At 45.4% G+C, this 548601-nt stretch overlaps 3 protein-coding genes and 1 long non-coding RNA gene across 12 annotated transcripts; 2 read left to right on the top strand and 2 right to left on the bottom strand.

Annotated features, from left to right (window-relative positions):
- Positions 1-62613: 62613 nt before the first annotated feature.
- Positions 62614-94775, top strand: MSH6 (mutS homolog 6). Of its 2 annotated transcripts, XM_077813915.1 has the most exons (10): positions 62614-62868; positions 65094-65296; positions 70525-70694; positions 78259-80794; positions 86438-86709; positions 87262-87379; positions 89657-89746; positions 93472-93626; positions 93833-94032; positions 94607-94775. In XM_077813915.1, the coding sequence occupies exons 1-10, from the start codon at positions 62654-62656 to the stop codon at positions 94683-94685; spliced, it is 4038 nt and encodes a 1345-aa protein (XP_077670041.1). In that variant the 5' UTR covers positions 62614-62653; the 3' UTR covers positions 94686-94775. The 2 variants fall into 2 exon arrangements, with proteins under 2 accessions (XP_077670041.1, XP_077670042.1); XM_077813916.1 differs by lacking the exon at positions 89657-89746.
- Positions 94742-304145, bottom strand: FBXO11 (F-box protein 11). 4 transcript variants are annotated; one of them, XM_077813918.1, is made up of 23 exons: positions 303748-304143; positions 222408-222535; positions 222217-222298; positions 196653-196797; positions 187923-188052; positions 185760-185843; positions 185531-185663; positions 181292-181398; positions 181095-181206; positions 180030-180136; positions 179807-179944; positions 104081-104298; positions 103677-103762; positions 103496-103590; positions 102312-102434; positions 102143-102228; positions 101620-101696; positions 101386-101529; positions 99899-100009; positions 98678-98785; positions 96570-96678; positions 96180-96278; positions 94742-96082 (listed from the first exon to the last, which is right to left on the bottom strand). In XM_077813918.1, the coding sequence occupies exons 1-23, from the start codon at positions 303851-303853 to the stop codon at positions 95953-95955; spliced, it is 2658 nt and encodes an 885-aa protein (XP_077670044.1). In that variant the 5' UTR covers positions 303854-304143; the 3' UTR covers positions 94742-95952. The 4 variants fall into 4 exon arrangements, with proteins under 4 accessions (XP_077670044.1, XP_077670045.1, XP_077670046.1 ...); XM_077813919.1 differs by having other exon boundaries at positions 196653-196794; XM_077813921.1 differs by having other exon boundaries at positions 95964-96100; positions 303748-304145.
- A 24281-nt stretch (positions 304146-328426) lies between these two features.
- Positions 328427-330418, top strand: LOC144262288 (uncharacterized). Its single transcript, XM_077812014.1, has 2 exons — positions 328427-329225; positions 329806-330418. The coding sequence occupies exons 1-2, from the start codon at positions 328553-328555 to the stop codon at positions 330090-330092; spliced, it is 960 nt and encodes a 319-aa protein (XP_077668140.1). The 5' UTR covers positions 328427-328552; the 3' UTR covers positions 330093-330418.
- Positions 330419-459841: 129423 nt separating this feature from the next.
- Positions 459842-505005, bottom strand: LOC144263174 (uncharacterized). 5 transcript variants are annotated; one of them, XR_013345754.1, is made up of 7 exons: positions 504740-505005; positions 500217-500356; positions 492758-492898; positions 483445-483570; positions 482197-482340; positions 475494-475568; positions 459842-462846 (listed from the first exon to the last, which is right to left on the bottom strand). It is a non-coding gene; the product is annotated as an uncharacterized LOC144263174 (long non-coding RNA). The 5 variants fall into 5 exon arrangements; XR_013345752.1 differs by lacking the exon at positions 483445-483570; XR_013345756.1 differs by lacking the exons at positions 475494-475568; positions 483445-483570.
- Positions 505006-548601: the final 43596 nt, after the last annotated feature.

The following is a 548601-nucleotide window of genomic DNA, read 5'->3' as shown; positions in this document are numbered from 1 at the left end:
ATCTGGAGTTCATGGCTCACGTTTAGCAATTGTCATGAATGGATCTCTCCCAAATGCGCAGCAAGGCGTCCGAGTTGCCTTGGGCAAAGTCATCCCTAGCAGGGACATGGAATGCTTTTCTACATGATATTTTCACCAACGGATCGCTGCCAAATGACCTGCAGGGCTTCCGAATGACATTCGGGGGACGATTCCTGGAGACAGTGGTGCCAAGCTTTGATCTGGAATGTTTCATCTTGAGCTATTTTCACGAACGGATCTCTGCCAAATGACCAGCAGAGCCTCCGAATGAATGACATTTGGAGGATGATTGCGGGAGAAATTTGCACCTAGCTGTGATCTGGAATGCATTTTTCATTTGTAGCAATTCTCTGAAAGGGCTCTCTGCCAGGTAGCCGGCAGTGCATCCCTCTGACTTCTTGAGGAAGATTCCCGAGAATTTCGTCCCTAGCAGTAACCTGGAAGGAATGTCAAATGAACAGCATTTTTCGTTAACGGTAATGCCAGGCTTTCATCCGAATGTGTTTTGAAAGATGATTTGAGGAGCAATGAGTAGCTAGCTGTGATCTGGAGTGAATGTCTCAAGCCTAGGACTTGTCATGAACGGATCTCTGCCAAATCACCAGCGGTGCATCGTGATAGCATTTAGAGAACGATCCCTGGGGACATTCGTGCCTTGCTGTTACCTGGAACTAATGTCTCCTGGAGAGCACTTTTCAAGAAGGGATCTCTCCCAAATGGCCAGCAGTGCATCGGAATTACATTTGGAGGATGATTGCAGGAGAAATTTGCTAATTTTGGGGAGAGTTAGGCTTGCAAAAGGTAGGGCTCCCCGCCAATTGGGTTAAAGTTCCTCTGAGTAGGTCAGTTGGAGTTAGGGATAGGCGTTAGGGCTCCTTAGCCCACTTGGCGTCAGCGTCAGGGTTTCCCGAGCTAGGCCCTTTGGACTAAGGGGTAGGGTTCCCATTGCTAGACCAAGGGGAGTTGGGTTATGGTTCCTATGGGTTAGCCACGCTGAAATAGGCTTGCTGTGGGAAGGGATTCCCGCCCTAGCATTAGGATGCTTACGGGTAGGCCACTTGGCGTTAGGGTTAGGGTTCTAGGCATAGGCCAGTTGAAGTAAGGGTTCCAATGGTTAGGCCAGCTCACTTTAGGCATAGAGGTCCTACAGATGGGGATCCTTGCCTTAGGGTGTCTATGGGTAAGGCCCGAACCCTAGGATTAGGGTTCCCACGGGAAGGCCACTTGCACGGAGGCTTACGTTTCCTGTGGTCGAGGAAACACTAGGATCGGGATTCCTACCCGTATGAACCCTAACCCTAGCGCTGAGAACGCTAACCTAGGGCTGGGAGCTCTGCCCTTCCCTAACTCTAACTGCATGTGGCCTGCACACAGGAACCACACTTGTAAGTGGCCTAGCCATAACCCTGAGGACGTGGCGTCCTACCCACAGCTTAACTCCAACTGTCTTGTGCCATTAGAAGACGTGGGCTCGTAAAAAGTACAAAGAAAGGAAAACTCAGCCCTAATCAAGGCTGGGCACAAAATTCTCATGGAATCTTCATTTTCAAGCTGTCCGGATCCTGTCCTGAGCTTGTGGGCTCGATTGGTTGGAGAAAATTAGAAACAAAGGGAAAGGAAGTATTAATGAATGCTTATGACAAATTTCTCATTTAATCGTCATCTTACAGCCCTTGAGAGTCTGTCCTCATCGTTAAGAAGAGATCGGCTGGTGAGAATTACAAAGAAGGCAAAACTCTTTTCTCATCCTCAAATGTTTCATGCAGCCTTCATCTTAAAGCCATCATACTACTCTCCTGATTCTTCGGCATAGAAAGCTGCAAAGAAAGAGAACCTGATTACTTATCATTGCTGGAGGAAAAGTTATCTGTGACTCTTCATTTAAAAGGCGTTACGAGAGGGTCCTGAAGAGATGGGCTTTATCGGTCAGTGAAAGTGATAAACCAAGAGAAAGTCAGTAGTGATCAGTGCTTTGTGAAATTTCTCACGGAATCCAAGTCTTCAAGCCATTATGAGTCTATCCAGATCATCTGGAAGGGAGCGCATGGTGACATTGAAAAGAAAGCGAAACTCATTACTGATCGGTGCTTGTGAGCCATTTCTTATGGAATCTTCAACTTAAGACAGTTTGGAGTCTGGCCTCATTTGGAAGGCTCGCTCCGTGCAGATGAATAACAAAGCAAAACGCTTCGCTCACCTTAGCGGGGGATCAATTTGTCGCGGAATCTTCACATTACAGCTTTTAGGATCCTGTCCTAAAGAAAGGTTAAACTCATTCTTGACCACTAGGGGTTTGGCAAATACTTCCGAAAGCCTCCTTTTTTAAAGCATTTAGGAGTCTGTCCTTACTGTCATTTGCAGTAGAGCGGTTAGGGAAAATGAGAACTAGAGAGAAAGTCATTAATGAACAGCACTTGAGACAAACTTTGTCCCGGACTCGTCATCTAAAAGCCACTAGGTTTCTCTTGGTCATTTGGAAGAGAGGGCATCATGAACGTTACAAACAAAACAAAACTCGTTAGTGATCCCTGCGGGTGACTCGTTTCTCGGAGCCTTTTCATTTTCAAACAGTTTAAAAGAGGTCCTGAGCATTAGGGAAAGATCGGTTCCGTGGAACTTACAAAGAAAGAGAAAATCCTTAGTGACCCGTGCTTGTGACAAATTGTCAGGGACTCTTCATATTCGCGCCATTGGGCTACTATCCTGATTATTTAGGAGTGGTCGGTCCTCGAACTAGATTAAGCAAGCAAAATTCTTTCCTGCTCTGCCAAATGGCAAGCAGTGCATCCGAAAGGCATTTGGAGAATGATTCCAGGAGAAATTGGTGGCTAGCAGTGATGTGAAGTGAATGTCTCATGTTTAGCAATTTTCAGGGAGGCTCTCTGCCAAATACCAGCAATGCCTCCGATTTGCACTTGGAGGTCGATTCTAGGACAAAGTCGTCCCTAGCAGGGACATGGAATGCTTTTCTAGGTGAATAATATTTTTCAGGAATGGTAGCTGCCCAATGCCCAGCAGCGTATCCGACTGGCTCTTGGAGGACGATGCCAGGGCATATTCGTGTCTAGCTGTGACCTGGACTGAATAGTTCGTTTTTAGGAATTGTCCTGGCTGGATCTCTGGAAATGGTAAGCAGTGCATCGTAACGACATTTGGAGGACGATTCCATGAGACATTCCTGCCAAGCAGTGATCTGGACTGAAGAGCTCATGTTTAGCAACGTTCAAGAAGGGTTCGCTGCCAACTTCCCAGCACTGCATCCGAACGGCATTTGGAGGACGATGCCAGGAGAAATTAGTCCTAGCTGAGATCCAGAATGATTGTCTCATGTTTAGCTATTTTCACGAACGGATCTCTGCCAAATGGCCCGTGGTGCACCCGAAAGCCATTTGGAGGACGATTCCAGCAGAAATATGTGCCAAGTAGGGATCTGGAGTTCATGGCTCACGTTTAGCAATTGTCATGAATGGATCTCTCCCAAATGCGCAGCAAGGCGTCCGAGTTGCCTTGGGCAAAGTCATCCCTAGCAGGGACATGGAATGCTTTTCTACATGATATTTTCACCAACGGATCGCTGCCAAATGACCTGCAGGGCTTCCGAATGACATTCGGGGGACGATTCCTGGAGACATTGGTGCCAAGCTTTGATCTGGAATGTTTCATCTTGAGCTATTTTCACGAACGGATCTCTGCCAAATGACCAGCAGAGCCTCCGAATGAATGACATTTGGAGGATGATTGCGGGAGAAATTTGCACCTAGCTGTGATCTGGAATGCATTTTTCATTTGTAGCAATTTTCTGAAAGGGCTCTCTGCCAGGTAGCCGGCAGTGCATCCCTCTGACTTCTTGAGGAAGATTCCCGAGAATTTCGTCCCTAGCAGTAACCTGGAAGGAATGTCAAATGAACAGCATTTTTCGTTAACGGTAATGCCAGGCTTTCATCCGAATGCATTTTGAAAGATGATTTGAGGAGCAATGAGTAGCTAGCTGTGATCTGGAGTGAATGTCTCAAGCCTAGGACTTGTCATGAACGGATCTCTGCCAAATCACCAGCGGTGCATCGTGATAGCATTTAGAGAACGATCCCTGGAGACATTCGTGCCTTGCTGTTACCTGGAACTAATGTCTCCTGGAGAGCATTTTTCAAGAAGGGATCTCTCCCAAATGGCCAGCAGTGCATCGGAATTACATTTCGAGGATGATTGCAGGAGAAATTTGCTAATTTTGGGGAGAGTTAGGCTTGCAAAAGGTAGGGCTCCCCGCCAATTGGGTTAAAGTTCCTCTGAGTAGGTCAGTTGGAGTTAGGGATAGGCGTTAGGGCTCCTTAGCCCACTTGGCGTCAGCGTCAGGGTTTCCCGAGCTAGGCCCTTTGGACTAAGGGGTAGGGTTCCCATTGCTAGACCAAGGGGAGTTGGGTTATGGTTCCTATGGGTTAGCCACGCTGAAATAGGCTTGCTGTGGGAAGGGATTCCCGCCCTAGCATTAGGATGCTTACGGGTAGGCCACTTGGCGTTAGGGTTAGGGTTCTAGGCATAACCAGTTGAAGTAAGGGTTCCAATGGTTAGGCCAGCTCACTTTAGGCATAGAGGTCCTACAGATGGGGATCCTTGCCTTAGGGTGTCTATGGGTAAGGCCCGAACCCTAGGATTAGGGTTCCCACGGGAAGGCCACTTGCACGGAGGCTTACGTTTCCTGTGGTCGAGGAAACACTAGGATCGGGATTCCTACCCGTATGAACCCTAACCCTAGCGCTGAGAACGCTAACCTAGGGCTGGGAGCTCTGCCCTTCCCTAACTCTAACTGCATGTGGCCTGCACACAGGAACCACACTTGTAAGTGGCCTAGCCATAACCCTGAGGACGTGGCGTCCTACCCACAGCTTAACTCCAACTGTCTTGTGCCATTAGAAGACGTGGGCTCGTAAAAAGTACAAAGAAAGGAAAACTCAGCCCTAATCAAGGCTGGGCACAAAATTCTCATGGAATCTTCATTTTCAAGCTGTCCGGATCCTGTCCTGAGCTTGTGGGCTCGATTGGTTGGAGAAAATTAGAAACAAAGGGAAAGGAAGTATTAATGAATGCTTATGACAAATTTCTCATTTAATCGTCATCTTACAGCCCTTGAGAGTCTGTCCTCATCGTTAAGAAGACATCGGCTGGTGAGAATTACAAAGAAGGCAAAACTCTTTTCTCATCCTCAAATGTTTCATGCAGCCTTCATCTTAAAGCCATCATACTACTCTCCTGATTCTTCGGCATAGAAAGCTGCAAAGAAAGAGAACCTGATTACTTATCATTGCTGGAGGAAAAGTTATCTGGGACTCTTCATTTAAAAGGCGTTACGAGAGGGTCCTGAAGAGATGGGCTTTATCGGTCAGTGAAAGTGATAAACCAAGAGAAAGTCAGTAGTGATCAGTGCTTTGTGAAATTTCTCACGGAATCCAAGTCTTCAAGCCATTATGAGTCTATCCAGATCATCTGGAAGGGAGCGCATGGTGACATTGAAAAGAAAGCGAAACTCATTACTGATCGGTGCTTGTGAGCCATTTCTTCTGGAATCTTCAACTTAAGACAGTTTGGAGTCTGGCCTCATTTGGAAGGCTCGCTCCGTGCAGATGAATAACAAAGCAAAACGCTTCGCTCACCTTAGCGGGGGATAAATTTGTCGCGGAATCTTCACATTACAGCTTTTAGGATCCTGTCCTAAAGAAAGGTTAAACTCATTCTTGACCACTAGGGGTTTGGCAAAAACTTCTGAAAGCCTCCTTTTTTAAAGCATTTAGGAGTCTGTCCTTACTGTCATTTGCAGTAGAGCGGTTAGGGAAAATGAGAACTAGAGAGAAAGTCATTAATGAACAGCACTTGAGACAAACTTTGTCCCGGACTCGTCATCTAAAAGCCACTAGGTTTCTCTTGGTCATTTGGAAGAGAGGGCATCATGAACGTTACAAACAAAACAAAACTCGTTAGTGATCCCTGCGGGTGACTCGTTTCTCGGAGCCTTTTCATTTTAAAACAGTTTAAAAGAGGTCCTGAGCATTAGGGAAAGATCGGTTCCATGGAACTTACAAAGAAAGAGAAAATCCTTAGTGACCCGTGCTTGTGACAAATTGTCAGGGACTCTTCATATTCGCGCCATTGGGCTACTATCCTGATTATTTAGGAGTGGTCGGTCCTCGAACTAGATTAAGCAAGCAAAATTCTTTCCTGCTCTGCCAAATGGCAAGCAGTGCATCCGAAAGGCATTTGGAGAATGATTCCAGGAGAAATTGGTGGCTAGCAGTGATGTGAAGTGAATGTCTCATGTTTAGCAATTTTCAGGGAGGCTCTCTGCCAAATACCAGCAATGCCTCCGATTTGCACTTGGAGGTCGATTCTAGGACAAAGTCGTCCCTAGCAGGGACATGGAATGCTTTTCTAGGTGAATAATATTTTTCAGGAATGGATAGCTGCCCAATGCCCAGCAGCGTATCCGACTGGCTCTTGGAGGACGATGCCAGGGCATATTCGTGTCTAGCTGTGACCTGGACTGAATAGTTCGTTTTTAGGAATTGTCCTGGCTGGATCTCTGGAAATGGTAAGCAGTGCATCGTAACGACATTTGGAGGACGATTCCATGAGACATTCCTGCCAAGCAGTGATCTGGACTGAAGAGCTCATGTTTAGCAACGTTCAAGAAGGGTTCGCTGCCAACTTCCCAGCACTGCATCCGAACGGCATTTGGAGGACGATGCCAGGAGAAATTAGTCCTAGCTGAGATCCAGAATGATTGTCTCATGTTTAGCTATTTTCACAAACGGATCTCTGCCAAATGGCCCGTGGTGCACCCGAAAGCCATTTGGAGGACGATTCCAGCAGAAATATGTGCCAAGTAGGGATCTGGAGTTCATGGCTCACGTTTAGCAATTGTCATGAATGGATCTCTCCCAAATGCGCAGCAAGGCGTCCGAGTTGCCTTGGGCAAAGTCATCCCTAGCAGGGACATGGAATGCTTTTCTACATGATATTTTCACCAACGGATCGCTGCCAAATGACCTGCAGGGCTTCCGAATGACATTCGGGGGACGATTCCTGGAGACATTGGTGCCAAGCTTTGATCTGGAATGTTTCATCTTGAGCTATTTTCACGAATGGATCTCTGCCAAATGACCAGCAGAGCCTCCGAATGAATGACATTTGGAGGATGATTGCGGGAGAAATTTGCACCTAGCTGTGATCTGGAATGCATTTTTCATTTGTAGCAATTCTCTGAAAGGGCTCTCTGCCAGGTAGCCGGCAGTGCATCCCTCTGACTTCTTGAGGAAGATTCCCGAGAATTTCGTCCCTAGCAGTAACCTGGAAGGAATGTCAAATGAACAGCATTTTTCGTTAACGGTAATGCCAGGCTTTCATCCGAATGCATTTTGAAAGATGATTTGAGGAGCAATGAGTAGCTAGCTGTGATCTGGAGTGAATGTCTCAAGCCTAGGACTTGTCATGAACAGATCTCTGCCAAATCACCAGCGGTGCATCGTGATAGCATTTAGAGAACGATCCCTGGAGACATTCGTGCCTTGCTGTTACCTGGAACTAATGTCTCCTGGAGAGCATTTTTCAAGAAGGGATGTCTCCCAAATGGCCAGCAGTGCATCGGAATTACATTTGGAGGATGATTGCAGGAGAAATTTGCTAATTTTGGGGAGAGTTAGGCTTGCAAAAGGTAGGGCTCCCCGCCAATTGGGTTAAAGTTCCTCTGAGTAGGTCAGTTGGAGTTAGGGATAGGCGTTAGGGCTCCTTAGCCCACTTGGCGTCAGCGTCAGGGTTTCCCGAGCTAGGCCCTTTGGACTAAGGGGTAGGGTTCCCATTGCTAGACCAAGGGGAGTTGGGTTATGGTTCCTATGGGTTAGCCACGCTGAAATAGGCTTGCTGTGGGAAGGGATTCCCGCCCTAGCATTAGGATGCTTACGGGTAGGCCACTTGGCGTTAGGGTTAGGGTTCTAGGCATAGGCCAGTTGAAGTAAGGGTTCCAATGGTTAGGCCAGCTCACTTTAGGCATAGAGGTCCTACAGATGGGGATCCTTGCCTTAGGGTGTCTATGGGTAAGGCCCGAACCCTAGGATTAGGGTTCCCACGGGAAGGCCACTTGCACGGAGGCTTACGTTTCCTGTGGTCGAGGAAACACTAGGATCGGGATTCCTACCCGTATGAACCCTAACCCTAGCGCTGAGAACGCTAACCTAGGGCTGGGAGCTCTGCCCTTCCCTAACTCTAACTGCATGTGGCCTGCACACAGGAACCACACTTGTAAGTGGCCTAGCCATAACCCTGAGGACGTGGCGTCCTACCCACAGCTTAACTCCAACTGTCTTGTGCCATTAGAAGACGTGGGCTCGTAAAAAGTACAAAGAAAGGAAAACTCAGCCCTAATCAAGGCTGGGCACAAAATTCTCATGGAATCTTCATTTTCAAGCTGTCCGGAACCTGTCCTGAGCTTGTGGGCTCGATTGGTTGGAGAAAATTAGAAACAAAGGGAAAGGAAGTATTAATGAATGCTTATGACAAATTTCTCATTTAATCGTCATCTTACAGCCCTTGAGAGTCTGTCCTCATCGTTAAGAAGAGATCGGCTGGTGAGAATTACAAAGAAGGCAAAACTCTTTTCTCATCCTCAAATGTTTCATGCAGCCTTCATCTTAAAGCCATCATACTACTCTCCTGATTCTTCGGCATAGAAAGCTGCAAAGAAAGAGAACCTGATTACTTATCATTGCTGGAGGAAAAGTTATCTGTGACTCTTCATTTAAAAGGCGTTACGAGAGGGTCCTGAAGAGATGGGCTTTATCGGTCAGTGAAAGTGATAAACCAAGAGAAAGTCAGTAGTGATCAGTGCTTTGTGAAATTTCTCACGGAATCCAAGTCTTCAAGCCATTATGAGTCTATCCAGATCATCTGGAAGGGAGCGCATGGTGACATTGAAAAGAAAGCGAAACTCATTACTGATCGGTGCTTGTGAGCCATTTCTTATGGAATCTTCAACTTAAGACAGTTTGGAGTCTGGCCTCATTTGGAAGGCTCGCTCCGTGCAGATGAATAACAAAGCAAAACGCTTCGCTCACCTTAGCGGGGGATAAATTTGTCGCGGAATCTTCACATTACAGCTTTTAGGATCCTGTCCTAAAGAAAGGTTAAACTCATTCTTGACCACTAGGGGTTTGGCAAAAACTTCTGAAAGCCTCCTTTTTTAAAGCATTTAGGAGTCTGTCCTTACTGTCATTTGCAGTAGAGCGGTTAGGGAAAATGAGAACTAGAGAGAAAGTCATTAATGAACAGCACTTGAGACAAACTTTGTCACGGACTCGTCATCTAAAAGCCACTAGGTTTCTCTTGGTCATTTGGAAGAGAGGGCATCATGAACGTTACAAACAAAACAAAACTCGTTAGTGATCCCTGCGGGTGACTCGTTTCTCGGAGCCTTTTCATTTTAAAACAGTTTAAAAGAGGTCCTGAGCATTAGGGAAAGATCGGTTCCGTGGAACTTACAAAGAAAGAGAAAATCCTTAGTGACCCGTGCTTGTGACAAATTGTCAGGGACTCTTCATATTCGCGCCATTGGGCTACTCTCCTGATTATTTAGGAGTGGTCGGTCCTCGAACTAGATTAAGCAAGCAAAATTCTTTCCTGCTCTGCCAAATGGCAAGCAGTGCATCCGAAAGGCATTTGGAGAATGATTCCAGGAGAAATTGGTGGCTAGCAGTGATGTGAATTGAATGTCTCATGTTTAGCAATTTTCAGGAAGGCTCTCTGCCAAATACCAGCAATGCCTCCGATTTGCACTTGGAGGTCGATTCTAGGACAAAGTCGTCCCTAGCAGGGACATGGAATGCTTTTCTAGGTGAATAATATTTTTCAGGAATGGATAGCTGCCCAATGCCCAGCAGCGTATCCGACTGGCTCTTGGAGGACGATGCCAGGGCATATTCGTGTCTAGCTGTGACCTGGACTGAATAGTTCGTTTTTAGGAATTGTCCTGGCTGGATCTCTGGAAATGGTAAGCAGTGCATCGTAACGACATTTGGAGGACGATTCCATGAGACATTCCTGCCAAGCAGTGATCTGGACTGAAGAGCTCATGTTTAGCAACGTTCAAGAAGGGTTCGCTGCCAACTTCCCAGCACTGCATCCGAACGGCATTTGGAGGACGATGCCAGGAGAAATTAGTCCTAGCTGAGATCCAGAATGATTGTCTCATGTTTAGCTATTTTCACGAACGGATCTCTGCCAAATGGCCCGTGGTGCACCCGAAAGCCATTTGGAGGACGATTCCAGCAGAAATATGTGCCAAGTAGGGATCTGGAGTTCATGGCTCACGTTTAGCAATTGTCATGAATGGATCTCTCCCAAATGCGCAGCAAGGCGTCCGAGTTGCCTTGGGCAAAGTCATCCCTAGCAGGGACATGGAATGCTTTTCTACATGATATTTTCACCAACGGATCGCTGCCAAATGACCTGCAGGGCTTCCGAATGACATTCGGGGGACGATTCCTGGAGACATTGGTGCCAAGCTTTGATCTGGAATGTTTCATCTTGAGCTATTTTCACGAACGGATCTCTGCCAAATGACCAGCAGAGCCTCCGAATGAATGACATTTGGAGGATGATTGCGGGAGAAATTTGCACCTAGCTGTGATCTGGAATGCATTTTTCATTTGTAGCAATTTTCTGAAAGGGCTCTCTGCCAGGTAGCCGGCCGTGCATCCCTCTGACTTCTTGAGGAAGATTCCCGAGAATTTCGTCCCTAGCAGTAACCTGGAAGGAATGTCAAATGAACAGCATTTTTCGTTAACGGTAATGCCAGGCTTTCATCCGAATGCATTTTGAAAGATGATTTGAGGAGCAATGAGTAGCTAGCTGTGATCTGGAGTGAATGTCTCAAGCCTAGGACTTGTCATGAACGGATCTCTGCCAAATCACCAGCGGTGCATCGTGATAGCATTTAGAGAACGATCCCTGGAGACATTCGTGCCTTGCTGTTACCTGGAACTAATGTCTCCCGGAGAGCATTTTTCAAGAAGGGATCTCTCCCAAATGGCCAGCAGTGCATCGGAATTACATTTGGAGGATGATTGCAGGAGAAATTTGCTAATTTTGGGGAGAGTTAGGCTTGCAAAAGGTAGGGCTCCCTGCCAATTGGGTTAAAGTTCCTCTGAGTAGGTCAGTTGGAGTTAGGGATAGGCGTTAGGGCTCCTTAGCCCACTTGGCGTCAGCGTCAGGGTTTCCCGAGCTAGGCCCTTTGGACTAAGGGGTAGGGTTCCCATTGCTAGACCAAGGGGAGTTGGGTTATGGTTCCTATGGGTTAGCCACGCTGAAATAGGCTTGCTGTGGGAAGAGATTCCCGCCCTAGCATTAGGATGCTTACGGGTAGGCCACTTGGCGTTAGGGTTAGGGTTCTAGGCATAGGCCAGGTGAAGTAAGGGTTCCAATGGTTAGGCCAGCTCACTTTAGGCATAGAGGTCCTACAGATGGGGATCCTTGCCTTAGGGTGTCTATGGGTAAGGCCCGAACCCTAGGATTAGGGTTCCCACGGGAAGGCCACTTGCACGGAGGCTTACGTTTCCTGTGGTCGAGGAAACACTAGGATCGGGATTCCTACCTGTATGAACCCTAACCCTAGCGCTGAGAACGCTAACCTAGGGCTGGGAGCTCTGCCCTTCCCTAACTCTAACTGCATGTGGCCTGCACACAGGAACCACACTTGTAAGTGGCCTAGCCATAACCCTGAGGACGTGGCGTCCTACCCACAGCTTAACTCCAACTGTCTTGTGCCATTAGAAGACGTGGGCTCGTAAAAAGTACAAAGAAAGGAAAACTCAGCCCTAATCAAGGCTGGGCACAAAATTCTCATGGAATCTTCATTTTCAAGCTGTCCGGAACCTGTCCTGAGCTTGTGGGCTCGATTGGTTGGAGAAAATTACAAACAAAGGGAAAGGAAGTATTAATGAATGCTTATGACAAATTTCTCATTTAATCGTCATCTTACAGCCCTTGAGAGTCTGTCCTCATCGTTAAGAAGACATCGGCTGGTGAGAATTACAAAGAAGGCAAAACTCTTTTCTCATCCTCAAATGTTTCATGCAGCCTTCATCTTAAAGCCATCATACTACTCTCCTGATTCTTCGGCATAGAAAGCTGCAAAGAAAGAGAACCTGATTACTTATCATTGCTGGAGGAAAAGTTATCTGTGACTCTTCATTTAAAAGGCGTTACGAGAGGGTCCTGAAGAGATGGGCTTTATCGGTCAGTGAAAGTGATAAACCAAGAGAAAGTCAGTAGTGATCAGTGCTTTGTGAAATTTCTCACGGAATCCAAGTCTTCAAGCCATTATGAGTCTATCCAGATCATCTGGAAGGGAGCGCATGGTGACATTGAAAAGAAAGCGAAACTCATTACTGATCGGTGCTTGTGAGCCATTTCTTATGGAATCTTCAACTTAAGACAGTTTGGAGTCTGGCCTCATTTGGAAGGCTCGCTCCGTGCAGATGAATAACAAAGCAAAACGCTTCGCTCACCTTAGCGGGGGATAAATTTGTCGCGGAATCTTCACATTACAGCTTTTAGGATCCTGTCCTAAAGAAAGGTTAAACTCATTCTTGACCACTAGGGGTTTGGCAAAAACTTCTGAAAGCCTCCTTTTTTAAAGCATTTAGGAGTCTGTCCTTACTGTCATTTGCAGTAGAGCGGTTAGGGAAAATGAGAACTAGAGAGAAAGTCATTAATGAACAGCACTTGAGACAAACTTTGTCACGGACTCGTCATCTAAAAGCCACTAGGTTTCTCTTGGTCATTTGGAAGAGAGGGCATCATGAACGTTACAAACAAAACAAAACTCGTTCGTGATCCCTGCGGGTGACTCGTTTCTCGGAGCCTTTTCATTTTCAAACAGTTTAAAAGAGGTCCTGAGCATTAGGGAAAGATCGGTTCCGTGGAACTTACAAAGAAAGAGAAAATCCTTAGTGACCCGTGCTTGTGACAAATTGTCAGGGACTCTTCATATTCGCGCCATTGGGCTACTATCCTGATTATTTAGGAGTGGTCGGTCCTCGAACTAGATTAAGCAAGCAAAATTCTTTCCTGCTCTGCCAAATGGCAAGCAGTGCATCCGAAAGGCATTTGGAGAATGATTCCAGGAGAAATTGGTGGCTAGCAGTGATGTGAAGTGAATGTCTCATGTTTAGCAATTTTCAGGAAGGCTCTCTGCCAAATACCAGCAATGCCTCCGATTTGCACTTGGAGGTCGATTCTAGGACAAAGTCGTCCCTAGCAGGGACATGGAATGCTTTTCTAGGTGAATAATATTTTTCAGGACTGGATAGCTGCCCAATGCCCAGCAGCGTATCCGACTGGCTCTTGGAGGACGATGCCAGGGCATATTCGTGTCTAGCTGTGACCTGGACTGAATAGTTCGTTTTTAGGAATTGTCCTGGCTGGATCTCTGGAAATGGTAAGCAGTGCATCGTAACGACATTTGGAGGACGATTCCATGAGACATTCCTGCCAAGCAGTGATCTGGACTGAAGAGCTCATGTTTAGCAACGTTCAAGAAGGGTTCGCTGCCAACTTCCCAGCACTGCATCCGAACGGCATTTGGAGGACGATGCCAGGAGAAATTAGTCCTAGCTGAGATCCAGAATGATTGTCTCATGTTTAGCTATTTTCACGAACGGATCTCTGCCAAATGGCCCGTGGTGCACCCGAAAGCCATTTGGAGGACGATTCCAGCAGAAATATGTGCCAAGTAGGGATCTGGAGTTCATGGCTCACGTTTAGCAATTGTCATGAATGGATCTCTCCCAAATGCGCAGCAAGGCGTCCGAGTTGCCTTGGGCAAAGTCATCCCTAGCAGGGACATGGAATGCTTTTCTACATGATATTTTCACCAACGGATCGCTGCCAAATGACCTGCAGGGCTTCCGAATGACATTCGGGGGACGATTCCTGGAGACATTGGTGCCAAGCTTTGATCTGGAATGTTTCATCTTGAGCTATTTTCACGAACGGATCTCTGCCAAATGACCAGCAGAGCCTCCGAATGAATGACATTTGGAGGATGATTGCGGGAGAAATTTGCACCTAGCTGTGATCTGGAATGCATTTTTCATTTGTAGCAATTTTCTGAAAGGGCTCTCTGCCAGGTAGCCGGCCGTGCATCCCTCTGACTTCTTGAGGAAGATTCCCGAGAATTTCGTCCCTAGCAGTAACCTGGAAGGAATGTCAAATGAACAGCATTTTTCGTTAACGGTAATGCCAGGCTTTCATCCGAATGCATTTTGAAAGATGATTTGAGGAGCAATGAGTAGCTAGCTGTGATCTGGAGTGAATGTCTCAAGCCTAGGACTTGTCATGAACGGATCTCTGCCAAATCACCAGCGGTGCATCGTGATAGCATTTAGAGAACGATCCCTGGAGACATTCGTGCCTTGCTGTTACCTGGAACTAATGTCTCCTGGAGAGCATTTTTCAAGAAGGGATCTCTCCCAAATGGCCAGCAGTGCATCGGAATTACATTTGGAGGATGATTGCAGGAGAAATTCGCTAATTTTGGGGAGAGTTAGGCTTGCAAAAGGTAGGGCTCCCCGCCAATTGGGTTAAAGTTCCTCTGAGTAGGTCAGTTGGAGTTAGGGATAGGCGTTAGGGCTCCTTAGCCCACTTGGCGTCAGCGTCAGGGTTTCCCGAGCTAGGCCCTTTGGACTAAGGGGTAGGGTTCCCATTGCTAGACCAAGGGGAGTTGGGTTATGGTTCCTATGGGTTAGCCACGCTGAAATAGGCTTGCTGTGGGAAGAGATTCCCGCCCTAGCATTAGGATGCTTACGGGTAGGCCACTTGGCGTTAGGGTTAGGGTTCTAGGCATAGGCCAGGTGAAGTAAGGGTTCCAATGGTTAGGCCAGCTCACTTTAGGCATAGAGGTCCTACAGATGGGGATCCTTGCCTTAGGGTGTCTATGGGTAAGGCCCGAACCCTAGGATTAGGGTTCCCACGGGAAGGCCACTTGCACGGAGGCTTACGTTTCCTGTGGTCGAGGAAACACTAGGATCGGGATTCCTACCCGTATGAACCCTAACCCTAGCGCTGAGAACGCTAACCTAGGGCTGGGAGCTCTGCCCTTCCCTAACTCTAACTGCATGTGGCCTGCACACAGGAACCACACTTGTAAGTGGCCTAGCCATAACCCTGAGGACGTGGCGTCCTACCCACAGCTTAACTCCAACTGTCTTGTGCCATTAGAAGACGTGGGCTCGTAAAAAGTACAAAGAAAGGAAAACTCAGCCCTAATCAAGGCTGGGCACAAAATTCTCATGGAATCTTCATTTTCAAGCTGTCCGGAACCTGTCCTGAGCTTGTGGGCTCGATTGGTTGGAGAAAATTAGAAACAAAGGGAAAGGAAGTATTAATGAATGCTTATGACAAATTTCTCATTTAATCGTCATCTTACAGCCCTTGAGAGTCTGTCCTCATCGTTAAGAAGAGATCGGCTGGTGAGAATTACAAAGAAGGCAAAACTCTTTTCTCATCCTCAAATGTTTCATGCAGCCTTCATCTTAAAGCCATCATACTACTCTCCTGATTCTTCGGCATAGAAAGCTGCAAAGAAAGAGAACCTGATTACTTATCATTGCTGGAGGAAAAGTTATCTGTGACTCTTCATTTAAAAGGCGTTACGAGAGGGTCCTGAAGAGATGGGCTTTATCGGTCAGTGAAAGTGATAAACCAAGAGAAAGTCAGTAGTGATCAGTGCTTTGTGAAATTTCTCACGGAATCCAAGTCTTCAAGCCATTATGAGTCTATCCAGATCATCTGGAAGGGAGCGCATGGTGACATTGAAAAGAAAGCGAAACTCATTACTGATCGGTGCTTGTGAGCCATTTCTTATGGAATCTTCAACTTAAGACAGTTTGGAGTCTGGCCTCATTTGGAAGGCTCGCTCCGTGCAGATGAATAACAAAGCAAAACGCTTCGCTCACCTTAGCGGGGGATAAATTTGTCGCGGAATCTTCACATTACAGCTTTTAGGATCCTGTCCTAAAGAAAGGTTAAACTCATTCTTGACCACTAGGGGTTTGGCAAAAACTTCTGAAAGCCTCCTTTTTTAAAGCATTTAGGAGTCTGTCCTTACTGTCATTTGCAGTAGAGCGGTTAGGGAAAATGAGAACTAGAGAGAAAGTCATTAATGAACAGCACTTGAGACAAACTTTGTCACGGACTCGTCATCTAAAAGCCACTAGGTTTCTCTTGGTCATTTGGAAGAGAGGGCATCATGAACGTTACAAACAAAACAAAACTCGTTAGTGATCCCTGCGGGTGACTCGTTTCTCGGAGCCTTTTCATTTTAAAACAGTTTAAAAGAGGTCCTGAGCATTAGGGAAAGATCGGTTCCGTGGAACTTACAAAGAAAGAGAAAATCCTTAGTGACCCGTGCTTGTGACAAATTGTCAGGGACTCTTCATATTCGCGCCATTGGGCTACTCTCCTGATTATTTAGGAGTGGTCGGTCCTCGAACTAGATTAAGCAAGCAAAATTCTTTCCTGCTCTGCCAAATGGCAAGCAGTGCATCCGAAAGGCATTTGGAGAATGATTCCAGGAGAAATTGGTGGCTAGCAGTGATGTGAAGTGAATGTCTCATGTTTAGCAATTTTCAGGAAGGCTCTCTGCCAAATACCAGCAATGCCTCCGATTTGCACTTGGAGGTCGATTCTAGGACAAAGTCGTCCCTAGCAGGGACATGGAATGCTTTTCTAGGTGAATAATATTTTTCAGGAATGGATAGCTGCCCAATGCCCAGCAGCGTATCCGACTGGCTCTTGGAGGACGATGCCAGGGCATATTCGTGTCTAGCTGTGACCTGGACTGAATAGTTCGTTTTTAGGAATTGTCCTGGCTGGATCTCTGGAAATGGTAAGCAGTGCATCGTAACGACATTTGGAGGACGATTCCATGAGACATTCCTGCCAAGCAGTGATCTGGACTGAAGAGCTCATGTTTAGCAACGTTCAAGAAGGGTTCGCTGCCAACTTCCCAGCACTGCATCCGAACGGCATTTGGAGGACGATGCCAGGAGAAATTAGTCCTAGCTGAGATCCAGAATGATTGTCTCATGTTTAGCTATTTTCACAAACGGATCTCTGCCAAATGGCCCGTGGTGCACCCGAAAGCCATTTGGAGGACGATTCCAGCAGAAATATGTGCCAAGTAGGGATCTGGAGTTCATGGCTCACGTTTAGCAATTGTCATGAATGGATCTCTCCCAAATGCGCAGCAAGGCGTCCGAGTTGCCTTGGGCAAAGTCATCCCTAGCAGGGACATGGAATGCTTTTCTACATGATATTTTCACCAACGGATCGCTGCCAAATGACCTGCAGGGCTTCCGAATGACATTCGGGGGACGATTCCTGGAGACATTGGTGCCAAGCTTTGATCTGGAATGTTTCATCTTGAGCTATTTTCATGAATGGATCTCTGCCAAATGACCAGCAGAGCCTCCGAATGAATGACATTTGGAGGATGATTGCGGGAGAAATTTGCACCTAGCTGTGATCTGGAATGCATTTTTCATTTGTAGCAATTCTCTGAAAGGGCTCTCTGCCAGGTAGCCGGCAGTGCATCCCTCTGACTTCTTGAGGAAGATTCCCGAGAATTTCGTCCCTAGCAGTAACCTGGAAGGAATGTCAAATGAACAGCATTTTTCGTTAACGGTAATGCCAGGCTTTCATCCGAATGCATTTTGAAAGATGATTTGAGGAGCAATGAGTAGCTAGCTGTGATCTGGAGTGAATGTCTCAAGCCTAGGACTTGTCATGAACGGATCTCTGCCAAATCACCAGCGGTGCATCGTGATAGCATTTAGAGAACGATCCCTGGAGACATTCGTGCCTTGCTGTTACCTGGAACTAATGTCTCCTGGAGAGCATTTTTCAAGAAGGGATCTCTCCCAAATGGCCAGCAGTGCATCGGAATTACATTTGGAGGATGATTGCAGGAGAAATTTGCTAATTTTGGGGAGAGTTAGGCTTGCAAAAGGTAGGGCTCCCCGCCAATTGGGTTAAAGTTCCTCTGAGTAGGTCAGTTGGAGTTAGGGATAGGCGTTAGGGCTCCTTAGCCCACTTGGCGTCAGCGTCAGGGTTTCCCGAGCTAGGCCCTTTGGACTAAGGGGTAGGGTTCCCATTGCTAGACCAAGGGGAGTTGGGTTATGGTTCCTATGGGTTAGCCACGCTGAAATAGGCTTGCTGTGGGAAGGGATTCCCGCCCTAGCATTAGGATGCTTACGGGTAGGCCACTTGGCGTTAGGGTTAGGGTTCTAGGCATAGGCCAGTTGAAGTAAGGGTTCCAATGGTTAGGCCAGCTCACTTTAGGCATAGAGGTCCTACAGATGGGGATCCTTGCCTTAGGGTGTCTATGGGTAAGGCCCGAACCCTAGGATTAGGGTTCCCACGGGAAGGCCACTTGCACGGAGGCTTACGTTTCCTGTGGTCGAGGAAACACTAGGATCGGGATTCCTACCCGTATGAACCCTAACCCTAGCGCTGAGAACGCTAACCTAGGGCTGGGAGCTCTGCCCTTCCCTAACTCTAACTGCATGTGGCCTGCACACAGGAACCACACTTGTAAGTGGCCTAGCCATAACCCTGAGGACGTGGCGTCCTACCCACAGCTTAACTCCAACTGTCTTGTGCCATTAGAAGACGTGGGCTCGTAAAAAGTACAAAGAAAGGAAAACTCAGCCCTAATCAAGGCTGGGCACAAAATTCTCATGGAATCTTCATTTTCAAGCTGTCCGGATCCTGTCCTGAGCTTGTGGGCTCGATTGGTTGGAGAAAATTAGAAACAAAGGGAAAGGAAGTGTTAATGAATGCTTATGACAAATTTCTCATTTAATCGTCATCTTACAGCCCTTGAGAGTCTGTCCTCATCGTTAAGAAGAGATCGGCTGGTGAGAATTACAAAGAAGGCAAAACTCTTTTCTCATCCTCAAATGTTTCATGCAGCCTTCATCTTAAAGCCATCATACTACTCTCCTGATTCTTCGGCATAGAAAGCTGCAAAGAAAGAGAACCTGATTACTTATCATTGCTGGAGGAAAAGTTATCTGTGACTCTTCATTTAAAAGGTGTTACGAGAGGGTCCTGAAGAGATGGGCTTTATCGGTCAGTGAAAGTGATAAACCAAGAGAAAGTCAGTAGTGATCAGTGCTTTGTGAAATTTCTCACGGAATCCAAGTCTTCAAGCCATTATGAGTCTATCCAGATCATCTGGAAGGGAGCGCATGGTGACATTGAAAAGAAAGCGAAACTCATTACTGATCGGTGCTTGTGAGCCATTTCTTATGGAATCTTCAACTTAAGACAGTTTGGAGTCTGGCCTCATTTGGAAGGCTCGCTCCGTGCAGATGAATAACAAAGCAAAACGCTTCGCTCACCTTAGCGGGGGATAAATTTGTCGCGGAATCTTCACATTACAGCTTTTAGGATCCTGTCCTAAAGAAAGGTTAAACTCATTCTTGACCACTAGGGGTTTGGCAAATACTTCCGAAAGCCTCCTTTTTTAAAACATTTAGGAGTCTGTCCTTACTGTCATTTGCAGTAGAGCGGTTAGGGAAAATGAGAACTAGAGAGAAAGTCATTAATGAACAGCACTTGAGACAAACTTTGTCCCGGACTCGTCATCTAAAAGCCACTAGGTTTCTCTTGGTCATTTGGAAGAGAGGGCATCATGAACGTTACAAACAAAACAAAACTCGTTCGTGATCCCTGCGGGTGACTCGTTTCTCGGAGCCTTTTCATTTTCAAACAGTTTAAAAGAGGTCCTGAGCATTAGGGAAAGATCGGTTCCGTGGAACTTACAAAGAAAGAGAAAATCCTTAGTGACCCGTGCTTGTGACAAATTGTCAGGGACTCTTCATATTCGCGCCATTGGGCTACTATCCTGATTATTTAGGAGTGGTCGGTCCTCGAACTAGATTAAGCAAGCAAAATTCTTTCCTGCTCTGCCAAATGGCAAGCAGTGCATCCGAAAGGCATTTGGAGAATGCTTCCAGGAGAAATTGGTGGCTAGCAGTGATGTGAAGTGAATGTCTCATGTTTAGCAATTTTCAGGAAGGGTCTCTGCCAAATACCAGCAATGCCTCCGATTTGCACTTGGAGGTCGATTCTAGGACAAAGTCGTCCCTAGCAGGGACATGGAATGCTTTTCTAGGTGAATAATATTTTTCAGGACTGGATAGCTGCCCAATGCCCAGCAGCGTATCCGACTGGCTCTTGGAGGACGATGCCAGGGCATATTCGTGTCTAGCTGTGACCTGGACTGAATAGTTCGTTTTTAGGAATTGTCCTGGCTGGATCTCTGGAAATGGTAAGCAGTGCATCGTAACGACATTTGGAGGACGATTCCAAGAGACATTCCTGCCAAGCAGTGATCTGGACTGAAGAGCTCATGTTTAGCAACGTTCAAGAAGGGTTCGCTGCCAACTTCCCAGCACTGCATCCGAACGGCATTTGGAGGACGATGACAGGAGAAATTAGTCCTAGCTGAGATCCAGAATGATTGTCTCATGTTTAGCTATTTTCACAAACGGATCTCTGCCAAATGGCCCGTGGTGCACCCGAAAGCCATTTGGAGGACGATTCCAGCAGAAATATGTGCCAAGTAGGGATCTGGAGTTCATGGCTCACGTTTAGCAATTGTCATGAATGGATCTCTCCCAAATGCGCAGCAAGGCGTCCGAGTTGCCTTGGGCAAAGTCATCCCTAGCAGGGACATGGAATGCTTTTCTACATGATATTTTCACCAACGGATCGCTGCCAAATGACCTGCAGGGCTTCCGAATGACATTCGGGGGACGATTCCTGGAGACATTGGTGCCAAGCTTTGATCTGGAATGTTTCATCTTGAGCTATTTTCACGAATGGATCTCTGCCAAATGACCAGCAGAGCCTCCGAATGAATGACATTTGGAGGATGATTGCGGGAGAAATTTGCACCTAGCTGTGATCTGGAATGCATTTTTCATTTGTAGCAATTCTCTGAAAGGGCTCTCTGCCAGGTAGCCGGCAGTGCATCCCTCTGACTTCTTGAGGAAGATTCCCGAGAATTTCGTCCCTAGCAGTAACCTGGAAGGAATGTCAAATGAACAGCATTTTTCATTAACGGTAATGCCAGGCTTTCATCCGAATGCATTTTGAAAGATGATTTGAGGAGCAATGAGTAGCTAGCTGTGATCTGGAGTGAATGTCTCAAGCCTAGGACTTGTCATGAACGGATCTCTGCCAAATCACCAGCGGTGCATCGTGATAGCATTTAGAGAACGATCCCTGGAGACATTCGTGCCTTGCTGTTACCTGGAACTAATGTCTCCTGGAGAGCATTTTTCAAGAAGGGATCTCTCCCAAATGGCCAGCAGTGCATCGGAATTACATTTGGAGGATGATTGCAGGAGAAATTTGCTAATTTTGGGGAGAGTTAGGCTTGCAAAAGGTAGGGCTCCCCGCCAATTGGGTTAAAGTTCCTCTGAGTAGGTCAGTTGGAGTTAGGGATAGGCGTTAGGGCTCCTTAGCCCACTTGGCGTCAGCGTCAGGGTTTCCCGAGCTAGGCCCTTTGGACTAAGGGGTAGGGTTCCCATTGCTAGACCAAGGGGAGTTGGGTTATGGTTCCTATGGGTTAGCCACGCTGAAATAGGCTTGCTGTGGGAAGGGATTCCCGCCCTAGCATTAGGATGCTTACGGGTAGGCCACTTGGCGTTAGGGTTAGGGTTCTAGGCATAGGCCAGTTGAAGTAAGGGTTCCAATGGTTAGGCCAGCTCACTTTAGGCATAGAGGTCCTACAGATGGGGATCCTTGCCTTAGGGTGTCTATGGGTAAGGCCCGAACCCTAGGATTAGGGTTCCCACGGGAAGGCCACTTGCACGGAGGCTTACGTTTCCTGTGGTCGAGGAAACACTAGGATCGGGATTCCTACCCGTATGAACCCTAACCCTAGCGCTGAGAACGCTAACCTAGGGCTGGGAGCTCTGCCCTTCCCTAACTCTAACTGCATGTGGCCTGCACACAGGAACCACACTTGTAAGTGGCCTAGCCATAACCCTGAGGACGTGGCGTCCTACCCACAGCTTAACTCCAACTGTCTTGTGCCATTAGAAGACGTGGGCTCGTAAAAAGTACAAAGAAAGGAAAACTCAGCCCTAATCAAGGCTGGGCACAAAATTCTCATGGAATCTTCATTTTCAAGCTGTCCGGATCCTGTCCTGAGCTTGTGGGCTCGATTGGTTGGAGAAAATTAGAAACAAAGGGAAAGGAAGTATTAATGAATGCTTATGACAAATTTCTCATTTAATCGTCATCTTACAGCCCTTGAGAGTCTGTCCTCATCGTTAAGAAGAGATCGGCTGGTGAGAATTACAAAGAAGGCAGAACTCTTTTCTCATCCTCAAATGTTTCATGCAGCCTTCATCTTAAAGCCATCATACTACTCTCCTGATTCTTCGGCATAGAAAGCTGCAAAGAAAGAGAACCTGATTACTTATCATTGCTGGAGGAAAAGTTATCTGTGACTCTTCATTTAAAAGGCGTTACGAGAGGGTCCTGAAGAGATGGGCTTTATCGGTCAGTGAAAGTGATAAACCAAGAGAAAGTCAGTAGTGATCAGTGCTTTGTGAAATTTCTCACGGAATCCAAGTCTTCAAGCCATTATGAGTCTATCCAGATCATCTGGAAGGGAGCGCATGGTGACATTGAAAAGAAAGCGAAACTCATTACTGATCGGTGCTTGTGAGCCATTTTTATGGAATCTTCAACTTAAGACAGTTTGGAGTCTGGCCTCATTTGGAAGGCTCGCTCCGTGCAGATGAATAACAAAGCAAAACGCTTCGCTCACCTTAGCGGGGGATAAATTTGTCGCGGAATCTTCACATTACAGCTTTTAGGATCCTGTCCTAAAGAAAGGTTAAACTCATTCTTGACCACTAGGGGTTTGGCAAATACTTCCGAAAGCCTCCTTTTTTAAAGCATTTAGGAGTCTGTCCTTACTGTCATTTGCAGTAGAGCGGTTAGGGAAAATGAGAACTAGAGAGAAAGTCATTAATGAACAGCACTTGAGACAAACTTTGTCCCGGACTCGTCATCTAAAAGCCACTAGGTTTCTCTTGGTCATTTGGAAGAGAGGGCATCATGAACGTTACAAACAAAACAAAACTCGTTAGTGATCCCTGCGGGTGACTCGTTTCTCGGAGCCTTTTCATTTTCAACAGTTTAAAAGAGGTCCTGAGCATTAGGGAAAGATCGGTTCCGTGGAACATACAAAGAAAGAGAAAATCCTTAGTGACCCGTGCTTGTGACAAATTGTCAGGGACTCTTCATATTCGCGCCATTGGGCTACTATCCTGATTATTTAGGAGTGGTCGGTCCTCGAACTAGATTAAGCAAGCAAAATTCTTTCCTGCTCTGCCAAATGGCAAGCAGTGCATCCGAAAGGCATTTGGAGAATGCTTCCAGGAGAAATTGGTGGCTAGCAGTGATGTGAAGTGAATGTCTCATGTTTAGCAATTTTCAGGAAGGGTCTCTGCCAAATACCAGCAATGCCTCCGATTTGCACTTGGAGGTCGATTCTAGGACAAAGTCGTCCCTAGCAGGGACATGGAATGCTTTTCTAGGTGAATAATATTTTTCAGGACTGGATAGCTGCCCAGTGCCCAGCAGCGTATCCGACTGGCTCTTGGAGGACGATGCCAGGGCATATTCGTGTCTAGCTGTGACCTGGACTGAATAGTTCGTTTTTAGGAATTGTCCTGGCTGGATCTCTAGAAATGGTAAGCAGTGCATCGTAACGACATTTGGAGGACGATTCCATGAGACATTCCTGCCAAGCAGTGATCTGGACTGAAGAGCTCATGTTTAGCAACGTTCAAGAAGGGTTCGCTGCCAACTTCCCAGCACTGCATCCGAACGGCATTTGGAGGACGATGCCAGGAGAAATTAGTCCTAGCTGAGATCCAGAATGATTGTCTCATGTTTAGCTATTTTCACGAACGGATCTCTGCCAAATGGCCCGTGGTGCACCCGAAAGCCATTTGGAGGACGATTCCAGCAGAAATATGTGCCAAGTAGGGATCTGGAGTTCATGGCTCACGTTTAGCAATTGTCATGAATGGATCTCTCCCAAATGCGCAGCAAGGCGTCCGAGTTGCCTTGGGCAAAGTCATCCCTAGCAGGGACATGGAATGCTTTTCTACATGATATTTTCACCAACGGATCGCTGCCAAATGACCTGCAGGGCTTCCGAATGACATTCGGGGGACGATTCCTGGAGACAGTGGTGCCAAGCTTTGATCTGGAATGTTTCATCTTGAGCTATTTTCACGAACGGATCTCTGCCAAATGACCAGCAGAGCCTCCGAATGAATGACATTTGGAGGATGATTGCGGGAGAAATTTGCACCTAGCTGTGATCTGGAATGCATTTTTCATTTGTAGCAATTCTCTGAAAGGGCTCTCTGCCAGGTAGCCGGCAGTGCATCCCTCTGACTTCTTGAGGAAGATTCCCGAGAATTTCGTCCCTAGCAGTAACCTGGAAGGAATGTCAAATGAACAGCATTTTTCATTAACGGTAATGCCAGGCTTTCATCCGAATGCATTTTGAAAGATGATTTGAGGAGCAATGAGTAGCTAGCTGTGATCTGGAGTGAATGTCTCAAGCCTAGGACTTGTCATGAACGGATCTCTGCCAAATCACCAGCGGTGCATCGTGATAGCATTTAGAGAACGATCCCTGGAGACATTCGTGCCTTGCTGTTACCTGGAACTAATGTCTCCTGGAGAGCATTTTTCAAGAAGGGATCTCTCCCAAATGGCCAGCAGTGCATCGGAATTACATTTGGAGGATGATTGCAGGAGAAATTTGCTAATTTTGGGGAGAGTTAGGCTTGCAAAAGGTAGGGCTCCCCGCCAATTGGGTTAAAGTTCCTCTGAGTAGGTCAGTTGGAGTTAGGGATAGGCGTTAGGGCTCCTTAGCCCACTTGGCGTCAGCGTCAGGGTTTCCCGAGCTAGGCCCTTTGGACTAAGGGGTAGGGTTCCCATTGCTAGACCAAGGGGAGTTGGGTTATGGTTCCTATGGGTTAGCCACGCTGAAATAGGCTTGCTGTGGGAAGGGATTCCCGCCCTAGCATTAGGATGCTTACGGGTAGGCCACTTGGCGTTAGGGTTAGGGTTCTAGGCATAGGCCAGTTGAAGTAAGGGTTCCAATGGTTAGGCCAGCTCACTTTAGGCATAGAGGTCCTACAGATGGGGATCCTTGCCTTAGGGTGTCTATGGGTAAGGCCCGAACCCTAGGATTAGGGTTCCCACGGGAAGGCCACTTGCACGGAGGCTTACGTTTCCTGTGGTCGAGGAAACACTAGGATCGGGATTCCTACCCGTATGAACCCTAACCCTAGCGCTGAGAACGCTAACCTAGGGCTGGGAGCTCTGCCCTTCCCTAACTCTAACTGCATGTGGCCTGCACACAGGAACCACACTTGTAAGTGGCCTAGCCATAACCCTGAGGACGTGGCGTCCTACCCACAGCTTAACTCCAACTGTCTTGTGCCATTAGAAGACGTGGGCTCGTAAAAAGTACAAAGAAAGGAAAACTCAGCCCTAATCAAGGCTGGGCACAAAATTCTCATGGAATCTTCATTTTCAAGCTGTCCGGATCCTGTCCTGAGCTTGTGGGCTCGATTGGTTGGAGAAAATTAGAAACCAAGGGAAAGGAAGTATTAATGAATGCTTATGACAAATTTCTCATTTAATCGTCATCTTACAGCCCTTGAGAGTCTGTCCTCATCGTTAAGAAGAGATCAGCTGGTGAGAATTACAAAGAAGGCAAAACTCTTTTCTCATCCTCAAATGTTTCATGCAGCCTTCATCTTAAAGCCATCATACTACTCTCCTGATTCTTCGGCATAGAAAGCTGCAAAGAAAGAGAACCTGATTACTTATCATTGCTGGAGGAAAAGTTATCTGTGACTCTTCATTTAAAAGGCGTTACGAGAGGGTCCTGAAGAGATGGGCTTTATCGGTCAGTGAAAGTGATAAACCAAGAGAAAGTCAGTAGTGATCAGTGCTTTGTGAAATTTCTCACGGAATCCAAGTCTTCAAGCCATTATGAGTCTAGCCAGATCATCTGGAAGGGAGCGCATGGTGACATTGAAAAGAAAGCGAAACTCATTACTGATCGGTGCTTGTGAGCCATTTCTTATGGAATCTTCAACTTAAGAGAGTTTGGAGTCTGGCCTCATTTGGAAGGCTCGCTCCGTGCAGATGAATAACAAAGCAAAACGCTTCGCTCACCTTAGCGGGGGATCAATTTGTCGCGGAATCTTCACATTACAGCTTTTAGGATCCTGTCCTAAAGAAAGGTTAAACTCATTCTTGACCACTAGGGGTTTGGCAAATAATTCCGAAAGCCTCCTTTTTTAAAGCATTTAGGAGTCTGTCCTTACTGTCATTTGCAGTAGAGCGGTTAGGGAAAATGAGAACTAGAGAGAAAGTCATTAATGAACAGCACTTGAGACAAACTTTGTCCCGGACTCGTCATCTAAAAGCCACTAGGTTTCTCTTGGTCATTTGGAAGAGAGGGCATCATGAACGTTACAAACAAAACAAAACTCGTTAGTGATCCCTGCGGGTGACTCGTTTCTCGGAGCCTTTTCATTTTAAAACAGTTTAAAAGAGGTCCTGAGCATTAGGGAAAGATCGGTTCCGTGGAACTTACAAAGAAAGAGAAAATCCTTAGTGACCCGTGCTTGTGACAAATTGTCAGGGACTCTTCATATTCGCGCCATTGGGCTACTATCCTGATTATTTAGGAGTGGTCGGTCCTCGAACTAGATTAAGCAAGCAAAATTCTTTCCTGCTCTGCCAAATGGCAAGCAGTGCATCCGAAAGGCATTTGGAGAATGCTTCCAGGAGAAATTGGTGGCTAGCAGTGATGTGAAGTGAATGTCTCATGTTTAGCAATTTTCAGGAAGGGTCTCTGCCAAATACCAGCAATGCCTCCGATTTGCACTTGGAGGTCGATTCTAGGACAAAGTCGTCCCTAGCAGGGACATGGAATGCTTTTCTAGGTGAATAATATTTTTCAGGACTGGATAGCTGCCCAATGCCCAGCAGCGTATCCGACTGGCTCTTGGAGGACGATGCCAGGGCATATTCGTGTCTAGCTGTGACCTGGACTGAATAGTTCGTTTTTAGGAATTGTCCTGGCTGGATCTCTGGAAATGGTAAGCAGTGCATCGTAACGACATTTGGAGGACGATTCCATGAGACATTCCTGCCAAGCAGTGATCTGGACTGAAGAGCTCATGTTTAGCAACGTTCAAGAAGGGTTCGCTGCCAACTTCCCAGCACTGCATCCGAACGGCATTTGGAGGACGATGCCAGGAGAAATTAGTCCTAGCTGAGATCCAGAATGATTGTCTCATGTTTAGCTATTTTCACGAACGGATCTCTGCCAAATGGCCCGTGGTGCACCCGAAAGCCATTTGGAGGACGATTCCAGCAGAAATATGTGCCAAGTAGGGATCTGGAGTTCATGGCTCACGTTTAGCAATTGTCATGAATGGATCTCTCCCAAATGCGCAGCAAGGCGTCCGAGTTGCCTTGGGCAAAGTCATCCCTAGCAGGGACATGGAATGCTTTTCTACATGATATTTTCACCAACGGATCGCTGCCAAATGACCTGCAGGGCTTCCGAATGACATTCGGGGGACGATTCCTGGAGACATTGGTGCCAAGCTTTGATCTGGAATGTTTCATCTTGAGCTATTTTCACGAATGGATCTCTGCCAAATGACCAGCAGAGCCTCTGAATGAATGACATTTGGAGGATGATTGCGGGAGAAATTTGCACCTAGCTGTGATCTGGAATGCATTTTTCATTTGTAGCAATTCTCTGAAAGGGCTCTCTGCCAGGTAGCCGGCAGTGCATCCCTCTGACTTCTTGAGGAAGATTCCCGAGAATTTCGTCCCTAGCAGTAACCTGGAAGGAATGTCAAATGAACAGCATTTTTCGTTAACGGTAATGCCAGGCTTTCATCCGAATGCATTTTGAAAGATGATTTGAGGAGCAATGAGTAGCTAGCTGTGATCTGGAGTGAATGTCTCAAGCCTAGGACTTGTCATGAACGGATCTCTGCCAAATCACCAGCGGTGCATCGTGATAGCATTTAGAGAACGATCCCTGGAGACATTCGTGCCTTGCTGTTACCTGGAACTAATGTCTCCTGGAGAGCATTTTTCAAGAAGGGATCTCTCCCAAATGGCCAGCAGTGCATCGGAATTACATTTGGAGGATGATTGCAGGAGAAATTTGCTAATTTTGGGGAGAGTTAGGCTTGCAAAAGGTAGGGCTCCCCGCCAATTGGGTTAAAGTTCCTCTGAGTAGGTCAGTTGGAGTTAGGGATAGGCGTTAGGGCTCCTTAGCCCACTTGGCGTCAGCGTCAGGGTTTCCCGAGCTAGGCCCTTTGGACTAAGGGGTAGGGTTCCCATTGCTAGACCAAGGGGAGTTGGGTTATGGTTCCTATGGGTTAGCCACGCTGAAATAGGCTTGCTGTGGGAAGGGATTCCCGCCCTAGCATTAGGATGCTTACGGGTAGGCCACTTGGCGTTAGGGTTAGGGTTCTAGGCATAGGCCAGTTGAAGTAAGGGTTCCAATGGTTAGGCCAGCTCACTTTAGGCATAGAGGTCCTACAGATGGGGATCCTTGCCTTAGGGTGTCTATGGGTAAGGCCCGAACCCTAGGATTAGGGTTCCCACGGGAAGGCCACTTGCACGGAGGCTTACGTTTCCTGTGGTCGAGGAAACACTAGGATCGGGATTCCTACCCGTATGAACCCTAACCCTAGCGCTGAGAACGCTAACCTAGGGCTGGGAGCTCTGCCCTTCCCTAACTCTAACTGCATGTGGCCTGCACACAGGAACCACACTTGTAAGTGGCCTAGCCATAACCCTGAGGACGTGGCGTCCTACCCACAGCTTAACTCCAACTGTCTTGTGCCATTAGAAGACGTGGGCTCGTAAAAAGTACAAAGAAAGGAAAACTCAGCCCTAATCAAGGCTGGGCACAAAATTCTCATGGAATCTTCATTTTCAAGCTGTCCGGATCCTGTCCTGAGCTTGTGGGCTCGATTGGTTGGAGAAAATTAGAAACAAAGGGAAAGGAAGTATTAATGAATGCTTATGACAAATTTCTCATTTAATCGTCATCTTACAGCCCTTGAGAGTCTGTCCTCATCGTTAAGAAGAGATCGGCTGGTGAGAATTACAAAGAAGGCAAAACTCTTTTCTCATCCTCAAATGTTTCATGCAGCCTTCATCTTAAAGCCATCATACTACTCTCCTGATTCTTCGGCATAGAAAGCTGCAAAGAAAGAGAACCTGATTACTTATCATTGCTGGAGGAAAAGTTATCTGTGACTCTTCATTTAAAAGGCGTTACGAGAGGGTCCTGAAGAGATGGGCTTTATCGGTCAGTGAAAGTGATAAACCAAGAGAAAGTCAGTAGTGATCAGTGCTTTGTGAAATTTCTCACGGAATCCAAGTCTTCAAGCCATTATGAGTCTATCCAGATCATCTGGAAGGGAGCGCATGGTGACATTGAAAAGAAAGCGAAACTCATTACTGATCGGTGCTTGTGAGCCATTTCTTATGGAATCTTCAACTGAAGACAGTTTGGAGTCTGGCCTCATTTGGAAGGCTCGCTCCGTGCAGATGAATAACAAAGCAAAACGCTTCGCTCACCTTAGCGGGGGATAAATTTGTCGCGGAATCTTCACATTACAGCTTTTAGGATCCTGTCCTAAAGAAAGGTTAAACTCATTCTTGACCACTAGGGGTTTGGCAAATACTTCTGAAAGCCTCCTTTTTTAAAGCATTTAGGAGTCTGTCCTTACTGTCATTTGCAGTAGAGCGGTTAGGGAAAATGAGAACTAGAGAGAAAGTCATTAATGAACAGCACTTGAGACAAACTTTGTCCCGGACTCGTCATCTAAAAGCCACTAGGTTTCTCTTGGTCATTTGGAAGAGAGGGCATCATGAACGTTACAAACAAAACAAAACTCGTTCGTGATCCCTGCGGGTGACTCGTTTCTCGGAGCCTTTTCATTTTAAAACAGTTTAAAAGAGGTCCTGAGCATTAGGGAAAGATCGGTTCCGTGGAACTTACAAAGAAAGAGAAAATCCTTAGTGACCCGTGCTTGTGACAAATTGTCAGGGACTCTTCATATTCGCGCCATTGGGCTACTATCCTGATTATTTAGGAGTGGTCGGTCCTCGAACTAGATTAAGCAAGCAAAATTCTTTCCTGCTCTGCCAAATGGCAAGCAGTGCATCTGAAAGGCATTTGGAGAATGCTTCCAGGAGAAATTGGTGGCTAGCAGTGATGTGAAGTGAATGTCTCATGTTTAGCAATTTTCAGGAAGGGTCTCTGCCAAATACCAGCAATGCCTCCGATTTGCACTTGGAGGTCGATTCTAGGACAAAGTCGTCCCTAGCAGGGACATGGAATGCTTTTCTAGGTGAATAATATTTTTCAGGAATGGATAGCTGCCCAATGCCCAGCAGCGTATCCGACTGGCTCTTGGAGGACGATGCCAGGGCACATTCGTGTCTAGCTGTGACCTGGACTGAATAGTTCGTTTTTAGGAATTGTCCTGGCTGGATCTCTGGAAATGGTAAGCAGTGCATCGTAACGACATTTGGAGGACGATTCCATGAGACATTCCTGCCAAGCAGTGATCTGGACTGAAGAGCTCATGTTTCGCAACGTTCAAGAAGGGTTCGCTGCCAACTTCCCAGCACTGCATCCGAACGGCATTTGGAGGACGATGCCAGGAGAAATTAGTCCTAGCTGAGATCCAGAATGATTGTCTCATGTTTAGCTATTTTCACAAACGGATCTCTGCCAAATGGCCCGTGGTGCACCCGAAAGCCATTTGGAGGACGATTCCAGCAGAAATATGTGCCAAGTAGGGATCTGGAGTTCATGGCTCACGTTTAGCAATTGTCATGAATGGATCTCTCCCAAATGCGCAGCAAGGCGTCCGAGTTGCCTTGGGCAAAGTCATCCCTAGCAGGGACATGGAATGCTTTTCTACATGATATTTTCACCAACGGATCGCTGCCAAATGACCTGCAGGGCTTCCGAATGACATTCGGGGGACGATTCCTGGAGACATTGGTGCCAAGCTTTGATCTGGAATGTTTCATCTTGAGCTATTTTCACGAACGGATCTCTGCCAAATGACCAGCAGAGCCTCCGAATGAATGACATTTGGAGGATGATTGCGGGAGAAATTTGCACCTAGCTGTGATCTGGAATGCATTTTTCATTTGTAGCAATTTTCTGAAAGGGCTCTCTGCCAGGTAGCCGGCAGTGCATCCCTCTGACTTCTTGAGGAAGATTCCCGAGAATTTCGTCCCTAGCAGTAACCTGGAAGGAATGTCAAATGAACAGCATTTTTCATTAACGGTAATGCCAGGCTTTCATCCGAATGCATTTTGAAAGATGATTTGAGGAGCAATGAGTAGCTAGCTGTGATCTGGAGTGAATGTCTCAAGCCTAGGACTTGTCATGAACGGATCTCTGCCAAATCACCAGCGGTGCATCGTGATAGCATTTAGAGAACGATCCCTGGAGACATTCGTGCCTTGCTGTTACCTGGAACTAATGTCTCCTGGAGAGCATTTTTCAAGAAGGGATCTCTCCCAAATGGCCAGCAGTGCATCGGAATTACATTTGGAGGATGATTGCAGGAGAAATTTGCTAATTTTGGGGAGAGTTAGGCTTGCAAAAGGTAGGGCTCCCCGCCAATTGGGTTAAAGTTCCTCTGAGTAGGTCAGTTGGAGTTAGGGATAGGCGTTAGGGCTCCTTAGCCCACTTGGCGTCAGCGTCAGGGTTTCCCGAGCTAGGCCCTTTGGACTAAGGGGTAGGGTTCCCATTGCTAGACCAAGGGGAGTTGGGTTATGGTTCCTATGGGTTAGCCACGCTGAAATAGGCTTGCTGTGGGAAGGGATTCCCGCCCTAGCATTAGGATGCTTACGGGTAGGCCACTTGGCGTTAGGGTTAGGGTTCTAGGCATAGGCCAGTTGAAGTAAGGGTTCCAATGGTTAGGCCAGCTCACTTTAGGCATAGAGGTCCTACAGATGGGGATCCTTGCCTTAGGGTGTCTATGGGTAAGGCCCGAACCCTAGGATTAGGGTTCCCACGGGAAGGCCACTTGCACAGAGGCTTACGTTTCCTGTGGTCGAGGAAACACTAGGATCGGGATTCCTACCCGTATGAACCCTAACCCTAGCGCTGAGAACGCTAACCTAGGGCTGGGAGCTCTGCCCTTCCCTAACTCTAACTGCATGTGGCCTGCACACAGGAACCACACTTGTAAGTGGCCTAGCCATAACCCTGAGGACGTGGCGTCCTACCCACAGCTTAACTCCAACTGTCTTGTGCCATTAGAAGACGTGGGCTCGTAAAAAGTACAAAGAAAGGAAAACTCAGCCCTAATCAAGGCTGGGCACAAAATTCTCATGGAATCTTCATTTTCAAGCTGTCCGGATCCTGTCCTGAGCTTGTGGGCTCGATTGGTTGGAGAAAATTAGAAACAAAGGGAAAGGAAGTATTAATGAATGCTTATGACAAATTTCTCATTTAATCGTCATCTTACAGCCCTTGAGAGTCTGTCCTCATCGTTAAGAAGAGATCGGCTGGTGAGAATTACAAAGAAGGCAAAACTCTTTTCTCATCCTCAAATGTTTCATGCAGCCTTCATCTTAAAGCCATCATACTACTCTCCTGATTCTTCGGCATAGAAAGCTGCAAAGAAAGAGAACCTGATTACTTATCATTGCTGGAGGAAAAGTTATCTGTGACTCTTCATTTAAAAGGCGTTACGAGAGGGTCCTGAAGAGATGGGCTTTATCGGTCAGTGAAAGTGATAAACCAAGAGAAAGTCAGTAGTGATCAGTGCTTTGTGAAATTTCTCACGGAATCCAAGTCTTCAAGCCATTATGAGTCTATCCAGATCATCTGGAAGGGAGCGCATGGTGACATTGAAAAGGAAGCGAAACTCATTACTGATCGGTGCTTGTGAGCCATTTCTTATGGAATCTTCAACTGAAGACAGTTTGGAGTCTGGCCTCATTTGGAAGGCTCGCTCCGTGCAGATGAATAACAAAGCAAAACGCTTCGCTCACCTTAGCGGGGGATAAATTTGTCGCGGAATCTTCACATTACAGCTTTTAGGATCCTGTCCTAAAGAAAGGTTAAACTCATTCTTGACCACTAGGGGTTTGGCAAATACTTCTGAAAGCCTCCTTTTTTAAAGCATTTAGGAGTCTGTCCTTACTGTCATTTGCAGTAGAGCGGTTAGGGAAAATGAGAACTAGAGAGAAAGTCATTAATGAACAGCACTTGAGACAAACTTTGTCCCGGACTCGTCATCTAAAAGCCACTAGGTTTCTCTTGGTCATTTGGAAGAGAGGGCATCATGAACGTTACAAACAAAACAAAACTCGTTCGTGATCCCTGCGGGTGACTCGTTTCTCGGAGCCTTTTCATTTTAAAACAGTTTAAAAGAGGTCCTGAGCATTAGGGAAAGATCGGTTCCGTGGAACTTACAAAGGAAGAGAAAATCCTTAGTGACCCGTGCTTGTGACAAATTGTCAGGGACTCTTCATATTCGCGCCATTGGGCTACTATCCTGATTATTTAGGAGTGGTCGGTCCTCGAACTAGATTAAGCAAGCAAAATTCTTTCCTGCTCTGCCAAATGGCAAGCAGTGCATCCGAAAGGCATTTGGAGAATGCTTCCAGGAGAAATTGGTGGCTAGCAGTGATGTGAAGTGAATGTCTCATGTTTAGCAATTTTCAGGAAGGGTCTCTGCCAAATACCAGCAATGCCTCCGATTTGCACTTGGAGGTCGATTCTAGGACAAAGTCATCCCTAGCAGGGACATGGAATGCTTTTCTAGGTGAATAATATTTTTCAGGAATGGATAGCTGCCCAATGCCCAGCAGCGTATCCGACTGGCTCTTGGAGGACGATGCCAGGGCATATTCGTGTCTAGCTGTGACCTGGACTGAATAGTTCGTTTTTAGGAATTGTCCTGGCTGGATCTCTGGAAATGGTAAGCAGTGCATCGTAACGACATTTGGAGGACGATTCCATGAGACATTCCTGCCAAGCAGTGATCTGGACTGAAGAGCTCATGTTTAGCAACGTTCAAGAAGGGTTCGCTGCCAACTTCCCAGCACTGCATCCGAACGGCATTTGGAGGACGATGCCAGGAGAAATTAGTCCTAGCTGAGATCCAGAATGATTGTCTCATGTTTAGCTATTTTCACGAACGGATCTCTGCCAAATGGCCCGTGGTGCACCCGAAAGCCATTTGGAGGACGATTCCAGCAGAAATATGTGCCAAGTAGGGATCTGGAGTTCATGGCTCACGTTTAGCAATTGTCATGAATGGATCTCTCCCAAATGCGCAGCAAGGCGTCCGAGTTGCCTTGGGCAAAGTCATCCCTAGCAGGGACATGGAATGCTTTTCTACATGATATTTTCACCAACGGATCGCTGCCAAATGACCTGCAGGGCTTCCGAATGACATTCGGGGGACGATTCCTGGAGACATTGGTGCCAAGCTTTGATCTGGAATGTTTCATCTTGAGCTATTTTCACGAACGGATCTCTGCCAAATGACCAGCAGAGCCTCCGAATGAATGACATTTGGAGGATGATTGCGGGAGAAATTTGCACCTAGCTGTGATCTGGAATGCATTTTTCATTTGTAGCAATTTTCTGAAAGGGCTCTCTGCCAGGTAGCCGGCAGTGCATCCCTCTGACTTCTTGAGGAAGATTCCCGAGAATTTCGTCCCTAGCAGTAACCTGGAAGGAATGTCAAATGAACAGCATTTTTCGTTAACGGTAATGCCAGGCTTTCATCCGAATGCATTTTGAAAGATGATTTGAGGAGCAATGAGTAGCTAGCTGTGATCTGGAGTGAATGTCTCAAGCCTAGGACTTGTCATGAACGGATCTCTGCCAAATCACCAGCGGTGCATCGTGATAGCATTTAGAGAACGATCCCTGGAGACATTCGTGCCTTGCTGTTACCTGGAACTAATGTCTCCTGGAGAGCATTTTTCAAGAAGGGATCTCTCCCAAATGGCCAGCAGTGCATCGGAATTACATTTGGAGGATGATTGCAGGAGAAATTTGCTAATTTTGGGGAGAGTTAGGCTTGCAAAAGGTAGGGCTCCCCGCCAATTGGGTTAAAGTTCCTCTGAGTAGGTCAGTTGGAGTTAGGGATAGGCGTTAGGGCTCCTTAGCCCACTTGGCGTCAGCGTCAGGGTTTCCCGAGCTAGGCCCTTTGGACTAAGGGGTAGGGTTCCCATTGCTAGACCAAGGGGAGTTGGGTTATGGTTCCTATGGGTTAGCCACGCTGAAATAGGCTTGCTGTGGGAAGGGATTCCCGCCCTAGCATTAGGATGCTTACGGGTAGGCCACTTGGCGTTAGGGTTAGGGTTCTAGGCATAGGCCAGTTGAAGTAAGGGTTCCAATGGTTAGGCCAGCTCACTTTAGGCATAGAGGTCCTACAGATGGGGATCCTTGCCTTAGGGTGTCTATGGGTAAGGCCCGAACCCTAGGATTAGGGTTCCCACGGGAAGGCCACTTGCACGGAGGCTTACGTTTCCTGTGGTCGAGGAAACACTAGGATCGGGATTCCTACCCGTATGAACCCTAACCCTAGCGCTGAGAACGCTAACCTAGGGCTGGGAGCTCTGCCCTTCCCTAACTCTAACTGCATGTGGCCTGCACACAGGAACCACACTTGTAAGTGGCCTAGCCATAACCCTGAGGACGTGGCGTCCTACCCACAGCTTAACTCCAACTGTCTTGTGCCATTAGAAGACGTGGGCTCGTAAAAAGTACAAAGAAAGGAAAACTCAGCCCTAATCAAGGCTGGGCACAAAATTCTCATGGAATCTTCATTTTCAAGCTGTCCGGATCCTGTCCTGAGCTTGTGGGCTCGATTGGTTGGAGAAAATTAGAAACAAAGGGAAAGGAAGTATTAATGAATGCTTATGACAAATTTCTCATTTAATCGTCATCTTACAGCCCTTGAGAGTCTGTCCTCATCGTTAAGAAGAGATCGGCTGGTGAGAATTACAAAGAAGGCAAAACTCTTTTCTCATCCTCAAATGTTTCATGCAGCCTTCATCTTAAAGCCATCATACTACTCTCCTGATTCTTCGGCATAGAAAGCTGCAAAGAAAGAGAACCTGATTACTTATCATTGCTGGAGGAAAAGTTATCTGTGACTCTTCATTTAAAAGGCGTTACGAGAGGGTCCTGAAGAGATGGGCTTTATCGGTCAGTGAAAGTGATAAACCAAGAGAAAGTCAGTAGTGATCAGTGCTTTGTGAAATTTCTCACGGAATCCAAGTCTTCAAGCCATTATGAGTCTAGCCAGATCATCTGGAAGGGAGCGCATGGTGACATTGAAAAGAAAGCGAAACTCATTACTGATCGGTGCTTGTGAGCCATTTCTTATGGAATCTTCAACTTAAGACAGTTTGGAGTCTGGCCTCATTTGGAAGGCTCGCTCCGTGCAGATGAATAACAAAGCAAAACGCTTCGCTCACCTTAGCGGGGGATAAATTTGTCGCGGAATCTTCACATTACAGCTTTTAGGATCCTGTCCGAAAGAAAGGTTAAACTCATTCTTGACCACTAGGGGTTTGGCAAATACTTCTGAAAGCCTCCTTTTTTAAAGCATTTAGGAGTCTGTCCTTACTGTCATTTGCAGTAGAGCGGTTAGGGAAAATGAGAACTAGAGAGAAAGTCATTAATGAACAGCACTTGAGACAAACTTTGTCCCGGACTCGTCATCTAAAAGCCACTAGGTTTCTCTTGGTCATTTGGAAGAGAGGGCATCATGAACGTTACAAACAAAACAAAACTCGTTAGTGATCCCTGCGGGTGACTCGTTTCTCGGAGCCTTTTCATTTTCAAACAGTTTAAAAGAGGTCCTGAGCATTAGGGAAAGATCGGTTCCGTGGAACTTACAAAGGAAGAGAAAATCCTTAGTGACCCGTGCTTGTGACAAATTGTCAGGGACTCTTCATATTCGCGCCATTGGGCTACTATCCTGATTATTTAGGAGTGGTCGGTCCTCGAACTAGATTAAGCAAGCAAAATTCTTTCCTGCTCTGCCAAATGGCAAGCAGTGCATCCGAAAGGCATTTGGAGAATGCTTCCAGGAGAAATTGGTGGCTAGCAGTGATGTGAAGTGAATGTCTCATGTTTAGAAATTTTCAGGAAGGGTCTCTGCCAAATACCAGCAATGCCTCCGATTTGCACTTGGAGGTCGATTCTAGGACAAAGTCGTCCCTAGCAGGGACATGGAATGCTTTTCTAGGTGAATAATATTTTTCAGGACTGGATAGCTGCCCAATGCCCAGCAGCGTATCCGACTGGCTCTTGGAGGACGATGCCAGGGCATATTCGTGTCTAGCTGTGACCTGGACTGAATAGTTCGTTTTTAGGAATTGTCCTGGCTGGATCTCTGGAAATGGTAAGCAGTGCATCGTAACGACATTTGGAGGATGATTCCATGAGACATTCCTGCCAAGCAGTGATCTGGACTGAAGAGCTCATGTTTAGCAACGTTCAAGAAGGGTTCGCTGCCAACTTCCCAGCACTGCATCCGAACGGCATTTGGAGGACGATGCCAGGAGAAATTAGTCCTAGCTGAGATCCAGAATGATTGTCTCATGTTTAGCTATTTTCACAAACGGATCTCTGCCAAATGGCCCGTGGTGCACCCGAAAGCCATTTGGAGGACGATTCCAGCAGAAATATATGCCAAGTAGGGATCTGGAGTTCATGGCTCACGTTTAGCAATTGTCATGAATGGATCTCTCCCAAATGCGCAGCAAGGCGTCCGAGTTGCCTCGGGCAAAGTCATCCCTAGCAGGGACATGGAATGCTTTTCTACATGATATTTTCACCAACGGATCGCTGCCAAATGACCTGCAGGGCTTCCGAATGACATTCGGGGGACGATTCCTGGAGACATTGGTGCCAAGCTTTGATCTGGAATGTTTCATCTTGAGCTATTTTCACGAACGGATCTCTGCCAAATGACCAGCAGAGCCTCCGAATGAATGACATTTGGAGGATGATTGCGGGAGAAATTTGCACCTAGCTGTGATCTGGAATGCATTTTTCATTTGTAGCAATTTTCTGAAAGGGCTCTCTGCCAGGTAGCCGGCAGTGCATCCCTCTGACTTCTTGAGGAAGATTCCCGAGAATTTCATCCCTAGCAGTAACCTGGAAGGAATGTCAAATGAACAGCATTTTTCGTTAACGGTAATGCCAGGCTTTCATCCGAATGCATTTTGAAAGATGATTTGAGGAGCAATGAGTAGCTAGCTGTGATCTGGAGTGAATTTCTCAAGCCTAGGACTTGTCATGAACGGATCTCTGCCAAATCACCAGCGGTGCATCGTGATAGCATTTAGAGAACGATCCCTGGAGACATTCGTGCCTTGCTGTTACCTGGAACTAATGTCTCCTGGAGAGCATTTTTCAAGAAGGGATCTCTCCCAAATGGCCAGCAGTGCATCGGAATTACATTTGGAGGATGATTGCAGGAGAAATTTGCTAATTTTGGGGAGAGTTAGGCTTGCAAAAGGTAGGGCTCCCCGCCAATTGGGTTAAAGTTCCTCTGAGTAGGTCAGTTGGAGTTAGGGATAGGCGTTAGGGCTCCTTAGCCCACTTGGCGTCAGCGTCAGGGTTTCCCGAGCTAGGCCCTTTGGACTAAGGGGTAGGGTTCCCATTGCTAGACCAAGGGGAGTTGGGTTATGGTTCCTATGGGTTAGCCACGCTGAAATAGGCTTGCTGTGGGAAGGGATTCCCGCCCTAGCATTAGGATGCTTACGGGTAGGCCACTTGGCGTTAGGGTTAGGGTTCTAGGCATAGGCCAGTTGAAGTAAGGGTTCCAATGGTTAGGCCAGCTCACTTTAGGCATAGAGGTCCTACAGATGGGGATCCTTGCCTTAGGGTGTCTATGGGTAAGGCCCGAACCCTAGGATTAGGGTTCCCACGGGAAGGCCACTTGCACGGAGGCTTACGTTTCCTGTGGTCGAGGAAACACTAGGATCGGGATTCCTACCCGTATGAACCCTAACCCTAGCGCTGAGAACGCTAACCTAGGGCTGGGAGCTCTGCCCTTCCCTAACTCTAACTGCATGTGGCCTGCACACAGGAACCACACTCGTAAGTGGCCTAGCCATAACCCTGAGGACGTGGTGTCCTACCCACAGCTTAACTCCAACTGTCTTGTGCCATTAGAAGACGTGGGCTCGTAAAAAGTACAAAGAAAGGAAAACTCAGCCCTAATCAAGGCTGGGCACAAAATTCTCATGGAATCTTCATTTTCAAGCTGTCCGGATCCTGTCCTGAGCTTGTGGGCTCGATTGGTTGGAGAAAATTAGAAACAAAGGGAAAGGAAGTATTAATGAATGCTTATGACAAATTTCTCATTTAATCGTCATCTTACAGCCCTTGAGAGTCTGTCCTCATCGTTAAGAAGAGATCGGCTGGTGAGAATTACAAAGAAGGCAAAACTCTTTTCTCATCCTCAAATGTTTCATGCAGCCTTCATCTTAAAGCCATCATACTACTCTCCTGATTCTTCGGCATAGAAAGCTGCAAAGAAAGAGAACCTGATTACTTATCATTGCTGGAGGAAAAGTTATCTGTGACTCTTCATTTAAAAGGCGTTACGAGAGGGTCCTGAAGAGATGGGCTTTATCGGTCAGTGAAAGTGATAAACCAAGAGAAAGTCAGTAGTGATCAGTGCTTTGTGAAATTTCTCACGGAATCCAAGTCTTCAAGCCCTTATGAGTCTATCCAGAACATCTGGAAGGGAGCGCATGGTGACATTGAAAAGAAAGCGAAACTCATTACTGATCGGTGCTTGTGAGCCATTTCTTATGGAATCTTCAACTTAAGACAGTTTGGAGTCTGGCCTCATTTGGAAGGCTCGCTCCGTGCAGATGAATAACAAAGCAAAACGCTTCGCTCACCTTAGCGGGGGATAAATTTGTCGCGGAATCTTCACATTACAGCTTTTAGGATCCTGTCCGAAAGAAAGGTTAAACTCATTCTTGACCACTAGGGGTTTCGCAAATACTTCTGAAAGCCTCCTTTTTTAAAGCATTTAGGAGTCTGTCCTTACTGTCATTTGCAGTAGAGCGGTTAGGGAAAATTAGAACTAGAGAGAAAGTCATTAATGAACAGCACTTGAGACAAACTTTGTCACGGACTCGTCATCTAAAAGCCACTAGGTTTCTCTTGGTCATTTGGAAGAGAGGGCATCATGAACGTTACAAACAAAACAAAACTCGTTAGTGATCCCTGCGGGTGACTCGTTTCTCGGAGCCTTTTCATTTTAAAACAGTTTAAAAGAGGTCCTGAGCATTCGGGAAAGATCGGTTCCGTGGAACTTACAAAGAAAGAGAAAATCCTTAGTGACCCGTGCTTGTGACAAATTGTCAGGGACTCTTCATATTCGTGCCATTGGGCTACTATCCTGATTATTTAGGAGTGGTCGGTCCTCCAACTAGATTAAGCAAGCAAAATTCTTTCCTGCTCTGCCAAATGGCAAGCAGTGCATCCGAAAGGCATTTGGAGAATGATTCCAGGAGAAATTGGTGGCTAGCAGTGATGTGAAGTGAATGTCTCATGTTTAGCAATTTTCAGGAAGGGTCTCTGCCAAATACCAGCAATGCCTCCGATTTGCACTTGGAGGTCAATTCTAGGACAAAGTCGTCCCTAGCAGGGACATGGAATGCTTTTCTACGTGAATAATATTTTTCAGGAATGGATAGCTGCCCAATGCCCAGCAGCGTATCCGACTGGCTCTTGGAGGACGATGCCAGGGCATATTCGTGTCTAGCTGTGACCTGGACTGAATAGTTCATTTTTAGGAATTGTCCTGGCTGGATCTCTGGAAATGGTAAGCAGTGCATCGTAATGACATTTGGAGGACGATTCCATGAGACATTCCTGCCAAGCAGTGATCTGGACTGAAGAGCTCATGTTTAGCAACGTTCAAGAAGGGTTCGCTGCCAACTTCCCAGCACTGCATCCGAACGGCGTTTAAGGACGATGCCAGGAGAAATTAGTCCTAGCTGAGATCCAGAATGATTGTCTCATGTTTAGCTATTTTCACGAACGGATCTCTGCCAAATGGCCCGTGGTGCACCCGAAAGCCATTTGGAGGACGATTCCAGCACAAATATGTGCCAAGTAGGGATCTGGAGTTCATGGCTCACGTTTAGCAATTGTCATGAATGGATCTCTCCCAAATGCGCAGCAAGGCGTCCGAGTTGCCTTGGGCAAAGTCATCCCTAGCAGGGACATGGAATGCTTTTCTACATGATATTTTCACCAACGGATCGCTGCCAAATGACCTGCAGGGCTTCCGAATGACATTCGGGGGACGATTCCTGGAGACATTGGTGCCAAGCTTTGATCTGGAATGTTTCATCTTGAGCTATTTTCACGAACGGATCTCTGCCAAATGACCAGCAGAGCCTCCGAATGAATGACATTTGGAGGATGATTGCGGGAGAAATTTGCACCTAGCTGTGATCTGGAATGCATTTTTCATTTGTAGCAATTTTCTGAAAGGGCTCTCTGCCAGGTAGCCGGCAGTGCATCCCTCTGACTTCTTGAGGAAGATTCCCGAGAATTTCGTCCCTAGCAGTAACCTGGAAGGAATGTCAAATGAACAGCATTTTTCGTTAACGGTAATGCCAGGCTTTCAACCGAATGCATTTTGAAAGATGATTTGAGGAGCATGGAGTAGCTAGCTGTGATCTGGAGGGAATGTCTCAAGCCTAGGACTTGTCATGAACGGATCTCTGCCAAATCACCAGCGGTGCATCGTGATAGCATTTAGAGAACGATCCCTGGAGACATTCGTGCCTTGCTGTTACCTGGAACTAATGTCTCCTGGAGAGCATTTTTCAAGAAGGGATCTCTCCCAAATGGCCAGCAGTGCATCGGAATTACATTTGGAGGATGATTGCAGGAGAAATTTGCTAATTTTGGGGAGAGTTAGGCTTGCAAAAGGTAGGGCTCCCCGCCAATTGGGTTAAAGTTCCTCTGAGTAGGTCAGTTGGAGTTAGGGATAGGCGTTAGGGCTCCTTAGCCCACTTGGCGTCAGCGTCAGGGTTTCCCGAGCTAGGCCCTTTGGACTAAGGGGTAGGGTTCCCATTGCTAGACCAAGGGGAGTTGGGTTATGGTTCCTATGGGTTAGCCACGCTGAAATAGGCTTGCTGTGGGAAGGGATTCCCGCCCTAGCATTAGGATGCTTACGGGTAGGCCACTTGGCGTTAGGGTTAGGGTTCTAGGCATAGGCCAGTTGAAGTAAGGGTTCCAATGGTTAGGCCAGCTCACTTTAGGCATAGAGGTCCTACAGATGGGGATCCTTGCCTTAGGGTGTCTATGGGTAAGGCCCGAACCCTAGGATTAGGGTTCCCACGGGAAGGCCACTTGCACGGAGGCTTACGTTTCCTGTGGTCGAGGAAACACTAGGATCGGGATTCCTACCCGTATGAACCCTAACCCTAGCGCTGAGAACGCTAACCTAGGGCTGGGAGCTCTGCCCTTCCCTAACTCTAACTGCATGTGGCCTGCACACAGGAACCACACTTGTAAGTGGCCTAGCCATAACCCTGAGGACGTGGCGTCCTACCCACAGCTTAACTCCAACTGTCTTGTGCCATTAGAAGACGTGGGCTCGTAAAAAGTACAAAGAAAGGAAAACTCAGCCCTAATCAAGGCTGGGCACAAAATTCTCATGGAATCTTCATTTTCAAGCTGTCCGGATCCTGTCCTGAGCTTGTGGGCTCGATTGGTTGGAGAAAATTAGAAACAAAGGGAAAGGAAGTGTTAATGAATGCTTATGACAAATTTCTCATTTAATCGTCATCTTACAGCCCTTGAGAGTCTGTCCTCATCGTTAAGAAGAGATCGGCTGGTGAGAATTACAAAGAAGGCAAAACTCTTTTCTCATCCTCAAATGTTTCATGCAGCCTTCATCTTAAAGCCATCATACTACTCTCCTGATTCTTCGGCATAGAAAGCTGCAAAGAAAGAGAACCTGATTACTTATCATTGCTGGAGGAAAAGTTATCTGTGACTCTTCATTTAAAAGGCGTTACGAGAGGGTCCTGAAGAGATGGGCTTTATCGGTCAGTGAAAGTGATAAACCAAGAGAAAGTCAGTAGTGATCAGTGCTTTGTGAAATTTCTCACGGAATCCAAGTCTTCAAGCCATTATGAGTCTAGCCAGATCATCTGGAAGGGAGCGCATGGTGACATTGAAAAGAAAGCGAAACTCATTACTGATCGGTGCTTGTGAGCCATTTCTTATGGAATCTTCAACTTAAGACAGTTTGGAGTCTGGCCTCATTTGGAAGGCTCGCTCCGTGCAGATGAATAACAAAGCAAAACGCTTCGCTCACCTTAGCGGGGGATAAATTTGTCGCGGAATCTTCACATTACAGCTTTTAGGATCCTGTCCTAAAGAAAGGTTAAACTCATTCTTGACCACTAGGGGTTTGGCAAATACTTCTGAAAGCCTCCTTTTTTAAAGCATTTAGGAGTCTGTCCTTACTGTCATTTGCAGTAGAGCGGTTAGGGAAAATGAGAACTAGAGAGAAAGTCATTAATGAACAGCACTTGAGACAAACTTTGTCACGGACTAGTCATCTAAAAGCCACTAGGTTTCTCTTGGTCATTTGGAAGAGAGGGCATCATGAACATTACAAACAAAACAAAACTCGGTAGTGATCCCTGCGGGTGACTCGTTTCTCGGAGCCTTTTCATTTTAAAACAGTTTAAAAGAGGTCCTGAGCATTCGGGAAAGATCGGTTCCGTGGAACTTACAAAGAAAGAGAAAATCCTTAGTGACCCGTGCTTGTGACAAATTGTCAGGGACTCTTCATATTCGCGCCATTGGGCTACTATCCTGATTATTTAGGAGTGGTCGGTCCTCCAACTAGATTAAGCAAGCAAAATTCTTTCCTGCTCTGCCAAATGGCAAGCAGTGCATCCGAAAGGAATTTGGAGAATGATTCCAGGAGAAATTGGTGGCTAGCAGTGATGTGAAGTGAATGTCTCATGTTTAGCAATTTTCAGGAAGGGTCTCTGCCAAATACCAGCAATGCCTCCGATCTGCACTTGGAGGTCGATTCTAGGACAAAGTCGTCCCTAGCAGGGACATGGAATGCTTTTCTACATGAATAATATTTTTCAGGAATGGATAGCTGCCCAATGCCCAGCAGCGTATCCGACTGGCTCTTGGAGGACGATGCCAGGGCATATTCGTGTCTAGCTGTGACCTGGACTGAATAGTTCATTTTTAGGAATTGTCCTGGCTGGATCTCTGGAAATGGTAAGCAGTGCATCGTAACGACATTTGGAGGACGATTCCATGAGACATTCCTGCCAAGCAGTGATCTGGACTGAAGAGCTCATGTTTAGCAACGTTCAAGAAGGGTTCGCTGCCAACTTCCCACCACTGCATCCGAACGGCATTTGGAGGACGATGCCAGGAGAAATTAGTCCTAGCTGAGATCCAGAATGATTGTCTCATGTTTAGCTATTTTCACGAACGGATCTCTGCCAAATGGCCCGTGGTGCACCCGAAAGCCATTTGGAGGACGATTCCAGCACAAATATGTGCCAAGTCAGGAGCTGGAGTTCATGGCTCACGTTTAGCAATTGTCATGAATGGATCTCTCCCAAATGCGCAGCAAGGCGTCCGAGTTGCCTTGGGCAAAGTCATCCCTAGCAGGGACATGGAATGCTTTTCTACATGATATTTTCACCAACGGATCGCTGCCAAATGACCTGCAGGGCTTCCGAATGACATTCGGGGGACGATTCCTGGAGACATTGGTGCCAAGCTTTGATCTGGAATGTTTCATCTTGAGCTATTTTCACGAACGGATCTCTGCCAAATGACCAGCAGAGCCTCCGAATGAATGACATTTGGAGGATGATTGCGGGAGAAATTTGCACCTAGCTGTGATCTGGAATGCATTTTTCATTTGTAGCAATTTTCTGAAAGGGCTCTCTGCCAGGTAGCCGGCAGTGCATCCCTATGACTTCTTGAGGAAGATTCCCGAGAATTTCGTCCCGAGCAGTAACCTGGAAGGAATGTCAAATGAACAGCATTTTTCGTTAACGGTAATGCCAGGCTTTCATCCGAATGCATTTTGAAAGATGATTTGAGGAGCAAGGAGTAGCTAGCTGTGATCTGGAGGGAATGTCTCAAGCCTAGGACTTGTCATGAACGGATCTCTGCCAAATCACCAGCGGTGCATCGTGATAGCATTTAGAGACATTCGTGCCTTGCTGTTATCTGGAACTAATATCTCATGGAAAGCATTTTTCAAGAAGGGATCTCTCCCAAATGACCAGCAGTGCATCGGAATTACATTTGGAGTATGATTCCAGGAGAAATTTGCTCTTTTTTGGGAGAGTTAGGATTGCAAATGTAGGGCTAAAGATCATAAAGATCATAGAATCATTCGGGAAAGATCGGTTCCGTGGAACTTACAAAGAGAAAATCATTAGTGACCCATGCTTGTGACAAATTGTCATGGACTCCTCATATTAGCGCCATTGGGCTACTATCCTGATTATTTAGAAGTGATCGGTCCTCGAAATATAATAAGAAAGCAAAACTCTTTACTCTTTATTGCTTTGCCCAAATTCTCATTGACGCTTCATATTTGAGGAGCTAGGATTTTTTCGTCATGATTTGGAAGAAATCGGTTCGTGAAGGGAAAACAGATTTCAGATAAATCTATAGTTTCGGTGAACAAGTTGAACAAACTTTCTGGGCACAGAAAATCAGCTTCTGAAACAACAAAGATATTTTTCCAGCAAAAGTTGGTCTTTTCCTAGTAAAGCCCTTTCAATGATATAATTTCTCATTGAAAAAGCCTTTTCAACTAAAAGTCCTCTTCATTGCTAATGAGCCTCATCAAAAAAGTGATTGATAGCTTTTGTCCCAAAAATTGATTTCCCAAGTAAATAGCGTTTAAACAAATTCCTTTTTCTTTGGAAAAACACCAAAATGATCAGTTTTTGATTGAATGCAAGCAAAAAATTGCTTGAGAGACCACTTCCTTTTTTCACAGACAGTTCTCTTCGCGAATTTGTTCCTGCACCTAAAAATCTCTTTAAAATGACACTTCCATTCCATGGAACGAAAATCTAATTTTCACCCCAGAAAATCCTATTGCTTAAAAGAAAAGGAAATAGAAAGAATTGTCAGGAACAATTTCTCACCAAAAATGGATATTTTTTCTTTCATGAAATTCTTGTACAGCTTGAAACCTTGGGGAAAAGACGTTTCTCTCGAAGGAAAAGAAGATTTCAGCCAAATCCTAGGATCAGGGTTATTATAGTGAGGCTACTTGAGCTATGGTTAGAGGGTCCTTTGGGTGGGCCACTTAGAGTTAAGATGAGGGTGTAGGACGCTGGTTACGTCTAGGCCACACAGCCCTAGGGTGAGGGTTCAGATTGGTATAGCACCCCAGCCTAGTGTTAGGGTTCCTATGGATATGCCTGTTGGAATTAGGGTTGGGGTTCCTATGAGTGGGACACTTGGAAGTTAGAGTTTTGATTGCTATGGCTAGGCCACTTGGAGTTTGGGTTAGGAGTTCTATGGGTATCACTCCCGGGCCTAGGTTTAGGCTTCAGATGGGTAGCACTTCCCGCCCTACGGTTAGGGTTCCTATAGGGAAGCCACTTATATTTATGGTTAGGGATCCTATGGGTAGGGTTCCCCCCAGTGTAAGGTTTCCTATATATAGGCACTTGGTTTTAGGCTAGGGTTATGCTCGCTGCAATTCGGCTTAGAGTGCTTTTTCGGGAGGGCAATAAACAGAGGGCGGAGAGCCATGCACATAGGTATCCTAACCCTAGGCTGTGCAATTTATTTTCCAAGAAAATTCTCTTTTCCTTGGAAAAGACTAAAATGATCAGTTTTAATCTAATAGAGGCAAAACATTGCTTGAGAAACCAATTCCCTTTTTCACCAACAGTTCTCTTTGCGAATTTGTTCATGCATCTAAAACTAGCTTAAAAATGACTTTCATTCTATGGAACCAAACCAAATTTTCATCCCAAAAATCCTATCGCTTAAAAAGAAATATAATTCAAATGCTACCAAGGGCAATTTTCCTCAAACGTTTCAAGAGAAAATTAATTTTTCAACTAAATTGATATTTTTTCTTACAAGAACTTATTGTGCAGTAGAAAGCTTTGTGAAAAGAGGTTTCTCTCGAAGGAAAACAGATTTCAGCCCAATCTAAAGTTTTTGTGATCAAAGACATGAACAAACTCTTTGGGCACAGAAAATCAGCTTTTCAGACAAAAAAGATATTTTGCATACAAAGTTTGGTTCTTTCCTAGTAAAACCCGAAATGTGTCCTCAACGGGCCTGAGGTGGGCAGTTTCAAAAACTTTAGAGTTTCCCTAGAGTCCTTCAAGCTGTGTAATTTGAAATCCGTTTGTGTGGAGAGAAGCGCCGTGTCTTCACGTGGCAGGTCTTGAATTGTTTGCTGCACCTCATGAGGGAGGCCTGAGGCTTGCAGCTATGAGCACCATTTCTTAACTACCGCCAGCATCATGGTCCATGCAGCTGTCAGTCATTTCCAGAGCCACCTGCAGAGACACTTTTGCCACTGCCCTGGCCTCCTTGACCAAAGCTGAGAATATGGCCATGGATTCCCAGGGCAAAATTTTTTTAAATTTAGCCATCACACCCCAGGAATTAAAATCATATCAGCTAAGGAGCGCCTGCTGATTAGCAATACAAAACTGGAGTCCTCCTGTGTCATATATCTTCCTACTAAATATGTCCAGCTTTTTGGCATCCGGTGCTAGATCGTGCTTGGTTGGCAATGGTGGTACTGGTAGGGATGACAAGTCCCTTACTGCCTGGAATGCCTCGGGCCTGCACTCCCTATGGCACTGGACTCAGCGTCTCCCTCCCTGGGGCTTGAGTCAATGGTGTGCCTGAGCAGAGCTGCCCTGCATTGGTGTTGTTCTGCCAGTGTCCTTGTGTCCACAGGCTTCGGGATAGGGGAACGCCCCAATCTGTATTGTGTTGTTTCTTTCGTGGTACTGGTGAACGAGAATGGTGCGTTGTGTCCCCATTTGCAGATCTCTTCTGCTCAGGTGGACTCTGGCGGTGCTGTTAGTCCCTGGACACTGATGAGGATTCCCTCATTGGTGTTGGAAAGGTAGGGCAGTGGTGTCGGTCCCTCACAGAGGCCAGCACGCTCCTGAAAGAAGCAGAGGAGCTCAGTGCTGAGTTGGTCTGCCCCTGCTCTGAGGCAGAGCAAAGAGCTATCCTACCCCCATTAGAGCTACCCCCATTTAAGTCTCTGGTGCCTTTCTTTCTGGGTCTGAAAGAAACTTTTGAAACTTTTACAGATTTTGCACCGGTCAAACATGTGGGCTTCACCCTGACACTTGAGGCATAGACTTGTGGCAAGCCTCACACAGCTTGAATCTCGGAGACTGAGGCATGCCTCGGTGCCAGGGTGGGGATGAACCCCATTAGGCAGGGTCCTGTTTTATGACTAACAACTATTACTTGAAGAACAGCTTCCATCTGAGGAGAGATTAATAAGACTGGGACTTTTCCTCTTGGAAAAGAAACAACTAAGGGGGGACATGATAAAGGTCTATAAAATCATGATTGGTGTGGAGAAAGTAAATATGGAAGTAAATAAGCCAGGATGGGCAGGGATGGTGTGCTTAGCCTCTGTTTGGTAGAAGCTGGGAATAGGACACAGGGTATGGATCACTTGATGATTACTTGTTCTATTCATACCCTCTGAAGCACTTGGCATTGGCCACTGTCGGAAGACAAGATACTGGGCTATATGTACCTGTGACACTCTGTGCCCCAAAGCAACACCCTGGCACCCTCCCATAGTCGGTTATATGATTATGATATGTTTAGTACAAAGTATGCCTTGTGAGGTTTCATTCTAAAAGTCTTGATCTTCTAAACATTAATATTTCTTTTCATTGTATGTACTATCATTGCATGTGACGTTATGAATGTTAACTATGTATCAGCTAGTGATCAACATCGCAACGTCTAGTTGGCAGCTGGTATCAAGCAGAGTGTCCCGGGGGTCAGTCCTGGGGCCGGTTCTGTTCAACATCTTCATTTATGATCTGGAGGATGGGTTGGACTGCACCCTCAGTAAGTTCGCAGATGACACTAAGCTGGGGGGGGTAAGTAGATATGATGGTGGGTAGAGATAGGGTTCAGATTGACCTAGAGAAATTGGAGGATTCGGCCAAAAGAAATCTGATGAGGTTCAACGAGGACAAGTGCAGAGTCCAGCACTTAGGACGGAAGAATCCCATGCACCCTCATAATTATATACATGAAATTACAACCTATAACATAGCATTACTATAACAAGAATGCTCAGTACACCACAAGCCTTCCGAAGACATCTGACATGACAAATTTTGCATTGGATACCACACAATTGTATTACAAGGATGAACATGGGAGTGCAGGCTGTTCCCCTGAGATACAGCGTGTCTCACACACACACATCCCCTGCATGTTTCTCCCTGCCCTGCTATGATCAGTTGGCAAGAGCAAATGGAACAAATGCCCAGTTTTGCCAAAAAAAGTCATAATGGCCAGGACAGGGCTCAAAAAAGGGATTGTCCTGGCCAAAACAGGATATATGATCTCCCTACATATGACCCACTTACTTTTTGCAGACTCCAGTGGGCACCCACCAGTGCGAAGTGCCAGGCTTTGCACACAGCAATGTCTGGGTGCTGGCATGGCTCCATATGTGCTCTGTTGATGGGGTAGGTTGCAGTGACTGTCCCAGTGACAGAGACCAGACCAGCCCCCGTGCACTGCTCCTGGATGCACTCACAGAGACACACCCAAAACCACACTAACTTACATGCAGGACCAGCTCTAGGCACCAGCAAAGCAAGCACGTGCTTGAGGCAGCACAATTCCAAGGGCGGTATTCCGGCAATCCTTTTTTTGTTTGTTTGGGGTGGCAAAAAACCTAGAGCCGGCCCTGCGTACATGCTCCTCATGCAGGGACCGACTGGCCTGCACAGCTACCTAGACTAGCAGCTGCTATGTCCTCTTACTGGGAGGGGATGTTGGGGGGTGGGGTGTCCATACAGCAATTAAAGCAGGCTGCCCCCTGTCTGCTGATTGGGGCTCACTGTGGAGCTGTGTTTGTGCTAGCTGAACTTCAAGCTCTGAGACCACGGAAGGCTCGGAGAGCCCAAATGTTTATACAGCAGCTGGCTGCTTGTGGGGAGCAGGGTCACCTAGTTGGGGCAGCTGCTAGGAAGAGCTAGAAGGTGTTGGGCCGGGAAGGGATTAGGGGGTGTGGGAATGAGGTGCAGGCTGCAGGACAGGGGGTTCAGGTGCAGGATAGGGTACAGGCTCCAGGTGTGGGCTCTGGGGTGGGGTCAGAAATGAGGGGTTGAGGGTGAGGGAGGGGACTCCAGGCTGGGGTAGGGGGTTGGGGTGTGGGAGGGGGTGAGGGCGGGGATGAGGGATGCAAGCGGGGGCTCTGGGCTGGGGCCAAGGGGTTGGCCGGGGTGTGAGGTCTGAGCTCCAGGAGGGAATTTGGGTGTGGGAGGGGGTTTGGAGCTGGGGCAGGGGGTTGGGACATAGGAGGGAGTTCAGGATGTGGGCTCTGGCAGCTCTGGCTCGTGTGGTTCATGGGGACTCTGAGAGGTGCTGACCTCAGGTGGCACGTTACATAGCTGCACCAGCATTGCCCCAGTATTTCCCAGGGATGGCTGTGGCTGCGGCTTCCCAGATTCATGTCCGCCATGGATTCCTGGCCAATGAGAGCTGCGGAGCCAGCACTTGGGGTGGCACCTGTAGGCAGGGGCAGTGTGTGGAGCCTTCCTGGCCATCCCTCTGCCTAGGAGCCAGACTTTGCACCACTTCCCAGGAGCCGTGCAGAATCAGGGACAGAGCCTGGCTTAGCCCTACTGCCCCTCTTCCCCCTCCCCCCCCCGCCCAGTCTGGCTCCAGTCTAATGTGGCCAATTAGACTTTTGGCATCCCAGTCAGCTGTGCTGACCAGACACTGCCAGGGTCCCTTTTCGACCAGACGTTCTGATCGAAAACTGGATGTGACAGGTTGCCCCCTGGGTGCCACCTTATGTACTGGGGTACCACTGACCCCACCTGTTCCACCAGCCTGGACTCCCTTACACTGTCCTACTGACCCAGGCTCTCAAGCCTCCTCCAGAACACACTCAGGTAGGGACACACCCAGCTTCAGGATGACTCAGACACTGAAATCAGCTATGCATGGAAAGACTCCGCTAGGGAAGACTCGCAGTCAAGTACAAACCCCCTCTGATGCGTAAACCAAAAATTGTAGTCTTGCACTGCACAGAGAACTGTACAATGTAAGCTCATAAAATTCCCTCCCTCCCTCAATGTGAAGGAAGATATGCACAGCTTTTTGCCCCTCAGTTACGAATTTCACAAACAAGTTTATTAACAACAAAAGATAGATTTTAAATGATTATACGGTATAGCAAACAGATCAAAGCAGGTTACTGAGGAAATAAAACAAACATGCAAACTAAGCTTAATCCATTAAAGAAACTGGTTACAAGTAGTAATTTCTCACCCTAAATTTTGTTTTTGGCAGATTGCAGAGGTTCTTGAAGGCAAACAGTTCTTGCTTGCAGCTTAAAACTCCACATATTTCTCTCACAGGCCAGACACCTTTTCCAGCCTGGGTTCAGTCCTTTCCCCTTCTTTGTCTCTTAGATGTTTTCAGCAGTCATCCTGGGTGGGGATTCAATGAAGAGTGAACCCTGATTAACTCATTTCCCTGCCTTAAATAGGATTTACATATGGTGAAAATCCTTTGCTTGCCAGTTTGATCCCCACCCCACAATTAGTGGAAAAATACTAGTAGTCCAAGATGGAGTCCAGTACCAGGTGACATGATCATATGACCCTGCAGTTTCAAAGCAGCCATGAGTCAAAGGCTATTTGAAGCATCGGAGGAAGCTTCTCAGGAAGGTGGGAGATTAGCATCTTCAAAGACCTGTTGTTCTTCCTAATGGTTCATTGACTTGTCCCTAGCTAACCAGCCAAACTGTGTGCATTTTTTCTGGTGGGCATTTCTCAGGTACAAACACTTTTGTAGTCAATATTCCTATCTTTAGATACAAAAATGACACATGCATACAAATAGGATAATCATATTCAGTAAATCATAACCTTTCCAATGATATCTCACATGACCCATCTTGCATAAAATACATCTTAGATATGCTATAATCATATTACAACAATATTTCTATGAAGAATATGAGGTGTAGTGTCACACTGGACACCTGGCAACCCTACACACGATGCCTCTGGCATGGGAGGGAGGGTGGGAATGGGGACACAATTCCTGATGGGGTGGAAGGTGGAGAAGCGAGGCACACAGCCTCTGCCATGGTGGAGTATAGAATAGTAGATTCACTCTTGGCTTGTGGCTGGACACAGAGTAGCAGATCTCATCTTTAACACCCCCTGCCAATGATTTCTCTGGTCCTGTGATGATCTTTTCTCACAACTCAGCTGTCCAAGTCAAATTTCAGCTGCACTCCTCTGAGGTAATAGGAAGTCCAAGAAATAATTCCAAGATCTTGTGTCAGGTCTCTGGCCCCTGACTCTGGGCCCAGTGGTCCTTATACCCACAGCCAGTTCTAGGGGTTCTGCTGACTGGACAGCCTTTTTGCTCTCTGCCACTCAGGGGATGGAGGGGTACTCTGAGAACATTTTCTACCCTGATCAAATGGCCAGGGCTGCTCCTCTTACACCCTTCTCTTAGGGTTTTAAGTAGTCCTTATCTCCTTATGTCAGGGGGTTTCACACTGCCTTCTTAGTGGCTGTAGGGGAACCCAGGCCCACCCTTCACTGGGCTCCAGTCCAGGGAATGAAGGACAAGCGGCCAAGGTCTGCTCTGTTAGATACCTTGCTGCTGTCTCTCTGAACTCCTTTTTACCATTAGCCTTTCTTCAGGCTTTTTCCTCAGCTCTGTCCTGGACTCTTATCAGCAATACCACCCAGGGCTTCTCCCCAGAGGTCTGGTTCCTAGCCTTATGTCAAGCACAGGCCCTTGTGCCAACCCTTTGTCTTCCAGGTCCCTCAACTGATAGGCTTCCTCCTCACCCAGCAGTGCCTTCCTGTTCCACACAGGCAGTACTGGATTTACCATGGCACCACTGGCGCCATGTCACCAGGTTCACGCTCCAAAGGGGCCCCAGCCCAGTCCGCTCTTCTCCACCTCCCACTCTCTCCTGCGGGGGCAGAAGCTTGGTGCTGCCTGCTCCTGGGGCTCCTGCTGCAGCAGGGCAGGCTCTACCAGCAGCCAAGCTCCTCCCCCACCTCTTCCCCCAGTGTGCTGTGTTCCCGTCCCACCCCCTCTCCCTCCCTTTCCCTGCTGCCAAACAGCTGTTTGCTGGCGTGAGGGAGGGGGAGGAGTGGACCCGCAGCGTGCTTGCCACTTGGGGGAGGAGCTGGAGAAGAGGCCAAGATGGGGTCTTGGGGAAGGGGGTGGAATCAGGGCATACCCCCTGCTGTGAACCGCTCAGGGCAGGGGGCTGGGAGTACCCCCATGACCCCATCTTCCCTGACTCCTGCACCCCCCCACACTCGCAGAACTCCAGCCCTGACTCCTGCACCCCCCACATCCGCAGCACCCCCCCACATCCCCACCCTGAGCACCAAATGGTAGCTCCTGCACCCCACCCTCCCACATTCCCACCTGCACCCCTCGCACCAAATGGGACCTGCCTCAGGTAAGTGCTCCACACCCCAACCTCCTGCCCCAACCCTGAGCCCCCTCTCTCACCCTAGCTCCTGGCCAGACCCTGCACCCCAACCCCCAGCCTTCTCCTGCATCCCAACTCCCTCCCAGATCCTGCACCCCCAGCCCTGTGCTCAGTGCACCCCCGCCCTCAGCTCAGTGCAGAGAGAGACGCCCATGTGTTTACCCCTTCCCCAGCCCGGCTGCACTTGCAGTTTACCCCCAGCACCTCCCTTGCTCCAGGGACCAATCCTAGCTCCCACCTTGCTGTGCTTTTGCTCCTGGCCCCTGCCTTGCTCCAGTCATCAGGGACTAATCCTCCCCCCCACCCTGCTGTGCTCATCTTGCCCCTGGCCCCTGCCTTGCTCCAGCTGGGGACCAATCCTTCCCCTCACCATGCCCCACTGTCAGGGTGGATAAAAATCAATTACTTTAAAAAAATTAAAAAATCAGATTTTTTTTAAATTTAAATTGGATTTTTGAGGAAAAACCTATCTAAAGATAGTTTTAATTAAGATACATTATATCTCATCATGGAATAGGGATTATAAATTCTAATTCTATAGTATGAGACAATATATTCCTGTAATGTTTAAGAAAAGTTTTGTAAATGAGTTCTAATAGTTCATGGATTAGGGACCCAGTTTTATGGGGTTCCACAGGCTTCTGTATAGATTATTTAGGTTAATCTATCTACCCAATGGGACTCAGTGCTCAGTCTAGAAGATACGATCAGAGATGCTTAGTTTTGCAGTTCTCAAACTGTGGATTTGTGTCTCCAGAGGTAACATGCTTGTTAACAGCAAAAATGTTTTAAAATAAATAAATAATATATAGAGGTGAGAAATAACAGACCTCAACTCTATTGTCCCTTTGCAAATTTGTGTACACAGAGTCAATCCCTTACCTCTCTTTAAAAGTGCAAAGTTTCAAAAAGTTCAGTGAACAGAAGATTGTTGAGACAAGGAGAAGAACAAGATCTGGACAAGGAGAAGAAGTCAGGAGATAAATGTGAGAAGTGAGGGACGGATGCTTTTTTGTTAAAATATTATGTTTCCTGTTGAAGAAAAAAAATCCAGAATACTTAACATTGTTGTTTTAGTTAAATAAAACAATTTAAATGGCTGTCTGGTGATGTTCTCCTCCTAATACAGCCTGGCAAGAAAATCCTCCAAATATTAATGATTAACCTGTTGATTTGAATCACAGAATCATAGAATATCGGGGTTGGAAGGGACCTCAGGAGGTCATCTAGACCAACCCCCTGCTCAAAGCAGGACCAATCCCCAACTAAATCATCTCAGCCAGGGCTTTGTCAAGCCTGACCTTAAAAACTTCTAAGGAAGGAGATTCCACCACCTCCCTAGGTAACACATTCCAGTGCTTCACCATCCTCCTAGTGAAAAAGTTTTTCCTGATATCCAACCTAAACCTCCCCCACTGCAACTTGAGACCCTTACTCCTTGTTCTGTCATCAGCTACCACTGAGAAAAGTCTAGAGCCATCCTCTTTGGAACCCCCTTTCAGGTAGTTGAAAGCAGCTATCAAATCCCCCCTCATTCTTCTCTTCTGCAGACTAAACAATCCCAGTTCCCTCAGCCTCTCCTCATAAGTCATTTGTTTCAGTCCCCTAATCATTTTTGTGGCCCTCCGCTGGACTCTTTCCAATTTTTCCACATCCTTCTTGTAGTGTGGGGCCCAAAACTGGACACACTACTCCAGATGAGGCCTCACCAATGTCGAATAGAGGGGAACGATCACGTCCCTCGATCTGCTGGCAATGCCCCAACATATACATCCCAAAATGCCATTGGCCCTCTTGGCAACAAGGGCACACTGTTGACTCATATCCAGCTTCTCATCCACTGTAACCCCTAGGTCCTTTTCTGCAGAACTGCTGCCGAGCCATTCGGTCCCTAGTCTGTAGCAGTGCATGGGATTCTTCCGTCCTAAGTGCAGGACTCTGCACTTGTCCTTGTTGAACCTCATCAGATTTCTTTTGGCCCAATCCTCTAATTTGTCTAGGGCCCCCTGTATCCTATCCCTACCCTCCAGCGTATCTACTTCTCCTCCCAGTTTAGTGTCATCTGCAAACTTGCTGAGGGTGCAATCCACACCATCCTCCAGATCATTTACGAAGATACTGAACAAAACCAGCCCCAGGACCGACCCTTGGGGCACTCCCCTTGATACCGGCTGCCAACTAGACATGGAGCCATTGATCACTACCCGTTGAGCCCGACAATCTAGCCAACTTTCTATCCACCTTATAGTCCATTCATCCAGCCCATACTTCTTTAACTTGCTGGCAAGAATACTGTGGGAGACCGTGTCAAAAGCTTTGCCAAAGTCAAGGAAAAACACGTCCACTGCTTTCCCCTCATCCACAAAGCCAGTGATCTCGTCATAGAAGGCAATTAGATTAGCCAGGCATGACTTGCCCTTGGTGAATCCATGCTGACTGTTCCTGATCACTTTCCTCTCCTCTAAGTGCTTCAGAATTGATTCCTTGAGGACCTGCTCCATGATTTTTCCAGGGACTGAGGTGAGGCTGACTGGCCTGTAGTTCCCAGGATCCTCCTTCTTCTCTTTTTTAAAGATGGGCACTACATTAGCCTTTTACCAGTCGTCCGGGACTTCCCCTGATCTCCATGAGTTTTCAAAGATAATGGCCAATGGCTCTGCAATCACATCCGCCAACTCCTTTAGCACTCTCGGATGCAGCGCATCTGGCCCCATGGACTTGTGCTCGTCCAGCTTTTCTAAATAGTCCCTGTCATAAATATAAAGGGAAGGGTAAACCCCTTTAAAATCCCTCCTGGCCAGAGGAAAAATCCTCTCACCTGTAAAGGGTTAAGAAGCTAAAGGTAACCTCACTGGCACCTGACGAAAATGACCAATGAGGAGACAAGATACTTTCAAAAGCTGGGAGGAGGGAGAAAAACAAAGGGTCTGGGTCTGTCTGTGTGATGCTTTTGCCGGGGACAGAACAGGAATGGAGTCTGAGAACTTAGTAAGTAATCTAGCTAGATACGTGTTAGATTATGATTTCTTTAAATGGCTGATAAAATAGCTGTGCTGAATAGAATGAATATTCCTGTCTGTGTGTCTTTTTGTAACTTAAGGTTTTGCCTAGAGGGATTCTCTATGTTTTGAATCTAATTACCCTGTAAGGTATCTACCATCCTGATTTTACAGAAGTGATTCCTTTTTACTTCTATTAAAAGTCTTCTTGTAAGAAAACGGAATGCTTTTTCATTGTTCTAAGATCCAAGGATTTAGGTCTGTGGTCACCTATGCAAATTGGTGAGGATTTTTACCAAACCTTCCCCAGGAAGTGGGGTGTAAGGGTTGGGAGGATTTTGGGGGGAAAGACGTGTCCAAACTACATTTTTTCAGGAACCCAGATAAAGTTTGTGGTGGCAGTGGAAGTCCAGGGGCAAAAGGGTAAAATAGTTTGTACCTTGGGGAAGTTTTAACCTAAGCTGGTAAAAGTAAGCTTAGGAGGTTTTCATGCAGGTCCCCACATCTGTACCCTAGAGTTCAGAGTGGGGAAGGAACCTTGACAGTCTCGAACCACTTGTTTCTCCACAGAGGGCTGGTCACCTCCTCCCCATGCTGTGCTGCCCAGTGCAGTAGTCTGGGAGCTGACTTTGTTCGTGAAGACAGAGGCAAAAAAAGCATTGAGTACATTAGCTTTTTCCACATCCTCTGTGACTAGGTTGCCCCCCTCATTCAGTAAGGGGCCCACACTTTCCTTGACTTTCTTCTTGTTGCTAACATACCTGAAGAAACCCTTCTTCTTACTCTTAACATCTCTTGCTAGCTGCAACTCCAGGTGTGATTTGGCCTTCCTGATTTCACTCCTGCATGCCCGAGCAATATTTTTATACTCTTCCCTGGTCATTTGTCCAATCTTCCACTTCTTGTAAACTTCTTTTTTGTGTTTAAGATCAGGAAGGATTTTACTGTTAAGCCAAGCTGGTCGCCTGCCATATCTACTATTCTTTCTACACATCGGGATGGTTTGTCCCTGTAACCTCAATAAGGATTCTTTAAAATACAGCCAGCTCTCCTGGACTCCTTTCCCCCTCATAAAGAAAAGGAGTACTTGTGGCACCTTAGAGACTAACCAATTTATTTGAGCATAAGCTTTCGTGAGCTACAGCTCACTTCTGAAGTGATGACTTGATGAGTCTTTATCCTTCTTCCCAGAGCCACGTAGTCTGCAGTGATCTGCTCAAGGTCATTCTTGGCACTATCATTGGTGCCCATGTGGAGAAGCAGGAAGGGGTAGCGATCCGAGGGCTTCATGAGTCTCGGCAGTCTTTCCGTCACATCGTGAATCCTAGCTCCTGGCAAGCAGCAGACGTCTCGGTTTTCCCGGTCGGGGCGGCAGATAGATGACTCAGTCCCCCTGAGGAGAGAGTCCCTGACCACCACCACCCGCCTCCTTCTCTTGGGAGCGGTGGTCGTGGAACCCCCAACCCTAGGACTGTGCATCTCATGCCTTCCAATAGGAGGAATCTCCTTCTGTTCCCTTCCCTCAGATGTATCATCTAGTCCATTCTTCGCATTAGTACCTGTGGAGAGAACATGAAAATGGTTACTTACCTGTATCTGCGTTGCTGGTACAAGGACGCTCCCCTTTCTTCTTCTGGAGGTCACATGCTGCCAAATTTCTTCACCGTCCTCCTGTCTCCGCAGTGCAGCCTGCTCTGAATCTTCAGAATATTGTTTCTGTAGAAGCATATCCTGACGTCTGTCCAGGAAATCTTCAGTTTCTCTTATGCAACGCAGAGTCAATACCTGTTGCTCCAGACCTTGAACTTTCTCTTCCAATATGGAGACCAGCTTTTCACCAGACTGGGTCAAGGACTTGGGGTGCGGGATGGCGTGAGGGCTCTGGCAGGGGGTGAGGGCTCTGGAGTGGGGCTGGGGATGAGGGCTTTGGGGTGCAGAAGGGAGCTCCGGGCTGCAGTTGTGGGGTTTGGAATGCTGGAGGGAGCTCAGGGCTCAGGCAGGGGGCTGGGGTGCGGTAGGGGGTGAAGGCTCCAGCTGGGGGTGTGGGCTCTGGGGTGGGGCTAGGGATGAGGGGTTTGGGATGCAGGAGGGGGTTCCGGGTTGGGGCAGAGGGGTTTGGAGTGCAGGAGAGGGCTCGGGACTGGAGCGGGGGTTGAGGTGCAGGGTGCAGACTCTGTGAGGGAGTTTGGGTGCGGGAGGAGACTCCAGGCTGGGATGTGGCACTGACCTCAGGCAGCTCCCGAGAAGCAACAACATGTCCCTCTGACTTCTAGGAGGAGAGGTAGCCAGGTGGCTCCGTGTGCTGCCTGCATGTGCAGGCACTGCCCCTGCAGCTTCCATGGTCACGGTTCCTGGCCAATGGGAGCTGCGGAGCCAGTGCTTGGGGCGGCGCCTGTGGGAGGGGGCAGTGCATGGAGCCTCCCAGCCACTCCTTCGCCTAGGAGCCAGATTTGCCGGCTGCTTCTCAGGAGCCACTGCTTCTTGGGAGCCTGCCAGCCCCACTCTGCCACTAACCAGACTTTTAATGGCCCAGTCAACGGTGTTGACCGGAGCTGCCAGGGTCCCTTTTTGACCAGGTGTTCTGGTCGAAAACCGGACACTTGGCAACCCTACATCCACTATAAAGTTAACATTTGAATAATGTAGCTTGAAGTCAAATGTCAACGTGCTGAAATATTTGGTTGAAAAAAGGTCTATTTTTAGGAGTAAATGTAATGTTATTTCCCCCCCTTATTATAACAAGAGGTTAGTTGCATTATTGAGAGTCACCAGGTGCTGCTACTTTAGATTATAACGTTGGGCAGGGACCAGCTTTTTGTTCTGTGTTTGTACAGCACCTAGCACAATGGGTTCCTGGTTTATGACTAGGGCTCATTGGTGCTTCAGCAATACAAATAAATAAATAAAATAATAAAAATATATGTTCTGATTAACAGAATGCATACAAGTTAGATCGTGGATGAAATGCTGTTTCTCGGCTTGATGCAATTTGTTTTACATGCTCAGCATTTCATCAATAAATTCTGTTGTTTCAACATCAGTCTTTCTCTGAATGATTTCCAACATGTAACTGACCAATTGTAGCTGGCAATGCTATTATAATCCAATGAACAAAACAGTATAACGTGGGATTTGCTGGTGTCTCCTTGTGTATAGTGCATAAGAGATTGTGAGAGCCTGCATGTAACTTCGGGTGTGCCTTTACATGCTAGTCGCTATGTGAGAGAGAAGCCAGAAGGGGCTGCTTGTTGCTAGCAGAGCAGTGTGAGATGTATCCTGATCCAGAGAGTAAAAGGGGACACAGCAGTTCCGCAGTCCAGGTTATACCCTGAGGGGTGTCACAATGGAGGCCACAAAAATTACAGTACTGAGGCCCTAATTCAGCATGTGCTTAAATGTCTAGTTGAACAAGGATGGATTTAAGCATCTGAAATGCTCTGCCAAACTGGAGTCTGTCTATCTCTTGGAAGGTGCTGAGTACCCTCAGTATCCACTAGCTTCAATGGGTTTGAGGCTCCATAGTCTCACAGAATTGTAGAATCATGGAAATATCAGGCTGGAAGGGACTTCAAGAGGTCATCTATTTCAGCCCCTTGCACTGAGGCATGATCAAATATACCTAGACCACCCATGACAAGTGTTTGCCTAACCCATTCTTAAAAACCTCCAATGTCGGGGACTTCATTACCTCCCTTAAAAGCCTATTCCAGTGCTTCACTATCCTCATAGTTAGACAGTTTTCCCTAGTATCTAACCTAAATCTCCCTTGCTGCAGATTAAGCTCTTTACTTCTTGTCCTACCATCAGTGGACATGGACATCAATTGATCATCATCTTTTTTATAATAGCCCTTAACATAATTGAAGACTGATATCAGATCCCTCACAGTTTTCTTCTCTCAAGACTAAACATATCCAACTTTTTGAACCTTTCCTCATAGGTCAGGTTTTCTAAAATTTTCATTTTTGTTGCTCTCCACTTGACTGTATCCAATTTGTCCATATATTTCTTAAAGCGTAGTGCCCAGAACTGAACACAGTACTCCAGCTGAGGTCTCACCAGTGCTGAGTACAGCAGTACAATTACCTCACGTGTCTCTACGTACGTCTACATTGCACACTCCTTTTGGCAGCATATAAATATACTACATGCCCCCCTAGACCAGGTATAAATAGCAGCATAGATGGTGAGGCACTGCTTAGGCAAGTAGAGTAAAGACACACCTGAACCCTGTGGGGATGAATCCTGCATGGTTTTCTACTCACCCAAGCTTCTCGTCTACACTGCTATTTGATGGATGGGCCAGGAGTCCCGGGGAGGCCACGAGGGGGCGAGAAGCATGGGTGGTCCGATAGGGGGCAGGGGCTGGGCCACGCCATACAATTTTGGAAACCTGATGTGGCCCTCAGGCCAAAAAGTTTGCCTGCCCCTGCTCTATGTGCTCACAAATTGTTTAATGATTTCTCCCAGTATCTCACTGAATACCACCCAAAATGGGTATCAATAGACAAAATCTATAACATACACATATATGGCTTCTTTTTGTGGAGCTATAGGGGCTACTGTTATTCTGTGGCAGGCTAACATTTCCTGGCATACAATGATCAAGTCAGCATTGTTAGCTATAAGATAATGAATATTCTTTACCAGATCAAGCCTCAGGAAATTACCAAAAAAAAAAAAAAAGTGAATTAAGAAATATAAAATATAAAAAAATATAATCACTCTTCAGTCTCTTTTTATTAATGGGCAGCTTTCTATACCTATGCTTTGTCGTTTTACTACATCATTTGTCTTTCAGAAAGTGTATCTCACTTATAGTATCTATTGCTATCTGATGACTCTTGAGCACTTATCAGCTTATCTCTTGGGAAGAGACTATTTAAATGAAGCTATTTTCTCTAGAAATCGAGGCTATTTTAGGAGCCATGTTGTAGAGTAGATCCATATTTCAAAATCCCAGCTTCTCAAGCGCAGCAAATACCTGAAAACAAATCCTGGGTGCCAAGACTGGACATTTGTGCAAATCATGTTGTCATTGCAGTCCAGGTTTATGGGAAGACAGCATAAAATAAATTTGAATTTACTAAAAAAATTAATAGCACAGGGAACACTGTAGTATCCACTATCATATTTAATGCAATAAGCCTTATTTTTTTTAATTTACTTGAAACTGCTGCAGGATCTCCACTCTACTGCACCCAGCCTACTCCAATCTATTGTGCTGCAGAAATCTAGAGAACCATAATTTAGACCCACCTTGCTGCACCGTTTGTGCAATTGATTAGCAGATAATAGAGCTACAGGGAAGTGGGTGGCATGTGAAGGGTGCACGTCAGGATGCCACAGTGCAGTGGGTACAAGGCTGTACAGTGACTTGGGGGGCTACGCAGTGAAAAATTGGCCAGATTATTAATAAGGCACATAATACCAGTTTATATGGGGCGGGCCGTGGCCGGCGCTAGGCGGGAGGCAGGCACGGCTCTGGGCAAGCGCTGCCTGAGGCCCGCCTCCTCCGGGTCCCTCCACCCCCAGCAGAGGCGGGGCCGACGAAGTGGGTTTCGCGCTCTGGCCGGATTGGGCGGTAGGTCGTTGGTTCCCGCCGCAGCCATGTCTCGGCAAAGCACCCTGCTCCGCTTCTTCCCCAAGGCCCAGGCCCCTTCTCCTCCGGCCGCAGACAGGCGGAAGGCCTGGGCCTCCAGCGAGGCAGCCGGGGATGAGGCAGCCCTAGCTCCCGGAGGCGGCGCGGCGGAGATGGGACAATCCGGCGGAGTCGAGGCCCATGGGGCGAGGAAGGGGAGAACCAAGGCGGCCCGGGCCCCCAGGTAACCGGGTAGGCGGGTGTGTGGGAGTTCCTGGGGCTGTTGTTGGTTGTCCGGGGCAAGAGGTGCCGGGGGCATTGGTAGGCGGGAGTTGCTATGGGCCGGGTGCGCTCGGCCGGTTGGCGTTGGGAGGGTGGCGCGAAAGGGGGTCGGTTTCTTTGCTTTTTCTCAGCACTCCCACCAGATGGAGCCAGTCGTGTGGCCTATCCTCATCTCATCACCCCCTCATCTCACAGCGGTATTGTGAAGATGAATACCGTAGTGATAAGCGCCATAGAAAAACCCATGAAAAAATTAATAATAATACGGTGTTTAGAGCACGGTTTGAATAGTGTGCAGTAACTAAGGGCTTATGTACATCAGTGGTTCTCAACCAGGGGGGCCTCGAGCAGGTTTCAGGGGGGCCCTCCAAGCAGGGCCAGTAATAGACTCACGGGGGCCCAGGGTAGAAAGGTTGCGCTGAAGCCCAGGTCCCTGAGCCATGCCACCTGGGGCTGAAGCTGAAGCCTGAGCAGTGTAGCTTTGTGGAGGCCCCTGTGGCATGGGCCCCAGGCAGTTGCTCTGCTTGCTACCCTCTAACGATGGCCCTGGCTTTTATATGCAGAAAACCAGTTATTGTGGCACAGGTGGGCCGTGGAGTTTTTATAGCATGTTGGGGGAGGGGGGGGGCTCAGAAAGAAAAAGGTTGAGAATCTCTTATCTACAGTACAGCACTGCAGGACCTTAGTGAAGACCCTATTACACGTACAGGAGAGCTTCTATCAGCTGTAATTCATCCACCTCCTTGAGAGGCAATAGTCATGTTGGCAGGAGAAGCTCTCCTGTTGACATAGCACTGTCTGCACTGGGGGTTAGGTGGATTTTTCACAGCCCCAAGCAATGTAATTTCACCGATGTAAGTTAGTAGTGTAGACCTGTCCTATAGTCACACACTGAATAAGGAGAAAACAAAATATTGAATCACTGCTTATTCAGTGAGCACCATCCATCCTGTATGTTAAATGAGACGAAGGTGCTGTGGAAATAAAGTGTGATCATTTTAATTACTGTATTATAATGCGTGCATACAAGGGGCTGATTTGAAATTGCAACCGTAATTCTGGCATTTCCTAATTTTTGAGTGCTTAATGTTGCAATCTTAGTGTTTTAAACTTTTTTTATGTGTAATTATTATAAAGTTGCTGTTAAAGAAAATTTTCCAGATTCTTAATAACGTACAAATGTACAGTGGGGTACGCAAACCTTTATATAATCTTACCACTTTCAGATAAAGTATGTGTCTTTTTTTTAAATACAGGAAGTCCATTTTCACCGAAACTGGCTTGTTCATAGAATATCAGGGTTGGACGGGAACCTCAGGAGGTCATCTAGTCCAACCCTCTGCTCAAAGCAGGACCAATCCCCAATTTTTGCCTCAGATCCCTAAATGGCCCTCTCAAGGATTGAACTCACAACCCTTGTTGCTAGGAATGAGCCAGTACTGGAAATAAACTGCTAGTGTAGATTAAATAAAACTGTCTTTTGGGGCGGGGAAAGGACTTAAAACAGCTTTGAAATAATTTCTTTCAGCGCTTAGTGAAAATCATGTTCAAAGAAACATTGAATAGCAATTTGTGAAGAAACAGTTTTTCTTCTAGCTTAAAGAAACCATGGTGAATCAATTAGCATTTAGTTAATCTTTCCTGAATATTATTGCTTGTTTGACGTCTTAATATGTGCTATAAAATCTGTGCTAATCAGCACTGGATTCCAGCTCTTGCTGATTTGAAAAACAGGCCATTGTTTTCCAATTTTTTTTAAAGTTCTCAGCATTCAACAGTCCTATTTCTGTTAGCTGCTGAGGTTTTTCGAAAGTTTTAGGCACTTCCCTTAGTGAGAAGTGAGTTCTGTTAAAAATCTGTTCTTAATTGCGGCTGCTAATTGCTCTTGAAAATCTGTTCCTGAAGATTTTTCCCTTTTAGCTAAATTATGTCCAGTATTTTTACACCCCCATGGATAATCTACTGGGTTTGCTAGAGGTCTTTGGGAGTGTAAGAACCAGGTTCTATTCGGTAAAAGTGTTTGCATGTAGAATATAACTGGTAACCCAAGAGCAACCAAGACCTGCTGAGACCAACCCCTCTCTCTAGGAGCGTCTGATAAATAGTTTGACTTAGAGGTAGTGCTATAACTTTTATGAAGAGACTGACTTTGCACCTGTTAATCAAGTTCTGTGTCTGTCTTTGCAGTGTTTCCTGTGATTATTCACCTGGTGATTTGGTTTGGGCCAAGATGGAAGGGTACCCTTGGTGGCCGTGTCTTGTATACAACCACCCAACTGAAGAAACAGTAGTCAGAGCGAAAGGAAAATCCTCTCGTGTACATGTACAATTTTTTGATGACAGCCCAACAAGGGGCTGGGTTAGCATTAAATACTTAAAGCCATATAAAGGTAAGAGATGTAACTTAAATATTTGAAAAGGGAAATGGAGAGAGGCAGTTTGGTCTAAAGGAATAAACACTTCTGCTGACTTCCTGTGTGGGGAAAATTCCATTTCCTATTGAATGGAAACTCACTGCTCTGAAGGGTTTTAAACAAAAAAATTGGTTTGTCCTTTTTTTTGCTTCTTCTGGATATAGAAAGTACATATTTTGTAAAGATTTTCAGTTTGTTTTTATTACCCTAGAACAGAGGTGGGCAAACTATGGCCCGCGGGACCCTCCTGCCTGACTCCTGGCCCAGGAGGCTGGTCCCCAGCCCCTCCCCCGCTGTTCCCCCTCTCCCGCAGCCTCAGTGCGCTGCGTCGCTGGCGCAATGCTCTGGGCAGCGCAGTTGCAGAGCTGCAGCCTGACCCGGTGCTCTGGGCTGTGTGGCTGTAGTGCCGCCAGCCACTGGCGCACCAGGCAGCGCGGTAAGGGGGCAGGGGGGGTTGGATAGAGAGCAGGGGGAGTTTGGGGGTGTGGTCGGGGGTGTGGGCAGGGGGTTGGATGGGGCAGGGGTCCCGGGGGGCAGTCAGGAATGGGGGGGGGTTGGATGGGGGCAGTCAGGAGTGGGGGGGGGTCTTGGGGGTGGTCAGGGGACAGGGAGCGGTGGATAGGGCAGGAGTCCCGGGGGAGCAATCGGGATGAGAAGTCGGGGGATCGGATAGGAGGTGGGGGCTGGGCCATGCCTGGCTGTCTGGGGAGACACAGCCTGCCTGAACCGGCCCTCCATACAATTTTGGAAACCCAATGTGGCCCTCAGGCCAAAAAATTTGCCTGCCCCTGCCCTAGAAATATCAGGAATGTCAAGCCTGGTCTTTCCTGATTTTGCTGGGGGACCTTGGGGGGTCTCAAGGATTGACATTTGTCTGAGAACAAAAGACTAGACGTAGGATTAGACACATTGATTACATAATTTAAGTTAACCATATCAGTTCTGGTGATTCTTAAGATTTTAGCTGGTTTATCTAAGTACAGCTTTAATTACTTCTAAATTCATACATTATATTAAAGTTTTATGGTAATATTAGAAGTTACAGAACAGATTAAATTATATTGTTTCAAAGAATGAATATAGCTAGGGCTGTCGATTAATCGCAGTTAACTCATGATTAACTCAAATTAACCACGATTAATTTTTTTAATTGTGATTAATCACCGTTTTAATCGCACCGTTAAACAATAGAATACCAATGTAAATTTATTAAGTATTTTGGATGTTTGTCTACATTTTCATATGTACTGTATTCTATGTTGTAATAAAAATATACACTTTGATTTCAATTACAAATATTTGCACTTTAAAAAGATAAACAAAAGAGATAATATTTTTCAATTCACCTCATAAGTACAGGCAGTCCTCGACTTTACAACGTTTGACTTAGGACGAACAGCACTTATGACGTTTTTGAATTGACACCCTGATTCGACTTACGACCATTCGTTTTGACTTTACGACACTCTGTCCCGTAATGGAGTGGATTGCGGTTCCTATTATGTTTCAACTTAGATGCAATTTTCAGGAACTAATTGTGTCGTAAGTCTGAGGATTGCCTGTACTGTTGTGCAATCTTTGTTGTGAACTTGCAACTTACAAATGTAGATTTTTGTTGTTGTTACATAACTGCACTCAAAAACAAAACAATGTAAAACTTCAGAGCCTACAAGTCCACTCAGTCCTATTTCTTGTTCAGCCAATCACTAACACAAAAAGTTTGTTTACATTTACAGGAGATAATGCTGCCCTCTTCTTATTTACAGTGTCACCAGAAAGTGAGAACAGGCATTTGCATGGCACTTTTGTAGCTGGTATTGCAAGGTATTAGAGTGACCAGATAGAAAGTGTGAAAAATCGGGATGGGGGTGGGTGGTAATAGGTGCCTATATAAGAAAAAGCTCTGAATATTGGGACTGTCCCTATAAAATCGGGAGATCTGGTCACCCTACAAGGTATCTAAACAGTTATGCTAAACGTTCATATGCACCTTCATGCTTTGGCCACCATTCCAGAGGACATGCTTCCATGCTGATGACACTCATTTAAAAAAATGTCAGGTTTCAGAGTAACAGCCGTGTTAGTCTGTATTCGCAAAAAGAAAAGGAGTACTTGTGGCACCTTAGAGACTAACCAATTTATTTGAGCATGAGCTTTCGTGAGCTACAGCTCACTTCATCGGATGCATACCGTGGAAACTGCAGCAGACTTTATATATACACAGAGAATATGAAACAATACCTCCTCCCACCCCACTGTCCTGCTGGTAATAGCTTATCTAAAGTGATCATCAGGTTAGGCCATTTCCAGCACAAATCCAGGTTTTCTCACCCTCCACCCCCCCACACAAATTCACTCTCTTGCTGGTGATAGCCCATCCAAAGTGACAACTCTTTACACAATGTGCATAATAATCAAGTTGGGCCATTTCCTGCACAAATCCAGGTTCTCTCACTCCCTCACCCCCCTCCAAAAACCCACCCCCATACACACACAAACTCACTCTCTTGCTGGTAATAGCTCATCCAAACTGACCACTCTCCAAGTTTAAATCCAAGTTAAACCAGAACATCTGGGGGGGGAGGGGGGAGGAAAAAACAAGAGGAAATAGGCTACCTTGCATAATGACTTAGCCACTCCCAGTCTCTATTTAAGCCTAAATTAATAGTATCCAATTTGCAAATGAATTCCAATTCAGCAGTTTCTCGCTGGAGTCTGGATTTGAAGTTTTTTTGTTTCAAGATAGCGACCTTCATGTCTGTGATTGCGTGACCAGAGAGATTGAAGTGTTCTCCAACTGGTTTATGAATGTTATAATTCTTGACATCTGATTTGTGTCCATTTATTCTTTTACGTAGAGACTGTCCAGTTTGACCGATGTACATGGCAGAGGGGCATTGCTGGCACATGATGGCATATATCACATTGGTGATATATGCCATCACTGGTCACGCAATCACAGACATGAAGGTCGCTATCTTAAAACAAAAAAACTTCAAATCCAGACTCCAGCGAGAAACTGCTGAATTGGAATTCATTTGCAAATTGGATACTATTAATTTAGGCTTAAATAGAGACTGGGAGTGGCTAAGTCATTATGCAAGGTAGCCTATTTCCTCTTGTTTTTTCCTCCCCCCCCCCCCCCCCCCCGATGTTCTGGTTTAACTTGGATTTAAACTTGGAGAGTGGTCAGTTTGGATGAGCTATTACCAGCAGGAGAGTGAGTTTGTGTGTGTATGGGGGTGGGTTTTTGGAGGGGGGTGAGGGAGTGAGAGAACCTGGATTTGTGCAGGAAATGGCCCAACTTGATTATTATGCACATTGTGTAAAGAGTTGTCACTTTGGATGGGCTATCACCAGCAAGAGAGTGAATTTGTGTGGGGGGGTGGAGGGTGAGAAAACCTGGATTTGTGCTGGAAATGGCCTAACCTGATGATCACTTTAGATAAGCTATTACCAGCAGGACAGTGGGGTGGGAGGAGGTATTGTTTCATATTCTCTGTGTATATATAAAGTCTGCTGCAGTTTCCACGGTATGCATCCGATGAAGTGAGCTGTAGCTCACGAAAGCTCATGCTCAAATAAATTGGTTAGTCTCTAAGGTGCCACAAGTACTCCTTTTCTTTTTAAAAAAATGTGTTAATTAAATTGTGACTGAACTCCTTGTGGGAGAATTGTATGTCTCCTGCTCTGTTTTACCCACATTCAGCCATATATTTCATGTTATAGCAGTCTCAGATGATGTCCAGCACAGCTTGTTCATTTTAAGAACACTTTCACTGCAGATTTGACAAAATGCAAAGAAGGTACCAATGTGAGTTTTCTAAAGGTAGCTACAGCACTCGACCCAAGGTTTAAGAATCTGAAGTGCCTTCCAAAATCTGAGAGGGATGAGGTGTGGCGCATGCTTTCGGAAGTCAGAAAAGAGAAACACTCCGCTGCGGAAACTACAGAACCCGAACCACCAAAAAAGAAAATCAACCTTCTGCTGGTGGCATCTGACTCCGATGATGAAAATGAACATGCATCGGTCCACACTGCTTTGGATTGTTATCGAGCAGAACCTGTCATCTGCATGGAATATGAATCTTTAGTATGAAACATATAAATCTTTAGCACATCTGGCATGTAAATATCTTCCAACGCCGGCTACAACAGTGTCATAAGAACACCTGTTCTCACTTTCAGGTGACTTTGTGAACAAGAAGCAGGCAGCATTATCTCCTGCAAATGTAAATGTAAACAAACAAAAGCATTTACCCCATCTGTGCTCTCCCAGAGCTGGGAGTGGGGCTGTGGCTTGCGGAGGGGAAGAGAGGTTAGGGGTGGGTATGGGGCCGGGAGGCTGGGGGCAGGGGCAGAGCTGCAGCCAGGCTGTGGTGGGGGCTGGCAGCTGGGACCGTGGCCAGGTGCGGCTCTGCTCCCTGCCCTGGGCCGGGAACTAGAGCTGCAGCTGAGGATGGGGGCAGGGGTAGGGCCAGGAGCAGAGTCGTGCTGGGGACGGGGCATGCAGCTGGGTGGTGCTCCCTCCCTACCCCCCTATGGGGGCTGGCCCGGGCCATGCTTCCCCAGATGTTCCTCTATGCCCCTCTAGGGGGGTGTGCCCCACAGTTTGGGGACCTCTGTTCTAACTGAAAAGCCAGTGGGTAGAAGCTGGATTACTAACTTAAACCCCAGTTCCTTAAAGTGATCCACAGAAAGGGCATAAGGTTCTATTTGAGTAGGTCCCATTCCCAGATCATGGTCTCAATTTGAGCTCTCATGCTGCCAGTGTAAAATGTTGTTTTTCCAACCATGACAGGTACTGTCAGATACAGCATTTGCAATTAAATTCTAAATCCAGAAAATAGTTCTCTTATAACTGGATAAATGTTCAGACCAATCAGCTGTAGAAATTTGAGACTCATCCAGTGTTCTTGCACTAAGTACACATTTTACTGGACAGATATACAAACTTATTCTCTTAGGCATGTCTTGCCCCCACTTCTTCATGCTGAACAAATAAGTTTACATGTTTAAAATCAGTAAGATGGAATAATTTCACGTTGGACTTGTCATATTGGACTTGTGATTGAAAAATGCTGGATGATACTAGTGGTCTGAACATAATTTATTTAAATGTGGAGAGTGAGCATCTACAGTGATGACTGGCCTCAGGCTGGACTTTGCTTCAGGTTCTGACATATTATTTGCATGTTTTGTAGGCTCAGCGGTTAGGGAAACGCAGAGGGGAGGTATGTTTTACAGTTCAAAGCCTGAAATTAAAAGAGCAATGGAAATGGCAGATGAGGCTATGCGCAAAGATAAAACTAAGCGGCTTGAGCTGGCAGTGTGCAATGAACCTTCAGATACTGAAGATGAGGAAGAGATGGAGGTAATTCTTTTCTGTTTTTTGTGATCTCATTGCAGAGGTGGTGTTAGAACTGGGAAAAAGAGCCCACATTTGCTATGTTGTCATCTTATCCTTTCCTTTCTCAATAACCCCTTTTGTTGTCTGAATCAGGAGTAATCCAGAAAACATTTGGGTTCTAATGAAACCTGTTAATAGTGAAAGAATAGCATTCCTGCATATTGTTACTGTTGCAGAATGTAGAAGCGTAGGAAAGAAATGAATTTCCATATTGATCAGATCAGTGTCTCATCTTATACTTCAGAGTAGTGTACAAGAAACAGCATAGTGAGTGAGCAGATATGGAACAAACTATCCATATGAAACATGGGTCTTAATTGTAGAAATGGAGGGCACCCTCACTGACAAACTTGTCATGTGGAAAATTGGGTTCATATTCCTGTCTCCTGGCCAGTGTGTAATCCATGAAAATACTTTACATCTCACCCCATATCCGCTTTGGTTTCCTTAAGAGACTTTGAAGATTTTCTTTTACATTCAGTCCCAGCTTTCATTTTTCTTCAAGAAAAACACCAAACACAAAACCTTCTAGATGTGTTCTTCACAAAAATAACCTTTGGCAGGAATTTGGCCCCCTTCTCTTGGAGACGGGTAGAGACACAGACATTTATATAAAATAAGTTAGGGATGTGTTCTTTAAAAAAAATCCAAAAAACTCTGAACTTTCCTAGCCCTATGAATAATAATGCTGTGGTTATGGTGGATGGTTGTGGTGAGGAGACAGTAAAAAGGTTGTCTTGCAGGCCTTCCCATATTTAATAATACCTAGTTTTATATGGAATTTTTCATCAGTTGATCTCAGTGCTTTACAAAGGAGGTCAATATCATTATGCCTATTTTACAGATGGGGAAACTGGGCAAGTTACTTCACCTCTCTCTTCCTCAAACTCACTCAGTAGGCCAGTGGCTGAGCAAGGACTAGAATCCAGGACTCCTGAGCCCTACTCCGGTGCTCTATCCACTACACCACACTGCTAAGGCTGGCTCTATTGAGAGCAGGTGTGGTGGATAGGGCACTAGACTGGAAGTCTTAAGACTTGGGTATGATTCCTGTTCTCCTGTTGACTTCCTGTGTAACTTGTAGTCTCACTTATCCAGTCTGTGCTTCCATTTCCTTATCTGTAAAAGGGGGATAATATTCACCCACCTCTAAAGCTTTTTGCAAATGATGGAATGCTATATAAGTGCTATCTGGCCATGATAAATTTGTTACATTTAGTGTGGAAGTGGTTATGTTGGAGAAATTAGTGGAATCTAAGATCTTTATGTTGATGAGATCTATAATCCTGACCCATGCAGTGCCTGCATTTGAAAAACTGAAAAGGGATCTAGCCCAGAAGTTCTCAAACTGTGGTCCGCAAGCTCCATTCAGGTGGTCTATGGATAGTTCCCTCTAAGGTGCATGCCTGGATGGCCGCACACAAGAGAATGAAGGGCCACCCACCTAATTAATGGAGCCGTGCAGGCATGGCTCCACTACTTAGGTGTCTGGACCCTGGAGAAGACGCACGTGTAAAGTGAGGTGTCAGCCTTGGGGGGGAATAGGGGGTAGATGGGCGGGGGAAGTGGGGTGATAAGAGGGGATGGGGGGAATTTGGCAGGTGCAGGGCTGCGATGGCCAGAGAAAGAGGCGACTTTCCCCAGCTCCAGGGAGGTGGCTGCCGGGGCGAGACGGCCCTCCTTCCCAGCCTCAGCTCTGTGATTGCTGTGGTGGAGGAGAGAAGGCACATCCATCACATTAGAAAGGTAAGACTACTGATATTAAAATGAGTTGTGTGCTTTTATTTGTAGAACAAAAAAACCTAATTATTATTAGGGTTTTTTTTATATAGTGCTTTTATCCAAAGCACTTTACAATAGCTAGCTAAGTACAAACAACATTTGGAAAGAGCATTAAGTGGTCCGCCGAGACTCTCAGCAATCTTCAAGTGGTCCACAGGAAAAGAGTTTGAGAACCACTGATCTAGCCTAACATTACAGTTAATTGGCTATTTTAGCTGTTGAAATGTAATTTATTAGTGACGTCCACTTGTAGCATATCAGGTGGCATTAATAGTAAAGACAAATGAGCAGTCAGAAGTAAATCAAAATTCCACTACAAGATGCACCTTGTAAGGGATAGTTACTTATAACATATTCTAGTGGTTTTGATTAAGCTCTGAATTTTCAATAACTGAAAACTTGGCAAGAAAGAAAATGGGTTTAATGTTCAATGTTTGTGGGGGAGTGGGCAGACAAAAGTACATCTGACCACAAACTAGGGCCAAGCTTTAAAAATAGAAGGGGGGGGGGGGGAAGAAGATGTTTAAAATCAGGCACTTAAGTAGGTGTTTAAACATGAATTTCAGAAGCAAACTACAAGCATGCATTTTTTTGCAAATTTTGGCTAAGACTTCCTATACCAGGGGTCGGCAACTTTTTAGAAGTGGTGTACCGAGTCTTCATTTATTCACATTAATTTAAGGTTTCGCGTGCCAATAATACATTTTAACATTTTTTAGAAAGTCTCTCTATAAGTCTATATATTATATAACTAAACTATTGTCCTATGTAAACAAGGTTTTCAAAATGTTTAAGAAGCTTCATTTAAAATTAAATTGCTGCCGGCCTGGAGTTCCGTTCACCTAGGCTGGCAGCAGGCTGAGCGGGGCCTGTGGCCGGGACCCCGGCTGGCAAGGGGCCCGCAGCCAGAACCCCAGACCAGCAGCGTGCTGAGCGGCTCAGCCCGCTACCGGTGTGGGGTTCCGTCCATTGGCTCCTGCCAGCCAGGGTCCCGGGTGCCGGCCCCACTCAGCCCGCTGCCGGTCTGGGATCCCGGCCCTGTCCACATAGAGTAGACCTTCTCCCTGGTTCTAGCCATTCTCTTCCTCTCTGTGCACTGAGATGAGGGTGGGAGTGCGCTGAGAACAGGGCTGGGGGTTGGGGTGCAGAATCTGGCCAGGAGCTAGAATAAGGGAGGGGGCTCAGGGTTGGGGCAGGAGGTTTGGGTGTGGAGTGCTTACCTGGGAAGCTCCCATTTGGTGCGAGGGGTGCAAGTGGGAATGTGAGTGTGTGCAGGAGCTCCCATTTGGTGCTCAGGGTGGGGGTGGGGATGTGGAGGGTGCAAGAGTCAGGGTATGGGTGTGGGGGTGTTGGAGGGGATATGCCCTGATTCCACCCCCTTCCCCAAGGTCCCCGGAGCAGAGAGCGCGCTGCGGCTCTGCTTTTCCCTCTCCCCCTCGGTAGCAAGGGCCATCAGCTGATTGGCCGCAGAGAGGGAGAGGAGGGGCAGGAACCCAGCATGTTGAGGGAAGAGGTGGGGGGAGGGGGAAGCTTGCCTGTCCTGCAAGGAGAGAGCAGTGGGTGAAAAAGAGTGGGCCAGGCAGGATTTTTAATGGCACGCTGTTGTCTGCCGGGGTCCCCACGCATCACTAGATTGTTAAAGGGACAGCGTCAAGATAGTTTCACTTACGTTACAGTTAACTGGAAAGAACAAAGGAAATGGGTTACCTAGGGAGGTTATGGGATCTCTGGCACTGGAGGCTTTTAAGAACAGGTTAGATAAACTTACATCAAGGAGGGTCCAAGTATACTTATACCCACCCTGCCATGCTGAGGCAGGATTATGTACACTGCAGCGGAGAAGTGTAATTTCCAGCTTGAGTAAGACAGACCTGTGATAGCTCAACTTGAGCTAGTATGCTTACAATAGCAGTGTTGGATGTTGCTCATGCCACCATCAGTGCTGCTAGTTGCCTGGGGTCAGGGGTCAGGTGGGTTTGGAATCTGGAAGCTAGCTGAAGCTGCTATCAGTGCTGCAACAGCCATACTATTTTTAGCATACTAGCTCAACCTGAGCTAGCATGACCCTGTTTACTTTTGCTGGAAATCTCACCTCCTAGCTGCAGTGTGGACATAACTTTGAGGTCACTTTCAGCTCTATGTCTCTGTGATTTTTAAAAAGAAGTCTTACTTCAGTTTGTGTTTTGAGAGCACTTTGATCTGTTTCACATTTCTCTTGCTATGTGTGATTCAGACAGCAACAAGGAAGAAAGTCTTAAAATGTAGTAAAAAACCAAAAAACAAAAACAGGAGTACTTGTGGCACCTTAGAGACTAACAAATTCATTAGAGCATAAGCTTTCGTGGGCTACAGCCAACTTCATCGGATGCATTGAATGGAACATATGGTAAGAAGATACATATACATACAGAGAAGGTGGAACTTTAAAATGTAGTGTAAATCAAAATTGGCAAGGGAACTACTGAGCAGGTGATGTTCCTGAAACTACTTCTATTTCAATGTTTTGAAATTGACTAGGTTTTTAAGAGATTTTTAACACTTAATGTTGTTTTTGCCCAGGCTTCTAGGAAATGGGATTTACCATCTTAAACTTGTCATAGCTATCATTAATTGATGTGTGACCTTGTCTAAATTTGCTGATTGACTAAGCTCCAGAGTGCTATTTGGTTTGCTGACTGGTGAGTTTCATAGTCTTAAACTTCAGTTGGATTGCACAGCTTCAAGCAGCCTCCATGTGTGGGAAGATCCCACCTTGCAGCTGGACTGCTAAAATGAAAGCCAAGAAGGGGGTCTCAATTTTGTCCCTGCTCACCCCCCTGGCCAGTTGGGGCTGTGGGGGAAGGGAACTGGTTCAGATCTTTACTCCTCCAGCACTATTTCTGTGTAACTGTTAAGCAGTAGCTGAATGTGCTAAGCAGGGTTATGTTTCTTTTCCTGCTTAGCCCAGTTACGGTGAGTCAGGTACAGCTGAATGGCTTCAGACCAAATAATGTAATTGTAGCCATTGAAAGTAGGTCCAGTCTGATGACTCAGCTATGCCCTTTCCCTCTGTCTTTTCAGTGTCATAAGTCTACCAGTTCTGTGTATCTTATGTATTTGTATAGCCCCCATCATAGGATCTGATTGTCTCACAGTCCTTTATGTATTTATCTTTACAACACCTCTGTGAGGTAGGGAAGTGCTGTAACCCCAATTTACAGATGGGAAAACAGAGGCACTGAGAGATATTGACTTGCCCAAAATCACAAGTCTGTAGCAGAGCAGGGAATCGAACCAGAGGCCTGGGCTGGCACCCTAACCACTGAACTGGATCATTTTTCTTCTTTCTCCATAGTTGATTTTGAAAAATGGGATAAACAAGAACTAGATTTCTAATTGTGTTTGATCCTTAAATATATAGACAGGAGGAAGGCAAGGTCTTGGAGAGATCAAATTCATCAGTGTTTGTTAGTTCTGCCTGGATTTATGCAGGGCTTTGCCTAAGGCCCTTCAGAGATCATTGTATAATTTTGGTTATATAATCTGGGATTGAAGCATGGAACTTCATTAATTTGTTGCTGATGCAAAAGTGCAAGAGTCCCGTACACTCCATAGGAAATCAGATTGCATTAGTTTAGTTTGGCATCTCTTAACACTATAAAAAGGTTCATTTAAAGAAATTATTGAATTCCATCTTCTCCTATTAATACCAAAAAGATGGTCAAAATGGAAAATTAGTTTGTCAAATGAGGACCAAAAAATGCCGCCATGGCTAAAAGACAGAGTGAAAAAGGGGTTAGAGGCTAAAAGGCATCCTTTAAAAACTGGACATCAGCTTCTACTGAGGAGAATAGAAAGATACACAAACTCTGGCAAATCAAGTGTAAAAGTTTAATTAGGCAGGCCAAAAAGAATTTGAAGAGCAACTAGCAAAAGACTTGAAAAAAAATTTGGTGTTAGGTTTCAAGTACATCAGAAGCAGGGAGCTTGCCAAACAGTCAGTGCAGCCACTGGATGATCAAGGTATGAAAGGAGCACTCACAGAAGACAAGGGTCGTTGCAGAGAAGTTAAATTAATTCTTTGCATCGGTGTTCACTACAGAAGATGAAGGGGAGATCCCCCACACCCAAGGCTTCTTTTAGGTGACAAATCTGAGGAACTGTCCCAGATTGTCACTAGAGGTGGTTTGGAACATGTCTGATAAAGTAAACAGTAATAAGTTACCAGGATCAGACGGTATTCACCCAAGAGTTCTGAAGGAACTCGGATATGAAATTGCAGAACTACTAACTGTGGTATGTAACCTAGCACTTAAATCAGACTCTCTGTACCACGTGACTGGATGATAGCTAGTATAACACCCATTTTAAAAAATGGCTCCAGAGGCGATTCTGGCAATTACAAGCTGATAAGCCTAAGTTCAGTACTAAGCAAATTGGTTGGAAGTATAGTAAAGAACAGAATTATCAGAGATACAGATAAACCTGATATGTGGGGGAAGAGTCAACACTGCTATTGTAAAGGGAAATCATGCCTCACCTGTCTATTAGTATTCTTTGAGGATGTCAGCAAGCATATGGACAAACGTGATCCAGTTGATATAGAGTGTTTGGATTTTCAGAAAGCCTTTGAGAAGGTCCCATACCAAAGGCTCTTAAGCAAAGTAAGCAGCATGGGATATGAGGGAAGGTCCTCTTGTGATTTAGTAACTGGTTAGAAGACCGGAAACAAAGGTAGGAATAAATGGTCAGTTTTCAGAATGGAGAGAGGTAAATAGCGGAGGTCCCCCAAAGATCTGTACTGGGACCAGTGCTGTTCACCATATTCATAAATGATCTGGAAAAGGGAGTAAACAGGGAGGTGGCAAAATTTGCATACTATACAAAATTACTTAAGATAGTTAAGTCCAAAGCTGACTGCTCAGAGTTACAAAGGGCTCTCACAAAACTGAGTGAACAAAATGGCAGACGAAATTCAGTGTTGATAAATGCAAAGCAATGCACATTGGAAAACATAATCCCAACTATACAAACAAAATGCTGGGGGTCTAAATTAGCTGTTACCACTCAATAAAGATCTTGGAGTCATCATGGATAGTTCTCTGAAAACATCTACTCAGTGTGCAGTAGCAGTCTTTTTTGACTAACAGAACCATTAGGAAAAGGCTAGATAATAAAACAGACAGTAAATATAATGCCGCTATATAAATCCATGATACACCCACACCTTGAGTAGTGCGTGTGGTGCTGGTTGCCCCATCCCAAAAAGATATATTAGAATTGGGAAAAAATAGAGAAGGGTAACAAAAATGATTAATGGTATGGTACAGCTTCCATATGAGGAAAAATTAAAAAGACTGGGACTGTTCAGCATGGAAATGAGATAGGTTTATAAAATCATGAATGGTGTGGATGAAGAAAGTGACTAGAGAGGTGTTGTTTACCCTTTCACATAACACAAGAAACAAGAGTCACCTAATGAAATTAACAGGCAGCAGGTTTAAAACAAAAGGAAGTACTTCATACAACGCACGATCAATCTGTTGAACTCCTTGCCAGGGGATGTTGTGAAGGTCAAAAGCATAAGCAAATGGTGGGTAGGTCCATCAATGGCTATTAGCCAAGATGGTCAGGGATGCAGCCCTATGCAGTGGATGTCCCTAAGCCAAATGCTGGGACTGGACGACAGAATGGATCACTTGATAATTGCCCTCTTCTGTTTTATCTTTGTAGGTGATTAAGCAATTTGCCTTTTGCTTTTCAACAGGTTAGTGAAAGTGCTTCGGGCAACAGTGAAGATTATGATAGTGAGGAGGAGGAGAAAAAAAAAAAGCTGCCGACAAGCAGGTGGAGAAGTGGTGGGAAAGCCAAAAAACGAAGAGTGGTGGACTCTGACAGTAACAATGAAGGTTCAGATGAAGAGTTTAAACCAGATGCTAAAGATGAAGCAAGCAGCGATGAAGCAAGCAGCGGAATGGGTGAAGGTGAATCTGCCAGCTCTGAGACAGACACGAAGATGGATGCAGATAGTCCTGTGAAAGTCCCTTCTAAACGAAAGAGAGAAACTGACCGCAAACCTGCTAAAAGGAATAGGTTGGAAAATGATCATCCTGAAACACCCAAAAGAGCAATAACTGTTTTATTAGAAACCAAGTCAAGGCTGACCTCTTTTGCAGCGCCTGAAAACTTTGAGTCTCAGCCAAATGTTAGCAGTTCTACTATATGGGAACATGATAAACTTGAATGGCTTCAGGAAGGGAAAAAGAGAGATGGATGTAGAAGACGACAAAGTGATCCTCATTACGACCCATGTACCCTTCATGTGCCAGAGGACTACCTTAACAAGTGTACCCCAGGAATGCGGAAGTGGTGGCAGCTAAAGTCTCAGAACTTTGATGCTGTAATCTTCTACAAAGTTGGGAAGTTCTATGAGTTGTATCATATGGATGCAGTCACTGGTGTAAATGAGCTGGGACTGATATTTATGAAAGGTATTTGGGCCCATTCAGGTTTTCCAGAAATTGCATTTGGCAGATTCTCTGATGTTCTAGTACAGAAGGGGTACAAAGTAGTCCGGGTTGAGCAGACAGAGACTCCTGAGATGATGGAAGCACGCTGCAGATCCCTGGCCCACCCAACAAAGTTTGATAGGGTTGTACGCAGAGAAATATGCAGGATAATTACCAAAGGGACACAGACCTACAGTGTTCTGGATGGAGACCCTTCTGAAAAACTTAATAAATACCTTCTCAGTGTAAAAGAAAAAGTTGAAGACACTTCTGGCCACCACCGTGCATATGGTGTCTGTTTTGTTGACACATCGGTGGGAAAATTTTATGTGGGCCAGTTTCCAGATGACCGCCACTGCTCCAGGTTTAGAACTTTGGTGGCACACTACACTCCGGTGCAGATCCTGTTTGAGAAGGGAAATCTGTCTGCAGACACACACAAGATATTAAAAGGCTCACTCTCTTCTTCCATGCAAGAAGGCTTGATCTCTGGCTCCCAGTTCTGGAATGCATCTAAAACACTGAAAACTCTAATTGAAGAAAGCTACTTTGAGGATAAGCAAAATGTTGATGATAGGTTTATTCTGCCTCCTGTGATCAAATCCATGACATCAGAAATTGACTCTCTGGGTCTTACTCCTGGTGAAAACTCTGAGTTAGCTTTGTCAGCTCTCGGTGGATGTGTCTTCTACCTCAAGAAATGCCTTATTGACCAGGAGCTCTTATCTCTGGCAAACTTTGAGGAGTATGTTCCTGTGGACATTGATGTTGTAAAAGCTAAAGGATCAAGCAGTTTCTTTGCTAAAACTAATCAGCGGATGGTGCTGGATGGGGTGACACTAACAAACTTGGAAATCCTGCAGAATGGAACTACTGGCACCACAGAAGGCACATTACTGGAAAGGATTGACGTTTGTTGTACCCCTTTTGGAAAGCGACTCCTGAAACAGTGGATATGTGCACCCCTCTGTAATCCCCACTCCATCAATGATCGTTTGGATGCAGTTGAAGATCTTCTGGCAGTTCCTGATAAAATGTTTGAAGTTAGTGAACTTCTGAAGAAACTTCCAGATCTTGAAAGGCTCCTGAGCAAAATTCACAGTATTGGATCACCACTTAAAAGTGAGACTCATCCAGACAACAGGGCTATCTTTTATGAAGAAACCAGATACAGTAAAAAAAAAATCACTGACTTCTTGTCTACATTGGAAGGATTTAAAGTAATGCTTGAGACGATAGGGATCATGGAAGAAATTGCTGCTGATTTCAAATCTAAAATACTTAAGCAGTTAGTCACTCTGAAGTCGAAAAATCCAGAGGGCTGTTTTCCAGACCTGAGTACAGAACTTAAAAGATGGGATACTGCTTTTGACCACAATGAGGCTCGAAAGACTGGAGTGATTACTCCGAAGGCTGGGTTTGACCCTGATTATGATAAAGCACTAAAGGATATTACAGACATTGAAGAGAATCTTCGGGAGTATTTGGATAAACAACGCAAACGGCTTGGATTCAAAGCCATGCTTTATTGGGGAGCAGGCAAAAACCGCTACCAAATGGAAATTCCAGAAAATGCAATATCTCACAATTTGCCTGAGGAATATGAATTGAAGTCCACCAGAAAGGGTTATAAACGTTACTGGACCAAGGAGATAGAGAAGATGCTGGCGGAGATGGTCAATGCTGAAGAACGGAGAGATGCAGCGCTGAAAGACTGTATGAGGAGACTGTTCCACAATTTTGATAAAAATAGCAAAGACTGGCAAACAGCAGTGGAATGCTTTGCTGTATTAGGTAAGATTTTTTTAAATTGCTTATCAAGCTAATAAAAATATCCTATTATCTGATAGTACTGAAAACCCAGAAATCTGGTGTGGACAAGCTAAAACACTGCTGAGAGGCAGCTGCTAACCTGCTCTTAAAATCCTGAGTGCAGTGTTAGACCAGTGCATTTGACCTTGGCATGAAAATGAGAAATAGCCACCTGACTTTTTCTAAATTCAATTAAACAGCAGCAGCAATGAATCACCGGGCCCTGCTGTTTTACAAGTTCCTTCTTTGCATATTGCACTTGGAGGTTTGCATTGCCTGTTATGTCCTCCCACAAGTTCAGTATAAATGGTCAGTTAGCACATTTAGGAATCGTAAGTGCAGATCAGCTGCTTGTTCTCAAGTAGTGATAAAACATACAAACACTACTGTGCAAAAAAGTCCTAATGAAAGTACATAGACCTTTTAATGGCTTCAGATTTTATTGTGGAAGTAAAGCTCGAGCCAGGAAAGGCCGAACAATCCTTTTCCTTCCCCCTTAGCTGTTTTATAGTAGGAAGCCAACTACCTTTTACTCCTGAATCACTTAAACAACCACCTACCTTCTCTCTTGAAGAGGAGTGTTGGGGGTTGGAAGATAGGCCAGTAAGATAGCTTCCTCAAATCTGCTGTTAACTCTTCTCCCAGAAATTATCTTCTGTGTTCACCTGCCACATCTGCAGAACTAGAAGTACTACTGTGCATGTTGAGAGTGCTCTGTTAGCATGGAGCACTCTGGGATATCTCTGCTCTGGAGAGAAATAAAGCATAGTGTTTCTGGTCCCATTGCTGTGGGAATGGGAGGGCAGGCAGGCCTGTAATATCTTCTGGGACTGGGTGGTTTGGAAGAAGCGTCCAGCCAGCCACACCCTGAACATGAAACAGTTGGTCTCTTCCCAGAAGATGCTGAGGCAGATAAAGCTGCAAGGCAGTTGGGTCTAAATGTTTAAAATGTGGGTGCTTAGTCACCAAAATCCATTTTTTAGGACACCTAAAATAGGTGGCTTGATGCATACAGATACTGGGGACCAATAATTCTTTTTGGGATGTGGTACCTGCACAGCTGGCCCTTGCTAAAAAGTAGGATTCTCTCATGTGGGGCAATGGAAAGCTTAGGACAGGTTTACGTTTAAGAAGTACACAGTTGTTGTGACCATGCATTGAAGTTAGAGCCATGTCAGCTCCAGCTGTGAGATGCATTAGACTGAAATAACATTGATTTGATTGTTCTATCAGAGATGGACACAGACTTTTAATATTTTAAAACTCTATTCTAATACATTTCAAGCAATATAACTGAATCTTGTGGTGAGTCCCTTTTTGCCATGAAGTAATTCATTGTTGTGGAAGCCATTTTTCTTCCTAGTTTTCTTTCGGAATCCAGGGGAAAGCTAGTGCAGGATGCACTAAATACAAATATATATTGGCTGTATACTTGAGTTTTTGCCTTATAACCAAAGCACAAGGCAGATGTTGAAGGCTTATATTTAAAGTTATGTCCAGGAGAGGAAATTACTTCTGACCAAACACCAATAAAATCAGAGTGGGAAATATAAAATCTTTACATATAGTCTCCACTTCAGCAAGTGTGAGTGCTACTAATGTATTAAAGGGTTGCAGTGGTAATCTCCTCAGGAGAAGGAAGGATCATCTGTTCTTCTTCGAGTGATTGCTTATATCCATTCCAATTAGGTGTGTGTGTGCGCGCGCCACGTGCCCAGTCGTTCGAAAGTTTTTCCCCTAGCAGCACCCATCGGGTCAGCTGTAGCGCCCCCAGCAGTGTTGCCACCATAGCGGTGAATATATGACCTTGCTGACCTGGCACTTCCTCAGTTCCTTATTACCGCCAGTGACAGTCATTGGAACTGTGGGGGCTTTCTCTTGCAGTTCTAGCATAGTTTCAGAGTTGTAATAGTTTATAGTTTGTTAGTAGGGTAGGAATGGGGGTGCTCCTTTCCTGTTTCCCCTGGGGGTTTGGGGCATGCCTCAGTCCCAAGGATTCAAACTCTGCAGATCCTGCCATAAACCCAGGCCAATGGGCAACCCCCACGACTCTTGTCTCAAGTGTCATGGGGAGGTGCACCAAATGGACTGCTGCAATATCTGCAAGGGGCTTTATCCCAGGACGAAAAAGGTGTGGAACTTTCGCCTAAAACAGCTCCTAATGGAGGTGGCTCTTTGTCCCCAGCCAGTCTCGGGTGGGCAGGATCTGGTGCTGAGCTTCTCTGGCCTCCGTATGTGAAGTGGTGCCAAGGAAGGACTCTAGGCATAGAAACCCTCAGCACTGGCGCTCTCCAACAATGCAGCCGGCAGAGGTGATGCAGCACCGCTCCCACTCCCTGGTGCCACAGAAATGGCACCGAAAGTCAGGCGGGGGCATTCACCTGTGCTGAGGATGGCAACCTTGGAAAGCGCCACTGGTGTGCGTCCTGGAGAGGAGCACCCAGTGCTGGTGACCCAGGAGACTGCACCGTCGACTTTGGCCCCACAAGGGGGGCCACTGAGTCCAGGAGAGTCCACAAGCACTGGCCAGGAGTTTCAGGTGGAGGACATAGAGTTGCCATCCACCACCTTTGAGGCCGCGAGGGACTTAATCACCATGGTCCCCGGCTGGTCCGGATAAGCCTCCGGTTCTGCAGTGCATGGCACTGTTCAGAGGCAAGCCCACGATGCTGATGTGGAGATTGCCTCGACGGTCTCTGACTACATGTCTGTGGCACCGCTCCCCAGCACCAACCAGACGGCACCACACCCCATCATGGCACCATTTGACATCGTGGCACCACTCCCCAGGCCTTTGCATTCCAGGTCCTCGTCATCTGACTTGGAGGTGGAGTCCCACTACTCTAGGCACAGCCAACATAGATTGGACCATTGACAGCAGCATGTGGGTGTGGGGCCATGGCAAAGACCTGTACAAGGGCCATTATGGACACCCTGGGCCTATCACTAGGCCCAGGACACGCATTCCAAGGGCTCCCACTTGGTGGTGTCAGAGCCACGGGTACCCGAAGCATCAGCAAGTCATCCCACCCATAGGGGTTCTGAGGTGAGGGTGGTACAGGCCTCAAAACCACCCCCGAATCCTGCTCCAACCACTGACGCTGACCCTGGGGCGGTCACTGTGGAACATGAGGCAACACAGGATGTTCCCAGGAACCTGGAGAGCCAAGAGGACTCCATACCTCCAATTACATAGTCATCCTCCTACCTGGACAAGGCGGCAGGGCCCTACCCCCAAGTCCAAGGACTTCAAATGGTTAGACCAGGCCAGGCTGTGGCTCAGACCTCTCCAAGCTTGGCTAGCATCTACCTACCATCCGGGGTGTGACAGCCTGGACTCAGTGGTCACCCTTCCGGTGCAGGTCCTCGAGTCCCTGATGGCTGAAACCACAGGAGGGAATTCCCTTCCACAGATCTCAGCCCTCTTTGTCTCTGGTAATGGATGTGTCGGCGCTGGGGTGGGGAGCACACCTGGGGGCCTTCAGACTCTGGTCTCAAGACTAGCTCTCACTCCATATCAACATCAAAGAGTTGAGGGTGGTGTGACGAACATGCCAAACCTTCCAAGCTCATCTGCAAGGGAAGTGCGTGAGAGTCATGACTGACAACACAACTGCAATATTTTACATAAATAAGCAGGGTGGAGCCCATTCCTCTCCCCTGTGCTGGGAAGCCCTCAAGCTATGGGAGGTCTGCATAGCCTACTCCATGCACCTAGAAATGTCCTGCCTCCCAGCTTCCCAGAATGAGCCGGCGGATCCTTCCACAACCACGAGCGGTCCAACCGTCCGGACGTGATGCAGTGTTTTCCAGAGTTGGGGAGTTTCCCACATCGACGACTTTGCCACACGAGGCAAGAGGAAATGCCCGCGATTCTGCTCCTTCCGGAATCACAGTCCAGGCTCTCTTGTAGACACATTTTTCCTCCCCTGGATGGAACATCTGCTGTACGTGTTCCCACTTGTCCACAAGGTCCTGCTCAAGAGCTGCAGAGACAAGGTGGCAGTCACACTGGTGGCATTGGTGTGGCCTTGCCAACACTGGTACCACGCTACTGGAGCTGTTGGTGGAGACCCTGATCACATTGCCTCTGGTCCTGGACCTGATTACCCAGGACCACGGTTGCCTTCATTACCCCGATTTCCATGGCTTAGAAGCTTCATGGCTAAACCCCCTGGAACTCAAGTGCTCCAAGCAGGTTAGGAAGGTCCTGTTCGGTGGCAGGAAACCCTACACCAGGGCTGCCTATGTGGCCAAGTGGAAACGGTTCACAATCTGGTGCACTCAGATCCGCACACCCCTGATGCAGGCGCCCTTATTGCTTATCCTGGAATACCTACAGCAGGGTCTGGCTGCATCATCCATCAAGGTGCACTTCGCAGCTATCTTGGCCTTTCACCCCTGAGCAGCTGTGCATTCCGTCTTTGCCACCCTCATGGTTGGCCATTCCCTTAAGGGTCTGGAAAGGCTGTACCCACAGGTTAGACAACCGATCCTGGCGTGAGCCCTTAACCTGGTCCTTTTCAGACTAACAGGGCCCCCGTTTGAACTGCTGGCAACTTGCTCGCTCCTCTATTTGACATGGAAGGTGGCCTTCCTCATTGCCATTACCTCAGTGAGGAGGGTATTGGAGCTAAAAGCCCTCACCTCTGATCCTCCCTACATGGTTTTCTTTAGGGACAAGGTGCAACTTAGGCCTCATCCAGCCTTCCTTCCAAAGATTGTATCCCAATTCCACTCTAACCAGGACATCTTTCTACCTGTCTTTTTATCCTAAACCTCAAGTGAGTAGCCGAGAACGGAGGGTTCACTCACTGGACGTTCGCTGAGCGCTGTCCTTTTACATTGAATGCACTAAGCTGTTTTGTAAGTCAAACCAGCTGTTTGTGGCAGTAGCAGACCAGATAAAAGGACTCCTGGTCTCGTGGATCACATCCTGCATCTGGATGTGTTACGAGCTAGCCAAAGTTCCAGCTCAGGCACTAATCGCTCATTGCACAAGGGCACAGGCCTCCTCGGCGGCATTCCTGGCCCAGGTCTCAATACAAGAAATCTGCAGGGTGGTGACGTGGTCCTCGGTTCACAGTTTTGCCTATCATTATGCCATTACCTGGCACGCCAGAGACGATGCAGCATTTGGCAGAGTGGTGCTCCAGTCAGTGATTCCACCGTCTCAGTAAGGCTTGGGAGTCACCTAATTGGAATCAATATGAGCAAGCAGTCAAAGAAAAAAGTTACCTTCTTGTAATTGTTGTTCTTCGAGTTGTGTTGCTCATATCCATTCCAAACCCACCCACCTTCCCCTCTGTCAGAATAGCCGGCAAGAAGGAACTGAGGAGGTGCCAGGTCGGCAGGGTCATATATTTACCGCCGTGGAGGCGCCACGCCAGAGGGCTCCACAGCCGACCCGACGGGCGCTAATAGGGGAAAAACTTTCCGATGACTGTGCACACACACGCACACCTAATTGGAATTGATCTGAGCAACACATCTCAAAGAACAACAGTTACAAGAAACTGTTTTTGTTTTTTTGAAAGAAACTCCACCCAACTGGTATGTGTACAATGAGAAATACAGGAAATGAGGGATAATTACAATTAATTGGAATTTTTCTAACTTTTGTAGATGTCTTGATGTGCCTCGCTAACTATAGTCAAGAGGGTGATGGACCATTCTGCCGACCTGTAATTCTACTGCCAGAACAGAATACTCCACCCTTCTTGGAGCTTAAAGGTTCACGCCATCCATGCATTACAAAAACGTTTTTTGGGGATGATTTTATTCCTAATGATATTGTGATAGGTTCCAAGAATGAAGATGAAGACAGCAATAGTGAAGCCTACTGTGTTTTAGTAACTGGCCCAAACATGGGTGGCAAATCTACACTAATGAGACAGGTGACTATGAAATATGGTTACTTAAAACATCTTTTGTTCCAGGGCACTAAAGAACATCAAAGAATTATTAAATGCACTATTGAAATCTCAAGGTTGGAATGTAGTCACAGCTTGACAGCACCCAGCAACACGTCCGCAGTTTGGGCTGTAAAGTGAAAAATACTCTGGTTGAAAATGCAGCAAGTATTTATTTACCTAAGAAGGATGTAACCTACCATAAGAATTTAGCCAAAGAAACCAAGACTAATACTCTTGTTCTCAGGAAAAGTGGCAGAGGTTCTTTAATAAATGCAGGTGGGCTCAGGACTTCATTTCATTGGATAGAGGGTGCTTCTCATAACACACTACCTCTGTTGGCATAATGGGATATTGATTCAATACTAACTTTGAAGTTATGTGGGGAGAGAGTACTAAACTGCCAACACCAATTCCTGCAGTCTCTTGTTTCTTCAAAGATACCTGTCTAATTATTAGCTAGGTTCAGTCCTACTTAGCTTGAGGTCTGACACTTGGGAGGAGAAAAGTTGGACAGTTTTTTCTTTTGTTTTGCAGGCTGGCCTTTTGGCAATAATGGCTCAGTTGGGATGCTATGTACCTGCTGAAGCTTGCAGGCTTACTCCTATTGACAGAGTATTTACAAGACTAGGTGCCTCGGACAGAATTATGTCAGGTGAGTTCCTAAAATTGTACAAATATAGAACTGAGTAGGTGGTAAAAGTACTTGAGTAGATTCAAATCATTCACTTGGTGGTTCTTTAGACATTTGGGTACAATTCTAATCCCTTGCTAGTGGATCAAGTCTGAGGCGTGAAGCTGTGTATGCCATCCTGTATTAAAGGGGCTAGCCAGTTGCAGTTCTTCACTTACCTGTCTTCTGGTGGAGAGTAAACCCTGAGGTGTGACTTTCAGGGCAGAAACAGGACCTTAGTTGTGTCTGGGTATTCCACATGCTTGTCCATTATGTCTGATGGGAGATCAAGCTAACTCCCGATTACCCTTGAAATTGGAGTCCACATTGGGAGACAAATTTTGAGGTAGCTCTCAGGAAGTTAAACAGCTGATGGCAGGTCTCCTTAGAATACCCTTTTCCAAGTACTTTGGAAAAGAGAAAGTCAGCTACTACTTAGACTTTTGTGGTGTAAGGCTCTGTTATAGGAACATCATCTGCCTCACAAATATCCAAAACAGTGTGGCTTGTGTCAAGGCTGCTGTCCAGGTTCTTGATGTCAAAATGCATCAAGAACCCTGAGTCCAGCTCACTCAGAGAATGGAGAAAAGTAGAGCTCATAGATTTCTTGGAATATTTTATCTTGGCCATCTATTTAGGGAAAGAGAAGGAAGCCAGCGTGGCAGAGATTGATTGCCCAGCAGCAATCAAGATACAAGAGGTGGCATGGTAGCTGACTGTAGGGCAGAGGTGTAAGTGTCAGTGGGGTGGAGACATGAGGACTTACGGATTCATAAGCATATACAGTATGCTTAATGACCTAGTTAGTTTCACTTAAAGTTGCATTTTTCAAGAACATATGTTAAGTAAATTCAGTTTCCCCATAAGAATTAATGTAAATAGGGGGGCTTAGGGCACAGAGGAATTTTTTTTCACCAGACATTATATACATATACAGTATAAGTTTTAAATAATTTAAAAAAATTTAATACTAGACTCACCAATGATAATCGTGAAACTTGGTTGAGGCAGGGGGCTCCGCTCCATCCTGCTGGGGGTCAGGGGCTTGCTATATTGTGTGTGTGTGTGCACGCGCCCACAAATATCTTGGGCTGCATTTTTAGCTCAGTGTTCCATTTTTATTTTTGTTAATGAAAAGTTCTTGCAAAAATGTCCTTTCATCTATATAAAGATGTGGTCTAGGGAAATCCATGGCATTTAACACTGGTCCCTCCTTAATCAGCCACATACATGGAATTAATGCATACAGTAGTCATCTGAGAAGCCATACTGAATACTGCATGAGAGCTGGTTTTGGAAATGTGACTGTCAACATCAGCATCATTTAAACATTTCAGTGGGAGAGAGAGAACAGCTTCATGGCAGTCAGTGAAAGGAGAATTGATAGCAAGCCTGAAGAGTTACTTGAAATAAGCAGCAGGTGTTCAATATTCCTCAGTATAATTCTGCTCTGTCTCCAAAAAAAACTTCCTCCTTGTTGAAGAGTTATTGGTTAAATTAAATACATCTATGGGATTTTCCCCCAGCTGGGGAAAGTTAAGTTCATATCTGGTTTAATTTGACCATTTAAAAATAACTGCTGCATAGTCTGCTGTCTTGCATGTATGGAACTTTGTGTTTTGTCATTTCAGAATTCTCCTCAGGTGAGTCCCATTGAGTAAAGGGTCTTGCATTTTGTGATATGTAAAGATCTGAAATATGTTACTTCTGCTTGTATTGTGTTTGTAGAAATAGCAGAAATGTCAAGCCTAGTTTTCTCTTACTTTGTTGGAGAATCTCTGGGATGTTTGAATTTTATCTTAAATTGAAATCTGTAACAAAGGCTTTCTTTTCCCAAAATGTTAGTAAATGGAGTTAAATGGGTGTTTGTAACAACATTCAACAGTCTAATATTCCCTTCCCCATCAGTTGCTCTGCTTTCATTGGTTCTTGTCACCATTTCACTGGTTCACCAGTTATTCTTCTACCAGAGAAAGGACTTCATGTTTTTTCTTGCTTGCTTTTTTACATTAGGACTAGTGTACAAACAGGGTTGTTTTTTAGTATTACCAGTTTTCACTCAGTTATACTTGTTCTCCTACCTGATAGTCTGAATGTCTTTTTTTTTAAAGCTCAGCTTTTTCCTAGCTCTGGTCACAGCTGGCTGGAAGTTTCAGTTTAGTCTAATAAATGTTGTATTGTTGAACTGTATGCTGTACATGCCTGCCTTTGCAAAACTTTTATACACTTTGAATGAAGTTTTGTTTTTGTCCTTTTTAGGAGAGAGTACCTTTTTTGTTGAGCTGAGTGAGACTTCCAGCATACTCCGGCATGCAACAGAGCATTCCCTTGTGCTTGTGGATGAACTAGGTATTCAGGCTCTTTTAATAAGTATGGGGAATAAACAGGAAAAACGGGAAGTATTAGTACATAAGCTAAATTATGACTTAGTTGACATCAGACTTTGTGGATAAATCTCATGACTGGAATATTGGTATAGAGGGGTATAGCTTGTTCCAGATGGGGGAAAAAAGAGAGGTGGTGGTGCATTATTTATCAAGAATACATATCACTTTTTTTGAGGTCCAGAAGGAGGTGACAGCAGACCAGTTGAAAGTCTGACTAGGGGTTAAAAAAATATGAATGATATCATGGTAGCGGTCTACTGTAGACAATCATATCAAGACTAGGAGGAAGAGGCATTTCTAGAAAAAATATCCAAAACACAAGACTTGGTATTAATGGGGGACTTTATCTACACAGACATCTGTTGCAAAATTAATACAGCAGCACACAATTTCCAAAAAGTTCTTGGAATGTATTGGGGACATTTTGTTCCAGAAAGTGGAGGAAATAACTGGGGGGATAGCCATTTTAGACTTGATTCAGACCAACAAGGGAAGAATTGGTTGCAAATCTGAGGATGGAAGGCAATTTTGATGAAAGTGATCATGAAATAAGAGTTTATGATTCTAAGGAAAGAAAGGAGTGAGCAGCAGACTAAGGACTTCAAAATAGCAGACTAACAAATTCAGAGAACTTCAGGTGCTGGGAAAGAAAATCTAAGAGAAGAAAGAGTTCAGGAGAGCTGGTAGCTCCTCAAGGAGACAATATTAAATGCACAACTGCTAACTATCCTGATGTGAAGGAAAAAGAGGAAGAATAGTAAGAAGTCAGTATAACTATCAGTGATCTGAAAATCAAAGAGGGAATCCTACAAAAAATGGAAACATGGATAAATTGCTAAGGAGGAAAATATAGAATAAGTATGTAGTAACAAAATCAGAAAAGCTATGGCAGAAAATGCATATGTATCTGTAACCATAAAAGATGGTAATAAATACATCAGGAGTAAGAGAAAGATGAAGGAAAACTTAGGTCCTCTCCTTAGAGGGGAAGAGCTAATAATTGTTGACATAAAAAAGACTGAGGTGTTTAATAAGTCTATTTTGTCTTCACTAAAATGGTTAATGGTGACCACATACTCAACACAATTAGTATTAACAGTGGGGAAGAAACACAAGCCAAAATATATAAAGAGAATTTAGATAAATTAGATGTATTCAAGTCAGGAGAGCCTGGTGAAATTCATCGTAGGTGGTACTTTGAAGAACTAGCTGAAGTAATCTTGGAACCATTAGCGCTTTTCTTTAAGAACTCATGGAAGACAAGTGAAGTCCCAGAGACTGGAAAAGAGCAAAAATCTTTATCTTTAAAAAAGGGAACAGAGGACCTGGGAAATTATAGACCAGTCAGACTAACTTTTGATACCTGGAAAGCTACTGGAACTAAGTATAAAATAATTTTGTAAGCACCTAGAGAATAGGTTAAGGAATAGCCAGCATTGATTTGTCAAGAACAAAGTATGCCAAACCAATCTAATTTCCTTTGACAGCATTACCAGGTGGGGAAGCTGTAGACATGATATATCTTGACTGATTATAGTAAGAACACTAGGGAAATGTGACTAGATTGAAGAATTATTAGAGAGGTTACACTTTTGGTTGGGAGGATGTGTTTAGTGAAGACCCACGGGGGTCAGTCCTGGGTTGAGTATTCAGTATTTTCATTAATGACTTTTGAGAGAAGCGTATGCTTATGAAATTTGCAAATGACACCAAGTTGGGAGGGGTTGCTAACACTTTGGATGATAGTTAATTGACCTTGACAATTTAGAGAATTGGTATGAAATCAACAAGGTAAAATTCATTAAGGACACATGCAAAGCACTATACTTAGGAAGGAAAACTCACATGTCCAATTACAAAACGGGAAATAACTTGCTATGTGGTGGTACAGCTGAAAAGGATTTGGGGAGTTATAGTGGATCACAAACTGAATGAGTCAACAGTGAGATACAATGGGGAAAAAAGGCTAATATTCTGGAGTTCATTAATAGGATTGTTTATATTGAAGACATGTGAGGTAATTCTCCCACTGTACTCCATACTGGTGAGGCTTCAGCTGGAGTCCAGAAGAGAGAAACAAAAATGATGAAAAGTTTAGAAAACTTGGCCTATGAAAACTCTGCTTGCTTAGTCTTGAGAAAAGACAACTGAGGGACCTGATAAGTCTTCAGCTATGTTAAGAGGACAGTGATCAATTGTTCTACATGTCCACTGAAGGTAGGACTAGTAGTTGTGGGCTTAATCTGCAGCAAAAGAGATTTAGAAAGATTTTTCTGAGTATCTAACATAAGTATACGGATAGATAAATTCTAGAATAAGCTTCCAAGAGAGGTTGTAGAACCCCTGTCATTTGGAGGTTTTTAAGAACAAACACCTGTCGGGAATGGTCTAACTTCAGATGACCTCTCGAGCTCCTTTCCAACTGTACATTTCTATGACTCTCTTATAGGTGAAGAAATCAAACCTAAGATTAAAGGCTAGGCCATAAAGCTATTTAGTGTACACATGACAGTAGCAGTTTGAATGTTTAAAGTGTATTAAACATTAGCAGCATTCCAGTTAGCCTTTTCATATTAACCATGGATGTCCCCTGAAAACAGACTACTTTCCAGTGGCCATTGGGAATTACTGCAGGAATGGTCATAATCTTACCCTCGGAGCCCCTATTAAACTGTTTTATGTTGTACCTTAGAGACTAACAAATTTATTTGCATCTGATGAATTGAGCTGTAGCTCACGAAAGCTTATGCTCAAATAAATTTGTTAGTCTCTAAGGTGCCACAAGTACTCCTTTTCTTTTTGCGAATACAGACTAACACGGCTGCTACTCTGAAACCTGTTGTATGTTGTTGTTTTTTTCCCCCATCAACCACTTCCTGCCGACACTTGACTGCTGTCAGGCATGGAACTAGGGTGTGGGAGAGGGGATTGCTGAGGAATGAATATCCAAAGCAGCTGCTACCTTAGATTGTCCATGCCAGTTTGTGATTTTATAATCCCTGTTATTTTTTTAGAAGCATCTCTTCCCTATTGCTGTGTGAAAGACCTATGCAAACAAACATTTGACATCTTGTGTAATCAACGTAATTGCAGACACTTTCCCTCCAATCAAATAACTACTATGCTTTAAATTCACACCCTACTTTAGTTTGAATTGGCTTGTCAGCCCTTGTAAATTCTTAGTGCAGAATAAACATCCACAGGGAGAGTTAAGCTACATCTACGCTACAGCAGTCCATGTGGTGGCGATGCTCTAAGCTGATGGCAGAGCGCTCACGCATAAGCTTAACTCCTGCCTCTCTGAGAGGCAGTAGCTATGTCAGTGGGAGAAGCTCTCCTGCCAAAATAGCGCTGCTTACGCACATGCTTAGATTGGTATGATTTATGTCACTCAGGGGTGCAGATTATTCACACCCTTCAGCAATGTAAATTAAACTGAAGTAACTTGTACCATACACAGTGTCTTAATGTGGAATAGCTATTGTGCTATAAATTCCACCATAGTTGTTTTGCACTAACAAGCTGTTAGTAATTTAGTGGGCTCTATTTCAATAACACGTAAAATAACTTGAATCTGGCTTAAGTTCTCTCTTTAAATACTGGGTTGAAGTCATATTTTGCTTAGTGTCTAGAAATACAAGTTTGTTCCACATTGGATGTGTGAAGGTTTTTCTTCTTCTCTTGCAGGTAGAGGCACAGCTACTTTTGATGGCACAGCTATAGCAAGTGCAGTTGTTAAAGAACTTGCAGAAAATATAAAGTGTCGCACACTTTTTTCTACACATTATTATTCATTAGTAGAGGACTATTCACACAGTGCTGCTGTGCAACTGGGCCATATGGTATGTACAAACTGTTGAACTTCAAGGAAGGGTATTTGCATCACTTTGGGAAGTGGGGTTTTTATTGGTAGGCCATGTTCCACAGTGTGCACAGAGCCTTAGTTTTCTACCTGTAATCAAAAAGGGGTGTCCTGAAAGAAGGAAATGTTCTATGTACACTAATGTAAAAGTACTGGATAAACTGCTTTTATGGTGATTTTTTTTAGGCATGTATGGTTGAAAATGAGAGTGAAGATCCAAGCCAGGAAACTATTACATTCCTCTATAAATTCATTAGAGGAGCTTGTCCTAAAAGCTATGGCTTCAATGCAGCAAGGCTTGCTAATATTCCAGAGGAAGTTATTCAGAAAGGTCACAGAAAAGCACGAGACTTTGAGAAAGTTACACTTTCACTGAGACTGTTTAAGTAAGTTCTTTCCTGAATTTATTTTAAAAAAACAAACACAAAAACTCAGGTGCTGTGCCACATAAAGAGGGGCTAAGTGGCTATGCTAGAGCACAACAGAATGGGGGTGGGGAGAAGAGGTGGTTTCCTCTTGGCTCCTAGGGGAAGCTAGACATTTTCTCAGTACAGTGGTGCTAAGGGTTCACCTATGTTGTAACTTTTAGAAGTTAGCCTTGGCAATTGTTAGGTGCTACATGACTTCAGAGAAACAATAATACATTTAAAATCGTAAGACTATCCTTTAAAAATTAGTATTTTTAGAGTTTTTTCATATTTCCTTTGACATTAAAAAAACACTCCTTCAAAAATAGACTAATGAAGTTAAGTGGTAAAACTGAAGGCAAAGGAGGGTTAGCCCCTTATTTTGATTAATTGCCTGCCAGAAAAACTCATGATCAGTCCTGCAAAAGGTGGAGACTGATTTACCCAGAGAACATATTACTTAGTGAAGAACTTACTAGACCTCTTTTACTAAACATAAATGTTACTTAGCAATGTGGTCTAATTTCTCTCTCTCCCCTCCCACCCCCTTTAGGCACCTTTGCCTGGTGGCAGAGAATGCAGCAGGAGATAAAGCTGTTCCTAAACTGATGACTGTGATCAATAATCTGTAAGATACAGTAACAAGTGTTAGTGGTGGTTTTCTCACAAAGATGGTATGCAGACAACATTATGATCTAATAAACTTTATTTTTTAAAAATGACCATTTTTCCATTTTCTTTCCTAGGAAATTAAACCCTTTTAATTCTTATCTACCCTCTACATAATGGTTATTGAATACTCCACAATATATTAAGTCTAGATGTTATGGTACATGCATACACTTTCAGGCTGTTGATTACCCACTGTCACCAATACACATAAATGGAAAAAAGCTATGAAACTGTATAGAGCTGTATATATACTTGTCTCAGCTTCATTATAGCAGGAAATTGCTGTGATTTCCAGCTGTTGATACAGGTAATGTCCAGACTGTTCAAAAAAAAACTATGAACAGAGTAAAATACAAGACTGTTTTGAGGAGACTTTCTAATGTGTACTTTAAAACATAGTAAAACTTTCATTCACAAAACTTAGTTACATGGGTACTTTGTTTTATAGTGCATTGTATATGCTAGGAAGTCTCATTAAAACACATTTTTTGTTAGGGTGATTTGAGTACAGACTATTGCTGGGGCAGGGAAGGAGATTATTTTAACTTTTTCAAAGGATACCAGAAAAATTGCTGGATATAATTTAAGATTAGTGTTTTCTCTTTCATAGAAAGAACGTACATACTGGGACATGAGTACAGTTACAGCAAGTCTAGGTGTGCTAACAAAACAGGACACATTCAAGTACAATAAGATTTTTTTTTTTGCTTGAAATTAAAAACAAACTACATGAGAGTAAAGCATTTAAAATCATATTTTTCAATCTGAATAAATGTTAAAAAAAATCAAAAGAAATGCAGAAGTGCTAGCTCACATTTTACCATGTTACAAAAGCAATTGGTACCCATGTCCATAACAGCAGCAACAAAGAATGCTGCTTGTCTACAGAATAGTACTACTGCAAATTGGACTGCGTTTCAATGCTACTTGTAAAAACACCAGCTTTTCAGAAGTTGGTATCTGTACAAAATTGCAGCTTATTTTCTTCACTTCTGTCCCTTCAAGAGTCTTTGTTTACACAGTAATGCTAAAACGCCCAGTTCTGTTATCCTGAGTCAACATATTGCCACTTTCTTTTTGGTAGGTTGAGCTCCATAGTGTCAACACCTTACACATCCATTTTTTAATACAGTCTCTTTCTGCAGAAATGGGCAAGTATAATTTCCTCCAAAAAAAAGTTTAACAGTTATGATATTAGAATGGCAGGACTTCTTTTCTGAAAGGAATTCAGTTGTGCTGCAATGTATTAGATTCTATAGGTGGAGCAGAGTCATATAGTGTATCTGTATCATGTGTAGGCTCTCCAGCTAGTGTACAGGGATTAGAGAGTGTTCCAGCACCACAGTCACAGAAAAACCTAGAAGAAAAAAATTATCTTCAGTAGGAGAATTAAACTTGCTTTAAGTTTGAATAGTAAAGCTGCTCAGCCAAAGTATTCATTCTTGTTAACATACCTATCATGTCTAATAAATTCTACATCATGTCCTTGATGGCACTTCTTAATGCAGTTCACACATATGGCATTACGATCTGTGGTGTTACAAGTGTGACATCTAAAGTAAAATGTAGCACATTAGGCATGATTTGAAAATGGACAGGTGGTTACAGGCACATCTGTAATTGGCAATGTGTTAAGCACAGAAAAATGCCAATTTCCTTGTAGAAGTAATGTTAACCAAAAACCAATCAAACTTGCAGACTCTAGACAATAGATCTAAGCTGGTTCATCATTTACACTAGACAGCTTTCTATTTAATCACTTATATGCTAGAGGAATGCTGGGTGAGGGAGATTACTATTTTTTCTTACCTTTCATGACCTATAACTGTTTATAAATTTGTTACCTGTAGAAGTCATGCATTGGGTAGCTGGTGTAACTTGATATTTTATATAGACACTGGCCTCTACTGACAGCCTTTTCTATGGCATCTTGATTGTTCATTATTTTGTTATCTGTAATAAAAGGATAAACTATCAGATAATTAGAACATTCCTTTTAGGTCTGATCCCAAAACCCCCACACAGTAAACTGCATGGAATATTCCTAGGGGAATTCTGCGCCAAAAAGTTTAAAATTCTGCATACAGTATTTTCAAATTTTGCATATTTTATTTGTCAAAATAACACTATATAATCACAACAGTTTCAATTACGTTTATTTTAAAAATACTGTAAGCAAGTATGTCTGTAACAGTACAGACAAAAGATTCAAGAAATGTTTTTTGACAAATAGATTCCTTACCAGGCATATTAATACAGAACTCTGAGTAATAATTCATTTAAACTACAGTACAGAACAGTATTTCCCACACTCCTCAGAAGCAGTGCAAAGGTTTGGGGGAATCACTGGTAACTGAGGAGATGAGGGAGAGGGAAGTAATTACTGGGAAGGAGCCTGGGGTTTTTTGGGGGCAGGGAGGGAGTGTTAGGGAGCTTCCCCCATGCAGACCCTGGCTGACCCCTAGCCTCTCCAATTCAGACAGGCACATCTGCCCCTGTCTCCAGGTGTCCCTGCACCCCCCATGTTTTCTTCTGGCCCTCCTGTCTACATGTGTCCCACCCCCATCCCTATATGTGCATCTGCCCCCCCACTCAGTCACCCCCCAGTCCCCATGTGGCCCTGCACCTCCACGCCCATTCAGTCCCTACCCCAATCCTCCCCCACTAGCCCTTGTGAGCCCCTGTCTGACCCCCAAGCAGCCCCATGCTGTCTGTCTCCCCATCTCCTGACCTGGCCTGACAGGCGCTGTGAAGAAGGCAGGCTCTTTTTCTGTCCTAGCTAGCCAGGTGCTACTGCTCTGGTCTAGCACCACAGCGCTCTCTGATGGGCAAAAGGTGGAACTGCAGTAACTTTCTGGCAGAAGCTTTTTACTGCGCAAAAAATTAAAAGTATGTGTAGCTCATTAATTATGTGCATGTGCAGTGGTGCAGAATTCCCCTGGGAGTAATGGAACTACAGTAACAGGTTGAGTTCTCCATGTCAGAATTTTAGGCTATAGTTCCAGAGTTTAGGTATTCCTGATATGTAAACAACTAAGCCATCCCTTCTAGATTCCAGGTCAGGGTTGCTGACTGATTAGTAGGCCAGCTGATAGGGCTGCTTCTGCATTCCTCAGAGAATGCACAGCAGAACTCCTTATTGAAAGAGAAAAACACCAAGCAGCTCTGGTCTTACTTCTTTCAGTAGACAGCCTTTATTGACCAAGGTTTCACACCTATATTCTAGGAAGCAGGACAGTATTATTTCCCCTAATTTTTCAAATAAGGTAACAAGTTGCAAAAGGTTACTTCCAGCAGAGCTGGGAATAGAACACCGGTCTCATCCACTCAGTCTATCTATACGTACTGTTCTTAGCAGTAAGCCATACATTCCTCTTAGAACCAAGCACAGACCCCAGGAACCTTAGTACCCAAGTCTGCGTCTCACAACTAGCTTTATAATTCACTTGCAAAATGCTGCCTCGCTAGTGTGTGGTTCATAGCTACTTACTTTAACAGACTTGTAAAGTAAGTTTCTGAACCATACTGGATACTTGTTTTCACTCACATAGCAAGGAGTTCTGATTAGAGGAATTCAGTATGGTCTTTCAAATTCCCAACCAGAAAGAATTAACCAATATCAAAACAGTCTAAAGAAGGATTAACTGATGAAGTGGTCAGTGGAAAAGGTTACATTCTGCCAGGGAAAATTAGATACAAACAATAGTTTTCATTTTATTCCCTTGGACTCTGCAGTGCTTTAAAGGTGTTCCAGCTATTGGCTTAACTCTGAACAAAGCTCAACTTATTTCTTTTAGATGAAGTTCTTAGGTTTAGGGCAATTTAAAGTGTAATACTGCCAAAAATGAGACATTGGGATATGACAAATTCTACAATATTGAAGTCTCCAGTATGCCATTCATCTTTAAGAAATGCCATATGTAAACAAATATGCAATGTAAAATCCACACACCTTTCATTGTTACATTGACACCAGATGCTAGAAATAAGCCTCCAAAACGGTTGTTGAAAATCTGATTGCCTTCTAATGTTGCAGTTGCATGATTTGTTATTTCAATACCTGTATTTGGGGGAGGTGAGGCAGAGAATCAAAGCCTTAGTGTGCATTTTATATCTCTTTCAGCAGCCAGATTTACAGTTAAAGCACTTAATATTTCCTATGATCGGTCAGACAGTCATTGGCAAAATGACTAATATCTAGAAATTGTGCTGTGACTGACCAAGCTAAAGTCCAAACATTCCCACTGCATCTCTTCATAGAAGTGAAGCCAATTTCATGTTTTCCAATTAGCAACTAATAATCAAACCACTAGTTTCTCGGATAACAGGGCAGTACAATTGACCAAGATTTTCAAAAGTGATGCCATTTTTTTAGGTGCCCATCTTGACGTGATTTTCAGGAACTGTACGCTATCTGAAAAGATATGCTCTTTTAAAGGTGCCAAGGTGGGCACCCAAAAAGTCTGTTGATTAAGCCCAAGATTTTCAGAAATCAAACTCCTTCAGGTCACTTGGCCAGAACTCATTTTGGCAGCTCCCCAGCACTACACAGAAGCAAGACCTTTTAAAGGTCTTCACAGAAGCTTGCTTTTTCTGAAAGACAAATGGAGAAAACTCAAGCATGCAATTTCTATTGATTAGGATTAAAGAACTATTATAGCACAATGTCTAACAAACAGCAGTGTACGAAAGTCACCATTATTACAATAAGACTTAGTATTCCTATTCAACTGATTCCATAAAAACCACAGATTTCAATACTTTTGAAGCCTTCCACGCAAAGTGATTCCAGAATCTCAGAAGTATGTTGCTAAAATTTCCATTGCTCTAAAACAGGATTAGTGATAGAAAATTCAAGTAAACTCTCACCAAGTCAGTAACATATACATCCTGATTGACTTTCAAAAGAAAATTGTGAACAGTTAATAGGAAATCTGCTATGTGATGAGATAGAAACTGCATTATTTCCTGATAATTTCAGAGAATGCTGCAAAACTGGCATTTTGGAAGTTCTAAAATCCCAAATGATTTCTAGAACATAACTGTAGAATATCTCAGACTGTTCAAATGAATAATAATCCTAGCTGTAGAAAAGGGACCCTTGCCTGTCATAATACTGAACTAAAATCTGTAAGCTCTAACCCTTCAAATATATGATTTAAAGAATACAAACCTGCAGCAAATCCATCAAATATTCGATTTTTCCTTAACACAGGGTGACTGTTGGTGCTGATGAGAACACCAGCTTGAGCATTCCTAAAAATATCATTCTCTTCAAGGAGACCTACAACAGAACCAACAACAAACACCAGATTTAAGGCTAAGCATCTTTGTGTTTCTCTTTATAAGCAATTTGTTTGATATTTTACTCATAGTACCAATGATTTCAATGCCAGTGATGGGTATTCCCAGGACGTAAGGATTAACAGGATGTTGGTGATAATACGTCATCATCTTTTGAAAGTTATTCTCAATTTATATGTTTCTAAGGTTATTTAATATAACTAGGATTTTCAGTACAGATGGGGAAAACATGGGGACTTATGACCCATTACAGTAAGCTCATAAGTAATACACCTAGACTAGTGGTTCTCAGCCAGGTGTACACGTACCCATGGGGGTACACAGAGGTCTTCCGGGAGTACATCAACACATCTAGATTTTTGTGTAGCTTTACAACAAGCTACATAAAAAGCAGTAGCCAAGTCAGTACAAACTAAAATTTCATAAAATGACTTCTTTATACGGCTCTATATACTAATACACTGAAGTGTAAGTACAATATTTATATTCCAATTGATTTATTTTATAATTATATGGTAAAAATGAGAAAGCAAGCAATTTTTCAGTAATAGTGTGCTATGACACTTGTATTTTTTATGTCTATTTTGTAAGCAAGTAATTTTTTAAATTAGGTGAAACTTGGGGGTACGCAAGACAAAGACTCCTGAAAGGGGTACAGTAGTCTGGAAAGGTTGAGAGCCACTGACCTAGAGGCTACTCTGTATTTAAGAAAACCAAATCTGTCAGACTTTGTGCTCTGCTCTTTCTTCTACAGCAGCATTTGGTAGTCTCAAAGAAGAGCATAATTTTTTGACTGGTACTTTTCTGCTGCAGTGCAGCTCAACTCAAAACTTCATAACCTAAAACTAAAGTTAATAATCCACAATGAAGGACTAACTACCTAATTTCTTAATAAGATATTTTCCTTTTAATAGGTAGTAGGGGAAGTTTGGCTCTTTCCAGATCTTTGGTATTGACAAAAACTATACATTTATAAACAAAGCCAACCCCCTCACAAATCCAAGATCTGAAATCTTCAATTTGATGGTTACATCAGACCTTTTGTCCTTGAATTAAATGGCAAAAAAGTGACAAATGTAGATCGCAGGTAATAAGGAAGAAGTCTAGCCTTATAGAAGTAGTCTGGAATAGGCTTCCTGGATGAGGTGAATTTCTTCTTTGCCTATTACAGTTTAGTATTACAGATTTAACTGATGACACTAAAAAGCATTAGTATGTTTTAAATAAATATTTTACTACTTCATAAAGAAAAATAATCAAATTTCTAAAGAGCAATTTAAAAGAACAATATCTTAATCTGAAATTAGATTATAAATCCAATATGTTTAACATATTCTAACGAGGAAAGAATGCTACCTCTGCCCCCATTAAATATACAGATGCCCCCATCTCTTCCATCATGGATTTTATTTCTTCTTAGCGTAGGATTACTGTCTGTCTTAATCCATACTCCAGCCATTGCATTATCAAAAATTTCATTGTCTTCTATAAATCCAAGCCCTATAAAAAAAAATATTCAACATAACTGTCTTTCTAATAACCATGTTGCAAAGCATCTTAAAGTCTGAAAAAATGAAAGAATGGACCTACCAGAATTATAAACAAGAATACCACCATTCTGACCTCCCCAGATTTTGTTGCGCCTAATTTTGGGGTTGCTTCCAGTTCTATAGATAATCACAAGCAAATAAGTCATTAAAAAAGGTTTCCTAAAACGGAACATTTAAAATACATCTGAAGATGGGGAAAAAAATAGTACATTAATCACATCAGCATTCTGTAGGTTTACACATCAGACCCCATGCAAAAATATAGAAGACATTGCTTGCAAGACTTTAGAAATTCTTGATTGTTTCCAAGTAAGCTAATAGACTTAAGACTTCACACCATTATCAACAGAGAGAGAAACTGGGAATAAAAGTCAGCATCCAGGTTCTCCTGACAAGAATTCCTCCCCTTGAGTTGAAATTGAGGACACTAGATTTAATAGGACGCTCCTCTCCCCTCCCCCCGGGGTAAATTTTAGGAACCGAAAGATAAGGAGGAGTAAAGAGAGAAATGAGGATAATACAATAAAATCCCTTTTTAGATGTAAAATGAAAACACATATTACCTTATTTGAACCCCTGAGTACATGTGATTATAGATGTCATTGTCCTCCAACACTCCATGTCCATTGTCATAAAAATAAACACCAACCTGACATTAAAAATAAAATAATTAAATTAGAAGTAAGGAAGAAGTGTGAAAACAGTATTTCTATCATGCAAAAAAACCCCCACCTGTTTCCCACTATGTATTCTATTTCTTCTCAGTACTGGAGTACTTCCGGTTGTCACCCAGACTCCAGCCAAAGTATTACTGTAAACTTCATTTTCTTCAATCACACCTTGTCCTTTTTCATGCTAAATACAAGCAAGATAAGTCAAAGATTAAATAAAGTAGCCTCTTGCAAATATTGGCTTTATAGCCTTTTTCTTTTTGTGGGGAAAAAATCTCTTTGTCCAGGTGTGATGTCCTTTCCTATGTTAGACGTCTCCCAGAGTTCTCAAGTTACTACCATTTTAAATATCATTTTGTACTATTCATGAGACTTCATATTTCTGAACATTTTAAGTGTAAAAACAGGTTAAGAATTTCTCTTTTTACATCTGATTTACTACTTGAGATTTCAAGGGTTTGTACTGAAGTTTAGAAATCTCTGCTGGGTTTTGCTAGTGGAGCTCTGCACTCAACTGTGTGCTAGGAAACCAGATTCTAATCTTACATCCAGCATTGTCTATTAAAAATAAAATAAGTTATGTTTCTTACTTAAGGCATATAACAATCTTTACTGGTGCATTTGTGTTTAAACTTAAAGCTACATTAGACTTGCAGGGTCAGATACTAAGGCAAATATTTATACAATTCTAGTCTGAGAGCTTCAGTTCATTTTATATAACCCTTGGTTTCACGTGCGAGAGACTTATGACTCTAGTCTTGACTTCTAACTTCTCTGTGTACTTTTAGTGACACATACCAGCTTGTGGGTGGGAAGATATGAATTTAGTCAGTCTAGCGGTAAATGTGAAATGCTCCAGGTTTCTAGATTTAAGTGTACATGATGTAAAATTATTACCAAAAATGGATGTAAGATAAAACCTTATTATTTTTTTTTTAAATCTGATGATATTTTGCTAGCTAGCCCTTTTAAAATTACACTGTAGGGCAATGTCTTGAATTTAAAAGAAATATTCTAGTTATATTTGCCAAAATTAAAACAAGATTAATTGTAATTAGGTCAATCTATCTGTAGAACATAAGAAACTACTTCATTCAAAGTATAACAAAACAGAAAACGAAACTTTAAATGTTTACTTTAAAGTTTAAGTCTGTATACAAGGCATTACATTTCCATAACACGCACAGAAAACACTACCTAACAGAATTTAAACGCCTAGACTCGCTATATGTAGTTAGTACTCACCACATAAATTCCACCGTGTTGGCCATCATGAATCTTGTTGTGTCGAACAATGGGACAACTATTTGTTCGAATCTGAATTCCTGCTAATGCATTACCTGTTGAAAGGGGTGATATTTTAAGAAAATTTGGCACACAAAATATAAAAAGTCCAAGATGCAATAAGGTATATGTATACATTTACCATAAATGTCATTTCCTTCAATAAGGCCTCTCCCATCACCAAAGATGTAAACTCCACCTTGATTCCCATTAAAAATTGCATTGCCCCTAAGGAACAAAACCACATGTTACAAAACTATGAAAGTAAGTTACACTGTACCATATAATCTAAACATATATAAAATGTACAAATGTATGTAAAATTTACCATGTTTTGAAATCTACAATAGTGTCAGGATTGCAGAATTTTAAGAAACTATATACTTCTAAAAATGTACTGTATGCATGCAAATTAAAGATATAATTCCATTGCACCCTGACACATCCATTTCATTTTGATATATGTAGGAATGTTAATGTTATTCCCTAAAACATTCCTACAAACGAGCACCAACTAAACACCCACCACCAAAGAAACAAACCAACCTTATTGTTGGGTCACTGTTTGAGGTAATCCAAACACCTGCAAAATTGTTTGCATAGATTTTATTCTCTATGAATTGTCCTCTTCCTTTTTCATGAACATAGATTCCTCCAGTCTGACCGTGATGGATTTCACACCGAACTACAGTAGGGTTGGCATAAGCTTTGACCTCAAAGCCTGCTATCCTGTTTCTATGTATGTTGCAGCTTTCAAAATAACCCTACACAAAACAACACAACGTTTTCTATAAGAAAATCTTTTTAAAATATGAGAAAAGACTGTAGTTATAAAATGGGAATCTAAAAAGGAAAAAAAAAAGATAGCCATGTCTACAAAAAGTACCATTATTGCTATAGATTTAGGTAATTACATAGCCATCATCACTGTAGCATAAGCATCTTCCAAGTAACAATGAAACAAATACAGAAAACCTTATTAATTAAGTGACAAAAGATTGCTTTGCGTTGCTATCTATTAACATTAACAGGAATTTGTGTGTCTATTTTCAGTAGTCTAGTGCTGCATATTTGGAATTGTCTTACACTAATATTGTTGAGAGTCAAGTTTAAAAAACACGTTACCAAAATTGCTATTTTAAGAAATTGCTCTATTGAGTCTGTATTTTTAGTTTATCAAATTGAACAACATAAAAAATAACTTAAGTATTTACTTGTGTTTCCCAAATACATTGCAATCAAAACCAAAATAAGAACTAGTTTAGGTGTTGATTCTGAAAAGTGATTAATTTTACTGGACTCCACTGTGACTGCTCATCAAAGTTACTGCTTAAAAAGTCTTTTCAAAATTGTACCTGAAAGTCCTAATCCAGCAAAGCATCAAAGGGAGTTAATCAAAGAGAACTGGGTGCTTAACAAATAAATAAATAAATAAATAAAATTCACAATCTAAAAGAGCAATTATTCCACATGGAAAACTGGGGGAGGGAGAGAGGAGAAGAGGTACGGTGTCAAGCAGCATTCCGTTTCCAAAATAAAAGTCTGTTTATATGTCTTCTTTTCAGGCCTTTTTTTGGTCCTTACTTATTACTAGTGATCTGTGAAGAAACAGGATCTGCTCCTACTGCTTATTCCCTAAAGTCGTATTTTTGTTTGTGGTATCAATAATTTCCAGAGCAAGTTATTACTTCATGTGAGAAAAATGCAACAAACATCTTTTTAAGAAAAGGATTTTTTTTCATGCCATGCAAACATCCCTAGTAATAATAATAAAAAAATTAACACATCATAAGTGTTTTTCAAATGATTCTCCATGAGATGCCTTCAGATCTTGAAATGAAATTTGAGTACGAATGAGAAACAATTTAAGAACAGGCTACTCAAGTTAGTAGAGAAAAATCCTCAGAATCTAGCTTCATGCATAGCTGTAATTATAAAAACAATCCAACCAACCCACTAAAATTGCATAAGCAAAGGGAAAGAATATTTGTATTATTTGCCCTACTGTCATCCTCCAATTACTAGTATTTTCTTACTGCATTTTAATGGAGAAAAGAGTATCTGAATTACTCATTTACTTCATTTCCTTTTTAGATTGGCTTTCAGAATCCCCCCAGTTCGTAAACTGCCTTGATCAGTGTTTTCAATATAAACTGAAAAAACCCCACACTTCTTTAATCTTCTTTCACAATTTTGGGTAATCAAGGTAATGTGTGAAGACCTAAATGACACCCTTCCCAAGAAAATGGACAACATTTCCAAGAGTGACTAATGGCTTGGGATGTCCAACTTCAGACACCCTAAAAAGGACTGGCTTTCAACAGCAAGTACTGACTGAAACACAGTCCCTTTACAGGGTGTGCTGTTTTGGGGCTTAACGAGGCCCATAAGGCAGGGGTTCTCAACCTTTTTCTTTCTGAGGCCCCCCTCAACATGCTACAAAAACTCCAGGGCCCAGCAGAGGGCGGGGGGACTCTGGGCTCCGGGCTGGGGAGGGAGCCCTCAGGCATAGGCGCAGTTTGACTTCTATTTTTGGAGGGCATGGACACAGCAGGGTCCAGGAAGGCAGCACCACCTCCAACCCCTGACTCACCTCAGCCTGTCTGGATTGTGCGTGGTGGGGGTTCAGCTCAAAAAGTTTGAAAACTGCTCAGGGTACAGGGAGGGGGTATCTAGGGGCTGTGTGCGGGCAGCTCAGGGTGCAAGGAGAAGGTAGCTAGGGGCTGTGAGGGTGTAACTCAGGGTGCAGGAAGGAGGTAACTAGGGGCTTTGTGCAGGCAGTAGGGTAGCTCAGGATGCAGGGAGGGGATAGCTAGGGGCTGTGTGCCAGGAGGGCTCTCCTGTCATCACTGCTCCCCAAGGGCATTGCCAGCCACAGAGCGGGGTCCCCCTGCCTGGGCAGCTCTTACCCCTGCGTGAGCTGAGGAGCAGCCACAATCCCAGGCACCAGCTGAAGATGGGGGAATGCCGTAGCTGCCTGCTCCATGACACAAGCCAGAGCAGCAGCTGCCCACACTGACTTCAGCTTCCCACCTCCGACCTGGCCAGGGGATGTGGCCTCGGAGAGGGGAGGGGGGTGGATCTGCCCCTGGGCCTGCCCCACTCTGGCACTGCAACTAATTCTTGGGGTTTCAGCCCTGTGACGAGAGGCACTGGGGCTTGGGCTCAGTGTTTCAGCTGCAGGGTCCTGCGGACCCCTGGTTGAGAACTGCTGCAGTAAGGGGTTCAATCAATATATGTCTGGCAACCCTGGGTGTCTTACGGTTTTGCAGCTTTCGTTCAGAGTACTGACCCCAAAAGCCTGCCAGCAGCCCACAAGCCTCAACCTGGCTTTGCCCAACTTGGATACTCCTTGCCATCTGACCTTAGTACTCTTCCAGACCTAAATTCATACCAAAATCGTCCTCCTGCAAGGTCCAGTCCCTATCACCCTCACAGAAAAAGTATTAGGTTCACATATGTTCTCAACACTGCTTTCAATGTTCCTTGAACTTCTCCACCAAGCCATTTGTCTCTGGCTGAGCTGAGGCAGCCTTTAGTTGTTTCACGCCACATAATTTCCGTAATTTACTGAATAGGTGGGACATGAAATCTGACTGATTATCTGATAAAATCTCTTCACTATGCTGCAAATAGTGAAAAGGGCTTTTGCCACAGTATCAGCCTCTACGTTAGTTAGTGTAACTGCTTTAGGGTATCTAGTGGCAAAATCCACTACTACCAAGGTATGCTTTTTTCCCTGTTTGAGTAAGACACAGCATAGAGCCCACAATGTCCATTTCTACCCTATACAACGCCTCTGTATCACAGGCAAGGGGAACAGGGGACTTTTTGTGGTCCTACAGGTCTCCCCTTCTGACATAAATCAAAAGGTCTGCAATAGTTGCCCACATCATTCTGTATCCCTGGCCAGTAAAATTTTTTCTTTAACCTCTCATTGGTTCTATATGCCTACAAGAGACGAGCAAAAGGACAATTATGTGCTAGCAACATTAACACCCCACAGTGCTGGGCAGGGACAACTACAGTAACTCCTCACTTACCATTGTAGTTATGTTCCTGAAAAATGTGACTTTAAGCGAAACGATGTTAAGCGAATCCAATTTCTCCATAAGAATTAATGTAATTAATTAGGGTTTAGGTTCCAGGGAAATTTTTTTGCCAGACAAAAGACTATACATACACACACAGATACACACACATAGTATAAGTTTTAAACAAACAATTTAATACTGTACACAGTGATGATAATTGTGAAGCTTGGTTGAGGTGGTGGAGTCAGAGGGTAGGATATTTCCCAGGGAATGCCTTACTGCTAAATGAACTAGCAATTGGCTGAGCCCTCAAGGGTTAACTCGTTGTTAATGTAGCCTCACACTCTACAAGGCAGCACGAATGGAGGGAGGGGAGACAGCATGGCAGATAGAGACAGAGACACACACCCTGTGTGTAAGTGAGAGAGATGCCCATTTCCCATTTTAAGTAGGCTGACAAGTACACTACCTTGTTAAGTGAGACCGCAGCTGCCAGGAAGCTCCCTCCATCCCGACCCCTGTCGTGTGTGTCCCCTGCTCTATGGAGATAGAGTAAGTGGGGTGCAGGAGCCGGGGGGGGGGACGGGGACGACGACACCCTGACATTAGCCCCCTTCTCCTTCCTCCCTCCCCCTCCCAGCAAGCAGGAGGCTCTGTAGAGCAGCTCCAAGGCAGAGGACAGAAGCAGCACACGGCAGTGGGGGGAGGAAGAGCTGAACTGCTGGCAACTGATAGCCTGCTGGGCGGCTGCTGCACAGGGAACTTAGGGGAGCGGGGAGCTGATGGGGGGCTGATGGTCAACCCTGGTTCCAAGCCCCCACCAGCTAGCTGCAACGGGATGCTCTTCCTGCAAGCAGTGGACAAAGCAGGTGCCAAATGACGTTATAAGGGAGCACTGCAAAATTTTAAACGAGTATGTTCCCTAATTGATCAGCAACGTAACAACAAAACAATGTTAACCAGGAGTTACTGTAGTTGCTTGTGTCAAGGTACCTTCCCCACTCTGAACTTTAGGGTACAGATGTGGGGACCTGCATGAAAGACCCCTAAGCTTATTCTTATCAGCTCAGGTTAAAAACTTCCCCAAGGTACAAACTTTCCCTTGTTCTTGAACCCACCACCAAGCGTGCTAAACAAAGAACAGGGAAAGAGCCCACTTGGAGACGTCTTCCCCCAAAATATGCCCCCAAGCCCTACACCCCCTTTCTTGGGGAAGGCTTGATAAGAATCCTCACCAATTTGTACAGGTGAACACAGACCCAAACCCTTGGATCTTAAGAACAATGAAAAATCAATCAGGTTCTTAGAAGAAAAATTTTAATTAAAGAAAAGGTAAAAGAACCACCTCTGTCAAATCAGGATGTTAAATACCTTACAGGGTAATCAGATTGAAAACATAGAGAATCCCTCTAGGCAAAACCTTCAGTTACAAAAAGACATGTTCTAGCTAGATTACTTACTAACTTAACAGGAGTTGTAAGGCTGCATTCCTGACCTGTTCCTGGCAAAAGCATCACACAGAGAGACAAACCCTTTGTTCCCCGCCTCCAGATTTCAAAGTATCTTGTCCCCTCATTGGTCATTTTGGGTCAGGTGCCAGCGAGGTTATCTTAGCTTCTTAACTCTTTACAGGTGAAAGGGTTTTGCCTCCGGCCAGGAGGGATTTTACAGTACTGTATACAGAAAGGTGGTTACCCTTCCCTTTATTATTACGACATGCCCCCCAAACAGATAGGGTGAAACACTGGCTGTGATTTCTTCCTGGAGCTCTAGGAGAAAACAGAGTTAATAAGACACATGCACCTCTAAATATACTACTAACTGTATAAAGACTAATAATATTTTCCACATCTCAAGGACAATTTTAACCAGTTGATTCTGGGAAACTTTCACGGGAGAGTGCATCAGCCACTTTGTTAGAAGCTCCTGAGATGTGTTGTACGTCGAAATCAAAATCTTGGAGAGCTAAACTCCACTGAATAAATTTTTTGTTATTTCCCTTGGCGGTATGAAGCCACTGTAGCGCAGCATGGTTGGTTTGCAGGTGGAAACGCCGTCCCCAAACTTATGGACGTAGCTTTTCCAGAGTGTAGACAATAGCGTAACATTCCTTTTCACTGACTGACCAGTGGCTTTCCCTCTCAGACAGCTTCTTGCTGAGAAACACGACAGGATGGAACTCTTGATTCGGTCCTTCCTGCATTAAGACTGCTCCCACACCATGCTTGGACGCATCTGTGGTTACTAGGAACTGTTTGTCAAATTCTGGGGCCTTAGCACAGGGTCAGACAGGAGTGTCACTTTAAGCTGGTTAAAGGCCTTCTGACACTCTTCAGTCCTCTGAACTGCATTTGGCTGTTTCTTTTTGGTTAGGTCTGTCAGGGGGGCGGCGATCTGGCTGTAGTGCGGTACAAATCGCCTGTAATATCCGGCCAAGCCTGAGAAGGATTGGACCTGTTTCTTTGATTTTGGGACAGGCCACTTTTGGATAGCATCCACTTTGGCCTGTAGTTCCTTGACCCACCTGGTGTCCAAGGTAAGTCACTCTGTTAAGGCCTATTTGACACTTCTTAGCCTTAACAGTTAGTCTTGCCTCCCTTACGCGCTCAAAGACTTTTTGTAGACGTTCCAGGTGTTCTGCCTAGGAATCCGAAAATATTGCCACATCGTCAAGGTAGGCCACCATCTACAGCTCCCAGGCGCTCTTCGACCGTGAATGACCCTTCCCACGACGCTTCCATTTTATGGGTATGTAGAACCTTTAAGACCATGACCTGGTCCCCTACTTTGAAGGAAAGCTCTCTGGCATGTTTATCATACCAGGCTTTTTGCTCTTTTTGAGCAACCTTTAGGTTTCCTTTAGCAAGGGCTAGAGGTTTGCAGTGTGTTTTGTAGGTTGGTTACAAAGTCCAGAATGTTAGTTCCTAGAGAAGATATAAATCCCTCCCATTGCTGTTTTACCAACTGTAATGGCCCCTTAACCTCGTGGCCATATACAAGTTCAAATGGTGAAAACCCTAACCTGGGATGGGGTACAGCTCTGTAGGCAAAGAGCAACTGCTGCAACACTAGGTCCCAATCATTGGAGTGCTCATTTACGAATTCATGTATCATGGCCCCCAAAGTTCCATTAAACTTCTCCACCAGGCCATTTGTTTGATGATGGTAAGGGGTGGCAACCAAATGGTTCACCCCATGAGCTTCCCAAAGGCTTTCCATAGTTCCTGCCGGGAAATTAGTTCCTGCATCTGTAAGGTTGTCGGAGGAGCAAAGATGTCCGTTAGTGCTTGACACACACTTTTAGCCCTAGCATTGCTTAGAGTTACGGCTTCCGGACATCGGGTGGCAAAATTCATGAAAGTCAGTATGTACAGCTTTCCTCTGGGTGTCTTTTTTGGAAAAGGGCCCAGAATATCCACAGCTACTTGCTGAAATGGAACCTCAATGATGGGGAGTGGCTGGAGAGGGGCTCTGACCTGGTCTTGGGGTTTTCCCACTCTTTGACATACTTCACAAGACCGGACATAGGTAGAAACATCCTTGCCCATTCCCTCCCAGTGGAACAACTTTCCCAAATGGTCTTTGGTTCTGTTCACCCCAGCATGGCCACTAGGATGATCGTGGACTAAGCTTAATAGCTTTACCTGGAACTTAGATGGAACTACCAACTGTCTCTGAAGATGCCAGTCTTCCTGGTGTCCACCAGAAAGAGTTTCCTTGTACAAAAGTCCTCTTTCTACAACAAACCTGGATCAATTAGAAGAACTGAGAGGCGGTGGGTTGCTCCATGCCGCCATCCAAGCTCTCTGAAGGCTTTCACCTGCTTCCTGTTCGGTCTGGAACTGTTCCCTTGATGATGGAGACATCAGTTCCTCATTGGATTGTGGACCTGGGCTTGGTCCCTCTGGAAGCGGTGCAGGTGATGGGGCTGTTTCCGTTGACTGCGAACTGCTCTACGCTGGTACACTATGTTGGGATTCAGGCTCCGGCTGAGCCTCTTGTGTAGGATTATCTGCTGCTGCCAGTGCAGGTTCAGTGGGGCCCTCTGGTGTTGGGGCTGCAAGTACTGGATTCAGTGCTGGCAATGGTTCTGGTGCTGGTTGTTGGTTCCAGTTCTGAGACTGGCTCTGTCTGGGTCTCTGTGACTGGATCCACTACTGCTGTTGCAGATGTTGGCATGGGGTCTGGTTCCATCACCTCTGACCGGGTCCTGGTAGAAGTTTCCGGAATAGAGCTAGGTGTGACAGCTTGCTTAGCCTGGCTGTGGGTGACCATTCCCACCCTATTGGCTAGCTTCACATGATTGGCCAAGTCTTCCCCCAACAACATGGGGATGGGATAATCATCATCGACTGCAGAAGTCCATATTCCTGACCAGCCCTTGTACTGGACTGGCAACTTGGCTGTAGGCAAGTCAAAGGAGTTTGACTTGAAGTCTTGAATAGTCACTTGGACCTCTAGGTTGATTAAATTGGGGTCCACTAAGGAAGCATAGATAGCCGACACTTGTCCTCCGGTGTCCCTCCACAAGGTGACCTTCCCACCCACACTCACAGTTTCCCTCTGCTCTGAGGGTATCTGGGAGGTATCTGGGCCTGAGGACCTCTGGTGTGATTCCGGTGCAATGAACTATAATCTGTTGGGTTTCTTGGGCTGTTGGCCTTTACATGCCCTGGCTCGTTACATTTAAAACATTGTCCAGCTGACGGGTCATTGGGGCGAGGTGGGTTGCTGGAGAACGGTGTGGCAGAACGATAAGGTGTCCGGAGTGTACCTTGGGGTGTAGTTGGGGCCTTAGGCTGCCCCCGGTAGTAGGGTGTGGTCTGAGGGTGTCCCTTCTGGTATCTGCTCTAACTGCGACCAGGGTTGTTCCTCTCTCCTCCCTCCACCCGTTTTGTTCCGGCTTGCCCCGCCACTCTGGTGGTCTGGGACTGCTCGTATCGATCAGCATAAGAAGCAAGACTTTCTGCTGAGTCCATTTTCTTATCCCATAAACACTGTTTTATATCCTCCTTGGACATATTCAGGAATTGCTCCTGTATCATCAAATCTCGCATTCCTCCAAAGTTAGTTACAGCCTGTCTGTTGAGCCATTTATCAAACAGATCTGTCATCTGGTTTACATAAGCCACATTACTTAGTCCAGGTCCTCTCTTAAGGGCTCTAAATTTTACTCTGTAAGTTTCAGGTGTAACTTAAAATTGTTTTAAAACAAAATCCTTGAACTTATTATAGTCAGAAGCCTCATCAATGGGCATCTTATTGAATATGTCCAGAACCCTTTCAGTCAATTTTGCGACCAATGTGCTCATCTTGTGAGCTTCAGGAATTTGATGGAGTGTGCACAGTCTCGCAAAGGTGAGAAAATACTCAGCAATATCACTGGATTCATCATACTGTGGACACAGTTGCTCCCATTTGTGGATTGTTGGGGAAGGATTGTTAAGGATTGTTATTCGGTATATTCTGCTGAGCCTTTGCCTTTTTCATCTCCAGAGCATGCTTCCTCTCTTTTTCCTTCTTCTCCATTTCTTTAGCCTGTGCCTCCTCAGCATGCTTCCTCTCTTTTTCCTTTGCCTCCATTTCTCTCCTGTGGGCAGTCTCCCTTTCTTTTTCTTTGGCTGCCATTTCTTTTGCCTCCATTTCCATCTGTCTGAGTTCTACCTGTCTTTCATGTTCCTTTTGTTTTTCCTCAACCTCAAATCTGGCTAATTTCAGCTTCTGTTGAACAGTGCAGTCTGTCATCCTAAGCTCTCTGTTTTTAACTGACTTTACACCTGAGAGTTTGAAAGAAAACAAAACAAAACAAAAAACTGGCTTGTAAACTTTTGCTGTGCTGTAACCGGATACCTTTTTCTCTGATAGCTGTTCTCAGCCTACAGAAAAATCCTTTTGTTATGCCTGCTGCTCTGTCCCCCAGGCAGACACACAGAATATACAGATGCAATCACCTTTTACAAAACCTTTTAAAATTCTGCTGTGCTTCTGGTTCAAAATAATCTCTGGTTCAAAATGATCCCACCGCTCTGCCACCATGTCAAGGTTCCTTCCCCACTCTGAACTCTAGGGTACAGATGTGGGGACCCGCATGAAAGACCCCTAAGCTTATTCTTACCAGCTTAGGTTAAAAACTTCCCCAAGGTACAAACTTTGCCTTGTCCTTGAATCGTATGCTGCCACCACCAAGCGTTTTAAACAAAGAACAGGGAAAGAGACCACTTGGAGACGTCTTTCCCCAAAATATGCCCCCAAACTCTACACCCCCTTTCCTGGGGAAGGCTTGATAAGAATCCTCACTAATTTGTACAGGTGAACACAGACCCAAACCCTTGGATCTTAAGAACAATGAAAAATCAATCAGGTTCTTAGAAGAAGAATTTTAATTAAAGAAAAGGTAAAAGAATCACCTCTGTCAAATCAAGATGTTAAATACCTTACAGGGTAATCAGATTCAAAACATAGAGAATCCCTCTAGGCAAAACCTTAAGTTACAAAAAGACACAAAAACAGGAATATATATTCCATCCAGCACAGCTTATTTTACCAGCCATTAAACAAAAGGAAATCTAACGCATGTTCTAGCTAGATTACTGACTAACTTAACAGGAGTTGTAAGGCTGCATTCCTGATCTGTTCCCGGCAAAAGCATCACACAGAGAGACAAACCCTTTGTTCCCCCCCTCTAGATTTCAAAGTATCTTGTCCCCTCATTGGTCATTTTGGGTCAGGTGCCAGCAAGGTTATCTTAGCTTCTGAACTCTTTACAGGTGAAAGGGTTCTGCCTCTGGCCAGGAGGGATTTTATAGCACTGTATACAGAAAGGTGGTTACCCTTCCCTTTATTTTTATGACAACTTGTAAGGTTTCCCAGGGCTCCTATTTTTCCCCAGGAGAGCTTCCTGTACAATCTCCCTTCCTCAAAAAAATCTTTCCCCATTTTTTCCCTTCACTGGTGTCCCCTTAAGGATGTAACCACAGATGCTGTCTAGCATGGGGTTTGCTTTGTGCTAGGGTGACCAGATAGCAACTGTGAAAAAATGGAACAGAGGGTGGGGGGTAATAGGCACCTATATAAGTAAGTGTCCCAAAAAACGGGACTGTCCCTTTAAAAACGGGACATCTGGTCACCCTACTTTGTGCTCACTGCAAAACCCTGGCTGCAGACAACCAGAACAGCCTCTCCAGTTACAGGGGGCAACTTCTCCCTTTTCAGCTTTGTATGTTCGCTACTCTCCTCTGCTATGCAGGAGTGACCTGGACCTCCCACCATACCTGAAAGCACATTGCTTTCTCCTGCTGAGCTGGGGCTGTCACCCTCTCCCCCACACTGCCACTTCTTTGTCTGCACAATTCTCTTCTGAGATTACAGAACAACATTATTTTTTGCTGCACGTTACTATATTAACTACGTTAGACAGACAAAAAATCATTTCCTACAAAAATTGCTGTTGGAATACAGTCAAGCAGACCAACTTTCAAAAGTTTCCACCAGATCTTCCCACCTCACATGTGCTTTAGACAAAGGTACAGAGAATTTGTGTGGTCTCAGTTCTAGAAATTCTGAATTCTCCCCAGGGAGCATGTCTGATTGTCTAACTTTCCCTGACCGAAGAAATCTGTGCACCAGTCTCTCTTCTCCGAATGCATTCTTTGTCATTTACCTGAGTAGCTTTAACAAATTCCACGTCCACCTCCAAAGGGTCAGACCTCACAAAATAATCAGGTGACCTGCAGGTACCTCTTGGACTCCTGTGTTAAGGACAGCTGCATTAACCTGGTTGGATGGTGCACGGGCGTGGCTTTTTTCAGTTTAGGGTAATTATTCCTCAAGTATTCAGTGGAATTACACATAAAATATCTTCTTGGACCATTCTCCTCTACAGTGGCCTGCACGTGAGATCCTAATGGGGAGTTCCTGGGCTCCCAGCCACCCTCTCTCTTCCCAGAGACAAAATGCAGCACCCCCCCAAAAGCCTGGGCTTCTGTTCCTTCCCTCTGCAGCTTGCACTCACTGGACATTCTGGCCTATATATATTTTTGAGATTTACCCCAAATAGCATGTCTGATTTCTTCAGAACATATACTCAGGAACAGGTCCTGTGCAAAAAGAACAAACAATTATTCATATTTCTCTGCCCACCCCCTTCCTGAGGATGCATGTTTTTAATCAAATCAAATGCTTTATACACATTCTCTAGGACTCATCTTGTCATTCATTTTGAGGCTTCTAAATTTTGTTCTATACACCTCAGGTATAGGAATAATCTGGAACCTTTGCAATACAGCCTTTTAAAATTCATCATATATAAAATTCATGTATATGTTTGTCTTTCTCCCAGAGGGTAGAAGCAACTTCATCTGTACGAAGTGCAAGCTGGTCTCCATATTGGAAGAGAAGATTAAAGGACTAGAGAACCAAGTATCAACCCTGCGGTGCATCAGAGAAAATGAAGACTTTCTGGACAGAAGTCAGCATTTGGTACTGCAGGCACAGCATGCTGAAGAATCAGAGAGGGCAGTACAGAATGGGGAAGAAAACTCGCAGCATGTGACTGGAGAACCCATGTACTCCCAATGCAGATAGAGGTAAAAAACCATTTTCAGGTTCTCTACACAAGTACTATGATGGAAAATAGTTTGGAAGAGTCAGCTGAGTAAAGGGATCAGAAGGAGACCCCATCGATCAGAAGGCAGGGGATGTATTGTCCTAGGGGTGGGGGTTCTAGGACCATCACTCCCAAGAGGAAGAAATGGGGGATGGAGTCATCCCCTAAGGGGGATGGAGTCATCTATCTGCCATCCAGACTGGGAAACTCGAGAAGTGTGCTGCTTGCCTAGAGCTAGAATTCAGGATGTGACGGACAGTCTGCCGAGACTGATCAAGCCCTTAGATCGCTACCCCTTCCTACTTCTCCACGTGGACACCAATGATACTGCCAAGAATGAGGTTCACTGCAGACTATGTGGCTCTGGGAAGAAGGATAAAGGAGTCTGAGGCGCAAGTCGTGTTCCCATCCATCCTCCCTGTTGAAGGAAGAGGCCCAGGTAGGGACCATCAAATTGTGGAAGTAAATGCGTGGTTATGCAGGTGGTGTTGGAGAGAGGGCTTTGGATTCTTTGACCATGGGATGATGTTCCAGGAAGGATTGCCAGGAAGAGATGGGATCCACCTAACGAAGAGAGGGAACAGCATCTTCATTACCCTCTGATCCCACTGAGAGTTACCAAAAGAAACTACAGCATTTGCTCAAGAAAGTCCCTGAAAAAGCACAAGATCAAATCCGCACAGACACACCCCTGGAACCCCGACCTGGGATATTCTATCTACTACCCAAGATCCATAAACCTGGAAATCCTGGGCGCCCCATCATCTCAGGCATTGGCACCCTGACAGCAGGATTGTCTGGCTATGTAGACTCCCTCCTCAGGCCCTACGCTACCAGCACTCCCAGCTACCTTCGAGACACCACTGACTTCCTGAGGAAACTACAATCCGTCGATGATCTTCCTGATAACACCATCCTGGCCACTATGGATGTAGAAGCTCTCTACACCAACATTCCACACAAAGATGGACTGCAAGCTGTCAAGAACACTACCCCCGATAATGTCACAGCTAACCTGGTGGCTGAACTTTGTGACTTTGTCCTTACCCATAACTATTTTACATTTGGGGACAATGTATACCTTCAAATCAGCGGCACTGCTATGGGTACCCGCATGGCCCCACAGTATGCCAACATTTTTATGGCTGACTTAGAACAACGCTTCCTCAGCTCTCGTCCCCTAACGCCCCTACTCTACTTGCGCTATATTGATGACATCTTCACCATCTGGACCCAGGGAAAAGAAGCCCTTGAGGAATTCCACCATGATTTCAACAATTTCCATCCCACCATCAACCTCAGCCTGGTCCAGTCCACACAAGAGATCCACTTCCTGGACACTACAGTGCTAATAAACGATGGTCACATAAACACCACCCTATACCGGAAACTACTGACCGCTATTCCTACCTACATGGCTCCAGCTTTCACCCTAACCACACCACACGATCCATTATCTACAGCCAAGCTCTACGATACAACCGCATTTGCTCCAACCCCTCAGACAGAGACAAACACTTACAAGATCTCTATCAAGCATTCTTACAACTACAATACCCACCTGCAGAAGTGAAGAAACAGATTGACAGAGCCAGAAGAGTTCCCAGAAGTCACCTACTACAGGACAGGCCTAACAAGAAAATAACAGAACGCCACTAGCCGTCACCTTCAGCCCCCAACTAAAACCCCTCCAACGCATTATCAAGGATCTACAACCTATCCTGAAGGATGACCCAACACTCTCACAAATCTTGGGAGACAGGCCAGTCCTTGCCTACAGACAGCCCCCCAACCTGAAGCGAATACTCACCAGCAACCACATAACACACCACAGAACCACTAACCCAGCAACCTATCCTTGCAATAAAGCCCGTTGCCACTTGTGCCCACATATCTATTCAGGGGACACCATCACAGGGCCTAATAACATCAGCCACACTATCAGAGGCTCGTTCACCTGCACATCCACCAGTGTGATATATGCCATCATGTGCCAGCAATGCCCTTCTGACATGTACATTGGTCAAACTGGACAGTCTCTACATAAAAGAATAAATGGACACAAATCAGATGTCAAGAATTATAACATTCATAAACCAGTCGGAGAACACTTCAATCTCTCTGGTCACGCGATTACAGACATGAAAGTTGCGATATTACAACAGAAAAACTTCAAATCCAGACTCCAGCGAGAGACTGCTGAATTGGAATTCATTTGCAAATTGGATACAATTAATTTAGGCTTGAATAGAGACTGGGAGTGGCTAAATCATTATGCAAGGTAACCTATTTCCCCTTGTTTTTTCCTAGCCCCCCCCTCAGATGTTCTTGTTAAACCCTGGATTTGTGCTGGAAATGGCCCACCTTGATTATCATACACATTGTAAGGAGAGTGATCACTTTACATAAGCTATTACCAGCAGGAGAGTGGGGTGGGGGGAGAGAAAACCTTTTGTCATGATAATCACCCATTTTTTCATAGTTTGTGTGTATAAAAACGTCTTCTGTATTTTCTACAGTATGCATCCGATGAAGTGAGCTGTAGCTCTCAAAAGCTTATGCTCAAATAAATTGGTTAGTCTCTAAGGTGCCACAAGTACTCCTTTTCTTTTAGCATCTTCACAGGTAGGCTTGCTAACCTAATGAGGAAGGCTTAAATTAGGTTTCCCAGGAGATGGAGTCCTAAGCTCTGAGGTAAGTGGGATACTGGGAGGAAACACAAGGCAGAGGGTGCAAAAGGGGAGGCCTCCTGATTCATACTGAGAAATCAGGGCAATTGGCTAGTTATCTTAGGTGCCTGTACACGAACGCAAGAAGCCTGGGAAACAAGCAGGAAGAACTGGAAGTCCTGGCACAGTCAAGGAACTATGATGTGATTGGAATAACAAAGACTTGGTGGGGTAACTCACATGGAGCACTGTCATGGATGCATATAAACTGTTCAGGAAGGACAGGCAGGGGAGAAAAGAGGGAGGAGTTGCACTGTATGTAAGAGAGCAGTATGATCGCTCAGAGCTCCAGTATGAAACTGGAGAAAAGCCTGTTGAGAGTCTGGGTTAAGTTTAGAGGTGAGAGCAACAAGGGTGGTGTCACGGTGGGCTTCTGTTATAGACCACCAGACCAGGCGGATGAGGTAGACGAGGCTTTCTTCAGACAACTACCGGAAGTTTCCAAATCACAGGCTCTGGTTCTCATGGGGGACTTCAATTACGCTGACATTTGCTGGGAGAGCAATACAGCACTGCACAGACAATCCAGGAAGTTTTTGGAGAGTGTTGGGGACAACTTCTTGGTGCAAGTGCTGGAGGAACCAACTAGGGGCCGTGCTCCTCTTGACTTGCTGCTCACAAACAGGGAAGAATTGGTAGGGGAAGTAGAAGTGGGTGGCAACCTGAGCAGCAGTGACCATGAGGTGGTTGAGTTCAGGATCTTGACAAAAGGAAGAAAGGAGAGCAGCAGAATACTCCAGAATACCCTAGACTTCAGAAAAGCAGACTTTGACTCCCTCACGGAACTGATGGGCAGGATCCCCTGGAAGGCTAATATGAGAGGGAAAGGAGTCCAGGAGAGCTGGCTGTATTTTAAAGAAGCCTTATTGAGGGTGCAGGAACAACCATCCTGATATGCAGAAAGAATAGCAAATATGGAAGGAGACCAGCTTGGCTTAACAGTGAAATCTCTGGTGAAGCTTACAAGAAGTGGAAACTTGGACAGATGAGTAGGGAGTATAAAAATATTGTAAGAGCATGCAGGGATGTAATCATGAACGCCAAAGCACAATTGGAGTTGCAGCTAGCAAGGAATGTGAAGGGTAATGAAAAGGGTTTCTACAGGTATGTTAGCAACAAGAAGGTGGTCAGGGAAAGTGTGCAACCCTTACTGAATGGGGGAGGCAACCTAGTAACAGATGATGTGGAAAAAGCTGAAGTACTCAGTGCTTTTTTTGCCTCGGTCTTCACAGACAAGGTCAGCTCCCAAACTGCTACACTGGGCAGCAGAGTATGGAGAGGAGGTGAGCAGCCCTCAGTAGTGAAAAAACAGGTTAAGGACTATTTAGAAAAGCTGGACATGCAAAAGTCCATGGAGCCAGATGTAATGCATCCGAGGGTGCTGAGGGAGTTGGCTGATGTGATTGCAGAGCCATGGGCCATTATCTTTGAAAACGCGTGGAGATCGGGGGAGGTCCATACAACTGGAAGAAGGCAATTATAGTGCCCATCTTTAAAAAAGGGAAGAAGGAGAATCTGCGCAACTACCTGCTCACCTCCTGGAAAAATCATGGAGCAGGTCCTCAAGGAATCCATTTTGAAGCATTTGGAGGAGAGGAAGGTGATCACGAACAGTGAACATGGATTCAGCAAGGGCAAGACATGCCTGACCAACCTGATTGTTTTTTGTGATGAGATAACTGGCTCTGCGGATACGGGGAAAGGGGTGGATGTGATATACCTTGACTTTAGCAAAGCTTTTGATATGGACTCCCACAGTATTCTTGCCAGCAAGTTGAAGTATGGATTGGATGAATGGATTATAAGGTGGATAGAAGGCTGGTTAGATCATAGGGCTCAATGGGTAGTGATCAATAGCTCGATGTCTAGTTGGCAGCCGGTATCAAGCGGAGCGACCCAGGGCCGGTTTTGTTCGACATCTTCATTAATGATCTCGATGATGGGATGGATTGCACGCTCAGCAAGTTCCCGGGTGACACTAAGCTGGGGCGAGAGGTAGATATGCTGAAGGGTAGGGATATGGTCCAGAGTGACCTAGACAAATTGGAGGATTGGGCCAAAAGGAATCTGATGAGGTTCAACAAGGACAAGTGCAGAGTTCTGCACTTAGGATGGAAGAATCCCATGCACTGCTACAGGCTGGGGACCAACTGGGTAAGTGCAGTTCTGCAGAAAAGGACCTGGGGATTACAGTGGATGAGAAGTTGGATATGAGTCAACAGTGTGCCCTTGTTGCCAAGAAGGCTAACAGCATTTTCGGCTGCAGTAATAGGAGCATTGCCAGCAGATCAAGGGAAGTGATTATTCCCCTGTGTTCGACACTGGTGAGGCCACATCTGGAGTATTGAGTCCAGTTTTGGGCCCCATACTACGGAAAGGATGCGGACAAATTGGAGAGAGTCCAGCGGAGGGCAACGAAAATGTTTAGGGGGTTGGGGCACATGACTTATCAGGAGAGGCTGAGGGAACTGGGGTTATTTAGTCTGCAGAAAAGACGAGTGAGGGGGGATTTGAAAGCAGCCTTCAACTACCTGAAGAGGATTGAGCTAGGCTGTTCTCAGTGGTGACAGATGACAGAAAAAGGAGCAATGGTCTCAAGTTGCAGTGGGGGAGGTCTAGGTTGGATATTAGGAAACACTATTTCACCAGGAGGGTGATGAAGGACTGGAATGGGTTACCTAGGGAGGTGGTGGAATCTCCATCCTTAGAGGTTTTTAAGCCCTGGCTGGGATGATTTACTTGGGGTTGGTCCTGCTTTGAGCATGGGATTGTACTAGATGGCCTCCTGAGGTCTCTTCCAACTCTAATCTTCTATGTTATATCAAAGCCTGAGCAATTGGCATTTTATTAAATATAGTTAATGCTTTAGCTGAGAGCTTAGTAATCAAAGTTGGACTTGTCCTCTAGAACTTTATGACCTCACATAACCTTTGAAAAGTGGTGAAGTATTCTTCAATGCAGTCTGCTTCTATGTATGCAGGGCACAGCTTGTCCCAGCTGTGTGTTCCTTGGAGAGGGAATGTACCTGTGGGCTGTGGAATCTGCCCCTGCCTGTCCTTTATGCTTTAGCCTTTCTTTCTCTTTTTGGACTTCTCTCTCTTTCACCTCCAGTTTGTTGGTGTGCAGCTCCTTCTTTCTCTCTCTCTCATTTTCCATGGACTGCTGGTATGCTTCTTCTTGGTGCTGCTTTTCTGCCTTCCTCTCCTTGGCTCTCAGGTCAGCCTCCCATTTTTGGTGTTCAAACTCCTTTTATTCTGTCACTCTCCAGCCTAGACAGCTTTAACTTTGTACTGTCTTTCCTGATGCTTATGTTTATGCTTTAATTTTGTTCTATTTCCCTTACGCGAGACAAAACAGAAAATAATGAAATTGTAACCTCTTTTTAACCTGTCTCCAACCTTTTCACTTATGAATCACTTCGTCATAAATATAAAGGGAAGGGTAAACCCCTTTGAAATCCCTCCTGGCCAGGGGAAAGCTCCTCTCACCTGTAAAGGGTTAAGAAGCTAAAGGTAACCTCGCTGACACCTGACCAAAATGACCAATGAGGAGACAAGATACTTTCAAAAGCTGGGAGGAGGGAGAGAAACAAAGGGTCTGTGTCTGTCTGTATGCTGGTCTTTGCCAGGGATAGACCAGGAATGGAGTCTTAGAACTTTTAGTAAGTAATCTAGCTAGGTATGTGTTAGATTATGATTTCTTTAAATGGCTGAGAAAAGAATTGTGCTGAATAGAATAACTATTTCTGTCTGTGTATCTTTTTGTAACTTAAAGTTTTGCCTACAGGGGTTCTCTATGTTTTTGAATCTAATTACCCTGTAAGATATCTACCATCCTGATTTTACAGGGGGGATTTCTTTATTTCTATTTACTTCTATTTTTTATTAAAAGTCTTCTTGTAAGAAACTGAATGCTTTTTCATTGTTCTCAGATCCAAGGGTTTGGGTCTGTGGTCACCTATGCAAATTGGTGAGGCTTTTTATCCAACATTTCCCAGGAAAGGGGGGGGTGCAAGTGTTGGGAGGATTGTTCATTGTTCTTAAGATCCAAGGGTCTGGGTCTGTAGTCACCTAGGCAAATTGGTGAGGCTTTTTACCAAACCTTGTCCAGGAAGTGGGGTGCAAGGTTTTGGGAAGTATTTTGGGGGGAAGGACGCGTCCAAACAGCTCTTCCCCAGTAACCAGTATTAGTTTGGTGGTGGTAGCGGCCAGTCCAAGGACAACGGGGGGAATATTTTGTACCTTGGGGAAGTTTTTGACCTAAGCTGGTAAAGATAAGCTTAGGAGGTTTTTCATGCAGGTCCCCACATCTGTACCCTAGAGTTCAGAGTGGAGGGGGAACCTTGACATGGTGGCATAGTGGTGGGATTAACCTGAAATCATTTTGAGATCCAGTTGAGATTTTTTGAACTAGAAATACAGATTTTAAAAAGGAAATTTTTTTTCCTTTGGAAAGGAAGTCCAGAAAGCAACTGAAAGCTGAAACTGTGGCCAAGCAGAGACAAAAGGGGATTATCTTTGTGAATTGCAGGTTTTCTTTGCCTGGAGGCAGGGTACTTAACTCCTGCAGGGAAATTCACAGTCTTCCAACCCAGAGTTTTTTTTTCTTTTCTTCCTAAAAGTAAATAGGGGGTGTGTGTTCTACCCATTTGCTTTTTCTTTGGGCTGGATAAGCAGGTTTCCAAGTAGTTGGAAGTTTTTTGCTTTAATTTGGGCCCAGAGCAGAGACAAGGGAATTGTCTTTTTCTGTAGGCTGACAATCACTATCAGAGAATAGGTATTCTATTCCAGCACAGCAAAATTTTACAGCCAAGTTTTGTTTGTTTATTTCTAAACCTCGGGTGTAAAGTTAGTTAAAAACAGAGAAGTTAGAATGACCAAATCCTCAGCTCGACTACAGCTGGAATTAGCCAAATTTCAGGCTGAGGAAAAACAAAGGGAACATGAAAGACAGATAGAACTCATGCGGCTGGAGAAGGAGGTACAGGAGGCTGCCCACAAGAGGGAAATGGAGGCAAGGAAGCATGTGGAGGAGGAGAAGGAAAAAGAGAGGAAGCATGTGGAGGAGGTGGAGAGGATAAAGGCCCAGCAGAATATACCAACAAACCCTAGCAACCCTTCTCCAGGTACCACTTCCCATCCCAGAAAGTTCCCCACCTACAAGGCAGGTGATGATACTGAGGCCTTCTTAGAAAACTTCGAAAGGGCCTGCCTTGGGTACAACATATCTACTGACCAATACATGGTAGAGCTGAGGCCGCAGCTCAGTGGACCCTTAGCTGAGGTGGCAGCTGAAATGCCTAAAGAACACATGAACAAGTATGAACTGTTTAAATCCAAGGCGAGAGTCAGAATGGGGATAACACCCGAGCAGTCTCGTCGGAGGTTCAGAGCCCTAAGGTGGAAACCAGACATGTCATTTACCCGACATGCCTACCACATTATGAAACATTGGGATGCCTGGATATCAGGAGCAAGTGTTGAATCTCCAGTAAATTTGCCCTTCCTAATGCAAATGGAACAATTCTTAGAGGGTGTTCCTGAGGAAATAGAAAGATACATCCTAGATGGGAAACCCAAAACTGTAATCGAGGCAGGAGAGATTGGAGCCAGATGGGTGGAGGTGGCAGAGAAGAAGAAAACTGGTCACAGTGGAAGCGGAGACCAGAAGGGACCACCCCAGACCACACCCTATTACCGGGGGCCGCCCAAGGCCCCACCTACCTCCCAAAGAACCCTCCAGACCCCTTATCGTCCTGCCACCCCGTTCTCCAGCAACCCTCCTCGCCCCAGTGACCCGTCAGCTGGACGATGTTTTAAATGTAACGAGCTGGGGCATGTAAAGGCCAACTGCCCCAAGAACCCCAACAGATTACAGTTCATTGCACCGGAATCACACCAGAGGTCCACAGGCCCAGATACCTCCCAGATACCCTTGGAGCGGAGGGAAACTGTGAGTGTGGGCGGGAAGAAGGTCACCGCGTGGAGGGACACCGGAGCACAAGTGTCAGCTATCCATGCTTCCTTAGTGGACCGCAATTTAATCAACCCAGAGATCCAAGTGACGATTCAACCCTTCAAGTCCAACTCTTTCAATTTGCCTACAGCCAAGTTGCCTGTCCAGTACAAGGGCTGGTCAGGAACATGGACTTTTGCAGTCTATGATGATTATCCCATCCCCATGCTGTTGGGGGAAGACTTGGCCAATCATGTGAAGCTAGCCAAGAGGGTGGGAACGGTCACCCGCAGCCAGGCTAAACAAGCCGTGAGGCCTAGCTCTGTTCCGGAAACTTCTATCAGGACCCGGTCAGAGGTGATGGACCCGGACCCCAGGCCAATGTCTGCAACAGCAGTAGTGGATCCAGTCCCAGAGACCCAGACGGAACCAGTCCCAGAACCGGAACCAGCCGAACAACCAACACCAGACCCCGTGTCAGCACTGAATCCAGTACTTGCAACCTCAACACCAGAGGGCCCCACTGAACCTGAACTGGCAGCAGCCGATAACCCTACACAAGAGGCTCAGCCGGAGCCTGAATCCCAACATAGTGCACCAGCGGAGAGCGGTTCACAGTCAACAGAAACAGCTCCATCCCCTATATCGCTTCCAGAGGGACCAAGCCTAGGTCCACAATCCAATGAGGAACTGATGTCCCCAGCACCAAGGGAACAGTTCCAGACCGAACAGGAAGCAGATGAAAGCCTCCAGAGAGCTTGGACGGCGGCACGGAGCAACCCACCGCCTCTCAGCTCTTCTAATCGATCCAGGTTTGTTGTAGAAAGAGGACTTTTATACAAGGAAACTCTTTCTGGTGGACACCAGGAAGACTGGCATCCTCAGAGACAGTTGGTAGTTCCAACTAAATACCGGGCCAAGCTCTTGAGCTTAGCCCATGATCACCCTAGTGGCCATGCTGGGGTGAACAGGACCAAAGACCGTTTGGGGGGATCATTCCACTGGGAGGGAATGGGCAAGGATGTTTCTACCTATGTCCAGTCTTGTGAGGTGTGCCAAAGAGTGGGAAAACCCCAAGACCAGGTCAAAGCCCCTCTCCAGCCACTCCCCATCATTGAAGTTCCATTTCAGCAAGTAGCTGTGGATATTCTGGGTCCTTTTCCGAAAAAGACACCCAGAGGAAAGCAGTACATACTGACTTTCATGGATTTTGCCACCCGATGGCCGGAAGCAGTAGCTCTAAGCAACACCAGGGCTAAAAGTGTGTGCCAGGCACTAGCAGACATTTTTGCCAGGGTAGGTTGGCCCTCCGACATCCTCACAGATGCAGGGACTAATTTCCTGGCAGGAACTATGAAAAACCTTTGGGAAGCTCATGGGGTAAATCACTTGGTTGCCACTCCTTACCACCATCAAACAAATGGCATGGTGGAGAAGTTTAATGGAACTTTGGGGGCCATGATACGTAAATTTGTAAATGAGCACTCCAATGATTGGGACCTAGTGTTGCAGCAGTTGCTCTTTGCCTACAGAGCTGTACCACATCCCAGTTTAGGGTTTTCCCCATTTGAACTTGTATATGGCCGTGAGGTTAAGGGGCCATTGCAGTTGGTGAAGCAGCAATGGGAGGGATTTACACCTTCTCCAGGAACTAACATTCTGGACTTTGTAACCAACCTACAAAACACCCTCCGAACCTCTTTAGCCCTTGCTAGAGAAAACTTACAGGATGCTCAAAAAGAGCAAAAAGCCTGGTATGATAAACATGCCAGAGAGCGTTCCTTCAAAGTAGGAGACCAGGTCATGGTCTTAAAGGCGCTCCAGGCCCAGAAAATGGAAGCATCGTGGGAAGGGCCATTCATGGTCCAGGAGCGCCTGGGAGCTGTTAATTATCTCATAGCATTCCCCACCTCCAACCAGAAGCCTAAGGTGTACCATATTAATTCTCTTAAGCCCTTTTATTCCAGAGAATTAAAGGTTTGTCAGTTTACAGCCCAGGGAGGAGACGACACTGAGTGGCCTGAAGGTGTCTACTACGAAGGGAAAAGTGCTGGTGGTGTGGAAGAGGTGAACCTCTCCATGACCCTTGGGCGTATGCAGCGACAGCAGATCCAGGAGCTGTGCACTAGCTACGCGCCAACGTTCTCAGCCACCCCAGGACTGACTGAACGGGCATACCACTCCATTGACACAGGTAATGCTCACCCAATTAGGGTCCAACCTTACCGGGTGTCTCCTCAAGCTAAAACTGCTATAGAACGGGAGATCCAGGATATGTTACAGATGGGTGTAATCCGCCCCTCTGAAAGTGCACGGGCATCTCCAGTGGTTCTAGTTCCCAAACCAGATGGGGAAATACGTTTTTGCGTGGACTACCGTAAGCTAAATGCTGTAACTCGCCCAGACAACTATCCAATGCCACGCACAGATGAACTATTAGAGAAACTGGGACAGGCCCAGTTCATCTCTACCTTGGACTTAACCAAGGGGTACTGGCAGGTACCGCTAGATGAATCTGCCAAGGAAAAGTCAGCCTTCATCACACATCTCGGGCTGTATGAATTTAATGTACTCCCTTTCGGGCTGCGAAATGCACCCGCCACTTTCCAAAGACTTGTAGATGGTCTCCTAGCGGGATTAGGAGAATATGCAGTCGCCTACCTTGACGACGTGGCCATATTTTCGGATTCCTGGGCAGACCACCTGGAACATCTACAAAAAGTCCTTGAGCGCATAAGGGAGGCAGGACTAACTGTTAAGGCTAAGAAGTGTCAAATAGGCCTAAACAGAGTGACTTACCTTGGACACCAGGTGGGTCAAGGAACTATCAGCCCCCTACAGGCCAAAGTGGATGCTATCCAAAAGTGGCCTGTCCCAGAGTCAAAGAAACAGGTTCAATCCTTCTTAGGCTTGGCCGGTTATTACAGACGATTTGTACCGCACTACAGCCAAATCGCTGCCCCACTGACAGACCTAACCAAAAAGAAACAGCCAAATGCTGTTCAGTGGACCGAAAAGTGTCAGAAGGACCTTAACAAGCTTAAAGCGACACTCATGTCTGACCCTGTACTAAGGGCCCCAGACTTTGACAAACCGTTCCTAGTAACCACAGATGCGTCCGAGCGTGGTGTGGGAGCAGTTTTAATGCAGAAAGGCCCTGATCAAGAATTCCACCCTGTAGTGTTTCTCAGCAAAAAACTGTCTGAGAGGGAAAGCAACTGGTCAGTCACTGAAAAAGAATGTTACGCCATTGTCTATGCTCTGGAAAAGCTACGCCCATATGTTTGGGGACGGCGTTTCCACCTGCAAACCAACCATGCTGCACTGAAGTGGCTTCACACCGTCAAGGAAACTAACGAAAAACTTTTCGGTGGAGTTTAGCTCTCCAAGATTTTGATTTCGACATCCAACACATCTCAGGAGCTTCTAACAAAGTGGCTGATGCATTCTCCCGTGAAAGTTTCCCAAAATCAACTGGTTAAAATCGTCCTTGAGATGTGGAAAATATTGTTAGTCTTTATGTACTTGGTAGTATATTTAGAGATGCATGTGTCTTATTAACTCTGTTTTTCCTAGAGCTCCAGGAAGAAATCCCAGCCAGTGTTTCACCCTAGCTGAGATTTGGGGGGCGTGTCATAAATATAAAGGGAAGGGTAAACCCCTTTGAAATCCCTCCTGGCCAGAGGAAAGCTCCTCTCACCTGTAAAGGGTTAAGAAGCTAAAGGTAACCTCGCTGACACCTGACCAAAATGACCAATGAGGAGACAAGATACTTTCAAAAGCTGGGAGGAGGGAGAGAAACAAAGGGTCTGTGTCTGTCTGTATGCTGGTCTTTGCCAGGGATAGACCAGGAATGGAGTCTTAGAACTTTTAGTAAGTAATCTAGCTAGGTATGTGTTAGATTATGATTTCTTTAAATGGCTGAGAAAAGAATTGTGCTGAATAGAATAACTATTTCTGTCTGTGTATCTTTTTGTAACTTAAAGTTTTGCCTACAGGGGTTCTCTATGTTTTTGAATCTAATTACCCTGTAAGATATCTACCATCCTGATTTTACAGGGGGGATTTCTTTATTTCTATTTACTTCTATTTTTTATTAAAAGTCTTCTTGTAAGAAACTGAATGCTTTTTCATTGTTCTCAGATCCAAGGGTTTGGGTCTGTGGTCACCTATGCAAATTGGTGAGGCTTTTTATCCAACATTTCCCAGGAAAGGGGGGGGTGCAAGTGTTGGGAGGATTGTTCATTGTTCTTAAGATCCAAGGGTCTGGGTCTGTAGTCACCTAGGCAAATTGGTGAGGCTTTTTACCAAACCTTGTCCAGGAAGTGGGGTGCAAGGTTTTGGGAAGTATTTTGGGGGGAAGGACACGTCCAAACAGCTCTTCCCCAGTAACCAGTATTAGTTTGGTGGTGGTAGCGGCCAGTCCAAGGACAACGGGGGGAATATTTTGTACCTTGGGGAAGTTTTTGACCTAAGCTGGTAAAGATAAGCTTAGGAGGTTTTTCATGCAGGTCCCCACATCTGTACCCTAGAGTTCAGAGTGGGGGGGGAACCTTGACACACTTAAAACCAGTTTATCAGTGCTGGAAGTGTGAATCTCAGTTAATCATCAAACTGTGTTCCTTGTTCACCTATATCACCATGACATTTTGAGGTTCACCCAGGGCAGTAAGGAGTTCAGACTTGCAATCCTGGATGTCTTGTGGCTGTGCAGCTTTGATTCAGAGCCCTGACCCCAATAGCCTGCCAGCAACCCACAAGCCTCACTTTATCTTTGGCCATCTTGAATATTCCTTGCAGGTTGAACTGAGTACCCTTCCATCTCTGAATTCACCCCCAAATCATCCTCCTGCAGGGGTAGTCCCTCTCACTGGAACCTTACAGAAAAAATGTTAGGTTCACTGCCACAACAGAGACAGTGTAACATTTCAACCTTGTTATCTTACTAGAAACACACACTTCACTGAACTTACCCAGCACTGATGATATATAATGAAAGAAAATCAAGTTTATTAACAAAAGAGCACGGATTAAGTGATATCAAGTAAAAGAGATAAAGGCAGAGATGGTTACAAGCAACTGAAAGTGAAAGCACACATTTAAAAGTCAAACTTAGGCTAGCAAGGTACAGTCTTTGTTAAAGATGGTTTCTCTCAGCTCAAGTCTTCTTTCTAGCTTTTTACTGGCTGGCCTGGCCAGGACCCAGGACAGAGATCAAATCACTTTGTTTCATCTCCTTAAAGTGAAGGACAGTTAAGGGGTTCGATCCCCCTCTCTTTATAGTCCAGTGAACCTTTGAAACATATTCTTCTGAAGGGTACCCCCAGCTAAAGTTCATTAGTTCATGCAGAGTAAAGAAGCCAGGAAGTCTGGAAGATAAGGCTCCATGCTGGTTCTTCCCTTCTGATGGTTGCTATTATGCAAAATTATCTCTTCCTACTGCAGCCTCCAATACAAATGAATATCGCACACCCAGTTTGATGTGTCAGCCTTTTTCCTTTGACTGGAGAAAACCTGTTTATCAACTCTCCCTGACATGTCTGGTTTAAACACCTTTTAGTCTCAGATTTTAAAGCATAATTATTCATAAGTATCTATAATTTCATATATATCACTGATACACATGTTTTACAATGATATTATTGACCAGTATGTTATTAGTTTTCAAATGATACCTCAACAAGGCATATTCTGTACAAAAATCATTGCAGCAGTGTGTGTGTGTGTGTGTCTGTGTGTGTGTGTGTGCGTGTGAATACAGGGGTGCATATGATCACAAGGGGTCTAAAGTTGGACACCCAAAAATGGAGGTAGTAACAATCACTATTCACTTTTTAATAATTTTCCTCCTATAATTTAACTAGATTGAACCTCAACCAAAGATGAAGTCTAACCAATGATTTATAAAATCATTATCACACCAAAACATTTATTTTTGTAGCTCAAAGGAGGAGGAAAGAACACTAGTTAAAGCAAAATATGTAGCCTGATTTTAATCCAACTCAAGAAATGTACTGGGTCAAATGATGCCTCCTGTTTCTAAAGTTCCTTATTTGAAATAAGTGGTTATAAAAAGCCACTTTCCTTTTCCATTGGTGATCTTCCAGAAAACACCATTCTGGCCACTATAGATGTAGAAGCCCTCTACACCAACATTCCACACAAAGATGGACTATAAGCCATCAGGAATCGTATCCCCGATAACGTCACGGCAAACCTGGTGGCTGAACTTTGTGACTTTGTCCTCACGCATAACTATTTCATATTTGGGGACAATGTATACCTTCAAGTCAGCAGCACTTCTATGGGTACCCGCATGGTCCCACAGTATGCCAACATTTTTATGGCTGACTTGGGGACGAGAGCTGAGGAAGCCTTGTTCTAATGCCCCTACTCTACTTGCGTTACATTGATGACATCTTCATCATCTGGACCCATGGAATAGAAGGCCTTGAGGAATTCCACCATGATCTCAATAATTTCCATCCCACCATCAACCTCAGCGTGGACCAGTCCACACAAGAGATCCACTTCCTGGACACTACAGTGCTAATAAGCGATGGTCACATAAACACCACCCTATACTGGAAACCTACTGACCGCTATACTTACCTACATGCCTCCAGCTTTCATCCAGACCACACCACACGATCTATAGCCAAGCTCTACGATACAACCACATGTGCTCCAACCCCTCAGACAGAGACAAACACCTACAAGATATCTATCAAGTGTTCTTACAATGACAGTACCCACCTGCTGAAGTGAAGAAACAAATTGACAGAGCCAGAAGAGTACCCAGAAGTCACCTACTACAGGACAGGCACAAAGAAGAAAGTAACGGAACGCCACTAGCTGTCACCTTCAGCCCCCAACTAAAATCTCTCCAGCGCATCATCAAGGATCTACAACCTATGCTGAAGGATGATCGCTCACTCTCACAGATCTTGGGAGACAGGCCAGTCCTTGCTTACAGACAGCCCCCCAACCTGAAGCAAATACTCACCAGCAACCACACACCACACAACAAAAATGCTAACCTAGGAACCTATCCTTGCAAGAAAACCCATTGCCAACTCTATCCACATATCTATTCAGGGGACACCATCATAGGACCTAATCACATCAGCCACACTATCAGAGGCTTGTTCATCTGCACATCTACCAATGTGATATATGCCATCATGTGCCAGCAATGCCTCTCTGCCATGTAGATTGGCCAAACCGGACAGTCTCTACATAAAAGAATAAATGGACACAAATCAGACATCAAGAATTATAACATTCAAAAACCAGTCGGAGAACACTTCAATATCCCTGGTCACTCGATTACAAACCTAAAAGTCTCAATATTACAACAAAAAAGGGTAAAAAACAGACTCCAATGAGATATTGCTGAATTGGAATTAATTTACAAACTGGACACCATTAAATTAGGCTTGAATAAAGACTGGGAGTGGACGGGTCATTACACAAAGTAAAACTATTTCCCCATGCTTATTTCCCTCCCCACCCCACTATTACTCTCACCTTCTTGTCAACTGTTGGAAATAGGCCATCCTGATTATCGCTACAAAAAATTTTTTCCTCCTGCTGATAACAGCTCACCTTAATTGATCACTCTCATTATAGTGTGTATGGCAACACCCATTTTTTCATGTTCTGTGTGTATATATATATATCTTCCTACTGTATTTTCCACTGCATGCATCCGATGAAGTGGGTTTTAGCCCACGAAAGCTTATGCTCAAAGAAATTTGTTAGTCTCTAACGTGCCACAAGTACTCTTCGTTCTTTTTGCTGATACAGACCAACACGGCTACCACTCTGTTTCCTTTTTCTGTCATACCTATTCAGGAGCGTATTAAAGTAAACAGTTTTTGCATTTACTTCATCCACATCTCTCAAACATGAACTTTCTGAAAATCGTTTTGTTTTCCAGATTGTTTATTGGCTTCTTGGGTACTAAATTTTAATGGAGGTAGATTTAGCACAGCTGATAAAAGAGTGCGTACATCCTCAATTGCTGGCAGTTTTAATATTCTCACTGATTCATATCAGGTAGTTCTGCAACTGTCAACCTACTAATCTAGCAGCGGATGTCTCTGTGATGACATAAAGGATTTATCTAGACTGGGTTTAGCAAAGACCTGGCACCTTCGCTGCTGCTTAAGCTTATCAAAGAAATTAGAAACAGAAGATACATATCTAGATCATCTAGCTAATCCACCTCCCCCTCAGTACAGAACTGTCTAAGAATTAACAAATAAATCCATTAGTTTATGAGATGAATTAAAATTCTTTTAGTTCTTTAAGAAAAGTAGCATCCCGTGTCAGACTTTTTTTATTCCAGATAATCTCATTTAGATATTGTGTATCTATACTTCAACTAATAGAAAGGTGCATCATGATTACATCAGGTGCAACGAGAAGGGCTTTTTTTGGGGGGGAAAAATAAATATATATTTCTCCATTATTCTTCATAACTGTTCTCTTTCAGCAGAGGCTTAACAAAAAACGGTTACCTACCTTTCTGTAACTGTTGTTCTTCGAGATGTGTTGCACATGTCCATTCCAATTTAGGTGTGTGCATGCCCTGAGCACAGCTGTTGGTAATTTTTCCCCTAGTGGTATCTGTCTGCTCGGCTCTAATGCTCCCTCATGCACATGCTCATAGCGCCGGTATAAGGGGCCCCGCCAAAGAACAATAGTTACAGAAAGGTAGGTAACTGTTTTTTCTTCTTCAAGTGCTTGCACATGTCCATTCTGATTTGTGTGACTGGCAAGCAGTAGACTTGTTGGTGGATTCAGAGTTCAAGGACAAGCCAACTGAGGTGGGTGTTGCTGGCCAAGGTGGGTGTTGTATCTGGCCTCCTGGGTGATAGCATAGTGCATTGAGAACCAGGTCGCTGCTCTACGTATCTCCTGCATCGGAACCTGCGCTAGGGAGGCTGCCACAGCGGCCGGAGACCTCATGCAGTAGCGTTGCCGGGGGGGAGCGGGGGGGTGGAGTGGCTACTCCCCCTCTGAGCACAAGTGGCGCCTTTTTAATTTATAGGCGCCTTTTTTAATTTTTACTCAACCAGCGGCGCCCCGGGTCTACGGTGGCGGGGGCCTTCACGCAATCCAGCTCCTCGGCGGCACTTCGGCAGCATGGGCTTTCATGTGCTCTGGCTTAGCAGGGGCCTTCATTCGCTCCGGGTCCTTGGCGGCATTTCGGCGGTGGGGGCCTTCAGTGCTGCTGAGGACCCGGAGCGCCACCCGGTGAGTACAAGCGGGTGGCACCTTTTTTTTATGTCCGCTGCCCCTGTTTGCTCCACCTAGCTACGCCGCTGACCTGATGGAGTAGACAGTCAAGTTCAACAGAGGGGGAACGCCCGGGAGGTCGTAGCATGTTCGCATCCAAGATGTGATCCAAGATGAGATCCTTTGGGCAGAGATGGGAAGCTGTTTCATTCTGTCAGCTATTGCTATGAAGAGCTGTGGTGATCTATAGAACGATTTGGTCCTTGGAATATAAAATGCAAGAGCACGTCTGATGTCCAAGGAATGTAGGCGTTGTTCTTCCCTACTTGCATGAGGTTCAGGGAAAAAGACTATCAGAAAAATTGGTTAGTTGTAGTGAAATTGGGACACGACCTTCGGGAGGAATTTCGGGTGTGGCAAAAGCTGTTCCTTGTCCTTAAAGAAGACTATATAGGGGAGATCTGCCATGAGACCACCACAAAGGTGGTCTTCCATGAAAGATGTAGCAGAGAACATGTTGCCAGTGGCTTGAAGGGTGGCCCCATGAGTTTCGAGAGAACAAGGTTCAAGTCACATGAGAGGAGAGGTTCCCTCATCTGAGGGAATGTCATCTCCAGACCTTTGAGGAAGCGGAGTACCATTTCATGAGACAATACTGACCTACTGTCGACCTTCGGGTGGAATGCTGAAATGGCCGCCAGGTGGACCTTTATAGAGGAAAGGGCCAGGCCCTGCTGTTTCAAAGATAGGAAGTAATCCAAGATAAGATGGAGCGAAGATTGCATTGGCAGGACTCCATATTTGGATGAGCAGAGGGAGAACTGCTTCAACTTTGCACGATAAGCCCCTCATAGAACGCTTCCTGCTGCCCAGAAGAATTTTGTGGACCTACTCCAAACAAGCCTGTTCGCTGAGGTTCAGCCATGCAGATTCCAGCCCATCAGATGTAGAGCGCTGAGGTTCGGGTGGAGCAGCCGACCATGGTCTTGCGAGATCGGGTCTGGGTACAGAAGGAGCTCGATTGGGGTCTTGAGAGAAAGAGATGAATGAATGAGGTGTCCAAGTGTTGCCTGGGCCAAGCTGGAGCTATTAGTATGACCCAAGCCTGGTCCTGCTTAATCTTTGTCAGCACCTTGTGCATCAGCAGGATGGGCGGAAAGGCGTAGAACAGGTAATGTGACCACTTCTTCAGAAAGGCATCCGTCATGGAGCCTGGGCTTGACCCCTCAGGGAGCAGAACTACTGGCTCTTCCTGTTGGAACATGTGGCGAACAGATCTATGTGGGGAAATCCCCACTTGCGGAAGGTGCTCATTGCAACATCTGGGCATAGGGACCACTCGAGATGAGTGGAGAAGGACCTGCTGAGGCGGTCTGCAAGCTGGTTCTGCACCCCTGGCAGGTATGAAGCCTTGATCTCGATTGAGTGCGCAATGCAAGATTCCCATAGACAGACTGCCTCCTGACATAGTGGGGGAAGAACGGGACCTGTTGATGTAATACATGGCTGATGTATAGCCCATGAGAATTGAGACTGTCATGTTCCCAGTGTGGGGCAAAAACGCCTGGCATGCTAGTCGGACGGCTCTGAGCTCTCTGACACTGACGTGGAGAGATAGCTCTTCTGCGGATAAGCGACCTTGGGTCCTGAATGTCCCCAGGGAGGCTCCCCAGTGCTGAGGTGTCAGAGACCAGGTATGCCGATGGCTGGGGTTTGTGAAGGGAATCCCCTTGCAAACTACTCGGTGATTCAACCCCCATGACAGGGAGCCAAAGATACGAGGAAGCACTGTGATAGCCCTATCCTGGTGCCTGGAGGGGGAATACACTCTGGCCAGTCAGGCTTGGAGAGGTTTGAGTCTCAGCCTCGCATGATGAACCACATACATGCACAAAGCCATGTGGCAAAGAACACTCAAGCAGAGTTTGACCATTGTTGTCGGGTGATCAGGTGCATGCAGTGTATTAACTCCAAGACTGCCTGAAAGCGATCTTCTGGAAGAAGATCCTTTGCAAGATAGGAGTTGAGGACCGCCCTGATGAATTCTATTCTCTGAATAGGTATTAGGGTCAACTTTTGTACATTGATTAGAAGGCCCAATGCCCGGAAAGTTGACTGGATGAGGGTGATGTCTGACTCCTAGGCGACCAGAGGAGCTAGCGAACAGGAGCGGCTCACTTGGGAGTTTTGCGAAGGAGTTCTCCAGGTGAAGGAGGAGCAATTACATGACCCTGGGGGTAGTTTGTTGTCTGTGTTGTGTGTGTTTGTGGTGTGTTTGCTGCTTGACTGAAATATACAATATGGTCTGTTTGATTGGGGGAACGTGTGCTGACCGTCTGTGAGCTGAGACTAGCGGCCTGCTAGGCAAGGCTGAGAGCTTCTTAATGAGGCTTTGATCCCTAAGCCCTTTAGCACTCGTCAACCCATAGCCAGGGGGAGGGGCTACTCAGGAAGACCAATTAAGTCCATAGCAAACTGCGAAGAGCTACAGAAGGATCTCTCAAAACTAGGTGACTGGGCAACAAAATGGCAGATGAAATTCAGTGTTGATAAATGCAAAGTAATGCACGCTGAAAAACAATCCCAACTATACATATAAAATGATGGGGTCTACATTAGCCATTACCACTCAAGAAAGAGATCTTGGAGTCATTGTGGATAGTTCTCTGAAAACATCCAATCAATGAGCAGCGACAATCAAAAAAGCAAACAGAATGTTGGAAATCATTAAGAAATTGATAGATAAGACAGAAAATATCATCTTGCCTCTATATAAATCCATGGTACACCCAGATCTTGAATACTGCATGCAGAAGTGGTTGCTCCACCTCAAAAAAGACATATTGGACTTGAAAAAGGTTCAGAAAAGGGCAACAAAAATGATTAGGGGTATGGAACAGCTTCCATATGAGGAGAGATTAATATGACTGGGACTTTTCAGGTTGGAAGAAGTGACTAAGGGGGATATGATTGAGGTCTATAAAATCATGACTGGTGCAGAGAAAGTAAATAAAGAAGGGCTATTTACTCCTCATAATACAAGAACTAGTGGTCACCAAATGAAATAAATAGGCAGCAGGTTTAAAACAAACAAAAGGAAGTATTTCTTCACAAAACTCACAGTCAATCTCTTTGCCAGAGGATGTTGTGAAGGCCAAGACTATAACAGGGTTAAAAAAAGAACTAGATAAATTCATGGAGGATAGGTCAATGGCTATTAGCCAGGATGGGCAGGGATGGTGTCTCTAGCCTCTGTTTGCTGGAAGCTGGGAATGAGCAACAGGGAATGGATCACTTTATGATTACCTGTTCTGTTCATTCCCCTTTGGGGCACCTGGATTGGCCATTGTCGGAAGACAGGATACTGGGCTAGATGGACCTTTGGTCTGACCCATTATGGCCATTCTTATGTTCTTATAACTCCACTTGCACTTGAGACCTGCTCTTGATGAGCCAGTCATCGAGGTACAGGAATACTTGGACTCCTCTTCTCTCGAGAAAAGCTGCTACCACTGCTATGCATTTGTTGAAGATCCTCGGGGCCACCAAGAGGCCAAATGGCAGGGCTGTGAACTGGTAATGTCCTCTGTTTGGCACAAACCTCAGAAATCTTCTGTGGCCTTGGCAGATTGATATGTGGAAATATGCGTCTTTTAAGTCAAGGCTGACATACCAATCCGTCGGATCCAGTGACAGAATGATCAACCCCAAGGAGACCATGCGGAACTTCAACCTTTTGAGATAGCGGTTGAGTCGATGTTGGTCTAAGATAGGTCTTAGACCTCCTCTGGCCTTGGGTATCAAAATATAACAGGAGTAGAACCCCCCTTAGATGTAGTGGAACCTCCTCCATGGCTCCCATCCTGAGGAGGGATTGAACTTCTTGTTCTAGAAGAAGCTTGTGAGAAGGGTCCCTGAAGAGGGACTGGGAAGGTGGGGTGGAAATAAATTGGAGAGTACAAACAAATTCCACTGGGTTTAAAACCCAGCGGTCAGAGGTGACCCAATTCCAGGCCTCAAGGAAGTGGGAAAGGCGGTCGGAAAAAATAGGGGTAACTGAAGACTGATTGGGTGGGATTGGTATACCGTCCTTGACAAACATGTCAAAACAGGTGTTTTGAGGCACCCTAGTGAGGTGGGACCGATTGAGAAGGTCCCGCAGAGGAGGAGGAAGGCGGAGGTGACCTGCGCCAAGAGACTTTGTTTCTTCATCTCCTCTGGTCATAACAGATCTTGTGAGGGTAGAAGTGACCATACTGTTGCGGCCTGTACTGTCTCCTAGCTATACCTGGGATTGTAGACCCAGGGACTTTAGCATTGCCCTGCTGTCTGTAAAACTGTGGAGTCTGGCATCTGTTTGCTCCAAGAAGAGCAAGGGTCCCTCAAACAGCAGGTCTTGAATCGTTCGTTGGACTTCCTGCAGGAACCCTGATGCCTGCAACTATGAGCTCCTGCGCATGGTAACTATTGTGGCCATAGATCTGGCCACTGAGTCTGCGGCATCAAGGGCAGCCTGCAAGAAGGCTCTGGCCACTGTCTTGCCCTCTTCTACGAGGGCTGAGAACTCTTGCTGGTTTTTCTGGGGAAATCTGTCCTTAAATTTGCTCATTCCTTCCCACATGTTATAGTCATAGTGACCCTGGTCTGCTATGCACTACTGGAGCTCCCACCCCCCCACCATCAAACAGGCCTTCCTCCCCAGAAGATCCAGCTTTTTTGGCTCCTTTGGCTTCGCGGTAGACCTCGTATGACTTTGATGGTCCTTCTTGTTGCCAGCCGCTACAACCAGAGACCCCGGTGGAGAATGCGAGAACAGAAACTCGCTACCTTTGGCGGGTACAAAGTACTTTCTTTCTGTTCTCTTGGCCATGGGAGTGATGGAGGCTGGTTTCTGTCAAAGGGCCTTAATAGGTCCCATAATGGCGCTGTGCAAGGGAGAGCGAGAAGATGTCCAGGAACCCATCAGATGGCTCCTTGAAAACCTCAGATTGCAGACCTAGGTTAGAGGCCACCTGTTTCAATAAGTCCTGGTGGGCTCTTAGGTCATCTTGTGGAGAAGACCTCTTGAGCATCAGCTCATTCTCTGGTGAGGACAAGGCATGCACTGCCATAGCATCCAATATAATCTCCTCCTGAGGAGCTTGAGTCCTGGTGTCTGGTACTGGTCCCAGTGATGGCTTTGGTACTGGAGTGTTGCTGAGGGTCAGAAGCAGGTCTGGTGCTGGGACCGGCTCCAGCAATTGGTTCTGGAGTCTCTCAGTGTGCCACCAGTGCTGTTGTAGTCTCCGAACGCACGAAGAAGGAGCGCCTCGAGCTGGTGGCTTGGCCTGGGGGAAACCCCGACGGGTTCCAAAAGGGCCACTGTAAAGGTGTCAGTCCCCATGGGCCCGGTATTCTGGGGCTTCATTGCTCCTGGTGCTCCCGAAGTTAAAGATGGGTGCGGGGATTGGCGCATAGCCCCCAGACGGTACATCAGAAGAAGGAAGCCTGCTAAACAACCAGTGGGGCCCCTCGATGATTGAGATACAAAAGGAGCACTTAAAGATGACGAAGTCATTGTGGAGAAACTAAATGAATTCTTTGCTTCAGTCTTCATAACTGAGGATGTTAGGGAGATTCCCAAACCTGAGCCTTCCTTCGTAGGTGACAAATCTGAGGAATTGTCACAGATTGAAGTGTTATTAGAGGAGGTTTTGGAATTAATTGATATTCGTAACAGTAACAACTCACCGGGACCAGATGGCATTCACCCAAGAGTTCTGAAAGAACTCAACTGTGAAATTGCGGAACTATTAACTATGATTTGTAACCTGTCCTTTCAATCAGCTTCTGTACCCAGTGACTGGAAGATAGCTAATATAATGCAAATATTTAAAAAGAGCTCTAGAGGTGATCCCGGGAATTACAGACGGTAAGTCTAACATCAGTACCAGGCAAATTAGTTGAAACAACAGTAAAGAATAAAATTCTCAGACACATAGAAGAACATAAATTGCTGGGCAAAAATCAACATGGTATCTGTAAAGGGAAATCATGTCTTACTAATCTATTAGAGTTCTTTGAAGGGGTCAACAAACATGTGGACAAGGGGGATCCAGTGGACATAGTGTACTCAGATTTCCAGAAAGCCTTTGACAAGATCCCTCACCAAAGGCTCTTACGTAAATTAAGTTGTCATGGGATAAGAGAATCATAGAATACCAGGGTTGGAAGGGACCTCAGGAGGTCATCTAGTCCAATGCCCTGCTCAAAGCAGGACCAATCCCCAATTAAATCATCCCAGCCAGGGCTTTGTCAAGCCTGACCTTAAAAACCTCAAAGGAAGGAGATTCCACCACCTCCCTAGGTAACGCATTCCAGTGCTTCACCACTCTCCTAGTGAAAAAGTTTTTCCTAATATCCAACCTAAATCTCCCCCACTGCAACTTGAGACCATTACTCCTTGTTCTGTCATCTGCTATCACTGAGAAAAGTCTAGATCCATCCTCTTTGGAACTCCCTTTCAGGTAGCTGAAAGCAGCTATCAAATCCCCCCTTGTTCTTCTCTTCTGCAGACGAAACAATCCCAGCTCCCTCAGCCTCTCCTCATAAGTCATGTGTTCCAGTCCCCTAATCATTTTTGTTGCCCTCCGCAGGACACTTTCCAATTTTTCCACATCCTTCTTGTACTGTTGGGCCCAAAACTGGACACAGTACTCCAGATGAGGTCTCTACAATCTTGAAAAGAGGGGAATGATCATGTCCCTCGATCTGCTGGCAATGCTCCTACTTATACAGCCCAAAATGCCGTTAGCCTTCTTGGCAACAAGGGCACACTGTTGACTCATATCCAGCTTCTTGTCCATTGTAACCCCTAGGTCCTTTTCTGCAGAACTGCTGCCTAGCCGCTCGGTCCCTAGTCTATAGTGGTGCATGGGATTCTTCCGTTCTAAGTGCAGGACTCCACACTTGTCCTTGTTGAACCTCATCAGATTTCTTTTGGTCCAATCCTCTAATTTGTCTAGGTCCCTCTGTATCCTATCCCTACCCTCCAGGGTATCTACCACTCCTCTCAGTTTAGTGTCATCTGCAAACTTGCTGAGAGTGCAGTCCACACCATCCTCCAGATCATTAATGAAGATACTGAACAAAACCATCCAGCCCATACTTCTTTAACTTGCTGGCACGAATACTGTGGGAGACCGTATCAAAAGCTTTGCTAAAGTCAAGGAATAACATGTCCACTGCTTTCCCTTCATCCACAGAGCCAGTTATCTCGTCATAGAAGGCAATTAGATTAGTCAGGCATGACTTGCCCTTGGTGAATCCATGCTGACTGTTCCTGATCACTTTCCTCTCCTCTAAGTGCTTCAGAATTGATTCCTTGAGGACCTGCTCCATGATTTTCCCAGGGACTGAGGTGAGGCTGACTGGCCTGTAGTTCCCTGGATCCTCCTCCTTCCCTTTTTAAAAGATGGGCACTACATTGGCCTTTTTCCAATCATCCAGAAAGATAAAAGATAATGGCCAATAGCTCTGAAATCACATCCATCAACTCCTGTAGCACTCTCGGATGCAGCGCATCCGGCCCCATGGACTTGTACTTGTCCAGCTTTTCTAAATAGTCCCGAACCACTTCTTTCTCCACAGAGGGCTGGTCACCTTCTCCCCATGCTGTGCTGCCCAGTGCAGTAGTCTGGGAGCTGACCTTGTTCCTTTCATGGATTGAGAACTGGTTAAAAGACAGGGAACAAAGGGTAGGAATAAACGGTAAATTTTCAGAATGGAGAGGGTAACTAGTAGTGTTCCCCAACAGTCAGTTCTAGGACCAATCCTGTTCAACTTATTCATAAATGATCTGGAGAAAGGGGTAAACAGTGAGGTAGCACAGTTTGCAGATGATACTAAACTGCTCAAGAAAGTTAAGACCAAAGCATACTGAGAAGAAGAAGAAGTTCAAAAAGATCTCACAAAACTATGTTACTGGGCAACAGAATGGCAAATGAAATTTAATGCAAAGTAATGCACATTGGAAAAAATAACCCCAAGTATACATACAATATGATAGGGGCTAATTTAGCTACAACTAATCAGGAAAGAGATCTTGGAGTCATCGTGGATAGTTCTCTGAAGACGTCCACACAGTGTGCAGCGGCAGTCAAAAAAGCGAACAGGATGTTAGGAATCATTAAAAAAGGGATAGAGAATAAGACGGAGAATATCTTATTGCCCTTATATAAATCCATGGTACGCCCACATCTTGAATACTGCATACAGATGTGGTCTCCTCATCTCATAAAAGATATACTGGCATGAGAAAAGGTTCAGAGAAGGGCAACTAAAATGATTAGGGGTTTGGAACGGGTCCCATATGAGGAGAGATTAAAGAGACTAGGACTTTTCAGTTTGGAAAAGAGGAGACTAAGGGGGGGGATATGATAGAGGTATATAAAATAATGAGTGGTGTGGAGAAAGTGAATCAGGAAACGTTATTTATTTGTTCCCATAATTTAAGAACTAGGGGCCACCAAATGAAATTAATGGGCAGCAGGTTTAAAACTAATAAAAGGAAGTTATTTTTCACACAGAGCACAGTCAACCTGTGGAACTCCTTGCCTGAGGAGGTTGTGAAGGCTAGGAGTATAACAGGGTTTAAAAGAGAACTAGATATATTCATGGAAGTTAAATCCATTAATGGCTATTAGCCGGGACGGGTAAGGAATGGTGTCCCTAGCCTCTGTTTGTCAGAGACTGGAGATGGATGGCAGGAGAGAGATCACTTGATCATTACCTTTTAGGTTCACTCCCTCTGGAGCACCTGGCATTGGCCACTGTCGGCAGACAGGATACTGGGCTGGATGGACCTTTGGTCTGACCCAGTACGGCCATTCTTATGTTCTTATGTATGGTGTCGGTGTCTTGAAAAGGTGGATCGGGAATCCGAGCTTGAAGACAAGGAGGAACGCAATGATTACAGTGGGGCCAACCCTCCCAGTGCTGGTGACCAGTGCTGCGGAAACATCTTAGGCGAGGCAATGAAAGGTCTTGGAGGCTGGTCTGAGACCGATCTAAAACTGGTCGATGCCTCATTGCCACTGGGTGGTGCCGCATGCTGTCTCCTGGGCGAGCTTGAAACCAGCAGAGTCATTAAGTCCTTTGCAGCTGTGTAGGCCTCCAGGGTTGACGGCATTGCGAACTGGTCTGCCCCCATTGTTGTATGGGGGGTTTCACATTGCCTTTCAGAGTCTGCGGTGCTGGTGCTGCTGCTGCTGGGGAGGGAGGGTGGCCCAGCACAGGTCATGGTCTAGCCTAATCTGCCCGCTTCTCTCCCTTTGGTGCTGGGGAGCGGGTTTTCTCCTGATGCCCTCAATGTTTCTTCTTGGGCACTGGTGAGGAGGAATGGTGCTGAGAACTCTTAGCAGCAGGTGGCGTGCTTCGGTGCAGAGTCGGATCTTGGCTCAGAGGCCAGTCTCCAGTGCTGCCTTCATGAGGAGGACTCACTACTCTTATCTTTTTGGGTGTGTGGTTTAAAATCATGGTAGATCTGGCAGCGATCTTTTTTATGGCCCTCCCCCAAACACTACACTAAAAAAACCTACTAAAAATTACACTCTTAAACTATTTGCAGGAAAGCTATAGAAAAAACCATAGAGACACTTTGCAAAGGCAAAGGGGAGAGTTCAAACAGTTGTCACTCGCGGTAAGAAGGAACTGAGGAGCACAGGCTCGGCGGGTCCTCTCTTACCAACATTATGAGCGTGTGGCACCGGGGGTGCCAGAGCTGAGCCAACCGATACCACTAGAGGAAAAATTTCCGACAGCTGTGCTCGTGGCACACACACACCTAAATTGGAGTGGACATGTGCAAGCACTCGAAGAAGAGTAATCTTTTCTTTCAGAAAAACCTCACAAAGAGCTGGTCTCTTGCAAAATGGCTTTCATCTCCTATTGTTCTCAGCTGGACTGAAGCAACAAGATGCCGTGAGCAAAGAGGGCCACTGTTTCTGTTCTCCACAGAGCTCCTCTCTGTTTAACATAATACGGAGCCACCATCTTTCCTGAGAGTAGCTTGGCCTCACTTCTATTGGAAACAATGGGAGCAGAGCAGCAGAAGTTGACGTTTTTTTCAAGTGAGGTAAGGAGGAAGGGAACAGAGCTGAAGGTGCTGCCTACTCATTTTCAGGAGACACCCAAGAGCTATGGAGGGGACAGAATTTACTTAGGGAAGAGGAAGACCCCCAAATTGTTTACTTCACTGACTAATTCTATTTGGGAGATCAGAATAAAAGAAAAAGAAGTAATTTCTCTCAGGGCTGGGGTATCCAGCTTTTCCACCTATTCTGGGCACCTGCCATCACTGAATAAAGTTGTTTTCTTATAATGCAAGTTGAAAGCTGAATAATACACCATTAGGAGGCCCATGCTTTGAAAACAAATGTTTATTTCAACGTAAAGGAAATTCACAAGTAATATTCTGCTTCTTTCCACAGCACCAAGAATTCTGGTATGTTATAAATTCAGCTTTGTCCTTTGAAGCCAGTTTTAATGTGGTTGATTATTGTTCTCTTTATCCACAAAAGGAATTGTGAAGCAAAGCTTGATGCAAGAAAGGGGATACATCTTTTAGAAACTTCAAGGACTGCTTACTGAAAATCAATCAACTCAACAGACTTTAAGGTCAGAAGGGACTATTACGATCGTCTAGTCTGACCTGCACAACGCAGGCCACAGAATCTCACCCACCTACTCACTCCTGTAACAAACCCCTAATCTATGCCTGAGCTATTGAAGTCCTCAAATCGTGGTTTAAAGCCTTCAAGGTGCAGAGAATCCCCCAGCAAGTGACCCGTGCCCCACAGTGCAGAGGAAGGCGAAAAACCCCCAGGGCCTCTGCCAATCTGCCCTGGAGGAAAATTCCTTCCCGACCCCAAATATGGCGATCAGCTAAACCCTGAGCATGTGGGCAAGACTCACCAGCCAGACACCCAGGAAAGAATTTTCTGTAGTAACTCAGATCCCATCCCATCTAACATCCCATCACAGGCATATTTAGCTCTAATAGTCAAAGATCAATTAATTGCCAAAATTAGACTATCCCATCATACCATCCCCTCCATAAATTTATCAAGCTTAGTCTTGAAGCCAGATATGTCTTTTGCCCCCACTGCTCCCCTTGGAAGGCTTTTCCCGAACGTCACTCCTCTGATGGTTAGAAACCTTCGTCTAATCTCAAGTCTAAACTTCCTGATGGCCAGTTTATATTCATTTGTTCTTGTGTCCACATTGGTACTGAACTTAAATAATTCCTCTCCTCCCTGGTATTTATCCCTCTGATATATTTATAGAGAGCAATCATATCTCCCCATAGCCTTCTTTTGGTTAGGCTAAACAAGCCAAGCTCTTTGAGTCTCCTTTCATAAAACAGGTTTTCCATTCCTCGGATCATCCTAGTAGCCCTTCTCTGTACCTGTTCGAATTCATCCTTCTTAAACATGAGAGACCAGAACTGCACACAGTGTTCAGATGAGGTCTCACCAGTGCCTTGTATAACGGTACTAACACCTCCTTATCTCTACTGGAAATACCTCGCCTGATGCATCCCAAGACTGCATTAGCCTTTTTCGTGGCCATATAAATCAATCTCCACTTGCTGGTTTCATCACAAAGTTTTGTGGTATTTGCAGATGGTTTGAAAGTTGCTGCAAGATTTACAAGTACTATGTTTTCAGTATATAACTCACATTTTACAGTTTTATTTGTTCCATGTTAAGCAACATATTGACTAAGTGTTCCTCTTCTGTTTAACGACTATACCTTCCCCATCACACCACCACCCAACAGCTTTCTTAAGAACAGCAAATATACGTCTCTTAACTACCCAACTGAAGTCTCAGTTACTGGGTTTTTACTTCTTCTAGAGTGCCTTTCAAAGAAGAATGAAATGACTAAGACTTTTCAAAAGTTCAGTTTTTATTCGATATGGTGTTAAGTACTAAGTTATCTTGGATGCTTTCATGCAGGGTTTTACAGAAATGTAAGATTGTACAGTCTCTGAAAAAATAACTAATTTTTGTTATTCCTTTGAAAGGTTGTTAGCCTGAAAAAGGAGCATGCAACAACCAAGTATAACAATATAGGAAGGGATTCTTCCAACCAGGTCAATGCCCATACTCTGTTGTGGCAGAAGAAAGAGCCTAGAGAAGCACCATAGCTATCTGATGGAAAATTCCCACAGCACAGGCACTGTGTAAGGATGCCATACTGGCCTTATGCAGAGATCCTCACACGCCCCAACTGTAGGGAACATGCTGGGGGAGACAGGCCAGCTGGGAGGGATTTGCTGGGGCAGGGCTACTGCACATAGTACTATGGAGATTCTCTTACTGGTGCTGCTGCTGCTGCTGCTGGACTGCACCATCCCTCAACAGCCCAGCACCAAACACTAATGGTGGCTTGAAGCTACCTTAACCCCACCACCTCCTTGGCTGTGCCTGAATATAATGTCCAAGAAGTCCAACAGTACCTATAACCTGTATAACACAGATGTGGGCAAACTACGGCCCGCAGGCCCTGCTGCCCGGCCCCTGAGCTCCTGGCCCAGGAGGCTAGCCCCCAGCCCCTACCGCGCAGCCTCAGCTCACTGCGCCGCCATCACAATGCTCTGGGCGGCAGCACAGCTGCAGAGCCGCAGCCTGAGCCGGTGCTCTGTGCTGTGCAGGGTTTGGCTGGCTCCAGCCGGGTGGTGTAGCTGCCTGTCCTGGTGCTCTGGGCGGTGCAGCTCTTGTGCCACCAGCCACTGGTGCTCCAGGCAGCATGGTAAGGGGGCAAGGTGCGTTGGATAGAGGAGTTCAGGGGAGGGGAGTTCGGGGAGGTGGTTAGGGGTGTGGATAAGGGGCGGGGTGGTCAGAGGGCAGGGAACAGGGGGGCAGTCAGGAATGAGAGGAGGGATTGGATGGGGCGGCGGGGGCAGTCAGGGGACAGGGAATGGGGGGGGCGAGATGGGGCAGGAGTCCTGGGGGGCCATCAGGGGGCGAGAAGCAGGGTGGGTCGGATGGGGGCAGGGGCTGGGCCACCTGGCTGCATGGGGGGGCACAATTTCAGAAACCCAATGTGGTTCTCAGGCCAAAAAGTTTGCCCACCCCTGGTATAACATGTGACCTAGTCTCAGCAGCTAATCACTAACTAATTACCAGTGAATCTTTACAATATGCAGCCCCTGCTAGCTGCCTAGGCTGGAATATGGTCATTCATGGAAGCCTTTAAGTACACTTATTTTGCTAAATGGGTATCCCTAACCATGTCGCTATGCCCCAAAAAGCTATTCCTCTTTCTCTGCGCAGTTAGATATCCCACAGTGCACATCTACACATTATCATGGAACCACTACTTTGCATGCCTGAATCTCTGATGATCCTATCCTTGATAAGTTAGCTCTCCTATACTTGGAAATATCAAGATGTGGACTGGTTTTAAATTTCCAGTGCTTTTTTTTCCAGGGGTGGGGGGTGGGGGGAAGAGGAGACGTGTTAGGTACAGAACATCATTGTCCTGCTACCTGAACACTGTCAGCTATAGAAAAACTGCATTTACTACTTCTCTAGTATAGAAAATCATACCCAACATGCAAAGTCCAAGGAAGAAATCAAGACGTGCATTACCTGAAGAAAGAAAAATAAACGATTACCTACCTTTTTCTAACTGTTGTTCTTCGATGTGTTGCTCATGTCCATTCCATTTTAGGTATGTCCGCGCCCACGTGCACAGCTGTCGGAGATTTCTGCCTTAGCGATATCCATAGGGCCAGCTGTGGTGCCCTCTGGAGTGGCGTTCCGATGCGGCAGTATATCAGAAGCCGCCAGCCTTGCGCCCTCTCAATTCCTTCTTGCCGGCAACTCCGACAGAGGGGGAAGAGGGTGGGAAATGGAATGGACATGAGCAACATATCTCAAAGAGCAACAGTTATGAAAAGGTAGGTAACCATTTTTTCTTCTTCGAGTGCTTGCTCATGTCAATTCCATTTCAGGTGACTCACAAGCACAATCCATAGAGGTGGGCTCTGAGTTCACAGCTTAGCAGCTTCACTACCGAAGCCAGCATTGTCCGAGGCCTGCTGGGTCAGTGCATAGTGGGACATAAAGGTGAGGACAGATGACCAGGTGGCTGCTCTACAGACGTCCTGGATAGACACATGGGCCAGAAAGGCTGCCGAAGAAGCCTATGCCCTGGCAGGGTGAGCAGTGACAATCGCCGGGGGTGGCATCTTCGCTTGGTCATAGCAGAAGCAAATGCAGGCAGTGATCCAAGAAGAAATTCTTTGCGTGGATACAGAGCAACCTTTCACCCTGTTTGCCACAGCGATGAATAATTGCATCGACTTATGGAATAGTTTGGTCCTGTCAATGTAGAAGGCTAGAGCCCTCCTGACATCGAGGACATGTAGCTTGCGCTCTTCCTCTGACTTACGGGGCTTCGGAAAAAAGACTGGTAAGAAAATGTGCTGGCTCAAATGGAACTGAGAGATTACTTTAGGAAGAAAAGCCAGGTGTGGCCTTAGCTAGACCTTGTTCTTGTAGAACACTGTGTATGACAGCTCTGAGATGAGAGCCCGAATCTCGGATACCCAGCAGGCCGACATCACCGTGACCAGGAACATGACCGTCCAGGAGACGAGAAGGAGAGAGCAGGAAGCCAAAGGCTCGAAGGGAGGCCCCATGAGCTGCAATAGCACCAGATTCAACTCCCACGGAAGGACGGGGTCCCTGACATGTGGGTAGAGGCTTTAGGCCCTTAAGGAATCTGGCCGTGATATCCTGAGCAAAAACAGACCTGCCCTCGAACCGTGGGTGGAAGGCTGAGATGGCCGCTAGATGGACCTTCGTTGATGAGAGGGACAAGCCCTGGAGCTTCAGATGCAGGAGGCAGTCCAGAATAAGCTGTAGTGAAGCCCGCTTGGGATGAACACCTTTGTCTGCAATCAAGCAGGTGAACCGTTTCCATTTGGCCAAGTAGGTCACTCTGGTGGAGGGCTTTCTACTTCCCAAGAGGATGCGCTGTACCTCAGCTGAGCACTTCTGCTCCTGCGTGTTTAGCCACATAGCAGCCAAGCCATCAGATGTAATGACTTCAGGTTAGGGTGCATAAGACTGCTGTGGTTTTGGGAAAACAGGTCCGACCTGAGTGGTAGCTGGAAAGGGGTTGCCATCGAGAGGTCCAGCACAGTGCTGAACTAGTGCTGGCACGGCCACGCTGGTGCTATGAGGATGACCCTTGCCCTGTCCTGTTTGATCTGCATCTGGGTAGCAACGGCACCGGAGGGAAGGCATACATCAGAGCCCACAACCACAGGAGTAGAAAGGCAGGGATCCTCTGTCCATGCCCCCAATCGAGCAGAAGACATGGCATTTCCTGTTCTGCCTGGACATGAACAGATCCACCTGGGGAGTTCCCCACCTGTGGAAGATGGAACTGACCACCTCCAGATGAAGGGACCACTTATAGAGAGACAAGAACGTCCTGCTGAGGTGATCTGCCAAAGCATTCTTGGTCCCTGGAAGGTGAGCGGCTATAAGATGCATGTTGTGCTGCAGACAGAAGTCGTAGAGTCAGAGGGCTTCCTGGCAGAGGGCAGATGACCTGGCTTTGCCCTGCCTGTTGATACAGAAAACCATAGCTGTGTTGTCTGTCAGGACCTGAACCACCCTGTCTTGTATATGAGGTAGAAACGCTTGGCAGGGTAGTCAAACCGCCCTGAGTTCCCTGACATTGATATGCAAGGAACGATCACGACTGGACCAACAACCTTGAGTTCTGAGAGCGCCCAGGTGGGCTCCCCAGCCCAGGTCCGAGGCTTCAGAGCCAACGCTCACTGACGAGGCCGGGGCTGTGAAGGGAACTCCTTCCAACACCGATGTGGAATCCTGCCACGAGATGAGGGACGACAGTATGCTGTCTGGAATCCTGACCATCTGGTCCATGCTGTGCCAGTTGGGGACACAGATCGATGACAGTCATGCCTGAAGTGGTCTGAGGTGGAATTGTGCATGCCGGACCACATAACTACATGCTGCCATGTAGCCTAACAGCCTCAGGCATGTGGGGGTGGTGGTGAGCGGGTGGGCCCGCAGGCTCATGATGAGGTCCGCCATGGCCTGGAGCCCAGCATCAAGTTGCTTATGAGAAGGGTCCCTGAAGAGGTAGTGGATGGAGGGTCAGAGGGATGGTTGGCTATAAACTGCAGGGTGTAGCCTGAAGAAACTGTATCGAGCACCCAGTGATCTGAGGTGACACAGGACAAGGCCAATCAGAAAGGGCAGAGGTGGTTGAGGAAAGGGAGGGTTGGATCCAGTACCTTGGCTGGGGCGCCATCCTCGAGCGCACCCTCAAAATGGCTGCTTCTGGCCTCCCTGACTTCTGGGAGGGTCACGTTGGGCGGGAAGAGGACAGGTAGCATCTCTTAGGCCCTTTATCCTTGTCCTTTCTCCTGTAGAAGCCAGACCTGGGAGCCCCCCAGGATTTATACTGTGTTGGAGGAGGTGGAGGTTGGAACGGCTTCCTGGACTGCTGAGGAATGTGTAAGCCCAGGGAGCGGAGGATGGCTCAGGAGTCTTTGAGCCCATGGATCCTAGAGTCAGTCAGCTCAGAAAAGAGCCCCAAACCCTCAAATGGGAGGTCCTGGATCGTGGCCTGCATCTCCTAGGACAGCCCAGAAGCCTGTAACCAGGAGTTGCGTCTCATGGCCACTGCCGCCGCGATCACCCTGGCAGCCGAGTCTGTTGCATCTCAGGCCATCTGGAAGACTCTCCGGGCCACCGCTGTGCCTTCGCTCACCAACGTGGTGAACCCTTGGGCATGGTCCTGTGGGAGGGCCTCAGTAAACTTATAAAAGGAGTCCCACAGGTTAAAGTTATAACGTCCCAACAAGGCCTGGTGGTTAGAGACCCTAAACTGTAAGCTGGTTGTCAAATAAACTTTCCTGCCAAACGAGTCCAGTCTTTTGGCCTTTTTATTCTTTGGCGTTCCGCTGGGATGGCCTTGTCTGTCCCTTTCATTCACCACAGACACAACCGTAGCTGTGCTGTCCGTCAGGACCTGAACCACCCTGTCTTGGGGGGTGGGAGGTGTGGGCGTGATGAGTATATAGATACTCTAAGCCCTTTGCAGGGACATAGTATTTCTTTTCCATTGAATTCGATGCCAGCGGAATAGAGGAGGGGATTTGCCACCCCGATTTGGCTATTTTGAGCACCGCTGGGTGGACGGCCAATGCAATCTTTGCCTGTGTGGTGGTCAAGATGACACTGAAGAAGTCGTCTGCCTCCTCAGTGACCTCCTTGATCAGCAGGCCAAGGTTTTCAGCCACCTGTTTAGGGATGGCCTGATGCTCCTTAAAATTGTTGGGGGAACTGGTGGTATGGGAGGGTCCAGCCACTGCCTCATCCAAAAATGACGAGGATGATTGTATCACCTGAGGGATGGTGTCACCCCTTCCCTTGTCAGAGGAGGGGTCCCTCGGTGCTGGGGTACGGTGTGCGGGCTCAGCCTCTGCCTCGTTCCAATTGTGGTACTGGCGGTGCCTTGGTCAGTTTGACTGATGCGGCCAGGGAGGGCTGGGAGTACTGGACAGGCATCACCAGCACTACCCATGGGTTCCAGTACGGCCACTGTGGGGGGCCACAGCCCCTGCTGCATCAGCACCGTGTCTGATGCCGCTTCAGTGTCCTGCGTTGGTGGGGAGTCGTCCCTTCTCGGTGATGGGCTGAAATCACGGTCTGACCCTGACCACTATCCCTCTGTCCCACTGGCACCTCTGTCCTTTGCCTACTGACCCGGGTAGGCAATCAACGGGGGGACAGGGAGTAGCGCTGCCTGCTAAAGGAACGGTACTGGGGCGAGTGTGAACGATGCCGAGATCCTGAATGAGCCCTCTGGGACGGAGACTGACAACAAAGAAACCTTCTGGGAGAGGGTGTTTGACGTCTAGGTGACCTGTCACCAGACGGTTGTCAATACCGGGGAGTAGCACCACGAGTCCAGAGTCCTTGCCTAGTAGGAGGGGATCTCGACAGAGATCTAGGCTTTCTGACTGGTGAGCTAGGCTGCAGTGCTGGGTCCTGAGCTCGCAGCGATGGGGACTTGCGTCTGCAGTCTGGCGACCTGGAGTGTTCCACAAGTCTATGCTGCAGCACCCTGGTGGCTTTCCCCTTTGGTGCCGTGAGCAGAGCCTTATCGGTCACCTGGTGTGGCACCTGTGGAGCTGATCGGCTTTGCTCCTTAGCCACTGGTACAGCTTCGGACACGGAAGTTCCCATCACTGGCTGGGAAACCCTGCCGCTGCCCGGGATGAGGGGTGGGTCCCTGGCCAGGCTGCGGCATCTGACCTCCGTGGTACTGCCGCGAAGCCCCATAGTGGGTGCATGGCCTGACACAGGTCCTTTGCCCAAGACCCCTCTGTCCTTCGGTACTGAGGGGCTTCTTTTCTTTTGCCTCTTCTTCAGAAGTGTTGGCAGTGTACTGCACTCTGAGGCCAAAGTGCTGGGCATGGGTGCCGTGATGGAGGGTTCCGAAGCTGGACAAAGAGCGGCCTCCATCAATAACACCCGCAAGCAGATATCCCGCTCCTTCTGAGTCCACGGGCGAAAGTTTTTACAGATGCGGCACCTGTCTTTCCTGTGGCTTTCTCCCAGACACTTAAGACAGCTGTTGTGCAGATTGCTAATCGGCAGGGCCTACTGCATGACGCACACTGCTTCAGCTGGGACTCCCCTAACTAACACTATCAACTAACTATGAAACTATGTACAACAACTACTAAACAAGTCAATGGATAAACCACTGCTGCTCTTGCAAAGCAAGACAAGGCGCTCCAGCTAACCGTCACGGGCGGTAGCAAGGAACTGAAAGGGTGCAGGGCTGGCAGTGCCTGATATACTGCCGCATGGGAGCACCACTCTAGAGGGCGTTATAGCCAGCCCTACGGATACCGCTAAGGCAGAAATCTCTGACAACTGCACATGGCCGTACACACACCTAAAATAGAATCAACATGAGCAAGCACTCGAAGAAGAACATCTATACCTATCTGAACTGGGCAATACACAATGAGGTGTATCAGCATCCGTCTTGCAGAGTTTATCTGATCCAGTGGAGTACCGTGCACTTGCTGTGGAAAAATAAAGTCCAGGAAGCGTTAATACAATAGAGTGAAAAAATCTGAAACAAGGTCTTTGGTAACCAAGCCATCCGTATTATGTGGTTTGCAAACATCCAGGCCATCGAGCTCATGAAATCTTCAAAAAAGATGCCTCCAGGCATGAGCGGTGTGGTCTCAGCCTTCCTTGGTGCCAAAGCCAGTGATAAAATCATAAACTGAAAAGATTGTCTCTTGTAAACATTTAAAATAGGTTTCAAGGACTAAGGATCAGAGGTCTTCAGAGTGAGTCAAGGAAACTTTTTCAGTACTCAGCGGCTCTAAGAAACTGGCAGATAAAATCAGGAGGGGATCCGAAAAGAATTGTCTTAGAAATTTATACTTCATACCAAATAGGTGAAGTCTTTTGGAGTCCTTATCTCCAAGGTAGATACTACTGCTTTCCCAGTTTTAGATTTCTCAGGAAGCTAAAGTCACAAACGAGCCAGGGGTAGGGATGCTGAAAGAACTATATTCATTCTTCCTTGGCACAAAACAGATTTTTTCAAACTTCATAGGGTAGATAACCTCAGTACAGATATTGTATTGTGGCCTACCACCTTTCTTTTTCATTATTGCATGGACTGTCTTCCCATTCAGTGGCAATTCTGTGGCAACTGTAGCAATTGCTTAGATGGAAAAGAAGTATTAGGAAAATTATTCATCATAGCCCTGTTTAAGAAGTGTAACATCTGTAAATAAGAGCCAGCACGATCAGACCAGCCAGGGCTTTGTAGACGTCAGCAAGCATTCTGTATACTATAGTTTGGGAAGCACTGATACAAAAGATCTGTTTTCCTAGAAAGAGAGGTTTTGCAGGCAGGGTAAATGTTCAGACCTCTTTCGGTGCTTTTAGTAGAACCTTGTTGATGAAGAGAGCTACCTTCCCTTTTCTTGGTGCTCTTAGATGTCTAATAATATATACCATGGACTAAATCAATAGAGGAATCTTCAAAGCTACAGTATGCTGTCCACCATGTCCTGGAAGCCTGTGGTGTCCCTCAGGTCAGAGGATGAAGCAGTTAAGCTACTCTGTTCAGGGAATGAGGTAGAAAGGGGCGTATCCAAAAACTGTTCCTCCTCTTCTGAGAGTTTCTGATGCCAAATAGAATTACTGATGCAGGAGAGGTTGAACATATTCTGCATTAGCCCGTCACTTGTAAAGAAGGAGACCTCTTAGAGAAGGAAAGGGGAAGAAAGGAAAACCCAGATCTCTTATAGCACTCCTGGAAGTGTGCAGACCTAGGAGGTGGAGACCTGCACAGGGTCAAAAACCCCAAAGGCACTCAGTAACCATAAAGATGAAATCCTCCATAAAACTAAGGCCTGGTTTACATATAAACTTGTATCAGTTTAACTAAATGTGTTATTTCTAACAGATTTAGTTAAATCAGTGCAAATCCTCTGTGAGGGCCTTCCACATATATCAAGACACCTGCCTGGCCTCTGGCCTTTGGAGGTAGAACTTTCCCACAGAAGTTCTTTACCCTTCAAAGGAACCAACTGCTTTAGTTTTAAGGAGGAGCCAGATCTCTAGGTTGCATCAGTGTCCCCTTCACAGAATGTGTACAAGGATAAATTTCAGCAGTATTCTGGACTTGCCTACCAGAAGAGACCAAGACAATAAGGAAAGCCTTTCCACTGCTGTCAAAAGAGGCAAAAATCAAACTCCTAAATGCCTTATCAACAGATAGTGTTACACATCCAGGGAGCAAGCTTGAGAATGTGCTAGTGGACCCCAAGCCAGTCATAGAAAATCCATCCTTCTACCCTGTCCTTTAGGGCCATTTGTCCCAATGTTTTCAGGTTTGGCATACCATTTCTTTATATACTTTGATCCTGAAAATTATTAAAACGAGCATAACCTCTTTCGAGATCGAAGCCATTACAAACCCCAAGTCCCCTTTCTCTTTACAAGGATTTCTCTCAGAAGAAATGCTGCAAGAAAAGATCTTGGGTTCTGCTGCAGATGAGAGCCAGGGTGTAAGTCTATGTTTTAGGCCAATCGCCAGCCATTTATTGCAATTAACTTGTCCACAGTGACAATAGCACTCAAATGTAGTTTTACACTGTAAGGGTATGTGTCTACACTACGAAGTCAGCTATGACTGTACAGTGGGTAGGCATATCCTCACTAGCTTCAATCTAGCTAGCCTAGGTAACACTACCAATGAAGATATGGCAACAGAGGTATCTGTGCAGGCTAGCCGCTCCAGCAGAAGCCTACAGGGGACTCTGAGTATTGTGACAGACTCAGACCAGAAGGATATAAGAGAGTAGTAGAAGTCAGGTAGATCAGCCTCAGAATGAGGCAGGTCTGTGTTCCCTGGATAGCCAAACAAAGGCTACTCCAGGCCAATCAAGACACCTGATGCCAGTTAACCAGTTAAGGTTGTTAGGCTAATGCTGGCACCTGACCCCAATTAACTGGCAAAGGGTCAGTTAAGGCCGTTAGGCTAATGGAGACAGCTGGAACCAATCAAGGTCCCACTCATGCTGCTTAAAAGCTCTCCTTTCCAGTTCCCTTGAGGGAAGCCCAGGTGAAAGGTGCTGTAGGAGAGGAAGCATTGCTGAATCCTGAGGTAAGGGTGAAGCTAGGAAAAGGGGACCACGGGAAGTGGCCCAGGGAATCAAAGCAGCGTCAGTGGTGAAGGGAAAGCCACCAACAGCTGCTACCATTAGGGTCCAAGAGCTGGAACCCCTCCACCTCCTTTTCAGAACCCACCTCTGCGCACTGCACCGTTAGCATTTCTATTTCTGCCCTGCTCTGCTTATGTGCCATCAAGCACCAAATTCCAGAACCTGGAGGGTGGAGCAACTTGAAGAGACAGGAGTCCATGACAGGAAATGGCCAACGGAACCATTACAATAGAAAATTATAGGGCATATGTAGGAAATGTTAGGTGGAAATGGGAGGAATGAACAGCAGCTCTTAAAAATATCCATAATGTTTAGAGCAGGCAGCTGCTGCTAAGGCACTACAAGATAGCTGCCCAGAGTGAATTCATAAAAACCATGACTAGGCAGAGTGCTAGGTGTGGACACAAAAATCACACAGGTAATGGCAAAAAAGCTGCTCTGAGGTCATAAATGGAACTATGTCACCTGTAATCAATTAAGCTAAGCGTTCCTGTGAACAGTTACAACAATCACTAATGTAGTTGTAATGTTGGCAGTTAAGGTCTATGGTGATGCAGTTTCTGTTTAAATTCTGCAGAATCAGACAAATGCAAGAGACTTTTCCCACATTTGCATGTTAGAAGTTATTTAACAGTTAAAGTTATATGGTTTTCTTTTATTTTCTGCATTTCAATCATACTAACAAGTGCAATACAGTAATTCCTCGCTTAATGTTGTAGTTATGTTCCTGAAAATGCTACTTTAAGCAAAACGATGTTAAACAAATCCAATTTCCCCATAAGAATTAATGTAAACGGAGAGGGTTAGGTTCCAGGGAAATCTTTTTCGCCAAAGGACTATATTTTTCTATATATATACAGACATACACACACATACACACAGTATAAGTTTTAAAACAAACAATTTAATGCTATGCACAGCAATGATGATTGAGGTGCAGTCAGAGGTTGGAATATTTCCCAGGGAATGCCTTACTGCGAAATGATGAACTAGCACTTGTCTGAGCCCTCAAGAGTTAACACATTGTTGTTAATGTAGACTCACACTGTACCAGGCAGCAGGAATAGAAGGAGGAGAGACAGCATGGCAGACAGAGACACACACCGTGTGTGTGTGTGTGTGCACGTGACAGAGAGAGAGAGAGAGAGACAGACAGAGACACAATGTGTCAGATGCGCATTGCCCCTTTAAGTACACTGCCTTTTTAAATAGATCAGCAGGTTGAGACAGCAGCTGCTGCCAGAAAGCTCCCTCTGTCCTGAGCCCTGTCGTGTCCCTGCCCTGCTCTGTGGACAGGGGGTACAGGAGTGGCGGGAGGGGCCACACCCTGACATTAGCACCACTCTTCTCCCACCCTTCTGTACAGCAAGCAGGGGAGGCTCCCAGGAACAGCTCCAAGGCAGAGGGAAGGAGCAGCACATGGCAGTGAGGGGGGAGGGGCAGCTGAACTGCCTGGCAATTGATAGCCTGCTGGGCAGCTGCCTCACAGGGAACTTAGGGGAGCTGATGCGGGGCTGCCGGTCCACCCTGGTTCCAAGCCCCCACCAGCTAGAGGCAACGGGATGCTCTTCCTGCAAGCAGTGGACAAAGCAGGCGACTGCCAAACAATGTTATAAAGGAGCACTGAGCAACTTTAAATGAGCATATTCTCCAACTGATCAGCAACGTAACAAACAATAATTCTGCAATATACAATCGTTCTATCAGTAATTAGATTAAATAATTTTTTTTTAATATAAAAAATTAATTCTTCGTCTCATATTGAGATTTTTCTCATGCTCCTAAGCATAGAAGGAAAAGGGCCTGAAACAAGCCTGTATTAAAGGCCAGGTATGAGGCCTGAGGCCTAAACTAAAGTAGTGGTCAAAACTTTGCTGCTATAAAGCAAAGTTAAGTTGTGAGCAAAAGACAGGGCCTGCTCACAGAATATGTTAAGAACAGCGCTGATATTGTAAAAACACATAATCCTAAGCAGTGCTAGGCACAAGAACACACACGCAAACACATTCCAGAAGGATGGTACCCCAATACCAGCATATTCCCCTGTCAAGGTTCCTCCCCGACTCTGAACTCTAGGGTACAGATGTGGGGACCTGCATGAAAAACCTCCTAAGCTTATCTTTACCAGCTTAGGTCAAAACTTCCCCAAGGTACAAAATATTCCACCCGTCGTCCTTGGATTGGCCGCTACCACCACCAAACTAATACTGGTTACTGGGGAAGAGCTGTTTGGACGCGTCTTTCCCCCCAAAATACTTGCCAAAACCTTGCACCCCACTTCCTGGACAAGGTTTGGTAAAAAGCCTCACCAATTTGCCTAGGTGACTACAGACCCAGACCCTTGGATCTTAAGAACAATGAACAATCCTCCCAACACTTGCACCCCCCCCTTTCCTGGGAAATGTTGGATAAAAAGCCTCACCAATTTGCATAGGTGACCACAGACCCAAACCCTTGGATCTGAGAACAATGAAAAAGCATTCAGTTTCTTACAAGAAGACTTTTAATAAAAATAGAAGTAAATAGAAATAAAGAAATCCCCCCTGTAAAATCAGGATGGTAGATATCTTACAGGGTAATTAGATTCAAAAACATAGAGAACCCCTCTAGGCAAAACCTTAAGTTACAAAAAAGATACACAGACAGAAATAGTTGTTCTATTCAGCACAATTCTTTTCTCAGCCATTTAAAGAAATCATAATCTAACACATACCTAGTTAGATTACTTACTAAAAGTTCTAAGACTCCATTCCTGGTCTATCCCCGGTAAAGACCAGCATATAGACAGACAGACAGACCCTTTGTTTCTCTCCCTCCTCCCAGCTTTTGAAAGTATCTTGTCTCCTCATTGGTCATTTTGGTCAGGTGCCAGCGAGGTTACCTTTAGCCTCTTAACCCTTTACAGGTGAGAGGAGCTTTCCCCTGGCCAGGAGGGATTTCAAAGGGGTTTACCCTTCCCTTTATATTTATGACATCCCCAAAGATAACGGGAACATGCTGACCCATCTTAAAGGTAAGGTCAGAATGACAGCATGATGGATAGAGATGTTTTGATCAAACTAACAGGTACAAGGCAATGGGTGGCACCCAAATACCTCAGAGGGTGGCGCCCAAATACGTCAGAGAGGCAATATGTAACTTGTTTGTATCAGTGTATAAAGATGTATCACAGAAGGAGTGTCTTTGTCTGGCCTTCGGGAAAACGAAAAGTCCTGCCATTAACTGAGCTGGTCCACTGTAATGGGTGTTAGTGGTCTTGTAGAGTGTGCGGGATACTAGAACCGTGTCTTGTTAATAATAAACCTGGCTGGGTGCCTTCGCTAAAAACAGAGTCTTTAAATGTATTGGGCAGTTTAATTGAGGTCTGCTTTCTCTGCTATCTGCACAGAGCTGGAACAGCACACTGAATGAACACACACGCAGCCAACATCTGACCACACCAAGATTTTGCAATGAAGAAGTTACTCACCTTGTGCAGTAACGATGGTTCTTCGAGATGGGTGCTCCACTGTAGGTGTGTTTGCATCTCTGCGCTGGTAATCAGAGAACTTTGGTAGCAGTGCCCGTTTGGCCCGCACATATGCTGTCTCTCCTTGTGCTGCGCTAGTCAGCGCGCGCAGGCAAACTCCCTTCAGTTTCTTCTCTACCGCAGTCATTGACAAGAACTCCAAAGTAGGGGGGAGGAGGGTGGGTTGCGGAGCACCCATAAGGACACACATCTCAAAAGAACCATCATTACTGCACAAGGTAAGTAACAACTTCTTCTTTGAGTAGTGTCCCTATGGGTGCTCCACTGTAGGTGACACCTGAGCAGTATCCCTTCTGGAGGGCTGGAACTTTGGAGTCGGTCAGTTACAGATGACAGCACTGTAGAGCTGAAGATGGCATCAGAGGCAGAGTCCCCAGTGATAGCACAGTGTTCTGCGAAAGCGTGGACTGACGCTCATATTGCAGCTCTACAGATCTCTGAGATAGGGACATTCTTGAAGAAGATGACAGATGAGGAGATCAATCTTGTGGAGTGTGTACAAATAGTATCTGGAGGAGTCATATGGAGAAGTTGGTAACAGTGTTTGATGCAGTTTTAGACCTAATTGGAGAGTGTTTGGGCTGATATTGCTGAGCCCCTGGACCTTTCCGCAGTGGAGAGGAAAAGCCTGGGCAACTTCCTGAAAACCTTCATCCTGTCCAGATCGAAGGCTTGGGTTCTCCTGACATGTAGTGTGTGTAATATTACCTTCCTGTTGTCTCAGTGAGGTTTGGGGTAGAAGGTTGAAAGATGAATCAACTGGTTCATGTGAAACAGAGAGGTTACTTTAGGAATGAATTTCGGATGTGGCCTGAGTGTAAATACCGTGTAGGGACAATGTGCCATCAGAGCTGCTATTTCTCCTATTCTCCTAGCCGACGTAGTGGTTACCAGGAAGGCCGTTTTCACTGAGAGGTAGGTAAGCAAACAGGTGGCCATGGGTTCAAAGGGAGGCCTAGTCAGTCCTTTCAGTAACTGGTTTAGGTCCCATGTGGGAATAGGAAGTCAAGGTTGTAGGAAGAGGTTTACTATACCCTTGAGGAACCTTTTAGTAGTCAGGTGTGACAGCACTGAGTATCCCTCTACTGGTTGATGGAAGGCGGTTATAGCAGCTAGGTGGACTCAGAGAGCTTAGAGATAGCCATGATATTTTTAGGGCCAGATATGTGGAAAAAGGGGAAGATGTCGGGGAGATTTCTTGGGAAGTACACCCAAATCTGAAACTGGACCATTTTTGCAGTACGTCATGTTGAGGACTTTCTACTGTGTAATAATACCTCTTGCACCTCCTTCAAACAGGAGTCTTCTAGGTGTTTGATTCAAGAAGGAGACACCTTGAGGCAGAGAACCACCAAGTTGGGATGTAGGGTAAGTCCTCCGTCCTGGGAGAGGAGGTATGGAGTGACTGGGAGAGAGATCAGCAGGCACATCGCAAGTTGTGACAGGTAAGAGTACCAGGTCTGTCTCGGCCAAGTAGGAGGGATCAGATGATGTGTGCTCCATCTTTTTTTTATTTTCAGCAGGACCTCTGATAGTAGGGGAAAAGAAAGAAAGGCGTAAAAGGAGGTCCCTGTCCTGGGGGAGGGCGGGGGGGGGAGCATCACTCAGGAGTGTTGTCCTATCCCTCCTCTTGAGCAGTAGTGTGGACATTTCTTGTTCAGGTAAGTGGCAAACAAGTCTGTGGTTGGCGTCCCCCACTGCCTGAATAGATCATGAAGTGCTGTTGGGTCTAGCACCCATTCATGGTTGTGTGGGAATGTTTGACTGAGACTGTCTACTATGGAGTTTTGAGTGCCCTGGAGGTAGGCTGTTGGCAATGTGACGTCATAGGAGATACATCTGTTCCATAGTCTCATCGCTTCCATACAAAGGGAGGGTGACCTAGCTCCCCCTTGTTGATTTATGTAGTTATTTATGTTATTTATTTAGTTATTTATGTTATTTATTTATGTGATTTATGCAGGTTATGTTGTCTGTTAGAACTCTCATGTGTGATCTTTTGAACAACGGTATGAAGTAGGTGAAGGCATTCCTGACTGCCCTGAGTTTCAGGAGATTGATTGATGGGACATCTCTGGGGGTGACTGCTTGCCTTGCCTGGTGAGATCGTTTCGATGTACCCCACACTCTGAGTGATGCGTCGGTGGTGAGAAGCAAAGATGGATGAGGTTGCGAGAAGGGAATTCCTTTTCAAACACTGGCTGGCCCTTTCCACCTGTGTAAGGAGCTTTTGATCCTGGATGGTAGTGACTGGAGTTTCTCTAACCTGTCCATGTTTGGGCTGTAAACTGAGCTGAACCACATATGAAGGCATTGCATATGAAACCTGGCATGTGCTATTACCACTGTGCTTGCTGCCACATGCCCCAAGAGTTGGAGATAGTGTCTGGCTGATATCTGCGGTCTCTTTGAGTGTGACTAGGGAGAGATGTCTGTGTTGAGGTAGAAGAACTCTGGCCTATAGTGAGTCGAGGTCTGAGCCTATGAATTCCAGGCGCTGTACTGGAACAAGGGTTGAATTCTGGGCATTGAACTGTAGGCCCAATTCTGTAAACAGGCGTATTGTAGCTTTGGTGACTCAGTGGGCCTCTAGGAGAGATGGAGCTCTGAGAAGGCAATCATCCAGATAAAGTAAATCATAAGTGCACAACTACTACTGAGAAAACCTTGGATGATACTCCGAAGGGGAGCACTGAGTGTTGGTAAAATTGCCTGTGAGACAATAGGATTGAGACATGAAAGTAGGTGTCCTAATGGTTGAGGGCCGAAAACCAGTTTCCCTGTTTCTCAGTCTGCTGGTAATACTCCTACTTATACAGCCCAAAATGCCATTAGCCTTCTTGGCAACAAGGGCAGACTGTTGACTCATATCCAGCTTCTCATCCAATGTAATCCCTAGGTCCTTTTCTGCAGAACTGCTGCCGAGCCATTCGGTCCCTAGTCTGTAGCGGTGCATTGGATTCTTTCATCCTAAGTGCAGGACTCTGCACTTGTCCTTGTTGAACCTCATCAGATTTCTTCTGGCCCATTCCTCTAATTTGTCTAAGGCCCTCTGTATCCTATCCCTACCCTCCAGCGAATCTACCACTCCTCCTAGTTTAGTGTCATCTGAAAACTTGCAGAGGGTGCAGTCCACGCCATCCTCCAGATCATTAGTGAAGATATTGAACAAAACCGACCCTTGGGACACTCCGCTTGATACTGGATGCCAACTAGACATGGAGCCATTGATCACTACCCATTGAGCCCAACGATCTAGCCAGCTTTCTATCCACCTTACAGTCCATTCATCCAGCCCATGCTTCTTTAACTTGCTGGCAAGAATACTGTGGGAGACCATATCAAAAGCTTTGCTAAAGTCAAGGAATAACATGTCCACTGCTTTCCCCTCATCCACAGAGCCAGTTACCTTATTATAGAAGACAATTAGATTAGTCAGGCATGACTTGCCCTTGGTGAATCCATGCTGGCTGTTCCTGATCACTTTCCTCTCCTCTCAGTGTTTCAGAATTGATTCCTTGAGGTCCTGCTCCATGATTTTTCCAGGGACTGAGGTGAGGCTGACTGGCCTGTAGTTCCCCAGATCCTCCTCCTTCCCTTTTTTAAAGATGGGCACTACATTAGCCTTTTTCCAGTCATCCGGGACTTCCCCCGATCTCCGTGAGTTTTCAAAGATAATGGCCAATGGCTCTGCAATCACATCCGCCAACTCCTTTAGCATTCTTGGATGCAGTACATCCGGCCCCATGGACCTGTGCTCATCCAGTTTTTCTAAATAGTCCCGAACCATTTCTTTTTCCACAGAGGGCTGGTCACCTCCTCCCCATGCTGTGCTGCCCAGTGCAGTAGTCTGGGAGCTGACCTTGTTCATGAAGACAGAAGCAAAAAAAGCATTGAGTACGTTAGCTTTTCCCACATTCTCTGTCACTAGGTTGCCTCCCTCATTCAGTATGGGGTCCACACTTTCCTTGACTTTCTTCTTGTTGCTAACATACCTGAAGAAACCCTTCTTCTTACTCTTAACATCTCTTGCTAGCTGCAACTCCAGGTGTGATTTGGCCTTCCTGATTTCACTCCTGCATGCCCGAGCAATATTTTTATACTCTTCCCTGGTCATTTGTCCAATCTTCCATTTCTTGTAAGCTTCTTTTTTGTGTTTAAGATCAGCAAGGATTTCACTGTTAAGCCAAGCTGGTCGCCTGCCATGTTTACTATTCTTTCTACACATTGGGATGGTTTGTTTCTGTAACCTCAATAAGGATTCTTTAAAGTACAGCCAGCTCTCCTGGACTCCTTTCCCCCTCATGTTATTCTTCCAGGGGATCCTCCCCATCAGTTCCCTAAGGGAGTCAAAGTCTGCTTTTCTGAAGTCCAGGGTCCGTATTCTGCTGCTCTCCTTTCTTCCTTGTGTCAGGATCCTGAACTCGACCATCTCATGGTCACTGCCTTCCAGGTTCCCATCCACTTTTGCTTCCCCTACTAATTCTTCCCGGTTTGTGAGCAGCAGGTCAAGAAGAGCTCTGCCCCTAGTTGGTTCCTCCAGCACTTGCACCAGGAAATTGTCCCTTACACTTTCCAAAAACTTCTTGGATTGTCTGTGTACCGCAGTATTGCTCTCCCAGCAGATATCAGGGTGATTGAAGTCTCCCATGAGAACCAGGGCCTGCAATCTAGTAACTTCTGTTAGTTGCTGGAAGAAACCATCGTCTACCTCATCCCCCTGGTATGGTGGTCTATAGCAGACTCCCACCGCAACATCACCCTTGTTGCTCCCACTTCTAAACTTAATCCAGAGACTCTCAGGTTTTTCTGCAGTTTCATACTGGAGCTCTGAGCAGTCATACTGTTCTTTTACATACAATGCAACTCCCCCACCTTTTCTGCCCTACCTGTCCTTCCTGAAAAGTTTATATCCATCCATGACAGTACTCCAGTCACGTGAGTTATCCCACCAAGTCTGTTATTCCAATCACATCATAATTCCTTGACCGTGCCAGGACTTCTAGTTCTCCCTGCTTGTTTGCCAGGCTTCTTGCATTTGTGTATAGGCACTTAAGTTAATTCGCTGATTGCCCTGTTTTCTCAGTATGAGGCAGGAATCCCCCCCGCACCCCTGCTTGCACGCTCCTGCTCGTGATTGGGATGATTGAGAACCCACACTTCATTAACATGGTTCAGTCATTAAGACCAGGATACAGTCCACCCAAGAGATGTCGCAGGCAAATTGCTGGATAAAGTGTATGAAAGAGAAATTGAGCAGTGTGCAAAAGCTCTAGAGGGTAAAATTGTTAATCTGAGTCTTGATGGGTGGAGCAATGTCCACAATGATCCTGTTGTATGTGCTTGTGTGACAACAGAATAAGGGAATGTCTTCCTTAGAGAAACAATTGATACATCAGGAAATGCACAAACAGCAGAATACTTACAAGAAGTAGCAGTAAAAGCTATAACAAACTGTGAAAAAAATTCAATTGTCTAGTACGCAGCTTGGTCATAGAGAATGCTGCAAATGTATCCAAGATGAGAGGAAATTATTTGGAAGAGCGTGAAGGGAGTCCCAAGCTAATAACATATGGTCGCAGTGCTCATTTGATGCACCTCCTAGACAAAGACTTCATTGTTCCAGAAATAAAGGCTAAGGTTGTTGAAACTGCAAAATACTTCCCTAACAACCACTTTGTAGCAGCTGCTCTGAAAAAAAGTGGGAGGAACCAAGCTAACTCTCCCACAAGATGTGCGATGGAACTCAGTAGTGGACTGTTTTGAGCACTATATCAAGAACTGTCCCAATCCGATGACAGTTTGTGAACAAAATTGTGAAAAAAAATAGATGGCACCGTTACAGCCAAAGTTCTTCAACATTGGGCTTAAGAGAAATGTTGAACACATGCTGAGTACCCGAAGCCTATTTCTGTAGCCTTGAACAAAATGCAGGGAAATAGCTGTTTTATTGCTGATCCTGTTGAAAACTGGAAGGAACTGAGTGAGATCTTAAAAACAGAAATATGCAACGACAGACTTAAATTACAAGCATTAAAAAAACAAATGGGACAAGCACTATCTCCAGCTCATTTTCTTGCAAATATTCTCAATACTCAGTACCAGGGTCAAACCTTAACTGCTGAAGAAGAGGATTTGGCTATGACATGGATACCCAGCAATCATCCCTCCATAAAGCCAATTATAATAAACTTCAGAGCTAAGGGTGAACCATTCAAGAAATATATGTTTGCTGATGATGTTTTAAAGAAAGTCACACCAGTGAACTGGTGTTACTCACTTAAGCACTTGGATTCAGAGACTGCTGAAGTGATAATCTCACTTTTAACAGCAGTAGCTATATTTTCTTCCTTTGGACTAATTCATTCCAAATTGAGAAATTGTTTGGGACCTGAAAAAGCAGGAAAGCTTGTTTTTCTTTTCCAGATTATGAACAAACAAGAAAATGAAGGTGAAGGCAACTGAGTTAGCTGCAGAAGCCAATATTTTAAGTTTCTCATGTTGACCTGGCGGACATAGTGGATATATATATATATTTTAAATATTTCATTTAACTATTTGAGTTAAAAACAATTTTAACAAAAACAAACATGATTTTAAAAAACTTGAATGTTTAACTAAATTAAAAAATTCATATGCTTGTTTTGTTAAAATATTTTGTTTACTGTTGAAGAAAAAAATCCAGAATACATAACGTTGTTGTTTTAGTTAAATAAAACAATTTAAATGTCTGTCTAGTGATGTTCTCCTCCTAATACAGCATGGCAAGAATATCTTCCAAATGTTAACGATTAACCTGTTAAATTGGAGATAGTTCACCTCCCAATGACTAAATGAAATAACCAAACAATCATTCATTTTCTGATATAGCTCTAAAACTAATCTGAAAAGTTTTCAAAATAAATCACTTTAAAAATGTATAGTGTGTACCTTCTAAAAATGAAACCTTCATCTATCTCTGAGTTGTGACGAACATGTATTAAGGTTATAACAACCAACAAGAATGCACTTTTATGTAGAAATCCTGGATTAAATCAAGTCTTCCTAAGTAGTGATTTAAATCAAATCCACCCTGAAAAAAGGTCCAGGAACTTCCATGTCCTATCGTAGGGAACGGACCTCATCTGGCGTTGATGGCCATGGGAGTTGATGGCATCCACTGCAATGGAGCTGGATGGAGCATGGGAGAAGAGAATTCAGATTCCGTAGCTGGGACATAGTATTTTTTGTCTGCCTGCTTGCAGATAGGCGCTACCGACACTGGGGTTTGCTAGACAGTTGTTGACGGGTCCAACATGTCCTCATTAATAGGAAGGTAAATCTTTGAGGAAGAGGGTGAATGAAGCATGTCAAGGAGACGATGGTGGGTGTCCCTGACTTCTTCCAGTGGTATTTGGAGAGAGTGTCTGCAACTCTCTTTGCCAAATCCTAGAAGAGACAAAAGTCATCAGCTAGAGATGGTGGGGAAGGCATGGTGGCTTCATCCATGGAGAAGGAGGATATGGTTCTTGGGGTCACTTTTTCCTCAGCCCTGCCCTCATGTTCTTCAATGATGTTTTCTGGAAGCTCCGAAGCTCTGGGTCCTGCAAGCTGAGGGGGTGTCTCTCAAGACTTCTTGGGTGAGACTCAAAGCTCGAGGGGCATGCTGACAATATGCTGCCCAAGCGTCCCAATACGGCCACTGGGGTGGTGGTGGCGGCACAGAGCCCGGCGGTGGTGTCCATGGGTGATGGTGATGGTGGGGCCATCTGCAGGTTCATTCTAGGGCCCTGTTGATATTGGGCACCATATGGAGCCTGGGAGGCGTACTGTGATGCCACCTCCTCTGGCTTGCTGTCTGAACCCTCACTAGAGGGTGGGGGAGCGTGGTATGGCAGCTGGGATGATTCCCGTGCTAGGCGGAGATTTGGTCTAGAGGTCCTGGTACAGAGAAGTGAGGACTCTGATATGTCCAATATGGGGAGGTGTCTGGAGTGGCAGAATTCCGCTGGTACTGACCGGCTCAGTGCCAATGGCAGTGCCGGGATCTTGCCCATATCAGTCACTCTAATGCCGGATGAGGTGTCCATGATGGTACTGATACAGACCCGTGTATCAGGAGCTCCTTTTTAGTGGAGTGCTTACTCCTGTCTCTCAATGCCGATTGGGTCCCTGGGCACGTCGATGGTACCTGCTGCTGTCAGTTTCAGTGAGCTGAGGCTACCAGACTTAGAAGATTTTGGTGCCAACGACACTGAGCATGATAAGGACTGCTTGGGGCTCACTATCAGGGCTTCCTACCTTCTTCAATGACATGTGAGAAGGGTCCGCAGTTTGCTTCTTTGACCCACAGCCTTTAGATGTAGAGGGCTGTGGGGAAGACTCACATCTGCCAGGTGACTCGTGGCATGGGTCCTGAGAGCCGCTTCCGTGAAGATAATCTACTGTCGGAGCTCTTTGTCCTTACGCGAGCGTGGTCTGAGTTGCTGGCAGAGACCACACTTCTGCTGGACGTGGCCTTCCCCAAGGCAGTGAATGTACTGGGAGCGCTTGTCTGCAACCAGAAATTGCCTCCTTGCAAGTGAGGCACTTCTTGAAGCCCAGTAAACCAGGCATACCTTGTAGGGGAAAGGATCCCCAATGAGGAAGAAAAAGCGGGAGGGAAAGGAGGATAAGGTTTTTATTTATTTATTTAAAGAGAAAAATACAGGGTAAAGAAAAAAAACTATGCTAAGAGACTAACTAACTATAGAAATGAAAATAGAAAGTAATGATCCTAACGGACTGTGAATAGCTCTGTCTCTAGCGAGGCGTGGTTGAGAAGGAACTGAGAAGGGTTAGCCTTTATGTGTTGACTAGACTCGTGGTGCAGCACAAGGAGAGACAGCGTATGTGCGGGCCTAACGGGCACTGCTACCAAAGTTCTCCGATCAGCAGCACAGAGACACAAGCATACATACAGTGGATCACCCATAGGGACACTACTCGAGGAACTTTAATTTGTAGGTATTTATAAAAAAGGAAGACAAATTTCCAGAAATCGAACAGTGGATTATGTAATAACTTCTAAAAAGAGACAAGTAAATTCAGAAAGATTAGATTAAATTAGAAATTGGTAATTCTGCATTTTAATCTAAGAGTTATGAGAGCTGAAGTTCACAACAGGATGCTCACATCCCTATCCCTCCTGCATCTCTCAAGTTACCCAAATAGGCATGAAGCAATGCTCTAAAAAAAAAGTGTATTTTTGGAGTTGAATGTACCTATCCTTCATGCACCCATATCATATATCATTTCATAGAATCATAGAATCATAGAATATCAGGGTTGGAAGGGACCCCTGAAGGTCATCTAGTCCAACCCCCTGCTCGAAGCAGGACCAATTCCCAGTTAAATCATCCCAGCCAGGGCTTTGTCAAGCCTGACCTTAAAAACTTCCAAGGAAGGAGATTCCACCACCTCCCTAGGCAACGCATTCCAGTGTTTCACCACCCTCTTAGTGAAAAAGTTTTTCCTAATATCTAATCTAAACCTCCCCCACTGCAACTTGAGGCCATTACTCCTCGTTCTGTCATCTGCTACCATTGAGAACAGTCTAGAGCCATCCTCTTTGGAACCCCCTTTCAGGTAGTTGAAAGCAGCTATCAAATCCCCCCTCATTCTTCTCTTCTGCAGGCTAAACAATCCCAGCTCCCTCAGCCTCTCCTCATAAGTCATGTGTTCCAGACCCCTAATCATTTTTGTTGCCCTTCGCTGGACTCTCTCCAATTTATCCACATCCTTCTTGTAGTGTGGGGCCCAAAACTGGACACAGTACTCCAGATGAGGCCTCACCAATGTCGAATAGAGGGGGACGATCACGTCCCTCGATATGCTCGCTATGCCCCTACGTATACATCCCAAAATGCCATTGGCCTTCTTGGCAACAAGGGCACACTGCTGACTCATATCCAGCTTCTCGTCCACTGTCACCCCTAGGTCCTTTTCCGCAGAACTGCTGCCTAGCCATTCGGTCCCTAGTCTGTAGCGGTGCATTGGATTCTTCCGTCCTAAGTGCAGGACCCTGCACTTATCCTTATTGAACCTCATCAGATTTCTTTTGGCCCAATCCTCCAATTTGTCTAGGTCCTTCTGTATCCTATCCCTCCCCTCCAGCGTATCTACCACTCCTCCCAGTTTAGTATCGTCCGCAAATTTGCTGAGAGTGCAATCCACACCATCCTCCAGATCATTTATGAAGATATTGAACAAAACCGGCCCCAGGACCGACCCCTGGGGCACTCCACTTGACACCGGCTGCCAACTAGACATGGAGCCATTGATCACTACCCGTTGAGCCCGACAATCTAGCCAGCTTTCTACCCACCCTATAGTGCATTCATCCAGCCCATACTTCCTTAACTTGCTGACAAGAATACTGTGGGAGACCGTGTCAAAAGCTTTGCTAAAGTCAAGAAACAATACATCCACTGCTTTCCCTTCATCCACAGAACCAGTAATCTCATGATAAAAGGCGATTAGATTAGTCAGGCATGACCTTCCCTTGGTGAATCCATGCTGGCTCTTCCTGATCACTTTCCTCTCATGCAAGTACTTCAAGATTGATTCTTTGAGGACCTGCTCCATGATTTTTCCAGGGACTGAGGTGAGGCTGACTGGCCTGTAGTTCCCAGGATCCTCCTTCTTCCCTTTTTTAAAGATTGGCACTACATTAGCCTTTTTCCAGTCATCCGGGACTTCCCCGGTTCGCCACGAGTTTTCAAAGATAATGGCCAATGGCTCTGCAATCACAGCCGCCAATTCCTTCAGCACTCTCGGATGCAACTCGTCCGGCCCCATGGACTTGTGCACGTCCAGCTTTTCTAAATAGTCCCTAACCACCTCTATCTCCACAGAGGGCTGGCCATCTCTTCCCCATTTTGTGATGCCCAGCGTAGCAGTCTGGGAGCTGACCTTGTTAGTGAAAACAGAGGCAAAAAAAGCATTGAGTACATTAGCTTTTTCCACATCCTCTGTCACTAGGTTGCCTCCCTTATTCAGTAAGGGTCCCACACTTTCCTTGGCTTTCTTCTTGTTGCCAACATACCTGAAGAAACCCTTCTTGTTACTCTTGACATCTCTCGCTAGCTGCAGCTCCAGGTGCGATTTGGCCCTCCTGATTTCATTCCTACATGCCCAAGCAATATTTTTATACTCTTCCCTGGTCATATGTCCAACCTTCCACTTCTTGTAAGCTTCTTTTTTATGTTTAAGATCCGCTAGGATTTCACCGTTAAGCCAAGCCGGTCGCCTGCCATATTTACTATTCTTTCGACTCATCGGGATGGTTTGTCCCTGTAACCTCAACAGGGATTCCTTCATAGAGTATCAGGGTTGGAAGGGACCTCAGGAGGTTATCTAGTCCAACCGCCTGCTCAAAGCCGGACCATTCCCCAATTTTTGCCCCAGATCCCTAAATGGCCCCCTCAAGGATTGAACTCACAACCCTGGGTTTAGCAGGCCAATGTTCAAACCACTGAGCTATCCCTCCCCCCCATTACATAAAATTTGAAATCTTATTTTATGTACATTTAAATGAGATATGATACAGAACTGTCAAGTGGTGCTGTAAGCCTGTATGCAAGGCGAAACAATGATACACAAAATAAGAAAGAGTCTTGAAGAGGAGTATACCTCTTTAAGGGCAGGGGCACGAACATTACTGCAGATGCAGAGCAAGTCAGCACCACCACATTGACCCGAAGAGGGTGGGGAGTACATAGCTGCAAGTCAGGCAAGAGAAGTTCTCTTTCAGCTAGACTAGGCAGATCACCACCCACCCTCCCCATGTTGAAAGTGGTGAAATACCAGGTTTGGTAACATTCCACGGTGGGTGCACTGCGCTATCTGCTCCTTTCTCGGGAGGCTGGGAAGGAATTTTTCCCTCACCGCCAGACTGGCCAAGGCAGAATGGCCTTCCCCACAGTGGGTTGGCAGGAGCGTGAAGGGGGCTTGGTTAGGCTACGATATCACAACTCATTCTTTAAGTGTGGAGTGGATGTCCAGTGCAGGTACTCCATAGGGAAGGGATACAGTGATCAGATAACTGGTTTTGTAAAGGATTTAAAGGAGATGTTTGTTAAAAGAGTGGAAATGGGTGGGAAAGGGTTTCGTGGCTCCTATGACTGGCAGGGGAGGGAATCAACCCCCTCCCCCCCATAGCCCACCTTAACCCTCATTTGGCAGAGAGGAAAGGTAAGGTCCAGCAACGTGTTGGCCAAGGACCAGGATGAAGGGGCTGATGGAAGCCCTCTGGGTAGATACTGAAATGATCATAGAGTTACTTGCACTGTACACTTTTATCTGGGGTACTTCCAGACACTCGATAATAAAGTTGTGGCCTAATTAAACCACATTCAGGGTTTCCTGTCCTTCTTCCGGTATAGCCAGACAACACGGCAACATGATTGTGGCTATCGTTTTTACTATTTACATTCATTTCAACACCTTAATGTGGTGTTTACTAGCCAAAGCTACCAAAGAACAATCTATTAAAAGATTTTTATTGGATTTGCATAGACAAGTATTCCCCCTACCCCAGAGATGATGAAACTGTTAAGCATGAGGTGAATATCAAGACTTTGTAATATACTAACATGAAATGTTTTCAAAATTGCATATTCTTAATTGTCAAAGTATCTCACAAGTGATTATAATAGTTTTCTATATTTTCCAACTGAAATTTGCTGACTAGATCAGTCTCTCTCTGAAGGCTGTGCAGCAGTAGCAGAAGATTGCATGACCATAATTTGTACTGCATTGTGGGCAGATACAAATGTATGTGAATTCCTAGTGCAATGCTTCTCAATTGGTAATTGTTTGTACACACAGTGTAGCAGCTAGTCTGCCTGGTAGAAAGTTTTGATTTGTAATTGTCTATGCACGTCAGTGCTAGCTTTTAAAATATTCTAGAAAGTAGCTTTCCGATTCAGTGACACTTATGCACCGGTCAATATGAGGTGTTGGAGATTACACAGTTTCATGTTATGAATAAGCAAAATCTACGAGAGAAAGAAGCCCTTGCCTCTGCATTGAAGATGGATGAAGAGCACGTTAAAAAGAGCACTATGTCAACATTATAACAAACCCATCTGACCCTTAATCACATCCAGAAGTGCTTATCAACATGTCCACTGGACTGCATGTAACATCAGATGTACAAGAATCTCTACTGAAAACAGCAGATATTGGTGAAGAACAAATGGAGAGATTTGTGAGACGTGCACTTGATTCTGATGGGACACACAGCTTCTTCAGATATCTGGCATCAAAACATTTGCTGACATGGAATGGCTTGCCCCCTCAGCAAGTTCGCAGATGACACTAAGCTGGGGGGACAGGTAGATATGCTGGAGGGTAGGGATAGGGTCCAGAGTGACCTAGACAAATTGGAGGACTGAGCTGAAAGAAATCTGATGAGGTTCAACAAGGACAAGTGCAGAGTACTGCACTTAGAAGAGAAGAATCACATGCACTGCTACAGTCTAGGGACCCACTGGCAAGCGGCAGTTCTGCAGAAAAAGACCTGGGGATTACAGTGGACGAGAAGCTTGATATGTGTCAACAGTATGCCCTTGTTGCCAAGAAAGCTAATGGGCATATTGGGTTGCATTAGCAGGAGCACTGTCAGCAGATCGAGGAAAGTGATTATTCCCTTCTATTCGGCACTGGTGAGGCCACATCTGGAGTATTGCATCCAGTTTTGGGCCCCCCATTACAGAAAGGATGAGGACAAATTGGAGAGAGTACAGCAGAGGGCTATGAAAATGATTAGGGAGCTGGTGCACATGACTTATGAGGAGAGGTTGAGGGAACTGGGGTTATTTAGTCTGCGGAAAAGAAGAGTGAGGGGGTTTTGATAGCAGCCTTCAACTACCTGAAGGGGGGTTCCAAAGAGGACGGAGCTAGGCTATTCTCAGTAGTGACAGATGACAGAACAAGGAACAATAGTCTCAAGTTGCAGTGGGGGAGGTCTAGGTTGGATATTAGGAAACACTATTTCACTAGGAGGAGGATGAAGCACTGGAATGGGTTACCTAGGGAGGTGCTGGAATCTCCATCCTTAGAGGTTTTTAAAGTCCGGCTTGACAAAGCCCTGGCTGGGATGATTTAGTTGGTGCTGGTCCTGTTTTGAGCAGGGGTTGGACTAGATGACCTCCTGAGGTCTCTTCCAACCCTAATCTTCTATGATTCTATGGTCAAGACCACCAAATTTAAGTCTGGCAAGGGAGGGACAATCACAGCAGCTATCAGCCCAGATATTGTCTTCTGTCCTTAGCAAGATACAGAGATGATGTTTCAGTTGTTAGTCACCCAATAGGATCTTTGCCTATTTCCCTCTTCCAGGCTGATGGAACAATGGGAAGAACAAACAAAGCTGATTTAGGACATGAGCTAGAAGCTGAATGAATCCATGAGCTAAGAGCATGCAACAAAGAAACCACAGTGTACATGAGAGATATCACAGCTGTCACACAAATGATGGCTGGAGACAAATTCCACACATTTGATAAAATTGGCTGCTGAGTACTTTAGGCAGGTCCTAAACGGTTTGACAAAGCTAATTGTGTAATCAAAGTCTTTGACAGATGACAACAGTAACTCTGTGAAAACTGCAGAAAGACAGCCCCAGACAGGATCTAAGGTTGGATATAAGAAATACCAGGGGGTTGTGGACGCCCTGTGCCTCCATGGAAAAAATTTCTAAATGTGGCATCCAAAAATCACTTATAAAAGTCCTCTGTGAATACATGGGTCCAAATGCACTTTAGACTGTAGAAGCGCACCCAACACAAATACTCTTTCTTCCTGGAGGCTTTTCCAACAGCTAAGTAGCAAAGTCTGTCACTAGTAGATGTGCTGAAGAAGCCCAAGACTTGTAAAGTACTCAAGAGGAAGTGACAAGAGGATGCTTCTGCATGAGCTAATATGGATTTTTGGGTCTCTTGGTATCAAAGGAACCACAGCAATTAGCTCACCTGATACACCTGTTTTTGTCCTTGCTGGTCACTTTCCAATAAATGTAGCATATAGTTAATGCATGGCTTGAAATTGACACCATTACCAGCACAACTGACAAGCGTTGCTTCATATCTGTACATGCAATTTGTTATGCCCTCATTCCTGACTTCTGAAACAAATTTTCTGCTGTACACGAATTAATAGGATGTGACTGTGTCATGCCTATTTGAAATTGGGGAAAAACTCTGTTTAATGTTGTCAAAACAAAGGGAGCTTACCATTTCAGAGATCTTGCCAAATCAGGAGAAAATGATACAACTTCTGCAGCAAGAAAATTGGTAGTACTGCTGCGTGACCAGAGGGAGAAGGAAAAAGGACTAAAGAGACCCGGATCGCTTGTGCCTCAATCTAGGCTAGTCTAGAAAGGACAAGTCACTGACCAAAACTGTCCCACATGGTGGAAGTTTGAAGACCATATCAAAAGAGCATCTTGGTAAACAAAGATTTGGATGTCTTTGCTCATAGGTAAACCATATATTAGATCACCATTGCAACATGGATGGAAAAATGTGGATGATGAAGCACTTCCTGTATTCTTCAAGGGCTCAATGGCATCTGAGCTTCTACAAGATCTTATTTGTGCCCATACCAGTAGGGTCACTGCATAATCAACTGTGTCTGTAGTCAGAACAATCCTCCCTGCACATAACTGGGTACATACCAAGGCAATGAGGACTGTGATAAGCCAGAAACTCTTGACAGACATCATAATGAAGAACAAGATGATGATAATGATGTTGACTAGAAATGTCACTGGCACGATTACATTTCAGTGATACCTGTACAAATTTATTATTAGATTTTGTTTTACTTTTTAGATTGTTCTTGCAATGCTTTGAGGTCACAAACAAATCCAGTTTTATGTCTTGAAATAATACATAGTCATTCAACTAACAAAAATGAATCAAAATATTTCAGTGGTCATCATTTTAACATGTTGATGTCATTGTTTATCCCCATTTCCATGGTAGTAGTACCATTTATCAGCTCCATACCATACCTCATTGTAGCTGGGCAGTCACCCTGCTCTGGCCCTGAAGGGGTTAAAAGCAGCCATGGAGAGGGCTGCAGCACCAAAAGGGATTAAGAACAGCTGGGGGAAACTGACCACAGGTGTGTCTGGCTTAATCTGGGCCCAGCTGACCCTTATAAGAGGGCTGTGGGCCAGAAGCTGGAGGAGTCTTACTCTAGCCCTGGAGGGAGAAGGGCTGCCTGCCTGGGAACTGAAGGTGCCCGAGCAGGGCAAGGGCAAGGGCAAGGGGAGCTGGGGAGTTCCCACCTGGTAAAACCCCAGGCTGCAGGTCTTGGTGAAGGCCCACACAGGTGCTGGGGTTGCAGAGGGGCAGCCAGAGATACGCAAAGGCAGCAGGTCCTAACCCCTTGCCAATGATGAGTGGCCTTTACAGGCTGCAGTCTGCCCCAGTGAGTGGGGGCTAGATGATGACAGGCAGTAGCCACTGAGGCAAGGTGGGTTTAGAGGGTTGGGGGTTCCCCTGGGAGGGGAGACCCAGAGTGGGGGTACTGCTCGGGCAGAATGCCAAGGGAAAGGGGCACCGGGGTCCAGGAAGGACACGGGGCCAGCAGCAGGTGAGACACCAGCCTGCAGAGGGCACTCCACTGCTGGAGTTGAGCTAATTCCCTGGACAACGAGCAGGAGGTGCCGCACCGGTGAGTCGTCGCTTCGCTACACTCCTCATAGAGTAGACATAATTAACTTTTAAATAATGTATGATGTGCATGTGTGCAGAGACAGTACATTAAGTCAACCAAATTGGTGGTGTCTGTCACTCTCCTAAAAGGAACACACCAAGTGCCCCAGCTGCTCACAACATTTACTCAGCAAATCAGAATGAACATGAACCTAATAAGTTTTACTCCTCTAACTCACCCAAATAGCTGCATGCAGACACACCCAAAAATCTGCTAATTTCTGTTGGGAATATATGATGAGAAGAGAGAAACAGGAATGACTCCTTTAGTTTATCAAGAGCCAGCTTCACTCTCCTGCTGCGGAAAGTGCTACAAGCAGCAGTAGAAGCACCAACATGAAGGGAACAGAATGAATGCAACAAACCAAACAGAACAATGATGTGGGAAGTACTATAAAGAAAGGACTAGAAGAGAGGAATGGATAAGAAACAGAATATCAGGGGTGCAAGAAGGAAAAAAAGTGAACTGGTTACAAACTGGTTAAATGAGTTGAAGATTATCAGAGTTCCTGATATCAATTAAATTAACAAACATAGTTAATCTGATTGGTAGCTTAAAATGAAATGCAGGTATAAAATCTGCCTCACAAAATTTTGGAATCCTCTGCACTTCAGTACAAGTGTCATTTGTTTTACAACATGATTTGAAGTCAATGGGACTAAACTCAATTTTGAGAGTTTACAAGATCAGACCTTTGATTTGACAGCCAAGATGAATTTTGATTACACTACTGAATACTGACAATGTGCAACACAACAAAAAGGCTTTTTATAGTTATTTTTTAATTTAAATAAGCTTTTTATTTTATTTTTAATTGTAAAAATGAGCTGCCAAATTCCTGATATCACCCAGTAAGTGCCATGCTACCACACTGTTTCTCAGTGTGAATATGCATACAGAACTTTCATCAGGGTGGGCAATATTACTATATATTGTATGCGGGGGGGCGAGGGGAGGAACAAACCAGACTGTCTGTTGCCAAAGCTTTTAAATTAGAGAGTTATGAAAACTTATTCTCTTGGTAAATGAAAGTTTCTTTTCATGCACTGAGTAAATATATGATTTATGGTAGATGGCTGTGGCAATTCATGTCAGGCACCTAGTAACAGCGTACAATGCACGACATCTAAGACTGTCAACAACATACCGCATTTTTAAATGCTTCTTGTTAAACGTTTGGCACTGGCAGATCTGAAGCGATGCCATAGCACTTATACAAATGTTGAAAAATTGCCACACCAGTGACAAGAGATTAAAGAGCTCACGATTGCTGAAACAAAAAGAATGGCCTGAGAACAAGAAATCTGACAAAGCACTGGTAGAATCTTTTGCAGCCAGGACTCAAGTGCAGAAATTCGGAAAAACTCAAAGGAACAGAGTATGTATAGGGTAGGAATTCAGTACTGAAACATACCATCTCTGGATTTTCAAAACGTAAAGAATGACAGAAGTTGAAGATGAAGGCTACACAGAAAATTTATTTATGTTTTGTTTGTGCTTAGACCCGCTTAGTTAAACAGTGTTACCAAAGAGATTTTGCCCAGTCATGTTACCCAGTTACCAGCACAAAAACACCCAAAGAGAATACTGTTAGCCAAAAAGAGCCCGTAAGATGCGGGAAGTGCTCTTTCAAAGGATTTTATGGTTAAGAACATTACAATACTAAAACTGGGACATTATGGTTCATCGGTCTCAGTTTGACCTATTTCTTCCTCCCACTTAGAGAGAATAGTTATATATGTCCTACTACATTATAAGCAAACAACAGAGACGGGGAGGTGCTTTACTTTCTTTTCCAACGTAAGAAATCAAAACAGTGCATCACCATGAGCATCTTTATAAAAGCTCTAAACCTTGCAGCAACACTGTGAGCACATTAAATAGATAAGAAAACTGCTATGGATGATGTTTTTTATATATTCATTTTTCAGATAAATATTCAGCACCCTAAATAAAACTTAGGTAAGGAGTCTTTTAATCATTTTTAAAGGCTTGAAGAGCAGTCTCTATATGACATCCACTGATACTCTCTGCTCATGATATCAAACACTCATCACTGAACAGCATTCCAGCACTGAAGTATGAAGCTGCCTTTCAGAAAAGATGGCAAATCCATTTTCTGCTCCAAATTACACAGGTTAGTAGACTTTTTTATTTATATTAAATACTAAAATTGAATAATACGATTAGCGAAGTAGCCCCCATGTTTAGTTTGATATTATATTAAATTCATCTTAGTCTCTCGCCACAATATCAATGTGCTGCACATATTTATATACATAACTGCGTGAGACAAGTGGTTGGAGGAAATTGCTGGTTTTGGCAAATGGGTAAAGTTGGCACTTTTGGCACTCAAGCATGCATGGGTTATGCTTTGGGAATGCTGCACTCCAGCAGGATATTTCTGCTAATATGATCAGCAATGAAACAATTAACAGTGTAGATATGTATAGTGTCATCTCTGTATTTCAGAGAACCCATTAGGATTACTCAGGGCAGTTTACACTCCAGTTATTGTTTCAGCGTCTGTGCAGAATCAAGACAACATCACTGCATCAGTTTTCATTCAGTTTGTATTTTTAAGGTTTTCTTTGCAACCACTAGGTGTAAGAAACTTTTTCTCCTAAGGGAAAGCTTCAATTCTGAAGCACAATTCTGTGATAATGGGTGGATTCCAACACCAATTTCACAACAGAAGAGCCAGCATCCTACATATGACTTACAAGGAGAGGCTGAGGGAACTGGGGTTATTTAGTCTACAGAAGAGAAAAGTGAGGGGAGATTTGACAGCAGCCTTCAACTACCTGAAGGGGGGTTCCAAAGAGGATGGAGCTAGGCTCTTCTCAGTGGTGCCAGATGACAGAACAAGAAGCAATGGTCTCAAGTTGCAGTGGGGGAGGATATCAGGAAACACTATTTCACTAGGAGGGTGGTGAAGCACTGGAATGGGTTATCTAGGGAGGCGGTGGAATCTCCGTCCTTAGAGGTTTTTAAGGCCTGGCTTGACAAAGCCCTGGCTGGGGTGATTTAGTGGGTGTTGGTCCTGCCTTGAGCAGGGGTTTGGACGTGATGACCTCCTGAGGTCTCTTCCAACCTTAATATTCTATGATTCTAAGACATTACTCAGGACCTGGCATATTCTGTTGCAAAGATGCAACATTAAATCAGATTGATTGTTTTCATGCGATATTTTACTACACTCCTAAATCTTTCAGGTACTTTCATAAGGTACAGAATTAATGTAAAAACCTTATTTTATTTTTTTAAGAGCCAATTGTGTAAGTGTGCACCTAAATATTTACAGCATTTTGTTACAGCAGTGATTTTTCATTATTTTGATTCCTGAATCTAATCCATTTGTGTTGCCAACCTACTGTGAAGTGGTCTATGCTATGCTTTGTTCTGATTGGTTTTCACTTTTCAACTAAATTTGTTTTTAAAACTAAGGTAAACAATTTTGGACAATGAAGAAAGTTGAGGGAAGAAACATTAGAGATTTTAAAAGTATCTGGTCACAAATAAAAAAACATTTCTTCAAAACTATTGTGCAATGATATCTGAGAGCTATAGATGTACAGTAATGTATAATAATCTCTCTTCAAAACAAAAATGTACATTACCATGCCATGGTCAAATGTGAAAACACCAACATCACGTCCATGATGAATGTGATTCCGTCTGATAATGGGGTTTCCATGGTTTTTAACCCAAATTCCTGCTAATGCATTATTGGAGATCTCATTGTCCTCATATATTCCCTGGCAAAAAGTAAGTAAAAAACAAAAATCAACAGTAATAAATAGTTCTACAAAACTTAGGGGGAAAATTTGAAATAGAAAGTACCTGTGCATGATCGGTAATATAAAGTCCAACATTTTCACAGTCGCTGATGTTACAGTGTTTGATAGTGGGACAAGCTCCCTGGCCACTAACACATACTGCAGAGCCCACTGGAAGAAAAATGTACAGTTATCAAAGATTCAAAGTATAGTGTATTTACAGATAGTTTGGCCCTACGTTTACAAGAAAACATACAGTATGCACTGGCATCTAAAATGTATATTTTAAACATGTAGCATTCATTTAATGCTTTTTATTAAAGCAATGAAAAACAGACAGGAAACTATTACCATCCCCATTTTGCAGATATGGAAGCTGAGGCAGAGAGATTTTAAGTCACATGTCAAAGGTTACACGAACAGCATGTCACTGGCAGAATGGGCAATATTTTGTGTATTTATTTAGGTTAATAAAAAATAGTTCAACTTTTCACACCCTCACTGAAGAATATGCAAAAGAAAAACACAAGATAAAACAAAACTCTCTACACTCTCTCAAGACTGCTAACTATTCCCCCATTTTAGTCTATTTACACCCTCAGCAATCTATCACCTTCAAGGGTCTGGGGCAATCAAATATTTTGTATCATGCCAAGATCATCAACAGAGTATGGCAATGTCTAACTAATGGGGAGGAAAAGCAGGCTCCAGAGTAAGTGGCCCCCTTCCAAAGACACCCTTCCACTAATCTTCAATAGGGCCAAGATCTCATCCATGATGTCTGGTAAGCAGACATCAATAACAACTGTTATGCACTTCCAACATAAAACATCACTATCCAAACAGACAAGGTCACTCTGTACCAGCTGTAGTTTCTAAATGATCTTCAGGAATAGCTTTACATATACTGCATGGTAATAATTTCAATCTCAAAGCGACTAAAGCATAGATAAACTAGAGCAAGGTCTGCATCCAAAAGGACAGGTTCTAGCCAAATATAATTGAGAAGGAAAAATGTTCATGACTAAGTTTTGTGTTGCATATGGACAGAAAAACATTATGTTCACTGCAATTATCCTATTTCAGTAACAGTGTTTAAAATTAATTTAACAGTGAAGAGGACACTAACCTGTACAGGTACTTCGAATGATACAGTGATCTATTATTGGGCTGCAGTTCACGGTAATCTCTAAGCAGTGGTGTGCATTGTGGTGCTGAGCAGATTTGTCATCAGGATTGAACTAAGAGAATAAAATGTAATGTTTTGATATTTTTTAAAAAAGCATAATTTTGGAAATTATTAAAAGTTCTACTCAGGTTGCTTACCCTGATTGTCATATACCCAACGTACGCATCTTCAGAACCCTCCATAAAAACGAAGGTGGAATCTCTAGTGTTTTCTATTATGACTTTATCTGCTACTTTTCCAGGTGCTGTAAACCAGAAGTTATTATAAAAGCTTACTCTTTTCCTATGAAAACTGAAAACAAACATTTCAAGTTCTACAAGTGAAAAAACAAATGCAGATTCTCAGGCATATTTACATTAGGAGCGCTTTACCATATAGGAATATTGATATACTAAAAGTGCTCCTAATGTGCACACAGCAATACCAGTAAAGCTGTGCTTTCCACTGGCACAGTGAAACCACTCCCCATGAGCAAAACAAGATATTCTAGTAACAGTGCAGTTTTGCCAGTATAGTTGTTTACCACCTTCTGCCAGTACAGCTGTGTCAGCCATGGGTGCAAAGAGGATCCCTGACCTAGCTACACCAGCAGAATTCTGTTGCATAGATGTGGCCTTAATTTAGATGCAGTTATACTGGCATAAAAGTGCCTTTGCTAGTATAGCTTATGTTGTTCAGGGAAGCACTTTTTACTGGTGTAAACGCCACACCTAATACTAGTATTAAATATATACCAGCAAACCTTTTCTAGTGCAGACTTGGCCCTGGTGTTCTGACTTCCAATTCCCTATTCTAACTATTAGGAAATTGTTCCCCATTAAAATAAACCAGAAATAGATAATTCAATATAGTGCATACGAAAATAAAACTGATTACAAAATACCATTTAAGTTTTAATAAAAAATTAGAGAGACAACTGTAACATATTTGGGCTCAAACTTGTACTATAGTAAAACAGTTACAACCTGGTGCTGTATATGGTCTGGATTCTAAATCTTTTTATTAAGACTAAATACACAAATTTAGTACACCATCACATAGTAGATCCTTGCTAATACATGCATGTTCTTTACAATTTTCACAAAACCAAAAAAGTGGTATCTCCTAATTTCTCAACATACATACAGAGTGCTGTAGGAAAGTCTATTTTTATACTTAATGTACTAAAAGTTTATTACAGTTTAAAACTGAACTACAGTTCAGAATAAATAAATGTTAAGCTTTTCAAAATAAGTGTTAAGAATGTTTTAAAATTGCTAATCTACAAGATGCTTGAAATATGAATAGCAAGCTTCTTCACCATTCTTTATACTGAGTCTGACAAAAGTGTTTTGCATGCTACTGCTGAAGAGCCAGCAGAGGGAGCACAGGTTTAAAAAAATATTTTTATAGCTGAGTTGACCTCAGTGATGTTGGTGCTTAAGAACAGTAGTAAACAAGAGAGCCAATTTAATGTCACCACAAACTGAAACTGAAATAACTAAACCAGTTATAATTCACACTTTTAGTTATTTTGGTACAAGTCTGTATGGAACACTCTTATTCAGAAATAAGGGCCTGTCTACAGTGTTTATATTGCTATAACTATATCAGTTTAGAAACCTTTATGCGAATAAACTATACTGATAAGCACCTTTATAGCAGTAAAACTACATCCACTCAGGACGGTTGTACCACTAACTATATCAATCCAATATACTTACAGCAGTACAAAAATATGTTTACACTAACCCTAAGAATGACCACTCAGATTTGCATCAAAACAATTAGCTTGACGGAATATTACAAACAACTGAAGAAAGAAAGAAATTAAGCACTTTAGTATTCTTTGTAGCTCTACAATACAATGGAATTGCTAAGTAAACAGGAGGAAGCTACTTCTTAATCTCTTCCCCTGAATCATGACCATACAGCTGTGCTTGTACAGCTATAGGAGAAGAAATCCTCCCACTGTTCATGGAGAAGCAAGGACCACTATCCTTGAACCACGATCACAGTAGTGGTATTCCAGCTGCAGTAGTTCCTGCTGCTGTGCTCCCCTGAATAGAGTTGGTGAATTCACACAGCAGCAGATCAATCCATGCCAACTGCAAACCTTGCTGTATACACAGAGGTGAAGGAAGCCAGAGAGCTCCCCTCAGTTATACAGTACCCGGGACCTTCCATGGGCAAGGACAAGATTTTGCCCTTAAACCAGATTTGATCTTTTTCTGTTGCCTGATAACATGTTATGCTCCTGTTCTCTATCTATCAGGAAGAAAAGTCCCAATCAGAATGAAGCAATTTTCACATCCCACTCTGCAAACATGATTTCCATTTTGACTTCTCCAGAGCTGTGAATACATTAACATAGCCTGTCTCATTTCCCTAATGCTATCCGTTTACCCTAACCAAATGACCTTAGGTCGAGGGTCCGTACTCATGTCATGGAAAAATATTTATGAATACACAATTCGTACTTCATATGTCACAAGTGCCAATGTTACAGGTATGTAGGTCAAACTAGCAAGTACCCTTATCCTGGGGAGGGGATCCAGAAACCTTACAGCTGAGCTGAAGACAGAAAAGGAATAGAATTGTGGGCAGGAGATGAAGAAGCTAGAAAACCAATACCAGAACACTTGCTCCTCAGAGAAAAAAGGCAGCTCAAGAATGACTGCACTAAGCACTAGATGCTCAGATACAACATTGGCCAATTCAGACAGACTCAGGAAGCATGTGCCAGATGCAGGGTCAGTATTTAGTTCATCTACAGATGCTTCTCTCCTCTTTCTACCAAGGAGGTGATTGTAGCTTAACCTTTTAATTATGGGATATTGGAAAAGACTAAAAAGGGAATGGGACTTCCTCAACCCTTTGGTTTTAACCAAGTACATCAAAGGAATACCAGAAGATTTTTACCAAGCCTTAGCAAGAGGGAAATTCAGGAGAGAAATTTCCTGGTAAAAGTGAAATGCTGAAACTACCTTAAAGGAGGGAAACAGATCAGATAGATAGTCCCACCCCCCTGCTCAAAGCAGGACCAACCCCAACTAAATAATCCCAGCCAGCGCTTTGTCAAGCCGGGCCTTAAAAACCTCTAAGGATGGAGATTCCACCACTTCCCTAGGTAACCCATTCCTAGTGAAATAGTTTTTCCTGTAGTTCCAAAGAGGATGGAGCTGGGCTGTTCTCAGTGATGGCATATGACAGAACAAGGAGCAATGGTCTCAAATTGCAGTGGGGGAGGTCTAGGTTGGATATTAGGAAAAACTATTTCACTAGGAGGGTGGTGAAGCACTGGAATGGGTTACCTAGAGAAGTGGTGGAATTTCCATTCTTAGAAGTTTTTAAGGCCCGGCAGGGGGTGGACTAGATGACCTCCTGAGGTCTCTTCCAACCCTAATCTTCTATGATTCTATGACTTCAGCTTTTTCCACATCATCTGTCACTAGGTTGCCTTCCCCATTCAGTAAGGGCCACACACTTACCCTGACCTCCTTCTTGTTACTAACATACCTGCAGAAACCCTTTTTGTTACCATACACATCCCTTGCTAGCTGCAACTCCAATTGTGCTTTGGCCTTCCTGATGACATCCCTGCATACTCAAGCAATATTTTTATACTCCCTAGTCATCTGTCCAAGTTTCCACTTCTTGTAAGCTTCCTTTTTGCGTTTAAGCTCACCAAAGATTTCACTGTTAAGCGAAGCTGGTCTCCTTCCATATTTGCTTTTCTTTCTGCACACTGGGATGGTTTGTTTCTGCGCCCTCAATAAGGCTTCTTTAAAATACAGCCAGCTCTCCTGGACTCCTTTCCCTCTAATGTGTTGCATAAATTGTTTGAGCTTCTTCCATTATGATCAACAGCTGATCACAAAAAAGCTGATGGAGTCTGCTCTACAGACACGGTGAAGCTCTTCACATAAACAGGTCCCATGAAAGAGGACTGAGCAGCTCAGTTGCAGTGAAGAGCAGGCCATATTTCCGAAGTGATTTTTTTTTTAAAGTTTCTTTTGTTTTTTCTCCATTATAAACAAAATCAGCTACAGCAATAACTAACAGAGAGCACCTCTGTCAGAACCATTGGCTGCTTTTTGAAGTGAGGCAAGAAGAAAACTGCACAGTCTACTTGTAGAAAGTAGAAAAAGGCAGTGTTCCAAGAGTGTAAATTGCTTCATTCTGATCTGTTGCTTCTTGTCCGGTTGACAGAGGACAGGACATACCCCAGTTGTCTCTATTAGTGACACACTCTCTTGCCACAGAAGATACCTACATCTGGACTGACACAGAAAAGTCTTTATACATGCTACTTGATAGTCTAAGATATATTTGTAATATACCTGTTAAGAGCCAAGAAAGGTTATACATTGAGATAAAGATTTCAAATTAAATACCTGCACCAATCATAGTGATTGGAGATTCGATATATATCCATTCATCAGTATATATACCAGAGTGAACAAAGATAAGTCCATCAAAATGAGCTTCCTGAACCCCACCGAGGGCATCCTCAATGGTGTCATAGTACTAAAAACAAACAAACAAAATACAAACATGAGTTTAGCAAAAAATAACGATGAGAAAGGTATACAAATATTCATATGAAGTGATTCAGGAACATACCAACATATTTTCTCTTCCTTTATATCTTGCAGGGTTACTGTAGAAGTGTTCAGCAAAGCCTGGCTTTACATGTGCTCCTTTGTACTGAAATAGAGAGAATATCTCAAGATAAACCTATAACTAAACAAGCTTGTTATATATGTATGTATATATAAACATTTTAGAAAGTAAATCAGCAAAAGGGTATAGTTGTAATAGTTTGATAGGTTCCGTAACATAATTTATATTTTGAAAATATGTTCACTATACATCTGGATTCCATGAGTTGCAATTTCCACCAAGTATGGATACAAAAATTTGCATCCCTTAGCTACATTTTAAAGTGTTAATTAGGACCAAGGAAGAAGTTGTAATGTTAATATTGATATCAACAAAATAAGCAAGCAGTAAAAGATCCAGAATTTTTAAGATGAGAAAGGACCATCATGGCCATCTTATCTGACCTCCTGCATACCACAGACCATAGAAATTTAAGTCATTCCTGAATCAAACTCATAACTTCTGATTGAGCTGGAGTATATCTTTTACAAAACATTAAATCTTGATTTAAAGACTTCAAGTGATGGAGAATCCATAGGTAAGTTGTTTCAATAGTTAATCTCCCTCTCTGTGAAAAATGTGTGCCTTATTTTAGGCCTGAATTTGTCGAGGTTCAGTTTCCAGCCACTGGATGTTATGACTTTGTTTGCTAGATTAAAGAGCCTTCTGATATCAGAAATATTTTCCCCATGCAGGTACTTGCGCATTGCGATCAAGTAACTTCTTACTAAACTTCCCTAGGATAAATGAAATACACTGAGCTTCTTTAATCCCTCAATGTACGGCACACTTTCACAGACCTCAGATTATTCTCATAACTCTTTTTCAAGCCCTTTCCGATTTTTCAACATCCTTTTTAAATTTCAGTAATGATCTGATCAGTCCTGTATACAATGGCAATATCACCTCCCCACTTATACGTGGTATTCCTAGGCTTATACATCCAAGGATTGCATAAAAATAAAGGTATAAAAAACATACATGATCCTTTCTTTTAAAAAGCGCTGATCGCATAAGGTGGAAGTCAGAAAAAGGGAGCAAAATTCTCATCTTATCAAAATTTGGCTAGACCATGGTAGCTTTTCCCACCCCCCATTTTCATTCTGTGGCCACCTGCCACATTACCAAAGTGGGGTGGAGATTTTATTTTAACAAATCTTTCAACTTCCTTGCAGCTTTGCACCTGATTTTTCTGGGCTAACCATTAGCCCCATACTTATAGCCAAACCAAGTGCCCTTATTCAACAAGCTTAGAACATGAATACTATTATAAATATTAATAAACTAACTCAATATCCTACTTTATTACTCCTTTACACACATTTTGGAAAGCGTGGTGCCCACCCATTATTATATTTTGGATTAGAATTCCCATCATTTGCCTTAAAAGATTATTTGCTGCTAAACTCCTGCCACATAAGCTGTAATGTCCTCTCTCGTTCAAGACCAAGTGTTACAGTCAATGTATTCTGAGCTTACTAAGGAAAGTGCACCAAATATTAATGAGTCAGTTCCATTATGACAACAAGACTACATAGCCAAGGGCTATGACAAAGCTCTGTAGAGTCAATGATGAACACGCTAAGAAGAACCTCAATTCACATCCAGAAACATTGAGCTGGCAAGCTCACCAGAAGCTCCAGCACATGAAGTCAAATTTCTGCAAAGAGTGGTCCAAGATAAGTCACTTGGATACAGGCACCTTTTTCAGACAGGTACAATGATTTTTTAAATCATGGTTTATTATAATATTGCACCATAAAGCTGAAAACCTTCTACATCACCATCAAAGCTTGACAGGAATATGGTGTTTTAAAAGGTGACTTGCAAATGTAAAATTCCCTCAACGTTTCAGTAACTTTGTCCATGTGTTTACTGCCCAGCATAATCAAGCTAAGAGGAGCAATACAAAAAAGGGACCCACCCCACCCCAAAATCCCACAACTTTTTTTCCCTTTCAGATTTTAAGAAAATCAACATGCAACTAGTCTCTCCCAGTCTGGCTGTTGAGGGAATCCTACACGTATTGGCTTAGTTACTGAAATCTTGTACTTCACCTATGCAAATTGTCTTTAAATTACAATATGGAATCTTTCTGGGGATGTGAAAAAACAACATTCATACCAGCTGCTGAAAGCTTTCTTTCCAGGGATTTGGGTGTTCATATTCTTCTGGATTAATCTGATAGAATTTACCAGATTCTGGATGCATCATTGGACGTGTATATTCAAATACTTCCATATACAGTCGTTTCCTAAACAAAAGTGTCAGTCAATCAGAACAGAAAATTGAGAATGTATTTAAATGGTACAAAGTTGTAAATCAGGTGTATCACAATTACAACAAACCTATTTAAAATCTTAAGGGAGGAATTTTCAAAAGCATTCATTGTTTACTCTACTCCCACTGAAGTCAATGGTAAAACACCATAGATTTCAGAGTTTGGCCAATATTGAGTATTTTCAAAGATCTCAACCCAAAGTTTTAAAACCAAAAATATTTTAATGGTGCTCATAAAATTAATGAGTAAAAGTGGCTTTAAGTTAAAACAATTCTAGTTGTTGAAGACTAAAGAGAAAAGACACTGCTGCATTTTGTAACATTCATTTGGTGCACATTTAAAGGCTCAAGTCAGCAAAGGACTTAAGTACATGCTTAATATTAAGCACATTACGTGCTTTTCTAAATAGAGAGATTTAAGGATGTGGTTACATGCTCTGCTGAATCAGAGCTGAAGTGTGTGCTAACATAAGGACAGAAAGGTTATGCTGCTCTGTCCTTTCTTCAAATTTTGCTATTCTTCTTACTGATCATCACCACACCCCAAAAACAGCTACCAAATATCCTGCATGAGTAAATGACGCGCTGCATTTGGCAGTGCAAAGGGAAAGTTACTCACCTTGTGCAGTAACATAGGTTCTTTGAGATGTGTGTCCCTGTGAGTGCTCCACTTTAGGTGCTTGTGCGCCCCTGTGCTTGTAATCGGAGATTTGTGGTAGCAGTGCCCGGTTTGGTCGCACATGTGTCATCCCCGTCTTGTGCCGCTTCAAGCAGTTATCTGGCGCTGTGCGACCAACCCGCCCTCTGTTCCTCCTCCACTGCAGAGCATTTAGTGTGCATCTCCAAAATAGCAGGGAGGATGGAGGGTAGTGGAGCACCCACAGGGACACACATCTAGAAGAACCTATGTTACTGCATAAGGTGTATGTATGCGCTGATGCCCAGGTTACAGCTCTACAGATGTCAGTAATGGAAACACTGTTTTGGGGTTGCAGGTTACATTGACAGTAACACAGTTTGATGCAGTTGGAAATCCAGTTGGAGAGCCACTGTTTAGATACGGCGTCTCCTTTTAATCGTACAGTGATTGAGACAAACAGTTTCATGACCTCGTTATGTCTATGTAAAACGCCAGGGCCCTGCGTAAATCGAGGGTATGGAGTATGGCTTCCCGCCTGTCCCTATGTGGTTTTGGGTAGAATGTTCGCAGGTGAATGGGTTGGTTGAGGTGAAATGATGAGATGACCTTAGGTAAGAACTTAAAATTACCCTTGGGCCGCATCCTATCTTTGGAGAATATTGTGTAGGATGGATCAGCCATGAGGGCCCCAAGTATTACTATCCGCCTTGTGGAAGTAATGGCGACAAGGAAGGCCACCTTCGTTGAAAGGTGAAGGAGAGAACATATAGCGAATGGCTCGAAGGGGTGTCTGGTAATTTCCCAGAGAACTAAATTGAGGTCCAATGGTAGGGTAGATGTTGTTGAGGTCCTTGAGAAAGCACTTGTGGCGGAATGCTGTGATAGTGAAGAGGTGTACCTTGATTGAACTCATTGAAAGTCCTGATTCCTTGAGTTGAAGTAATAGTCCAGAATCACAGGTAAGTGAGAAGAGATCGATATGATCTGCCTCTTTTGACACCATGAATTTGTGTAGATGTGTGTGACAGATAGTTGCTCTGTGACTATTCAGTAAAAGGTTCTGCACGTCTTTGGAGCAGGTCATTTCGGATCCTTGGAACCAGGGAGCAACCAAGCTTTGAGCCATAGTCTTTTCAGATTCGGGTGAATGGTTTGGCCTTTGTCCTGGGAAAAGAGACGAGGCAGGCGAGGAACAGTGCCAAGTTTCCACACTAACATTTGGAGCAGGTAAGGGAACTATTTTGACAGGGCTATGTGGGAGCAATTAGTATCACTGTGGACTAGTCCTGTTTGATCTTGTGGAGTACCCGTGCTAGAAGGGGGGTGGGAGGAAATGCGTATAGGAGAGGAGCATCTCATTCGATAAGAAAGGCATCTCCCAAGGACTGGAGGTCCAGTCTGGCCCTGGAGCAAAACTGTGGACATCTGGCATTGTGCGTGGTAGCAAAGAGGTCTACTGTGGGGAATCTTCATTGTTTGAATATGTTGTGCAGTATCCAGATACCCAGTTCCCACTCGTGGTCTTGAGAGAAATGCCTGCTGAATGCATCTGCTGCGGTGTTTTGATGTCTGGGGAGATATGATGCTGTGACGTGGCTATTGTAAGTGATGCACCAATTCCAGAGCCGCATGGCTTCCACACACAGGGAATGTGAGCATCCGCGGGGGCCTTGTCTGTTCATGTAAAACATGCATGCTACATTGTCTGTAAGAATTTGTATAGTTTTCTGCTTGATCATGGGTAAAAATTGGGTGCACATGTTGTGAACAGCTTGTAATTCTAGGAGATTTATGGGGGGCTTCGGTTGCGGACCAGCTGTCCCGGGTAAAATGAGAAGTCAATGTGCTCCCCAGCCTAGGAATGATGCATCCATCACATTTGTCATTGTAGGGGAATTTTGCACAAAGAGCGACCCAAGGCATACATTGTCAGGTTATGTCCACCAGAGGAGAGAGTCTTTTACTGTGCTTGGCATTGTGAGGTGTTTGTTTATGCTATGCCTTCTTGGGGAGTATTGTGTGCAGAGCCATGCCTGCAAGGTCCGCATATGGACTCTTGCATCCTGGACAATGAAAGCTGTTGCAGCCATGTGGCCTAATAATTGTAGACAAGTCCTGGCTTTTGTCTAAGGATTGTTTAGTATTGTGGAAATTAGATTTGTTAGAGTTAGGAACCATTGCCTTGGTAGAGAGGCCGTTGCCTCAGGTGAGCTGAGATAGGCTCCAGTGAATTCCAGTTCTCTTACTGGTGTGAGGGTTGATTTTTGAGTGTTTATCTGGAAACCTAATTGTGTAAAGAGAGCTACCATTTGTTGGGTGGCCTTTATTGCCGCTGCTCAATTTGGCGCTTTCAGTAGGTAATCATCCTGATAAGGAAATATGATTCCTTTCCTGCATAGGTACGCTGCAATTACTGCGAGTACCTTTGAGAAGACTTGGGAAGCAGTGGACAGTCTGAAGGGTAGGACCTTGTATTGGAAGTGATCTGGTCCTAGAGTGAATTGAAGAAACCTCTGATGTGATGGGTGAATTGTTATATGGAAGTAGACGTCCTGGAGGTTGAGGCCCCCCCTTTCTAGAGATGGAATTATGGTGGCCACTGTGACCATCTTGAAGTGCTGGTTTCTCACAAATTTGTTGAGCCATCAGAGATCGAGAATGGGTCTCCACCCTCCTGTTTTTTTTGAGAGAGTAAGTAATTTGAATAGAAACCCTTCCCTCTGTGTTTTGTTGGTACTGGTTCTACTGCTCCTAGATGGATGGAGATGGGTTACCTCTTGTCGCAGTAGGTCTTTGTGAGAGGAGTCCCTGAAGAGGGAGAGGAAGGGAGAGTGGAAGTAAATGGGATGGAGTATCCAACCTCGATTATCTCCAGTACCCATCTGTCTGTAGTGATGGATTGCCAAACTGGGTAGTATGGAGTCAGACGATCTCCGAATGGACTTTCAAGCAACGTCTCAAACTTGCTGTCTGGAGGAAGGTTGGTGAGATGTGGTAGATTGAGGTGGAGGCTGTTGTCTCTTTGTGGGCCCCTGTTTTCGGCCTTGTGGCTCGTATTGCCTGTGTGTTTGTGAATATGGCATGAGCCAGAATTTCTGTGGGTTGTAATACTTTCCTTGTCATCTCTTTGTCCTAGGAGTATAGATGACCAAGGACTTCAGTGTTGCCCTTGAGTCCTTGAGCCTGTGCAGATACTCATCTGTCTCAGCCGCAAAGAGTTTAGGCCTGTCAAATGACAGATCGTCCACAATCGATCGCACCTCGCTCAGGAAACAAAAGAGGCAACCAAGAAGCTCATCTCATAACTATTGCAGTATCTGTAGATTGCGCAGCAATATCTGCTGAGTCCAGAGCAGCATGTAATGCCATCCTGGAGATCAGTTGTCCCTCGGAGATGAGCGCTCTGAACTGTTCTTTTTTCTCCTCCAGGAGGAATTCAATAAATTTGGAGAACTTCCCATAGTTTGTGTGGTCTTATTTTGCCAGCGTTGCTTTGTAATTGCTGATCCGAAGGTGGTGTGTCGCGGAGGAGTAGGCCTTTCAGCCAAAGAGGTAGAACCTCTTCCAATCTTTGTTGTACGGGCTGTTTTGGGGGTAAGATTGTCTGTCCCTCTTGTTACCAGTGTCCACCACCACAGAATTGGGCGTGGGGTGAAAAGAGAAATTCTGTTCCCTTTGCTGGGATATAATATTTTCTGTCAGACCTCTTGCAGGAGGGAGGGATCATTGCTGGAGTCTGCCAAATGAACATAATGGGTTCCATGATTGCATTATTCATGGGCAAAGCTATTTTGGGAGATGTCGATGTATGTAAGATGTCGAGGAACTTTTGTTGTCACTCCTGGACTTCCTCCAGTATGATGTCCATGGACTCTGCGACCCTCCTGTAGAAGTCCTGAAAATGTTTAAAATCACTGGCTGCCCACATTGGGTGGTTGGGGGGGAGGGAGGAGGAGGAAACGGGACAGGACGGGACGGATGGACAGTGATGATGGTGTAATCAAGGGAAGATGAGGACAGGTGGGTTGCTGGTTCCATCTCTAAGTCAGAAGTCTCCAGTTCTCTAGGTATCTCCTCCGGAGTTTCAGATGGTCCTGTTACCGACAGTATGGGATACTGTCATGTGCTCTCCCTGGATGGGTTGGGAGGCTTGCGATGGTGTGGGGGATATGCCATCCAAGGGTTCCTCGAGAATGGAGGAGCGGAGCGATAAGGTGAGTAGGTACTGACTATGTTAGAGTGACGCTGGTGCAAAGAATGGGGGAGTCTGGTGTCGAGGAGACCAGGAGGTCCTTTTGCAGTAACTTCTGTAGTACCGAAAGGGTCACTGCTGATGTCCGCAAGGTCACTGCTGGTATGGGTGACTGCGTCAATTGTGTTGTGCCGATGGTAGGTGACGGCATAGTCATTAGTTGTTTTGATGTGCTCGGTGCTGGGTATCTAGTTCGCTCCGACGGTGCCAGGGCATGGATTTTCAGTTTCCCCTCATTGCCTATGTCAAAGCTAGCTCTCTTGGAATCTTTAGCTCTTGTGGTACCATGGTACTGGAGGGTACAGGAACCTTGACTGCAGAGACTGCCGGTGCAGTCGGTACCGACGGTGTCTCTGTTTGGGGACTGCCATTTCTTGGTTGGTTCCCAAGCCAGTGAGGACAGAGCACACTTTTTAGCCACCTTTTTAGGTCTGTAGTGTGAGCCACAGAGGAAGAAGAGCCTCCTGTTGGTGTCCTGTCCAGGAGGGGGTCCGAACTTCTGGATCAGATGCTGGACAGAGAGACTTCTCCATCAGGAGCAGTTTGAGCAGCAAGTCTCTGGCCTTCCTGATCCAGGCATTTTAACTTCTGGCAGCGCAAGCACTTTTGGGGTGCTTGCCTAAGACGCGAACGCTCTGCGAGTGCCCATCTGACACAGGTATTGAGAGCCTGCAGGTTAGGCAGCTTTTGAAACCCAGTGAACTGGGCATGCCCCTGAAGGGAATGTTCCCCCTCCTTATCAGGGGTCCTACACTAACTGTTAACGGAAACCTGAACTTCTAAATAAAGGAAGAGAAACACGTTCTTTTTTGGAAGAAAAACAGGGAGAGAACTAAACGGGGAAAGAAAGTTAATTATCTATAAAACTAGGAGTAAAGGAGAAGGGCTATGCTAGGAAGACTAAGCTCTGAGGCTGTCAGGGTTCCCTCCCCACTCTGAACTCTGGGGTACAGATGTGGGGACCCACATGAAAGACCCCCTAAGCTTATTTTTACCAGCTTAGGTTAAAAACTTCTGCAAGGCACAAATCCTTTCCTTGTCCTTGGATGGTATTGCTGCCACCACGAAGTGATTTAGACAAAAATTCAGGAAAAGGGCCGCTTGGAGTCCCTTGTTCCCCAAAATATTCCCCCAAGCCCTTTCACTCCTTTTCTAGGGGAGGCTTGAGAATAATGTGAGTACCGACGAGACCCTTTGTCCCTAGGACACTGAAAATCAAACAAGTTCTTAAAGGAAGAACTTTATTTCAAGAAAAAAGTAAAAGAATCACACCTGCAAAATCAGGATGGAAGGTAACTTTACAGGGTAATAAAAAGATTTAAATAGAGGATTCCCCTCTAGGCTCAACTTCAAAGCTACAAAAAACAGGAATAAAACTCCCTCTTAGCATAGGGAAAATTCACAAGCTAAAATAGAAGATAATCTAATGCATTTCCTTGCCTTTACTTACAATTTCTGTAATTTTAGATGTATCATTTCAGGTATGTTTTCAGGAGATGTTTTACCTGCTTAGTCTCTCTCTCTCCATCCAGAGAGGGAACAACAAAGAGAGCACAAACAAAACCTCTTTCCCCACCTGCCCCCCCAAATTTGAAAGTATCTTCTTTTCCTATTGGTCCTTTTGGTCAGGTGCCAACCAGGTTATTTGAGCTTCTTAACCCCTTACAGGTAAAGTGATTCTGTACCTCTGGCCAGGAGGGATTTTATGTTACTGCATACGTAAAGGTTGTTATCCTTCCCTTTATATTTATGACAGAGGTGCTACTAAATGCTCTGACTCAAGCCAAAGGCAGCAAAGAAGGAACTGGGGGAGGGTGGTGTTGGTCACACAGTGCCAGATAACCGCCTGAAGTGGCGTGAGATGGGGACAGTGCACGTGCAACCCAACCGGGCACTGGTACCACAAGTCTCAGATTACAAGCCCAGAGACGCACAAGCACCTAAAGTGGAGCACCCACAGGGACATCATTTGAAGAATTAAAATTGCATCTGTCAAGGCTGATTCCCCACTCTGGCACTTTGAGTGCAGAAGGTGGGGGCTCACAAGGATTTTAAAAACAAATACTGGCCACTCCAGGCTTGCATTAAACTCCCAAAGTTACCACTTCTCTCTGATCTTGGATGGGTAGATGCTGCTACCACCCAAGTGCAAAATACCCCTTCAGAACCCAGGAAGGTGCACTTGGGAATTCCTTCCTGTGGGGTACCCTCAAGCCCCTTCACCCCGCCTCCGGGGAAGAGTGGAGAAAGAAAACAAAGGAAATCTACTGTTGCCACCAGCTAATTAACCAACGTGTGCACAAACCTCTTAGGACACAAAATCCAATCCTGTTCTTAAAAAAAGATAAATTTTATTAAAAACAAAAAGAAAGGAAATACACTTGAAAACTCAGGCTATTGCTAGATTTTAAAACCCACTTACAAAAACTAAGCATCAAGAATAACCTTCTTGAGGTCCAGCTTAAAGGTTACAAGCAAAACAAAAGCATTTGGGGTTAGCACAGAGGAGTCTACAAGCCAGAAAGAAATAAACAGAGATAAACCTAATCGCGTCTTCCTAGACATTTCCTGATCTACTTACATATCTGGGGTTTCTAATGAGTAGTTTCTAGGTATAATTTGATGATTTTTCATACCTGCCCCAAGCTGTTACAGCACAGCTGCAGTCCTCTCTTTGCTTCTCCCGAGAACAACAATAGACAGACAAAGGAGAAGTTTTTTCCCATTTTTAAAAAGTTCTAGCCTTTCCATTGGCTCTTTTGGTCAGGTGCCCACTCCCTTTCTTTTACCTATGCAGGGAGACTTTTTAACCTTTTACAGGTAAGCAAGTAAAGAACCACTACTAAGAGGGATTTTATAGGTAACTGGCTGGCTCGGTGTCCATAAAAGGGAGTTTACCCCCGCCCCCACTTTCATTTATCACAGCATCAATCAATATATTAAAATAAAATAGTTTTAAAAAACTTGTGCACAATTGGATGGATCTGTGACTGGTCCTAAAATGTGGAGACTTTCACATAGTCATATCCTTTCGATAGTATAAGATGGAGCCTTGTTTTACAGGTATACTGTCACATTTCCATTTGAAAATGTATCTGCTGCTGTTACAAGTAACCCTGAAATTATTTGAACAGAAAGATATTCAAGTTCAATTTTTTTCTAATCTGGCATATTGGTTCTCAATTAAATAAGATTTTTTCAGGATCTCAATAACCCTAAAAAGAGAAAAAGTCCACATACCCAACACCAATGAATTCTTTTTAAAAATCCAAACAAATAAAAATCCTAGTGCACTTGTAGGCAAGATCTTCCTTAACACTTATAGGAAGAGTTTGCTATCTTGGACCAAGGTATACAATTCCCACACAAACTTTGGATGGGGGGTGGGGGGGAAGGTACTAAAAGAATAGGTAATTGAACTTTCAGATAACATTATTAAACAGGTATAATTCTAGGGGGAAAAGTTTTACTGTTTTTAACTGTATGTAACTGATATGCTTATGCATATCTGCTTGTAACAGATAAAGCTTACATAAAAGTAAGCATATTAAAACACAAGCATTTGTTTTAATTTAAGCTAATTATAATGCCTAACCAGCATTTTAATTTTTCTATTGTACTAGGCATTTTGTGCAGCACATACAATATATCTCAAAATAATGAGGAATAGCTTTTCACTTACCACAAAATTGGATCATTAGCCAACTCACTGAAGCGTTTACACACACAAGCTGCTCTACAAAGATCTTGCTCCAGCAAGTAGGAAAAGATCTTTAGAACCACTTCATCTGGCAGTTTCTCCTGAAGATATTGTTCTGCAGGTGCTGCTATTAAAATATTAATGTACATCAGATTATTGATGCATTTAACCTACCCAGTTTCTGATTTAAAGCAATCCTTGACTTTCCCTACTATTCTAATGATTAGAGTGTTTTTTACACGACTAGTACTACAAATTGAAGGAGAAAAGCTATTAAACCTCACACAATACTAAACATTACACCCTCTGCAGCCTGAATCTGGCAGTATATTTAAACAGTAAATTTCATTGACTACATGCAATCTACATGCAGAGGAAAGCATGAACATTCAGCATAATATGGAGGCATTGCATGTGACTCAATAGTTAAGATTAATTTAGACCGGGGTTCTCAAACTGGGGGTCGTGACCTCTCCGGGGGTCACAAGGTTATTACATGGGGGGTCATGAGCTGTCAGCCTCCACCCCCAAATTCCGCTTTGCCTCCAGCATTTATAATAGTGTTAAATATAAAAAAAGTGTTTTTAATTTATAAGGGGAGGGTCACACTCATAGGTTTGCTATGTGAAAGGGGTCACCAATACAAAAGTTTGAGAAACACTAATTTAGACTTCCTTCAAATCCTACTTTTAAACTTCTCCCCTCAACCTTTTGATCAGAGCACACAATTTATTTGCGTATTATTATACTTAAGTTATTATACATGCCTTTACATAGAAAAATTCAATAAAAGTCTTAAATGCTGTTTTAAATTTATTCTCTATCATTAATTTTTGGTGCATATCTCAGTATAGAAAGGAATCAAGAACTCCAAACCCTGGAGACAAAATACTATCAATCACCCAAGCACAGGACAGTTTTCTCAGAAGGGTCAATTGCCAGAAAACGCCATTAATAAAATGTCCTTGTTCTTCCACATTGACACTAGAAAAGGTATGTGAAGGGTGCTGGGGAGGTGGGAGATTGCTATCCAGCAATGACCCCAATGTGCTCTGCCCCCTATTCCCTTCAATGTCCTTGCTCCGATCTCTATTTTAATGTGGGGGAAATGTAATTAAGAATTAAAGTTGATCATTTCAAAATGTTACCTTTAAAAAACATACCAGGGATTAAGCTAGGACATCAAGGTGGAAAAACGGGGACTATGGCTAGTACTGTACTCCACCACTCATACTTTGCATTTTCTTTCTCCATACATTTTAGAATGGAAAAATTTTCCATTAGTGCATTTTCCTTGACAGACACTCTTCACAGCAGGGATATTCCCCATCTCTTTAGTCACTGAAGTCAGACCAGTACTTTGGCTCAGATTGTGTTCAAGACTGCTCCTCAGGAAGAACTGTACAGACCAGCAGCTTCCAGAGCTTAAATAAATAAACCTATACACAAGTTAAATAATATTATTCAACTCAAATCATTTGCTGCAGAGCCTCTACAACAAATTTAAGAATTGAGAAATTTAGGAAGGTTCTTAGAGGAACACACGTCCCTTTCAAATTATTTAACAAGCCAGCAAAAGCCAGAAAGATTCTGAACATAACTCAATCCTCTCAGAGAGGGTCAGGCTGGCTGACGTGTAAAATTGTAGAAAGCAAATTAATGGTGAGACAGACTTTCTTCTTCTCTGTCCCCTCCATATCAGGCACTTTGTTGTGTGATTTACAAAGGTGATATCACCTATATGGAGGCAGGGAGGAGTCAATACAGTAACTCCCTGCTTATGGTTGAGGTGGTGGAGTCAGAGGGTAGAAGAGAGTGGGGTATTTCCCAGGGAATACACTCCGCTGAGCCCTCAGGGGTTAACACATTGTTGTTAATGCAGCCTCACACTCTACAAGGCAGCACAAATGGAGGGAGAAGACAAAATATGCATTGCTGCAAATATTCCCTGTGGAAACTGAACGTGATGATGAGCCCACGCTATCCCAGTGGAGCACACCACTCCCTCCCCTTTCCAAAGTGCTGGGGGATGCATGTGTGTGTGAGAGACACACACAAGCACATTGCCCCTTTAAGTACGCTGACCCCACTCTAAGTACACTGCCTTTTAAAGTATATTAGCAAATTGAGACAGCAGCTGTTGCCAGCAAGTTCCCTTCCTCCGGAGTCTTGTCCTGTCCTCCTCCCCGCCCCGCCCCTGCTCTGTGGAGATGGGGTACAGGAGCCGGGGGCAGGAGTGGGGGGATGGGGACACCCTGACATCAGCACTCCTCTCCCCCCACCCATCCGCTGCACAGCAAGCAGGAGGCTCCTGGGAGCAGCTCCAAGGCAGAGGGCAGGAGCAGCACACGGCAGTGGGGGGAGGCACACCTGAATTTCCCAGCACTTGATAGCCTGCTGGGCGGCTACCGCACAGGGAACTTAGGGGAGCGGATGGGGGGCTGCCAGCCCACCCTGGTTCCAAGCCCCAACCAGCTAGCTCCAACAGGCTGCTCTTCCTGCAAGCAGTGGAAAAAGAAGGCAGCTGCCAAACAACATTATAAGGGAGCACTGTGTAACTTTGAACAAGCATGTTCTCGAATAGATCACCGATGTAACAACAAAACAACATTAACCGAGACAACATTAAGTGAGGAGTTACTGTATCTCCAGAGGTGGTGGTCTACTCCATTGTGTTTTGAGAAGGCATGCGTGGAATATGACACAGTGAACTTTCATTTCTCATTGCAAGATGTGTGTGATGTCTCCACCCACAATGATCATCACTCCTTTAAAAGAGTGAGCAGTAATACACTTGGCAAGAGCTGTACTTAAGGCTTTGAATGCCTTTGCTACGTACGCATCCTTTTGATGGTCCTATTCACATAAACTTATATTATACTTCAGTATGATGTTTAGTCATAGCCAGAATGACAACAGTACCACTTCCTCTTATAGCAGGAAGATTACGGTGACATTGATAAAAAAAGGCCTGGTAAGTTTGAAGAATTACCATACTTTGATAAATATACAATTGAGGTTTCATAGAGAGTGTGCCAAGCTCCAAAATCCCTCTGGTTAAGGATGTAGTAAGCAGGTAAGTTACTTTCATTGAGAAGAGGCACAGACCAGAGTGGATTGATTTAAATCAAAATTATATAAATCACTGATTTTTATCATGGTTTAAATCAGCAAGGAGGAAGCCTTGATTTAAATAATCTATTTTAATCTTGTTTCACATTTGTACTTTTTAATTATTTTCTTAAAGAAAGCTGATTCTTATGAAACCATGTAGTCTGCAACTAAATAGAGCCTTTACATTACATTTGGTTCTTTTTGCTATTCGTTAGAAAATGGTGAATGACATGCTTCTTATTTACTGGAGGATTAATTTTTATTTGTGATTTGTGTGATATTCTACTTTGATGGAAACGAATTCAATAAAAATGCATAAAAACACTATTTACAAACTTTTATTAGTTAAATATAATTACCTAAAATGTGCTGGATTCGTAAGGAAAAAAATGTTTCATAAACACATTTTGCATTCAAAACTGATTTATTAAAGGAAGTATTATCTGCAGTTAGTGAATTAAAGTGATTATTTCTGATCACCGTGTCCAAGATTTTGTAAGTAGTAGATCTCATCCTCTCACATTTCATTTTTGTTCAGAGATTGAAAGAGGAAAACAAGCTTTCCTGTTTTTTCAACTTCCAATCAATTACTTTACTTTTAATGAACTAGTCATTGAACTGAACTGGCTGAATAAAAGGAATTTAAAGTATTCTCTCTATACCTGCAGAAGAGGCAACTGCTGTTAAAAATCTGATGTAGCACTTCTACAAACTGGTGCTTACCCAGTTACTTCCACCTGTTCAGTGGTTTGACTTTTTGAAAAACCTTTGGCAAACAAACAAATACTGCTTAACATTAATTTTATTTAATTTGAATAATTGTAATAAATTTCTAGATTGTAAGTATAACAGATCACAAGTTTAGCCCTTAACATATGTAGTCCTAATTTCAAATTTAATTTTAAATAATTAAAAAACAATTTAAATAAACTCCAATTTAAAAAAAAAAATCATTTTTATCCATGCTGGTATGAACATACTGACTGTTAAAGTTAGAAAGGTGGTTTAGGAAGGCTTGTAGCACACAAGTCAAGATCTCAACGAAAACCTGTGTATTACTGAGGGACTGAATGAGAATGGTGGTCTGGAGGGACCTTACTGTGGCAGTGATCAGAGACGTTCCTTGATTTCTTACAACTGCAAATTTGTCTTTCCTAAGTATTAGCCTTGAGCAGAAAGACTAGAATGTTCTTTACTTTGGCTGACTTTGTCCTGATGCGCCCCTTTTAACACCAATACGTTATCCTCATTCAAGCGAGTCACAGACATCAACAAGTCTCCACTGAGATGCTAGGAGGATGTTTATTACCTACTCATTAAAAATGAATTACCAGTTCCTTCTTAGTACCCTAGCCGACAATTTTAACAGCATGTGATTTTGATGTAGAATACACCCGTTACTTTATGTTCTTTCATGTTGGTATCCTGAGCAAAGATCCAGTTATGTCTGAATCAGGTCTAAGTACCAATATGAAGGTCCAGCAGAAGGTAAACAGAATCATTCTGGCCTGTTCTTTTGAAATCATCTTTACTAATCTCACCTTCAATGGCTGAAGGGGAGAGATGGGCATATAGGAGACCACTTTTGAGATAAGATGACCTGAGCTGCAACTTCTGGGTGTGTCTTCCTCTCGCAGTAAGAGAAGGTTACTTACTGTAACTGGAGGTTCTTCAAGATGTGTAGTCCCTATCTGGATTCCAACTGTGGGTGTGCATGTGCGTCATGTGTCCACCACGTGGCACGTCCAAGGCTTTAAGAAGCCATGCGGGTTGACAATGTTCCAGTTCCCTCTTACACAGCAGCACGTCATGGAAGCGATTGAGGATGGGTATTGGAATCCAGATAGGGATGACACATCTCAAAGAACCTCCAGTTACAGTAAGTAACATTTTCTTCTTCAAGTGATGGGCCTTAGGGGGATTCCAATCACGATAGAGTAGCGAGCAGTGTTCGGAGTGGAGGTGGGCACAAGAGCTCGACAGCAGTCACTGTGTGTAAAACAGCCTGTCCAATGACAGCGTCTGCCATTGTAGCCGGGGCAATGGCATAATGTGTGGCAAAGATATGGACAGATGATCAAGTGGCCACACAACAAATGTCCTGTCATGGAACATCCGCAAGAAAGGCTAACGTGGTGGCATGAGCCTGCGTGGAATGAGCTGTGACCCCGGGTGGCAGAGAAACGTGACAAAGTAAAGCAGTCAGTAATACAGCGACAGATCCAGAGGGATATATGTTGTGAGGAGAGCACACACCCTTGACAGCAGTCAGCAATGGCGACAAAGACGTGGGGGAAAGTGAGAAAGGGGTGGGTGCATTGAAGGTAGAATGCAAGCGCCCTACATATGTCCAGGGAGTGGATTTCGCGGTGCCTTGGGGAGGTGTGTGGCCTGGGGTAAAAGGTGGGGAGATGTACGCATTGATTGAGGTGTAACAGGGATGCCACCTTGGGGAAATATTTGGGGTGGAGGCGTAAAGAGACCTTACCTTTGTGAAAGACAGTAAAGGGAGGCTCTGCCATCATGGCTGCCAGTTCACTGACGTGACATACAGAGGTAACGGCCACTAAGAAGATGAAATTCATGGAAAGGTGAGTGACTGAGCATGTGGCGAGGGGTTCAAAGGGCGGCTTAATGAGGGCAGAGAGGACCAAGTTAAGGTCTGAGGGAGGGGATGGGCTTGCGGACTGAGGGAAAGACATTGAGAAGGCCATGATGGAAGCCGGCAGTGAAAGCAGAGGGAGGAAGGCACTGAGTGCCGCCAGTGGACATAGAATCATAGAATATTAGGGTTGGAAGAGACCTCAGGAGGTCATCTAGTCCAATCCCCTGCTCAAAGCAGGACCAACACCAACTAAATCATCACAGCCAGGGCTTTGTCAAACCGGGCCTTAAAAACCTCTAAGGATGGAGATTCCACCACTGCCTTAAGTAACCCATTCCAGTGCTTCACCACCCTCCTAATGAAACAGTGTTTCCTAATATTCAACCTAGACCTCCCCCACTGCAACTTGAGACCATTGCTTCTTGTTCTGTCATCTGACACCACTGAGAAGAGCCTAGCTCCATCCTCTTCGGAACACCCCATCAGGTTGTTGAAGGCTGCTATCAAATCTCCCCTCACTTTTCTCTTCTGTAGACTAAATAACCCCAGTTCCCTCAGCCTCACTTTGTAAGTCATGTGCCCCAGCCCCCTGATCATTTTTGTTGCTCTCCTCTGGACTCGCTCCAATTTGTCCACATCCCTTCTGTAGTGGGGGGACCAAAACTGGATGCAATACTTCAGGTGTGGCCTCACCAGTGCTGAATAGAGGGGAATAATCACTTCCCTCAATCTGCTGGCAATGCTCCTACTAATACACCCCAATATGCCATTGGCCTTCTTAGCAACGAGGGCACACTGCTAACTCATATCCAGCTTCTTGTCCACTGTAATCCCCAGGTCCTTTTCTGAAGAACTGCTGCTTAGCCAGTCAGTCCCCAGCCAGTAGCAGTGCATGGGATTCTTCCGTCCTAAGTGCAGGACTCTGCACTTGTCCTTGTTGAACCTCATCAGATTTCTTTTGGCCCAATCCTCCAATTTGTCTGGCTCACTCTGGACCCTATCCCTACCCTCCCTCCAGTATATCTACCTCTCCCCCCAGCTTAGTGTCATCTGCGAACTTGCTGAAGGTGCAATTCACACCATCATCCAGATCATTAATAAAGATGTTGAACAAAACTGGACCCAGGGGCACTCTGATACCGGCTGCCAATTAGACATCGAGCTGTTGATCACTACCCGTTAAACCGGACAATCTAGCCAGCTTTCTATCCACCCTATAGTCCATTCATCCAATCCATACTTTTTTAACTTGTTGGCAAGAATACTGTGGGAGACTGTATCTAAAGCTTTGCTAAAGTCAAGGTATATAACATCCACCGCTTTCCCCATATCCACAGAGCCAGTTATCTCATCATAGAAGGCAATCAGGTTCGTCAGGCATGACTTGCCTTTCGTGAATTCATGTTGATTGTTCCTGATCACCTTCCTCTTCTCCAAATGCTTCAAAATGGATTCCTTGAGGACCTGCTCCATGATTTTGCCAGTGACTAAAGTGAAGCTGCAGTTCCCCGGGTTCTCTTTCTTCCCTTTTTAAAACATGGGCACTACATGTGCCTTTTTCCAATCGTCCAGGACCTCCCCTGATTGCCAGGAGTTTTCAAAGATAATGGCCAATGGCTCTGTAATCACATCAGCCAACTCCCTCAGCACCCTCGGATGCATTAGATCCGGACTCATGGACTTGTACATGTCCAGCTTTTCTAAATAGTCCTTAACCTCTTCTTTCACCACTGAGGGCTACTCACCTCCTCCCCATGCTGTGTTGGCCAGTGCAGCAGTCTGGGAGCTGACCTTGTCTGTGAAAACCGAGGCAACATACGCGTTGTTGCTTGTTGCTAACATACGCGTAGAAACCCTTCTTGTTACCCTTCACATCCCTTCCTAGCTGCAACTCCAATTGTGCTTTGGCCTTCCCGATTACACCCCTCCATGGTCTAGCAATATTTTTATACTCCTCCCTTGTCATCTGTCCAAGCTTCCACTTCTTATAAGATTGCTTTTTGAGTTTAAACTCACCAAAGATTTCACTGTTAAACCAAGCTGGTCACCTGCCATATTTACTATTCTTTCTGCACACTGGGATGGTTTGTTCCTGCGCCCTCAATAAGGCTTTTTTAAAATACAGTCAGCTTTCCCCCAACTCTTTTCCCCCTCATATTAGCCTCCCAGGGGATCCTCCCTATCAGTTCTCTAAGGGAGTCTAAGTCTGCTTTTCTGAAGTCCAGAGTCCATATTTTGCTACCCTCTTTTCTTCCTTTTGTCAGGATCCTGAACTTGATCATCTGATGGTCACTCCTGCCTAGGTTGCCACCCACTTCTACTTCCCCTACCAATTCTTCCCTGTTTGTAAGCAGCAGCTCAAGAAGAGCACAGTCCCTAGCCAGTTGCTCCAGCACTTGTACCAGGAAGTTATCCCCAACACACTCCAAAAATTTCCTGGATTGTCTGTGCATTGCTGTATTGCTCTCCCAGCAGATGTCAGGGTCATTGTAGTCCCCCATTAGTACCAGAGCCTGTGATCTGGAAAGTTCAGTTAGTTTTCTAAAGAAAGCCTCGTCTACCTCATCCTTCTGATCCAGTGGTCTATAGCACATGCCCACCACGACACCACCCTCGTTGCTCTTGCCTCTAAACTTAACCCAAAGACTCTCAACAGGCTTTTCTCCAGTTTCAAACTGGAGCTCTGAGCAATCATACCACTCTCTTACATACAATTCAACTCCTCCACCTTTCATAGAATCATAGAATATCAGGGTTGGAAGGGACCTCAGGAGGTCATCTAGTCCAACCCCCTGCTCAAAAGCAGGACCCATCCCCAATTAAATCATCCCAGCCAGGGCTTTGTCAAGCCTGACCTTAAAAACTTCTAAGGAAGGAGATTCCACCACCTCCCTAGGCAACACATTCCAGTGTTTCACCACCCTCCTAGTGAAAAAGTTTTTCCTAATATTCAACCTAAACCTCCCCCACTGCAACTTGAGACCATTACTCCTTGTCCTGTCCTCTTCCACCACTGAGAATAGTCTAGAACCATCCTCTCTGGAACCACCTCTCAGGTAGTTGAAAGCAGCTATCAAATCCCCCCTCATTCTTCTCTTCTGCAGACTAAACAATCCCAGTTCCCTCAGCCTCTCCTCATAACTCATGTGTTCCAGACCCCTAATCAGTTTTGTTGCCCTTCGCTGGACTCTCTCCAATTTATCCACATCCTTCTTGTAGTGTGGGGCCCAAAACTGGACACAGTACTCCAGATGAGGCCTCACCAATGTCGAATAGAGGGGGATGATCACGTCCCTCGATCTGCTCGCTATGCCCTTACTTATACATCCCAAAATGCCATTGGCCTTCTTGGCAACAAGGGCACACTGCTGGCTCATATCCAGCTTCCAGCTTCTCATCCACTGTCACCCTTAGGTCCTTTTCCGCAGAACTGCTGCCTAGTCATTCGGTCCCTAGTCTGTAGCTGTGCATCCTCCTGTACCTGTCCTTCCTGAACAGTTTATACCCATCCATGACAGTGCTCCAGTCATGTGAACTGCCCCACCAAGTTTCTGTTATTCCAGTCATGTCATAGTTCCCTGATTATGCTAGGACTTCCAATTCTTCCTGCTTGTTTCTCAGGCTTCTTGCGTTCATGTACATGCACCTAAGATAGCTAGCCGATTGCCCAACTTTCTCAGGACGAATCAGGAGGCTTCCCGTCTTGTACCCTCCTCGTGCTTCCTCCCGGTATCCCACTCCCTCACTTACCTCTGGGTTTAGGTCACCATCCCCTGGTGAACCTAGTTTAAAGCCTCCTCACTAGGTTAGGAAGCCTGCCTGTGAAGATGCTCTTCCCTGTCTTCTTTAGGTGGATTCCATCTCTTCCTACCAATCCTTCCCGGAACCACATCTCATGGTTGAAAAATCCAAAGCCCTCTCTCCGACACCAACTGCAGAACCACACGTTCACCTTCACAATTCCATGGTCCCTATCTGTGCCTTTTCCTTCAACAGGGAGGATGGACGAGAACACGACTTGCATCTCAAACTGAGGCTAACATGAACTGAGGAGTATGCGAGGCTGGATTGTCTCACGATGGATCTCATCCAGGGAGTAGTCATAGTCACATGACCAAAGGGTGAAATGGCGCCATTTGGCTTCATAGGAAGCTCCGATGGATGGGCGCTGGCTGTGTGTAAGGATGTTGTGGACGGGAGTGGAGCATGCCGTATCTACCCATCAGCCCGATCCAAATACCAGGCCATGAGGTGAAGGGGGCCGAGGTTGGGGTGTTGGATATGGCCACGGTCCTGCATCAGGAGATTAGGAAGGTTGGAAAGCCGGACTGGAGGCAGACTCAGAGAAGAAGGTCCATAAACCAGCACTGGAGAGGCCAAGTGGGGGCCACATGAAGGACAGTCACCTGATCCTGGTGTATTTTGCATAGGACTTGCCGAAGCAGGGGAATGGGCGGGAAGGCATAGGGGAGTTCGGTGGTCTAAGGGAGAAGGGCATCCTTGCAAGCCTGGGCCTAGGGCTCCCCTGGAGCAGAAGAGAAGCAGTTTGTGATTGTTCACAGTGGCGAAGAGATCCCAGAAAGGTGCGCCCTGCTGGCAAAAGATGGAGAAGAACGTGGGGTCATGGAGTTCCCACTCGTGGGTGGCATGGAAGGAGTGACAGAGTATCTGCAAGAGAGTTGCTTGCACTGGGAAGGTGCATGGTGTGGAGAGTTATCTCATGTTTGAGGCACCAATTCCAAAAGGAGGATGGCCTCCGCACACACTGCTTGTTGACATATACAACTGTCACAATGGTGTTGGAGAGCAGCTGGACATGGCGGGACTGGAGGAGTGGCAGGAGTGCTCAGCAGGCCAGACAAACAGCGCGGAGTTCAAGGACACTAACGTGCATTCTTGTTTCCCTGGGTGACTAGAGGCCTTGGGTCATGTGGCCTTTCACATGCGCTCCCCAGCCCGCCATGGAGGCATCGTGGTGATGGTGGTGTGTGGCACTGGAGGCATCAAAGGGATGCCTGCTAGGAGGGAGGACGGGTTGCACCACCAAGTGAGGGAGGTCAGGATGGAAACGGGGAGAAAGACCGGTTTGGTGAGAGAGTCTGTCTGCTGGTTGCAAGTCAAGCAGAGCCATCGTTGGAGGCAGTGTATATGAATGTGGGTGAAGGGTGTCACTGAGGTTCAGGCTGCCATATGGCCAAGGAGCGAGTGTCACTGTGAGATGAGCATGCATGGTTGACGGCGAAGCCTCACAATGAGAGCAATGAGGGGGGCAAAATGGTCTGACGGTAGGAAGGCACGAGCCATGACAGAGTCAAGGCGTGCCCCTATAAAGATGAGGTTGTGAGTAGGGTTAAGTACTGATTTTTCTTTGTTGCTGCAAATGCCGAGTTCGCCAAGCAAGGCTCGGATAGTGGCGAGGAGACGAGTTCGGGAAGGTGCAACAAGGAGCCACTCCTCGAGGTAGGGAAAGCGGGACTGCCCCAGGTGGCAAATATAGGCTGCCACGATGGCAAACATCTTGATAAAGACCCGGAAGGCAGTGGCGATAGCAAAGGGAAGGACTTGGAACTGGTAGTGAGACTTGCCTACCACAAAGCGAGGAATATGCAGTGGGCGGGATGAATGTTCATATGAAAATAGGCACACTTCGTATCGAGAGCCACAAACCATGCTCCATCAGGAAGACACGTGAGTATCAGAGGGAGCATGACCATCCGGAAGTGAAACTTGTGGATAATTCTGTTGAGCAAGCGGAAGTCCAGGATAGGGTGGATACTACCTCCTTTCTTCGGTGTGAGGAAATATGGGGAGTAAAAGTCAAAGCAGTGATAGTGCTACGGCATGGGCGCTATAGCACCCTTTCAAAGGAGGGCATCCACTTCCTGTTGGAGGACGGGATATGGGGGTCTGAGGGACAAAAACGGGGAGGGTGGTGAACAGGGAAAGAAAAATAACTAACAGGTAGTACTTGCAGATGACATCCAGCACCCATCAGTTGGTGATAATCTTGCCCCAGCTGAAGGCGAAGAGCGCAAGGCAGCTGTCAAAGATTACGTGGGGCGTAACTGGTGGAGTGGAGGAAGGTTTGCGGTTCTCTGCAAAGGAGTGAAAAGTTTTGTCTAGAGGAATGGTGGGTGAACGTGGTAGACTGCCGCAGGCGTTGAGAGCGTGGGTGGCATTGGGGTTGCTCAAGCTGGTACTGGGGGTAAGGTAGGTAAGTTGGGCAGAGGCAGAAGGAGGATCGGTTTTGTCTATGATTGGGGGCCAGGGTGTAGAGGCCCAGGGATCGGAGGGTGGCTCGGGAGTCTTTTAAGGAATGAAGGGACTTGTCGGTCTTGTCACTGAAAACTCTGCAGTTATCAAGGCTTTGGAGCTGTGCTCTGGCTCCGCTCCAGCTCCAGGCAAAAACCTGCAGCTCCACTGCTCCGGAGCTGCTCTGCAGGCTCCGCTCCAAAGCCCTGGTAGTTATTGAAGGGAAGGTCTTCCACGGTAGTCTGGACCTCTTTTGGGAAGCCACTGGATTGTAGCCATGAGTCACAGCAGAACACCACTCCGCAATTGGGAGGCTGTATTGGCAGTGTCTACTGCAGCTTGAAGCGTGACTTAGGTGACAAATGTGCCTTTGTCTATGAGCAACTGAAAGTCCTGTTATGTATCCGGGAGAAGGAAGTCAAGGAACGCTGCCAGTTTGGTATGTGAATGGGAATCATACTTGGCCAGGATGGCTTGGTAACTGGCGATATGGAATTGGTGGCCCGCAGAGGAGTAAACCTTATGTCCGATAAGGTTGAGTTTTTTGGCTGCCTGGGTGGGGGGTAGGGGTGGAGTGAAGGTGTTCTTGGCGACTGTGCTCTGTGGCCACCTGGACCACCAGGGAATTTGGAGTTGGGTGTTGGAAGAGAAAGTCTATATCCTGGGCTGGCACAAAGTAGCAGTGTTCAGCCCATTTTAGAGTAGGTGCACAGGAAGCCAGTGTGTGCCAGACTGCCTGTGCAGGCTGAAGGATGGCATTAGGGATGGGTAAGGCAGTATGAGCAGGACTTGGAGACTGAAGAAAACCTAGGAATTGGTCCTCAGGGTCCTGGATGTCCTCCACGGGAAGGTTGAGGAGAGTGGGTATATGACCAAGGAAGGCTTGATATTGAGCATGGTTATCCAGTGGCGAGAGAGAGGGAGGGATGAGTGCGTTGTCAGGTGAGGAACAGGCATCAGTGGGGACCTGTGGGGCTAGCAGTTATGACACTGCCAGTGGCATGGACAGATCTGGAGGAGCAGGGGCGTCCGAATGAGCTCCGTAGGCGGTGGTGGAAGATGGAGAGTGTTGATGGTGCACATGCTGGTATTGGCCACAAGCTGCCCAATAGAGCCAGGCATAGCGGTTGCTCAGAACCGGTGGTCCCCTCGGGTAGGCGAATTGCTCATAAGCTGGATAGGGCTGATGTCTGGGCTGTAAGAATGGGCTGGCAAGAAGGCAGAATCTGCATCAGAGCACCAGTCCAAGTCTAAGGATGGGCCCAGCTGAGGCGGAGCCATCAGAAGCAATGGGACCAACTGAAAGTGGGAGGCAATGGAAGAGGGTCCATCAATAGGAGAAGCCCTTCAAGCGGGAACAGAGGGCCAACGGTAGCCGGCGGTGTGGTTTACGGAAGGGAGCCAGCTAAAGGCAACATCAGCATCATAGGAGTCAAGGGGGACAGGCATCCTAACATGCACGGAACCAAGTGGAAGAGACCAGACGGTCCCAGCATAATGGACGGTCCCAGCATAATGGACGGTGGCAGAGGCGAGGACTGCGGAGCCGTCACCGGGGCCGAGGTCAATGACGCTGGAGCACGGTGCCCGGACTTATGCTCTGAGTGAGAGTTCTTCGCAGGGGGAGCTTCATTGTCGGCGCGCGACTTCTCACCCAAACTGGCACGGCTTGGAGAGGAAACGTGGTTAAAGGCCTATACTCTAAGAATTTAGGTGTATTCTTATCACTTGGCTAATTATAGAGGTATAAAAGAAAGAATCAAAATCACTATCTGCTGGTGTAAGGGCCTTCTCTTACTGTGACAGTCTGAGGCCCTGTTCTTAGGCTAAGGCCTTTGGCTAAGCAGCAGAGGCAGCCATAAGCTGGGAAGCGAACAGTCACATCCTCACATTCCAAACTAGTCACATTGAAATAAGGTACTATTGGGCTGTTAGGCACTATCAGGACAGGATTGTATTCCTATCACCCCCAGAGAAAGGGAAGTGCCTAGAAAAGGTAAAAGGAAACTTAGTTTGATAGCATCCTGTCTGGCAAGAACTCACTTATCAATAGCTGGGATGTGAAATCCTCACTTCTGTGTTGTCTTGTCATTGTAGTTCCCACTTTGCTATTGTTTGTCTGTATAATCTCTGTCTGGTTCTGTGATTGTTCCTGTCTGCTGTATAATTAATTTTGCTGGGTGTAAACTAATTAAGGTGGTGGGATATAATTGGTTACATAATCATGTTACAATATGTTAGGATTGGTTAGTTAAATTTCAGGAAAATGATTGGTTAAGGTATAGCTAAGCAGAACTCAAGTTTTACTATATAATCTGTAGTCAATGAGGAAGTGAGTGGGTGTGGGTGGGGGTGGGCATGGGCATGTGGGTGTGGGAAATGGGAGCAGGGAATGGGGGTAAGAAAATTGGAATCATGTTTTGCTAAAGGGGGAAATGGGAACAGGGAATGGGAGTAAGGAAGTTGGAATCATGTTTGGCTAAGGGTAGGAATGGGAACAGGTGTAAGGCTCTGTGGTGTCAGAGCTGGGAAGGAGGATACTAAGGAAGGAAACTGGAATCATGCTTGCTGGAAGTTCACCCCAATAAACATTGAATTGTTTGCACCTTTGGACTTCGGGTATTGTTGCTCTCTGTTCATGCAAGAAGGACCAGGGAAGTAAGTGGGTGAAGGAATAAGCCCCCTAACACTCTTGTGCCCGTGTGTGCTTCTTATGCACACAATGCTGCTTAGGCAGATTCGGTGGTGCCACCAGTGCCAGGTGGGATGGACTAGGAGTGGGGCTGGACACTGGTGTGGATCCTGTGGCGCATGAGGATACATTGCTGCATCCATCAGGAACTTACGGAAGCAAAGTTCATGAGCCTCTTGGATTCAGGGCAAGAAGTAGTGACAGAGCACCACGCAGCGATGTGAACTTCGCTGAGGCAACAGAGGCAGCATTGATGCTCGTCGCTCACAGAGAACTAGCGAGGACAAGAAGCACAGTACTTAAACCTGGCTTGCCTGGGCAAAGTCCCCTAGCCGGGGAAGAGTGCCACCAAGAGGAAAGTCTTTGATTCCCATTCCTAATCTAGCAAACTGATTACTAACAAACTAATGGATTGGGAAAAACAAGGATGGACAACTATACTACAAAGAACTATATCCAGCAATAACAGTGCAAGCTAAGAGCACGGAGGAACGGGGGTTAGGACTTTGGCCATGTGGCAGTAAGGGGGAACTGGAGAGGGGTTGACCTGCACGGCTTTTTAAAACCTTGGAGGTGCCACACCGTCAGCACGTCAATGCACGATGCACGTGCAAGTCAACAGACACTACTGTGAACAATTCCGGCTCAGATGCATGTGCACCTATGATTGGAATCCACATAGGGACCATCACTCGAAGAAAAACATTTGGTTTTCCAACTAGACCTGGACTCAAGTAGGTTCCTCAATGGGCTTTCTACTTAAAATGCAATGATCTGGAAGTTGATTGGGTCTCCAAAAAGGATATACTCCTCCATTATGCCTCCTCTTTGGGCCACATCCCATGAGTCCAGATGTGTTGCATTTACATGGAATCTGGTATCTGTACTGATGGCCAGCCTCTCTGAACCCAAGATCAGGTAGCTGCTGCTAAATCTTTAAGAGCAACTTCTCAAGAGATGGAAGTCCCGGCTCCAGACCAAGATCTTTATATATCAATTTACTGCAATTGCAGGCTGGATGTGTAGCAGAAATTGCGGAGAGTATCTGTGCAGGAGAGTACAAGCTCAGGAGCAGAGTCAATAATTTAATAATTGAGAAAGATGTACAAATGCTGGACAAATCATAAATACTATATTCTGAAATAATTTATTCTGGAATGGCAACCAGAACCCATAGATGCTGGCATTTTGTGAGGACTACAAACCTGGCTCTTCCACTCATTCACTTAAAGCTGAAGGCAGAGGGCACTGGCTACTACGTCCTGCGTAGCACTGACTGTGAAATGGTCCTGATGAACTCATCAGGACAAGAGTAGACATATATCCTCCTTCTTTGAAAGGGGAAGGATGTTTAGAGTTTTTATGAATACCCATGTGGAAGTTATGGGTCAAAGGGCTTAGCTACACAGGAAACTTCTACCAATTATAACACTATAATTAAACAGATATAAACCCCTGTGTTGACATACTTATTCCACCATACAAATGGCTTTTGGGGATTTTAATTAAACCCCTTCCCAACAAATATGCTAAATCAAATAAAGAGACCTTCTCATACTGCAATAAGAGTGTTCACAAAGGAGATTATACCAGTATAAACATAGTGGCATAAATCACACGTTAGCTTATATTTGAATCTTGCACCAGTATAACTTTCCTATGTAAAAAAGCCCAAAGAAGGGGAGTATTGAAAAAGTTTCCTGTTGTATTAGAAACTAAGGTATCTTCAGTAACTCTTCCTATCAGTGTCAAGAGAAACCTCTTGGCCATCTATTAAAGATGTGCAGTCTTGGGAGGACAATGCCATAATGATAGATTTCGTGAAGCACTGGAATGCGTTACCTAGGGAGGTGGCGGAATCTCCTTCCTTTGAAGTTTTTAAGGTCAGGGCTTGACAAAGCCCTGGCTGGGATGATTTAGTTGGGGATTGGTCCTGCTTTGAGCAGGGGATTGGACTAGATGACCTCCTGAGGTCCCTTCCAACCTGATATTCTATCATTCTATGATTTCAGTATTTCCATTCAGAATATCTGTTTGGCTATGCTACTTCCTCAATGCCCTTTATTAAGGAGATAGTAAGCAGGTTCAACCGTAGGCAGGGTGATGAAGTCCTTATAGTATTTTGGGTGCATATAACATTTCTTCATTTGTATGTTGGGGAATTCCCACGCCTCCTTAATTACTCCTCAACTGCTTTGTGAGGACATGATTACAGATCTCTTCTCCAAATGAGCAAGAATTTTATTTTTTCCTCCCATTGCTTGCTTGTTTTTCTATGAACACAGGAGCCTGTAAAGTTAGATCTCTTTTTGTGCTTAATTCTACAAAATTATAGAATCATAGAATATCAGGGTTGGAAGGGACCTCAGGAGGTCATCTAGTCCAACCCCCTGCTCAAAGCAGGACCAATCCCCAACCAATTCCCAACTAAAACCTAGCTGAAAGTCTGAGATATCTTGTTCCAAACAGCAGCTTCAGAAGTTTCCCTTTAACTTTAGAGGATCTTTGAGGGGAGAATATTTCCATAGGTTTTTAAGACTTCAACAGAAGTTTTGAGGCCAATGGGATAGCCTATTTTACAGGATGACTAAAAAATTTGCTGCCCCTTTAAGAGCCCACTGTGAGCAACATCTTTTGCTGTCCCCTGGATCAAACTCCTGAGTGAAGGGGGAACCCCTGTGAGAGAAAGGGCGCATTATCAGGGTAACTATAAGGACAGAGGGTGGAGATGTGTGTTCCCAACATGTCTCCCAAAAAAGAGTAGCCAATTTATAACCTCTTGTGGGACTCATGGAGGTGGGGAGAGGAGAGAGGATCATCTCCAGTGGAAGGGGATTTGAACTGTTCAACTCCCTGCTTTCTACTACTAAGTCTTAGCTGAGTGTGAACCAAACACAGAGAACAAGTGAACCAGAGTAACTGAAGACAGACAAGTGACCAATATCTATGGGGCTGCCAGAGGTGCTGAGGTACCTTAGCTACCATAAAACATAGAAGGTAAACAGCTTCCATGGTGTAGGGTCACCACTGCAGACCTCTCCACCACCTCAGCATGAACCTCACCTATGTGGTGGCTAGTAGTAGGGATTTCTTCCCTCTTGAATGCTATGGAATCAGGGAGCTCCACTGAAGTTTTCTTGGCTGTGCAAACTGTGGAAATGGGACTCCCATGCTTGAGGGGAGGGAGGCAGCCTTTTCAGGGGACATGCAAACAAATGAAACCTAATCCTTGATTCCATGCTACTACTTCTTGGCCTGGTCCTCAGATAAGAGAGCTTCCCTGCAGCCTGCTCCATAGCAACATGGACCTTTGCCTATACACTGGCCAAGACCTGAGTTTCCTTGCAGCATGACCAAACACCTCACTGTGGATAATGCCAATGCGCAGGCTGGGAGCTTCACCTTTGCCTCCAGGAACCTACCAACTAAGAGCAGGGGGAGCTGCTTACCCGAGCCATCTGTCTGACATTTTGGATGTGGGGAGGGAAGTTACTGACCTTCTCAGAAAACCAACTGAAAGTTTTAAGAAAAACCTAGAAGCCAATGAAGAAACAGACATATTTAGTTAACACTCTTTTTGAAAACCTGGGAAAAGCTGCTAAAAAGGAAGACCTGAAATCTGCCATCTGTCCAGATCTGGATGCAAAGACATTTGGGAAATTATTCCTGAGAGCCAGTCCTAAACCCATTTTCAGAGCCAAAGATACAGTCTGTCTTCAGTTGCTGTCATAAATATAAAGGGAAGGGTAAACCTCTTTAAAATCCCTCCTGGCCAGAGGAAAAATCCTCTCACCTGTAAAGGGTTAAGAAGCTAAAGGTAACCTCGCTGGCACCTGACCAAAATGACCAATGAGGAGACAAGATACTTTCAAAAGCTGGGAGGAGGGAGAAAAACAAAGGGTCTGGGTCTGTCTGTGTGATGCTTTTGCCGGGGACAGAACAGGAATGGAGCCTTTAGAACTTAGTAAGTAATCTAGCTAGGTATGTGTTAGATTATGATTTCTTTAAATGGCTGAGAAAATAGCTGTGCTGAATAGAATGAATATTCCTGTCTGTGTGGGGTTTTTTTTGTAACTTAAAGTTTTGCGTAGAGGGATTCTCTATGTTTTGAATCTAATTACCCTGTAAGGTATTTACCATCCTGATTTTACAGAGATGATTCTTTTTTACGTCTATTAAAAGTCTTCTTGTAAGGAAACTGAATGCTTTTTCATTGTTCTAAGATCCAAGGGTTTGGGTCTGTGGTCACCTATGCAAATTGGTGAGGATTTTTACCCAACCTTCCCCAGGGAAGGGTTGGGAGGATTTTTGGGGGAAAGACGTGTCCAAACTACGTTTTCTCAGGAACCCAGATAAAGTTTGGTGGTGGCAGTGGAAGTCCAGGGGCAAAGGGTAAAATAATTTGTACCTTGGGGAAGTTTTAACCTAAACTGGTAAAAGTAAGCTTAGGAGGTTTTAATGCAGGTCCCCACATCTGTACCCTAGAGTTCAGAGTGGGGAATGAACTTTGACAGTTGCTATGGAGACCGGAAAGGCCCCACTATGGAGACTGACACTGAGCAAGATTACCAACTGTCATACATCTTGTGTGACACTCATGTATTAGGAAGCCCAGTCTGCACTCCCACACCTCAACCTAAATGTCACATATTTGGCTGAGCTGCAGGCAGGATCTACAATTCCACCAGAGGCCACTACAGGCACCTGTGAAACCTGGATTCAGGCAAACAGGCCACATGTCTGTCTGCCTTTTAGCTGCTGCTCCTGCAGGATTCAAGTGGAAAAGGAGCAGCAGCAAGACAGGCAGAGAGGTGGCAGCAGCAGGTAGGTGACTGGAGAATACAAAAGATAAGGGGGGCTCAATACTAGCCCTCAGCTCACCCTGACCCTGAACCAGACTCCAGAGTCCCAGCATCCCAGCCAGACCTCAGACTCCCAGAGAGACCCCAGGCTCCCTGCCAAAGCCTAAACCAACAGCCAGAACCCCAAAGAGAACTCAGAGCCCTGCCCCACAAAGAGACCCTACCCCAGCAGCAGACAGCATCCACACACCTACCTTAGCACTCCCAGACATACCAGCACCCTACCTACTCTAAGAGCATCCCACACCCAGGCACAATCCATCCACCCAGACACTCAAACAGTACTCATGAACCTACCTCCAACAATCCAACAACCCCAGACACCAAAATAATACCCAGTTTCTCAACTACCCCCAAACACTCTCCAGGACCCACCGATCCAAGCATGCCACACACCCTAGCAACCACCTATTTAGTTTAGCAATCCCAATCACACACAAGCACTCCCCACTACTACCACTGAACCCTTAGATACCCTCCAACCCAATTGCCAGTTTTTTTGCAGTTCCATGTCCTACCCTCACCACTGCTCAGGGAAGGGTGTATACAAAAACGTTTATGGTCATATGCAACTTTTTGCACATAGGTAAATCAGCTCATTAAATAATTTATATAAAATGTCACATGGAGCCACACAAACATGGCAACTATGAGAGAATGATCACAGTCTGTTTGTCTGTCGCGGGTGGGGGGTTGAGCAACACGCACACTATTCTGTACTCTCATACCTCTCACACCTCTCCACCCAGTTCACTAACTCCTCACTATCTTCTTCTGCCCGCACCCTGCCCACCGCTGACACACCCTTATTCTCATTTACAAAGGAAAGAATGTATGTATTTTTATTATTATGTATAAAATTGACAGCTTTTCAAGTAAATGGTATGACCATAAGGGACAGTGAGAAAAATGTGGGGGACTGGAGGAGAAAACCACTCTATCATCCCCACTCTTCATTCTCCTTCTTCTCTTTGTTTTAACACAGTAAATGATAAAATTTGTAATATTTTAAAAGTATGGCTAATTGACTGGATCACAGCAGACATGATAAAGACTTAACTAATGGTAAAGTCTTTGCTGTGTTTTAAAGTTCTCTCTCTCTCTACTTGTGTATTATGTGTACAGAGGTGATTCATATTTATTGTTAGTTTAACAGTTGACTGAGAACAGGAATTAGTATGACCAAAAATGGGGGATGAGGGATTGAAAAAATTTAGAGTCCTCATATATATATATAGCTCAAAAGTGTAATGGTCTCTCAATCCTGATGTGTAGCACTATGTCTTGTATTGAAGCCCTTTTGTCAGCTATAAGGGAAAGCTGGAGACTACACAACTGAGGAAAGCAAAAGATCAGTATAGACCCAAGTGGAAATTACTAAAAATAAGTGGGAGGGAGAAGAGAGTTCGATGCAGATATATGACAAACATATTTTCTAAACCCATCACTATACTGTAAAAAAGTCAACAAAAATAGGAGGCTGAAAACACAGTTTTGGAACAGAAAGAAAGGCAAGTTACTGTGTTAATTATTTTTTGAGTCTGCATATTTATCTGAGTACATATACATTCAAGTAATGGATCAGTAGTAACCAATACTATGTGATGCACTAGTCTGTAGCATATTCTAGCATCTACACCAGTTCCAGAGCCTTTTGAGCAGGAAGAGTTGGCTCGGGAAGCGCAAGATCAAAGGCAGTCATCTAATGTTCCAAAAGCAGTTAAAATGGGGTAGGAGGGTACATCATGGGAGAGGTACAAACATTTAATGACATCAAAGTGGAAGATGAAAAAGGTGACATGGCAAGCAAGGAGAGAAGTGGAAGTCAGATGACTTAAGCAGCGGATTTAAGGTGACAAGGAGGAGCAAGTGACAGAAGAGAGCAATGGATCATGGTAGAAGTGGTGTGTATCTGCCTGAAGATTGTTCCAGGTTAAGTAAGTAAATTAAGTCAGAATATAGTGAAAGGAAATCTTTCTATTTTTATTTGGAAATTAAATGTCATTTGAGTATTTCAAACAAGCACTATACAAGACCGTCATTTTGTAAACTGAATTATTTTATGTGGGTGTTTCCATATACATTGAATTTTTATTTTAGTAAAGCAATTAGGAATTCATTTGGAATGTTAATATAAACATTACATTTTTCATCAAGGTTTTCATATGTTAATAACATATTTTCTTTCACAGAGTGGAAATAGTGTTGTCCAAATAGAGACAACTAAATGAGAGGGTTATAGAGATTAGAAAACTAACTCAAATTGTCAAAATAAGATTGACACACAATTAGATACTGTACAGAGACAGCTGTTAAAATTTTGAAATGGTGAACTCATTTTTTCACAGGAGTAACAACTCGGGGATAGATGTTAAGATTAAGAACCAGTTCATGGGCTATGTGTTTTTTTCAGATACTGTATGTGGTTGCCATTAATGCTGAAGACTTTATAATTGATCAGTACTATATTTTTGCTGTCTCTCTAGTTGGAAAATCCATGTAATGACAATGATTATCCTCGGAGATACATTCTCAAGGTTCCCTACGCTCTTCTCCCCCATGCCTTTACCCACACCACCACTATTTGCACCAGTGGTCCTGAGGCCTCACTACATCTCTTGGTTCCCTATGATAACTGGTCCTCAGTGACACTGCACTGTCTCCACCAAAGGCAACCCAGAAACACCTTACTAGCCCCCTCCACTAATATCTTCGATTATTTTTACTCTTTTAAAACAAAATAAAAACCCACTACACACACAGACACACACACCGCTACTACTCCTACAAAATTAGAATATGGAACAAAAAATTGAACAAGGAAGAGAATGAGAGCATCTGGGCTGGCAGACTGAGTGGGTTCAGGGACAGGCCTTTTTAGCCACAGTTTGGAAAGTCTGATCTGTAGCTGGCGTGTATTTGTCTACTAAGAATACTGCTATATAACAGTCTGCGGGCCCATAAACCATGGTTTGCAAGTCTTACAGTGAGCATCTGTGAAGCAATTCCATGCCGGAGCTGTCTGCATAATCTCAATGCTTTTTCCAAAGATGCACAGCACTGTGATCAGCAGTGGTTAAAAAATGGGGGACAGAATCAAGCTTGGGGATTAAAGGGATAGATATGGTGTAGAGTACAACAGAGGAAATCAGCAGAAAAAAATGTAACCAGAAGTAAAGCTTACAGCATGGAACAAGGAGCTGTCTAGGAGCAGTAGAGATGTCAGAAAGGTTGGTGTAATGAATATTATAAAAGCTGTGCGGAAGAGCAAACAAGGTTGAAGAATAAATAAGAGTTGGTGAGAGACAGTGACATACAGAGACAGACACAAAAGCCAAGTCAAAAGAGAGTAGAGGAATTGGTATAAAGTTAGAGATCAAACAAAGTTAAAAGAAATTGCAGAAGTAGAACCACACTGGTAGTTGTGGAAGTTGTTCTAGACAACTTCAAGGGTAGAAGATGGGGGTGGAAGGATTTATTAATAATAATAATTATTATTATAAAGCTACACATCGAAGTCAGAACTGGGGGTCGGCAGATAAAACTCACTCAGAGAGAAGAACCAAATAGAGTGGCCTCCCCCCGCAAAACAAAAACAAAACAAAAAGAGCTAGAAGTTACAGAACGGGTGGAGGAGCAGCCTAGTGCCAACTCCATGAGCTTCAGATTTGGAGAGTGAGGATAAAGAGAACCATAGGGGAGAAAAACAACAGATGCTGAGTTAGTGAAAAAGAACCAAGTTTTGATAAGAAGTGGAAGGACTCAGAGATAAATGGTCAGATCTTGCTGACAAAACAGGAGAAGGGGAAGTTAATGAGAGATAGCAAGTAGGTAAGAAGATGGTGGTAAGGGTAATAGGAAACGGAAGATGCTGAGAAAGAATGAAAAGGAACACAGATGACAGACTACATGCATGGGAGAGTGGAAACGGATGGGGTAAGAGAGATACACAAGCATTGTTGTGTTCCTCTGTTTTGAGGCACTGCCCACAAAGGAGAAACGGCACCCTCCAATTCTTAATGCAAAATGAGCACCACAAAAAGCTGTGACATGATGGGTGGACCCAACAGTGTGAAAAGCAGGGCATATGGTCACACTGAAGTGCAGGGAAGATCCACCAAAAGAGAATGATGTTAGAGAATCCAGTATCTCGAGAAGCCATGAGAGATGGGGAGAGAGGCCATGGTGGGTGTGTGGAAGGATATCGCTCCAGCTGCAAGAAAGGAAACCCACTTGGCAGCATTTGATTCTTCTCCTGTCTTTGTCAACATTCTGTTTCTTACACAAGGTGTTGAATTCTTGACTCTATTCTACACCAGCAGAACCACCATTTAACATCAATTGAGTGAGGAGTATGGAGAGCCATATTTATCACTGTGATGAGGTGTATAGACCCAACACTAGGACAGAAGGGGTTAAGGAGCAGTTCTGGGCTCAGATGATTTGGTTCTGCTGTACCTGCAGAGCCTGCTCCAGCTGGAGAAGGAGCTTAAAAGAGAGCTAGGCATCTCAAGCATGAGGGAGACAGGGCATGACAGTAAAGGAGGAGAGACTTATATTGGGGGCTCCTGAATAAGGGTACAACAGAGGTCCTGGCTGCAAGGAACGTGCCTACAATGGCAGCTACTCCAGCCCCTAGAGAAGGGGCCAGGGAAAAGACCCAGGAGAAAGGTAGCTGGAAGCTTTGTCTCTTGGGCTGAGGGAAGCCTGACTGGAGATGGAGGCTGATCAAGGACTGCAGCCTGCCTGAAACCGTAGGTAGACAGAGAGTGCAATGTTAGACAGGTAGTGGGAGTGAAATGCAGGAACTTAGGCCAGTTTGAAACTGGGGCTAGGCTGTAAAGAAGGCGGCTACGAGCTGAGCCCAGATGTACTGAAGATTCAGTTGTTTTTGTTATTTTCTGTTGGATTTTTAAGTGAAGGATTTTGAGGCTTTGTGGGGAAGCAAGTATTAAGAAGTGGCACAGGAAGGCAGCCCCAAAGCACTCCAGGGTGTTTGCTATCACTGCCTCTCATAGGGCCTTGGTTGGTGCCTGGTGGAGATGGAGGTCCAGGATATCCTAACAACTACCCTTTTTGGGTAGGGGGCATAAACTTGGAGGAAAGGAGAGGGTAGTGACATTATAAGTCTCAAATCAAGGGTGTACCAATCCAGAGGTCTGGAGGTGAGCTGAAGATCCTTTCTGTTGTGGGGTTGTTGAACTCTATATGTTTTATTGGATTTTTTAGTCTGGAAGGGGGAGATAGCGATGTGGGCCAGAAGGCCAAGTTACTACCTAGTGGAAGATGAACCACCACAGTGTTGGGCTGATGGCTGGCGAGGGATGCCAGTGATTGAGGAGAACTGGGAACTAATGACCTAACAACTAGGTAGCACCACCAATAAAGCCAAGCCCTCGCCACAGGCACCTGTTCTCAGGCAGCAAGGTTTTCTAGTGTAGACATACTTTTTAACCAGTGTGCCTTTACACATTTAAAAGCCGAATCTGAACACCTATAAGCTTCCAAAAGTTAAGTTCAAACAATCAGAAACTTGTTTTTTCCTCTCACGTCATTTTCTTTTATTTATCTATCTGAGGAAACAAAAAACGTTCTTTGCAACACTGTAGTCCAGCGGTTCTCAAAGTATGGGTGGGGACCCCAAAGTGGGTCGTGAACCTGTTTTATTATTGGGGTCACCATGGCTGCTGTTAGACTTGGTGGGGCCTGGGGCCAAAGCCCACGCCCAAGCCCCACCACCCGCGGCCAAAGGTGGAGCCCGAGAGCTTCAACCCTGGGTGGCAGGGCTCAGGTTACAGGCTCCCTGCCTGGGGCTGAAGCCCTTGGGCTTCGGCTTCAGCCCCCGGGCTTCGGCTTCAGCCCCCACACCTGCAGCGGTGGGGCTCAGGCTTTGGCCCACCTCCTGGGACTGTGTAGTAATTTTTGTTGTCCAAAGGGGGTTGCAGTGCAATGAAATTTGAGAATCCCTGTTGTAGTCAAAACGTTTCTTCTCCAATCTTCCCCCTCCCCCAAAAATATTACCTGATAAATCCTGGGATTTTCCAGATACTCTAGCACGTTTAGCTCGATGACCAAAGTTCTCGGTAGCTGAAGTGGAGGCACCCTTTAACCATATAAATAAGAATTAGTTAAGACATTATGGCACTTGTAAAAGTGTTAGAGTTAGCCACCTATTCCTGAAAACAAAATATACTTTATAAAAAAAATATTACCTCCATACTGCTCTTTGTAGGGCAAGCTGTTCTTTTAGGTAGAAGAGTTTTTCTGCGAAGTTGGTATGGACTATTTTGTGCACCAGGACCTGATTCTTCTGCAACCATATCTGCAGGTACATCATCATCTATCAAAAGGAAATTCAGTAATTTGAATTATACAGCTTCCACAAACTCATTAAAAAAGTGTGCAGGAAGTTTTTATTAGTATTTTCCTGGTACAAAAGAAACATCTACCAGCATCAACGACTTGCTTTTCTAAGCACATGCAGCCAGAAAGATGCTACAATAATCCACTTGCTAGACGTGCATGCACAAGTTCACCTTCATGTATGCTCTATATATTTTTATTTTCAATTGTTTTCTACACATTAACCCATTTCTTTCTTTGTATTTACATAATATTTATGCTACAAATTTTATGAAGTGTCCTTTATTCTAGGGTTTACTTTAACTTTATCGACAAATAAATTATTCACTGTGCTAATGAAGAGTTCACTTTTAAGTTTCAGTGCTTTTTACTTCTGCATACCATTACCTTTACAGTAAAAGATATAAAAGTTGTAAGTTAACCATAAGCTATCAAGAAGGCATCTACTTTATCATCATATTTACCACAAAATTTAAGGCTGGGTTCCCTAAGCATTTCAGGTATGGTGCATTTCAATGTGCTAGCTCTTTACTACAGAAGGGGAAAACCAGCATAGCATTACCTAAAGAGGGAAAAAAGTTGCTTTGTTTTTTGTTTATTTGGCTGAAGACTCAAAGAAGATGATAGTAATAAGTGTGTGCTCCCTCCAACCCCTTAATAAAACCAAGAACAATAGTATGATAAATTTCATTTATAGGGCTTTTGTTTTATTGCTGTTTTATTTCATGCTAGTACCTCATGAAAATGTTCTGACAGGAATACACTTAATGCAATGAGAAAGGAATTGTTTTAATACTTCAGTAATTAAATCATTTATTCACGACATTGTACCACACACATTAAACAAATCTACAAGAACAAATACATGTGGAAGTCAAAATATAAACTTGATGCTTCTTTCTTAATTAGTAAAGAAACCTGGATTTCTTACATAGGCCTCCTCAGAAAACACACTTTTTGCTTAACTGAGGAAAGGATTTTTGGACTCACCTTAGTATATCTGTTCTCGCTCATTCTAAACCATTTTGAACTTGAAATATGGAATAAAAGTGAGAGATGGAGGCTGTGCAGGAAGAGATCTACTGAGGAAACCCCAATTTTTTTGTTCAAGTGTAAGATATGCTAAATAGTCTGTGGTCAATGCACTTAATCTAAGAGTAAAAATAATACAAAACAAAAGCCATCCTTCACAGTTCAAGATTTTAATATCATTATTTCAAAAACATTAAAAATTGTCAAATATGTGCATAATATAGAGCGGGTAATGCATACTTTTGTAAGCAAAGCTATTTCAAACTAACGTGAAAGAAAATTCTCAAAAAAAAATATATACTTCTGACGTTCTCTCCCCATTATTATTTCTCTATCCATTATGTAAACCATCACTTTTCACCCAAAAGCCTTAGTGAAAAACTGTCAGGTCACAGAGATGCTGGAAGGAGATGGACTGAGCCCTGTAAGAAAACAGGATTTAAAAAAAAAACCCCAAAACAGCAAACTTCATAGCCATAATTAAACTACTCATCTTAGCTACTTATATGGCACTTATTACCATAGTATATGAGCACCTCACAATCTTCACCATATTTATCTTCACAACACCCCTGTGAGGTGAGGAAGTGCTAATATCTCAATTTTACAGATAGGGAGCTGATGTGCAAAGAGACTAAGGACGAGATTCATGAATGAAGTTGAGCACTGCCAAACCTAACTTATAGGCGTCTAGAATATCACTGCAATTCACAAAGACCGAGTGAGACGTTCAGGCTTCCTGTACAATGAACTGTGCATCAAAATGGGATCACAAAATCCAGCACACTGGGTCAGGTCCCCACCTAAACTAGCCAATGGGAGATTCCAAGGTGAGGAGTGTGTGCTAAGTCTTGCCCCTCTCACAAAGATAGGTGCCTCAGTCCAGGCTGCAGTGGAGGCACCTCCCTCTGCCTGGGATTCTCAGCTGCAAACTCTCTCTTGACATGAGTAGCCTATGCTGTTTTTGCAAGAAGCCCAGGCGGGGGAAGCTCCCTCATAATATTTAGCCCAGTGACAAGAGTTCTTGGGATATTCTGCTGGTTGTGGGGGGCAGAGAAGGTTCCATCAACCTCTTCTGCTGAAGATATTCCACTGTGGGTAAATAATGTTTAAAAGTTATTGAAGCAGAGGACTGGATCCTGGCTTTCTACTCCCAGGTGAGTGCTCTAACCAGGCTAGAGAGTCATTCTGATGCTTGCTCTCTCTTTGGCCCAATGATTCTTTCATTATTTATCCACACTGAACAGCTTCAGACTGGAGAGACTAAGGGAGACCCACATCAGAATATCCTATAGCCCAGTGGCTAGGGCACTCACTTGAGAAGTGGAAAATCCCTGTTTAAATGCCTTCTCTGCCTCAGTTGAAGGGGAAATGGAACTGGGGGTCTAATCACTGAACTAAAAGTTATGGGGGAAGTCCTCCTCATACTCCTCAGGCTGTTTTGTGTAAGCTCATCTCCATATGCTCCATATGCTCGGCAAGCTCTGAGTACACTTACCTGATCAGGGCCCAAAAGCAAGTTAGGAAGAGGAACACCTATCTTCCCCCAGTTTATGCACTGCCTTGGGCCTGCACACTGGGATTGCAGTGCACATGCACACAGGCAGAAACATAAGTGCCTAGGGAACTTCTACTGCAAAAATGTAGGCATCAAATGACTTTAGGTGCCTACAGGATTTGGTGGCAGCTAAACAGGGGATTTATGAATCCCAGTAGGATCCGATTCCGAGACTTAGGCTTTACCAGCCTCCTCTAGCCTAGAATCCAGTTTATGTTACCACCAATGGTGAATTACAGCCACAAAATTTATTAGTGTAGATGCAGCCTTAATATTTTAATTTCTCCCTTCATCTGTCACCATCTTCTGGTAATAGAATTAACCCATGGAGTAGCCAAAGGGGACTCAACAACCAGCCCTGTAATAATGCCCATGTCTCAAACTATAGAGTAGATCCCTTGGTTCTTCATAAATAGAAGCTGTAATCCCACTTAAGCCTAGAACTTTACAGTCTCAAAAAGTTTTGTTCTGCAGGATATGCAAAGGTCGGAAGTAATCTGGGATCACTGTTATGTCACTTGAAATTTCTGAGCATCCCTCCACCAGCACCAGATGATGTTAATTGTTTCACCTATAAAATGCCACGAATGGTGAGAAACGTAGACACACAGGCAACATACATAAATAAAATGAAACTAGGTGTGGCTCTCTAAAGAATGAGGCTGTAACTACTGCAGAATTTGTGTCACTGATTAATGCAGTACTTCCAAACTACTATAAGAAACAGAAAAAAGAATCAGGGAGACAGAAAGGAAAAACTGAAAAACTCCCAACTCAGCAGTTTCATCTTCCTACAGCTGGAGAGAGGGGGAAGATTTTCATGGATAATCCCACTCTGGTTCTTAAAGTAAACTAGTAATAATCACTTAGGATAAAAAGATGCTGTCATTGCTGCAAGAAAAAACAAAAGTTTAAGCAAAATAAAAATTAAAATATTAGGATGACACTATTAAAAAAAAAGTGTCTAGCGTGAAGACAGAGGAAAGGACATATTCCTTCTCTTTATAAGTAACTATTTTCCTCTACCATGATTATCTGGAGGAAGAGAGCATGTCTCAGAATACTTCTCTAGAATTAGAAGATGTATATACATCTCCAAAAGTGAGATTCATAAGAGTCAATGGAAGACTTTAAAAACCTTCTATATGATCAAATAATCTACATTATATAAGTATGGAAAAAGAGGTGGCTATGATATACAAAGGAATGACATTTTGGATTTTTGGGTTAAAACTTTCAAAAAAAAGCTCTTAAGTGCAAAGTAAGATTCACGTGTACATACACTATACTTTTATCAGAGCAATTTAAGATCTAAATACAATTAGAAAGAGGAGAGTTGAATGAGAGGATACGGGTAAGAGGAATAGCAAGATTTGTGTAGGCCTGGAGGAACTGTAGGTCTTTGGGAAAGGGGCCTTGTTAGGGAGTCTGGCGCTGCATGAAGGGGAGAGCTAGGTTGCAGGGAAGGACCCCAATCCCCTGGGTCCGAACATCACTGTTTTTAAGGGTCCTTTCTGTGACCTTTACTAAGCTTCCCCTCTGCCTCCCCACTTGTAATACTGCCTGACTGTGCTCTGGAGCAAAGTCAGCAGAGCCATATGGAACCTTTCAAGCACTGATGGCCAAGCAAATCTGTGGCCTACGAACTGTTGAGGAGCCAACGCAATTGGGACTATAGTAACCTACTAATGAGAACTCTTCAAACAAGTCAAGTGTCTCCTGCTATGGACTCATTATAATCAATAGGATTGAAACAAGCCAAAGTAGCCACAGAAGAAGGTTAACGATTGGTTGAGTTAATTCTGATGTCAAAGTTAAGAGTGACCTCAACTGCTGACCGCTATAGTCTATATGTCTAATAAATTACGCACAATCAGTAACTTAACAGTATTACAACCTAATTTCTTCAAATATAACCTAGGCATGTGATTTCAATGAATTTTAACTATATGGGAAGTTTGAAATGTCTGAGTTATTCCATTACTGAAATTTGGGACCAAAAATAAGCATTACAATACTAATTTTATTTATTTATTTTTAAGAACTCATTTAAAATTTGAGTTCATATTAGCTTTAACTTATTTACTTGTAAATTTTCACAAACTAATTCTATAATCAAAGAGTATAAATGCTGAACTTTTGCGGGGGGATACACCTTATTCTTCATCCACACAACATTGTAGTAGTATTTATTATATTTGTATTACATTAGTGCCTAGACACCAGTGAAACTAGGAATCCATTGTGCTAAGTGTTATACACACAAAAAATAAGAGACAGTCTCTACCCAAAAGAGCTTAAACAGAGGATGAATTCCTGCTTTAAGTGCAAAACGCAACTCAGATTTAACAAGAGATGCAAAACTGGTGTCTATAATACATTGACTAGAGATATTCTGTGAGAGCCTCTATTTCAAGTTAAGTAAAGTATTAATTATTAGGATCAGACAACAAGAATAAGGTGCATTATAATAAAATTGTTGACTCCAATTTAGATTATCCTATGAAGATTACCACATATACACTTGTTTCAACAGAATATCATTTATGCTCTGAAACACACCTCTTGAAGCATATGCCATTTTTAATCATCAGTTTTATCCTGTGACCACAAGAGCAGATTTCTGAAAATTATAAATACAGAGCATTTCTCTGCCTCAAATTATTTGTACAAGATGTCTTTGTATTTCTTACATTAAGTATATTATGTAATAAGAAAAAAAATCAATATAATCTCACAAAACAAATTGCTATTGTTCTGTTATTAAAAAGAAAGAAAAAGTTAAAAACATATATTGATCTATGAGAGTATAATATTATTTTATTACTACCTCTAATAATGGCAGCTCTTATCAGACATCTCAAAAGCAGTTACAAAAGGTAAACCCTAAGACTGCATAGGTACAATTCCAATGTAAGTCAAAGAGGTGTTTAACACCCCGAAAGAAAAAAAAATTAGGCCACTACTCTGACTGCTAGTCTTGTACACCAACCACAAGACCAGCAAATATCACAATCAACTGTGGATACTTATAGAAACTTGTCCAGGTAATAGATCAATATGTACCTTAGTTTTCCCGCATAAACTGTAAAGTCTAGGGAAAAGGTCTAGACAATTATTGGACTGGTTAAAGAGGTATTTGGGGACCACCTTAGCGAAAAATTTGGAAAGTAGGCACATCATTATTTTATCAGTGAAAGGAGGATCAGCCATAAGCCCTTGGTTCTCAGCTTCACCCTGAATTCAGTCTCTTTCTCCACAAGTCTTGTTAAGTACTAATAATTTTCATGATAATAGAGTAGGGCTAGCCAAAGCTATTCATTTGAAACTTTCTTTTTGACAAAAAGGCCTCTTTTCCAAACAGAAAAACTTCTCCAAAAAAAAAAAAAAAAAATTTTTTTTTCATTTTTTTCAAATCAAAATCAAAGATTCCTAAACTTCGAATATTTGTTTTGTTTCCCCCCTATTAATTTTTTGCCATTGAATTCATTAGAATGAATGACTGACTAGGGTTTTCACTTCACATTTTTATCTTTCATTTTGCCACTCTAAATTTTCAAAAAAATTGGAGTTTTGAAAAGTTACAAAGTAGCAAAAGAAAAAATGAAAAAAACTGGATGTCATCATTCATTTTATTCCACTCAGTATGAAAAGGAAAAAACAAGGAAGAAACAAGGAAAATCATTTGAATTAAAAATAACTGTGAAATATGCTGAAATAATGAAAAATTTTCCATTCTGAATCCTGCAAAATGGACACAACTTTGAAGTTTTCCCAAAATTGTTTCCCCATTTTTCAACCAGCTCTAATGGACAGCCCTGCACCAGGGAACAGACTTGGACTAGACCCAACACTAGAACATCTTTACAATCTGTGTGGCCAAGACAGAGGCTACTTGAACTTATCTTTGAAGCTTTTGACACGGTCTCCCACAGTATTCTTGTCAGCAAGTTAAAGAAGTATGGGCTGGATGAATGCACTATAAGGTGGGTAGAAAGTTGGCTAGATTGTCCGGCTCAACGGGTAGTGATCAATGGCTCCATGTCTAGTTGGCAGCCGGTATCAAGTGGAGTGCCCCAGGGGTTGGTCCTGGGACCGGTTTTGTTCAATATCTTCATAAATGATCTGGAGGATGGTGTGGATTGCACTCTCAGCAAATTTGCGGATGATACTAAACTGGGAGGAGTGGTAGATACGCTGGAGGGCAGGGATAGGATACAGAGGGACCTAGACAAATTGAAGGATTGGGCCAAAAGAAATCTGATGAGGTTCAATAAGGATAAGTGCAGGGTCCTGCACTTAGGACGGAAGAACCCAATGCATAGCTACAGACTAGGGACCGAATGGCTAGGCAGCAGTTCTGCGGAAAAGGACCTAGGGGTGACAGTGGACAAGAAGCTGGATATGAGTCAGCAGTGTGCCCTTGTTGCCAAGAAGGCCAATGGCATTTTGGGATGTATAAGTAGGGGCATAGCGAGCAGATCGAGGGACGTGATCGTCCCCCTCTATTCGACATTGGTGAGGCCTCATCTGGAGTACTGTGTCCAGTTTTGGGCCCCACACTACAAGAAGGATGTGGATAAATTGGAAAGAGTCCAGCGAAGGGCAACAAAAATGATTAGGGGTCTGGAACACATGACTTATGAGGAGAAGCTGAGGGAACTGGGATTGTTTAGTCTACAGAAGAGAAGAATGAGGGGGGATTTGATAGCTGCTTTCAACTACCTGAGAGGTGGTTCCAGAGAGGATGGTTCTAGACTACTCTCAGTGGTGGAAGAGGACAGAACAGGGAGTAATGGTCTCAAGTTGCAGTGGGGGACTTTTAGGTTGGATATTAGGAAAAACTTTTTCACTAGGAGGGTTGTGAAACACTGGAATGCGTTGCCTAGGGAGGTGGTAGAATCTCCTTCCTTAGAAGTTTTTAAGGTCAGGCTTGACAAAGCCCTGGCTGGGATGATTTAATTGGGGATGGGTCCTGCTTTTGAGCAGGGGGTTGGACTAGATGACCTCCTGAGGTCCCTTCCAACCCTGATATTCTATGATTCCATGACTACCTGTCAGATACACTTTATCCGTTGTTAAAGGACAATCCTGTAAAATAGCCCAAAATGTTTGGAACGGAGCAAGTTAAAGTATCTATAATGCTGTTTTGGAGTCAAATAATAAACCATTACCTTTTTTTAAAGTGAATTTCTAGTCCTCATAGTTGTAAAAACAAACAAACCAGGAAATATGAAAAGTATGAATGAATGCAGTATGTTCCTCCCAACTCTGCAGAGTTTGAAACAATGCATCTAAAAAAAAGACAGTCACCTTTTCCTTAACTGTTTGTTCTTTGAAATGTGTTGTTCATGTCCATTCCATATTAGGTGTGTGCGCGCGCCACATGCAGAGGTGCTGGAAGTTTTTCCCTCTGTGGAATCTGTAGGGGACTGGCTCTGGCGCCCCCTGGAGCAGCACGCACATGCTGTGGTATAAGGGGCGCCACCGGCACCCCCCACCCTCAGTTCCTTCTTGCCAGAAACTCCGACAGCAGGGAAGGAGGGCGGGTTATGGAATGGACATGAGCAACACATCTAGAAAAACCCCAGTTACGGAAAAGGTAACTGTCTTTTCTTCTTCAAGTGCTTGCTCATGTCCATTCCATATTAGGTGACTCCCAAGCAGTAGCCCTGGAAGTGGGTAGGAGTTCACGGACATGTAGATTGCAACACATCTCTGATGAACGCAGCACCATCTCTGGCCTGCTGAGTGATGGCATAGTGCGCCGTAAATGTGTGAACTGAAGACCACAGCGCGGCTCTGCATATGTCCTGAATGGGAACATGTGCCAGGAAGACAGACGAGGATGCCTGAGCTCTGGTCGAGTGGGCGCTCACAATTGGCAGTGGAGGAACCTATGCCAGCTCGTAACAGATCCAGATGCAGGAGGTGATCCAGTTGAAAATCCTCTCTGAGAACACTGGAAGACCCTTCATCCTGTCCGCTGTTGCGATGAATAGCTGGGTCAACCTGCGGAAGTGCTTGGTACACTCCAGATAAAACGCCAGAGCATGTCTGACGTCCACGGCGTGCAGCTTCCTTTCCTCACTAGTGGTGTGCGGCTTGGGACAAAACACCATAAGGAAGCTGTCATGATTAACATGGGAGGAAGACACCACCTTTGGCAGAAAGGCTGGATGGGGTCGCAGTTGAACTTTGTCCCTGTAGAACACCGTATACGGCGGCTTTGATGTCAGGGCTTTAAGGTCCAACAGTCGTCTTGTATATGTTATGGCCACAAGGAAAGCAGCCTTCCATAACAGGTAGGAGAGGGAACAGGAGCCCTAGGCTCAAAGGGCGGGTCCATGAGACTAGAAGAGCCAAGTTAAGGTCCCACTGTGGGGCAGGGGCTCGGGCCAGTGGGAAGAGTTTCTCGAGGTCTCTGAGGAATCGGACCGACATGTCATGCGAGAACACCGCCTGACCTTGAATTGGTGGGTGGAAAGCGGAGACAGCCGCAAGGTGCACCCTGATGGAAGACTGGGCCAGCCCCTGGTTCTTAAGACGGAGCAAGTAATCTACAATAGATTATCAGGAGAACCTCCTCCACTAGATCAACCTAACTGGCAAAGTGGACGTTTTCTTGCTTTCCAGGAGGATTTGCTGGACCTCGTTAGAGCAGACCCACTCATCCAAATTCAACCACACAGCATCCACGCCGTGAGATAGAGAGGGGTGAGATGGGGTGTAAGAGAGCAGATCCCGTCGGTTGGGAAAGAGCCAGAGAGCGGTCACCATCAGGTCCATCAGTGTGCTGAACCAATGTTGGTGCGGCCATGCCGAGGTGATCATGAAGACTTGAGCCTTGTCTCTTTTGATCTTTGACAGGACTCTGCTGATGAGCGGGATTGGCAGGAACACGTACATCAGGCCCCCTGACCATGACAGGAGGAGGGTGTTGGAGAGGGAGTCCTTGCCCAGACCCTGTAGGGAACAGAAGAGATGGCATTTCCTGTTCTCTCTGGTGGCGAACAGGTCCCCTGGGGGAGTTCCCCACCTCTGGAAGAGCATCCCGGCTATTTCCGGATGGAGTGACCGCTCGTGGTGAGAGAAAAAGGATCTGCTGAGGCGATCTGCCAGCATTTTCATGACACTGGGGAGGTGACAGATGGATCACGTACTCAATGCAGAAATCCCACAGAGAGCCAACGAGCGTGCTCCCCCTTGCCCGTTGATGTAGAACACTGAGGCCATTTTGTCCGTCAACACTCTCACCACCTTGCCCGCCAGGTGTGGTAGAAAGACCCCACAGGCCAAACGTACCGTTCTGAGTTTTTTTGACGTTTATGTGCAACATCATCTCCTCTGGGGACCATGTGCCCTGGGTCTGGAGTTCGCTGAGATGCACTTCCCAGCCTAGGTCCAAGGCGTCTGCTATCAACTTAATGGAGGGACAAGAGCTGTCAAATAGAACTCCTTTCAGGACCGCCCTGGTATTGGTCCACCATTGCAGCAAGGTAAGTGTCATCAGTGGGTGGTAACAACCTTTTCCAGCTGATCTCTGGACTGGAAATAGACTGTCACCAGCCACTGCTGTAAGTGCCGCATCCGGAGCTTGGCATGGCAGACGACATACATACATGCTGCCATGTGTCCCAGCAGGCGCAGACAAACCATGGCCATGGTCAGGGGGAATGCGGAGACTCCTGCGATGAGGTCCACCAATGCTTGGAACCTTTCCTGTGACGCAGGTGGCATCACGCACCACTCCGATGAACTCTATCCTCTGCACCAGACCTAACATCAACCTTTTGTCATTTAGCAGAGGGCCCAGGGACCGGCATGTGGCCTGCAACACCGCAACATCCCTTTGGACTTGGGACCAGGACTGACCTTTGACCAGCCAATTGTCGAGGTACAAGTAGATCTGGATACCCTGAAGACTGAGGTAAGCCGCTACTACCGACATGCACTTGGTAAACACCCTCGGTGTTGGCGCTAGGCCAAAAGGGAGGACTGAAAACTGGTAATGGCCCAATCCTACCGTGAAACGTACGAAGCCCCTGTGTCCTTGGAAGACTGCTATATGAAAGTACTCGTCCTTCAAGTAGAGGGCAGCATACAGTCTCCCAGATCCAGGGAGGGGATGGAGGCGACCAGGGAGATCATGTGGAACTTCAACTTCTGTACGTATTTGTTGAGTTCTCATAGGTCCAGGATGGGCCTTTGACCGCCCTTGGCTTTTGGGATTAAGTAGCACTGAGAACAGAACCCCTTGTTTCTGTACTCGTGAGGAACCTCTTGCACCACACCCAGTTGCAGCAACCTTCTACCTCCTGCGTGAGGAGACTCTCATGAGAGGTGTCCCTGAAGAGGGATGGGGAAGGGGGGGTGGGAGCAAGGTGTAGAAAGAAACTGGAGGGTCTAACCCTGCGCCACTGTACTGAGGACCCAGCAGGAAAGATAGATCCGGGGTATAGTCTAGTAGATCACACTCGGTGCACCCTAAAAAAAGCCTGCTTCCTCCCCTGCTGAGTTCAGGTTGAGCGCGCTTGGGCAGATGGGGTGGCTTGGGAGCTGCTTGAAGCCCCTGCTCTTTTTGTGGGGCAATTCCTGCCAGGGTTGGCTCCCCTGGCCCTGAGATGGCTGCAGTTTGAACTGCTTATGGACTGGACCAGGGGCACACAGTCCTAGAGTTTTAAGGGTAGTGTGGGAGTCTTTTAGCCCATGCAGCTTGCTGTCCTTCTGCTCCGAAAACAGGACCTGGCCGTCAAAGGGGAGGTCCTGCATAGACTGCTGATCCTCAGTTGACAGACCAGAGAGGAGCAGCCAGGATACCCGCCACACAGAGATGGCTGAGGCCCTGGTACGAGCTGCAGAGTCCGCAGTGTCTTAAGCTGCCTGGAGGGCATGACTAACTAGGCTGAGTCCCATCCGGGACCAACTAAATTAGAACTAACACTGAGGGTACTATTAACTATTTTACAAGAAATCTTCAGCAGAAACAATGCTAGCCAAAGCAGCAGACGTTCCAGCATCGTCAGGGGCGTCAAGAAGGAACTGAGGGTGGGAGGAGCCAGCGGCTCTCCTTATACTGCGGCATGTGTACACTGCTCCAGGGGGCACCAGAGCCTGTCCCCTTCAGATACCATTGAGGAAAAAACTTCCAGCACCAGTGCATGTGGTGAGCACATACATATAATATGGAATGGATATGAGCAAGCACTCAAAGAAGAAGAACAAACTTCCCTACCATCATTAAATGTGTTAGCTGTAAAGATTAATGGCAACACTTTAAATGCTAGCTTTAGCTATTTAATTTTAGTGGACAGAACAGGGAACGGAGCAGGACTGGAGCCCCTAGGAACAGGAATTGAGAATGAGAGTAGAGAAGGAAATCTGGGGCAAGGGAAAAGACAAAAGAAAGGATGGAAAAGAGGGAGAAAGACAGAGAATGAAATATGGGGAAGAGAAAAAAAGGGTAAAAATAGCAGTGGTTCTAAAGGGGAGCATATTTTTCCCCACTTAGTGGTAGTGACTGACAACAAAGTACAACTAAATAACTAAAACTTTACTTGCTATACAAATGCCACATTCCACCAGAAAATTTCTACTGGTATCAGTGGAAACTTTGCTGTAGACTGAGGAGGACATTTAGTTGTAAACTTATTTGAGGCCCACAAAGACTATAATTAAATATGGAATTTGGCCCTCTCCATAGAATGAGTTTCAAATAAGAAAGATACTGACAACAGGAATAGAACTTCTAATATCATGATGAGGATATCCAAGTACAAAGCTTGTGGAGCCCAGACCACATCATGAGGATGTGACTATTGTCATGCTTTGCTTTCCTGAAGACAACAACTTGTGGAAGAAAAGGGAACAGTGAGCACGCATGCAGAAGGCTCCAACTCCAGTCTATGCATCGATTATGACAACTCAGTGGAATACATAGAGCTATTTGTTATTCACTACTACTGCACCACTGAAAAGCAAAGAGCATGAAGAATGCTATATCGGTTTTAACTAAAATTGTGTTTTCCAACCAACTCAAAAGCAAAACAAACCCTTAGTTTCCTTTGGCAATTTCACGTTTTAGGCTGAGAATTTTTTATTCCTCCAAAAATTCTAACTCAGAAAGATTTTTTTTTACACTTGTTTCTTCTTTACTTTTTTTTTTTTTTTAATAAAGAGGAGCATATGAAGATAAAATCTGACATAAAACATAGCACAAGTCTTCTAAAGAACAGTGACAGGATGCAATACATATTGCTAGAATATATTCTGAACAGTAAATATTCACTGCAACAAAAAAAACATTTCATTAACATACACAATACTCCTGAATACAACCCTACCTCCATTCTACAAAAGCACAATTTAAATATTGTTTTTACAACCAACATAATCTTAGAGCATATGGAAAATTGTTACTGTAGTGTAAGAAATCAATATTTCCCAAATGGAGGGAAGAAAAGTAGAAAGGTATGTTTCAAGTTAAAAAAAAAAAATTTTTAAAGTCAGCATATTACATGCAATGAAAAGCAAAAGAAAAAAAACCACTCCATGGTATCTTGTTAGAGCAGTTTAGGTTTTTAAACTTGAGACTCAAAACATACAGTAAGTTAATTCCTGAAAATAGCTTACACAATTGATAACAAAATGACCTAAAAAGATCATTGCTGTTAATCAGTTACTGCAAGTCTATCTTTTTAATTACTAACATACTGAGGAAGATACAGTACATTGTTTACTTTGTGGTTTTTTATATCTGTGTAAGGATTTCTTAACACTAAGTTTGTCTTGTTTTGAAGATAAAGTAGAAATATATTTCTAAATTAATGTTTTATTACCTTCAAGCCAGACTGTTCGTAGCCCTGAAGAAGTGGTTCTCAACTAGGGGTACGTGTACCCCTGGGGGCACATCAACTCATCTAGATATTTGCGTAGCTTTACAACAGGCTACATAAAAAGTACTAGCAAAGTCAGTACCAACTAAAATTTCATACAGACAATGACTTCTTCATACTGCTCTATATACCATACACTGAAATGTAAGTACAATATTTATATTCCAATTGATTTATTTTATAATTATGTGGTAAAAATGAGAAAGTAAGCAATTTTTCAGTAATAGTGTTCTGTAACACCTTTGTACTTTTGTGTCTGATTTTGTAAGCAAGTAGTTTTTACGTGAGGTGAAACTTGGGGGGTATGCAAGACAAATCAGACTCCTGAAAGGGGTACAGTAGTCTTGAAAGCCACTGCCTTAGAGTGGGTGCCTGAAAGGAGAAGACATAAGAATCTCCATTTCTCCTTTGCTCCCACCATCTCCAGGTAAGAACCAGACAATAGCAATCCCTGCACAACTCATTGAAATGGAATGAGAAGGAGGAGACATTCACACGAAGGAAAACCAAGCTGCACCATCCAAAAATATTCCCTAGCACAGTGTTTCTCAAATGCGGCTACTGTGGCTGCATGAGGGCACTAGGGGCTTTTCTTGTGGCCACCGCCTCTTGGGCTGTTGGGGCGGGGGGAGGGAAGGAGGCCAATATAGCAGCCCCTCCGACTCCCTGTTGCTCCCAGATACACTGCCTTGGTGTTGAATGCTGGAGCCGCCAGCAGCAGTGGGGCCCTGCCCCCCTCTGGAGACATGTTGGATACAATGCTGAAGGAGAAGGCAGACAGTGAATTCCCCACCTTCCCGGGGCAGTGGGGCTCAGGCTTTGGGCTTCAGTCCTGCTGCCTCCACCTTAGGGAGATCAGTCCCCAGTAATCTCTGGAAAAAAAAAAATATATAGGGAGTCCTTCTCACCAGGATCTAGTAAAGCTTACGTTAAAAAGTGACTGTCAGAAAGAAATTGATAAATATGAACCAAGAAATCCCACAGGCGAGATACTAGGAAGAAATATTTTACTTTTCATGACCCAAAAGTGTGTACATTGAAAATTTCTGATATTCAGAAGAGGTATCAAATTCCAAAAGTGACCAATCCAGTTTTATAGGCAAAGGGAGGAAAGGGATGAAACAGAGCTTTAGGAAAGCGTGCAAGTATAACTATGATTTCACACACATACAAAACACTCACTAAGATACTCCAACACGTCCTCATCCCCCATCAAATTCTGCACACTTAAGGTCTGACTATTAATAGATGTAATTGGAAAAATAGGTCTTGTTAATTTAAGTCTGCCCCCATTTACATAGTTCTTACAGAACTAAACCTTAGATACCAAAAAGACTGATGAAACAGATGATTTACTTTACCTATACAATGGTTTTCTGTTAGAGCAGCTGCAATAATCCATACTAATGGGTCTTCACTTTCAACAGGTGATTGTCAGAGACAGACAGACAAATCCAAGTCTTCATCATATAAGGTCATTGCTGCTAGCGCACACAGTAACCAAGAAAGCTTAATTCTATTGAAATTCTGACAGAACCGCTTTACATGAAGAATACAAAATAACTGTGTGGGTATATGAATACTGGAGCTATTCTCAAACCCATTTTACAGATAGGGAAAAGTTCCCTTTTCTAAAGCATGCAACTCCACTAATCCATACTAGTAGGCTTTAAACAACAGTGCCAATGAGCTAAAAAAGTGAGAGGAAAAAATATCCCCCTCAAATTATTTTAAAAAATGGATTCCTGAATTAAAGCCCTCAGAAATATTAGGCTAACATTTGGACTAGCTGAGACAATGAAGTACACCCTATAGTGCTTAGTAAATGAGTAGATTAACTTCCAGGTGGCTGCTTTGCAAATCTCTTCTATTGAAAGTACTTCAACTTCCCTGACCCCTTTCTGCTGGGCTTTTACTGACTGGAGACAAGGGTCCTTTTTTTGGAGGTATGCTTCAACAATAGCTGAATTAATTTATTGATAAAGTGATACTTTGGAAGTGGCTTTGCCTTGCTGTGCTGATCCAAAACATATGGGGAACATTTTATCAAAATATTTTTGTCCTTTTCCAAACAAAGTTTAAAGATTTGGACCATTTACAAAGAGTGTAAGATCCTTTTTTTGTTATATTTCAAACTGAGATAGAAGGAAGGGAAAGATCATTTGATTACTTTAATGCTGAAATTTACTTTGAGATGAAGACGGACAAAGTCCTCATGATCTCTCCTTCACTAAGAATTGTAATGAACGGATATTTATAAGAAAAGGCTGTGGTTTCCCCTTTTATTTCTGCCTGATGTAATTACAACCAAAATTGTCACACTGAACACAAACATCTAGAACAGTGGTTCTCAACCTATTTACCATTGTGGGCCACATATGCGGCTTGCTCTGTGTTATGTGGGCCACGTCTCCACAATATATATACTACCTTTATGGCCTGAGAATGTCACATGGGCTGCTGCTCTGTGCGGGCCATGTGTTGAGAACCACTTATCTAGAGGAATAATAATTTTAAATTTTAAAGGAGGATGGAGCACAGTATTTTGAGCACCAGATTGAATTTCTAAATTGGAGCAACTTCATGGAGTTAAGGCTTCAGTTGCTTAACTGCTTTTAAAAATAAAAAAACAAACCTTACTAACAGAAAATAAAGAATCAATTGATGCTCCAATAACAATAAATGCAGAAGACTGAAACTTTTAAAAAGATAAAATCAATTTTTCTCTAGATCACATTGCAGAAAATTAAAAGATCCCTTAAAGGCAGCAAAAAGGGAGAATGATCCTAATAGCACAGAAATTTCTCAAGACCAGGGGTTCTCAAACTGCGGGTCGGGACCCCTCAGGGGGTTGTGAGGTTATTACATGGGGGTCACGAGCTGTCAGCCTCCACCACTTTGCATCCAGCATTTATTATAGTGTTAAATATATAAAAAGTGTTTTTAATTTATAAGTGTGGTCACACTCAGAGGCTTGCTATGTAAAAGGGGTCACCAGTACAGAAGTTTGAGAACCACTGCTCTAGACTGTCCACATCAGACTGAGCAATCTGAGATGTGGGGTCTGAAGTGCCAACGACTATCCAAATGCGACCTGCCGGGGGGGTACGACGCTTCCAGGGGTATCAAATGAGCTATGCAGAAGTCCCACAGCTTGAGGGATTTCTGGCAAAGGGGAGAAGAGCGTGCACCCCCATGTTTGTTTATATAAAACATCGTTGTGGTTTTGTCCATCATAAACGATACACATTTCCTTGTCAGCTGGACTCAGAAGGTCTGGCATGCTAGGCAGACCACTCTCAGCTCTCTGACATTGATGTGGAAAGCGAGCTCCACCTGAGACCAGAGACCTTGCATCCTGAGGTCTCCCAGATGTGCACCCCACCCCAATGCTGAAGCGTCCGTCACCAACGAGAGGGATGGCTGCTGTCTATTGAATTCCCGCACACACCACCTGTGGGTCAAGCCATCACAAGAGGGAGTCGAGAACCGGAGGAGGCAGTCAAGGTTCCTTCCCACTCTGAACTCTAGGGTACAGATGTGGAGACCTGCATGAAAGACCCCCTAAGCTTATTTTTACCAGCTTAGGTTAAAACTTCCCCAACGTACAAACTATTTTACCTTTTGTTCCTGGACCTTATGCTGCCACCACCAAAGTGTCTAACAAAAATATCAGGGGAAGTGCCCAGTTGTAAACATCTCCCCCCCAAAATATCCCCCCAAGCACTACACCCCCTTTCCTGGGGAAGGCTTGATAAAAATCCTCACCAATTTGCATAGGTGAACACAGACCCAAACCCTTGGACCTTAAGAACAATGAAAAAGCAATCAGGTTCTTAAAAGAGAATTTTAATTAAAGAAAAAGTAAAAGAAAAACCTCTGTAAAATCAGGAAGGGAAATACCTTACAGAGTAGTCAGATTCAAAACACAGAGAATCCCTCTAGGCAAAACCTTAAGTTACAAAAAGACACAAAAACAGGAATATACATCCCATTCAGCACAACCTATTTTATCAGCCATTTAAACAAAACAGAATCTAACGCATATCTAACTAGATTGCTTACTAACTCTTTACAGGAGTTCTGACCTGCATTCCTGCTCTGGTCCTGGCAGAAGCATTACACAGACAGAGAGGACCCGTTGTTCCCCGCCCCCCTCCAGCTTTGAAAATATCTTGTCTCCTCATTGGTCATTTTGGTCAGGTGCCAGCGAGGTTATCTTAGCTTCTTAACCCTCTACAGGTGAAAGGGTTTTTCCTCTGGCCAGGAGGGATTTAAAGGTGTTTATCCTTCCCTTTATATTTATGACAGAGGCAGAGTGACAACCTTGTCCAAATTGTCCCAAACCAGCTGATAAACCGAGGCCAGCCATGATTGAAGTGACTGGAGTCTGAACCTGGTGTGCTGCACCACATAGGTACGCTGCACCACATAGGTACAAGTGGCCATGTGACTGAGAAGCTTCAGGCAATTCCTTGATGTAGTGGTAGGGAACTGCTTGACTGTTCGAATAATGTCGCGCAGGACCCAGAACCACAATTCTGGGAGGTACGCCCTGGCCTGTGTGGAGTCCAATACCGCCCTATGAACTCTATCCGTTGAATGGGGGACAGAGTTGACTTTTACACGTTCAGGAGAAGGCCCAGTTTGTTGAAAGTCACTGTTATGGACCCGATTTGTGGCCCCTCTTGATCTCTGGAGCAGCCCTTGATCAGCCAGTCGTTGAGGTACGGGAAACTGTCACAGTCACAATAAAATAGCCCCATGGGACTGTCCCAGTCACGGTAAAATTGCCCCCCTATGGGGTCCCCTGGGTAAGCACCAGCATTATATATCGCTGACGCCTATATAGGCATATGCATGGGAAAGGATTTTGGGAGGGGTTGAAGGTGTGAGTGTGGAGTGAAAGATTCCTTTGCGGGCTGCGAAAGGCCAAAAGGGGAGGAAGGGAGAAAGGAATGGGTTAACTCGAAGATCCAGCTAGGTCCGAAGATAAGAAGCTGACTCCAGCCGCCCAAGGCCAACGCACCTGTTAGGATATAGATATTCAGGATATCTATAAAGGCCTGTACTGTACTTTACTGTCTGTAAAGGCCTATACTCTAAGAATTTAGGTGTATTCTTATCACTTGGCTAGTGATAGAGGTATAAAAGAAAGAATCAAAACCACTGTCTGCCAGTGTAAGGGCCTTCTCTTACTGTGACAGTTTGTGGCCCTGTGCTTAGGCTCAGGCCTTTGGCTAAGCAGCAGAGGCAGCCATAAGCTGGGAAGCGAACGGTCACATCCTCACATTCCAAACTAGTCACATTGAAATAAGGTGCTATTGGGCTGTTAGGCACTATCAGGACAGGATTGTATGCCTATCACCTCCAGAGAAAGGGAAGTGCCTAGAAAATGTAAAAGGAAACTTAGTTTGATAGCATCCTGTCTGGCAAGAACTCACTTATCAATAGCTGGGATGTGAAATCCTCACTTCTGTATTGTTTTGTCATTATAGTTCCCACTTTGCTGTTGTTTGTCTGTATAATCTCTGTCTGGTTCTGTGATTGTTCCTGTCTGCTGTATAATTAATTTTGCTGGGTGTAAACTAATTGAGGTGGTGGGATATAATTGGTTACATAATCATGTTACAATATGTTAGGATTGGTTAGTTAAATTTCAGGAAAATGATTGGTTAAGGTATAGCTAAGCAGAACTCAAGTTTTACTATATAATCTGTAGTCAATGAGGAAGTGACTGGGTGTGGGTGTGGGTGGGGGTGGGCATGTGGGTGTGTGAGATGGGGGGTAAGAAAATTGGAATCATGTTTTGCTAAAGGGGGAAATGGGAACAGGGAATGGGAGTAAGGAAGTTGGAATCATGTTTAGCTAAGGGTAGGAATGGGAACAGGGACACAGGTGTAAGGCTCTGTGGTGTCAGAGCTGGGAAGGAGGATACTAAGGAAGGAAACTGGAATCATGCTTGCTGGAAGTTCACCCCAATAAACATCGAATTGTTTGCACCTTTGGACTTCGGGTATTGTTGCTCTCTGTTCATGCGAGAAGGACCAGGGAAGTAAGTGGGTGAAGGAATAAGCCCTCTAACAGCACCCAAGCAGATTCTCTGATGCCAAGAAAAACAGGGGCCTGGATTCCAACCCTGACCAGCCATGAGAACAGAGCAGTAAACTGAACAAGACTGTAGGGGATTTCAAAAACTAGTGAGAATGCGAAGGTCAGTGAATGGGGACATAACAACCCTCAAGCCGATGTGTTCTGGGGAAGCCAAGGAAGCCTCAGAAGGCCAGTTTCGACTGGTACAGAGAGCACGGGGGACAAAGGTCCCTGGACAAAACGCCCCCATGAGAACCCAGGGCTTAAAACCCTCCCAAGAGCTGAAGCAAGTCAGAGATCAACAGCAGACCCTGGACGATCCGTGCACAGGACAGAACTCTCATCTACCCTTCCCCCTCTTCTTCTCACGTTACACCCAGGCTTGGCCAGCCTCGGGTCATGCATGTGTGAATATGAAAGTTGTTCGGGCCTGGGCACTAGCGCTTTCTTTCTTCCTCCGAGTGATGTGGGAGCATTCCCAGCACTCACTGCTGTTATTTTATTAATAAAGCTTTCAAACTTACTCACTTCGTGTGCTCCTTCATCTCCTCCCCTAAAGATCCTACGGCCTCAGCCTGATCACCTGATGCCCTAAGCAGATTTGTGACAAATTTATGTTACCAAACATCTGTACCGGTCGCCTGCGCAGGAATGCAGCCACAACTGCTATACACTTGGTAAACACTCAAGCTGCTGCTGAGAGGCCGAACAGGAGAACTGTGTACTCAGAGTGATTGTGGTTCATTACAAACCTGAGGAACCTTCTGTGGGACAGCATAATTGCAATGTGAAAGTAAGCATCCTTCAAGTCGAGGGTGGCATACCAGTCCCCTGAATCCAAGGAAAGGATGTTGGAGGCCAAAGAGACCATACGAAACTTCAGTTTCTTTATGAAACTGTTGAGTTCCTGCAGGTCTAGGATGGGCCTGAGGCTGTCTTTGACTTTTGGTATTAGGAAATACCGGGAATAGAAGTCCTTGCCCTTCAGCTCCAGAGAAACCTCTTCCACTGCCCCCAGTGATCGGAGTCAGTGGACCTCCTATATAAGGAGTTGCTCGTGAGTGGGGTCCCTAAAGAGAGATGGGGAAGGGGGTTGAAAGGGCGGGAGGGACGAAAACTGGAGGGAGTATCCCCTTTCTACTGTGTGGAGTACCCAGCAGTCTGACGTAGTATGGGCCCACGCAGCACAGAAAGGGGATAGTCTGCACGAGAAGGTATGGCAGGGTGGATCCAGTGTCTGTACTGGTGCGCTGTCCTCGAACGCACCTTCAAAAGGTCTGCTTCTGGGCTGAAGACAGCTTTGACTGACCAGAGCCCTGACCTGAAGAAGGGTGTGTTATTTCTGTTCCTCTGCCGGGAACCATTCTGCCTGTTGGGTGACTGGTAAAACCATGGCAGAGGTTGTAGCCAATGTTCCCTCTAATTTTTTCCATCCATGTGCGGAATAAATTTTGAGTGCACCGAGCTAATATGCGCCACCAGTACACAAAAAACCTAGATATATACTTTTAAAAAGTTACCATAGGGATAATTACTCCACCCAGGACAGGTTAGGCATTTTAGAACTCACTACTCAATTAAATTTAAATGTAAGAGAAATAAAAATTATGAAATGCATACACCAGTCAAAAAACTAAAATAACACACTTTGAAAGAATAAAATTACAGAGAATATATGTGCATTGCAGGAAGTACCAAGAAGTAACAACAAACAACATCAACAAAAGTATATGTTGGCAGATGTGTGTGTGAGATTGTGGGTGCTGCGGAAGTCTCTGAGAGACTGTGTGCTGTCTCTTTAAGGTAAAGGCACTTACCTCCCGGAACAGCAAGTCCTGAGAGAGGCTGTCCCGTCTCCCCTGCTGGGGTACAACCTCAATCCTACTTCTTGTTCAGCCAATCGCTAAGACAAACAAGTTTGTTTACATTTACAGGAGCTAATGCTGCCCACTTATTTACAATGTCACCTGAAAGTGAGAACAGGCATTCGCATGGCACTTTTGTAGCTAGAGTTGCAAGGTATTTACATACCAGATATGCTAAACATTCGTATGCCTCTTCATGCTTCAGCCACCATTCCAGAGGACATGCTTAAACACTGATGATGTTTGTTAAAAAAATAGTGCGTTAATTAAATTTGTGACTGAACTTCTTGGGGGAGAATTGTATATCCCCTGCTCTGTTTAATCTGCATTCTGCCATATATTTCATGTTATAGCAGTCTCGGATGATGACCCAGCACATGTTGTTTGATTTATCAACACTGTCACTGCAGATTTGATAAAATGCAAAGAAGGTACCAATGTGAGATTTCTAAAGACAGCTTCAGCACTCGACCCAAGGTTTAAGAGTCCGAAGTGCCGTCGAAAATCTGAGAGGGACGAGATGTGGAGCATGCTTTCAGAAGTCTTAAAAGAGCAATACTCAGATGTGGAAACTACAGAACCCGAACCACCAAAAAAGAAAATCAACCTTCTACTGGTGGCATCTGACTCCGATGATGAAAATGAACATGCATCAGTCCTCTCCGCTTTGGATCATTATCAAACAGAACCCATGATCAGCATGGATGCATATCATCTGGAACGGTGGTTGAAGCATGAAGGAACATATGAATCTTTAATGCATCTGGCACGTAAATTCCTGCGATGCTAGTTACAACCGTGTCATGTGAACCCCCGTTCTCACTTTCAGGTGACACTATAAACAAGCATCGGGCAGCATTATCTCCTGCAAATGTAACCAAACTTGTTTGTCTGAGCAACTGACTGATGTAGGACTGAGTGGACTTGTAGGCTCTAAAGTTTCACATTGTTTTATTTTTGAATGCTGTTTATTTTTTTGTACATAATTCTACATTTGTAAGTTCATCTTTCTTGATAAAGAGATTGCACTACAGTACTCAGGTGAATTGAAAATACTATTTCTTTTGTTTTTTTACAGTGCAAATATTTGTAATAAAAATAAATATAAAGTGAGCACTGTGCACTTTGTATTCTGTGTAATTGAAATCAATATTTGAATATGTAGAAAACATCCAAAAATATTTAAATAAATGGTATTCTATTATTGTTTAACAGTGTGATTAATCACAATTAATTTTTTAATCGCTTGACAGCCCTAATTAGAATAATTTAGGATAGTCTTGAATTCCATGTAAATAACCTATCCCTTTTTTAATCTTGCTAAATTCTTTGTCTCCTGTGGCAACAATTTCGATTTAATCATACATAGTGTGTAAAAGTTTCTCACCGACCAAGCTTCACCTTCACTCTTCAGCTATGAGAAGCAGTTTATTTTATCATAAGAACGGCCATACTGGATCAGATCAATGGTCATCTAGCCCATTGGTCTTCCAATAGTGACCAATGCCAGATGCTTCAAAGGGAATGAACAGAACAGAGCGATCATCAAGTGATCCATCCACTGTCGTCAGTCACAGCATGAGGCAATCAGAGGCTTAGGGACACCCACAGCCAATAATGAATTGCCAGTGATGAATCTAGCCTCCATAAACTTATCCAATTCTTTTTTGAACCCAGATATAGTTTTGGCATTCACAATATCCCCTGGCAATGAGTTCCACAGGCTGACTGTGCATTGTGGGAAGAAGTACTTCCTTTTGTTGTTTTAAACCTGCTACCTATTAATTTCATTGGGTGATTCCTGGTTCTTGTGTTATGTGAAGGGGTAAATAATACTTCTTTATTCACATTCTCCACACCATTCAAGATTTTGCAGACCTCTATCATAACCCCTCTTAGTCATCTCTTTTCCAAGCTGAAAAGTCCCAATCTTTTTAATCTCTCCTTTTGTACATTCCTAAGATACAAGAAGATACAGACATTGAGAAATACCTTCACATCTACAGACTAGAAATGAAAACAATTCACTGGCTGCTCTTACACTTCAAGACCCAAATTTTACAGAATACAACCCTCATATGTTTTCACCTGTGGTGCTTATCTCATCAATTAAGGGGAAATGTGTAACCTCATTCAGGGAGGCCTCACTCACTCTGAAATGGAAAGAAAAGATTCCATTAGCTATCAGAGCAATCCGTATAGTTGGGAATCTCTTCATTACTAAAGACTGTCTCAGCTGTTCCAGTGTACTTTCCCCTGAAAGGGAATCTAAGTTCAAATATTTCACCAAATTTGCAGGAAATGGAGAACTCCAGCAACAGACTTCTTTGCCACAAACCACAACTGCAAAGCACTTCTAATTTTATGGCAGACACAGGAATCTACTAACACTAGGGAATACAAGAATTCTCTGTCTCTTGGGCCTGGTCTACACTACGAGTTTATGTCGGATTTAGCAGCGTTACATTGAATTAACCCTGCACCCTTACACACAACGAAGCCATTTTTTTCGACATAAAGGGCTCTTAAAACCGATTTCTGTACTTCTCCCCAAGGAGGGAATTAGTGCTGAAATCGACATCGCCGTTTCAAATTAGGGTTAATGTGGACACAATTTGAAGGTATTGGCCTCTGGGAGCTATCCCACAGTGCACCATTGTGACTGCTCTGGACAGAACTCTGAACTTGGATGCACTGGGCAGGCGTATAGGAAAAACCCTGGGAACTTTTGAATCTCATTTCCTGTTTGGCCAGGCGAGCTCATCAGCACAGGTGACCATGCAGTCCCAGAATCGAAAAAGAGCTCCACAACGGACCGAACGGGAGGTACTGGATCTGGTCGCTGTATGGGGAGACGAATCCGTGCTGTCAGAACTACATTCCAAAAGACGAAATGCCAAAACATTTCAAAAAATCTCCGAGGCCATGCGGGACAGAGGCTACAGCAGGGACGCAACACAGTGCCGCATGAAACTTAAGGAGCTCAGAGAAGCGTACCAGAAAACCAAAGAATCAAACGGACGCTCCGGGACAGAGCCCCAGACATGCCGCTTCTACGCTGAGCTGCATGCAGTTCTAGGGGGGGCCGCCACCATTACCCCACCCCTGTCCGTGGACTCTGATGATGGGGTACTCGCCACCATGCCTGAGGATTTTGTGGATGGGTAAGATGAGGAGGAGGAGGACAAGCTTGAGGAGAGCACACAGCACACTGTTCTCCCCGACAGCCAGGATCTTTTTATCACCCTGACTGAAATACCCTCCCAACCCAACGAAGCAGAAAAGGGACCTCTGGTGAGTGTACCTTTTTAATATAATACACGTTATAAAAGCAAGCATTTTTTAATGATTAAGTAGCCCTGAGGACTTGTGATGAATTTGTGGCCAGTTCAGCTACTGGAAAAGTCTGTTAACATGTCTGGGGATGGAGCGGAAATCCTCCAGGGACATCTCCATGAAGCTCTCCTGGAGATACTCTAAAAGCCTTTGCAGAAGGTTTCTAGGGAGAGCAGCCTTATTCCGTCCTCCATGGTAGGACACTTTAACACGCCATGCTCATAGCAAGTAATCTGGTATCATTGCATGACAAAGCCTGGCAGCGTATGATCCCGGTGTTTGCTGGCATTCAAGCAACATCCGTTTTTTATCTCTCTGTGTTATCCTCAGGAGAGTGATATCGTTCATGGTAAACTGGTTGAAATAGGGGAATTTAATTAAGGGGACATTCAGAGGTGGCCGTTCCTATTGGGCTGTTTGCCTGTGGCTGAAAAGAAATCCTCCCCGCAGTTCACCACACAGTGGAGGGGGGCGGCCATTGGCACTGAGCTGTTCGCATTTGGCTCTTCCCTGACACCAGCCACGCGGTGGGGGGAGGGGTAAAGCAATCATCCCAGAGAATTGGATGGGGGTGGAGGGTTAGTTTGGTTTCTGCTGCTGCACGTTAACAGGAAAACTGCAGCACTAAATGGCCGACTAAACGTGCTTTGCTTGGTATGGCAGAGAAGGGCGCTGCTGTTATGAAGGTTGCAGACGCCAAAAGACTATGGCTTACCATGGCCGCCTGCAAGTCAAATTCTGTTGCCCAGCACTGTGTGTGCGATCTCTAACACCAAAGCCACAGGCACTCAATACAAGATGCAAAATGCAACCTTGTACCAAAATCACATGTGCTATGTAATGTGAATAGTGTTGTTCACCTGAAAGAGTATAGCCAATGTTCTGTAAAATGTATCTTTTACAATACTTCACTCCCTTTTTTCCTCTAGCAGCTGCAAATGTTTCAAGCCTCCCTCCTTCGTCCCAAAGGCTCTCTCAGATAAGGCGGTGCAAAAAAACGCACGCGCGATGAAATGTTCTCTGAGCTCATGCAGTCGTTCGGCACTGACAGAGCTCAGCAGAGTGCGTGGAGGGACACAATAGCAGAGTACAGGAAAGTGGCCGATGAACGTGAGGAGAGGTGGTGGCAGGAAGATCTGAGGAGGCATGAGGCAACGCTGGGGCTACTGCAGGATCAAACGGACATGCTCCGGCGTCTGGTGGAGGTTCATGAACGGGAGCAGGATCACAAGCTGCAACCCCTGTTTAACAGTCCTCCCTCCTCCCCAATTCCATAGCCCCCTCACCCAGACACCCAAGAATGCGGGGGAGAAGGCTCCGGGCACCCAACCATTCCACCCCAGTGGACAGCCCAAGCAACAGAAAACTGTCATTTAAGAAGTTTTGACGTGGCCTTTTCCTTCCCTCCTACCCTCCTCCCACACCCCACCCGGCCTACCTTGTGAGTTATCTCCCTATTTTTATAATCAATTAATAAAGAATACAAGCTTTTTAAACGATAGTGACTTTATTTCCTTTGCAAGCAAGCTGTGATCGAAGGGAGGGTGGCTTACAGCGAATTTAGAGGCAACCAAGGGGGTGGGTTTTTATCAAGGAGAAACAAATAGAAGTGTCACACGGTACCCTGGCCAGTCATGAAACTGGTTTTGAAAACTTCTCTGATGCACAGCGCTTCCTGCTGTGCTCTTCTAACCACCCTGGAATCTGGCTGCCTGTATTCAGCGGCCAGGTGATTTGCATCAACCTCCCACCCCGCCATAAATGTCTTCCCCTTACTCCAAATGCACACTCTACCACCATTCTGCACTTGCTCAGCCTTTAGTTGAACAGCTCCTTACTACTGTCCAGGGTGCCTGCGAACAGCTTCATGAGCCAGGGCATTAAGGGGTAGACTGGGTCCCCAGGGATAACTATAGGCATTATAGTTAACTATAGCATCTGGGAAGTAAATCCCTTCCTGCAGCCGTTTAAACAGACCAGAGTTCCTGAAGACATGAGCATCATGAACCTTTCCCGGCCACCCCACGCTGACGTTGGTGAAACGTCCCTTGTGATCCACCAGTGCTTGCAGCACCACTGAAAAGTACCCCTTGAGGTTTATGTACGGGCTGCCCTGGTGGTCTGGTCCCAAGATAGGGATATGCTTTCCGTCTATAGCTCCACCACAATTAGGGAATCCCATTGCAGCAAAGCCATCTAGTATGACCTGCACGTCACTACCTTTGATAGCAGCAGATCAATGACTGCACTGGCTACTTTCATCACAGCAACCCCCACAGTAGATTTGCCCACTCCAAATTGATTGCCGACTGAACGGTAGCTGTCTGGCGTTGCAAGCTTCCACAGGGCTATTGCCACTCGCTTGTGAACTGTGAGGGCTGCTCTCATCTTGGTATTCTTGCGCTTCAGGGCAGGGGAAAGCAAGTCACAAAGTTCCATAAAAGTGCCCTTATGCATGCGAAAGTTTTGGAGCCACTGGGAAACATCCCAAACCTGCAACACTATGCGGTCCCACCACTCTGTGCTTGTTTCCCGGTCCCAAAATTCGGCGTCCTATGGTGTGAGCCTGCCCCAGTAACACCATGATCTCCAAATTGCTGGGGACTGTGATTTTAGAGAAATCTGTGTTCATGTCCTCATCACAGTGCTGCCGTCGTCTCCTCGCCTGGTTTTTCAGGTGCTGGTTCTGCATAAACTGCACGATAATGCGCGAGGTGTTTACAATAGTCATAACTGCTGCGGTGAGCTGAATGGGCTCCATGCTTGCTGTGTTATGGTGTCTGCTCGGGAAATGCAGGGAAAAGGGCGCAAAATGATTGTCTGCTATTGCTCTGACGGAGGGAGGGGCGACTGACAACATGGATTACAGGGTTGGCTTACAGGGAATTAAAATCAACAAAGGGGGTGGCTTTGCATCAAGGAGAAACAGAATGGCCCCCTCAAGGATAGAACTCAAAACCCTGGGTTTAGCAGGCCGTTGATTTCACGGAGGGAGGGAGGAAGGGAGGAGAAAATGAATACAAAACAAATCTGGTCTATTTCTTGTTTTGATCCACTTAATCTATTTTTATACATCTTGCTGGCAGCAGACAGTGCAGTAGGACTGCTGGCCATCATCATCTCCTGGGTGCTAGGCAGAAGACAATTCAGTAGGACTGCTGACCATTGTCGTCTTCTGGATGCTCATTAGAAGACGGTGCAGTAGGACTGCAGGCAAGACTGAATCGCTATGAGACGAAACTTAAAAGGGAAATGACCTGGCTGAGTCACTCCCATGTTTGCCCAGGCGCCCCTGACCGACCTCACCGAGGTCTGCTAAAAGAGCACCCTGGAGTACGGCAACGATGGTTACCAGTCATACTGCACTGTCTGCTGCCAAAAGGCAATGAGCTGCTGCTGTGTAGCAATGCAGTACCATGTCTGCCAGCACCCAGAAGACGTACTGTAACTGTGAGCTGAGCGAGCTCCATGCTTGCTGTGGTATGGCGTCTGCACGGGTAACCCAGGAAAAAAGGCGCAAAACGATTGTCTGCCATTGCTTTCACGGAGGGAGGGAAGGGGGGTGGGGGGCCCTGATGATACATACCCAGAACCACCCGCGACAATGTTTTTGCCGCATCAGGCATTGGAATTTCTACCCAGAATTCAAATGGGCAGCGGAGACTGCGGGAACTGTGGGATAGCTACCCAAAGTGCAACGTGCCGGAAGTCGACGGGTTGCCTCTGTACTGTGGATGCACTCCGACGACTAAATGCACTTAGAGCATTTGTGTGGGAACGCACACAATCGACTGTACAAAAATGCTTTCTACAATACCGAATTCTATAAATTCGACCTAATTTCATAGTGTACACATGGCCTTGGAACCACAAATCTCACTACTTGCCATGCAGAGACATCTGCTTCATATGGGCTCTATGTCAGAGGTTACTGGCATCTGTAATTACGGTGACCAAACTGGGATCTGAGTGTGGAATTGCATGGTTTGGGTCCACCAAACCAAAGATTTCCTGAGGTCCTCCAGAATCACAGAATATCAGGGTTGGAAGGGACCTCAGGAGGTCATCTAGTCCAACCCCCTGGTCAAAGCAGGACCAATCCCCAACTAAATCAACCCAGCCAGGGCTTTGTCAAGCCTGACCTTAAAAACTTCTACTGGTGAGTTTCTTCCCCAGGAAGTGAAGTTTTTGATGGCTGTAGTGAGGAAATCACAAATTTAATGGGTAGTGGGAAAAAAGTTAGTATCAAAGCATGACAGCCTTAATCCAAAGTTTTGATACTTGTCTGGCAGATGTTAAATGTCAGGCCTACAGATTTCAATTACAACACAGAATATAAAGTGTTACTACTAGCCTACAAGTCCACTCAGTCCCACTTCTGGTTCAGCCAATCGCTCAGACAGACAAGTTTGTTTACAATTGCAGGAGATAATGCTGCCCGATGCTTGTTTATAGTGTCACCTGAAAGTGAGAACAGGCATGGCACTCTTGTAGCTGGCATCACAAGATATTTATGTGCCAGATGCGCTAAAGATTCATGCTTCAACCACCATTCTAGAAGACATGCATCTATGCTGATGACGGGTTCTGTTTGATGATAATTCAAAGCAGTGTGGACCGACGCATGTTCATTTTCATCATCATGAGTCAAATACCACCAGCAGAAGGTTGGTTTTCTTTTTTGGTGGTTTGAGTTCTGTACTTTCCACATCAGAGTGTGTTACTCTTTTAAGACTTCTGAAAGCATGCTCCACACCTCATCGCCCTGTAATTTTGGAAGGCCCTTCAGATTCTTAAACCTTGGGACAAGTGCTGTAGCTATCTTTAGAAATCTCACATTGGTACCTTCTTTGCGTTTTGTCAAATCTGCACAGTAGCGAAAGTGTTCTTAAAATGAACAACATGTGCTGGGTCATCATCCGAGACTGCCATAACATGAAATATATGGCAGAATGCAGGTAAAACAGAGCAGGGGACATACAATTCACCCTCAAGGAGTTCAGTCACACATTTAATTAACACATTTTTTTTTTAAACAAGCGTCATCAGCATGAAAGCATGTCCTCTGGAATGTAGGCTGAAGCATGAAGGGGCATAAGTATGTTTGGCATATCTGGCACATAAATACCCTATATATATAAAGCTATAAAAGTGCCATGCGAACACCTGTTCTGACTTTCGGGTGCCATCGTAAATAAGAAGTGGGCAGCATTATCTTCTGTAAATGTAAACAAACTTGTTTGTTTTAGTGATAGGCTGAAAAAGAAGTTGGACTGAGTGGACTTGTAGGCTCTAAAGTTTTGCATTGTTTTTGAGTGCAGTTATGTAACAAAAAAAATTACATTTGTAAGTTGCACTTTCATAATAAAGAGACTGCACTATAGTTAGGGCCCTACCAAATTCACAGACCATTTTGGTGAATTTCACAGGCATGGGATTTTAAAGATCGTAAATTTCATGATTTCAGATATTTAAATCTGAAATTTCACAGCACTGTAATTGTAGGGGTCCTCACCCAAAAAGGAGTTGTGGGGGGTTGCAAGGTTATTGTAGGGGGGGTTGCGGTACTGCTACCCTTACTCTAAGCTGCCTTCGGAGCTGAGCAGCTGGAGACCATCAGCTGCTGGCCAGGAGCCCAGCTCTGAAGGCAAAGCCACCACCAACAGTAGCACAGAAGTAAGGATGGCATGGTACAGTATTGCCAACCTTACTTCTGCGCCGCTGACCTCAGAGCTGGGCCCTCAGTCAGCAGCCTTCACTCTCCGGCCGCCCAGCTCTGAAGGCAGTGGCGCAGAAGTAAGGGTGGCATGATATGGTATTGCCACCCTTACTTCTGCGCTGCTGCTGGTGGGGTGCCGCCTTCAGAGCTGGGCACCCGGCCACCAGCCGCCGCTCTCCGGCCACCCAGCTCTGAAAGCAGTGCAGAAGAAAGGGTGGCAATACTGCGGCCACCGTAAAATAACTTTGTGACCCTCCTCCAACTCCCGTTTGGGTCAGAACCCCCAATTTAAGAACACTGGTCTCCCCCATGAAATCTGTATAGTATAAGGTAAAAGAACACCAAAGACCAGACTTCACGGTCCGTGATGCGTTTTTCACGACAGTGAACTTGGTAGGGCCCTAATATAGTCCTTATATGAGGTGAATTGAAAAATATTTCTTTTATCATTTTTACAGTGCAAATATTACGGGGAAGCAAAAAAATATGCAGGAGACATGAATTCCGCGCATGCGCAGTGGCACAAACTAAACAATAATCATATATATAAATTATAAATATATATCATAACTATAAAAATAAAAAATAATAATATAAAGTGAACACTGTACTATTTTACTCCTGAGGGCATTCTGCACCAAAAAATTACAAATTCTGCAAAATTCTACACGTTTTATTTGTCAATAACCAAATGCAGAGGCTCCAGCGTGGCAGTGGGGCGCACAGACAACTGGCTGCACGAAGGTGGGAGATCATACTGCAACTCCACCGCCCCCGGAACACAGACTCAGTGGTGAGGCTGCACCCGTCCCTGACACAGCACAAGGCCTGGGCCTGCCCCAGAAACACCCTAGGGCCCTGCCCCTCTGCACCAGGTGTGGGGCAGACAGGCACAACCAGACAGGATCCAAGTGTGGAGGGGTTAAGTATAGAGGGATCCAGGTGTGGGGTGAGAGGATTCTGTGTGGGACAATCTGGGTGCAAGCAGTTCAGTAGGAGCTCTAAGTGTGGAGGGATCTGGATGCACAGAAGCTCGTGGGTGGTGGTGGGGAGGTTCCAGGGGCAATAGGACTCTGCAGGGGCTTCCAGGTGAAGGTGGTTGGAGCTCAGCGGGTGGGGGAGGGGGGTCTGGGTGTGGAGGTCTCTCAGCAGTGGGGTCTGGGTGCTGGGGGAGTGGGGGTCTGGGTGTAGCTAGTTGGGGGTCAATGGCATGGGGGTCTCGATGTGGGGGCTCAGAGTGGTGCAGGGGGTGGGGCATCAGAGTGGGAGTTTGAGTGCAGGGAGCTCAGTGGAGAGTGGTCTGCGTGCAGGGGTGGGAGTCTGGAAGCAGGGGGTCTGGGTGCAGGGGGACTCCAGATGCAGGGGTTGAGGTTCAGTGGGGTGGGGTTCAGGTCTCAAGGGCTAGGGGAGTTCTGGATGTACCCGGTGAGGCTTGGCAGGGATGTCTGGGAGGTCCGGATGCACGGGCATTAGGTGGATGAGTGAGCAGCTCCCCCTACAGTGATTCTCACACACACAAAAAAACACACACACAACTGACGAACGATGGGGGCAGGAAGCAGGGGAGAATGCTGAGCTTCCTGCAGCTGCGGGAGGTTGCTGGGGGTGAGTCTGAAACAGTCCCAGCAACTCCTTGCAGAGGAAGAGGAAGCCCAGTCCAGCTTCAGCTGGTTCCAGCTCAAGTAGGAGGACTGGCTGAGGTGTCCTCAGCCCCGCGGTGATTTCTCTCTCTTCTGGCTGCTCCGGGTGCCTGAAACGACGTACCTAGTGGTGCATGACTGTTCTTGCAGCTTTCCTTTGCTTCCCTGTCAGAAAGTCATTTTTTACAGGGAAGCAAAAAAAATCTGCAAGAGACATTAATTCTGCGTACACACAGTGGCACAAATTCCCGCAGGAGTAACACTTTATATTCTGTGTTGTAAATGAAATCTGTAGGCCTGACATTTAACTCACCACATACTAAACCAGCCTTGGGTGAAGCTCAGGGTTTTCATTACTAAAATTAAGAGGAAAAAAATGCTCCACTGCTGCTAAGGTGCCCCCACCTCAGGAATGCCCCTAAGAAGAGTTAAAACACGAAGGGTTTTAAAGTAGACACACCCAGGTGCTGGGAAGTTTAGGGAGGAAACAGAAAGAACCCAAGAATTGGTAAAATAGATAAGATAAGCTCTGACCAGTGAATTTATGCTGACTGTCTGCACAAACAAAGAAGGTCATGAATAAGTAATAATTTGGGCATGAGAGATAAAATATAAGAAAAGTTGAACAGGGAGGAGAAAACATAGGCGCCAGTGTATGATTGGTTAAAGCTTCCTACCTAGGGGTACTGAATAATGTGACAGGTTTAGTTAACTTAAAGGCAGTACCTAGTTTTACCTATATAACATAAAAAAACAACAGTGCTCTTTGGGAATCATTTCCGGACTGGAATTTAACATCAAGCTGCAAGAACTCTGAACCCTCTGCACGACCGTGATGTGCAAAGGCATCGCCGGAACCCCCAGACGAGAGGATCCTGACTGGCCATAGGGTGAATTTTGTCTGTATATTGGGAGTGGTGACCAAAAGAGATTTGCTTGGTATATGTATTCTGTGTGTGGTGCTAATAAATAGATGTGTAGAGCACAGCTGTGTAAGGCTCTTTCACTGGGAAAAGGTTCCACAGTCCTGTAGAGTCCTGAGCCCCGAGGGAAAGGGTGAGTACTTAAATTGACCAGGTTTCTTAGAATATCAGGGTTGGAATGTACCTCAGGTCATCATTTAGTCCAACTCCCTGCTCAAAGCAGGACCAATCCCCAATTTTTGCCCCAGATCCCTAAATGGCCCCCTCAAGGATTGAACTCACAACCCTGGGTTTAGCAGGCCAATGGTCAAACCACTTAGCTATCCCTCCCCCCGTTAGCCTTCTTGGCAACAAGGGCACACTGTTGACTCATATCCAACTTCTCATCCACTGTAACCCCTCGGTCCTTTTCTGCAGAACTGCTGCCTAACCACTCGGTCCCTAGTCTGTAGCATGGGATTCTTCCGTCCTAAGTGCAGTACTCTGCACTTGTCCTTGTTGAACCTCATCAGATTTCTTTTTGCCCAATCCTCCAATTTGTCTAGGTTCCTCTGTATCCTATCCCTACCCTACAGTGTATCCACCACTCCTCCCAGTTTAGTGTTATCTGCAAACTTGCTGAGGGTGCAGTCCATGCCATCCTCCAGATCATTAATGAAGATAATGAACAAAACCAGCCCCAGGACCGACCCGTGGGGCACTCCACTTGATACTGGCTACCAACTAGACATTGAGCCATTGATCACTATCCATTGAGTCTGACCATCTAGCCAGCTTTCTATCCACCTTATAGTCCATTCATCCAGCCCATACTTCTTTAACTTGCTGGCAAGAATGCTGTGGGAGATCAAGTCAAAATCTTTGCTAAAGTCAAGGAATAACATGTCCACTGCTTTCCCCTCATCCACAGAGCCAGTTATCTCATCATAGAAGGCAATTAGGTTAGTCAGGTATGACTTGCCCTTGGTGACTGTTCCTGATCACTTTCCTCTCCTCTGAGTGCTTCAGAATTGATTCCTTGAGGACCTATTCCATGATTTTTCCAGGGACTGAGGTGAGGCTGACTGGCTAGAGTTCCCCAGATCCTCCTCCTTCCCTTTTTTAAAGATGGGCATTACATTAGCCTTTTTCCAGTCATCCAGGACCGCCCCCAGTTGCCATGAGTTTTCAAAGATAATGGCCAATGGCTCTGCAATCCCATCCGCCAACTCCTTTAGCACCCTCAGATGCAGCACATCCAGCCCTATGGACTTGTGCTCATCCAGCTTTTCTAAATAGTCCTGAACCATTTCTTTTTCCACAGAGGGCTGGTCACCTCCTCCCCATGCTGTGCTGCCCACTGCAGTAGTCTGGGAGCTGACCTTGTTCGTGAAGACAGAGGCAAAAAGAGCATTGAGTACAATAGCTTTTTCCACATCCTCAAAAAGCATTTTATCACTCGGTTGCCTCCCCCATTCAGTAAGAGGCCCACACTTTCCTTGAACTTTTTCTTCTTGGTAACATACCTGTAGAAACCCTTCTTGTTACCCTTCACATCCCTTGCTAGCTGCAACTCCAAGTGTGATTTGGCCTTCCTGATTTCACTCCTGCATGCCTGAGCAATATTTTTATACTCCTCCCTGGTCATTTGTCCAAGCTTCCACTTCTTGTAAACTTCCTTTTTGTGTTTAAAATCAACAAGAATTTCACTGTTAAGCCAAGCTGGTCACGTGCCATATTTACCTGCCATATTTACTATTCTTTCTACATATCAGGATCGTTTGTTCCTGCAACCTCAATAAGGATTCTTTAAATATAGCCAGCTTTCTGAGCCCCGGGGGGTAAGGCTAGGTGCCTTACACCTTGAGCCTTCGGAAGGGAAAGGGTGAGGGTGCCTGAAATTGACAAGGTCACGCCTTGAGCCCTTGATAGGGTATAAGAGGGATGCCCTGGATTTTTTGCAGGTAACAAATCAATACATTTGAAAATGTAGACACACATCCAAAAATATTGAATAAATTGCAATTGGCATTCTATTGTTTAACAGTGCAATTAGAACTGAGATTAATTGTGATCAGGGTGGATAAAAATCAAAGGTTTTTAAAACAAAAATTAAAAAAATCTGATTTTTTTTATTTAAATCGGATTTTTTTGATAAAATGCTTTTTGAGGAAAAAACCTATCTAAAGATAGTTTTCATTAAGATACATTATAGCTCAAACATATCCCCTCATGCAATAGGGATTATAAATTCTAATTCTATAGTATGAGACAATATATTCAATGTTTAAGAAAAGTTTTCTGAATGAGTTCCAACAGTTCATGGATTAGGGATCCAATTTTATGGGGTTCCAGGGGCTTCTGTATAGATTATTTAGATTAATCTTTCTACCTACCCAATGGGATTCGGTGCTCAGTCTAGAAGATACCATCAGAGATGCTTAGTTTTACAGTTCTCAAACTATGGATGTGTGTCCCAGACAGGGGTGAAAGTAACTTAGAAGACTTACTGGTACTCCGGAGTCCTGAGCAGGGGGCGTAGCCTCGACCGGAAGAGCCGTGGACTTTAAATACCCGAGCCCTTTAAATCAAGCTTTTGTGCTTACAGAGAGCTCTTCTTTAAATAGAGGTGGAACAGATTTTTTAGCATAAGTAGTTCACACACATTTCAAGGGACCAATGAAGGGACCAATCACCTTTCCAGTCATGGGGTAGTTGGGGGTGGGAGAGGAAGGCAGTATGGGCAGGGGTTGTTTGTGGTTTATAGAGTGTTGTAATAAGCCATAAATCCAGTGTCTCTATTCAGTCCATGATTTTTAGTGTCTAGCAAAGTTATGAATTTAAGCTCCCAGGCTCATCTTTTGAAAGCATTGTGCAGGTTTCCTTTGAGGATAGATCAGATATATCTCAGATTGGGACATACACCTTAACATACTCAAGACCACCTTCACTAAACAAAGACATTCTACTAGAGAAATAGATCACATCATGGAACAGGCCACCCAGACACCCTGAGAGAATCTACTTCAATGCAGAAGTAAAATCTCCTCTGATCACACACCCCTAGTTGTCACCTACCACCACACATTAGAACCCATATAGGGCATCATCAAACAACTACAACCCATACCCAATGGCTGTGGTTCCGCAGAGCTGCCTGGCCACGCCTCCACCTAGCAGCTGAGCGAGGGGGATGTCGCCGCTTCCAGCTAAGTGCTGCTCAGAGTCCGCCTCACCCCATTGCGTGTCCCAACCCCGTACCTCCCATACCTGAACTCTGCTTCTGGGAGGGAAGGCGGGGAGCGGTGGCCTGAGACTGCCCCAGCAGTGGCCGATGCCCCTGAGCCAGGAGCACCAGCTGCTTCAGAAGTCACGGAATCCTTGACTTCTGTGACAAACTCACAGCCTTATACATTAACTATACTGTGTAGCAACTAACATGCCTAATTTTTTGTAATAAGCAATGCTGTAGTATTTGCTAGTTTTAGAATACCATGGATCGGTTGACTAGGATATGATCAAACAACTTGTTATTTTCACCTGAGAGTATTATTTCTACCAGTTTTAGGTGGCAACCTACTTTGAGTGGGCAATGTAAATCAGATTGGTAGATAGTGAGTGAGTGGTGGATTACAAGACAAAGGTATCAGCTGGGTCTCAACTATTCATTTTCAGACATTCTAAAGTTTGGCCATCTTTTACCTAAATTGAAAACTAAATGCTTAAAATTTTATGCCAAGAAACCAGTGTAACATGGATAAAGACTATCTTTCTCTGTCCATCTCCTTTTCTCCTCCACCCTCACCATCTCACTCTTGGCTCCCTGTACTTCCCATCCCAGACCCTTGCATCCATCATTCGTACTTCTTCGAATCTACATGCACCTTAACCTTTATGCTCTCAGGTCCATACAACTCCCCTTCATTGTCCTCCCAAACACAACTGGGAAAATTTTCAGCCCAGTCAATAGGAAAATATTTTAAACTCCATCCATTACTATTAAACTCTTTCTCTGACTTTTTTCCCCACACACACAAAAAAATCCACCCCAAAATTAGATGTCGTGTGTTGGATTTTAGTGGTATTGGTTTCTTTTTAGAGAAATTGTGGGGAAAGAGTGTTTGGCTTTTTTTAAAGGCTTATCATGGAAAATCTTAACTATGGAGTGACTACTTCCATTCTATAATTAGTACTCACTTCCCCCTTGTTCTCAAACATTCCCAACTCTCTCCAAGTCCCTTTTCAATTTGGTTCTGTTGTCCTGTCCTATCAAATTATTTTTTATCTAAAAATACTAAGGGAGCCTTAGATTAAAAAAACAGATATAAAAATACACTTCTTTACGTATGCATGGTTGCTTAATGTGTGACTTTGTCTGCTGCTCCTTTGATATAAATTCAACCATGATCAAACATGCAGACACCATCAGATTTGGACATGAAACAAATGCACAGAAGGGCAGAATTAAACTTCAAAAGGGACCTGATGAAATTAAAACAGTGGGGATTGCAAACAAGAAGACTCAGCAGGAACAGAGAGTAATATATGCTGTATGTGAAAGACAGTAGAGTTTGAATCTTAACTTTTGCAATCTTCTTAATGCAAACTGTCCCACCTGCAGCCTGAGTGCAGCGATCCATGTTATTTCCTAACTTGACCAGTAGGCTCTGGTTCAGTAACATCAGAGAGTGAGGTAGTCTTTGCTGGAATCTTAGATGCCCACTGCTCGTGCTCAGAAAATATGTTCAAAGTTTGGGTAGATTTTTCCTCTGTATTATACAGAAAAATTATTTGCCTGGTAATTCCATGTCTCTTGGGTTCTGTGCCTCCAGAACAAATTATGCAAAGAAGTTCCACTAGCTCTTCAGTTTTTTTATCCTCTGGGGCACCTTTCGATTGGTTCAAAGGTTCTGCACAATTGTGCATGCAATTCAGAGACCCTGGGACTTTCCAGCCACTTCCTGTTGTTGAAAGAAAATAAGAGCCCCCATTAAACTAATGGATGCTTGTAGATATTAGAAAGATTGTAGAAGAAAATAAAATTGAAGCATGTTAATATAAGTAAAATGGCTCCAGAGGAGACCCAAAACACTCACCTCAAAAAATCGTATCACTAATGACACAAGGGAGGTGGGTAGGTGATAATCCTTTATAAAGACATCTTTAAAATTACAAGGCAAGTAATTTTCCCTTTTTAAAAAAAATGCCGCACACAGAGGCTTTCCACGCTTGGAGAATTATCTGCTCAAAAGGATATCCCAAATAACGGACAAGTACTGGAACAGGCAATAAATAATCAAACACTCCTGTAGCTTTACCATTCCCAAGGTTCAAGGGTTGTAGAGCTCTAACCAATGTTCAGCTCCTCATTCCTGCAGAGCTCTGAGATGCCAACTTTACCAGTATTAAAAGGATGCTATAACAATTATCAGCAACCTAGTATTCCTTGGCCCCCTCCCTATGTACTTAAGCCATAACTGAAGTCACTTCATAATGACACCTTGATAGTACTGAGCTGGTTTTCTTTTTCAGGACAGAAGATAGGGAGGAGAAGGGGATGTAGGGAAGAGAATTAGTACTAGTATTAGTGTGCTAATAATTAGTACTAGTATTAGTGTGCTAATAATCTCTCACCACTCCCCAAAACCAACTGAATCTTTAGCAGCATCAAAATACGTGGTTCAGATTTTCATGAAGCTAGCTAACACACATGCTGTCAAGGATATTTCAGAAGCCCGTGCCTCACCATCTCATAGCACCTCATGGAAGTGCCTATTCCTCATTATAAAAGCATGCTTATGTAGGGTATTGTAGATCCACGTCTGTAGCACCCAAGCTCATAGACTCTGTGTTTCCATGCCTGTGCCCGAGAGTCCACAGTGCACTGTAAAACTGGGTTTGCAGCTGCTGGACCCAGGTCTCACAGCTGCATGAGCACATCCATTCTGCTCTACCCAGATGCTCTGACTCGAGTCTGCAGCTTTAGCTGCATCCATAAGGCAAAACTGACAGGCCCTGGACCCAAGTCACAGCAGGATTTAGATTCTGATGCACCCCTCCTAGCATGGTCCTAGGACACAGGTCTTGAGTGCTTGGTGACCAGAGTCAGACTGATTTATATGTAGATAGCTTGTGGCTTGAGCTCAAACCTGAGTCAGAGCCCAGGCTTACTGTGAAGTGCAGACATACCTACTTACGCTTTACAATTGCTTTAAAGCAGATACAAAATTTTCTAGAACAGACAAGGCCAACATATTTGTTAAATAACAACACAAGAATATCTATAGAACAAACCACTTTTTACCAGCAGGAAGTCGAATACAAGGTAATGTGAAGTGTTTGAGATTGCCGAGCTAAATGTATTTCTGGGGGCATTCTGCACCAAAAAATTAAAATTTTTGCACACGATATTATACAATTCTGCAGAATTCTGCAAATTTTGTCAAAACAACACTACATAATTACACCAGTTTCAATTATTTTGGTAATTTATTTTAAAATACCTAACAAGTACGTCTGTAACAATATGGACACACAAAAATTCTCCCAGAAGAAGAGAGTTAAAGAAACCCCTATGATAACCCAGTTCCTGTTTCTCCTCCTTCCCCCTGCTCAAGTGCCCACCTGCAGGGCCACTTCCCTAGCCAATGCACCCAAACCTCCTCCCCCCCAGAGCCCAGACACTCAACCCCCTCTGCTCCTCCCCCAAATTGAGCCCAGGGATCCAGAGGGAGAAACAGTCTGATGTTTGACCCCAGGCTTGCACAGAATTTCCTGCACTCTGTGCCCTTTCCTTCCCTCAGGGCATGCTGGGAATTGCAGCTGCCAGGAACCCTCTAGCTTCCTCTCCCTTCCCGCAGCAGTATCTTCTATGTGCAAGCTGGGCTCTGCCAAGTCCAGTGGCCCCTAGGGGCAGCTAGCAGCACTGCAGCCCATTTCTGTCAGGGAAAGGAAATTCTGCATGCACAATGTTAATTTCTGCAACATTCTGCATTGTTCAGTGGTGCAAAATTCCCTCAGGAGTAGCTAAATATTTTAGAGACAAGGTCGGCAAGATAACATCTTTTACTGGCCAACTTCTGTTGGTGAGAGAGACACACTTTTGAGCTTACACAGAGCTCTTCTTCAGGTCAGGGAAACATACTCGGTGTCCCAGAACAGAAGAGAAATTGGTCCAATAAAAGAAATTACCTTACCCACCTTGTATCGTTAACATCCTGGGACTAGCATGGCTAAAACAACACTACATACAACAATGCTAAATATTTTCAGCATTAATTGAAGTTATTGATAGGCAGTCATAAAAAAACATAAAAATAAGTTTGGCACCTTGCCTCCTTATTTGCAAGACCCAGTTCCCACAGCATCACTATTCTAGTCTAAAAGGGTGGACAGAGTCCTTTGTCCAGAATCCCTGCTGTCTGCCACTCCCAGATGCTGCTAGCCAGGGGAGTAAAGTGTTACAAAGCCAAGAACATACAGCATAGCAGTGCAACACTCTACTTCCACTACTAGGCTTACAGGCAATGAGCCTTTTATAACAAAGAAGAATTCAGTATAAGTAGCATTAAGACTTCCCTTAAAATTGAATTCTGAGGGATAAATTAATAATCATTCATTTTTAGCTGAAGTCAGAATGGACCCTTCACTTTTTCTTAATTATATTTAAAAAAAAATAAAGTCTATGTTAAAGGAGACCTGCAAAGTGATAAACTGTGGCCTTGTGCCTTTTTTTAACTTCTTTAAGATGAATAAAGGCATTCTGAAAGTTTTGTCCAAAGAGGAGAAGGGGACTGTTCTACTTGTTCTTTTACGTTAAAATTAGGCATTGTGACGGGGAAAGGCCAGATGGCTATAGTAAAATAAGGGGAGACAGATATATTAGCCACAGGCTAAACAAATCCCTGTTACCAGAATAAGCAAATGGCCGCTGATCAAGGTCAATTAAGACACCTGGGGCCAATTAAGATCTTTCCAGAAGGCAGAGAGGACAGCTAGGTTGATTGGGACACCTGAAGCCGATCAGGGGCTGGCTGAAACTAAGAGCCTCCCAGTTAGTCAGGTGGGTGTGCATGTCAGGAGCTGTAGGAGGAAGTTGTGCTGTTGGAGAGATTGAGCAGTACACACCATATCAGGCACAAGGAAGGAGCCCCTGATGTAAGAGTGAAGTGGATGTTGAGGAAGTGGGGGCTGCTGTGGGGAAGTAGCTCAGGGAATTATACACGTCCTGTTTCTAAAAAGTCAGCTACCATAGCTGATACTATTAGGGTCCCTGGGCTGGAGCCCGGAGTAGAGGGCAGGCTTGGGCTCCCCCCTTTGCTCCCTGATTAATCACTGAGACTGAGAGACAACAGAGACTGTGCAAGGGAGGATAGCTTCTCCTCACCTCCCTCGCTGGCTTATGATGAAAATGGCTCAGTAGGCTGTGACCCTTGCCTCTAGAGAGAGAAGGGCTACGTGAAGGGTCACAGTGAGCCTCTGAGGCTAGCAAAATCCGCCCGGAAATGCGGGACCCACAGAGACAAGGACAGAGCTTTGTCACAGTGTGCGAACAGTATGGACAACTGTAGGCTTGGAAGGATTCGATTTTAATAATTAAATGTTGGTTTCACTGTACACACACAAACCAACAAACATATTTCCATTGATAACAATTAAAATTTACAGATAGACAAAGAAAGAAAAATGTGCCTTGAAAACTCTGAGTTTGATTTAAGGATATTTACTTTGTATGTTTTGACATGTTATATTGACTGACAGTTTGTGTTTTAACGGTCATAAAGCTTTAACTGGTTGAATCTCAACATCTACTGTGACAGACCCAGGCCAGCTGTGTACAGCAAAGTAGCTCTATTGGGATCCAAGAAGGATCCCCACCCCCCCAGCCTAAGGGGGGGTCCACAGGACCTGGGAAACCAAATAATTACGGGGGACAACTAATGAACAACAGGGACGGGAGTGCGGTCAAAGGGTCAAAAGAAGGGAACCGGACGGGGACACCGAGCAGAGAACCCCGGACAGCGCCCACCGCTCCTCAAAGGCGTCAAGGGAGTTAGTGGACGCCGCCCAGAGGAACTCTGCCCGGAGGCGTGAACGGACAGAGGATTGGAAATAGGCCCCGCAGTCGCAGGAGACTCCATTGGCCAACCTCCTCACCCTGGCTTTATAGATGGCCACTTTAGTCAGGGCCAGGAGGAGGTTGACCAGGAGGTCCCGCGACTTAGTCGGGCCACGGACAGGGAGTGCATAGATAAGGAGGTGAGGAGAAAAGCGCAACCCAAACCTTAACAAAATATTCGTGAGGAGCCGGAATAGGGGCTGCAACCTGGTGCACTCCAGATAGACGTGTGCCAGGGTTTCCCTCATGCCGCAAAAGGGGCAGGTGTCCGGGATTGGGATGAACCGCGCCAAGTACACGCCCGTGCTCACGGCCCAGTGAAGGGGCTGCCAACTGATATCCCCGGTGGGCCTCGGGACTAAGGTGGAATAGAGGCTGGCCCACCAGGGCTCCTCACCCTCTAGAGGTGGCAGGAGGTCGCGCCACTTTGTGTCAGGGCGGGACGCGAGGGCAAGGACATGAAGGGTGTGGAGCACGAGCGTGTAGAGATGTTGTTTTGGTGTGGTCTGGAACCGGACCGGCTGCAGCTCGCGTAGCCGGCTCACAGTGAAGGGGCGGGGGGGGTTGGTCGGGTCCACGAGGCAGGGGCCCGATGAAAAGGTCCGGAGGGCCTGGGGTGGAGGGTGAGCAGGGCGCGCCCTCTCGCAGGACCCGGTCAAGGTAAACCCAAGCAGCGGGCGGCAAAGCGGCCTTCACCTCCTGAAGTACGCGCAGGGCCATACGAGGTCTGGAGAGCCCCATGCGCTGAGCGAGCGTCAGGGGATCCAGCCAGTCTCCCCGGTTGTAGTCCAGGAGGTCTCTGACTTTGGTGACTTCTGCCAGGACCAACCTCTGGCGCACCGAGGGGGACTCCACCACCTGCGCACGGAGCTGGTACAGCAAAGTAGCAGAAGGCAGATATACTGGCCACTGGATTAACAGTTTTCTGTTCCCTGAGTGACCAGAACAGGGGCTGCTCCAGACTAATGAGAACACCTGACTCCAATTAACCTGCAAAGAGTCAGGTGAGGCCATTAGCTAATGTGACCACCTGACTCTAATTAAGGCCCCTGTGATCATATAAAAGGGCTCACTCCAGTCAGCCAGAGAGGAGCCAGGGAGCCAGAGGTGAGGAAGTGCGGCTGGAGGGCTGGGTAATGAAGACACCCTCAGGTCATTGGTAAGGGAGCCCTAAGGTAAGGGTGAAGAAGGGAGAAGCAGGAGAGCTGTGGGGAAGTGGCCTGGGGAATTGTAGCAACTCTGGCAGTAAAAGGTTGGCTGCCAACAGCTGCTACCATTAGGGTCCCTGGGCTGGAACCTGGATTAGAGGGTGTGCCCGGGTTCCACCCAACCGGCCACTACAGAAACACTTCCTGGGAGGGGAAGACAGGCCCCTGTCAGGACAGGAGGCTAAACTGTTCTGGAATAAGCCCATAGGGACAACAGAGACTGTGGGAGTTCTCTCACCAACCTCCTTGCTGGCTTATGATGAAAAGGGCTCTGGAGACTGTAACCCTGGCCCTAGAGAGAGAAGGGCTATGTGGAGAGTTGCAGTGAGCCTCTGAAACTAGCATAAACCGCCTGGAAGCACGGGACCCATGGGGACAAGGTCGGAGCTCTGCCACACTACTGTCATTATATAATTACTGTCTGACTCCCCCATAATATCCTGCAACTGTGAAGACTTAAATAGATACAAATTGAAAAAAATTAAAAATAGATCAATATTATATCAATTATAAAAATAATAAAAGTGAAATTATACTAAGCCTATTTAAGATTGTTCTCACAGCTAATTAATCTACATACTGTACTAAAATAGTTTTTAAATGGTGCCTGTGCTTCTTTAACCTTCTTTCTGGTCCTGCTGAAACATCTGTCTTTTTTCTCCATTAGCCTTTGTAGCCATCATCTTTATTTACGATCACCTCCATTGAGTGATCTTGTCACAATTTAACCTGCTTTTAGTTTTCTAAACTCCCAAGCATATCTGACCCTGCTTAATCATTCCAGTACTTTTTATAATATAGTAGCATCTATTGAGAGACTCAGTTGTGCCAACAATTCAAACATGTAGAAAAGAGACAATCCTTGCATTAAAGAGCTTATAGTCATGGCTTATGACAAGACACAATAGAGTAATGGAATTTGGGGGGTGGAAGATAGAATGCAAACTAACAATAATACAGGATTAGGTGCACATAATATGTATTGTGTGCTCTGGCTATGTTAAGAGTCTACATTTCTCTGCCCATACTATCCTATCAACAGCTAGTTTTCCTTGGCATATACTTTCTTCTAGTTTATTTATATTTAGGATGGTGGCTGCACTGTCCAACTATATCCTCAAAACAGGCATTTTTTAATTTGTGGTAGAAGCATAGAATGACTGACGGCTGTAATCTTCCTTTTCATAAGTGACTAAGGCGGATAGTCCCCGCATTCTTAGATGTGTTCCCCATCCCTAAAAACTGGGATCCTTGGAGAGGATTCCAAAGGACGGTGAGTCACTGGAAGGAAGACGTTCCAGCATGCTTGCTTTTAAATTGGTTATGTTTCGACCACCACCTCAGAGAAAGTAGAACAGACTAGGGCAGGACTAGCTTTTTCTTAAAGTGCCTGGAATTCAACTTCCACTGAGGAGGGGTACCTGATGACAACACAGAAGGATCTATTATACTTTTAGGTTGCCTGTCTTGAGTTGGAACTACTCTGCCTAGCTTGGTGCTGAATTTGATTCCCAGATATGCAAAAGTTCTTCCTCGTGGTTAGTGTGCTTTTCTTGCTGTTGAACATTCAGGCAAACTACACCAGTAACAAGCACATTTTAGAGATGGCTGTCCATGCCAATAGTTAGCTAATTCTAACTACCCAAAATTAGTGGCTATTTTTGAAAAATTAGTCTTTCATCTTCCTAATACTCTGTTCTCCCTCTCTAAAATAGGGTTAAGGCTTCCCTATCTTATTAACGAATTTATCCTCTGGGCTCCTTTGTAACGATAAAGCACTCAGATACAATGATGAATGCCACAGAAAAGCCTCTGAAGAAACAAAGTGCTCATTTAGAGCAGGGTTAAGATATGCAGCAAATAAGGCATAGAGCCATATGATGAATGATATAGATAAAAAGAAATACTGAACTCTGTCCACTTGGTACACTGAAGAAGGCAGTGGTTCAGAACACATAGTATGCAGTAATGTAATTAATGGTTTCTCATCACATGCATATTTACATTGGAGCTGAATTAGGATTGCATGGGTAGCCTTTATTCTGGCATTTCCTAATTCTGCAGTGCTTAACTTTGCAAACTTAATGATTTTTAATGTAGTTGTTTTGCATGGAATATCTCTCCCCCTGCCCCCTCAATCTATCCCACCCACCCCCTCTTATCCAACAACATCCCCATTCATTTGGAAATGTAAGTAGATACCTGCAAGTCTCTAAACCTGCTAGCTAAAGAATGATACTAAAGGGACGTGCCTCTGCCATAGGACCATGAACATGTGAGAAGCCAACTATGCCCCAAAAGCAGCTGGAGAAAGGGAGAATGCTGCCTCTAAATCCCATGTCATAGCTAAACACTCTCTTAGTACCTTTCCCAGACCTGAAGAATAGCTCTGTGTAGCTCAAAAGCTTCTCTCTCTCACCAATACAAGTTAGTCTAATAAAAGATTACCTAACCTACCTTCTCTCTCTTAATACCAGACTCTCGCAAATAGTTACCCAATATCTGATGCTCCACACATACCCCTCCGCCAGAAAATTAAGCCCTTCTCTGGCTCCTTGATGGAAGAAGTAGCATTCTCTCTCTCTTCCTCTCACCCACCCATTCCAGATTCTCCCAGCCTCTATGGGGATGGGTGGAAAGGAAGTTTGACACTGCTTCCCTCAGCTTTTTGGCTGCTGAATGGAGGGCGGTAACACAGTGGCTTGCTCCACCGACTGGAGAAGCTGGAGCTAGCCAACCCTGATTACATAATGAGCCACACCTGACAGGAATCAAGTGATTCTCCAATGAAGAGCAGCTGGAAGCTGCACTGAGTGGGGAGATGCTCAGGGGAATAAGAAGCTGCTAGGAGTGAGCAGGCTCCAGCAGAGATGCAGGAAAGGCCCCCAAAACAGGATAAAACGGATGGATTTGGTTCAAGAGTTAAGTTTTACTTTTAAGTTTATTTTGTTTGAATAAACCCAGACCTGAAGAAGGGATGTGGCGATTGGATGAGCAAAAGGATATGGAGTCTGTGTAAAAAAGACCTGGAAGATGGAGAATAAAGAGTAGGACAGCACAGAGGCACCCCTGGCCACAAGAGAGTCCTTGAGAGGCAATAAATGGATACATCGCTATAAGGGAACACTCTCCAATCACCTCAGTGAGTCCTCTTCCCTAGTGCACAGTTCCAATACATGCCTCTAGTGCCACACAAAGCTCTGCCAAAAGGCATCAGAGTGAACTGTTTCTAATTCTTCTCAGTTTCATTGCTGCCAATAAAGTTCTCAATAATAGTGAAGCTAACCAGAATCTTGTCAATTTCACTCTGCTATACTTTGGCAAAGTTATAAGCAGAGGCAGTAACACCACAGTTGTCAGCCTGCAGACTTACTTTTTCTGAGAGCATGTCTACGCTACAAAGTTGAGTCAACTTAAGTCGACATCCAGCTGCCACAGTAATTAAGTCAATTGTGCACATCCACACCATGCTCATTGTGTCCATGGAGTGCGTCCTCACTAGCAGTGCTTGCATCGATGCAGAGGGCAGTGCACTGTTGGTAGATATCCCACAGTGCAACTAGCTGCAGGTGGTTTTGGGAAGGGCTTGCAATGCCTCATGGGACCAAAACATTGTTGCATTGGGAAATGGGAACATGGCTTTGACCTCCCATGATGCAGTTTCCTCCCTCCTTACCCTGATTTCAATAGCAAATACCCCATACTTTTTCGTGTCTTTTTTCAAAAGGCTGGCTTAGCCGGGCATACGCCATAGTCCAAGAAGCACAGACCCCGCTCAGTTGTGCACTATTGTTGTGAGCATTAGAAACACCTTGAGTCTTATCTTGCAGCATTTCCAGAGCTAAGACAGAAGCCGCTGTGCGGAACATTGCAATATCATTCAAACAGCTGGTGTTGCAAGTGCTGGTGGATCACAGGTGGCGTTTCACTGACATCAACGTGGCATGGTCAGGAAAAGTGCATGATGGGCACATCTTTAGCAACATGGATCTGTTCAGAAAGCTGCAAGGAGGGACTTTCTTTCCAGATCACAAAATAACCACTGATGATGTTGAAATGCCAATTGTGACCCAAGGAGACCCAGCCTACCCCTTGCTCCCATCGCTCATGAAGCTGTACACTGGACACCTGGATAGCAGTAAGGAGCGGTTCAACAATAGGCTGAGCAAGTAAATGCAAGACAGTGGTGGAATGTGCCTTTGGATGTTTAAAGGGTCGCTGGCACAGTTTGCTTACTAGGTTAGACCTCAGTGAAAGCAATATCACCATTGTTCTTGCTATGTGATGCGTGCTCCATAATATCTGTGAGGCAAAGGAAGAGAAGTTTCCACAGGAGTGGGGTGTGGAGGCAGAGAGGCTGTCTGCTAACTTTGAGCAGCAATAAGAAGAGCCCAGTGAGGAGCACTGCATCTCCGGGATGCTTTGAAAACCCATTTCAGTAATGACCCTTATGCTTGGAATAAATAAAGAGTATTTCATTCTTGAAACATTTACTTTTACTGCACAAACTCAAAGAAACTGAAAGACCAGGAAAATAATTTAACCTTAGATGAACGGTGTGATAAAATTGGGAGGGGAGAAAACAAGTCAGCTTAGCTGTAAAGGCACAGCAGTCTTGCGCATTGAAGGTCACTGAATGGTGCCTTTTCTTCTTCGTACCCGACCCCGGTGTTCTGTGAAAGGGATACTGCTCTTTCCCTCACCCCGCCTCCTGGAACGTTTCGGGGTTGGGGAGGGGACATATGGCGATGTTTGCAGGTTGTTCTGCTGTCTCTTCTGAAGTTCAACTAGATATCTCAACATGTCTGATTGGTCCTTCATAATCTGCAGCACCTCATCCTGCGTGGCACACTGATGCTCCTGGGATGCTCTCCTGTTCTCCATGTCCAGTTTTTCAGAGAGTGAAATACTCCAGGCTCTTATTTCCATTCCCGCTGTCCAAGAGGCGTTCATTATCTCATTGAACATGTCGAGTTCTCTTTTTCCATCTTCTAATCTGCGAAAGCCTCTCCCCTGGTGTAAAGGATGAGCTGAAGACAAAGCTTTCCACTGTAAGGTGTGCAAAGCACAAGACAACCATTGTCAATGCATATCCTGGGTCTAGCATACAGTTACTATTTAAAAATCACTCCCCTTATTCCACTGAAGTGAAATTCAGAACATAATCTGTATTCCTAGCTATTTAATGAACCGGTTTGCTGTTCCAGCCATGGTGAGTACGGCCCTGGGATATGGGCAACAGGCATTGCGCTGTAACTTGTAGGCAACCCGTATTGGGAGCACAGGTGGGCAATGGCCCCTCCCCTTAGCAACACTGATGGTGCACGGAGACCAGGGACCAGCATTGAGCCTCCCAAAGTGTGGTCTTTGTCCAAAGTGGCTCTGGGGGAGGGGAGGGAGAAGGGGGGTTGCGGCTGCAAGAGAACACAGGACACCCACCCCGCTTCTCTTAACGCTGATGGTAGCAGTCATCCAGGGCTTGCAGATTCCTAGGTCAATGCCGATTCCTGCCACTCAAACCATTGGCATGTTAGAATCATAGAATATTAGGGTTGGAAGGGACCTCAGGAGGTCATCTAGTCCAAGCCCCTGCTCCTGTTAGGGAAATCGTGTTTGAGAGGGACCCAAAAATCATGATGGGTGGAGGATCACATACTCTACTGTTTGCGGTATGAGCACTTGTAACGAAAACTACCACCATCTCCCTAGGTGACCCTATGTGATATCGGTCTCCTGAGGGTAACAGAGGCAGGAAGGGAACAGATGCTACAAGCATCTGGATACAGACCTGGTCCTTATGCTGCTATGCTCTGTACCACAATGATGCCAGCTGAATTAATACTGGAGTGGCGTGGGAAAATGTCCTACTGTGGTGGAAGAAATAAGGCAGCCCTCCCCAGAAACCTTCTGCAAAGGATTGCAGAGTACCTCCATGAAAGTTTCCTGGAGGATTCCCGTGCCATCCATGTGCACATAAACAGTCTGCGTAGCTAGAGTGACCACTGGGAAGCAGATACCTACTGCATCTCACTTTTTCTTCAGCTATACATAAGAGCATATAACCCCTACAGTTTGATTGGAATTGCATACTCACCAGAGGTGCCTTCCCCAGCATCACGCTTGACCATGATGCTGTCGAGTGACTGGTTGGACTGGTCCAGGGTTAAAAATAGCACCTGGCTCTCGGGGAGAATGGATTCCCCGCTCGCCAGTCTCCCATTTTCCTCCTCCTCTTCTTTGTCTAAAACTTACTACTTTTGTTGTTGACTGAGATAGCCCGATACTCAGACTCCTGTGAGGTATCCACGCTGCTTTTGGGGGTAATGGTGGGGTCGCAGCTTAGAATCGCATGCAGCTCACTGTAGAAGCATCGTGTCTGAAGTGCAGAACCAGTACAACCGTTTGCCTCCCTTGTTTTCTAGTGTGCCTGCCGAAGTTCTTTGATCTTCATGTGGCACTACTGTGTGTCCCTGCTGTAGCCCTTTTCCTCAATGCCTCATGTGATCTTTCTCGTGGATGCTAACTTTCCTCTGGCTGGTGCAGAGCTGTGCCAACACAGACTCTAATCCCCACAGACCAGTAAGATCCACCACCTCCTGCATACTCCAGACTGGAGCATGTTTGGGGCGCTGAGTCACCATGATTAGCTGGGCTGGTGAGCTCTCCATGTTGATCAAACAGGAAATGAGAATTCACAAGTTCCTGGATCTTTAACAGGAGGGACTATTTCCTGTGTAAATGGCTGCTGTGCAGCAGAGTTGAAAACAATCACCAGAGCAGTCACAGCAGAGCACTGTGGGACGCTTCCTGGAGGCCAATTCAGTCGACTTAAACATCGCTGCATCTATTCTCCCTCTATGTCGACCCACCAACATCAAATTATGCCCTACACCTCTCGTGGAGATGGAGTAATTAAATAGACGTAGCAGGTGAATTAGGTCGGCAGAAGGGACCTGGTAGTATAGATACATAATTAGGTCGACGTTAAGGCGGCTTCTGTCAACCTCAGTTTATAGCGTAGACCAGGCCTAAGTGAAACTGAGTCTGCAGAAGTTGATGGCACTTACCAGGAACAGCAGGGTTTTCAGGCTCTGGTATAATAGCAGGTTTATCTTGGAAGACTCGTATACTTGAGCTGGAAGCAACAAGTCAGCTAGTGCAGGAGGGTCAAGAGCATTACATAGTGAAATCTAAATTCCATTTTCAATTATTGTCCATGAGCATGAATGTTATATTATATATTTTATATATATTATATATATAATATATATATTATATATTTTATATATTTTCATAAAATGATTAGGGGTCTAGAACACATGACTTATGAGGAGAGGCTGAGGGAGCTGGGATTGTTTAGCCTGCAGAAGAGAAGAATGAGGGGGGATTTGATAGCTGCTTTCAACTACCTGAAAGGGGGTTCCAAAGAGGATGGCTCTAGACTGTTCTCAATGGTAGCAGATGACAGAACGAGGAGTAATGGCTTCAAGTTGCAGTGGGGGAGGTTTAGATTGGATATTAGGAAAAACTTTTTCACTAAGAGGGTGGTGAAACACTGGAATGCGTTGCCTAGGGAGGTGGTGGAATCTCCTTCCTTGGAAGTTTTTAAGGTCAGGCTTGACAAAGCCCTGGCTGGGATGATTTAACTGGGAATTGGTCCTGCTTCGAGCAGGGGGTTGGACTAGATGACCTTCAGGGGTCCCTTCCAACCCTGATATTCTATGATTCTATGATTTTCCTCCAACCAAAATGGAACTCTCATTGATGTCAATGGGATTTTTGAATGAAGATCAAGAGAATATGGCCTTTATGCAGTAAGTAGACAATCACTAAAAAGTCTGGTACCTTAGTGCTACATTTAACATCTCTGAATAGGGAAATACTCTCACTTTTAGGACCATTACTATTTCCTTTTTCTTTCTAGCTTCTCCATCCTCCCTTCTCTCTGTCTCTTCCTTACTTCCCTGCAGAAACCCGCAATTCAATCCCACAGCCTGTTAGCTTTCTTCCCTCCTCCATCCACTACAATTATCAGAAACTAACTATTTAATGCTAACTATTCAACACTAGTGCCTAATGATGACTAACACCACAATAAAATGAATGAGGGGGAGAGAGAAAGTTCAAAGCCATTGTTTACACTGTCTCCAGACTCAGAAAAAATGGAAACTTTCTCTACAGTAACTGTAGTTCAATGAGATGTTGTAGTCAGTGTGGATTCAACTATAGGCATGCATGCACCTCTTGTGCTTGAGATCAGAGTCTTTTGAAAAGCAGTATCCTGGGTTCGCATTCACTCTGTGCCTCCTCCTGCTCTCATATGCAAGCATAAAGGGAGAAGCAGCTGTGACCCTCCCTCAGTTCTCTCACAATTCAAAACATGTGATAGCTGAGAACTCCAAAAAGCAGCAGTGGATTGGTAGATCTACACTGACATCATCATCTTGAAGAACCACAGTTACTACAGAATAAGTAATTGTTCTTAGAGTATATGTCAGTGTGGATTCCACTGTAGGTGACTGGCAAGCAGCATCCCTTCAGGATGGTGAGAATGAGTGTCAGCTACAACAATCAAAACAGCAGTTGAAGAACTGCTCTTCTGAACTTGGCATTGAATATGGCTGCTAAGTCCAAAAAGCAATGCTTAACAAAGGTTAGTGGGTTATTTCATGTCACTGCTTTGCTGTTTTCTGATATCCGCACCGGCCCGAAGCAGGCAGAGCATGCCACCTGAGCTCTGGTGGAGTGAGCTTAACATTCTGTGGGAAAGGTACACCAAACAGCTGGTAACAGAGCAAGATACATTCTGTTATCCATTTCGATATTCTCTGTAAAGAGATGGTCTGAACCTAAGAGTAGCCAGAAATAGATGAGAAACAGTTTGAATACATTGACAGGACTGAACTAAAGTCCCAGACACATCTAGCATGTGCAATTTCCTTTCCCCTGGTGCACAGCGTGGCTTGTATTGGTTTGGATGAAATTCTTGGGGATGAATTTTTGGTGAAGTTTAGCCATAAGTAAACATATTTGATTGTCCTATTCTCAAATGGCTGTTTTTTTATATTAGAAAAAACATGCATCACCCATAGGCTGAGAAAAAGGAGCACAAAATTCTACCCCAGAATTGTTTTAGAAAGTTATGCTAAACCTATTTTTTCATTAGGTGCATCTTAACCATGAACTCAGTTAAAAATAGCCCACGATTCAGTGCATTCAAGAAAGACTGAATTTTAAAAATTCCAAAGCCTAGTGTGGACACATTTTAATATGAAATACTAATTTGAATAAACTACTGCCATTTCCCTACCCACCCTGCCTCCAAACAACTTTTTCCTTTTTAAATTTTACCATTTTAGAAAAAGAAAATAGCATACAAAAAGGTGCTTAAATATCAACCTAAACTATGCACTAACCTTGTAGAAATTAGGAAATCCAACATTAAGGTTTTCACATCAAACTTAACTCTTCCTTCTTGTGAATTACAATACATTCTTACTACCCACTATTGTGTAAGAGATGAAAGATTAGACAGCAACTTCAATATACAGTAATACAACACACTTTTTCTATATTACTTCAATGAGATTAAATATGATGAACTGTATATTCTTTCATAACAGACACCAATTGTATTTACTGTGTGTTCCATGACCATGTAATAAAAGATCTTGCTGCAACACACACACAATGGGGCAAAGTTAAGATTCCCCCTGAGCTAAACGTTGGATTTCTGGACTTTTGTGCAATTAAAATCCTAAAATTTGCTTTAAACAAAGCATTGCAAAGCCAACACTCAAATCTATTAGCTCAAGCACACAAATTTGCTCTCTTACCCATGATGCTATAGAAAAACCAGTATTTTTACTCAGCCCAAACAAGTGATTGTATTTCGAATGACTGCAGAAAATCATTTTATTACAATTATGTTAATTATATTAAAGTTATATTTATTTTAAAGTAGTTTAATTCTTCAGTACTATGAAATAAAAATTTATCTTAAAGATAAGCTGTAAAGAATATTAAACAAAACTGATCTTGTGCTTTTTTGTTTAGTTGTTTCTTTATGATGTATAAACAAGATCGGAAGAGTTAAAAAAACTTCTGCTTGTTTTTTAAATTATACATTTAGCCTAGAAGTCTCTGAGCACTAGAACTAATGAAATGGTGACATCACGAGAGTCAAGACAATGAAAGATGAACTATTCAAAGTGAAAAGGATTTAGAGGCCATGTCCTGATTACAAGTTGCAAAATCTAAATAAAAACTTGTTTTAAATTGATTTAAGTAAGTCAATGCAAACCCCTGTGTGGACATTTTAGTTGATTTAAACCTCAATATAAGTCAGTTTTACATCACTTTAAAGAAGACCATGTAGGGGGTTGTAACAGCTCACCCAAAACAGATTTTAGTTAAACCAGTGCAACTTGTAATATAGCAAATAAAGCCTCAGTCAGACTACATATAAAAAAATTCCAGGGGTAACTTCAATGGCTAACCAATATTTTGGAGAAAGAAAGCCTGTGTTATAAGCCCTCCTGCTTCAATTAATGTGTGAGAGCTAACTATACACATCTTGTGAGAGCCCCCACTACCTCCAGGCAAGGTTGGACGTGGCATTCCTAAGATTAAAAATAAACATAACAAACCTCCCTACTCTTCAGTTTCTCCTTATACATTATAATTAGGGCTGTCAAGCGATTAAAGAAATTAATCATGATTAAATGCACTGTTAAACAATAATAGAATACCATTCATTTAAATATTTTTGGATGTTTTCTACATTTTAAAATATATTGATTTCAATTACAAAATTGAATGCAAAATGTACAGTGCTCACTTTATATTTATTTATTACAAATATTTGTACTGTAAAAAAAAAATAGTATTTTTCAATTCACCTAAAACAAATACTGTAGTGCAATCTCTTTATCACGAAAGTTGAACTTAGAAATGTAGAATTCCGTACCAAAAAAAAACTGCATTCAGAAATAAAACAAAGTCCACTCAGTCCTACTTCAGCCACCCACTCAGACAAACAAGTGTAGTTACATTTGCAGGAGATAATGCTGCCTGCTTCTTGTTTACCGTATCACCTGAAAGTGAGAACAGGAGTTCGCATGGTATTGTTGTAGCCGGCTTCGCAAGATTTTTACGTGCCAGATGCGCTCAATATTCGTATGTCCCTTCATGCTTCAACCATCATTCCAGAGAACACGTGTCCATGCTGATGATGGATTTTGCTAGATAATGATCCAAAGCAGTGCAGACCGACATGTTCATCATCTGAGTCAGATGCCACCAACTGAAGGATGATTTTCTTTTTTGGTGGTTCGGGTTCATAGAATCATAGAATCATAGAATATCAGGGTTGGAAGGGACCTCAGGAGGTCATCTAGTCCAACCCCCTGCTCAAAGCAGGACCCATACCCAATTAAATCATCCCAGCCAGGGCTCTGTCAAGCCTGACCTTAAAAACTTCTAAGGAAGGAGATTCCACCACCTCCCTAGGCAACGCATTCCAGTGTTTCACCACCCTCCTAGTGAAAAAGTTTTTCCTAATATCCAAACTAAACCTCCCCCACTGCAACTTGAGACCATTTCTCCTTGTCCTGTCCTCTTCCACCACTGAGAATAGTCTAGAACCATCCTCTCTGGAACTACCTCTCAGGTAGTTGAAAGCAGCTATCAAATCCCCCCTCATTCTTCTCTTCTGCAGACTAAACAATCCCAGTTCCCTCAGCCTCTCCTCATAACTCATGTGTTCCAGACCCCTAATAATTTTTGTTGCCCTTCGCTGGACTCTCTCCAATTTATCCACATCCTTCTTGTAGTGTGGGGCCCAAAACTGGACACAGTACTCCAGATGAGGCCTCACCAATGTCGAATAGAGGGGGACGATCACGTCCCTCGATCTGCTCGCTATGCCCCTACTTATACATCCCAAAATGCCATTGGCCCTCTTGGCAACAAGGGCACACTGCTGACTCATATCCAGCTTCTCGTCCACTGTCACCCCTAGGCCCTTTTCCACAGAACTGCTGCCTAGCCATTCGGTCCCTAGTCTGTAGCTGTGCATTGGGTTCTTCCATCCTAAGTGCAGGACCCTGCACTTATCCTTATTGAACCTCATCAGATTTCTTTTGGCCCAATCCTCCAATTTGTCTAGGTCCCTCTGTATCCTATCCCTGCCCTCCAGCGTATCTACCACTCCTCCCAGTTTAGTATCATCCGCAAATTTGCTGAGAGTGCAATCCACACCATCCTCCAGATCATTTATGAAGATATTGAACAAAACCGGCCCCAGGACCGACCCCTGGGGCACTCCACTTGACACCGGCTGCCAACTAGACATGGAGCCATTGATCACTACCCGTTGAGCCTGACAATCTAGCCAACTTTCTACCCACCTTATAGTGCATTCATCCAGCCCATACTTCCTTAACTTCTGTAGTTTCTGCATCAGAACGTTGCTCTTTTAAGACTTCTGAAAGCATGCTCCACACCTCGTCCCTCTCAGATATTGGAAGGTACTTCAGATTCTTAAACCTTGGGTCAAGCGCTCTAGCTATCTTTAGAAATCTGATATTGGAACCTTCAGTGAAAGTTTTCTTAAATCAAACAACATATGCTGGGTCGTCATCCGAGACTCCCACAACACAAAATATATGGCAGAAAGTGGGTAAAACCATGGAGCAGGAGACATACAATTCTCCTCCAAGAAGTTCAGTCACAAATGTAATTAACAAACTTTTTTTAACGAGCATCATCAGCATATCCTCTGGAATGGTGGTGGAAGAGGCATATGAATGTTTAGTATATTTCACATGTAAATACCTTGCAATGCCGGCTACAAACATGCCGTGTGAACGCCGCCTGTTCTGACTTTCAGGTGACACTGTAAATAAGAAGCAGGTAGCATTATCTCCCATAAATGTAAACAAACTTGTTTCTCTTAGCGATTGGCTGAACAAGAAGTTTTACATTGTTTTGTTATGGAGTGCAGTTATGTAACCAAAAAAAATAAATCTACATTTGTAAGTTGTACTTTCACGATAAAGGGTTTGCACTACAGTACTTGTATGAGGTGAACTGAAAAATACTATTTCTTTTGTCATTTTTACAGTGCAAATATTTGTAATCAAAAGTAATATAAAGTGAGCACTGTACACTTTGTATTCTGTGTTGTAATTTAAATAAATATTTGAAAATTTAGAAAAATATCCAAAATATTTAATAAATTTCAATTGGTATTCTATTGTTTAACAGTATGATTAAAACTGTGATTAATCACGATTAATTTTTTTGAGTTAATCACAAGTTAACTGCGATTAATCAACAGCCTGAATCATAATGAAGAAAAAAAGGCATAAACCTAATTTTTAAAAATGTTTATTTTCAGATCTTTCTAAAATGACTCATTTACTAGTATAAATTTATAGTAATTAAATACAAAGAAGAGTTCAGGTATTCCTTGTAATTTAAGTAAGGCTCCTACGATGTCATGAACTTCTTCCGCTCACAGAAGTATGCAAAAGGCAGCAAAACAGGTTTCCACAACCTGCTAACCTATCCACATGAAACTGACATGGCCAGAGAGGTTGGTTTTTCACTCATTTCAAGGGGCCCCCGAAGAGTATTCAGACACAAGAAAGTAGAAATTTCCTTGCATGTTTCTCCAATCTCCACAGCATACTACATGATTTTAAAGGTAATAAAAGTTTGCCTTATACAGCTAAGCATTTGGGAGGGAAGAAGGTGGGGGGTGGGAAGCTGAATTTTTAAAGTGTACCCAGTTTTACCCTAGCCAGATTGTAGGATGACGCTTATGTATCCACTGAAATGGAATCACAGGATAAACAGAGTTTCCTGTATTTTCCAGTTAAGTACATGTACACGTACACAGCTGTTGACGCTTATGTGCCAAACAGAACACACAACAAAGGGAAGGGAAAGATCACAGATATTAGTAGGCTCCAAAGGAGGTACATATTGCCATCAGGACACACAAAAAACCACTTAAGACGACTTTGGGTGTCAAATACTATGCAAACCCACAAGCACTGTGTAAAGGTGAGTCAATGCTATACAAAGCACAGAAGGACATTACAGCAGAGTGAATCAAATATAACTGAAAACACAAGCTACAGTAAAAGCTGTATTATCTGGCATTTTACCAACTGGAAAGCTCTATAAACTGGCTTTCTGATCTTCATTGAAAGTCCGGTTTAAAGTCAGGTGGGTGTGGGGCTGGCAGGCGCCCTACCTGGCTCCGCGTGGCTCACCGGAAAGAGTGACATGCCCCGCTGCTCATAGGCAGAGGAATGGCCACGAGGGTTTGGAGTGTGGGAGAGGGTGTGGGATGCAGGCTCTGGGAGGGAGTTTGGGTGAGGGAGGGGGCTCGGGGTTCCCGGTCAATGGGAGCTGCAGAGACAGTGCTTGGGGTGGGTTGGGGGCAGCGCACAGAGCTGCACCTCCACCTAGGAGAAGCGGGGACATGTTACCACTTGCGGGGAGCCGCCCAAGATGAGTGTTGCCCAGATCCAGCACCCCGCAGCCCTTCCTGTACCCCTGCCCCGAGCCCCCTCCTGCACCCAAACTCCCTCCCAGAGCCCACACCCCCGCCTGTGCCCCAACCCTGAGCCCCCTTCTGCAGCCAAACTCCCTCCCTCTTAGTTAACCAGAATTTTTTACTTACAGGCACCCCGATTCTCCCAACATGCTGGATAACAAAGCTTTTACTGTATGGGGCAAGTCAAACTGATCAACACTGTACGCTTTCCTTTCACAAAGGAAAAGAGACTTCTCCACATTGTGAGAGGTGTTTTCTTAAGCAAGACTATTTTATCAAAGTTCCACTGGTTTAATTAAGTTTATTTCAAATCAGTCTAGTTAAACAAATGTAAACCTCCAACAGACACAATTTTAAGCCAGGATAAAACTGCTTTAAGTGAGTCAGCTTTGGAGGTTTACACCAATTTGACTAGACTGGTTTTTATATAAAACTTATTTAAACTAGTTTGTTAATGCAGATCAGCTGGCTTGTAAGTTTGTCAGGGTAGAATCATAGAATCATAGAACATCAGGGTTGGAAGGGACCCCTGAAGGTCATCTAGTCCAACCCCCTGCTCGAAGCAGGACCAATTCCCAGTTAAATCATCCCAGCCAGGGCTTTGTCAAGCCTGACCTTAAAAACCTCTAAGGAAGGAGATTCTACCACCTCCCTAGGTAACGCATTCCAGTGTTTCACCACCCTCTTAGTGAAAAAGTTTTTCCTAATATCCAATCTAAACCTCCCCCACTGCAACTTGAGACCATTACTCCTCGTTCTGTCATCTGCTACCATTGAGAACAGTCTAGAGCCATCCTCTTTGGAACCCCCTTTCAGGTAGTTGAAAGCAGCTATCAAATGCCCCCTCATTCTTCTCTTCTGCAGGCTAAACAATCCCAGCTCCCTCAGCCTCTCCTCATAAGTCATGTGTTCTAGACCCCTAATCATTTTTGTTGCCCTTCGCTGGACTCTCTCCAATTTATCCACATCCTTCTTGTAGTGTGGGGCCCAAAACTGGACACAGTACTCCAGATGAGGCCTCACCAATGTCGAATAGAGGGGAATGATCACGTCCCTCGATCTGCTCGCTATGCCCCTACTTACACATCCCAAAATGCCATTGGACTTCTTGGCAACAAGGGCACACTGCTGACTCATATCCAGCTTCTCGTCCACTGTTACCCCTAGGTCCTTTTCCGCAGAACTGCTGCCTAGCCATTCGGTCCCTAGTCTGTAGCGGTGCATTGGATTCTTCCATCCTAAGTGCAGGACCCTGCACTTATCCTTATTGAACCTCATCAGATTTCTTTTGGCCCAATCCTCCAATTTGTCTAGGTCCTTCTGTATCCTATCCCTGCCCTCCAGCGTATCTACCACTCCTCACAGTTTAGTATCATCCGCAAATTTGCTGAGAGTGCAATCCACACCATCCTCCAGATCATTTATGAAGATATTGAACAAAACCGGCCCCAGGACCGACCCTTGGGGCACTCCACTTGATACCGGCTGCCAACTAGACATGGAGCCATTGATCACTACCCGTTGAGCCCGACAATCTAGCCAGCTTTCTACCCACCTTATAGTGCATTCATCCAGCCCATACTTCCTTAACTTGCTGACAAGAATACTGTGGGAGACCGTGTCAAAAGCTTTGCTAAAGTCAAGAAACAATACATCCACTGCTTTCCCTTCATCCACAGAACCAGTAATCTCATCATAAAAGGTGATTAGATTAGTCAGGGATGACCTTCCCTTGGTGAATCCATGCTGGCTGTTCCTGATCACTTTCCTCTCATGCAAGTGCTTCAGGATTGATTCTTTGAGGACCTGCTCCATGATTTTTCCAGGGACTGAGGTGAGGCTGACTGGCCTGTAGTTCCCAGGATCCTCCTTCTTCCCCTTTTTAAAGATTGGCACTACATTAGCCTTTTTCCAGTCATCTGGGACTTCCCCGGTTCGCCACGAGTTTTCAAAGATAATGGCCAATGGCTCTGCAATCACAGCCGCCAATTCCTTCAGCACTCTCGGATGCAACTCGTCTGGCCCCATGGACTTGTGCACGACCAGCTTTTCTAAATAGTCCCTAACCACCTCTATCTCCACAGAGGGCTGGCCATCTCTTCCCCATTTTGTGATGCCCAGCGCAGCAGTCTGGGAGCTGACCTTGTTAGTGAAAACAGAGGCAAAAAAAGCATTGAGTACATTAGCTTTTTCCACATCCTCTGTCACTAGGTTGCCTCCCTCATTCAGTAAGGGGCCCACACTTTCCTTGGCTTTCTTCTTGTTGCCAACATACCTGAAAAAACCCTTCTTGTTACTCTTGACATCTCTCGCTAGCTGCAGCTCCAGGTGCGATTTGGCCCTCCTGATTTCATTCCTACATGCCCGAGCAATATTTTTATACTCTTCCCTGGTCATATGTCCAACCTTCCACTTCTTGTAAGCTTCTTTTTTATGTTTAAGATCCGCTAGGATTTCACCATTAAGCCAAGCCGGTCGCCTGCCATATTTACTATTCTTTCGACTCATCGGGATGGTTTGTCCCTGTAACCTCAACAGGGATTCCTTGAAATACAGCCAGCTCTCCTGGACTCCTTTCCCCTTCAAGTTAGTCCCCCAGGGGATCCTGGCCATCCGTTCCCTGAGGGAGTCGAAGTCTGCTTTCCTGAAGTCCAGGGTCCGTATCCTGCTGCTTACCTTTCTTCCCTGTGTCAGGATCCTGAACTCAACCAACTCATGGTCACTGCCTCCCAGATTCCCATCCACTTTTGCTTCCCCCACTAATTCTACCCGGTTTGTGAGCAGCAGGTCAAGAAAAGCGCCCCCCCTAGTTGGCTCCTCTAGCACTTGCGCCAGGAAATTGTCCCCTACGCTTTCCAAAAACTTCCTGGATTGTCTATGCACCGCAGTATTGCTCTCCCAGCAGATATCAGGAAAATTAAAGTCACCCATGAGAATCAGGGCATGCGATCTAGTAGCTTCCATGAGCTGCCGGAAGAAATCCTCATCTACCTCATCCCCCTGGTCCGGTGGTCTATAGCAGACTCCCACCACTACATCACTCTTGTTGCACACACTTCTAAACTTAATCCAGAGACACTCAGGTTTTTCTACCTGAGTATTTTTATTTTTATTTTTTTAAGCTAAGTTACAGACCTATACTAACCCATCATCTCCTGAATCCCAAACCTTCAATTCTTACTCATGGAAGCTGATATTTTCATATTCACACCTACCTCCAATGCCCTACACCAGTGGTCCCTAACCTTTCTGTGGGAATAGCACATTTCTATTCCCAACAGACTGTGGTGGGCACCAAACACCCCGCCACCGAAATGCCGCCAAGAAGTGGCAGCAAAAAGAAGCCTCCCTGCCGAAATGCTGCTGAGAAACGGCAACGCGGTTCTCAGGTGGTCATGCTTGGTGGCGGCATTTCAGCGGCGCAGTGTCCTGCGGACGCACACCACTGCACCCGCGGGCACTCCTGAGCTACACCCACCCACTGCATGGGACATAACAGGCAAATGGCCAAATTTTCACTGTCACTTTCTGCTCATCCACAACGTTCCTTTAGATCTCTGCTCTCTGCATTAACAGCACCTCTGGGAGAAACTGGCATGGCATCTCGTCCCTGAGCTACCTCCACTTATTGCGCAGAGTGAAAATCTCTTAGAGACAGGTAAGTGGGAATGTCATTTGCAGACATTTTTAGACACTGAGATGGAGGTTCCAGAACACCTACCCTCAGTTAGGATATTCAGTAAGCTTCACTTAACTCTCCTCTACGCCTGTGTCTTTGGATTTGAGACAGCAAGCTGCCTCCTTCCAATGGCAGGCTAGTCTGGATATGTCTCTCCCCTCAGAGGCTGCAGGAAATACATGCTACACATCTTTTCCAGCAGTATAATATTCAGCTTCAACTTCAGGGGAAGCATGCGGTAATAGATTATTCAACTCTTAAGTGGCTAGGCAGTATAACCTCCTACGCTCCCCTTCCACGCAGCAGTGGCACTTCTTTGACACCATATATGGTAAAGAGGAAAAGCAGAGGGGCAAGCCAGGAGAGACAAAAGGCTACAAGTTTGGGGGGACAGAGACAAAACATTATTAAAGTAATACTGAAAACACTATTGTATAACATAACAAGCCTTTAAAAATTCATTAATAGAATCTGACATACAAGGTTATCTCAAGTGGTTTTTTTTTTTTTTTTTTAAAGTTTAGCAAAAAATTTGACTATTCTGGCTGAGCTTTTCAAAGCTGCCAGAGAGGGACCTGGATACCCAATTCCTGTAGGACACATTCATGTGACTTGGTTAGACAGCCTCAAAATCTCAGTCTGTATCTTCACAGAAACAGAAAGGAAGGAGATACAAGTTTAGTGCTAACTTTCTAAATTGCGTGGCTGACATTTGAAAAATTTGACCCTGATGCTTAAGATGTCATTGATACACAGCTCAGCTTAATTTTATTTTTGTTAAGAAAAGTTTTCACGAGTCTGTACGAAGATAAGACCGCTTGGTCATTTCAACAGGCTTTTGAAAACAGCAAAAACAGTTATGCTAAATACAAGTTTCTATGCAAAAGTAGCAATTTATTTCACCAAGGAGAATGCGGTATGGTTACTCAAAAACATATTATTTAAGCCATCATGACTGATCATGCCCATTTAATGCACAGGATAAAGTACACCATAGGCTTTAAAATTGCCACCCCTGCTTACTGCTCTGACATTCCCTTTCAAGGTTTATATCTGGTTACCAAGAGGGAAAAAAAAACAAAAAAACACCCAAACATACAGACGAACCTAGGGCTAAAATGTATATAGCACTAAAGAGTTTAGTTCAAAGGTATATATCTGGTTACCAAGAGGGAAAAAAAAACAAAAAAACACCCAAACATACAGACGAACCTAGGGCTAAAATGTATATAGCACTAAGTAGTTTAGTTCAAAATCATAACTCTACCACCATCTAAAAATTGTACAGTTTTCTAGGGAGACTACAAGAAATTAAGACATCACTATTCTCCACCACCACTCTACACCAGTAAAGCTATCAGGAACTTCTGCATTAATACCCAATTTTGTAACAGACACAGACAACCAGATTAACTGAAGACAATTACCAGACCAGTCTGCAGAAGGTAGCATCCACCAATCTACCACTTCAAAAAGACAAGAAAAAGTATGTAAGGATGCCCAAGTGGCTGCCTTGCTCAGTTCAAGAAGGGAAGCATTCCCCTCTCTCATCCTAAGACAGGGACCCTTCTCACTGAATGATTCTTGTTTAAAAGGTAGTCCTTATCTAGGACATTGGCCTCCTTAATCCAGTTGTAACCTCAACAAGAAAGAAAAACCTCTAGAAACTATTAAGCTTTTCTTCCTAAAACTCTCACACATAAAAACAAACAAACAAAAAAACCAAAACAAAACACACACACTTCACAAACAAAAAAAGGCTTCATTTTCTAACTTTCAAAGTTGTCTTCAGACGTGTAGAATCATAGAAATGTAGAACTCAAAGGGACCTTCATAGATCATCTATTGCAGTCCCATGCACTGAGGCAGGATTAAGGATTATCTAAAACAGTGATGGGCAACATGCGGCCTGTCACGGTAATCCGCTGGTGGGCCACCAAACAGTTTGTTTACATTTGCACAGCCGCCCACAGCTCCCAGTGGCCGTGGTTCGCCATTCCCGGCCAACGGGAGCAGCGGGAAGCCACGGCCAGCACATCCTCATGCTGCTTCCCGCGGCCACTGGGAGCTGCAGGAGGCCACGCAAATGTAAACAAACTGTCTGGTGGCCCACAGGCCAAAGGTTGCCCACCACTGATCTAAGACCATCCCAGACAGGTATTTGTCTAACAAGTTCCTAAAAACCTCCTATGACAGAGATTCGACAAATCTCCCTAGGTAATTTGTTCCAGTGCTTAACTACCCTTATTGTTAGGAATTTTTCCCTAACGTCTAACCTAAATCTTCATGCTGCAATTTAAGCCCTTTAGTTCTTCTCCTTATCCACTTGGGAAAGGACAACAATTTATCATGCTCCTCTTTATAACAGAAGACTTATGTCCCTTCTCCAGACCAAACCCAATTTTTTTCCACTCTTTCTTGTAGGTCATGTTTTTTAGACCTTTAATCATCTTTGTTGCTTTCCTCAGGACTTCCTCCAATTTTGTCCACATCTTTCCCGAACTGGACACAATACTCCAGTTGAGGCCATATCAGTGCTGAGTAGAGTGAAAGAACTACTTCTTTTGTCTTTCTTACAATGCTCCTGCTAATATATCCCAGAATGTTTACTTTTTTTGCAACAGTATTACATTGTTGACTCATATTTAGTTTGTGATCCACCAAAACCCCCAGATTCTTTTCTGCAGTAGTCCTTCTGAGGCAGTCAGTTCCCATTTTGTATTTGTGCAGTTGATTATTCCTTCCTAAATGAAGTACTTTGCATTTACTGGAGAAAGCTGGAGAAAGCTAATGGGGGGAAAAGTGGAAATAAACTTGAGTGAAAAGTTTAGGGGGGGAGGGATAGCTCAGTGGTTTGAGCATTGGCCTGCTAAACCCAGGGTTGTGAGTTCAATCCTTGAGGGGGCCATTTAGGGATCTAAGGCAAAAATTGGGGACTGGTCCTGCTTTGAGCAGGGGTTGGACTAGATGACCTCCTGAGGTCCCTTCCAACCCTGATAGTCTATGATTCTATGATTTGTCCTTATAGAATTTCATCCTATTTATTTTAGACCATTTCTCCAGGTTGTTAAGATCATTTTTAATTTTAATCCTGTCTTCCAACACTTGCAACACCTCCTTGCTTGGAATCATCTGTAAACTTTTATAAATGTATTCTCTATGCCATTATCCATATGCAAAGTTTCCTTCATGCACAAAGGTATTTCCCATTTTATGGGAAATGCGAGAATGAGATAAACCTTATGATCAAGTGGAAACAGAAAACCACTTTGACAGGAACAAGCTTATTCACTATTTAACCTTTGGTGGGGTGCGATGGAGGGAGAAAACCAACATAACTATTCTGGTGTAAATTTTAAGTGAAGACCAAACCCCAGATAAAATGGCAGCAATTAGAAAGACAGTTTTAAGGGGGAGGCACCTCTCAAGACACTCTCTTCTCTTCAGAAGAAAGCATTTGTTAACAACATTTAACATCCAGTTGTGTCCCACTGAGTTAAGAGCTTTGTGTACACCCAAAAGTTCTCAGCTTTAGCTTCTGAGCTTCTCTGAGGTCACCAGATGGGAACCCATGGAGCAACATATGTTGTTGTTTCTCAAGGCCCGCCAATAGCTGACACTTAGCCATTCAAATCTTTATATATTTTACCTTGAAAAGTGGCAAAAATGTTAGAACACTGCATTTTAAAGATTTGGATTCTCCCCCTCCCATGCATCATTTAGGAGGGTGGTAAAGCACTGGACTGGGTTACCTAGGAAGGTGGTGGAATGTCCATCCTTAGAGGTCTTTAAAGCCTGACTTGACAAAGCCGTGGCTGGGATGATTTAGTTGGGATTGGTCCTGCTTTGAGCAGGGGGTTGGACAAGATGAATTCCTGAGGTCTCTTCCAACCCTCATCTTCTATGATCTGAAGTTACGTCAGATTACCAGATCATGCAGACATCACAGGTACACCACTGTGGAAAGCATCCATTCTGAAAATTGCTGCTACTTCACACACAACTACCTAAAAACATGCCACCAGGTTGCCAAACAGATTATCAGATTTCCCATGGTGAACGGTCAGTCAAAGCCTTGCTTTTGGGGAATGCAGAGGGACTGATCAAGGAAGAAGTTAGGCAGCTCCCCAAACTAAGGATTCCTGGGCCACTCCACGACTAACAAGCTGACCTGGATTTTACAATCTTGTGAAGGACTGTGCCTGTCATGGACAGGGGAGGAAAGATGGACACTAGATCCAACTCTCAAGGATATGAGACATCTATGCCCAGTGTCATCAGAGATCAGAACCTGGAGAAGAATGTTGCTACCTTTCTGCTTGACTGACAGGCGATCAGGTCCTTCAGTCTTCCACTTGCCAATAAACACAAACACACACACCCCACTTGCTGATTGGTGCAGTTCTCATTCCCCAAGGTAGATCTGACAAAGCCAGTCCAACCTAGAATTATTATAGCGATAAATGGCTTGTTTATTAAGATATTCAGTTTAATAAACAAAGACAAATAAAAACAAGAAATATTCAAAACAATTAAATATGTAGCTTCTACGCAAAGTTATTTCTGCTTTTTTTAAAAGATCTAAGGATGACATGTATGATGTTATGCAAACACAGTTAAACTAGAGCAGTGATTTTCAATCTATAGCCTGTGGACCCCTAGGGTCTTCAGACTATGTCTAACGTTTCCAAAGGGGTTTGCACCACCAGTCAAAATTTTTAGGCGTACACAAATAAAAAAAGGTGGAAAACCACTGAACTAGAGCAATGTAAACCAATAATCTTGATTATCATTTATATAGTTGGCTTGTTTAGATTCTTTTCTCTGGAAAAAGTGTTGAAGTGACAAGACTTTGGGGGACTGCTAGGGCCCCAAAAGCTAAAGGGTTGTGTGCTTTCTGATGAATTTTAGTATGTTTTTATATTAATCTTTTATATAAGAGTTAGGTATTAATACTATTTATTAGTAGGGCATCAATAGACTCATATTAAGCCACTGGTGTGATAACTGTAAAGATAAATATCAGTGATGGAAAAACTTCAGGTGTTTCTCTAAGCCACTGGAGTAGACCAAGATATACTGTATGAGGAACTTAATAAAGTGAGGGCCTTCCAGGTAAAAGGTCATTCTTTAACTTTCTGCTAAAGCATTTGGAGTCTGGCATTTCTCAGCTCACGCTACGTGGTGTCAAAGTGACAAAATTCATCCTAAATGAAAGGAAGAAAAAGAGAATGTAAAAAAACTTTTCTGCTGTGAGAGACGAGAGTTCCTCACCCTCAAAGAAGCGGAGCAGACCCAGTGCAGGCTGGGGCTGAACACTCACAGAAAGAGGAGAGAGCACGAAAAAGATCCAGCCCAGAGACGCGACAAGGGGGAAAAAAAGCAGGTACAGCACAGAAAAATAAACTCCATTAAAAGCTGCAGTAAGGAGCCCTACAAACAGAAAGTGAGAGGTCATCTCCACAGGGACACAGAGAGAGCATGGGACAAAAGCACTCAAAAAAAGGGGGGGGAAGGAACAAAGAGGATGGAGCCAATAATTATCCTAATACCTCCAACGATGGAGCCAGGATTCCTCTCATACAGTTTCTACCCTTCAGTTACAAGAATGCATCAGGACATGTTGTAAGAGGAACTTACTAAAAGTGAAGGACTTCCAGGGAAGTCATTCTTGAGCTGTCCTGTAAAGCATTCTAAGCCTACTGTGAGCTGAGAGATTGTAGTGTGACCAGAGAGGCACCAATAGGGGAAGAAGATGGCTCTGCTGAGCAGGTGGGAAGTGACTGTCTAGGGCTACACTGTGCTCTCTGTTCTGAGCTAGGAACAGCACAGAGGAAAGTTTGAGGCAGGAATGAGGAAGGGAGGTAGCGTTCTCACCAGCTAGCCTCCCACCCACACAGCACTGCTGTCCTTAAATGCAGGAGGCCAGTATCACTTTTTTTTAAAAGCTGCTGTCAGTATCCCAAGAAATTGGCTGTGACCAAATGTTTGTAAAAACTGGGCCAGCTACAAACAAAACAGGACTGTTGCCGGTATGTAGTCATTGCTAATTGATCCATAGGAAGCAGGGGCTCATGGTCAAACATGCAGTCTGGAGTCAGGAGATCCAAGTTTTATTCCTGAGTGCCCCAAATTCCATCTACGATCTTGGGCAAATGCTGTAACCAACGTAATTGAACAGAAGGGGATGAAAAGTGAAATCTTAAATTTCTGGACTGCTTGCCAATACACATGGAAGAAACCATTTATCAAAGATGTTTCTATCACACATTGTAGATTTTTAAAATATGCTTTTTAAAGCATTTTATCTGTTACAATTGTATTTGTTATGTATTTGTTATCAAAATATTGATAACCAAATACATGCTAAAAAGAAGCGTTCACATTTTGGCTGAAATAATATTTTCCTCTCCTGTCAAAGAGCTACTTGCAGCAGGCAAGTGACAAAATGGAATTTTGCGCAGCAACTTCACACTAAGTTTTAATTCCAGTTATTTTCTAAATTATGTAGGATGGAAAGTGATGCTGGGTTGTTTAAAAATGCTATATTGTAGGGTCAGAGGGTCCAATCTTTTAAGCCTCAGGACCAAACTCTCGAGTTCAAAAAGACCACAATCAATACTTTGGGACAGATTCTTAGACAGGCCAAAAGGAAGGAAAAACCATCCACACCCTGTTGAGAATTCCCCCAGCAAGCATGGAGTCAGCATACTCCAGCTATCCTCAAATGGCATAAGGTCCTTAGGCGACCATTACCAGTGGGTACAAGCTAGAGCACCACCTGAACTGTTCTAACCTGGCTGCAGCAGGGAGTCCATTGCTTTACACAACTGCTGGACAGCAGTCACATACTGGAGATCAGGAAACTGAGTTCTATCCCTGGCTCTAATAAAAGAGTATACTGGACAGGGAAAGGATAATCAAAGCACATTTTATCTGAAAAGACTAAGGGTAAGTAGCTACAATTTAAGCCTACCATGGCTTAAATCTTGGAATCTATTCCCAGCATTGCTTGCAATGACCTTTAATTGGAACATTTCTTTTCAGTTATGGAGAAAGTGAAAACCACAACACTGACAAATACCATTTATTTATAACCAATATTGTATTAATCACCATAAAAGAGAAGAAAAGCACAGATCCTAGAGTATTTTAGATTTCTTGCAAAAGGTGTCTGAAACAAGGTGAGACAATCCAGTAAAAAAAAACTTTAAAGGGGTCATTTATGAACACTTACTGTTTTTTCTAAATCAACCCAATTTCTATCAAACTACCAAGAAAAATCCAAAAAGCATTCAAAGTTTACTTTCCATATTTAGGTTTCTTTTTTAAAAATAAAGGTTTAAAGCTCCTGTTAAAGTGAAAACTTCTTACTCAACCTTAACTATGGAAGAGACATAAGCAACTCCATAATAAGGTATGAAATGTAGAAAAGTTAAGACCGTCTACTGCAATATTAACTTAGGTAGCATATACAAATTTCCTATTAAATGTTCAATATATTTTCACTGGTCATTGTATATTTTGTGATATCCATTAACATAATGGTGAACACTGGTATAGTATGACCAAGCTCACTTTACTGTAGAAAACTGGAGTGAAATCTCCCCCTTTCCCTTTTGTTTTGTTTTTCGCTTTAAAAAAATTAATTTAAGTGCGGAGAAGGGGCTGCAGGGTTAAAAAAAAAAATTACTTGTAGTTAATAATGTACTCCTGACAGAATTCTGCACCAGTGTGGGGGCACAGAATTCATATGGCCCACATATTTCTGTGCCCACACCCCTGTGCAGAAAAACGCAAAAAAAAAAAATCTGCTGGGAGGACATGTGTCTCTTCCCTGGCAGCACATCTGTTCCAGCATGCCTGGAGCAGCTTCAGAGATGCAAATCCCTGCGGGGGTGGGGGGGGGAAGTGGCAGGAGGGACGTTGATCACCATCAGGGCACGGGCCAACAAGCATCTTGATACTGCGGCTTGAGGGGCGTGGAGGAGGGTAGATCTTTTTGTTATGCAGGAGGAAGACTCTGCCCAGAGGCAGAAGTGTAGTAGCCTGCCTGCCGGCCTAGTAAAATGTTACATCTTGAGAACTGAAAAAACACTTAATTAAATATTAGTAGCATATTACTGAAAATTCATTTTTTTTAAATTTAAGCAAATAGCTTTTGTAAAAAAAAAATAAAAAAACATTTAAAAAAATCACATTTTGTCTCTGGTTAATTGATCTCATTCATAGAATCATAGAATATCAGGGTTGGAAGGGACCTCAGGAGGTCATCTAGTTCAACCCCTGCTCAAAGCAGGACCAATCCCCAACTAAGTCATCCCAGCCAGGGCTTTCTCAAGCCTGACCTTAAAAACTTCTAAGGAAGGAGATTCCACCACTTCCCTAGGTAACGCATTCCAGTGTTTCACCACCCTCCTAGTGAAAAAGTTTTTCCTAATATCCAACCTAAATCTCCCCCACTGCAACTTGAGACCATTACTCCTTGTTCTGTCATCAGCTACCACTGAGAACAGTCTAGAGCCATCCTCTTTGGAAACCCCTTTCAGAACGATCACGTCCCTCGATCTGCTGGCAATGCCCCTACTTATACAGCCCAAAATGCCATTGGCCTTCTTGGCAACAAGGGCACACTGTTGACTCATATCCAGCTTTTCATCCACTGTAACCCCTAGGTCCTTTTCTGCAGAACTGCTGCCGAGCCATTCGGTCCCTAGTCTGTAGCGGTGCATTGGATTCGTCCGTCCTAAGTGCAGGACTCTGCACTGGTCCTTGTTGAACCTCATCAGATTTCTTTTGGCTCAATCCTCCAATTTGTCTAGGGCCCTCTGTATCCTATCCCTACCCTCCAGCGTATCTACCTCTCCTCCCAGTTTAGTGTCATCTGCAAACTTGCTGAGGGTGCAATCCACACCATCCTCCAGATCATTTATGAAGATATTGAACAAAACCGGCCCAAGGACCGACCCTTGGGGCACTCTACTTGATACCGGCTGCCAACTAGGCATGGAGTCATTGATCACTACCCATTGAGCCCTAGGGAGGCAGAAATGTAGCAACCTGTCTGCACAGTAACATTGTTAATTATTCTGTTGTTAGTTAACTATTCCCATTCTCAGTCATCTCCCCCAGCATCATAAAACCCTGTAGAAGTTTTAAGGCTCCTATATTGTCAGAGTGATGTAGAGCCTTATAAATGACTGTAAGGGAATGAGGTAGGGAGATTTATGCGCTCTCTCACTTTTTTCCTGTGCCAAAGTGGCACAACAGATTTTTACTTACCATTTAAAAAAAAAAAACCCAAGACTTTTGAGGGCAAATAAAACATTTACCAAGCAGTCAATAAAATGTCAGGACAATCAGAAACAAGCACTTCCCAAAGTACCCAGCTAGGTCCAGGACAATGATTCGCAAAACTGTATGACTGTCACGTGTGAAAGTCTGAGCAATTTAAAATGACATTCTATTTTTTTTTTCCTGTTTGGTGTTCTGTAATGTAATTTAAATGAAAATACAGGATTATAACTGGAATGCAGGGTATTAGTTACCAAGTATTTGTAAGTTAACTTTCATGTATCTAGGAAATGCTGAATACTTAGTGACTTTTTTCTGTATTGTAGTTTAAATAACTTACCAAAACAATTGAAACTGGTGTGATTATACTGCATTATTTTGACAAATAACATTTGCAGAATTTTGCAGAATTTTTTGGCACAGAATCCCCCCAGGAGTAATAATGTTAATACTGTATTTAGTTCCAATTAAGCTATTCAAACTTCATTTAGGAGACGGACTTGGATGGGATGAGTTCTCACCATTGCTGCTGCTACTAAATGGATGGATTAAACAGCATTTCTCAAATGCGGCCACCGGGGGCTTTTCTTGCAGCCACAGCCTCCTCTGCTGTGGGGGAGGGTGGAAGTAGCTGCCCCTCCTCCTCTCTGTTGGTCCAGGATACACTGCCTTGGTGTTGGGTTGCTGGGGCCCCCAGCAGGGGTTGGGCCCTGCCTCCCTCTGGAGACACCTGGGGCATAACGCTGGAGGACTACATTCCTCAGAAGACTACAGCAAGAATGTGCAAAGCTTGATGGTTTTAATATGATGCTTAAATTGCAGACACAAAAACAATACTGGTCAACACTGAACTTTACCAAGCTTTCCAAAAGAAGTTACTGTTAAACTCAGAATAAACATGAAAAATTTGAGCAGAAAGTAAAATAAAATGAAGAGTCTGAAAAAAGTTCCTCTTCAGCCATAACTAGAAGACCACTATTATGGCACTCAACTAACCAGCTGTACTCACAAGACTAGTATGATAAGAAAAAAAAAATAACATGGGAAGTTCCCCGCCTCAAGACTCTCACTGTTTAATCACTGATGTGTGGATATTTGGCTACATGAAGAGACATTTTCCATTATCTAGCTATTTAAGCAATGCATGCTTTATCATTTAAAAAGCTGACCTGTTAGGACAGTTTGTTTCAACAGCTACTGAGATCTTTATGTAATTCAGATTTTACTTTCAAAAAAGCTTTAGCTAAATGTACAGTAAATGGATAAGCCATTGAAGAAATGGGAAATTGGCAATTGGCAATTTTGACCATGTGTGTCATTTAAGGGCTGATCCAAGTATCACTGTAATAATCATTGGAACTCTTTCACCTGACTGCAATGGGCTTTTGATTAGGCCATTAATGAATTATTTCCATTTTCATGACAACCATCTAAGTTTTCATACTTTGCTCATCACCCTTGAAAATATTTACATGTTGTCTTAGTCATAGCAGTTTTTTTAAATGCACATAGAACTGCTGACTTTTTATATTTTACTAGTAAGCACATTCTAAAAGAAATTGATGTGAAAACAGTTTGTTCATATAGTTAAAAAGTCTTTCAAGATAACATGAAATAACCAACATTAATTAATGTATAGGAGTCAAAAAAATCTACTGATAAGCCCTTTCTAAGTACATGTACAAGAATTTATTAATGGAAAACAAAGAGTTGAAACTTCATTCCCATAGGATGCCTCTCAATCAGAAGCCTGACACAAAAAAAAAGACAGATTTTATTCCAAGTACTTTAAAACACACTATGTTTCTTTTGAATGAAAAGGGGAAGTGAATTTCTAACTCAAGGACTATCCACTAAGAATGTCCTAGTTCCAGCTTCCAGCCATTCAAAGCTACAGACCAGGGGTCGGCAACCTTTGGCATGCGGCCCATTGCAGTAATCTGCTGGCGGGCCTCGAGATGTTTTGTTTATGTTGACCGTCCACAGGCACAAGCTCCCGCAGCTCCCAATGGCTGAGGTTCACCGTTCCCAGCCAATGGGAGCTGCAGGAAGCAGAAGACAACACATGCCTGAGGCCCGCGCTGCTTCCCACAGCTCCCATTGGCCGGGAACGGTGAACCTAGTCCACTTGGAGCTACTGGGGGCCGTGCCTGCAGACGGTCAATGTAAACAAAACATCTTGCGGCCTGCTAGCAGATTACCATGATGGGCTGGGTGCCAAAGGTTGCTGACCCCTGCTACAGACTATGAGTAAACCAACTCAACAGACATGGCAGTACATACAAAGGCAGCTTCTAAGCAAAGACCCAAACCATTTATGACTTTATAGGTCAATAAATACCTGAGTTTCTTCCAGAAACAAACCTGAAATTAATAGACTTCAGCAAACAGGTGCAATAGGCTCCTTATGACTGGTACCTCTGAGGAAGTTTGTGGATGCACACTGTACTAGCTAGGGCTTTTGAGCTGTTATCAAGAGTAGCCCCAGGTAGCATTCAGTGCCCACATCCAATCTGGAGGCAATTAAGACATGGGAAACTGTGGAGAGGTCCACATCTTAGAGAAAATATCATAAGCACCCAAACAGATCATTTAAGGTGAAAAGCTTCTTCACCACCATGATCTGAAAATCCAGGGCAACCCCCAATTGTGAACTGTCTGATCAACACAGAGAAGAGAACACATCCCTGGCAACCCTTTCCAGATGCTTTCCTCCCCAAACCAGAAACACTCCCATTTTGTCTGGATAGAGCTTCTGTCAGGATGTTCTGTTCTAGAACTTATCTCAACTAGACATTGGCTAGTGGGAGAATATGATGTTTGAGTCAGATGCAGAGCCACACATCATCCATACACTGAATGCTACACAACCTAGATTGTCCATCTATAACCCTTTTCTACCAAACATACATGTTATAAAGGGGTGATAGAACAGAATTTGCAAAACAGAGCCCTTGAGACAGATGAGTCATTGATTAATATTACAATGTGGGATCATCCCATGCTGAATAGACACTGAAATGTGATCCTGCCTATGCTAAACATGGTCAGCAAGCAAACCAACAAAACCTCATGGTCAGCAGTATCAAAGAATGCTGATAAGTGTAAAAGAATAAACAAAAACAATGGATCTCACTTGCATAGTCTCCAAACAATATTTAGTTAAAAGCTGATTTCCTTCACCTATCAGCTTGAAGACTTCAAATGAGGCCAAAGTTTCCTCCCAACAATCTTCTCAATAAACCTATCCAGAAAGAGAAAGATTAGAGATGGGCCATTAGTTGGCAAGAACACCAATGTCAAGAGATGGCTTCTTGAGCAAAAGTCAAGTCACTACACAAGAGAAGCTGGCACTTGGCTCTCTAGTAATCTCAAAACAATGGTGAACCCAATCCCTCACTCTAGCTAGATCTTAATCAGCCATGAAATGGAGAAGTCCAGCTTATGAATTATAGGAAAAACCTAATTTATTTCTTTATTTTTTAAAAAAGAGTGTAGGCAGTACAGGTACCCAAACTTGCCAAAACTCACAGAAGACAAATAGTCTTCTCCAGGCCCCACACTTACTTCTGTTTATAATTAAAAACAGCTCAAAATCAGCAAGCTTTTGCCCACCTGAAAATAAATTCCGTGACTTGGGTCTTCACCAACAGTAAAGTGAAAGAAGAAAGATCTTCATTTCCATTATCCACTAGCACGATCATCGTAAAAATTAGCTTTTGCTACTTTGGGCACAACTGCCACATTTCATCTGTTGCAGGGCATGCACGAAGCACAGTGACATGTGAGGATTATATATTAAGAAGAAATTGAAGAGCCATTGTTTGAATGGTTAAGGACAAAATACAATCATTATAACTAACAGAAAGGAAAATATGCTGTATAGTCTCCCACAGATAGCACTGAAATGCAAGTAGGCCCATTAATTCTGTAGACAAGCCAATGAAATGCATTCTCTACCCCAATAGTAGTAAAAGTGGCCACATACTTCAAGTGAATGAAAGATTATGAGAAAAGTGTAATCCTCGTCCCTACTCTCATATCCACCCCAAACTGAGAACCAGAAAACATGCACCTTAAAGAGCAGAGTGAATGAAACAGCCACTTGGAATACACAGACAATAGACACGATGACCATGAAATCCGTCTTCTTTCTTTGCCCTAGATGTTGAAGTCACCAAATATCTGACTCCAGTATCAGAAATGAGACCTCTCCTGGGCAGGAAATTTGAAGTGCAAGTTTGTATACTCCACCTACTCAAAATGTATTTCCATCCTGGGATTCTCACACAGTAGACCTACAAAAGTGAGTCAGTTTTTGGAGCAAGGCACCTCTTGTGCAAGGAGCAAATACTGCCTCCCCTCCCTAACTTCAGCTCTATTTCTACTGAACTAAACAGGCACCTAGAGAAAGCAGACCCAATAAAGCAGATGCAGAAAAATGAAGTTGGGAGCCTCTCCGATAACAATTATGGATGATAACAGCCTTATTAACTATCAACTTTGCAGTCAGTAATATGAATCAAAGCATAGATCATAGTATGAGCTAATACTTCATAAGGCAGCAGTTGGACTTGATGGACAACAAATGCCAAACCTCAGGTCTACGTCTGGAAAAGTGTGTCTTCTTTCCTAGTCTCCCCATTACGGATATAAAAGGTTAAACAGTAAGCATTAGACCTACCGTTAACCGACCTTAACCATCCAGAGGGACCCCAGCCCCAGCAGCCGGGCCAGGCCGAAGCTGCGCCAGCCCCAGGCAGGCCAAAGAGGCCCCAGCCAGGCTACGCCAGCTGGCCGGAACAACCCCAGCCCAGGCAGCACCATGCTACAGAAAGAAGTACGATTTAGTAACAACTGGCTCCTACATATGGCAAGTTTAAAATACTTATACTCAGAAAGCACACTTAGTGTTTGTTTTGTTAGTTTGCTCTAATAAAACAAAATTTTCAAAGTCTCCTTTTAAAAATTTTTGTCAAAAAATGCTACATTTTAAAAACTATGGAAAGCAATGTTTCGGAGGATAGTTAACAAATTGTATTCTCCGCTATTCAAAGGCGACTAATTTAACTGATCAGTAAAGAACTAAAACAAAGATGTCTGAGCTATGTGCCGATCATATATGCAAGTAATAAACTCACCAGACATATTTACACCATTACACACACCACTCAAACTAACAATGGAGATTTTTAGCTAAGAACTAGCCAAAGTACAATTAAGAGAAACGTGTAACAAACAATGTCAAAAGATTAAGTAATGACAATATCAAACAGGTAATAAACATTACTTTTTCTTGATCACTTTTACTCTACAATAACTATTCCAAAACAAAATATTTCTCCTATTTACATGCATATCTTATTCTTTATCCTTACTGTGATGTGTAGTCTACATACATCATATGTTACTGAATTATTTTTCTTACATCAAATATATTTGGCTTTGGTTCTTATAAAAAAAAGTAAAATAAAAGGCAATCACATAACAAAATTTAGCAATGTTACAGAAATGCATTTGCTTGTCTCTGTATATATAACATAGATTTCTCTCTTTTAATCTATAAAAAAGAAAATTTAAGCAACTGTGAAAAATAAAAGCTTTTATAAGCCGGAACCAAAGTAAGTAAGCTTTGGGATTCCACACACACAAAATGAGAGACTGGGAACCATGTATGTTGGCATACAAGACCCAACTATTCTCAAAATCATGGAAAGTGTCTTTGGGGCCACCAGATGAGGTATATGTCTTGATATTAACAATGGACAAAGTTCCTTTGATTTTTCAACAATAGCGTGACAGCATTTATACTAACAGGCCTCAAAACCTGCATCCCACAATTCACAACACAGAATTTGGGCCCAAAGCAGTACTGCAGAACTGAGTGTATAACTTCTACTAATTTTATTTCTTAAGATCCTTATTTTCCTAATGGAAAGTAAGGACCACAGATCCCTGTATAAACATATCACCTTTTCTTAGCCAGATGTGATCTTTAAGGAACATGAAAAACCAACATTAACTTTCTTTCTACCTCTAGTACTGCTCTCTGATTTCTTGCCATTTTAGAGCTGATCTATACACAAACTGAAACTGATTCAGTTATTTTGGTGCAAGTTTGTGGGTGGACACTCATTTCACAATAAAAATAACTGGACTGACTTTAGCCAATTTTATTCCAAAATAAGAGTGTCCACCCCCCAAAAGTAACTAAATCAATTTTAACACACACCTTTTGTTATGCCAATGTAAATGTATGTATACATGAGACCTAAGTAAGGCCTGCTCTACCAATTTTCTACTTTGTAAGATACAGGTAGAATCATAATCAAACTTGCAAGGTATAGTTGCAGTTTACAATATACTGCAGGGGTGGCCAACCTGAGCCTGAGAAGGAGCCAGAATTTATCAATGTACACCACCAAAGAGCCACAGTAACATGACAGCAGCCACCCATGAGCTCACTCTCCCTGCCCGCTGCCAGCGCCTCCCGCCCACTGACAGCCTATTGGCTCCTCCCCGCACCTCACAATCAGCTGTTTTGTGGCATGCAGGAGGCTCTGGGGAGGAGGGGGAGGAGCGAGGGGATAGCAGGCTCAGAGGAGGGGGTGGGAAGGGGTGGAGTGGGGGCAGGCCTGTGGCAGAGCCAGGGGTTGAGCAGTGAGCACCCGCCAGCACATTGGGAAGTTGGCACCTGTAGCTCCAGCCCTGGAGTTGGTGTCTATACAAGGAGCCGCATATTGACTTCTGAAGAGCCGCATGTGGCTCCGGTTGGGCACCCCTCCAATAGAGGATCCTCAATTCCATTAAGAACTTGGTTCTGGACATAACCTCTGGGCTTAAACGGGATTACACCTAGTAGCATACGCAGGACTAGGACACAAAATATACAGCTGCTTTTTGCAAACAAGGGGGAAAAAATACATATCTTCTGTGCCATTTCTCAAGCTAACAGTTTTAAGCTATGTACTGAGCAAGAATTTTTAGATATAGTCTAACCTTGTTTTCTTCCACGAATTATAACCATTATTTCTATTAGTGAAAAATGGTACTACACAGGAAATGTGGAAATATTTAAGCATAGAATAAAGAGTTCATCTAGTCCAGAATCCTGTCTCTGAAAAGAGTCCGTCCCACATGTTTCAGAGAAAGATGAAAGGACCCAACTACACCATAGCCTTAACCACATCACAGCTATATGACAGAGTTATATATGCTGCAACAGGTTTATTTGATTTGATTTGCATGTGATTATGATGATGTCCTTTTCACTTTGCAAACAAAAGACCCAACAGGTTACCAGCTTCTCTGATTTAACAGTGTACAATGTGGAGACGTCATAACAATACTATACTCATTATGTCCTGTTCACACTGCAAATATGAAAATATTAGAATACAAATGCCCATGTCTGTGTTCTATCAAGTCACACAGCGAAGCACTGGCATGGTTATACTTGTAATTCAAACACCTATAATGAACCTATCCAAATGTACCATGGGCGAAAGATTTCTTTTTGATTCCACCTAGTGATCCATTCATTTCCTGTAGCAGGAGGTATAACCTTTAGTTATTACTCAAGTTCGTTTAAATGTTGTTGCTATTGTGGTTGTAAAGCATCATGTACACATATAGCATTCAGTAATATATAAAAGGTCTGACCTCTATATAAACAACACCATTATCTCAAGCAATAAAGGAGTTGTACAGATAAACAGTACAATGCATTAAAAACTTTATTTTTTATTTGCATCCTTAAGAGTCCCCTTGCTTCTATATTAGGGCATGAGACGAATAAATACCATTCATTATTTTATACATCATCACATTTGCTCCTCTTCTTTCTAAACTAGATCTCAGCATTATATATTTCTTTTCATATGAAAGCATTTTACTACTAATTTTACATTGCTCACTTCTCTATTACCTTCATTCAGATGGTGACCAAAACTCAAGGTAGTAATAAAAATGAAAATACACCTCTGATTTATATAATGCCATTCTCTAATCCCTTAATATTTTGTAATATTTTATTTACTTTATTGACTACCATCTGTATTTTGGTCCAGTCCAACTCCCTTGGAAGCCATTGGAAAAGCTCCTGTTACCTTCCATGAACATTGGTTCAGGCTCTTACACCTCTAGGAAAAAAACAAGCATGGCAGAGATGCTCTAAATGTTAGTATAAAACTGACACAACATCCAACAATTTATAATCAGATTGGGGTCAAGTCAAATTCAGAAAGTGGAAGAGGGGAAAAAATCACTTGGGTTCAACAGACAGTGAAACTTGATGTTGTTATAGTTCCTTCATCATCAGTAGGTGGTAAACAACAGTAAATAAGTAGTCCACGGATTTTAGGGTACACAGACCTCCTCAAATATGTAATGTGATTAATTAATTTACAGCCTGGCATTCTAATTGAAAAAGTTTCTGCTCATATCATTAGCATATTAGTACAGTTTGAGATGATTAGCAAAACCCTAAGATTGAATAGTCATAATCTATAACTGTAATTTTTCTCTTTTACAAAATTGTTCTGTTTTTAAAAACATCAACCCAGGAGAATTAAAAAAAAACAACTTACATTATACATAACATAGGAGATGAAACCCTTTAGTGCATGTGACACAAAAGGAGGAAATCAAAAATTTTAAAATATCAGTTTATCAGATAAGTTATTTTAATTATACAATTACTGAAGATTTGAAAAGTTTACACAAACTCCATAATTGGACATAAGACATCACATCCTCTAGTTATATACACAACAATCTCATCTGAGTAACATTCCTTGCTCTGACCAATGTGTGTGGTGGTGATGGGGACATAGAGAAGGAGGAAAGAAAAGAAGAGAAGGGAGAAATGGAGAATTTAAAATACTTCATTTTAAACTCTTTACTTCATTTGTTATACAGTTTAGAGCTTTTATGCAATCAAAACATAACGTATCTCTGTCGTGAATATATCTTGCCTCTAATGTAACATCCCAGATAGTCAGAAACAAAAGCCATTCAGCTGACAATGAAGCTTTTTTTTAATTTTAAAAAGACATTTGTACATCTAAAACGGCATCACAGATCAGTTCCCTTTATCAGGCGAGAGGTGTGACAGCCAATGCATAAAAAATTAAAATCCAATCCACCAGAGAAGACGTGCAAAATGTCTCCTTCAATCCCACCCCCATCTCTCCTCTAAAAAATACCCCTACAAATACTGTACACACACAAACCCAGCTAATGAATATGGCAACAGTTACAGAGCTAAGTGATCAAGGAACCATTCTCCCTCCAAAAACAAACAAACAAAAAAAACCCCTCGGCTCCAGCGTTTCTGTTACAGTCTCCATTAAAGGCGGAATCCCACCTCGGTGAATTCTCAGCCCTTTTAGACAATGGTGCTGCCCTGATTAGGTCCAAATTGACAACATTTTTGCACTAGGCCCTGGACAAATGTATACACAAAAAACAGCCAGGATTCAGATACATTGGGTCGGCGCCTCCCGTTTCCCACCCCGGATCCTGACACTAGCTCAGGAGGGACAAACGTGGTGAGGGAATATCGGGTGAAGGGAGAGAAGAGTTGCGAGGTGGAGGTAAATAAATGGCCGATGTGTTACACTGAAATGCTTCGCTGTAATGGGTCCCCCTCCCCCTTCGGGGCTGTGTAACCAAAGCACTGAATCCAAACTGCGCAGCAAACATTGTGCGGCTCAGGAGACTGGGAAGAGGCAGAGAGAGAGGAGCCGCGGCGGCTGCCGCTGTCTCCCTGAGACACCATTTAAACGATGGGGGTAGAGAAGAGGCGACAGTGTCAACACAAGTTACTCGGTTACCATGTCCCCAGGCACAGCGGATCCCCCTCGGCCCAAGGGGCTAGTCCCTCACCCTACACCACGGGGGTCGCCGTGCCTTACCTCCTCCCAGCACTAGCGGATCACCCACGGACCTCAACGAGGGGGCTCCCCCAGGGAGAAGGGGGAGCTGCTGCCGCCCCCGCGTCAGGGGGGCCGATCCCCTCCCTGCACCGGGGGAATAGCCGAGCCTCCCGCCGCTCGGCTACAGGGCCCAGTAGCCCTAGCCGGGGCAGAGCCCAAGCCAAACAAAGCGCGGCCTGAGCAGGAGCCAAGGGTGAAGCAGCCTGGGCTTTTCCTGGCGGTACATGGCTAGGCGACGCGGGGAGGAGTGGGGGGCGGAGAGGGGCTGCACCGCCCCGGCCTCCCCCTTTCCCTTCCCCTCGGGCAGGGCCCCCTCCGCGCCGCGGCCAGGCTCGCTTACCCCGTTCCCCGGCGGCGGCTGCGTTGTTCCTCTCCTGCTGCTGCTGCACCGGGCGCGGCCTGGACACTCGCCTGGGTCTCCTGTTGGCGGCTCGGACCGAGTTCATTTGCCGGCTCGTGTGGGTGGCGGGAGAGGAGGGGGGGTTGATCCTCCGACAAACGGTGCCTCTTCGGGGGGGGTGGGGGTGGGAGGGGAGCCCCGGGGGTGGCCGCTTCACGGCGGCAGCGGGGGAGAGGGGGGTGTCCAGTTGCGGGTCCCGCCGCTGCTGCCGTCTCCTCCCCGGCTCACTGTGGAGGAACAGGGGCCGCCTGGGTCTCCCGAGCGCTCGCTATGGGGGATGTTCGCTCCGCTCCCCCCCACCCCAGCCCCCCCAAAAACCCTCTCTTAAAGGTGCCCCGCAATCCTCAAGACCGTCGCTGCTCCGTGGCAGGAGGAGCCATTGACACTGCCGGAGACACTCAGTGAGAGGCGGCCGCTCTCCGCCAATCAGCACCTCCCACACAGAGAAAGGCTGTCTCGCAGCCAATCACGTAGCAGTTTTCATCATAGCCAAAGTGGGGAGGGGGTTCTGGGGTGAGCGGGGTGGGGTGGCTGGAGGAAGAAGCAGGATATAAACCAAGGGTTTGGGACACCCACCCTATAGGGGAGGTAGGAGGGATGGGGAGGGAGCAGAAGAGGGGGCTGGGTGGCGGCTGTTGGGGCTCAGTGTTTATGAGGGGAGTACTGTACAGACACTGTGAGAGAAGAGGCCTAGAAGTGTTTGGCGGAAGTGGGATATAAGGGTTTGGGTTACAAAGGATGATGCTTTGGGGGAGAGGAGGGGGAAGAAGGAGGCTTTTGCCGGGGAGTTGAAAGCAGTAATGGTTTGTTCACAAGGGTTGCAAATGCCTTTCTTAGTGGAAGCAGAACGGATTATTGAACGACTGGTGGTAACAGCAGCAATATCTATGAAAGGAGTATAGATGTGTGTGCCTCTGGAAGAGGGCGGAGAGAGGGGTGAAGGTTTTGCATTTAAGAAGGGAGGCTAGATACATTTCCTTGTGGGAGGAGGAAAAATGTAGGGCGGAAATAATAATAGTGTAGGTATAGCTGGTGATCTCAGGGAGAGAAGTGATTAATCAATTCCTGGAGCAACAAAGTGAAGAGAGCAGCTATTTAGGCAGCTTGGGTTTATGTGAATCGTCAGAGAGCAGGTTAAGATTCCAGTTGCATCTGAGCTGAAGTCTCTACAGAGTCTGCTATTTTTGGTAGCAATGTGGAGCAGCAACAAAAGAGGAAGCCTGGTGGGAGAGTAAGTGTTCAGAACCTTCAGTTAATGTAATGTATAAAATGGTAGGTAGGGAGACATGAAATGATTGACTAAAATTCCTTGTGTGTATTGTGTGCCCTGGTAACTTTGTTAGATGTGTACATGGCCTCAATGGCTTGGGGTGGGGGTTTCCTTGGTTTCCACTCAATGCCTACCTATTGCCAGATCCTGTTTAGCAACTCTTCCATCCTGGCAATGTACATCTCCCTTTTCCAAATTCTCACTTGTATTATCTTTTGCTAAATATAGCAATATATTATCTGTCTTGTTCCAGTGTTTCAGGCATACACTTTTTTAAATAATCACTACTTGTCATGGCTGATATTCAACAGGGGACTTTAGACCAGAAACTGGTGAAATGAGTTACATTTATTTTTCTTTTTTATAAGATATGCATATCCTGTGGAAATGGTAGCAATAAGAGGAAAATCATTTACTATCTCCAAAGTTACTCCCTTAAGACTGTGGCCTCAATCCTGCAAGCACAAATGCTTTAGTATAAACACTTGAGTTATTTCTGTTTACTCAGGTCCTGATCATGCAAAGCCTTCAACTATTTGTCTGAGCATCAGTAACAAACACTTGTTAACTATGCCAAGTGTAAGCAAATAGTGAAGACTAAAAACATGCTAGGCTGAAGGTAAACTTGTTCTACGTGAACAAATGGAGATCGCATAGGCTTTAGGAAACAACAGTTTTTCTAAAAAACTCAAATCTGAATTCAAAGGATTTTTCTCTTGGTGTCTTTCGGGTTTAGCCTAATGGTAAAATTTAACGTAACATCTTTTTCTGACAACAAGATGCCATCTATTGAGTAGTATACTGTGGCCTGTACCATTTTGTTGCTTTGAGAAGTGGTCAACAAATCAGTATAGTTTTTCCTCTTGCCTAAAAAGAGCATTCTAACTCTGTCCCTTCCACTGAAAGCAGAGAGATGAGAAGTAAATGTCCATTCTAAAAAGGGTCTGAGTGCCTGCATGATTATAATTACACTGTTCTCAGAAGAAAAAATTCTTTGTGACAAAACTGCTTTCATTTAGACCTTGATCTAGTCTGCAGAATTTTACCAAATTTAAATCTTGGTTGTAAGGCTTCTGAGAAATTTTTTAAATGCTCTTCTTTAAATCATTTGAATACTCTTGCTTTCATAATCACTTGGTTCTAAAACTCAAATGACACTAAGGTACAAACATGACTTCTGCAAACTTGCAAATCTTTAAATACAATATTGTAATTTTATATATGTACTTATCTAACTGCTTTTTCCTTTAAACCTAGCTCTAATCTGTGAAATCTTAGTGTCCCAGGTTATTATTTAAAATTCTTCACTACCAGTATTCTCCTTTACTTTTAGTGCATTGGTTTTAAGTAGGCCCTACCATATTCTTGGCCATGAAAAACACATTACCAACTGTGAAATCTGGTCTTTTTTGTGTGCTTTTACCCTATACTATGCTGATTTCACACAGGAGACCAGCGTTTCTCAAATTGGGGTCCTGACCCAAAAGGGAGTTGCAGGGGAGTTGCAAGGTTATTTTAAGGGGGTCACAGTATTGCCATCCTTACTTCTGCACTGCCTTCAGAGTTGGGCACCCGGAGAATGGCAGCTGCTGACCAAGGGCCTAGCCCTGCAGGCAGCAGCGCAGAAGTAAGGGTGGCAATATCATTCCATGCCATCGTTACTTCTGCGCTGCTGCTGGCGGCAGCTCTGCCTTCAGAGCTGGGCTCTCGGCCAGCAGCTGCAGCTCTCTGGCCTCCCAGCTCTGCTGGCAGTTCCGCTGCTAGCACCAGTGCAGAAGTAAGGGTAGCAGTACTGCAAACCCCCCTACAATAACCTTGCGTCACCCCACAACTCCTTTTTGAGGCAGGACCCCTACAATTACAACACCATGAAATTTCAGATTTAAATATCTGAAATCATGATGTTTACATTTTTAAAAATCCTATATCCGTGAAATTGACCAGAATGGACTGTGAATTTGGTAGGGCCCTAGTTTTACCATATGGACATGAGCAGCTGAAAGGCAGTCTTCAGATCTATGATCTAATTTTGCCAGAACTAAATCAATTTGTCTGAAGCTTCAAATTCATAGGCTACCATAGAACTTTACTGAAAAAGCTTAGAGGCAAATCAGGGTGACCGGATACTTTTTTCAAATGAGGATCTCAAATATTGATGATGTGTTGGTTCAGGTTGAAACTGGAGCCTTTGACTAGTATTGGGGGTACCTGACAAAAATTAGTGATAAGCCATTTCAGTATACATTACGGCCTCTCTGAATTTTTGTTATAAGCAGTTTCCCTGTGTGTGTGTGTGTGTAGTTTGTGGTACCAAGTGGTTTGGTGGTGAGGAGAATGAGAACTGAATGGGGGAGTGAATTGTGCTAGAGAATCACATTCTGGGAGGGGGATAAAACAAGCTTGTACAGAAACTCATGTTGCCAAGAAATTTTTACACTTTATAAGGTACCTAAATTAATTCCTGGCCAAAAAAAAAAAAACCTTAACATCAAATTAAGATAGTAAACATTCATCAGTGACTTAAAGGAAAAAAGAATAAGAATACTGTAGTTTCTCCAGAATAACAGTAAAGCTTAGGCTGAATTTTTTTGTTTAAAGATCACATTTTTAACACACCCAAACATTAGAAAGCTTGGAAAATTAGTTAATTTAACCAAAATAACCTTAACTATAGGAGGTATTGTGTATTAACTATGGGAGGAGGTATTGTTTCATATTCTCTGTGTATATATAAAGTCTGCTGCAGTTTCCACGGTATGCATCTGATGAAGTGAGCTGTAGCTCACGAAAGCTCATGCTCAAATAAATTGGTTAGTCTCTAAGGTGCCACAAGTACTCCTTTTCTTTTTGCGAATACAGACTAACACGGCTGTTACTCTGAAACCTGTTAACTATAGCTGTATCTCTTCTAATAACAAAACCTGGAATCTACCCTGTCCTCCAGCAGTGGCCATCTTTATTGCATCTGTGGCTCTGAAAACTGAGATGTGAACTTAAACCAGTTTTGTTGAGAGATTGATCATACCTATTGTAGCATTAAACCAAAGTGAACCTGTCTTTGCGTGGGTTTAGTTACCTCCCGTGGCTTTCTTGCAGTCACTGGAAAAATACTTTTATTATTGTATTACAGTAACATCTAGAGACCCCCAACTGACTATACTAACTGCTGTAAAAACACATAGGCCATATCTATGCTAAAAGTGCTTCACCAGTATAAGTATATTAGTATATTTTATGGGCAAAGCATTTCTAGGCTATGTCTAAGCTATAGAGTTTGTGTTGGCTTAGCTATGCCAGCATAGCTCCCTAGTGTGGCCACTGACCCAAGGAGTTTTTCTGTTGGGGTAGGAGCACCACCTCCCCAAACGATAGTACTTTTCTGTCAGTGTACCTGCATTTATACTGGGGTTTTTATCAGAATAGCTATGTCAGTCAGGGGTGTGGCTTTTCCCCCCATGCCCTTGACTAGTGAAACTTGTATATCAGCATAGCTATAAGTGTGGCTGCAGCTATACCAGCAAACATATGCTTTTGATTGTATAGCTTATTCTGGCCCCCCCTGCTCTCATGTGAAATTAGCTGTATTGGCAAAAGCATACTTTGTTAGCATAATTGTGTCTACACTAGGAGCTTGTGACTGGCATAGCTGTATCAGCAAAAATTCTAACTCATTGCACCCCCGACTGACATAGCTATGCTGGAGAATGTTTGTAATGTAGACCTGTCCATAGTAAGATGGTCCTTGCCCCCAAACTGCTTAGTCCAAATAGGCAAGGCAGAAAAAGGGTGGGAAAGAAAATGTCCACCAAAGTGACCACAATCAAGGCAGTCATTTGAAACCACTTCCCCCAAAACGCAAAGGATTTCAAATGGAAATACATATTTTTTTAAACTTGTGATAGTGCTCAGAATGTGCTTGGTGCGATCTAAACACATAGTAAGCGATAGCGGCTGCTGCAAATTTCTTTATGCAGAAAGGGATACAGTAGACCAGCAGAGCATGAGGGTTCATGGCTGAAATGCTTGTTAATTCAATGTCTTTTTTTTTTCTTTTGTTTATATTATCAACATTTAATTATAGGGTACTGGGGTGACTTGTTTTACAAAAACCACCAAACAGCCTTCAAATAGTGACTATTTTGCTACAACTATTGACTTTAGCTGGATTTGAACCAGTGATGTATCAATACCCAATCCTTGTGTAGCATTTTTCATCAGTAGCAGAGGGGCTGTCTTTCTAAGTCGCCGGGGGGTGCTTGACCCCTGCCCCCACTCCACCCACTTCCCCAAGCATGCCCACCCTTGCTCCTCCTCCTCCTCCTCCCCCTGGTACCTCCTGCACACCGCTGAACAGGTGATCTGAAGCCGGTGGGTGGTGCTGGGAGGGAGGGGGAGGAGCAGGAGCTTATGTGGAGGCTGCCGGCAGGAAGGAGGTGTTGGGGGGAGGGGGAGGAGCTGATGGAGGGAGGGGCTGCCAGTGGGTGCTAAGTACCCACTATTTTTTTTCCGTGGGTGCTCCAGCTCGGGAACACCCACAGAGTCAGCTCCTATGATCAGTAGCTCTCAAAGTGCTTTACAGAGGAAGTCAGTATCATCATCTCAATGTTACAACTGAGATCCAGAGAGGTGAAATGACTTTCCCAATATTCCTGTGGCAGAGTCAGGAATAGAATCCAGGTGTCCTGAGTCCCAATCCAGTCCTTTATCCATGAAGCCATACTGCCTAGTATGAAAGATTGTCATTTCCAACATTGTTCTGAGCCATTCAGTCATCTTGACTAGAAATCTTCTATCAAGAGGATCTTTGGGCTGAGTGAACATGGGCTACTGAATTATTTTTTCACCCTCAAAGTGCATCTTCCAGGGACAGCTAAGATCATCCTTTCCTTTATATTGCGAGTTATATTTAGAATTAGCTGAATCCTGTGCCTCTGGAAAAGTAGTACTTCACTCTTTATATGCAGTTGTGTTGGTTTGTCTTTGCTTTGGCAACTCCTTTCCCCAGTTGCCTCTTATGTTCATGAAAGGAAAAGAACTTTTGATCTCAGGCAGTACATGTAAATCTTTCCACTCCTGCCAAACAAAATTTTTACAAAATATTATTTCTGTAGTTTACCTTAAAACCTATCTATTTTCCTAAAACTTTGCAAGTCAGTTTTTACCTGATGTTGGAGTGTAGTCTTTAGGGGAGTCTTCTGCTGTTACTGCGTGCTCTTGGCTTCTGAAATAAGAAAACAAGAGGAAAAAACCCCTCAAACACATTGTTAAACAAATGGTATGTGTTCATATGAACATCATACAACAAAATCTGATTTCGCTTCTTAGATTCTGCCCTAAGAAAAGATAAGTAGAAGTCTAAAGAATAATAATTTTTTTTTTAAAAATATATTTATAAAGGACTTCCTAGACCAACTGCAAAAAAGTAACAAATCTTGATGGAAATGATTGCTGAACTTAATTTGGAATCAAAACTACACTTTTAATCATTCTTTACAATCCCAATAGCATCACTGGGATTCAAAGCTGTTTTGGGAGTGAGTATTGTCTCTAACGAATCCATAAGAGGGGGATGGGGACAAGGACACAAGGTAGGATACTGAAGGCTCTTCCATCAGACTACTCCTAAAATAGATTCAAGAACTAACCAGACATTTTCTCTTGCCACTCTCACAACTGTCACAGAGCCTTCCAGTTCCAAAGTTCCATCTTTCTTGCATAAAGAATCAAAATAACACTTGAAAACGAAAGCATAAGAGAGGAACAAAATAAAACAGGTTGCTTGGGGAGGAACGCAATGTTCGGAAATACTCATATTTGTGCTGCTGGTCCTGTCTAACTCGGAAGAAATTTTGTACTGGAGCTATGCTGCCACAAGGCTATATGAGTCTGCAAGACAGTAGGGAGAGACAGAAGTCACTGTACAGACAATCCTGCAAAGCTACATCAAAACTACAGTAGCATTAGTGAATCTTATTATGTTCATGAGATTTGAGGGGTCTATCCCCCCTGCTTTTGTCAGGAGTGGGGGCAAACTCCACACTCCCTCACCAGAAGAAGCTAGCGAAAATCTGTAAGGGGAACACCATCTCCCCAGACCCCCTTCCACAGGCTTTCCTATGGCTAGGAATTATTTTTGACTTGTTTTCCCCCAACCTGTCAAGACTGGCTTGTATACCTCACTATAATATGAGGGGTAGAGTCTAATGTGTCTGCTGTTAGAGCACAGTACGTGTTACAAAGAAGAAGCTAGGCAAGTTATCTTTACGCTTGAATGGTCTAAACCACAAGTGAGCTTTGTAAACTAGTACACTGCTTATCATAACATGCAAGAGCAGAGGGATGATCTTGTGATTAGCTGCAGAATCCACAGAGTGGCCTTTCATTTGATACCTCAAGTGGACAGAACCACTTTTTTAAAGATGTCTGACTTGTGTAAAATGTAGCTGGCGTATCTGTTTCTAGTCTCTGAAGACTGGAAATCTCTGTAAAACATCTCACTCCAGAGAGGCTGATATAAGAAATCCATCATGAAACAGTTCCTGATCTCTTGATCAGTGGAATCGGCCCTTGATAAAAGCACCTGATCCCAAGTGTTGTGCCGTCTATGATCATAGCTTTCATTCCTCAATCCTTACTATTTTCCCTACTTTATCTTTTTAAAACTAATCATGACAATCCGTATTTATGTGCTAACAATTGGGGGGACGGGTTGCATTTGTTGAACTAATGACAATTAGGTTTAACTGTGGTTTTATTTTTAAATCTCTGTCCCACCACACCACTATTTTCTCAACAAAGAACTAGCTTTGTATGGACACCATTCATTGCTTGTTGTTAATGTGTGTTCAGCAGTGGGACTCCAATTTGCAAGCTGATCTGTGCAGGCAGACTGTTTGTTTGCATAGATCACCTGAAGTATCAGGGCCTAAGAGTATATTCTACTCCTGGGGAAATTCTACGCCATTGCACATGTGCATAATTCATGTGCCATGCATACTTTTAATTTTTTCTGCAGAAAACAGCTTCTGCCGGAAAGTTGTAGCAGTTCCACCTTTTGCCCACCAGAGGGCAGTGTGGTGCTAAACAGAGCAGCTGCCACAAGTTTTCAAAGATAATGTCCAATGGCTCTGCAATCACATCAGTCAACTCCCTCAGATGCATTAGATCCGGACCTGTGGACTTGTGCATGTCCAGCTTTTCTAAATAGCCCTTAACCTGTTCTTTCACCATAGAGGGCTGCTCACCTCCTCCCCGTACTGTGTTATCCAGTGCAGCAGTCTGGGAGCTGATCTTGTCTGTGAAGACCGAGGCAAAAAAAGCATTGTGTACTTCAGCTTTTTCCACATCATCTGTCACTATGTTGCCTCCCCCATGCAGTCAGGGTCCCTTCTTGTTGCAAACATACCTGTAGAAACCCTTCTTGTTACCCTTCACATCCCTTGCTAGCTGCAACTCCAATCGTCCCTTGGCCTTTCTGATTACACCCCTGCATGGTCTAGCAATATTTTATACTCCTCCCTAGTCATCTGTCCAAATTTCCACTTCTTGTAAGATTCCTTTTTGAGTTTAAGCTCACCAGAGATTTCACTGTTAAGTCAAGCTGGTCACCTACCATATTTGCTATTTTTTCTGCACATCAGGATGGTTTGTTCCTGTGCCCTCAATAAGGCTTCTTTAAAATACAGCCAGCTCTCCTGGACTCCTTTGCTCCTCATATTAGCCTCCCAGGGGATCCTGCCCATCAGTTCCCTAAGGGAATCTAAGTCTGCTTTTCTGAAGTCCAGGGTCCGTATTTTGCTACTCTCCTTTCTTCCTTTTGTGAGGATCCTGAACTCAACCATCTCATGGTCACTGCTGTCTAGGTTGCCACCCACTTCTACTTCCCCTACCAATTCTTCCCTGTTTGTAAGCAGCAGGTCAAGAGAAGCATGGTCCCTAATTGATTCCTGCAGCACTTGTACCAGGAAGTTGTCCCCAACGCTTTCCAAAAATTTCCTGGATTGTCTGTGCATGGCTGTATTGCTCTCCCAATAGATTGAAGTCCCCCATTAGAACTAGGGCCTGTGATCTGGAAACTTCAGTTAGTTGTCCGAAGAAAGCCTTGTCTACCTCATCCTCCTGATCTGGTGGTCTATAGCACACACCCACCATGACATTACCCTTATTGCTCTTGCCTCTAAACTTAACCCAAAGACTCTCAACAGGTTTTCTCCAGTTTCATACTGGAGCTCTGAGGAATCATACCACTCTTACATACAATGCAATTCTTCCACCTTTCCTCCTATACCTGTTCTTCCTGAACAGTTTATGCCCATCCATGACAGTGCTCCAGTCATGTGAACTGCCCCACCAAGTTTCTGTTTGTTCAATCTCATCATCATTCCTTGATTGTGCCAGGGCTTCTAATTCTTCCTGCTTGTTTCCCAGGCTTCTTGTGTTCGTGTACATGCACCTAAAATAACTAGCCGATTGCCCTACTTTCTCAGTATGAATCAGGAGGCTTCCCACCTTGTACCCTCCTCCTTGTGTTTCCTCACAGTATCCCACTTACCTCTGGGCTTATCCCCCGGTGAACCTAGTTTAAAACCCTCATAAGGGCAAGTGGGGAAGGACACAATGGGGCAGGGGTTGAGTGGAAGTGGAGGCACAGGGCCACATGGGGATGGGGAGGGGTGCAAGGCCAAAGGGGAGAAGTGGGTGGCTGAGTGGGGGCACAGAGACACATGGGGAGAGGGGGTGCAGGGCTACATGGAGATGAGGGGAGGGGGCTGGCTGAGGGGATGCAAGGCCATATGGGGATGGAGAGAATGTGAGTCCAAGTGGGGGTGCAAGGACACATGGGGACAGGGGCAGATGTGCCTGACTGAATGGGAGAGGCTAGGGGTCAGCCAGAGTCTACATGGGGGAAGCTCCCCAAAAAACCCTCCCTGCCCCCCAAAAAACCCTATACTGTACTTTTTTCCCCACCCATACCCAACAACCCACCAAGTTCACATCCAGGTTCCTTCCCAGCAATTACTTCCCTCTCCCTCAGGTCTTCTGTTACCCCTGACTCCCCCAAGCCTTTACAGTGCTTCTGAAGGATGTAGGAAATACAGTTCTGTATTTAGTTTAAATTAATTATTACTCAGTTCTGTATTAATATGCCTAGTAAGAAGTCTATTTGTCAAAAAAAAATTTGTTGTCTGTATTGTTTCAGGCATACTTGCTGACAGGTATTTTTAAACAAATGACCAAAAATAATTGCAACTGGTGTGATTATATTGTTGTTTTGACAAATAAAATATGCAGAATTTTGCAGAATTTTAAAATATTGTGTACAGAAGTTTTAATTTTTTGGTGCAGAATTCCCCCAGGAGTAGTAATCTCAGATAATCTCAACTGAGAAGGCAGTCCATTCCTCTGAGCTCAAGAAGCAAAATACCCTATTTGGAAAGAAAAGAAATGGGAAGGATATAAAATAAAGCTACTTATCAAGGATCCTTAGATTACTGTCTTATTTGTATTTCAATCTCATTGCTCTGGTGTAAGTCAACGTGTGACTTTTACATTAGAAGATAATTCCTTATGCTTGCACTCATGAATTTGAGCTGTTCTCATTTTACAAAAAGAAGCTATAAGGAAAAAAAAAGGCTATTAGTATAAGGAGGTTTGAATGAAGATTTTAATGCTATCAAGGGTGCAAACATGTCTATTAGAGAAGATTGTCTTTAATGTCCTGAGGTAGGAGAGAATACACTATCCATAATATGCTTTGCACCTCCGGAGAATTTATGAAAGCCGTGTGATGACACCAGACAGCATTCTGTCATCAATCACCATTTTAATTAAAATTTATTTAATCCAAACTGTAAATTTGGGGCACAAAAAATCTGAAATCTAGGATGAATGGTGCAAGAGCTAGAGAATGTCATCTAATTTCATGCAACTGCAGGCACCTGTGTTATGAAACCAGCCTTCTTCTATCTTCTCAGGAAAAACCGTTGAAATTGAGGATAAAAGATAAGAATACAAAGCTAAAACTAGTTGTAAACTTAAAAAGTGGTGATTTTTTGTTTGTGCACGGTTAGTTTGTTTTTTAATGCACCACAATTAGTATTGTGAAGACTTTTCCTGGGTGTTTTAATCATCTTATTCTGATGGGATATGTCAAGGGGAGTCTTTTGGTTGATGTTAGTGGGAGTTGGATTAGGCCTATGGCCTCTGAAGTCAAAGAAAATGCTCCTGTTAACTTGAAAGGGAGTTGGATCAGTCCTGCGTTAATTGCTGGTTTAAAAGGATGCAACTCCCTGGCCGTGCACATAGTCACGGATGCTGAAAGAAGAACCCTTTTATATTCAATGGCAAAACGACTACTTCACTGCAGAGTTAAGGTAGGGTGGTGGTACGTCGTCCCTTTGCAGAATGTTGAGTTGAGCAAGGTTCAAACTTCTGAAGACTAAGAAATGCACAGTTACGGTTGCCCATGCAACCTTACCTCTGTCCTCTTTCAGCTATGCCCCCTTACTACCTTTACTCTGCCAGCCCCACAGCTTCTGAAATGTTCAAACTCTTCACCTCCTTTTACAACCCATTCAGTTTCATCCACAGCACTATTCATCTAACACTATTAAATGACAAAAAAGGGGGGGAGGGAGACTACCCATGCCAATGAGAATTATTTGCATACACTTCTATGGGTGTTAGTGTGCTAGGGTTCAGTGCTCCAGTTGTGCTAAAATGCTGTGGAATGTTGCTCTACCATTTTTGGCAGGAGTCAGAAAGGTGTTCCAGTAATTCTGACTGAGTTACCATTTCTTCTTCCAGAACAGGGAACGAGGTCAGGACCCTGACCTGACTCCCTACTTTATCAAGAGAGATGGTAGCTCAGTAACATGGGCAGCCCATACTGTGAGGCAGCAGCTGATCTCCTCATGCTAGCTCCTTCATCTCTTCCTTTCCAGAGTGGGCAGCCAGAGTTGTGGGGAGTCTGGACTCAGCTCAGCTTCCATCTTTCATAAGAAGATAAGAATAGCCATACTGGGTCAGACTAAAGGTCCATCCAGCCCCATATCTTGTCTGCTGACAGTGGCCAATGCCAGGTGCCCCAGAGGGAGTGAACCAAACAGGTAATGATCAAGTGATCTCTCTTCTGCCATCCATTTCCACTCTTCTGATAAACAGAGGCTAGGGACACCACTCCTTACCCATCCTGGCTAATAACCATTAATGGACTTAACCTCCATGAATTTATCTAGTTCCCTTTTAAACCCTGTTATAGTCCTAGCCTTCACAACCTCCTCAGACAAGGAGTTCCACAAGTTGACTATGCACTGTGTGAAGAAGAACTTCCTTTTATTTGTTTTAAACCTGCTGCCCATTAATTTCATTTGGTGGCCCCAAGTTCTTATATTATGGTAACGAGTAAATAACTTTTCCTTATTCACTTTCTCCACACCACTTCTGATTTTATATACCTCTATTATATCCCCCCTTAGTCTCCTCTTTTCCAAGCTGAAAAGTCCTAGTCTTTAATCTCTCACACCTTGCACCCTTTCCCTTCACACTGCACTCATACTTGGATCTGCACCTCCAAGTACAGATTGTCATTTGGTAGTAATGAGAAGACATTTAGGCATTTGTACATATCCCATCCTATGCTTTGTGTACAGAGCGAGCCAGTATGCAAACCAATTAGCTGGGTTCCACCAGCCTTGATTCAACCTATTCCCTGACCTCTTCACTGCATTCCCCACTACAACAAGCCCTCCTCCAACTCATGTCCCTAATGTCTTCACTCCTTGCTATACAAACATTTCTGTTGCTATTACTTCCTCCTTTCCTCTAACCCCACTTGTGCAGTTTCTGGATTGTATTTCAGAAGGAGGGGAGGGGGGAGTTTTTAGAAGGTCTGGTGAGAGAAATCACAGACAGCATTTCTTCCAAAATACTGACCGTTTTATGACTGAGAGAAAGATCCTCTGTCCAATAGATACCTCCTTACTCTGCCCATCTCCAAGGTGTCAGCATGGGAGTGTCAAACCTCTATAGATGAGCAGGGGTCCTGATGCACATATCTGGGCAGAGAGCAGGGCTTAGATACTACTGGGGAGAAGGGAGCCCCTCCTAGCTCCTTTGCTCAGACCTTCCTCACAACTTGGCTCATGTGAGGGGGTCAGGGAGGAGGGGTCAGATCATTACAGATGACCAGAGAACCTCTGGAGGCTGGTACACATGTGGGGGCAGGGAGTGGGCCTCAGGGACCCCCAGAGCCCAGCTTACATAGGGGAAATAGGAAGAAGGGCTCAGACACCCTCCCACACACCAATAGGCAAGCGCCCTCCAAAACTGGCTCACATGGGGGGGTAGGGATGGGGGTCACACCTCTGTAGATGAGCTTGGATGGGGGCAGATTATGACACAAATGGAAGGGGAAAGTGGGCCTGACAGGCACCCCTGCCTCTATTCTCCCCCAGGCCTCCATCAATGAGCCTCACATCCCTCTTCCCAGTGTCCCACCGCTGTAATCCCCCTGTTTCCCATGCCTCCCTCATCTGAGCCCACAACCTCTTTCTCCGCTCCATAACTCCAGTCCCCTCATTGCAGCCCCAAACCCCTCTCTTCCTATTCCCCTACTTCTCTGCCTCCTAATGCCCCTCCCAGGAAGCATTCATGTATGTAAATCCCCCCCAAAATAAAATTGCCACCCAGAGCTCAGGAGTTGCAGCAATCTCCAGCCACTCAGTCCAAAACTCCTTTTGTCTTAGGTGGGGGCCAGTGATTAGCTTATCCTTAGTTATGTTAATTGAATGGTGAGTTCACAGCCATCAATCCCAATGAAGTCTGTGATTCAACCAATCCTTGGTACCTCTCAACTTAATAATGAAATACAGTAGAAGAAAATTGGGTATGGGGAGGCTATAACTCATGAACCCCTTGGTCAAGTGACCCCAAATCAGGATCACTAACACCACCCTGTGCCTCCCCCATGAGGCACATCACATTTCAAAGCAATCTGAGTAACCATTCAGATTTTAGAGCACTGACGAGTCAAACTTTAAAGCATATAAAATACTGGGAATGGCATTTTTCTGTTTTGGTTCATGTACAGTGGAAAAGATATACATTTCTTAAATACTGTTCTCAATTTGGGTCTCCAAAAGTTTTAGTGGGTGCCATGCACTACCTTAGGTAAAATTTGACAGGTTGAAACCATTTTTACCTGCATCACCCACAGCAATAGTTTGGTATATAGCTCTATGCACAAAAACAAACCAACCACCTACAAACGTTTTGAAAAATGGCTGTGTTGTGGGGATTATATCTCCAGAACCTCTAGCTCAAATGATCTAAAATTTGGGTCACTAACCCTGTGTTGTACCCAGTTGAGGCACAGCAAATTTCAGAGGAATCCAACTGAGAATGTCCATTTTAGAGGACTTAGAAGAGTCAATCTGCCTGAATGCAGTACAAGGCTGTCATAAACATACAGCTAAGAGTATCATAAAATCCCTCCTTACTTGTAAAGAGTTAAGAAGCTCAGGTAACCTGGTTGGCATCTGACCAACAGGACCAATAAGGGGAGAAGATACTTTCAAATCTGTGGGGGAAGGTTTTTGCTTTGTTCTTTTTTGTTGGGTCTCTCCAGGTCAGCGAGGAATCAGGACGGGGAAAATACATCTCCCAAAGCCCTACTGGAACTAAGCATCTAGATTACAAAAATTGTAAGTAAAGCAAGGAAATGCGTTCGTTTATCTTTTGTTTTAGCTTGTGAATTTTCCGTGTGCTAGAGGGAGGTTTATCCCTGGTTTTTGTAACTTTTAAGTTTTGCCTAGAGGGAAATCCTCTGTGTTTTGAATCTGATTGTCCTGTAAAATTACCTTCCATCCTGATTTTACGGAGGTGCTTCTTTTACTTTTTTTTCTTCTTCTTTATAATAAAGTTCTGTTTTTTAAGAATCTGATTGGGTTTTTAGTGTCCTACAAACCCAAGGGTCTGGTTTGTGCTCACCTTGTTTTTTTTTCAAGCCTCCCCAGGAAAGGGGGTGTAGGCTTGGGGGGATATATTGTGGGAATAGGAACTCCAAGTGGTCCTTTCCCTGATTCTTTGTCTAAATCACTTGGCGGTGGCAGGATACCTCAGTCCAAGGACAAATAGAGATTTGTGCCTTGGGGAAATTTTTAACCTAAGCTGGTAGAAATAAGCTTAGGGAGTCTTTCATGTCACTTATCACCCCACACAGGAATCCATACAGGGCATCATCAAGCAATTACAACCTATACTTGATGGGGACCGCATCCTGAAAGAAATCTTTCCTGAACTCCCTCTCCTGACCTTCAAACAATTCCCCAATCACACCAAGCTCATCATCAGAAGTAAGCCCCCCACAGACCAGGACACATCAATTCAAAGTGGCACCAGACCCTGCCATAACAGATGCAAGACCTGTAGGCGTATCTTCACTGCTAAAATGATTAATATCCCTCACAATACTCTTTGTGACATCCATGGGTCCACACATGCCTATCACAAAATGGTGAACCTAATTCCGTACACCAAATGCCCCCATAACAACTATGTGGGTGACACCAGACAAACACTACACTCTTGAGTGAACTCACAGAAAAATGATAAAAGATAAAAACACCCTATCACCCAGCAGCAAACACTTTTCACAAAGGGGATCACTCCATCGCTGACTTCTCAGTCCTTATCCTCAAAGGAAACCTGCATGATGCTTTCAAAAGAACTTAAATTCATGAACTTAAATTCATAACACTGCTATACAGTAAAAATCATAGACTCAACAAAGACGGTGGTTTTATGGCTCATTACAACAGTTTGCAACCTACTAACTTCCTTTGTCTTATTACTGAAGATGTAAATTGGCTACTTCATTTTAGGAGGTAGCCCACAACATATCTTAACCCCTTATGCTTAACAATCTGTCCCACCTTGTTTTTCGCTGACAGTCTGGTTATCTTTTCCAGTCTTTCTAGACCTGAAGAAGAGCTCTCTGAAGATCAAAACTTCTCTTTTATTCCAACAGAAGTGGGTCCAGTAAAATATCTTTTCCCATTTTGTCCCTCATATCTTGGGACCAACGGGCTACAATAACACTGCAAACACATAAGAAAAATGTGGGTTACCTAGTAGATCTCTTATAAATTAATTTGTTCTCTGTAACATCACTCAAGTAGGGTCTTTCATACCCTACAGTTATTCATGCAATTGGAATTTTGCCTGAGTAGGGAATGCAGTGCAAGTCTATTATTTGTGGTTGTTGAAGGGGCTTCCATAACATTCTTGTGTGTAAATGAACCCAGGATCAAACAAAACTATTGTCCATAATAGGATTGTACTTCTAGTACAGGGATGGGCAAACTAAAGCCGGCGGGCCTGGTCTGACATGCCAGCGGTTTTAAGCCAGCCCTCAAGCTCCTACTGGGGAGCAGGATCTGGGGCTTGCTCCGCTCCGGCACTCCAGCAGGGGAGCAGGGTCAGGGGCTGCTCCGCATGGCCCCACTCCAGGGAGCAGGGTTGGGGGCCGCTCCACGTGGCCCCCCTCTGGCTCCTACGTACTCCAATGGCCCCCTCTGGCGCTCCAACATGCTGCTGCTTCCGGCAGCTGCTTGAGGTAAGTGTCGCACGGAGCCTGAAGCCCTGAACCTCTCCCCACACCCCAATCCCCTGCCTCAGCCCTGATCCCTCTCCTGCCCTCCGAACCCCTTGATCCCAGCCCGGAGCACCCTCCTGCACCCCAAACCCCCCATTCCCAGCCCCACCCCAGAGCCCACATCCCCCGCCGGAGCCTGCACCCCAACCCCCTGCCCCAGCCCTGAACCTCCTCCCGCCCTCCGCACCCCTTGGTCCTAGCCCAGAGCACCCTCCTATATGCCAAACTCCTCATCCCTAGCCCGCACCTCTAGCCAGAGTCCTCACCCCCACCCCTGCACCCTACTCCCCCACCCCAACCTGAAAAACAGTGATCCCTTTGGAAAACTTCAGTTTCATCTCCAGAACAAATACAATGTCAGACTGCAAAAAAAAATTGATGTTTACTGCAATACTGTCATCACTATACTCCTCTACCGCTGCAATATGTGGACTGCTTATCAGCACCACATAAAATGCTTGGACAAAGTCCAACTACAATGTCTAAGGTGGATACTTGGCATTAAATAGCAAGGTTTTGCTCTAAACACAGAGGTCCTTGATTTCTGCAACATCACAGGCATTGAAGATTTATATCTCAGATTGTGTGGTCATGTGGTCTGTATGTCTGACAGTAGAATATCAAAGTCTCTTCTCAGAGAATTGCAGGCTCGAACTTGTTTTAGAGGTAGACCAAGAAAACATTACAAAGATACTCTCAAGGCCAACCTCCAGTCTTGCAGTGTTAACCTCAACACCTGGGAGCTCTTATCCCATCATAAGACTTAATGACAACAGCTCTGCCATCTCAGATTGAAAAACTTTGAGAGCTCTTGAGGATTGATGTAATCAAGTGGAAATGTGCAAGGCATAAAGCTAAAAGCAGTCCACATTCTGCTACAATTGCTTTCACCTGTCTGAAATTGGTCTTTGGTCTCATCTCAGGACCCACAATAAGTTACTGTAGCTCATCCATTAAATTCAACAGGAGACTCCATCACCATCAGTATGTGTGTATATTATAGGTGGAACTTGTAGCACTTCCTGTTAACTTGTAGCACTTCCTGTTCCTTTTAACTTTAACCATCTAGGCTGAAATCTTCCATATTGCTTCAGCCTGAATTTATTTTGGAAACTTTCAGACAAAATGGTTCTGCCTTTTCTGAGACCAAAGCTAAGAAAAAGTCTATTGCTTTGCCCATTGTAAAAATTTCTGTTGATCTTTTGGAGAAGCTGTCATCAGGCCCAAAGCTTTGAAGACAGGGCTTGAAATTTGGCAGGAGGAGGTGGCATTTGTGTCAGGGATGTGCAAAAAGCCATCCCCAGGAAAATCCAAACAAATGTGACTAAGTTATAAGCTTTTGGAAAAAATGCAGTTTGCACATGCTCAGTAGAGCTGCCTCAGATTTTAGTAGCTAAATTCCCAAGATTCTCTCCATACCGGTCATGTGCCAACCTCGTGCTGAGCAGGTCTCCTCCTGTAACTGCATCTCCATGTTGCTGTAGGCTGGGCTGGGGCCAGACTCTGGAACTGAGAGCAAAGAGACTCACTCCTGTGTTCTCAGTGCTGCCTCCCACCCCAGTGGGTCCAGGCAGTGTAGACTGGGAGTTCCCAGGCAAGAAGACTGGGAACTGGTGGGGGGAGACATCTAACAAGAGGAGCTGAGTATGAGGGAAGAATTGGGATTGGCTTGGTGAAGAGACTGGATGAGGATTCCAGACAGGGAGACTCAGACACTATGATTAGGTGTGCCCAGGAAGGGAGATTTGGATTGGGAACCAGTGGAGAAGGGGAATGTAGGTGTGGCAACAGAGCAACTGTAAGCCCTGTGGGCAGGGAGAGAGACCAACTGGACAAGGAACCAGGAAAGGTGGGGGGGAATGGAACTGGCTGGCTAGGAGACTGGGGACAAGGAGCTGATAAATTATTTAGAATCTGGCCTCCTTATATTGTAGGTTAATTTAATTTAATTTGTGGACAATATCTACTACTCCTGTGGGAATTCTGCACCACTGCGCAATGCAGAATTTTGCAGAAATTAACGTGCATACAGAATTTCCTTTCCCCTGTAGAAATGAGCTGCTGTGCTGCTGGCTGTCACTTGACCTGGCAGAGCCTATCTCACACAGAAGACACTGTCGGGAAGGGGGAGGGAGCTAGAGGGATCCTGGCAGCTGCAGTTCCCAGGATGCCCTGAGGGAAGGAGATGGCAGTGTGCAGGAAACTCCATGCAAGCCTGGGACCAAGCATCAGGCTGTTTCTCCCTCTGGATCCCTGGGCTCTGTGTGGGAGAGGGGTGGCTGTCTGGGCTGGGTCGGGTGACCAGATGTCCTGATTTTATAGGGACAGTCCTGATATTTGGGACTTTGTTTTATATAGGCACCTATTACTCTCCACCCCCGTCCCAATTTTTCACACTTGCAGTCTGGTCACTCTAGGGCTGGGGGTGGGTGGGGCAGCTGGGCTCAGGGTAGAGACGGTGCAGGTGTCTGGGCCAGGGGAGCTCCATGGCTGGACTCTGGGGGAGAGGAGGTATCTGGGCCGGGGCCCCCAAAACTAGGCTATGGGGGGGTTGGGTTTATTGCCTGGGGGGTGCACCATGGCTGGGCTCTGTGGGGAGGGGTTATGGGTGTCTGGCCCCCTTAGCTGGGCTCTGGGGTGATGGGGGGAAGGGGGCAAAGAAACAGGAATTGGGTTGTCATAAGCAATATTTATGTGGCTTTCCCCCTGATGAACAATCAATATATAGAAAATTTTAGCATATAAAAAAGCTGTCATTACATAAAGCATAAATAAGTTATTTAATGTTCAGGAACTTTGGGTTGATGAGTGAATAGTTTGCATTGAGCTACAATCATACTGTATTTTCCACTCCATGCATCTATTCACTCATCAACCCAAAGTTCCTGAACATTAAATAACTTATTTATGCTTTATGTAATGACAGCTTTTTTATATGCTAAGATTTTCTATATATTGATTGTTCATCGGGGGAAAGCCACATAAATATTGCTATTACATAAAATAATTCAAAGCTAAGTCTCTAAAGCCAAAGAAGGACTGAAAGAGTATTCACCTAGATTGCATCTAGCCTGCAGTCTTCCAATCTGTTTATAAGAATCATCTCCCCTACTTACAGGTTCACAACCGTAAAATAGAGAATATGGAAATCTTGTTGCCTGATACAAGAACAGGATCAATATGTTCTAGTGTCAGGTTTCAGAGTAACAGCCGTGTTAGTGTGTATTCGCAAAAAGGAAAGGAGTACTTGTGGCACCTTAGAGACTAACCAATTTATTTGAGCATAAGCTTCCTTGAGCTATAGCTCACTTCATCAGATGCATTGGATGCATGTTCTAGTGCTATTGGATTGAAGGGAAGGAAATAAAGCTCTTGGCAAAGCACCTATACCTCTCATGGAAAAAGTTTCAGAGTTAGTCAAATCTCCCCTGCTGCAGTCTTATGCTAGATTCAGTCTTATGCTAGATATCAGGATAAATATTATTAGTCACAGCAGGTATGACGTGTTTAAAGAATGAACTTAAAATAACAATAAAGAAAATAAGTGATCTGATCCATCAGATTGCATCTAGCCTGCAGTTTTTAAAACAAGTTGCCACATATTTCCTAATTGCAACCCACATGGGAGCTTTTCCAGGAGCACCAGAAGAGTGATGTGAAATCAGTACTGGCATTGGAAAATTCATCACAGCTTTACCATTGGCCATCTCACTGTCAGAGTATCTCTAATGTTATAGTCAATGGGGGGAAAAAACAAAACTATAGCCTTGACTATGATGGAGATCAAGAGAAAATATTTGACTTTTGGGGTAAACAGAAAGCACAGAGAGGAAAGACCTATTTCATAGGAGCCAGGTGCAGCTAAAGGGAGTGCCCTATTGCCTCACACCACATTGGACCTGCCAGAGGGATGCATCAGCTCATGATAGCCTCTCCACTCAGCTATGTAGACTAGTGCTCAACTAACTTTCTATTAGGAGCCCCAAACTGGTCCTAGTAAGCAGTCTAAAAAGTCACCAGGAGGTGGCAGCAGCACCTGCTGAAGCAGGTAAAAGAGCAGGTTCCCCAAGGAGGGTCATATTAGAGCCACATGGACTACTAGAGCCTCAGGGTGACAGAGAAGGTAGAATCATAGAATATCAGGGTTGGAAGGGACCTCAGGAGGTCATCTAGTCCAACCCCCTGCTCAAGAGCAGGACCCATCCCCAATTAAATCATCCCAGCCAGGGCTTTGTCAAGCCTGACCTTAAAAACTTCTAAGGAAGGAGATTCCACCACCTCCCTAGGCAACACATTCCAGTGTTTCACCACCCTCCTAGTGAAAAAGTTTTTCCTAATATCCAACCTAAACCTCCCCCACTGCAACTTGAGACCATTACTCCTTCTTCTGTCATCAGCTACCAGTGAGAACAGTCTAGATCCATCCTCTTTGGAACCCCCTTTCAGGTAGTTGAAAGCAGCTATCAAATCCCACCTCATTCTTCTCTTCCGCAGACTAAACAATCCCAGTTCCCTCAGCCTCTCCTCATAAGTCATGTGTTCCAGTCCCCTAATCATTTTTGTTGCCCTCCGCTGGACTCTTTCCAATTTTTCCACATCCTTCTTGTAGTGTGGGGCCCAAAACTGGTCACAGTACTCCAGATGAGGCCTCACCAATGTCGAATAGAGGGGAACGATCACATCCCTCGATCTGCTGGCAATGCCCCTACTTATACATCCCAAAATGCCATTGGCCTTCTTGGCAACAAGGGCACACTGTTGACTCATATCCAGCTTCTCATCCACTGTAACCCTTAGGTCCTTTTCTGCAGAACTGCTGCCGAGCCATTCGGTCCCTAGTCTGTAGGGGTGCATGGGATTCTTTCATCCTAAGTGCAGGACTCTGCACTTGTCCTTGTTGAACCTCATCAGATTTCTTTTGGCCCAATCCTCTAATTTGTCTAGGTCCCTCTGTATCCTATCCCTACCCTCCAGCGTATCTACCTCTCCTCCCAGTTTAGTGTCATCTGCAAACTTGCTGAGAGTGCAATCCACACCATCCTCCATATCATTTATGAAGATATTGAAAAAACCAGCCCGAGGACCGACCCTTGGGGTACTCCACTTGATACTGGCTGCCAACTAGACATGGAGCCATTGATCACTACCCGTTGAGCCTGACAATCTAGCCAACTTTCTATCCACCTTATAGTCCATTCATCCAGCCCATACTTCTTTAACTTGGTGGCAAGAATACTGTGGGAGACTGTGTCAAAAGCTTTGCTAAAGTCAAGGAACAACACGTCCACCACTTTCCCCTCATCCACAGAGCCAGTTATCTCGTCATAGAAGGTAATTAAGTTAGTCAGGCATGACTTGCCCTTGGTGAATCCATGCTGACTGTTCCTGATCACTTTCCTCTCCTCTAAGTGCTTCAGAATTGATTCCTTGAGGACCTGCTCCATGATTTTTCCAGGGACTGAGGTGAGGCTGACTGGCCTGTAGTTCCCAGGATCCTCCTCCTTCTCTTTTTTAAAGATGGGCACTACATTAGCCTTTTTCCAGTCATCCAGGACTTCCCCGGATCGCCATGAGTTTTCAAAGATAATGGCCAATGGCTCTGCAATCACATCCGCCAACTCCTTTAGCACTCTTGGATGCAGTGCATCCGGCCCCATGGACTTGTGCTCGTCCAGCATTTCTAAATAGTCCCGAACCACTTCTTTCTTCATAGGGGGCTGGTCACCTCCTCCCCATGCTGTGCTGCCCAGTGCAGTAGTCTCGGAGCTGATCTTGTTCGTGAAGACAGGAGCAAAAAAAGCATTGAGTACATTTAGCTTTTTCCACATCCTCTGTCACTAGGTTGCCTCCCTCATTCAGTAAGGGGTCCACACTTTCCTTGACTTTCTTCTTGTTGCTAACATACCTGAAGAAACCCTTCTTCTTACTCTTAACATCTCTTGCTAGCTGCAACTCCAGGTGTGATTTGGCCTTCCTGATTTCACTCCTGCATCCCCGAGCAATATTTTTATACTCATCCCTGGTCATTTGTCCAATCTTCCACTTCTTGTAAGCTTCTTTTTTGTGTTCAAGATCAGCAAGGATTTCACTGTTAAGCCAAGCTGGTCGCCTGCCGTATTTACTATTCTTTCTACACATCGGGATGGTTTGTCCCTGTAACCTGAATAAGGATTCTCTAATATACAGCCAGCTCTCCTGGACTCCTTTCCCCCTCATGTTATTCTCCCAGGGGATCCTGCCCATCAGTTCCCTGAGGGAGTCAAAGTCTGCTTTTCTGAAGTCCAGGGTCAGTATTCTGCTGCTCTCCTTTCTTCCCTGTGTCAGGATCCTGAACTCGACCATCTCATGGTCACTTCCTCCCAGGTTCCCATCCACTTTTGCTTCCCCTACTAATTCTTCCCAGTTTGTGAGCAGCAGGTCAAGAAGAGCTCTGCCGCTAGTTGGTTCCTCCAGCACTTGCACCAGGAAATTGTCCCCTACCCTTTCCAAAAACAGGTATTTTCACTGTTATAGATTGCTTCACTCTATTATGCCCAGATCTCAAAAATCTATGCAAAAACTCATTCATGTGAGGCTATAATTCATGTTCATTGGGGTGTACAACATGCACCCTTCCAAAAGAGCCTGATTCTGTATGGTACTGAGTGCCTTCAACTCCCATGAAATCAGTTTTCAAAATGATGAAATGCAGAAGAAGTGTGGAAGGTATATAAGTTGCATCATGCCTGGAAACAGAGAGGAATGAAACCACATATCAGATTTATTTCTTATTTTATGTTTTTAATAAAAGCACAAGAAAGCAATACAACAGACATACACAAAATAATACGTAGTACTCTCCTTGAGGCTGCATGTATGTTCAAAACTATTGATCTTCTGGAAATGAGATATTACATTTATAATTTATGAAAGAATAAAAATATAGTTACCAAAATTTGCTATATTTGGTCTAGGAGAATAAGTAAAGCAGAAGTTCACTGATATTCCCTAAATAAAGCAGAAGACACGTCTAGTCCTCTATTTCCTTAAGAAACAGTAGGTGGCTGCAGCAGTGAAGCGAGACTATAAAAGCTGGGATGTGGTGATCTTTCAAGAAAGTCAGATCCCATCATTATCATTATTTTATTATTTGCATCCAGAAGGCTCAATCAGGTTTGAAGTCATATTACGGTACTGCCAACTCCAAGCATTCAAAAATCATGAGTCAGACCTAAAAAATCCTGAGATTGTCTTTTAAATCTTACTCTTCTTATAATGTTTAAAATGCAAGCAAGAAAAATAAAAAAACCATGAAGATTTCCAGTTCTAAAACTCTTGCAAAGGGGATGTTTTTTTACCAAAAAGGGAAGATTATCTTTTAACTAACTTGTTCCTAAGTTACAGTGAAATTGGTTAAAACAGTGCAGTTCCATGGACAGAGAAACATCAAATAAATCAGACACTCACAATAAAAGAAATTGGGTGAAGGGGTTATATTTGTTTTTACTATTTATATTGTTATGGTTGGAGTCACCAAGTGGTGCTTTTACACACAGTTTTACAAGATCTTAGCCCTGGTCTACACTAGGAGTTGAGGTCGAATTTAGCAGCGTTAAATCGATTTAACCCTGCACCCGTCCACACGATGAAGCCCTTTTTTCCGACTTAAAGGGCTCTTAAAATCAATTTCCTTACTCCACCCCCAACAAGGGGATTAGCGCTTAAATCGGCCTTGCCGGGTCGAATTTGGGGTACTGTGGACGCAATTAGACGGTATTGGCCTCTGGGAGCTATCCCAGAGTGCTCTATTGTGACCGCTCTGGACAGCACTCACAACTCAGATGCACTGGCCAGGTAGACAGGAAAAGGCCCGCAAACTTTTGAATTTCAATTTCCTGTTTGCATGGTCACCTGCAGCTTGCCACGCTGGCCAGAGCTCATCAGCAGAGGTGACCATGCAGAGCTCATCAGCAGAGGTGACCATGATGGAGTCCCAGAATCGCAAAAGAGCTCCAGCATGGACCGAATGGGAGGTACGGGATCTGATCACTGTATGGGGAGAGGAATCCATGCTATCAGAACTCCGTTCCAGTTTTCGAAATGCCAAAACGTTTGTCAAAATCTCCCAGGGCATGAAGGACAGAGGCCACAACAGGGATCTGAAGCAATGCTGCGTGAAACTTAAGGAGCTGAGGCAAGCCTACCAGAAAACTGGAGAGGCAAACGGCCGCTCCGGGTCAGAGCCCCAAACATGCCGCTTCTATGATGAGCTGCATGCCATTTTAGGGAGTTCAGCCACCACTATCCCAGCCATGTTGTTTGACTCCTTCAATGGAGATGGAGGCAACACAGAAGCAGGTTTTGGGGACGAGGAAGATAGCTCACAGCAAGCAAGCAGAGAAACCGGTTTTCCCGACAGCCAGGAACTGTTTCTCACCCTGGACCTGGAGCCAGTACCCCCCGAACCCACCCAAGGCTGCCTCCTGGACCCGCCAGGTGGAGAAGGGACCTCTGGTGAGTGTACCTTTTAAAATACTATACATGGTTTAAAAGCAAGCATATTTAATGATTAATTTGCCCTGGCATTTTCGGCTCTCCTGGAGGTACTCCCAAAGCCTTTGCAAAAGGTTTCTGGGGAGGGCAGCCTTATTCCGTCCACCATGGTAGGACACTTTACCACACCAGGCCAGTAGCACGTACTCGGGAATCATTGTGGAATAAAGCATTGCAGTGTATGTTTGCTGGCGTTCAAACAACATCCGTTCTTTATCTCTCTGTGTTATCCTCAGGAGAGTGATATCATTCATGGTCAGCTGGTTGAAATAGGGTGCTTTTCTTAAGGGGACATTCAGAGGTGCCCGTTCCTGCTGGGCTGTTTGCCTATGGCTGAACAGAAATGTTCCCCACTGTTAGCCATGGGGAGGATTGAGGGGCTAGCCACGTGGTGGGGGGAGGCAAAATGCGACCTTGGAACGAAAGCACATGTGCTGTGTATGTAATGTTAACAGCAAGGTTTACTGTGAAAGAGTCTAGCCATTGTTCTAGAAAATGTGTCTTTTTAAATACCACTGTCTCTTTATTTTTTCTCCACCAGCTGCATGTGTTTCAAGGATCACAGGATCTTCTCCTTCCCAGAGGCTAGTGAAGATTAGAAGGCGAAAAAAACACACTCGTGATGAAATGTTCTCTGAGCTCATGCTGTTCTCCCACACTGACAGAGCACAGATGAATGCGTGGAGGCAGACAATGCCAGAGTGCAGGAAAGCACAAAATGACCGGGCAGAGAGGTGGCGGCTGAAGAGAGTAAGTGGCAGGCTGAAGAAAGGGCTGAAGCTGAAAGGTGGCGGCAGCGTGATGAGAGGAGGCAGGATTCAATGCTGAGGCCGCTGGAGGATCAAACCAATATGCTCCAGCGTATGATTGAGCTGCAGGAAAGGCAGCAGGAGCACAGACCGCCACTACAGCCCCTGTGTAACCAACCGCCCTCCTCCCCAAGTTCCATAGCCTCCTCACCCAGACGCTCAAGAACGCGGTGGGGGGCCTCCGGCCACTCCACCCCAGAGGATTGCCCAAGCAACAGAAGGCTGGCATTCAATAAGTTTTAAAGTTTTAAACTTTTAAAGTGCTGTTCGGCCTTGTCCTTCCCTCCTCCACCACCCCTCCTGGTGCTTCTCTCCTCCACCACCCCTCCTGGTCTACCTTGGTAGTTATCCCCCTATTTGTGTGATGAATGAATAAAGAATTCATGAATGTGAAGCAACAATGACTTTATTGCCTCTGCAAGTGGTGATCGAAGGGAGGAGGGGAGGGTGGTTAGCTTACAGGGAAGTAGAGTGAACCAAGGGGCGGGGGTTTCATCAAGGAGAAACAAACAGAACTTTCACACCGTAGCCTGTCCAGTCATGAAACTGGTTTTTAAAGCTTCTCTGATGCGCTCCGCGCCCTCCTGTGCTCTTCTAACCGCCCTGGTGTCTGGCTCTGCGAAACCAGCAGCCAGGTGATTTGCCTCAATCTCCCACCCCGCCATAAACGTCTCCCTCTTACTCTCACAGATGTTGTGGAGCGCACAGCAAGCAGTAATAACAGTGGGAATATTGGTTTTGCTGAGGTCTAACCGAGTCAGTAAACTGCGCCAGCGCGCTTTTAAACATCCAAATGCACATTCTACCACCATTCTACACTTGCTCAGCCTGTAGTTGAACAGCTCCTGACTACTGTCCAGGCTGCCTGTGTATGGCTTCATGAGCCATGGCATTAAGGGGTAGGCTGGGTCCCCAAGGATAACTATAGGCATTTCAACATCCCCAACGGTTATTTTCTGGTCTGGGAATAAAGTCCCTTCCTGCAGCTTTTGAAACAGACCAGAGTTCCTGAAGATGCGAGCGTCATGTACCTTTCCCAGCCATCCCATGTTGATGTTGGTGAAACGTCCCTTGTGATCCACCAATGCTTGCAGCCCTATTGAAAAGTACCCCTGGCGGTTTATCTACTCACCTGCTTGGTGCTCCAGTGCCAAGATAGGGATATGGGTTCCGTCTATGGCCCCACCACAGTTAGGGAATTCCATTGCAGCAAAGCCATCCACTATGACCTGCACATTTCCCAGGGTCACTACCCTTGATATCAGCAGATCTTTGATTGCGTTGACTTCTTGCATCACAGCAGCCCCCACAGTAGATTTGCCCACTCCAAATTGATTCCCGACTGACCGGTAGCTGTCTGGCGTTGCAAGCTTCCACAGGGCTATTGCCACTCGCTTCTCAACTGTGAGGGCTGCTCTCATCTTGGTATTCTTGCGCCTCAGGGCAGGGGAAAGCAAGTCACAAAGTTCCATGAAAGTGCCCTTACGCATGGGAAAGTTTCACAACCACTGGGAATCGTCCCAGACCCGCAATACTATGCGGTCCCACCAGTCTGTGCTTGTTTCCCGAGCCCAGAATCAGCGTTCCACTGCATGAACCTGCCCCATTAGCACCATGATGCCCACATTGCCAGGGCTCGTGCTTTGAGAGAAGTCTGTGTCCATGTCCTCATCACTCACGTCACTGCGCTGACGTTGCCTACTTGCCCGGTATCGCTTTGCCAGGTTCTGGTGCTGCATATACTGCTGGATAATGCGCGTGGTGTTTAATGTGCTCCTAATTGCCAAAGTGATCTGAGCAGGCTCCATGCTTGCCGTGGTATGGCGTCTGCACAGAAAAAAGGCGCGGAACGATTGGCTGCTGTTGTCCTGATGGAGGGAGGGGTGACTGACGACATGGCTTATAGGGTTGGCTTACAGGGAATTAAAATCAACAAAGGGGATGGCTTTGCGAGAAACTGAATGGCCCCCTCAAGGATAGAACTCAAAACTGGGTTTAGCAGGCCATTGATTTCACAGAGGGAGGGAGGGAGGAGAAAATGAATACAAAACAAATCTGGTCTATTTCTTGTTTTGAGCCACTTCATCTATCTTTATACATCTTGCTGGCAGCAGACTGTGCAGTACGACTGCTAGCCATCATCATCTCCTAGTTGCTCGGCAGAAGATGGTGCAGTATGACGACTAGCCATCATCTTCTGCTAGCTGGAGGTTAAAAGACAGTGCACTGCCGGTAGGACTCAATCGCCACGAGACGAAACAAGGGAAATGACCTGGCTGAGACACTCCCATGTTTGCCCAGGCGCCCAGTTAAAAGAGCACCCAGGACTACGTCGATGATGGCTACCAGTCATACTGTACTGTCTGCTGCCAAAAGGCAATAAACTGCTGCCATGTAGCAATGCAGTACCACGTCTGCCAGCACCCAGGAGACATACGGTGACAGTTAGCTGAGTGGGCTCCATGCTTGCCATGGTATGGCGTCTGCACAGGTAACTCAAGAAAAAAGGCGCAAAACGATTGTCTGCCCTTGCTTTCATGGAGGGAGGGAGGGAACGGGGGCCTGATGATATGTACCCAGAACCACCCGCAACAATGTTTTAGCCCCATCAGGCACTGGGATTTCTACCCAGAATTCAAATGGGTGGCGGAGACTGCAGGAACTGTGGGATAGCCACCCACAGTGCAACGCTCCAGAAATCGACAGTTGCCTCGGTACTGTGGACACACTCCGCCGACTACATGCACTTAGAGCATTTGTGTGGGGTTACACACAATCAACTGTATAAAAATGCTTTCTACAAAACCGACTTCTATAAATTCGACCTAATTTCGTAGTGTAGACATACCCTTTATCTTAGGTAGGGTGTTAGCAGTGTACAGCCTAGAAGAAAGGCTATATTACTGTCAGTTTTCAAAGGGAGTTTCTTTTACAGAATGGGGAAGCTGTGGGAAGTAGCAAATGAATTTGCTGTCTACCTTAATATCTCTAACTTGAGTCAATTTTTGGAGCAGAGTTGCTCCCTGGGAGCTAGGCATTAGAGTTTTGGTGGAGATTTCGGAAAGATATTGCCTGCATGCTGTTTGAGGTCACCTCTGTTCAAGGACTAGATATAGTTTAAGATAAATAAGTTGCACTAAGAATTTACTCACACTGCTTCACTGATTTTTCCTCTAATGGGAAGCTAATCTGCAGGGCCCTAACATCTAATACCACTCAGAAGAAGGGCAACATATATAGATAAATTAAATGTTATGTTTATTTTCTGTACACTTTTTAACTGTGCAGCAACTGAATTCTTATTACATTTATTTGTATAAATATAAAAATAGCAAAAGCTGGACTACATGAAAAAAGTTATTAATTAAAAAATAATTGGTAAAAATATTGTAGCCCTCTAATATTAAGCACTTTAAAATTTCATTGAAAGTTCAGTCTGCATTAGCTGGGCATATTAAAAAAAGAGGAAACAAGCCCTGTTTTGAAGTGATAACTTGTACAAAATCTCAGATATGTCCAATAAAATAGATTTAAAAAATTATTAAATATTAGAGCAAGTTGGAAAATGGTAATATGTTTGTAATTTTTTTTCAAAAAAATCATTTCCTTTTTTTTCATTAAAATATAAATTTTCTAATTTTAATCACCCACAAAATATTTCAGTTTTTTCTTTGTGTTCTCTGTCTTTGTTTTATCTTTTTCGCCATGAACCTCCTTTTCCTTTCTTTTTCCCTGCCTTTTACCTTTTTTCCATTTTGCCCCAAAAAAAGAATGAAAAAAGAATGGAGAGGGGGAAAAGGAAAGAAGGAGGGAAGGGAACTAAAATATCAAAAAGTGTAAAACTGTCATTTTTGGTTTTGAAAACCAGATTTTTTTGTTTTGTTTTAGTTTTCCTTGAAATCAAAAACTCAGTTGATCTTTTTTTCCATGAAAATTTTTCAGTTTTGTAAAAAGGCCATTTTTCATTAAAAGAAAAATTTTGAATGACAAATTTTAACCAGTTATATAAAATGCATTACATGAACTGTGTTTCCAACCAGATGTCTCTGTTAGCTGGTTTCTTACATAGACCTCTAATCTTGCAGTCCTTTCATTCAGCAGTCCTACTGAAGTCAGCTATTGCGTCCCTGGTCAGACCAATCCTCAGCCAATAATATCCACATTTTTTAGCCCTGCTAGCCTCTTGGTCACCCACCCCAGAAGGAAATCTGCAGCCGCTTTCCACTTCCATAAGCGCCCCACATTAAGAAAGAGTATCAGAGTTTTCTTAACTCCAGCTAAACTCAGTTTAATGACATGGCAAGACCTGAGGCCCTACTGCCTGTGTTTTAACATCTCTGTAAGTGCACATCCTTGTAGTACATGTGCTGTTATGTTCCAGACACAGAAGCTGAAAGAGCCAATATTTCATTTTGTCCAAGAATAAGGAATATAGAAAGCTGATAAGAAAAATCACTCTAGAATTTTCAGAAGGTCAGAATGCAAGAGACAAAGTAAGATGTAAACAAATCGCATGGAATCTACATTCAGAATTTCATGTGAAATGTTCCCTACTTTAACCTGAGAGGGATGATAACTGATTTTTTGGGTCTCAAATAAGCTGTCAGAAGGAAAGGATAATCTGTACATAGTTTTTCCTAAAAAATGATCCTACAGATCAGTTTACACAACTCCTGTGAGAATAACTGTAGACAAATAACTTGGGACAGTTAAGCATCTGACAGACATACTGTGAGAATATGGAAAATATTTTCACTGACTATAAGAAAGAGAGCTCTCACAATGTTAGCCAGAGCAATTCAGTTAATTATTTTCCCTCTTCTATCTCTAAGCATATTCCATCCTTCATCCTACCTTCTCCCTTTTCCTTCTTTTCTCACATTCATTATCAGAACTAAGGCTACTTCCAGTGAGCCAACTAACCATGCCAGCGTTGAGGGTATGTCCACAATACGGCTGGGAGGGTGTTTCCCAGCTTGGGTAGACAGACACCTGCTAAATCTGCTCGAGCTACCACTCTAAAAATAGCAGTGTTGATGGGGGTAGCACGAGTGGCAGTTCAGGCTTGCCATCTGAGTAAAAATTCACCTAGATTCCCCAGGGTACTTATTCAGGTGACTAGCCCAAGCTGCTGCCCAAGCTACCCCCAGCTATGTGGCTATTTTTAGCATGCTAGCTTAAGCAGAGCTACCAAGTATCTATCTACCCAAGCTGAGATGTATGCTCCTAGCTGCAGAGTAGACATTCCCTATGTGGATTCACAATCAAGGGTCAGACACTTGGATATCAGTGATACACCCAGTATAAATACCTATAAATGTATAAATTAGGTGTGCAGTTTGACAACTCTCTATAGTTGAATAGGTTTACATCACTTACCATGTTCATAGAATCATAGAAGATTACGGTGGAAGAGACCTCAGGAGGTCATCTAGTCCAACCCCCTGCTCAAAGCAGGACCAACCCCAACTAAATCATCCCAGCCAGGGCTTTGTCAACCCAGGCCTTAAAAACCTCTAAAGATGGAGATTCCACCACCTCCCTAGGTAACCCATTCCAGTGCTTCACCACCCTCCTAGTGAAGTAGTGTTTCCTAATATCCAACCTAGACCTCCCCCACTGCAACTTGAGACCATTGCTCCTTGTTCTGTCATCTGGCACCACTGAGAACAGCCTAGCTCCATCCTCTTTGGAACCCCCCTTCAGGTAACTGAAGGCTGCTATCAAATCCCCCCTCACTTTCCTCTTCCGTAGACTAAACAATACCAATTCCCTCAGCCTCTCCTCATAAGTCATGTGCCCCAGCCCACTGATCATTTTCATTGCCCTCCCCTGGACTCTCTCCAATTTGTCCACATCCTTTCTGTAGTGGGGGCCCAAAACTGGACGCAATACTCCAGGTGTGGCCTCACCAATGCCGAATAGAGGGGAACGATCATGTCCCTCTATCTGCTGGCAGTGCTCCTACTAATGCAGCCCAATATGCCGTTAACTTTCTTGGCAACAAGGGCACACTGCTGACTCATATCCAGTTTCTCATCCACTGTAATCCCCAGGTCCTTTTCTACAGAACTGCTGCTTAGCCAGTCAGTCTGCAGCCTGTAGTGGTGCTTGGGATTCTTCCATCCTAAGTGCAGGACTCTGCACTTGTCCTTGTTGAACCTCATCAGATTTCTTTTGACCAATCCTCCTATTTGTCTAGGTCACCCCATCCCTACCCTCCAGTGTATCTAACTGTCCCCCAGCTTAGTGTCATCCATGAACTTGCTGAGGGTAGAATCTATCCCATCATCCAGATCATTAATAAAGATGTTGAACAAAACCAACCCCAGGACCAGCCCTTGGGGCACTCCGCTTGATTCCGGCTGCCAACTAGACATCGAGCCATTGATCACTATCCGTTGAGTCTGACAATCTAGCCAGCTTTCTATCCACCTTATAGTCCATTCATCCAATCCATACTTTTTAAACTTGCTGGCAAGAATACTGTGGGAGACCGTATCAAATGCTTTGCTAAAGTCAAGATATATCACGTCCACCACTTTCCCTATATCCACAGAGCCAGTTATCTCATCGTAGAAGGCAATCAGGTTGATCAGGCATGACTTGCCCGTGGTGAATCCATGTTGACTATTCCTGATCACCTTCCTCTCCTCCAGGTGCTTCAAAATGGTTTCCTTGAGGACCTGTTCCATGATTTTTCCGGGGATGGAGGTGAGGCTGACCGGTCTGTAGTTCTTTGGGTTCTCCTTCTTCCCTTTTTTAAAGATGGGCACTATAGTTGCCTTTTTCCAATTGTCCGGGACCTCCCCCGATTGCCATGAGTTTTCAAAGATAATGGCCAATGGCTGTGCAATCACATCAGCCAATTCCCTCAGCACCCTCGGCTGTTGGCTGTTGTAGACTCAGCTTGGCACTATAGTTATGGCAGATTCCATACCTATGTCACTGTGCATGTGCATCAGGCTGATAGAGAGATATAGTTGAGTGAAACTTGAATTACAAGATCTGAATCTACAGGAATCTTGCCTGAGTTCTGTTTTTGTAATGAAAATGGAACTCAGTTCCAAATTTTTCTATAGGCTTAGGCATGATTGAGAGAATCCATACACAGTTTTAAGTGAATTTGGGAAGACTTACTGTTTCATCCCTAAGACATGGAATTCACTGTGAAATGGGAGTGATTTTTGATTGAGTTTCAATTTGAGCTGAAACTCAAAGTAAAATCTTAGGGAAAGTAAAGCCATTTGAATTGAAACAATAGAAGAGGCTCATATGAACTCCTGCTACCTATGTAGGGTATTTATAATGGTCCCCAATACTGTCATATATGAGAACTTCACAGTCTTTGGCTTTATCTTCGAAACACCCCTATGAAATATGGAAGTACTACTACACCCGTTTATTGAACCCAGGTGTCACGAGTCTAGTGTCCTAACCACTAGACAATCCTTCCTTTCTTACCAAGCCACACCCAGAAAGTTTCACAGAGCATGTCTGTTTGTTTAATATTTACATAATAGATTTTAAGATGAAGAAGGCCTATGCCATTTTGGGATGTATATGTAGGGGCATTGCCAGCAGATCGAGGGATGTGATCATTCCCCTCTATTCGACATTGGTGAGGCCTCATCTGGAGTACTGTGTCCAGTTTTGGGCCCCACACTACAAGAAGGATGTGGAAAAATTGGAAAGAGTCCAGCGGAGGGCAACAAAAATGATTAGGGGACTGGAACACATGACTTATGAGGAGAGGCTGAGGGAATTGGGATTGTCTAGTCTGCGGAAGAGAAGAATGAGGTGGGATTTGATAGCTGCTTTCAACTACCTGAAAGGGGGTTCCAAAGAGGATGGATCTAGACTGTTCTCAGTGGTAGCTGATGACAGAAGAAGGAGTAATGGTCTCAAGTTGCAGTGGGGGAGGTTTAGGTTGGATATTAGGAAAAACTTTTTCACTAGGAGGGTGATAAAGCACTGGAATGGGTTATCTAGGGAGGTGGTGGAATCTCCTTCCTTAGAATTTTTTAAGGTCAGGCTTGACAAATCCCTGGCTGGGATGATTTAGTTGGGGTTGGTCCTGCTTTGAGCAGGGGGTTGGACTAGATGACCTCCTGAGGTCCCTTCCAACCTGAAATTCTATGATTCTATGTACCAGCGCAGGTTTCCAGGTGCCCTTCTATGTATAAAAAAATGTACTCATACTAATACAAAAAAAATAAAAATAAAACCCGCAGCTGGCCCCAAGCCCTTAAGGGAACACAAACCCATTCCAGTCATAATTAAACAGCCCTTGGCACATAAAACACCAGTCCTTCATCTTAACACACCCTTAGCACACCCTGCACCTTAACAGATGAGGGCTATTTTGGACCATGCTGTATGAATTAAATTACAAAGTTGAGGAACCCTGATGTAGAAGATCCAGCCAGTAACTCCTTTTCCTCCTAGCTAAGGGCAGCCCAGCTTCAGAGTTGCGACAGAATCAAACAGGAAAGATGGCTTCTAAAATAGGCCAGTCACAAGCCATTTAAGGCTTTATAAGTCAAAATCAGCACCTTAAAGTCCACCCAGAAAGCACGAGACAGCCCGTTGTGCAGAGCAGTTATCCAGACATAATACATGCAGATATATTGCTATGTGTTATTTTTCCTAATTATTGATAGTATTGTAAAACAGGCCTCTCCCAGGTATATGAAGAGTACAAAAACAAATACAACAGTCACATAATAAACTGATAACAAGTAGAACTTCTTCCTCACCCCCACAGGGGCTGCAATTTCCACCCTCTTACACTCTTCTCAACCAATACCCTTCTTGAAAACCTGAGAGAATAGAGGTTGTAGCATGCTCTGTAGGTTAACAGACTCAGTCTGTCAGATCAAGCGGGAAAAGCAAGTTTCAGAGTGAAAAGTCCAGTACTGAAAATGCCCTTGCTGTCAGCCCCATCCTGTATCTATTCTGTTCAGGTTTTTAAACAATTCTCATCATCATAGTATCTGAGCACCTTCCATTAGTGCATTAACATAAGTAGCATCTGGCACTAATGGTTCGTTCTTTCTCACACATCTCCTCCCCAGGAGGAATATTTTGTGTGATTGGTTTTTTGTAGGGTTTGGAAGTTTTTCATTATAGTTAGGTACTTGTAAACATTTATGTTAGTGATGGCAGGTCAAAGAAGCATGCCATGGAGAAGAAGATTTGAGGTTTGAGGTGGTTCTTAGTTCCTGTGGGAGTTCATTCCACAGTCTTGGACCAGCCTTCAAGAAGGCTCTGTCTCCTGTACAGATGAGCTTTCCCCTTGTGGTGGGTGTGTCCATTTTGCCTGAGGAACAGAGCTGTCAATTACTGTCCTCATCCAAAAGCTTTAGATAACCTTTTAGATCTCATGGGCCCAGGCCATCAGTCACTTTGAAGGTAAGGACCAAGACCTTGAACTTAACTGAATATTCTATGGGAAGCCAGTGTAAAGAGTGGAGGACAACTCTGTGCTTTTAGTAGCCTGTGTTGCTGAGGATATTCACAGCAACATTTGGTATAGTTTGTTTCCTAAATGCTGATGGCTTCATGCCCAGGTATATCACATTGCTGTAGTTCAGTAGAGATGTGATGAAAGTGTGTATAATGGAAACCAGGTCACCGCCCACCAGGATCGGAGAGTGTCCTAGCCAAATGCAGATGCCAGAAAGCATTATTCATGGATACTAGTATGTGAGAGCTTAGCATCAGAGAGTAATCCATCCAGGAGAACTCCAAAACTACTTTCTGAATTGTCTGTGTTTGTCTGCATCTAAATCCAAGGAGAACTACACAGTGACTGCAAACTTCTTCAAGTGCTTTCCTTTGCTAATCAGCATAATCATCATCTGGCATGGGTCCAGATGCAACTAGATTGCTGGTTTAAACCAGGAGGCTGTTAGCTTGAGGGTCTCAGCTGCTCTCAACTGCCATGAAGACAGGCATAGAGTAGGCAGCGCCTAAATCAGTTATGGCTTTATAGGTCACAAACAACACTGAATTGCAGATGGAAACAAATTGGAGCCAGCACAGAACATACAACATAGGTATAATGATGCTCCCTGTGAGAAACACCATCTAGCAAGCACGCCAGCACAGTCTGCACTAGCTGAAGTTTTCAAATAGGCTTCAGATGTTGCACCATGAAGAGTCCAGCGCTGCATTCCACTCTCTGGTGACAAGGGCATGGATAACTGTGCCCATGTCCACATTTGAAAGGAAAGCTCATAAACATCTTGCAAAGCACAGACAAGGCAAAAAAGGTGTTCTTGGTCACAACTGCAGCATATTCCCAGAACCAACTGGGAATCTAACAAGCTCCTGAAGTGTGAACCTGGAAAACACTTAACTTGAGTTTTGTTGCCTTTTTTAATAGGATTCACAACACAACAATGAAGGAAGCAATAATGTCCAATCATTTAATGTAAATTATAGTTAACAGACGATTAAAAATTTAGGGCCAGCTGTTTAGCTGGTGTAAGTAGGCATTTCACTAATGAAGTAAATGGTGCTATGGCAACCAGCTAAGGAGCTGGCCTTATAATACTACATTTGGTTAGTAGCTATGGACAAGTTACTTCATCACAATGCCATTTGAACATCTAATATTCTTATTCCTGTCTTTTCCCTTCCTTTTTCAAATGCAAACTCTAGCTCTTCCCTTTCTTTCTCTGCAGTGAGCAGATGCTACTCTGCTTCTTGTCATAATTTTTTCAGTTCAGAGATCATGGGGAGCAGTGAGTAACTCCATAATATTTCTGAATCTCTGATCTTACTTTCCAAATCCTGTAACTTCTTTAAAGTACACACACTCTCTCCATCTCACCAAACCCAGGAACTTATTTAAGCATCAAGCAGGATTTTAATGAGTCCCACAAGATAGTCAAAGAAACAGCTGTTCAAGTTAGAGTCTATAAATAATTATATATGATCTTTGCTAACAGTTTTTAAGGGCCACCTCCAGAGTCTACCTCTTCTCCCTCACATCCACTGGAAAGAGGAATGTGCATGATGCACGCATCTTTTGGAACACTGGACTGTATAGCCAGGCAATGTTTACTTGCTGCCTTGAATGACCCCTGTAGTGCTTGCTTCTTGAGTGTTAATTGTACTAAGCAAATATTCCAGCCTATAGCCACTGTGTTTGAATGTTAGAACTGACCAACATGTGTATGACACAAATAAAGACTCATTTTATTTCAAAGACTCAAGTTATTAGAGAGGACAAAACAAAAAATTTTGATCAAAAGGGACATGGCAATGAGGAACAGTCTCTCAGTTAGGGCTCTCACAGATGTAACTCCAGCTTTCATTGTGAAACCAGTCCCTAGGCATGGAATGCACAGGGTACTGTGAGGGACCAGGAACATGCACGGAATACAGTGGGGGAGTTTGGTGAAGGTATGAAATGGCATTCTGTATTGGCTGCAGGGGGAGTCATGCATGGATGTGCTCAAACGGCAGCATAATGAGGAACTTGAGCATCTCTGTCTGGCCTTCCAGCAGCTTTATCATCTGTACCTATCCATCTATCATCCACTCCTGCTTCTGTCTCCTTTCCAGGCTATCTAGCCTGAGTCTTTCATTAATTGTCTCCCTCCATGCGCTTGTTTCACTATGTGCTGTATCTGTTGACTGCAGCACTTCACGGAACATATCCTCCTTACGCCTCCTGGTTCTCTGCCTTATGTGATGGAGGCACTCCGCTGGTGTGGAGAAATGCGTCCTCAAGGGCACATCTGCAGAAGCCAAAAAAACAATGAAAGAGATAGTATTCTGAGTGTACTCACAGCTGTGAATCACAAAAGTTACACGCACCTCTTTCTCACCATCGCTTGGCTCCCACACAGTTCAATGTAAGTCACAAATATGGTGAGTTCACCCAGGAGAGTGGGGGCGGGGCAAGGAGAAATTGGCAAGAAGGAACAATTGGTGGTTTGCGAAGGGATTTACTTCAAGTGGCTAGGGACACTATTCTGAATATTGGTACCCTTTTCCACAGGTTAGGATTATCAAACCCGATATCTCCATCCTAAGGGTAACCCAGGATGCAATGGTGCATCTCTTACATGCAAGTGGCTTTAGACCAGCTCCATATGCTGCTCGCCTGAGTGCTGCTCTGGTCCCTGCAGAAATAATTGCTGGTGGCGTGGCAGACTTTCCTACAGCAGGGGAAGAAACAAGACAGTTCTCTCAAGGAATCTTTGGCAGAGAATTTCAGAATACCTACAGGAAAGTTTCCTAGAGATCACTATGGAGGATTCCAGGGACATTCCCTTGTACATTAACAAACTTTTCCTCCATGCCCTCACTGCGTAGCTGCATAACCTCATTGGTTAATTTCTGCTCCTTATCCCTCCTCTATCATATAACAAAGTACATGAGAACTCAATCTCCTCTCACCGTGTGGTATCAAAGCAAAATGAGCACTTACTAGAGCTCCCCCGTCTGCATTATGTGTGCCAAAGCCAGAGTGCTGGGACTAATTACACACTTCCGGAGTCAAAAAGAGGTCCTAACTCACCACACCACAGGATGACCCTGTTGTGTGCTCCACATCGTCCTCCAGCTTCACTTCCTCATCCATTACTTCATCCCCAGGGTTGAGTCTGCTGGCCACTGCCTCCCGTCCCTCCAAAGTATCCATGGGATGCTTGGCAATGGAGGTAGGGTCTAAACTGATTGTCATTGATTCTCAGCTTTTTGTTTTGTATGCTATACAGTTGTCAGGAGCAAGATTGGAGGGAGGAGCTACAGTTGTGATTTCTGAAGAGAACTGAGGTGTGTATATTCTCTCATTTTGTTTTGCTTCAATAGTGATCAAAAGTGCTAATTTGTTTACATTCCTGCTTATTAATATACCATTAATTAAATGCATCAGGCATTTAAAATAGAAATATCTATTGTACATCTGAAAGATAAATCACAAGAGTGTGTGTTGTGTGGGGAAGTCCCTTAACAGATGTTGATAGGTTGTAAGTCATTTTGAGTTGCAGTTTCCAGTACAGTCTCTGACCTTTAAGGAAGTGAGATCCAGTCTATCATATGGCAGCTATGCAAACTGAAGTGCAATTATTAAAATAAGTGTATGTTAAGATTCAGTGAACCAGATCTCATATGATGTAAATTAGTGTAGCTCCAATAAAATCTATTAAGCAACCTTGATTTACATTAGCTGAGGATCTGGCCCACAGCCTTTAAACAAGTGTTTGGTTGGGTTGGGTGTTTTGGGGTGAACTGCTTAATGTATATCTTGACAGAGGAAAACTAAGTCTCTTCTGGATCATCTGATAGTGAATTGTCATGTTTAGAGTGAGTAGTACTAGTGCTGGGAGTGGTATCATTGTGCTCCTCCTAGGTGGCAACCTCTTGTGCAGGCTGCTGTTCTTAGTGCTGGCAATCCGACTGTTGTATTGTCTTTAAATGTGATTTCTGTTCATACATTGCAGTTGGATTTGGTGCTGCTATTATCACCCTTTTATTTGCCCATCTAACTAATATGTAGTCAGAATTCTCTTAGCAAAATTACAAGCTTTAATTTATTGAAATAAAAATAACACTGCTTGTCTCTTCTAGTGCCACTACTACCACTCCCCTCCACTACACTCTTACAACTGGTTCTTGAAGTTAGTCCTTTTCTCTGAACTACTGTGCCTCCTGCTGGTGAGTGGACTGCATTAGCGCTATGTCATTTTACCACCATTCCAAAGTATGGTAATTCTAGACATGAGATAAGTGAGACTGGACTGCTAATTATACAACTTTCAGTAGCTGGCATGTTGTCTGCTGAAACAGAGAAGGATTTGACCATTTTGCAAAAATAAGAAAGTGGAAGGTTCTTTCCTGTCTATCTTTTCTCAGTGAGCAGTCCTTTCAGGGTACGTCTTTTATTACAGCTGCCTTGATTAGGGCATATTAATGGCTTCTCTGACCTTTGCTTCATGATTTATACAACAGAGCACTGTTTAGTATCTTGTCACCAGGATCTCTTTTTAGACAAATCTAATCTCTCTGTGAGTGTCCTGGCCCAGTATAATGAGTACAACATACTAAAAAGACATATGGAAAAAGTACCTCACAGGGATGCTGGATGTCTAACTAATTGTTTGCAAAGCTCTTTGGAAGAAAGGTGTTAAGTGCAAGTTATAATATTTTTAGAAGTAAGTACTATAAGGGGCCTACCATCAATCAAACATTTGACCTGCTCCATGACCTCATCATGCCCCGCCCTATGTCAAGTTGGCCCTGCTCCTTGGCCACTGAGGCCCTGCTTACCTGACACCGTAAGACCCACCCACCTCCTGGAGTATTACTTCCAGTTGTCAAGATGGACACATGATCAGAAGCAAGGGGTGGCATTTGACCCCTCTAAAAACTCCTCCCATTACTCTCTACCAATCGGGGTGAGTTTCATCCCTGTAGGACCACCTCAAGAGCAGATTTGACCAATTGGGAGAAGTTTCAGGGTGGTGTGTACCCTCTGGAAGTGGTTTGTGTGACCCCTCTAAGAATTCCTCCCACCACCCTCTACCAATCCTGGTGGGTTTCACCCCTGTAGGACTTCTCCGAGAGCAGATTTGACCAAAAATGGGCATGTGCTGGGGTGGAGTGACCTGCCCATTAGAGGGCTGTGTGACCCCTCTGAGAGCTCACCCCACCGCCCTCTACCAATAAGAACCTGTTTCAGCCCCTTTAGGCCATCCCAGAAGGGAAATGTACCAATCACAATAGGGTAGTATGTGGTCTAGGGCCAGAACCCCCTGGACTCTGGAGCTTGATGGTTGGCTGGCTGGCACCACCATCCTTCACAAGTCCCAGCGCAGTGTGAAAAAGGCCATATCGTTTCAAGAATGCATGTTTCAGAAATCCTGAACATGCTGAGAGGAAACATGGACTCCTTCACCACCCCATCCAAGAACTTCAGAATTTGTTTGAGCTCTGAGGGCCTGTGACCACTTGTGGAGAAAGCGCTACATCAGCAACAGTTCTGAGGAGGAGGGAGCGGCCAAGGGGGGCCCTATGGCTCAGCCATTGATGGATATGCTGGAACCCAATCCCGAAACCCAAGAGCTCATGAGGCAGACTGATGAACTTGACAGACTCTCATTGTCTCTCCCAATGGAGGAAGGCAACTGCAGCTCCTGGGAGTCACTGGTGGACAAGATGAATGGAGAAAACGTTGCACAGATAAATGAACTATAAGAAGTGATGGTCGAGGATGGGGCATAATGGGGTTAGAACTGAACCAGGGTTGCATAAATCTAAAAAAACAGGCAGCGAGGGCTGTTTCTTTTCTGAAAATCTCTCAACAGCTCAACTATGCCTTTCTAGAGACCTTTGAGAACATAGACATCAGTAGTCCTGTGGGAGTAAATCTGTCCTGCATCAGCTGTTTTTGCTCATGTCTGGGATGCAGATCTTGAGAGGAAAATCCGGAAAAGAAAAAAATGGAAGAATGAACCAGCTTGGATTCCCTAATGGTAGGGGCCATGTCGTCCATTTTCACAGGCAGCTGTAAAAGGATATGTTAAACCAGGCAATTAATAAAACTTGTTTAAATTTGTCAGTGTGAACATGTCCCCTCCATACTCATGTTAGTAAAAGACTTTACAAATAACAGTCATGTCTACACAGACGGCTCTGTTAAAGAAAATATATAACACCCCTTGCAGAAGTTGGGAGCTTCTAAGGGGTGAACCCCCTTTTTCAAGTGGCCAAAAAGCATAGTAAAACTTTGACTAGAAGACAGGTAACAGCTTGGCTTTCAGACCAGGATGCTTACGCTTTACAGAAACCGTCTCAAATACATTTTAAAAGAAACAAGACTGTTGTTTCAGATGTGGTTGTGCAATGGCAGGCAGATCTGGTGGCTATGCGCTGGTTCTTCAAACACAACAGCAGTCTTAAGTATATCCTAACAGCAATAGACATTCTATCCAAATATGCCTGGGTCTGAAGCCTAAAAGGCAAGGTGGACGGTGAAATATCCAAGGCCTTTAAAGTTATTTTCATCGAAGGTCTCATGCCTCAAAAATTACAAACTGATTGGGGAAAAGAAATTTTAAACAAGCCCTTAAGCAGATTGTTAAAGCAACAAGGCATTCACCATTTTGTTACTAATTATGAAGTCAAAGCAGGGGTTGTGGAATGATTTAACAGAACTTTAAAATCTACGATGTGGAGATATTTTACAGCCCACAACACCTTTCGCTACATCAATGTGTTACCTGAGTTTATAAAGAGTTACAACCTGAGCTTTCACAGAATTATATGTTCCAGACCCGTTGATGTTAACCTCTCAAATTCTCTGAAGGTATGGAAAATGGTTTAAGGAGATGGTTTTAAAATAAAACCAGTTCTTGCCCCTTTTAGAAAAGGTGACCACATGAAACTATCTAAAACAAAAGGAGCTTTTGAAAAAGGTTATGAACAAATGTTTACCGATGAGATATTCAGAGTGTATGAAGCTTAACCAGGGACCAGAGACCTGTATACTGATTAAAAGATTACAAGGGTGAGACAGTTACCGGATCTTTTCATCCTGAAGAATTACAAAAAAATAAACCCAAAACAGAACAGGATTTATGGGATTGAAAAAGTTCTAGCAGAGAAAGGAAAAGGAAGAGAAAAGCAGCTACTGGTGAAATGGTTTAACAGCAGAATGGAAGCGTCTCAACTCTGTGACATGTAAACGTGAACGACAATGATTCATCCTACAAAGAGAGAAAAAAAAGAGTGACGGTGGCTTTTATATTACTTTGTCCAGCAATGCCAGCTCTGGGGCTTTTCCCCAAAACACCAGCTCGAACTTTGCAATACAGCTAATTAAGCCCTTGGACCTCCCGGGTGCCTGGGAGGTGGGGTTAGTGGAAATACAATACTTGCACAGCTGGAAGCATATCAACGAAGACACCCCTTTCGAAATCACCTTTGGAAAGAAGGCATCGAGTTTTATCCTACAATGAGGTTATTACTCATCCACACCCGAATTACTGGATCATATGACCAGTATCATGGCTTGTCATCCTGGACTGCCTGAGGTGGTCATGAACTATGGCCCTGTGGGTAGAAAAGTTAGACTTAAATCCACTGATGTTGTTTATGTTTTTTATCGGTGGGAGCTAGCTAATATCCTGGGTTCAGGCCACAAGCACAGCATTCAAAAATCCCCTTCTCAGCAGACATCACAGTGGATTTCAAATCCTTGTATCTATACACGGATAGCGTAGAACACCAGTTTGTGGGGGAGGGATAGCTCAGTGGTTTGAGCATTGGCCTGCTAAACCCGGGGTTGTGAGTTCAATCTTTGAGGGGGCCATTGAGGGATCTGGGGCAAAAATTGGGGATTGGTCCTGCTTTGAGCAGGGGGTTGGACTAGATGACCTCCTGAGGCCCCTTCCAACCCTGATATTCTATGATTCTATGACTTTTCTGTTCCCCTGTTATGCTGCGTCCCCTCAGAGGAAGGAACAATGAGTTTGTCACCATCACCTATGATAAACCGCATTATGTCCCAGTCCGTAATGATGACCCTAAAAAATTACAGTGACTCCACTGTCTGCAGCAACTATTACAAAGTCCAGGCTGGATAGATATCATGGGGCCCCTGTGATGTATGGGGCTGTTGTGGGCAGAATATTCCATAGCCTCATTCAAAAAGAGGAGAGGGCTAGAGATTATTAAATCCCACATAAAAACCGCCTCTCATAACATAACTAGAGACATAATAGGCCATGTCTCCCAAGCTGTTCTGGAGAATGTTGGGAATGCATCTGCACAAGAGGGATGGGGGCTGATGTACATTAAAAGGAGGAAGAGAAATGTGTCAGATCCATGACTCATGGGTACCCCGAAACCCTTTAAAAGAACAGCTTTGATGCGCAGGGCTGGCCATAAGCAAAAGACAAAGGGGAAGCATGGGTGAAAGAGGAGACACTCTCCACACGGTAAAAGAGACATATTTTAATCAATATGGCTTTTGTTCACTGTAGATCTGAAGAGTGCACCAAATCCAGACTAGACTTGTTCCAAATAGCCCCTATGCAGACGAACATTGAGAAAAGCATCTACATTGAGGTGCCGCTTCTATCAACCATTATGGAGGCTGCCCCCATCAACTTTTTTATATCAGGGAATGGCATAGATTATATCGATTTAAACAACACGCTGCTGTACCTTTGTTGCAAGATTGTAAAAGGAGATAGAATTGAACTTGCCGGGGGGCGAGGCAGGCCTGGTGAATTTCCCCTATTAAACCTATTTTCAGTCAGTTGGATGTGACATTGGGAGACCACCTTGTAAGCCAAAGCAACAACTGTTATCCTTACAGGGCCTTTATAGAATTGGTACTCAATTATAGCAATGACACCCTCGCCACACAATTTTCCGCCAGCCTGATTTACAAAGACACTCCTGGACAACATGCAGCAATGAAGCTGGATGGTGGGAATAGCAGGTTTGTAAGGCGGGCAAATCTGACAGTCCTGAGCAGGATGATAGAGCTGTTGGGTCATCTATACAGTGACCTGTTTTTTCAAGAAAAACTTTTATTGAATGGAGTGGATGTGAAAATTAAACTGACATGCAGTAAAGATATCTTCTGCTTAATGGGTGATGCATCCGAAGGCTTTAAACTGCACATTGTATCAGTGTCCCTTTTTGTGAAGAAAGTATGGGTGGCCCCGGGTATCTGTCTCGGGCATGTGGAGGCACTGCTTACTGCTAATGCTAAATACCCCGTGGACCGTGTGGGAATGAAAATGTTCAGCATCGCCTCAGGCAGCAGGATCAGTAACCAGGAGAACCTGTTCTTGGGAGTTACCCAAAATGCTTGTCCTGAGGTTTGTAGATCATAATGCCTTTAGTGGAAGTTACGTTAAAAACCCCTTTTACTTTAAACATTATGATATTAATTTTGTGGCCTTGTATGTGAATGGTGAACAGATACCAGCCAAGCCTCTGCAACCAGACTTCGAGGCTGGGCGCTGTCTGAGAGAGTACATGAATCTGATACAGACAGCTGGTATACACATGAAAGATCATTCTCTGGTAATCGACCGTGAGGTGTTTGCACGGGTTTACACCTTGTTTGATTTTGACCGGTCTCCCAACCAGCAATGTGCCAATCACTATTCCCCGATTAAAACTGGGAACCTGAGAGCAGAAATACATTTTGCGAAGGTTTTGATGGTCACTGTCAATATGATCATGTACGTTTTTTTTGACAACATCATAGAGATAAATCGGCAGACCCTTACACGAAAGAGAATTTCTCAGATGTGTTCTCTTGTGATTGGTTCCCTCATGACAGGTTGGTGGTCAACACATATGCTCACAACCAACTGGATGAACCTTACCTTGTACCTGGCGGAGCGTAACCACAGAGAGTTTTTTAACTCATATGGGCACCTCCTGAACAGCGTGTTGTTTCCTAGAAGCATTATGAAAATTTTAAACAAAAATGCCCTTGACATTGTGTTTCACACTACACAATTACAAGACCCCCGCTCCGTCACCTGTGGCCATCACTTAATGTTTTTCTTATATCACCGTAGCAATCTTTTGACCAGATTTTAAAATTGTATTCTAACGACTTAGTGCAAAATGACCGGATGGTCATGAATTTTGTAAAAAATATAAAATGTAAATTCTTGGGCATGCCTAGGCTCGCTCAAAACATGTTTCAACAAACCCAGATGTGTATCTTGCAATGACTTTCATAGCCATGTTTCTCAATAAAGCACCCCAAATGAGGGGTTCAAAGACAATTGATGTTTGGTGGGTTTTTGTTTGTTTGTTTATTTTACAATGACCAATTCAGAGAAAGTACATGTAGATATTAATTTTTTTTAAAAGTATAGAAGTGGTTTATTTAAAGCAAAACATTACAGTTTTAAAATTATTTTTAGAGCATGAAAAACATTGCACACTAAGCCATTTGGGTCTTTTAGCCAATTTTCGTTTTTTAGACGGCAAAAAAGGCGTTGATGGTGCTGTTTCTTGATCAATTCCGGTGTTAGCGGTCAAGGTCTTCAGGCATTCCAAAAGATTTCTGTTGGCTGTGGTGCTCATGACGGAAGATGGTACATTCAGTTCCGCCATAGTGTTCATAACCACATCCCAACCTTTAGGTTCACATCTGCTAGCAACACTGCATGTCTGGGTGGTGGCCCTGACTAAGTCGAGCATGTTAGAACCATTAACCACTGATCCTTTGTACGCAAAAGCCCCTTTATCATTCCAAGAAGAGATATTTTATGCTGACTCAGCTTATTTAGCAATACTAATGCATTTTTCTTATAATGCTTATTCATGTTATCCAACACCTCCTGTGCAACAGAGTCAGAGGTCTTTGGTGATTCTGGGGGTTTGGCAGTCACGCTCCATTCCTGTTCCAGTAGAAACAAACTTATTTTCCCTTTATCCACATTGCTCTGCCTCACATAAGTTAGGTACCTTTGAAGCACGGCGCCGTAAAGTTTAGCCTTTTTGTATTCAGCTAAGTCAATCCTTTGAAGACTTCATTTCAGCATCCAGTAAGCGAGTCACTGTCGTTCTGATATTTTCATCAACCGGAGGGGGAGCCCTTAATTGTTCCAACTGGCAGCTTGGCAGAAGGAACATGTTTTCTGCATACTCAATTATCAATTAGTTAAAAGCCCCATTATCAGAGGGATAGCAAAACTTAACGGAGGTCCAATAAAAAATCATGGAGCAGGTCCTCAAAGAATCAATCCTGAAGCACTTACATGAGAGGAAAGTGATCAGGAACAGTCAGCATGGATTCACCAAGGGAAGGTCATGCCTGACTAATCTAATCGTCCTCTATGATGAGATTACTGGTTCTGTGGATGAAGGGAAAGCAGTGGATGTATTGTATCTTGACTTTAGCAAAGCTTTTGACACGGTCTCCCACAGTATTCTTGTCAGCAAGTTAAAGAAGTATGGGCTGGATGAATGCACTATAAGGTGGGTAGAAAGTTGGCTAGATTGTCGGGCTCAACGGGTAGTGATCAATGGCTCCATGTCTAGTTGGCAGCCGGTGTCAAGTGGAGTGCCCCAGGGGTCGGTCCTGGGGCCGGTTTTGTTCAATATCTTCATAAATGATCTGGAGGATGGTGTGGATTGCACTCTCAGCAAATTTGCGGATGATACTAAACTGGGAGGAGTGATAGATACGCTGGAGGGCAGGGATAGGATACAGAGGGACTTAGACAAATTGGAGGATTGGGCCAAAAGAAATCTGATGAGGTTCAATAAGGATAAGTGCAGGGTCCTGCACTTAGGACGGAAGAACCCAATGCACAGCTACAGACTAGGGACCGAATGGCTAGGCAGCAGTTCTGCGGAAAAGGACCTAGGGGTGACAGTGGACGAGAAGCTGGATATGAGTCAGCAGTGTGCCCTTGTTGCCAAGAGGGCCAATGGTATTTTGGGATGTATAAGTAGGGGCATAGCGAGCAGATCGAGGGACGTGATCGTCCCCCTCTATTCGACATTGGTGAGGCCTCATCTGGAGTACTGTGTCCAGTTTTGGGCCCCACACTACAAGAAGGATGTGGATAAATTGGAAAAAGTTCAGCGAAGGGCAACAAAAATTATTAGGGGTCTGGAACACATGACTTATGAGGAGAGGCTGAGGGAACTGGGATTGTTTAGTCTGCGGAAGAGAAGAATGAGGGGGGATTTGATAGCTGCTTTCAGCTACCTGAGAGGTGGTTCCAGAGAGGATGGTTCTAGACTATTCTCAGTGGTGGAAGAGGACAGGACAAGGAGTAATGGTCTCAAGTTGCAGTGGGGGACGTTTAGGTTGGATATTAGGAAAAACTTTTTCACTAGGAGGGTAGTGAAACACTGGAATGCGTTGCCTAGGGAGGTGGTGGAATCTCCTTCCTTAGAAGTTTTTAAGGTCAGGCTTGACAAAGCCCTGGCTGGGATGATTTAATTGGGTATGGGTCCTGCTTTTGAGCAGGGGGTTGGACTAGATGACCTCCTGAGGTCCCTTCCAACCCTGATATTCTATGATTCTATGATTCTAAACCCCCTGGGCTGCTTCACCAGATCCTTCTTTCTTTTAAGACAGACCCTTTTATTACACAGAGTTTTTATAAATGTGCGTCTCTTTTTCAGCATGCACATTTGATTCTACTTTTAAGGTATTGAGTACTATTTCTGAGATGGCCGCTACTAAATCATCAGAGGCCGAACGCAGCATAGCCTTCCTTTGCTGCAGGGACGATTTGCTAAGTAATTTTAAAAGGACTAAGTTTCTCTTCATGCAGCTAGACAGGTTTTGTCCGGGGCGGCTGTTCAAAAGGACCTGCTGATAATTCATCTCTTTTTATACCTGGCTGTTGTTATTTTCAAAGCATAAACTGCCAGCCAATCTAGAGGGAAAAGATTGGTTCTTAGTCGATAAGCCTCTGTTGTAGAAGCATTTAAATCCACCACCAGGAAGCCATAAAGTCTTTTGATAGCATCCTCAAAAGCTTCCAGAGAGAATTGCGCCTTGCCAGGGTACATTTGCAAAGCGAACATTTCGATTTGTAATTTATCTCTGGGGTTTTTGAACAGAACATGTACTTTGCGTTTAGGTTAATCCCGCGGCTCTTTTTTCCCTGACAAAATACATTCTGCTCAGGTTCCTTTGATACATGCACTTGGTAAAGGCTTTCTCAATTTCATTGCTTTCACAAGCAGAGTTCATCAGATCATCTATGATAATCATATTTACCTTATTGGTAGTAAACAACTGGTCATCATCAAAAGCATCGGACAGCCCCTCCACAAAATTGATAAAGGGAAATTTACCGAGCAGTTCTTTATACAGAGGTTGCCAGCAACTGTAACACCACACAGTGTTCTCAGGCATAACCGACAACGTTTGCTCAGCATTATCCAACATATTTTTTATAAAGTAACTTTTCCTGCAGTTGCTAGATCCTGCGAGAATTACAGAAAAGGTGTATTTCCACCACATATCCATTTTCAAAAGCAATAGGGCAGGGTTTAAAACCCTGCTCTGAGGACCCTCTTTTTGTAAATGACTTTCTGTGTTTTCTTAAGGGCCTTTGTCTCTATTTGCTACTGATTTTTGTTACTTACAATAGAGGGTTGCTGCACTTCTGTCTTTTTTGGGGTGTTCTTTCTCAGGTCCGCTCTATAGTCCAGGACTAGATCTTTCAAACTGTCAAGGTTGATCTTTTCACAGTTTGCTATGTTCAGGATAATCCCTTTGACTTTCATACAGGCATCTCCTCCTGACAGCTGATACCAGTGGTGTTTTCAGACCGGCTGACACAAATTCTGTTATGTTTTGATCTGGTGGGATCTCGCTTATGAGGTCCCCTAAATAATCCCCCATAGGTGGTTCCAGTCACCCTCCATTTTCATGAATATCACCAAGTCTGTGTCGTGGTACAGGCACCTTTGCAACCTGTCTAGCAGCTTGTATAGTTCTAAGCTGCCATAAGATGTGGTGAAACAGGCTATGAAAATGTTGGTATTGCCAAAGACAGAGTAGCGGTCCTGTGCATGCTTCCAAGACATGCACGCTGTTTCATCATCAATAAAATTGCAGGATGAAACCTTGGAATTTGGGGAAAACAGGTACTGAAAGAGTTCATCAGGGTAGATTTGTTCTTTGGCCGAATTTACCCCACACAGAATTTTAAAACAGTTTAGTCATTGGTGCTTAGTGGGGTTCAGCGTGATCTCATGTTGGCATAAACACATGCCTTCTTTCTGGTAGAAATCATTAACATGAATTTTGTTTTTCTTTGTCCATGCACCAGCTGGGATACCCTGAAGCGTCTTGTTTCTGATGGAGGTGTAATTTTATGCACTCTGAAAAGTGTAATGCTCATTGTGCAACAGGATGAAAAACGTCTTGGAGGATACTGGGCCCCCTGTTTTAAACCTCCCCCCTTTCACCTCATAAAGCACCACCTGTATATTGACTTGTAAATGCTGTCCAAACACCACTACATCACTGAGCACAGATCTTTTTTCGATCTGACCACCCCAGTTTCTCATGCAGCTTTCTCGCCCTAACACTTCCACGTCTACAGGTTTACAGTTGGACATGATGGCCTACAGGTTTACAGTCGGACATGAAAGCCAAGAGACCACCTGCAAAACACAGATTGGTACCGCTAAGTCAGGTCTACTAAATACTGTCTCTTTATGGATGATTTGACTATTGAGGATAGAATTTAGAACTTTATCACCACCCCTGCACATGTTTTTTACAACCGGCACAACGAGGTGTAACATTCCATCAACATGCGTTTCTCTATTACTCTGTAACAGTTTAGAGCAGGGGTGGGCAAACTTTTTGGCCCGAGGGCCACATCGGGGTTTCGAAATGGTATGGAAGGCTGGGTAGGGAAGTCTGTGCCTCCTCAAACAGCCTGGACCCCGCCCCCTATCCGCCCCCTCCCACTTCCCGCCCCCTGACTACCCCCCTCAGAACCCCTGACCCATCCAACCCCCCCTGCTCCTTGTCCCCTGACCGCCCCCTCCTGGGACCCCCCATCCCTAACCATCCCCCTGGAATCCCACACCCTATCCAACCCCCCCTGCTCCCTGTCCCCTGACTGCCTCCCGTGACCCCTGTCCCTAACTGACCCCCCAGGATCCCACTCCCTATCCAAGCCCCCTGCTCCCTGTCCCCTGTGACTCTCCGACCCCCCACCCCCTATCCAATCCCCCCTGTTCCCTGTCTCCCCATTCTCAGACATGACAGTTTGAGAGACTCCACTAGTGGGCATCTCTTTTGTTTTCTTCTCCTCATCACCTCTTTAGCCTTTTAAAAAAATTTTACAATGACCCACACCCGTAACTTTTTGGCAGTCATCTGTTTATTCCCCAAACACAGTCCCCCCTTTTGTTTATGCCTCAGCCGATCTGTACCATTGAGGATGCCCCTTTTACCTGGCCTCCTTTCCATGACTGTCATGGCTGCTCAAAACCACCCTCTGGAAAACTGAAGTATTTTTCAAAGTTACCCACAAAAGCTTTTGCATTTTTTAAGTAGTTTCCAGCCAACCTTTCTTTTTGAAACCCTGAGGATACAGCAGCACCCATCAGCTTGCTGAATGAAGCATCCTATTTTTCCAAAAATTTTTTAGAGTATTGAAGAGCTGTACCTAGCTTATTGAGATGAGAGAATAGTTCGTAATAATTTTTGGATAGGATAACTTTCACAAGGAGACACCCCTGCATTGCTGGAGCTTTCAGTCTGTGGTTTTTTATTCACAACCCCTATAGCACATGCTTCAGGTTTGTGAATGTGTGTGTTTTCGCTTACAGGTTTCTCAGGGCTTGGTGTAGTATCGACTGCTGAGGAATCATAGAATCATAGAATATCAGGGTTGGAAGGGACCTCAGTAGGTCATCTAGTCCAACCCCCTGCTCAAAAGCAGGACCCCTCCCCAATTAAATCATCCCAGCCAGGGCTTTGTCAAGCCACCTTAAAAACTTCTAAGGAAGGAGATTCCACCACCTCCCTAGGCAACGCATTCCAGTGTTTCACCACCCTCCTAGTGAAAAAGTTTTTCCTAATATCCAACCTAAACCTCCCCCACTGCAACTTGAGACCATTACTCCTTGTCCTGTCCTCTTCCACCACTGAGAATAGTCTAGAACCATCCTCGCTGGAACCACCTCTGAAACCTCTCAGGTAGTTGAAAGCAGCTATCAAATCCCCCCTCATTCTTCTCTTCCGCAGACTAAACAATCCCAGTTCCCTCAGCCTCTCCTCATAAGTCATGTGTTCCAGACCCCAATCATTTTTGCTGCCCTTCGCTGGACTCTTTCCAATTTATCCACATCCTTCTTGTAGTGAGGGGCCCAAAACTGGACACAGTACTCCAGATGAGGCCTCACCAATGTTGAATAGAGGGGGACGATCACGTCCCTCGATCTGCTCGCTATGCCCTTACTTATACATCCCAAAATGCCATTGGCCTTCTTGGCAACAAGGGCACACTGCTGACTCATATCCAGCTTCTCGTCCACTGTCACCCCAGGTCCTTTTCTGCAGAACTGCTGCCTAGCCATTCGGTCCCTAGTCTGTAGCTGTGCATTGGGTTCTTCCGTCCTAAGTGCAGGACCCTGCACTTATCCTTATTGAACCTCATCAGATTTCTTTTGGCCCAATCCTCCAATTTGTCTAGGTCCCTCTGTATCCTATCCCTGCCCTCCAGCGTATCTACCACTCTTCCCAGTTTAGTACTGGGAGGAACTGGAGTTGTGTTTGTGTTTTTGCTTTTTTACCAGAGTCTTTTGGTTTGTCCTTGGGTTTGACATATCTGAGCTTTGAACTGTCCTGTCTACCCTCTTCTGCTGTTTTGCACTTGCATTGTTAAAAGTCTCAGAGCAGAATCCTGGTTCTTTGGCAGTTCTGTTGGAGGTGTCCCTGTAGCTGTGACTACGGAGACCTGCCCAGGCCTGATTAGGAAAACAGAGACATTCCAATCCAAAATAAACATTTTACAAAATTCACCAAAACCACACAAATTAACTTTACAATCTTTCTCATCCACACCTATGTATTTGCTTAAAATACAAAACCGCATGAACAACCAAACTAATAAGCAAAATATATTTACTGGGCTTCATCCATCTGTCAGATGTTGATGCTGGTGAATTTTCCTTTTCAGCTGTCTCTTTCCTTTTTTCTTCTGAGTTTGTTTATCCATTGATCTAAGGGTCTCTCATGTTTGGACCCTACTGTGAAGCAGACAACATTATTACGAAATGCATGAAACAGTCTTGTAAACTTTTAAAAATAAAATACTTATTAAGGTGTTTTTCTATTTAAAAAATCATAGCTTTAAGAAAAATAATCTATTTGAGGCTGTACAACAAACACTGGTTTTGGTTTTTTCTATCACTAGTTGTCATAAAAATAAAGGGGAGGGTAAAACCCCTTTAAAATCCCTCCTGGCCAGAGGAAAAATCCTCTCACCTGTAAAGGGTTAAGAAGCTAAAGGTAATCTCGCTGGCACCTGACGAAAATGACCAATGAGGAGACAAGCTACTTTCAAAAGCTGGGAGGAGGGAGAAAAACAAAGGGTCTGGGTCTGTCTGTGTGATGCTTTTGCCGGGGACAGAACAGGAATGAAGTCTTAGAACTTAGTAAGTAATCTAGCTAGGTATGTGTTAGATTATGATTTCTTTAAATGTCTGAGAAAAGAATTGTGCTGAATAGAATGACTATTTCTGTCTGTGTGTCTTTTTTGTAACTTAAGGTTTTGCATAGAGGGATTCTCTATGTTTTGAATCTAATTACCCTGTAAGATATTCACCATCCTGATTTTAAAGAGGTGATTTTTTTTTTTTACTTCTATTAAAAGTCTTCTTGTAAGGAAACTGAATGCTTTTTTCATTGCCCTAAGATCCAAGGGTTTGGGTCTGTGGTCACCTATGCAAATTGGTGAGGATTTTTACCAAACCTTCCCCAGGAAGTGGGGTGCAAGGGGTGGGAGGATTTTGGAGGGAAAGATGTGTCTAAACTCTGTTTTTTCAGGAACCCAGATAAAGTTTGGTGGTGGCAGTGGAAATCCAAAGGCAAAGGGTAAAATAATTTGTACCTTGGGGAAGTTTTAACCTAAGCTGGTAAAAGTAAGCTTAGGAGGTTTTCACGCAGGTCCCCACATCTGTACCCTAGAGTTCAGAATGGGGAAGGAATCTTGTCACTAGTGTTTCTCCAAAACCTAGATATTTTTAATACAAGCACACTTTTCCACCATGCACCCAAAAACAAAGTGTGCAATAAAATACTTTTTAAGCCCCCCACAATAATTTAAACATGAAAACTAATTTAAAAAAACAAACAACCCATTTTAAAAACACACCACATTTTTGCAGAGTAAAAACCCCAGTAGTTTAAAACACTCAAAACCAAACAGTTTTGCAACAAAATACTTCTCAGGAAACCCACACTTATGTCTAGCATGGGCTCTTAAGTCACCAACAACTTTAACCATTTTAATACACACACACAAAACACATTTTGCAGAATAAAAATCCTACCACTTCAAACCAACAATTTCCAACAAAATACTTTTAAACTCCCCCAACACAACTATGTCTTGCACAGGCCCCTACTTCACAATTTAAACATTAAATCCAACTTTTAAAATCATTTTAAAACACACGCATTTAAAAACCAAATGCAGAAATTTATCTTCCACCACAGGGTAAAAGGATGCTCACACATGGTTATTCTGTTTTCACCCATGTGTATTTGGGCCTTTGGGTTAAGGAACAAGCAAAATTTTAGTTAGTATTATTCCCCAAATTTATCAAACCCCCTATACAACCTGTTTAATATCAGTTGTTTGTTTTTTATTAAGCACAACTATAGTTAAAAATGGGGATTTACCTTGTCCTGGTGAAATACAACTTGAAGTTGCTGTTTCCATGCAATAAAGACCACACTGCAATAAAGACAGGCATCATTATTAGTAAAGACAGAATGAACAAACAGTAACATTATATAATATGTATTTTCAGAGTTAAAAGCAAGCAATATACCTCATCTTGGAGTCCAGAAGCTATTCTGTTCAAGATAGTCTCCAAAAAACTGAGTTGTTTTTTTTTTTATACCATCCTAATTCTGTTTCAAACAAACATCAAAGTCTTTTGTTAGTAGGTTGATTTCATTACTATAACTCTTAATTAATTAAATTAATTAATTTAATTAAGTAAGGAATTTAGGCACCCCTCCCCAAATGTTCCCTTTTGTGATCTGGGGTAAAAATTAAATTGTCTGCACAACTTGGATGCTTTTGGCTACTTTTTAGTTAAAATACTAATCCTGTTTCAAGGAAAAAACAAGAGCACTATAGGGCTTTCTTACAGTATTTAACAGTAAAATCCCCATACACAACAATCCTTAATGCTACTGTACTCTCTCCTGACTGAAGGGAACTTGCAGACATCAATGAATGTCTTAAGGTTTTTTTTGTGTGTTTGTTATTTTATTCTAAACATTTCTTTCATTCTAAGTTTTGGTTTGTTTTGAAATGAAATGGATTTATCACAACCATAGTAAACACCCAACAAATACCCATAGCTTTTAAATGTTTGTTTGTTCTACAGCAAATGCTTATTTTATAAAAGTATGGTGGAGGTTTGTGAACCCTGGAAACATTTCATTTTTGGGTTAGACCCTTGTTTATTTTTGTAAACATATTATTTTAAACTTTTAATGACTTTGAGTTGCTTGAAAGACTGACCCATAGCATTCTTATCTCTAATACCTTTAACCCTGATGGAAACAAGGGTGTATAATCACATCTACACCTAGATCTACAGACTGGTTTACTCTTGGGGGAATTCTGCACCATTGTGCAATGCAGAATTTTGCAGAAATTAATGTTGGGCATGCAGACTTTCCTTTTTTCCCCACAGAAATAGGCTGCAGAGATGTTGGCTGCCACTAGGGGCCGCTGGACCTGACAGAGCCCAGCTCACAAATAGAAGACAAGGCCAGGGGAGCGAGGGAGCTGGAGGGTTCCCAGCAAGCTCTAAAGGAAGGAGGTGGTGGCACGCAGGAAACCTGGTGTGCGTGCAAGCACAGGACCCAGCAACAGGCTGTTTCTCACTCTGGATCCCTGAGCTCTAGGAGGGTAGGGTGGGGGCACAGCTGGCCTCTGGGGGAAGGGTGTTACCAGAGGTTTTCACCTGCTTGAATTCTGTATAGATTGCAGCACCCTGCATAGAGATACTGACAGTCAGGGGGAGGGAAAAATATCATGAATAATTCACCCCTCCCAATTAGCATTACAAAGGTAGTGATAGCATCAGAGTGCTTTAGTTTGTAGGGGACAGTAATTAGTTTTAGGCTGGATGCTTTAGATAAGCTATAAATAATGATAATTTGGAGCTAAAAATCCAAAATGGTGGACATGGATTTTTCTATTAGAAAACATCAAAGATGGAGGATGCAGACTAAATTGACCAAAAACAAGTAAGAAACAAAGGTCAAACAAAGGTCAGGAAGTGTGACTCAACTCAGTACAAAACACCTGCAGGTAGGGGTCAAGGTGAGGAAGAGTGTAGCTATGATGTCAGGGCGGAGCTCATTGGCTGAACAGGTTGCCACCCACGCAGGGAGCACACAGCTTGAAAGATCAGCCTATCAGAGGAGGCCAGAAACTGAACATAAGGAGTCAGTTGGCAAGCTAGAGTGTGTGGTGGTTGAGAGTGAAAGAAAGAGAAAAAGAATATGAAGAGAAGATCGAGAAAGCAACTAGGCAGCAGCAACAGAAGAAAAAGATCGGAGTGGAAACTGACAGAACAGAAAGACTGAGATGCTCAGAGGAAGTAGTGAAGAAGTGTAAGTCTGGTTTCTTGTCTATTGCTTGTGTGTGTATAAAGCTGGATGCCTACTCTTGAGCAGCCCGCTACTACTCACAGAATGGTAATTGTTAATCGTTCAATGTTTCTTTAATGCTATGTTGTAGCCAGGGCCAGTTCCAGGCATCAGTCTTCCAAGCAGGTGCCTGGGGTGGCAATCTGCAAGGGGCGGCAGTCTGTGTGCTGTTAGGGCTGCACGTGTGTTTCCGCGGCGGCATCAAATTGGCAGCAGCCTCTCTCTTCAGCCGCCCGCGGTGGCAATTCGGCGGCAGCTTCTATCTTAAACCGCCTGTGGCGGCATTTTGGCGTGCTGCTTGGGGCGGCAAAAACAGTAGAGCCAGCCCTGGTTGTAGCACTGTTTTATGCATATGCAGTGGGGTACTTTTATGTTACATTGTACTAATAAGTCCAATGTTATTGTATTAGGCCTTATGCATATGTATGAAAAGATCAAGTGTATACCAACTCTCAACATTGTATTTGTCTCATAGTCTGTGTAGTCTTCTCATCAATTGAATGTATAATCTTTAAATGTAATGTAATTGTGCCTTACTGCCTAATATATACTGTACCGCTTTCTTTCTTGCTTTACTAATTATATTGTAATCACCTAATTTTCTCTCAAATATATAAAACTTTGTTTTCGAAGAACTATTGCTTGTATGACAATCCTTTCAGTGGAAGGCTGTATCCATGTCCTTTCAAGGGTTAGTAGGATTAGCCTGCTTTGGGGAGTCCTCTGTGGGTCAGAGACAAACCACCTAGCACTATCCTGGTAATTCCTTTAGGATGGATTACCACTTTTCCCCACATTTGGATAGGCGGGCCAGTACTGGGATACAGAATGTTGGGAATCATCAAGAAAGGGATAGATAATAAGACAGAAAATATCATATTGCCTCATATTGTTTGGTATGCCCAAACCTTGAATACTGCATGCAGATGTGGTTGCTCCATCTCAAAAAAAAAAAAAAATATATTGGAATGGAAAAGGTTCAGAAAAGGGCTTCCATATGAGGAGAGATTAATAAGACTGGGACTTCTCAGCTTGGAAAAGAGGTGACTAAGGGGAGATAAGATAGAGGTCTATAAAATCATGAGTGGTATAGAGAATGTAAATAAGGAAGTGTTATTTACTCCTTCTCATAATACAAGAACAGGGGGCAACCAAATGAAATTAATAGGTAGCAGGTTTAAAAACATACACAAAGTATTTTTTCACACAATGCACTGTCAACCTCTGGAACTCCTTGCCAGAGGGTGTTGTGAAGGCCAATACTGTAATGGGGTTCAAAAGGGAGCTAGATTCATAGAAGATAGGTTCATCAATGGCTATTAGCCAGGATGGGCAGGAATGGTGTCCCTAGCCTCTGTTTGCCAGAAGCTGGGATTGGGTGACAGGGCAAGGATCACTTTATGATAACCTGTCTGTTCATTCCCTTTGGGGCACCTGCCATTGGCCGCTGTCAGAGGACAGGATACTGGGCTTGATGGACCTTTGGTCTGACCCAGTATGGCCATTCTTATGTACCTTAAGTCCAAATAGTCTGGTAACAAGGGAGTGTGAGTATCTGGGTTGGGGGGCCCACAGCTGGTGTCTGGGGAGTGTATGTGAGTGTCTGGGTTGGAGGGGTGGGGGGGTGGGGGGATATGGCTGAGCTGGATGGGGGAGGTAGCAGAGAAGCAGGAACTGGATTGTCATTAGGGTTTCTTTAACTTTCTACTGGGGGAATTTTGTGTGTGTCTGTATTGTTACACACAAACTTGCTGATAATTTATTTCAAAATAATTGAAACTGGCATGTTTTTACAAATAAAATTTGCAAAATTTTAAAACACTGTGCACAGAACTTAATTTTTTGGTGCATAATTCCCCCAGGAGTAACTGGTTGAAGGCAACAGAGTTTCCCCTGCTATTTCAGTGAGGGTATGCTTAAATCATCAGTTCAACAGAGTAAGTCAGCTCTATTGTACTCAAAAACATGTCTCAAACATCCCTGTTTTAAACACATTTTTGTTCTCCCTCTGCCCCTGGATTCTATTATGCACTTTTCAGCTTTTCCTGTAAATAGGTCTTTTTACAAAAAGACACGAGCTGGGGTTTCACAAACTATTTTTATTTAAAAGACATACAGCCCCTTGAAAACAAACCAACATGCTCCAACAAAACTTTTATCTTATTTAAGGGCCACACAGACCTTATAACAAAAACACAGTCACAAAGCCTTTTTCTATAGATATTTTTATTTACAGCTACCAAGTTTTATATCGCATGTGTATCCCCTCACCATTCTCTAACTTAATCCTTTCAGATTTCTTACAAATAGACTTTTTCCTAAACAAGGTTCTGTAATTTTTTGTACACACCAAATGGTCAATATAACACGCTAAGCAGGTAGCCTCAGGTTTGGCCATTTTCTTTAAAACACGGTCAGGGTCTTTAGCACTTTGCACAGCACTTACCAAGGTCACCCCTTGTGCTAAATTTTCTTGGGTTAGGCACAGACATTGCAAAGCATAACCAAAGGCAATAACACTGTTTAATAAGCTTTTCAAACACAGTTCAGCACACAGGTCCTAGAGCTTGCAGTTTATATCATCTGAAGTCCAAGTCACAGTCATGGTGCTGTTGGCCTGGTGCGCCTATGACACAACACTCACAATCTTCAAAAAGTTTGTCCTTAAGGCAGTGATTAAAGACCGCATAAATAACAATATGTACAATAGACCACATGATTTTTTTTATGCTCACAACATGGCACTGGCTCAGTTAGTTATATGCCAAGGGTCCTCCTTAAATCCATATAGCTGTCATCCTTGGCATCCTCTTCAACATTTGTGTTGAGCAAAAACAAGATGAGACCAATTAATCTTTGCTGTCTGTTGCAATGCTGTCAAGGGCCTCTCGAAAGGTATCGTTGAGCTGTCAAGAGATTTTTTCAGAAAAGAAACAACTGTGAGCCCACACCTGTTTCACCCTGTTTTGTCAAATCTGCTCTTGGGGTCATCCTATGGGGATGAAACTTACCCCAATTGGTAAAGGGTGATGGGATTAGTTCTTAGAGGGGTCACATGTCACCCCTTGCTTCTGGTCATGTGTCCATCTTGAACCCAGAAGTAATACCCCAGGAGGAGGGTGGGTTTTATGGTGTTAGGTGGGCAGGGCCTGTCAGGGCTAGCATTTGATTGACAGTATGCCCCTTATATGGCTATATTGTGCCATGCACCCCATCCCTTATTAGCATGTTTTTGAATCTCAGCACTTCACTGCAATGACACTTGGATGCACTGTAATCACCACTTGGCAATGAATCTCTAGGTTCCATATTGCTGAGAACATCTTATGCCTCAATGGCTCTCTGATCAGCGTAACTTGCCATCTAGTTTCTCCATGCCCATTGTCAAAAAATATCACTGAGATTAGGAGTTAAGTGTGTGTGGGTCAGGGGAGGTATTAGATATAATAGGGACTAACAGGCCCAATTAGGCAAAGTTTTGAGTTGATTTTAGCTATGTTTAATTTGAGTCAACTAAGGTCCACACTTTCCCTTTCCTTCAGGGCTGAAAATGTTCCATACCACAAAATAACACTGTAGTAGGGCCCTTACACCTTCTTTTCTGCAGCCTTCCTCTAAAATGCCATTCTCTCTAAGGCTCTGACTTTGTACGGGTAGATTTTCATACAGTGTCATATATGAACATTGTTCCTGCTCCAAGGATTTTACAATCTAATCCTCACCCACATTGCTTTACCCTCTCCATCTCAATACCACAATAACATCAAATATTGTTATTTTGTTTGATTGGGGTTTCATTAGTATTCAGTGATTAAACAGATGTTTTACATAAAATTATGAATATGCATTTACATGGATAAGGTGTTGATTTTATATTAATTCTGTACACTGGTTCTTGGATGAATGCTTTGGTGATTGATCTGCAAAAACTTGCTTTATTTTAAGCTAGCCAGATTTAACTAATAGCAATCCACATTCAAAGAATTATTTCCTTAAAACTGCAACAGACCCATGTCACGGGTCACCATGTCACCAATGCATATTGAGCAAGGCCATTCTCATTGGCCCAGTGAGGGGTTAGTACATCCCATCACTCAGACGTTGGGACTTCCTGTGGGAGCAGGTAATTACAACAAGGATCCCTAGTGGGGCCAAACAGCCTATGGTCACTGAGCCTCCTGGCTGGGGCACGCAATAGCAGTTGGGGGTTCAGACCTTCTAGGTGGGGCAGAGCAAACAGTCAGTCTGTAGCCCCTGGGTGGGGCAGAACAAACAAGCAGTAACCATACCTAGTGGCAAGTGAATGGGGGAACTGGGGGTGGAAACCTGGGCCCACCCTGCTCCACTGGGTTCTGACCCAGAGCCCTAGGAGGCTGGGAAATTCCTCATTAAGGGTTTAGGATTGGCTTCTACATTTCAGGCATCTCCCTGGCTGGCAGCGGCTTGGCGTCCCAGTCAGTCTCCACAGTCAGCTGATCACCCGCAGCTTAGTCCGTGTCCACGGTTCCCACCGCTTGGAGAGTCACACTCTGCAGGAACCTGCAGCACACATCCTTCCTCCTCAGCCAGCCCAGACTGAGCTGGGCTGCCTCCTTTTATCTGTCTCTTCCACCTAGAGCATGTGTAGCAGGAGTGAGGGGGCATGGCCTCCTTTGCCCACAGCGTTGGTCTGGCTCCGCTGGTCCAGTGCAAGATAGGAACAGTCACATAATTACTATGAGTTGTGATGGGGTGTACCAAAGAAGCAGTTTTACCATGCTGATTGCTGCTACACCCAAAGCCTACTTTAAGAAGGTCCTGACTCTGCAGCAATATTTTCTGACAAAAGACCCTCTTGACATTGGCATTAAGTCAGACCTTCATATCATCAACTACAGTGAGGTCCAATTTAATAGGGTTCTTTCACTCGGTTTTAAGTCTATGATGAACACTAAACACAGGCCCTTTTTAGCAAACTTAATGCCTGAAAAAAAGAGTCTTCCTGTCATTGCAGCCCTCCCTCTTCAGGGAAAATGTCCATTGAGTGGGAGTTAGGTGTAGACCAGGTCGCAGTGTCCAAATTATTATTGAAATGGGACTTAGGTTCCTAAATCACTAACATGCTTTTGAAAATTTTTACCTAAAGTCTGGAAAAAAGGTACAACACTGTTCAACACAATAGGGTTTAGAAAATATTGCTCAACAAAAAAGAAAAAGTAAATGGTACGGATATATATGCTATAATGCTGACTGTCCAGAACTCCCACAATTCCTTTGTAAGAATTGATAAACATGGATGTTAGGATATAGATATTCGGGCCTGTCTGTAAAGGCCTATACTCTAAGAATTTAGGTGTATTCTTATCACTTGGCTAGTTATAGAGATATAAAAGAAAATTAAAATCACTGCCTTTCTGTGTAAGGTCCTTCTCTTATTGTGAGAGTCTGAGGCTCTGTTCTTAGGCTAAGGCCTTTGGCTAAGCAACAGAGGCAGCCATAAACTGGGAAGCGACCGGTCACATCTTCACATTCCAAACTAGTCACGTTGAAATAAGGTGCTATTGGGCTGTTAGGAATACAATCCTGTCCTGATAATGCCTATCGCCTCCAGAGAAAGGGAAGTGCCTAGAAGATGTAAAAGGAAACTTAGTTTGATGCATCCTATCTGGCAAGAACTCACTTATCAATAGCTGGGATTTGAAATCCTTATTTCCATGTTTGTTCTATCACTGTAGTCCCCATTTCCCTATTGTTTGTCTGTATAATCTCTCTGGTTCTGTGATTGTTTCTGTCTGCTGTATAATTAATTTTGCTGGGTGTAAACTAATTAAGGTGGTGGGATATAATTGGTTAAATAATCATGTTACAATATGTTAGGACTTGTTAGTTAAATTTCAGTAAAATGATTGGTTAAGGTACAGCTAAGCAGAACTCAAGTTTTACTATATAGTCTGCAGTCAAATAGGAAGTGTGGGGAGGGGGGGAAGGAAATGGGAACAGGGAATGGCGGTGGGGAAATTGGAATCATGTTTGGCTAAGGGCAGGAATGGGAACAGGGACACAGGTGTAAGGCTCTGTGGTGTCAGAGCTGGGAAGGGGGACCCTAAAGAAGGAAACTGGAATCATGCTTGCTGGAAGTTCACCCCAATAAACATCAAATTGTTTGCACCTTTGGACTTCAGGTATTGTTGCTCTCTGTTCATGCGAGAAGGACCAGGGAAGTAAGTGGGTGAAGGAATAAGCCCCCTAACTTTTTTAAAAATTTGAATTTAGTGATTCACTTCAGATTGGGGACCAGAAATGCCATTTTAGATGTAAGTTTACAGATAGGAAATTATGAAAAGCTCTATACTTTGCACCGATACATCAGTCAGAGAATCTATACTTATGATTCTCTTGGTGGACTACTCTATAAGGTTTACATACAAAACTATTCCAATGATTTAGAATACATGAATCATGTCAAGATTATGTCAATAAAGTCCTAGAATATCAGGGTTGGAAGGGACCTCAGCAAGTCAGCTAGTCCAACCCCCTGCTCAAAGCAGGACTAATCCCCAATTAAATCATCCCAGCCAGGGCTTTGTCAAGCCTGGCCTTAAAAAACTTCTAAGGAAGGAGATTCCACCACCTCCCTAGGTAACGCATTCCAGTGTTTCACCACCCTCCTAGTGAAAAAGTTTTTCCTAATATCCAACCTAAACCTCCCCCACTGCAACTTGAGACCATTACTCCTTCTTCTGTCATCAGCTACCACTGAGAACAGTCTAGATCCATCCTCTTTGGAATCCCCTTTCAGGTAGTTGAAAGCAGCTATCAAATCCCCCCTCATTCTTCTCTTCCGCAGACTAGACAATCCCAGTTCTCTCAGCCTCTCCTCGTAAGTCATGTGTTCCAGTCCCCTAATCATTTTTGTTGCCCTCCGCTGGACTCTCTCCAATTTTTCCACATCCTTCTTGTAGTGTAGGGCCCAAAACTGGACACAGTACTCCAGATGAGGCCTCACCAGTGTCAAATAGAGGGGAACGATCACATCCCTCGATCTGCTGGCAATGCCCCTACTTATACAGCCCAAAATGCCATTGGCCTTCTTGGCAACAAGGGCACACTGTGGACTCATATCCAGCTTCTTGTCCACTGTAACCCCTAGGTCCTTTTCTGCAGAACTGCTGCCAAGCCATTCAGTCCCTAGTCTGTAGCAGTGCATTGGATTCTTCCGTCCTAAGTGCAGGACTCTGCACTTGTCCTTGTTGAACCTCATCAGATTTCTTTTGGCCCAATCCTCTAATTTGTCTATGGCCCTCTGTATCCTATCCCTACCCTCCAGCATATCTACCTCTCCTCCCAGTTTAGGGTCATCTGCAAACTTGCTGAGGGTGCAATCCACACCATCCTCCAGATCATTTATGAAGATCTGGAACAAAACCGGCCCCAGGACCGGTCAAGTCAAGATGGTTTTGTTTTAAAGGGGTCAATATTAGATTAATTTAATGCGGCTGTTAGATATATGGTGCTAGAGCTTTCTTGAATTGCTATTGTTTGAGTACATTTGTTCGTTACAAATTCCTGGAATGAAGAAATGAGCAGTTGGGTCTGGTGGTTCTATTCCAATTATGTTATAAAACATTAAACAACAACATTTTAAAAAAGCCTTGCAATAATACTTGGGGTTGAGCAGTTCTATAAAATTTTTTTTTTTTTTTTTTTATATATACAGATTCCTAATCTGACCTTCCAACCCCTACCAGTTTGAGACTAATAGAAGAAATGACACTCATGGACTAGTATATTGGCATGGGTGGAGAACACATGCAAGCTCATTAACAGGAATATCTCGGATCAAATATTTTAAATCTCCAGTGAAGTCAGACCCTAAAAATATCAGTCTTTTGAAATATTACAATTTTGAGTTTGTTTGTAAATTCCATGACATTTTGCAAGAGTTGAAGGACAGAAGGATGGTTTTGTGGTTGAGATATTGGAATGGAGCTAAAGAGATGTGGCTTCAGTTCTTGGCTTTGCCACAGACTTTCTGTGGCATGTTGGGCAAGGCCTTATATTGTAAGTTGTAGGAGCAGAGGCACTCTTTTGCTCTGTGCGTGTGCAGAACCTAGTACAACGGGGCTCTGAGCTCAGTTAGGACCTCTAGGTGCTCCTATGATACAAATGATAAGGAGAGAGGAAGGTTGGCCTAGTGTAAGGCATCAGCCTAAAACTTGGGAGACATGGATTTCTGGCCCTGCCCTTCTGCAAACTAGTGTGTGGCCTTAGACAAGTCAGCTAGCAGCTTTTTGCCTCAGTTCCCCATCTGTTAAATGGGGATAATAGTACTTCCCTATTTCATAAGGGCATTGGGAGGATGAAAGTATTAATGACTGTGAGGGGCTCAGATACTTCAATAGCAGGGAATATACAAGTACTGTGGCAAGGCACCTCCTTTGTCTCGCCACCTCCTTTGTCTTGCCAGACTTAGCACCCTCTGGTGATGGTGGGCCTGGGTAATCAGCTCCACTCAGGGCAGTATTTGCCTTCCCCCTTCTGTGCTCCTTTAGTCATATTTTCAGAGTAGGCCTCAGGGTCGGCCTACGGAAAAAGTCTCATAAACAAGAAAACCCAGGGGGGTACCTTTCCCTGCCTCCTCATTGGTGCAGGGTGTCATCTTGTTGATTACCTTGGGGTGTTTGTCACGGAGTCCCCAGGCGATGCTCTGGAACTGCTCCCCATGAAGCCAGTCAGGACTCTAGGGCAGTCACCTTTCTGTGAGCAGCCTGTCTTCAGGACACACTGCTCACACAGCTTCCACCTTCCTGGGTCTGACCTTGGAGCATTCAGCATCCTCTGCCCCTCTGTGCGCTTCCCACAGCGAGTCCACTCAGGTGGGGCTCCTGGGGAAGCCAGAGGATCCTGCACCCCAACTTTGCAGTCAGACGTGACTCTCAGCCAGCCAGTAAAACAGAAGTTTATTAGACAACAGGAACATGGGCTAACACAGAGCTTGCAGGTGCAGAGAACAGAACCCCTCAGCTGGGTCCATTTTGTGGGGCAGTGAGCCAGACAACCACATCTGCACTTCACTCCATGTCCCAGCCAGCCCCGAAACTGAAACTCCCTCCAGCACCACCTCCTCTGGTCTTTGTCCCTTTCCCGGGCCAGGAGGTCACCTGATTCCTTTGTTCTCCAACCCTTTAGCTCTCACCTTGCAGGGGGGAAGGGCCCAGGCCATCAGTTGCCAGGAAACAGGGTGTCGGCCATTCTCTGTGTCCAGACTCCTGCACACACCTGCCCTCTAGGGCTCTGCAGTGATCATACACCCTTACCCCACCACCTAGATACTTAACAACTGCATAGGGGAAACTGGCATCCCCACACTATTCAGAGGAAACATTAAGAACAGTCCCACTTCGTCACATCTCTCCCCCCTTCGAGATCTAACTGAGCAGGGTCACCTTAGCTGGTGACCTGGGGAAGTTCGAAGCCACCAATGTTCCCATGGATGCCCCAGCATCTCTCCCATTCCTTGGTAGGAGTTACACCAGGCCTTTCCAGTTTCACACCCTCCCTCAGGTCAGGGGTGGTAGATAGCACTCGCAGGCTGCATGTGGGGCCGCATAAACCTTCCGTGCCCTTTGGCCACCCCCAAAACCCAAGGGGGTCAAACTGGGATTGGTCTTCTCCCCAACAAGCTGGCCAAACACAGCCACTTGGTTACAGGACTGTTTAACTTTCTTAACAGCTTTCACTTCATCTGAGACCTTCTCAAAGCTATCCACACTGGATCTTTCAACAGGAAAGTTAGTGGATCCATTCACAACAGAAAATTTCTGGCTGTTAGGAACTGAAACTTTCTTGATTAAATCACTTTCACACCCTTCAGTTGCAGTAAAATGCTTGCAAAGACTCCATGAGGATTTCTTTCCCTAGGGCTTTTCTATGCAACAATTCACCCCTCACAGAAATTCTCCTCTTACCCTCTTTACCTAGGGCTTGCTCTAGAGGAACACTTTCCTGAACAACAGACTCTTTCTGGGTCTCACTTACATCCAGAATTACCTCTGGCCCATCAGGCAGATTCCTACACAATCCCCTTTCAGGCAAACTTACAGACTTCCTAGATAAGAGACTAGAAGCATTCTCCTTCCCTTTGCCACACACAAGTTCAGGAATCTTTTCCTTCTTGCTACAGGTTTCCAGACCCTCAGTAGAGAACAATCACATCACCTTCATGCTCTCCTTGTGCCCTGACTAGGATCTCACCCTGATTAGACAGTTGCTACACCCTTTCCCAACAACACACTAGCAACAGGCAAAATACAAGCACCAGAATTGTCTGGGCTCTGGGATTTTACATAGACACTAACTGGATACAACCTAGTTACAGGGCCATTCTCCTGAGCAGACACAAACTTAGGACCCTTCCCTTCCTGGGCTTTAGCTGAATCCAGAACCAGCTCTGAGACAACTGCACTATTCTCAACCATCACAGGCTGAAAGGCCCCTTCTGTCTGCTCCACAGACAAAGAAGAGCCGGACACACTTTCTCCTTTCCCAGACACAGCTTGGGATCTCATTCCCCTTGTCCCAGCACACAAGGCTGGTCACAGACAACTGCTTGGAGATCAGGGTAGCTCCCTCCATAGGCAAATCAATACCCCTGAGAGACACAGGCACATTTCCTTCACTGTCCCAATTCTCCACCCAGCTAACAGGTAAGGTTCAGGGACACTCATCTTCCACTCTCCTCGCCTTCCCACGCTGCTGACTAGACAAAGCCACCAGCTCACAAGGCTGCCTAGACTCATCCAAACTTCCCTTACCAAGCACCTTGCCACTCCCAACAGATCCCCTGCCCGTGTCTCCCCCCACTCAGCTGGGGTCTCAGCTCCCACTGTGCTCAGCGCTGCCCTTGCTGTCCCAGTGGGGGTGGGCAGCGAGCTTGCTGCTTTCCTCACAGCATCAGAGCCAGCCTGAGCCCCTTCTCCAGTGTGTAAGGGGGCAGGGAGCATCTCTCTGTCCCACCCAGCCCCAGTGGTCTGGTTACAGGCAGGCAGGTAGCCTGAGCCCAGTCGCTCCTCCCCCTGCCAGCCAGGTCATCTGCATTTTCACTGACCATTTCCCTCTCCACCGATTGGTTCCCTGGATTCAAATTCAAACCCTTGGCAGTTACTGGAGCAGGACCTGGATCCTGTCCCAAAGAGACACAGTCATCCCACAACAGGGTCTCACAGCCAATATCCCGGAGAACCCCAATGGCCAGCCAGCCCCACCCCTCCTGGGTCTGCACAGGGATCTGGGCCATAGGCAGGTCGAGGAACTTCATTCCTGGGACCCTCACCCAGTTCACACAGCCCCTCAGCGTCTGAGGCTGCACCACCCAGCACCTGACAACAGTTCCCTCTGTCCCAGGATCTCGCCACCCCAGGAACGTCTCCCCATTGACTGTTACCTTCTCCTCCCACTGGAGGTCCGAGAGGCCTGACCCCAGGAAACTCCACACAGACATATAGGTTGAGTCCTTCCCCTAGCAGGTACTCAGATTTGGCTGTTTCTCCTATGGGAAGGGGCACAACCTCTCATCCTGGAGCAACTTATTTCCCTGCTGAACTAACCTGGCAGGAGCTTGACTCTCTCCCTTCCTCTCACCAGAAGAGGGGTTTTAAAAGGTCTCAGGCAGTCCTTAACTGGATTCAGGTGTCCCTAATTGATCTGAGGTAAGCCCTTCTCAGCTAGTAGGGAAGAGGACCTGTAACATTCTAGGGCTAACAGATCAGCTTTCCAGGACCTTCTTTCTGCTGCTGGGCCCCTAGCACCCTCTTCAGTATTTGTCTGGGCCAGACCCCTGCCCTTGATACTTTGCCGGCTGGTGCTCTCTCTGCTGGCCTGCTCCCCAGAGGGGAAGGGAGGGACCCCACCACTGCTGTTGCTACCACCTGTGGAGTCCCTCCTGGCTGCCTGCCTGACTGCTAGTTGCTGCTGCTGCTTCTGCTGCCTGGGAACCTGCTACTGTCTTGGGGAGGAAGAAGAGGATCTTTGCTGCTGGGGGAGTGTGCAGGACCACTGCAACACTGTGGAGGTGGTTTGTGGCTGGACTGAGTCTTTTTTCAACCTCTGCTCCTGTGGTGGTGGTAGCTGCTACCGTTGTGGGGAGAAGCGGGAGAGGTGTGGAACTCTCCCCCAAGTCTAACCCCACCACCACCACTACCACCACCCCCACTTGCCACCTGGATTTACTCCTTGCACCTCAACTTGGCTGCTGTCCTTGCCCTTTTTACACCATTTGGGACTGTAGCAGCAGCACGCAAGGACAGCTTTGCGCAAGCGCATATGCCTTTCCCCTCCCCTTGAACTTGTCCTCCCCTCCTCTGCTGCTTTTGGCTGGTGGTGCTTCTCACTCTCTGCTTTGCCCACCAGCCTCCCTGCAGCAATTTGCCCCCTTTCCCTGTGCTACCTGCCCTTTGCTGCCTGTTTTTTTGACCCTCCCCACTTTTGCCCTGGTCCCCTTGTGGTTTTTGTTTGTTTGTCTTCCCTCCCCTAGCCCCTGGCTGCTTGCCTGCCCCACTCCAGTGCCTGTGCGGGTTGTTAGTTTGCCTTCCCTGCCCTGGCTCGTGCAGTTAGCCCTTGTGTTTTTCCTGCCTTGCCCCGTCTACTCCCAGCCTGTTCCTTTTTCCCTTTGCCTTCCGTAGCCCTACCCTCATCCAGCAGTCCCCTCTCTCTGTGTGCCCATGTCTCCTCCCTATGTGTTTGTGCCCCTTCCCCTTTTATGCTGAGTTCTGTTGTTCACTGCACCCCCAATGCTATTATAATCCTTCCCTTTTCCCAGTGCAGCCAGAGGAGCTCGTATTTCCATCATATGTCAGCAATTGTGTCCCCCCCGCCTGTTTCCCTACCTTAACTGGTACCCCTGTATGCCCCCTTTCTTGGCACCCTCCTCCCCTGCCTGCAGCCTAGTGGGGAGGAGCGGTTGGCCTCTCCCTCTCCTCTCTCCCCCACAAACTTCAGTGCTCATCCCTGTCCCCTCTGAGCATGGTGGGAGAAATGGCAGATGGGCCTCCCCAGGTTGACCCTGCTCCCCTGCCTCCACCTTCCCCCTCAATCCATCCCTGTGGCTACCTTCTCGACTGCCACTGCTGGACCACCTACCATCGCTCCCACTGGGGCATCAGCAGTGGGCACCGGTGCAGACCCTGTTGCTGCCATGCCTTCTGTCTCCTCCGATTCTGGTGAAGACGCATACATCCCTGCCCCGGGTCTGTAAGAAAGAAAAGAGGGTAAAAGCTCCGCCCAGAAGGCCAAGCTCCCTGTGGTAGGGTCTACCCTTCTGCTGCAGCCACACTATTGGCTGCGGCCCCTCCTGTCCCTTTCCTTGCCATCCCTTCCACCAGCTGTGAGGGCATCCCTCCCTCCCTGCACTCTTCCTCCCTCCCTGCACCCATCCCTGAACCCAGTTCTGCCCCTGAACTCAGTCCCATTCCCATCCTTGATACTGTCCTCTCTTCCTTCCCTGTTGTTGCCACCCCGGGAGTTGTCTCATTTTCTTTTCCATAGGATGGACCTCAGGAGGCGGTTTTTGTGTTCCTCTCTCCCAACCCCTTAGGGGCTGCTGCTTTCCCTCCGCCACCCCCTCCCATGCCAGGGTCTGAGATGAGCTGTGTGGTGCCGGCAGAACAGGTGCCGCGCTGGAGATATGTCTTCTGCCTGCCTGTCTCAGTAGGCCATGGGGCTGTCGTGGGGACCCAACTGGAGGACGGCCAGGGGTCTGTGACCCCAACCCTCGATGTGCTGCGAGACAAGCTGCACATGTTTCTCCTGGACACACGTGGTTCCCGGAATTAGGTGCAGCGTGCTCTTCAGCACTGGGGGAATTTCCGTTGCATCATCTGGGCTGTGAGGGCAATTTTGGGGGAGGGTAAAGGGCCTGGGAGGCAGGGAACTACAGCCTGCCTGTGACTTCCATGACTCACTGATAGTTTTCAGGGTCAGTCATGGATTGGTGCCGGGTCCACTGGAAGCCGTTAGTGTTCCTGCCCATGAGGATCCCCCCAGTCCTCTCTATGGCACTGATCATCTTCGCCACACTGAACGCCCAGGGCTGTAGGCTGGGTCTCTGCAGGTGCCCTCCTTCCTTCGGGATGGGGGGTACTCTGTAGTTTTCCTGCAGGAGACCCATATGGATCCAGCCGCCAAAGCTAGTTGATGGCTGGAGTGGGGGGACAGTGTGTACTTCACCCACCTCATGGCTTCTCAGGCTGGAGTGGCTACCCTGTTTTCTCCCGACCTATGGCCTGAGGTTTTGCGGGTCGCCGAGGTTGTGCTGGGCTGCCTGCTGCACTTCCAGGCCTGCATGGAAGGGCTGACTTTGAATCTGGTCAATGTCTACACCCTGACATTGGGCCCAGAGCCGGTGCATTTTCTGATCTCATTTATTTATCTCATCATCATCTCTTGCGGGCCCACTCCTCCAACATTTGTCTGGCCCCATTCTCGGACCACTATCTGGTGGCCATGATGGCCTCTCTGACTTTGGAGAGGCCAGGGCCAGCCAATTGGCATTTTAACAATCGCCTGCTGGAGGAAGTGGGCTTTGTGGTGTCCTTCCATGAGTTCTGGCTGGCCTGGCAAGGGCAGGGGTGCGCCTTTCTCTCTGCGCAGCTGTGGTCTGGTGTGTGGAAGGTGTGCACCCGGCTCATTTGTTGTGACTACACCTGGGGCACAAGCTGGCTGAGTGATGTGGTGATAGAGCAGCTGGAGTGGGAAGTCTTGGAGCTGGAGAGGCGTCTGATCGCCATCCCTCTGTGGAGTGTGCCGGGAGAAGCGTGAGGAGCTCCGAGCTCTTGAGGACAACTGGGCTCGGGGCACATTTGTTTGATCCTGCATCTGTCTCCTTTGGTAGATGGATTGTGACTCCTGCTTCTTCTACGCCTTTGAGAAATAGAAGGGGGCTAAGAAGCACGTCAACTACCTTTTGGCAAAGGATAGCACCCCCCTCACGGATCTGGAGGAGATGCATGGAAGGGCCAGGGTCCAATGGATGTGGGGTACTCTGTGGGTCCATCCTATGCCATCCTTTGCTCCCCGGATCCAACAAACGAAGCCTGCAGAGTGCTCAGGAACAAACTCCCAATGGTCAGTGTGGGTGAGCGGGACCGCCTGGTGCTACCTCTCACTCTGGCCAAGTTCTCAGAAGCCCTTCATCTCATGCCCACTAATAAATCTCCAGACATGGATGGGCTGACTGTGGAGTTCTACCGCATGTTCTAGGATGTCCTCAGTCCAGACCTTGTCACTGTCTGGGCCAAGTTCCTCAAGTTCCTCTGTCATGCAGGCTGGCTGTGCTCGCCTTGCTCCCAAAGAAGGGGGAGGGATAGCTCAGTGGTTTGAGCATTGGCCTGCTAAACCCACGGTTGTGAGTTCAATATGTTGCCCCAAAGTCTCTGTAAGGAATAATAAGGAGGTGACATATACAACAGGTTCGACTCCTACCAGCATCTATCAACTGGGAGAATTAGAAATCTGTGTGTCTCCCACCCATGTTGCATTGAAATAAAGGATAGAAAGAATATAACCTTAAACAGAAGATTTATTAAGGGATAGATACAACTGGGGGAAGATTCACTATGGGGAACACTACAAATACCCACAAATAGATTCCAGCAAGGGGCATAAAGCCCAGACCCTTAAACTGTCCCTTGGTTAAACTAATAAATGCCCGAAAAATGATTACTGTCTCTCCTAGCTGCAGAAGGAGGGCACCGACAACGGATGGTTCGTCTCAGGATCTCTGGAATATTGGAGGATCTGGCTCTCTACTGCCGAAGCAGGAGATCTGAGCTGATAGCAAAGCCTTCGCTGGATCCTTTGGTGGATTACAGGAGTCAGGTAAGTATCAGAGTCCTTGACAGATGTTAGTAGCTGGAGTCTTGATCCGATGCCACGCAAAGAACCTGGACGTGGCTGCCTCGATGATGGACAGCGCCTGCATCACCACTGACAGTCCCTTATATGCTCTCTGTGGAGAACATTCCTGAGGCACACTCTGACAGGCACTGCCCCCAACTGGTTCCAGCCAGTTCTCTGTTCCTCAGGTTCCATGAGAAAAATGGAGTTTTGGCGGGAAAGTGCCATGAAGAAAGGGTACCAAGATGGAGTTCAAACCCTTCCTATCATATGCGCCATCTTGAATTTCTAAACTCCATTTTTAAGTGCAGCAACATTCATAACAGAATATGACCATGTACTAAAATCACCTTACACATCCTTGAGGGGCCCATTTAGGGATCTGTGGCAAAAATTGGGGATTGGTCCTGCTTTGAGCAGGGGGTTGGACGAGATGACCTCCTGAGGTCCCTTCAAACTCTGATATTCTATGATTCTGCAACCTTCAGAATTGGCATCCCATTTTGCTCCTCAGGATTGACTACAAGGTCGTAGTGAGGGCCATCTCACTGCGGCTGGGGTCTGTGCTGGCGGACGTGGTCCACCCGGACCAGACCTACACTTTCCCAGGCCGTACCATCTTCGACAACTTATATTTGGTCTGGGATGTCCTAGATCTCAGGTGTAGGGAGGGTCTGTTGTTTGCCATCCTGTCTCTGGACTCAGGAGAAGGCTTTTGACAGGGTGGACCACAGGTATCTCCTGGGCACTCTGTGGGCGTTTGGCTTTGGGCCCCAGTTTGTGGGTTTTCTCCAGGTGCTGTAAGCCTCTGTGGAGTGTTTGGTCAAGCTCAACTGGACCCTGACTGAACTGGACATCTTCAGGCGAGGCGTGAGTCAAGCCTATCTGCTGTCAGGCCAGCTGTGCTGTCAGGCCAGCTGTATGCTCTGGCCATCGAGCCTTTCCTTCATCTCCTCCATAGGAGGTTGACAGGGTTGGTGCTCCATGAGCTGAAGTTGAGGCTGGTCCTGTCAGCGTACACCAACGATGTGCTCCTCGTGGTCCAGGACCCAGGTGACCTGGTAGGGGCGGAGGCATGCTAGACCATCTACTCGGTGGCCTCCTCCGTCCGGGTCAACTGGGTCAAGAGCTCTGGCCTGGTGGTCGGGGACAGGTGGCAGGCAAGCTCCCTCCCACCTGTGCTTCAGGCCATACGGTGGAGAGTCGGTCTGCTTCTCTATCTCAGCATCTATCTTTCTGCCACACATCCTTCTCTGCTGTAGAACTGGCAAGACTTAGAGGGCAGGGTGGCTGAGCAACTGTGGAGGTGGACAGGACTACTCCAGTGCCTTTCTCTGTGGTGCTGAATCAGCTAGTCCTATCCATGCTCTGGCACTGGCTCAACACCCTGATCCTGGCCCCAGGTTTCCTGGCCCACCTCCAGATGTTAGTTCTGGAGTTCTTTTGACCAGGACTGCACTGGGTCTCTGCGGGGGGTCTTGAGTCTCTCCTTGGAGAAGGAAGGACAGGGTCTGACCTGCCTTCACACTCCGGTCCATGTCTTCCGCTTCCAGGCCCTGCAGAGACTTCTTTATAGTGCAGGTTGTTTTGCTTGGAGCATATTGGTGCACACCTTCCTGCGCCACTTCCAAGGGCTCTGATACAACTCGCAGCTCCTTTCTCTCCATCTGAGAGGTCTTCCACGACCCTGCACAAACGAGCCCCACAGAGGATGTGAGTGGTGAGGAGATGGATGATACTCCAGTTAGTCAGAGTGCAGGTGACCTGAGTGAGGAAAGATATCAGCGTCTTAAGGGCCTAACTGGCTCCTACTATTTCAGTTGACTGCTTGTTCTCCTCAAGTGGGTTCAGGGAAGCAGCAGGAAACAGGAAGCTCCCTGAGAAGCTGGTGTTAATCAGTCCATGCTCCTGGAGGTGCTAGAGAGGTACATAAGAGGCTCCTCCTCCTCTTTCTCCCTGCAGCTCCTGCTGCTTTCTGTTATTCCCTCTCACCTTTTCTCCTGCCTGCCAGTTATGTCTCTTATGCCCTCCTTCCTCCAGCACAGCACTCCTCTCTGCTCTACATGCACAGAGATGGTGAATACATATGCACCAGCAGCAGACAGAATTTTCTACACTCTGGGTCCTAGTGGTGTCCCCCCCACAGTCTGGCACCTGAGGTGCCCACCTCAGTTTGCCTCATGATAAGGCCAGCCCTGTGTGAGCAATCTGTATCCTATTTCAGATGTTCTCAAACTGTCGTTTATGGACTTCTGGCAGCCTGTGAAGAGCTGGGTGATATGACGCTGGTTTTCCTTGTTGCTGAACTGCATTAATGAAAGCTAAATTAAATATTTCCCTGATACTTTTCCATGTAAGCAAGTGCAGTCATTACAACAGGGATGTAAGTGATTGTAAATAAAATGGGGAGATTATCCATAAAATAATATGTGGTCCAACTTACAAAAAGATTTGAGATGCACTGTCCTGTTCTATTCTAGGTCTACCACATGGTAAGTTACTAAAACAATTGTTAGTAAACCTATGCTTCTTTCTTTTTTGCCATGGTGTCTTGTCTCCTCCATTCCTAAATAGAGGCTTAAACCACAAATAGGAGCTATTATTTCTAGGATACTGTGACAAAGTCAGGCTGGATGGCTGCAAGAGGATGCTCCTATTGGGTTCTGGGAGGTGGGTGGGCACAAGGGGCTCACAGGGCAGGGACCCGATGAAAAGGTCTGGAGGGCTTGGGGTATAGCATGAGCAGGGAGCTAGAGACAGTGTTGACACATGATGACATGCACAATATTGATGCGAGTGATTTAGGTGATGAACTGAAAGTCCTTTCAAGATACATTTCAGCAGGATCAACTCCAAAGGCTGTTCTGGAATATATGTGCACAAATAAGATGACCACCCTCTTTCCAAATGCTTTTGTTGCTCTGCGCATACTTCTAACATTTCCTGTAACAGTTGCCAGTGGAAAACGCAGCTTCTCCAAGCTGAAGTTAATAAAAACACATCTACGTGCCACAATTACACAGGAGAGGCTGGTCAGCCTTGCAACCAACTCAACAGAGCATGAGCTGGCCCAGACTGTGGACCTTCAGGAAGCAGTTCAAATCTTTGTAACTAAGAAGGCACGGAAAGCACCACTTTGATTATTCAAACAGATAAAAATGCCAGTGTTTACTATGGAGACAAGAAAAGTTACGTTTGCTATTCAGGCGTTTGAAAGTTAAGTGTTACTTAAAATTTTTGAACAAGGCATTTAAAGTTGTTAGTTCTCCTTTATTGGGGTAGGCAGCAGAGCAGTACCATGAGAGGAGTAGAACAGGAAGAAGGCAGAATTGAGACCTTTCAAAGTTTTGGCCCAAGCGAGGGGGCATGGGAACCTCATTTGAGCTCCCCACCTCCAGTGCCAAAAGGTTGTGGGCTGGCCCTGTGCTCACACTTACTGCAATACCTTAAATCCATCAGGATCTATAGCCAGAGATATACCTGAGCAAAACTCTGTAATGTACAGGTAAGAATGATGAATGATAAACAAGTGGCTAATAGCATCAAACCACTTTTCTCACCCTTGATGTTTCAACATGTTTAGTGTAATGCTAGTTAATGGAGATGTGAATTTCTAGAACATCTCTAGTTTACACTGGATTAAGGAATGGGCTCTAAAGGACTCTAAGGGTTAAGGAAGGATGTTCTTTGCAGAGGGAGTGGAGATGACTAGACCTGGCTTCAGTCCCTTCTCCTTTGCCCCCTCCCAGTAAAACAAAACTCTTCCCACCTCCTTAGCCCTCCCGTAGCTCCCTTAATGGGTGCCAAAATATGCCTCCCTTCTAATGCTCTGATAGGTGCTCATCAGGAGACTTTCTTTTTGGCTACTGGGCCCCTCTCTTATACATTGCCTACTTCAGGACAGTCCCTAAGCCTGACCTGCTGTAACAGGCCACTATTCTGCAGGTCCTCAACCCAAAAAATGGACAAGATCCATCAGAAAGGAGAGGTGTTCAGGTACTATAGTGATTACCATGATACTAATACCATGAATAGATCGAAAGGGGTAATGGCAGCAGAAGAGAGGGGTCTGTGTGTGTGAGGGGGGGAGATGGGGTAGAATGAGATTAATTCCAAGCTTGAGTCCCAAGCTACTATATCTCCCAAAGGCCAGAAATTCTCCTTCCTCCATGGCATAGAACTCCCTACTGGCCACACAAAAGTAGATGCACACAGTCACCACAGTTGTCTAAGAAGTCCCATACACCTATGTAGCAAGGAGGTGTGGGCCTCCACTGCGACTGATAGGGAGGAAGCCCTATCTACCCTCGGTAGGCTGAACCTGCCCCGCCAGAAGGCAGACCCTGCAGCTCAGTTGGAAGGGAGTTGGCGAAGGAGACTGATACATCCCGGCCATTGCTGAGCCCCATGCCTGAGGATGACCCTGCAGCACCGAGGACCCAGAAGAACTGTCTGGTTGATCAGCTGATGGGAGCACGGAGGAGCTACTGAGATTTCCATGGGCCATTTACCCCAGGGAGTCTGAGGAGCCCGATGAACTAGAGGTACACTGCAGTGGGGTCAAAGAAAGTAGCCCAGGGACACCAAACAATAGCCTGGTTATGTAGCCAGAATACTGGTCAGTGTATTGCAGTGGGATCTCTGCTGACTCAGTGGTGAAGCCCTCCACCATTCTCATGGCCCTGGGCAGGGACCTGGTGTAGTAGAGTGGGCCCACGTCCCCCTACCCCCTGTGGCCACCCTACCCTGGGGTGGTTGCCTGCACGCCTTAGGCCCTGTGTTTCACTGCCATCTGCCTGAGCACCTTAGACTGTCAGCCAGGGCAGAGGCCTATAGCCTGCTTATAGCTCCGCCATGCCTGAGGGACCAGAGCCCTATAGACTGCTGTTGCTCTGCCCTGTCTGCAGGCACAAGCTCCCTAGACTGTTTGGTGCTCCACCCTGGCTGAGGGCCTGAGCTCCCTAGACTGCTTACCATTAGGCCCCTACAGTAGGCTGCAGCTCTATAGACTGCTTACTGCTCGGACCTGCCAGGGTGCCGGGGTGGGGGAGGTCCCAGAGTCCAGAGAGCGCTAATTCCCTTAAGCTTTCTTAGACAGCCATGCAGTAGCGAGGGGTTGTGGCTCTCTGCAAAGACTGGTTGGGCGGGAGGACCACAGTCCCTTACAACCTCACATAAAATTAATGAAAGGGAAGATCCATTTACATCTCTCCAGAGACACAGTGACAGAACAGGATAGTTGGAGACTCAGCCATTGCTGAGATGGGTACCTGAATGTTTCAAAGGGCAGTCTGGACTCAGGAGCTTGTCTTTCCTAGCACATGAAGCACTTTAATTCAATACATAAAGTGGAACTTTCTAACTGGAAAAAAATAAAAACTAAATAAAATCCCACCACTGAACACTGACATTAAAACTAGTTCTGTCTCACTACTTTGCAATCTACATTTGGCCTTTTTCTTACAGGGGACACAGTTGAGAGATGCTCTTACCAGCCTAGTGCAGCTAGTTATCAACTTCCAACTGGCATGGAACCTTCTGATTTCTATATTCCATTCCTTTTATTACAGCATTCTATTCCTTTCTTCTGTCGCCTCAAAACATTCTGCTTGCTAACATTACATTCTTTCATTGCAGGTAGAATTGTCCAGTTATTAACCTCTGGCCCAAATTCAATAAATCTGTTTTAGGATTACGGGAACTCTGTAATAATTCACAGCATCACTCTGCCTGCTTGGCATTAGTGATGTGGGAGCCCTAGAAATGGAACAAAGATGATCACCCATTGATTAAAATTGTTCTACTTATCCTTTGGATCTCCAGTTCACTTCCCTCTGTTGAAGCCTGTTGTGACACACTTTTCACTGGTTTATTGCCACCCTGCATAAGAACAAACACTCTGATTGTGAAGTTATTCTGCACACAACTTTCCTTGATGTCAATAGGCCAGGCTTATGAAAGCATACACATTTTAATGAATAAATGGCATTCCTATTTGTAATTTATCTACTTTAAAATGTTAACAAATACTTCTACCGCCAGTTATTGAATTCCAGTAGTTACCAAGACCATCACAGATGTTGATTATTGCACATCTTGATTATTTATGAAGTGCTGATTTCTTATAAACCACACCACTAACCTTATTACTATCTAAAAACAGATGAGTAATTATTAGAAATGCTATTTATTTGTTAAAATTACAAAAATATCTGCAAGTCAGACCTTCATATTTAACTTTTAAACCCAATCTTTTTGTGCAAACTGCATCTCTGATCTCTACTTTCATATTTTATTTAGGCATATGTGCCATTTTTCTAACTCCAATGTTTAAGAAAGCAAATCAAAGCCACGTCTTCTCTCTTTTTGGATCGTACAGGCCTCCATTCCCTCTGCTCCCTTCCTATTGTGTAAATATGAAAAAAAAAGTCTTATTATGTACCCTAGAAACTGCTGGATTTATTTTTTGTCTGGTAATGCTCGGCCACATTTTGATACTGTTGTTCACGCTCAGTGAGTAGCACCTTGCTCTACAAGTAGTTCCGCTGTTCTACTTTCTGGTGTAATTGCTGTTTGATACCACAGCCACATTGATTGTGAAATAAAGTACTGTTCATCATGAGGAAGGGTGTCAGAATTTGGCCCATTGTTTATAGCAGAAGTCTTTTTGTTTTTTTATGGTTGAAATTAATTTCCTATGAGAATTGGGTGGTGAATCTAGTAGTTTTCTATCTCTGTGGGTTTCAGCAGCTTCTTTAGCAGCCCCCTCAAAGTGAAGTGTGTCTTGCTGCCAGTACCTGTGCATCTTCTTTGGATTAGTCTGTTCATAGAATCATAGAATATCAGGATTGCAAGGGATCTCAGGAGGTCATCTAGTGCAACCCGCTGCTCAAAGCAGGACTAATCCCCAATTTTTGCCCCAGATCCCTAAATGGCCCCCTCAAGGATTGAACCCACAACCCTGGGTTTAGCAGGCCAATGCTCAAACCACTGAGCTATCCCTGCCCCTGAGTCTGCTTTTGTAGGGCCTGATCTAAAGCTCACCATAGTGAGTGGAAAAACTACCATCATCGGGCCCCTAATATGCTCAATTTATTTTTTATGTTAATACATAGGACCTGATTCTCCATTGCTTTGCGCCTTGTGTAGTTATTTATACCCGTGCAAAGTAAGGAAAAAGTGTGTATGAAATGCTTCCCAAACAGAACACCAGGGTTTTACTCCTACTTTGTGCAGATGTAAATGACTAGATGAGGTGCAGGACAACAGAGATTCAGCTATGCTGGGTGAAATTCCAGCCACATGGAAAACAGTAGTTTTGCCATTGATTTCACTGAGGTCATGGTTTCACCCACTCTTTTTTGCCTTTAGCAAATATGGAAGTGTATCTCCAGATTTCTCAGACTTCTCACCTTTCTTTGCATTCAAAGTGTTCCAATCAAAAGAAAATATTATCTTTTGACTATGTTCACCAAAAAGTTTAAAAAAATACCATTTAAATTAATTTTTCATGTCTTTTTATAACTGAAGTTCTTCCAGTGTGAAAGTGAGGCAGATTTTACTACTGTTCAGTGATTGTCTCCATAACTGAAGTCCCATACTTCTTAATAATAAATAAATTTCACCTGGTTATGTGATATGAGTACAGTTGATCAAAAATTTTCCATTGAAATCTTTTTTATGGAAAATCAGATTTAAAAAAACTGAAAGTTTTCATGGAAAGTGTCTGCTTTCCTATAAAATTTTTCATTTTTTAAATTTTCAGTTGAAAACAAAAATTTGTTTGGCTTTTAGCAGTTTTTGGCTGAAAATTTTTTATTTTCATCAGTTTATACTAATACTCTCCTTCTACTATTTCCCATGTAATCATGTCCAATATCTAGCTTCCTGGGAACCTGAATTTGCAGCCTTAGTATATATGTATATGCTAGATAATTGCCTCATATATTTGTCTTTAATTTTTACCCACAACTTCATTTTAAAAAATAAAACAGTCATGACATTAGGCTATGCTCAGTACAAATGGAAACCTCAAGATGTTTCTACATCCTGTTGGTTTGATTTTTTTTCTTTTGGGCATTTTCTTAATCTTAATGTGCATTGAAAGACTGATGGCGTTCATTTATGTTTTGCCTATTATGTACCATTTGAAGTTCCTCCAAAAACTGAACTAAAAAAAAAGTTATTTCAGCCAATCACAATATTTCCTGGTTTTATCAGTATGAAGCTGGATACATCCTAAACAGTAAGTGAACCTATCTATGGCTTCTTATATGTGGCTTTCATAAACTCATGGAGACACCTAGTGGACAGGGTAATCTATATTGTTAAAGCTGGTAAGACTATGCTCTTCTGACTCCTAACCAAGAAGAATATTCTGTCTTCTTTCTCATGCCTGCACGTAATTCTCATTAATGTGGTTATTTGGAGTGGATGCATAGTGAGATATTATTGCCCCTAGTGTGGAGCCTAAATTTATTTCATGGAAAGGAGATGGTAATTTGTGAATTAAATCCAAACAATACTAGCTGAACTGCTATTCTTTGATTCCCGTTTTATTCAATTCATACACCCCATCAGCTCCTTTGTGATTTCTACCAGTAGCATTGTGATCTGCTGTTCTAGGGTGAATATGATGGTGGGCATATGGGGGGAAGAAACAAAGAAGAAAAAAATAGTCAAAAGGTAGAGTGCATGTTCACTGATTTGTGGGTACTTTTTCAAAATTTAAAACAAATTCCTGCTGTTTAAAAATCATCTCTGAAGTAGATTTCAAATTCCCATAAAATATTTATCTGTTTATCTGGAGCCAAGGGGATACCTTCAGCTGAACTTCTGTCTGCCTTCTCTTTTTTAAACCTATTTTAAACCTTTTTTTTACTGTGATTACAGAAACACCTCTGATGGGCATACCTGAAAATCAAAGGTGGTGGTGAAGTGATTCATCTCTATTTTTAGTTTGTCTTCTTTGTTCAGCACTTTGTATATAGTTTGTTTTCATTTGTAGATCCTGCAAACACTTACAGATCCGGGCTAAGTCATTTCCCCCTGTTCTTTTATGGATCTTTCAGACATAAAAAGGATAGAGAAACATGTTATAATTAGGATAATGTGATTGTAAAACCACAAAAACTGTCAAGGGGACTCAGTATCATCTGAAATGACTTCAAAAGCCACTTTCTGAAATGGACTAGATTTCAAGTTGAGGGTGTCCCTTTAAATCCTCCAGCCTATGTAAGGACTGCAGAAGGTGTTGCATGTTGCAGAATTGGTATATGGGAAAGTCAGGATGACATTTGGCCTGGGTATGAGCATGTGATTTTTTTATGATTCCTACTTTCATAAATTAGAGTTAATATAATATCCCCTGTAAACCCCAGAACTGGGAGGCTTGTAGGGAACAACCTCTGGGTCCCCTTGTTAATGAAAAGGGACAAATTGAAGAGACTCTTACCTGTGGACAGATCTCATTGGCATATTTATCACTTTGCCTCAGTGTAGGTTTATAAGGGGTTGAAAGTTGTATTGTTTGGAAGGTTTCTGTTCTATTCTTGGGAATGGTGTTAAGTGTTTAATGTACTAAATATATTTTTAAATTAGTGTATGATATGGTTATACATGGGGTAAGGGGGAAATCTAAGTCACCCTGATCGTGTGGTCAGTGGGCTTAGATTGGATAGTTGAGTTCAACCTAAATTCAGGGGTGGGGGATACATTCACTGGAAGGTCTTATATTGCTCTGTACTGCTACTTCCGTAGAGAGGGAAAATGATCCACGGATTAGGGCACTAACATAGGACTTGGCAGAGCTGCATTTAGTTTCCTGCTTTGCCATAATTTTTCTTAGTGCCTCAAAGCCCCATTTTTCAGATGGGGAAAATAATATTTTCCTGCCTCACAGCAGGTGTTGTGAGAATAACTACACTAAGTATTGTATGATGCTCAGATACTATGGTGATGGGAGACAGGGGCAGACTGAGTACAGCCTGCATCTTTTTTTGTAAAAGGTAGCATGGGGGCATGTCTATATCTATACATCCTGTGCAGCAAGTGGAGTTGTAAATCTACAGTGCGGCAGCATGCCATGCATTAACTGTCCATGTGGAGCCTGCTGCTGCGCACTAGAAATTCACTAGTGTGCACTGACATATTGAGGTGTGAATCAGCAGTATGTCAATGTGCAGTAAGGAACTCTGAATATGTAGCAGCAGGGTCCACATGGTCAGTGAGTATGTGACACACTGGAGCACTGTAGATTTACAACTAAGCTTGCAGTGAGTAGTATAAGGGGCCTACCATCAATCAGACGTAGGCCCTGACCCATCAGGACCTGCCCACCTATCACTCTAAGACCCGCCCCCTGGGGGTATTACTTCCGGGGTCAAGCCGGACACATGACCGGAAGCAAAGGGTGTCATGTGGCCCCTCTAAGAACTCCTCCCACTTCCCTCTACCAATCAGGATGGGTTTTGCCCCCCTTTAAGACACCCCCTGCCCGAGAGTGGATTAGACCAATTGGGGGGTGTTCTGGGGTGGGGTGGACAAGGTGAATGGACGAGATGTCAGTCAGGTAAATGAACGATTAAGAAGTGATGGTTGAGGATGGGGTGTAATGGGGTTAGGAACTGACCCAGGGTTGCATAAATCTAAAAACAAGCAGTGGGGAGCTTACACTGTTTCTTTTCTGAAAAACTCTCGACAGCTCGACAGTGCCTTTCTAGAGGCCTTTGAGAACTTACACATTGGTAGCCATGTGGGAGTAAATATATCATGCATCAGCTGTTTTTGCTTGTGTCTGAGACATAGATCTCAAAAAGAAAATCTGTAAAAGGACAAAATGGAAGAATGAACCAGCTCAGACTCCCTAATGGTAAGGGTCATGGTGTCCATTTTCACAGGCAGCTGTAAAAGGTTGTGTTAAACCAGCGATTAATAAAATTTATTTAAATTTGTCAATATGAATGTGTCCCCTCCACACTTGTGTTATTAAAAGATGGTACAAGTAACAGTCACGTATACACAGACAGCTCTGTTAAAGAAAATATATTACACCCCTGGGGAAGTTGGGAGTTTTGGCTGGGTGAATCCTCTTTTTCAAGCGGCCAAAAAGCATAACTTTGATAGAAGACAGGTAACAGCTTGGCTTTCAGACCTATGCTTATGCTTTACACAAACCAGCTCAAATATGTTTTAAAAGAAACAAGACCATTGTTTCAGATGTGGATATGCACCAGTTCTCCAAACACAACAGCGGTTTTAAGTAATTCTTAACAGTGTTAGACATTCTATCCAAATATGCCTGGGCCTTAGGCCTAAAAGACAAGACGGGTGGTGAGATATCCAAGGCCTTTAAAGCTATTTTCAGTGAAGGTCGCACGCCTCAAAAATTACAGGGGAAATTATCAGGGGAAAGAATTTTTAAACAAATCTTTAAGCAGATTGTTAAAGTGGCATGTCATTCACCATTTTGTTGCTAATAATGAAGTCAAAGCTGGGGTTGTGGAGCGATTTAAGAGAACTTTAAAACCTAGGATGTGGAGATATTTTACAGCGCATAACACCTTTCGCTACACCGATGCGGTACCTGACTTTATAAAGAGTTACAACCAGAGCTTTCACAGAACTATACATACCTGCTGATGTTAACCCTTCGAATTCTCTGAAGGTATGGAAAACCATTTACAGAGACTGTTTTATTTTAAAACTTGTTGCCCCTCTTAGAAAAGGCGACCACGTGAGACTAAAAGGAGCTTTTGAAAAAGTTTATGAACAAACATTTACCGATGAGATATTCATAGTGGATGAAAGCTTAAATAGGGGCCAGAAACCTGTATATCGATTAAAAGATTACAAAGGTGAGACAGTTACTGGATCTTTTTTTCCCTGAAGAATTACAAAAAGTAAACCCCAAATGAGACAGGATTTACAGGATTGACAAAGTTCTAGCGGAGAAAGGAAAAGGGAGAAAAAAGCAGCTACTGGTGAAATGGTTGTCTGGCCTGATAAGTTTAACAGCTGGGTGGAAGCTTCTCAACTCTGTGACATTTAGACGCGAACGAAAACGATTCCTCCTGCAAAGAGAGAGAGAGCGAGAGACAGAAATGAGCGATGGTGGGTTTTACATTACTTTGTCCAGCTCTGGGGTTTTTCCCCAAAAATCCAGCTCAAACTTTACAATATGACTAATTAAGCCCTTGGATCTCCTGGGTGCCTGGGAGGTGGGGTAGTGGAAATACAATGCCTGCATAGCTGGAACAATATCAGCTAAGACACCCCTTTCAAAATCATCTTTGGAGATATGGCGTGGAGTTTCATCCTACGACGAGGTTATTACTCATCCATACCCCAATTACTGGATCATCTGAACAGTACTGTGGCTCGTCATCCCAGACCGCCTGAGGTGGTCATGAACTACCACCCTGTGGGTAGAAAAGTTAGACTTAAATTCGCCAATTTTACTTATAGGGTTTCTACTGGCGGGGACCTAGCTAACATTCTGGGTTTGGGCCCCAAGTGCAGCATCCAAAAAATCCCCTTTTCAGCAGACATCACAGGGAGTTTCAACTCCTTGTATCTATACATGAATATTATAGAACACCAGTTTGTGGGGGAATTTTCCGTTCCCCTGTTATGCTGCATCCCCTCTGAGGAAGGAACAATGAGTTTGTCACCATCACCTACGATAAACCTCATTACATTCTCTCAGTAAACACCACATTGACACCTTAATCATTGAAATGAAGACCGATCAGAACAGACATGTCTTATTTCACTTCGGCAAGGTGATCGTCAAACTGCACCTGCGTTCCCAGAGAGAGTGAGTTTTCTAAAAAGCAAAGCACTGTGGTGACCCTAAAAAATTATGGCGACCCCACCATCTGCAGGAACTATTACAAAACCCAGGCTGGTTATGCCCTTCCTGGATAGCATGGAGCTTCCATGATGTATGGGGCTGGTGTGGGCAGAATATTCCATAGCCTCTTTCAAAAAGCCATACCACTTCTGAGGAGGGAACTAGAGATTATTAAAACCCCATGTAAAAAACGCCGCTCAAAGCATAGCGCTGTTTTGGAGAAGGTGGGGAATCCAGCTGCACAGGAGAGATCGGGGCTGATGTACATTAAAAGGAGGAAGGCAAAGAGAAATGCATCATACCCACGATGCACGGGTCCTCCAAAACCCTTTAAAAGAAGGGCTTTGACATGCAGGGTGGCCATAAGCGAAAGTCCAAGAGGAAGCCTAGGCGAAAGAGGGGACCTTCACTACTTGGTAAAAGAGAGATATTTTAATCAACATGGCTTTTGTTCACTGCGGGTCTGAAGAGTGCAACAAATCCAAACTAGGCTTGTTCCAAATAGCGCCTACGCAGACCAGCATAGAGAAAAGCATCTATGTCGTGGTGCCGCCTGTATCAGGCATTGTGGAGGCTGCCCCCATTAACTTTTTTATAGCAGGGAATGGCATAGATTATATGGATTTAAACAACACCCTGCTGTATCTTTGTTACAAGATTGTAAAAGGAGACAGAACTGAACTCACCGGAGAAGCCGAGGTGGGCCTGCTGAATTACTCCGTGGCCTTTATTTTCAGTCAGTTGGATGTCACGCTGGGAGATTGCCTCGTAAGCCAAAGCAACAACTGTTACCCTTACATGGCCTTTACTGAATCGATGATCAATTACAGTGACAACACCCTAGCCCTGCAATTTCCCGCCAGCCTGTTTTACAAAGACACTCTCAGACAACATAAAGAAACGGAGATGGATGGCAGGAATCTAGGGTTTGTGGGGCGAGCAAAGCTGGCGGCTCTGAGCAGGATGATAGAGCTGTTGGGTCATCTACACAGCGACCTGTTTTTACAAGAAAAACTTTTGTTGAATGATATGGATGTGAATATTAAACTGAAGTGCAGTAAAGATGCCTTCCGTTTAATGGGCAGTGCAGCTGAAGGCTTTAAACTGCACATTGTACCAGCGTCCCTTTTTGTGAAGAAAGTACATGTGGCCCCGGGAGTCCGTCTGGGGCACATGGAGACCCTGCTAACCGCTAATACTAAATACTCAGTGGACCATGTGGGAATGAAAGTGTTTAGCATCTCTGCGGGCAGCAGGGTCAATAACCAGGAAAACCTGTTCTTGGGACAGTTACCCAAAATGCTTGTCCTAGGATCTGTGGATAAAGATGCTGTCATAAATATAAAGGGAAGGGTAACCACCTTTCTATATACAGAACTATAAAATCCCTCCTGGCCAGAGGCAAAACCCTTTCACCTTTAAAGGGTTAAGAAGCTAAGATAACCTCGCTGGCACCTGACCAAAATGACCAGTGAGGAGACAAGATACTTTCAAAGCTGGAGGTGGGGGGGAACAAAGGGTCTGTCTGTCTGTGTGATGCTTTTGCCAGGAACAGATCAGGAATGCTCTTCAGAACTCCTGTAAAAAGTTAGTAAGTAATCTAGCTAGAAATGCGTTAGATTTCCTTTTGTTAAATGGCTGGTAAAATAGGTTGTGCTGAATGGAATGTATATTCCTGTTTTTGTGTCTTTTGCCTAAAGGGATTCTCTATGTTTTGAATCTGATTACTCTGTAAGGTATTTACCATCCTGATTTTACACAGGTGATTCTTTTACTTTTTCTTTAATTAAAATTCTTCTTTTAAGATCCTGATTGCTTTTTCATTGTTCTTAAGATCCAAGAGTTTGAGTCTGTGTTCACCTATGCAAATTGGTGAGGATTTTTATCAGGCCTTCCCCAGGAAAGGGGGTGTAGGGCTTGGGGGGATATTTTGGGGGGAAGACGTCTCCAAGTGGACTCTTTCCCTGTTCTTTGTTTAACATTCTTGGTGGTGGGTTCAAGGACAAGGCAAAGTTTGTACCTTGAGGAAGTTTTTAACTTAAGCTGGTAAGAATAAGCTTAGCGGGTTTTTCATGCAGGTCCCCACATCTGTACCCTAGAGTTCAGAGTGGGAAAGGAACCTTGACAGATGTCCTTAGCAGAAGTTACGTTAAAAACCCCTTTCATTTTAAACATTACAATATTAATTTTGTGGCCTTATATGTGGATGCTGAACAGATACCAACCAAGCCTCTGCAACCAGACTTCGAGGCCGGACACTGCATGAAAGAATACATGAATCTGGTACAGACGGCTGGTAAACACATGAAAGATCGTTCTCTGTTAATCAACCATGAGGAATTTGCACAGGGTTACACCTTGTTTACCTTTGACCTGTCTCCCTATCAGGAATATGCCAATCACTATTACCTGATTAAAACTGGGAACCTGAGAGTAGAAATACGTTTTGGGAAGGCTTTGACAGTCACCATCAATATGATTGTTTATGGAGTTTTTGACAATGTCATAGAGCTAAATCAGAGGAGAAACATTCTGTTTCACTACATGTGAATATGGACACTGTGCAGCTCTCACGTGTCTTATCAGCGGAACCTTATACAAAAGAATATTTCTTAGATGTGTTCCCTTACAATTGGCTCCCTGGCAGCAAGTTGTCTCAGAGACCCCCTAGGTTTGGTGGTCCACACCACAACAGAACCACAACAGGAGAACCAAACAGGTGAACACTGGCTCACCTTGTATCTGGTGGAGCGTAACTGTGGAGAGTTTTTCAACTCATACGGTCATTCCCCGAACAGAGTGTTGTTTCCTAGAAGCATTATGAAATTTTTAAACAAAAATGCCACTGACATTGCATTTCACACTAGACAATTACAAGACTCTTCGGTTATCACTGCATGTTTTTCTTACATCACCGTAGCAAGGGTTTATCTTTCATAGAATCATAGAATATCAGGGTTGGAAGGGACCTCATGAGGTCATCTAGTCCAACCTCCTGCTCAAAGCAGGACCAATCCCCAACTAAATCATCCCAGCCAGGGCTTGGTCAAGCCTGACCTTGAAAACCTCTAAGGAAGGAGTTTCCACCACCTCCCTAGATAACCCATTCCAGTGCTTTATCACCCTCCTAGTGAAAAAGTTTTTCCTAACATCCAACCTAAACCTCCCCCACTGCAACTTGAGACCATTACTCCTTGTTCTGTCATCTGGTACCACTGAGAACAGTCTAGATCCATCCTCTTTGGAACTCCCCCTTCAGGTAGTTGAAAGCAGCTATCAAATCCCCCCTCATTCTGCTCTTCTGCAGACTAAACAATCCCAGTTCCCTCAGCCTCTCCTCATAAGTCATGTGCTCCAGCCCCCTAATCATTTGTTTTAAAAAAGGAGTATTTGTGGCACCTTACAGACTCACAAATTTATTTGAGCATAAGCTCATGAAAGCTCAAGCTCAAATAAATTTGTTAGTCTCTAAGGTGCCACAAGTACTCCTTTTCTTTTTGCGAATACAGACTAACACAGCTGCTACTCTGAAACTAATCATTTTGTTGCCCTCCGCTGGACTCTTTCCAATTTTTCCACATCCTTCTTGTAGTGTGGAGCCCCAAACTGGACACAGTACTCCAGTTGAGGCCTCACTAATGTCGAATAGAGGGGAACGATCACGTCCCTTGATCTGCTGGCAGTGCCCCTACTTATACAGCCCAAAATGCCATTAGCCTTCTTGGCAACAAGGGCACACTGTTAACTCATATCCAGCTTTTCGTCCACTGTAACGCCTAGATATTTTTCTGCAGAACTGCAGCCTAGTCATTCGATCCCTAGTCTGTAGCAGTGCATGGATTCTTCAGTCCTAAGTGCAGTAGTTTGCACTTGTCCTTGTTGAACCTCATCAGATTTCTTTTGGCCCAATCCCCTAATTTGTCTAGGTCCCTCTGTATCTTATCCCTACCCTCCAGGGTATCTACTACTCCTCCTAGTTTAGTGTCATCTGCAAAGTAGCTGAGGGTGCAGTCCACACCATCCTCCAGATCATTAATGAAGATACTGAACAAAACTGGCCCCAGGACTGACCCTTGGGGCACTCCACTTGATACCGGCTGCCAACTAGACATGGAGCCATTGATCACTACCCATTGAGCCCGACGATCTAGCCAGGTTTCTATCCACCTTATAGTCCATTCATCCAACCCATACTTCTTTAACTTGCCAGCAAGAATACTGTGGGAGACCGTATCAAAAGCTTCACTAAAGTCAAGGAATAACACGTCCACTGCTTTCCCCTCATCCAGTTGTCTCATCATAGAAGGCAATTAGGTTAGTCAGGCATGACTTGCCCGTGGTGAATCCATGCTGACTGTTCCTGATCACTTTCCTCTCCTCTGAGTGCTTCAGAATTGATTCCTTGAGGACCTGCTCCATGATTTTTCCAGGGACTGAGGTGAGTCTGACTGGCCTGTAGTTCCCAGGATCCTCCTTCTTCCCTTTTTTTAAAGATGGGCACTACATTAGCCTTTTTCCAGGCTTCCGGGACCTCCCCCGATCGCCATGAGTTTTCAAAGATAATGGCCAATGGCTCTGCAATCACATCGGCCAAATCCTTTAGCATCCTCGGATGAAGTGCATCCAGTCCCATGAAGTTGTGCTTGTCCAGCTTTTCTAAATAGTCCCAAAGCACTTCTTTCTTCACAGGGGGCTGGTCACCTTCTCCCCATGCTGTGCTGCCCACTGCAGCAGTCTGGGAGCTGACCTTGTTCGTGAAGACAGAGGCAAAAAAAGCATTAAGTACATTAGCTTTTTCCACATCCCCTGTCACCAGATTTTAAAATTGTATTCTAATGACTTAGTGCAAAATGACTGGATGGTGATGAATTTTGTAAAAAAATATAAAATGTAATTCTCGGGCATGCCTAGCCTCACTCAAAATATGTTTCAACAAACCCAGAAGTGTGTATGTTGCAATGATTTTCATAGCCATGTTACCCAATAAAGCACCCCTAATGAGGGGTTTAAAAAAATTGATGTTTGGTGGGTTTTTGTTCTTTTTTAAAAAAAATAATAACGACCAATTCAGAAAAAATACATGTAGATATATTTTTTTAAAGTATAGAAATGTTTTATTTAAAGCAAAACATTACCAGTTGTAATTTTTATTTTTTTTAGAACATGAAAAACATTTCACACAGAGCCATTCTGGTCTTTTAGCCAATTTTTATTTTTTAGATGGCAAAAAAGGGGTTAGTTTTTCTCAGTCAACCCCGGTGACAGTTGTCGAGCCCTTCGAGCATTCCAAAAGATTTCTTTTGGCTGTGTTGCACATGACGGAAGATGGTACGTTCAGTTCTGCCATGGCATTCATAAACACATCCCATCCTTTAGGTACATGTCTGCTAGCAACAGAGTGCATGTTAGCATGTTGAGCATGTTAGAACCATTAACCATAGAGGCTTTGTACACAAAAGCCCCTTTATTGTTCCATGAAGAGATATTTTTAATCCTGGCCCAGCTTATTTAATAATGCTAATGCATTTTTCTTATAATGCTTATTCATGTTATCCAACACCTCCTGAGCAACAGAGTCTGAGGTCTTTGGTGATTCTGGGGGTTTGGGAGTCACACTCTGTTCCTGTTCTGGGAGAAACAGACTTATTTTCCCTTTATCTACATCTCTCTGCTTCATGTACATTAGGTACCTTTGAAACATGGCCCTGTAAAGTTTAGCCTTTTTGTATTTGGCTAAGTCAGTCCTTTGAAGAACAGACTTCATTTCAGCATCCAGTAAGTGAGTGGCGGTCGTTCTGCTATTTTCCTCCACCAGAGGGGGAGCCCTTAATTGCTCCAACTGGTGGCTGGGCACCAGGTACATTTTTTCTGCATACTCCATTATCGATTAGTTAAAAGCCCCATTATCAGAGGGATTGCAAAACTTAACGGAGGTCATGTAAACCCCCCCAGATTGCTTCACCAGATGCTTCTTTCTTTTAAGTGAAACCCTTTTATTACACAAAGTTTTTATAAGTGTGTGTCTCTTTTTTAGCATGCACACTTGATTCTGTGTCAAAGGTACATTTCCTTTTAAGGTATTGAGTGCTATTTCTGAGATGGCCACTCCTAAATCGTCAGAGGCCGAACGCAGTATAGCCTTCCTGTGTTGCGGGGATGATTTGCTAAGTAATTTAAAAGGCTCAGGTTTCTCTTCATGCATGTTTTCAGTCAGCAGCCCCAGCTGTTAAAAAAGGGGGCCTGCTAATAATTCATCTCTTTTTATACCTGACTGTTGTTCTTTTCAAAGTATAAACCACTGGCCAGTCTGGAGGGAAAAGACCAGTTCTTAGTCTATAAGCTGGTGAGGAAGCATTTAAATCCACCACCAGGTAGCCATAAGGTAGCATCCTCAAAAGCTTCTAGAAAGAATTGCGCTTTGTCGGGGTACATTTGTCAAGCTAGCATAAAGATTTATAATTTATCTCTGGGGTTTTTTAACAGAACCTGTGCTTTGTGTTTATGTTAATCGTGCGACTCTTTTTTCGCTGACAAAAAATACATTCTGAACTATATACATAATGCTCAGGTTCCTGTGATGCATGTACTTGGTAAAGGCTTTCTCAATTTCACCGCTTTCAAGCAGAGTTCATCAGATCGTCTACAATAATCATATTTACTTTATTGGTAGGAAACAAACAATTACTGTCAAAAGCATCGGGTAGCCCCTTCACAAAATTGATGAAGGGATATTTACTGAGCAGTTCTTTATACAGAGGTTGCCAACAACTGTAACACCACATAATGTTCTCAGGTATAACAGACAGCATTCGTTTAGCATTATCCAACACAGTTTTTTATAAAATAACTTTTCCCACAGTTGCTAGGCCCTGCGAGAATTACAGAAAAGGGCTGTTTCCACCTTGTATCCATTTTCAAAAGCTGTACAGCAGTGTTTTAAACCCTTCTTCAAGCCCCCTCTTGTTGTAAATGACTTTGTGTTTTTTAAGGGTCTTTGTCTCTATTTGCCACTTATTTTTGTTCCTTACAATAGAAGGCTGCTACACCTCTATCTTTTTTGGGATGTTCTCTCCCAGGGCTGTGCTATACATCTTTCAAACTGTCATTGTTGATCTTTTCACAGTTTGCTATGTTCAGGGTAATCCCTTTGACTTTCATACAGGACTTTCCTCCCAGCAGCTTGTACCCATATGTTTTTGGGCTGGCTGACACAAACTCTGTGATGTGTTGATCTGGATGGATCTCGCTTGTGAGGTCCCCTAAATCATCCCCCAGAGGAGGGTTCCAGTCACCCTCCCTTTTCACAAATATCACCGAGTCAGTGTTGTTGTACGGGCACCACTCTTGCAGCCTGTCTAGCAGGTTGTATAGTTCTAAGCGGGCATAAGTGTTGGTAAAACAGAATATGGAGATGTTGGTATTGCCAGAGACCAAGTAGTGGTCTTTCGCATGCTTCCAAGACATGCATGCTGTTTCATCATCAATAAACTTGCAGGATGAAACCTCGTAATTGAGGGAAAACAAGTACTGAAAGAGTTTGTCAGGGTCTCTCATGATGCTGGTATTGGGTAGTTTTGTTCTTTGGCTGAATTTGTCCCACAGAGAATTTAAAAACAGCATAGTGATTTGGCGCTTAGCGGGGTTCAACATGATCTTGTGTTGGCGTAAACACATGCCTTCTTTCTGGTAGAAATCATTAACATACTTATTTTGTTTTTCTTCCTCTGTGCACCAGCTGGGATACCCTGAAGCCTCTTGTTTTTGGCAGAGGTGTAATTTTATGTACTCTGAAAAGAGTTTGTCAGATTTTTTCTTCAAAATGCCAGATTTCATAGATTTTAGCCACCTTCGCTATGGTCGCATTCAATTCCACCATGCACCAAGTCCCCAGGATGGCCCTCTCTTCGTCAGTATGGATGCACATCTCCTGCTGCTCGGTTTCTGTACAGGTTCAGCATAGCGGGAACATAAGTTTGCCACCCACTCTGACAGGTAACGATGGGAAAAAGAAGCCACGCGGGGGGTACATTTTAACTTTTGCAATTCCAAAATAATTTGCAAGGGGTCCAAATTTGTCATGAATTATATCGGGGTGTCTGATAGGGTATTCTTTGGTTTTGTTTACGAAATGGTACAGGTTGGTAAAATCATAATAGTGGATTTCTTCACCGAGGTTAGGTTTGTAATATAGGCAGATAGCGTTAGTCCTCCCCACAAAAAAGAGCATCCCCAGGCACGAGAGGCTGAGGCATCTGGGCTTTGTTTAAGAAATCTTCAAGCTCCCTGTCTGTTTCTATCATCACCTCCCACTCGGGCTTCCAGAGGGTCCTCACTACATAACCAAGTCTTTTCAGATAGTTGGTCTTGAGCTGCATCTTGAAATAAAGAAACCCAAAAGTTGTCCCCGTCATAGGATTCTGTGCTTTTTCACAATAACAGGTGACACAGCCCTGGAAAAAACACCCATTAAACTCAAAGGCTGTACATACCCTGTTAACGATGGCATAACTGTCTAGAAAGTAGGGGCCTACTTGTAATTCCCCACCCTGTAAAGCGTGCCATATCTGTATAGTCTCCTTGTGAGCAGTATACAACAGCCACTGAATAGAGGGGGTCAAATATCTCTTTTTCTGCCTGTGATAGTTTTCTGGAGGGAGAAGAGCTATTGTGTTAGGCTGCAAAAACATAAACCTGTACATAGACATGCAGACAGATGCCAGTGTTATGTACCAGAAAGGATCTATACACAATTTTACCTCTGTGAATTTACCAGGGCCTCTCTCTACAATATCCCCTGCCTCTGTCATTTTCATGATCTCTTCTCTGTACAGGATACAGGCCATCTCAAAATGTTGACATCCTGCTGACAATAATACGCGAGCTCTTTCTGCAAGTCAAATGTCTCACATCTGTTGTTCCAATACCAGTCAAGAAATTCTGCTTTCTCCCTGGCCATCATGCTGTCTATGCCATATTGCTCCATCCCGGACATAGGCCCCACATTATTTTGGTTTTCTAAAGTGTTAAAAAAATGTGGGAAATACCCTTTGCAACCTTCAAACCCCATCGCCCGTGGGAGCTTGCTAAGTTTCATAGGCAAGAAGTTTAAAGAGTCTATAAAACAAATGCCCAGGGCCTTAACTTCCACATACATTTGTTTACTACCCAGAGTTATCAGTTCTATGCACATCTTTTCCTTCAGTAACTGTCTCACGACGAAGTACGCATCGTAACCTTTGGAACTGTGCACTAGGAACGTGTAGTCCCAGAACTTTTTGCCAATAAAGGTCTTAACAAAGGTAGAAAGACACTCATCACCCTGAAATTCCCAGGATTTTTCCGGCTTTAGGGACATAGCAAAAATGTAATTGGGCACATGCAACCCCGTCTCCTGCATGCATTCAGAATTGTAAAAAATATACTTTTCCAATGATTTGGGCTTTCTAATGTTATCCATAAAACACAGGTGGCTGTCTACATCACCAGTGATCAAACCCTAACACTGCTTACAATGCCTCCCTTTACACCTGTGCCCCTTGTCCATGTAAGACTAACACTTATCACATGAAGTTTTAGACAGGCGTTCGATTTGTTTTTTCAATGCATAGTCGATGTGTCTGTCCAAACACTCTTTGGAGTGACAATATAGTCTACAGCTAGGACACCTCAGCTGCACCCCCACAATCTCTGAGCACGTCGCATTCAAACAGAGGTGGCAATGATACCTGCAAGAGTGGTTGTGACTGTACACCGTGTGACAAAATTCACAATAAGTTTTTGCACGAACAACTTTTTCACATCCAGAACCCCATAATAATGCTCATTGTGCAACAGGATGAAAAAAGTCTTGGGGTACACTGGGCCTCCCGTTTAAAAAAAAACAAACCACCTGCCTTTCACCTCATAAAGCGCCACCTGTATGTGGATTCCTAAATGCTGTTCAAATGACGCTACATGGCTGAGCATAATCTTTTTTTGATCTGACAACCCCAGTTTCTCATGCAACTTTCTCGCCCTGTCTAACAATTCCACATCTGTGGGTTTACAGTCGGACATGACGGCCAAGAGCCCGCCCGCAAAACACAGGTTGGTGCTGGTGTAAGTCAGGTTACTAAACACTGTCTCTTTTTATGGATGATTTGACTACTGAGGATAGAATTTAAAACTCTAATGCCACACTGACCATGTTTTTTACAACTGTCACAAGGAGGCACAACATCCCATCGACATGCATCTCTCTATTACTCTGTAACAGCTTTGAGGTCTGATTTAAGAAGTCTTCAGCGGACAGCTCATCCTTAGTTCTTCTTACTGAAAACAAAGGGTTGGTTAAATTATGACTCTCTAAACGTGACTGACCATTATCGTCAGGGGCTACCCTACTGTTAACATCATCGAGAACTAACTGTATTCTCCTGTGTATGGCTTCGATGACCTGCTGATCTGAATTTATTCGGTCAATATTGACAAAACAAAATTCCTCACAATACACCAAATCCCCAAATCTAGGTAATTCCCATTGCCAACTTCTCACTCGCCTCATATACACATCTGTTTGGGGGTCTGCATCAGCATTTTCAGGGTTACTTGGGGGTTTCTCTATGGGGCCATCAGCTGCATCTTCTACATCAGACGCTATTTGAGTGTTAGACTCCAGGGGGCCATCACAAGGATCATCAGAAGTTGACAGAGAACCATCTAGAGGGCCTTCTGTGGAATTTTCTAAATCAGAGTCACCACCGGAGGTCAGATTCTGCCTCCCCATTCTCAGACACATCAGTCTGAGAGCCTCCAATAGGGGGCATCTCTTTTTGTTTTTTTCTCCTCATCACTGCTTTAGCCTTTTAAAAAAATTTTACAGCGACCCTGGCCCATAACTTTTGGGCAGCCGTCTGTTTATCCCCCAAATGCTGTCCCCCCACACCCGCCTTTTGTTTATGCCTTAGCTGATGTGTACCCTTGAGGATGCCCTTTTTACCCAGGCCCCTTTCCATGACTAGTCACGCCTGCTCAGAGCCACCCTCTGGAAAAATGGAAGTATTTTTCAAAAAGTCACCCACAAGAGCTTTTGCATTTTTGATGTAGTTTCCAGTCCTCCTTTCTTTTAGTACCCCTGAGGATACAGCGTCCATCAGCTTTCTGAATAAAGCGTCATATTTTTCCCAAATCTTTTTAGAATACCAAAGAGCTGTGCCAAGATCATTGTGTTGGGAGAATGGTTGGCAATAATTTTCAGATTCGTCATAAGGCGATACCCCAGCATTGCAAGACATTTCAGTCCTTGTTTTTTTATTCACAACCCCTAAAGCACGTGCTCTGGATTTGTGAATGTGTGTTTTCCCTCACATTCACAACCCTTAAAGCGCATGCTCCAGGTTTGTGAATGTGTGTGTTTTCGCCCAGTTTTCTCAGGGCTTGGTGTGGTGCTGACTGCTGAGGAACTGGAGTTGTGTTTGCGTGGTTACTTTTTACCAGAGAGTCTTTTGTTTTGTCCTTGGGTTTGACCTATACGAGCTGCCCTGATGCTTCATCTGCGGTCTTGTGCTGTTTTGTGTTGGTACTGTTGTTGTTTTTATTAAAGGTCTCAGAGCAGATTTCTGGTTCTTTGGCGGTTCTGGTGGAGGTGTCCCTGTAGCTCTGACTACAGCATTATCAAGATAGCTGCCCATGCCTGATTAAGAAAAACAGAGATGTTCCAATTTAGCATCAAATAAACATTTTACAAAACTTATCTTTACCATCTTGCTCACCTACACCTATGTATTTGCTTAAAAATACAAAACCTCATAAAATAACCAAACCAATAAGCAAAACATATTTACTGGGCTTCATCCATCTATCAGCCGTTGATGCTGGTCTTTTCAGCTGTCTCTTTCCTTTTTCTTTTGAGTTGTTTACCCTCTGATCTAAGGATATCTCATGTTTTGAACATACTGTGGAGCAGACAACATTATTATTATAAAGCACATGAAACTGTCTTGTAAACTTAAAAAGTTAAATAGTCATTAGGGTGTTTTTCTACTTGAAAAGTCATATCTTTAAAACAAATTAATCCATTTTAGGCTGTACAAAAAACACAGGCTTTGGTTTATTTCTACCACTAGTTTCTCTAAAACCTAGACATTTTTTTAATACAGGCACGTTTCCACCATGCACCCAAAAACAAAGTGTGCAATAAAATACTTTTAAAATCCCCCACCATAACTGTCTTCTGTAGGCCCCCTAAATCACTGTTGCTGGCACCCAGTGCCGAGAGGCTAAACAACAGCTGAGGTTGGTTCGCTACCCGGTGTGCTACACCCAATAATCACAAAGGGGTGGAGAAGCAGAAAAGTTTATTTGCCGCTGCAAAAAGGTACAGGGAGAATAGAATCTCAAATCCTGCACACAGAGCAGGAAGTTACACAGGCTTTTATACATCCTTTTCCCCAGCATACCTATCCAATAACAAGCTGCCCTAAGTATCCATATAGCCAGCCAATCCAGTTCCCAGCTAGTTCCCTTGTTCTCTGTATCATTTGTTAAACTATACATAAAGCTGCTTTATTCAGCATTTTTCTTCCATATCTGCCCTGTTTGGCCTTGTTTAGTTTCAGGCAGTCTGACTCTGCAACATATTGTTGCAGATCCTCAGCATAACTGCTGCGAGTGCCTCCAGGCAGGGGGGCCAAGGACACTTGGGCCTAGTACGCAGAGCTGCTGCAAGTGCCTCCAGGTTGGGGGGGGGCCGCCAAGGACACCTGGGCCTAGTGCGAGGGGGCTTCATCGACACTCGTTGTCTTCCATCCCCTTGTTGCCGGCACCCAGTGCCAAGAGGCTAAACAACAGCTGAAGTTGGTTCGTTACCCGGTGTGCTACACCCAATAATCACTACCGGGTGGAGAAGCAGAAAAGTTTATTTGAAGCTTCAAACAGGTACAGGGAGATTTGAATCTCAAATCCTGTACACAGAGCAGGAAGTTACACAGGCTTTTATACATAGAATCATAGAATCATAGAATATCAGGGTTGGAAGGGACCTCAGGAGGTCATCTAGTCCAACCCCCTGCTCAAAAGCAGGACCCATACCCAATTAAATCATCCCAGCCAGGGCTTTGTCAAGCCTGACCTTAAAAACTTCTAAGGAAGGAGATTCCACCACCTCCCTAGGCAACACATTCCAGTGTTTCACCACCCTCCTAGTGAAAAAGTTTTTCCTAATATCCAACCTAAACGTCCCCCACTGCAACTTGAGACCATTACTCCTTGTCCTGTCCTCTTCCACCACTGAGAATAGTCTAGAACCATCCTCTCTGGAACCACCTCTCAGGTAGTTGAAAGCAGCTATCAAATCCCCCCTCATTCTTCTCTTCCGCAGACTAAACAATCCCAATTCCCTCAGCCTCTCCTCATAAGTCATGTGTTCCAGACCCCTAATCATTTTTGTTGCCCTTCGCTGGACTCTTTCCAATTTATCCACATCCTTCTTGTAGTGTGGGGCCCAAAACTGGACACAGTACTCCAGATGAGGCCTCACCAATGTCGAATAGAGGGGGACGATCACATCCCTCGATCTGCTCGCTATGCCCCTACTTATACATCCCAAAATGCCATTGGCCTTCTTGGCAACAAGGGCACACTGCTGACTCATATCCAGCTTCTCGTCCACTGTCACCCCTAGGTCCTTTTCCGCAGAACTGCTGCCTAGCCATTCGGTCCCTAGTCTGTAGCTGTGCACTGGGTTCTTTTGTCCTAAGTGCAGGACCCTGCACCTATCCTTATTGAACCTCATCAGATTTCTTTTGGCCCAATCCTCCAATTTGTCTAGGTCCCTCTGTATCCTATCCCTGCCCTCCAGCGTATCTACCACTCCTCCCAGTTTAGTATCATCCGCAAATTTGCTGAGAGTGCAATCCACACCATCCTCCAGATCATTTATGAAGATATTGAACAAAACCGGCCCCAGGACCGACCCCTGGGGCACTCCACTTGACACCGGCTGCCAACTAGACATGGAGCCATTGATCACTACCCGTTGAGCCCGACAATCTAGCCAACTTTCTACCCACCTTATAGTGCATTCATCCAGCCCATACTTCTTTAACTTGCTGACAAGAATGCTGTGGGAGACCATGTCAAAAGCTTTGCTAAAGTCAAGATACAATACATCCACTGCTTTCCCTTCATCCACAGAACCAGTAATCTCATCATAGAAGGCGATTAGATTAGTCAGGCATGACCTTCCCTTGGTGAATCCATGCTGACTGTTCCTGATCACTTTCCTCTCATGTAAGTGCTTCAGGATTGATTCTTTGAGGACCTGCTCCATGATTTTTCCGGGGACTGAAGTGAGGCTGGCTGGCCTGTAGTTCCCAGGATCCTCCTTCTTCCCTTTTTTTAAAGATGGGCACTACATTAGCCTTTTTCCAGTCATCCGGGACTTCCCCCGTTCGCCACGAGTTTTCAAAGATAATGGCCAATGGCTCTGCAATCACAGCCGCCAGTTCCTTTAGCACTCTCGGATGCAATTCGTCCGGCCCCATGGACTTGTGCACGTCCAGCTTTTCTAAATAGTCCCTAACCACCTCTTTCTCCACAGAGGGCTGGCCATCTATTCCCCATGTTGTGATGCCCAGCGCTGCAGTCTGGGAGCTGACCTTGTTCGTGAAGACAGAGGCAAAAAAAGCATTGAGTACATTAGCTTTTTCCACATCCTCTGTCACTAGGTTGCCTCCCTCATTCATTAAGGGGCCCACATTTTCCTTGGCTTTCTTCTTGTTGCCAACATACCTGAAGAAACCCTTCTTGTTACTCTTAACATCTCTTGCTAGCTGCAGCTCCAGGTGCGATTTGGCCCTCCTAATTTCATTCCTACATGCCCGAGCAATATTTTTATACTCTTCCCTGGTCATATGTCCAACCTTGTTCCCAGCATACTTATCCAATAGCAAGCTGTCCCAAGTATCCATATAGCCAGCCAATCCAGTTCCCAGCTAGTTTCCTGGTTCTCTGTATCATTTATTAAACTATACATAAAGCTGCTTTATTCAGCATTGTTCTTCCATATCTGCCCTGTGTGGCCTTGCTTAGTTTCAGGCAGTCTGACTCTGCAACATATTGTTGCAGATTCTCAGCATAACTGCTGTGTGTGCCTCCAGGTGGGGGGGCCAAGGACACTTGGGCCTAGTATGCAGAGCTGCTGCGAGTGCCTCCAGGTTGTGGGCGGGGGGGGCAAGGACACCTTGGTCTAGTGCAAGGGGGCTTCATCGACACTCGTGGTCTTCCATCCCCTCGAGTTACCTAGTGGCCATGCCCCAGTGTCCCCAACACCCTCGAGTTACCTAGTGGCCATGCCCCAGTGTCCTCAACAACTCCCTCCTTTGAGAACACTCAACAGCCTTGGCTCTGAGTTTTCTCACTTCGGCTACTTATTTCTTTACAATAGGACTTTGCGTAAGCACTTTGTGATAGCCCTGAAAAGAATGACTTATTAACTTTTGCAAAAGGGCCCTAACACATGATACTGCACAGCATAATACCAGTAATACAAACAATACAGGAAAGAAAAGTTTCAATAACAGGCTAAATAAACCACGAAGCCAAGACGACAAACCCCAGCCTAAAAACAAGGTTTGCAACCAATCGCTCTCTGGGGCAGTATAGGCAACCTGTGCTCCGGCTCGGGCATGGGCCTCAGCCTGTACCACCTTTTCATAGATCTCATAACTGCTATCATTTACACATACACAACATTGGGGCCCGACGAGGGCACAAACCCCTCCTTGGGATGCCAAGAGATTAGTCCAAAGCCAGCCTGTTTTGGAGGGAAAACGTCCTGAGCTGCTGTACCTCTTTATTTAATGTTTTTACTGCTGATCCTAAATCACTAACCGAGTCCTCTAACTCTAAGGCCACTTTCTCAAGTACCATTTGCAGCCTTACAGTATAGTGGCCTATGCATGCCATGGCTGGCCCGGTAAACAGTGGCGCTATTCCCAGTACAGCACACCCTACAAGCTTCTCGGTTGTGAGGGAATTCTTCATATTGCCCTCCAATGCCGTAGTCAGTCACCGCAGGGTCTTTTCTCGTGATTCAACAGAGGTGTCTCGGGCATTTCAAATCTTTCCTTTGGGCAGTGTGGCAGTTCTGGACAGATGAGGAACTCCATGAGCTATATAACAGCTATCTGTCCAGTTGGCTGGCAGCACCTTGTAAGCCTTTCAGCCACATACAAAATAGTGACCCTGTAGGGCCCAGTAAGGACTGTTTCTTAAGGGGATTCCTGGGATATTTAAAGCTGCTTTGGCTGCTTTTCCAAACAGTTCATATGCCCCTAAGGGGGCATTCCATCCTCCTGATTGGGTACAAGAGGTGGCGTTTCTAATTGTGCCGTTCAAATTACACTCGCCATAGGGACCACTACAAACCCACCATTGGCTTGCTACGTTGGAGATATTAACTGGACGGCAAGTTATATTTCCAAACCTTTCTTTTGTGGTAAGATTATTTGTAAGAGTTTCCCTAAAAGGGGAGGAACCATTACACCCACACTGTTGGCCTCCCCTTTTGGTCTTTATCCAATACCCATCATCCCACTGTGTAATAACACAGGAACTTTTTCCCACAGGATGCCCATGGTGATCAGATTGGTTTCGGGTAAAACATAATACTCCCTCAGTGAGTACTGCAACTGAATACTCCTGGTCCTGATAGGTGGCTTGCTGTAAAGATGTCTTATTCCAGAACGGCGAGTCCGTTCTTTCCTGCTCTTTGGTGGCGGCTAATTCTGCTAGGGTCAGGGGCAGCATGTCAAAGGGCATTCCCGTTTCGGGGGACAGTGGAGTTGGAGCACATACCCAGCAATCAGTCTGGTTTGTTAAAGTAGCAACATAGTGCACAAGCGAAACAAAGGAGTTATGCTCCCAATATGCACAGTTTGGAAATAACAATACAGAGAATAACAATGTTACCCAATTAATTATCACCAGAGTCTTCCCAACCCAGGGTCTCCAGTACCTGGGTGGGCCCATTTTAGTGTTAAGGTGCCCGCTATTTGTGTCTTTTAAACTGTAGCTTTAGCCCGAGATCGTCACTAGATGAGGAGTCAGCAAGTTGGATGGTCCACTGTTCTGCTGACGAGGGGGAAGGCACTGCCTTCAGATGAGAGTGATGGATCCAGTTCTTGTGTCCCTTGATCTTTGCCACTGTATGGGAGACCAGCAGGACGGTATAGGGTCCTTTCCACTTTTCCTGGAGAGGCTCGTCTTTCCAGGTACGAACAAGCACAGAGTCACCGGGCTGTAAGGTGTGGACGGGAGAGTCCAAGGTGAGAGGCTGGGAATCCTTGGTATACCTGTGAAAAGACAAGAGAACAGCAGACAGGGAACACATATACTGTGACAAAAAAACATTACCCAGCTCCCATTCCCCTGACAGAACCAGGGTGCCATTCATAGGCCATGCCCTTCCAAATATAATTTCAAAGGGACTAAGCCCTAATCTACCCTTAGGGAGAACGCGGATACGAAGTAGGACGAGGGGCAAAGCATCAGGCCATCGCAGTAAGGCTTCTTGGCACACTTTTGAGAGATGCTGTTTAAGGGTCTGATTGGTACGCTCCACTACACCACTGGCTTGCGGTCTCCAGGGCGTATGGAGTTTCCAGGGGATCTGTAAGGCATGTGAGATGCTTTGAATGATTTTTGACGTGAAGTGTGTCCCGTTGTCAGATTCCATCCACAGGGGGAGTCCAAAGCGAGGAATGATTTCCTTAACAAACTTGAGGACCACTGTTCTGGCAGTGCAATTACAGCATGGGAAGGCTTCTGGCCATCCGCTGAACTGATCCACTATAACAAGGAGATATTTGAACCCTTGGGTCCGGGGAAACTCAGTAAAGTCTATTTGCCACACTTGTCCGGGGCCTGGAGTGGGTTCTAGAGCAGCTGGTGGCACAGGATGTCCCTGTCGGGGGTTATTGTTTTGGCGGACTAAGCAGTCCGCTTGTACCTGGGCAGCCAGGGGTCAGAGTCCAGAAGCGATAAAGTATTTTCCCATTAGCTGGATAAGTGCTTCCTTGCCAGCATGAGTGGTTTGATGTAGTTTCTGCAGCACCGGCTGGATCAGGCTCTTTGGTAGGAGGACCTTCCCTTCCGGGGAATGGATCCATCCCTCCTTTTCCCGGAGACCGAGTTTGTCAGTTAGCTGTCTCTCCTCCCCAGAGTACTGAGGGGTTGGAAGCTCCCCTACTGATGGGATAAGGGCATGCATATGGGCATTCTCAGTCTGAGGGGGTGGCAGGGTGGTAGCATGCTTAGCCTTTCTATCTGCCTGGGCGTTACCTCTGGCCACATCTTGATCTGCCCTTTGATGGGCTTTACAGTGTACCACCGCCACTTCCAAGGGAAGTTGTACGGCTTCTAGGAGCCGGAGGATTTGGGGCCCGTACTTGACTGGGGAGCCTTGGGTTGTTAGCATTCCCCTTTGCTTCCATAGGCCAGCATGAGCGTGTAGCACACCAAAAGCATACTTTGAATCAGTAAAAATGTTGACCCGCTTTCCTTTTGACAGTTCAAGTGCACGGGTCAGGGCTATTAGTTCAGCAAGCTGGGCAGAGGTCCCAGCAGGCAAACCTTCAGCTTCCACAGTGTCATGGAGGGTCACAACAGCATAACCCTCCTTCCTTTGCCCATCTATTACAGTACTGCTGCCATCAGTGTACCACTCATAATCTGCATTTGGGAGGGGTACATCCTTTTGTCATAAATATAAAGGGAAGGGTAAACCCCTTTGAAATCCCTCCTGGCCAGGGGAAAGCTCCTCTCACCTGTAAAGGGTTAAGAAGCTAAAGGTAACCTCGCTGGCACCTGACCAAAATGACCAATGAGGAGACAAGATACTTTCAAAAGCTGGGAGGAGGGAGAGAAACAAAGGGTCTGTGTCTGTCTGTATGCTGGTCTTTGCCAGGGATAGACCAGGAATGGAGTCTTAGAACTTTTAGTAAGTAATCTAGCTAGGTATGTGTTAGATTATGATTTCTTTAAATGGCTGAGAAAAGAATTGTGCTGAATAGAATAACTATTTCTGTCTGTGTATCTTTTTTGTAACTTAAGGTTTTGCCTAGAGGGGTTCTCTATGTTTTTGAATCTAATTACCCTGTAAGATATCTACCATCCTGATTTTACAGGGGGGATTTCTTTATTTCTATTTACTTCTATTTTTATTAAAAGTCTTCTTGTAAGAAAACTGAATGCTTTTTCATTGTTCTCAGATCCAAGGGTTTGGATCTGTGGTCACCTATGCAAATTGGTGAGGCTTTTTATCCAACATTTCCCAGGAAAGGGGGGGTGCAAGTGTTGGGAGGATTGTTCATTGTTCTTAAGATCCAAGGGTCTGGATCTGTAGTCACCTAGGCAAATTGGTGAGGCTTTTTACCAAACCTTGTCCAGGAAGTGGGGTGCAGGGTTTTGGGAAGTATTTTGGGGGGAAAGACGCGTCCAAACAGCTCTTCCCCAGTAACCAGTATTAGTTTGGTGGTGGTAGCGGCCAGTCCAAGGACAACGGGGGGGAATATTTTGTACCTTGGGGAAGTTTTTGACCTAAGCTGGTAAAGATAAGCTTAGGAGGTTTTTCATGCAGGTCCCCACATCTGTACCCTAGAGTTCAGAGTGGGGGAGGAACCTTGACACCTTTAAATCCGGATGGCTGGAGTACTGGACATCTATGATCTCTAAACAGTCTCTGTTTCTGGCAAGAGGGTGGCTGGGTTAAGGGAGGGGCAAGGCTGTAAGGTGACTTCAGAGTTCTCTAACAGCTTAGCCTAATACCGAGCAATCCGAGCCTGGGTGAGCCAAAGCCCTCCCGTGCCATAATTGCACTGCCAGAACAGTGGCCCTCAAGTTTGTTAAGGAGATCATTCCTCGCTTTGGACTCCCCCTGTGGATGGAATTTTTTTTTAATACAAGCACATGTTTCCACCATGCACCCAAAAACAAAGTGTGCAATAAAATACTTTTAAAATCCCCCACCATAACTGTCTTCCGTAGCCCCCCTAAATCACCAACAACAATTTTAAACACTAATTTTAAAACAACCCATTTTAAAAACACATCACATTTTGCAGAGTAAAAACCAAACTGTTTTGAAACAAAATACTGTAAACCCCCACACACTTATCTCTAGCATAGGCCCCCTGAATCTCTCTCACACACAAAAAACCCCAGCAGTTTTAAACACACCAAATCAACAGTTTGCAACCAAATACTTTTAAAAACCCACACCTATCTCTAGCACAGGTCCCCTGAATTACCAATAACAATTTAAACACTAACTAATTAAAAAACATTTTAAAACACACATGCTTTTAAAAGCCAGTTGCAGAAAGTTATCTTCCACCACAGGGTAAAGGGATGCAAGTTATTCTATTTTCCCCCCATGTGTATTTGGGCCTTTGGATTAAAGAACAAGCAAAATTTTTAGTTAGTATTATTCCCCAATTGCATCTCATCCCTATGCAATCTGTGTTATACCTGATGTTTTTTAATTTAACAGTATTAAATACAACTATAGTTAAAAATGGGGTTTTACCTGGCTCTGGTGAAAAACAGCTATAACTTGCTATTTCCATGCTAAATAGATCACACTGCAATAAAGATAGCTACAATTATTTAGTAAGGACAATTATTTAGTAAGGACAGCATGGACAAAGAGTGACATTATAAAATATATATTTTCAGAGTTAAAAACAAGCAGCATACCTAGTCTTGCAGTCCAGCAGCTATTCTGTTCAAAATAGTTTCTGTTGAAAGAGGACCGTCTCCAAAAAAAACCTGAGGTTGTTATACCATCCTAACTCTTTGTTTCAGAGTCTGTAGTTAGCAGGTTGATTTGATCACTTACAACTCTGAATTATTAGATGCTTAAGGAAATTAGGCACCCCTCCCCAAAGTTCCCTTTTGTGATCTGAGGGGTGGGGGAATTAAGTTGTCCGCACAACTGGGCTGCTCTTTTTTTTCTTTTTTTAGTTAAAATAAATTTTTCAGTTTCAATGAAAATACAGCACTGTAGGGCCTTTTTACAGTATTAAACAGTAAATCACCACACACAACAAACCTTAATATTACTGATATCAATGAATGTCTTGTTTTTTATTTTTAAACATGTTTCTTTCATGCTTAAAGTTTTGGGTTGTTTTGAAATAAAATGGATGTATCATAACCATAGTAAACACCCTACAAATACCCATAGCTTTTAAATGTTTTTACAGCAAATACTTGTTCTATAAAACTATGGTGGAGGTTTGTGAACCCTTGAAACATTTCAGTTTTGGGTTAGACCTATGTTTATTTTTGTAAATATATTATTTTAATGACTTTGAGTTGCTATAAAGAGTGACCCATAGCATTCAACCAACTCCTGGGTTATATTTAAACTGTCCAATAGCATTCTACAAACTCCTGGGTTATATTTAAACTGTCCAATAGAGTTCTATCAACTCCTGGGGTTATATTTAAACTGTCCAACAGTGTCTATGAACTCCTGAGTTTTTATTTCATTTAATATTAATCAGAGCTCACCATCCCCACCCACCTCCCTTATTGTGGGTGTACACCCATCAAACTTAATTGCTGATCAGTAATACGTTTAACCCTGATGGCAACAAGGGTGGGTAATCACATCTAGACCTATAGATTCAATAGAGTCACCCTAGCTATACAGTGGGGGTGTGGTTAAACCATCAGCTTAACCAGGTGAGTCAGTTCTATTGTATTCAAACACGTCTCAAACATCCCTGTTTTATATAGAAGCCTTTTTTGGGGGCTTTTATTTTAAACACGTTTTGGGGGGGGGGTCCTCACAAGAGTCTACTACACACATTTCAGCTCTTTTCCTGTAAATGGGTCTCTTTTACGCAAAGACACAAGATCTAGTTTCTCACAAAACATTTTTTATTTAAAGACATACAGCCCCTTGAAAACAAACCAAGAAGCTCCATCAAAACTTTTATCTTATTTAAGACCCACACAGACCTTCTAATAGAAACACAGCTAGTCACAAAGCCCTTTTCAATAAATATTTTTATTTACAGCTACAAAGTTCTATATCACAGGTTTGTCCCCTCGCCATTCTCTAACTTAATCCTTTTAGATTTCTTACAAATAACCTATTTCTGAGGCAGGGTTCTTTAACATTTTGTGCAGACCAGATAGCCAATATAACGCTGTAAACAGGCATCTTCTGGTTTGGTCATTTTCTTTAAAACACTGTCAGGGTCTTGACTGAATTGCACAGCATTTACCAAGGTCACCCCTTGTGCTAAATTTTCTTGGGTTAGGCACAGACATTGCAAAGCATAACCTATGGCAATAACAGTGTTTAATAAGCTTTCCAAACACAGGTCGCTGCCCAGGTCCCAGAGCTTGCAGTTTATATCTGACGTCCAACTCACACAGTCATGGTGCCATTGGGCTGGCACATCTATGACACAGCCCTCACAATCTTCGAAAAGCTTTTCCCTAAAGCAGTGATTAAGGACAGAATAAACAGCAACATGTACAATAGAACATATGACTTTTTTATGCTCATGACATGGCACTGTCTCAGTTAGTTCCATGCCAAGCTTCCTCCTTAAATCCACATAGCTGTCAACCTCGGCGTCCTCTCAATGATTTGTACACTAGCACTTTTGTCGGCAAAACTTTTGTTGGTCATGGGGTGTGAAAAAACACCCTCCTGACTGACATACGTTTCACTGACAAAAGCGCTGGTGTGGACAGTGCTACGTTGACGGGAAAGTGTCTCCTGCAGATATAGCTAATGCAGCTTATTGGGGAAGGTTTAATTGTTCTCTCTCCTGAGAGTGGTGCAGCTGCAGCAGTGCAGCTGTAGTGGTACAGAAGTGCTGCTGTAAAGTCCGTAATGTAGACAGCCTATGTAACATGCAGTACATAATTTCTATAAAGCACCCTAGGCAGGCAGTATTTAAGGGAATTAAAAATCCATATTTTAGGACCTTGAATAAAACCATTTAAGAACAGAGAGTTTTCTGACCACATTATTGTAGAAAAGTTTACTGAAAGTACAAAAATACGTGTGACTGGGTAGACCCCTTAGGGTGCCATCTGGTGTGCTAAGATACCACTGAGCCCATCTGATATGACAGCCTGGGCACCCTTTTTAACCTGTCTTGCTGAGCCAGGCTATTAAGCCTCTTCCAGCACACACACAGAGGCAGGGCCACACCCAGCTTCAGAACAAAACAGACACTGAGATCAGTTCTGGGAAGGCTCAGCTTAAGGGACTTGCCCCAGGACTCAGGTGTCCACTTCCCTTGGAGTGCAGATCAAAAGGTATATTATGAAATCCTCCTCCTCCCTGAATGTGGAGGAAGGTATGCACAGCCTCTTATCCCCCTAATTATGAATTGCACAAACAAGAAATAAGTTTATTAACTACAAAAGGTGGATTTTAAGTGGTTACAGAGATAGTAAACAGAACAAAGTAGATTACTAAGCAAATAAAACCAAACATGCAAACTAAGCTTGTTTCACTGAAGAAACTGATTACAAATAGTTATTTCTCACCCTAGACATTGTTGCAGGCAGATTACAGAATGTCTTGAAAGGCAGATGCACTGGTCTCCAGCTTGAGACCTCAGGTATTATTACTCACAAGCTAGATGCCTCTCCGGATTGGGCTCAATCCTTCTCGCCCCAGTTCAGTTCTTGCTTCCAGGTGTTTTTCAGTGTATCTTAAGGTGGGGATGATGATGTCACTCCCCTGCCTTATATAGCTCTTGTCTATGACAGGAACCTTTTGTCTCCCAGTGGCATTCCAAGGGATGGGTCCAGTACCAGGTGACTCAGACCCATGTCTTTGCAGGGCTGTGGCAGCCATTAGTCATTGGCTTTCTGGAGCATCCACAGGAAGACTGAACTCTTTCACAGTCCATTGTCTCTGCTAATGGCCCATTAGCCCTGTCTGGCTTTTCCATTGTTGTACCTGAAGGTCTGGTTGGGGGTGACACCCAAAGTAACACATTTGAAATACAGATACATAGTTAATATTCCTAACTTCAGATACAGGCATACAAATTGGATAATCACATTCAGTAAATCATAACCTTTCCAATGATATCTCACATGAGCCATCTTGCATAAAGTATATTTCAGTTATGTCATACTCACATCATAAGCATATTTTCATAAAGAATATGGAGTGAAACATCATAATACATATTTAAAAAATCTTACATGGAACACAAAAAAACCTGTGTTCTACATCCAAAAGTCAATTCCTGGACCTACCACTAGGTGGCAACCTTTAATTTTCAAATTCTGACTCTCTTCTCCAATAGAGATTTGTCCTAGCCCTTGTTGAGGCTCCAGTGTCTGACTGTGTTGTTACTAAAACAAAAAAAATCTCTTTACACAGCTGTAGCATGTACATTTAACAATGCTGAGGGTGTTCTTACTTGCCTAGAACTTGGTGGAAATCTTGAGAAACTTTAACAGGTAAATGGAGATGAAGAAAGTGACTCAAATTATCATGATCTCTTTTTTGCCAGAATCTTATCAATCCCAGAAGAAATGGATGCATATTATAAATTAAAGTGGCCCCAGTAATATCTGCTAACATCAGCAAAACATGAGGTAACTTGCTGTGCAATAAATAATATTTTCACTCTGAATATTTTAGACTTTTTAAAAACTGCAGTCATGTTATCTTGATAGTCTTAAACTGTTTGTGCCTAATTATGAAATTATTTATCTTCACTCATCAGCTAGGTATGATGTCTTAAGAAGAGAAGAGTGAGGGGGGAGTTGATAGCAGCCTTTGACTACCTGAAGGGGGTTCCAAAGAGGATGGAGCTAGGCTGTTTTCAGTGGTGGCAGATGACAGAATGAGAAGCAGTGATCTCAAGCTGCAGTGGGGAAGGTCTAAGTTGGATATTAGGAAAAACTATTTCACTAGGAGGGTGGTGAAGCAGTGGAATGGGTTACCTAGGGAGGAGGTGGAATCTCCATCCTTAGAGGTTTTTAAGGCCTGGCTTGACAAAGCCTTGGCTGGGATGGTTTAGTTGGTGTTGGTCCTGCTTTGAGCAGGGGGTTGGACTAAATGACCTCCTGAGATCTCTTCCAACCCTAATCTTCTATGATTCTATGTTTATTCAACAAATATACTTTTGTGTGAGCAATACAAGAAAAATCCAACTCTCCATTCATTTCCGAGTTCTGTGTTCCTCTTCTTGTTGGTGTAAAAATGTATTAGTAGACTATGTTTCACAAACTGGATTTCCATACTAGACCAACAGTCCATCTCATCTAATATGCTTCTTCTGACAGTGCTCACTGTTGAATGCTTCATTGAAAGGTATACTCCACTTCCCCGTAATACAGTATTAGTAGAGGGAGTGTTTCCTAACCTCAGCTGAATAATCATTTTATGTACTAACTGAAGCATGTCAGTTGACAGCTCTTGTCATTTTATCCTAGCTAGTGAATTGCAGGTGCAATTCTCAATAATGTAATTATTTAAGCCTTTTAAAGTCTTACGTAGCAATTTGCTTCAACAATATCCTGACACTGTTTCCGACAAGTTAATTATATGTTGTGCAAAAAAGTGTTTACTTTTATTAATTTGTTGCCTTTTTAAATTTTATCAAGTGTCCTCTGGCTTTTGAATGACACATGAGTGGATAGGAAGATTTGCTTGGTCTTCTCTATACTGTTCGTGTTTAATATACGTCTGTACTACAGTACTTGCTTTTCTCCCTTTGAAGCTATCTAGTCATACAGCCACATTCTTTAGCTGATGTAAATCCGATCAGCTCCATTGATTTAATGGAGCTAAGACATTTTTCACCAGCTGAGGCTCTTAGACTGTATAATTCATAACAACCCCACCACCACCATCCTTGGTCCAGTAGGCCAGGTTATCCACTGCCTTGCACCTGGTGTAATCACTCTGTACTGGTGTTAAGTGACTACAAAGTGGTCATAAAACCATGACTGATGAGAGGGATGGATGGAATAGGGAGGGGTGGAATAGGAGAGGGTGGGATTCCAGTGAACATGATGAACATGGAGCCCCAAATTTCTTTTGATGGCCTGCATAAAACACTTCCATTCTGTTTGGGTAGCATTTTGTACTCACTTTGCAGTTGGGTTAATGTCTATGCCAGATCCAAGGCAGTGGAAATTCAGATTCAATACTTCTGAAATCCAGGGTTTTGATTTATACTATTGTACATAGGTTTTTATAGCACATTTACCACCATTGTATCTGAGCACCTTCCAGTCATACATGAAATGACATGACTGATATCTGAGAAGACATCTGTGTAAGCTTGAAAGTTTGTCTCTCTCACCAACAGAAGTTGGTCCAATAAAATATATTACCTCACCCACCTAGTTTCTATAATATTCTGGGACTGACACAGCTACAACAACACTGCTTACATGACTAACATCTGGTGTTGGTCTAGTCCCATCTTGACTTTAATGGACCTTTTCCTGTTCAGCTATGTCTTTTCTGGGGACAAAGGAATCCAAACTTTTTCCATAGTAATCATGTATTTAGAGAAAGCTGCAGACTGATTATCTTCCTTTTGTCATGTGAGATGCTGAGTTACACCAGGAGCAGAAAAATGGAAGTAGCAGGCTATCAGGAATGGCAGTATCAGAGAACTCTGAACTGCTCAAGAGATTCAAAATAGGGTTGGGGCCTTTCCTCTCTCGGTCTAATCCAAGTCAAGAACAGGGGCCTGATTGTCTGTTACTTCAGTCTTGAATTCAATGCAGAAATGGAGATGGGGGGGGGCAAAGGTGGCTTTAAACCACATTTTTCACTTCCAGTAATTGTGGGTCTTTCAGGGTCCTGGTTGGCCCCTGCTTCCCTATGGACCATAAGAAGCAAAAGATAGTATCATAGAAATGTAGGGCCGAAAGAGAACTCAAGAGATCATCCATTCCAGGACACACATACACTCGCCACTACACACACTGAGGGGCAGGTGCATACTGAGGCAGGACCAAGTATATCTAGACCATCCCTGACAGGTATTTAACTAACCCAGGGGTCGGCAACCTTCGGCAAGCGGCCCATCAGGGTAATCCGAAGACGGGCCATGAGGCATTTTATTTATGTTGACCGTCCGCAGGGACGTGCTGGCTGCTGCTTCCCACAGCTCCCATTGGTCAGGAACGGCGAACTGCGGCTACTGGGAGCTGCAGGGGGCCATGCTTGCAGATGGTCTACGTAAACAAAATGTCTCACAGCCTGCCTTTAGATTACCCTGATGGGCTGCGAGGTTGCCAAAGGTTGCCGACCCCTGATCTAACCTATTCTTAAAACCCTCCAAAAAGGGGGATTCCAGAACCTCTCTTGTGACCTTATTTCAGTCTATTCCCATACTTAATTATCCTTATAATTAGAAAATTCTTCCTAATATCTCATCTAAATCTTCCTTGCTGTAGTTCAAGCTGATTACTACTTGTCCTACCTTCTGTGGACATGGAGAACAATTGATCACCATCCTCTTTATGACAGCCCTTAACATATTTGAAGACTGTTATCAGGTGTCTCCCCCCCGTCTCCCCTCCCCCCGAGTCTTCTTTTCTGAAGACTAAACATGACCAATTTTTTAACCTTTCCTGATAGGCCAGGTTTGCTAAACCTTTTATCATTTTTGTTGCTCTCCTCTGAACCCACTCCAACTTTTCCACATGTGTCTTAAAGTGTGGGACCCAAAACTGGACTCACCATTGCTAAGTAGATAGAGACAATTATCTTCCACGCCTTATATACAACTAATACACCAAAAATATTAGCCTTTTTTGCCATAGCATCACATTGTTGGTTCATATTCAATTTGTGATTTACCATAACCCTTAGATCTTTTTCAACTGCACTACTGCCTAGACAGTTATTCTCCATTGTATACGTGTACATTTTATTTTTCCTTCCTAAGTGAAATACTTTGCACTTGTCCTTATTGAATTTTTTCTTGTTGATTTCAGACCAATTATCCAATTTGTCAAGATCATTTTGAATTCTAATCCTGTACTCCAAAGTGCTTGCAACCCCTCCCAGCTTGGCGTCAGCTGCATATTTTATAAGCATGTTTTCCACTCATAGAATCATAGAATATCAGGGTTGGAAGGGACCTCAGGAGGTCATCTAGTCCAACCCGCTGCTCAAAGCAGGACCAATCCCCAATTTTTGCCCCAGTTCCCTAAATGGCCCCCTCAAGGATTGAACTCACAACCCTGGGCTTAGCAGGCCAATGCTCAAACCACTGAGCTATCCCTCCCCCCATTATCCATGTCATTAATGAAAATATTGAACAGTACTGGCTGAAGGAATTAGTGAACCTTGAAACCTTGGAACCTTCCTCCTTATTTTCTCCACTCCCTCAAGGCCCCTGCCATGGGTTTTTCTGCGAGGGGCTCACATGAGCGAAAGTCTTTACAGACTATTTCTGTTTCAGTAAATAGTAGAGAAAGGCCAATAAAGGCAAGGCAAAAATGTTTTTTCCTGCAGACCACTTCAGAGCAGATAAATTGTTTTATGGGCCCTCTCTCAAACAATCCAATCCTGCACAGTTTGGATCTCAAAATATTTCACTCTATCAGTCACCAGAACAGGTTATGTATACCAGGGTAATCCACACACTGATCTGAGAACCGCTACAGCAGGGAATCATCCTGTGCTAGTAACTGGGACTAGTTAACCTAATAGCTCTTCCTCTTCCCCTTTATCTCACCCACTATTGCCTATCTCCAACTTCTATCAGGTACGTTTTATGAAGACTAAAATAATCAAGACAGGAAGACTACTAGAAATCCAAGGTCCCCAAAAGGTCAATTTGATTATCTAAACCATTTGGGTGGAGTATGACATCTTCTTGGGTCTTTGCCCTTTGCTATAAGAATATCTAGTCCAAATGATTATACTTAGGAACATTTAAAATTCTGTAAAGAAATTAGGAATCTAGGAAATTTGTTTTCTTCCTTTTTCATTTTCCACTGACCTTGATTTCTATTCCCATCCTCCAAACTGCTTGCAGTCCATCCCAGATAGGTATCATTTGTAAATTTTGTAAGAATGCTCTCCACACCATTATCCAAGTGTGACACTGAGCCAAAAAGTGTTAAGCAACCAGCAGACTAAATGACCCAAATTCAATCTTTAAGGACATCTTAGAAAAGTATGTGAATGGCAATTAGAACTATTCCTTATAAATAGCTAGCAAAGCCATATTAGATAGACTAGAGCTTTGAAATGACCTGTATTGTTAAAGAATTGGAAGAAGATAATGATTGTATTGGTCTGTGTTTACCTGTATCTTGTTAGAGGTTAACAATGTAACATGACAGTTCCCGTCTGTTGCTATATTCTATTGATTCAGAGATCCAAAGGGGATATTAACATTAAGATGCAACTTGGGTGTAATAATATCATTGTCTATATTTCTCTTTGAAGTTTGTCGTAAACTTTTTATGAACGGCTTATTGGATAATTACCTTATGCTGATGAATCCAACTAATTGCCTGTGTATAGGAAATAGGAGGTTTTACTTCAAAGTCACAATGCTTTACCAAGGAATACCTGCTGTCAAGAGGCTATTGATAGTCTGCCAGAGATCTATTAAGGACCCGATCCTGTTATCTCAGATCTGCTTAAGCTTGGTCAGGGGAAGCTTGAGTCGCAAGACTCACATCTCCAAGTCCAGTCTGGATTACCCTGCTACTTCTCATGGAAGAATTAGAACAAACTCTATATATGAACTGCATATCTGGACTAAAGCCTGATGAATTGATTCTGGAAAGAGCTTTTTGTAACTCAGCAGCTCACCATCACTACTATGAAACTGACATATAAACTTTATTCATATTTGTATATGTAATGATCTTTTAACCAATACTCTCTCTTTTCTTTTTTAATAAATCTAAGTTTAGTTAATAAGAATTGGCTGTATGCGTGTATTTGGGTAAGATCTGAAATATTCATTGACCTGGTGGGTAATGTGTCTGATCCTTTGGGATTTGTAGAACTTTATATATGATTAACAAGATTTTCAGTAATCCTCATCATATTTGACTTGGCTGTCTAGGTGGGAGCCCAAGGCTGGGTTGCTTTAAGGGACCTGTGTTTTAGGCTTCTGGGTAACCAGTAAGGGTATTGTAGAAACTGTTTCATTGTTGGCTTGGTAATCTAATTATTAGAATAATCACTTGTGTGGAGGATTGTCTGCCCCATTCTTTGCAATTTGCCCTGATTGAGCAATCTCAGTGTGGCCCCTTTTAATGGTCCTCACTCAGGGTCTGGTTGGAGAGCATGGCCTAGTGGTCATGGCCACAAGGTCTGACTGTCAAGGGGGTTGTGGGAAGGGGAGCCTGGGCCCTCCCACTCCACCAGGCCCTTTGGGCTACCAGTAGTCTGGTAACCAAGGCTGCTTAAGGCTGTCCTCCCTGGGCCTCTTCTTCCTGTGTCCCATCTCCCCGCCGGTGTCAGCTTAGTCCAAGGCCTTCCCTTGATGGGGAAATTCAAACCAAAAGTAGTAAGAGGGAGTTACCAATATCCAAGATCCAGAGGTTACTTCCCTCTCTGGTTGTCTCTGGGGTGGGTCCTCCCTTCCCTCATGGAGGGCCCCTTTGGGCAGCTGTGTCAGAGCCTTTAGACTTCCCTCTGCTCTGCACTAGAGTTGCCAACTTTCTAATCTCACAAAACCGAACACCCTAGCTCCGCCCCTTCCTCAAGGTCATCCCCCTTCCCCGAGGCCCTGCCCCCTACTGACTACATTCCCCCTCCCTTGGTGGCTCGCTCTCCCACACCCTCACTCACTTTCTCTGGGCTAGGGTGTGGGAGGGGGTGAGGGCTCTAACTGGGGGAGAGGGCTCTGGGGTGGGGCCAGAAATGAGGGGTTCAGAGTGCGGGAGGGGGCTCTGTGCTAGGGCAGGGGGCTGGGGTGCAGGGGGGGTGAAGACTCCATCTGGGGGTGTGGGATCTGGGGTGGGTCCAGGGATGAGGGGTTTGGGGTGCAGGAGGGGGCTCCAGGCTGGGGGTGGGGCAGAGGGGTTCAGGGTGTGGGAGGAGGCTCTGGGCTAGGGCAGGGGGTTGGGATGCAGGGGGGGTGATGGCTCCATCTGGGGGTTTAGGCTCTGGAGTGGGGCCAGGGATGTGGGGTTTGGGGTGCAGGAGGCGGCTCTGGGGTTGGGGGGGGGCCTCAGGGCTAGGGCAGGGGGTTGGGGCATGGGCTTACCTCTGGTAGCTCCCGGTCAGAGGCACAGCAGGGGGACTAAGGCAGGCTTCCTGACTCCGTGCTGTGCCTCGGAAACGGCCAGCGTGTCAAGCGGCACTGCATGTGGCGCTACTCTTGCCTGCGGGCGTTTTGGTCAAAAAACGGACACCTGATCACCCTACTTTGTACTGCTGGAGCTGTGGGCTGCAGGTCTGCTCACCTCCAGCTCTGCCACTCAAATGAGCTAATTTCCTGCTTTTTAATTCCTCCAACAGATGGAGCATTTGCTGCAGGTGTGGCGGGGTGGGGCTGGCTGAGCCCCAAATAATCCTTTAACCCCTTGTTGCCCAAAGTGGATTGTACACCCCATCACATGCCCTCCCATTCAAGATGGAGCCAGAGGAGCTGGGGCCATCCACTTGCTCCCCCGCTTCCCTGGAAAAGAAGTCAGTGTTCTGGTGGGCTTTCACGGCTCAATGCTGAATTTGGAACACGTAGGGCTGGAGAGACAGGTACCAGTGCATTTATGTGTCCTTTATGGTGTTTAGCCATCTTAATGGGGCATATCTGGTGAAGAGTTTGAATGGGTTTCCCAGGAGATGGAATCAGAGTGAATCTGTGGCCTATTTTACTGCCAGGCCCTCCTTCTCTCTGACAGAGTAGGCCTGTTCTCGTGGGAACAGTTTGCGGCTCAAATAGAACACAGGGTGTTCCTCCCCCTTTATTTCCTGAGATAAAACAGCACCCAGTCCCACATCAGAAGCATCCATCTGCAAAATGAATTTTTTGGAGAAGTCTGGACTGAATAGGACCAGTTCTGTACAGAGGGATTCTTTCAATTCTTGAAAGATCTTTTCACAGGACTAGGACCAGTGCACTTTCTTGGGGCTGTTGTTCGTAACCAGAGCTGTGAGCGGGGCTGCGATTGTTGAGAACCTTGGTACAAACCGGCAGTAGTAGCCAGCAAGTCCCAGAAAACTCCTGATCTGTTTCTTTGTGGTAGGGCACAGGGTGTCCCTGAGGGCCTGAACTACATAAGGGGCCATATCTGGCCTTTCCCCAAGATGTATCCCAGGTAGGTGATTTCTTCTTTCCCTATTTTACATTTTTCAGGATTTGCTGTTAGTCCAGCCTGCTGCAGGGAGCGGAGCATGGCTGCAACTTGCACCAGATGTTCTTCCCAGGTTCGACTGTAGATGACTACATCATCTAAATAGGCTGTGGCTTACAAGTTATGGGGCTGCAAAACCTGGTCCATAAGGCATTGGAATGTCGCAGGTGCTCCATGGAGTCCAAAGGGCATAGTTCGAAACTGGTGGAGGCCAAATGGAGTGGCAAAGCCTGTTTTTTCTTGTGATTCTGCTGCGAGTGGGATTTGCAAATACCCCTTTGTTAAGTCTAATGTAGTGATATACTGAGCCTTGCTCAGCTGGTCTAGTAGTTCATCCACATGGGGCATGGGGAAGGCATCAAATTTGGAGATCGCATTGACCTTCCTGAAATTGATGCAAAACTGGATAGTGCCACCCAGCTTTGGGACCTATATGGCAGGGCTTCGCCATTCACTGTGGGATTCCTCAATGACCCCAAGCTCCAATATGGTCTGGACTTCCTGTTTTATCAGCTCATGCACTTTTCAGGGAAGTGACCGGAGGTTTTCACAGACAATCTGTCTAGGTTAGTTCTGGATATGGTGGTGAATGAGGTGGGTCCTTCCTGGTTGGAGGAAAACATCGTCGGGAATGCTTTCACTAGGCGCTGCAGCTGGGCCTTTTGTTTAGGACGAAGTTGTTCCCCCACCTGTATAGCCTCTGGGGACAGGGCATAAGGCATTTGCGGCCCCAGTTCTGGTTCAGGGAGGTACGGGACTTTCTCAGTCTTTCCACACCTTCACCAGGTTGATATGATAGACCTGGGGGGGCTTCCATTTGTCAGGCTGTCTAACCTCATAATTGACTGACCCGACTTGGTGCACAGTTTTGTAGGGCCCCTGCCACTTGGCCAGCAGTTTAGACTCTGTACTCGGGAGTAGAAGGAGGACCCAATTGCCTGGCCTGAAAGTGCGTACCTGCGCTCCCTTATTATAGGAGCATTCCTGGGTCTGTTGGGCAGTGAGGAGGTTTTCTTTAGCCAAAGCTCCCACAGTCTCAAGTCACCCCCTGAGTCTCAACACATATTGTAGGACATTCTGAGTTCTTGGAGTTTTTTCTTCCCATATCTCCCAGACCAGGTTGAGGATTCCCCGGGGCCATCTCCCATAAAAGAGCTAGAATGGAGAGAACCCAATAGAGGATTGTGGGACTTCCTGAATGGCAAACAGGAGTGGGGAGGGGAATCAGTTGATCCCAATTACAAAGCTCTTCTGGCTTAAACCTTTCCAGCATGGTTTAGTTGAAGCGTTCAAGCAGGCCATCCATTTGTGGGTGATAAACTGAGGTTCAGAAGCTCTTTATTTTCAGAAGATCACAGACCTGTTTCATCAAGCAGGCCATGAAGTTTGTGCCTTGATCAGTGAGAATCTCCTTGGGCACTCCTACTCAAGTGAAGACTTTCAATAGTTCAGTGGCAATAGTCTTTGCATTGGTGTTACGTAGTGGGATTGCCTCAGAATAGCAAGTAGCATAACTGACTATCACCAATAGGTGTTTGTGTCTGGTCACACTTTTTTCCAGGGGGCTGACAAGGTCTATATCAATTCATTTGAAGGAGATATCTATGACCAGGAGAGGGATGAGGGGGACCTTTGGGCCCAACTAGCTGGCATTTAGGGCAGGAGTTGCAGAAGTTTTTAACTTCTTGATGTACACCAGGTCAGAAGAAGTGATCTAAGATCTGGGCAGAGTTTTCTCCTGTCCAAGGTGGCCTGCAGAGGGGATAGCATGGGCCAGTTGCATGACTTCTGGTTGATGCAGCCAAGGGATGAGGAGTTTGACCAAATTTCCCCCATCCAATGGTCTTTTTCTACCCAATATAGTCATTGCTCCTAGAGCTCAAAGTTGGGGTACTGAGCAGCCTGGTTGGGGTCTATGACCTTGCCATTAACCACTGGGAGTTTTTTATGTGCGCTGCTCAAGGTCTCATCCCTTCCCTTCACAAAATCTGTCTCTCGGAGCAGAACTTTCATAGTGATCCGGGGAAACTCCCTACAGATTTATCTCCTTCCTCATTCAGACCTTCTATACCCATGTCTCCAGTACCACCTTATGTCACCAGTCACTGTATGTGGTTCTGGTCTCAGCTCAATAAAGTTCCACAGCCAGCAGATACCTGATCAATTCTGACAAATGCCTCCCTCAGCACCCATCCTGCCATTTGAGCAAGCCACTTGCAAACATCATTTCCCCAAAGTGAGGACTTAGCCCCTGGGAACCTGAAGTCACCAGCCTTTCTCCCTCTGCTCCGATCTACACACTAGTCTACTACCTGGTCACCACCACCTCTCCCCTTGCCTGTTTCCCTTCTACCTTGGACTTTATTCTCCCCTGAAGCCTGACCTGCTTCCTCTTTCCCTGCTTCCCTTTACATTCCTTTTCTATGGGTGACCTCTGTTCCTTGAGGTTAACTCCGGTTTCTTTATCTGCTCCTAGCTTAATGGCCCCCGTAGTCACAGAGCCACCTGCAGCTTCTCTGGCTACAGCCATGGGACCAATTGCCAGAGGCCAGCCTTAGATAGCTGTAGCTACTAGTCTAAGGAGGGGTGGCAATTCCAAAGCTGAGCATGCTTGAACCTTGCAATGGCGGTACTATGGACTCTAAATCCTCAGCACTGGTCCTAAGCAGCTGCAGACTGAGCAGTTAGGCACTTCCCTCCTCTAGGCCATGGCTTTAAGTACCTGAGATGCCCATCACGTGTAGCAGAGGCCACGAATTCCCATGCACCCCTTAGCTAGTGCATAGTCAAGCAGAAAGTGCAACCTGAATGATTTTGGAGGCTGGAGTTCCAGGGGGTTCCCATCCCTGAGCAGCAGCTCTGCAATAAGTTCATAGGGCCCCCCTCTGCTGTGGGACCAGGACCCTATGAAGACAGTGGAGTTACCCTGTGTATAACCTGTACTGTCCAAACCCTGTAGAAGTGAGGGGGAGTCTTTTCATTGTCTTTAATGGGCTGTGTATAGAAGCAAAGGACCCCATTCTAGACTCTAGGAGCAAAGTGCATTCTATGCTGCACTGGTTTACTATTTCAGAGTAACAGCCGTGTTAGTCTGTATTCGCAAAAAGAAAAGGAGTACTTGTGGCACCTTAGAGACTAACCAATTTATTTGAACATAAACTTTCGTGAGCTACAACTCACTTCATCGGATGCTGCATCCGATGAAGTGAGCTGTAGCTCACAAAAGCTTATGCTCAAATAAACTGGTTAGTCTCTAAGGTGCCACAAGTACTCCTTTTCTTTTTGGTTTACTATTATAACAGGAAGGTCTCACATGACCTAGTGAATAAGTAACACCTCCTACAGCACCTAACTTTTTCTGAGAGGCTTCCCACCCAATTACTAAATGTAAACCTGCTTAGCTTACAAGGGCTGAAAATATCAGGTAGTATAGTTACAAAAGCAAGGCACTTCTGAATTCAGTAGGAATTTTTGGATGTGCACAGAACACAGACAGGACTGGTTCCCGCATGGTTACAAAACTGCAGTAAAGTGGAACAATTTTCAGCTTGTGTGATTGGAGGATATCTGGATCCATATTATAAGATTGTCCTACATAAATGAGGAAAAGTTGAGGTGTCTTTGTTATTCTTTTGTTCCACTCTTAGTTTCTGTGGGAAATTTGCCAATGCAATATTACTGTCTTCTTTTTAAACAAACAAAACTAAAAAAAATGGTAATGGCTGTTGAAAATAGCAATTCCAGCCCTAGTTAGCACTGGGAAGATGCCAGCATTTGTTGCTCAATTTTATCCTACTTTTTCTACAGCAAATGACAGTGGATCAGTATATTTGATTTGGGAGAAATGAAGTAACAGCAGCCTAAATTGAGCTTGAGCACTCCTGAATTTTGAGGGTGTTCAAATCTGGAAGGCAGGTGCTAGATTCCCTTTCTGAATATTAGATAAATCTGGAAAGGAAAAGCCAATTTCTGCTTCCATGGCTCAGAAGTGGAAATCCTCCTGTACTGTATCTAAAGCTGCCCAGGTCCTCTAGTAGAGCCTTCCCTTCCTTGCTTATCATTTTAACTTCTTGGTGGGATCCACATACCTCCCTTGCTAGGCTTCAGCTAGAGAGGTGCTGTCATAACCATAGGGGTAGGCTAAATTCCTCCTTATCTGTAAGGGGTTAAGAAGCTCAAGTAACCTGATTGGCACCTGACCAAAGGAACCAATGGGGACAAAAGATACTTTCAAATCTGGTGGGGGGAGAGGTTTTGTTTTGGGTTCTTTGTTTTCTGTGGCCGTTCGCTCTTGGGACTAAAAGGGACCGGACATCAATCCATGTTCTCCAAATCTTTCTAAACAAGTCTCTCATATTTCAAACTCATAAGTGACAGCCAGGCAAGGCATGTTAATTTATCTTTGTTTTCTCAACTTGTGAATTTTCCCTTTGCTAGAGGGAGGTTTATCCCTGTTTTGTTGTAACTTTGAAACTAAGGATAGAAGGGTTCCTCTGTGCTCTTTGAATTTTCTGCTACTCTGTAAGGTTAACTACCAGCCAAATTTACAGAGGTGATGCCATTACCTTTTTCTCTTTAAATAAAATCCTTCTTTTTAAGAACCTGACTGATTTTTCCATTGTTCTAAGACTCAGGGGTTTGGGTCTGTAGTCCCTTTGTAACCAATTGGTGAGGATATATGCTCAAGCCTGCCCCAGGAAAGGGGGTGTAGGCTTGGGGGAATATTTTGGGGGAATAGGACTCCCTGATTGTTTGTTAAATCACTTGGTGGTGGCAGCGATCCCAAGGCAAGAAAGGAATCTGTGCCTTGGGGAAGTTTTAACCTAAGCTGGTAAAAACAAGCTTAGGGGGTCTTTCATGCAGGTCCCCACATCTGTACCCCAGAGTTCAGAGTGGGGAAGGAACCCTGACAGATGCACTGTCCATTTAGTCCACCCAATTCCTTCTTTGGAGGCTGCCAGGTGAAGTCACACCAGCATCCCTAATCCAGTCTGGGGAAGTCTTCTGAGGGTGATATCTAGGCCAAAGCCTTCTATTCCTTGGGTATACTTGTTCCCCATTCACAGTGCCACCCCCTTCTAGCAGCCAGTGCTCCATTCACAGCAAGCTGCGGTGCATGGGGTCTCACAGCTTCCTCACTCCCTCCCCCTCCCTTTTCTGTTGATAGCGGCCAAGGGAATGCTGGGAAATGTAGTTCCTTCCCTGCTCCAGGGCTGGCTCTATAGGCAGGGAGCTGGTCAAGGAACTACAGTCCCCAGGGCCCCGTGGGTTCTCATCTCCCATGCTGGATCCCTGCTGCTCTGAGGCTCGCTCTCAGAGCCTCTTCTTCTGCAGTGCTGTGAAATGGGAGAAAGTGGGTGTTATGGGCCCCCTTCTGAGCTTGGGCCCCGTGCTATGGAGCCATTGGCGCCATGGTAAATCCAGTACTGGGCCTATTATATTGGTCCCATTTATCTGAACAGAAACTGTTACTTTTGCTGGGGTGCGCTTCCGAGCATGGCTGTCTGTCATCCAGACTTGCCCATAGTGGCACTCCATATAGGGGCATTCCTGATAATGGTGGCCCTGACACCCACAGAAGAAACAGGCCCCCATGATCAGCCTTGGGACTGCTGGTTGGGAGCTGGGCTTCTGGGGACGTCTTCTCTGAGGTGCTTGGCCTGGCCTACGGTTGCCAACTTTCTGACTGAACAAAACCGAACACCCTTCCCCTGTCTCTTCTCCAAGGGCCCACTCTGTTCCCTCCCTTCCTCCGTTATTTGCGCTCCCCCACCCTCACTCACATGGTCATTTTCACTGGGATGGGGAGGGTCCGTTTTCAACCGGGTGTTCAGTTGAAAACTGGACATCTGGCAACCTGGTTGGCCCCCTTGCCCTTCCTGGCTTTTGGGTAGGGAAGTCCCTTGGGGCCCCCAAGTTTTATGTTCAGGCCAAGGATGGAGGGCCTAGGGCTTCTCCCGGGCTCCCAGCCCTGGGCTAGATGGTCCTGATAGGTTGGGGCCTTGGGGAGAACCCTGTCTAGTTTCTGTCTCCCCTTGGCTGGCTTCCCCCTTCTGTCGAGGGGTCCCGCTGGAGTCAAGCAATGGCTCACAGGAAGGAGTTAGGGCCATCTCAGCTGCCAGATAGTTTTCCATCAATCCATGGGGTTGATAAGTGACTCTGGTCGATGTCTGTGCACACAGTCTCTACCACCTTTCAGGAGGATTTGGGCAAACTTTTCCACCCGCATGAGTTCAGCCACCTGTACTCCTGCCTGCCCTTCTGGATTTAGCCACCTCCAACACAGGTCTCACAGTTTCTGGACAACAACCCGGAGTTGGGCCCCTGGAGAGTACCTCCCCCCCCCCCCAGAACCTCTGGCGGAAGGTCTCCTCGGTGATGTTGAGGTACTCCAAGATGGCAGGCCTAACCTGGGGGTGGTCTTGGGTGGTCTTTGCACCCAGTCCTTGGTTTGTGGCCTGCACCAGCGCCATAAGGTATGGTGCCAGCAGGATGGCCCACTGGTCAGAGGGCCATTGGGCAGTTGTCATCACGCGCTCAAATGTTGTCAGAAAAGCTTCGGGGTCATCCTCAGGGCCCATCTTTGTGAGCTTCATGGGTACCAGCAGGGCTCCTGGCCTTGGACCCAGACCCCCTGATGGAGACGCTTCAGAAGACCCCTGGGGCTGCATCAATACCACGACTTGTTGAACTAACCATTGTTGTTGTTCCTGTTGCTGGGCCTCTAAGTCCCGAACCAGTTGCTGCTTCTGGGCAGCCATTTGTTGCAGGAGCTGTTGCTGCTGCTGCACTGCCTGTTGCTGCTGGTTCTCCATCATCCATTTCAATAACAGTTCTAACTCTGTCACCACTGGCCTATCAGCTCACGTTGTTCTACTAAATGAGGCTGTTTGGCCACCTAGGTCAGTCAATCTTCCCTTCTCTCAGGGGTGGGGCACTGCGCACATTCTCCACCAATTTGTAATGGTCCTCATTTGGGATCTGGTTGGGGAGCGTTGCCTAGTGGTCACGGCTGCAACCCCTGACTACCAAGCATGGAACAGCATGGAATCTAAAATATTCTCTCACCAGCAAAGATGGTCCTTCCAGACCCAGGTCAAGGCATAACAGAAGGGCAAGGATGCTGCCAGTGTCACTATTAATTCTCTCACATTGGATAGAGGAAGTAAGTCTCCAGTGCTCTCAGTTTAGTTTCATGAACATCAAGGCTGGTATTTGTAAAGGGGCCTAAGGGAATTGAGTACCCAAGCCCCATTGAAAAATCAGTGGGACTTGTTAGAGGGCTTTCCCTCAACACTCCCACTTCCCTGGTTCTTGTCACGCAGACAACAAGTAGCAAAAGACCAGAAGCCCACAAATCCATTTGTGCACCATAGTCCCGATGGCTGTGTGTAGATGTATGTAACTGTGCCAGATGCTGGTGCACTTGTGTCCCCAGGTGTTGTGTACTTTCCCAGAAAATACCCCATACCCTATATATATATATATCACCCCTATATCACCCCAAATGGCCCCCATTTGCAACAGGCCATTAATTCTGCCATTCCATGGTCATTGAGGAGGGACACATTGGGCATCACAGCATGGGGAGTAGGTGGCCAGCCCTCTGTGGAGAAAGAGGTGGTTAGGGACTATTTAGAAAAGCTGGACATGCACAAGTCTATGGGGCCGGACGCGTTGCATCTGAGAGTGCTAAAGGAATTGGCGGCTGTGATTGCAGAGCCATTGGCCATTATCTTTGAAAACTCGTGGCGAATGGGGGAAGTCCCAGATGACTGGAAAAAGGCTAATGTAGTGCCAATCTTTAAAAAAGGAAAGAAGGATGATCCTGGGAACTACAGGCCAGTCAGCCTCACCTCAGTCCCCGGAAAAATCATGGAGCAGGTCCTCAAGGAATCAATCCTGAAGCACTTACACGAGAGGAAAGTGATCAGGAACAGTCAGCATGGATTCACCAAGGGAAGGTCATGCCTGACTAATCTAATCGCCTTCTATGATGAGATTACTGGTTCTGTGGATGAAGGGAAAGCAATGGATGTATTGTTTCTTGACTTTAGCAAAGCTTTTGACACGGTTTCCCACAGTATTCTTGTCAGCAAGTTAAAGAAGTATGGGCTGGATGAATGCACTATAAGGTGGGTTGAAAGTTGGCTAGATTGTCGGGCTCAACGGGTAGTGATCAATGGCTCCATGTCTAGTTGGCAGCCGGTGTCAAGTGGAGTGCCCCAAGGGTTGGTCCTGGGGCCGGTTTTGTTCAATATCTTCATAAATGATCTGGAGGATGGTGTGGATTACACTCTCAGCAAATTTGCGGATGATACTAAACTAGGAGGAGTGGTAGATATGCTGGAGGGCAGGGATAGGATACAGAGGGACCTAGACAAATTGGAGGATTGGACCAAAAGAAATCTGATGAGGTTCAACAAGGATAAGTGCAGGGTCCTGCACTTAGGATGGAAGAACCCAATGCACCGCTACAGACTAGGGACCGAATGGCTAGGCAGCAGTTCTGCGGAAAAGGACCTAGGGGTGACAGTGGACGAGAAGCTGGATATGAGTCAGCAGTGTGCCCTTGTTGCCAAGAAAGCCAATGGCATTTTGGGTTGTATAAGTAGGGGCATAGCGAGCAGACCGAGGGACGTGATCGTTCCCCTCTATTCGACATTGGTGAGGCCTCATCTGGAATACTGTGTCCAGTTTTGGGCCCCATGCTACAAGAAGGATGTGGATAAATTGGAGAGAGTCCAGCGAAGGGCAACAAAAATGATTAGGGGTCTGGAACACATGACTTATGAGGAGAGGCTGAGGGAACTGGGGATGTTTAGTCTACAGAAGAGAAGAATGAGGGGGGATTTGATAGCTGCTTTCAAGTACCTGAAAGGGGGTTCCAAAGAGGATGGATCTAGACTGTTCTCAGTGGTAGCAGATGACAGAACAAGGAGTAATGGTCTCAAGTTGCAGTGGGGGAGGTTTAGTTTGGATATTAGGAAAAACTTTTTCACTAGGAGGGTGGTGAAACACTGGAATGCGTTACCTAGGGAGGTGGTAGAATCTCCTTCCTTAGAAGTTTTTAAGGTCAGGCTTGACAAAGCCCTGGCTGGGATGATTTAATTGGGGATGGGTCCTGCTTTGAGCAGGGGGTTGGACTAGATGACCTCCTGAGGTCCCTTCCAACCCTGATATTCTATGATTCTATGAAATATTTTCTCTGGACAAACAATTACTTAACTGAATTATTGTCCATTTTACACCATTCCATCCTTCCCATCTATCTCCCAGTGGTTCCGAGCAAGCTCCTCCCTTTCTCATTATTCCCATAGGGCTCATGAGGACTGTTGCCGTTCCCATTCCAAGGTACCACAATAATTATTACACAGGTGCTAGCCCCAGAGTTGAGCATTTTGTATCCCCATCCACACCTCCCCCTCCCAAGTTAGCCTTTTGAAGCCATCCTCCACCTGTGTCATGAGGTTTCACTTTTGCCACCCTTTTCCATCCCATTGTGATTGTAGATGGTTGCTGTTCAGTTGGTCATTGATTTGCTGCTGCCATTTTACATTCTGGCTTATCAGTTACTTAGTTACCCAACGGTCCCCCAGATTTCATACACCCAACCCTGGGTTTCCTGCTGCCCACAAATCCCCTTTCCAGTGACAATTCCATGTCCCCTCACCTCCCAATTAAATTGTTGCTTCAACCCTTCTATGTATGTACTGCAGTTGGGGTGTACCTGGTCCACCCACCATTCTCTGGACTGTACCACTCATGTTATGGAAAGACACGCTGAAAAGCACTGGTTGCACCTGCTCCTACAGTGGCTCCCACACATTCGCCCATCAGGAAATATTTATGGCTCCAGGCTGTGGGCAGCTTAGGTCAGGATTTGTCCAGCTTGGCATCCATACTACCTGTAGGGTTACACTCTGCAAAGCGGTTAAATTGTCATACAGTCTCCCTGGGACTCTGGGTATGCCCAGTGTGATGTGTGTATAACAACTGCAAGTCCAGGGATTTTCCTCTGTGCTGGTACCATTATGAGTACACATGGTAACATCACACCCTAATTGTGGGACCCCATAACTCAAACACCTCAGGAGACCAGGGGGTTATATGTTTTTTGGGCCCTCCATGACAAACCACATGTTCAGATGACTGTGTTTCCCACTGTCATTGATCATGACATATATATTCTGCACTGGGTTAGAACCCCTCCCCTTCCAATCTGTACACCACATGCCGACACTGCCAAATTCCCATGGGGGGATCATCGGTACAGTTTTCTATGGGTAGATCCTTAAGGTCCTTATCTGCATTATTACCACAACTTGGGGATGTAGCAGTCCGCGTGTTCCCTCCTTTTGCCAATTCATATTGTGGGATCTCGGCAGGATTTACAATAGTAACAATTGTGATTAGCAACAACGATTATTCCATTCCAGGCCTGGCAATCCTTGGTTTCCCCTTGGTAGGTTCACCTGTAGGCTTTCTGGCTTGCTTTTGGATCCAAAGCTATTAGTAGCTCAGAGACTCTGTCTTAAAATAGACACAATTAACTTCCACCAGAGTTCTGATTACTTTTCATTTTTAACTCCTGCTTCTAAAACATACAGCTATCTGAAAAAGAAAATACAACTTACTGTGGCTCCTTTTGGAGCCCCAATAGGATTTTAATTAAGTAGCATGTTTTGTTTGCATTTTTTTTATCCCTTCTACAATATACACTGCACATGTTCTGGGAAAATGCACACCCCCTCCACTGTTCAACTCTACAACATTATATTAGCCACATCAATTTTCATACAAGGTGTAACTGCTTCCCCCGTGCCCACAGAATTCTCATGCACCCCCAAAGTGACAGTCCAATCACCCAAAGCCACCCCAAGGTTCAGTGTTCCCAACATTGCTCCCCTCTTCCTTCTCTTTTTTCCTGTGCACACACAAAAAAAGTTCCAGAATGTCTCCCCCATCCCCTGGCCCCAGCCGCCTCCCACCACACCCACAACTTACATCTTTATTTAAAAACATATTAAACTTTATAAAGCATTGTGGTATCTTAAGGATTAAATACTAAATACCAAAGCCAAAAAACACGAGTTACCTGTGTCTGTCAGTTTTGCAACTTCAAATGAAAGATTCACATTGATTTAGTACCATTGTTTTTATTTTATTTAAAACAAACAAACAAACAAACAAAACAAAAAAAAACCCAAACCAATTTATCTTAAACCTACAAACAGGATTTTATAAACCATGAGTGTTAGTTTAGAACCTTAAAATCTCACATAATTACACAAAAAGATTCACACAAAAATTCTCTTTTGCCCAACACCCTTTGCACTGCTGTTATTTTTTTTTTTTTACACAATTGTATCCAGATTACATTCCCATCTTGTAAACTCGGAGACAGTCAAGTTAAACTCCAATAGAAACCCCTTACATTTCTTCAGTGATTTTGATTAACTCATCCAATAGTCAGATAATATAGATCAGAGTATCTGGCTGTCTGCTGCCTGCAGCAGTCCTTTACAGACCATTTCTGTGGGAAAAGGGCCCATTTCCCCTCAGAATAGCTATAAAGGTTTTGGGGACAAAAACATAGCTGTGGTAGTAGCCACCTGACCCCCTTGTGTAATTTGCTTAACTATCAGGGTTCCACAAATGTGACTGTACTAAGTTGCACAAATAATTATATTTACATAACTGGGTTTTATCATCAAACCAAAAACTTCCTTCTAAAAACACCACAACTGTTACCTTTTAACATTTCCACAACTCTTAACTGTTTACTTCCCTCCAAATTCCCCCCAATCTCTGTAGCATTAATTTCTGCAAACAACTGCCTTTTACCCCAAAATTTTCATCTCCTTGGTCGCCCCTGGATCATTTACTCCAAAAAGTTAAATAGAATCCAGCAAACTGTCATGCTTTGTCCAAACAAACTTTTCACATTAATATCCAAAGTACTCTCCAACAAAAACTTCAGAAAAACTGAAAGTGTGTGTGGGGGGGGGGGGTGGGGGGGTGGAAAGCAACCAATTAACCCTGTGAAGTTAGTTTAAAGTAGAGGCTAACAGCTAGGAACCCTCACACCTAGATTTTTATCCTTGCTCTGGGAGAAGAATGGGGGTTGTTACCCAGTCCTGCAAATCCTGAATGTGTTCCCCCAGTGTCTGTTGCTTTTGTTAGCAGCCCAAGTGTAATTCTACCTGCTTTTCCTCATGAACCACAGCAGTCTGTTGTGCTCTGTGCATCTGTGGCTGGGATACAATGGCAGTATACTCTGACCACAGGAGGCAGATGTTTGTTTGTGTTAACAATTATTTAATGTCAATAACTCTTTAACATTTTGAATAAAGGAAGGTCTTACCAACTCACACTAAACACCCTTTATGGCTCCCAGTGGTTCTCCAACAAAACCAAAGACGAGGAAATCCTCCAGGCCTTCTTTATATATCATAAAGAAGGAAAAAGGAAACAGGCCTCACTTAAATAAAAATCTCTTGCAAGTTCTAGTCACCTTCTGTTATTCACGTAGCTGGAGTTACATAACGTAGGTCAACTTAGTTCCATAGTGTAGACCTGCCTTGAAATTAAATCTGTCAATCCAGATACTGTAAACTTAAAGAGCATAAGACCTTGTCATAACCATACAACTAAAGTTAGCTTAGAATTCCTCCTTACCTGTAAGGGGTTAAGAAGCTCAGGTAATCTGGTTGGCACCTGACCAAAAGGACCAATGGGGAAAAAAGATACTTTCAAATCTTGGGGGGTCGGGGGGGGAGGCTTTGTTGTGGTGTGTTCTCTCGGGAAGCAGAGAAGCGTGAGGTCAGAAAACTCCTTCTCCTATAAACCATCCTAAAAGCTTCTCATATTACAAATTGTAAGTAAAAGCCAGGCAAGGTGTGTTAGATTATCTTTTGCTCTGCTTGTGAATTTTTCCTTTGCTGGAGGGAAGTTTATTCCTGTTTTTTGTAACTTTGAAACTAAGCCTAGAGGAAGTTCTGCTGTGTTTTTTAATCTTTTGTTAACCTGTAAAGTTATCTTCCAACCTGATTTTATGAGGGGATTTTTACCTTTTCTTTTTTTTTTTAATAAAATTCTTCTTTTAAGAACTGATTGATTTTTTTTTCAGTGTCCAAAGATCCAGGGATTTGGGTCTGTGTTCACTTTGTAATCAATTGGTTAGGATATTATTCTCAAGCCTCCCTAGGAAAGGGGGTCTAAGGGCTTGGGGGGTTATTTTGGGGGAACAGGAACTCCAAGTGGTCCTTTCCCTGATTTCTCTAAATCACTTGGTGGTGGCAGCATACTCTCAAGGACAAGGTGGAATTTGTGCCTTGGGAAAGTTTTTAACCTAAGCTGGTAAAAATAAGCTTAGGGGGTCTTGCATGCGGGTCCCCACATCTGTACCCCAGAGTTCAGAGTGGGGAAGGAACCCTGACAGGCCTAGTTCAAGCAGTGACAATAACATATTAGGAACGACTGTCTAATATTCATTTCAGTGGTCAAAACAATGACAGCTTTGAAGGATGTGTATTTTGAGGGACTGAATAGCTCAGCAGATTGGTAATATCTTCAAGACCAGTGTTTTTCAAATGCAGCTACTTTGGCCACGACAACCTCCTGACCAGCTATGGGGGAGATTGCAAAGCAGCGGCATTATCTCCCGTAAATGTAAACAAACTTGTTTGTCTTAGTGATTGGCTGAACAAGAAGTAGGACTGAGTGGAGCTGTAGGTTCTAAAGTTTTACATTGTTTTGTTTTTGAGTGCAGTTATGTAAAAACAATAATTCTACATTTGTAAGTTGCACTTTCATGATAAAGGGATTGCACTACAGTACTTGTATGAGGTGAACAGAAAAATACTATTTCTTTTCTTTTTTTAAGTGCAAATATTTGTAATAAAAATAGTAAAGTGAGTACTGTACACTTTGTATTCTGTGATGTAATTTAAATCAATATATTTGAAAAAATAGAAAATATTCAAAAATATTTAAATAAATGGTATTCTATTATTGTTTAACAGTGCAATTAAAACTGCAATTAATCATGATTTTTTTTTAATCTTGCAAGTAATCATGATTAATTTTTTTAAATGTTTGACAGCCCTAGCCTGTAGATTGAACTACTTTCTTACTGCTAGAGATGGTCTGCCACTTAATGGCTGAGGCACACTGGCAGAGCAGTTCTGTTCCTGTTCAGTGGATAGAGGATTCAGTCTAATATAGCTATCAAGCTGTCTCTCTTCACAATCACTGAATTTACACATACTACTCAAAGTTTCATTTTTGGTAAATGGAAGTATAATTAACATCAAATACTTTTTTTCACTTTGACATATTTCCTCCCTGTTTAGATTGTAGGCATTCTGGGGCAGATATTGTCTCTTGTCTTAGATTTGTAACAGTGCCCAGCACAGTGGGGCCCTGATATTGCCTCAGGCCTCTGGTCGCTACCATAATACAACCAGTTATACAGCAGGCTGGCTATGTGCCTAACCTGAGAACTTCAACATGCAAGTTCTGCATCTGTTCTGATGCAGGATTTGAATTGTGGCTCATCTCTATTTCCAGCAATGTGATGACACTTTTGATGATAGTTGTCTGTTTTACATAGCACCTTCTAAACCCAGTCCATGTGTCAAGGTTCCTCCCCCACTCTGAACTCTAGGGTACAGATGTGGGGACCTGCATAAAAACCTCCTAAGCTTACTTTTACCAGCTTAGGTTAAAACTTCCCCAAGGTACAAACTATTTTACCCTTTGCCTTGGACTTCCACTGCCACCACCAAACTTTATCTGGGTTTATTGGGAAAACGTTGTTTGGAAACGTCTTTCCCCCCAAAATCCTCCCAACCTTTGCATAGGTGACCACAGACCCAAACCCTTGGATCATAGAATCATAGAATATCAGGGTTGGAAGGGACCCCTGAAGGTCATCTAGTCCAACCCCCTGCTCGAAGCAGGACCAATTCCCAGTTAAATCATCCCAGCCAGGGCTTTGTCAAGCCTGACCTTAAAAACCTCTAAGGAAGGAGATTCTACCACCTCCCTAGGTAACGCATTCCAGTGTTTCACCACCCTCTTAGTGAAAAAGTTTTTCCTAATATCCAATCTAAACCTCCCCCACTGCAACTTGAGACCATTACTCCTCGTTCTGTCATCTGCTACCATTGAGAACAGTCTAGAGCCATTCTCTTTGGAACCCCCTTTCAGGTACTTGAAAGCAGCTATCAAATCCCCCCTCATTCTTCTCTTCTGCAGGCTAAACAATCCCAGCTCCCTCAGCCTCTCCTCATAAGTCATGTGTTCCAGACCCCTAATAATTTTTGTTGCCCTTCGCTGGACTCTCTCCAATTTATCCACATCCTTCTTGTAGTGTGGGGCCCAAAACTGGACACAGTACTCCAGATGAGGCCTCACCAATGTTGAATAGAGGGGAACGATCACGTCCCTCGATCTGCTCGCTATGCCCCTACTTATACATCCCAAAATGCCATTGGCCTTCTTGGCAACAAGGGCACACTGCTGACTCATATCCAGCTTCTCGTCCACTGTCACCCCTAGGTCCTTTTCCGCAGAACTGCTGCCTAGCCATTCGGTCCCTAGTCTCTAGCGGTGCATTGGATTCTTCCATCCTAAGTGCAGGACCCTGCACTTATCCTTATTGAACCTCATCAGATTTCTTTTGGCCCAATCCTCCAATTTGTCTAGGTCCTTCTGTATCCTATCCCTCCCCTCCAGCATATCTACCACTCCTCCCAGTTTAGTATCATCCGCAAATTTGCTGAGAGTACAATCCACACCATCCTCCAGATCATTTATGAAGATATTGAACAAAACCGGCCCCAGGATCGACACCTGGGGCACTCCACTTGACACCGGCTGCCAACTAGACATGGAGCCATCTTAGAACAATGAAAAATGCATTTAGTTCTTGAAAAGAAACATTTTAATAGAAGACACAGTAAAAAGAATCACCTCTGTAAAATCAGGATGGTAAATTCCTTACAGGGTAATTAGATTCAAAACATAGAGAATCCCTCTAGGCAAAACCTTAAGTTACAAAAAAGACACACAGACAGGAATATTCATTCTATTCAGCACAGCTATTTTATCAGCCATTTAAAGAAATCATAATCTAACACATACCTAGCTAGATTACTTACTAAGTTCTAAGACTCCATTCCTGTTCTGTCCCCGGCAAAAGCATCACACAGACAGACCCAGACCCTTTGTTTTTCTCCCTCTTCCCAGCTTTTGAAAGTATCTTGTCTCCTCATTGGTCATTTTGGTCAGGTGCCAGCGAGGTTACCTTTAGCTTCTTAACCCATTACAGGTGAGAGGATTTTTCCTCTGGCCAGGAGGGATTTTAAAAGGGTTTTACCCTTCCCTTTATATTTATGACACCATGTTAGGAAATGGGATAATAGATGACAATCTTTTTTAGAAACCACTGTCAGCAATGGTCCCATTTTCTGGTGTAGATTGGGTTTAAGGTGCTATTTTACAGATGCCATCATGTCTGTTGGAAACAGAGAGAAAGACCACAATTAATCCTGGATCCAAATACACCCAAACTTTGAGGACACCTGGATCAGGATGCAAACTTTGTTCTGGCCCCCTTCTTTAAAATGATCTGAACCAAAACTCTGGATCAGAACACTCCTGAATTTTGAAGTTCTCATTTTGAACGTATAGCTAGCCTCATGTATCACACATGTGCTCTTGCTAATGTTATCCTCCAATCGTTTGGCACATTCATTTGTTGTGTCTTATCTGAAATCCAAATCTAGACCCAGCTCAGGCCCATAGCCTCTGCCTGACATAGAGCAAACAATTGTTGAAAATAAGACCAATATTTCTAGATGTCTGACTTCTCCAAACACTTTTAGTTCACAACTTTCAAACCTTGCTTGCTTTCGGTATCTGGCAACATGGAGAAATTAAGCACTGCATCGTCTAGCTTGAGGCTGCCTATGTCTTTCACTATTTAATTAAATTTATGATGAAGTTCAGCAGCACCAGTTTAGTAATAGTCAGTGAACAGTTATTAACTGTACCTTGACATGAGTTTTGTGTTCAAAATTACTTTGTTCATTAATTTTACCAGGGTAATAAAATAGTCTGACTTTTTAATAATAAAATAAAAACGTTTAATTTTCAGTGCAGTGGGGCTCAACATCCCTGTTGTACTGGGTACAGTACAAATGCAGAAAAAGACACAGATCCTGTCCTAAAGACAGTCTTGTGTAAGAAAAGTCACAAGTGAGTATAACAAATAATAGCAGGGAAGAGTAATAAGCCATGTGAATTGATAAAGTAATTCAGAGAGGATGTAAAGGGAAAATAGGAATGGGTCAAAGCCACCAAGGAAAGAGGGTGAGGGGAAGATGAAGATAATTGGGAGATGATGGAAGTTATCTGTGTATGTGATGTAGAAGAGAAAACTACAAGCAAAATAGTGGCTGGTAGAGGTGAATGTAAGTGAATCTCTGTTTGGAAATGTGATTCCTCTAGGACTGCAACAAAATGTACAGTATTTGTGTTACAATAACACCTGGGGCCACAGTAGAGATTGGGATCCCCATTGTGCTAGGTGCTGTACAAATATATAGTAAAGTTCCTGCCCTGAAATTTTCAGCATTTTGGATTCCATACATCAAATCCACAACTGCTGTAAATCGGTATAGCTCCACTGAGTTCAGCAGAGACACACCAATTTATAAGAGCTGAGGAGCTGGCCTCACATGTATAGTTATCTAACACCAAAAACAACTTCAAAACATCTACAAAACTATTTAGATGGTATGTGCAATATTGCACTCAGTTCTGAGCACCTTATTACCAGAAAGTTGTAATTACATAGGGCATAGGGGAGAATTCAGAAAGAACAACAACAATGATTTAATGGCTGGAAAGACTGATTCATGATGAATAAAGATGGCAATGTTCATTGTCTAAGTGACAACTAAGTGGGATATGATTATCATCTACCCATTTACAGATGTGTGGTAAACAAAGGAGGAGAGGGCAGAAAAGAGGAGCAACAGCTTTGTGGCATGGGCTCCCCACCTTTTGAGCCTAATGCTAGCCATCCTCTCTCCATAGGTTTCAGAGTCTGAGCTCCAGCCAAGCCACAAGTTCAAAGTGCTATCTACACTGCTAGTTTTAAAGCACAAGTTTGAGCCCCACTAACTCAAGGCTGGGAGACTTGCTCCAAAATGCTGTGGAGACATATGAGCTTACCATGCAATTTAGGGATATGCAGGCTGGGAGGGGAAGTGTTGGGGCAGGAGAGGTTGGAGCCAGGTAGCCAGGGAGCAAATATACCATGCAGTATGCATCCCCGCTAACCTGAGGGATTTCTGTTATGAAATTTGCACCAGAATTAATGATGTTTTAATCAACACAAACTCCTCCTCACTTCTCTTAGAGTTGTGCAGGAGACCATATAAGTACATTAAACATGCTGCAAAGGGATGTAGATGATACAGAGCAGAAGGATCAAGACCTAGATGCCTCTACATTGAAGGAGGGGAGGAAACTCCATAAGTTTTCAAAAAGTGGATTTTTTCCATGGGAAGGAAAGGACAATCAGGCTCAAAATCAGGAGAGGAATTATTTAGCGTGGTGCAAGAGGGTCCTGTGAAAGTGAGAGTCGTGGGACAAAAATAAGAAAGGAAGGTATATTAAACATCAGGTAAAACTTTCTGATGGTGAGTTCTATAAGACTGCATAACAGACTCCCATGATAATGCCCATTCTTTTAGGGTATGTCTACACTACGGAATAAGGTCGAATTTATAGAAGTCGGTTTTTTAGAAATCAGTTTTATATATTCGCGTGTGTGTGTCCCCACAGAAAATGCTCTAAGTGCATTAAGTGCATTAACTCGGCGGAGTGCTTCCACAGTACCGAGGCTAGAGTCGACTTCCAGAGCGTTGCACTGTGGATAGCTATCCCACAGTTCCCGCAGTCTCCGCTGCCCATTGGAATTCTGGGTTGAGATCCCAATGTCTGATGGGGCTAAAACATTGTCGCGGGTGGTTCTGGGTACATATCGTCAGGCCCCCGTTCCCTCCCTCCCTCTGTGAAAGCAAGGGCAGACAATCGTTTTGCGCCTTTTTTCCTGAGTTACCTGTGCAGACGCCATACCATGACAAGCATGGAGCCCGCTCAGGTAACCGTCACCCTATGTCTCCTGGCTGCTGGCAGACGCGGTACGGCATTGCTACACAGTAGCAGCAACCCATTGCCTTCTGGCAACAGACGGTGCAGTACGACTGGTAGCCGTTCTCGTCGTGTCAGAGGTGCTCCTGGCCACGTTGGCTCGGAGCGCCTGGGCAGACATGGGCGCAGGGACTAAATTTGGAGTGACTTGACCAGGTCATTCTCTTTAGTCCTGCAGTCAGTCCTATTGAACCGTCTTATGGTGAGCAGGCAGGCGATACGGATTGCTAGCAGTCGTACTGTACCATCTTCTGCTGAGCAGCCATGAGATGTGGACGGCATGCAGTCCTTCTGCACCGTCTGCTGCCAGCCAAAGATGTAAAAGATAGATGGAGTGGATCAAAACAAGAAATAGACCAGATTTGTTTTGTATTCTTTTCCTGTCTACCTGGCCAGTGCATCTGAGTTGAGAGTGCTGTCCAGAACAGTCACAATGGAACACTCTGGGATAGCTCCCGGAGGCCAATACCGTCGAATTGTGTCCATAGTACCCCAAATTCGAGCCGGCAAGGCCGATTTAAGTGCTAATCCACTTGTCAGGGGTGGAGTAAGGAAATCGATTTTAAGAGCCCTTTAAGTCGAAATAAAGGGCTTCATCGTGTGGACGGGTGCAGGTTTACATCGATTTAATGCTGCTAAATTCGACCTAAAGTCCTAGTATAGACCAGGGCTTAGATAATTAAAATTAGAGTTAACAAAACATTTGAATATATATACACCGGACCCTCGCTAGAATGCGCGTCTATATAGTGCGAATTTGCATATAACGCGGTTGCGGCCATGGATCCCAAATTTAATTACTTTAATTGCAATTCATGTTAACATGGTCCCCGCTATAACGCGATCCTCGCGTTAACAGTACTCCAGATGAGGCCTCACCAATGTCAAATAGAGGGGGACCACACATGGATCCCAAATCCTGCGTTCTAGAGAGGGTCGGTGTATTGTAGGGAACACTATCAGGTGGGTTGACTAGATGACCTTCTTGGTTTATTTCATTTCCAGAAGCAGCCACCATGCCCTCCGGCCCCGGGAGAGGGGCAGGGGTCTCTGTGTGCTGCTCCTGCCTGCAAGTACCACCCCTGCAGCTCCCATTCGCCGGGAACGGGGAACTCTGGCCAATGGGAGCTTTGGGGAGGGTGTCTTCAGAAAGGCACAGCACGCAGAGCCATGTGCCCCCCCGCCCTCCCTGCTCCAGGAGTGGTGTGGGGCCAGGGCAGGCAGGGAGCCTGTCTTAGCCTTGTTGTGCCGCCTCCTGGGAGCCAGCCATGGTAAGTGTCGCCCAGCAGGAGGCCGCACCCCAGCCCTGAGCCTTCTCCCAGAGGCAGCATCCCATATCCCCTCCTGCACCCCAAACCCCCTTCTGCACCCCAAGCCCCAACCCTAAGCCCTCTCCCAGAGCCAGCACCACAAACCCCTGCCCCATCCCTGACCACCCTCCCAGAGCAAGCACCCCATACTGCCTCCTGCACCCAACCCCCTGCCCCAGCAGCCTGCACCCCCTCCTGTACCCCAAACCCAACCCTCTGCCCCAGCCCTGACCCCCCTCCCAGAGCCAGCACCCCGCACCTCCTTCTGCACCCCAACCCCCTGACCCAGGCTCAGCCCAGAGCCTCCTCCCACACTGTGAATCCCTTGGCTCCAGCCCAGAGCCTGCACCCCGTCCCGAACCCCAACCCCCTGCCCCAGCCCAGTGAAAGTGAGTGAGGGTGGGGGAGAGCGAGTGACGGAGGGAGTGGGGCTTTGGGGAAGGGGCAGATCCTGAGTTGCCCTTAAATTCAAAAAGTGATCTTGGGCGTAAAAAGGTTGGAGACCACTGTTTTAGATCATTCACTGTAGGGAATAATTAAAATTAACTTTGAAGTAAAGGTTGACTCCCAGAAAACCATTAACTACTGGTACATAAAATGCATGGAATATGGCTTTCATCTGAAAATAAATTCTTATCAGAATAGCTGTTTTAAATCAATAAATAAAAACCCTTTACAATTTAGTTTGATCATTTAACTTTTAAATATGTCCACACTGAGTCTAAGAAAGTATAATGTCATTCTTTGCCTTAACATGTATTATGTGATGTATAGTATGGCATTATTCCTTTCAGAAAAGAACCTTCCCCCTCTCTATATCCCCAGTCAGGAGTTGCAGGGAAGTCCTGACTCTGATCTCACACTAATATAAATCAGGAGTTAATCCATGGAATTAACAGTGTTACAGTGGAGAATATTGCTGTGAAATTGGAATCTGGGGAGTCTCATTAACTGTATATAGTTAGCCATTTTCTGGGAGAGACGCTCACAGACTTTTACATGTTTATTTTTAAGCAGTGGGGGAAGAGTTCAAAACAAGACATTTCTAATTTCAGTTGTTTCAAGCAGTAACTTAAGGTTCATAAAACGTTTGTTTCACAAAACAAACCATACATAAATAGTTGCAAACATTCTGCATCTTGTTGCCATGACAATGCCCTACTTATAGCACATTAAGCTGATTCATGTCTTTTCTCACTTCACAATTAATAAATTATGGTGGTTTATGAGAATTAAACCAGCTGGAAGAGTTTGTGAATACAAGTAGCAAATTAATTTGTCACCTAATTGTGCTGTCTTTTTGGGAATCAACCCTCTGTCTAGAAAATAATATTTTGATATAGGTAAAACTGCCTGAATCATAGAATCATAGAATATCAGGGTTGGAAGGGACCTCAGAAGATCATCTAGTCCAACCCCCTGCTCAAAGCAGGACTAATCCCCAATTAAATCATCCCAGCCAGGGCTTTGTCAAGCCTGACTTTAAAAACTTCTAAGGAAGGAGATTCTACCACCTTCCTAGCTAACGCATTCCAGTGTTTCACCACCCTCCTAGTGAAAAAGTTTTTCCTAATATCCAACCTAAATCTCCCGCACTGCAACTTGAGACCATTACTCCTTGTCCTGTCCTCTTCTACCACTGAGAATAGTCTAGAACCATCCTCTCTGGAACCACCTCTCAGGTAGTTGAAAGCAGCTATCAAATCCCCTCTCATTCTTCTCTTCTGCAGACTAAACAATCCCAATTCCCTCAGCCTCTCCTCATAAGTCATGTGTTCCAGACCCCTAATCATTTTTGTTGCCCTTCGCTGGACTCTCTCCAATTTATCCACATTCTTCTTGTAGTGTGAGGCCCAAAACTGGACACAGTACTCCAGATGAGGCCTCACCAATGTCAAATAGAGGGGAACGATCACGTCCCTCGATCTGCTCGCTATGCCCCTACTTATACATCCCAAAATGCCATTGGCCTTCTTGGCAACAAGGGCACACTGCTGACTCATATCCAGCTTCTCGTCCACTGTCACCCCTAGGTCCTTTTCCGCAGAACTGCTGCCTAGCCATTCGGTCCCTAGTCTGTAGCGGTGCATTAGGTTCTTCCATCCTAAGTGCAGGACCCTGCACTTATCCTTGTTGAACCTCATCAGATTTCTTTTGGCCCAATCCTCCAATTTGTCTAGGTCCCTCTGTATCCTATCCCTATCCTCCAGCGTATCTACCACTCCTCCCAGTTTAGTATCATCCGCAAATTTGCTGAGAGTGCAATCCACACCATCCTCCAGATCATTTATGAAGATATTGAACAAAACCGGCCCCAGGACCGACCCCTGGGGCACTCCACTTGATACCGGCTGCCAACTAGACATGGAGCCATTGATCACTACCCGTTGAGCCTGACAATCTAGCCAACTTTCAACCCACCTTATAGTGCATTCATCCAGCCCATACTTCTTTAACTTGCTGACAAGAATACTGTGGGAGACCGTGTCAAAAGCTTTGCTAAAGTCAAGAAACAATACATCCACTGCTTTCCCCTCATCCACAGAATCAGTAATCTCATCATAGAAGGCGATTAGATTAGTCAGGCATGACCTTCCCTTGGTGAATCCATGCTGACTGTTCCTGATCACTTTCCTCTCATGTAAGTGCTTCAGGATTGATTCCTTGAGGACCTGCTCCATGAGGTGAGGCTGACTGGCCTGTAGTTCCCAGGATCCTCCTTCTTCCCTTTTTTAAAGATTGGCACTATATTAGCCTTTTTCCAGTCATCTGGGACTTCCCCCATTCGCCACGAGTTTTCAAAGATAATGGCCAATGGGCTGGGTTTGTCTGTTTTTAATACTGATTCATCAGAGCTAATTGCTGTTATAGGCCCAATCCTGCTCCCACTGAAGTCAATAGCAACCCCTTTCTCTGACTTCAGTGGGAGCAGCATCTGGCCAAATTGCCTAGCCTGAGGTTTTGAGAGTTCCTAAGGGCTCCTCCCCTGGACTAACAGGGACTATTGGGAATGACTCTTTAGAAACTGTACTTTACCAAACTATTTCTTAGCTCACTTACTATGACTATAATGCTTCTGTGTCCCTAGTTTATGTAACTATCTCAGCAATTTGTTTCCTTTTCTGTACATCAGGGGACTGGATCCTGTCCCTGTTGTGGAGAGGAATGGATTTAAGGGTCTAATATCTCTTCCATCTATAAAGAGATGATTTTGGAGGAAAAAACTGGACAGCCAAGACATATTGGTTAATAGAGCAAAGAATGTCAGAGCTTTCATGACAAATAGAGCTTTATGCAGACAAAGGGCTAAAATACCAAGCTTCCTTGTAATTGTGAGGTACTACACAGAGCAGAGACTATGTGATCATGGTTTTTACCCAAATTTACTAGATTACTGCTTAGTCTGGTTTCCTTTTATGAATTATGGGGGGAACGTGTGCCTATTGTGGGAGTATTGCAGTGAGATATGCTTGGAGTTTCTAAAAACTACACTTGGGTGTTGCAAGAATACAATGATCTTCACTTTGAAACTCGCTCAGAACTGGCCTTGCAGAGGGAATCAGCACTGGGGACTCTATCGATCAGCCCCACGTTGCATGTTCTCTCTCTTTCTCATGTACAAGAATTAATCAATCAAGGTAAAGCACATATGGAGAAATACCATCCCCACATCTTCCCCTCTTCTCCGTGCAAAAGAGAGAAGCACCACCGGCATTGCATCATTTTCCTCCCTTCCCCTCCCCTTCTTCTCACAAAGATGACCCTCTTCTGGAGCTCTGTATGGATGGAGGATTGCAAATTCAAGGACTGAAAGTGGGAGTGAGGGGAGCAAGGCAAGGTATCTCCTCATCTCTCCCACTGATTCTTTCACCCAGAAATACAGGATATTACCTAATCCCAGGTCTCTTCTACAACAGCTACTGTGAAGCTACAGGTTTCAGAGTAGCAGCCGTATTAGTCTGTATCCTCAAAAAGAACAGGAGTACTTGTGGCACCTTAGAGACTAACAGATTTATTAGAGCATAAGCTTTCATGGGCTACAGCCCACTTCATCGGATGCACAGAATGGAACATATAGTAAGAAGATATATATTGTGACAAAGTTCCTGCTCTACCTTGGTGGGTCTTGCGCTTATTGGCGGGTTTGCTCGCCTTGGAGCTTCACGGCAGCCCTCAGCTTGGCTGTTTTTCTGAAACCACAGTCCAGATCAACTCCTCCTGTGTCTGACCAGGAGTTGGGAGGATTTGAGGGGAACCCGGGCCCACCCTCTACTCCGGGTTCCAGCCCAGGGCCCGGAATGCGGCTGTCTAGAGTGTCTCCTGGAACAGCTGTGCAACAGCTACAACTCCCTGGACTACTTCCCCATGGCCTCCTCCCTTCTTTATCCTCACCATAGGACCTTCCTCCTGGTGTCTGATAATGCTTGTACACCTCAGTCCTCCAACAGTCCATGTTCTCACTCTCAGCTGCAAGTGCCTCTTGCTCCCAGCTCCTCACACACACACCACGAACTGAAGCGAGCTCCTTTTTAAAGCCCAGGTGCCCTGATTAGCCTGCCTTAATTGATTCTAGCAGCTTCTTGATTGGCTGCAGGTGTTCTAATCAGCCTGTCTTAATTGTCTCCAGAAGGTTCCTGATAGTTCTGGAGCCTTCCCTGTTGGGAAACGGAACATCTTTTGCTTGCTCCTCAGCTATCTGCTTTCTATTCTTTCCTAAAGCCCCTGGCCCGGATTTTTCTTACTTTTTGCACCTGCCTTAGTCCCCCCCCCGATCGGGCCAGACGCTTTTTTTGGTTTCTTTTGATTCTTTGTTTTTTTTTCCCATCTACGTGCTTCGGCCCTTAGCTCACCAGCACCCGCCCCCCCCCCCCCACGCCTGCTTTTGGGCACAGCTATTTGCCTCAGCTGAGCCCTCGGAGGAGGGGGGGGAAGATTGCCGATTTTGCTGTCCGGAGGGGGGAGTGGAAACCCCCAGACCCAGCCGCTTTGCTAGCAGCTCGGACTTTACAACATTCTCAGCATGCCGGAAGCCTTGGAACACAGCCAACACAGCTGGAGAAGAAGATTTCAGAAGACAGGAGAAATAATCCAGGAGAGCTATAAATCATCGTGAAGGGGGCCGTAAGACTGAGTAACTTTCTGAATTATACTCTCGTGGGGGGGAGTTTGACTGTGGTTTCCTTGCGTTTGTGGTGGCACAGGGGGTGTGGCGTGGAGACCCCCCCCCCGATCCATCGGTGCCGCTAACTCCCCACCCTTACTACAACTGTCACGGCCCCCCCGCCGTCTGTCCCTGCTGGCAATCTGCCATCTCCCTTCGGATCCAGCTGTTCGCTGTGAACTTTGCCTTCCGGACCGGACATAACAGCCGACCAACCGAGACTCCTTGGACAAACGTGTGTGGGTCTGCACCCCCCCCCACCCCGGATTGCTTATCCCACAATTTGCCCCTCTTACCGGACCCCGATTTTGTTTTTTCCCCCCCTCCCCCAGTTTAATTCCCTCGGCATTCCCCCCCTCCCCGCCCGCAGCCTAGCGGAAGGAGGGGCTACTCCGTTTCTCCCCTCCCCCCTCCTCCTTCTGGTGTCTCCCTGTCTCTCCCTGCTCACAATGGCGGGGAACGAGAGGGGCGAGACTGCTTCAACAAAATTAGTTGTCCCTCCCCCACCACCACCCCTGCCCGACCCCCAAGGTCCCCCCCCACCACTATTGTCAAGCACTGGTAGCAGGAGGCACCAGGGTGATTGCTGCTGCTGCTGCACCCACCGCCCACCCAGATTCTAGGAAACCCCCTCCTGGTTCGCCGGAAGGGCCAGGGCGGGTGGAAAGGAAAGGGCCCCGCTAAAACCACTGAGCCCTCCATGGCAGGGGCTGCCCCCACCGCTGCAGCCTCGTCATCAACCGTGGCGCCCCTCCCTGCGTTTCCCTCCACCAGCTCTGCGATTGTCCCTCCCCCAGCCCCCAGGACGTATGCCCGGGCGGCAGCGGGCTCCCCCGTGCCTGCCGCCTCGTCATCTCGCCCTCCTCCCGCCTCCACCACCATCACCAGCGGCCGAGGCCCTTTCCCCGCCTTGACCAGGAAGCACGGCGTCCGTTGCCTCCTGGTGCCCGCCTCGCCCCACGTGGAGACATACGTGCAGGCGTTGGCGAAGGTGGTAGGACCCACGGCTATTGTGGCGGCCTCCAAGATGTATGGGAAGGTTGTTTTCTTCTTAGCCTCGGAGGATGCCGCCCAGGAGGTGGTAGAGAGGGGCCTGACGGTGGGGGGGGTGTTTGTCCCCCTAGAACCGTTAGAAGACCTGGGCGTTCGCCTCGTCCTTACCTCCGTTCCTCCCTTCTTACCCAATGCTGCCCTGTTACCTGCTCTTTCCACCCTGGGGAAACTTGTCTCTGTCATCAGCCCTCTCCCGTTGGGCTGCAAGGACCCCACCCTCCGTCACATTTTTTCATTCCGCCGGCAAGTGCAGCTTCTACCGCCGGCAGGGGCGCGTGACGGAGAGGCGCTCGAGGGGTCCTTTCTAGTCCCCTACGAGGGAGCCCGCTATCGGGTCTTTTATTCTACCGGAGAGGCCCGGTGCTACCTCTGCCATTCAGCGGGGCATGTCCGCAGAGACTGCCCTTTGGCCCGGGGGGGAGGGGCACCCGAAACCCCCGAGACCCGGCAGGACATCAGCCCCGTCGCTGCCGACGCCCCTGGCTGCCCGGCACCTGAACCCAACCCTCCTCCTACTCGACCCATCGCTGCTCCCGTCCGGGCCCAAGAGATACCTTCCCTACAAAGCCCGGGCGAGCAAGGGAGTTCCACCCTTGCTAGTACCAATCCAACAGAGCCTATGGAGGAGGGTGTGGCAAGGATATTACCGGGTATAGGAGAGGGCCCTCCCCAAGGAGAAACCCCCGCCCCTCATGTTGCCTTACCGCTACCTCCCCCAACCCCTAAATCATCGCCTCCGCCCCACGACACGACCCCTGCTAACCAGCCCCCAGATGACGCTATGGAGAGCTGGACCCTAGTCCAGGGGAAGCGAGGCAAGCGGAAGGCTCGAGCTCCGCTGCATCCACCCGACGCGGAAGCACCCCGGAAGACCAGGAAAGGAGGCACTGCTATCGAGCCTCCCACCACGGCCACGAGCGAGATCCATCCGCTGGTGTCGGGAGGGGAAGACGGACTGGCATTGGAGGGCAGAATCCCCCCTCCACGGGAGACCCTCCCCTCTGAGACTTCTGAGGACGCCCCTTCTGCCTGGATACCACCCGAACCCCCCGCGGACCCCGAGGCGACCGTTGAGGCGGGCCTAGAGGAGAGGCCCCCGGGGTGGCAGGAGTTGGCCTCTCCCCCGTGTACACAGAGATTGAGGCCCTAGATTTGACCCCGGTCACCCAGGGAGGGGATGATCTGCTGCTGGCTGGCCTCAAGCTGGGCAGCCTTACCCCAGCCTCCCTTTCCCCATGCTCCCTCCCCCTAATTGCCTTCCCGGGTGAGCACCCTGCAGAAGGTGGTCCCCCACCTGATGCCTTGGCCGCTAAGACCACCATGGAGCCAGCACCTAGCATTATTGGGAGCCCCCTCCCTTACCCCTTACCCCTTGACTCTGCTCAGGAGGCACTTTCCTTTAGCTGCTTGCCTCCTGCACCCCAGAGCCTTACCCCTGCCCCTGCCCCCACCCCTGCCCCTGCCCAAGTTCCCACCTCCTGCACTGTTAATGCCGCCCCTGGGGTTATTTCCTTTCTGCCTTTCGCAGATTCCCCCCAGGGAGCAGTTTTTGCACTTTCTAGCCGCAACCCATTAGGAGTGGCAATTTTTCCCCTGCCATCCCCCTCCACCCCAAGGCGTGAAATGAATTTAATAACCCCAGCCTGTCAGACGCCCCGTCGGTGGTCCGCACCCTGTCTACCCGCCTTAGCGGACCACGAGGCTGTAATAAGAGGCCCATCAGGGAACACCTCGGGAATTGTAACCCCACCCCCCCATGAGCTGCGGCATGCGCTACGGAAGTTCCTAGAGCACACCCGTGGCGCCCGCGATAGGGCACAGCTGGCTCTTCAGCTATGGGGGGACTTTGATCAAATCCTCCAGGCCACAAGGGCCCTTATAAAGGAGGGCAGGGGGCAAGGAAGGCGCGGTGCTGCGGCCTACGAGCGAGCCCGCAGCTTCCGACGCGATCTACTCACCCACGGGATGGGTCACGGGTTGCTGTGCAACCCGCCGGGGGCCCTGAACACCCCCGCCAATACGAGGCCCCCACCCCCCCAGCCCTCCGCATGACGCCTCTTATTATTGCGACCCTGAATACCAGGGGCTGTAGGATGGCTCTCCGCAGGTCCCAGGTGCTCTCTTACCTTCGGGAAGGGAGGTACTCTGTGGTTTTCCTGCAGGAGACCCATACAGACCCGGCCGCCGAGGACAGGTGGCGGCTGGAGTGGGGGGACGGGGTATACTTTAGCCACTTCGCGACCTGGCAAGCTGGAGTGGCAACCCTGTTCTCCCCCAACCTACGGCCTGAGGTGCTAGGGGTCAATGAGGCCGTGCCGGGCCACCTGCTGCACCTTCGAGTCCGTATGGAGGGGTTCGTGGTTAATCTTGTTAACATCTATGCCCCGCAAATGAGCTCCAGGCGGCCACAATTTTATCAGCAGGTGTCCGACTTTCTCGGCACCCTGGATTCGCACGAGTGCCTGGTCCTGGGAGGGGACTTTAACACCACCCTCGAGGAACGGGACCGCTCAGGGGCCGAACCGAGCCCGGCCGCTGCGAATATTCTCCAAAGGATAGTTGAACATCACTCCCTAGTGGACGTCTGGCGTGACCATCACCCAGATGACACCTCCACGTTCACCTTTGTCCGGGTGGAGGCCCATCGGTCACACCACTCTCGGTTGGACCGTATTTACTTATCCCGTTGCCATCTTTCACAGGCCCACTCCTCCGCCATTCGGCTGGCCCCATTCTCCGATCATCATTTAGTCACCGTAACGGTCTCCCTCCGTGCAGAGAGACCGGGGCCGGCCTATTGGCACTTTAATAACAGCCTGTTGGAGGACGAGAGCTTTGTGATGTCCTTCCGGGAGTTTTGGCTGGCCTGGCGAGAGCAGTGGTGTGCCTTTCCCTCGGTGCGGCGATGGTGGGATCTCGGGAAGGTGCGCGCCAAGCTCTTCTGCCGTGACTACACTCGGGGCACCAGCCGACGGCGAAATGCGGCGATAGAGCAGTTGGAACGGGAGGTCTTAGAGATGGAGAGGCGCCTGGCCGCCGATCCCGAGGACCCGTCCCTCTGCGGAGCGTGCCGGGAGAAGCGGGAGGAGCTCCGGGCCCTTGAGGACCACCGGGCCCAAGGTACCTTCATTCGGTCCCGCATCCGCCTCCTTCGGGAGATGGACCGCGGCTCCCGCTTCTTCTATGCCCTGGAGAAAACGAGGGGGGCCAAGAAACACATCACCTGCCTTCTTGCGGAAGACGGCACCCCCCTCACGGATCCGGAGGAGATGTGTGGGAGGGCCCGTGACTTCTACACAAGCCTTTTCTCCCCGGACCCGACCGATCCTGATGCTTGCGAGGTGCTCTGGGAGGAACTCCCCCCGGTCAGCGTGGGCGACCGAGACCGACTAGAGTTGCCTCTCACCCTGGCCAAGTTCTCGGAAGCCCTCCGTCGCATGCCCACCAATAAATCTCCGGGCATGGACGGGCTGACCGTGGAGTTTTACCGCGCGTTCTGGGACATTCTCGGCCCAGACCTAGTCACCGTCTGGGCTGAGTCCTTGCAGAACGGGGTCCTCCCTCTGTCATGCAGGCGAGCGGTGCTCGCTTTGCTGCCGAAGAAGGGGGACCTCCGCGATCTACGAAACTGGCGTCCCGTCTCACTCCTTAGCACGGATTACAAAATCGTAGCTAAAGCAATCTCGCTGCGGCTAGGGTCCGTGATGGCGGACGTGATCCACCTAGACCAGACCTATACTGTCCCGGGTCGCAGCATTTTTGACAACGTATTTCTAGTCCGAGACCTTTTGGAACTCGGGCAGAGAGATGGTCTGTCGTTCGTCCTCCTGTCTCTTGATCAGGAGAAGGCGTTCGATAGAGTAGACCATGGGTACCTCCTGAGCACTCTGCAGGCGTTTGGATTTGGACCTCAGTTTGCGAGTTTTATCTGGGTGCTGTATGCCTCTGTGGAGTGTTTGGTTAGGCTCAACTGGACCCTGACTGAACTGGTCAGCTTCGGGCGAGGAGTGCGGCAGGGGTGCCCCCTCTCGGGCCAGCTGTACGCTCTGGCGATCGAGCCTTTCCTCTGTCTCCTCTGCAGGAGGTTGACAGGGTTGGTGCTGCGGGAGCCAGAGGTGTGTCTGGTCCTGTCGGCGTACGCCGATGACATACTCCTCGTGGTCCAGGACCCGGGCGACTTGGCGCCGGTGGAGGCTTGCCAGGCCATATATTCGGCAGCCTCCTCCGCCAGTGTCAACTGGGCCAAGAACTCTGGTTTGGCGGTGGGGGACTGGCGGCGGGTGAGCTCCCTCCCACCCGCGCTCCAGACCATCCGGTGGAGTGCGGGTCCACTGCTCTACCTAGGTGTTTACCTTTCTGCCACGCACCCTTCTCCGCCGGAGAACTGGCAAAATTTCAAGGGTGGGGTGATAGAGCGGCTCCGGAAATGGACGAGGCTACTCCGAAGTCTCTCCCTCTGAGGGAGAGCACTGGTGCTTAACCAACTAGTCCTGTCCATGCTCTGGTACCGGCTCAACACCCTGGTCCCGCCTTCTCCTGACCAACTTCCGGACACCGATTCTAGATTTCTTTTGGTCAGGAATGCACTGGGCCCCTGTTGGGGTTCTTCATCTACCCTTGAAGGAAGGAGGGCAGGCCTGAAGTGTCTGCACACTCAGGTCCGTGTCTTCTGTCTCCAGGCCCTGCAGAGGCTCCTTTATAGTGCAGGTAGTTCGACGTGGAGCATATTGGCGCATGCCTTCCTGCGCCGCTTCCAAGGGCTCTGATACGACTGTCAGCTCTTTTATCTCTGTCCGAGAGGTTTTCTGCGAGACCTCTCCGGGCTGCCGGTCTTCTACCAGGACCTCCTCCGGACCTGGAAACTGTTCTCAACGACCAGGTCCGTGGCGGCCACTGTGGGAGCAGATCTCCTCACGGAGCCCCTGCTACACAACCCCCAGCTCCGTGTGCAGGTGGCGGAGTCCCGCTCGGTGCGTCAGAGTTTGGTCCTGGCGGAAGTCACGAGAGTCGGAGACCTCCTGGACTACGACCTGGGAGACTGGCTGGATCCCCGGACGCTCCCTTGGTGCATGGGCTCTCCAGACCTTGTACCCCCCTGGCGCATACTTCAGGAGGTGAAGGCCGCCTTGACGCCCGCTGCTCGGGCTTATCTCAACTGAGCCCTGCGTGAGGGCGCATCCCACCCATCCTCTACCCCAGGCCCGCCGGGTCTTTCAATTGGGCCCCTACCCCATAGATTCCAACAAACCCCTCACCCTTTCACTGCAAGCCGGCTGCATGAACTGCAGCCGGTCAGCTTCCAAATCGCGCCACAGAAATATTTATACACACTCACGTTTCACACCCTTCACGCCCACACCCTGGTGTCCCACCCCGATACAATGTGGCGGGACCTCCTGCCACCTTTGGAGGGTGAGCAACCTCGGTGGGCCAACTTGTATTCCACCTTGGTCCCGAGGCCCATCGGGGACATTAATTGGCGGCTCCTTCACGAAGCTGTGAGCACGGGCGTGTTTTTGACACGGTTTACCCCCATCCCGGATACTTGCCCTTTTTGCAACATGAGGGAAACCCTGGAGCACGTATATTTAGAGTGTGCCAGACTGCAGCCCCTTTTCCGGCTCCTCACGAATATTTTATTACGCTTTTGGCTACACTTTTCCCCTCACCTTTTTATCTACACACTCTCCATCCATGGCCCCACAAAATCGCGAGATCTCCTGGTTAACCTCCTCCTAGCCCTAGCTAAAACAGCTATTTATAAAACCAGAGAGGGGAGGTTGGCTAATGAAGCATCCTGCGATTGTAGGGCCATTTTCCGATCCTCAGTACATTCCCGTATCCGGGCGGAGTTCCTCTGGGCCGCGTCCACTGACTCCCTTGACACCTTCGAGGAGCGGTGGGCGCTGTCCGAGGTTCTCTGCTCGGTGACCCTGTCCGGTTCCCTCCGTCTGACCCTTTGATTGAGAGGAAGAGCGAGAGACCCCAGCCCCAGCCATCGCCACTGTGGATACCATCATCACTGTCACCTAGGAGGGGTCCTATAACACGTGGGTGTAATCCCCCCCCACTCCAAACCGCCCACTCCGCAGCCGTGCCCATCTTGTTGGGCACGCTCAGGAGAGGAATAATCGGTGACACTGGGTGTGGCACTAGGTAACTCAAGGGGGTGGAAGACCACGAGTGTCGAGGAAGCCCCCCCACTCTAGGCCACCAGGTAACTCAGGAGGGTGGAAGACCACGAGTGTTGAGGGAACCCCCCCTGCTCTGGGCCCAGGCTAGCCTGAATACTTCTCCCTCCTAAAGGCTGCTTCTGTTTGCTTTTGTTTTGTTGCAAAGTTTTGCTTTATCCTCTTTGGTGATTCTTTGTAAGTGTTACACAAATAAAATTCTTTTCTGCCTTAAAAAAAAAAATTACTCTCCTATAGCCATCTGGCCTGACCCTGTCACAATATATACATACAGAGAAGGTGGCAGTTGCCATACAAACTGTCAGATTTGTGTCCATTTATTCTTTTGCGTAGAGACTGTCCGGTTTGGCCAATTTACTTGGCAGAGGGGCATTGCTAGCACATGATGGCATATATCACATTGGTAGATATGCAGGTGGACAAGCCCTTGATGGTGTGGCTAATGTGATGAGACCCTATGATGGTGTCACTTGAATAAATATGTGGACAGAGTTGGCATCGGGCTTTGTTGCAAGGATAGGTTCCTGGGTTAGTGTTTTTGTTGTGTGTTGTGTGGTTGCTGGAGAGTATTTGCTTCAGGTTGTGGGGCTGTCTGTAAGCGAGGACTGGTCTGTCTCCCAAGATCTGTGAGAGTGAGGGATCATTTTTCAGGATAGGTTGTAGATCTTTGATGATGTGCTGGAGAGGTTTTAGTTGGGGGCTGAACACTTCAACCTCTCTGGCCACTCAGTAAAAGACTTAAGGGTGGCAATTTTGCAACAGAAAAGCTTCAAAAACAGACTCCAATGAGAAACTGCTGAGCTTGAATTAATATGCAAACAAGATACCATTAACTTGGGTTTGAATAGAGACTGGGAGTGGCTGGGTCATTACACATATTGAATCTATTTCCCCATGTTAAGTATCCTCACACCTTCTTGTCAACTGTGTAAATGGGCCATCTTGATTCTCGCTACAAAAGTTTTTTTCTTCTGCTGATAATAGCTCATCTTAATTAATTAGCCTCTTACAGTTTGTATGGCAACTTCCACCTTCTCTTTATGTATATATATATCTTCTTACTATATATTCCATTCTATGCATTCGATGAAGTGGGCTGTAGCCCATGACAGCTTATGCTCTAATAAATTTGTTAGTCTCTAAGGTGCCACAAGTACCCCTGTTCTTTTTGTGAAGCTACAGAGAGATCCAGTTGTGATGCCGGCAAACCAGGTGGCAAGTCTTGCCAAGGCTGTAGGCATTAGCTAACAACTAACAAACTCATAGCTGCAGACCAGACCAGTTTACCTGTGTGTTAGTTTTCCTCAAAATAGGTGTGTGATGGGTTCAGTCACAGAGACCCCCTTGGGACTGTTACCTGATGTGCTGTTACTACCTCTGAACATGTTTTCTCTGTCCATTTAGACCTCCAGAACCCTGCCTTGTTGAGCCAGACATGCAAGCCTGCTGCAACACAAACCCAGGGTCTGAACTATGCCCCCAAAGCTGCACATTTAACTGAAAATGGTTTAGCAAGTGCTCCTGTCTCCAGCACCCAGACACCCAGCTCCCAATAGGATCCAAAGCCCAAATAAATCCATTTTACTCTGTATAAAGCTTATAGAGGGTAAACTCATAAATTGTTTGCCCTCTATAACATTGATAGAGAGATATTCACAGCTGTTTGCTCCTCCAGGTATTAATCACTTACTCTGGGTTTAATGATAAACAAAAGTGATTTTATTAAGAATAAAAAGTAGGATTTAAGTGGTTCCAAGTAATAACAGACAGAACAAAGTAAGTTACCAAGAAAAATAAAACAAAACACACAAGTCTAAGCCTAATACAATAGGAAACTGAATACAGGTAAATTTTACCCTTACAAGATGTTCCAGTAAGCTTCTTTCACAGACTAGACGCCTTCCTACTCTGGGCCCAATCCTTTCCCCTGGTACATAGAATCATAGAATATCAGGGTTGGAACGGACCTCAGCTGGCCATCTAGTCCAACTCCCTGCTCAAAGCAGGACCAATCCCCAACTAAATCATCCCAGCCAGGGCTTTGTCAAGCCTGACCTCAAAAACCTCAAAGGAAGGAGATTCCACCACCTCCCTAGGTAATGAATTCCAGTGCTTCACCACCCTCCTAGTGAAAAAGTTTTTCCTAATATCCAACCTAAACCTCCCCCACTGCAACTTGAGACCATTACTCCTTGTTCTGTCATCTGCTACCACTGAGAACAGTCTAGAGCCATCCTCTTTGGAACCCCCTTTTAGGTAGTTGAAAGCAGCTATCAAATCCCCCCTCATTCTTCTCTTCCGCAAAGAGATGTTGGGCCCAAAACTGGACACAGTACTCCAGATGAGGCCTCACCAATGTCAAATAGAGGGGAATGATCATGTCCATCGATCTGCTGGCAAAGCCTCTACTTATACAGCCCAAAATGCTGTTAGCCTTCTTGGCAACAAGGGCAGACTGTTGACTCATATCCAGCTTCTTGTCCACTGTAACCCTTAGGTCATTTTCTGCAGAACTTCTGCCTAGCCATTCAGTCCCTCGTCTGTAGCAATGCATGGGAGTCTTCCGTCCTAAGTGCAGGACTCTGCACTTGTCTTTGTTGAACCTCATCAGATTTCTTTTGGCCCAGTCCTCCAATTTGTCTAAGTCCCTCTATATCCTATCCCTACCCTCCAGCGTATCTACCACTCCTCCCAGTTTAGTGTCGTCTGCAAACTTGCTGACGGTGCAGTCCACGCCATCCTCCAGATCATTAATGAAGATATTGAACAAAATCGGCCCCAGGACCGACCCTTGAGGCACTCCGCTTGATACCGGCTGCCAACTAGACATTGAGCCATTGATCACTACCCGCTGAGCCCGACAATCTAGCCAGCTTTCTATCCACCTTATAGTCCATTCATCCAGCCCATACTTCTTTAACTTGCTGGCAAGAATACTGTGGGAGACCATATCAAAAGCTTTGCTAAAGTCAAGGAATAACACGTTCACTGCTTTTCCCTCATCCACAGAGCCAGTTATCTCGTCATAGAAGGTAATTAAATTAGTCAGGTATGACTTGCCATTGGTGAATCCATGCTGACTGTTCCTGATCACTTTCTTCTCCTCTAAGTGCTTCAGAATTGATTCCTTGAGGACCTGCTCCATGATTTTTCCAGGGATTGAGGTGAACCTCCTTCTTTCCTTTTTTAAAGACGGGCACTACATTAGCCTTTTTCCAGTCATCCAGGACCTCCCCTGATCGCCATGAGTTTTCAAAGATAATGGCTAATGACTCTGCAATCACATCTGCCAACTCCATTAGTACCCTCGGATGCAGCACATCCAGCCCTATGGACTTGTGCTCGTCCAGCTTTTCTAAATAGTCCTGAACCACTTCTTTCTTGCAAACGAGCTCCAGCATGGAGAACGGGAGACACTGGATCTGATTGCTGTCTGGGGAGAAGAATCTGTGCAGGCCGAACTCCGATCAAAAAGAAGACATGCTTATATGCAAAATCGCACAGGGCATGGTGGAGAGACGCTACAACAGGGACACATAGAAGTGCCACATGAAAGTTAAGGAGCTCAGGCAAGCCTACCAAAAGACAAAGGAGGCAAACGATCACTCCGGGTCAGAGCCCTATACATGCTGCTTCTATGATCAGCTGCATGCCATTATAGGGGGGGGCCTATCACTATCCCACCACTGTCCAGGGACACCTGCAAGTCTCAAGCAACAGGGGGGAGGATTTTGTGGATGAGGAAGAGGAGGAGAAGGAGGAAGAGAATGCGCAGCAGGCAAGAGGAGAATCTGTTCTCCCCGTCAGCCAGGGCCTTTTCATCACCCTGGAGCCAATACCATCCCAAGATGGGTTCCCAGACCCTGAAGCTGGAGAAGGCACTTCTGGTGAGTGCGCATTTGTAACTACACTACAGGGTTTAAAAGCAATTGTGTTTAATGTTTGATTTGCCCTGAAGAATTGGGATGCATTTGTGGGCAGAACAGCTACTGGAAAAGTCTGTTAACGTGTCTGAGGATGGAGCGGGAATCCTCCAGGGACATCTCCATGAAGCTCTCCCGGAGGTATTCTGAAAGCCTTTGCAGAAGTTTTCTGGGGAGGGCTGCCTTATTTCGTCCTCCACAGTAGGTCGCTTTACCACGCCAAGCCAGTAGCAAGTAGTCTGGAATCTTTGCAGCAGAAAGCACCGCAGCAAATGGTCCTGGGTTTTGGTCACATTGAAGAAACAGTCAGTCTTTATCTTTCTGTGTTAGCCTCAGGAAAGTGATATCATTCATGGTTACCTGGTTGAAATAGGGGAATTTTTGTAAGGGAACAGTAAAAGGACCCCATTCATGCTGGGCTGTTCACGCTTGGCTAAAAGGGATCATTCCTGAGAATACCTATGTGGTGTGGGGAGGGGTGAAGGGATCATCCCAGAGAATTGCTGCACATCCACCCCAAAACTGCAGCCCCTCCTTTTAAATGGCAAACCCAACTGGCATTGCTTGCTATGGGAAAGGAGGGCTCTGCAGTTTGAAACCATTCCAACATGTTATGAAGGTGGAAGAAGCCAACCTTGCATACCCTTTGGCTCACCATGGTTGCCTGGAAACTGAATTCTGTTGTCCAGCCATGTGTGATGTGTCACCATACCAGCAGGTGCTCAATATAAAAGGCAAAATGCGACCTTGTATCTAAAAAGCACATGTGCTGTCTTTTGTGAATTGCTTGATTCACTGTGAAAGAGTCTCCCTTTTGTTCTCAGAATTGTATCTTCTTAAATTCTACTCTCCCTTTTTATCTCCCCACAGGTGCAAATGTTTCTACGCTCCCCCTATCATCTCTGTCCCAGAGGTTACTGCAGATTAGAATGCAAAAAAACTCACTCGTGATGACATGTTTTCCAAGCTCATGCAGTCCTCCCATACTGATAGGGCACAGCTGAATGCATGGAGGCATACAGTGTCAGAGGCCAAGAAAGCGTTAAGTGAGCGCGATGAGAAGAGGCAGAAGGTGATGCTGAGGCTAATGGGGGAGCAAACAGACATGCTCAGGCATCTGGTGGAACTGCAGAAAAGGCAACAAGAGCACCACTGCATCCACTGTATAACCACCTGCCCTCCTCTCCAAGTTCCATATCCTCCTCTCCCAGATGCCCAAGAATGCGGGGTGGGGGAGGGGAGGCTCTGGGCACGCAGCCACTCCACTCCAGAGGATGGCCCAAGCAAGAGAAGGCTCTCATTCAAACAGTTTTGATTTGCAGTGTGGCAACAAATCAAAAATGTGGCCTTGTCCTTCCCTCCTCCCCTATCCGACCTTGGCTACCTTGTCAGTTATCTCACTTTTTTTTCAATTAATAAAGAAAGAATACATGGTTTCAAAACAATAATGACTTTATTTCCTTTGCCAGCTGTGATTGAAGGGGGGATGGTGGTTGGCTTACAGGGAATTAAAATCAACAAAGGGGGTGGGTTTACATCAAGGAGAAACACACACAGCTGTCACACGGTAGCCTGGCCAGTCATGAAACTGGTTTTCAAAACCTCTCTGATGTGCAGTGGGCCTAGTTGTGCTCTTCTAATCGCCCTGGTGTCTGGCTGCTCAAACTTGGCCGCCAGGCGATTTGCCTGAACCTCCCACTCCGCCATAAACGTCTCCCACTTACTCTCACAGATATTATGGAGCACACAGCAAGCAGCAATAACAATGGGAATATTGGTTGCACCGAGATCTAACCTAGTCAGCAAACAGCGCCAGCGAGCTTTTAAATGTCCATAGGCACATTCTGCACTTGCTCAGCCTATAGTTGAACTGCTCCTTACTACTGCCCAGGCTGCCTGTGTACAGCTTCATGAGCCATGGGAGCAAGGGATAGGCTGTGTCCCCAAGGATAACTATTGGCATTTCAACATCCCCCAAGGTAATTTTCTGGTCTGGGAATTAATTCCCTCTTGCAGCTTCTCGAACAGTCCGGAGTTCCTAAAGATGCGAGCATCATGCACCTTTCCTGGCCATCCCACGTTGTTGTCGGTGAAACATCCCTTGTGATCCACCAGTGCTTGCAGCAACATTGAGAATTACCCCTTGCGATTTATGTACTGGTTGACAAGGTGGTCTGGTGCCAAGATAGGGATATGTGTTCCGTCTATTGCCCCATTACAGTTAGGGAACCCTATTGCAGCAAAGCCATCCACTATGACCTGCACATTTCCCAACATCACTACCCTTGTTAGCAGAACATAAGTGATTGCATTGGCTACTTGGATCACAGCAGCCCCCACAGTATATTTGCCCACTCCAAACCTTTAGATAGTTTATTACAGAATTGGCTACAGGTGTTGTATCTGGTTTAAGATCTAGGTTACTGGTGACCTGGGTAAGTCACTCCTGGGGGAATTCTGCACCACTGTGCACACACAGAATTCACATCCACTGCAGATTTTTTTTTATCTGCAGAACATACATTCTGCCCACAAAGTGCTGCAGTTCTGCCTTTCACCCACCAGCTGGCTGACTGGCAGTAACAGCTATCAGCTGGCTGTGTTCATTACAGCAGCCTGGCAGTGGAGCCAGATTAGAAGGCACAGTGGGGCACACAGGGCTGCTGGGGGGTTACAGACTGGAGTCAGAAGGGCTAGTGTGGGGACAGATGGGTGTGGACTCAGGAGCTAGTGGGGTGACAGCATTGAGCCAGGGGCTGAATTGGAATGGGTGCTCTGGGCCACATGGGGATGACGGCAGGAGGGGCCTCCAGGGCCACATGTGGATAGGGGGTTAGGGAGGCTCCAGGACCACATAGGGATGGGGGAGGGGGTTCCATGGCTATATGGGGATGGGGGGGTGCATACATACATGGAAACAGGGACAGATGTGCCTAACTGAATGGGAGAGGCTCAGGATCAGCCATGGTCTGCATGGGGGAGGCTCCTCAACTCCCTAACAATCCCTCCCAAAATAAACTGTTCCATATTTCTCCCACCCACACTCAACAACCCTCCAGGTTCATTCCTGGGCTCTGTCCTTTTCTCTCAGCTCCTACATTACTCCTGACTCTCCCAAGCCTTTACACTGCTTCTGAGGGGTGCAGAAATATGTTTCTGTATTGTAGTTTAAATGAATTACTCAGGTACTATATTAATATACTATATTAATATATATTAATAAGAAATCTGTTTGTCAAAAATAATTCCTGAATCTTTTTTTGTCCGTATTGTTAGACATACTTGATGATAGGTATTTTGAAATAAATTATCAAAAATATGGAAACTGGATTGTTTATATAGTGTTATTTTGACAAATAAAATATGAAGAATTTTAAAATATTGTGTACAGAATTTTTATTTTTTTGGCACAGAATTTCCCCAAGGGTAGGTAAGTGACTGATCGGTCTCTCGGGACCGGAAGCAACCTGAATATTGTGTGATTTTTTTGGGTGCAAGTGACCATTTATCACTAAATCCAGTTTGTCTGGGTGGCAAGATAGACTGGAAGGTGTAAAGGAACTGTCTGTGACTCCATGACTGTTACAGTGATACAGGAGTTCACATGATAGTGATCCAGGACAGGGGTTCTCAACCTTTTCCTTTCTGAGGCCCCCTCAACATGCTATAAAAACTCCACAGCCCACCTGTGCCACAACAAATGTTTTTATGCATATGAAATCCAGGCCAGTGTTAAGGGGTAGCAACCAGGACAATTGCCTGGGTCTCCACGCCATAGGGGGCCCCATGAAGTTGCTTCGGCTTCAGCCCTGGGTGGTGGGGCTCAGGGCCCCGGGGCTTCTGCTACTGTAAGTTGGCACAGTTCCATTTATTTCATAGAGGTATGCTGATTTACATCAGCCTAAGATCTGACTTGTAGTGTAGTGTTTTTTTTAAAAAAGAAAAGAAAAATGGAAATTGTATAATTATAAGTCTAAACAAAATCAGTAAAGGGTTTGTTTCAGGGATTTGCAGACAATAGTAGACTTGCAACTTCTCATATTATTAATGGAACTGAAAATTACCTCCTGTGTGTTTGCACTGCTAGATAATGGAGAAGGAAAATAAGTTGCTAGTCAACTTCTCATGTGTGGAGGCATTTAGATTTGAAATTCACAAATAGCTATGTGAAGACAAATTAAAATATGAAAACAAGCAATTTTAGTATTGGACATCGACTTATAGTGATCATCCATCTAATGCAAGCAGAAGTGCTATTGGGGCACTAGTGTTTTTCCGTGGTGCCAAAAATATGGTTAACAATAATTACCCTTATTTTTTTCATTAAGTTAATGCTTCTGATGGCCTCTGTTTTTGTTAGAACATACGAACAGCCATACTGGGTCAGTCCAAAGGTCCATCTAGCCCAGTATCCTGTCTTCTGATAGTGGCCAATGTCAGGTGCCCTGGAGGGAATGAACAGAACAGGTTATTATAAAGTGATCTGTCCCCTTTTGCCCATTAGAATCATAGAAGATTAGGGTTGGAAGAGACCTCAGGAGGTCATCTAGTCCAACCCCCTGCTCAAAGCAGGACCAACCCCAACTAAATCATCCCAGCCAGGGCTGTGTCAAGATGGGCCTTAAAAACCTCTAAGGATGGAGATTCCACCACCTCCCTAGGTAACTCATTCCAGTGCTTCACCACCCTCCTAGTGAAATAGTTTTTCCTAATATCCAACCTAGACACCACCACTGTCCCCCTGTCCTCCATTGCTTCTTGTTCTGTCATCTGCCACCACTGAGAACAGCTGAGCTCCATCCTCTTTGGAACCCCCCTTCAGGTAGTTGAAGGCTACTATCAAATCCACCCACTTTTCTTTTCTGCAGACTAAATAAACCCAGTTCCCTCAGCCTCTCCACGTAAATCTTGTGCCCCAGGCCCCTAATCATTTTCATTGCCCTCCGCTGGACTCTCTCCAATTTGTCCACATTCTTTCTATAGTGGGGACCCCAAAACTGGATGCAATACTCCAGATGTGGCCTCACCAGTACCGAAAAGAGGGGAATAATCACTTCATCTGCTATCAACACTCCTACTAAAGCAGCTCAATCTGTCATTAGCCTTCTTGGCAACAACGGCTCAATGTTGACTCATATCCAACATCTTGTAATGCCCAGGTCCTTTTCTGCTGAACTGTTGCTTAGTCAGTCGGTCCCCAGCCTGTAGCAGTGTGTGGGATTCGTCCATCCTAAGTGCAGGACTATGCACTTGTCTTTGTTGAACCTCATCAGACTCCTTTTGGCCCAATCCTCCAATTTGTCTAGGTCACTCTGGACCCTATCCCTGCCCTCCAGCGTATCTACCTCTCCCCCCAGCTTAGTGTAAACCGCAAACTTGCTGAGGGTGCAATCCATCCCATCATCCAGATCATTAATGAAGATATTGAATAAAACTGGCCCCAGGACCGACCACTGGGGCAGTCCACTTGATACCGGCTGCCAACTTGACATTGAGCCATTGATCACTACCTGCTGAGCCCGACGATCTAGCCAGCTTTCTATCCACCTTATAGTCCATTAATCCAATCCATGCTCTTTTAACTTGCTGGCAAGAATACTGTGGGAGACTGTACCAAAAGCTTTGCTAAAGTAAAGATATACTACGTCCACCACTTTCCTCATATCCACAGAGCCAGTTATCATCATGGAAGGCAATCAGGTTGGTCAGGCATGACTTGCACTTTGTGAATCCATGTTGACTGTTCCTGATCACTTTCCTCTCCTCCAAGTGCTTCAAAATGGATTTCTTGAGGACCTGTTCCATGATTTTTCCAGGGACTAAGGTGAGGCTGACCAGTCTGTAGTTCTCTGGATTCTCTTTTTTCCTTTTTTTTTAAAGATGGGCACTATATTTGCCTTTTTCCAATAGTCCGGGACCTCCCCTGATCACCATGAGTTTTCAAAGCTAATGGCCAATAGCTCTGCAATCACATCAGCCAACTTCCTCAGCACCTTCAGATGCATTAGATCCGCACCCATGGACTTGTGCATGTCCAGCTTTTCTAAATAGTCCTTAACCGGTTCTTTCACCACTGAGGGCTGCTCACCTCCTTCCCTACTGTGCTGCCCAGTGTAGCAGTCTGGGAGCTGACCTTGTCTGTGAAGACTGAGGCAAAAAAAGCACTGAATACTTCAGCTTTTTCCACATCATCTGTCACTAGGTTGCCTCCCCTATTCAGTAAGGGTCCCTTCTTCTTGTTGCTAACATACCTGTAGAAACCCTTCTTGCTACCCTTCACATCCCCTGCTAGCTGTGACTCCAGTTGTGCTTTGGCCTTGCTGATTACACCCCGGCATTCTTGAGCAATATTTTTATACTCGTTCCTAGTCATCTGTCCAAATTTCCACTTCTTGTAAGCTTTCTTTTTGTGTCTAAGCTCACTGAAGATTTCTCTGTGAAGCCAAGCTGGTTGCCTGCCATATTTTCTATTCTTTCTGCACATCAGGATCATTTGTTCCTGTGCTCTCAATAACAGAACAGGTTCTCTTTAGATTTCAGAGTAACAGCCGTGTTAGTCTGTATTCGCAAAAAGAAAAGGAGTACTTGTGGCACCTTAGAGACTAACCAATTTATTTGAGCATGAGCTTTCGTGAGCTAGAGCTCACTTCATTGGATGCATACTGTGGAAACTGCAGCAGACATTATATACACACAGAGATCATGAAACCATACCTCCTCCCACCCCACTGTCCTGCTGGTAATAGCTTATCTAAAGTGATCATCAAGGTGGGCCATTTCCAGCACAAATCCAGGTTTTCTCACCCTCCACCCTCCCCCACACAAACTCACTCTCCTGCTGGTAATAGCCCATCCAAAGTGACAACTCTCTTCACAATGTGTATGATAATCAAGGTGGGCCATTTCCAGCACAAATCCAGGTTCTCTCACCCCCTCACCCCCCTCCAAAAACCACACACACAAACTCACTCTCCTGCTGGTAATAGCTCATCCAAAGTGACCACTCTCCCTACAATGTGCATGATAATCAAGGTGGGCCATTTCCAGCACAAATTCAGGTTTTCTCACCCCCCCACCCCCATACACACACAAACTCACTCTCCTGCTGGTAATAGCTCATCCAAAGTGACCACTCTCCCTACAATGTGCATGGTAATCAAGGTGGGCCATTTCCAGCACAAATCCAGGCTTTCTCACCCCCCCCCCTTTTCCCGGGGACACACACACACACACAAACTCACTCTCCTGCTGGCAATAGCTCATCCAAACTGACCACTCTCCAAGTTTAAATCCAAGTTTAACCAGAACGTCGGGGGGGGGGGGGGGAGGTAGGAAAAAACAAGGGGAAATAGGCTACCTTGCATAATGACTTAGCCACTCCCAGTCTCTATTTAAGCCTAAATTAATAGTATCCAATTTGCAAATGAATTCCAACTCAGCAGCCAAGCTCTGCGATACAACCGCATTTGCTCCAACCCCTCAGACAGAGACAAACACCTACAAGATCTCTGTCAAGCTTTCTTACAACTACAATACCCACCTGCGGAAGTGAAGAAACAGATTGATAGAGCCAGAAGAGTTCCAGAAGTCACCTACTACAGGACAGGCCTAACAAAGAAAATAACAGAACGCCACTAGCCGTCACCTTCAGCCCCCAACTAAAACCCCTCCAACGCATTATTAAGGATCTACAACCTATCCTGAAGGATGACCCAACACTCTCACAAATCTTGGGAGACAGGCCAGTCCTTGCCTACAGACAGCCCCGCAACCTGAAGCAAATACTCACCAACAACCACATACTACACAACAGAACCACTAACCCAGGAACTTATCCTTGCAACAAAGCCCGTTGCCAACTGTGCCCACATATCTATTCAGGGGACACCATCACAGGGCCTAATAACATCAGCCACACTATCAGAGGCTCGTTCACCTGCACATCCACCAATGTGATATATGCCCTCATGTGCCAGCAATGCCCCTCTGCCATTTACATTGGTCAAACTGGACAGTCTCTACGTAAAAGAATAAATGGACACAAATCAGATGTCAAGAATTATAACATTCATAAACCAGTCGGAGAACACTTCAATCTCTCTGGTCACGCAATCACAGACATGAAAGTCACTATCTTAAAACAAAAAAACTTCAAATCCAGACTCCAGCGAGAAACTGCTGAATTGGAATTCATTTGCAAATTGGATACTATTAATTTAGGCTTAAATAGAGACTGGGAGTGGCTAAGTCATTATGCAAGGTAGCCTATTTCCCCTTGTTTTTTCCTACCCCACCCCCAAGACGTTCTGGTTAAACTTGGATTTAAACTTGGAGAGTGGTCAGTTTGGATGAGCTATTGCCAGCAGGAGAGTGAGTTTGTGTCTGTGTGTGTGTGTCCCCGGGAAAAGGGGGGCGGGGTGAGAAAGCCTGGATTTGTGCTGGAAATGGCCCACCTTGATTACCATGCACATTGTAGGGAGAGTGGTCACTTTGGATGAGCTATTACCAGCAGGAGAGTGAGTTTGTGTGTGTGGTTTTTGGAGGGGGGTGAGGGGGTGAGAGAACCTGGATTTGTGCTGGAAATGGCCCACCTTGATTATCATACACATTGTGAAGAGAGTTGTCACTTTGGATGGGCTATTACCAGCAGGAGAGTGAGTTTGTGGGGGGGGGGGGGGGCGGAGGGTGAGAAAACCTGGTTTTCTGCTGGAAATGGCCCAACTTGATGATCACTTTAGATAAGCTATTACCAGCAGGACAGTGGGGTGGGAGGAGGTGTTGTTTCATGATCTCTGTGTGTATATAATGTCTGCTGCAGTTTCCACGGTATGCATCTGATGAAGTGAGCTGTAGCTCACGAAAGCTCATGCTCAAATAAATTGGTTAGTCTCTAAGGTGCCACAAGTACTCCTGTTCTCTTTAGAGGCTTCTTTAAAATACAGCCAGCTCCCCTGTTCTCCTTTTCCCTCATATTCACCTCTCAGGGGATCCTGCCCATCAGGATCATTTATGAATACGTTGAATAAGACTGATCCCAGTACAGGCCCCCGGGGACACAACAATTTACCTCTCTCCTTTCTGAGGGAGTCAAAGTCTGATTTTCTGAAGTCCAGGGTCATATTCTGCTGCTCTCCTTTCTTCCTTTTGTCAGGATCCTGAACTCAACTATCTCATGGTCACTGCTGCCCAGGTTGCCACCCACTTCTACTTCCCCTACCAATTCTTCCCTGTTTGTGACCAGCAGGTCAAGAGAAGCATGGCCCCTAGTTGGTTCCTGCAGCACTTGTACCAGGAAGTTGTCCCCAACACTCTCCAAAAACATTCCCAGCCTCCAGCAAACAGAGGCTAGGGACATCAACCCTGCCCATCTTGGCTAATAGCCATTGATGGACCTATCCTTCGTGAATTTATCTAGTTCTTTTTTGAACCCTGTTATAATCTTGGCCTTCACAACATCCTCTGGCAAGGAATTCCACAGGTTAACTTTGCATTGTTTGAAAAAAAAATCCTTTTATTTGTTTTAAAACTGCTGCCTATTAATTTCATTTGGTGACCCCTAGGTCTTGTGTTATGGGGAGGAGTAAATAACACTTCCTTATTTACTCTCTCCACACTAGTCATGATTCTATAGACCTCTTTCATATCCCCCCTTAGTCATCTCTTTTTCCAAGCTGAAAAGTCCTAGTCTTATTAATCTCTCCTCATATGGAAGCCGTTTCATACCCCTAATAATTTTTGTTGCCCTTTTCTGCACCTTTTCCAATTCAAATATATCTTTTTTGAGATGGGGTGACCACATCTGGATGCACTATTCAAGCTGTGGGCGTACCATGGATTTATATAGAGGCAATGTAATATTTTCTGTCTTATTATCTATGCCTTTCATAATGATTCCAAACATTCTGTTTGCTTTTTTGACTGCTGCTGTACATTGAGTAGATGTTTTCAGAGAACTATCCACAATGACTCCAAGATCTCTTTCTTGAGTGCTAACAGCTAATTTAGACCCCATCATTTTATAGGTATAGTAGGGATTATGTTTTCCAATGTGCATTACTTTGCATTTATCAATATTGAATTTCATCTGCCATTTTGTTGCCCAGTCACCCCATTTTGTGAGATCCTTTTGTAGCTCTTTGCAGTTTGCTTGGGACTTAACTATCTTGAGTAGTTTTGTATCATCTGCAAATTTTGCAACCTGACTGTTTACCCCTTTTTCCAGATCATTTATGAATATGTTGAATAAGACTGATCCTAGTACAGGCCCCTGGGGGACACAACAGTTTACCTCTCTCCTTTCTAAAACCTGACCATTTATTCCTACCCTTTGTTTCCTATCTTTTAGCCAGTTCCTGTTCCATGAGAGGACTGTCCCCCTTATTCCATGACAGCTTACTTTGCTTAACAGCCTTTTGTGAGGGACCTAGTAAAACGCTTTCTGAAAATCTAAGTACACTATATTCACTGGATCCCCCTTGTCCACATGCTTGTTGACCCCCTCAAAGAATTCTAGTAGATTGGTGAGGCATGATTTCCCTTTAGAAAAACCATGTTGACTCTTCCCCAACAAATTATGCTCATCTATGTGTCTGAGGATCTTGTTCTTACCAGAATTTACCAAAATTCTTTTGTTACCAGTTTTCCTGATACTGAAGTCAGGCTTACCGGCCTGTAATTTCCAGGATCACCTTGGAACCCTTTTTAAAAATTGACGTCACATTAGCTATCCTCCAGTCATTTGGTACAGAAACTGATTTAAATGTCAGGCTACAAACCACAGTTAATAGATCTGTAATTTCACATTTGAGTTTCTTCAGAACTCTTGGGTGAATACCATCTGGTCCTGGTGACTATTACTGTTTAGTTTATCAATTTGTTCCGAAACCTCCTCTAATGACACCTCAATCTGGGACAGTTCCTCAGATTTGATACCTAAAAAGAATGGCTCAGGTTTGAGAATCTCCCTCGCATCCTCAGCCATGAAGACCTATGCAAAGAATTCATTTAGTTTCTCCACAATGGCCTTCTAGTCCTTGAATGCTCTTTTAGCATCTTGATCATCCAGTGGCCCCACTGGTTGTTTAGCAGGCTTCTTGCTTCTGATGTACTTAAAACATTTTTTGCTATTACTTTCTGAGTCTTTGGCTAGCTGTTCTTCAAATTCTTTTTTGGCCTTCCTAATTAAATTTTTACACTTCATTTGCCAGAGTTTATGCTCCTTTCTATTTTCCTCACTAGGATTTAACTTCCCCTTTGTAAAGGATGCCTTTTTGCCTCTCACTGCTTCTTTTACTTTGTTGTTTACCCATGTTGGCACTGGCACTTTTTTAGTTCTCTTGTTCCTGTGCAAACAAACACATGTTCTGAACAGGCCATTTTCAGACACGACCTGTCCATTGAAGTTGATTTCTTCAGCATTTATAATGGATTTGACACTACCCCAATCCTGTGTTTATCCCACTTGTTAAAAAGACAGATGTTGTTAATGAATATCTGATATTTTTCTGCCACTAGCTAAAAAAAAGATGTGATCCAGCTCCCATAGAAATCAGTGGGAGTTTCACCATTTCCTTCACTAGGAACAGGAGCAGACCCAGCTGACCTCTATTCATTCTTTTGATGGGATGTCAAACTTTTTTTTTTAATAGGGCGGACCATATCTTAAATAGCAAGACTCTCCTGGACCACATAATACCACCTTCATGATCACGTGGATTTCCTGCTCATTCACTTACATCCCTGTGGCAACTACAGCAGTTTCTGACATGGAATAGTAACATTATGGAAGTATTTAATGCCATTTTTAGACTTCTAAATATGAGGAAAGCCATTATCAAATGACCAACTGGTTCTCTGAGGACCACAAGTGGTTCATGAACAACAGTTTAAAAGCTCTGTTTTATGATACTTAGAACAGTTCTATCTAAAAATATATATATTTTAATTTAGAGATGTTTGCATGAAACCTTGATGGACTGCAGAGTGTTCGAAAGCTGTGCTAAGAACACTGTAGATCCATGTCATTTTCTTTCATCTTGTAGGGTAGGAAAATTTTCTGATATGTAGAATTTAGGAAAAAGTTAATCTCTGGCTCCATTTAAAATCAAGTCTGGCTGTGATGCTTTCTCTGGGAGCCCAGGACTGTGAGTCATCTTGTTCTCCCCTGCCTCCCTCAAGAGGAAAATTTGCTTGTGCTTAACTATGTGTGTCAGTTCCCTGACAATACCAACCTATTACCTACCCAGACAGTTTCCTCAGGTTTCTGCCGGCCCCACCTTGCCTTGTAGGTTAACAGCCCTGCAGTGTCCAGCCCCTTTGAAATATTTCAAGCTTGATCCCCCAACCCCAAAAAAGGGATAGCAAATTACTGTAGATATAGGGTTACCATATTTTAAGTTACCAAATAGAGGACACTGCGAGGGGAAGGAAAAAGGGGGGGGGGGAGGTACAGCAGCCACCAGACTCTGGCCACCAGCAGCAGTTCAGAAGTAAGGGTGGCAATACTATACCATGCCACCCTTTGGACCAAAAACAAGGTCATGTACATATGGTATCCCCATGTTAAGGGTTAACTGTTAAAGCACTGCAATGAAATGCAAAGGATCTAAAGGTTATCACAATATTTTTTATCTCCTACAATAGCCTTGTGACCCCCTTTTGGATCAGGATCCCCAGTCTGAGAAAGGCTGCACTAGACATTCACAGAAGATACCTAGTAAGCTGTTCCCGAAAGAACAGTGCACACACGAGCTTGTTTGGCTCAACTGAGAATCAGCTCCAATATAACATCACAGCCCTGAGATATAGAGTGAAAACAATCGTAAGTTTATTATTATCAAAAGCTACAATTTAAGAGACAGATAATAAATATAATGATGGAAAAGGAAATGGTTATATATATAAAAAAATTTGAACATGTTTCCTAGAGTCTAAACAGAACTTTAACAGGCTAAAAGCCTTGTCTGAAGTAAAAAGAAAAGGAGTACTTTTGGCACCTTAGAGACTAACAAATTTATTTATTTATTTTTACTCCTTTTCTTTTTGGGCATACAGACTAACACAGCTGCTACTCTGAAACTTGTCTGAAGTAGTTTATCACACCTAAAACAATCTCCCAGCACCTCCAACGAACATGGCTGGAATCCCCCTTTCCTGAATGCAAAAGGTACTGTCCTTTTCGCCATCTCAGTGGAGGATCAGCATTCATCAAGTCACACTCCCCGGCCCCATCAGTACCCAGCCGCGGCTGGGGAAGCTAATAATTCAACCACTTGATCAAATTCAGCTATGGATCCTGGCCACGTGCCACCTGAGGCACGTTGCGTATACGCTAAGTAGAAGAGAAGAATAAAAAAGTGTCCTTTTGCCTTCTTCCTATAACCCCAAAGTCCATTGTTTTGTCCCACGGTCAGAGTGACCCCCTCCTCTCGATTTATTCCCTGGTGTGCTGGCTCCATGTTGCCTTCACATCCTCAGGACAGGCTTCCGCTGTGTTTGCTTAGAATGCTTATTTTCCATGTGAATCAAGGCAGACAGGTGAATATACAGCCTTTGTGTGGTCAAAAAAACCTGCTTGTCAACCCTGCTTTGATTCAGAGCATACAGCATACTGTCCAGTATACAGACACATCTTAAATATCACCCAGACACATGCGGCGCCTTCCCACGCAGGTGCCGCAGCCCCGCCGCCGAACACTGGGACGTGGTGGCCCCAGATGTCCCCCCCCCCACCTTCCAGATGTTTTTCTGTGTTATGGTTCATGCAGGTTCTGGGGCGGCTGAGAAGGCTGAGTAGCAGATCGCCTCCTCAGCCACCCCTGAACCTGCATGGAACATAGACAAGCTCACAGTCCAGTCAGCTAGGCTCTCCCAGCCACGCAGGAAAGCCGCGGTGGGGCGGCGACGACCATGTGTGCAGTTTTTTTTGGGGGGGGGGGAAGGATTGCCCCCCTCCAGACAGACGCTAGGCGAGGCAGGGCACACGAGGGTGCGCGCCATTCTCGTCCCTCATTTCTGCAAACGCTTTGAGCTGCCCCGCTTGGAGGCTGCCTCTCGGGCTCCACTGACTCTGCAGCTGAACGCAGCCTCCTAGGTCCTAGTACCAGTGGGGCTCCCGTTCTGTGTGCTGGGAGCCTTCCTATTTCCTGTAGAACAGCGAGTGCCCACGGTGGGGCTGGGTAAGAGGGTGGGGAAATAAGGGAAGGGGGGACGGGGGTGGGGGGAAGAGGCAGTGGGGGAAGGGAGGGAGGTGGAATAGGGCAAGGGCTGGGGGATGTGGGAGTGAGGGGAGGGGGATGGTGAAGAAAAGGGGTAGGGGAATTGCGGGGAGAAGCGGGAGCCCAGCTTGCAGTGTCCGCTCGGCAGCAGCTGGGACTTCTCTGTTAAGCAGGCCCATCGAACCCTCACCCTGACAAGCCCTACCCCCCACTCACACCCTCACCCCACTGAGCCCCAACAAGCTGCACCTGGACCCCCACCCCATCAAGCCCCACTCCCCCAGCATCTAGATACCCCCCCCGCCAAGCCCCACACCCAAACCCCCCTGCTGAGCCCAACCACCACCACCTGGATCCCCTGCAGAGTCCCATTGCCCGTGCACCCAGAACCCCCAAACATGCGGCTGTGCATCCAGATCTCCCACTGAGCTGCCCACATCCAGATTGCCCCACACAGAAACCTCTCATCCCACACCTGGATCCCCCCACACTAAGCCTCTCCACACTTGGATCCTGCTGGGCTGAGCCTGCTCAGCCACACCTACTGTGGCTGGCACAGAGGGGCAGGGCCCCAGGGTGTTTCTGTGGCAGGCCCAGGCCTTGCGCTGTGTCAAGGTCAGGCGCAGTCTCACTGCCGAGTCCCTGTACTGGAGGAGGTGGAGGCTTCAGGGAGATCTCCCACCTCAATGCAGCCAGTGCTCTGTGCTCCCCACTGCTGGAAAAGTGAAGATCTGGGGTTTTATTAATGGCCCCTCATCACAGATTTCCAGTGTGACATTGGACCATTTAAGGCTTGATCTCCAGGGGAGTCTTTCCATTGATTTAAAAAGACAGCGGATAAGGGACTTAATTAGCCCGCGCCTCAGTTTCTCCAGCCGAAAAACATGGATAATAATAATACTTGCCTGCCTCACAGGAGTTGTGTAAATTCATTGTTTTTGGTTAGGTACTTTGAGGTCATCAGATAGAAAGTGCTTAGAAGTGCAATTTTGCCAAGTAGTTTTTACAATTCCAAAACCTTTATGCTTCATTCATGCAGTAGGCACTCCTCCTGGATCATAGGAGAATTTCAATTTATCGGACAACTCCTCCCACTGTGTGATGCTGTAGCAACTTGCCAGAAGGGGGGAAACAGGGCCCCACTGGGCCCGCCCCCATCATCACTTTTCAAAGTGGGAGATGGGAGGGCTAAACAAAGACACAGGTAGGCCAGCCAGCCTTATACTATGTGTGTAGTCAGTCAGTGTGCTGCAGGGAGGGCTGGATCACTTGTGGCAGTAGGCACCCTATGCTGTCCTGTCCTCAGGGCCAGTGCCAGCTAAGCGGGACTGGGCGGCTGAGGCTGAGCAATAAATGGCCAGGAGGAATGGATCCCCCTCCACCTGGGCCAGAGCCCTTCAGAGCGTTCCCACAGGTAAGCAATGGGCTGGGGACAAATAGGTTTTTTAACTTGTTCAAATTCTGCGATGGGCAGGGGGAGCACTCAGCTGGAGCCTGGGGGGACAAAGAGCTTGAGCGGCGGGAGCCTGGGGGGAGAGGAGTATGGAGGGAAGGAAAGGGGGGGCAGAGGGAGGAGGGACGTGGTGGCAGGGAGGAGAGGAGGCATTGCAGACCTACTTAAAAGCATTTGCCAAGAATGTTTTCATTAATCAAGAACGAAAGTCAGAGGTTCGAAGACGATCAGATACTGTCGTAGTTCCAACCATAAACGATGCCGACTAGTTATCCGGTAGCATCTTCCCATGACCTGCCTGGCAGCTTATTTTCATGGCAGAGGACAACGAAAATTATTAGGGGGCTTGGGCACATGACTTATGAGGAGAAGCTGAGGGAACTGGGCTTATTTAGTCTGCAGAAGAGAAGAGTGAGGGGGGGATTTGATAGCTGCTTTCAACTATGTGAAGGGGGATTCCAAAGATGGAGCTCGGCTGTTCTCAGTGGTGGCAGATGACCGAACAAAGAGCAATGGTGTCAAGTTGCAGTGGGGGAGGTCTAGGTTGGATATTAGGAAAAACTATTTCATTAGGAGAGTGGTGAAGCACTGGAATGGGTTACTTCGGGAAGTGGTGGAATCTCCATCCTTAGAGGTTTTTAAGGCCCGGCTTGACAAAGTCCTGGCTAGGATGATTTAGTTGGGGTTGGTCCTGCTCTGAGCAGGCGGTTGGACTAGATGACCTCCTGAGATCTCTTCCACCCCTAATCTTCTATGATTCTATGATTCATTGGTAGGATAAGACTCAACTCTTTTCAGTGGATGGGAGATTACATTTGCCTGGTGGCCAGTTTCTCATGAGAATGGGACTGGGGTTTTGGTTCCTTTGCCCCTGGGGATATAGGGTCTGCTGGTCAGGCACATAAAGCTGGCACCACCATGCTGCCTCAGTGGGACTTTTTGTCTTCTTGGTTCTGTGAGTTGAGCAGGAATTATTGTTGTTAAAGTAGCAGCCACCCTTTATTTTACTGCCAGGATTCATCTCTAGCTGCAGCAGCCACTCCTCTTGGCAGTTCTTATTCATTGCCTGAGGTGCTTACTGCTGTTGAAACAATAAACATAGGAAGCGCTCAAGCTTGTTTGTGTGAAGAAGTGAAAATGAGGTGGCAGCTTTTGCAGCCTGATTCCAGCCATTTTCTTCCTGTCAGGGTGCAAATGCCAGCTGAGGGTGAGGCCTGACACCTTTTTTTATTGTGGGGAGAAAGGACAGAGATTTTTCAATTAGCTTTAACTGCTGCTTGCCATTATATGTTTCTCAGGATCAATGAGAGGGGGTCGGGGCACTTGAAAAGGCCGTTTTGCAGCATGCCTGCATGTCAGGGTATATCAAAAAACCTGTGACTGACATTTTTTATTCCCAAGTTTAGTGCTTTTAATTAGGTACCTTCTGCTTGTCCAGTCTTCACAAACACCATCAGGCACTCCGTGGAAAACATGCTTCATTTTCTTTAGACAGAAACTGCAGAAAAGTGGAGGGTTCTTTTCAAATATCATTTGCTTAGGTTCAGGGATTTGGCTAGAAGGGAATGTGCACGTGCTGATCAGGGAGGAGGAGTGAGCAGGAGGGGGAGGGAAGAGAGGAGGGAGACAGTAGGGAGCGGGTGAGGCCTGGATAGAGCAGGGGACGGGGCCAGAAGCAGACCAGGGTGGAGTATGGGCGGGGCCACAGGCAGAAGAGGCAGGCTAGGGAGATACTGCCTCCCCAAGTGGAAGCTTCACCCACCGCCCACATCCAGAAATACATCTCACAATGTTTATGAAGATTAGTATGATATAAGATTTTATTAGATACCTCACTTGACCCTCTTTGGATAAATACTATGAAAGCAATGTGTTGGGTATAGTAAGTTTGTCAGGCCTCTCAGGAGCTACTGCTATAGAACAATGAACTTCTTGCCAATTGGCATTGAGGGTGTGACTGGGGTCCTAGTGGGGGCCAGCCAAGGTCACTCAATTAGGGTGAACTGCAAAGAATGGGGCAGACAAACCCCAAAGCTGGTGGATAATTCAATACTTAAATTTACCAAGCTGGCATAAAGCAGCTTCTTTATTACCTTACTGGTTGCCCCAAAAATAACAACACAGTTCCCTTAAAGCAACCCAGCCTCAGGCCTCTATCCAGGTATCCAAATCAAATATGATGAAGATTTCTGAAAATCATATTTCATCATAAAAAGAAAAGGTTCTACCAATCCCAAAGGATCAGACACATTACCTCCCATATTCCAGATCGCCTGTCCAGACTACTCCTGTCTCCTCCACCTGCGTGTATATCCAGACAGACAACCTAACCATGGATGCCTCTACCCAGATCCTGGTGTGGATTTGCAGAGACTGTAGCCTGTATTTCCCGCTCACAGAAAACCAGGCTGAGGGGACCATCCAGTGTGAGAGGTGCCTGCTGGTGGAATCTCTCAGGATATAGGTGGGAGAGCTACAGGAGGAGGTGGCTAGGTTGAGGAACATCTGTGCATACGAGGAATTCATTGACAGTATTCATAAGGAGATTTCCCAGGCTGAGAACGCTATCCAGCTAGAGAGGGCTGCTGTCATGCCACCGGGGGAGGAGGATAAGGCTCTGGTACAGGGAGGACACTGGCAGCTGGTTACTTCTGGCAGCAGGCCGTGCTCCACCCCTACTCCCAACCCACCCACCATGGTGATGGAGAACCGTTATACTGCCCTGGCAATGAGTAATGCAGAATCACCCCAAAGGTTGAAGAGGAGAAGCCATGTACCCCCAAGGCAACCTAGGCAGCAGTGACCATGAGATGGTTGAGTTCAGGATCCTCACAAAAGGAAGAAAGGAGAGTAGCAAAATACAGATCCTGGACTTCAGAAAAGCAGACTTTGACTCCCTTAGGGAACTGATGGGCAGGATCCCCTGGGAGGCTAATCTGAAGGGGAAAGGAGTCCAGGAGAGCTAGCTGTATTTTAAAGAAGCCTTATTGAGGGCGCAGGAACAATCCACCCCGACGTGCAGAAAGAAGAGTAAATATGGCAGGTGACCAGCTTGGCTTAACAGTGAAATCTTCGGTGAGCTTGAACTCATAAAAGGAATCTTACAAAAAGTGGAAATTTGGACAGATGTCTAGGGAGGAGTATTAAAATATTGCTAGAGCATGCAGGGGTGTAATCAGGAAGGCCAAGGCACGATTGGAGTTGCAGCTAGCAAGGGATGTGAAGGGTAACAAGAAGGGTTTCTACAGGTATGTTAGCAGCAAGAAGAAGGGACCGTTACTGAATGGGGGAGGCAACATAGTGACAGATGATGTGGAAAAAGCTGAATACTCAATGCTTTTTATGTCTTGGTCTTCACAGACAAGGTCAGATCCCAGACTGCTGCACTGGGCAACGCAGTATGGGGAGGAGGTGAGCAGCCCTCAGTGGTGAAAGAACAGGTTAAAGACTATTTAGAAAAGCTGGACATGCACAAGTCCATGGGTCCAGATCTAACTGATCCAAGGGTGCTGAGGGAGTTGACTGATGTAATTGCAGAGCCATTGGCCATTATCTTTGAAAATTCGTGGAGATCAGGAGAGGTCCTGGACGATTGGAAAAAGGCAAATATCATACCCATCTTTTAAAAAGGGAAGAAAGAAAACCCAGGGAACTACTGACCAGTCAGCCTCACTTCAGTCCCTGGCAAAATCATGGAGCTGGTGCTCAGGGAATCCATTTTGAAGTACTTGGTGGAGAGAAAGGTGATCAGGAACAGTCAACATGGATTCACGAAGAGCAAGTCATACCTGACCAACCTGACTGCCTTCTACAATGAGATAACTGGTTTTGTGGATATCAGGAAAGCGGTCGATGTGATATGTCTTGACTTTAGCAAAACTTTTGATAATGGTCTCCAACAGTATCCTTGCCAGCAAGTTAAAGAAGTACAGATTGGATGAATGGACTATAAAGTGGATAGAAAGCTGGCTAGATTGTTGGACTCAACGAGTAGTGATCAATGGCTCGATGTCTAGTTGGCAGCTGGTATCAAGCGGAGTACCCTGGGGTCAGTCCTGGGGCCAGTTTTGTTCAACATCTTTATTAATGATCTGGGTGATGGGATGAATTGCACCCTCAGCAAGATCACAGATGACACTAAGCTGGGGTGAGAAGTAGATACACTGGAGTGTAGGGATAGGGTCCAGAGTGACCTAGACAAATTGGAGGATTGGGCCCAAAGAAATCTGATGAGGTTCAACAAGGACAAGTGCAGAGTCCTGCACTTAGGACGGAAGAATCCCATGCACTGCTACAGGCTGGGGACTGACTGGCTAAGCAGCAGTTCTGCAGAAAAGGACCTGGGGATTACAGTGGACGAGAAACTGGATATGAGTCAGCAGTGTGCCCTTGTTGCCAAGAAGGCCAATGGCATATTGGGCTGTATTAGTAGGAGCGCATTGCCAGCAGATCGAGAGAAGTGATTATTCCCCTCTATTCGACACTGGTGAGGCCTCATCTGGAATATTCGCAAAAAGAAAAGGAGTACTTGTGGCACCTTAGAGACTAACCAAATAAATTGGTTAGTCTCTAAGGTGCCACAAGTACTCCTTTTCTTTTTGCGAATACAGACTAACACGGCTGTTACTCTGAAATCTGGAATATTGTGTCCAGTTTTGGTGCCCCCACTACAGAAGGGATGTGGACAAGTTGGAGAGAGTCCAGTGGAGGGCAACAAAAATGATTAGGGGGCTGGGGCAAATGACTTACGTGGAGAGGCTGAGGGAACTGGGGTTATTTAGTCTGCAGAAGAGAAGAATGAGGATGGATTTGATAGCAGCCTTCAACTACCAGAAAGAGGGTTCCAAAGAGGATGGATCTAGACTGTTCTCAGTAGTGGCAGATGACAGAACAAGAAGCAGTGGTCTCAAATTGCAGTGGGGGAGGTCTAGGTTGGATATTAGGAAACACTATTTCACTAGGAGGATGGTGAAGCACTAGAATGGTTTACCTAGGGAGGTGGTGGAATCTCCATCCTTAGAGGTTTTTAAGGCCCGGCTTGACAAACCCCTGGCTGTGATGATTTAGCGGGTGTTGGTCCTGCTTTGAGCAGGGGATTGGATTAGATGACCTCCTGAGGTCTCTTCCAATCCTAATATTCTATGATTCTATGATTGTAAGGCTGGGAGGATCGCAGCCACCACTCCCAGGAGGAAACATAGGGTAGTGGTGTTTGGAGACTCTTCTGAGGGGGACGGAGGCACCCATCTGTCGCCCTGAAATGGCATCCCAGGAGGTATGCTGCCTGCCAGGGGCCCATATCCGAGAAGTTACGGAGGGATTGTCGAGGATCATCCAGCCTTCTGACTACTACCCCATGCTACTCATCCATGTGGGCACTAATGATACTGCAGGTATGACCCTCCGCAGATCAGAAGTGACTTCAGGGCTCTGGGAGTATGGGTGAGGGAGTTGAGAGCACAGGTGGTGTTCTTTTCAGTCCTTCCAGTCAAAGGGAAGGGCCTCAGCAGAAACAGATGAATCCTGGAGGTGAATGCCTGGCTGTGAGGATGGTGACACCAGGAGGGCTTTGGATTCCTTGACCACAGGATGCTGTTCCAGGAAGAAGGACTGCTAAACAGAGATGGGGTCCAACTACCGAGGAAGGGGAGGAGCATATTTGGCTACAGATTGGCTAACCTAGTGAGGAGGGCTTTAAACTTGGTTCAATGGGGGCAGATGACCAAAGCCCAGAGGTAAGTCAAAAACATGGAGACCTGGGAGAAGGGTCAGAATCTGGAGGGAGCATGGACTGTTATAGTAGAAATAAGGGAGAGACAAGACAGAACTGGGGAGCGGAAATAAATCAGTATCTTAGATGTCTGTATACTAATGTGAGAAGTATGGGGAATAAGCAGGAAGACCTTGAAATGCTAGTAAATAAACAGAGCTATGACACAGTTGGCATCACGGAGACTTGGTGGGATAATACGCATGACTGGAATATTGGTATAGAAGGTGTTAAAACCATAGGGGTAGCCTAAATTCCTCCTTACCTGTAAGGGGTTAAGAAGCTCAAGTAACCTGATTGGCACCTGACCAAAGGAACCAATGGGGACAAAAGATACTTTCAAATCTGGTGTTTTTGTTTTGGGTTCTTTTTTTCTGTGGCCGTTCTCTCTTGGGAGTGAGAGGAGCCAGACAGAAATCCATCTTCTCCAACCCATCCTAATCCAAGTATCCAATATTGCAACCAGTATAGGTAAGCCAGGCAAGGCAGATTAGTTTATCTTTTGTTTTGCTTGTGAATTTTCCCTGTGCTAAGAGGGAGGTTTATTCCTGTTTTCTGTAACTTTAAGGTTTTGCCTAGAGGGGAATCCTCTGTGTTTTGAATATGAATACCCTGTAAAGTATTTACCATCTTGATTTTACAGAGGTGATTCTTTTACCTTTCCTTTAAATAAAATCCTTCTTTTAAGAACCTGACTGATTTTTCCATTGTTCCCAGACTCAGGGGTTTGGGTCTTTGATCATTTTGTAACCAATTGGTTAGGATATTATTCTCAAGCCTCCCCAGGAAAGGGGGTGTAAGGGCTTGGGGCAATTGCTGGGGGAAGAGGAACTCCAAATGGTCCTTTCCCCTGGTTCTTTGTTAAATCACCTGGTGGTGGCAGTGTTACTCAAACTCAAAATACAAGGGAGAATTTGTGCCTGGGGAGTCTTTAACCTAAGCTGGTAGAAATAAGCTTAGGGGGTCTTTCATATGGGTCCCCACATCTGTACCCTTGAGTTCAGAGTGGGGAGGGAAGCCTGACAGAAGGATATAGCTTGCTCAGAAAGGACAGGCAGGGAAAAAAGGGAGGAGGTATTGCCTTGTATATTAAAAATGTATACAGTTGGACTGAAGTTGACATAGAAATAAGAGACAGACTTGTTGAAAGTCTCTGGGTAAGGATAAAAGGGGTAAAAAACAAGTGTGATGTCACGGTAGGGGTCTACTACAGACCACCAAACCAGGAAGAAGAGGTGGATGAGGCTTTTTTTAAACAACTAACAAAATCATCCAAAGCACAGGACTTGGTAGTGATGGGAGACTTCAACTACTCAGACATCTGTTGGGAAAATAACACAGCAGGGCACAGATTATCCAACAAGTTCTTGGAATGGATTGGAGACAATTTTTTATTTCAGAAGGTGGATAAAGCTACTAGCGGGGAGGCTGTTCTAGATTTTATTTTGACAAATAGGGAAGAACTGATTGAGAATGGAAGTGGAAGTAGAAGGCAACTTGGGTGAAAGTGATCATGAAATGGTAGAGTTCATGATTGGAAGGAACGGTAGGAGGGAGAACAGCACAATAAAGACAATGGATTTCAAGAAGGCAGACTTTAGCAAACTCAGGGAGTTGGTAGATAAAATCCCATGGGAAGCAAGTCTAAGGGGAAAAACAATTGAAGACAGTTGGCAGTTTTTCAAAGAGACATTCTTAAGGGCATAAGAGCAAACTATTCCACTGCGTAGGAAAGATAGGAAGTATGGCAGGAGACCACCCTAGCTTAACCAGGGGATCTTCAATGATCTAAAACTCAAAAAAGAGTCCTACAAAAACTGGAAACTCAGTCAAATTATAAAGGATAAATATAAACAAATAACACAAGTATGTAGGGACAAAATTAGAAAAGCCAGGGCACAAAACGAGATCAAACTAGCTAGGGACATAAAAGGAAACAAGAAAACATTTGACAAATGCATTAGAAGCAAGAGGAAGACCCAAGGACAGAGTAGGCCCGTTACTCAATAAGTGGGGAAATAACTTCTTACACCAGCTATAACTTCATGTTTAACACCATTCCATTCAAGATGGATTCTGGCTAAAGGCACGCTTACAGTAAACTCATAGAGGATTACAATATTCACACTCTTATCTGGTAAGTAACCTTCCTCATTGATAAGATCCGCTTTAACAAGAGTGATGTTAGAAGCCGTAATTTGCCCTAAACCGCTTTTACCATTGACTTTTACATTCTCTGCACAAGTTATGGGGTTACCTTTACCTGAGCTCACAGTAAAAACATTTACATAAAAGGTGGCAGTGTTGGGGTATATTTGGTTACACACAGATAACTGCTTAGAGTCAAACAACATACCAACGTTGTTACAAACTGGATAGATTCTGTCCCATATTTCCTGTTGAGAGGAGCTGGCTTTTCAGGATGATACAGTTTCTGTTGTTCCTTTATTCTTTTGAGTTGGAGCTTAGGTCGGTCCACTTCTGCCTTCGCTTGTAGTTCCTGCAATCAAATATATGCCATTTTTTGTTCATGATCAAAACAGATGTTTCCATATTAGCTATTTTTTTATTTCCCTGCAATCGAAGATATGGCATTTTTTGTCCATGTTCAAACTGCTGCTGGTTTCTTACTGCAAACATTTTCACTGAGTCTGCTTCCTTAGCACTGGCCATTAACAGATTTTTCAGTTCCTGCTCTGGGGCTTTTTCTTAAAAGACAACCCCCTCTGTGAGCGCAATTCTTCCAGGCATTTTCTATTAGGATCTTGATCATGGGTCACTCACTGTGACTAATTTTTAACGCTTAAACTATCCAAAATCCAAATTAATTTTTGACAAGTATGTGGTTCTGACCCAAAAACCCAGTTAAGCTGTGGTAATGTGTATCCTGCCAACTACGCCATTGTGAGTGGAGTCCCAGTGGGGGCCAGCTGAGGTCACTCAGTAAGGGTGAATTGCAAAGAATGGGGCAGACAAACCCCAAAGCTGGTGGATAATTCAATACTTAAATTTACCAAGCCAGCATAAAATAGCTTCTTTATTACCTCACTGGTTACCCATACACTAACAACACAGTTCCCAACACACAGGGGTCTCAAACGACCACGAGGGCCACATGAGGACTAGTACATTGGCCCGAGGGCAGCACCACTGACCGCCCCCCCACCGCTGCCCTGCCCCCCCACTCCACCCCTTCCGTGAGGCCCCGCCCCGCCCCACCTCTTCCCAGCCTGCCTGCCCTGCCCCTGCACCGCTCCGGGAAGCAGCTGGGACCTTGGGGGGGGAGGGGGGAGGATAGGGGTCTGTGTGTTGCCCTGGCCGCTCCTCCAGATACCTACCCCGAAGCTCCCATTGGCCAAACGCCGGTGCGCGCCAGGCTGGAGCCACTCTAGGTAAATGCTGGGGGAGTGGGGGTGCCACAGGGAGCTGGCGGGCCACAGAAAATAACCCCCGTGGGCCGCATTTTTGAGACCCCGCCTTAAAGCAACCCAGCCTCAGGCCTCCATCCAGGTACCCAAGTCAAATATAATGAAGATTTCTGAAAATCATATTTCATCATATAAAAGAAAAGGTTCTACCAATCCCAAAGGATCAGACACATTACCTCCCAGTTATTCAGTAACCATTTTCAGTTAAGTCTGTAGCTTTGGGGCCATGGTTAAGACCCTGGGTCTGTGTTGCAGCAGGTTTGCATGTCTGGCTCAAGAAGGCAGGGTTCTGGAGGCCCAAACTGGCAGAGAACACAGACTCAGAGGTAGTCTCAGCATATCAGGTGACAGCTCCAAGGAGATCTCTGTGACTAAACCCTTCACACCAGGTATTATTCTTTGTATAAGATCTGCTGCAATTATATAGTAGTGGTAGCAACAATGGTTTACATAACTATAGTTTAATCAAACTTGTGTTTTACCAGCAAGGGAAAATTATGTTAGTCAGAACTGCTAAGGAAGACCATACCCATAGTCTAAGAAGTAGTACGGCTTGTATACAAAAACATGGATGTACACAGGGGAGAGTCTGGAAGAATGGCAGCTGGTGAGGTTATTGCATGTAGTAACAGACTCTCATCACTTCTGCCTGTCTTTACAAAATGATGGAATGGGTTAAATCCAGCATTTGGCTTGGTGGATCTGAATAACATTAACCCAGTTTCTAGGTAACAAGCTAGGCTGTTAATTCAACCACTCACATATTTCAGAGATCAGGGATGGGAGTTACATATTTTAAATTAATATTACCTAATATATCCCATTTATTCTGCCCTGAGAACAGCTTTTTATGATACAAAACATTTTTTAAAAAGAGACCCTGGTGGATTACTGTTCGTAATATAAAGAAGCAACAAAGACACGGTCATTTTATTTATTCTGTTACAAAATCTTCACATGGCCAGCCATACAATCAAGTGCTGTTGGCCTTGTATGATAATGTTAGATATTAATAAACATAGAAAAAATACAGTTTTTTATCTGTGCACGTAACCTTACTGGTGTGCTGGAAACAATATCTTCAAATACGGCAAGTATTGCAGCAAACAATCACTCCTCTGTCTCAGCTGTTTTCGTTAAGAAATTCAGGATATCTATTTATCTTCTGGCTGGCAGGCTTAAATAACAATGGCCCATCTGCTTAGTGTTAAGTATGTAACTTAAACGGAATCTCAAGTAATTAAAATAACATACTAGCAACATGGCCTTTCTCCAGACACACAGACCTAAGTTGTTTGGTGCTTCTCTGTCGTTTTTAGGCTAGACTGTTGAGATGGATTATTGCTAGTTGTTTAACGACACCATAAATGTGCATGGTGCAGGGGTGAGGAATAGCTTCAGTAACTGCAATGCTACCTTAACTGTGGTGCAACTATGGTACCGCCCCATAATACAGTTCAGAAACTCTCAAGGAAAAACCATCAATTACATAATAGGGGTGAAACTAACTTAAGGGACTTACTGGTATGCAGGGCAGCTGGGGTCCTGAGCAAGGGGGGGGGGGCGGCTCAATCAGAAAGGGCGGGGCCTCGGGTGGAAGGGGTTCCAGCCCTTCAGTTCTGCCTAGTCCGCACCGCCAGGCCTCTCGCGATGATTTAAAGGGCCTGGGGCTCCTGGCCACCGCTAGCACTACCCTGGGGCTCCGGCTGTGATTTAAAGGGCCCAGGACTCCTGGCTGCTGCTGCTACCCCAGGGATCCAGCAGCGATTTAAAGGACCCGGGGCTCCTGGCCGCTGTTACCACTACCCCGGGGCTCCGTCGGCAATTTAAAGGGCCCAGGACTCCGGCTGTTGGCACGGTAGCGGCAGCGGCCAGGAGCCCCAATCCCTTTAAATCACCGCTGGAGCCCCATGGTAGTGGTAGCAGTGGTGGCAGCCAGGAGCCCCGGGCCCTTTTAAATTGCTGGGCCCTGGGGAAGCTGCCCCTTTTGGGTCCCCCTCATCAGCAGCCCTGCCGGTATGGTCAGCTGTGTACCGGCTCTTACCGATATGCCGGACCGGACCAGCCCGGCTTACTTTCACCTCTGATAATAGTTTATGGTGTAAAACAGTGGTTTTCAACCTTTTTTCATTTGCAGACCCCATTGGCAATCCTAGACATAGTCTGTGGATCCCCATGTTCCATGGACAACAGATTAAAAAAACACTGTTCTATGGTAGCGGTTCTTAACCAGGGGTATGCATACCCTTGGGGGTACGCAGAGGTCTTCCGGGGGGTATATCAACTCATCTAGATATTTGCCTAGTTTCACAACAGGCTACATAAAAATCCTAGCGAAGCCAGTACAAACCAAAATTTCATACAGACAAAATGAGAAAGTAAGCAATTTTACAGTAACAGTGTGCTGTGACACTTCTGTATTTTTATGTCTGATTTTGTAAGCACATAGTTGTTAAGTGAGATGAAACTTGGGGTAAGCAAGATAACTCAGACTCCTGAAAGGGGTACAGTAGTCTGGAAAGGTTGACACCCACTGTTCTATGGTAACGACAACCATTCACAGACCCTTTAGACATAGCGTGCGGATCAGCAGGGTCTGCAGACCACAAGTTGTAAACGACTGGTGTAAAATCATTAGTGTCCTCTGAAATGAACTGAAAATGGTATACCAGTTTCACTATTGTCACAGTTTGATGTTACAAACAAATGCAATGGATATCACACTAACTCAAGACCTTGGAGTTTATGAAATAACAGGGATAGGCTCTCATTGTTTTACCCTGATCCATTAACATTTTCCTTTCAGCATTTGCCTCCTCACCTGTTTGTCCTCTTCTTCAGGCTCCAGCCCTTTCATTCCGAAGTGCACGCTGCAGACATCACTAATAGCACCCATCTCCTCCACTAATGAGTGAGGCTTATGTGGGCCAACTCCTCCTTTATTTTTGCTTTCATTTAAAGAGCTTGTAGTGTATAGGATTTAGGTAGTATCCCTTTAAACAGTTTGTGAGTCCTCTGTAGGCCTAATTGTCTTCTGTGTTTCAGAATCCACCAGAACCCAGTCAAAGCAGCTGTGTATATACATAACTAGGCTTTGCATGTTCTATATAATTAGTTTACATGGATATTTGGACCTCATCTTGCCATGTTGTCCCTTCATATATGTATGTTGTGTGAAAAGCAAAAGACACAACATTGTTGTTATACTTTTGCTGCCTCTGTAGATCTTGTTCCCTGAGGAACAATTCCTGTTTGAGTTTGGATGGCAATCTGATTCTGTTGAGGCTGGACAAGGGGCATCTAAATGTTTATGTTTTACTTTTTATCGCAAACAGTACCTTGTAAAAGGACATAACTTTGTTACCAGCAGACATGTTGATTTTACTTGTGCATATTTGAACAGCTTGATACGTTGGGCACAATTTGACATGGCTTGGTGCAGTCTGTGACTCTCCTGTTATCTATGTTTTTACCAGAGCGGACGCACAATGGGGTGGGGGGGGGGGGGGGGAGATGCATCACAGACTGAGCATGCTCAGTAACACTGCTGAAGCTGGCTGCCCTTACTCCACCCCCAAAGCCACCCACCCCCCTTATCAGCAGGCATGGGTTGTCTCTGGTTTTTACTGATACTGAAAAACAGCAATGGAATTTTTTCTTTTACTGTGGCAATGAATGTTTTGCATGACTTTCACTATCTAGGGAACAGTTAATAAATCCAAAGTCAGAAACACAGAGTTTGAGGATCACGTGTTTCATCCAGCAAACTGAAAAATGTTATTGTCAAGTATCTTTAGGAGACTTAGACAATAAATATTTTTTCTTCAGCTCAAAAACTGTATTCTCTAAAGACTTCAGGAAGGTTTTATTTTTTTTTGCAGGCTTTTCTTTCTAAAAGTGTTTTGTCTGCATCAGTATTAAATGAAATTTTTGTAATATGATCAACCTGTTTTTCACATATTGACACAAAGACCATTTGTCCATTAGAGACTTTCCCTCTTAAAGGGCTTGGCTTGGGCTAGCACAAATAATAAAATCAGCTTTCTTAGGTCAATTTTATCTTTAAATTCTATTGGGTTTGATTCATCACTCACTTATACTCGTGCAAAACCAGTGTAACTTCAATGACTTTAGTGGAGCTGCTCTGTTACACCTGTGTAAGCAAGAGCTGATCAGTTCAGTATGTTTTCCTCTAGTTATGAGGAACAGGAGTTTTTCCTCATCCATTAGTTGTCTAGGTGTCTGTGGCTATTGCTGTCAGGGATGGCCCCAGGCAAATACATTTTTGCCCTGCTGCCAGTCAACAAAGTAGCTCATTTATTTCCTTCCATGTTGTCTCCTATCTTTCCTTCCCCAGTATCTCCTCATCTCTGTTTCTTTCCCACTAGCATCCTCATCTGTCTTCCTTTCCCCCCCTCACAAGGAGCCCAGTCCTGCAGTGCTCACTTGTGTGAGTAGTCTCCCTGAATCTTTTCAATTGACTGCAGGGGGATGACCCCTGGGAGAAGGGCCTACATGATCAGGCCCTAGAGCAGTTCACTTCTCTTTTGAACCAGCTAATCATTTCCTGCTGCACTTTGGAGACTGAATCCACTGCCAGTGGAGCTCCTTCCACACTCATGGTGCCTCCATATTACTTATTCAGCCTACGCTAAAACTGGCCACAAGTGCTTTGGGCATTATTGTTCTTACTGTCTAGGAGCTACAAAAGCAACAAGTGTATTTATGATGTCCCTAAAACACTTTTAAATGAATTTAAACAAACATACAATGAAACCAGCTTGCTTGGCAAGACTTTAAGTCAGGGGTAGGCAATGTCTGGTACGCGTGCCAAAGGCGGCACGCGAGCCGATTGTCAGTGGCACTCGCACTGCCCAGGTCCTGGCCACTGGTCTGGGGGGCTCTGCATTTTAATTTAATTTTAAATGAAGCTTCTTAACATTTTAAAAACCTTATTTACTTTACATACAATGATAGTTTAGTTATATATTATAGACTTATAGAAAGAGACCGAAAAATGTTAAAATGTATTACTGGCATGCGAAACCTTAAATTAGGGTGAATAAATGAAGACTCGGCCCACCACTTCTGAAAGGTTGCCGACCCCTGCTTTAAAGTAGTATGTAATTCATAGATTTAAAGGACAGAAGGAACCATTATGACCAGCTAGGTGGGACCTCTCCATTTCATCCAGTGATTTCTGCATCCAGCCCAATAACTTATGGTTAAACTACAGCATCTCTCTTAGACAGACATCCAATCTTGATTTAAAGACCTGAACTGCTACCACTTCTCTTGGTAAGTTGGTCCAATATAAGGGTTAACTGCCCTTGCTGCTAAATATTTGTACCTTCTGGTTTGAATTTTTCTAGCTTCAGCTTCCATTCATTGGATCTTGTTATGCCTTTGTCTTGCTAAGTTAAAAAGAGTCCTCTAGCATCAGATATGGGACATCAGCTATGGGGGGGGGGAGGGGGGCAAGGATAGTGCAGTGGTTTGAGCACTTGTTCTTGTGCTTTTTCAGGGAGTTTCTTGAGCAGATGGTGTAGTTTCTTTTGGTAACCCTCAGTGGGATCAGAGGGTAATGGCTTGTAGAAGGTGGTGTTAGAGAGCTGCCTAGAAACCTCTTGTTCATATTCTGACAGTACCTTCTTTGTCAGCCTTTTTGCTTATGATGTCAGAGTTGTTTCTGAGGCTGTGGATGGCAGTGTGTTCTGCACGGCTGAGGTTGTGGGGCAAGAGATGTTGCTTTTCCACAATTTCAGCCCGTGCACATCAGTGGAAGCACTCTATGTAGAAGTCTAGTCTGTTGTTTTGACCTTCAGGAGGAGTCCACCCAGAATCCTTCTTTTTGTAGTGTTGGTAGGAAGGTCTCTGGGGGTTAGTATGTTGTTCACAAGTGTGTTGGAAATATTCCTTGAGTCGGAGATGTCAAAAATAGGATTCTAGGTCACCACAGAACTGTATCATGTTCGTGGGGCTGGAGGGGCAGAAGGAGAGGCCCCGAGATAGGATAGCTGCTTCTGCTGGCCTAAGAGTATAGCTGGATAGATTAACAATATTGCTGGGTGGGTTAAGGGAACCACTGTTGTGGCCCCTTGTGGCATGTAGTAGTTTAGAAAGTTTAGTGTCCTTTTTCTTTTGTAGAGAAGCAAAGTGCATGTTGTAAATGGCTTGTCTAGTTTTAGTAAAGTCCAGCCATGAGGAAGTTTGTGGGGAAGGTTGGTTTTTTATGAGAGTATCCAGTTTTGAGAGCTCATTCTTAATCTTTCCCTGTTTGCTGTAGAGGATGTTGATCAGGTGGTTCCGCAGTTTCTTTGAGTGAGTGTGTGGCAAAGCTGTCAGCATAGTCTGTGTGGTATGTCGATTGTAATGGTATACATTTGGGGACAATGTATACTTTCAAAATCAGTGGCACTGCTATGGGTACCCGCATAGCCCCACAGTATGCCAACATTTTTATAGCTGACTTCGAACAACGCTTCCTCAGCTCTCGTTCCCTAATGCCCCTACTCTACCTGTGCTACATTGAGGACATCATCATCTGGACCCATGGAAAAGAAGCCCTTGAGGAATTCCACCATGATTTCAACAATTTCCATTCCCCCCCCCCACCCCCCATCAACCTCAGCCTGGACCAGTCCACACAAGAGATTCACTTCCTGGACACTACGGTGCTAATAATCAATGGTCACATAACTACCACCCTATACCGGAAACCTGCTGACTGCTATTCCTACCTACATACCTCCAGCTTTCATCCAGACCACACCACACGATCCATTGTCTACAGCCAAGCTCTACAATACCACATGTGCTCCAACCCCTCAGACAGAGACAAATACCTAAAAGATCTCTATCAAGAGACTCTGAAAAAAGATCTCCATCAAGCATTCTTACAACTACAGTACCCACCTGTTGAAGTGAAGAAACAGATTGACAGAGCCAGAAGAGTACCCAGAAGTTACCTACTACAGGACAGGCCCAACAAAGAAAATAACAGAACGCCACTAGCCATCACCTTCAGCCCTCAACTAAAACCTCTCCAACACATCATCAAGGATCTACAACCTATCCTGAAGGATGACCCATCACTCTGGAGAGACAGGCCAGTCCTTGCTTACAGACAGCCCCCCCAACCTGAAGCAAATACTCACCAGCAACCACACACCACACAACAGAACCACTAACCCAGGAACCTATCCTTGCAACAAAGCCCGTTGACAACTGTATCCACATATCTATTCAGGGGACACCATCATGGGGCCTAATCACAGCAGCCACACTATCAGAGGCTCGTTCACCTGCACATCCACCAACGTGATATATGCCATCATGTACATTGGCCAAACTGTACAGTCGCTATGTAAAAGAATAAATGGACACAAATCAGACGTCAAGTATTATAACATTCAAAAACCACTTGAAGAACACTTCAATCTCTTTGGTCACTCAATTACAGACCTAAAAGTTGCAATTCAACAAAAAAAACTTCAAAAACAGACTCCAGTGAGAGACTGCTGAATTGGAATTAATTTGCAAACTGGATGCAATTAACTTAGGCTTGAATAAAGACTGGGAGTGGATGTGTCATTACACAAAGTAAAACTATTTCCCCTTGGTTATTTCCCCTCCTACTGTTCTTGTAAAGTGCTGGAAATGGCCCACCTTGATCATCACTACAAAAGGTTCCCCCCCCCCCACTTCACCCTGCTCTCCTGCTGGTAATAGCTCACCTTTCCTGATCACTCTTGTTACAGTCTGTATGGTAACACCCATTCTTTCATGTTCTCTGTGTATATAAAATCTCCCCACTATATTTTCCATGGTATGCATCCAATGAAGTGAGCTGTAGCTCATGAAAGCTTATGCTCAAATAAATTGGTTAGTCTCCAAGGTGCTACAAGTACTCTTTTTCTTCATGCCTATATAGAAACTACATATTGTCTATTTTCCATATGGAGTGATTGCTGACAGCTTACCCTTATCATAGTCTGGGAGCTTACATATCTTAAGGGAGTTGTGGTTAGCATTTAGAGTGTGGCTTGGAGCTATGCGTGCTCCTAATATAAGCTTGCTGGGCAACAGCTTACATTTTTGTTTCATGCACTCTTGCAGAGCTGTCTTGGCTTGGCTTTGCCACTGTCGTTACTGGATCGACTGATGGCAGATGGTTAATTACCATAAATAGGATAGAGTCTGTTGTGGTCCTTGTGTGCATATCCAGGCATAACCAAGCCAAGTGAAGCTGTATCTAAGCATGTGAAAGCAGCTTTAGTCTTTCTGCATACACTAATTTTGACCTTTCAAATGGAAAACTGATGGTGTCATTTTGAGCAGATGGCAAACAGTAACATTGTAAAACATCAGTGATGTAATATCAAGCTTTTAATGGTTTTAACATGGCATAGTACATAGGATCACCTCATCTCCCAGTTTGTAGGGTAAGTCAAAGTTAGGACTAGTGCAGTGTGTTTTTCGTAATGGAAAATGTGTTATTTACTAAACAAGAGTCAATGTTCCTCATAAATTCTTGAGTTTATGGAACAAACATATATGATCTCCCCCTTGAGCTGTTGAAATTCTCTTTAACAAAGTAGATTTCATCAGAACAAAAAAGTGTTTTCATCTTGAGATATCTGTTTTAGAACCATTCACTTACTGCAAGAATAGTGAAAATCCATTAGTGCTGAAGCTGCTCCTTTTATCAGAGTTTTAGCTAAACAAACCTAGAAAGGATAGCCTAGAGTGTTTCATTTGATAAAAATGTACATAAATATTGCTGCAGTCAGCGGTCAACTTCCATAACACATTGTTAAATAATTCAAGCATACTGAATTCCACAAACGATAAAATGCTGAAAACACATTGGTCACAGAGGGTACTGTGGATGAACTATGCAAAAATGCCACACGTGTGGATTACTCATTGACTGCAGGATATTTGCTAATGTAAACCTGACCAAGCTTGAAAGCTTGTCTTTCACTAACAGAAGTTAGTCCAATAAAAGATATTACCTCACCCACCTTGTCTCTCAAAGTTATAAATCATTGAGAAGTTCAATTACTCTCCTGGGACCTCATAGCCCATTTGTTGTATTTCCTCTAAATGGTTGAGGAGCCAATGCAATGGCTATTCCACTTCATTGGGATCAAAAATATTTTAATGAAAAACCAGATTACCTTCTAATTTATGAACTGGTAATTCTGTTTCTTGTATAGCATAGCAAATCCACATTTTTCAGCCATGTATACATAGCGGATCTGGGTATTTATCCTAGCAACTTCATGACGTATAGTGAGGACCAAAGTTCTAATACAGTCAATCTTTGCGCCCAGCTAACTTAAAATATTCCTTCCCTTCAACGGTTCTCCGATACTGAGCCAAATAAAACAGAGTGATTTTTTAAAAAAAATGAATAGAAAACTAACACCAAATGGCTAAATCAAGTAACCAGAGTGCTGACTTCATTGCCATGTAAACACAAACCTTTTAGAACAGGTGTATTTATTGAAGAGAGAACATTCTGAGGTTATCTTAGCAGATATCTATTTAAAACTGAAGTTCCAGCAAACAGAATCCTTGTTAGTCATGAGTGAAGAACTTCTTGAAGATCAAGGCAGACATCTCCTTAAAAATGAAAAAATGTTATAGCCTTTTACATAAATGTTATAGATTTTATATAAACTATAACATTTGAGAGGGCAGAAAAGATTAGAGACTAAAATGTGAAGGGGGGGAATGTGGGTTTGCTCCCACCATATAACATCATTAACAGTTAATATTCAAGGTAATGTTATTAATATTCTTAAGAAAGAATAGTGATTCAGATTTTTTCAGTCATATACATATACTATAAAATCTTCCACTACCTGTTATTTGAAACCACCAGTCAAATATGAATTCATCAGGTAATCTCCAGTAATATTTGTCAAAACTTCTGGAACCAACACAGTTATCTCTAACAGAATATTCATATCAACCCTCTTGCAAAAAACAAACAAACAAACTTCTTGACAAGGGCACTTCCCAGAATGGTGAACTACAAAGGAGAAAGCTCATTGTTGTGTTAACCACAGAAATATGTGCTGAACACAACTGCTAACTATGCTGCAGTGGGAAAGAGGTGCATTTGGCATATATGTAAATTTAAACATATCTTTTAAATAAATTCTATGTAAAACCTTGTGATGCTGTATGATTGGAACATGACCATTGATATTATTAATATTGCCACTGTTGGATAATTGCAACAAATCTTGTACAAAGTATATCATGTAAGGTGTCAAAGAAAAAGTTAGGATTTCCTGAGTATGATTATCCTGTTTGTATGCAAGTATCATATTTGTATCTAAAGTTATGGATATTGACTATGTAGCAATATTTCAAAAAAGTGTTTGCTCCTGGAGTAACACCCACGAGGTAATTTACATCCAGTCTGGCCACCACTTTGTGAATGGGCCATGAAATTGAATGGTCCATCAAAGAACACTTAGCTCTCACAATAGGCAATAGAAGAATCTTGTCCCCACCCAGTGAGCCTTCCTGTGGACGCTTTAGCCAAAATATGAGTAATGTCTGTTCCTAGGAGTCATCAAATCATGCAAGAGCATGTGACTAGCTCATATGTAACCCTGGACTCCATCTTCTGCAGAGTTTTTTTGGAAAAAAAACTTCGAAAACTTGTGGCAATCGGGGAAGGTTCCAGACAATTGGAAAAAGGCAAATATAGTGTCCACCTTTAAAAAAGGGAAGGAAGAGAATCCAGGGAACCACATCTCAGTCCCTGGAAAAATCATGGAGCACGTCCTCAAGGAATCCATTTTGAAGCACTTAGATGAGGAAGGTGATCAGAAACAGTCAAGATGGATTCACCAAGGGCAAGTCATACCTGACCAATCTGATTGCCTTCTATGATGAGATATGGGGAAAGCGGTGGACGGGATATATCTTGACTTTAGCAAAGCTTTTGGTACAGTCTCCCACAGTAATCTTGACAGCAAGTTGAAAAAGTATGGATTGGATGGAAGGATAATAAAGGTGAATAGAAAGCTGGCTAGATTGTTGGACTCAACAGGTAGTGATCAACAGCTCGATGTCTAGTTGGCAGTCCTGAGGCTAGTTTTGTTCAACATCTTCTTTAATGATCTGGATGATGGGATGGATTGCACCCTCAGCAAGTTCGTGGTTGACACTAAGCTGGGGGGAGAGGTAGATATGCTAGAGGGTAGGGATAGGTTCCAGAGTGACCTAGACAAATTGGAGGATTGGGCCAAAAGAAATCTGATGAGGTTCAACAAGGACAAGTGCAGAGTCCTGCACTTAGGATGGAAGAATCCTATGCACTGCTACAGACTGGGGACCGACTGACTAAGCAGCAGTTCTGCAGAAAAGGACTTGGGGATTACAGTGGACAAGAAGCTGGATATGAGTCAGCATGCCCTTGTTGCCAAGAAGGCTAATGCCATATTGGCCTGCATTAGTACAAGCATTGCCAGCAGATCGAGGGAAGTAATTATTCCCCCCTATTCGGCACTGGTGAAGCCCCCCACAACAGAAAGGATGTGGGCAAACTGTAGAGAGTCCAGCCAGGAAAATAAAAATGATTAGGGGGCTGGGGCATATGATTTACGAGGAGAGGCTGAGGGAACTGGGCTTCTTTAGTCTGCAGAAGAGAAGAGTGAGGGGGGATTTGATAGCAGCCTTCAACTACCTGAAGGGGGATTCCAAAGAGGATGGAGCTCAGTTGTTCTCAGTGGTGGCAGATGACAGAACAAGGAGCAATGATCTTGGTCTAGGCTGGATATTAGGAAAAATTATTTCACTAGGAGGGTGGTGAAGCACTGGAATGGTTTACCTAGGGAGGTGGGGGAAATCTCCATCCTTAGAGGTTTTTAAGGCCCAGCTTGACAAAGCCCTGGCTGGGATGATTTAGTTGGGGTTGGTCCTGCTTTGAGCAAGGGGTTGTACTAGATGACCTCCTGAGGTCTCTTCCAACCCTAATCTTCCATGATTCTATGAAAGTGTTTTATTGACTATCAAAAAGTGCTAAAAGAAAATTATCCACGCTTGGGGCACCAGCATTGACAGAGCAGTGCACTGTGTGTAGCTATCCCACAGTTCAGCTCGCCACCTTCTGGTGCTTGGTCTTGTGGGAAGGTGGAGTGGATTGCAACACATCATGTGTCCAGGCTTAATGTCCCATGATGCATTTCTTGCCGTTCTAGCATTGCATGTGCTTCCATCTTCATGGCATTTTTCAACGACCCTTGTTTGCTGTTTGCCCTGCCCTCTCTGTGTGAAAGAATGGATCGTGCACAATTGTCCAATGCTCTGCTAGCTGTCAGTAACCCATCACGAATGGCAGTGCAGTTCATGGTGAAGTTCCTAACTCAAAAGGATTCACAGTTGTCTGACGTGTTGTCTGACATAGATAGGAGCAACATTAGATTACTTTTGGCATTCACTGAATAGCTGCACACGGTGGACCATCACTTTTGGGCTCAGGAAACTAGCACTGACTGAGTGCTGGGATCTCGTTGTCATGCATGTCTGGGATGATGAGCAGTGGCTACAGAATTTCTGAATGAGGAAAGCCACTGTCTTTAAAATGCGTGCAGAGCTTTCCCCTGCCCTGCGGCACAAGGACACGCAAGTGAGAGCTGCTCTCTTGGTGGAGAAGCACGTGGTGATCGCAGCGTGGAAGCTGGCAACTCCAGACTGCTACCAGTCGGTCGCAAATCAGTTTGCAGTCGGGAAGTTGATCACTGGGGCTGTGTTAACACAAGTGTATAGAGCCATTAATTGCATCCTGCTATGAAGGACTGAGACTCTTCGCAATGTGCATGAAATAGTGGATGGCTTTGCAGAAATGGGCTTCCTGGACTACAGAGTGGTGATAGAGGGCACGCATATTTAAATTTTGGCAGTGGACCATCTTGCGACGGAGTACATCAATAGGAAGTGGTACTTCGATGGCATTGCACGTGCCTGTGGATCAACACGGGGTGGTCTGGAAAGGTGCATGATGCATGTATCTTCAGGAATACTGGCCTTTGCAGAAAGCTGCAAGTGGGGACTTTTTTTCCCCGACCAGAAAATTACAGTGTGGGGCATGTTGAAATGTCCATAGTGATCCTGGGAGACACAGCATACCCATTAATGCTGTGGCTCATGAACCCTTACATGGGAAACTTGGAGCACTTCAACAACAGGCTGCGTAGGTGCAGAAAGACTGTGGAATGTGTGTTTGGCAGATTAAAAGGTGCATTATGGCGGGTTAGACCTCAATGAGGATAATATTCCTATGGACATAGTTGTGTGTTGTACGTTGCACAATATTTATGAAGTTAAGGGTGAAAAGTTTGCTCAGGGGTGGACTGCTGATGCAGACTGCCTGGCTGCTGATTTTGAGCAGCCAGATACAGGGCCATTAGAGAGGCACAACGGGGGGTAATTCAAATCAGGGAGGCTTTGAGGAACATTTTGAAAAAGAGAACTGGTAATGTATATTACTATGCTTGGTACTGCATTGCTTAATGAAATCAAGTTTTGCTAGGAAGCACTTGTGATTTTTGTGGCCTAGGATTCTATGTAAGCAAATGATTAACTGCTTGTTTATGTGTTGCTGCCACCAGCTATCACAATTTGCAGGACAATTTTCACACACACACACGAGACTCTTAATCTCAGTGTCATGGGTTCAAGCCCTACGTTGGGTGCTTGATTGGCTGCCATAAGTGTAGTCTGAGGGGGGGGATTTGATAGCTGCTTTCAACTACCTGAAAGGGGGTTCCAAAAGAGGATGGATCTAGACTGTTCTCAGTGGTAGCAGATGACAGAACAAGGAGTAATGGTCTCAAGTTGCAGTAGGGGAGGTTTAGGTTGGATATTAGGAAAAACTTTCACTAGGAGGGTGGTGAAACACTGGAATGAGTTACCTAGGGAGGTGGTGGTTTTTAAGGTCAGGCTTGACAAAGCCCTGGCTGGGATGATTCAGTGGGTGTCGGTCCTGCTTTGAGTAGGGGATTGGAGTAGATGACCTCCTGAGGTCTCTTCCAACCCTAATATTCTATTATTCTAAGGCTGGGAGGATCACAGCCACTGCTCCCAGGAGGAAATGTAGGGTAGTGGTGGTTGGAGACTCTTCTGAGGGGGATGGAGGCACCCGTCTGTCGCCCTGACATGGCATCCTGGGAGGTATGCTGCCTGCCAGGGCCCATATCTGAGATGTTACGGAGGGATTGTCAGGTATCATCCAGCCCTCCGACTACTACCCTATGCTACTCCCCTGGGATAATTTAGTTGGGGATTGGTCCTGCTTTGAGCAGGGGGTTGGACTAGATGACCTCCTGAGGTCCTTTCCAACCCTGATATTCTAGGATTCTATGCTTTGTGGGAGAGGAGGTACCGGGGAGGGCTGCCTTTTAGAGGTGTGTGTAAGTCCAGCTATCATTTCAAAAGGTGTCCATGGGATGGCATGGACGGGAAAGCGAGAAGTCCCAGAAAGTAGAAAGGAATACATAGGTGGAGTTTGGGGAGGGTATGGGAAAGAGTTCTGAATGTGCTGAAGAGGAGGGTGGACATGCATCTGCTGAGTCTGGAGCGTTATGAAAGACTTCAGCATCTTACTTTGCTTAGTTTAACTTTAGTCATCCTCCCAGTAGCATTCTTAATGAAGGCCTCATTTTCTTTTCTGTCTTGCCATTTGGTTTCTCTCCACTGCACATGCTCCCTCTTTTCCACATCTGAGTATTGCAGCAGCTCCCGGAACACGTCCTCCTTGCTCCATCTCAGGCACTTTCTTATCTGGTGAAGGTGCTCCACTGGTGTGTAGGAGGTTCCTCTGAAGGCCACATCTTCAGAAGCACAAGGAACACCACAGAAGCGTACACAGCATTGAAACAGTATAGTAAAATACACCTCTGATAATATACCAATCACTTTCTCATTGAGCCTTGACAAGCACACGTGTTGGTGAACACCCCAAGCATGGTGAGTTTACCCCAGATCAGGGGCCATTCTGTTCTGCCGTACTAGTTAGCTGCACAGGGAAATGTCCAGCACACAGAAACACAGCCAGCCATGTACATTTTTAGGTCCTCAGCCCACCTCTGCACTACACAAAGCAAAACCACTTACCAGGGTCTCCTCTCCTGCTTCTTGCTCAGAGTGCGACTGCCAAGACTGGCTAGACACCTCTGGAGTGGAGAACAGTTACTGACTGGATGCACCACCAGGCAACCCCGCCGTGGGCTCCACATAGCCATTTATCTCCACCTCTTCATCACTGACTTCATCCTCTGGGTTAGGTCCACTTTCTCCTGGCTCCATCCCTTCTAAAGTATCCATGAGGCTCGTGGAGGTGGGGTCACTGCTGTGACTAGCATCCAACTCCTTAGAAATGGCAGGTCTACACAGTGTCCCAATCATAGCCCTTTTCGCACAAGCTTCGAGAAATCTGCCTATAGGTATAGAAATTCCTACAGCTGGAGCACAGCTGGGACTGCTCAGCCTCCTCTCCCCAAATACTGAGCAGACCCAGCAGCTCAGCAGTGGTCCAAACAAGAGAGTGTTTGCCGCCATTGTTAGCTAGGAAGATGTGATGTGAGCTCGCCATGCCGAGCAAACAGGAAGCGAAATTTAAAAAATTCCCAGGGCTTTAAAGGGAGACAGGTGATGGTTGTTTACCTGGCTGCAGGGCAGCAGAGTTGAAACTGCTGACCAGAGTGGTCAGGATGGGCACTGTGGGACACCTTCTGGAGGCCAATTAAAGCAATAAAATCAAGCACTTTGTCAACAAAAGTTTTGCCCCAAAAGCCATGTCTCTTATCGAGGTGGTTTTACTTTGTTTCTGGCTTAGTATATCTAATAATAGAATAACCACCAGTTTTGGGGTGAGCCTGTCCTATTTCTTAGCAGTTTGTCCTGAATCTGGTATTCTCAGCTGTGACCCACTCAGTCATGGCTGACAGTCATACAAAATCTTTAGGTCAGTTATGAGCTCTTTGTAGATGTCTCAGCATGCATCATTCTGGGATGTCACAGAAAGCAGAAAACAGCTCCTGAATTGATGGTCCCATTAATCCAATTGGCAACAGCACAAGGTGTTTGTGCAAAGACGCTCCACATGTGGGAATTCCAGAATAACCCCTTCCCTTTCAACCATAGCTTCAGCAAAATAAGAGACCTAGCTGGTCAATCATGACTGCTGACCTGAGCACTTCTCAGTACAAGAAGCTAGCTTCCTATTTTGCTGAAAAAATGACTGAATTTAGATAGTCCCACAAGTAGTCAGATTGGAGCAGAGAGAGGGAGAATCATTCCACCTCCCTTTGTAGAATTTGGCCCAAAAAGCCAGATGAGCGAAAAGAGCTGAAAGACATCCAAAACACCACATGTAAAGCAGACCGTTGTCTCTCTTAACTGTCGAAAGCCTTTGAAAAGCACCTCGGGCTTGGCCTACAACTGAGGAGGCTAATCAGACCAAACTTAAAGAATGTGAAAGTCCTACCTATTCTCTAGTAGTCATCATCTGATGCTGCAAACTCACCAGCTACCACAAGTCTCCAACCTCCCCTTCCTGGACAAACTCATTGAGAACATAACAGAGTGGAAACTTCAGCAACACCTGCTTACCATCAACATTCTACATTCTTCACTATCAGGATACAATAGCCTTCAACACAATCAATAGCAAGATGCTACTCCCTTGCATACCAAACCTCTCAGTAGTGGACAATGCAGCAATAAGATGGTTATGCTTGCATCTCCTCTGCTTTTTTAATCACATGTAAGACCTCTAGGAGATGTCATGAGATATGAGCTCTCGTGCATCTATATACAGTAAAAGCTGTGTTATCCGACACTTTACCAACCCGAAAGCTCTAGAAATAGGCATTTCTGATATCCATAAGTCTGGTTGGTGCGGGACCGGCAGCCTCCCTACCTGGCTCCGTGTGGCTCCCCAGAAATGGCAACATGTCCCTGCTGCTCCTATGCAGATGAATGGCCATGGGGGCTCTGTGCGCTGCCCCCGATCCAAGCTCTGGCTCCGCAGCTCCCATTGGCTGGAAACCTGAACCATAACTGCAAGAGGACAATAGAGTAATTGGTTTATCTGCAGCAAGGAGATCTAGGTTAGATATTAGAAAAAAGCTTTCTAACTATAAGGATAGTTAAGTACCAGAATAGGTTCCCATAAAAGGTTTTGGAATCCCCATGACTGGAGGTTTTTATGAACAGGGATGGTCTAGGTCAGTGGTGGGCAACCTGCTGCCCGCAGGCTGCATGGCAGCCCATTAGGTTAATTCACTGGCGGCCCGTGAGACAGTTTGTTTGCATTGACTGTCCACAGGCACAGCTGCTTGCAGCTCTCAGTGGCCATGGTTCGCCATTCCTGGCCAATGGGAGCTGTGGGAAGCGGTGCGGGCCAACTGCCAGCGGATTACCCTGATGGGCTGTAGGTTGCCCACCACTGCTCTAGGTATTGTAGCAAAGTGGCGTGGCCTCCCACAGAGACTGATCGAGAGAGAGAGAGAGAGCCAGACGCCCCATGGGCCGAACCAGGAAGACCTCAGCCACCATGCTGGAAGCAGAAGGGCGGGACAGGAATAGGAAGTATAAGAGGCAGCCCTGCAGCTCAGTTGAGCAGGAGCCACAGAGGGAGCCAGATGCCCCCAGCCCACTGCTAGAGCCAGACCACAGAAGACTTGATATCCTGAGGACACATTCAAGATACCAGAACTGCCAAACGCATCAAATGCTGAGGAGCTGCTGGGATTACAGCTGGCAGTGTACCCCTAGGAGATGGAGGGCAACCCTCGGTTCAGGTACAGCCTGAAGGGAGGGTAGAAAATGGCACAGGGGGAGCCAACTCCTGTCTGGCTTTGTTGCTGGCTGACTCTAGGTCAGTGTGTTGCAACTGAATCCCTACTGACCCAGCAGACTGCTCTGCTACTGTTAGGGCTCTGGGCTGGATGTGGTGGAGTTGAGTGGGCCCACATCCTCCTACCCTCTGCCACCCCACCCCTGCGGTGGCAGCCTCCTCACCTTAGGCCAGAAGACCTGGGCTAGTCTACTGTCCAATGAACTAGGACCATAGATCTTCTTGGGGCTCAACCCCTCCCTGAGCCCTAGATGCTTTGTATGGTGCCCCATCCTGGCTGAGGGCCAGGGCCCCTGAACTATTTGTAGCTACCCTGCCTATAGGGTTGGAGCCAGAGACTGCTCACTTCTGCCTTGCTAAGACTGTTTCATGAGTGTATCAGCAAAGGGGCCTGGCCTCCCTCAGAGACTGACAGTGAGGGATAGCCATATCTGTCTACACAGCTAGATGTGGTGGAGAATGCAGGCATCATCTGCCCCCTGATGAAAAGGGGATCACACTCATTGTTGATCCAGCAATAGCTGGAAGCCACCATGGATCTCGAAGTTGCTGAAATGGTGGGTGGAGAGTTAACAGCAACAAGCTGCCCAGCTCCAGCAGCAGCAACTGCTACAAACTTTGGGGGCCCAGCAGCAGCAGCTCATATGGCAGTTAGCAGCCCAGCAGCAGGAGGAACAGCAGTAGTATGTTCAGCAACTGGCCACTTTACTGCCTGGCACTTCTGGCACCACTACCACAGTCGCAGCGGAGCCAGCGACCCTCTTGATGCTGCTTTGCCTGATGGAACTGGGGCCCAAAGACAATCCAGAGGCTCTCTTAATTATATATGAATGCATCACCTTGGCCACAGGTTGGGACCCGACTCAGTGGGCCACCAAGCTTGTTTGCTTACCTCAGATCATGTAAGAGCAGAGGAATATCTGGCCACTAAACATGAAAAATAATAATAAAGTGGTATTGGTGGTGGTTATAGCATGACAAATCTCAGGTTTCAGAGTAACAGCCGTGTTAGTCTGTATTCGCAAAAAGAAAAGGAGTACTTGTGGCACCTTAGAGACTAACCAATTTATTTGCTCACGAAAGCTCATGCTCTACAGCTCACTTCATCGGATGCATACCGTGGAAACTGCAGACGACATTATATACACCCAGAGATCATGAAACAATACCTCCTCCCACTCCACTGTCCTGCTGGTAATAGCTTATCTAAAGTGATCATCAAGTTGGGCTATTTCCAGCACAAATCCAGGTTCTCACCCTCCACCCCCCCCCCCCCCCACAAACTCACTATCCTGCTGGCAATAGCTCATCCAAAGTGACCACTCTCCCTACAACGTGCATGGTAATCAAGGTGGGCCATGTCCAGCACAAATCCAGGATCTCTCACCCCTCCCCCCCCTTCTTTTTTCTCCTTTCTTCGAGACACACACACACAAACTCACTCTCCTGCTGGCAATAGCTCATCCAAACTGACCACTCTCCAAGTTTAAATCCAAGTTTAACCAGAACATCTGGGGGGAGGGGTAGGAAAAAACAAGGGGAAATTATGCAAGGTAGCCTATTTCCCCTTGTTTTTTCCTACCCCTCCCCCGACGTTCTGGTTAAACTTGGATTTAAACTTGGAGAGTGGTCAGTTTGGATGAGCTATTGCCAGCAGGAGAGTGAGTTTGTGTGTGTGTGTGTGTCCCCGGGAAAGGGGGGGGGGGGTGAGAGCCTGGATTTGTGCTGGAAATGGCCCAACTTGATGATCACTTTAGATAAGCTTTTACCAGCAGGACAGTGGAGTGGGAGGAGGTATTGTTTCATGATCTGTGTGTATATAATGTCTACTGCAGTTTCCACGGTATGCATCTGATGAAGTGAGCTGTAGCTCACAAAAGCTCATGCTCAAATAAACTGGTTAGTCTCTAAGGTGCCACAAGTATTCCTTTTCTTTTTTCATGACAAATCTGTTATCTGTGGGGATTTGGCAGAACATGGTCCTCAAATTAGACCTTTCCTTTGCGGAGGATCCCAATTGAATGATCAAGTCAGTCCTATGGTATGTATCTGAACTGCCTGTTTGTCTTGAACATTAGTGTTGCTAATTGCAGCTATTACTCCATTGTTATTTCACCCAATTAGCTCAAGAAATTCCTGTTCTTAAAGTGACTTGGCCTTCCCAGGGTTTGTTATTGTGCAAACACAGGCAACATGCACTAGTAAAAGCTGCTTTTTGTAGTAAGGTAGTCAGTAATCTATGTACTTAATACCTTGCAATGATAACTTTCATTACTCAGCTATAATGCATTCCAACTCCTATACATATCATATCAAAGATTTTTTGAATCCCTTATCGGTTTTATGCTTTTAATTGAAAGCTGTATTTTATTTATTTGTTTGCTGAGCATAAAAGACAATGGGATGGATAGGGCCAAATCACTCTTTTGGACACAAGACGCTAATTGTCTATAGACAACAGATCATTCAAGACCAAGGGAGACTAAGGAGAGTAACAGATGCATGAATACACAAAAGTGCCTACTGTTAAGCCCACAGCTTTAAGTGTTTAAAACCACATTCCCATGTGAGATTTAGATTTATAGAAAGAACATACACAAGAGTTCGTGTTTTATGTAAGTTTCATCTGACATCTCAGGATATTCATGATCACAGCATATTTGAGCCCAGGGAAGGAGCAACTTGCTTTCCCCACTATGTGAAGCTAAATGTTAAAGTTTGTTTGTTTTGGTGGTTTTTTTGTTTTTGTACTCTGCAATAGTAAATAGAGGAGCCTATCATATCTAGGCTCTGGTTTTAAGATTGTGAGCTTAGTTCTTGGCTTGCAATTCTATTGTTGTTGGATCCTTGCCTCAAACTGATGGGCTTAGATGTGGAGAGGAAGAGGAGGAACCAAGCTAAAAACAAATGCTGTTTATCACTATCGAGTAGATAACACTTTCCTAGATGCCTTAGCAGTAGCTTACTTGCAGACAGATATGACTAGCATACTTTGATTTCACAGGCAAAAATTATAATTTGCATCTTGTACTGTGTTCTTAATATTCTGATTTGCTTCTAACAGTACTGCTCAACACAGTCACAACATCAGCAATAGAAATGGGCTCCATTTTCCAATACACAACAGACAAAGAACAGCATTTCACAGCACAGGCGTAAGATGCAGATCAAATTACTCCTTTGAGGTACTAAATGTTATTGGATGGGTGCTGTGATAGGTTTCAGTTGGTCCACCGAGCCACTGGGGGGCAGTGGGGAGCTACTGCCTCACCAGTAGGCCTTGGTCACACCTTTCTTTCACTAGGGGAATTAGCAGAAGGTGGTGTGCTGGCCAGAGTCTGCGGCGTGCCCCTCGGGCAGGGGAGCGCTGGCATGAGTCAGTGGCGTTCAGGATTCTGCTACCCAGGCCAGCTGGCCGGGGTAGTGGAATGCAGGCCCACCCAACTCCACTGCGTTCCAGCCCAGGGCCCTGACAGTGGCGGGAGGAGAGGGTCCCACCACTGGGTCAGCGGGGAGCCATCCGCACCACACTGACCAAATACACCCACCACACTGTGCAGTTCTGCCCCTGGGCTACTTCCTACCCGGTCTCTCAAGCGGGCCTCTCCGGTCCCTCCAGCTTGTCCGGGTATTCAGCTGCTGGCAGCTCCCCTTCCGTGTCAGGCTCATGCTGGCCCAGGTTACTGCCTGGCCCCTCCAGTTCCTCCGGGTATTCAGCGGTTGGCAGCCCCAGTCCTTCCTCCAGGTCAGGTTTCTCCTGGCCCAGGGCCTCCCCTAGGGTCCGCAGCAGGGTCTGGAGGGAACAGCCTGTGTCTGTTTCCCTCTCTGGTGCTGCTCTCACAGAGCAAAGGGCCCCACCCCTTGTACTTCCTGTTCCGCCCCTCCCCTTCCAGGGGTTGGAGTAAGCTTGATCTGGCCCCACCCACTCAGGCTGAGAGGGTGGGTCTTTACCCTCTGGTTCGGAGGGAAGCCACCCTGGCTCCCTACAGGTGCCCATTGCAGAATTATATAACTATTCTGATATCAGATGCTGTGTAGCATATATATAGTCAAAGTATGCTAGTCATATCTGTCTGCAAATAACACTTTCCTAGATGCCTTAGCTGTAGCTTATCTACAGGTTATATAGATATGTCCATTATGTGTATATCTATCTACCTACATATTGTGGCAGAGCTCCAACTTTGTCCCTGTGGGTCCTGTGCTTCCAGGTGGTTTATGCTAGCCTCAGAGGCTCACTGCAACCCTCCACATAGCCCTTCTCTCTCTCTAGGGCCAGGGTTACAGTCTCCAGAGCCCTTTTCATCATAAGCCAGACTGTTGGTGAGAGAACTCCCACAGTCTCTGTTGTCCCAATGGGCTTATTCCAGAACGGTTTAGCCTCCTGTCCTGACAGGGGCCTGTCTTCCCCTCCCAGGAGGTGTTTCTGTAGTGGCGGGTTGGGTAGAACCCGGGCACACCCTCTAATCCAGGTTCCAGCCCAGGGACCCTAATGGTAGCAGCTGTTGGCAGCTAGCCTTTCATTGCCAGAGTTGCTATATTTCCCTGGGCCACTTCCCCACAGCTCTCCCACTTCTCTCTCTTCACCCTTACCTGAGGGCTCCCTTTCCAGTGGTTTGAGGGTATCTTTATTACCCAGCCCTTCAGCTGCATTTCCTCTCCTCTGGCTCCCTGGAGTGAGCCCTTTTATAGTATCAGAGGGGCCTTAATTAGAATCAGGTGCTCTCATTAGCCTAACGGCTTCAACTGACTCTTTGCAGGCTAATTGGAGTAATGTGTCCACCCTAGCCTAGAGCAGCCCCTGCTCTGGTCACTCAGGGAACAGAAACCTGTTCATCCAGTAGATCTGCTTTTGACTCCTCTGCTGAATCCAATTGGCCTGGAGGGAGGAGGGAGACTGCTACCGCTCCAGCTGCTCCCCTGGCTGGACCGGACACCACCCACCCCCCTTCTCTGCTACCTAGCTGGCTAGCTACTGGATTCCCCCGCCCTTGGGTACTGCTACTGCTCCAACTACAGCCCCTTGGGGGGGGGTGTTGGCCCACTCCCCAGATGCAGGGAGTGAGGGATCCCTACCCCAGCCATTGCTACTGCAGCTGTGGACACCACCACCACCACCACCTGTGAGGGGTCCTTTTCTGCCTGCCTGGCCACCGGGCGGCTGCTGCTGCCTTTGCTGCTTGGAGCTGCTGGACTCCAAAGGAGGAGGGGAAGAGGCCATCAGCTGCTGGGGGAGAGCACAGGGACTCTGCAGACCACTCTGGAGGGGGCCTTAAGGCTGAGTAACATTTGAACTGTGCTCTTGTGGTGGGGGTCTTGTCTGTGTTTGTGGGGACACAGGGGGTGTGGCATGGAGCCTGCCCCCCAGTCCATCTGTGTGTCGTCCCCCCCAACCTCCACCACCACCGTCATCGCTGCCCCCTCCACCACCCCCAGTGGACACTTACCATCTGCCTCAAGTTCCTGCCTCTGGGACTCTGCTGCTTGCTTGGCCTGCCCTTTCACTACCGGTGGGCCTGAAGCAGCAGCCAGCCCACACTGACTCTTTGCAAGCGCACGTGGGCACACGTGCCCCCCGCACCCCCCCCCAGACTGGCCCCCTTCAGCAAGCCCCCAGCTTTGTCCCTTGCTACCTGCCCCATTTTGCCCCTTGCTGCCTTTTTGCCCTCCCTTTTACCCCAGCACCTCACTAGCTTCAGTTTGTTTGCCTGCCCTGCCCTTTTCCCTTTGTAGCATTTGTTTGTTTGCCCCACCCTGCCCTGCCCTCTGAAGCTAGCTCCTTGGTTCCCTGTCCTACCCCCAGCCTGGTTCTCCCCTGTCCCCACGTGGTACCCCTGCCCTGATTGGCCCCTTACTCAGTGCGCCTATGCCCCCTCCCATTCGCTTGTGCCCTTCCCCTGTTTGAGTTTGCCCCATCTCACTGCACCCCCCTAACGTTGTCATGATTCCCCTCCCTTAGTGCAGCTAGAGGAGCCAGATTTCTATCCTGAGTCGGTGACTGTCCCCTACAAGCCCTTGATAGCCCCCTGTCCAGCCCACCCCTTTTGGCGCCTTCCACCCCTGCCTGCAGCCTAGTGGGGAGGTGTGGTTAACCTGCCTCCCTTTTCCCCTCCCTCCCTGCTCATTATGGTGGGGGCCACAGCGGGTGGGGCCCTTCCAGCAACCCCAGATGCCCCTCCCCACCTGCCACTCCCTCACCCCCCCCAGCCTCTACCTCAATTGCCGCTGCCAAACCACCTGCCACCAGCCCCGCTGGGGCGCTGGCAGCGGTGGGCACCGGAGTAACCTCCACTGCTGCCATGTCCCTTGCCCCCTCAGATTCTGGGGGAGCCCCCCCAGCCGGCAGGAAGGGCCAGGGGAAGGGGAAGGGCCCCGCCAAAAAGACCAGGCCCTCCATGGCAGGGACTGCCCCCGCTGCCATGGCCCCGCCACCGGCCGCGTGTCCCTACCCGCTGCTCCCTCCACCAGCTCTGCGGGTGTCCCTCCCCAGACCCCCAGGGTGTATGCCCAGGTGGCAGCAGCCCCCGCACCTGCTGCTATGTTATCTCTCCAGCCCACCGCCTCCGCTACCATCTATAGCGGCCATGTGGACGTTGGCGAGGGTGGTGGGGCCCACAGCCATTGTGGCGGCCTCCAAAATGTACGGGAAGGTGGTCTTCTTCCTGGCATTGGAGGCTGCCACCCAGGAGGTAGTGGAGAAGGGCCTGGCAGTGGGGGGGCGTGTTCATCCCCCTGGAGCCGCTGGATGACCTGGGCGTCCGCCTGGTCCTGACCTCAGTCCCTCCCTTCCTTCCCAATTCCGCCCTATTACCCGCCCTTTCGACCCTGGGGAAGCCCGTTTCTGTCCTGAGCCCTCTCTCACTGGGCTGCAAGGACCCCGCCCTCCGTCACATCCTCTCATTCCGCCGGCAAGTGCAGCTTCAACTGCCGCCGGCGGCACGCGACGGAGAGGCGCTTAAGGGGTCCTTTTTGATCCCCTACCAGGGGGCCCACTACCGGGTGCATTATTCAACGGGGGAGGCCCGGCGCTACCTCTGCTGGGCGATGGGGCACGTCCGGAGGGACTGCCCCTTGGCCCAGCAAGGAGGGGCATCCGGGACCCCCGAGCCCTGGCGTGGCGCTGGGCCCGTCATCGACGGTGCCTGGAGCCGCCCCTCCTCCTACTCAGTCCACCACTGCTCCTGCTCAGTCCCAAGGGGTGCTTCCTCCAGCCCGCCCAGACGAGTGGGAGAGCCCCGCCTTTGCTGCCTGCAATCTGGCGGGGCCCCTAGAGGAGGGTGCGGCAGGGATACCGCCGAGCATGGGAGAGGGCCTTTCCCAGGGGGAATCTTCCCTCCCTCCTGCCCCCCCACCGCTGCCTCCCACAGGCCCTGAGCCATTGCCTCTGCCCCCCAACCCGACCCCTGTTAGCCGGCCCCCCGATGATGCCATGGAGGGCTGAGCCCTAGCCCAGGGGAATCAGGGCAAGCGGAAGGCTTGAGCTCCTCTCCTTTCCACCGATGTGGAAGCCCCCCGGAAAACCAGAAAGGGGGGCACCGATGCCAAGCCCTCTGCCTTGCCTGCGAGTGCGTTCCATCCCCTGGTACCAGCTGGGGAAGATGTGGCAGCACGGGAGGGCAGTACCGTCCCTCCATTGGAGTCCCTTCCCTCCAAGGCCCCCAATGGAGCCCCTCCTGCCCTGTTGCCATCCGGAGCTCCTGTGAGCCCCGAGGTGAGCGTCGCTTCGGGCACTGGTGGGGAGGCCTCCGGGGTGGTGGAAGGAGAGCTCCCTTCCATCTACGAGGAGATCGAGGCCCTGGGTCTGACCCCGGTCACCCAGGGGGAGGACGACCCTCTGCCAGCGGGCCTCGATCTGAGTGACCTCACCCCAGCCCCCACTTCTCCATGCTCCCTCCCGCTAACCGCTGCTTTTGCTCCGGCCTCCACGGATTCCCTGGGCTCCTCCATCTGCCCAGCCGCAGGTGGCATCCTGCTGTCGGCCGCTGAGCCCACTGAGGCGACGGCCGGTGTCGTGTGGCTGGGACCTGAGCCCCATGGGCTGTCCCTCGTGGGCGTGGGACAACCGACCTCCTTCCCAGGCAGGGACCCCACTGAAGATGCCGTGGCTACTACACCGGCCGCGGTGCCAGAGCCCAGCATCGTGGAGGGCCCACTTCCCACCCCCCAGCTCCCTGAGCTTGATCAAGAGGGGCCATTTCCCAGTGGCCTGGGCTACTGAGGCCCAGGATCCTGCCTTTGCCCCTCTCCCTGACTCTGCTCCCGACCCCTGCCCTGCTCCTACCCTGGATCCCTGCTCTGCCCCTGATGTCATCCCCGTCCCTGGCCCCTCCACCTCCTGTAATATCATTGCCACCCCTGGGGCCGTCATCTCCTCACTCCCAGAGGATAGCCCCCAGGGAGCGGCCTCTGTATTTCCCAGTCCCGACTCACCAGGGGCTGCTATCTTCCCTCCACCGCCCGCAATTGAGCTGGGGTTTGAGGGGGGCTGCGTGGCACCAGCCTATCGGGTGCCACGTCAGGGATCTGTCTCTTGCCTGCCCGTTTCGGTGGGCCACGGGGCTCTGTCAGTGGTCCCTCCGGAGGAAAGCCGGGGGCTAGTGACCCCGGCCCCCGATACACTGCGAGAGGAGGTGCGGGAGTTCCTTGAGGATGTCCGTGGCTCCTGTAACAAGGTGCAGCTCGCTCTCCAGCGATGGGGGGATTTCTGTCAAATCTTCCGGGCTGCGAGTGCCCTCGTGGGGGAGGGTAAAAGGACCGGGAAGCAGGCCGCCGCGGCCTACCAGTGGGTCCGCCTCTTCCGTGACTCCTTATGGGGTAGGTCGCGGATTGTTGCGCGGCCCGTTGAGAGCCGCGAGCGTCCGTGCCGGCGAGGATCCTCCCCAGCCCTCCTCATGGCACCTCTCACCATCGCAACATTGAACACCCGGGGCTGTAGGATGGGTCTCCACAGGTGCCAGGTGCTCTCCTTCCTTTGGGGGGGGGTACTCTGTGGTTTTCCTGCAGGAGACCCATAGGGGTCCGGCCGCCGAAGACAGCTAGCAGCTGGAATGGGGGGACAGGGTCTACTTTAGCCATCTTACAGTTCATACGGCTGGAGTGGCGACCCTGTTCCGACCGATCCTAACACTTGCAGAGTGCTGTGGGACGAACTCCCAATGGTCAGCACGGGCGACCGAGACCAGCTAGAGCTGCCTCTCACTCTGGCCGAGTTCTTAGAAGCCCTCCACTGCATGCCCACCAATAAATCTCTGGGCCTGGACAGGCTGACCGTGGAGTTCTACCACGTGTTCTGGGATGTTCTCGTCCCAGACCTCATCACCGTCTGGGCCGAGTCCTTGTAAAGCGGGGTCCTCCTTCTCTCATGCAGATGAGCCATGCTCGCCTTATTGCCGAGGAAGGGGGACCTCCGCAACTTATGGAACTGGCATCCTGTCTCACTCCTCAGCATGGACTACAAGGTCGTAGTGAAGGCCATCTCGCTGCGGCTGGGGTCTGTGCTGGTGGACGTGGTCCATCCTGACTAGACCTACACTGTCCTGGGCAGGACCATCTTTGATAACTTGTACTTGGCCCAGGACCTCTTGGAGCTGGGGTGTAGGGATTGTCTTTTGTTCACCCTTCTGTCCCTGGACCAGGAAAAGGTATTCAACTGAATGGACCATGGGTATCTCCTGGGCACTCTGTGGGTGTTTGGCTTTGGGCTCCAGTTTGTGGGCTTTTTCCAGGTGCTGTATGCTGGGGCAGAGTGTCTGGTCAGGCTCAACTGGACCCTGACCGAGCTGGTCAGCTTCGGGCGGGGAGTACAGCAGGGGTGCCCCCTCTCGGGCCAGCTGTATGCTCTGGCGATCAAGCCCTTCCTCTGTCTCCTCTGCCGGCAGTTGACGGGGTTGGCACTTGGGGAGCCGGAGCTGCGGCTGGTCTTGTCAGCGTACGCCGACGATGTGCTGTTCATGGTCCAGGACCCGGGCGACCTGGTGCGGGTGGAGGCCTGCCAGGCCATTTACTCGGCGGCAGTGGTGAGCTGGAGCTGGTTCACGCGAACTGGTTGTTTAAATTTTGAAGCAGTTTTAGAACCAGTTGTTAACCCGCTCCCCTGCAGGGGGCGCTGAGGCTTTGATGGGCTCCGGCCAGGAAGTGATGTAATTCCTCCTCCGGCTGCTGGGGGCGCTGCGCTGGGGGAGCCATGTGGGCTGCCGCCCGGCCCTGAGCACAAGTCCTATTGCTGCTGCTGCTCCCCTGGCCCTGGGGCTCCTGCTGCTGCCTGGGGGGTCCCCAGCTCCTCTGCTGGGTCTGGGCTGCGTCCTGCTGCTCTCCCCGTGAGTACCCACCCCCCTGCCCGCAGCCAGCCCCTGCCTTCAGCCACCCCCGCATCCCCTACCCGCAGCCAGCCCCTGCCTTCAGCCACCCCCGCATCCCCTGCCCGCGGCCAGCCCCGGCCGCACCCCCTGCCCTGCCTGCAGCCAGCCCCTGTCTCCATCCACCGCTGCACCCCCTGCCCTGCCCGCACCCCCTGCCCTGTCCGCAGCCAGCCCCTGCCGCACCCCCTGTCCGCAGCCAGCCCCTGCCGCACCCCCTGCCTGCAGCCAGCCCCTGTCTCCACCCACCCCCGCAACCCCTGTCCACAGCCAGCCCCTGCTGCACCCACCCCCGCACCCCCTGCCCTGCCTGCGGCCAGCCCCTGCCGCACCCCCTGCCCTGTCTCCAGCCAACCCCTGCCGCACGCAGCCCCTGCCCTGCCCGCAGCCAGCCCCTGTCTCCAGCCACCCCCGTATCCCTCTGCCCTGCCCGTAGCCAGCCCCTACCTCCAGCCAGCCCCTGTCCTGCCTCCAGCCAACCCCGCACTCTCCTGTCTCCAGCCAACTATGCAGCCCCTGCCTTGCCCGCAGCCAGCCCTTCACCCTCTGCCTCCAGCTAGCCTTGCCCCACACCCATGTCTGCAGCTGGTCCCATGTCCACTGGTGCCCTGCAGTTCCCAGGGCAGTAACCCTGTACACCTGCTTCAATGAGGGGGGCAGGGAGCAGCTGGGACCCACACATGTGCACACCCTAGGATGACCAGACAGCAAGTGTGAAAAATCAGGACGGGGGTGGGGGGTAATAGGAGCCTATATAAGAAAAAGAATCGCCCCTCCTCCTTTCCAGCCCGTCATTGCTCCCATTCAGGCCCTAGAGGCACCTCCCCCAGCGCGCCCAGACTGTAGAGGTAAAAATCCTAAGGCCATCTTGGATCCTCTAAAGGACAACTAGGCATCCATTTTGTAAACCCTTCTTGTCCCCTCCTCACTCCGAGTTTGGCGCCTTTTTATGTTTAGGCAGGAAATGGTAGTTACGTCAATCAGCCTAGCAACCCAATGTCTATGTAAGGCGGTGCTCAGATTAGATCGGGGCTGCCCACCTGAGTGGCAAAGTCTTGTTGCTGTCTGTTTGAGACAAAGTAAGTGACTGAGGGTAGGTCATTCACCCCACCAGGGTCATCTTAGCAGGGGATATACTCACCTATACGCATCTAGGTGATTGCTTGCTCCACACACGACGATACAGGTGAAGGGAGGGGGAGGGATTCAATTACCCGAATACTCATATCTTACCCGAGAAGATGCTCATCTGCTCCTGCCCTGAGGTCCTATTCACATCTGAGGGATCCGGCTGCCCAGCCGTGCTGCATCCATCTTGAAGAAGAGAAGACATAATCAGATCAAGCTGCTAGAGATGGTAGAGCCATTGTCATTTTGATTCCTGTATACAAATCCCTATTGATACAGCCTGCCTTGTTTTATTTGTCTCACCTTGTTATTTGGGGAGTCCTTGCCACCCCATTAAATAAACTTCTTGTACCTTTATCCTGTCTGAGTCATATCTGGGAACATAAACCCGCCACTGATAGATATGGGAAGAGAGGCAAACCTGAGACCGAGACTCCTGCCATTGTTAATTCTAGCTCCTGTTTCGATCAACAAAGTGGGAGAGTCCCGCCTCCGCTGCATGCAGTCTGGAGGAGCCTATGAAGGAGGGTGCGGTGGGATTATCACTGGGCATGGGAGAGGGCCTGCCCCAGTGGGAATCTTCCCTCTCTTGTACTACCCCACCGTTACCTCCCTGAGTACCTGTACCAATGCCCTTGCCCCCCGACCCGACCCCTGCTGTCCAGCCCACAGATGATGCCATGGAGGACTGGGTCCAAATACAGGGGAAGCGGGGCAAGTGGAAGGCTCAAGCTCCGCTCCTCCCATCTGATGCAGAAGCCCCCCCGAAAGACCAAGAAGGGGTCCACCGACATCAAACAGTGGAGAGGCTAACAGAGGGAGTTTGCCTGCGATCTGTCCAAGAGGAGGTACGCTAAGTGCTGCATTAGGGGGGCTGTGGTGGTGAGTATCTGAGTGTCTGTTGCGGGGACAGTTTGTCAGTTTGACTGTGTGCTTGATTGTTTGAAAAGTGTGAATTGGGAGTGCTTTGTTCCAGGTGAGCCTTGAGTGAACCTGACTGTAATAAAAAGCCAGTCAGCTGAACGGCGAATAGTGGAGAGGCTAACAGAGGGAGTTTGCCCAGGGAGAGCCCACTGAGGTTTTCATCTTGCTGGCTTCTCTGAGTAGTTACTACAACTTCTGAGGAAGCTCGTAGAAGGAAGGTAAGATGGATGGTGAACGTTCAGCTGTTACCTGCACAGGATGTGCCATATTTGTCTCTCTTCCACAGGACAGAAGTGTACAAAGTGCAAGCTGGTCTCCATATTGGAAGAGAAGGTTCAAGGTCTGGAGAAACAAGTATCCACCCAGCATTGCATAAGAGAAACTGAAGATTTCCTGGACAGACGTCAGGATATGCTTCTATGAACACAACATTCTGAAGATTCAGAGCAGGCTGCACAGCGGGGATAGAAGGACAGTGAAGAAATTTGGCAGCATGTGACCTCCAGAAGAAGAAAGGGGAGCGTCCATATACCAGCAATGCAGATACAGGTAAGCAACCGTTTTCATGTTCTCTCCACAGGCACTAATGCAGAGAGTGGACAAGATGATACATCTGAGAGAATGGAGCAGAAGGAGACGCCGCCGATTGGAAGGCATGAGATGCACTGTCCTAGGGATGGGGATTCCACGACCACCGCTCCCAAGAGAAGGAGGCGGGTGGTGGTGGTGGTCGGGGACTCCCTCCTCAGGGGGACTGAGTCATCTATCTGCCATCCCGACCGGGAAACTGGGAAGTCTGCTGCTTGCCAGGACCTTGGATTCACGATGTGACGGAGAGACTGCCGAGACTCATCAAGCCCTCAGATTCCTACCCCTTCCTCCTTCTCCACGTGGGCACCAATAATACTGCCAAGAATGACCTTGAGCGGATCACTGCAGGCTACATGGCTCTGGGAAGAAGGATAAAGGAGTTTGAGCTGCAAGTGGTGTTCTCATCCATCCTCCCTGTGGAAGAAAAAGACATGTCGAATCGTGGAAGTCAACGAATGGCTACGCACGTGGTGTCGGAGAGAAGGCTTTGAATTCTTAGACCACGGGATGGTGTTCCAAGAAGGAGGAGTGCTAGGCAGACACGGGCTCCACCTAACGAAGAGAGGGAAGAGCATCTTCGCAAGCAGGCTGGCTAACCTGGTGAGGAGGGCTTTAAACTAGGTTCACCGCGGGAAGGAGACCAAAGCCCTGAGGGAAGTGGGATACCGAGAGGAAGCACAAGCAGGAGAGCGCAAGAGGGGAAGACTCCTGCCTCATACTGAGAAAGCATGATCATCAGCGTGTTTTCTTAAGTGCCTATACACAAATGCAAGAAGCCTGGGAAACAAGCAGGGAGAACTGTAAGTCCTGGCATGGTCAAGGAATTACGATTGATTGGAATAACAGAGACTTGGTGGGATAACTCACATGACTGGAGTACTGTCATGGATGGATAGAAACTGTTGAGGAGGGACAGGCAGGGCACAAGAGTTGGGGGAGTTGCATTGTATGTAAGAGTTGCACTGTATGACTGCTCAGACCTCCAATATGAAAATGCAGAAAAACCTGAGAGTCTCTGGATTAAGTTTAGAAGTGTGAGCAAGAAGGGTGATGTCGTGGTGGGAGTCTGCTATAGACCACCAGACCAGAGGGATGAGGTGGACGAGGCTTTCTTCCGACAACGAACGGAAGTTACTAGATCGCAGGCCCTGGTTCTCATGGGAGACTTCAATCATCCTGATATCTGCTGGGAGGGCAATACAGCGGTGCACAGACAATCCAGGAAGTTTTTGGAAAGTGTAGGGAACAATTTCCTGGTGCAAGTGCTGGAGGAACCAACTAGGGGCAGAGCTCTTCTTGACCTGCTCCTCGCAAACCAGGAAGAATTAGTAGGGGAAGCAAAAGTGGATGGGAACCTGGGAGGCAGTGACCATGAGATGGTTGAGTTCAGGATCCTGACACAAGGAAGAAAGGAGAGCAGCAGAATACGGACCCTGGACTTCAGAAAAGCAGACTTTGACTCCCTCAGGGAACTGATGGGCAGGATCTCCTGGGGGAAAGGAGTCCAGGAGAGCTGGCTGTATTTTAAAGAATCCTTATTGAGGTTACAGGAACAAATCATCCCGATGTGTAGAAAGAATAGTAAATATGGCAGGCGACCAGCTTGGCTTAACAGTGAAATCCTTGCTGATCTTAAACACAAAAAAGAAGCTTACAAGAAATGGAAGCTTGTACAAATGACCAGGCAGGAGTATAAAGATATTGCTCAGGCATGCAGGAGTGAAATCAGGAAGGCCAAATCACACTTGGAGGTGCAGCTAGCAAGAGATGTTAAGAGTAACGGGAAGTGTTTCTTCACGTATGTTAGCAACAAAAAGAAAGTCAAGGAAAGTGTGGGCCCCTTACTGAATGAGGGGGGCAACCTAGTGACAGAGGATGTGGAAAAAACTAATGTATTCAATGCTTTTTTTGCCTCTTTCTTCTTGAACAAGGTCAGCTCCCAGACTACTGCACTGGGCAGAACAGCATGGGGAGGAGGTGACCAGCCCTCTGTGGAAAAAGAAGGGGTTCAGGACTATTTAGAAAAGCTGGATGAGCACAAGTCCATAGGTTTGGATGCACTGCATCCGAGCATGCTAAAGGAGTTGGCAGATGTGATTGCAGAGCCATTGGACATTATTTTTGAAAACTCATGATGATTGGGAAAGGTCCTGGACAACTGGAAAAAGGCTAATGTAGTGCCCATCTTTAAAAAAGGGAAGGAGGAGGATCTGGGGAACTACAGGCCAGTCAGCCTCACCTCAGTCCTTGGAAAAATCATGGAGCAGGTCCTCAAGGAATCAATTCTGAAGCCCTTAGAGGAAAAGAAAGTGATCAGGAACAGTCAGCATGGATTCACCAACGGCAAGTCATGCCTGACTAATCTAATTGCCCTCTATGACGAGATAACTGGTTCTGTGGATGAGGGGAAAGCAGTGGACGTGTTATTCCTTTACTTTAGCAAAGCTTGTGATATGGGCTCCCACAGTATTCTTGCCAGCAAGTTAAAGAAGTATGGGCTGGATGAATGGACTATAAGGTGGATAGAAAGCTGGCTAGATCGTCTGGCTCAGTGGGTAGTGATTAATGGCTCCATGTCTAATTGGCAGCCAGTATCAAGCGGAGTGCCCCAAGTGTTGGTCCTGGGGCCAGTTTTGTTCAGTATCTTCATTAATGATCTGGAGGATGGTGTGGACTGCACCATCAGCAAGTTTTCAAATGACACTAAACTGGGAGGAGTGGTAGATACGCTGGAGGATAGGGATAGGATACAGCGGAACCTAGACAATTTAGAGGATTGGGCCAAAAGAAATCTGATGAGGTTCAAGAGGGACAAGTGCAGAGTCCTGCATTTAGGACGGAAGAATCCCATGCACCTCTACAGACTAGGGACCGAATGACTAGGCAGCAGTTCTGCAGAAAAGGACCTAGGGGTTACAGTTGACGAGAAGCTGGATATGAGTCAACAGTGTGCTCTTGTTGCCAAGAAGGCAAATGGCATTTTGGGCTGTATAAGTAGGGGCATTGCCAGCTGATCGAGGGACATGATTGTTCCCCTCTATTCGACATTGGTGAGGCCTCATCTGGAGTACTGTGTCCAGTTTTGGGCCCCACACTACAAGAAGGATGTGAAAAAATTGGAAAACGTCCAGCGGCGGGCAACAAACATGATTAGGGGACTGGAACACATGACTTTTATGAGGAGAGGCTGAGGGAACTGGGATTGTTTAGTCTGTGGAAGAGAAGAATGAGGGGGGATTTGATAGCTGCTTTCAACTACCTGAAAGGGGGTTCCAAAGAGGATGGATCTAGACTGTTCTCAGTGGTACCAGATGACAGAACAAGGAGTAATGGTCTCAAGTTGCAGTGGGGGAGGTTTAGGTTGGATATTAGGAAAAAAAATGTTCACTAGGAGGGTGGTGAAGCACTGGAATGCGTTTCCTAGGGAGGTGGTGGAATCTCCTTCCTTTTGAGGTTTTTAAGGTCAGGCTTGACAAAACCCTGGCTGGGATGATTTAATTGGGGATTGGTCCTGCTTTGAGCAGGGGGTTGGACTAGATGACCTCCTGAGGTCCCTTCCAACCCTGATATGCTATGATTCTATGATGGAGCCTTCTGCTTTGCCCCCAGGTGAATCGCATCTGCCAGAGCCGGCTGGGGACGATGTGGTGGCAATGGAGGGTAGTACTACACCTCCTCTGGAGCCCCTCCCTGGGGTGGCCCCAGATGGATCTCCTCCTGCTCCCTTGCCACCTAAGGCCCCTGCTAGCCCCGAGACGAGTGTCACTTTGGATGCTGGCGAAGATGTCCTAGGGTGGTGGGTGGTGACTTTCCTTCCATCTTCAAGGAGATCGAGTCCCTGGGTCTAACACCAGTCATCCATGGGGAGTACGACCCTTTGCCAGCTGGCCTCGATCTGGGTTACCTCACCCCGGCACCCTTGTCCCCATGCCCCCTCCACCCAACCATGCTTCTGTTCCCATCTCCGAGGGACTCCTGGACTCTTCCACCAGCCCGGCCATGGATGGCACCCCACTACAAGCTGCAAAGCCCATGGAGGCAATGGCCATTGCCACACGGCTGGGTCCTGAGTCACCAGGGGCATCCCTTGCTGATGCAGGGCAGCCGACCTCCTCCCCAGACGGTGGCCCCACTCCTGATTCTCCACGACACCTGCCATGGAGCAAGAGCCCGGCATCACCAAGGGCCCACTCCCCAGACCCCTGCACCTGACCAAGAGGCACCTCCACCTGGCAGCTTGGCTGCTAGGGCTCCCGATTCTGACTCTGCCCCTCTCCCCGACCCTGCTCCTAAGCCCTGTCCTGCCTCTGCCCCTGATGTTAACCCCGCCCACCTCCCCTCCACCTCCTATACTGCTGTTGCCGCCCCTGGGGCTGTCTCCTTTCCCTTCCCAGAGGATGACCCGCCCCCCCCCCCCAAGGAGCGGCCTTCATGTTCCTCTGTCCCGACCCCCTAGTGGCTCCTATTTTCCCTCCACCGCCCCCTACTGAGTCGGGGTCTGAGGTGGGCTGTGTGGCACCAGCACATCAGGTGCCACGCTGGGGGTCCGCCCCCTGCCTGCCCGTCTCGGTAGGCCATGGGGCTTCAACAGGGGCCCCACTCGAGGATGGCGAGTGGCCTGTAACTCCGCCCCCTGATAGGCTGCGAGAGGAGCTGTGAGAGTTTCTCCAGGACACCCATGGGTCCCAGAACAAGGTGCAGCTGGCTCTCCAGCCATGGGGGGACTTTTATCAAATCCTCTGGGCAGTAAGGGCCATTCTGGGGGAGGGTAAAGGGACCGGGAGGCAAGCCGCTTCGGCCTACCAGCGGGCCCACTGTTTCCGTGACTCTTTGCTCACCTATGGAGTAGGTCACGGTTTGCTGTGCGGCCCAACGGGAGCTGTGAGCGTTCCTGCCAGGGAGCATCCCCCCAGCCCTCCCCATGGCACCCATCATCTTCGCAATGTTAAACACCCGGGGCTGTAGGATGGGTCTCCGCAGGTGCCAGGTGCTCTCCTTCCTTCAGGAGGGGGGGTACTCTGTGGTTTTCCTGCAGGAGGCTCATACAGATCCAGCCGCCGAAGCAAGTTGGCGGCTGGATTGGGGGGACAGGGTCTATATTAGCCACCTCACAGTTCGTACGGCTGGAGGACCCTGTTCTCCTCCAACCTATGGCCCGAGGTGCTGGGGATTGCTGAGGCTGTGCCAGGCCGCCTGTTGCACCTCTGGGTCCATATGGAGAGGCTAGTAGTCAACCTCGTCAACGTTTACGCCCCGACATCAGGCCCTGAGCGGCTGCGCTTTTATCGGCAGGTGTCCGCCTTCCTCAGCTCTTTGGATCCTCGTGAGTGCCTGGTCCTGTGTGGGGACTTTAACACCACCCTCGAGGAGCGGGAGCCCTTGGGGACCGAGCAATGCCTGGCTGCCACAGACGTCCTCCAGTAGATTGTCGACCATCACTCCCTGGTGGACGTCTGGTGCGATCACCACCCAGACAACGTCTTAACATTCACCTTCTTCCAGTTGGAGGCCCATCAGTTGTGCCACTCTCAGTTGGACTGCATTTACTTATCACACTGTCACCTTTCATGGGCCCACTCCTCCAGCATCTGGCCAGCCCCGTTCTCAGATCACCACCTAGCAACTGTGATAGCCTCTCTCTGCGTGGAGAGGCTGGGGCTGGCTTATTGGCACTTTTAATAACAGCTTTTTAGAAGATGTGGGGTTTGTGGCATCCTTCCAGGAGTTCTGGCTGGCCTGGTAAGGGCAGAGGAGCTCCTTTCCCTCAGCGCGGTGGTGGTGGGATATGGGGAAGGTGCACGCTCAGCACTTCTGCCGCAATTACACCCGGGGTGCCAGCCGACAGAGGGATGCGATGATAGAGCAGTTAGAACGGGAGGTCTTAGAGATGGAGAGGCATCTGGCTGCCAGCCCCGAGGATCCATCCCTCTGCAGAGTGTGCTGGGAGAAGCAGGAGGAGCACTGGGCCCTTGAGGACCATCAGGCCTGGTGTGCCTTTGTTCGGTCCCACATCCGACTCCTTCGGGAGATGGATGATGGCTCCCGCTTCTTCTATGCCCTGGAAAAAAAGAGGGGGGGCCAAGAAGCATGTGACCTGCCTCCTAACAGAGGACTGCACCCCCCTCACGGATCTAGAGGAGATGCGTGGGAGGGCCAGGGCCTTCTACACGGGCCTTTTCTCCCCAGATCCAACTGATCCTGAAGCTTACAGAGTGCTCTGGGATGGACTCCCGATGGTCAGTGTGGGCGACCGGGACTGGCTAGAGCTGTCTCTCACTCTGGTTGAGTTCTCAGAAGCCCTTCGCTACATGCCCACCAATAAATCCCTGGGCATGGACGGGCTGACTGTGGAGTTCTACTGCGTGTTCTGGGATGTCCTGGACCTTGTCACTGTCTGGGCTGAGTCCTTGGCAAGCAGGTTTCTCCCCCTGTCATGCAAGCGAGCTGTGCTCACCTTGCTCCCAAACAAAGGGGACCCCTATGACCTTCGGAATTGGCCTCCCATCTCGCTCTTCAGCACGGACTACAAAGTGATAGAGAAAGCCATCTCGCTGTGGCTGGGGTTCATGCTGGTGGATGTGGTCTACCCCAACCAGACCTATGCTGTCTCGGGCCATACCATCTTTGACAATCCATATCTGGTCCGGGATCTCTTGGAGCTCGGGTGTAGGGATGGTCTGTCGTTCACCCTTCTGTCCTTGGATCAGGAGAAGGCATTTGACAGGGTGGACCACGGGTATCTCCTGGGCACTCTGTGAGCATTTGGGTTCAGGCCCCAGTTTGTGGGGTTTTTCCAGGTGCTGTACATCTCCAGGGAGTGTCTGGTCAGGCTCAACTGGACCCTGACTGAGCCAGTCAGCTTCGGGCGGGGAGTACGGCAGAGGTGCCCCCTCTCGGGCCAGCTGTATGTTCTGGTGATCGAGCCCTTCCTCTGTCTCCGCCACTGGAGTTTGAGAGGGTTGGTGCTGCAAGAGCTGGAGCTGGAGCTGCAGCTGGTCCTATCGGTGTAAACCGATGACATGTTCCTTGTGGTCCAGGACCCAGGCAACTTGGTGCGGGTGGAGGCTTGCCAGGCCATCTACACGGCAGCCTCCTCCACCCGGATCAGCTGGGTCAAGAGCTCTGGCCTGGTGGTTGGGGATGGGTGGCAGGCGAGCTCCCTCCCACCCACGCTTCAGGCCATCCAATGGAGAGTGGGTCCGCTGCTCTATCTTGGCATTTACCTTTCTGCCATGCATCCGTCTCCGCTGGAGAACTGGCAAGGTTTAGAGGACAGGGTGGCAGAGCAGCGCCGGAGATGGACAGGACTACTCCGGTGCCTCTCCCTCCGAGGGAGGGCACTGGTGCTCAGTCAACTAGTCCTGTCCATGCTCTGGCATTGGCTTAACACCCAGGTCCCAGCCCCAGGTTTCCTGGCCAACCTCCGGACATTGGTTCTGGAGTTCTTCTGGCCAGGACAGCACTGGGTCTCTGCAGGGTTCCTCCGTCTGCCCCTGGAGGAGGGAGGGCAGGGCCTGAAGTGCCTGTGCACACAGGTCCATGTCTTCCGCCTCCAGGCCCCGCAGAGGCTCCTTTATGGTGCAGGCACTCCAGAGTGGAGCGTACTGGCGCACGCCTTCCTGCGCCGCTTCCACGGGCTCCGATACGACCAGCAGCTCCTTTATCTCCATCCGAGAGGTTTTCCGCGAGACCTCTCCGAGCTGCCGGTCTTCTACCAGGACCTCTTCCAGACCTGGAAACTGGTTTCAGCCACCAGGTCCGTGGCAGCCGCCGAGGGGTTGGATCTCCTCACAGAGCCCCTGCTACACAACCCCCAGCTCTGTGTGCAGGTGCCAGAGTCCCCCTCGGTGCGCCAGAGGTTCATCCTGGCAGAAGTCACCAGGGTCGGAGACCTCCTGGACTACGACCGGGGAGACTGGCTGGGTCCCCTGATGCTCGCTCAGCACATGGGGCTCTCCAGGCCTGGTACTCCCTGGCATGTACTTCAGAAGGTGAGGGTTGCTTTACCGCCCACTGCTCGGGTCTTCCTCCACCAGGTCCTGCGAGAGGTCACGCCACACCCATCCTCCACCCCAGGCCCTCCGGACCTTTTCATTGGGCCCCGTGGACCTGCCAGGCCATCCCACCCCTTTACTGTGAGCTGACTGCACGACTTGCAGCCAGTTCGGTTCCAGACCATGCCAAGAAAACATCTGTACACACTCGTGCGCCTCGCTCTTGTGTCCTGCCCTACCCTGGTCCCAAGGCCCGCCAGGGACATCAGCTGGTGGCTCTTTTATAGAGCTGTGAGCACAGGTGTGTACTTGGTGCAGTTCACTCCCCTCCTGGACACCTGCCCCTTTAGCGGCATGAGGGAGACCTTGGTGTACGTATATCTGGAGTGCGCCAGGTTTCAGCCCCTATTCCGGCTCCTCCTAGATATATTATTATGGTTTTGGTTGCACTTTTCCCCTCACCTTCTCGTCTATACACTCCCTATCCATGGCCTCACAAAGTCGAGGGACCTCCTTCTCAACCTCCTCCTAGCCCTGGCCAAAATGGCCATTTTCAAAACCAGGGAGAGGAGGTTGGCCGACGGGGTTTCCTGCGACTGTGGGGCCTATTTGTGCTTCTCAGTCTGTTCACGCATCCGGGCAGAGTTCCTCTGGGAGTGTCTGCTGCCTCCCTTGACACCTTCAAGGAGCAGTGGGTGCTGTCCAGAGTTCTCTGCTTGGTGTCCCCATCCGGTTCCCTTCGTTTATCCCTATGACCTCACTCCCGTTCCTGTTATCTCCTTAGTTGTCCCCTGTAATTATTGTAATCCTGAACCTGTAGATCCTCCCCTTCGGCTGGGGGAGGTTCTTTAGCAGTGGGCGGGCTTCCACCTGCCCACTTCCAGGATCCCAACAGGACTACTCTGCTGTACCGAACTGGCCTGGGTCTATCACTATATACATATATATGTTAAAGGGGTGTGTGTGTCTATATCTATATAGATATATCCAAGCTCTACCTTGGGAAACTCCAGTCATTTTGTTTCCACTTTTCTTTTTCCTGGTTTTTGTTTTTGATTCACAGCCTGTAGCTGTAGCAATATGGATCCTTTCCTCTGCTCACTTATGACAGACTCCAGCTAAAATTCTAATTAAATTTATATTTTGTGTGTGTGTGTATATACATACATATATGTATGTTATAACAGGTTTTTTTCCTGAACGTTAACTTGTAGTTAATTTTGCTAAGAAATCCAACACTTACATTTAGGGCTGGCTAAATAATAAAAAAAATTGTAAATAAACTACTCCACTGATTGCCAAAAAAAATTATGAATAATTCAATTAATAGTTTTTGATCTTCTAAATAGAGCTGATTGAATAGGGGAAGGTACTGATGACTAACTAGACAATCAATGGAAAACTGTCTAACTGAAGACTGTTATTCAGTCAGATATATTTATGTTGTCCAAGAAAGTTTTATAATTTAAAAAAAAAACAAGTTTTAGAAATTATTTATGGTTATGTGTTTAGAATATAGCAGTTGTCAAAAAGCAAACAATAAATAAAATGGTATAGAAAACAATAAAGATTGACATATTATAAATCACTGGAACACCTTCAACCTGAGTGCTGTGATCAGTTCTGGTCAACCCAGCTCAAAAGAGACAACAGAAATTAAAGTGATCAGCAGCTAGGTAACAAAAATTACTAGCCACATTGAAAGGTTTCTGTTTGAAGAGAGAGAGAAATAGCCTGGGACTTAAGTTTAGAAAGGAGCTAAAATAAGAGGGGACACAACAATGGGAGAATGTAAATGGACACTATTATTTAGCTGCTCCTATATATCCTTTCCCATCCAATGAAAGTTAAGGGCTACAAATTTAACACTGATAAAGGAAATACTTTTTTTACACAAAACACAATTTGCAGAACTCATTTCCACCAACTAACATCTGCTCAAGAGCTAAGCAGAATTTATAAAAGGATTAGGGCCCAATTTTTAAAGGTATTTAGGCATTGCTGCTCTCAGCATAGCAATACCTAATTGATTTAGGAGTCTAAATCTCATATTCAAAAGGGATTTAGGTACTTGGGAATCAAAATTGATTGACAGTCAATTGGATGTAGGCTCTTAAATCAGGTGTTGCAATGCTGAATGGAGCATTACCTTGAAAATACTTTTACAAATCTCAGCCTTAGACATTTATTTATATGGATAATAAAAACATCCACAGTTACATTGGACAAGATACATGTGAGGGGGTGTCCACCCCACAACAACCCTAAAAGAGTGAAAGAAGCTCAAAAAGGGCCAATTAATATGATAGGGCCCACATGAGGGGATTAGGCTGGCGGTACAACTCCTGATTGAAAGATGAAGCTTACCTGAGCAGGCATGCGCTGGGCTAGTATAAAGCCAGGAAGATAGCAACAGAAAGGGCTGAAGTGAGGAAATCTGCAGCCATCCTCCGTGCATTAAAGTGGGAAGAAGGGATCTCAGAAAAAGAGTAGGAGCCTGGCCCTGGGGGAAGGGTATACCTTAAAGCAGGGGTGGGCAAACTTTTTGGTCTGAGGGCCACATCTGGGTGGGGAAATTGTATGCAGAGCCATGAATGTAGGGCTAGGGTTGGGGTGCGGGAGGGAGTGCAGGGTGTGGGATGGGGTGTGGTATACAGGAAGGGGCTCAGGGTAAGGGGTGTGGAGTGTGGGAGGGGGCTCAGGGCAGGGGGTTGGGGCACAGGACGGGTGCGGCAGGGGGCTCAAGGCAAGGATTAAGGGACTCAGGGCAGAGGTTTGGGATGCAGGAGGAGCTCGGGGCGTGGGTTCCAGACCAGTGCCACTTACCTTGAGCAGCTCCAGGGTGGTAGCCGCGCGCAGCAGCGCCAAGGCAGGCTACCTGCCTGCCCTGGCCTTGCACCGCTCCTGGAAGTGGCCAGCATGTCCGGCAGTGGCCCCTGGGTGGTGGGGTAAGGCAGGCAGCTCCGCCGCATGCTTCCCTTGCCTGTGGGTACCACCCCTGAAGCTCTGATTGACCATGGTTCCCTGTTCCCAGTCAATGGGAGCTGCAGGGGGTGATGTCTACAGGTGAGGGCAGAGCAGGGAGCCCTCTGGGGGTTGGACTAGATGACCTCCTGAGGTCCCTTCCAACCCTGATATTCTATGATTCTGTCCCCTGTCCGCCACCAGGGGCCGCAGGGATGTGGTGCTGGCCACTTCTGGGAGTGGCATGGGGCCAGGGCAGACAGGGAGCCTGCCTAAGCCCCACTGCGCCAGGGGGCTGGCAATCCTGTGGGCCGGACTGAAAGCTCTGACAGGCTGGATCTGGCCCGCGGGCCGTGGTTTGCCTTCCCCTGCCTTAAAGAGAGAAGGGTGGAGAAGAGAGCCTGTGGGAGGTGAGTAGGAAGCAACCCAGGGCCTGAGCAGCAAGGTTGGAGACTGAACAGACCTTGGCTTCATATTTCAGGGTCCTTGGACTGGAAGCTGGAGTAGTGGGTGGGCCCAGGTTCCCCTACCAGCTACTGATGGAGAGGCATTGCCTGGACATCAGGTCCAGTGAGATGCTGTACCCTGGAAGAGGAAACCCCATAGTGACCTGGCTGGGGGGCTGAGTCATGAAGAGGAAGCTGCAGCTCCTGGAGTGAAAGGGACAGGAGAGAAAGAGAGAGGACAACAGGTTGAAAGACCGCAATTGGCGGAGGGGTATGGCTCTGGAAGAGAGCTATTCCCCAGAGCAGCCAGGCGGAGGTGTCATCAGTGGGAGTGACTAGCCTGTGACAATACAACATATAAGAGATCAAACCCTCATGCTTCAGGACATAAGGCAATTGCAAACTGTCAGGGGTTAGGAGGAAAGTTCCCCTTTATGCAGGCTATTTGACAATTGTTCATTATGGGGGTTCTTGCACTTTCCTTTGAAGTGGCTACTGGCCACTTTCAGAGGGAGGGTACTGGACTAAATACACTGGGTTAATTCAGTGTGGGAAGTCTTATGTAGAGATACAAATGAATTTACAATTGATAGATAAACGTTTGAAGCTCTAAGCATTTAGAGTGGAAGCAAACCACATAGCTCTGACCCAATATAAATGTCCATCAACAGCCATACAACTTTAAAGTCCAAGTTCTGCACACAGGTATAATGGTGGCCAAGAGAAGCTCACGCAAACATATCCTCTGCCTATCGAGTCAGAACCACAGTGGGGCTGCACTGATGAGATAGTGAAGGAGATTTCAAAATTTCAAAGAGCTGGATTAGGGGTTTCTTTTGGAGATATGGTCTTATTTTAATCGTTGTAAATATTTTTGTGCACTGTAGCTAGCATGTTACATCTTCAATTTATAGAAATAAATGTAATAAACATTTCTAACTCAAATGTACTTGGAAAACACTAAAAAGAATAAGGCACAGAGACTCAATAATGAGGTACATACATATACACGTGAGATTATGTACAATTATTTCTTCTCTGTGTGAGTCAATATACATCACTGGCTAAACTCCTATATCTTTGTCCCAATATGCACTGGCCTTAGTGCATAAACTGGGATAGATTATATGTCTCTGGTGGCCGATTGGTGTATTTTAGGAGGACTAGAACTTTACCGTGCATTCTCATTTAAATTATTGTTTAGGTTCTGTTATATTTTTGCTTTCAGAGTAGTGTATATAGTATTTTAATGGCAATAGTGGTGTTGCCCCTGTCCAGGGCCTTGCAGGTCAATTTCCCTTTGGAGCAGTCATGCAGCCAGGTATTCTGTGGTGTAACCTGTTTGTTTATAAAATGCACACTAGTTCTGTTTCCTTAAACAAGGAAGGAAACCTCAACCAGGGACTGCTGCCCCACACCAGAAGCAGTTGTGTTACCCCACTAGCTTTGTCTTCACTGCCAGAAAAGGGGTGTGTGTGTGTGTGGGCGGGGGTGTGTGTGGGGGAGGGTTTACAGCAAGATAACTGTGTGCTAGCCATCTCACTGTAAAATCCTAAATCGAAAGCACTGGAGTTTTTACCCTGAAAGAGTGAGGCAAGCTCTATTGCAGGTGAGCTGTCTAATCTAGTTACATCTCAGTAACAAATACATGTGCATTGTCCCTGCTAGCATCAACTATTATATGGCAAGTGAGTTGATTAGCAACATTCAAATAACCAAATCCGAATTAGTGAGCCAGTGACTAGCTTCAAAAGTGGCTTTGTGTAACTCTGAGATGCCACTAGCAAATGATCAAAGCAGAGACTGATTTACAATGTGGTCTCATCTGGGGTACTGTGTTCAGTTTTGGGCCCCACACTACAAGAAGGATGTGAAAAAACTGGAAAAAGTCCAGTGGAGGGGAAGAAAAATGATTAGGGGACTGGAATAGATGACTTATGAGGAGAGGCTGAGGGAACTGGGATTGTTTAGTCTGTGGAAGAGAAGAATGAGGGGGGATTTGATAGCTGCTTTCAACTACCTGAAAGGGGGTTCCAAAGAGGACGGATCTAGACTGTTCTCAGTGATAGCTGATGACAGAACAAAGAGTAATGGTCTCAAGTTGCTGTGGGGGAGGTATAGGTTGGATATTAAGAAAAACTTTTTCACTAGGAGGGTAGTGAAACACTGGAATGCGTTACCTAGGGAGGTGGTGGAATCTCCTTCCTTAGAAGTTTTTAAGGTCAGGCTTGACAAAGCCCTGGCTGGGATGATTTAATTGGGGATCGGCCCTGCTTTGAGCAGGGGGTTGGACTAGATGACCTCCTGAGGTCCCTCCCAACCCTGATATTCTATGATTCTATGAAAGTGTGGGCCCCTTACTGAATGGGCGAGGCAACCTAGTGACCAAGTATGTGGAAAAAGCTAATGTACTCAATGCTTTTTTTTTGCCTTCACTAACAAGGTCAGCTCCCAGACTGCTGCACTGGGAAGCACAGCATCGGGAAGAGGTAACCAGCCCTCTGTGGAGAAAGAAGTGGTTCAGGACTATTTAGAAAAGCTGGATGAGCACAAGTCCATGGGGTTGGATGCACTGCATCCGAGCATGCTAAAGGAGTTGGCGGATGCGATTGCAGAGCCATTGGCCAATATCTTTGAAAACTCATGGCGATCAGGGGAGGTCCCGGATTACTTGAAAAAGGCTAATGTAGTGCCCATCTTTAAAAAGGGAAAGGAGGATCTGGGGAACTACAGGCCAGTCAGCCTCACCTCAGTCCTTGGAAAAATCATGGAGCAGGTCCTCAAGGAATCAATTCTGAAGCCCTTAGAGGAAAAGAAAGTGATCAGGAACAGTCAGCATGGATTCACCAACGGCAAGTCATGCCTGACTAATCTAATTGCCTTCTATGATGAGATAACTGGCTCTGCAGATGAGGGGAAAGCAGGTTATTCCTTGACTTTAGCAAAGCTTTTGATATGGTCTCCCACAGTATTCTTGCCAGCAAGTTAAAGAAGTATGGGTTGGATGAATGGTCGATAAGGTGGATAGAAAGCTGACTAGATCGTCGGCCTCAATGGGTAGTGATCAATGGCTCCATGTCTAGTTGGCAGCCAGTATCAAGTGGAGTGTCCCAAGGGTCGGTCTTGGGGCCAGTTTTGTTCAATATCTTCATTAATGATCTGGAGGATGGCGTGGATTGCACTGTCAGCAAGTTTGCAGATGACACTAAACTGGGACGAGAGGTAGATACGCTGGAGGGTAGGGATAGGATACAGAGGGACCTAAACAAATTAGAGGATTGGGCCAAAAGAAATGTGATGAGGTTCAACAAGGACAAGTGCAGAGTCCTGCACTTAGGACGGAAGAATCCTATGCACCGCTACAGGCTGGGGACTGCCTGGCTAAACAGCAGTTCTACAGAAAAGGACCTGGGGATTACAGTGGACGAGAAGCTAGATATGAGTCAGCAGTGTGCCCTTGTTGCCAAGAAGGAGGGAAGGGCTAGCTCAGTGGTTTGTGCATTGGCCTGCTAAACTCAGGGTTGTGAGTTCAATCCCTGAGGGGGCCATTTAGGGATCTGGGGCAAAAATTGGGGATTGGTCCTGCTTTCAGCAGGGGGTTGGACTAGATGACCTCCTGAGATCCCTTCCAGCCCTGATATTCTATGATGATTCTAAGATGACATGGTACTTCTGTTACATGTTGTTGATTAGCACAACAAATGTCATCAAAAGACTACTGGACATCAATTTGTCACTCTCCGGGTATGATTATCAACACAAAATTTTAGAGTCCCTGTCTGGGACAGCACCAGAGAACCATAGGACCAACTCTACGTATTTACCAACCCAGTGTTGAAGGTCTCAGTCTGCTGCAAGCTAACTGTAACTATCAAGAGTTCTTAAGGTGCATAACATTGACATTATTGCTCTACAAGAAACACATTCTGCAGATGATAACACTACTTAGGATTTTACAGTGAGCTCATTAGCACATGGTAATTATCTCACTGTAAAAGAACATCTTTTTTGGCAATGAAGACAACTCTTCTGTCTCTCTCTAGGACTTCACGTCATACTGCTTAACAAACTGTGCCCCTTTTCCTCCCAGACCTGGCACACTTTACCTGGGGCTGCTCGCCAAGATCACATGACCTAGTCAGGTGGCCCTGGGTATCTATCCACCTTTTGTGCAGCTACTATGCAACACAAAAGAACCTCAGCTTCAACTCCCCAAGAAGAGAGCTCTAACCCACCCAATACCATTAATGGCTTAAAGCTCAGAGCACTTACTGCTTATTATTTTAATCCCTTCTATGGGGAGAAGGTATCAGAGGGGTAGCCGTGTTAGTCTGGATCTGTAAAAGCAGCGAAGAGTCCTGTGGCACCTTATAGACTAACAGTCGTATTGGAGCATAAGTTTTCGTGGGTGAATACCCACTTCGTCGGATCCGACAAAGTGGATATTCACCCACGAAAGCTTATGCTCCAGTACATCTGTTAGTCTATAAGGTGCCACAGGACTCTTTGCCGCTTCTATGGGGAGAGTCATTTTGGGCAATCCATAACAATAGTTACATGCAACAAAGGGAGATGGCAGAATCTTAAGTGGCTCTTTTGTTGTGGTTGTGAGGGATGCAGGTGTGATGTTCCCCTCTGGTGTTGTCTGGACCGGTGATCTGCTGTGCCACTCAAATCCTTGATTCTGGGAGCCAGCCTTACCCTGCTCTGCTGTGAGAACCCCCGCTCCTGGGCTGTTCACACACAGCGTCTAGCATGTTAGCTGCTCCCAGCTACTAGCAAGCGAATGTCACTAGCCAATATCTCCGGTCCCAGAAACAACCCGAGGAACCTCCGTCTTGCAGTGTCCAGTTATGCCCACTGGATGCTGCAAGCTTATATAAGTTCATCAATTTAACAAAGAAATTGATATGTACCAGGCTTCTTCTCCCAAGGGGAGTCTCTGACACACTGCAAACCAAATGCACTGCTTCAGGTAGAATAAACAAACAGATTTATTAACTATAAAGATAGATTTAAGTGATTATAAGTCAAAGCATAACAAGTCAGATTTGGTCAAATGAAATAAAAGCAAATACATTCTAAAATGATCTTAACACTTTCAATGTCCTTACAAACTTAGATGCTTCTCACCACAGGCTGGCTCTTCAGCCAGGCTCACCCCTTTGATCAGTGGTTCAGTCGCTTGGTAGCGGTGGTGTCTATAGATGTACGTGGAAGAGAGAGAGCATGGCAAAATGTCTCTCCCTTTTATCATGTCCTTTCTTTCCTCCTGGCTTCCCCCACCCTCCCTTCAGAGTCAGGTGAGCATTACCTCATCACAGTCCCAAACTGCCCAAAGGGAGGGGGTGACTCCCTCGAGGGTCTGACAGATTCTTTTGTTGCTGCCAGTGTCCATTGTTCCTGTGAGGCTGGGCTGGGTTTGTCCCATCCATGTCCTGACAAGATGTGAACTGCCTCTCAGTTCTTGGAGAGTTTTTGCATGGGCTTGCTTTAAGCCATGAGGATACATTTTCAACCTCATAACTATATACATGAAATTATAACCTATAACCTTACTATAACATCACTATAACAACCATGCTCAGTGCATGTTGAGCCTTCTGAAGACACCCAGCATGACAAACTTTGCATTGGATACCACACAATCATTTTATAAAGATGAACATGGGGGTGTAGGGTGTTCTCCCGAGGTACCGAGTGTCAGAGCAGGTTATATGGTTAACATCATCAGCACACCACCCAGGTAAGATGGTTGGTAACTACCAGAGAATATTTCTAAAAATGGAGCTTGATTCTGATCTCTCACCGGCCTTACATTCTTTTATCTCTATTGAATACAATGGAATTACTCCTGATATACACTACTGTGAGAGGAAAAGCAGGCCCTTTGTTATCTAGGGATTAACCCTAATTCTGAAATTTGAATTGATGTCAAGAATTGGGAGTAGTAATTTAGGGCCAAATCCTTAGAGTATATAAATTATCAGAACTGCGATGACTTCAGTGAAAGTATGCCAGTTTATATGTGTAAGGGGACTGTTGCCCCCTTACTAACATTCAGTGGGGGTATTTTAGTTGCTAGCTCCCAGTATTAAAAGGGGGAAGGGTAGATGGGGAATCAGGACCCTGAGACTGACAGCCCCCAGGAACACTGGGGAAGAGGCCAATGCTCCAGGTCAGCCTGAATGACAGGGTGGGCAGGCTAATCAGGGAGTCAGGAGGCCAGGGAGGTCCCATACTCCCTGTGAGCTGGAATTGCCTGGGTCAGACAGAGTGGGGCCCAAGCTGAGCTGGGGAGCAGAGCTGTGTCAGATCCAGAGGGACCAGAAAAGCAGCCCAGAGAGAGCAGACACTGTCCTGGGAGCAGAGCTGCAGCCCCAAAGCCAGAGGCACAGCCCAGAGAGAGCAGACTTGCCCTGGGAGGAGAGCTGCAGCAACCAGAGCCAGAGGGGCCAGAAAAGCAGCCCACGAAGCAGGTCAGTGCTGGGAGCAGAGTCACAGAAGCAGCCTGCAGAGCAGACCTGTCCTGGGAGGAGAGCTGCAGCAACCAGAGCCAGAGGGGCCAGAGAAGCAGCCCAGGGAGCTGGAGGCAGGGCAGCAGCCATGCTGAGGCAGAGTGGAGCTGGAGCTGGGGCTGGAACAGTCCGGAGCCGGGTGTCGTGAGCAGCTGGGGAGAGCGAGGGGGGACCCTGGGCAGTGGGCCCAGCACAGGGAGCTGCCTCAGCCAGGAGGCTCTGCAGGCCAGACTCGAAAGGGGATTGGTAACCCTGACAGGGTGGGGGCAACATTTGGAAGAAGGGCCCTGCCACCTAGAGCCTGAGAGCATGTGGCCACCACCAGAGCGAGTGTCCAATGCACAGCATCCCTGCAGCACAGCCAGGGCCTGAGAAGGAGGCCTGGGACTTAAAAGGAACAGACTGTGAACTGCCCTGACATTCGAGAGATGCTGTTTGTGATGTTCCCTGCCACGGAGCGGGGTGATGTGTTTCCTTTAACCTTTCCCATTTTCCTTTATTCTTTTTTTAATTAATTGTTGTTTAAATAACTTGCATTTGCTTTAAATTGTATATAATGATCAGTGGGTCAGAGAAGTGCCCAGTGCAGAGAGAGTACCCCGGAGTGGGGATACCCTAGCCCCTGTCCTACGTGACCACAGCAGGGTTGGGCGTCGAGCCCCCCAGGAATCCTGGGCCCAGCCTTGTTGGGGTTACGAAGACTCTGCCAGACAGGAGAGTGGAAGGGGAGTCCTCAAGGGCAGGGAGGCCACTGAGTAAAGGAAGTGGGAACGAGGACTCAGATCCTTTCGCTAGCCCACTTCACCGGGGTAGTGCAGAAGCCAGGAAAGTTCCCCACAATAGTGGGACTATTCCCCCACTTACATATGTACTAGGTGAGGATCTAGCTCACAGCTTCTAATCATAGGTTGGTATAGGAACACACGCTCCTCATTGCTTCATTATGAAAGGGAGAAATTGTATTTGTTTTGGTTTGTTTTTTTTAAACAAACACCAAACCCAAACCAAAAATTTGGGCCAAGGTCCTGTCCAGACAAGAAAAGTGGCTGCACATATCACCCCTCCAGTGCTCAATAATCTCTAGGACTTTTGGGGTCAGAATGCACAAACTGAGCTCTGCACAGTCAACTGCAGTGTAGCCTGGTATGAAATGAAGTAGTCATTGAATAGCCACTCCATGAGGCATTTTCCCTACATCTTAAGGCTGCTGCTCTGGGGGAAAGACGCTAGCTGATTGGGCCAGCTAATGGCAAGGAAAGCTTATACTGACTGATCTCTTTGACATGGCCAAATTGTTCCCTCCAAACTTACTTTCTGTAAGACTTGGCGGCCAGGTTCCTTGACTGTTTCTGTGTCCAGGAGAGATAACACATTGGAACAGAAGTTGTCTAAGAACCACAGGTCTTTTTAAAGTAAGCTCTCCTCTTCTAGGCATTCTTGTATGGGAACAAGGGAGGTATTGGTTATAGTTCAAATGCGATAAAGTTTGAAAATGTATGCTGCACCTCTCTGAATTGCCCATCATATGCTAAATTCTCAGCCAGTGTAAACTGGCATAGCACTGTTGAAGTCAATGGAGCTACATTGATTTACACCAGCTCAGGATTTGGCATAGCACCTCCTAACTACTGCTACCACAAAGCTAGGTACCATGAGCCATTACAGCACTATGGGCCAAACCATACTGCCCTTTCAGGAATGGCTAAGAACTTCATGAGCCAAAAATAAAATGACTAGGTTAAATTCATCCTTAAGACAACTCCATGGCTTCATTAAATCCATTGCATTATACACCATGGATGAATTTAGCCCTTTTTTTTTATAGCTGTCCGCCTCCACACAAAAAGACTGATACAAATCCCAATGTTTAATTAAATATTGCAATGTTGTTACTCAAATTAGTACTTTTTCCCTGAAGTGACTGTATTAAAGAAAAATCTATTTTTCCATAATTCTTCTTGCTCTCCTTTCAAAAGGGAATCTCATCAAACCTCTTCCTTGTGTTTTATTATAAAAATGTCATTACAAAAGGTGATACAGGATTTTTAACTGGCAGCTACAAAAATATCACTTTTAATACACAAACTGTGTGGTGAAAATCAAGAGTACATTACATTAGTTGTTTGCTCTGCTTGATTTGTGTGGCATAACTAATATAATAACAACTTAGCAAATACATTAATTATGACTGTGCTTTGTGTTATAGTAACAGTAATAAAAGCTATTTTATCATGTCAAAGCTGCAGTTTCTCATGTTCTGTAGTTTGCAATGTTCAAACCAATTATGCATATCAATAAAAACATTAACTTTTTTGCTTGTTTCAGTCATTATTGAAAAAACATGTTAAATATGCTTTCTACAAAGCCGTTAACCCACAGTTTAGTAAATACAATAAGGATTTGTTCAAAGGAAACCTTGCAAATTTCTTGAAATATGCAATAGCTAGTCACTACAATGCTGATGTTTATAACCATGTGATAGGCAAATACTTTATTACAGATACAGATACAGACTAAGGTCCCGTCTACACTGGCAAGTTTGTGCGCAGTAAAGCAGCTTTGAGCGCTGTAACTCCCAAGGTGTAGACACAGACAAGCCACTTAGTGCACAGAAACTGCGCAGATGCAGCGCTCTAAAAAAACCACCCCAAAGGAAGGCGTATAGCTTTCTGCGCCGGGGCTACAGCGCTGCGTAGCCTACAGTACTGTGTAGCCAGTGTAGACACCGTGGTGATTACAGCGCTGCAATTGGCCTCCAGGACATAATGCCTGTTCTCACATCTCTGGCCATCAGTTTGAACTCTACTGCCCTGCCCTCAGGTGACCAACCGTCAGCCCCACCCCATACATTCCTTTTCAAATTTGAAAGTCGCCTTCCTGTTTGCTTGGTGATGCATGCATTGGTCTCAGCACATCTTTCCAGGTTATCCCCCACTTGGAGCAATGCCGACCTGCTGGACCTCATCGGCATTTGGGGAGAGGAGGCAGTGCAGTTACACCTGGGCTCCAGACATCGGAATTATGGTACTTATGGACAGATTTCTAGATGCATGATAGAAAGGGGCCATGACCAGGACACTTTGCAGTGCAGGGTCGAAGTGAAGGAGCTGCAGAACGCCTACCACAAGGCATGGGAAGCAAACCGCTGCTCCGGTGCTGTGCCCACATATTGCCGGTTCTACAAAGAGCTGGACGCGATACTCAGTGGCAACCACACCTCCACTGCGAAGGACCCTGTGGATACTTTGTTGGCTTGCATGCCAGTTGAGAGTGGACTGAGCCAGGAGGAAGCAATCTTGGATGAAGAAGGGGAGGGGGACCCAGAGGCAGAGGATGACTCAGAGGCCAGAGATGCATGCAGTCAGGAGCTCTTTTCTAACCTGGAGGAGCCTAGCCAGTCGGAGATTGGCACAGTGCAAACAGGAGAGGAGGCCCCTGGTAAGTGGATCTGATTTGGGGAATTGCTGAAGTGAGTTGTTGGGGACAGGGGGGTTGCAGAAAGTAGGCTTGTCTCCCACCTCATGCCTAGCCTGAGTGGTGGAACAGGCTGTTGACACACTCCCGCACTTCACGGGAATCTCCCTCAGAGATTTCCAGGAAACTCTTGTGGAGAGACTGGGCAATTTGCTCCTTCAGGTTCCTCGGCAGAGCTGCTTTGTTTCTTGCCCCATTAATGGTAACTTTCCCGCGCCACTGTGCCGTTATGGGGAGGGTGAGGAAGGGGGGACCATTGCTGCACACAGGCTAGCCACATAAGTGCAAGGGTGGAAGCCACAGGCTCCCTTGAATCCCTGCTCACCCTCAGCAGCGAGATATCTTCCATAATGATCACCTCCTGTAGCAAGTGTGGGGACAGGAATGGTTATCAGACCCCCCTACAGTGCTGGCTCTCCCCAAGTGCATAAGAGCCACGTTCCCAGTGTACAGCAGGGTCCTGGAACAGTGATTTACCCTGCCCCTGCGGCTACTCACCATTGTGGGGGTCTTGTGGCTCATGTGTGCTTGCCTGGGTCAGCCAGTTAGTGGCAGGTGTGTGAGTACTGGCTGTGTTTTAAAGCACTGAAACAGTGTTGTCTGTGTTGCAAACAATACTGCTTCTGTAAAATGTTGCATTTAAACTTCACAGAGATTACTTTGGGAGCACAGCCTCCCTCTTTGTTATCGGTGGCAGAACAGCTGCGTAGAATTAGAAAAGGTCCAAGAAGAACTGAGGAGGACTTTATGCATGAGGTTATGATGCACTCCGCCGCCAAGAAAAAAGAATTGAAGGAGTGGCAGGACAGCGAGAAGAGGGACTGAAAGGAGAACGTGGCACACCAGAAAGAAGCCACGGAGTGGCTCTTAACAGTTATGGAGCGCCAAGCGGACACGCTCCAGGCGATACTAGCTCTTCAGACCGAGCAGCTCCGCTCGCACCATCCCCTGCAGCCGCTATCGCAAAACTCTTCCCCCAGCCCTGCACCAACACACTGTTATCAACCTCCTGGCTCCACTCTCTACTCGCAGCATTCCACTCCTCCTCCTCACAGTCCAGCACTATGGATTCCCACTACCCACTGCACTCAACACCCATCCCTCTGCAGTTTGGCCCTGCTGCATCGTACTCTAAAGGAGAAGGTTGGGTATGATCCCTGGACATACACAAATCTTTAGCCGTCCCGGGACCTTCCCTTCCTCCATCACCCTCCCTGCTGATGATTTTTTTGTTTGACTCCCTCCTCTGGTTGTTGTCTTTCTATACAAGAATTAGCAAAAGGAAAAGGAGTACCTGTGGCACCTTAGAGACTAACACATTTATTTGAGCATAAGCTTTCGTGAGCTACAGCTCACTTCATTGAATGCATCTCTAAGTCTCTAAGTTAGTCTCTAAGGTGCCACAAGTACTCCTTTTCTTTTTGCGAATACAGACTAACACGGCTGCTACTCTGAATACAAGAATTGTGTTTGTTTGTTTGTTTCTTTATTCTATTTGTTTGTTTCTTTATTCTATTAAGTGAAAGCAAAAAGAGCACTGCAAAGCAACATACAACTATGTTAAGGGCCCTTCTTGCATCATGTGCACCAATCACCTCCTAGCATTACAAGCATTGCAATCCCGAACATAGCAACAAATATTCGTGGCTTTCAGCTTCAAATTGCTACCTCAAAGCATCCCTGATCCTTACGGCCCTGCGTTGTGCTCCTCTAATAGCCCTGGTCTCTGGATGTTCAAACTGAGCCTCCCAGTGCTGAGCCTCTGTGGTCCAGCCCTGAGTGAAGCTTTCATCCTTCCCTTCACAAATATTATGGAGCGTACAGCACGCAGCTATAAGCATAGGAATATTGTCATTGGCCATGTCCAGCTTCCTATAGAGGCATCACCACCAGGCTTTTAAATGGCCAAATGCACACTCCACAGTCATTCTGCACTTGCTCAGGCTGTTCAGCTGCTCCTTGCTGCTGTCAAGTTGCCTTGTGTATGGCTTCATGAGCCACGGCATTAAGAGGTAGGCAGGAACTCCCAGGATCACAGTGGGCATTTCAACTTCCCCTACGATGATCTTCTGGTCCAGAAAGAAAGTCCCAGCTTGCAGCTTCCTGCACAGGCCAGTGTTTCGAAAGATGTGTGAGTCATGCACCTTTCCGGACCAGCCTGCGTTAATGTCTGTGAAACGCCCACAGTGATCCACAAGCACCTGGAGAACCATTGAGAAATACCCCTTGTGATTTATGTACTCGGTGGCTAGATGGTCTGGTGCCAGAATTTGAATGTGCATGTCATCGATCACCCCTCCAGAATTAGGGAAGCCAATTTGTGCAAAGCCATCCACAATGTCACGCATGTTGCCCAGAGTCATGGTCTTTTGGAGCAGGATGCGATTAATGGCCCTGCACACTTCCATCAACACGACTCCAATGGTCAACTTTCTCACTCCAAACTGGTTAGCGAATGATCAGTAGCAGTCTGGAGTAGCCAGCTTCTACAGTGAAATCACCACACACTTCTCCAATAGCAGGGCAGTTATCATTCTCATGTCCTTGCGCCGCAAGGCTAGGGCGAGCTCATTGCACAGTCCCATGAATGTGGCTTTCCTCATCCAAAAGTTCTGCAGCCACTGCTCATCATCCCAGACGTGCATCACGATGTGATCCCACCGCTCAGTGCTTGTTTCCCGAGCCCAAAAGTGGCATTCCACTGTGATCAGTACCTCCGTGAATGCTACAAGCAATCTCGTGTCATAGCTACTACATATGGCAATGTCGCACTCCTCTTGACTTTATAGTTTAAGGAATAACTGCACTGCCACTCGTGATGTGTTGGTCAGTGTGAGCAGCTTTCTGGTCAACAGCTCGGGATCCATTCTTGCAGCCTGAAAGAAGCAGGGCAGGGTGTGCAGTTGAAAGATGGCGCCAAATGTGGATGGAGGCACAGAGATTGCTGGGATTCGAAGCAATGCATCATGGGGCATTGGGACAGGACCCAGGATGCCCCGTGAGCTCTTCTGCCTTCCCACAAGTCTTAGCAACAAAAGAGAAAGAGGTGCTCTGTGGGATAGCTGCCCAGAGTGCACCACTCCAAATAGAGCCGCAAGTGCTGCAAGTGTGAACACACTATTGCGCAGACAGCTGTCAGTGTGAACACACAACAGCACTTTTCCTTCTGTGCTCTTTGAGTGGCGCTGAACTGTCGGCGCTGTAACTTTGCAAGTGTAGACGTGCCCTAACATGGCTACCCCTCTGATACTTGCAAATACTTTTGTTTTCCATGTTAGAGGTTCAGTCCTACTCTGTTACACCAGCGAAAATCAAGAGTCTCCATTGACCTCAAATGACTTTCTCCAGGTTCACACTTATGTGAGAACAGGATTTGACTCAATAGGTGTGAAAACATATTTAAACCCAAATCCTGTCCCATACCTGCACTGTTGTATAAAGAAGGTAAGAAGCGAGAGGTATAGAGAGCCTCTTTCTTACCCTACAAAACCAGGGGCTGAATTTCAGCAGAACATTCATGAAAGTGGTGGTAGAGAGGGTCACTGCTGTCATGCCCCGCGGTATTTTCTGTGTTTTAGGGAGCGTCCAGAGCCATAGCTGACTGACAGCGCTGTCAGCAGAAAGTGCTGGCAGAGGCACATACTGCTCCCCTTCAGAGGAGCGTCCACGTGCATTCCAGGGTGCATTTTCACGCAGCCAACCCAAGGTAATCCAGCTGTGGCTGGCAGGCTTTCTGTAGCAGAGAGGCTGCACTATCCAACATCTGTTTGGTCTTGCTGAGACCACCAGCACAGAATTTAGCTCTTAATCTGCAAAATATGCTTATTGATAGGATGGATCTTAATAAACCCTACTCTGAGTATTACAGAGAAATTCAAGTACTTTTTCTTAGTAGCTTTAGGCTTTGTGCTTTTTTTAGTTCTTCATTTAAAAAAAAAATACACAGAAGCCGCTACCAAATAAGATAAAGTTCCTTTGAGCCTTTTTACAATTAGTGTAAACCACTGTATAAGAAGACATTGCATATGTGGTGTACTGTTAAATAACTTAAAATGCTTTGCACTTATATAGAATTATTTCACCTGAGAAACTCAAACGTGACTTTAATGAAGTTACTGTGGCTTTACATTAGTATAACTGAGAATGTGGAATCCTGTGGTTCAAACTGGATATTATTTTAACTATAATTAAGGGTTGCACCTTGTTTTACTTATAAAACTTAATGAAACATTGTTAGGTGTTGTCATCAAGGTGCTATAGGGCTGCTGCTGGCCTTCATTGTACTATATAAAATTTTAGAATGCTTCTCCACATTTAAAACTTTCATAGGGAGAGTCCTAAGAGACCTGCCTCCCTTGTAATAGTTAACTGTTAAGCACTGACAGCAGGGTTAACGCTGTACAAAACATGAAGGAAGTCAAGATGAAATTGAAAGATGACATAAATAGGCATATGTTATACATTGATCAGAAAACTGGTGCAACTGGCAAAGAAGTGACTTGTATCCATTCTGTGGGTGTACAAAATGAGTCTGACTTTCACCAATGGCCAAATTATGTTCTCCCTGATCTTAATGGCAAAACTCACATTGAGTTCTGTGTTAACAGGATTTGGACCCAACTCTCTATTTTGTAGAGAGCAAATTTAGCCTCTGAAATTATTGGATGCAATTCCCACTGATGTATGGAGATGTCTACTTTGATTTTTCTCTGTAAACACCTCCCCCTTTATTTTATTTTTCCATTTAAAATGATACTGAAACTGAGTTAGTTTATTTTAGGAAGGCTCTGGGATGACGATGCACAATGCTATGGGAACCATTTTATTGACACTAGGTCTGAATTTGGTCCTATGTGTCTAGTATTGGAAACATTTCTGCTCACTCCCAGTTTATATAGAAAAATGTGTTATTTTATCAGAAGGCTTGTTCTAACTATTTATAGCATATGTAGTACACAATATACAAACTAACAAGTAAACATGTTCAAGAAATTAATTAAGGAACTTTGGAGACATAAACATGAAGCACTCACTCCATTGACTTCAGTGGCATTACATACAGCATTTACGCCAGCAGGGAATTTGTCCATCTGCCTTTTGTTCAGAACAGCTGCTTTGCACTGGTTGCTGGCAGCTTGTTTTTAGTACAAAAGCTCAGTTTCTCTTCTCAGTGTTCAGACAGTAGATGAGGTATGAGACCCAGAATATATGAAGGCCATGTCTATGGTATAGACTTCTGCTGGCCTATGTTGATCATGGATATCAACCTATGTTCAACCTATGTTGATCATGGATATGAAGAGATGTGATCCCTGACCAATGTAGTTGTGCTGGCAGATGCCCATAGTGTAGACACAGTAATACTGGCAAAACTGCACTTTGACTAGTCAATCTTGTTTCATTCACAAATGTCACAGTATGGACAGTATCGTATGATGGCCCCAGAAGGAGCAGGAGGAGAGCTGTGGTACTCCTCACCTAAGGTGTTGGTGCAGGGGAGCCTATGGGAAGTATAATGCACAGGCCTAGACAGAGGGCTGTGGGATCCCTAAATCAAGGGGAAACAAGGGTTGGACTTGTGTGGCTAAAAACTAACTAATATTCTGTAAGAGTCTTAATAAATGAAACTCCTTACAGGGAGAATCTCAGTTTAAAATATTCTGGCTTGGGAGTGACAATAGTGTCAAAACTGTATGCTAATTTTGAGTGCCCAATGTGAGATATCGATTGCCTGATTTTTTCAGAGAACTTTAGCATTATAGGGTCCTTTATATATTCAAAGCACAGTTCCCATTGGCTTCTGTTGCAGCTGTGAGTGCTCAGCACTTTTGCAAAGCAAACATGGTGTCTCAAATTGGGGCACCTAGAAAATGAGCACCACACAATCAATAGCTACCTGTGAAAAGTCTGAGTTAGTAGTTTGCCTAGCATCACATAGGAACCCTTTTGCAGAGCCAGATTAGAATCAGTTTTCCAGTTTCCCCAGAAGACTGTCCTGTAAGCCCCCTCCTTGTTCATGAAACACCTTCCAACTTCTTCAGGAAGTGATTCATGAGTCCTACAGACAATAGCCTCCTTCACTACACAACCCTGATTCATTCCATGCACAGGTCTATCCTGTTCAATGAATGAGGCAGGGGGTCCTGTGGAAAAGCTAGTATGTGATGAGTGTCTGATTTTCAGTTTTAACTCATAAAACACCCCCAATACAAAAAAGAAATCTGTGTCTATCCAATAAACATAGGACAAACATGAGAAAGATACTTTACTTGTATCTAAGGGCTTGTCTACACACAACAGCAATGAAGACTACAGAGATATGATTTCTAAAGCACACTAATGTATTGTGCATTAACAGGTCCATGTAGACCTTGTTGGTATGCACTAAAGTTCCCTAATTTGCTTTAATGTGCTACAGTGCACTACTGAACCTTACAAAGAGATTACTTATTATGGTAGAATAGCCTGTAACAAGTAATGTTACTCATCACAGCATATATAAAGAGAGAACTCCAAAACTCCCTGATTTTTTGACATTTACATAACACTCAAAAATAGCTAAAAATAAACCCCAAAAAACAAATTTAATATCCTAAAACAGAAGCCCTAATCATTATACATATGCACAAGGGGGCTAAATTACAGGTACATGGGCAACATTAATTCTAGCATGTCCTAATTTTTAAGTACTTGACTTTGCAACCTTAACATTGTCTTAATTTAGGTTTTTTGTATGTAATATGATACATATTAATCTGTCTTTATTAATAACCTAGTGTGATGGGTATACAAACTAAACACAAGAAGTAGTTAAGGAGCAACTATGGACTCAGGCAGCCCTGCCCTGCCAAACCTGTGAAGCTTGCCATACCTGGATGAAATGCCTTAGAAGAGAGAAGCCCAGCTAAAAGGGCAGTTCTAGGAGGTGGACAGACCTCTCATTTGCTGCTCTCAAGCTGCTTTAGGTATCCTGCAAATGCAGAGCCATAGTACAGATGACCAGAGGGCCCTTGCAGGTCAAAAGGCCTAGTGCAACTTTTTATTTCTGTTGCTTGTACTTTTCTTTCCTTTGCCACATTGGACCCAGAGACCTGGCACAGAACAGAGCCCTGCTGACAATGCATGCTTCCTGAGGAGAAGGTGAACTGACATATGAAGTAGCCGAAGAAGAAGTAAGAGGGCTGAGGCAGATGTTAACTGCTTGCAAAAAGCCCATGGTAGAGGGAGGGATTTGGTTCTTCTACTGCCTCACTGAGAAGGCTAGCATGAAGACGCCAGACACAAAGACCAGAGGGAATATCAGGCCTTGATTCAGGCTGATGACCTAACATACAGTCATGGGACTACTGTTGATTTGAATGCTGGTTTACCTTGGAAGGGGTGGGACTGAACGTGACCTGGCTGGAGGGCTAAGTCACAAGACAAAGGTGTGAGAAAGTGGGAATTTCTGTAATTTTTAAGTGAAGCTGGTGTTTCCCTCAGTTTCCCCTATGTGCTGCAGTGTTACCTAGGGGGTTAAAAGGGTTGTTTATTCTCTGCAGATGATCAGAAACTCAGGTGTGAATGGCTCCTAGCTGTCTGGGGCCTTAAGTCCCACATAGTGGAGCTCTTGAGAAGTGAAATCCCATTCACAATGGCAAATCCAATTGCCTGGACATGGACACCTAGCAACCAACAACCCAGAGAGAAATGGATTTCCCTACCTCTCAGCAGGGCGGCTGAGCCGCATCTCCTCAACTCAGGAACAAAGGACTGGGGAGTGTGAGGTGGAAGTTAAGTGTTGGCTTTGGGAAGCAGTGGGGAGCACACCTGAACTTGGACAGAGAGGTCAGAGGGCCAAGGCTTTGGGCTCTGTGTTGACCAGGATGGACTATGCTGTAACTTTCTTTTCTCTATGCTAACTACAGACTTCCTGTGCTGTGTTCCAATCAACTAATAAACTCTTCTGACTGAATGTCACCGCAAATGCTGATGGAGGAGGTGCATTGCTCCCTAAGGTATACAAGTCTCCCTGGAGGTCTGCCTCAGTTGGACTCATTGATCAGAGCTCACAGTGTGAAGCAGGGTTGCTGAAGGATTAGAGAACCAGTGTACATTGGCAGTGAATCTCCCTGGCTTACCCTGGAGGAAGAGTGAGGCCCTTAGGGGGTCTGGCACACTGAAGGGGTCCTCCCAGAGGCTGTTCCAAAGATGGGGCCATAGCAGCAGTCCTGTGGATCCATGACAGAAGGGGACTGTGATGTTACACCCCCATATTCTTCATTGAAATATTGTTATGATATGAATACGGCATAACTAATTTATGTTTTATGCAAGATGGGTCCTGTCAGGTGTAAGCAGAGTCAGGATGAGCTCCACCCTGACATCTGATGGTGAGGTGTGGCAAGTTGTGGAAAAGAACTTCAGGGGCCGATCTCATTTGCATAGGCCCACCCCGCCTAGAATGAGGCCATAGCTGCCCAAATGGTCACTTTGGCTGCTGTGGGATCCCCAGTGTCTCTGTTATTGGGGCAGGAAGAATAAATTGTTATTACCCTGATTATGGGAACTGTGCTTGGAACTGTACTTGGCCTTTTGTTATGATGGAGGGACTCACCATCAACTAAGTAGCACTCGCTAGGCAAGGGTCATAGGTTACAAAACTCTGTGAATTGAGAGAGACTGGGGATAAGTATTAATACTTGGTGGCATGGGCCCCTTGGTGAGGGCCTTACATGCTAATTGCACTTCCTCCTCTCTCCACTGTGGGATATCAGAGCTAATTTTGATTCTATTAGGAGTCTAGTCACAGGCTGCTGAGCTCACTTTGGGGCTAATGGTGCACTAGTACTGAGGCTCCCCTACTACAAGCTGAATTCACCAAAGAGCTGAACTGACAAAGAGCTGAAATCACTGAGTGTTGTGTTAAGTAGTGGGGAAGCCTGAAGATATATTGTGGAGCAGTTTGCGGGACGGCTGGAGTGCCTGGTGGACAGGCTGGTGGAGCAGTTCATGGGACGGCGGGAGCTGCTTATGGGACGCGGAGTAGAGCAGTTCGTGGGACGGCGGGAGCTGCTTGCGGGATGCGGAGTGGAGCAGTTCGTGGGACGGCGGGAGCTGCTTGTGGGACGTGGAGCTGGTGGAGCGGAGCGGAGCCCTCTGGAGCTGTGGGGCAGTCAGCTTCAGATCATGTAAGGTGCCCCTTACCTCTCTCCCCCCCACACCCCCCCGATCTCCACCCAGGTTGGGAGGTAAAGCTCTGCAGATAAACTTTCGAACTCTGGGGCTGCCCTGACCAGGGACAGAGACTTTTGGGTCATTGGACTTTTGGGACTTTGGGTGATTTCGGGTTGCTGGACTCAAGAACCAAAGGAAAAGGACACGACCCAATTTGCTTGGCTTGGATTTTTGCTCATGGGTTGTGTTATGAATCCTGTTGGTGATGTTTCCCCAACATAATGCCACATTGTTTCTCTCTGTTATTAAAAGGCTTTTTGCCACACTCAGACTCTGTGCTTGCGAGAGGGGAAGTATTGCCTCTTGGAGGCGCCCAGAGGGGGTGGTATATATTTGTCCCAGGTCACTGGGTGGGGGCTCGAGCCGGTTTTGCATTCTGTTATTGGAATGGATCCCCTAGATATTGAACCCGGCCCTTGTTGCTGCCAACTCTGACGGGCAGAAGGGTTACACAGGTATCATTGGAAAGGTTATGATTTACTGAATGTAATTATCCAATTTGTATGCATGTATCATTTCTGTACCTGAAGTTAGGAATATTGATTATGTAACAATTACAACTGTGGGTGTTCTTGAGGAACGCCCACCAGACAGTATGCAATCAGCCAGGATGAGCCATTAGGAAAGACCATGGGTCTTTGAAGATGCTGATCTCCCATCTTCCTGAAGTTCCTTCCTGTGGACATTACAAATAAGCCTTGTCTCATGGTTGCTTTAACACTGCAAGGTCATGTGATGATATCACCCGGTATGAAATACCTCCTAGGACGCTGCTGTTACTTTTCCATTGAAGGAGGTGGGGATCAAACAGGGAAACAAAAGATTTCTGCCTTATGTAAACCGTAATTAAGGCTGGAGAGTAAGTTAATTAAGGTGGCTGGTTCTTCACTGAATCTCCACCCAGGATGACTGCTGTAAACACCTAAGACTGATCTGGAGAGAAAGGACTGGGATCCACACTGAGACAGGGGTCGAGCCTGTGAAGAGAAATACCTGGAACTCTAAGCTGCAGAAACTCTGCAACCTGCCTAAAACAACATTTAGGATGAGAAATTACTATTTGTAACCAGTTTCTTTAGTGAATTAAACTTAGGGTTCGTGTTTGTTTATTTTGCTCAGTGATCTGTTCAGAGGTCAGCAGCTTCCAGTCTGGACTGTTACGGCATTTGCTTCTGGGAAACAGTGAAAAACAATGAATACAGCTACAACTGACCTGAGAATCAGAAGCATTTGGAGTAATAAAAAGATTCATGACAGAGTTTTGCAGTTGCAAACCAGCCAAACCTTGAACTGGCTTCATTCTCATCAACAGGTATCACTAGCTTCCTTTGGAATAGAGAGTGGGCATTTAGGAACACTGATATTATTGTCCTCCCTTCTCAGACAAAGCATAAACAGAAACTGGAAAACAAATGAACATTTTAATGTCTGATAGAATTGAACATATTATGAAATCTACATTTATGGTGACTCAGAGATCATATGATAAACATTTAACAAGAGGAACTCTCTTTCCTTTCCAAACTAATTTCTTTATGTAATTCTTTTTCGAAGAGATAGGCACACCCTTTGTTTCCCTTCATTGTGAGCCTTGTCCTGAGAGAGAGTGACTGGTGATAAATCTCTAAGTCCCTTTTTCTCCATTCTTCTTTTCTGAGCTGGTCATCTTTTTTCAAGTTAGCTGATACTCCTTTTCAATACTTTATTTTTTGTCCTAATCTAATTGATTTTTAATTTGATTCCTGGATACTGAAAAACTAAACTGAAATGTTTGTGATATATTTAACAAAATATCACCCCCCAAACAAAATAAATTACCAACTAAAGATCTCCACGTATGTAGGTCACCATGCTGAGGCAAGGTTGCAAATCCCATTCACATGCGGTAATGTTGTTCATTTGCCTTAAATTTACCAACCTCTTGAACTAATGTGTTTCAAGGTAAACACATTTCAGGTGCACAGCCAATAAATAGCTCTGTTGGTGTAAACAAAGCCTGCAAGATCTGAAGGTTACAACATACTCAGTGAATTTCAGCAGCATGTGTTTTCTTGGATCTTTCCATTTTCCAAACAGACTAGCAATTTTCTCAGAACTGTGCAGCTTTAATCTGGTAACATATGTATATCACCTTCAAGAAGAATAGCCAGAGAAAGATTGTACTCATGTAGTAAGTACTTTGGAGCACTGGCTATCTTTTTGTTAATGTGTGTTCAGTGAATAAAAATCTTGATTGGAGCCTCCAGCTGCTACCAGAATACAAATTGTTATTAATATTAGTGATCTCATAGGGCAGATGCATCAAGACTTTGAATGGTGCATAGACAGGAGTGCATTATTTCCATCATCTCCAGGAAGTGTAGTTATTTGCTCCCGTGACTTCACTCACAAGCCTTCTATTCCTTATTCCTCAAATCAGAGGACTCTGTGGCCATGCCCTCTGCCTTCTTGCAATGTGTGTTACATGTATGTCTTGGATTCTCAGCATGATTTGCATCAGCTGGCTAAATGGTTCTTTGACAGGTTATTTGGTTTGGCTTCCTTTGCAATGACTTGCATGAAAGGGAACTCATGGCTCTAACTTCAAGAATATATCAACACCCAACAATAATGAGTTATAATTAAATTTGAAAGAATTTTTTCTAAATTGATAAATAAATTCATTACTGTTTAATTGCAAGTCGTATTTTAAAGTAATTTAACTAATACAGTATTGTTAGTCATTGCTGGTCGTTGTACTCATTTTAATTACAGTGTTTATAAATAAAGATCTATTGAACAGCCTATCTAAATGCTTTCATAATAATTGGACTGAGAAGAATGTGCAGTTAATACTTATATGACATAATGTTAGTGCAGGACCCCCAAATAAGCTAACGAATCTGTGGGCAAGGCCCTGTGATTCTGCCTGAATCCAAGCTTTGCTTAGGGAAAGGAAAAATAAAATAAAAGCAAGGACCATCTCTCCACCTCGTTTAATTTGGCAGAGCTTCCTTGACTCCAACAGAGTGACATTGATTTACACTGGTTGAGGATTTGGCTCTAAGTTTCTACCCCAAATATGAATTGGCCGTAAAACCATTATGGCAGGTGGGGGGGTGGGGGGGAAGGGGGAGGGAGAGGGATACTGTGTTGCTTATGTTAATCATGATCTAGCGCTTCACTAAACAGCTCACTAAAAAAATTACCTGGAACTTCCACAGCTTTTCAAGTATGATGCACCAAGCATCTCAGGGTCTGTCTATACTATGGTGATTATATGCGCATAGCTACTTCCACCGTAATCTACCCCTCAAATACTCTTTTTGAGTAAGTGTCACTTTGTTTGCCTGGTTTCCACCTAAAACCTTGAACTGGGAACAACATCCCCATATGTAATACACAGCCATACACCCCCAAACCTGTAGAACTCTCTGTCCCTTATAAGCCTCTTGGGCTTTTTCTTTTTTAAGGGTCTATAAACTCCCACTTAGATCTGAAAACATCTTCAGTCAGTAGATATCTGCTATCCATCCTTACATACCATGGTGATAGGTACCATAGAAAAAAATAAAATGAATTGATTTGGCTCCCTGCCTAGGTTTGCATGGGTGAGCTTTCTACGCCATACTTCTGTCTTATGAGGGCTTCCAAGTTGTCATAAATATAAGGGGAAGGGTAAACCCCTTTGAAATTCCTCCTGGCCAGGGGAAAGCTCCTCTCACCTGTAAAGGGTTAAGAAGCTAAAGGTAACCTCGCTGGCACCTGACCAAAATGACCAATGAGGAGACAAGATACTTTCAAAAGCTGGGAGGAGGGAGAGAAACAAAGGGTCTGTGTCTGTCTGTATGCTGCTT

Source organism: Eretmochelys imbricata, chromosome 3, assembly GCF_965152235.1.
Source record: "Eretmochelys imbricata isolate rEreImb1 chromosome 3, rEreImb1.hap1, whole genome shotgun sequence".
In the NCBI taxonomy this organism is placed as follows: domain Eukaryota; kingdom Metazoa; phylum Chordata; order Testudines; family Cheloniidae; genus Eretmochelys; species Eretmochelys imbricata.
This window is presented reverse-complemented; position numbering and strand designations above follow the sequence as displayed.

Excerpts from the sequence above, each read along its gene's own strand:
- MSH6 (XM_077813915.1), top strand. The coding sequence starts at position 62,654 with ATGTCTCGGCAAAGCACCCTGCTCCGCTTCTTCCCCAAGGCCCAGGCC. Across the intron at positions 86,710-87,261 it reads AATCTACACTAATGAGACAG|GCTGGCCTTTTGGCAATAAT; the intron begins GTGACTATGAAA and ends TTTGTTTTGCAG. Across the intron at positions 93,627-93,832 it reads CTGTGCAACTGGGCCATATG|GCATGTATGGTTGAAAATGA; the intron begins GTATGTACAAAC and ends GATTTTTTTTAG.
- FBXO11 (XM_077813918.1), bottom strand. The coding sequence starts at position 303,853 with ATGAACTCGGTCCGAGCCGCCAACAGGAGACCCAGGCGAGTGTCCAGG. Across the intron at positions 104,299-179,806 it reads TCACATTTGACCATGGCATG|GGTTATTTTGAAAGCTGCAA; the intron begins GTAATGTACATT and ends TGTTTTGTGTAG. Across the intron at positions 103,591-103,676 it reads TGAAGGAAATGACATTTATG|GTAATGCATTAGCAGGAATT; the intron begins GTAAATGTATAC and ends CCCTTTCAACAG.
- LOC144262288 (XM_077812014.1), top strand. The coding sequence starts at position 328,553 with ATGCACTGGCCAGGTAGACAGGAAAAGGCCCGCAAACTTTTGAATTTC. Across the intron at positions 329,226-329,805 it reads AGGTGGAGAAGGGACCTCTG|CTGCATGTGTTTCAAGGATC; the intron begins GTGAGTGTACCT and ends TTTCTCCACCAG.